The following is a 474,678-nucleotide window of genomic DNA, read 5'->3' as shown; positions in this document are numbered from 1 at the left end:
TGTCTCACCCCAGGACAGGGTGTCTGCAGGGTCAACCTAAAAGAGCTGTCCAGAGTGCTGAAACTGTGTGCTCATTAAATATAAAGTTGATTTAGTGATAACAAAACAAGGTAAAAACTCTCAAATGTGAGCTCAAAATATCACAGACTGAATTGAGGACTTTAGGTAACAATTTTATAAACTTTGTAGCACAGCTAAATTCTGTGTACATTTCGTTACAATTAAATTAAAATTTAAATAAAAAAATGGAATTTAAATTAAAATATTTTTGCAATCCCATAGTAACGACAAGACAGACATCTGTATATTAATTTCCCCGAAAATGAGTGTAGTGTTTGGGAAACCAGTTTGATTTGGTGGCCTTATCATTAAATGACTGTTCTGGAACATCATTTTCCTCACAGGCTTCTGTTTATCTAATCTACAAAATTTATTAGTGTTATATCATACTTACTGACACTGAATATTATTTACTGGGTTGGGTTAAGTATTAATATAAGACGCAAACACTACATATAAATCAAGTTCCTCTTACAAGCTGGATTGTTAGACTATAAACCTGAAAGTTTTCCCTGTGCTGACCCAAAGCCGTTCGTCAAGATCATGTTTCCATCCTTTTCATCGCAAGCCCTGTGGGACCCCTTATGCAGGGGGTGGGAAAGCGAGAGTCCAGCTTTCTCTGGATCTGTGTTACAGGCCTTTGAAAAGCTAGAAAAGAGTGACCTGGAGACGGGGGAAGCTCGGCTAATCTGGGTCTTAGCGCTCCGCAGGTGTCGGAGTGGAATGTGTTTGACATGACTGAAAGTGTTAATCTGACGCAAATGGCAACCCGTCGCTTCCGATGTTGACATTCAACCTTTGGAGACAGCGTTTGATCCTGCCAGAGCTCATGGAGCAGATCCTCGGCCTGATCTGCTCTCGAAATGCTGTTTGCTTATGACATGCCGCAAAAGGATCCATTTCAGCCCGTCTAAGTTCACACAGCCACACTATTGCACCTGCTTTAGACTGTAAGCAATATGGCTGAAACAGTGCTGTACAGTGTTTTACATCATTTGCATGACAAATAAGCCATGATGGTGTGAAATCTTTTTTTTAAAGTGATGTACTGTTGCATGACTTCTCTATTAATTAACTGTTAATCTTGGGTTGCCAGATCTAAATTCTACTTTTATTTAATGTTCTATTTGATGAAAACAGGTCCATTCCCTGGTATGTCCATGTACTTTATGAGTCTGTCCAGGTTCTCAGGGCTCTGGGTGAGAGTAACAGCAGTTGGCTGCTGCAAACATCCGACTGAAAGCTCCATCTTATGCATCAGCTTCCAGTCAAGGATGTTTACAGTAGCCTGTACTGCCAGCTTTTCGCTTTCCATGTGCAGCCACATACACCTGACAATGACTTTAAATATAAAACAACAAGAACTACAGTATGATTAACTCCAACCACATTTTTAAGGTTGCCTTTTTTACACCTGGCTGGAGGACTGCATAATTTTGTGCTAACTCGGTTACATTTACATGTACAATTATTGTAATGTTGATTAATGTACATTGTCCTCTTTTAAATAAATAAAAAAGAAAAGAAAAGAATGGAAATATTCAAAACTATTACACTAATAACTGTAATGTGGAGCTTAAACGTCTCTGCTTTCGGTACTTTTACCGCAGTGTCCATGGAGATACAGTCATTATGGCAAGGTTTACTCCACTTTGTGTCCGTGTGCTGTGACACCATAAGGGCTGGTTTCCATAACAAAGGAGAAATGCCGTATTTACGTTGAAAACACAAAGTCAGCGGGTGCCGCTTGTTTTGCCTCGACTCTCCCACAAACGTCCAATCTGATGAAGCTTCACACGCAAAGTATCCCTGCTGACGGCAAAAGTCTCCTAAACGCAACCCCCTCCAATCACAAAGCATCCATCTCTGTGTTTACTCTCTAAATGAAGCCGTTACAGGATCTGGGCTGAGATGGCAGATTTCCTTAAGACTGTCTCAACTCCCTTTATAGCTAGACGCAATAAGCAAAATAACAAGAACAATGACAAAATCGCATAAGAACACCAACTTGCACTTAAAATCGATAAATCTGCATTATTTCTGTCACAAGTTTTACCTCGAAAACTGGAAATGTTTGAGTGAGAACAGACGCTAGCTATTTTGACAAACTGATAATGATATTTTTAACTAATTCTTCCTTACACATATGTTCTTTGCAGAGACTTGTGGATTAAGATTCCCAGAGGAAAGAACATGTTTTTTTTAATCTGCACTGTAAAAAACCCTGTAAAATATACAGTAAAAAACTGGCAGCTGTGGTTGCCAGAAATCAACCGGGAAATAAAAACAGTAAAAACATCAATCAGTTTATGGTGATCTGTGAAATTGACTCTAAAAAAAAAAATAGTAGCTATAGTTGCCAGATATTTACACTAAAAACACTGCATAAATGTTAATCAATTTACGGTAGCCTACACTTAAGACTGTGATATTTATGAATTCACTACATTGGATGAATCGTTCACTTATGAATCTATAACCCGGATCCTTCACTTAGCCTTATATTAAAGAGCACCTATTGTCCGATTAACATTTTTACATTTCCTTTGGTGTGTAAGTGTGTATTTGTACATGTTAATGATATGCAAAAGGTACAATCCCCAAAGTAAACGATGACGCTGGTTATCGTTTCCAACGTAAATCTCTTTTCTTGAACTACAACAAAAACACGGATTGTAGGCAACAATTTACTTCCTGGGATTGGTGATGTAGTAAATACCGACATTATCATAGTTCCTCCTGCTATCTCCTATTAGCATTGCATTGTGAGCGAATCTTTCAAACATGGTAAGGAGCGTCACATTTCTGGCTGATGTCAGAGGTATTCAGGCCAATCACAACGTACAGATTAGCTGGCCAATCAGGGACACAGAGCTTTTCAGATCCGTGCGTTTTAGGAAAAGAGTGAAATCTGGAGCTACAAAAATGTACGGTTTGAGGAAAATGTGTTTTTTTTAACAATAAACCACGCAAACACATTGTATTATACCAAATACACAAAATAACGTTGTTTTTAGCAATGAATTAGATGATCTTTAAGTATTTTATATATTTAAATATTGTAAGAATATTTCTAATATTAGTCTATCAATAAAAATATTTTAAAACAAAATATGTAATGGGATAAATACATTTTATCAATCAATTTTTAAATTTAGAAACTACATTTTAAAATGGTAATATATTAACTTGCAATAGCTTTAATATCAAATTAACTTTTTCACATTTAGACCCCACTACTGTACATCTCCATTAGAAGATACAGTATGCAAAATATGTGTGCTTGTAAATCCCCAACATGTACGACATCCTACAGAAGCAGCGGTCGGTTGAATGTGCTGCAGAATAATTAACAGATTGTTAATGAGAAGTGTGTGTACATTTAACAGTGTTTTGAGACTGTGTGTAGGGTCTGCTATCCATTCCCAGGGTTCCATATCCCTCCCAGTGTTCAGGTCACGGCGGGAACAAAGCAAACTTTATCAGCACACTGCAATCCCACATTCCGCAGATTCTTAGCACTTGGCAACCGCCGAGCATGTAGTAAGGCAAAGACGTACAGAGAGAGGGAATGGGGGAAGGGGTGGAGAGAAAGGAAAGAGGGTGAGACTAACAGAAAAATCAAGAGATCTGGCTAGGAGTCTAAAGACCTCCACCCAAACAGAGCCTCATCTACTGGCAACGGTAACTGTGTCACTGACACTAAGCGGTTTTAGCGTTAACAGTAGTTATGACACTAAAGGATGTTAAGATAATGAGATACGTTGATCTGGTGACAAGCAATTCATACTACACGATCACAATTAGTCAAAACATATTAGATGGTTAGTGTGAAGTTGAGATTTCCAATGTGATTTTATGGTGGGTGGGGAAATCGAAATAAAAAAGGGGTTTAGGAAATATTTTCTGTCATTTGTGAGTGGTCGCAGTTGGTAAGAACAAAAATAAGTGATTTTAATATCACATATATAAAATGCTAATATTCACAACTGTCATGGCTTTCCTAAAACTGACTATTCCTTGTTGTCATAGTCTGTCTTTTATTCATTAAAGTCTCTAATTGGACCCAATCTGGCTGGTGAGTTGCACTAAGTATGATGCTCATATTGTTACTATGCTCTCCAAATGCAATACATTCACAAACAAGACAAAGTTACAGCAAGGTCACGAGGACCAGACTCACAATGTCACACATTCCACATCTTCATTACTTCTCTTCAACACTACACTTGTTACTCTCACTTTGCTAGTATCAAAAAGATGCAAACATCAAAAGAGGTATAAGTGAACAATAAAGCAGAAACCTCAAAAATGGCTGAATCCATAGATCCTGATGGCTGAAATTTTGTGATCTTCCTGTGAGAGCCACTCTCGGATTTCCTCTAGATCAATGACCCCATCAAAGCATTCCTCTCTAATGCACACTACATTTCTCATGATGGCAAATGCCTAGACCGTTGCCTGTTCTGACTTTAAAAGTAGCTATTACTACTTATCAAACCTTGTAAAAAGTTGGTTAAAATGAATAAAAAACACAGGCCAATGGCTACTTTATGTGTCTGACGAATTATTTAACTAAGGATTATAATAACAGCCTAATAAATCTAAATAAATCGATAAATGACTAATGTCAAGTATGGCATGCTCTTTTGTTTTAAAGTTTCTCAATGCAATGCTGCAGTCACCGGTCACATTAAACTTTTCCTTCCATTGACTTTCGTTTGTAAGCATGTGAATGCAGCAAACTGGAAATGCAAGATCCTGCGAAAAATTGTGCATTTCACTGCGTTCCAAAGTTTATGTTTGGTGAACTCTCACCTGTGAATTTGTATCACATAAGGATGGGTGAGCCCTAGAAGATCGACACGTCGCATATGTGACCTTTTCAGAAAATCCAAGATTGATGTAGCGTTAATAGTAGCAGTCTTGTTCAACACTGCTTTGAAAGACTATAAAAATACAAAAGGTGCATCCTGAAATACATGGTATATTTTAAAGAGCACCTATTGTCCGATTCATGTTTTTACATTTCCTTTGGTGTGTAAGTGTGAATTAGTACATTAACGATATGCAAAAGGTACAAACCCCAAAGTAAATGATGACGTGAATTACTGTCTCCAACGTTAAAGGGGCCATGGCATGAAAATCTGACTTTTTCCATGTTTAAGTGCTATGATTGGGTCCCCACTGCTTCTATCAACCTAGAAGATGTGAAAAATATCAACCGAATAACTTAGTTTTGGTAAACCATTCTCTACAAGCACATGAAAAATAGGTCGTTGAAATTTGGCTCTCCTTATGATATCATAAGAAGCTCTTATTATAATAATACCACCCCTTAATCTGCACTATCCAACCACAGCACTGCCATTTAGTCCAGAGAAAAGCACAATTGAGTTTTAATTGCAGCAAACCACCATTATTGTGATCAGTGTTTGAATTTCATCAGCTCATTTGCATTTTACAGGACACACCCAAAACGGCACATTTTTGCACACACCTACAAAGTGGCAATTTTAACATGCTTTAATAAAATTATTTATATGGTATTTTGTGCTAAAACTTCACATATGTGCTCTGGGGACACCAAAGATTTATTTGACATCTTAAAAAAGTCTTGTGCCATGGCCCCTTTAATTTCTTTTCTTGGTCTACAACAAACACACGGATTGTAGGCAACAGTTTAATTCCTGGGATTGGTGATCTAGACAACACCAACATTATCATAATTCCTCCCGTTTTGGACTGACAGCCTGTAAGTTAACTCCTATTAGCAACAGAATCTTTCAAACATGGTAAGGAGGAGCGTCACGTTTCCGGCTGACATCAGAGGTATTCAGGCCAATCACAACATACAGATTAGTTGGCCAATCAGGGACACAGAGCTTTTCAAATCCGTGCGTTTCACGAAGAAAAGTGAAATCTGTAGCTACAAAAATGTACGGTATGGTGGAATACTGTGTTTTTTTTAACAATAAACCACATGAACACATTATATTATACCAAATACACTAAATAACGTTGTTTTTACCAATGAAATAGGTGCTCTTTACAAACTAATTAAAAAAATATTAGTTTAAATGTTAAAGACAATGGCTTGCTGTATGATGCCATATCCGGTTTCTTAGGGGTCAGCGTACAACTTTCACATGCTGAAAGTCAAGTGTGACCGTAGCATATATTATTAACCTTCGTTTAAACCTTTGTATTCTCCCACATGGCTTCAACTTTCCTTAATTTTTCTTTCCAGGAACTAAAAACTGCCTGCAGCAGAATCCGTTGGGCAGAGGCCTCTCTGACATTGCTGGAGGTCACACTCCTTAGCACTCAGCAGGCACATAAACACAATTCCCTGATTCCAGGCACGAAACACAAAGCAAGAGAACTAGTCATCTGTGTCACCAGTACACTGATTAACAGAAAAAGCTAACTCTCAGAGGTCAACAGGAAGTCATGCCACCCCAACACTTACAATCTACCGCCTGCTTGCGTCACTGTAGACGTTCGGGAACAGTCAACAACACAAAGTGATGAAATGAAGACTTCCTTAATAAGTCAAGTGCAAACCAAAAATAAAGAGTTCAATGAGAGGAAGTGTGCCATCTATGGGCACAAGATAACCAATTCAACTGCAAAACTAACACAGAGAGCGTATACAATATGCATTTTTAGCAACTGAGAGACAAAAAACTAAAGTTTTTTGAGCAGCGATGAAAAAGCATCCCCATATGATAAAGGTGCGTTGAATTTGCTATTGTGATGGATATTATATAACTAATGTACTGTGCTGCTGTTGCACTGATGTAACAGTGAGATATGAAGGAAATGCTGGCCCACAGATTCTTGCAACTGCTCAAAGACAAAATGTTACAGCCCACATGACCAAAAAAAAAAAAAGGTTTTGGAAACTTTGCATGAAATCATTGTTTTTTATTTTCCTCACATATTTTAGTATCACAACTAGCACACTAGACGTCTATAGATTCACTCGCTTAAATAATCATCAGTATTTTAAGTATAGTGTAACTTTATTTTAATTTACAATCGAGAGTAATGTAATGTAATTGATTAAACGATTACAGTTAAAGCGGTTCGTTCAAAACGGGGTCATTTCCTGAACAAAGCTGTGCACACTTGAATTGGATGTTTAATGTGCATTTTTTATTTTGTTAATATGTAAAGATAAATTCACAAGACAAACACATATAAAGCATACGGACTGACACTCACCAAAGTTAAAAACAAATGCGTGTGTTTCTACGAAAGATCCGTCCGATGACTGCAAGCTAACTTCGTCTTCCCAGATGTCCGTGATTTTCCCATCAGCACTTGCGTTATTAATGTCCATAAAGGTTGTCATCTTCATCTCAACCGATCCCTGCCGCCTTCGTTGTCCTTTAATCTTGTCTTCAAGTGAAAAGGTTGTATAGTGAAGTTGATTTAAACGTCTTTAAGCAATAGATTAAAACGTGTTTGTAGGAGTTGTTTTGAGATCTACTACAAGCGCGTAACGTTACTTACGTAATTAGTAGAGAACATAGAATGCGACCGACACAGCTGTCTACACACCTGAGATTAAAAAACGAGCTTTTTGGTTTCGTAGCGTTGCTCTTGTGGAGTGCACACGCGGTTTTGGAGTGTACACTAAAGGTTTTTAAGATGGCAATTTTAAGAATGGAGAGACAGCTTGACTTCTTCGTCCGAGTAAACTTGTCACCCGCTCCGGACAATCTGTCACCCTTTGACTTTTTCTATGCGGATTGCTGAGATTCGCCCCGCCCACTTTCTGCCAGCGCTGTTTCGTGCTGACCAATGAACAGGCGAAGCGCTCTCATCGATGATAGCACGAGCGTATACATGTACTGAATGACCCTTTGACCGCTGTGCTTTTTAATTTTCCTGTGTAAAATTGCTGCATTTTCTGGACATGCTTAAAATGTAAGTTTTAGTAACGTATAAAAGTGTTGACGGTATGAATTGATAGGATAATTCAGAATTATGTGCATCCCTGATTCTGTACACACCTGCTTGGATGTGTATTTTCTTTAAATATTTCTAGTTTTCATTTTTAAAAATATGTATAATATTATAAGTAAATATAATCAAAAATTATTAATTGATAATAAAAGTTATTTATTAAGTCTATAAAAATTACATTTATACGGTAGGCTATATAAAAAACCCTGCAATGAGTTTGAGAGAAAAGTAAATGACACAAAGGACAAAAAGGTCATGACCGTGTCTTTGGAAGGACAAAAGTTGATGCCGTTTTGAATGCTCTCATAACGTTGAATATTTTGAACACAAACTGACCGCCAAGGGCAGAAAAACTGGTTATTGGGATTTAGATCATTATATAGACAATGCAGTTGGAACCTGCAAGCTGGCGTGTGTGTTGACATAATAAGCAGGAACTTGTGTACTTAAAACTCATGAGGGTCAAGGCTTTTCCGATTGTTCACCTTACCATAATGTACACCACAACAAAACAACATGTTATCAGTATATGGGCTGTCAATGTAAAATAGCTCAAGATTGGCACACACCAAACAAAGGTGTTAACCTTCCAGAAGATGTTTCTAGAGGTTTTGATCTGGTGAATTAAACCTCATTATCAGTTTAAATTGTGTGATCACATACATTTTTTAAAAACATGCAGAATATAGACAATCACGAAAAAGTTGCATCAAGTGTCAAACAATCATTAATTTATTAAATAACATTTAATATGGTAGCAAGAAAACAAACACCGTACCCCTTTTAGCATAAAAAAGGAAATGATATGTTGTACCACTTCTGTGATGAATCGTGATTTCTGTTCTTTAAATTCATGTTAAAACCAGTTATGCCTGTCCAGCAACTCTGACAGTAAGACTTTATTTTACATTTAAGTAATGCTAAACATTTTTATCTTTACCGTTTCAGTAGTCATGCTACAATCTCATTTTATAATTTAATTTACTAAAAAATATTGTACAATTATGTGTTTACATAGTACACTGCATTACACCTTACAATAAATGACCCGTTTGATTCGATCTAAAGAATATCTACTGCCATCTAGTGGATAACAGCCAGTGCTATCACTATAATAAGCCAGACCACCTGAGGTATGCTTGTATGCATATTTCACTATTTGATTATGATTGTAGAGAAAAAATTTGACCGTATCATGATACATGCATGTAATCATTATGTATTCTTCTGTTCTTCTGTACATACAGGCTCAATTAAGTCTTCCCCATGGTACAGACCATAGTGGAGTTGGTCTTGCTGGGCAGCTGCCCATGCCATTTGAAAACTGTTGAAGCGAGCCGCCCAAGTCCCTTTTGGATCTACCACCACCACCCCACCCAGACCATTTACCCGCTCCTTCATATACGAGAGGGCAAGGTCACTTGCTTCCTGGGGGCTTTTACCTAGAGAATAAGAAAAAACACACTTAACCAAAAGCAGTACAAGTAAAAATGACATAATAATGAGTACTCTCTAAAAAATGCTGGGTAACTTTCAACCCAGCATTGGTTCAAAAAGGGACATGCACAACCGTTGGATTCAATTAAAGGGACACTCCATTTTTGAAAATATGCTACCTTTCCAGCCACCCTAGAGTAAAACATTTGATTCTTATAGTTTTGGAATCCATTCAGCTGATCTCCGGGTCTGGCGCTAGCACTTTTAGCATAGCTTAGCACAATTCATTGAATCTGATTAGACCATTAGCAATGCGCTAAAAAATAACCAAAGAGTTTTGATATTTTCCTATTTAAAACTTGACTCTTTTGTAATTACATCGTGTACTAAGACCGATGGAAAATTAAAAGTTGTGATTTTCTAGGCATATATGGCGTAATAATCAAGGACTTTGCTGTTGTAACATGGCTGCAGCAGGCGTAGTGATTTTACGCACTGCCCGAAAATACTCCCTTTGGTTGCTTTCAATAGCAGGGGACTATTTTCGGGCAGTGCGTAATATCACTACGCCTGCTGCAGCCATGTTACAGCAGCAAAGTCCTTGATTATTACCACAGAATGAGAGTATAGACGGTTTCATCGGACGCACGTGATACAAGTCTGGATCCGAACCTTACTTCCGGTTTCATTTTTTTAATGGTCTAACTAGTTGCTAAACTGATCTCTTGAACAAATGCCTCGTCAAAAATAACAAATGTTTTGGTTTCCTATGTAATCTATGTGTTGTTGTTTTGCTTGTTATATAAATAAACTACGTTTAAAGAACTTTGTTGTTATTTATTATTAGCAGAGTTTACCGGAAGTTACTGCGGGCCACGACAGCCGCTTGTTTATGTTGTTACTGCTGAAACCGTCTATAGTTCCTAGCAATATCTGCCTAGAAAAACGCAACTTTTAATTTTCCGTCGGTCTTCGTACACAATGCAACTACAGAAGAGTCAAGTTTTAATTTCTTTTAAATAGAAAAAATATCAAAACTCTTTGGTTATTTTTTAGCGTGATGCTAATGGTCTAATCCGATTCAATGGATTATGCTAAGCTATGCTAAAAGTGCTAGCGCCAGACCCGGAGATCAATGAATGGATTCCAAAACTGTAATAATCAAATGTTTAACTCTAAGGGAGCTGGAAAATGAGCATATTTTCAAAAAAAGTGAAGAGTGTCCCTTTAACACTGAAAATGTTTACATTTGACCCAACAATGGGTTAAAACAACCCAGCATAGGTTAAATTATAACTCAAGGGGCTTGTCCCTTTTTGACCCACTTTTTAGAGTGTACATAAGAAACGACAGGAATATGACACTTTGTTTTTCTGTGAAACACTACACATCTTCATATTTCCAGGAAGTGCACCATAAGGAAGTCGATCATGCAAATGATTAAAGCACTGTGGATTGTATTGACGTGATCTCAGGCGAGGCCCAATAAATCTTATCAACACCTTTCCCCTATCAATATACACATAGCTGAGCTAACCTACGCTGCTTTAGCAAAACACCTGTCACTGTGTCATCACACACCTAAGACAAAAACATGCACATTACAAATAATAAAAAAAAACAATAGTTATCACAAACTGGCTAACATGACGGCTGGGGTGAAAAGAGGACCATTATATTCTTCTTAGGTTACCACTAAAATGATGAATGTTTTTAACATTTTATTCACAGAAAGGTTCTTTGAGGAGGCAGAGACAGGTTAATCTTCACTTAATGAGCTCTAGGTTTCATATAACATTGTGTCAGTCTGACTCAACATGTTTTTATTCAGACCAATAAGGTGAGCAAATGTTCACCTAAACTAGATTCGAGGTCAAACATTTTAATGAGGTCCTCAATCTCCAGTTAATGTGTAGCTGCTGTAATTCAAGCTATTTATTCACAGACTAAAGTGCTGCCAGGCAATCATTGTCTCACAGCTAATCATAAACACAGTCAAGTCTATAGGATTTACCTGTTGCTGTCATGTCAGTAAATACAATATAACTGATTACATTTTGCATGCATTGATTGAGACATTTTATTTCACCATAGTGCCAGTTTAACTTTTTGCTGCCGTAAAAGTCAGTCACTGCCATTATTGCAAAAACATTAAAAACTCATCAGGATCCTTAAATGAAGCATAGCTATTTTATTAGTAATATTATTAATCTGCAATCTGAGTAACTTTTATATTTACTACAGTAGTTAGATAATACAGTATATTTAGCTAAAATTGAACATGTCCTCTATAATCTTCTTTTGCTTCAACTGATTCTTATCAAAGGTCTCATGCAAACAATATATTAAAATTAATACATATATAAGTCCACTAACCCCATATGTACTACAGTTGATATAGCGGCCCCCTTCTGAGACACAAGATGGCACCAATAAGCTATTCTAATGTGTCAAGATAGGAAAAAGTAAGAGAACAGTGGTCACGAAAGTAGTTGTGTTGATCTGTAACATGCCTTGCTCCATGTGGAAAAGAATGAGTCGAGACAGGGTAACCTTCATGATGGCCTCCCCATGGCCTGTGGGAGAGACGGCCCCAATCATGTTATCTGCATAACCACCACACCCTGAGAAACAGACGTACAGAAAAAGACCCTGAGTGACATCTTTCCTTTACTGTACACATAAACACATAGCAGGAGACGTAACAGCCTCTTCACTTTGAAAAAAAAACACTTGGAAGACTGTTTTTTTTTTCTTCAATTGTCAAGATTAGATAATATGATAATACATTAATAAAAATATACAAAGCGAGAAAAACTGAAAAATAAAAACAAAAATATAAAAGTGATCTAGTCGGTGCTAAATACAACTTAATTTTCCTGTTCTCCCAGCTCTATTTTTTATCATTAACTACTTTGTATGTGGTTCTCTCCGGTTAAAATCTGTCCTGAGAGAATGTGTATGTGAAGAGTGATGCAGTTGTGTGCTGAACTAGGGATTAGATCTGTGGTTTGAATATTAACTCAGCAGGCAACAAGCTCCCATGAGCAGCTGATTATTACAAACATTCTTTCATGTCCAAAGGTCAAAGTTCAGACCCTCACACATTAACTGTGTCTTAAGTGTATTAGTCAAATTAAAGACCCTCAAACACTAAAAACAAGCAAGTTTAAATAATATGAATTTACCAATACATGGTGTGTCACCTACACGACCCTCCATTTGATTTATCAAGCCACCAGTGGATGTGGCACAGGCAGTATTTCCCTCTATATCCACAGCCACTGCGCCTACTGTTCCCATCTTGCCCCTGAAACAAACAAATGAACAAGAATTCAAAAACAACTCAAATTTACTACATTTGAAAAATCTAATAAAAAATGTGTGGGGCAAACAACAACCTTTTTGTACAATTTCTGAATAAAAAAAAAGTTATCAACACATAACAAACCACAATAACAACACACATAAAATCACAGAAAAAAATACTGAGCCATAATTTATGCCTCATGAGAATCCTTATGAGTCTTTTAAAAATCTTGTCCTTTGTATATTTATAAATCAAACAGGTAGATATATGTACAGCACACAGTCAATTATACATTATAAACATGCATACTACACAGTTTGATGCATATTAAAAGTCTAAAGTTGCTGGAGTGATCGAGGCACATACCAGCACATACCAGCAGCTGGAAAAAAATCACAGTTCTTTGCCCTCTAGCTCAATGTATGGCTGTTTCTCATGCTTTCCTGTATGTGCTTGTGTATCGGTAGGTGACTTGTGTGGATTTATGACCGCTAAGTTTCCCAGAATGTATTTCGCATGAACAGCAACAGAGCTGAAAATTGGCACAATATTCAAAATATTACTCTTTCGTTGTCAGAGTGTAGTTTTAAGAGCTATTCAAGCGAAAATATAGATGCATAAACTTTAAATCTGTGGGCAGCCGCTGGCTCAGTGTCGCTGCTCTGCTTCTCGCTGTCAGATGGACAAACATGAAATATGCCCTTTGGATATATCTAAATGGCAAGTTTTGGTCTTATCTACTTATTTCTCTTTATTATTCATATAAAATAAGGTATTTGTTTTTATCGTTTTAGCCAAGGTTAAAAAAAGTTTATAATTTAAATCACATATATTTTCTATACAATCTTAACACCGTACTAAATCACTGCCTTTGTATATTTAACTGGATTTTTCATGTGTTTATTTCATGATCTTACAAATGTTTTGTACTTTTTAAAGGAGCAATGAATCTGTCGATTTTATTGTTTTATACTGTTGTCTGAGGTCTACTTATGATGTTCCTGTGGTTTTTACAATCAAAAACATCAAAAGCAACAAGTAATAGGCTGTTTTGTAACATGGTTCTAATGTAGTCTGGAGAAAAGCTTAGTTTAAAGGGGCGGGCCGCACAAATATGTTTGAGTAAAGTAGAAACAAAACTTTAAACTCGACGTGACTAAATTACCGTATACAACACAGTAAGCTCGCATCGGAATCTAAACTGCGGCTGGTAAGTCCTTATCACTTACTTATATTTCTGTTGTGCTTGTGAGGTTGCTCTTACATACACACGTAACGTTACATACCACAGTTGTATGATAAAAAGCTTTGTTGAGTGTTGGACCTTTCAAACGCAACTTGCCTAAATTTCGTATACAACACAGTAAGCGGGCATCAGAATCTAAATTGCAGCTAGTAAGTCCTTCATTATACAGCCATACTGTTCTTCCCATAGACGGTTCTTCCACAACCGAACACTCCCTCCTCATGGGTACTCATAACAGATCACCGAGTCAAAAAAAAAAGTCTCTAAAATGTATTTAAAAGTCATTTTGGTTACATTTGGCAATCTTTAAAGACATGTTTACTGATTATTGAGACACTGCATCGTTTGCTTTGCCCCTTGCCCACATGTCACGCGAAGCTGAGGGCGGGGCTACAAAAGTGGTCATTGTATTTGAGTTTGGGGAAGTGCTTCAATTCTACTCTGGCGACATATTTCGGCACATTCCTGAATAGACCATTTTCCTGGCTTGGAGCCAAAAACTGTTATATTTCAGTAGCACTGAAGTTTTCAGTTTTGAAACTTGCAGGATGTTCATTTAAGAATGATGACCTCTTATATAACAAATTATCAAGTTAAAAGTGATTGTTTGAGTCACGCTCCTTTAAATAAAAAGTTGTTTTTATATCATATCATATTTTATTTTATAATAAATATATTAAACCTAATTAGCATATGTGTTGCCTAAACTACATATTCATATTTTCTCTGCTGAATACTAATGAAATGTTGCAAAATAGTTGTGACCACTAGTGACTTTAATCTATGCGGCCATAGAAAACCTTTGTATAGTATTAACTACCTGAATTGGCCGCAACCATTTCTGTCAAAGCAGCACTTTATAATATTTTAATACATAAAAGCTTTACATTTGGCATTCCACAGGGTTGGCGCCTGGCTGCAGGTTCTTCTTCCAGCGCATTCTGGCATAGTCTGTGATGAGCGACTCTTCAGGCACTTCCGGAACACCCATTGCTCTGGCAAACTTAGAGGCCCCTTCAGCTGTCAAGCACAAGTGGCTGGTCTCCAGAGAGAAGACATACATCCTCAGTTCAAGTATTTATCCCAACTTTTAATCTTAATAACTGTTGATAACATTTCTGTGTTCAGGAAATCATCAAATCATGATTCCTCCTGCATGATACCTTCTCCATGACAAGCCTAGCCAGTTGCACTGGGTTAGCCACCCTCCTGACTGCTGACACAGAACCACTGGCTAGTGTTTTTCCATCCATCACAATGGCATCCATCTCCACCTCTCCATTCACATTTAGGACTGACCCTCGACCTAAAATATATAAGCACAATAATTTTTTTCTGTTTTTGGCTATAAGAGGTCTGACCATCTGTGTAATAAATGAAAAAATGTACTAAGACATGTGTAATTGAATATATAAGTAATTAAGTATGAAATATAATAAAAGTATACCTGCATTATATATTGGGTTGTTCTCCATCAGGGTCACGGCTTCTACCACAGCATCCATGGCACTACCACCCGCCTGAAGGATGGCATACCCAGCTCTGACTGCTTCTCTCACTCCAGCACAGGAGATTTCAGCATTGTCTTTAGGTATATGACCAGCACCTCCATGCACTACTATCACAGGCAACATATCTGACCTTACCTGTTAATTCAGTGTTGAGACAAAATTAAACGTTTTTACAAATCCAACGATTTTAAACTGTTAGCTTTTCAAAGCTTCCAAAGTTAGTGAAATACATTGATTTATAGTCAGTATATTTTTTCCAAAGTGAGACTTCATCTTTAGGTCAACACAGTCATCATCTTGTGTTATGCAAGGAATGTGTTATTTTACGAATGCTTAGCATGCATCACATTGTTTGGTTTTATGTAAGAAACTGCAAACATTAAACTAACTTTAAAGATTTACCAAACAGACAAAAATTTATAATGCAGTGCTTAACGGCTATATTATATACATTAAGGAAAAACAATCCTGAGGTCAGTCTTATGAGTCAGGAACTAAGAATATGCAACATTTCCATGCTAAGATTTCATAAATAGTGACGCAATATATTTTTCTCACCAAATTAACGACAGAATAACACGACACAAGGTGCACACGGGACAATTTCGTGGATGAAGTGTCAGTGTCACGTGTAGTAGTCACGAGGTCAAGAAATCGTACGTCATTTAGCCTGCAAAAAAACAAGCCAAAATAAAAGTCGTCTTTCAACTCGAGATCCTTCTATTAGGGCACTACAACGGCGCCAAAAACAATGACAATGTTTCAAAAACGATGACAATGTTAAAAGCTACGACTAGGGCTATAATGAAAGAATAAAAAATAAATATTATATTACATAACCATATGTGGTTGTGTAATATCATATTTATTTAATACTTTTATTTATTTATTTGTATAAAATATTTATTTAATTTAATTGAAATATTTATTTGATATTTTCTCATTCTTTCATATACATTAATTATTTTCTTACTTACTAGTCGTGAAAATAATGGTTAAATTAAATTATGTATTATCCTTCCCCCAGTATTCTCCTCACATTTAAACCTCTGTTTGCGTCCTGAATTCTTTAGCCTACTTTAAATATTCTGTGCTCATGCACGAGTCGGGCTTGGTGAATCTGAAAGCGTTGGCTGCTGATAGATGAGGCGCGTCACCAGCTCGCTGTGATTGGAGGGAACATGGGATGCTGTGTGCTCGTACAGCAAGCCCCCATTCTCAAATGAGAGTGCGCGTCTCCGTCTAGAGAAGGCGTGCGCGCGCTTGAGGGGCTGCGGTCCCATTGACTATTCCGTCTCCCTGACAGCGGCAGCATCAGCACCGCGGACTCGGAAAACAGAGCGCCGCACGGACTCCGCCTTTGCTCCCATCATCCCACGAAGAGTCCGAGCGCCGAGTCAGGTTCATCTCTAGCCGGAGACCAGAGGCAGGACCCTCGTCGACTGACATATCCTCTGGATCAGATATGGACTACCCTTAACTGGAACTGGAGGGGAGAGGCAGGCAGGCGGGCGGGGGGTGGGGGGGAGACAGAGAGGAGAAAAAGCCGTATAGGAAGAGAAGCACAACCGTGGGTGCCCGCAACGATGAAAGGTTCGCCACGCTTGCGAGAACCGCAGATAAGCCATCGGACTATGTCCTGAAAAGCGGTTTACATAGCTGGGATTTTGTACCGATCATACGAGTCGCCAAGCAGGGGTAAAATATGTCCGCCTCGGTGGGGCCCCGCGGCGGCCCTCGCCCACCCACCGCGCAAAGCTCTCTACCCGAGCTCCCGGACCTCAGTCACCTCACCGAGGAGGAGAGGAAAATTATCATGGCTGTGATGATTCGGCAGAAGGAAGAAGAGGAGAAGGATGAGGCCATGTTAAAGTAAGGCATGATGCTTTATTGGAAGACCTTAGGAAAATAGGTTGGGATTATTCCTGTGGGTGCATTTATTTGACACAGCCTACTAATAAAGCATACACCTGTGCTCCTGTATGTGTGATGTGTGTGTGTGTGTGTGTGTGTGGGGGGGTATGTATGTGTATTGCATTTATATCTCTATCAGCCTCTGATCGTGGTGCTTTCACGGATGAGCACCGCTGTATTTGTATAACTGTATTTACTGGCCTAAAATGCTTAGTTCACAGTTAGCCAGAAGTCTTTTGGGATCTAACACAGTGCTGGGTGCATGGATAGATGGTCAAGTGAATGGTCACAGGTAACGCTGGTAAGGGGAGAGGGGCGTGTCAACTAAAGCTGACCAGCACTAGAAAGACTTTAGCTTACACACAATTGCCTGACCTTATTATACAATACTGTACGTTCATGAACGACCCATCACTACTGTACATCCTCAAATCGCCATGAGCTTGTTTCCCACCTTACTAGTTTAGATTTACTCAGAAGCAGGCTATGAATGACGTTTAATCACGCCACGTGCTGTCACGTTCTAAGTGTATTTAATCGACTGATCGTGCTATTCAAAGAGGACATTGATTGTTATACCGCTGAATTTAACAACCGGTTTCGGGATTCTCGTCCGGTCACGACAACATTTCCACGCCTCGTCATCGTTACCGTCAGGATTCTTAACCCGTTCAATGAACGCCTCGTGTTAACGTCACTGACACGAGCTTGTGTAAGAGCACCAGTCATGGACATTATGTTTCTAGCGCGCATTTGTTTCTCTGCCCTAAATCCACTTTGATTGTTTCACACTGTTACAGTTTCGACTACACTGTTACCTGTACACCGAAGGTCTTTAAACCTTTTCAATTAGGACCCCTTGATGGATAAAGAAAATCAGCAGAAACCAGTCCAAACTGTTAAATTGTATTGTAAAATTGAATATTATAGGTATGTGAATATTGCCAAACAAATAGGTTTACTACTTTATGAAGCTTATATTTCAATGGTATTAATATAATCCCTCTTAGCATGCAAAGTCATGAGATAACATTTTAATTAATATATGTTAATGTAGGAACTTTATGCCACTCAATTTAAATGAGTTAATATAATATAGTTATAGATATCGGTTATCGCCCCCCAAATTTAAAGAGTTATCGGTTATTGGTATCGGCCAAAATTTCCATATCGGTGCATCCCTAAATACAGTATTTGGACGACCCCATCAGTATCACCACGGACCCCCATTGAAAACTCTTGCAGTTTACTGATTTTCTTTCCTCAAACTGTTAAACACAACGGGTTAGTTTTAGTTTTAATGGCCAATTGTGGTTAAAATTGCCACTTTGTGTCTCAAAATAATATTTACATTTAGCAGACACTTTAAAGTCGCTGTAAAGTCAATCTTGAAAATTGTTATAAAAGTAAAAAAATGTAACACTCTAAAAAGACTGTAAACTATGTAGTACTGAATTACAGAGTTAGAAAAAAGTTTTTCACCATTTCTGAGTTCAGAATTTTAAGTGGGTCTGAAAGCTAGCTCGATGATGCGCTTATGCGCCTGCACATGGCCCCGCCCTTAACACAACCACGAGCATCCATTCAGGTTGTAGTCATATTTGAAAGTTGAGAGAGACAGTGTCACAAGATTTTTGGTTTCTGAGATATTCTGTTTCACTAGGCGGAGCTTACGTGAATATTCATAAACGTATGCGCAATATTACGAAGTTAACGCTCTTTAGTCTTGGCAGCACATTTATTAGATAAAATAATATATTATGTATATGTATATATTAATAATGTATATACTATTAAGTTCCACCCATGAAACCGAATAACTCAGAAACCAAAAATCATATAACACAGCGAGTGGGCGTGGTTTCAGTGTTGACAGCGGACACACCACCAGCATTTGAGAAGAGATAATCCTGCCTGTCAAAATTTTGATAACTTATTATTTTTTTTTCATCAAATTTATCTAGGTGGTTAATATTATGTTTTTGTAGTTTCACAAACTCAAAAAAACATTTAATATCTCACTTTACAGGGAATCCAAAGTGACTAACAGTACATTCAGTTTATACATTTATTTTATCACTATTCGTGATCTTTGGAATCAAACCCCTGACCTTTGTGTTGCTAGCTCAATGCTCTACTCAATGCTATTTTTGTATTTTAAATGTGAGGATTGTTTCTTGGCTTCCTGTCCACTTGCCATTTACAGGCCATCATTGTTCATATTACACTAGTGCACCTTAATATTTCAAATCAGATTTACTGTATGCACTTAAATTGGTTCACTGAGCATCTACAATCAATAACTTAACCACTACTTTTCCTTTAGTACCCATATAAAATGATCATGCACTTTGCATTTGATTTCTATTTCAGTCTTTGTGTGTACACGTTTGCAATTGCAAGCAAAAAAGTTGAAAGATACGTTTACGAGAATGATCACTGAAGATATTTTTAGTGAGAAAACACGGGTCACCACAAAATCGATATCTCAGTAAGAAAGACAGGTGGATTTATGGATAAGTGTATAGACAAACAACCTCTCTAGGTTTGTTGTTGTCCAATGTTGTTGTTCATTGGTGAACATTTCCTCGCTCTTAAACCGAACCTCTGTCCTGCTGTCAAAGCTAGAGGTCAGACTCACAAAGTAAACTAAATGATTTAGGCATTCAGAACTTGGAGAAACAACACTGTATGTGCTAGCTTAGGAAGAACATGTTTAAATTGATACTAAAAAAATGATGTTTTGTTATATTGATGCATGTATGACTGTTAAATGATTTTTGAAGCGAATCAGCACGTAGATAGATTGTAGACATTTGTTCAGAGAAATTTGCTGTGATTGTCTAACCTGTGTAAGTACCCTGTTTTACAGAGAGGAGAAGCCCATACAAGCAAAAACTGTAAACTTGGTCGGGAACAAGAAACCCCCTCAGCAGAATGACATCAGGTAAAAGACTTAAAAGTTAAAAACTCCCCTTGCGGTCAGATGTAAAAAACTGATACACATCATAAAGGCTGGAACTTTTCCTGTATGCATCTGTCTTAAGGTCTGTTTATGTACTAAGTTGCTTATTGATCGTCAAGTTGTGTTCGTTTAAGTGGAGTTGCTCTGTGCTGATGTTGTCTTGAATGGATTTTTGTCATGAATCAGATCGGATAGAAGTATTTCAGAGTCACATGACTATTTTCTGCCAAACACATAACTCGCAGTGCATACCCATACTTCTCTTGTTCTTTCAGTCAAGAAGAGCAGGAGAACTGTTATATGGTTCATATATGGTTCAGAATATCTCTCTCCCACTCCATTTCTCTCTCTTTCTAGTCTCTGGATGGGTCAGATGATCTGAAAAGCTTAGGATTAGGGGGAAAGTTGGCTAAAGCACATCTGCTTTTAAGGATTTGATCACATGTGATGTCATCAACCCGTCTAAGTCCTTTCTGTCCCAACCAGGCATAACAAAGTCATGCACCATACACCAGAAAGCCAACATACTGTATATGAGTTGTCCTGGTTAAATATACTAGTCAAATGCCAACTGACTTTTGGCTTAGAAAGGTTGTTGATGATTGAGAATGGGATTTGGTATAGTATGTATTTGAAGCAGGTCTGTTCTGCAAGAGATCAAACAAAGATGTAATGTTCTCTCAAGTCCTACACCTCCTCCAGCCTTTGCTTCTGAGAACTGACAAAAATCCTTTTCAAAAAAAGGAATATATGAATAGATAAATAATCAAATGCACAGGCATAACATACAGTAGTGGATTTTAATAGCACCCTAGTCCATACATTAGCACCCACTGGAGAACAAGCCTTCCAAATCCATTTGCTTTTACCCACCAGCAGATCTCAGAAGGATGAGCGTGAGCTCACGGGTTGGCATGTGCTAAAGTCATGCTCCTAATGCTCCATCTCCCACTCAATTACTCTCTCACTTGTTCAGTCACTGGCCGGCTACATTACAAAGCACGGGTATATGCTAAAGTGGTTGTGGGATTGAATTGCTGCTTTTTATATAACTTCCTCAGACTGAGCTGCATAAGGGAAATGATATAGCTTAAGTGTGAATTGCATCGGCATAGTGATCACCAGGTTGGTGAACACTCTAGCTGTCAATAAAGGAAGAGTAATGAGAAATAGTTGATTCTTTGGTGATACAGGATATCACCTAAATAGATTGGATATACTGTAAACGAAGGGAATGTTACATAAACTGTGTCCTGGTTTGGGTATTTGTTTTATGCACTAAAGGCATGCACTTTACTGGTCTTGTAGCATACCTGTAGATTTAATGTTTGAATTGACATGCATTAAAGGGACACTCCACTTTTTTTGAAAATATGCTCATTTTACAGCTCCCCTGGAGTAAAATATTTGATTTTTACTGTTTTGGAATCCATTCAGCCGATCTCCGGGTCTGGTGCTACCACTTTTAGCTTAGCATAATCCATTGAATCTGATTAGGCCATTAGCATTGCACTTAAAAATTACCAAAGAGTTTTGAAATTTTTCCTATTTTAAACTTGACTCTTACATCGTGTACTAAGACAGACGGAAAGTTTAAAGTTGTGATTTTCTACAAAATAAATGGCTATGAACTATGCTGTCATTCTGGCGTAATATTCAAGGACTTTGCTGCCGTAACATGGCTGCAGGAGGTGCAATGATATTACGCAATGCATGAAAATAGCCTCTGCTATTAAAAGTTACTAAGGGGACTATTTTCGGCTGCTGCGTAATATCATTGCACCTCCTGCAGCCATTTAAGGCAAAGCCCTTGATTATTATGCCGGAATGATAGTATAGTTCCTAGCCATATCCGCCTAAACAATTGCAACTTTTAATATTTTGTCGGTCTTTGTACACGATGTAACTACAGAAGAGTCAAGTTTTAAATAGGAAAAATATTGAAGCTCTTTGGTCATTTTTGAGCGTGATGCTAATGGTCTAATCAGATTCAATGGATTATGCTAAGCTATGCTAAAAGTGCAAGCGCCAGACCCGGAGATCAGCTGAATGGATTCCAAAACAGTAAAAATTAAATATTTAACTCTAGGGAAGCTGGAAAATAAGCATATTATCAAAAAAAGTGGAGTGTCCCTTTAATATCTGCTAGATTCATTACCTTATGATTTATTGTTGCTTAATTTTTAGGTTCATAATATTCTAGGGTGGCCATTTGTGGCAGTTCCGCCAGACACGTCCCGAACATGTTTTCGGGTTCGTTCTCCGGAAGTCGCGTTGCTCGACCGCATACGTCATAGAGGTTCTCACATTTCAGTTAAAATGCTTTAGAAAATTAAGATTTATTTCTTTTAAGACATACAATTATTGTAGTTTCATTCTTACCTTGAAATGTAACGGTTGCTTTTCTGAAATTAAACCCGAAATATTAAACCTTGATGACGTATGCAGTCGAGCAACGCGACTTCCGGAGAACGAACCCGAAACATGTTCGGGACGTGTCCGGCGGAACTGGCACGAATGGCCACCCTATAATATTCATTTAAAACTGCTGCACAAACCAAGCTGGAAAAATACAAAAAACTGAGTAAGAAATGTGTCCCTGCCTTTAAAAACCCAGCTATTTTTTTTGTGATTTACTGTTATTTTTTTTTTTTACATAAAATCATCCTGCATTCTGAGAATATTTAACATTAATATTGTCTGAGCAAAGTCATGTCAAAAAATTGAAGTTAAATTAAAACCAATGACTAAAATCAAACTTTGATGCTCCAAATCTCACAGTTACATTATGAGACATTAGCCTGGATTTCACAGACAGGGCCACAAATAGCAATTTGTGTAAGGACAAAGAGCACACACAGGATTAGAAATGATGTAAAGCCTCTTTGTAATATATAGCAAGGATGCAGATTACCTAAATAGATACCAATCACAATACCAAGTACAATGCAAGGCGCTCTGAAACAAATGTTTGGCTATTTTAATTAAATGTATGAACAGGCCCACATAAACATGTCAGCATATCCCGTTTAGAGTTGCACGCTGTTCTGAGGTGTGTGTGAACGCTGTTTCTTCACAACAAGAAGAGTGGGGAGTCCATCTGTTCCTCCAGTTGGTTAGTTGTGTTAGGACACACACACATTTCCTCATCAACAAAAATATGCAGTCAAGCCGACAGGGACCCCTAACCACGCACTGCACTAATACACCCATCCGTGCCCTGTGATATCAGCGACCCGGGGTGAACCGCAGGCTGTTTTGATTACAAATGTTTTGGTGGATAATGGCTTTGCTAGGGAATCAAGACCTTTTAACACAGAAACACACAGCGAAGTAAGGGGAATTACTGCCAGCATCTGTCATCGCATTGCTTGGGAGTATGTTGGGAGCTGTTTATACTGTACACATACACACAGGGCAGCAGGACTGTACCACAGGGTCCATGGGCTCTTTTTACCACTAATACCATGTCTTAACCAGGTGTGATATGACAGGTTTCAGCCACAAATGCTGATATGCTTTTAGCTGATTTAAAGATAATTCATATGTGTACATGGAGTTTACGTTTTGGAGATGGGTGGGGCTACACAGCACCTAACTAAGCGATAAATAAAAAGTAATCAATGTCACAGTTAATTTAGACAAAAACTCAAATTTACATGGAAGTTTTTAGTGCTTGTTGCTTCAGTGTGTGTTAGGACCCGTGTTAGGTTATGTAAAATCAAGCAAAAACTCTCCTGTCAAACTGGCTCTGCTCATGGCAAAGGTTAGAAAAGACTAACTCAGCTGGAGGCGTGACAGGTGTCGTATGCCTTACAAAAATATTCGGAAATGGGAAAACAACATTGTGAGTCATTGTTTAGCACATCTATCTTATATTCAGGGAGCCACGCACGCTGATGAAGTTGGAGGTTTCCAGATCGACATCATGTCATGATCATTACTGCCAACCGTTCTGTGAGAATTTGTACCATGGATGAGCAAATGTGTAGCATGTGTAGGCATGCTGGGACACTAACTATGCCCAACACCTCCACTTATCTATTTAAGCTTGTTCGCTAAGTAATGTTTTCAAATGAATTGAAGTGCCATTTAGGGGTGCAGGAAAATACTGATACATGTGATTATCATGATATTTTGGTGCGCAAAACTGTATCGATTCTTAAAAATGCAATATAGATTTCATGGCAGTTGTTTCTTTTGGAGTTTACATCCCGACCACTAGATAGCATTCGTCTTGTCTTTGAATTAAACAGTCAATGGAAGTACTAGCATAGGGGTGTGCCACATTTGTATTTATTTTTTTTGCTAAGGTTTGCATATGGTGATGTGTTATCAATGCCAGCTTTCCTTAAATTATATATTATTTAAATTATATTCCCACAATAGGAAATATCCCAATATATCAACACGCTTTATCACAACGTATTGCAACATATTACAGCGCAACCCCTGTATTGTGATACGTCCCATACGGCAAAAAAATAAATAATTTTTTTTAAATATATGTGAAATACATTTGGTAGAAAGTAAAGCCTAATATATTTTTTAATTTGAAAATATATTTAGTTCTAACCTTCATATATTAATATATATTTCAAAATGTATTTTAGGGACAACAAATAAATTTCTACACTCTTAGAAAGGATTTACACATCTTTGTGTGATAAGCTTTTAACACATTATGTGTCATTTTGTGTTGATTTTGTGTTAAAAGTAACACAAAATGTGTTGTTTCAATAATAACATAGAGATGTGTGGATTCCAGGACAACGCATTTAGTGTGTTGACCCAGAATCAACACTAATGTGTTGTTTATAACACATCCGTTCTAAGAATATGGCAAAAAAATATATATTTTCCTGGCCAAAATATTAAAGTTTTTGTATAAAATTTACAAAATGTAAAATTTGTATAAAATTTAAAAATGGAAGTATAAAAGAAGTATGAATAAAGTATACAATTACAATTATATTTTTGCAGTTTTTGTATATTTAAAGGTATGTTTAACCTCCTAAGACCCGAGCTTTGGTTTGTCTTTATTTTCAGATTTATTCCAGCTATTTTTGGGGTTAGGAAGAACCAATAAATATAATAACCAAATATTTTTCTTTGAACATGAAGCAGTGTAATCGTCCACGTTTGTGTACAACAGGTTCCAGTTACACAGAATTAAGCAATATGGTGCAAACAACAAAAAATGGGATGTTCACGTATGTGGACACACCAGGTCTAAGGAGGTTAAATATATATTCTTGCCGTATGTGATATCGTATAGCGATATTCTTGCCGATACACAGCCCTACTGCCATTGTAGGGTATATGGTAAAACAAAAAAAATATCTTTTAGTGTTGTATATCACGTAGAAGTGATACAATACATACATGGTCTTTACTGTACCTGTAGATGCTCATTTGACATTTTGGCTCTGAAGATTCAGTGTACAAAGATAAAGTGAATATAGATATTATAAGCATTGTGACTGTGAAGAGCCGTCAGCTTCCAGTACGTCCTCTCATAACTGTCATCATCTTCTGTCGGATGTATAGTTTTAATTAGCTAACTCTTCACTTAATCTGTCAGTCAGGCAGTGAAGTGTAGCCCCAACACCTGGAGCTTCAGTTACACAGCACTCCCATGGAGAAATCTTCTCTAGTCACCATTCTTTCCTCAGCAGAGTGTCACTTTCCTTAGGCATCATCAGTTTTACTCCTGAGCTGGACAAAAAGCTGTGGCTCTATGTTCATTTTGCACCAATGACTTCTTTAATCGCCTAGAGAGAAGATGTGTGTGTGTGTGCACCCATGCATTTGTTAAAAACAGCGAAAGGAGATATTGCATGGTCTGATTTGAATGTAGCATCATTGGTGTGTGAGGTACAGTACCAATTGTTGGCCTTCGGGTCTTTTAGATATAAAGGTTATAAAGATTTTATGATGACCATTATGCTTTGGAATACAAAGAGAGTTTCAGATCTCAGTTTGTCTATTTATAGATGTGTTTTGTCTTAATGACATGGCTGCCATCCGTGTGCATAGGCATATGGTGTTTTTTTTTCTTTTTTCTTTGCTTATTTTCGCTCGGCCTCATGGGACGGCTCCATCTGAGAGTGGATTCTGTCAGAGAATTACAGTGGATCTGAGCTGCTCTGCTATTGAATAGTGTCCATTCCAGCCTACACACATTACTTGTGCTCTACTGCCCCAGTACACATTGAGGAAGAAAGGGTCTATAAAAAACATTAAACACCCTCAAACACATAGACAGTGTTTAGTGATCTGTCCGCTATCCTTTAAATAGCAGCATGCAATGTATCGTAATTATCGAAATATTACAGAGGTGCATTTGCAAATGTTGAATGTTTTATTGCAGTTATATATAGTCAAAGTTTTCAGAGAGAATGGCACATGACTGTAAATGCCTGTTTATGCTCTGACATTAGGAAGATGATCAGCTATCAGAAAGAATGTAAAACATGTATGTTGGTTACAAAATTAAGTAATTAATTCATTCATCATATTTTGCAATCCTAAAGCATTATCATATTGCAAATCAAATATGAAAAAGCTGGCAAATGCTTGTTGCCTGATGTGCCAGGTTGCACGGGAGAACGTCAAGTTTTCAATATTGTGCAGTACTACCTTAAATTTACTAAATAACATTGAAAGGGTATTCGTCGTGATTATTATTATCATGCAAGAAGTAAAAGTTCACAAATGTCTCATTAAAAAGACCCGCAACAATACAATACGTCTGAATTAGATCACAAGGTCTTAGCAGCCATTTAGTTCCACTTACGCATACAAGTGACCATCTAATGCATCTCTTGAACTTTAGATTTCATTTGTCTTTCAGGCACATTTAAGTGTCAACGCATCCAGCAGTGGAACAGCCGTGACGTCCCTCCCATATCTTCTTTCCTGTTTCTCAGCACTAGCAGGAGAAAATGTCATTAGCGAGGCCTGGAGGCTCCTCCTGCCTGCTCGCAGACTCTCTCTTTCTCTGTAATGTCCTCTTTCTGCTCCATAGGGTTAGAGCTAGGACTCATGGGATAGCTTGGGTGACAACCAAACTCGGGGAGGAAAGCTTTGGGAAGCGGGTTGTTCTTAGGGGCTGGTAACCATGGCATCAGATACCCAGGGAGCACTCCTGAGCTCAAAAGACTTTATTTAGATGCACACCTAGATTTTTTTTTTGGTCTACTTTTGGTCTACACTAATGTTGAATCTCATTTGAATCTGTATCTGTATGGGGAAAATGATACTTTTAGTTTTTGCTTTTGAACAAATCCTACCTGTAGACGTTAGCTGAAATGACCGTCATATCTGACCAAACAGAAAAATGGTACAGTAGCATGTTAGGAAGTGACATGATGCACTGCAGTATGCTATGATTGATGCATATTATATGCTGCAAATGAACAATACAATAATGGAAGTGGGGGCAGAAAAGCAAACTGTGCTCAGCATTATAAAGTAGTGTACAATTATGTGAAGATACAGTAAAACCTAAACACTGCCTTGTGAAACTCTATTACCCAATAGTACCAGTAATCTTTTTGCATACAGGTACATTCACATTATAAGCGATTTTGTCGCTATGTGTCGCTAGTCTCTTTCAATGAGGTCGTTAGGGGAACCTACAGCTTCGCTCTCATTGGTAGTCGCTCCCGAAAGTCGCTCATAATTTGCATAAAGTTAAACTTTTCTCAAACCCCATCCAGTCGCCAACGGTCACTGTCGCTCATGTCGCTGGAAGTCGGCAAGCTTCAATTGAAATCAATGAGATTGCGTCGCTCTGCTACTGCTAGTCTAAATGCAGCTTAAGAGATGCTCATGGGGATTTCTTTAAGACCGATGTTAGTTAATCGATCATTAACCATTAAAGACTGGATTCAGTAATTTCCGACAATTGTTTCTGAGCACATTATAATGTAGAAAATGTATTGCTAAAACACGTTACAAAGTCTGTGAATTATAAAGTAATGAATTGTGGTGGGATTAAAAGGGTGAGTCGATGACTCACAGGAGCTACAGAGCAAGGCCCCACCCCTAAAACAATCGCAAGCATTCATTCAGGTTGTAGAGGTATTTGAAAGTTTAGAGAGATGGCAGCTTTCCCGCGAGTGGGCGTGGTTTCAGTGCCGACAGCAGAGAATCCTGTTTATCGCAAGATTTTGTTATCTTTTTAAATCATTCAATTTTGTCTTTGGTTTATAACACATTTTTCTGTGGTGTGAACACACTTAGCTGCAACTAACAACTATTTCTTCTGTCGACTAATCTAGCGATTATTTTTCCGATTAGTTGACTATTCTAACGACTATTTTTTATTATTAATATAGTGTTCTTTTTTGATTAGCTATTTAATCTGTTGGATAATCTGTTTTTCTACTCTCTGTCTGATCTGACAGTCATTGTTTGTTTAATTGTATTTTAACACAACTGAATGCTATTTTCACATATTATCTGTTCTGTTGTCAGACATATAGGGGCGGTTTCCCAGACAGGGATTAGACTAGTCATAGACTAAAATAAATATAAGAGCTGTCCAAACTGAAAACATCTTGCACTGACATATATTACAGTTTTTCTCCATTGGTTTGGCTCATTTCTTGAAACAGAAATTACATTCTCAAAACTCTAAGATCATTTGGCAAAACAGTCTTACAGTTCAGCTCAACACTATAGCTCACTTGCAAAAGCTCATATATTTCCCAAAACTGTTCATTCATGCTTCAAAAATAAATTCCTTTTTCATATAAAGCGTCAGTGCCACAAAAATGGCAAATATCCTTATCCTTGCTTTGGCTCATTTCTTGAAACAGACTGGACGTTCTCAACACTCTTGGCGCTTTTGTCAAAATAACTTGGATGGTTCGGCACAACACCATGGTTCACCTGCAAAAGCTCATACCTCTCCCAAAACCGTTCACTCATGTGTCAAAACTAAATTTCCTTCTCATTTAAACAGTCAATGCCCCCAAAATGCTTTATCTCTTTGGCATTGTGTAAGCACTGCAAGTCAAAATGTTTAGATGTTTTGTCACTATGGCAGAGGACCATTGAAATATACCTTATGTCCACATTTCAGTCTTAGCCCAGTCCTTCATTGACAATGGTTACTGTACTGTTTTTTGTCTAGCTAACAGAATACAATTGTGTATAAAACTGAAAAAAAAAAATAGGATTTTAGGGTAAGAGTAGCCTCCAAGGTTTGACACCACACATTGCACTCACACTGCCAAGGAAATTGTAACCACTTTTATTCACACACAAAGTAACTTCCATACACCAGACCAAAAAGAAAATATATAGAGCATAATATACTCTAATATAAACACAAAAAAAAACAATGAAAATGATATGCGGCCTACAGTGCTGTAAATAAAGCTGGAGTTTCACAACTAACAGTTCTTCACTGGTCGCTGTCCTCATCCTCCCTCTCCTGGCCACCGTCCTCACCCTCATGACCATTCACACGTTGCTGTCTGTCTGGCCACAGATTCTCATACACATCACAGTGTATATTCACCCTTGCAATGCAACGAGGGAACAAAACAGCTTGCATGTCGCAACCATCCCCTACACTGATCTCCTGTAATATCCTAACATGCAGCGTTCATCATGGAGCAGGGACCTTTGATTTTGAGCCCTATGCTCATATATCTCCACCTCCCAGAGGAGAAAAACTCAATAGGATTGAGGAAAGGAGAGTAAGGTGGTAGGAACACCATGACCATCCTTGGATGAGTAGTGAACCAGTCCCTGATTAGCAGGCCACGGTAGAAATTCACATTGTCCCATACAATGACATATTGTGGTAGGTGAGGCCCGACGAGACCTTTCTCATTTTGAGGGATCAAATCAAACTGAAGGCGGTCCAAGAAGATGAGGAGCATCTGTGTATAGTATGGGCCAAGACTGGGGATGTGAGTGGCCACACCATTCTCAGATATGGCATCAAACATAGTAATATTGCCCCCTCACTGGCCTCGGACATCCACCATGGCCCGGTGGGCAATAATTTTATGGCCACGTCTTCGGCCCTTGGCCAGGTTGAAGCCAGCTTCATCCACAAACACGAGGATGTGAGGGGCCTCGTTTCCTTCCAATGCCATTATTCTCTACAAAAGCGTAAACTCCTACTTTGTTAGTCAAGTTTTAGTTTTCCCTGACTGTCAATTGCTGTAATAAATTTATCAAATGTTCAAAGCATTCATATATGTTATTCATGGTATTATGTTCTTGACTCATTTTGCCAATTGAACAGACTATTGTGCATGTGATGACTTATACAGTGAAATAACGCTGACACATTTTGGAGTAAACAACCATTAGACTGAGAATCAACCAATCAGTTTAGATCAACAAGATCTATTCACTTGGAAATTCTGCTAAATGTAGGCTAACTGTACTTAATCAGTTGCAAAGATGTACTGAGCTATTGAGACATGTACTTAGATATTTGCAATTTGATGAAATGAATGAGAAATTCAATTCTGTTGTGAACACTTGCCACGTGGTTTGGAGGTTTGTCCATGTTGTTTTGAGAATGTAATTTCTGTTTCAAGAAATGAGCCAAACCAATGGAGAAAAACTGTAAAATACATCAGTGCCCTTAGTTTGGCCTAAAAATGCACACAAGTAATGTTTTTAGTAAGGCATGTTTGTTTAAACTAATTAAATTTCCTAAGTAAACTAAGGTCTAGTCCTGGCTTAAGCTAATCTCTGTCCAGGAAACCACCCCAAAGACTATTAAAATAGTGACCAAACATGACCCAATAACCTTGTGTTTAATCCAACCAGCTGTTACTTTAACTACTAAGTTACTAAAATCTTGATTTATAAACGCGACATCGCAGACAATTCGGCGCAAATTAAAAAATTGCCATTACACAGAGTTACTACAAAAGGCATGCGCGGGCAAGGAGAGAGAGAGCTCGCGCACAAGCACAGAGAACCAGTGTGTGTGGGAAAACACTGCTAACCTTTCGAATCAGTCGTCTTCTCTGCCAGTAACATCTGACGTTTACATAAAAATGCAAGTACACAGAGGAATCCGCATGGAAAACACAGCCAACTTTTAATTCTTTCACTCAGTGTCATGTATGAGAGGCGCTGTCTAGGGGCTTTACACAAAGAGAGAGAGAGAGCGCGCGTGCACAAGAGAGGCACCACCGAGCGCTCACAACAATAAATGAAGCCGTTTTAAATAAAAATAAATGTAAATGTTGCGGCCATTGTTGATTTTGTGGCGCACACAAACAAATCAATGTATGGAAAAACACTACCAGGAGCAGAAGCCGCCATAACGCGAGATGAATGTAAACAGCGTGACGACGCGTCAACGCATTTTACCCATGTCGACGTATTTTCGTAGTCGACGTAATCGATGACGTCGACGCGTCGTTGCAGCAAGTGGCTTTAGATTAGAATATTAAAGTCCCCTTGAAATCATAATTATATATAATTTGGGACATTTAGACTTTTTTACTGTAACTGTAGCTCTCACAAGCTGTCAAATGCTGCTTTACTTTATTTTTATTTTTTATTTTTTTAAAAGAGGGAGGTTCTAGTCAAAAGTTCTAAACTAACTTCCTGTTTCATTTAAATTTATGTCATCACTTTAAATAATACTGCACATTCCAAGGCACTTCAGTGGGCCTTTTAATTATAATTTAAATATAAAAATTATTTATTATTACGAATGTTTTTTTGTGCTAGATCTGGCAACAGGAGAAAGTGAACACTCATACCTTTTTTCCTGTGATTTCCTGCATCACACACACAGAAGAGAGACCTGCATGTCCATGATTTCCATTTTTCAGGAATTTATGTATTTTTGGTTAATATTTATTTATTATATTTACATTTATGCATTTTGCAGACAATTATAAAGCCATTGTGCCACCATATTGGTATGCCCAAACATTCTATTAAATCAATGGACGTTTATTCAGATTATAATAATGATAATGATAAAACATCACTTTACATATCTCTGTTTTTATATCTAAAGTCTCCCATTATTACAAAGCAAACGTCCTAAGCATGTACATAGTTATTTACTGAAAGTTGTACAATTTGCTTTTTAAACAGTAAGTTACTATACATTCATTTTCATTACAGTATCAGATAAGTGGACAGACCGCAGCATATTTAGTATTAATGTGCTCATTCTGAAATCTAAATAAATAATCATGCTTTGTACCGTATGTGCATTTAATAATTTGCTGGTTTTCCAATTAGGTTATCTTTACAAGTTGCCTAGACTTATTCCGAGAAATAACGCTGAACATGTAGCTGTATGACAAAAAAACGTTATTTATACCCGTGTCATTAACAGAATGCACCAGACACACTCACCTTAAAGTTTTTTTCATAAATCTCTTATCCTGCCCGATTTAAACATTGCAAATAACACCAGAATTAACAATTATTTTAAGTGCACATATCCTAAAAATGAATCTTGTGTGACTGATATGCTGTAAACTAGGTGAATTTAGATCATGATTTTGAATGTAAGTCAATGACGCCACTTTGCCGGTTGGGCATACCAAGATGGCCGCCCTCACGCTGTTACGTTAAGCATTCTATGCGCAATCCAGTCATTTATATAGATCAGTGGATTAAACTCATGGCCTTTTGCCCTGCCAACACAATTCTCTACCATCGAACAATACAAGAGCACTGATTTGGAAGTAGAACGCGGTTGTCACTCCTTCAAATTACTAAACTGGTGTGTAGAACAACAGAATTTAGCTGCAGTTTGTACAGTGAAAACAAGAAATTGTGAGTCCTTTGACATGCATTATGTATTCTGTAAGTTTGTACTGTTTGATTTTGTGTTGTGTTCATTGGCACGGGATTCTGCTCAAACTGGCTGTTGCTTGAACTTCCTATGATGCAGACTGGTGCTTCATGTGTTTGTGTGTATTTGCACAGCTTGTGTTTACGTGTATATGTATGTGTGTGTTCAGCATCATGCTATAGCCTGGTGTGTGTTTAATGCTGAGTCTCCGCTGGGCTGCGTTGGTCCTGTAGATGCACAGCTAGGCCATATGGACACCTTTATCAGAAGAGCCCAGCATTCACCACTACACTTCTACCACCACTGCATATATACTCCATCTGTTTTATCCTCCCACCTCCCTCTCTCTCTTTCTCTCACCCCCCTGCATCCCTTCATCTCACACCCCCTCCCTCTGACTCCCACTTTAATCTATTTGTAAAAGGGTAATTCACAGCAGGGTAAAAATAGACATCATCTTATGTACACCCTAATTAATGACAAGTCTCTATTTTGCCGAGGGGTTTTACAGGCCAACAGGTTTATTAAAGGGGTCATGTGACGTTGCTAAAAGAACATTATTTTGTGTATTTGGTGTAATGCAATGTGTTTACACAGTTAATTTTTCACATACCTTACATTATAGCTGCTCCTCTATGACCCGCCTTTCTTAAACATGTCGATTTTTACAAAGCTCATAATTTTGAAAAGCAGGGTTTGCTCTAATTGGCCAGGTATACTCACCTTGGACCTTACACACAATAAAAGATAATTTATTTAAAAATGAATGTTTTGCCATCATTAACTTATATTTCTATCTCTCGTTGCTATTTATTGTACCTTCTTGTCTAATAAAAACTCTCATGTTCACAGTTATTATTGCATAACCACACTTTTAAAATTTCAAAATCTCCTTTCTGTTCACCTTCTCTCTGCACTCTGGATTTTAAACTCGGCTCCATTCATTATTAAAGGTCCGCTGTCTGAATGGCACAGAGTTGCTGCCGTCACCAGGGGGTTCTGGGAAATGATATTGTCCTAGTGGCACTGTACAAGTCCACCACTCAGCTATAAATCAGAAAGTCAGTTGTTCTTAGAGTGGAAGCATCCAGAAAAAAAGCTTATTTGCATTTTGGTTATTATAGTCCTTAGTTTGGACTTTTCTCGTATACAGTATTTCAGTCAGGCTTGTGCACAATTCAGAATTTCAGAATTGGCCTCCATTCAATTAGAATTTGAATTGACTCCCCCCTACAGGAAGTTGAATTTGAATTGGAATTCGAATGACAGGAAGTGGAATTAAATTCGTGGCAATTCAAAGAAATTCCACAGTCACACAACAGAAAGAATTTCACATACATTCAGTGTTAGGAAAGATACTTTGGAAAATTGTTTGGCAACCATTTTAAATACTTGGTAAAAGTAAAGCATTCTGGGAAATGAAGTCATGTTCCATCTTGTTCCACAAAATTAAAATTACAAAAAAATCAAACTTACTTATTTGTTATGTGACTAGAGTTTTTAACATTAATTGCTGGGGGGAAAACATCTCCGGTTAATGTAATCTGTACAAGTAGTTCAAACTAATATAATTTATAGATTATGTAATGCAATCATATCTGACATATACTGAAAGCTTATTTTTTAACACTTCATTTACTGTATAAAATGTATATGAATTTCTTTGAATTTCTTTTGAATTCCAATTCTGCTTCCTTTAATTCAAATTCGAATTGTAATTCTAGATCCTGTTTTTGACATCAATTCAATTCAAATTCAAGAATTGAATTAAAATTAAGGAGTCATTCTCAATTCAATTTTGAATTGTGCACAAGCCTAATTTCAGTACATTAGTTATGCTGCTATAATGACATATCATATCACAATAGCATGTAGCGGTAAGGTTGCAAGTAGTTGCCACAGGACAAACATGTTGTCATTGAGCCTGATCTCACGAGAAATGGTACATATTGTACGTGTTGGCTAATTCGTATCAATTCATACAAAAATAAATTGCGCAAAATCGTACGATTCTCATGAAAAAACAACAATGAAACCGAACCCCTAATCCCACACCTAACCTTAACATAACAGGGGTCAAGGCAAATCGTACCAAAACAAATGTGGTCGTATGAATTCATACGAATTAGCCAACTTGTAAAATATGTACGAATTAGCGTTGGGTCATCTGAGACAACATAGTGACGAAACATGTAGTTTGTCTATTTACAGAGTTTCCACGGGTCTTTGTAATCTTTGAAAGTTTGTAAATCTGGGGGGGGGGGTTTAAGGCCCTGGGAAGTTTTTGAAAATATACATACATAGATGCAGGTCATTGAAAGTGCTTGAATCTATTTTATGCAAGTTTTTTGAAAAAAAAAATTCATATTATTCCCTGTGTAGTGTAGGATAATATCATAACATTTTTAGCCTTTTTATCACATGTGCTAAACTGTTCACTTAAAATGCTTATGTCTTCTATATGCGAATGTTGATTCATACCAAAATGCTTTTTTGCATAGTTGTGTTTGACACATGAAAATGTCTCTGGTTACGTATGTTACTGTTGTTCCCTGAGAAGGGAACGAGGCGCTGCGTCTCCCTTGCCATAATTCCTGCGTCCCTGTAACACCGTCTTTGGCAATATTTCAGATAGCGATATATTTCCTGGCTTCCGTGTCACCCTGTCTTTGTTGTAAAGCCTCATCATTGGTTGAATTTGATCTACACATTAAGGGTGTTTTCACATACTGTATACACTGTTTAGGTCGGCCCAAATGACGTGTCGCTCCGAGTACGGTTCGTTTGGGTCAGTGTGAACACAACAGCCGCACTCGGGTGCGCATTAAACGGCCGCTCCGAGACCGCTCTAAACAGGTGGTCTCGGAGCGGCTTTCGCCGAACTCTGGGGTGACCCACCTGTGGTGTGAACACTGCTGGACCTTGGGGCGAACCAAATACAGGAAGTTCTCCACATGTTTGAGCCACTGGGCTTCCGTTGTGATGTGAGCTGTGTGTTATATTGTGGGTTAACAACAAACAAGCCAATCCTTGTCCGTTGCAGAGATTCACTGTCTCCTTTACGTTTGAGCTGATGATTTTATAAATGCATAGCTGTTCTCCACACACAAATAGTGACATTACGGGCTTTTTAGCAAACAGCTCCGTGAGAAAGGCTTTAATAGAACAGCTACGCAATTTTGCGTTAATGCAAAGAAACTTCGCAAAGACGTGCATCGTTTGTCTCCACATCTTGATAGCTGCGCTCTCCCTGTCAGGCTGGTTGTCGTGGAAACGTGGGGTGGTCATGAGATGGTAAGAGCTGTCAAAGACCAATGACAGCGCTGACCGTTGTCACGTGGTGAACGGTGCGGCATTTCGAGTACAGTAAAAAAAATAATATGTGAACACGGACCGCACTAACTGAAAAATTATACAATGCATTTCGGTGCGCTCCGAGGCCGCACCACAGTGCGCACCAACATATGTGAAAACACCCTAAGATGCACTTACCCATGGAGACGTCCCCAAAGTGTCACCTCAGTGACGCAAGCAAGTTCCCTCAAAAGGGAACTGTAACAATGTATCTTAAAAGGTAACACGACACGATGTAACCTTGCTCTCACTTTAGTCCTTGAATTTGAGGGTATTGGACCTGGAAAGTCCTTGAAAGGTCCTTGAATTCGAAGTTAACTAAGGTGTGCGAACCCTGTATTTAGGGGTACTGTACAAACATATCGGCGCAAAATGGCAACTTCCATGTTAAGGGACCCACAGTGTATGTACAGTAGATAGAAATGGCTCATTCTAAAGTAATAAAAACATAACAGTTCATTATGTAAGGTCTTTAAACATCACTGAATATATGCATATTTATATTATATTGCATTTCTGTGAATAGATCCTCATAAAATGTACACATTGCACCTTTATTTCTATCATCATTTACAGTGAATATGGATTTTGCACCCAAAATTCTCACCCCAATTGTTTGACTATGACTATACTGTTATCACATGAAGCACTTTTGTGATGCTTTTATGATGCTTTAGGGTGTTTGAAAGCTCCAGTCATTATTCCAGTGCATATTTTTTAGGTGAACTATTTCTTTAAAATACTTTGAATACACGCAGTTTATTTATGTGGCATCTTTGGATTTTACTCACTGAAAGGGGATTTAAGTTTCATTATAAGCAAAAACAGAAGAATCGTAGAGGTTGGACTTTGGTGTTACTGTATCTTTAGGAGAGGCCATTCCTGAGTTTACAGAGGAAGCAGCATTTTTCCCCAGACTCTCTGCTGCATCTCCAGTTTGGCATAATGAGGGCACCACTGTACACTTGCTTTTTCCACCTGTCCTATGGGAGGCAGCGGCTGGTCATGTGACTTGCACAACACTCCTCTGTGTGCTCATCATATTTGTCATGTGACCTCTGTATTCTAAGCCTTATCTATCTACAGTGGTTATGTGAATAAGAACTAATATTTCATAATGCTCATAAGGTGGTGTTTTGCCTTTAATGACAATGAGATGTTATGTTTCTTTACCTATAGTATAGGCACATAGTTTGAAAATCTATAAAATAAACATTTAAAACAATTTTATCCACTAACAATGTCAAATATGACCTGCATCTCAGAGGATGATGATAACATCATGAACATGTCTGCTACATCTTAAATTATGCCTAAATATGTTTGTTTGTATAAATTGCAGTGGCGACCGATGACTTCTTTTTTCGAGGGCGCTCACTGCGAAGCTCGTCACAACATGTACGTAGCTCGTCGTGTGTGGTTCGTTAAATATGTGTTCGGCGCGTCTAAGTGCCTACATAAATAAGTGCCTGCTGCAGACGCATCCAAAGGGTTTATGATAAAAGAGACGCTCGCGTTTGCCAGATACTCGCATAATCTCATGCGTAATCAGAGTTTACTGTTAAGGGAGTGTCTTGCGTGTATTTTGTGAACGTGAGCGTTTCTTTTATCATAAGCGGTTTTGAGGCGTGTGCAGCAGACACTTATTTTGACAAAACACGTGATGCACATGGTTCACATGATGCAACAAACACAAGTCAAAAAGTCAAGTGATTCACAAAGATTGCAACCAACAGCTCAGTCCACAGCTCACCTCTTCATTTTAAAACGCAAAGAGAAGCTACGGTAGCTACCACAGGACAAACGTCATCATTTGAGACAATACAGGGACGAAACACACTCTGTAGAGCAGTTTGTCCGTTTAGGCCTACTGTAGACACGTGGTGGTGACTTCCATAGATTAGAGCTGTAATCGGGCCTTAAAAGTTAGGCCCGAAATGACCGGAGCCCGACAGAATGCAGCCCGAACCCGAACGTACATTTAGATTGACAGCTTTTTAAAAGCCCGAACCCGTTTACAGCCCAACATTATTTAAATGTGCGCACACACACAGCTTTTGTCAAGAATGAGTAATTTACACAGGTTTTAACATTATTTATTCATTACTAATAATCTACACGCAAACTTGGAAGTTGAGACAAAGAAATAAAATAAGTCATCTGTAACATTGTAACATCTCATTCTAATTAGGCCTATGCAATACACTATAAATAGGCCAATAAAAAATATTATTTCTTAACGAATTAAATTAAGATAATACATTCTAAATTAAGATGGGTATTTGGCAATAACGAAATTAAGAGAAAGGCTCCGTGGGATTTGCGTCGGCACTTCTCTCCATTACTGCCAACATTAGTCTATATCCTTTGTCTAAATTATGTATTTAAGACTCAATTAATATTTAGTTATACATTGAAAAACCTTTACTCACCAAGATTAGGCTACATGTTTTTGATGAGGAAAATTATTAAATAAATGGCTTCAGCGCGGTCCTGCGCTACTGAACTTGACTGCTCATTTACCTCACAAAGCCGGAGCGGAAGCCCGAGCCCGTGTAAAATGTTAGAAATGAAGCCCGAACCCGCCCGAGCCCGTCGGGTTCCGACGGGTCCCGTCGGGTTCGGGCAAAGATCTTCAGCTCTACCATAGATATGTATAAAGGCTAGATGTCTTACGGCGGAGTCTCTATTGTCCTCACCTGGCGGCCATCTTACCTCAGACAGTTCGCTCACTCTCATAGATATATACACTAGATGTCGCCTTGGGGTTCTGAGCATGCGTCAAAACCGCCGCCATCTTAGGACAGGGGTCTTGTCATAGGAAGTATCTGGGTAAAGCTGCTATCTCCGCCTGTACTTCGAATTCATGGACGATGCCGGACTTTTGTGCTGCGTATGGATGTTAGGGCTACTAGCACTATGCATTACAGTTAGAAAAAGTAGATTTTCAAAATTGTAAAACTTAAATTTTTTTCTTGACCCAATGCTAAATATATGTCTGACTGTTGAAACGAACCAAAAGAAAACGAAGAAAATCGCATTCATGACGATTTATGGTGATTTTATTTCCGTTACACCATTGCCTACAATGACGCTGATGCGGGATTCCCCTGTTTCAAGATGGCGGCTCTGTTTGACGCATTCGGTCCAATGAACTGCCGTAGCCAAGGCGACATCTAGTGTACATATCTATGGCTCACTCTAAGCATTGAGTTTAATGGTGCAGGTACTTGACCATAACCATAACTTGCTTAATTTTCTACCAATTTTCAAACGGTTTGGTTTCTTACAAACGTTATTAACGTGGCTATAATTCTGTATGCTTTAACATTTTTAATGATTTTTTTCTATTTTTTTAGTATAAGCATGCAGTGTCATATGTACATCTTTGACAATTATAACAAACCAAACCGTTTGAAAATCGGTAAAAAATTAAGCAAGTTATGGTCATTTAAAAGTACCTGTACCATTAAAACTCAATGCTACGAGTGAGCGAGCGTCATGTGGTAAGATGGCCGCCCAAAATACGGAGGTTCCACTCAATTGGCCAGCAGCGCGGGCGAGACATCTAGCCTTTATACATATCTATGGTGACTTCCATGTACTGTACGGAGACGTGTGATGTATATAGATCAAAATAGTTCCCATTTAGAAAGTATCCAAAAAAGGCCTGGCTGGTTTCACTTAAGCCTAGGGTACACTGCACGATTATTGGCTGTCCCAGATGAAAGATTGCCATCGTGAAACTATCGTCGCGATTTCTGTGATCGTGGCTCTCCATTGGTGGTCCTATGTCGTACGGTGAGAGAGGTTCAAAGACGGACGTTTTCCCTGTCTTGCGTCCAAAGATAGCCTACGATAGTTTTCTGACAGTGTCAGAAATTCGTCATGATCACCGCACAGTGTGATTGCTGCTACGACCTGCGCGCCAGTATTTGTTTACCACGAGCGCATGCTGCTGCCGAAGCTTCCGTGTCATCATCGTACAGTCTACATTCCTCTCGTACCCGAGTTTAAACGATACATGTCGCACAGTGTGATAAGGTAATGATCTTATAAGAGGACAAAAATCGTACAGTGTATCCCGGGCTTTAGTCACTGACCCTTGAGAAGACAAAAGTAAATAGTAGGAATAGATTGAGACACAATGCTATAGAAAGCACTGTGAGGGGGAATGTGGTAGGAAAACGTCACCATAGTCCTGCCACATGGCTGGTCTGTGGGGTTAGCAGGGGGCAGTGTACTGTCAACACACTTCACAGTGGGAAAGATCCGGTGGAGGCAGAGCTCAGCCGTGGCACTGTTGCTGGTGCCATATGCCACTCAGAGAGAATAGCAAACCCCCATTCCCAGCCTTAGTGCTTTGGTGATTTAAAATAATGTATTGGCAAACAGTACTGGAGCCAGGTCTAAAGTAATAGGGCCAACAGACACTTTGAGGCCGGACCTTGGGCATTCATGCAGTTATCTGGAAAACGATCAAAACCGGAAATTTAAGCAGTGTTGGAAAATTGTTAGGTGGAAACCAACGTTATGGAATAACTGTTGTAAGTGGTTTGGACCGAATTTGTCACAGTGATTTTATGTTTTTAAAAGAATGTTGAAATGATTAAAGAGAATATTTGTATTGAGACATGCAAGTACAATACTGATTTAAAAACAAGCTATTAAAGGGTTTCAGAGAACTTGACAGTCCTTATGATATTTAGTGACTTGGCGTAGTCATTCTCATAAAATGGAGTAACATTTGTTTTTATTAACTTTCAAAGGATTGTTTCCTTTTCAAACCCTCACTGGGCTCAACAGTACCATTTCTAGTTTGGTGACTGCTTTTGTGTATTGAAATAAGCACAGCAAACCCCAAATAATTCAGTTAATTTGAACCCCATTTATTTTAAGGCGTCTGCCTGCAGTAATCAATCATGCGTGAAGCTGCCTCTATCTGGAAGCGGGGCTTAATTTCTAAATTGGAGGGGAGTGATTTTCTCACTGTGTTCCTGACTCTTTCACACAGTGTACTTTGATGGATTTCCGCTGCCTTCAAACATTGATCTTCAGGTGATGGGATAAATAATTCCAGTTTGGCCTCTGTGACTTTGGTCCTCTTTTGAGACGTGGAATTCACCCGCTGTTGGATTTATAAGCCAACGCCTTTTAAAAATGGTTTAACAGCTCTTTAATGCAAAAGTAGCTTATGCCTTAAGAGAAATGTAAATTAATGGAACTAATGGAATGAAGTGCTGCATTCATTTAGGGGGATAAATTTAGCCTAGATTTCCCAGATTGTTTTTTTTTCCTCATAGGTGCTTATTGTATGTGAGCATAATTGACACATAAGATGCTGCTCTTTATTGTTAAAAGGAGGCACTCCTGTTTTCAGTTGTCTTGTCAGGTCGTGCTTTGGATACCGATGTATGTTTTTCTGTGACTGAACAATCAAAATATTACTATAATAATATTTATAATAATATAAATAATACAGCATAGTCGGCATGTGGTGTTAATGTAAATAATAGTGGCATACAGAATTTATAGTTAAAGGGACACTCCACTTTTTTTGAAAATATGCTCATTTTCCAGCTCCCTTAAAGTTAAAAATGAGATTTTTACCATTTTGAAATCCATTCAGCTGATCTCCGGGTATTGCACTACCACTTTTAGCATAGCTTAGCACAATCCATTGAATCTGATTAGACCATTAGCATTGCGCTCAAGAATGGTAACATGGCTGCAGCAGGCGTAGTGGTATTACACACTGCCCGAAAATAGTCCCTTGCCATTGAAAGTTACTAAGCGGACTATTTTCGGCTGCTGCGTAATATCATTGCGCCTCCTGCAGCCATGTTACGACAGCAAAGTCCTTGATTATTACACCAGAATGAGAGTATGGTCCTAGCCATATCTGCCTAGAAAATTGCAACTTTAAATTTTCCGTTGGTCTTAGTACACGATGTAACTACAGAAGAGTCAAGTTTTAAATAGGAAAAATATCCAAACTGTTTGGTTATTTTTTAGCGCGATGCTAATGGTCTAATCAGATTCAATGGATTATGCTAAGCTATGCTAAAAGTGGTACCGCCAGACCTGGAGATCAACTTAATAAATTCCAAAAAAGGTAAAAATCTAATTTTTAACTCTAGGGAGCTGGAAAATGAGCATATTTAAAAAAAAAGTGGAAATAAAGTGTCCCTTTAACAGCTACTGTTAGCTATATACATACAAATGAGGTAGCGTTTTTAAACACACAAACTGTAATGCTTTTTTTTGTTGCTATGTTCATGTCTTTTATTTTGAAGTTCTGTTTGTAGTCCTGTTAATGTTCCCAGCTCTAATTGTGTTTAGGTGCGTCTTGTTTCTATTGATTAATCGGTGTATAATACCAGTGTCTGCGTTGTCTTGGTAGGGTTATTGTTTTAATGTTATGTGCTGGTTCATGTACTATGGCCATGCGTTGTATTTTTATTCATACTTTAGATTCATTCTTGTTTTTTTTTTTACTGTACAACACGTTACACCTACCATATTTTTGAAACTGTGAGTGATATGTAGTGAAGGTTTGATTTGTCCTATTGTGTTAGAGGATAAATGGAGCTGCTAGCAAGTGCTTGTGAACTGCATTTATGGCTTCATCACAAGCTGCCAGCTTGCTTTGTTCCCTCATAAAAGCATTTTGTCCAAATGTTTCCTATAAATGATCCTGAATTCAGGATTCAGCCTTAGAAGTAATTATGTTACATTTCTGACAATTGGTTTTCCATTCATACACAGGGTGCATTTGTGCCCATACAGTTAGAAACTGTACTGTATGGTGTCCAGGAATGATAATAAATGAGTAACAATGAGTAACGGTTCTGTATTAGAGTTTGCATGACATGCTGACATGTAATTTCTTAGATGCTGATGTTTCCAACCAACTCTGTGTTTAAGTATGCACACTTTTAGTTGTATACCAGTTTTTGTGTGTATTGTAGTACAGTAGGTCATGGTGCATAAAATACAGTATGGGTCAAAGGACAGTGCCAGCATGGCAGATGTAGTATGTCTTGGAAGATATTTATTCTACACACTGCATACATACTGTACATGCATGTCTTTAAATTCACTACATGAATTGGGATGCAGTCTTGTTGTCATCAAGACAATGTTATAAAGAGGTGCATTGGGAGAACGTAGGAAAACACTTCAAAATTTGTCCCACCTCATTCAGCTCTGTGACGATTTTCTCCTCTATGTCCCCACACTTTACCACATTAATTATAACTTCAGCATACCTTAATTACACCACGTCCTATGCTAATGCTTGAGTCCTGTGTGAATTGCTTGCCGTTTCTTGCAGATTCTGTGCCTGATTTGCATTTCACAAAAGGTTTACTTCTATTTCTGGAGAGAGAGAAAGAGAGAGAGAGAGAAAGTAAATGATTTGTGATGTGGAAGAGAGGTTTGTTTTAGTAAAGTAAAGCTATGGCTCACTTTCGCATAACCTTGTGCATCACTCATGAGTCTTTGTTCTTATAGGCTCTCTCAATTATGGCAGCTTGGGCTTCTTTTCTGGGCTTTAGAATACAAAGCACTTTCATATGTTCTTTTACAGTGCCAAGCTCAATGTTTGTCTTGATTTTTGTAATATGCTAAAAGATTGGTGCTCAGTTTCATCTTAGCATTGACTTCATTGGAAATGGTGTACAGTAACTAGAGGTCATTGTGATCTGAAAGTTTGAAGGGTGAATGTTACGTACTACTGTAGTAGTCAAATACCCAAAATATTTTGTGTTTTAGTGTCTTGACAGTGTGCGATGCTTTAGCTGTTGAATCGCTTGTATTGTGTTCGATTTTTGTGACAATTTTGATGGAGCGGGTCAAATTGACCCTAATTGGATTCAATGCAATTCCCTAAATATCACATTTTAGTAGCAGTATTTTAGCAATTGAAAAGTATCAGCATGTGCTTTCTGCCTTCTTGCATTTTTAACAAATGGTGCTGGTTTTGGTGTCATGTTTTGTGGGACACATCTGGCATCACCTGTATTTACCTCTGGAGGTAGGTAGGTCAATCAGTGTATCTTAACTTTGCATGCATGTTCATGGCCCTAAATGAGAAAAAGTGACAAAATGTCTGGAAGTATTTCATATACACACTTACCTAAAGGATTATAAGTAACACCATACTAATATTGTGTTTGACCCCCTTTCGCCTTCAGAACTGCCTTAATTCTACATGGCATTGATTCAACAAGGTGCTGAAAGCATTTTTTAGAAATGTTGGCCCATATTAATAGGATAGCATCTTGCAGTTGGTGGAGATTTGTGGGATGCACATCCAGGTCACGAAGCTCCCAATCCACCACATCCCAAAGATGCTCTATTGGGTTGAGATCTGGTGATGGTGGGGGCCATTTTAGTACAGTGAACTCGTGTTCAAGAAACCAATTTGAAATGATTCGAGCTTTGTGACATGATGTATTATCCTGCTGGAAGTAGCCATCAGAGGATGGGTACATGGTGATCATAAAGGGATGGACATGGTCAGAAACAATGCTCAGGTAGGCCGTGGCATTTAAACGATGCCTAATTGACACTAAGAGGCCTAAAGTGTGCCAAGAAAACATCCCCCACACCATTACACCACCACCACCAGCCTGCACAGTGGTAACATGGCATGATGGATCCATGTTCTCATTCTGTTTACGCCAAATTCTGACTCTACCATCTGAATGTCTCAATAGAAATCGAGACTCATCAGACCAGGCAACATTTTTCCAGGCTTCAACTGTCCAATTTTGTTGAGCTTGTGCAAATTGTGGCCTCTTTTCCCTATTTGTAGTGGAGATGAGTGGTACCCAGTGGGGTCTTCTGCTGTTGTAGCCCATCCGCCTCAAGGTTGTGCATGTTGTGGCTTCACAAATGCTTTCCTGCATACCTCGGTTGTAACGAGTGGTTATTTCAGTCAAAGTTGCTCTTCTATCAGCTTGAATCAGTCGGACCATTCTCCTCTGACCTCTAGCATCAACAAGGCATTGTCACCCACAGGACTGCCGCATACTGGATGTTTTTCCCTTTTCACACCATTCATTGTAAACCCTAGAAATGGTTTTGCATGAAAATCCCAGTAACTGAGCAGATTGTGAAATACTTAGACGGCAGCAACAACCATGCCATTGCTTAAATCACCTTTCTTTCCCATTCTGACATTCAGTTTGGAGTTTGGGAGATTGTCTTGACCAGGGCCACACCCCTAAATGCACTGAAGCAACTGCCATGTGATTGGTTAATTAGATAATTGCATTAATGAGAAATTGAAAAGGTGTTCCTAATAATCCTTTAGGTGAGTGTACATTGTAAATAGAAATGATAGCTTACCATATGGGTCTGATAAAGTCTTTTTCAGTACTGAAAAGAGTGAGGAGAAGCATATTTACCGCTATTTCAGAATAGTAAACACCAATATAGAAACAGACACTGACCTGCGAACATCAAATTCTTTACAAAATTATTTGCATACACTTCAAAACAGCGTATCCTAATTTTGCATGCATGTTGATGACCATAAATGAGAAAAAGTCACAACATTTCAAGAATAAAATCACAGGTTAACTGTTTTTTCTGACAGCTTAAAAATCAAAAAGGGTCAAATTGATTAGGAACATAATACAAGGCTTAAGCTACACCATCCACATTAATTGTATAGTAGCCTATATACCTACTATACCTTTACAGTATGTCAACAATTGTGTTGCGTTCTTGGAAAACCGGTCGAATGTCACGCTGGAACATTTTCAAAATAAGTTGAATGTAAATTTTTTGTCAAATTCGGGTCTAGTGTCTCTGAAAATATTTATGCAAAATTCACTTATTTAGTGCAGAACAAAAAAGCCTGCATCTGTTAGAACACGCATGTTTTATTTTTTTAAAAACTGTTTGTCTAAAATTGGTAAAATTTCATCATGTGATAGGTTTTCCCAGATCGCATCACAATTATCTTAGTTGTGTATCATTTAAACATCCACTTTATCTCCTAAAATGAAATATGATAAATAAATACACTGAGTCAAACAGCAACCTGTAAGAAATAAAAATTCCCATTGGAAGTTTCTCAAAGAAACATTGACAGATTTTGTTTGGAGTCACCTGATCACTTCTGTGTTAGATTTAGCATTTTAGTATTTGACCCACATGAGGTTATGCTAGTGATGCCGTTAAACAGAGCAGTAGGGTGCACAGGGGAGGGAGACCTGGGTTAGGTCTGCGGGCAGGTGTTGACATGATCTGGCTCTCTTTCTCTGGGGCACGTTCTGTATGGCTGGTCGCACGTTCATCATTTTCCATAGGTTGCGTATTTTTTTAACTCTATGTAGGTTGCTTATTTTAATATACGTCATATGATATCGTCATGGCAGAAGAGTCTGTGGAGAAGACCACATTAGTGTAAGTAAAGATGTGGATAGTTTCATGCGCTTCAGTTTGATTCAGGCAGGGGTAATTTATCAGTAATATGTGGGATTTGTGTTAGACTTGGTGAAGAGGTTTTAGTTTAATGTAAATTTGTGAGACACGTCTAATGCATAGAGTATGCTGTATAGATTTTGTTGATTTTTGTGTGACTTATGTGATGTAAATATATGCATTTTATGTTCAACTTTTGAGTTAAGTTAAAATAATAAGTTTAAAATCTTTAGTTCAAATAAAGTCAATTTTTATGTCAGTGCCATCAAAATCACAAGTCCTTGGGTCATTGTTTATTATCAATATAACACAAGTAAAAAATTATATGTCAGTATTTTTTAATGTGTACTAAATGGCTATGATGATTGTAATTTTTCCATTCCAATAGTACATTCGTGTATGGGAAATATTAATTGTAAAAAATTGGACAGAATTTACACTATTACTTTTGTTCTTTAACAAATTACACACACTGTGATATTAAAATAAACCTGTTTTTTGCAGTACAAATTAAAAATAACAAAATTAAAAAGGTTACAGTAACTATACACTATCTGAAAAATTTCCAAAATTCAAAGGGATGCCAGAAACTGAAAATTTTCTCCTCATGGACAACCTAACATCCCAGTCTGTCAGGCAGATTCTCATCGACATCACAATAGATATCTTTCCTTTAAACATTCATTCCCATTCATTAATGAAAATCAAAAGATTCACTTGATAGCAATTTATCAATTCAGTTCACATTCACAAAAAAAATCTATGGGAAAAAAATTATGCTTAACAGATTATGACAAAAGGTCAACCATTTTGCATGTCATGATGTATACGATGAAAAAGTTCCTAGATATTTTGAGGCATTCCTAGATATTTCGATATGTAAGAAGAAGATATTTTTATGTGGATTCAACAGAAAGCCAGTATAATGTATTTTGATAAAAATGACCTAAGCAATTGAAAATGTTGGAAACAAGAGTCAACTGTACATAATTAAATGCATGAATGTAGAAATGAAAGCATTTGCAAATTGTCCAAAACAATGAGATTGCTTTTAAGTTGTGCACAACAGACTAGATGATGTGGAGATTGAACAAAATATTTAAATTGTGATCTGAGAAATGCAACTTAAAGTATTAGTCCATTTTCTTAAAATAAAATGCAGATAATTTACTCACCACCATGTCATCCAAAATGTTGATGTCTTTCCTTGTTCAGTCTAGAAAAAATTATATTTTTTAAAGAAAACATTCCAGGATTTTTCTCATTTTAATGGACATTTTTGACAAGAAAAATAAAAAATATGCACTTTTAAACCACAACTTCTCGTCTTCCTCCGGTCCTGTGACGCCCCAGCGTGACCTCACTTAATGTCGTAATGCCGTGGAAAGGTCACATGTTACATATAAGAAACGCACATTTGCGGACCATTTTAAACAATAAACTGACACATAAACATTAATTAGTATAATTCCACATACAACAACGTCGGAACGGTCCTCTTTCTCCACACTTGTAAACACTGGGGCGTAATTTCAGTCATCTGTGACCTCTTGACGTGATGACGTATTGCGTGAGGTCGCGCTTGTGCATCTAATGACCAGAGATAGAAGAGAAGTTGTGGTTTAAAAGTGCATACCCCTTATCTTTCTTGTCAAAAATGACAATCGTTTCGCTACATGAGACCCTTATGCCTCGCTTGAGATTGTTTAGAGTACTTTGAAACCCCGTTGAAACTGCAATTACATTTTGGGGTCCATTAAAATGAGAAAAATCCTGGACTGCTTTCCTCAAAAAACACAACTTCTTCTCGACCGAACAAAGAAAGACACCAACATTTTGGATGACATGGTGGTGAGTAAATTATCTGGATTTTTTTGAGAAGATGGACTAATCCTTTAAGGTTGACATTTTTACAGTATGTACATTCCATTGAAATTTTAATGATAAAATATCCATCTCTCCTCTCCAGCTTGCACCAGCAGTTTGCCACCTACAAAGAGCAGGTGAGACGGACTGGCCAGGAGCCCCAGCAGAGGCAGCAGGGCCAACACAAAGATGACGCCCCCACCTGTGGCATCTGCCACAAGACCAAGTTTGCTGATGGCTGCGGCAACCTGTGCTCCTACTGCCAGACTAAGTTCTGCGCCCGGTGCGGTGGACGGGTCTCTCTGCGTTCCAATAATGTAAGTAATTCCTACACTATGAGCAGCGCACGTTTTCCAGACATTTAAGCAGGGGTGGGGAGAGAGAAAAGCAAGCTGGTGGCCGAGCATTGAGTAGATGAGTGAAAGGTTAATTGGGCATTAGTCAGAGGAAATGACGCCGCTGGTCAGCGGGGGTTTGCCACGCACACTCTGGGATGCCCAAATCTGTGCTGAGTCTCCACAGGGGCGGCCGTACTACGCAAAGGGAAGCACCTGAACTGGTGACCCACCTCCTGGAGCGTGATATTTACCTTCACTTTCTATTCCCTCTGCTAAGTCTAATTAGTGTTCACTTATAATGAGTGCGGTGTAGGGAGTCAACAGAAGGAAAGAATTAGCTCACAGACAGCGGTAGTACATTATGGGGTGAGCCAAAGATGGGGTAAATCAAACATATTTAGTTATAGGTGTACAGTATTATACCTGTGCATTAGGAGTAAATCAGTATTTGTTTTAAGTTACAGTACACAAAGAAAGAGAGAGAGGTAGATCAATAGAAAGACAGACAGACAGGTAGTATGACAGAACGATAATTGAAATGATGACATTACGATATTATATAAACAGAGAGGTGGGAAAGAGAGAGACAAATTGATTGATTGACAGACAGACAGACTAGGTGTGGATTTGGGAAAGCTTTAAAAGGAACTTTGTGAGATGTGTGGCATTCAGGTGATCTTGCGTGTGAGTGAGAAGGTACCAGAAGTCCCAGATGTAATGCAATGGAAAAGAAGTCTCTTGGCCGTGGATGGGTGCTGCCCTCTGGTTAGTTTCACTAAAACGAGCAGATGTTGTTCATGTAAGCCCTTCGGTGTGTAACATTAATGAAAGTGGCAAACATGATAATGGAGTTGCTGGATGCCTGTAGGTTAACCATAGATAACTACACCTACTCAATCTGGTGGACTGGAAACAACACCTAAAAGCAATGAAATGCATTTAATAGCTCCATTGTTTTGAGTACTGTAGCTGGAGACCATTTTGACTAAAGTGAACCGAAAGTTTAATGCGCCTGTTGGGAAAATCACAGCAACACTTCCTTATCCCAGCTTTTTCCCATACTTTTATGGGTGTGTTATTGCAGGTGGATGCTTTACCGTTTTTTATGTGACCGCCATCTGATGCATATTGCTGGGAAGCTCTTTTTTATAGGGAAACATCATCCATCTTTGATGCATATGGTAGTCAGATAATTTCCTTCTTATTTGAACCTTTTCTTAGAAATATTTGGATGTATTTCCTGCAATGTTACTCTTCTAATAAAGAACCAATAGGAGCACAGCAACTGATGAGGACAAAAATTGCACAGTGTAAACGTTTTTTGTGCATTTTTTATTTTCAGTGCATAGGTTTGCCAAACGCTATCTCATGGCAATTCGTACATATTTTACGAGTTGGCTAATTCGTATAAATTCATACGACCACATTCGTAGGTTTTTGTACGATTTGCCTTGACCCATTTGACGTTGGGATTAGGGGCGGGGTTGGGGGTTGTGTTTCGTTATTGTTTATTTTTATGATAATTGACGTTTTTGCGTAACTTTGTATAAATTCATACCAATTAGCCAACTCGTAAAATATGTACGTGAGATCAGGCTGATTTGTCTGTTGCATATAGTAGCATTTTTGTATTTGTGCACTGTAGAAAAAAGGTATAAAACTGTACCTCAAAAAAAAAAAAAAGTTTTGTACCTTTTCTGTTGCTGGGGTGGAACCCTAAGGTTTCCGTTTTGTACCTTTACAAGTATATTAAACATAATCCAATGTTGCACCTTTTTGGGTCCATTACTGTACTCTTTAAGGATGTTGTGTATCTTTAAAGGGATTAAATTTTCCAGCTCCCCTAGAGTTTGGTTTTTACCGTTTTGGAATCCGTTCGGTCGGTCTTCGGGTCTGGCGCTGGCACTTTTGGCATGGCTTAGCATAATCCATTGAATCTATTTAGACCATTAGCATCGCGCTTAAAAATGACCAAAGAGTTTCAATATTTAAAACTTGACTCTTCTGTAGTTGCATCGTGTACCAAGAACGACAGAAAATTAAAAGTTGCGATTGTCTAGTCAGATATGGCTAGGAACTATACTCTCATTCCGGCGTAATAAGGACTTTGCTGCAGTTACATGGCTGCAGCAGGCGCAATGATATTACGAAGCGCCTGAAAATAGTCCCCTGCTATTGAAATGCCCTCTCCCAAATGGCACACTCCGGCACACTTTGATGACATCATCTAGTGCAGACTTTAGGGACCCTTGATGTGGGTGCATCGGAGTCATATTTTGGGACAGACTCGAGTGTCACCCAGGAAATAGGTACAGAAGTTGCCCGTCAGTGTGAACTCCTCCCTTTCGTTGTCTGATTGGTCTGATTGATCTGATTGATCTTTCGCAAGGACTTCTGGGTTGGTAAAGTGCGTGAAGCTTGCTGCAGTGCGGGCTTCGCTGAAGACCGCATCAAGGGGGCAAAAAGAGGCGCTGATGAGCACACTTCAAAGTTCAAAAATGACAGACGGGACACCCTACGGACTCGTAGACTAAGCGAGCACGCGCAATTTAAGGCCACGAGACCGAAAGTCCACATAAAGTGCGCCATTTGGGTACTAGGGGACTATTTTCGGCTGCTGTGTAGTATCGGTGTGCCTCCTGCAGCCATGTTACGACAGCAAAGTCCTTGATTATTACGCCAGAATGAGAGTATAGTTCCTAGCCATATCTGCCTAGAAAAATCGCAACTTTTAATTTTCTGTCGGTCTTAGTACATGATGTAACTACAGAAGAGTCAAGTTTTAAATATTAAAAATATCAAAACTTTTTAGCGTGATGCTAGTGGTCTAATCTGATTCGGTGGATTGTGCTAAGCTGTGCTGGGGGTGGTGGCGTCGGATCTGGGGATCGACTGGATGGATTCCAAAATGGTAAGAATCAAATGTTTAACTCTAGGGGAGCTGGAAAATGAGCATACCTTCAAAAAAGTGGAATGTCCCTTTAAAGGAATAGTCTACTCATTTTCAATATTAAAATATGTTATTACCTTAACTAAGAATTGTTGATACATCTCTCTATCATCTGAGTGCGTGCACGTAAGCGCTGGAGCGCGCTGCGACGCTTCGATAGCATTTAGCTTAGCCCCATTCATTCAATGGTACCATTTAGAGATAAAGTTAGAAGTGACCAAACACATCAACGTTTTTCCTATTTAAGACGAGTAGTTATACGAGCAAGTTTGGTGGTACAAAATAAAACGTAGCGCTTTTCTAAGCGGATTTAAAAGAGGAACTATATTTTATGGCGTAATAGCACTTTTGGGAGTACTTCGACTCGCCTGAAAAGTCCGCTCCCCTTCTCACTCTCATAATGGGAGAGGGAAGGTGTTACTGCGCCGAGTCGAAGTACTCCCAAAAGTGCTATTACGCCATAAAATATAGTTCCTCTTTTAAATCCGCTTAGAAAAGCGCTACGTTTTATTTTGTACCACCAAACTTGCTCGTATAACTACTCGTCTTAAATAGGAAAAACGTTGATGTGTTTGGTCACTTCTAACTTTATCTCTAAATGGTACCATTGAATGAATGGGGCTAAGCTAAGTGCTATCGAAGCGTTGCAGCGCGCTCCAGCGCTTACGTGCACGCATACAGATGATAGAGGGATGTATCAACAATTCTTAGTTAAGGTAATAACATATTTTAATATTGAAAATGAGTAGACTATTCCTTCAAGGGTACAGTTAACTGTATGGTTTAACTGGTACAAAATTGTTCCTTAAGGTGCACAATAGATCCTTATGGTATAAAATTGTACCCCAGGTACAGTTTTGTACCTTTTTTCTGACAGTGTGTGAGTATTCTTAGTATTATAGAATAAGTGGACCTAGTCTAATATTCTCATTTTCAGCAACCCATTAGATATCTTTATTTCCACTGAGAATGATTCGGTAACAATCTAACTGTACATAAAGAAGCTGCATCTCCCTGCTTTGCCCTGCAGGTGGCAACATACCTGCAGATTTACCACCATATGGTACAGGTGCATACTCATACAGGCGTGATCTGTGCTTAAAGATTAGCAAAGGAATCATTTAATAATATACTGTACATCTTTTGGTGCCACTAATATCAGTGTGAGAACTGCTATGTGTGCTTGTTTTCTTATATGATTAAATCATACAATACATCTCTCTCTGTTCTTCTTCTCCACCTACCCACCCATCACCCTTTTCTCTGTCCTGCTGTGCTGCTCTATGATGCTGGAGAAGAAGGAAGACAAAGTGGTTAGCATTTTTTATTCTCTTTATGTCGGTGTAAAGTGTAAGCACACATTTTTTCACCCATTCTTCCCATTTTCACATAACTGTGAAAGCCGATCAGTTTATGAACAGCTCGTTTATACAGTATTTGGGTGTTAATTGGTTAAAAAATTAATTCATTTCTGCACCCATGTTGTGCTGAATTGTTAGTCTTACAGTATGTGACAGTCGTGTGCATACAACATTATTTTCCTAATGTTACAGTAAAACTATCAAAACGTTTTTGAATAAAGGAGTTTAATATAAGAAGCATTCTGTAGAAATCACAGTGTTACTTGCAGCTGGTTGCCGTAGACTTACATTTATGTTATTTACTGGCAAGAGTTTGTTCAAAGTTAAATACATTTTGAATATTAAAGCAACACTATGTAGTTTTTTTTACCTTTCAATAATGTCTCTAAAATTATTTCAGTGATAGAACAACTTTTAACTGGACAAATTGTACTGTTGCTGCAACCTGAGCAGCCTCCTAGCTGCTACAAGCACACTCTGAAAGTGGCGGTGGAGGGTAGGGAACACAGCCCCGCCCCTCCCCCTGCCTGCAGAAGAGTCTGATACCAGGCACTGTTGCGCTTTTCAACCACATGGGGGAGCTGTAAGTCATTTTACATGGAAACTACATAGTGTTGCTTTAACAAGTCTTTATCTTAAGAATAAAAACTATACAATAACACCCTTATGCAAAGCTTTCTGGGAACCAGAAATCATTATCAACCTTTTTCTGTTTTTTGCTTCAGATTTTGTTTCCCAAAATGCTTTGCTAGATGCTTTTATTTTAGTTTTACTCTGTAAAGACAAATATTTGTAAATGTTTAATGTTCATTTAACTTTGAACAAAATGTTGCCTGTAAATTACATACATTTAAATCTACGGTAAGTTACCGGCAACCAGCTGCAAGTAACACTGTAATTTCTAAAAAATAAAAATAAATGTAGAATGTGTTTGCAAAAAATTATTTTCTAACAAAATTATTTTATGCCATATGTATGGGAAATTAGTTATTATTTTGAATTACTTGTTACTGTATTTATTCTTTTTAAAAATAAAGGTGCTTTACAATGCCATAGAAGACCAATTTTTGGCGTTATGTTTCAATAAAGTGCATTTAACATCTGGACACCTTTTTGTTTCAAAACAGTTTTTTGTGAAAAAGAAGAAATGGTTATTTTAAGATCTGAGGAACCAAAAAGGTTTTTTAATGGCATCGCTTTGAAGAACCTTTTATACACCTTTATTTTTAAGAGTGTACTGTAAGTGTTACCTGTAATATGTCCACACAGTAAACTCATAAGCAAATACCCACCCTTTATATACAGTATATCAGGGCCTAAGATGATGGTTATCATACTGTATTTTGTCTGTCCTCCTTGAGCTGCTATATATATATTGCCTTTCGATCTCTTTTTTCTTTCTTTCTTTCTGTTTCAAGGATGCATTCCAGACTAAACTTTTGCATTGTACTTTTTTACACCAATATTTCAGTCTTACCGGAAAAGCATGCAATGTGTCATTCCGCCGCCCACTCCACCAAAGCGCCAATGTAAAATGATTAGAATTGATCTCACTCCTGCTTAGCATCCGGTTACTGGGATGTTTCCTTGACTGGCACTTTCGGGCTGTCTGTGAGATACAGTAGTCTGTCTTTCTAACAGGACTTTATGTAGTGTAAATACAAGACAGATCTGGCAAGTGGAGACTTGGGACGAAAAATGTGACAGTGAAGTGCAGATACACACAAATAGCCAGAGGCATCATGGGAGGCGTGAGGCTGCCGTATTTATAGATCTCATCAATCAGCTTAATCAGAGAAGGTCCGATGTTTGGAGAGGCAGTGGAGCTAAACTTATCACACTATTGATCTGCAGATGGCTTGTCGAGCGTGGGATATATGCCTCGGTGACAGAAGAGTGAGAGTTGGTTTTGTAACGTCAGCAGGTAGCTATAATATATTATTTACGCTATCGATCCGGTATTTAACAATTGGAACGGTCCGTGTACGATGGACGGGTAAATGAGTGGTTCATGAGAGGGCCGGTGGGTGAGCGTCTCCGGGCGCTGATGTACTAGCTCATTAGATGAAATGGACAGTAATGTCTTTTGTGGCAGTCTTTCATCCTTATCCAGGATTTATAACATGCTGAAATATGGTTCTAGCTCTACCCGTTGCCGCCCCAATTCATCAAGCTGTCGGAGGTGGAAGCGTAAACTGCGCTCTCCCTCTTCACTTCACTCACAGAACTCAAGCGCTTCATTTTTCCACCCTGTTTGCGTGAACCTGACACCATGCAGCGGAAGGCCCGCCGAGTGATGAAAATGAAATGACATTAACAAGATGGAGGAAAGGGTGGAGTTTGGTGATGAATGTTGTTAGGAGTTAAACACAGAATATCAGAATGAAATGATGGCTCCTTGTTGAATTGCAGAAAGTTGTTTTTTTTTAGAAATTGATATTTTAAGGATATTGAGACCTTTGGTTTGGCTTTTACCCTGTGGAGCAATAACAAAAGATGTTGGATGCATTTTTTTCTACTTTAAATTAAATTGAAAATGCCTGTTTTTTCTGTTTATACAGGGTTGGTTGGTTAGTTAATTGTATTTCCTTTTAGCTGAACAGATTCTTGGTTTTTGGTTTAAAAAAGAGAAACCACATGAACATGTTATTTATTAAATTAATGTTTTCAGTAGAGCTTTTGAGATCTAGTAGTTCAGTAGCTTTGTCCTTATTTGTGATGGGCAAATTGTGATTGTGTACGCGGCAAGCAATAGCTTGGTTACATGTCGTTTTTGCCAAAATAGCTTGCGAAAAAAATATGATATTCCATCATGTAAAGTCAACAGTGATAACAAGGTGTTTGTTTTTATTTATGTTATTGCATATCAAATTTTACTGATAACCCAAATTTTGCCTTGTTTTAGCTTCAACCTCTGGGCTGTGTTTATATAGGTTCTTGTTGTTTGTTTCTTATTTCTACTTTGATTTACTTCAGTCATGCATTGCATACAGTAAATACTTCATTATAGTAAATGCTCCATTACAGTAAATACTCCATTATCCTATTTTTAGCCATTTTATTCACTTTGGCCTTTAGTTTAATGTAGAAACCTCAATCTTTGCTTCTGATACTGATACTTAGACTGATTCTGTTTCACTTGCATCATAGACATTAAATCCACAGCCCCACTAAACAACTCAACATAGATTTTTAACACCTAACGCACAGCTTTCTGCTATTTTCACACTGACACTTATGAAACAGAGGGAGGGGAGAGAAGGACTCTGAAACAGATTTTCTGGTTTAATCTGTTAAATCTTTAATCATGTTTAATATTTTGTCCATTAACTTTTTGCATTTCATTTCTATCTAAAGTTGAATGGACATAAATGGTTGATTCTAACGAAATACAGATTTAGAAGGTGTCCAGCATCAGAATTTTTAAAAAGCCCTTGAAGCCAATTTTTTTTGCACATATAATATTAAGGTCTGAACTTACAATAAATAACCATTCTTTTTAGAGGATTTTAAAAATATTTCCTATAGAATTATTTGAATTTTTTAGATTATCATTATCAAAAATTATCATTACTGCAACATGATATTACATTAAATATATGCCTTTACAAACTCATGTTTCAGTAATGACAACTAAAAAGTTGTCTAGGTACTATGACAAACAAAATTTTAACATTTATCTGGAGAGAGAAAATAAGAACTGCTTACCTGGTAGCCATATTGAGCGTCACAGTCAATTATGTCCCTTACAACATTTTTTTAAATGTTAGTTCATTGAGGGCTTAAACAATGATTGAAAATTGTTGCAGAGGATGAGAAAATTGGTCTTGGACACATTTATATTCCTTATTATTGTTTCTACATTTACCAATAATCACCAAATACCACATGTTTCTTTACTGTAAATGTTATAGTATAGCATGCACTGAAGCTTTTTATTTTTTTAGATTTTTTAATTATAAACATTTCCATGTCAAAGAACCCAAATCCAGTCATAGACACGTTGCGATAATGAACATTTCCCCCTTAAATGTGGAAAAAACATCAAAATTGGTTTGTATGATGTCATTTGAAATCATGTGCAAAATAGTACATAAAGAGATGTTTGTAACTGTATGCTTTTTATTTTGATAGCATTTACTTTTTTATCAAAATGTTTCATGACACCTCATAAGTCTAATTTCGCGAGAATTACCCAAATGTGTTTTGGTAGTCTGTGAACACAACCACCCTACAATGAAATATTTTTTTTAATCTCCATTAAACCAGGGAGGCTTATTAGACATGATGTTTTGATTCTCTTATTAATATGATGCCACACTTACAAAGCCCCGCCCATGGCCACTGACTGACTGGTTAATTTTACCCAAAAGCTTTTCTAATGTGTTTGTTAGCACGCTGTGGCACTAATGCGGTTAAATATACTATTGTCCCAGACTGTTTTCACAGGAATCAGATCTATTTTTAACCGAAAGCAGTTTGCATTTAAAGGCACACGCATGAAAACAGCACCTTTTTGCTCCCTCCCAAATTGGGGCATGCATTAATAAATGATTGGTCTGGCATTTTAAGCTGAAACTTCACAGACACATTCTAGGCACACCTGAGACTTATATTACATCATGTCAAAATGGGCCTATATTGGCACTTTTAAGACAAAAGTAGTTTCTTTGGATTCTGATTAAATTTGATTGCGTTAGTGTGTGAGATGTGGTTGTAGCAGCAGTTATTGTCTGAAGTGGGTGATGTTGTCAGGCAGTGGCTCTTCCGAGGGGCGCAAATTTAAATTTAATTGTTTTCACATACAAGAGTGTCATGTGTGTTCCTCGTGTTTGCAAAATCTGTTCGTTGCATCGTGAACCATGTGCATCATGTGTTTTCTCTCAAAAGTGCCTGCTGCACACGCGTCAAAATCGTTTATGATGAAAGAGACGCTCACATTCACAAAATACACACAAGAAACTCTCTTAACAGTAAACTCTGATTACGCATGAGATTTTGCGAGTATCTGGCAAACACGAGCGTCTCTTTTATCATAAACCCTACTATACACAAACATTGATATTTTTGATAACCTAAAGGGCCGTTCACATTATAACAAAATAAATATAACGATAACTATAGCGATAACTATATTAGCGTCCACATTATAAGGATAACTTTATGCTAATTCGCTTACGCGTGGGGCACTCGCGCAAATACTTGCCTTTGATGACATTAACTTTTATTGGATATTTATTGTAATAAAAACTTTTGCAATTTTTTACATGTCACTGAATATGTAAATATGCTGTTCTTGTTGCATTTACACAGCAACCCAGCAGATCTCCTCAACACGCTGCGTTTCGTGTCTAAACAGTGAATCTAGTTTGTGTAATCTAAGGGGCTGTTTACACTTGGTATTAAGATGTGTTTTCGTCGATCGGATCACAATGGACGAGAGAGACACATCACGTTTACACCTGGTATTTAAATCCGTCTCTTTTGTCCACTTTCGACTGCTTCTATCCTTAATACTTTGAGGGCGTGGTCTGTGAGAATGTGGGCGAGTCTCTCAGCTGTCATTTGAACACGAGCGGTAGTAATGCTGAGTTTATATGGACACGAACTAATATTATGTCGGAGTCCACTGCTTGTGTATTAATGAAAGATGCTGCACAGTGTTTTGTATAAGTATATGTTAGAGCTTTCTCTGAATTTTCAGCGCAATTGATGAAATAAGATCGCGCAACTATCACACGCTTGCAAAATGAAACTGCGGAGATCAGCCGCTTTAGTTTTATCATTGAAAGGCTAAAAATAGCACTGTTCACCGTGTGTTCGCGCCAGAAGTCAGAAAAGACGTAAAACTCTTTGTTTAGTATCAGATTAGATAAATGGGCGGAGAGAAGGCGGTCGCGTGTTGCTGTTCAAACACATTCAACCACATGTGCGTTTACACTACAAAAGCAATTCGATCGATAGGGGTTTCGACTACCTCTGAATGTTTACACCTGGCATTAACGTCGTCCACTTGTGATCCGATCGATGAAAACGCATGTTAATGCCAAGTGTAAACAGTCTCTAAGTTAATATCTTACCTTTCGACGTAGTCAGTGTGGTAGGAAAAAAGCATTACGAGGTGAATTTCACAGCAACTGCATCAGCGCCGGATACCTGAGGTAATTTTATGTTATAGACCTGTGCATTGAGCTTTTCCACTGTCATTTCAAGTGCGCATGTACTTGAAGTTCAAATAGATTTGATTGGCTGTCAATGGTTTATCGTTCATCAGGTGGGGAAAAATCGATCAGAAAGTGATCCCAACGATATAGTTCGTTGTATCTGTATCGTTATAGTTATGGTGTGAACTCCGCTTTTGTCTTTAATATAAAAAGATCTTCAAAACTATATTTTTTTATCGTTATCGTTATAATGTGAATGGCCCTTAATTCGTCGATGCCAGAAACTTCACTTATGAATTTTGGTTATCGAACAAACCATGCACGTCTTCTTACTGAAAATGTTCAGCCAGATATCAGAGAACAATCTGAATGCAAGATCAGCAGCAGCAGATTCCATCATTTACACATAATGACCGCAAAATGTGCTATCTTTTACTTGTTGTTCAGCTATCATTATAAATAATAACCTTCTTCTCAGACCATTAGTCATTGAATCTTTGGTAAACACTGCAAGTTTATTGATTGTTGCAGAACAAAACAACCTCACTCAGTCAATTTTTTTATTAATTTTCTTTTGAACGTTCTTGGATCAAAAATTCGAATCCACTTTGCTTGCCTGTGTGACCTCTTTAATTTCTAACTTAAAGTTAAAAGGGTCATGCTTACAGCAATTATAGCTACCACCAATCCAGATTCATCTTGCTGACACAATTCTCTCATCCTCTTAAAGGTATTACAAAGACAGTCCTTGATTAAACACATGGGTGAATTCTCTCACAGAGATTATTTAACATATTCTGTAATATTGTAGTTATAACCTTCTCCTCAGACCATTAGACCATTAGTTATTAATCCGACATAGCATGCAAAGTGTATTGCTGTATGTTAGAGAAAAATCAGTTTCCCTGAATCCAGTTTGTCTTACTGTCCTATCTGTAAGTGAGAACATGTCCCCTTTGCTCTCTCTCTCTCTCTCTCTCTCTCTCTCTCGCATCAGGTATCTTGTTGTAATCGGTGTGGTGAGGGTCGGGGGTGTTTCTGACAGCTGGGAATTCTACTGTTGATTTAGTTTAGATTAGTTTGGAGCACAGCCAGCCCTGTTCAATCACAGCGTAATGCTTTTTCATTGTAAGTGACCTGCCCCTCTTGCCCCCTCTATACTGTACACAACACCGCCACCTCTGAATCTTTCAGTGCTCGTCCCTACAGAGCAATCAGCCGGCAAATTCCCATTCCCATTATGCATCACCCATGTGAGCACCAAGGCTCCCAATTATTTTAATGAATGGGTCAAATAACTCACAGTTTATTGTTTTTGAACATTTTCATAAATACACCACCGAGCAAGAACAGTGTACCGGATCAAATGTCCCTTTAAGAAAAACATTTCCCACTTAGATTAGTTAGATCGGTTAAGTAAACAATTCAATCAAAACACGTGAAAGCGAAAAAGAGTAAGTGAAAAGTAAAACGGAAAGTAGGACAGGAGTTCTGGTAGCAGGTGGTACGTGCGCACATTTCGTTTTCCGGCTGTAACCACAGAGAGTGTTTGTCTGGCATGGGCATAAGCACCAGAAGGCTGTGTGTGCATAAGCTTATACATGTGTGTATGTATGCATTTGGGTGTTTGCACGAGTGTGTGTTTATCTCTGTGTGCGTGTAAGATCACTTAGACGTTGCATCTGTGGGATCAGAGGTTTGTTCGTCTCAGTAAAGTTTTTCGGCGAGATGGGGAATTTTTTAAACATATCCCCAATGGTGCTGGGTGGCTGCCTGGATAAATATAGAAGTGTTGATGCGTGTCTCTCGCTCACACTCTCCTCTCTCAACCTCACAAGCTTTTAATCAAAAGCAATCTGGAGGAGGAAAGTAGAAAATATTTGGAATGTGCCAAGGTCTTTTGTGTTCCTCCTGATTCTGTAGATAAAGGAAATAGACGGGCTGTATGCGGATTAACAGGGTGGTTATTTTATAAGCATGACCCTCTACTGTATGTTTTCCCCCATATTTCCTGCAAAAGGTCATGTGGTCACATCCTATAGCCCGCACAAAAATCCCAACCTCTTAACAACACCATCCATCTGTCAGCTAGCATTACTATTCATTGTTTCTGTACATTAATCTCTGTGAGCACAACAGTTTTGTTTCTGTCCACACAATTTCATCTCTCTTTTTTTAGTCTACACCTCCTCCTGCCTACATTATTCAATTTGTCTATCAGACCTGAGTCACATATCGCCTCTGTGAGATTAGCTTGTTTCAGAGCACCTCAGGTTTTATTTTCGGTTGCCGCATGATGAAGGAATTTCCTACAAATTTTTTGTCATAATTTACCCACCCCCATGTCTTTTTTACAAAGTTGTTAAACCTTCAGAAATGTCTATTTTTCTGATATATGGGAAACAGTGGCGGTCGGTGACTTCTTTTTCGAGGGCGCACGATGCGAAGTTCGTCACAACATGACACAAAATATGTGTTTGGCGCGTCGAGTGAATCTATGTGCATTACGTGTTTTGTCAAAATAAGTGCCTGCTGCAGACGCGTCTAAAGGGTTTATGATAAAAATAGACACTCACATTGCCAGATTCCCGCTTAATCTCATGCGTAATCAGAATTTAATGTTAAGGGAGTGTCTTGTGTGTATTTTGTGAACGTGAGCGTCTCTTATCATAAACGGTTTTGACGCGTGTGCAGCAGGCACTTATTTTGACAAAACACGTAATGCTCATGGTTCACGTGATGCAACAAACACATATTATAAAAACACGAGGGCTCCAGACTAACTTTTTTCACTAGGAGCACAGTGGCCTACAACTAAAAATTTTAGGGGCACAACCAGAAAATTTAGGGGCACACACCGTAAATCAACATGCTAACCAAATATTTAAATTTCTACTAATTTCCACCGTATTACTAATGAATACTTAAATGCTAGATGCAGAAAGTACAATGTGCTGTTTCATTCAGTGTCACATCACAAAAAAGTAAAATTTACTGGTCGCACATGTGCGACTGGATGTAAAATTCAGTGGCACACTCTCAAATTTTGGTGGCAGTCTGGAGCCCTGCACATGTCACACTGAACACATATTTTGAATTTGCGCCCCTCGGAAGAGCAGTCACGAACCGGCACTGAAGGGAAATGTTTTTGTTGACAACATTTTTCAAGGCAACGTCTATAGCTTTGTAGATTAGGTGACACAGTAATTTTCCAGCTAATGTCAGATAAAGTCATTCTCACAAATATTACATTTTATTAAATTAAACCTTTGTTAGATTGTGTACCTTTGTTAGACTTTAAACATTTAGTTTCTCCTGTTTCCGGGCAGGTAATGTGGGTATGTAACAAGTGCCGTAGGCAACAGGACATGCTCACTAAATCAGGAGAATGGTTTCCAGGCCAAGGGCCCAAGTCTGCAGAGCTGGGGTCAGCATTGAGTGAGCCGGCCATGTGTGGAGACCCCTCTGGTGAGAAGAAGTTGCGCTCTCGGTCTCAAAACCCTCTCGGCTCCTCCGTTTCCACTGCCCATGACACCCAGTCACCTGCCCCGACTAACCCCAGTAAAGGCCTCTCTACTGGAATAGCTGATGCGCTGTCATCCCGCTCACGAAGTGAGCCTCCGCAAGACAGGTACACTTTAACCTCTTTTTATCAATACTGTATCTGTATTACAGGAAAATGCTCTTTTATATTGATTTTCACAGATAGGGTCTCAAATTGAACATTTTGCTTTCAGGGTAGATGACATAAATGCAGTGCGTTGTGTCTAATTAAGACACATGTAAAACTTATCCTTAAAGGTCGCGTTCTTTCCGTGTTTTTGAAGCTTTGATTGTGTTAACAGTGCACAAAATAATGTGTTCACGTGTTAAAAAATGAAGTATTTTTCACACAATTGACTTATCTGTATAGCGCTGTTTTCACTGTCCTCAAAACAGGCTGATGTCTTCCTTGTCCTATGAAGTCTCTCCTTCAGAAATACGTAACGAGTTCTGATTATGTAGTTTGTTTAGTGTGTTGTGATTCGATATCAGCTTAGCTTGCCATTAGCTTAGCTGGCGACTAACGTATTCCTGTGGGCGGAGTTTAGTCAAAAAACTGTTCTACTGACATCATTAAAACAGGAAGTAGAGGGCTGTAGTCCAAACCGGCCATTTGCTGTAAAAGACGAATTCTGTTAAAGAAAATATAACGCCTGGCAGTGAACTTTAAGCTTTATCATTTAACATGTATTATTTATGCTATCATAGCAACATTACACACTAACTAGGGTTTAAAAAAATGGGATCAGAAAGAATGTGACCTTTAAGCTGCTCCAAATCTCTTTGTTAAGCTCTGTGATTGTTTCCTAGAAAAAAGCCACCAGCAGCCTCCGACCAAAATGGCAAACCAGGCCCAAGAGGTGAAAGGCGGCGAGGCGTATCCAAAGTCCAATCCCAGGCTTCCGAAGATAGGCAGTCTGGAGAAAATCGAAGGGAAAGTCGAAGACTGGTGAAGGCTCGATCTCAGGAGCACGGCGATGCTGACAAGGGAAGGGTTGTGCTCAGGAGAGCCGAGGGGGAACCAAGAACACCCAGGGAAAAATGCAGGAGTGATCCAAATGCCCTACATCATCCATCCAAGCTTCAACCAACGGAGCCTGATGGACGTCCGCAGCCCAAGCCAAGGGAAGCAGGGCAGATGGGACAGGAGAACAGGGTTGCACGAAAATGGGCGGATGGGCGACAGGCCTCTTTGGATGGTCAACAACAGGCCTATATGCCAGAGAGGACCGTGGGGGGTACAGGTATCCAGGGCAGGCCTGCCGTGCAGGGTCCTCCCTCTAAAATGAACCACACCCCACAGCCACCCGCTCCGGGGTTCCGGGTGGGCCCCGCCATGCCTGTTGGCCCACCTGAGCTCAGGGAGCCCCAGGAAAGGGACAGAAAGTTGCAGCAGAGCCACCTGGACCCCGGCTCGGCTGGACTGTTGCGCAAATCGAAGCGTCAAAAAATGGAGAGCATGCTCCGCAATGATTCACTTAGCTCCGACCAATCAGAGTCTTTACGACCACCCCCGCCCCGGCCCTACAAGAGCAAACGGGGTGGCGGGAACAAGAGGCAGATGTCCGTCAGCAGCTCAGAAGAAGAAGGCGGTTCGACACCGGAGTACACTAGCTGTGAGGATGTAGAGATTGAGAGCGTAAGCGAGCGAGGGGGGTCAGGTAAATATCTTTTATTTACATAAACATCATCAATAGAGGTTTCCATACTTCTGTGTTTGTTAAAGAAACTTTACAACACACTATCCTTTATCAATAGCAGGAACCATAAGCTGAATTATCAATGATTTATACAAGAAAATGGATCAGAAATGACGGCCAAGTGTTTGCATAACTGAGAGACTTTCCCTCCGTGACATACATAAATAAATAAACTGTATATAAAAATACAATAACTGTATGTTCAAATACTTAGTATATATATTTACAATGTATAAACCATTTCTTGACTGTTTGACAAAAACTGGTAAGAAGCCTGGAGTGTTTTTTGTGTTTGGGGGGGCTATTCACATGACACAAGCTGTTAGTCTGGCAAAGTGACTGAACGCAGACTTAAAAGGTCAGTGTTTTAACACAAGCAAGAGGTAAATGTAAACATTGTAGGGTGAACAGGAGAGACAGAGAGAAGGAATGAGAGAGTGAACAGAAGAACAGCAAAACACAAGCTCACTCTTATCAGGGCAACAGCAAGCAATCAGCTTCAGCAATCTCATCTGAATCTTCTTTCTAAAGCATATAAACAGTAAGTAAATAAATATAATATTGGGCTTTAATAATATTAATGATAATGCTAAACAATATTAGCGATATATGAATTTGTAGGACCAAATTTCTGGTTTGGTGGTGATGAAGTGGTAAATGATGGAGATGTGGGGGTACCTAAAACTAAAATACCATTTTCACAAGACATTGTTCTAATTTATTTGAAAAGAACCACATTTTGTAAACGTTTTATCATAATGGATTTATAATTTAAACATATAACTTATTTAGTAGATTAACTAATGTTAAAGCCTACACTCTAAAAATGGCTGGGTTATTTTTGACCCATAATGGGTAAATATTGGACAGAACACATGCTGAGTTAAAAATGACCTCGTGCTGCGTTAAAAATGACCCTATGCTAGGTTGTTGTTATGCAACCATGGGGTATAATAACCCAGCAGTTGTGCTAAAATAACCCAGCATTGGGTCAATTTTTAAAGCAACACCAAGGAGTTTTACCTTAAAATAACGTTTCCAAAAAAGTTTTAGTCGTTCAACAACTCGAAACAGGGTGAAAGGTACTTTCACATTCGCTTTGCAGCCCTCTATCGGCCAAAACTGCACTAAAGAAGTTTCCAACCATCGGGTTGCGGTCCTGTAGTTCAAGTGAAAACTACAAAAACTTGCTTTACGGCAGACCTACAATCCATTCAAAGCCAGCTATGCTGCAGTAGGCTAAATTTTTTACGTCAGTGGTAATGGACAATTCCGCTTCTAACCTGTAGGGGAAGCAAAGAGCAAAAACTCTTTAGTGTTGCTTTAACCCAGCATGTGTTCTGTCCAATATTTACCCATTATGGGTCAAAAATTACCCAGCCATTTTTTATTATTTTATTAGCCAGTGTATTATTATTAAGAATTATTTTTTGGTAGTCAATGTATATTTGTTGGTCATGCAATGATGTAGTGATGAGAAGTGGAGACTTAAAAGATTAGTTAAAATCTAAAGGATAATAGCCCACACAGGCAGGGACGGATTAACGCACGGGCCTATTGGGCACTGTATATATATATATATATATATATATATATATATATATATATATATATATATATATATATATATATGCATATATAGTTAAGTGACATCACTACGTCGTATTTGCATTTTGATCAAATTTACACTTTAAAATTTCTTACTATCTGAACTGGCACAAACTATATTTTAATACAGCTGAATGCCTAAAATGTTTTTTTTATTGTATATTGTCTGCTTCTGTTGTCAGACAACCAAACAAGTATGAAATAGTGACTGAACGTGACCCATTTTTTTAGCATTTTACTTAAGCTCCTAGATCAAATGACTGGTTCAAATACAAATTACTGATCAAATTACAAATAATGTTACTCAGCCATTCAGCTTGGAATTGGTGGTACCATTACTGAATAAACAAAGCAACTGATTTCAGGTGTTGTGCTAAAGTTGTTCCCTCTTTCCCTTTAGTGTAGTGTTTCTAATAGGGTTTTCATCACAACATTTTATTATATATTTAAAAAGACTAAAGATTTAAATGAGTTATACTAAAAAAGCAATAATGTTAAATATTTATGAAATATTTCATACTTTTACCAGATTCCATTAGCGTATTTCTTTTAACCCTATAGCCTGTCTTTTTCTTTGTCTTTTCTGTTTGTTTTAAAATTATTATATTTACATACTTAATAAATATATAAATAAAGCCCACACATGATGTGAAGTGTTATAAATATATAAACAGGCCTGTGCATATTAATTTGTATGTTAACACAATAATTTTCGAACAAACACGTAGGCTATAAATATAAAAATATCCTGTGTGATGGAACAGGCGCAACACCGTTGTCAAAAAATATGTGCTGGGGGGCTTTGAGACGTTCTTTGCCCAGGGCACATAATCCGACCCTGGACACGGGACCAATCCATCACAAGACAAACAATAAAGCATTTTTAGCCTGAGACACCTATTTAATGTTAATGCATGCATGCAGACCTCTTGCCTTTTTATGATTTATACATGTTGCAGTTGTTCATTGGTTGTGCTGGGTTTTGCTTTTTTTGGATTACAGTACAACTTCTAGGAGTAAAAGTTGAATTTGTTTGAATCTTAGAGTTTCGGGTTTTCTCTGTAGGACAAATTAAAGCGTATAGGTTTCTTGACATAAATTGAAGGCCAACGTCATGGAAAGCATTGAGCCTGCGTGCGTGCGTGTGTGCTCAAGCTGTGTCTGTGTCATCATTGCTTCGTCTGTCCAGGGACTAAATGTAGCTCTTAAGCATCGTGCAAACACACATTCACAAACAAAGAGGCAACATTAATTCTCTTCCTCTCTGCAGGTGGGGGAAAGAGGAGAACATATTTTAGAATGTGATCTTGGCTGCAGGTGTCTCTCTGGAGCACAAATATTCAATAAGCTGAATCTGTGAATGTAAACAGATTTGATTTAGATGTGTTTAGCAGGAGCTACTGGCAATTGCGTAGATGCTCAGCATACTGTACTGTACAAACCATAAGAACATGTGTGTGTTTTATAGGGGACTGGGAGTGCTGTCCACTAGACCCCACTGCATGGCATGTAAGTCTTTTTGGTCTTGTATTGTAAACAGCCTATTTAAGGTCATTGTGAATTACTGTTCTCAACCCATTTTATTTCTATAAAGTGATGAAACTATATTTACAAATATTTTTGTGGGAAAAACATGCACTGATTAATTTTTCACAATACGACTGGGACTGTGAATAGTACTGGTGGGTACGGGGTTTTTGTTGTGTGTGAATGTGTGTGTGCTGGTGTGTAAAGGTAAGGGTTAGATGTAATGGGATGGTTCTTTCTCTGATGTGATTAATCTCCAACTTGTTCTCTTTAGCCACCAGTTACATGGCAGCCCTCCAAAGAAGGTGATCATTTAATTGGCCGAATCACATTGAGTAAAAAAGGAGCCATGCCAAAAGAGGCCGGGGCTCTTCTTGGGCTAAAGGTGAGGGGAGAACCACATACAGTACATACATCAAACACCACATTTCTTCACTTATCTGTTTGCAAGGCCACTAGCTATACCATATAATCTGTGACGTTTTATCTCAAAGTACCACATAGATCATTTGTTATGGCATGTCCAAAATGCCCCTATTTGGGCAGGAGCAAAAAAGTGCTGTTTTCATGTCTGTACCTTTAAATGCAAATGAGCTACTGCTCCCCACTCCCTTACCAACAGACAGTGAGCCTGGTTAAAAATAGATCTGTATCCTGTGAATACAGTCTGAGACAATAGTACTGTATATTTAGCCGCATTAGAGCTACAGTGTCTAACAAACACAATAAGAAAAGCTTTTGGGTAAAATTAACCAGTCAGTCACTGGCTGGGGGCGGGGCTTTGTTTGTCTGGCACCACATTAAAGGAATAGTCTACTCATTTTCAATGTTAAAATATGTTATTACCTTAACTAAGAATTGTTGATACATCCCTCTATCATCTGTGTGCGGGCACGTAAGCGCTGGAGCGCGCTGCGACACTTCGATAGCATTTAGCTTAGCCCCATTCATTCAATGGTACCATTTAGAGATAAAGTTAGAAGTGACCAAACACATCAACGTTTTTCCTATTTAAGACGAGTAGTTATACGAGCAAGTTTGGTGGTACAAAATAAAACGTAGCGCTTTTCTAAGCGGATGTAAAAGATGAACTATATTTTATGGCGTAATAGCACTTTTGGGAGTACTTCGACTCGCCTGAAAAGTCCGCTCCCCTTCTCCCTCTCATAATGGGAGAGGGAGGGTGTTACTGCGCCGAGTCGAAGTACTCCTAAAAGTGCTATTACGCCATACAATAGGGCTTATTCGCAAACACCGGAAGTCGCTAGCCGCGGCCATCTTGTTGACATGACATCTGTCCTGCTCATAGCCGCACGTAGATTTGAGTCGAGGGGAGCAGTAGCCTAATGGCTTAATCTCGTCTGTATTAAGAGAAGATGAGCTTGATTATTGTGGAACAATATCAAATAGACCCAGCTTTAAGTAAAGATCCGTCCTTATTGCCAGCCGTAACTTATCCGGATATTTATAACTATATCGTTCATACAGTATCCGCATTCATCATACAAGCAATGAAGGGCCGTTCACATTATAACTATAACGATAACTATATCATCGTCCACAGCACCAAACAATACGTTTATGCTAATTCGCTCACGGCACTCGCGCAAATCACTTGCCTTTAATATTGCTTGTAATAAAAACTTTTGCAGATGTCCTCAACACGCTGCGTTTCACGTAACTCTAAACAGTGAATCTAATAGTTTGTGTAATCTCTTACCTTTTGGCATAACAGTTAGTTAATGTAATAGATTAAAAAGCATTACGTAGTCAATTTTCACAGCAACTGGAGGTATCTAATGTTATAGACCTCAGCAATGAGCTTCACTGTAATTTTAAGTGGCCGTGCACTTGAAGTTCAAACAGATTTTAATGCTATCAATGGTTTATCCTTAATCAGGTGGGAAAAATCGCTCAGAAAGTGATCCCAATGATGTCGTTCATTGTATCTGTATCGTTATAGTTTTGGTGTGAGCTCCGCTATTCTGTTTAATATAAAACGATTTTCAAAACTATGTGAACGGCCCTTAATTCCCTACCTAGTATCAATGCCAGACCTATTATTATGTTCATATAGGTATTAATACTAATTTAGTAACGGTCTCAATTTATGGCAGCTTATTTGAAAGAGCAGTTTCAGCCACTGCTTACAGCTAACCATATGTAATCAAATTATGGGGACAGACTTTGCTGTGAGCATATATCCCTAACGTTACCTGTGGTAAAATTATGGGGACAGACTTTGCTGTTGGGAGTCTCTCCTTCGCTGGTTCAACTCCTCTGTCTCCTTTCATGTTTTCTGACAGTCGGTATCGCACAAAAACTAATTCCGGGGTTCTTTTTGCTGTTGTTAGAACATCCGTGTATTAAACCACACACCATCGCGCGGTTTTAAAAAAAATTACACCGATAATACCATGCATAATACCCACGCTGCCTCGCTTGTCAATTGACAGACTGACAGTTTTATGTCAACAATATGGCCGCCGCGAACATTGATGACGTAGATCGAATAAGCCCTATATAGTTCCTCTTTTAAATCCGCTTAGAAAAGCGCTACGTTTTATTTTGTACCACCAAACTTGCTCGTATAACTACTCGTCTTAAATAGGAAAAACGTTGATGTGTTTGGTCACTTCTAACTTTATCTCTGATTGGTACCATTGAATGAATGGGGCTAAGCTAAATGCTATCGAAGCGTCGCAGCGCGCTCCAGCGCTTACGTGCACGCACACAGATGATAGAGGGATGTATCAACAATTCTTAGTTAAGGTAATAACATATTTTAATATTGAAAATGAGTAGACTATTCCTTTAACAAGATAATTAAAACAGCAGGTCTAATAAGACTGTTCTGGTTTAATGGGGATTAAAAAAGAAGGAGAGGGTAAACTTTTTTACTGTAGGGTTCACAGGGTGTTAAGACACATTTATGTCTTAAAGGTGCAGTGTGTACATTTTTGCGACATCTAGTGGTGAGGTTGCACATTGCAACCAACGGCTGAGTCCACTGCTTACCCCTCGCTTTTGAAAGGCATAGAGAAGCTACGTTAGCTGCCACCGGACAAACATGACATTGTTGGAGACAATTTAGTAAAATATATTTGTCCGTTAAGGGCTACAAACATGGCGCACAAAATGGCGACTTCCATGTAAGGGGACCCTCTGTGTATGTAGATAAAAACATGTCATTCTAAGGTAATAAAAACAAAACGGTTCATTATGAAAGGTCTTTATACACCCCTGATCATGTAGTTCTGTATAATATTTTGCATTTCTGTCAAGAGATCCTTATAAAAATTACACACTGTACCTTTAACACCCTGTGAACATTGGTGGCCGGTGACTTTTTTTTTTGAGGGCGCTCGATGCAAAGTTCAGCACAACATGTATGTTGCCCATCATTTGTGTCGTTCGTAATTTTAAAATATGTGTTCTGCACGTCGAGTTTACCTGTGTGCATCACGTGTCTTGTCAAAATAAGTGCCTGCTGTAGACGCGTCTATAGGGTTTATGATAAAAGAGACGCTCGCATAGTCTCATGTGTAATCAGAGTTTACTGTTAAGGGAGTGTCTTGCGTGTATTTTGTGAACGTGAGCATCTCTTTTATCATAAACTGTTTTGACGCGTGTGCAGCAGACACTTATTTTGACAAAAAACACGTGATGCACATGATTCACATGACGCAACAAACACATATTTTGAAAACACGAGCAACACACATGACACATCCGAACATATATTTTGAATTTGCGCCCCTCGGATGAGCAGTCACGAGCCGGCACTGCCTGCGAAAGTGGATTTTGCTTAATAGGTGCCCTTTAAATATTTTGTGTGGTTGCAGGTGGTGGGAGGGAAGATTACAGAAACCGGCAGACTTGGGGCCTTCATCACCATAGTCAAGAAAGGAAGTCTAGCTGATGTGGTTGGACATCTACGAGCAGGTGAGTCCCGCTGTTGAACACTTTCAGTTAAAACCACTTGGGAAATGTAACATCACGTAATTAATATTCATAAGGTGATCCCTAGTATTCTTAATCTGGCAACACACTTGTTCTCTGTTTGTAGGTGATGAGGTGCTTCAGTGGAATGGTAAATCATTACCAGGATTAACCAAGAAGGAAGTTTACAATATTATTCTGGATTCCCAAACAGCAACACAAGTTGAATTAATAGTTTCAAGGCCAATAGGGTAAGTCACTTTGAAACTCACCCACCCTTATACAGTAAGGTATCGGACTCCTAGTGTGTAATAGCCGACTGAAACAGCAAAGCAGCTCAAGGGTTTATAAAAAACAGACATTTATCTCAGTCAAAATGATGTCCATTCATTCAAGAAACTGAAGAGACCTGAGGCAGTGCTATAGCTGTGAAATAGATGTTTAACTGATGTCTGCATTGAGTTTAGTTTTCACTGTAAGCCATTACCTCTCTGTCTCTGTTCTCCTGTCTCTTTAAAAAGATGTATTCATTGATTTTTCCCTAAACTCTTGCGAAGGGTGTATAAATCTTACCAGTAAGTAAAACAAGTTTAAGACGTGGTCATCCCTGAATGCTCTTCTCATTTACTTTTGTCAGCTGTCCCTAAAGCCCACAAAAAGTGGAGCTTGTGAGGTACACGCCTCCCGACTGCCATCTCTATGTAACCCACTTTGACTAGCTGTCACTTTGTGCGTGTGTGTCGTGCTTAAAGGTTTTAATGTTTTTTAACTATTAAATATGTTGTCTTTTACTTGCAGTGATATACCACGAATACCAGAAACATCACATCCTCCATTAGAATCCAGTATGTATTGAATCAAATGTGATTAGGCATACAATAATGGTATTTAATTGGAATGTAAAACAGATCTTTTCAATATATGACATTACAATATTGGCTAAACAAATAAACTGAACAATAAGCAAAGTATGCATTAAAGTTGAATGAATACTACTCAAGGCCAATTGAGTAAGTCGTATCACTTTGAAATGCACCCGCCCTTATACAGTAATGTATCTGAATAGCCAACTGAATCAGCAAAGCAGCTCTCATAAGGATTCATGTTTGATCCCACAATTTACTGTTACTTTAAATGTGCATGCATTGCATTTTTTACAAGCAAACATTATTTTAATAACAATTAATGTTTTCTTTTTCTCTGTTAGCGGGTTCAAGTTCCTTTGAATCACAGAAGATGGAAAGACCATCTATATCTGTCCTGTCCCCATCCAGCCCAAGTGGTCTTAGAGATGCCCCTCAGCTACTGCCTGGTCAGCTGTCGGTAAGTACAGCTACACAAAAACAATTCCCGTCCCATACCAAGTGTTTGTTTCCACAGGTTGTCTATATGCTATTTATGCAATTATGTTTTGCAGGTGAAGATGTGGTATGATAAGGTAGGACATCAGCTGATAGTGAATGTACTACAGGCCATAGACCTGCCACCCAGACAGGATGGACGTCACAGAAACCCTTATGTCAAAATGTACTTCCTGCCCGATAGAAGGTATTCCAATAAATTTGTCCATTATAAAAAGCAATTTGCTTTAAAACCTTAAATTTTACTTTAATTGGGTCTACAAATAAATGGCTACTTTGGTGCGTCCCATACAAAATAACACTCAGCGATGCAATAGGGTGATTCTCGCAAAATTAGACTTATGAGGTGTCATGGAACATTTTGATTAAAAAAAGTAAATGCAAAGTAAGAGTATCAGAATAAGAAGCATACAGTTACAAACATCTCGTAATGTACTATTTTGCACATGATTTCAAATGACATCATACAAACCAACTTTTTTCCACATTTAAAGGGAAAATTTTCATTACCGCAACGTGTCCATGACTGGATTTTGGTTCTTTGACATGGAAATACTTATAATTAGAAAATCTAAAAAATAAAAGGCTTCAGTGCATGTTATACTATAAACATTTACAGTAAAGAAACATGTGGTATTTGGTGATTATTGGTAAATGTAGAGATAATAATAAGGAATATAAATGTGTCCAAGAAACATTTTCTCATCCTCCGCAACAATTTTCAATCATTGTTTAAGCCCTCAATGAACTAACATTTTCATTTTCAAAAAATTGTTGGAAGGGACATAATTGACTGTGACACTCAAGATGGATACCATGTAAGCAGTTCTTGGTTGTTTCTCAATTCCAAGAACGCAAAGAACAGACTTGCGTTCTCGTGGAGATCGGTCTTGCCAGGCGACTTCGGAAGAACGAACTCAGAAGGTCGTGAGAATACAGAACTCACTTGTGAGAATTGAGATGTGTGCGATCTTCCTGTTGGTCACCTGACCACCGCCATTGTTTTGCCGCAATGACTTCTGGGGCGTAACGCAATTTCATCACGCAAGTCTGTACTCGATGCATCCTCGATATCAAGAACACATCCGGGTATTTTCATGCGTCCTCTGTACTTGCGTTCTTGCGAATTATAATGAACTTCGACGGTTAATGATGACGTAGAGCGAGAACACGAGGACGCAAGATCGCTGAAATTTTGTTTGTAATAGTCCCTAGAGATCTTTTTAGTTCTTATTACTGAAACATGAGTTTGTAAATGCATATATTTAATGTAATATCATGTTGCGGTAATGATAATTGTTTATAATGAAAATCTAAAAAATGTAAATAATTCTATAGGAAATATGTTTTAAATCCTCTAAAAATAATGGTTATAGTAAGTTAATCTTATTTGTGCAAAAAAAATTGGCTTCAATGGCTTTTTAAAAAAATCTGATGTTGGACACCTTTTAAGTCTGGATTTTGTGAGAATCACCCAATAGCAGAACAGTGCATTCAGCAGAAAGTAAACATGTTCACATTAATTCTTTTTCATTATTTAGTGATAAAAGTAAAAGACGGACAAAGACAGTTAAGAAGAGTCTAGAGCCCAAATGGAACCAGACGTTTGTGTATTCTTACGTGCACCGGCGGGATTTCAGGGAGCACATGCTAGAGATTACTGTGTGGGACCAACCCAGAATCCAAGAGGAGGAGAGTGACTTTCTGGGAGAAGTGGGTTGCATGTGTTGCCATTGTCCATTTCTTCACAACACATAAATTGATCTCTGAAATTTAATATTTTTAATATAAAATACCTTAATAATGGTCCATGAATTAGTTTGTCCATGTCTGATATTAAGGAATTAGTCTGACAATTTCAATTCCTGTGACGGTAGATCCTGATTGAGCTGGAGACTGCCCTACTGGATGATAAACCTCACTGGTACAAACTGCAGACCCATGATGTCTCCTCCATTCCTCTACCACACCCATCGCCATACCTGCCCCGACGACACACCCACAATGACACGCCGACCAAAAAGCTGCAACGTAAGTGTTGCTGGTGGTGTGATTGTGTCAGGTTTGGTCACAGAATGTTGGAAATGAGTTGTGTCTACTCACAGCACTGTTGTTATTTGTGCTTTTTTAGCACATGTTTGACCTAACTATGCAAGGGAGTATAAGGTGCAAACAAGCTCATGAAAGATGATCTGTGTTTTGTACTGGGGTCAGTTCCCCAGCTTGTAGACTAAAATGTGGAAGATGGGATAGACAGTTATGTTGCAAATGCAGAATTTAAATTAGAGATATCACACTGGGTTAGGAAGAAAAAATAGATGCTACTTTTGGGTTTACTAAGACTGAAGTCACAAATAGTCCTGAAATGCCAAAGAATTAATAAGCAAAATTAGGGCTGTCAAAAGATTAATTGCGATTAATCGCACCCAAAATAAAAGTTTGTGTTTACATAACATATGTGTGTGTATGCTGTGTAAATATTATGTATAAATACACAAACATTCATATATATGTTTAAGAAATATTTGCATTTATATATTGTATATACATTTATATAATTTATATTATAAATATAAATCTTTTATATATAAATATAACCAATTTTTCTTAACTTATGTACATGATTGTGTGTTTTTTATAAATAATAATTATTCACAATACACACACATATGTTATGTAAACACAAACTTATATTTTGGGTGCGATTAATCGCAATAAATTTTTTTGACAGCCCTAAGCAAAATATTTCAATTCAGATCTGAATTTTGCCCATCTGCAAACACTTGGTTAAATCCCCAAATTAAGTTATTTTTTTAGGACAAACACATTTGAGCTATTAATCCCATTTGGGATTCTAGTTGGGGTTTTACTTTGTTGGGATAATTTATTTCATAAATGGGATTATTTTTCTGAGGTATATTTATTTTTCCTTTAAAATACCTCGAATATACCACATTATAAACAAATATGTCAGCATACTATCTTTATTTCTTCCTTCATTAATATATTTTTTTTAGTATACATGCTATATTAATTAAAATTTACCTCAGAATCAGTGAAAATTCAAGAGCTTATACCTGCTGTAAAAGTGCTGACTCCATCTTGATGACCATCCAACATAGGTGCATTGATTTAAATGTCTGTGAAAATACGGTTACATAAAACTACCCCCAGATAAATGACACAAAATGCTCAACCCAGTATTTGTGTATAGACTACAGCAGTGGTTCTCAAACTTTTTTAGCGTGTGGTCCCCTTTGTGTACGGTGCATTCCTTCACGGCCCCCCCAAAGAAAATTTATGACAGTTCTAAAACTTCACATTTTAATTAAACAAAACATTAAATTATACAAAGTAGTGCTTTTTTTAGGTTTAATTTCACAGAATTCATGATAAATTAATGTATTTTATAAAATGTCATAAAACTGGGGCCCCCCTGGCACCATCTCGCGGCCCCCCTGGGGGCCCCGGACCCCAGTTTGAGAACCACTGGACTACAGTATGTTGGCCTTGTAATATTCTTGTGAAGTACTTTTGTCTGTTTTTCCTATATGTTTGTTCTGAGGTATGTTTTGACCAATGTTGCTTTTCAGTAAGCGTGTAGGAGTGTAGCCCATGGGTACATAATATGCAACAGGCTAAGTTATTTCTGTATGCCCTTATACGTGGTTTGCTGTGGCTCAACTCCAAGTGTTTTGTGTGCAGTCGTTTACGTCTGTATCTCTGTGTCTGTCTGTCTCTCTACTTGTACATCTATCCCTGTGTGTATGTGTCTGTGCAGGCTCGCAGCGTATTACAGAAACAGATTATGATGATGCTATTGGCATAGTCGCCACAGGTGGGTGGGAGGGGCCAAGGCACTGGCAACCTTGGCACTTCTCTGTGCTTTGTGCAGTAGAAAACCTCAAAAGAGAGAAGCAACCAATAGCTGGCTTTCCTGGCCTTTGGAAGTCACCGCTGTTGACCTGGAGACAATGCACCTGTCAGTGCCATTATTCATCTGTATTATTCATTCATCCCATGTTCTAATGGACAAATTAAGTCACTGCTATACAAAATATATTATATGAGAAACATCATTGACTATTCTGAGTGTTCTGTCTCCAGTGCTTTTCTCTGTAGTGTAGTAGAGTAGACCTGACATGAACAAACACAATAACGCATGCATGATAAAGATGGGGAACATGACAAAAGCAGGAGAAAATATGAATAGGAGATCTGCTTTCTTTCTCTTGTACTATATATTTTATTTTTCGCCTCTGCATGGTAGACGTTAGAATATGACATGTCTTTGTGGTAAACTACCTTGATTTCATTCTCCAAACCATATATAGTTTTATACATACAGTATATGTTTTTGACACGTCCTGTATCGCCCCCCATTCTCCTGATTCCATTTACATAATTTTATCAATTCATACTTTAACTAAAACAAGCAATTCATCATAAATGAGCCAAGAATAGCAGTGAAGTTGTGCTTAAAAGTTTTTATGTGGACAAACCTCAACTGAGTTTGATTCAGTTTTGTCGGTTTTAAACAAAACAATTAAAAGCACTAAATACACTCACCTAAAGGTTTATTAGGAGCACCTGTTCAATTTCTCATTAATGCAATTATCTAATCTACCAATCATTTGGCAGTTGCTTCAATGCATATAGGTGTGTTGTCCTGGTCAAGACAATCTCCCGAACTCCAAACTGAATGTCAGAATGGGAAAGAAAGGTGATTTAAGCAATTTGGAGCGTGGCATGGTTGTTGGTGCCAGATGGGTCGGTCTGAATATTTCACAATCTGCTCAGTTACTGGGATTTTCATGCACAACCATTTCTAGGGTTTATAAAGAATGGTGTAAAAAGGAAAAAACATCCTGTATGCGGCCGTCCTGTGGGCGAAAATGCCTTGTTGATGCTAGAGTTAAAAAGAGAATGGGCCGACTGATTCAAGCTGATAGAGGGGCAAATTTGACTGAAATAACCACTCGTTACAACCGAGGTATGCAGCAAAGCATTTGTGAAGCCACAACACGCACAACCTTGAGGTGGATGGGCTACAACAGCAGAAGACCCCACCGGGTACCACTCATCTCCACTACAAATAGGAAAAAAGAGGCTAGAATTTGCACAAGCTCACCAAAATTTTGAAGTTGAAGACTGGAAAAATGTTGCCAGGTCTGATGAGTATCAATTTCTGTTGAGACATTCAGATGGTAGAGTCAGAATTTGAACAGAATGAGAACATGGATCCATCATGTCTTTTTACCACTGTGCAGGCTGGTGGTGGTGGTGTAATGGTGTGGGGGATGTTTTCTTGGCACACTTTAGGCCCCTTAGTGCCATTTGAGCATCGTTTAAATGCCACGGCCTACCTGAGTATTGTTTCTGACCATGTCTATCCCTTTATGACCACCATGTACCCATCATCTGATGGCTACTTCCAGCAGGAAAATGCACCATGTCACAAAGCTCGAATCATTTCAAATTGGTTTCTTGAACATGACAATGAGTTCACTGTACTAAAATGGCCCCCACAGTCACCAGATCTCAACCCAATAGAGCATCTTTGGGATGTGGTGGAACGGGAGCTTTGTGCCCTGGATGTGCATCCCACAAATCTCCATCAACTGCAAGATGCTATCCTGTCAATATGGGCAAACATTTTAAAAGAATGCTTTCAGCACCTTGTTGAATCAATGCCATGTAGAATTAAGGCAGTTCTGAAGACGAAAAGGGGGTCAAACACAGTATTAGTATGGTGTTCCTAATAATCCTTTAGGTGACCGTGAGTGTATATAACATTGTAGTATTAGTACATTGTTATTTTTGTAACCAGTGTGTTGTAAACAAAACTTTTGTATTGCTTTGCAGGAGCAAAAACAGTCTGAGACCCAAAAAAGTATATATTTTATCATATATTCATCCTCATGTCATCTGAATGATTCATGGTGGAAATTTCTGGAAAACTTGTGATCTCCGTTTGTGGGGAAAATTTTTTCTTTTTACTAATCTATCCACACATTAGTCACAAATGAGGTATTATTTGATTTTCAAGCAAAAAGGGAGAATGAACAAGGTATTTTGGTGTTCTGGCATGTTTTGTTAGACATTATCTAACACCTTGTGTCTATGGGAAATAACATGGGGAAAGTTGTTCGGCAGGCTGAATGACAACAATAACAGTGCATTTGTATTTACCAGACCGGCTTCCAAGTTTTGTTTTTACATGTTTGTGTGTGTAATTACAGCTGTAGAAAACCGATCAAGAGAAAGAGAGAGAGGTCGAACAACAACTTTAGAGGTTCCTGATCAGCAGAGGCCAACTCAGTATCGCTCGCGGTCAGTGTCCCCACACAGAGAAGAAGAAAGCAGGGCTCGGTCCCGTCCACCCAATGTTCCTGCACAGAGGTATGGGCAAAGCATGACATCTACTGTGCTCTACTTGCTGTTCAGACTTTAAAAAAAATTACCATTTCATACCTTATCATAATTTAACTCTTTCGCCGCCAGCAATTTTTAAAATAAGTTGCCAGACAGCGCCAGCGTTTTTCAAGATTTTCACAAAAGTTTAATGCCTTCCAGAAAATGTTCTTCTTTAAATATATAAACATACAATATACCAAATGAAAGAACAGACCCTCTGCTTTCAAACAAAAAAAAACCATTTCATCCTACCTTCAGTAGTTCTTTTGTAATCAGCTTTTGAATATGGGTAAACACCACATTTTGAGCAAAAGGCAGAGATAATTTCCTTTTTGTGAAGGACTTTTCATAGAGATCCCATTCAGAGCGATCTTTAAAACAGACACGGACATGCAGTCGCTTGCCATAGGGCAATACTTTCGGGTTTAACAAGTTGCGGAAGGAAAGCCGGAAATACTCGTCATTGGCAGGGAAGCGTTTTCTCTTGATTGACGAGATATCTCGTCAATGGCGGCGAAAGAGTTAATCAAGTCATAAGCAGCAACTCTAGCACTAACATAGAGAGATGATGATAGATCAGCAAAAATGTAACCTGTTAGACCAATAATCTTAAGAAAAGGGTGCATTTGAAAAGTAGGAGAATAACGCATAGGTTACGTTCATTTAGTTTAATCAACAATTCCTAGTTACACTTCGAATAAACATATGAGTTAGTTATCGATTATTATGAATAAAATGAAAATAATAATAACCTTGCATTTTAACTTCTCTTTCTAAGGAGTCTGGATGAGGTCCCGCACAACCGTAGATCCCGTTCCCCAACACGTTACCATGACCGTACCCGTGTGAAGGAGAGAGATTATGTAGACGACAGGTAAATTGGGTAAAAGTGTGTACATTTATGACATATTAAAGAGTGATTTTTCCCATCTGTCTGAGGGTTAATACTGAGGGTAAAAGGGCGAGAGTTACAGCAGAACCATGTTTCACGAAGTGCTTTCGTTGAAGATTGACAGTCATCGAGGGTTGGTATGGTCTGAGATGACTCGTACAAAAAGATGCATCTTGTTAACTTTTGTATTGTGGTGTTATTGTTCTGGCTTTGAAGATTGTTACCCTTCCTCTTCTAACTCACTTGTGGTGCCCGTTTTTCCTTTATGTTTACTTGTTCATTTGTCTGTTTTGTTTTTTGTTCATTTTTCTGTGTGTCATCCATCTTCATGGTAATTACAGTGAGGTCATCTTGATACACAGATCAGTGCGGGGTAGAAGCGCAGAGTGTCTGCACAACCAAAGGTAAAGAAAAAGCCAGAATTAGACCACCAGTCTGTGAATTGCAGTACTGTTGTATTAAGTTTAAGCTTTATGACTATTCTGGTGTCATAATCACAAAGAATATCAAATTCTGTAAGTGTTCATTTTAACATTTCTTGCTAAATGTAACGTTCACTCTCCAGTCTAATATTATACTTATATAAGCAGCTCAGTGATGAGAAACATTGCGAGTGGAACTTTCCACTTCTTTTGGCGTACAGCCCAAACAACCAATACCAGCAGTCTCTTCACAACAACAGTTCGGTTTCTCAAAATAACAGTCCTTTCTACTCAAGTGTTGTTTTGACACATTTATTTTTATATCATTCGTAACTGACTTTAATAGGAAATTATGAGCATGCCTACAAAGATAATGTACGGTAAATTATATGAGAGAGAGAGAGAGAGAGAGAATGAGGAAGGTGCACTTTTGCATGCTTGCATGAGTGACTTTTGACCTGTTCATTGCTTGTTGAGTAAACTAACGACAGCTGTGATTTTGACATATTTTTTGTTTCCCTTTTGCATGCTTGCATGTTATTATTACATTGGCAGACGTTCATCTAATTATAGTAGCACTCTTCCACCTAAGATGCCTTTATTAGTCAATGGAATTCACAAGGATATTTACAGGTAAGACAGACAACCCCATTAAAGGCAAACTAATGTTGTAAATATAAATAAGCAGCGCATACAAAACACCAGAATTGCATTGTAATTAATACAGATATTATAGTACTAGAGATAGTAATACATCCAATACTATTATATGGGAAACGACCAGAGTTAACCCCGGAGTATAGTCTGTTTTTACGTATGCGCACAGTCGAACACACAGCCTTGCAAAGTATAGTTTATTTATTATTAGACTTGTAGACACTCAACGCATGTGCATTGCGACAAAATGCAATTCTACGTACTACATTACATGGCCGTCGGAAGCCACCTCAAAACTGTGGGTGGGTCCAAAACATTTACTGTAGTAGATGCAATTTGCATTTCTGAGCCTTTTAATTAAACAATTACTTTTATAGCCTAAAAACTTTGTTTACGTTGTTCTGTCACGCCCTGGAGTGCATGACAGGGGAAAGTAGCAGCATTGTGTAAGTTAAGGCTGTAGCTAAAATGCGGAACAGTTTAATTTATTATAGCATTCATCAAGTGGAATGGATTTCACTGATGGCACTCTGACAAGTGAACAGATATATGCACTAAATTAGCTCTTTCCCTGCCAACGTTTGTAGAAAAAAAGGTACTTTCATGTGAGGTATTGCTTCCGGGTTGTATAAGTTGCAGAAGAGCGCCACTTGGTGGATAATAGCGGTATTGTGGACTGCCGTAAATACTTGTTATTGGCAGGGAAGCATTTTCTTTTAAAGGTCACGTTCTTTCTGATCCCATTTTTAAACCTTAGTTAGTGTGTAATGATGCTATAATAGCATAAATAATACCTGTAAAAAGATAAAGCTCAAAGTTCACTGCCAGGCGATATATTTTCTTTAACAGAATTCCCCATTCAAAGCCTACAGCGAACGGCCGGTTGGGACTACAGCCTTCTACTTCCTGCTGTAATGACGTCACTAGAACAGTTTTTTGACTAAACTCCGCCCACAGGAATACGTCAGTCGCCAGCTAAGCTAACAGCAGGCTAAGCTGCTATCGAATCACAACATACTAAATAAGCTACACAATCAGAACTCGATACGTATTTCTGAAGGAGGGACTTCATAGAACAAGGAAGACATCAGCCCGTTTTGAGGACAGTGAAAACTGCGGTATACAGATAAGTAAATTGTGTGAAAAATACTGTGTTTTTTTTACACGTGAAACATGAACACATGTTATATTGCGCACTGTAAACACAATCAAAGCTTCAAAAACACAGAAAGGACGGGACCTTTTACTGATAAGTTAACTCGTCAATGGCGGGAAAAGAGTTAATGTACTTCCAGAAAATGTACTTCTTTAAATATATAAACATACAATATATCAAATGAAAGAACAGACCATCTGCTTTAAAAAAAAAAAGGTTCATCCTACCTTTATTTGTTCTCTTTTTATCACCTATCAATTTGGGAAGGTTTCTTCAAAAACACAAAATTTTGTACAAAAAACTGAGATAATTCGATTTTTGTGAAGAACTTTTGATAGAGATCAGATTCAGTGCGATGATCAAAACATACACAGAGTTTGAACTGTTTGCCCTAAGGGGATACTTTTGGGATTTATAAGTTGAGTAAGAGCGCCACCTGGTGGATAATAGCGGAGATTCGGATTGCCGGAAAAACACGTCATTGGCAGGGAAGCGTTTTCTCTTGATTGACGAGTGGGGGGGAGTTAGAGAAAAAGTAAGTGGGTCCAATATCATTGGTCTTAAAAAGTAAGCGGGTCTTGTGCCACCCAGATATAATGGTTCCGACGGCCATGCTACATTCCCCTGCATTCGCAAGCGCGACCTACGCATACAACGTGCGTGGTTACAAAAATCTGCCGATGTGAATACTGCGTACAGTGCGTGTGTACATTCTGATAACAAAATTTGCGTCACGCTCTACGCAGAACCTTGCGTACACGTACAAACGGGACTATACTTGTAGCTTCAGGTGGTAAGCTAACAAAGTTTTTTTTGTAGGCTGAATATAGATGTTTTTCCTCACCAATGTACATGATGCAATTAACATTAAGTGTGAAAGTGTTTTTGTGACATCCGCAACACCAAAATAACTGCAATCTGTTAAAGTGTCATGAATAGACATTTCATAACAGCATTGAATCACTTGAGGGGGCAGGACTACCTGTTTGACTGACAGATGTAGATGTACATCTATGTAAATTTGTTTGGTGCCACTAGTAGAATTGCAATCTTCACTGCAGGCTGTTTTTTTTTGTATCTCATCGAAAGCTTTGGTCATGCACTTAACTTTTTTCGTACAAAATTATCCTTTTGTTTCCTGTATATTTTGATTGCATTTGTTTGCTTATACTTTTGTGTTCAGCTCAACACTTCCTGCATGCCTTAAGTCAAAGTCACGGCTGTCTGTAGTCACTGCTACTCAACGTGCAGTCAAACGCCAAGTTTGTAGGTTCACAGACGAGATCAACTTTAGGTAAGGGGTTGAGCGTTGTCTATAACCCCTAAAACACCCACAACCTCCCAAAAACCAGCAGCTCCCTATTCAAATATAACATGTGCTATTAACTTATTCACATTGATGCCTCTCTACCTCAGCTTAAATCATACAGGTTAAGATTTGCTTTTCATTTCATTTTGAGCCTAACATTTGTGTTCTTTGTCATCTTCCTATCTACTTTTCTTTCTCCTACTTCATTGGCTGGCATGTTGTGACGCTAGTGATCTACAGCCCTCTCTTGGCAGGGTTAGAAGTGCTAGTACCAACTGTCTGAGACCAGAATCTAATTCCAGTTCTCCTGAACGAGACAGGTACACCCTTTATTTAGAACTGGATTATGCCAATTTTGTTTAAATAATAGTTTGCCCATACATGAAAATTTACTTTGTGGTAAAAACAGTCCATGTAACTTGTGCACTATATATTTAAAGTCTTCTAAGATCGTATTTGTGTTTGTAGGTTTGTGTGAGAAATATTTGCAATTTAATTCTACACATGTGAGATAGAAATGTGTGTATTTGCTGGATGCAGTAAATAAAGAGTCTTATCTTTACACAACGCTGTCTAGCTGGCTTTAGAAGACTTTCATTATACAGCACGAGTAACATGAACTACTACCCGTATTTTATTACTATTTGGAGTTTGCTATAAACTGTCATTATTGTTGCAAACACTGTATTTCTACTTCTTTGTCTTCTACGCTCATGGGCGGGGACATGGGTTTGCAAAGTTATCATTTTCATTTTGGGTGAACTATTCCTCATCATTCACAGACATTAAGACACTAGAATCTTCCTTTCTGTTGCTTCTGGATTGCACCGAACATTGTGTCTATATGTTAATGTCAAAGTAATCACCTTCATGTCACACACTATACATTGCACCACTCTGTTATGTTAGTGTCCTGTGACTCTTATGGCCTGATGCTCATGGCTGTATTTTGCATCTTTGCTCATTTGAAGAATTAGCAAATGAATCGATGTATCTTGTATTTCTGTGATGACCATTGTCACAGATTTCAATATTGACCTCCCATGTTTCTTCCACTTTAAACTCTTTGGGTGTTTGTGGATCGCACACACACTCATACAGGAGCACCCAGTCTCTGCCCCGTACCAGACCCACAAGCCCCAGGATCCTTATTCAGCATGCCTCCCCAGAAGATGACAGGTATCCCTCCTGTCCTCCTTCAGTTCTGTTGCTAACCCTCTCTGCTCTTTAATCCTGTCCGTTTACCCCCTCTTCAACGAGGCTCGGTTCTGTAGCTAACCCTTCAGCTTTTTGCCGCTGTCGCTCTTAGACATGTTTTCTGTAGCTTCTGACCAACAGCTTGTTGCTCCCAATCCAATGATTTTAGTGCTGGAATGTGATTGTCAGTGTTTTGTAGATCTCAGGCTGCTTGGTATAGCTTTAAGAAAATGTGGTGAATTGTGGCTTTCGTGGTGCGGTTTGTAGTGTGTTGTGCATATACTGGATTGTTGTGGAGGTTGTTTGTTCTTATTCTATCTGATTGCTTTCTGCAGTTTTCATATTGAATTTTTGACATTTTAGAAGGCGTGCTCACTTTAAAAATACTGTGGTCTCAGGAAGTATTTGGAAACTTTTGAACACTTATAAATGTATAAAATTTCATTTATTTAATTTTTGTACTTTGATAGATGTTTTAAATTGTATTTTTCTTTGTGCATTGTAAAAAAGATTGTTAATTCAACTTAAAAAATATTAGTTAACTATAAAAATGTTGTGTTAACCAGTTGCGGAGGCAGAAAGTGCATGATGGGTGGGCCTCTGAAAACCTGAATCTGTTTTTTCAACCCTCTTTAATTAGGATAAATAAAATGACGGACAGTGTCAAAGTACGGCAAGATTAAATGATGTTCAATCTAGATGATTTAGATCAGGGCTAGCCAACTTGCGGTCCGCGGGCCAAATGCGGCCATCCAATCATCTTTATCCGGCCTGCTGATCAACTTTTTCTTATTTAAAATCAGTGTAGTTATTTTTACCTTTCCACTCTACACGACAAATGACGGCCGATAAGAGAAGGAGAGTCGGAAAGGGGTGCGTGGGGTGCCAGCCATCTGCGTGTGCGTAATTTTTGGATCCAATTTGAACTTTGGATGTATTAAAAAATAAACTTGTGCGACACAAGCGTGTGACACACCGACCAGAAGTGATGTTTTATAGTGTGTTCCAATCAACATACTGTGTTAATAAATTCTTTTTATCCTGTTTAACTTTATCAGAAACACTGGAATCCTTTAAAAGCAATTCATAATTGATATGTAAATTATTTACTATAAATATATTCTTGATTAAAGGCACTTGCGCTGGAATGAGCTTCTCTCCCATATTGACACGAATTTACGATAAAACTGAAATTTCATTACGACTGCCATAGGGGCGAACTCCAACAGTCTCATTTAAATGTAGTGTTCAATGGAAAGGCAGTTTAGGCTATATCTTTAAAATGTTAAAAATGAAAGCAGGAAGTGCGATTTTACTCATTAGGAAAAGACTTGAAATGTAATAATTTATGAGTTATTAAGTTAAACAGTTATCAGTCCCTTCAGAAAAACGTGATTATGCGATCGCATGATTCAATGCATAATCAGCCAAAGTCTGCATATTTATGCGGGGACCGCATTTTTTAAATACGCCGCACTTTCGCCACATAAATTGCAAATCTCTGCTCACAAAATATGCGGGCTTGCATGATTTCATAATCTCCGCATTTTCGTAGCAAAAAGTCATATATATCTTAGCAGAAAGTTTAAAAATTTTGCATTTACTTCACACATGCGCAGCCATGTCCCCTGATGTCATAGGAATGGAAGTGAATTTCACTGCATAAAATTGCATAAATATGCCATGTATTCCATAGCATTTTTTAGGAAAACATGGCGCAAGATCAAGGATTTTTGCCCGCAACAAATATCCTATAACATAAAGTAACAAAAACAAAGTTATCATAAGTAAAAGTAAAAAAAATAAATAAAAAGTAAAAATAGGGGTAAAAGTTTAGCCCGCATCATAATTAACATTTTAAAATCTGGCCCTCGAAAAAAAAAACGTATTACAACGCCCGTTTCTCAAACAGAAAGGCTGCAACGTCCGAAGGTTGCATATGCAGGCTGCATACTTCATCAAGCCGGGTTTATTTCAAGTAACTGAGCATTAGAATCGCAAGTCGTAAGCATATTACAACAATTTACTATTAATTAAGTATAATAGTACATTTTATAATTATTATTATTCTGAGGTATGCAGTCTACAAATGCGATCTCCAAAAGATGTCAGCCGTTGTGTTAACTAACACTTTTTAACTTGAATTAACTCCAAATTTTAAGGCAACCAGGTGACTTACTTTTTTAAAATTAATCCAACTTAGTTTTTATTTTATTTTTTAAAAGCCACATAGTTTGATATTTTGCAGTACGATGCAAAACATTCATAACATTAAGCGTGGCTTAAGTTTCCAAACACTTTTTGTGGCCCCTTTACTGTATTTATAATGCTCCAGTTTTACTATACAGATATTTAGACATGCATTATTTCTTGTCTTGTTGACTTATTTACCCCATTTACAACTGAAATCATGATTTAAGAGATTTTGTATAGATACTATGCATTTTAATTTTTGACCCCTGACACATAAGAGTCAAGTCTTGTGTTTCATATCATACACACTGTCTTTTGTACTGAAGATTTTCAAGTGGCACAATTTAGTTGTTTTCAGAATTATGTTTCATTAACATCAGCCCATGCTGTGTCGTTGTGTGTATGTCTGTCCATGTGCCGTCCTCTCCATGCCACATGATCACATGTGTTTGACCTGATCTTATGAATCAGCTGGGTTTTGGAGGCTATGTTTCCCGCTCAGGAGACTATGCACCACCTCAGTGCAAAGCCAGACGCACAGAGGTACACACGCACGAAGAGCTCTAGAGCACATTTACAAACAACACGTCCATCTCCATTGTGCCATGTTTTAATAGGCAGCAGTTTCTTTCAATGTCCACTGAGTCCCGAGTGAAGCCGCTCCTCATTCTTTTATTTTGTGTCTTGCCTAAATCATTCCCATGTTGCAGGCAGTCGAGAACTCTGGACAAGCCGAGCTGTCAGAAACTTGGCAGGAAAATGTCTGACAGTGAGCGGTAAGATTTCAAAAACCATGTCATGTCATGTCTTTGTCAGCTCATTACATGTATATTTTTACAATACCTGTGTGAGAAAAAGTTCGGTAAAGCCAAAAATATTGCTTTCTGGCTAACTCGACGTGCTGATTTGATCTATGTGATGGATTTATTGAGCGATGAATATTGTTTTGTGTTTAACTGTTCCAGGTTAACTTACAGGAACGTATTTATTTCTCCACACATTTAGTTCTGTTTTCGCAAGGATTGTTTTCATGGTTTTCACGTTTTTTTATTTCCCTGTCTTGTATGCTGCTTTTTTACTGGCCTGCAGAATAAAGCCAACTTCCATTTTAAAGGGCTCACGTAGGAAGAGGGTTTTGCTTTCTCCATTGGGTAAGGCGACTGGGGGAGAGGATCAACCCCAGGCTCACCCCAAATGGGAAGGCGGTGACCCCGCTCTGGGCTGAGACGCCCTACTGTGCTTAACCTTTCCCACATTTCCACAAAAACATACATATCTCACATGCAAACCTTTGTGTTGTGTATTTAGTAAGAATAACCCTTTCCATTTTGTTATTTCTGTAATCTGCTGTCTTTGCTCTGCTGTCTGTTGTCTGTGTGCTGCTTCTGTACTGAAAATCCACCACCTCTCCATCACCTACCCACAGCTTACTGTTCATAACAACAATCTTTCACAGTTTGCCACTTTTTCATGAATTTTACACCGTTCTCTCTTTTACTTGCTTTGCTGTCCTTATGGCTTTTAGCAATGATGACGATTCCGAGGTATAAAAAGTACTGAGAATTTATATTTAAGTTAAGAGAAGGGGTGTCAAAATTAAAAGTAAATCAAAAGTATTAAATTAATGGGACACTACACTTTTTTTTTAAACTTTGATTTTTGCCATTTTGGAATCCATTCAGCCGATCTTTGGGTCTTTCGGTGCCACTTTTGGCGTGGCTTTGCATAGTCCATTGAATCCGATTAGACCATTAGCATTGCGCTCAAAAATAACCAAAGAGTTTTGATGGTTTTCTATTTAAAACTTGACTCTTCTGTAGTTACATCATGTACTAAGACCAACAGAAAATTAAAAGTTGCTATTTTCTAGGCCGATATTGCTAGGAGCTGTGCTCTTATTCTGGCGTGGTGGTCGGGGACTTTGCTGCCGTGACATGGCTGCGGCGGGCGCAATGATGTTGCGCAGTGCCCGAAAATATTCCCCTGCTATTGAAAGTAATCAAGGGGACTATTTTCGGGCAGTGTGTAGTGTCGTTGTGCCTTCTGCGGCCATGTTGCGGCGGCGGGGTCCTTGATTGTTGCGCCGGAATGAGAGTGTAGTTCCTAGCCATATCGGTCTAAAAAAATCGAAATTTTAAGGCAACCAGGTGACTTACTTTTTAAAAAAAATTTAACCAACTTAGTTTTAATTTTTTAAAAGCCACATAGTTTGATATTTTGCAGTACGATGCAAAACATTCATAACATTAAGCGTGGCTTAAGTTTCCAAACACTTTTTGTGGCCCCTGTACTGTATTTATAATGCTCAAGTTTTACTATACAAATATTTAGGCATGCATTATTTCTTGTCTTGTTGACTTATTTACCCCATTTACAACTGAAATCATGATTTAAGAGATTTTGTATAGATACTATGCATTTTAATTTTTACAGAAGAGTCAAGTTTTAAATAGGAAAAGTGTTGAAGCTCTTTGGTTATTATTATCAGATTCAATGGATTGTGCTGAGCTGTGCTTGAAGTGGTGCCGTCAGACCCGGAGATTGCCTGAGTGGGTTCTGGAGCTGTGAAAATCTAATGTTTCGCTCTAGGGGAGCTGGAAAATGAGCCTATTTTCCAAAAAAGTGGAGTGTCACTTTAAGTACTTGTCAAACTGTCTTGTTTCCTCTATTACCTACTGTTGAATTTTAAATTCAGTATTTTTGTTTTGTTTTTGACAATTAAATGTTGCTGTTTTTAGGCTGATCACTGACCGAGTCAGCAGTATTTATAAATGAAATGTATTGGTTTAGGTCTGATGAGTCACTTCACAAGAAAAACAAAACTAAATATACTTTATACGTAAATGGATGTCACAGGCTGTACGTTTTCAGCAGGGAGTGTAATTTAATGAAAATATCTTTTTTTAAACGTTACATTTCTTGATGCTGTTTAGCAAGCAGTAGCTCAGAATGTCGCCCACGCTGGTTATTGATCATCTTTGCACCAGAGGATACTGTATGCTAATGTTTTTATTTTTACTTCTTTCTCTCACCTCTTCCCATTAGGGTGCAACCCCACTCCGGCCCCTCATTTTCCTCTTCAACAGCGGCCCCTTCTTCGACACGCAAGGTCAGACAGTTACCCCAAGTCCCCGCCAAAAGCAGCAGTGTAGAGCAAGGTACAGTCATTTTCTGCTGACCGGTCTAGTTCTTCTTTTGCACAGTAAGCTACTTAGCCTATTTCCTAGACAGTCCAGCTGAAAACTAACAAAACTTTACAAAGTTCTTATAAATATAAATGTTTATATTCATAAATATAAGTCCCTGTATGTTTGTGTAAGAGTGACAGTGCCAGATAACTTAAAATAATATTTATTAAAGGGACACTAAATTTTTTTGAAAATATTCTTATTTTCCAGCTCCCCTACATTTAAATCATTTGATTTTTAGCTTTTTGGAATCCATTCAGCTGATCTCCGGGTCTGGCGCTGGCACTTTTGGCGTGGCTTGGCACAATCCATTCAATCTGATTAGACCATTTAGCATCACGCTCAGGAATAGCCGGGGAGTTTGGATATTTTTCCTATTTGGGGCTTGACTCTTCTGTAGTTACATTGTGTACTAAGACAAACAGAAAATTAAAAGTTGCGATTTTCTAGGCAGATATGGCTGGGAACTATGCTCTCATTCTGGCGTAATAATCAAGGACTTTGCTGCCGTAACATGGCTGCAGGAGGCGCAATGATATTATGCAGCAGCCAAAAATGGTCCCCTTAGTAACTTTCAAAACCAGGGGACTATTTCTGGCACTGTGTAATATCATATCATACGTGCACGATGTAACTACAGAAGAGTTAAATTTTAAATAGGAAAAATATCAAAAGTCTTTGGTTATTTTTGAGCGTGATGATAATGGTCTAATCAGATTCAATGGATTGTGCTACGCTATGCTAAAAGTGGTAGCGCCAGACCGAAGATCAGCTGAATGGATTCAAAAACTGTAAAAATCAAATGTTTCACTCTAGGGGAGCTGGAAAATTTGTATATTTTCAAAAAAGTGGAGTGTCCCTTTAACATCATATTGTGTCTTGTATCAGCTCTTGCCTCAGAGGAGCGAACGCGGCTAATGAAAGTACGTACCTTCCGATCATCAGCTCCCTCCAGTACCAGCCAGGACATGGAGAGGACGCTGAAGAATAAACGAGAGGTGAGCAGCTTCTTGTAGAGCATTGAATTAAAGGGGACATATCATGAAAATCTGACTTTTCCATGTTTAAGTGCTATAATTGGGTCCCCAGTGCTTTTATCAAACTAAAAAGATGAAATAGAATGACCAAGTAACTTAGTTTTGGTTAACCATTCTCTGCTAGCATGTGAAAAAATAGCTCATTGACATATGGCTCCCCTTAAGATGTTAGAAGGGGTTAAGACCGCCCCTTGATCTGCATTATCCTACCACAGCACTGCCATTTAGGGCAGAGATCAGCTGATTTGCATTTAAAAGGACACACCCAAAAAACGCCACATTTTTGCTCACACCTACAAAGTGGCAATTTTAACATGTTATAATAAATTATCTATATGGTATTTTGAGCTAGAACTTCACATACATACTCTGGGGACACCAAAGATTTATTTGACATCATACAAAGTCTTGTGAAATGTCCCCTTAACATTATGGGTAATTGGTTTAATTGCACGGAATAAGTAATGATAAATGTATAGGTTGAATCCACTGTAAGCGTTTGCCGAATGCGTAAATGCAGTCTTCTTGCTCAGTTTGGACTTGTGTATTTATTAATGAATTGTATATTACTACAGTATTTAGAGTATATACTTTTTTTAAATTCTGTAATGCATTTCCTTCTACTAGCTTTATAAGGAGCAGCGACGGAGCTGTGACAATGTGTCCCATAAGTCCTCAGACAGTGATGTCAGCGACGTGTCAGCCATCTCTCGCGCCAGCAGTGCCTCGCGGATCAGTAGCACCAGCTACATGTCCATTCAATCAGAACAGCCAATAGGTCGCTTCAGGTGAAATTCATACATATAATCACAGTTTATTGAGTGCCTGTCACTGTGTTCACCCTACATGGTGCATAAAGTATGAGGTTTTTGGCATTAGAGTGGACTGGAATTTTAAGAAATGGTGTCAATAGATCATTGGGTAAAAAAAAATGTATTCATGATTCTTAAAGGTGGGGTGCATGATTTGGAAAAGGATTTGGACACTTTGGAAAAGGGTGTCGGGCCGATGCCCAAAACACACTTGTAGCCAATCAGCAGTAAGGGGCATGTCTACTAACCGACATCGTTGCCTGAGTTGTGTATGTGTGGGGCGGGTCTATCAAAAGAAGGTCCAGATTCTATTGGGGTAGGGGCGTGTTTGTTTGGGTGATTTAAATGTAACATTGGCTTTCGGAGATCATTCACCCAGCCTTTAAAGTAGTCATTAATATGTTTATGTATATATATTTCATTTAAAAATATCAGTTAATCAGACTGTTTTTGACCTATGACCTTTGTAGTAGTTGACTAACCTCTCTACATGTAAAATGTTTAACTTTATCTATTGCACCGTGTCCTAACCAGATGCGATGCGATGTCGCAACACGTGATTAAAGGTATCTATGCGTATTATTAATCATAAATCATGGACAAGGAGAGACTGATTAAATGTTTAAAGCAGAAATATTAAACAAATACCTCAAGTTGCACAAAGAAAGCCATAAAATGCGAAGGGATGTCTCTGTATGTGCTCCTCAGCTCCATTGCGAGAGAGCAATAACAGAACAAAACTTGTGTAAAAAGTGATCCGAATTACTGTGTTTTGGGATTGATTTCACTACACCCTTTTTTGTGCATTGCGTCTAGTTAGGACACTGTGTAAGATGATGCATACATGTGTCAACGCCTCCACTCTTTTGCCAAAAACCAGCAATTCAAATTTTACATATAAAAATTAAACTCATAAGGAAAGTAAAAATGCAGAAACCTAACATGGCCAATAATTAAACAAATACAATTCGAATGATTAAGCTTAGCAGTTTACTGAGATCCATCACTGTTCTCCTCCATGTCTGCATCAGCCGCCACATGCGTTCGTCCAACCGCAGCATGCTGAAGAGTGCAAGTGGGGAGATCTACACACTGGAGCGTACGGACGGCAGTCAGTCAGACACTGCTGTCGGGACACTGGGAGCAGGAGGAAAAAAGCGCAGATCCAGCCTTAGTGCCCGCGTCGTAGCCATTGTGGGCATTCCCTCTCGCCGCTGCAGGAGCACCTCTCAGCTCAGTCAGACAGGTCAGACACTTTCAACCAATCATTTGCATGAATCATAAGCATATCACCCTGTAGCCCAAGACAAGATGCCCATTAAAGCTAAGTAGGGTTGAGCCTGGTCAGTACTTGGCCAATGCCTATTTTTTAGGGCACTCACCATTGGCAGCTGTGTCATTTGCTAAAGTTATTTTTTCCCTGTCATGAAGCAGTCATAAAAATCAAAACAGAGACATAAAGTATAGATCAGGTTTTGTTGTTATCAAATCCAGGAACAAGCAGGACATGCAGTTTAATTCTCCACATACCCGCACCATATAGGGCTGTTAATGAGGTGTGTTTTGTGCCTCTTAAACTCATTGTTTGGATATCACTGCCTGAAAAAGTCTCACAGGAGATTCTGGATAACATTGTGTTACCTGATGCTGACAACAGTGGGGAACATTACAATAATAAAGTTTTAAGTATAACATTTACACTGTTAAACCAAAGGTTACATTTTAAACAGAAGTGATGAAGAGATTCATGTGCTTACTCTATTAGGGTTTGCCTGAGGTGCCCTCTACTGGAGTTGAATTTTAAATCAGTGAATATGGCTTTTGTACTTTGTGTGACAAGTTGCAGTGAGGAGATATTTATCAGGTACTGCATTGTTGTCAAAATGGCTGAAATCAGCAGGGAATTATTAACAAAATAAAGACTGGCTTGTATAAGGATCAATTAATTTAACACTGGCCCCATCCATCAGCTCAGACCGTTTGCCAAGGGTGCATGACATCTTGTTTTGGATTGAGTTTATCAAAACCATTTGTTTTAATTTGGTTGGACTGATTAAACGGTGACTTAAAGGACAAGTTCGGTATTTTACACTTAAAGCCCGGTTTTCAGATTGTTTATGATGAAATAGAACGGTTTTGACTGAAATTTGGACATATTATGCTGTCCCAAGAATTTGTTTGGGTGTTTGTTCTATCACCTCCCACCTCTACAATGGCTGAATAGGTGCACTGGAACAATCCTTCCTAAAATGCATTAAACTTTCGTTTACAAAGACATGAAGCTCACCGAGTGGTCAGGGGTGTTCACTGATATGCTCACACAAAAATCGCTGCAAAAGACGCCTTCCAACAGGTGTTCTAGCAGTTGTTGTTAACTTGTGGACCTATTTTTCCAAACGCCTCACACCCGTATATTCTTCCGCTGAGAGCTTGAATAATAGACACTCCAGCCCAGTTGGTGGCGATAATCCGCCTTTGCCAATTGCAAGAATACAAACACAGTTCCCGGCGCTGAGTAATACCGTACCTCACAGCACATCTAATACAAGTCAATGGAGTTGGACAAAAACTACGATAAAACCTGTTGGAGTGCGTATTTTGGGGCGATTTTTGTGTGAGCATATCAGTGAACACCCCTGACCACGCGGTGAGTTTCATGTCTTTGTAAACAAAAGTTTAATGCATTTTAGGAAGGATTGTTCCAGTGCACCTATATACCCACCCGAAAATTCTTGGGCCAGCATCATATGTACAAATTTCAGTCAAAACTGTTCTATTTCATCAAAAACAAAATGAAAACAGGGCTTTAAGTGTAAAATACCAAACTTGTCCTTTAAATTTGACTGTAAGACTTGGAAAATAGTGCACGTTTATACTTTTATATTGCTTTTGTGTATCTTTTTAAAACTTGAAAGCTTCAGGCCCCATTTATGTAATTGTATGTAAAGCACAACCAGTGCATGCTTTATTTCGATGGTCTATAAGTAATACAGATTTAAAAAATGGTGGGTAGATTGATGGGGAAATTACATCTTTGTGAGAGACATTGCAATAAAAGAACATGTGTCCTCAGTCTCTGTTATCAGTGGGAGCTGAAGACTCAGACTAAAAATATGAATGGCAGCATGTTAGCATTGGCAGAAGTTCACGTGGTCAGGTGCAGATCAACCCTGGATTGTTATCAGATGTAATGTAGATAAATGCCTTTGAAGTTGAATTTGATATCCTGTAAAATTCCATTTTTCGAATAGTGTCTGTTTATAGTTTAATAAATGGAGTGCTGAAAAAAGAAACAAATTCAAAAAGGATGGCAAAAGAAGTTTTTTGGCACTACACATTGCCAAGCTCCTGTATAATATCTTAAAAGGCCTATCGGATGATAAATCACAAAGAGAAGCAAAGCTGCGGTAAATCAGTATTTTTAAGAGCTCCGTTGCAGTGTAACAGCTGCTCCACGCTTTCCACATTACACCATCCTCCTCCATTCACAAGGATAGCCAATACTAAAAATAACATTACCGGTACATACTTTTTTTTTAAAGAATTGCAATGCATAATGCTGCTTTAGAATAGGATGCATTTAACAGAGCGCTTTTCTGACTATTGCATTGGTTATTGTAACCTCAGTTTAAGTATTCTTATTAAAGGAACAGTTGACATGGAGTAACCTGCATTGTCAGAAAAAAAAAAGCTTAAAACTGTACCTTTTCTGCCGCTGGGGTGATACCCTAAGGCTGCAGTCACACCAAAAGCGTTTATGGCAGTTGCAGGCGCCTTTTTTGAATGATATTCTATGGGCAGGGCGCGTTTGCGCGCTGTTTATGCGCGCCGAGCGCCTTGCGGTTTTCTGCCGCCTGTCGCGCACGCGTTTTTGAAGGAGCGCTGAGAGCGGAGAAAGCGCCTGACGTCATTCGCGTCTTCCATTGTCCAATCGAATGAGGGGAGAGGCGGGCCTTACGTTGTGGTCAGTGAAGTTTACAGTTGCTTTGAAGAACCGGACTCCACTCGCTCACTCTCTCCTGCGTGTTTATGCATCTCTCACTCTCAAACAAGGTCAGAGCAAGCGTCCTCTTTTTAAAGTTTCTGCTAATATGACAGTTAACAGCAAAAGAGCGCTCACGCTTCAATATTTGATTGACAAGACAGCTGACTCGGTGGTTGCTTAGCAACATGAAAAGCCGCGCCGCACTGCTCTTTTTTTTAAAAAAGGCAGTGCGTCGCGCCTTGCGTTTGCAAGCGTTTAAAGCGCTTTTGGTGTGACTGCGCCCTAAGGTACCTTTGCAGGTATACAAACATAATACAATGTTGTACCTTTTTGAATACCTTTAAAGGTACAGTTAAATGTTTTGTATTTACATTTAACTGGTACAAAATTGATTCTTAAGGGAAAACACCACCGTTCTTACCTCAACTTAGACAAATGAATACATACCCATCTTTTTTCAATGTGTGCACTCCATCTTTGTACAGCGCATCGTGAATGTGTTGGCGTTTGGCCTGGCCCCGTTCATTCCTTGGGATCCAGACATGGTTGAATTTAGAAGCCACCAAACACTTTCATGTTTTCCCTATTTTAAATCGTAGTTACACGATTAAAGGAACAGTATGAAAGAAATGTATATCAATTAATCATAAAATGGCCCTGATATGTCTCTAGACATTAAGAAATCATTTTCATTTCAAATACTTATATCACTGACAACAGTGGTCTGGCCAGGATATTGTTATTTAAAAAGTGGAGTTGCAGCCCTCAACTGATGTTTATGTTGTCATTTTGTGTATTGGCCACCAGTTGTGTGATTGCAATACCAGTTTTAGCCACAAGTTTTGTGATTGCAATACCAGTTTTGGCCACAATCCTACATACTTTTCCTTTAAAGGGGACATTCCACAAGACGTTTTTAAGATATTAAATAAATCTTTGATGTCCCCAGAGTACATATGTGAAGTTTTAGCTCAAAATACTATATAGGTAATTTATTGTGGCATGTTAAAATAGGCACTTTATGTGTCTAAGCAAAAATGCACCGTTTTTGTGTGTATCCCTTTAAATCCAAATGAGCTGCTTAGGTGGGCGGAGTCTCAAGCGCTCATGCTGTAGAGAAGAGCATCAAGAGGGAGATTTTCTCACGAAAGAAGTTAGAAAGCGATGTTCAGCATTATATTTGAACAAGTTTAAAAAGTCAATCATCGGTTTTATGCATACTAAAAACATGTTTATCAGCAGATGGAGAACATTGTGGAATAAAAATAAAGACTTTTAGGTCTTATGCTGCCAGTGTTTTAAACAGGCACAATGATTTTCAGCATGTTACAATATTAAAATATACATTTTTTTAAGCGGAATAAAAAATGAAAACTATATATTGTACGGCAGAAGAGCACTTCGGAAGTGTTTGGTGGCTTGTAAATCCCTGTTTGGATCCTGAGGAATTGATTGGGCTGGGCTGAGTGCTGGCGCATTCACGACGTGCTGTGCAAGGATAAGTATATGCATTAAAAAAGATAGGTATTGTACTAATTTGTCTAAGTTGAGGTAAGAACATAGTAAAATACTGAAAACAATGGCGTTTTCCTTTAAATGTACACAATAGGTCCTTAGGGTATAATATTGTACTCCAAAAGGTGAAACATTTCAATGTGTTATACCCATGAAGGTACAAAAGTTAACATTTGAGGGTACCACCCCAGTGACTGAACAGGTACAATTTTAAGTGTTAAGCTTAAAAATAAAACAGTCAGGGATCAGCAGGGTTTAACCTGTAACTTTGACATACTGTAGTCTGTAGATTAATGCTGTAGATCAGTGTCTACAGGCATTTTCTACTCTGAAAAGCAAGAGACTTTTTGTTGCTCAACATAATCTGTTAATGTGAAACAGTTTTTGACAATTTAGTATTAATCAGTGAGGATGGTTTAAAAATCGTGGATATTATGAGTGAAGTGATTATTGAATTAGTAAATTTTCTGAAACATTTTTCTCAAGCAACTAGCACGGCTGCAGCTCAGCGAGCCACCTTAGTGTCTGACATTTTAAAATGATCTGTAATCTATCAGAAGACCATAAATAGCAAGGATGGTGCCCTGTGATGTCTAGCAGGAGATGTTACATTCACCAGGGGCGACGAGCTTTGTCTCAGACCGTAACATTTTCTTTTGAGTGACAGCGGTAAGAATAGCACACTAACATAAACACTTGTGCACGCTTATGTGCAATGAAAGTGGGATTCAGTGTGGGATCTCAATAATTTCTTTTCATTTGAGTATAAGGAATTTTCAGACCTGCAATAATTTGAAGAGTTTGGTTCCAAAACGCAATAAATCCTTTTTGACAAATTTCAGTAAAAACGTGTTTTCTATACCAAGAAAGTGACAAGATGAAAACCCCTATTTTCTGTTACAAACTTTCACATAGCATTTTTAGGTTATAAAAACATAAAAAATTCAAATCCGTAACTTGATTTTCAAAGATATATTATAAAAACTAATTATTTTTTCCACAAAATGCAATAAATCCATGGTTTTTTTTTCAAAATGCTAGAAATCTATTCAATCAAATGTGCATTCATCTTTGGCATTTTATATTCATTTAGTTGAGCAGTTGTACACACTGATAAAAAAAATAATCATTAATGGCATTAATAAAAACACTTACTTTGTCATATTAAGAACACTGTCATTGCTGCGGTTATACTTGACGTCATCGCTTAGCATTTTTCACAGCGATCAGCTGTAAAATGTTTTGGTCCTGCTCGATTTTCGTTGACTTTGAGTAAAATAATGGAAAGTTTTTTATAAGATCCCCTGGGGTCAATGTAAGTACCCGTCTCCCGAGTGCCTCTCGTGGAAATTATTAGATGTTGATGGCTTACGTTTCTTTTTCCGTCACAGAAAAACATCACAGGTTTATCAATGCTATTAAAGTATTATTTTGTTTTGTTTGTTAATCACGAAGTACAAAGTAGATGAGGAAAACTAGGACTCCGTGTACTCAGCGCGCCGCCATTGTTTGTTTACATTGCGTGAATGGTGTGCTGTAATTTCTGGAGCGGATTTATTGCTTTCTGTAAAAAAGGAGGACTGGCGTTTATCTCATTTTGGGAAAAAAGGGAGAAAAGATGACAGAATAACACGGCGGATATTGGATTTGGGGAAAATTAAGAATTTACTTTTAACTACTGACCTGATATAATACTGATTTTGGCAGTAACTCATTTTTTTCAAAAATGGTGTAAAATAGCTTTATAGCGATTTGGAACTCTTCATTTACATACATAATTAAATAATTATCTGATATATTTAAATTATACAATGCTGAACTAGTAATCCATAATGGGGATGTTTGGTTAGAGTTAATGGTGCTGAAGACAAACAGCTGAAGTTTTTGGGTGTCCCCTTTATCCCAGACACAAAGTTACACCAGGAAACTAGTTTTCAAATGATGTGTTGAAATTAAAATATTTGTTGTGTGAGAAAATGCATTTAAAATCAATCGAGGGTGGAGAAAACCATGTTTATGGTTTCACTTCTTATATTCCTATCCACAGAAGCAGCCAATAAGAAGGCAAAGGGATCCAGTCAGATCCAGCGCAGTCAGGAGACGGGTATGGCAGTGGAGTATCCCCGCAATGTCATGGCCCGACAGGCCAGCCGAGAGTCCACCGACGGCAGCATGAACAGTTACAGCTCTGAGGGCAAGTCAGTATCCAGGACAATGTAATACATTATTTGCGTACAATACATACAACCTTGCAGATAAATCCTGCTTCAGCAAACTAGCTTAGGCTGCTTTGCACTGTTTTTTTCAGCAATATTAATTTCTGGGGTCTTGCATCTCCTTCAAAGATTTCCTGTGTCTTGTGATCTTCGTGCATCCGCTACAAACCCATAACTCATACATAAATGCACGCTCAGCAGGCTGCCTCATGTACACATAAGCGTCGTGTACCAAGATTGATTTGGAAAAACTCAAATAGATAAAGCTAATAAAGACCAGCATGTTGAGGAACACATGAGCGCTGATTAAAAGAGTTAATGCTTGGTCCACTACGTTCTGGGCTCTATTTTTGGAGCCAGATGGCAAACAGTACTCCGCTATTATAATTAAAATATCCATCATCTGCAGAAAGGGGTCTTGGCAGGTCAGTCATGCATCCTATTTCAGTTTTAAAGCAACAGTCGGTTGTGTCATATCACGGAGTGTGGCAAAGCAGAATAACCAGCAACTGACTTACAGCTTATTTCACCTGAATGTGTTTTAAATAGCATGTGAAATCACATTAGGCCGTTCATATGGTAGCATGACTTGGGCTGGCACATCCCTCAGACATTCCTGAATGAGTTAGGTCATGGAAATTGTGCTGGCCTCAAAGGAAATATTGAGTGTATTAAAAGGGGCCTTTACACGGGACAGGGTTTACATACCATGCTCGGCATATGTCTGCTGTTATGGGGTTTTTGAACTCTACATGAGGGCAGTTTCATACTAGATAAAAATTAATGAAAATAATATGTTAAATATTACAAGAGATAGATATTTTGAGGAATGTTTGTACCTAAACCAATCATGAGCCCCATTCACTTCCATAGTAGGAAAAAATAATACTATGGAATTGAATGGGGCTCATGATCGGTTTGGTTACAAACATCCCTCAAAATATCTTAATTTGTGTACATAAAAATAAAGAATGTATACAGGTTTGTAACAACATGAGAGTTAGAAAATGATAACAGAAGTTTTTATTTTTGGGTGAACTATCCCTTTAAAACAGCTTTTGAGTATCATCATAGTTTTAGTAGGCGTTTGTTATGTGATGTTGTACAAAGTCACCTCTGTGTGTTTGTTTCAGTCTGATCTTCTCAGGGATGAGGTTGGGAGCTGACAGCCAGTTCAGTGACTTCCTAGATGGTCTTGGTCCTGCTCAGTTGGTGGGACGGCAAACACTGGCCGCGCCTGCTATGGGTAAGTAAGCTCTTGGGTTCCACGGGTCCTTGAAATCCTTGAAAGTTTGCGAATCTGGGGGAAATAATTCAAGGAAGTTTTTGAAAATGTACATACATAGACACACGTCATTGAAAGTGCTTGAATCTATTTTATTTAAGCAGTTTACTGGGGAAAAAAATCCATGTTATTCCCTGTGTAGTGTAGGATAATATAAAATTTCTAGCCTTTTAGGCACACGTGCTAAACTGTTCGCTTTAAATGTTTTATCTTCTGTATGCAAATGTTGATTCATACCAAAATGCTTTTTTTGGATAGTTGTGTTTGACACATGAAAACGTCTCGGGTTACGTATGTAACGGTTGTTCCCTGAGAAGGGAACGAGGCGCTGCGTCTCCCTTGCCATACTTCCTGCGTCCCTGTAAGCCGTCTTTGGCAATATTTCAGATAGAGATATACTTCCTGGCTCCCGCGTCACCCTGGCTGCGTCCGAAACCGCATACTGTATAGTAGGTACTGAATTAGATGAAGTACCTACTTACTTGGCGTTAAACAGTAGGTACTGTATAGTATGAATCCTGGTAGTATAAATGAGATTCGGACGTACTACATCCGCCATGTTGCAACATCACGTGACATACGTCGTCATCACGTCGTTTCATTTCAGCGCGAAAACAGCCGCGTGCCTCTTCTTCGTTGGATAACTCCTCGTCCGGGGCATCATGGGATAGTGTAGCGTCCATCGTATGCACACTGCAAAATCGAACCGGAAGTAGTAGGTCATCCGGGTACTGTTCGCATACTGTTGTTCGAATACTATGTATTCGGACATACTACTCGCTTCGCCTACTGCTTTTCGCGTACTATATAGTATGTAGTAGGCGGTTTCGGACGCAGCACCTGTCTTTGTCGTTAAGCCTCATCATTGGTTGAATTTTATATACACATTCAGACGCACTTACCCCTGGAGGCGCCCCCAAAGTGTCACCGCAGTGACGCAGCGCATGTTCCCTCGAAAGGGAACTGTAACAATGTATCTTAAAAGGTAACACGATGTTACCTTGCTCTCACTTGAAATGTGTCTCCACATTTAGTCCTTGATGAATTTGAGGGTATTGGACCTGGAAAGTCCTTGAAAGGTCCTTGAATTTGAAATTAACTAAGGTGTGGGGACCCTGCTTGGTGAATATGGACTTCTGTGCATGGAACTTATCCATTTAAGTTTGCTCACTTTCAAATGGTGGAAAACCACTAAATTGGAATACTTGTATATAATGTGTATAGATTTTAAATAAAAATGACTTTGACAAACCAGCATCTCTAACCTTTGCTATTATGTGTATTTTAGGAGATGTTCAGATTGGACTAATAAATAAGAAAGGACAGCTGGAGGTAGAGGTTATCAGGGCTCGTGGTCTTACACCTAAACCAGGTTCCAAATCGCTGCCGGGTAAGAATGTGTCCAGGCCTGAGCCTTTTCTCATTAGTACTTATCGTATTTGGACCAGGAGATCAATACGTGTCTCCAAATTATTGTGGAAATTTTTAAAGTCTCAAGACATTCTTTGCATGCAAACATATGGTATTTGCAATTATTAAAAATGAGTTGACTGGAGTAACTGCGAGGATAATAGACACTTGATAAATAAAACATTGCATTTATTGTAGACTATACTGGCATTTGGCATAGCTAGGTACTGTAAGTGTCTCTGTTATATGCAGTGGCCCGTAAAAGTATTTGGGCACTTCACTTATCTAGCAAGTGGCTACATGTCTTTGCATTATTTAAAGGACAAGTTCGGTATTTTACACTTAAAGCCCTGTTTTCAGATTTTTTATGATGAAATAGAACAGTTTTGACTAAAATTTGGACATATGATGCTGGCCCGAGAATTTTCGGGTGTTTATTGTATCACCTCCCACCTCTATAATGGCTGTATAGGTGCACAGGAACAGTCCTTTATGAAATGCATTAAACTTTCGTTTACAAAGACGTGAAACTCAACGAGTGGTCAGGGGTGTTCACTGATATGTTCACACAAAAATCACTGCAAAAGATGCTTTCCAACAGGTTTTATCGTAGTTTTTGTCCAACTCCATTGACTTGTATTAGATGTGCTGTGAGGTACGGTTTTACTCCGCCGCCAGAAACGGAAATGGAGTTGTTTGTATTCTTGCAATTGGCAAAGGTGGATTATCGCCACCAACTGGGCTGGAGTGTCTTTATTCAAGGTCTCTACGGAAGAATATACGGGTGTGAGGCGTTTGGAAAAATAGGTCCACAAGTTTACAACGAAAGGCTTAAACATCTTTTAAAAGCATCTTTTGCAGCGATTTTTGTGTGAGCGTGTCGGTGACCACCCCTGACCGCTCGGTGGGTTTCACGTCTTTGTAAACGAAAGTTTAATGCATTTTAGGAAGGATTGTTCCAGTGCACCTATGCAGCCATTGTAGAGGTGGGAGGTGATACAATAAACACCGTAAAAATTCTCGGGCCAGCATTATATGTCCAAATTTCAGTCAAAACCGTTCTATTTCATCATAAACAATCTGAAAACAGGGCTTTAAGTGTAAAATACCGAACTTGTCCTTTAACAAAATATCAAACCAAGTGGAATATATTTTGGACACTTTCTGGTTGTCGAAAACCAAATATTATGTATCCAGCCCATTGCAGTTTTATTGTGACCGGACCTTTGTGACCTACAGTATGTGTCTGGTCTCCACAGCTCCCTATGTCAAGGTCTATTTGCTGGAAAACGGAGTGTGCAAAGCCAAAAAGAAAACCAAGATTGCACGAAAAACGCTTGATCCTCTGTATCAACAAGTGCTGTTGTTTGAGGAGAGTCCACAGGGTAAAGTCCTCCAGGTAGGAAGCAAGTCCTATCTATTATGTTAGTCTCTAGCATTTAACATTTGTGGGTATTGACTGCAATTCAATTTGAATGTGCCTCCAGGTAATAGTCTGGGGAGATTATGGGCGCATGGACCACAAATGTTTCATGGGAGTTGTACAGATTCTTTTAGAAGAGCTGGATCTTTCTAGCACAGTGATCGGTTGGTACAAACTCTTTCCCCCCTCATCATTGGTCGATCCGACGTTAGCTCCTCTCACTCGCCGCGCTTCCCAGTCATCGCTGGACTTTTCAGGGCCGCCGGGCATCAGGTCCTAGTACATGGACAAGGGCGCAACGCTGAACACGACCCAGTGGACCAAGGACTCGAGGCAACAATCAGAACCAGAGCGGCAGATAAAGAGACAGATGGATAGAAATCATGATCAAAGCTTTGCTGAAGCTTGACAATCACTTCTCTCTTTTACTTTTGATCTTTGGGTTGTAGAGATTTCCTTTGATCCACTCTGCTCCTTACTGCATGTTTTGTTGCCGAGATGATGGTGAGGATTCAACCCGAATGAAAGAGAGCGACAGGAGAGGCAGCTGAAACGTAATCCGCTTCTTTTGACAGAGAATGGAGACAACTGCGGTGCTGATAGCTTAGTTCGCTCTGGTCAGTCAGCACGTTCGTTTTCTAACCATGAACCGAGTGTACAGTACGTAGAAATTGAGATTAGGTGAGAGAGAACCCCTGTTGGAAAAAAACCTCAGCCGAAGGTGGTTTGCTGGTCTGCTTGTTAAAGCAAGACTCACTGCCTGGCCAAGCTGGGTCTAGCTGGTCTCAACTGGTTTAACTGGGCAGCTTAGTCTCTGAAAGGTGCCCAGAATCCCTCTAAACCCGCCAACGGACCAGACCGACTGACTTAGGGATAAGGCCAGCAAACCAGCTGGTTTAAGATGTTTTTTATAGCAGGGACAGCACTGCCCCTCCTCTATATTGCACTTACAGGAAGTCACTCTACTGAGAGAGACCAAAAGTCAAGGTTTAATGGTTAAGAAATAAGTCTTCTCAGAGAGTTATCTCTCGACATCATGGATGCTGCGTCCGAGATCCCACCTTGAACTCCGACTCAGATTGCGTGAGTGTGTGTGAACGTGTGTGCGTGTTTGTGTCTACGAAGGCAGGGACGCCTGAAACCTTTTAAGTCTGTTTACAGCAGTCGCCACTGACTGCTTTGCCTTTTCACTTTACAGTTGGTAAATAGGCACACTTTGTAGAATGTGAAAACATGATTCATGTTTTCTGACATTTGTGCTATACGAGCTTCACGGAAACCACGAAACCACTTGTATTTGAGCACTGGAACTGTAAGAAGCTGCCAGTATAATTTCGTTTCTTTTCGATCCGAATAGCTCACTAATAGTTTTGATTTCCTGGAGTTATCACAAAACATATATTACTGGCATTCGAATGCATTTTTATCCTATTCAGTTTGGTAAAGGACCTGTACATACCGATATTAGAATTTCTACCCGATTAGAGTTTACATTATTTTAATGCAAGCACAACTGCTTGATTTATGAACAACGACAAAAAAGGTTGAAGCTTCTGGGTAAAAAATAAACAACTACAACAAACAAACAGAAGAGGCCAAATTATCTCAAGCTTCCTATTTTTAGCTGTTTGTCATTGTTTTGAGTTTAGTTTATAATGAAACCAATCTCACAGATCCCCCTGAGCATTTGAATGAATGTGACAGTGGGTGTGAGGTGGTCTCAAAAGATCACCGCTCGTCACCGATAAGGGGAACAGCATGAATCTGGAACTGTTCCAAGTTGCATGCACATTTTGTAAAACAAGACAGATGAGAAAAAAGAGACTACAATAAGTGTGTGTTAGTTCCACAAACTGTAGGCCAGCTTGTATGTTGCATGTACTTGTACAGTTTGCTTGTACTTGATATTAATAGATTATCAAATAAAATGAAGCCATTCATTCCATGTGTGGGCATTTGGCCAGGTTCAGCCATACACACAGGCCTTATTTCGGGGCTGAATGTCTATAAGAAGTTTTTGAATTGTTTTATTCTTATTATTTACCCAATGGATAAATAAGTGCTGTACTGTAGTACTGAACAAACACAAGGCCCTATTTTATTGAAGATGTTGGTGTTCACTGTAGTCTGTACTACTGTGGGGCTGAAACTAAGGTAGATAACGTGTATAAAATTAGAGCTATCTGTATATGGAATATAATTATACGAAATCACAATGACTTAGAGATATATTGATATTGAGAAAAAAAGAGTGTATCAAGTTAACATCACTTACGTTACGTACATGCATATATTGTAAATATGAGTCTGCAGATAAGTTTACTTATATTTACAAAGCGGCCCTATTCGAAGTTAATGGATCAGTGATCTGTCTCTTGGTTCTGCTGAGCGGAAAAAGGGATGCCTCCAAAGTTTTATTTTTATTCAGTCGATTACGCCCAAACTCACGGACAACAACAACAACAACTTTTGACCTCTACTGACCTGTTGCTTTATCATAAATGCTCATGTATCCTTGTTTCAATGAGAAGTTTACTTTATATGCCTCTTATGGCAGACTTATTTACTTTGTCAGTATTATTCAAGATACTGATTGTTTACAGTTCATGTGTTCCACTAATACTAAATTGAAAGTATTCACTGCAACATTTCTTTGTACAGCAGACGTGGCTCAAATAATGTGTATGTTTTATATTCAAGAGTTCATTTTTATTATTTACAAATAAAAGACTGTGTGGAAGAAAATTTTGTTTACTGAAATATTTGAAGCGATATCTAAACCATTCTTTTAAATTTGCAATAAAGGTTGGTTATGCCCTAAACAAATGTGAGGTTGGCCTAGTTAAACCCTCTCAACTAATACTCCACCAAGTGGAGACAAATAGCATTACATCGTCCCATCTTTTTGATTAATGTTTATTGCACTCAGATGCTTAACAATCACTGCATACTTGTATACTTAAAAGTAATTTAATGTCGGTGTCTGCTTAGATGTAAAAATATCGGTGGCACATGACTTTAAAAATAACAGCTGATGTTTGGCCTTGCACTAAATGATTCAGGCGCTGCTCTGTGTTTAATATGATTTGGCACCACTTTAACGCATTTTGATTCAGCACACACAAGCATACTTTAGGGTTTGTACTGCTGATGCAATTCACAACGTCCGGTCAGCAGAACAGAAAACAAAAATGATGCATTATTAAGGCATAAAGTCACAAAAGCCACCGAAAATCAGTGGCAGGAAAACAAATCATTGCTGGACAGTTTGCTGCACTGTACTAAATAAAAGTTATTTCCATAAATCAGCTTCTGAACTGAAAATAAGTCAAATAACTTTAAACAGAAGAATGAATCTGATTAAGATCTGCAGAGAGTAAGTACGTTTAACAACTTTGGTACACTAAGCAAAATTAAAGCAGTAAATCAGCACTATTATAACAAGTGAATTCACACCTTGATTATTTAACATGGCCAGTTAAGGATAGTTAACACGAACTATCCCTTTAACACACTATTACTCCCACCTGTAGTATTAAATGTTACTTTTAACACACTGCTTACAAAGGTTTTTTATGTTTACCTTTCAGACTACCTGACCTGTTTCTGTGAAGAGCTAGTCACTCTTTGCGGAATGTTCTTGGCCTGTTCAAGTTTCAGTTTTATCAAAACAAAATTAATTTTAAGTTTTTACAAACGTTTTTTTTCCAAGTTTTTACAATTACCTCAAAATTGATGTGTAAAAATAACAATAAACTTGAATTTGTTTAAAAATGTCTATAGACTTGATTATTTTTGCACAAACCTATTTGGTAATTTTATGGTTCCTTATCTTATCTTTGCCATTCTATTATTTAATTACAAAGCAGCAATTCAGAATACGGTAATGAAACAGTAGGATTACAGTATGCAGCTGGAAACCCTGCTGCCAGTATTTTACCGTAAATTTAAAGAATAACCGTAATTTAGAATATGGTAATGAAATCGTAGGATTACGGTACAAAGCTGAAACATGCTTGCAGTATTTTAATACATTAATTATAGAACAGCCCTAATTTACAATACGATAATGAAACCGTAAAATTACGGTCCACTGCTGGAAACCCTGCTGCCAGCATTTTACCGTAAAATTACGGCCATTTTTTTACAGTGTACAGTATAGTTGCAGGGTACACTTACATTTTTTGACTAGTGGGTTCATTTTCTGCAGCTGAAACCTACTACATTTCATCATGTTTAGGACATGTGACAAGTGACAAAAAATTAAACACAAATAATTAAGTGCATTTAGATGAAGAACTGTAAATGTATGGCGATACTAACAAGGAAGGAATGACTGGAAAAAGTTGTTTTGGAGATTCTAATGGGAAACATTCCTGCAGCCAGAGGCACACTTTAACCTTACTTTAAATTGGATGGATTATCTATGTGTATTTACAAAGGGTAGTATTTGCATCAACAACAAAAAAGGGAATTTAAAGTTAATTGTATTAAAAAGTAAAAGTTTGATTCAGTACTCCATGCAGTGTGCACTACAATATGGCAAATGTCAGTTTGGTCAAATAAAACATACTGTGCACAGTCTAGCCTACATACTGCAGAAATAGCAAGAATAGTATGATAGTGTGATGTTCTATTATTCATCCAACAACAATAAGTCTCCAAGTTCAAGTTTATTATAGAGCACATTTAAAAACAGCCACAAGACTGAACATTAAAATCAGACCATAATCATATAAAACAGAAATAAAACAAAACAATACATTTAAAACCATAAGCACATAAAACAGAAAGAAAAAACAAATACATTTAAAACCAAAAGAATTACAGCTAAATAAAACCAAATACAATATAATATGAATGTAAAGTTAAAACTCAAACAAGTGTTTTTAAAAGAGACTTAAAAATGTATATAAAAGCCACTCTGATCTTGAGCAGCAGGTTGTTTCATAACCGGGGCCCTACCACAAAAAGCTTGATTCCTTATGCGTTTTAATCTAGGAGGAGATACTGATTACTAGATCTGAGTTTTCTAGTGGGAGTATAAAAGTGAAACAGTTCTGATAGATAACTAGGGGCTTGGTAAAGATTTATATACCAATAAGATAACTTTAAAATTGATAACAATATGACATATGTCCAGTAGAGGGCAGGTTTCCCTGATGAGACAGTACAAAACACTTATTGGTCTGATCATGTATGATCTTGAATAGAGATATCTCATTAGCTACATCTCAAACACTGACTTGGGGTTGATTGGTGAATGGCACTTTAATAAATCACTGACCATGATACCTTTATATTTGCTTACTAAATGTTTTATTCTATTGTAGCAACCATGTGTCCAATTTTCAAACAAAACACTGTAATGTTCGAACCTGAACAAAATGTGTTAAATGGTAAAAAAAACAAACAGGTAAACTAACAAGGGAACACATCAAATTTATAATGGAGAGAAAACACAGCTTTTACAGTGAAGAGATTTGATATATTTTATATACTAATCTAAACAAACACACTACGTGTATTGTGTAATCTTTATCAAGGGAATTCATGTAAAAAAAAAGTACTTCAATAATTTGCTGATGCATGTAAATGTTATCTCATTGGTTCAAGATCAGGTATGGAATGAGAAAGCAGTCCACAATATACAATGTGGCACAGGCATACATTAATAGACTTAAGACTTTTGCATTGCCAGTCAGCTGTTAATGGAAAGTTTGTCTGCAACAGTCTGCTTTTGTCTGGTTTCAGGCTGCATGGGAAATGGAACCAGGGCTGTAAAAAGAGTTCAAACATTTTTTTTAAACAGGGGTTGATTTATGGGCAGTCTTGGAAACATGCAAAAGAGCATTTCTTGCGCTCCATTCTTCAAATTAATCTATTGCTAATATTTTAAGACTCATTACTCATTTCTCTTGCCTTGATCCCGATGGCCATGTAATGCTCATAGTTTTTTATGACTGGAGTTACAGGAGAGCTCAACTGGGTTCTCAGCATCTCTCACCACCCACCATAGCAAACTCACATTCTGCAGAAATGTGCTTCAGACTGATGGATTGTGTGAAGGCTCAGAATTGTAGATGCTATTAATATGATGGTGAAAACTTGCATAAAACTATTCTTATCTTATTATCTTATTGTGTTATCTCTAAATCAGTACAATTAATTGATGTTGATTATGATTGCAGTAGGATTGCATATGTTGTATGCTGTGAATGAAAATAACTTTTTAGAAGTTTTTTATTTAGAATTTTGTTATTGATAACACAATTATTATTAACAATAATTAACATTTAAGTTTAACTTTTAAGAAACGTTTGTTTATAATAATTCTTTGTATATATTTTAAAAACTAACAAATCACATCCATGATACAAAAACATACATAAAATACTTAAATATTGCAAAATCAACATACAAAAAAACCCTTTCAAAAATCATAACTATTACCAGTGATGCAATGCGCGTGGCGTCAGTAACGTCAACTGACGCATCCAAAGGCGCCATTTTTTAATTGATGCAGACTCCAAGTAGGGCACACATCAACAGTTGTTTACTTCAAAGGAATAGGCATGAATGATCACTTTCGATTGAAAAACGCCCTAATTTTGAGAACAATAACAAGACTATGCAAAAACAACAACAGTCTTTCTCTCAAAACAAAAGTTCTTCTCTCAAACAAACCCTTTAGAAAACTTTAATGAGCGTCGGACTATATAAGTAGCTATATTTTGGTAACTTAGCCTACTACGAACGTGACGAGAACAATTTTGCTATCTGGGACGTTTAAGTTAATTCATCCAGATTCTATGAATGAAAAGATATTCTTCAGGATATTCTTTAGACTGGATTTTGTGTTTCATGGAAGAAAACAACATTGGGTTGAACAGCGTCAGGGTAAGTTAAATGATGATTTTTCATTTTGGGTTATTCATCAGAACAGATATTATAAATCAGCAATGACATGTTTTGCTTGGTGGTTCTTTAGTCAGGACAGTGATCGTGGAGTTTTAATGCTGAATCACAAGTCCTATCTATGATCTGTAATGAAAGAAATTATTAAAGGGGACATATCATGAAAATCTGACTTATTTCATGTTTAAGTGCTATATAATTTGGTCCGAAGTGCTTGTTTCAACCTCGAAAATGTAAAAAGATCAACCAGTTTTGGTAAACCATTCTCTGCAAGCATGTGAAAAAATAGGTCAGTGAAATTTGGCTCCCATTCTAATGTCAGAATGGGGATAATACTGCCCCTTAATCTGCATTATCCAACCACGGCACTTCCATTTAGTGCAGAGATCAAATCATTTGCATGTTAAATGACACACCCAAAACAGCACATTTTTGCTCACACCTACAAATTGGCAATTTTAACATGTTATAATAAATTATCTAGATGGTATTTTGAGCTAGAATTTCACATACTGGGGACACCAAAGATTTATTTGACATCTTTAAAAAGTCTTGTGAAAGTCCCCCTTAACTTTGTTTACCTCACGAGTCTTCGGGTATGAGCATGAGTCGTTCTTTTGTCACGCAGGGCCCCAGACTAACTTTTTTCACTAAGCACAGTGGCCCCCAACTGAAAATTTTAGGGGCGCAACCAGAAAATTTAGGGGCACACACCGTACATCAACATGCTAACCAAATATTCACATTTCTACTCATTTCGACTGTATTACTAATAAATACTTTCATTATAGATGCAGAAAGTACAATGTGCTGTTTCAAATTCAGTGTCACATCACAAAAAAAAGGTCAAATTTACTGGTCGCACTCAAATTTTGGTGGCAATCTGGAGCCCTGTCACGTGACCGAGCTTCCCGACTCAGTATTTTACAAACCTTTCATTTATAATCTTAAAATCAGAAGATACAGTGCAAAAAACAAAGTACAATAAACATTTTCTGAAAAATTAAAGTTTCCTTTTATTGTCTATTCTTTTTTCGAGGACGCTTGATGCGAAGTTCGTCACAACATGTATGTAGCCTGTCATGTGTGTGGTTCCTTTTTTTAAAATATGTGTTCTGCGCCTTGAGAGATCCTGTGTGCATCACGTGTCTTGTCAAAATAAGTGCCTGCTGCAGACACGTCTAAAGGGTTTATGATAAAAGAGACACTTCTGTTTGCCAGATACTCACATAATTTCATGCATAATCAGAGTTTACTGTTAAGGGAGTGTCTTGCGTGTATTTTGTGAACGTCTCTTTTATCATAAATGGTTTTGACACATGTGCAGCAGGCACTTATTTTGACGGATGAGCAGTCATGAGCCGCTAATGTCCGCTATACTGCATAGTCTTATATTGGAAAGATTGAATGACTTGAACCCCAAAACTCTAGAGGTGAATTAATTAATTCTGTTTCCAGACAATATACACACCTGGGGCTTTCATGCTACAGAAGCATGAACATATTGTAGGCTACACAAGGACTGACTTAAGAGGTAAGATAGTTTCAGTCAGATTTTTTGTGCGGGTTTCAGAGCTTATCTGAATGTTAAGAAATAATAAATTTATCATGACTTGTACTTGACTGCATTATCATCTATTTCTTGTTAGAAAAGTCATAGTTGTTTGCATAAGTGGTCATTCTGGGAGAATTTGTGAAATAATACGCAATTCTATTCAAATTTACAAAAAAGATTTGTTCATTTTGATGATCGAGATTCAAAGATCCGAATCAGTAAGTGATCCGAACTTCCCATCACTAGTGCGTATGCAAGTTTTTTGTTGGATTTGGTTGATAACTGTCTTACACCACTAGAGAGCGTTGTGGTTAGCTGAGCTTGAGTCCATCATCTCCGTTGTTTCACATTTATTCACATCTTCTAAAATCTGCGCAGATACACTTTGTCATTATAAATTAAGTTTTTTTTTTAAAATACAACGTATATTTAATACATCATTTACATATGCAGACAATATAAAAACTTCAATATTTAACAAAATGTTGTTACACAGATAGGCTATCAAAACCTGATGGTCATATACAATAACTGCTGTTGTAACCATGCAAGATGTATTATTATTTTATTTGATTATGTTGAAAGAGATTTGCATTAATGAATGCACATGATAAAAATTATAGCATTTTAAGACTGATTGGTTTTAATGATAAATTAGTCCTGGATGATTTTCCTAAATTACAGAGTTAATCAGGGAAGAACTGAACAGCTGCGTTTGGCATCTTATCCCCCTTTCTCATCTCCCCCACACGCAGACATGCACAGTGCTTCTTTAAAGGGATAGTTCACAAAAAAACGAGAATGCTTACAGCAAAGCACATGCATTAGGGCAAGTAACAAAAACAATACAGTACAGGTTAGCTGAATGAAGGATAAAATTCATAAAATTTTAATATAATAATGATATCATTTAAGCCTATGTAACATATTAGGCTACTAGAGGTAAAGTAAACTGTTATACACTTTAGACAGATATAAATTGTGAGTAAATAACGTTACTTAATTATTACATGTTCACGGTTTAACAAAACTGTACACCATTTCAGTGTTTGCATTTAGTCATTGTGGAATCACGTGATAAGTCTGGCAGTGGCTCGCGCTCGATCCGCGCAATGCGTGATTTGTAAACGGATCTGACTGAGGCGATTTCACATGAACCACGTTTAGGAAGTCAGAAAGACAGTTTAAATGCGGTTTAGTCTTGTGGTTTTGTGTTTCTATAAAGTGTCTTGAGGGAAATGTGTTCTGCCAGCACAGTGGATAGAAAATATGTAACTGCGTACATTAGACCTGGGCTGTATAATTAATTAAATAATAGGTGTTTAAAGGTTAGCGTTACATTGAATTCGCTAACATGTGTAACTTCTCTCCTTCAGTTAAAGACAATGCTAATTTTTTGTGGGGACGAGCCGAGTAGCTAAAACTTTTCTCACAGTTTACATTTTTTTAAGTTGTCAGATGCATTAAACGTCTGTTGTAAGGGGCGCGCAAATAAGAAAGAGCGCGCATTTACCTCGCAGGTCGACATACAGTGAATGGCCATTTATAGAATGAGCTAAAGGCAATGCCAAAACATGTAATACAGTTTTCAGTTTATTAATCGCATTTCGTGAATTAAAATGACATTTTTTGTACAGTTTCCTTTCTTTTTAACACATTATTTCATCAAAATGTTTTGGGTAAAAAGCGAACGTATCTCAGTCCTGATCTGGTCTGGACATCTGGGCTGAAATACAGTAGCCTATGGTTTTTAGTCAGGGACAGAGGGAGGGAGAGTAAGTGTTACGTTAATGGCGGTTGATGCCCTCCCCTCGCCAAATCCGCTGAGATGGTGACGCTCCTTCAAAACTCCAATCTCACGGCGGCGGGTGCAGACTGCTTGAGTCATCTGAAGGCTCATAACTTTACCAAATCGTTTATAGCCTATTTGCAAATGAGCTCAATGGCTGCTCTAGTCAGTAGAAAAAGCACAATATAGATGTAGTTGGAAACAGGAAAAGAAAAAGAGGAACACAAAACAATGTTTTACACATAAGACGTGATCGCTGTGAGAGTTACGCATTATATGTGCGCACTGCTGGTGCCAGACGCGCGTTTCCAGCCCGCGCTGGTGATGCGATGCCCCGCAACCACAGCGGTGATGAGGGCGGTACTGGTCTCTGGATGAGGACCTCTCAGCATTATGGAATGAAAGATGTTGAAGCCGGTCGTGGGACGATGAACAACGCGACCAAGACAGTCGACAGTTCGCTGTCGGCGCCCGGCACAACAGGTGCAGGAGGCTTGGAGAACCAGAGGAGTAAGCAGGGTGCCCGGCTGAGCCTGCTCGGCAAACCGCTCACCTACAGCGCGCAAAGCGGCCGGAGAAACGCACGCTACAGGAAGCTCCAGAACTACCTCTACAATGTCTTGGAGCGACCGCGTGCCTGGGCATTCGTCTACCATGCTTTTGTGTAAGTGATAATGTTTTGTTTTTACTCAATTTACATCATGAATAAATATACACTTGCGAAGCTGGAGTTCACCTGTTACTCTACAGAGAATTGCCGTTGTTCCGTATATATTCCGTACAGCCTACGTTCAAAATATGATTTTCATACGTTTATACTGAACATTTACATAAAAATGTGTGCATTTAATTTTGTGCAGAATGTTTGCAATTCCTCTATTTTAGCATACATCACATTTTCTGAAGCAAGCACGTGGATGTTGACATTGTTCAAAATTATGCCATTTGAAGTGATCGTGTATGGAAATCATCTTCAGCACTAATATGCTAATAAATAATAAATTCATGAGCTGTAAATATTATTTTTTTTGTTAATAAACACTGTCAAGGTATAGCCTACATTAGACTGGAGTGCTTTCTCAACAAGTTAGTTAGAGGTCTCTGATCACTCATTAAATATGCAGCAATGGGCTTTGATAGGCCATTTATCATGTACCTGTAGAATGATCTATGATAGGGTTTGCGTTATTATGATCATGTTTAATTGCTGTTGACGTTACTTATGATCATGCACTTTTAGAGATTAAGTTTTCTGTAAGAGATGCTCTTAATATGACATCATATTAAATGAAATTGCACCCATTCTGACATATTTTAAAATTTTGTAAGAAGCGTTTGCATAGGGAGGAAGACAAGCTGTCGTATTGTAAGACTGAAGCGTTTTGCTGTGCTTGTGAGACAGGATGTTGTTGTTTTATTTGTGCTGAGAGCACAGCTGAGGTCGTGGAGGTTAAGTTGTTACATCTGCAAGTAACGCATTGTCCCATACTCAGAAACATCACAGAATCAGCACACTGAGACTGTGCCGTTGGTAAGAAAAACATAAAACAAGCAAAAAAAGAACAGATTTTTATGTTTTTTTTTTGTAATTTGTGTTTGACAAGCTTTCATTTTCTTTGCTCTGTGGCCCTTGATTTACATGATTATAATTGGGCATTGCATAAAAATTTGGAGGGCATAGTTCATTCTCAAAATTTTGTTTGCGTATAAAGAAAATCAGAGTGTAATGAGCTGTAAATTTGGTTTAGTTGTGATAGAAATCAACACAGTCCTTTTAGGCAGATGATTATACCTTAAAAGCGTTATCCTAAGAGGACAGTTTGTTCCTAAATATCTTACTAACCTTATTACTACTGTGCAAAGCATTTAACTCCTGCATCAAAATCTAAACAAAAATCTTGATCTGTGTGGAATTCAACAATTTATCAATATAAATTTATGAAGTAAATCCTGTTTTGTGCCAGTAGATTATTGTAGACTTGTTCAATTTTTGCATTGAGAAATCTAAATGCATCTGAATGTTCAAGCAACATATGCTTATTTTATTTCTCCCAAAATAAAAATCAAACACAGTTTTTCAAAAAATGCTGACTTAGCTTTCTCTCCCTTTGCGATCGTTACATTTTAAAAACATAAACGATAATAAAATTACATAACATCTCTTGAAAATTGTACTGAAATAACAATGTGTGATCATTAAAGGTAGAACCTGCATTGCCTAAAACATTACGAAATATATGTGTCAAATGATGTGCCAGTTTCTAATAATCTTTATAATTGTCTTAAAAGCATTGGATCCTCAACTTATTTCAGATACATTTCAGCAAAAAAAGTTAATTGGTTTGCGCAAAACAGTCATATCTCAACTCAAATATAGTACTAATATAGTACTTTACTATATATCCCATGTGGGACTACAATGCAATATGCTTTGTTATGATGATTTTCTGTTCAATAGGTTCTGTAAATGGACAGGGTTTTCAATGGTCATATATCAATAACTCACAGTTGTCTGCTCATCCCAGTGAATGTTTTTACAGCATCAAAGCAAACTCATTTATTTCTTTGTGATGAGCAGACTGCACGTGAGCATATTTTACCAAGGTTAAAGCTTATGTGCTGCTTTAGAGCCACACCTCAGTGAAGGAAGAGTTTACAGTCCAACAACATGTATGTTTATAAACTTTCATATTGAGATGAAGTTTTATGTGTGTTGTTTCACAGCCCCAAGTTATCTACATATGTGTATAAAACATGGTTTAAAATCCCGTGCAATGATTTGTCATCAACACAATATGTCTAACATACTGTATTTTATGACCTCATTTACTTTTCTTTATCACCTCAGAAATCACATACGTTCTTCGAAAATGAAAAAAGGAAATTGAACAGTAGATGAGCACTACCGTAATAATCTGTATAGGCGCGTCATACTGTATTATGAGAATAGAGAATGTTGAGAATCTGCTTTCAGCTAGAAGTTCACAGAGTTCGCTATTCACATTTCCTAACTGTGTTTCGTTTTATGATTTAGAAAACTAGATGCTCTCCTTAGATGGCTCAGATTGTCTGCGTTATTGAGGGTGATTTGTACCGTGCGCTGTGACGATGGCTTTTAAATTGTAACAAAATATTTCACCATTCCCACCTGTAATGGTCTTTTGCCTCAGCTGTGACACAGACAGAAAGAAAGAGCCTCTTGTTCCTCTTGTGCAGGAAGGTGCTCTCTTTTACCACTGACCCGCTTAGACAGGCAGAATTGATATACTGTATATAAGAACCAGCCAACTAACAACAGATTTTCTACTTCAGCTAAGATGTCTGTTTGGATTTAATCATATATTTTAAATACGAATAAAACCAAGAGATGTCTGGTTCTATTAGTTTATTTACTTATTTATTTAGCATAAATAACACCTTTTTTCTTTTGATTGTGTCCCAGGTCTGCTTAAAGTACTTTAATCTGCATTTATAATCCGGGTTCCTACGGGTCCTTGAAATCCTTGAAAGTTTGTGAATCTGGGAAAAAAATTCAAGGCCCTGGGAAGTTCTTGAAAATAAACATACATAGATACAGGTCATTGAAAGTGCTTAAATCTATTTTATGCAAGAAGTTTCTGGAAAAAAATCATATTATTCCCTGTGTAGTGTAGGATAATATCATAAAAATTCTAGATTTTTTAAGCAGACGTGCTAAACTGTTCACTTTAAATGCTCTTCTTCTGTATGCGAATGTTGATTCAGACCAAAATGATTTTTGGCGTAGTTGTGTTTGACAAAACGTCTAAAAACGTCTTGGGTTACGTATGTAACTGTTGTTCTCTGAGAATGGAACGAGGCGCTGCGTCTCCATTGCCATACTTTCTGCGTCCATGTAACTCGGTCTTTGGCAATATTTAAGATAGCAAAATATTTCCTGGCTCCCGCGTCACCCTGTCTTTGTCATTAAGCCTCACCATTGGTTGAATTTGATATTCAGACGCACTTACCCCTGGAGGCATCCCCAAAGTGTCACCGCAGTGACGCAGCGCGAGTTTCCTTGAAAGATACTGTAATCTTAGAAGGTAACACATTGTAACCTTGCTCTCACTTGAAATGTGTCCCCACATTTAGTCCTTGAATTTGAGGGTATTGGACCTGGAAAGTCCATGAAAAGTCCTTGAATTTGAAGTTAACTAAGGTGTGGGAACCCTGTATAATGATCTAGATCAGTGTTTCCCAATCCCGGTCCGCGAGAACCCCCTCCCAGAATGTTTTAGATGTCTCCTTATTTAACACACCTGATTTAACTCATCAGCTTGTTAGAGACGTGTTTACCATTTTGGAAAGAGGCTGATAAGTTGAATCGGGTGTTTTAACCTAAAACTTTCTGGGAGGGGGTCCTCGAGGACCAGGATTGGGAAGCACTCTAGATGTTTAGTTTAAGGCGTGCTTTTATTTTATTGCTAGTTTAATTCATTACTCTTTGATGAAGAAAACCATTGACACATTGGTCACTAGGCACAGGTCCAGTAATGTACAGTCCTAAGAGTTCCCGTCATTGTCGTAGTTAAAACGGAAGCTGTTATTGCTCACGGTTGTAATGTAAATGGAAAAGATTTGGCTCTCACTTAATGGAAAAAGGTTTTAGACAAACTTAAACAAATTACAGATCTTGAAAAGTGTAAAGAGGAGGCAATAAACAGGGTGTCATATCTGTGTTCCAGTAGGAATATGAATGGTGGGGGGAAAGGTGTTTGAAAAGAACACTGTTTGATCATCTTATGGGCTTTTGACACAAGCCAGACCCCGAGGATGATCCACAGCCCTCAGAGCACTGTTTGAACATGCTGATCTGGTACTGAGAGAGTGTAAATCATAGATCTAAGCATTTGGACACTTCTACTATGCATCATGGTTGCAAATGGGAATATTGATCATTGAAGATCTCAGCCTCTATTGTTTTTGAAGTATCTTTGTTGTCACTGTACTTGAAGCATTTAAGAAATGTAATTTCTTGAATGTGTTTCTTATATGTAGGCTTATATTTAATAACAGGGCAACCAGTAGCCAATAATACAGTAGCTTTATCGCTGTAATAGGTTTTGGTGATAAGGATGGTGAATCAATAGAAGTCTTGTTCACTGCAGTTAACAAATAGTTTGTAATTCTATTCAGATGATTTCATAATTTTGACTGGGTGCAGGGTACAGTAGTAAAATTTAGAAAGAGGTGTTGTGTTAGTTTCAGTTGCTGACAGGGGGGTGACTGATTGAGGCAGCCGTCTTCCTCTAATAGCAAGCTTTGCAATATAAGTAGTCTGTGTGGCTGGGCATAACCCAAAGGGGCTTCCCTGTCTAGTAGTGCCCAATGAGACAAATGTGAAATGAGTAATTGCCTTGCCAGGAAATGCATGTGCACACTCCATCCCTTACCATTCTCTTCATTTCATTTTGCTTGTCAGCATGACCGTTCTTTCTTGATAAACCAGTATAGAATATAGTATAAAATAGCTCTGTGTGTTTGTATGCTGGTTTACTTATTGTTTAACAATGTTCTGAATGGATTTTACAGATAACAACAAATGCCTAACGTTACTCTGAGAACTTGACATGGTTTACTGAATCATTTCTGGTATTTGCCTCCCACATACGGTAGCTTGCATTTGCATAAAACTTAATCTCTGTTTAGTATTTTTGTCTTTAGACTGTAAACAATAATTGAAAACAAGGTTACTGAAATGTGTCTGTCCTGTAATAGAAACAATTCATGAGAAGCTATGTGTTCTGCTTTGTGTGGAATGAATTGAGCTCTCTGTCTGTCTTGGATGAATAAGCATCTCTATAGTCATGCGCTACATTTTGTGCAAGTAATTGAATTTAGACCTACATGTAAAGTACCTTGTCTATTGATGAGTTAAGTCTTAAAGGGCCATAGTTGCATTTTATTTGTTTAATCTGAAGAGTTTAGATGTAAAACGCGATTTGACGTGAAAGTGTTCGAAGAACGTATAATTAAGGCTGTCACGGTTATGGAATTTGGCTGACGGTTAATTGCCTTATAAATTATGACAATTAATTGCCTGTTTTAGGGCTTTGACAATTATGATGATTATTTGTCTATTTTATTGCTTTGACATTTAATTCTCATACATTTTTTTCTTTGTTTATGAAATAATTTTCACATATTGTTGTGATTATTTAAAAATTCAATATTTTGCAAGGTTTACCTGGCAGTAAATATTAATAGCCTACGCATAACACATATTTAAAAGTAATCTGATACTGTCTCGTTTATACATGCGCTGCAGCTCCCCCTTGTGTTTTTAGAGAGATGTGCAATCATTGGGGTGATTTGAAATCATCACGATGAGGTCAAACAATTGCAATGAGACGATTATTTGATCATTGTGACAGCCCTACGTATAGTGTGTTGAAACATTCGGTTACAAAAAGTTGGCTTTTAGGGGCTTTTGCATTTGAACTCTGTTTATGTATAATAGTAGTTTCATCAAATTAGTTTGTAAAATGTTAGTACTGGAACTATGTTAAATCAAATGTCAAACTCATTTGGCTCTTGCTGTAGTAAGCTGGGAAGAATAAAAGCATGCTCATCAAGCCTTTATTGAAGTTTAAAGATTCTGTTTTTGTTGTGGTACTGCGCATGTCTCCTTTGAAGTTTTGGCATGTATGCACATGTGTTAGTGGCTAATGAAATAAATTTAACTATGCAAATTTTTCCATCTGCCATCAGACATATGAGAGACAGCTTATTTGTTCTCGTGGGTGTGATCCTTTCAGATATCTGATATACCAGTGTTGGATAAAAGAAGGCAGCTGAAGCTGGAAGATCAGCATCTGAAAAATTATCTACAATTACTCATTTTACTCTCTTTAATAGATCAAAATCATTCACGAGAGGGGAATTTATTAATGGCAACCAAAGACCAGAGATTTCTGTGTGAAATACAAAGCGTGCTGTTTCGAGTCTATATGGGAATGCGAATGCATTCAAAATGTTCAAGCGGCAAACTAGACGCGGTAGACGCGATTTTGACGCCTCAAAAAGGGCTGGTGTAAACCCACGGTCAGGGTCGAGTGCAATGTGCAATTTTCAAAGGCCGAAGGGGTTCATAGTTTAGGAGTACTTCAGATTAGCTTGTAATAAAAGGCTGGTTTGTAAACTTTATTGTTAAGGTTTCGTTAGCATATCACAGCAGCAGTACCAGCTCGATGCATGAACATCATTTTTTTGTGAATTAACTCATCCTTTTAGACAGAAATTTTAAAATCTGCTGTTCTTTTTAAATAAAAGGATCGCGAGGACTTGAATTGATTGATCGTTTCGATTGATATGTGCCTGCGTTTGGTAATGTTCAGGCTTAATGTATCATACCGCAACTCTTCACAAGACTTTGATTACAACTGTCACAGCCTCGTAAATCCTCTAAAGTATTTTCTATTTTCATTTTTCTTTTAATGTATGTAGATTTATAACACTATAAATTGCATTATTTTACCCATGCATTACATTATCTGCGTGCATACACACATACCGTAAAGATTCCATAAAGACATGCAACACATTTAAAGTCCTGCATTTGTTAGGTTTTTTCCACGGCGTCTGAAGTTTGCTAATTATCCATGATTTCTCTCTTTAGAATAATTGATTAATCAATAATTTATAGATTAGTTGTTATAAAAATAGTTGTTAGTGGCAGCCCTACATTGATTCATGTTGCAGTAATTTATGCTTACACATACCAGTTCATGGTAGAGTTATAACACCAATGACATTTCCTAATAGATATCAGATAAACACAACCAAACTCGATTAAAAACCACAAACTTTATGCTAACAGATATTTTCCAGTTCTATTCTCTAAAACTTGCTCTGATATTTGTATACTCCAATGTAGCAGCAACCCATTCTCAAGAGTGTGTATAAATAGCACGCAGTGTGAAAAGTCGTGCAAAACATATGCTACATTTGAATTTTGCGTGCATACTGTATGATACGTCAGTCCTTCCCGTATAATTAATGCGGTGCACCTTTTTGTGTCATTTTATGCATTGGTTTAAAAAAAAATCTGTTTTTTAAACCATTGTCGCTTTATTTGAAACTGCATCTTTCTGTTAGCTTGTCCAATTTTAGTTTTCTGCACATACATGCTTGTGGCTATAGTTGTTTCGGCAATTGACCTTACTGCATATGCATCTGTAGTATTTTCTTTTTCAGATGCAAAATTTATGCGAGGACGGTATTTAAATGAATCACGCAATGTGATTTCTTAAGGTTTGCGTTCGTCAATTTACTGGTATTTGCACCATTATTTAAGGCCCTAAAAATCTTAAAAATGGGTTGGTCATTATGGAAATGCGTTTTTGCGCCTGTGTTCTTTAATGTCCACCTTGTCAGTAAATCACCTGCAGAAATTTTCAATTCCATATGCGCTTTTTTAAATTGTTACAAGTAATTTATGTTCAACCTTGATTACCTAAATGATGTTCAAACTAAAATGGTTACATTTTCATACCACATTGTTTTCCTGTGTAACACAAAAGGAGAAATGTATATTTGCTCTTTTTTAGATAATGTTTTGTTAATGACCATTTCTGTCACAATTGAGTTCAGAAAGAAATGGGTGAGTAAATAATGAAAGATTTGTCATTTTGGGGTGGAAAATCACCTAAAGGTATAACTTTGGAAAACAACTTCTTGATAGTGTGAAACATTTCACTCAATCCCAGAGTGCCGTGGCATGGCCAAAGTTGCCACTGCTAGAAAGTGTCACTTGGCTTCCTGTTGGCCGGCAGGGGCAGCATCTGGGAGGAAGATGGCATCTGGTCTGTGCCAGTCTCAAGTCATGCTCTAAAAAGTACATCCTCTCGCCTAGCCCCAAACTCCCTCATGTCCTGCTCGCTCTTTCATCTGATCTGAGGTACCTCTATGACAGGCTTCCTTTATCCTTTTATGCTTCACACTTTTTATTTACGTGTTTTTCCCACAGACCCAAGTATACAGTGTTCCTTCAAAGAACAAAAGGGATGTCAGATCTCATCAAGGACAGAATTAGCAGTAAAGAATGTGTCATTGTTTATCCTGCATGTCAAAGACACTGTGGACTTGCCATTTGACAGTCCTTGTATTTAGACTATTTTTGTAAATCTAAATGATGCTTCTATCATGGAAAATCATCTCTTTGCACCAGGAACTGGAACCAGGCCTAGGGTCATGACTGTGTCCTCAAATGAAGGCTTGCTTGGTGGACTGGGTGGTCTGTCAATCAGACTGGGAGCCACAAATAAGGAACCGAGTACATGGCAAGCGTCTCTCATAACCTATCACAGTCCCAACACAAACAGATTGAGGAATGTGAAGTTCCTCTGGTACAATGAGAGTACCCAGGCCCAGCAAGATGTAGAAAGCAGAGATGCAGATCTACACCGTAGGGATTACGAGAAAATTAAAGTTACACATATAAATCTGTTGTGAAGAATATATATTCCAATAAATGTATTCCGATGCTCAATTTTCCGTTTTCTGGAAACTGCCAAAACCATAATTCTATTTCACAAGCTGCATCAGAGCCAAACAAACATAATTTATTCAAACACATCCAAATTTCCAAACCCAATTTTGTCGGTATCCAAAACCATATGGCTGAGAAAATCCAAAAAACTAACATAGCAATGACTAAAGGTCAAGACTCAAAGCATAATTGAGAATGGGTAAGTTGATAAGACTGGAATACAGACTGGCATTTCATCTTCTAGATCAAAATATTCCCCTGAGATTCTGGTGTAATAGTAGTGTAAGGTATTGTACTACTGATATAGAGCTTTTGCCCCAAGGGGTTTAACAAACAACTTTTACACACACATGTTCACATGAGAGGGCACTTTGTCATTGCAACAAACAGCTGTCATGTTTTGTCAAAGCTGCCTGTCCTCCAGCCTACATGTATAATGAAGTTTTCCCCGAAACAACAGTCACTCAAACCTAATTAATCAACTACACAGTAGTTAGGCTTTTTTTGACCAGACAATGATGAAAGCTCTTCTCCTGACTGCAGCCTTTATGTCTTGTTAAAAAGCAATCTGGTTTAAAAGCTTTGCCTTAAAAGCTTTTGAATAATTTGATATCAGGTAAAGGTAAAAAAAACACTGTTTGTAAAGCAAACAAGCAAAATTGCTTTACATTATGTCTTGCGTTGATGTCAGTGTTACATGAAAAACAATTCTGAAACAATTTAGACTGTTCTGTTCATAGTGTAACAAATGAAGAGTTTTGTTGCAAAATGAGATAACTCCGTTTTTAACATTTTTGTTAAAACATGTTTATTATTATGTTATCATTAGGGATGCACCGAAATGAAAATTCTTGGCCGAAACCGAAAAAAGGAAACTAAGGCCGAAAAACCGAAACCGAAACACCGAAATAAATTATTATGCCAATTATTAGTACAATTGCATTTATGGCTATCACTGTGTACTAACTTTACTAGGGGTGTGTGATGGATAAAAAAACTCACAGTTTGGATCACTACAGTTTTTGAGACACAGATCAGATTATTTTTCGGACCAGCAAAAAGCAGGTGGGAAAAATCTAATAAACAATAAAGAAATTGCAAACATTTATAAAAGAGAACAAAGTTGTACAAAAAGAATACTGTGGAGATAATTTTGTTTATATGTGCCCTGTCAATAACAGCAAGATTTTATGGTTGCTTGCTTTTTTTTAAACGCGTTTCTCTCGTATGTGCACTACCGAGGGCACTTAAACGCGTGCACATACAGAGACCGAGGGTGAATCCCAAACAGAGCAACAGTCGCTCCACATAAAAACGTTACGTTGTTTTTCATTGCTTTATTCGCCAAATGTATGTTAATGGATTACAGTATGAGACACATTAGCGCGACTCTCTCTAAAGTTTACACATCAAGACATGCTTAATCTTTGCCGACGCGTGCAATCAGCTCGACCGTGAGTGAAACCTGCTTGAGCATGAAGGGGAGGGGTGGGAGACGACTGATCACCGTGAGTGAAACCCAAGCGCTAGCGAACAGATGGGAGGGGCGCGGTTGACATTCATTTTCGGTTTACATTTTCGGCTGGATTTTTTTTCGGCCCGAAACCGATAATGCCATTTTTGGCCGAAATTTTCGGTGACCGAAATTTCGGTGCACCCCTAGTTATCATGTTATTGTTTTGTTTTATGGTGCTACTTAGTTGTATTTTTTAAGTTATGAAGGTTTAAGTCAAAACCAGAATTGCTTCGGGATGCGTTTGCATATTGGTTAACTACGTACAACTGCATTTTGCTTTTGCAAAAACTCTAAAAAAAGGTTGGGTTATTTTTAATCCATGCTGGGCAAATATTAAACAGAACACACCACTGGGTTAAAATTGACCCAATGCTGGTTGGTTGCGTAACCCAACATTGGGTCATTTTAATCCAGCATACCCAGCATGGGTTAAAAATAACCCAGCCATTTTTAGAGTGAAGGTTGTGGGTTTAGTCCCTAAACAAGTGAACTAGCAATGTTAAGTTAGATATAGCCTGATGTTTATTTTATACTACTATTATTTTATTTATACACTGAAAAAATAAAGGCTGGATTAACTTAAAGCTCACAAAACATACGCCGTTTCTGCATTTCTGATGTTATTCTGGAGTCCCTGTAGAGTAGTATTACATCCTTTATATCTGAAGAGTCTTTAGTTTAATCAGATTTTTAAAAGAAAGATTAGCTTTACAGATTCTTTCTGATAACGTATGGAAAATTTAAGAAGGAGGAGTTACTACCGCGGGAGGAGCGAGTACGAGTCATTCAATACTATACAACACGGTTTAACTTATGATTCACAACATGTTTGTGTCATTTATATAATATGTACACACCTATTTCCAACATAAGACAGAAGTCTTACTTACCGCATGCAACTCATGACCCGGTTGGGACTTTTCAATGAAATCCAGCGCATTAAACACACATGCAAAACTCTGCTGCTACCCCGGATAATAAACTATATTCATTGTTTCCATAAGGCTGGCTTTCTTCTCTGTACATCCAAAAACACACTTCTTCTTTCATGCCATTGTTAAGTTTTGAAATTAAACAAAGCTGTCGCATGAAGTGATGTTTCTAAGTTCTAGCGTCTCCCGCTGATTGTCATGTGGGCATGGTTTTCCAGGAAGTGCCCATAAAATAAGTGATACGTACAGAAACCCCTGAAACGTCAGCTGGACCTGTAATCGGAAAAAAACCTTTCAGAAACTTGTACGAACCCTGGCGAAGTTCATTCAGCACAGAAATACTCCCAACTGTTTTTGTGACACTTTGCCTATATACATTTAGCATGAGGAAACAACTCTTAAACTGTGTTAATAAGTTAGAATGCATGAAATACCATTGAACCACCAAAAATATAGTGCATCATGTTTGCATCCAGTTTTTTTTTTAAGTATTACTTACAAATGACTAAATGTAAATGGAATTTTAAACAATTTATACAATTGCTTAAAATTTTAAGTAAAACTTGTTTAAAGAAGTGGATGCAAAATATGCACTATATTTTTAAGTAAATCCAGCGTATTATTTTTTACAGTGAGTAAAAATTATTCTGAGCTAAAAGGTTACTAATACAAAATACAACATGGGTTGTTGTTTGGTCCATCAATAAATATTGTCTGCCTGTAAGGGTGTTGATGTAGATCGGGGCAGTGTGGGTACTGGCATCGAAAGGTTTACAAGGGATCAAGCAAGCTTGAGGTCAGAGTATCAATATAGCTGTGCCTTCCAGTCCTTCTCTAAGTACAGATAAATCAAACAACACACACACACACACACACACACACACACACACACACACACACACACACACACACACACACACACCTTCCTCTGAAAATAAGAGGAAATTTACAGAACTGTGTGTGCACATCAATATGGGTCCAGTAAGGTTTGGGTTTTTGTGAAGACCTCTTTTAGTACATTCACTTGGTCCAGTGGTGTTTTCAACAGTCTATCGCTGATCACAGCCTATGAAGTCAGAGCTTATCGAATGAGAAATTTGGTTTGTCACGTTTTCAGAAGAAAGATATGAGTTGGATTTGTTTGGCTTGAGGAGTGTTAGATTATCAGCTTGAGAAATGCCTGGTGTTTCTCAGAACAGAGGGTTGAAGTGAAAGAGCTGTTAGCATGTTAGTGTGGGAGTTCGACCATGGGTACTCCACTTACAAGGCATGGAAATTTAACTCTAACTTCCAAAAAGCTATGTTAGCCTTTGTATTTTAATATCTACTTGAATCTATGTTCGTCTATAGCTTCAGGTCTGGCCCACAATGCAGTTTATTCAGACCTATAACTACTCACTTAGACCATAAAAGATCATCTGACAGCTGGTTTGTTTTTATGTCCCATTTAGGGCTAAGTAAACATTAAATATCATACAATAACAATAGACCAAAAATGAATGGACAAAAATGATAATAGTACATCTGTCCTTGGAACAGTGGATATTTTTATCAGTATGTGTGTTCCTTGAAAATCAAACAGCCAATGCTCTATCAATTAAGCTACACTCATTAAATATGTGCCTTAAAAAAAGCTCTGTTTGAATGTAATTGTGGTATAGGGTTGTTCTGTTAAAATATTCAATCTGCTGTTTTGTTGTGAATATTCACCCTAATTGACCTCTTACTGTCTATTATATGACTAAAATTAAACAATAATAACACTGACTGCTCTTGATTGATTTCTTCTATTTATTCTTCTTTACTAAGGGCCTGTTTACACGAGAACGCTCCAGGGTGAAAACTAGGGGTGTAACGGTACGTGTATTCGAACCGGACCGTTTCGGTTCAGGGCTTTCGGCACGGTGCACACGTGCACCGAAAGGCTGAATGCATTTTGTGTGCGCCTGTGCGGAACATAATACGTGCGTTTCCGCACGAACATATTAAGTGGCGGAAGTCTCCGCGTTCAGCGCAAGTCTTCTGTCAAACATATAACATAATTCGACCCGCAGAAAGATTTTATTTACTTAGTTGTATATCCGTTTGATTGTTGATGTAAATGTGTACATGTTGTATCTAAAAGCGCATGTTAAACGCATGTCAACGCGCTGCTTTGTTCTTTCAAAAGTGCGTGAGAGGTTGCGCGTCTTTCATTGCTACGTATTCATGAGACGCGCTTTCTGTGACAGCGAGAATAAGGAATGCGTGATCAGATTTTTCATCTGCACATCACGTCAATCATATCATTGTGCCAATGCGATCAGCTGGTCGGGACAGAGAAGAGCTGTAACCCGGGGTTACTTAGCTGTCACTCAGCTGCGGAGGGGTTCGTTACAGCTTACATTGACGACACAAGCAAAGATTAGGAGAAACATGCAAAAGATCAAAGATGGCTAGGTATGCAACTCACTAATCTCAAAATGAGTGTATAATAAGTATATCATCATGTTGCTTGCTATGCAGTTACACATAGAGCAGTAATATTATTTTTATACAGAGATGGTACATAGCCAATTCAATACTGTGAGTTAAACAATCCAAAATAAATCAAAACACAAAATGTTTGGTGGCAAAAATGTAGGCTAATAGTTCATAAATGTATTCAGGAATTGAATTTGTTAGTTCAAGGTTTTAGTAGAAAAAGTTTAAGAGAAGGTTAAGAAAAGAGTTACCTTCTGTTATAAAATAATGTAAAAAAGAACTTTGCAGTAGTATTTCATTTATTATTTTTTCATTTTATATATATTTTATATGTTATATTTTAATAAAAAGTGTTTAAAAAAGTGTAAACAAATTGTAAAAAAAAGTTTATAGTAATAAACAACCTGCAGTTTAATGTTTGCATTTCTCCCTTACTGTACCGAAAATGAACCGAACCGTGGCTTCAAAACCGGGGTTCGCACCGAACCGTGATTTTTGCGTACCGTTACACCCCTAGTGAAAACATAAAAATATTTTATCGGATGTGCCTTTCGTTTACACGCCGACGGCGTTTTGGGGGCTTAAAAACGCAAAAAAGTGAAACTACCCTCCAGAGTGGAAATCTTAAAAACAATTTACCGTTGCGTTCTCGTCTAAAGAGTAAAAACGCAAAAGTCTGCTCACGGTGGCTCTCACCACGTACGCATTTACGTCACAGGTATGCGCCAGTTCAGGAAAATAACAACATACATGTCGGATTGTTTCCATACGTTGAACCTTCAAGTTGCCATAGCAGCTCTGATAAATATACAAGAGTCTTTTTAGCAGTTGTATGAAATATTCACAGTATTACTGATCAGAGAAGGCGCATTCTTTACCTCAGTCAAACTGTTGATGCGCCAATTTGTCGGAGGCAAACCAGACGGCTTTGGACGAGACCTGGGAGAACCAGGAAGAAGGTTGTACGCAGGCACACGGACTTGGTGTTGTTTTTTGTCTGTGCGTCACATTGCCACCTAGCTGCCTGGAGTGCATACTACACCAAATATCACACACTTTTGCGCGCAGATTTCCCCCTCAAGATGCTCGTATAAACGCGGAATAAAAAGTGATAACGCAACGCCACTTTTGCGGTTTCTTTTCCGATCGTTTCCATGTAACCGTATCCTAAATAATTACTGTATCTGAAAACTTGAAGCTATTTTAACACATCTGACTGACTGCAAAATTTACCAAAAGTTACTTTGGTAATATTTATATTATTAACATTTTAAGTTAAGAGGATCTTCAAGTAATGTTTTAGTTTATGCCTGCTCTCTACTAAAACACATCAATGCCTGTGGCATAAATACACAGAACAAATGTAATTTTTCTAAACATTTGCTAGCGCTGCCTCACATCAAAGACAAGCTACTAGGGTTGTTTTAGGTCGGGTGGAGAAGTTCTTCTGCCAAATGATTCTTTTAGTGTTCTCTGCGCTTGTTATGACACTTCACTTCATGAGCATAAGAGCTTTATTTGAATGATTATTCTTATAGCTCCAGAGAGCACTTCAATAAGATGCAGAGTAGGAAATTTAGCACTATAAGGAGGGCAGGTATGTTTTGCGGTCCATTTCGTAAGTCTCTGTAGAATAAACAGCAGATTGGCTGTGTAGTTGCTGGGTAATTTCTGGAGCGGCAGATAGGGTTGATGTTATTAGGCACCTGCCATATTCAGCTCAGCCTCTCGGGTTTGTATGATCAGCCTCCTTCAATAGTACAAACAAACTCCTCACTGTTTACGATATGTAATTCTTATATTTGTGCCAATATGCATGCCAGTCTGATGGGTGTTATGTATTGCAACATCATCATAAAATGTTTATACGTTTATATCCTTATATTTATATCCATGATCCACTGAACCGTTATTCAAGTACTACTGCATTTGTCTTAGCTATAAGCATATACATTATTTCTGCATGTTCTCTCTCGCTCTCTCTCTCTCTCTCACTGTAGTTCTTAGACCATATTAACTGTAACATTTGCAAATCAAAAGGGCTTAACTGCCTCCTGCCTGCTCCAGATAAAGGGTCTTAAGAAAAGGATGTCAAGTTTAACTTTTGATTATAAACCTTCAAAAAATGTATGCCCTGAAAATACCTAAAGTACATAATGGTAAAAGTAAAGTAAAAATCACATGACTGGCTTCCTACCATTGACAGAATAACATTTCCCCTTAATCTCTTTCTTCAGTCATATGAATATTTCAAATAAAAACTTGTTGGATGTTCACTGATTAATAAGGTGTAATGTAGCAATTTAGTTGTCATGAATGTTATTTTATTGACAATCCTTGTTATCCTGAATGATTTTTCCACTTTGCAACACAACAGGGAATGTTTTAGTCTATTTCAGTTTATGACCAGGGGCTGGCAAGCTTAAAAAATGTTAAAAGAGCATAATGTACCTTGCTTGACACAAAAATTACAGTTAACAGATACAGGGGTTTAACTTACAACTTTTAAATTACTTGCTCATATTTTAAACTATTTTGCTCCATCAATCGCTCTGTTCATTATGGATTTTTATGTGTATATAATTTTTTAAAGACATAGCTATTGCATCTAGTACACATCACAAAACACAAGCTCAATTGACTCCTGCTCTTTTCAGAGCAGTTTTATTAAGGATCATGGAAAGGTCAAAGCTTAAAAACATCATTTGTATCCATTCGGAACCTGAGAGGATCTATTGCAATAGAATATGTTAGACATGTGAGGTGAAAATAAAAATATATCCTCCAAATGGTTTTGTATCTTGTTTTAATGCCTTGTAAATTATCCAGAAGCAAGGGTTCAGGAACGGTGTTGGCGATACAGTATGTCACCCCTTAAGATTACTTGATACATGATCAGCCTCTTGAAAATCAGATTGATGAAAGATGTTGTCATGTGATGAATTTATCAAGAAGCGTGCATATGACGTGCCAGCCAGACACTTTGCACTGGTTCTAACTGATGGGCCAGATGACCCTGTCAAGCAATATCCAATATCTGATTACATGAAGTCTTATAATGCCATTTTCTTTACACCCATCAAACCTCATCTTCTTCCCCAGTATGTTCTTGCTATCTTTTTCCCTCTTCATCTTTGTGGGTGTTTCTGGTCCATATGTGGTGTTTTGTAGCCAGCATATATAATTCTGCCATCTGGATTGGAGATATGAGCCTGTTAAAGCCCTTATGAACACACCCTCATATAGACCTCACCAGCTAACAAGCTTTCACAATTAGTCATGTCATTAGAGAACTTGTGAGCCCTGAGCATCTGAACTTTTGTTCCTGGACTAACTGATGTCATTCTGGAGTGTTTTATTGTTGTGGAATTGCATTTAGGAGTTTTAATATTTAATGATCTTCAATGTTTTTGTGTTTTTGCCTGGAACATGTTTGTGTTGATGGGAGGCTTGCCTTCTGCTTTTTGAATTACATCATTTTAGAGATTAAGGGGGCCAAAACAGTTTTTATATTGCACTGTAAAACATGACATTAAATTTATAATTATAGAATATTATAGAATTTATACAATATTTATAAATTACAATTAATCCACATTAATCTGTGCAGAACTTGCTCTTAAAGCGACAGTAGCCCCTATTTTTTCTGATTGAAAAAATGGTCCAATCTGTAACTGGAAAAACCTTGTATGATTCAAATTGTAAGTTTTGTGACCCATTGAAGCACTAATGGTGAGTATATCCAGTGTGGAGATGAGAAGGAACAGTTGGCTTACATGGAAATCCTGATTTTTTGTTTGTTAAAAACAACAGCATCAAAAACAACAACAAAAATAGCAAAGCAAACATTGCGTTCAGTGGCCCTATAGGCTTTGTATTGGCAAGGTTTGGCCTTGGGTCCACTTATTGAGGAACCCTGTGCTATGCCCACAATGTCGAGTGGCATTTTCTTATCTGCAGGGTTCCCACGGGTCCTTGAAATCCTTGAAAGTTTTTAAATATGGGGGAAATAATTCAAGGCCCTGCGAAGTTTTTGAAAATGTACATCAGAGATACAGGTCATTGAAAGTGCTTGAATCTATTTTATGCAAGAAGTTTTCTGAAAAAATTCCATATTCCCTGTGTAGTGTAGGATAATATCATAAAATTTCTTGCCTTTTAAGCACACATGCTAAACTGTTTGCTTTAAATGCTTTTATCTTCTGTATGCGAATGTTGATTCATACCAAAATGCTTTTTTGCATAGTTGTGTTTGACAAATGAAAACGTTTCGGGTTATGTATGTAACTGTTGTTCCTTGAGAAGGGAACGAGACACTGCGTCTCCCTTGCCATACTTCCTGTGTCCCTGTAACGCCGTCTTTGGCAATATTTCAGATTCCTGGCTCCCGCGTCACCCTGTCTTTGTCGTTTAGCCTCACCATTGGTTGAATTTGATAAACACATTCAGACGCACTTACCCCTGAAAGCGTCCCCAGTGTGTCACCGCAGTGACGCAGCACGAGTTCCCTCGAAAGGGAACTGTAACAATGTATCCTAAAAGGTAACACGATGTAACCTTGCTCTCACTTAAAAATGGGTCCCCACATTTAGTCCTTGAATTTGAGGTATTGGACCTGGAAAGTCCTTGAAATGTCCTTGAATTTGAAGTTAACTAAGGTGTGGGAACCCTGTATCTGTGACTTCAGTTAATATTTCAGATACAAGAATGAAGTTTATAGATATTTCAGTTCAAATGAAGCAAATATTTGTATTGATGATTGTAATTTGAATATGTTATGTGTTATTTGTGTTTTGATCGTGTTTTAAAAGTAATGTCTTTTTTATTTGAGCTACTTGCATTCATTTCGGGCTACCGAAAACTGAAGAGTGTCTGCTCAAAGGGCAACCAGGGATTTTGAAATTTCACAAGCCCTGGGCTGCTATGATACTTTATCAGTCGTTGAATGATGTGCCGATTGGTTGTTTTTATATTTTCCCGCCCTCCTTCACTGTGATTGGATGGCAGAGTGAGAAGTGACATTGACATGCTGAGCGGTAAAAACGCACAGTGCTGGTGCTTAGCGCAGAAAAAACCCACCAGCTGGTGCCATTTTTTAAAAAGCGCAGCACTTCAAAAGCGCAGCACTTCGTAAACGCCTTGGTGTGCACACGCCAAGTGTAAAGAAACTGAGCTCAGTGCTAACTTTACAGAGTTATTGTTTATAATTAAACAACACATATCCGACCCACAGCCTAAATACAGGCACTACACTTTTTAACAATGGTAACCACAAAAATAAAAAAATAGCAAACTCTTCTAAATCTCAAACAATAAGGAATGTTTAACACTATTGAGTATTTCTCTTTATTGAAAACCACAAAACAATATCACTTAATTTAAAAAACATGCTCTCATAATGCAGGCTCTTGCAAAGCATGCTGGGAACTGGAATGCCTTCTCAACCAATCGTGTTGATTTAACTTCAAACTGAAGTAAATTTGCAGTGGCAGACTCCTTCTTAGCTTACCTGGCAAATTGAATGCCATAAAACTCATCACAACCACCAAAAGTTTGCTTAAATTAGGCTCTTTTATTGAAATAAATACAATTTTTTATATAGCTAAGTTCTTTGAGTTATTTTATTTAACTTTAAATGGTGAACTTGTTAAACGCACATAAAATCTTCAAGTTTAATCAACATTTTCACTGGTTTGAGTACAATTTGCGATAATCATGGTAACATTTTGGCATGCTACAGTAGATTGCTGACAAAAAGAGACCCATATATAGAAAACAGGCTGCTTTTTAGAACCTAATGGCTGTGTGGAGTTGGTACTGGTTGGTAAGATTATACCATTCATTGTATGTAAACCAGCTTAAAGATAAACAGATATTTATAGACAGATTTTTTTTCACATGCTTGTGACCGTGTTAGTATAGAGTGTTCTTTATTTGTGGTGTTTGTATCTGTTTTATCACATTTTGTAGGTATCAAACAATGACAAATGAGGGTTTGACAGCTTTAAAGAAAATGAAGTCACAAGTTTTCCCATCTTGAAGTAATTGCTGGATTTTGTATGTGGTGGCCAGGCCATAAAGCTGCAATGCTTTTATCCCCTCACTCGTGCAGACAGAGAAAAAACTGTCGTGTTTTTATTCTCTCTTTCCATTTATAAATCACTTTATAATTAAGAAAAGGGCACGAGCTAATAGTATAAAGTAAACAGAAAGCGCTACATTGCCTTTAGCACAGCTGTCCTCTAATTCTGTCTTGTAATAATTGAAATTCAATTACAGAATGAGATCAAAACCTCCCTTCATTGAAAGCAGCCTTCTTTGCACTTTGTCTTGCCATTATTACTATTCCCTTTTAACACTGTCAGAGGAGTGAAGCAGAGCCACAGGCCTGTCATTAGCATCACTTTACTTGAATGATGTGCTGTCTGGAGTAGATAGAAATTTTTGGCGCTAAACAGCTCTTTAAAGCAGATACAGTTTTATGTGCAGCTCTGCAAAAAGAGTTTCGTCATCTGCTAGATTTAAAAAAGACAGCTGATGTCTAGACGCATTAGGAAATATTTGTTGCTATAAATTAAATACACAACTCGGTACACAAGAAAGCCCTCATTAACATCTTCATAATAGCCCACAGAATTGAAAGACTCGGCATTGTTCTGTTTTTCATTATTCTGTTTGTTTGAGAATCCCAACAAGTTGGTTTAACCAATTGTGGAGAGAATGTATGCGGATTTCTTTAGACGGGTGCTGGAGCAGGGCGCCAAGCATTTAAAGAGTTAAACTCATCTGATGCATAATATCTATTGTTAATATGCTGGAGGACATCCTCCTTATGGGCCTAATTAGACTTGCTGTGCATTGACGCATTTCGATTCAAGGCCACTTGTGTACAAACAAGAATGCCCTATGGCCTCTCTCCTATACGCATTACATTTTAGGCCTTGAACGAAGCCACGGACGTCCACTGACATGGTTGTCTTGGAAACAAGATATTAAAGTCTAGATGAGTAATAAAGCAGCACTCTATTGCCATCAATACACGCCAGCACCCGCATGCTTACACAATGTGATGAAATGCCTTTGACTACAAACATTTTTCAGTGTGTTTATCGTGAGATTCATTCTCTGCCTTCTGTTTAGTACAGAGGAAACAATCCAACATCTGTCTACAACACAGATCATTCCCCATACCTTCTGATAAGATAATCAGACAGGATTGAAACCAGGATTCACACACTTCTTATTTACTTTGAATGGGTGATGTCATGCGTTGCCATACTGAATTGTAGATCCGCCGGCTTGCGTCACTGGCGTTGCTCACGGCAGAAGTTGAAAAATGTTCAACTTTTTAAACGGCAACGCAGTTGTCAGCCAATCAGATTACCTTAAGCAACCTAGTGCAGATGCTGGCCAATTACATTTATGCAAGCATAAAAATGTACAAAAGATTAATAATTGTGGTGGGTAACGCTATAGCTACACCAGCAATCGCTAGCAAAACCAAACCAGCATCCTAGCTGTCAAAACAAAAGCCTCCTTTTTGTGTTGTTTGGCGGTCCACTGTCATTAGCTGTCGTCACTATGATGATCACGTCAGGGCTACGTTTCAGACACGCCCTCCGTCAAGTGTTAACGCTCACGCCCTGTGTGAATCATGCGTTAGGTTTAACTCATGTGATACAGTAGCTTTGTCTGATATGTCCCATCTAGTCTTATATCACACCTGCTGACTCCACCACGCACAGCCAAATGAAGCACACATCACTTGGTGTGTCCATGGAAACTGATCCTGTCACATCTATCCAGACCAAAGCTACAAGCTGATAGGTGTTTGCTTAGTGAAACAGGTTTTCACAGCTATTTTATTCTGGTTTGATTGATTGCCATTGTCATAAACACTTACCTGTGGCTGTGATTTTTTTTCTCATGGGTTTTTTTTATGAATTTTTTGTTTTAGTTAAAATGTTTATGCCTGGAATCTAATGTTCATGTCGGAATTTCTATGGTCCCCAGGAAGCCCTGTAACTGTTCACAGAATGGCAGTAGTAGTTCTTCTGGCATGTGGTGTGGTGCCGCCATTCATGCATTTCACATCTGTGATGCTAGATCAATAACTGATTCGTTTTTGAGTTTGTCCCTCTCATGCACTCATAATTTCCATATGGCAACACAAAGGCGTCAGCATTTTCTGTTGTAGAGCAGCACTATTGAATAAATCAAGATTGTGAAGGCTGTCACAATTAACTAATCATAGAAAATGTTGATTCAGTTTACACTTATTGAATTATAGGTATAGTTTGCCTCAAAATGAAAATTCAATTATTTTCTCACCCTCATGTTGATTTAAAGTGCACCTATTTCATTGCTAAAAAACAACGTTGTGTATTTGGTATAATACAATGTGTTTGCGTGGTTTATGGTTAAAAAACACATTATCTTTCACATACAGTACAGTACATTTTTGTAGCTCCATTCTTCTTTCCTTAAAAGCATTGATTTTGTACAAAACTCAAAAACAAACAAAAAAATTTATGATAATGTCTGTCTTGTCTACACCAACAGGCCCAGGAAGTAAACTGTTGCCTACAATCTGTATGTTTGTTGTAGTCCAAAAAAAGAGAAAACGTTGGAAACGATAACTTGCGTCATTGTTTACTTTGGGGTATGTACATTTTGCATATCGTTAACATGTACTAATACACATACACACCAAAGAAAATGTAAAATTGTGAATCGGACAATAGTTGCTCTTTAAACCTGCATGAGTTTCTTTATTCTGTTCAATACATAAGAAGATATTTTGATAAATGATGGTAGGCACACAGTTGAGGATACCCATTGACTTCCAATGTATTTGTTTTTTCTACTATGAAAGTCAATGGGTACCATCAACTGTTTTGTTACCATCATTTATCAAAATATCTTCTTTTGTGTTTAACAGAATAAAGAAACTCATTAAGGTTTAGAACAACATGAGGGTGAGTAAATGATGAGTTTTCATTTTTTGGTGAACTATACCTTTAATACTTTATATTCCTATGTTTTTGTTCATTTTGTTGTATAGTGTTGATGTCTTACTTGCTTGTGCAATTGATTTAACATTTGCATAACTGTTTTAATGCTTTTATATAAAACAATAAGTAATAAATTCAGGAACACAGTTCTCAGGTATTTTAAATCTTTAGCCTGGCCCGTTTCTAAAGAATATAGAATAGAGTTGCACTTCTGCATTCATATTCTTTTACAGGTATTTTGGAGTCAGATAGAGAGCTCTAGATCTCTACTTTTTTGTATTCTATCAGTTGGCAATCCATGCAGTAATGCTTGAAAGCAGTCAATAAAAGCAATTTAAAATGAAAACTCTTTCCTTTCTGCAATGATTTTTTAGAGGAAATTAGATGATCCGTTGTGTGAGGTTAATCTACTGATTGTAAGTAAGAGGAGTGTGGAAGAGAGCATTTTGTGGGTTTGTGTTTGTCCAAATCAGTGTTCCCTTGTGTAGCGTGTTGAGTGCGGTAAAATATTGCTATTAGCAAACTGTTGCAGGTTGTTGCTGTACAGTACATTATTTATAATGGCTCAAATTATAGATGTATAAATAGCTTTGTTTCTCAATAGATTGTGTGTTTTGTGTGGGATGGATTCAGTAACCTTTGACCAGCTGTACGTGGAAAGCAGACGTATTGTACTTCTTTTGCTGCTGAGGTGTTCTGAAAAGCTCAGAAGCACCATAAATCACTACCTATTGGTGTTCAGACTGACACCTGCTTTTATATGATGGTCAATGATTTGCTGAAAGTTTTTTTTTTACTCAAATAGTTGTGCATCCAGCAGTTTACACATATATAGGTGATTCTCACGAAATCCAGATTAAGAAGGTGGGATTTTTAAAAAGCCCTTGAAACCATTTTTTTTTTGCACATATAAGATTAAAGTCTGAACTTACTATAACCATTATTTTTATTTAAAAAAATAATTGAAAAGTTTCGTTGCAAAACGAGACAAATCCAAACTCTTCAATTATTTACCGTACTTTCCGGACTTTTAGCCGCATCGGAGTATAAGCCGCATCATTAATAAATGCGCCATTAAGACAAAATAACATAAGTGGACTATACGTCACGTTTATTTAGAAAATTATTTTATAAATCCAAGCCGAAGAACAGACATTTAATCTGGAAAGGCAAGTTATTCAACTAAACAATAGCAGACAGAACAGCAGGCTGAATAGATGTCTGTACATTAAAGTAATATTATCAGTTATTTAATTGATAAACCCTAGCATACAGAACTTACCTGGAAGGTTGAATAGGCTAAATTAACCGAACAAGCCAACTAGCGTGAAGTTCGCATACTCATCATTCCACATTACTGAATCCTTGAATTACAATACAGAAGCAGCATATGGCGGACTCTCGCGGCTTATAGACGGTTTCATCAGACGCACTTGATACCGGTCTGGATCCGAACCTTACTTCCGGTTTTGTTTTTTTAATGGTCTGACTAGTTGCTAAACTGATCTCTTGAACAAATGCCTCGTCGAAAATAACAAATGTTTTGGTTTCCAATGTTATCTATGTGTTGGTTTTTTTGCTTGTTATATAAATAGACTACGTTTAAAGAACTTTGTTGTTATTTATTCTTAGCGGACTTTTACCGGAAGTTACGTGCGGATCCCGACAGCCGCTTGTTTATGTTGTTACTGCTGTAACGGTCTATAGAACGAAAAATATAGTACATTTTTCAGATTATCATTATCTAAAATTCTCATTAACGCAACATGATATTACATTAAATATATGCATTTACAAACTCATGTTTCGGTTATGAGAACTAAAAAGTTGTCTAGGTACTATGACAAACAAAATTGTAACTTTTATCTGGAGAGAAAAATAAGCTTACCTGATAGCCATCTTGAGTGTCACAGTAAATTATGTCCCTTCCAACAAATTTTTATTGACAATGTTAGTTCCTTGAGGGCTTAAACAATGATTGAAAATTGTTGCGGAGGATGAGAAAATTGGTTTTGGACACATTTATATTCCTTATTATTGTCTCTGCATTTACCAATGATCATCAAATACCACATGTTTCTTTACTGTAAATGTTTATAGTATAACATGAATCAAAGCTTTTTATTTTTTTGATTTTTTTATTATAAATACTTCCATGTCAAAGAACCCAAATTCAGTCATGGACACATTGCGGTAATGAAAATTTGCCTCTTAAATGTGGAAAAAACAACAGAATTTGTTTGTATGATGTCATTTGAAATCATGTGCATAGTACATGAAGAGATGTTTGTAACTGTATGCTTCTTATTTTGATAGCATTTACTTTTTTATCAAAATGTTTCATGACACCTCATAAGTCTAATTTTGCAAGAATCACCCATATGTGAGAATTGTTGACATTTCTTGGCAAGCAAGCATGCTGCTTTAATTCTAGGCACTTTCTATTTTCGCCTGGTGACACAATAATAAAATAAATGTGTTGACAGTTATTGAAGTGATCTAGTTCATTCTTGATAGTTCAGGTGGCTTTTTCAGATAAGGACTTTTACAAGATATCTCTGTCGCTAAACCTTCCTCCTCAAGGCAGATTTCTATTTATTAACACTGGTAACAGTATTTCCCAGCATTAGTTCATTGTTATACTTAATCACTACAACGCTTATAAAGTGCTGACCTACTGAGATTGTGTAGACTCTTAAGAGAGACCCCACAGCATTGCTGAGTGTAGAGGATGAATTCATAGATATGATGAATAACTTTATCCGAAGGCATGTATTAATTATTTCAGCAGCTTGTTGGCTGGTTAAAATGATAGATAGATAAAAAATATTACTTTAAATCCCTCCCTGCTGAGTCTTATAAACAAAAAGTCCTGCTGGTATTATAATGAACAATCATTATACAATCCTTCTGTGATTTATAGCTTCTCTGATAATACATTCTTACTCTTGGGTTTAGGGAGCTATGAATTAGACGACTGATCAAGCTGGGCCATTTTTGTGTGTTTAACAGGAAAAACCTATGGTGTGATAAACTCTAAAAAATAACTGTGAATTTGAATTAACAATGTGCTTTTGGCAATGGCTATTTGAATGGAGTATGTGTTAAACAACAATTTCAAAACTGGAAGACTGTGAAAATAGACGTAGGAAAGTGTGTGAATTAAACTTGCTTAAATTGTCCGACACTTGCACTGGTTGGTTGTGGCACGGTTTTGGCACAGTGACACCTTTCTGTTTTAAGTTCACACTTAGAATATTAAGTTTGATATGTTACATACAAGGCATTTTTATGATATTGTGTATGCTGGAAAGAATTTGTGTACAGTATTTATGTAGGTTTTAAATGTATGTTTATGTGTTTGTTTATTATACTGTATATTTTGGCTAATTTGATCATGCTTGTTTCTGACAACAGTATAGTACATTTTTTATGTTTTAATCCATTTTTCATATTTCATATCATTGTGAAAAGGTCCAAGGCCCTTGAACAAGCCATACAAGGGACTTTATAGCTAACATCAAAATCATAGCACAGCTCTCTTTAGGAGTATGTTACTGCCTTCCCATTCACACCTGTAATTTGGCAAAAGATTGGTTTATATAGTAAATAAACACTTTATGGTTGTACTTTGTATGAACTAGTGCCAGAGGAGCTCGAAGTGAAAACTGGCAAACTAAAACTTGCATGACATGAGTATGTGTTTTCAAAGAGGCTCTGATGGGATGGGGTGTGACATGAGATACTGTTGACTCTGAAGGCCAATGCATGTTGTGTTGTAACTTCACTGTGCCACTTTGCGACTGGCATAATCTCAGGTTATAAAAGGATTTTAGAGCAATAGGTGGCCTATGGGACTGCTCTTTCCTGTAAGAATGACAGTCCTTAGGTAAAGTATGTGAATTGCATTGTTTTTAAACATGTGTTTAAAGATATCGATGTGATTTCTGGATATTTGCTTATGGAATTCCTTCACCTAAAAACTTAACTTAAAATAGATTAGTTTGCTTTGATCCCAGTGTGTACAGTATGCGTGTGTACCTGTGCAGCGGTTTGTTGTAGCGAGTGTAATGTCTGACGTGTTATTCTTGCGTGCATGTGTCTTTGGCATGCTTTTCCAGTTTGTCTAAGTGTCTGTGTTATTCTAGAGTGTGTGCATCTGTGGCGTGTTATTCCTGTGTGTGTGTGTGTGTGTGTGTGTGTGTCTCAAGTCAATTTGTTGAAGAGAAGTGCTCAATTCAGCCTACATAAAAAGTTTATGACACTTTCCATGAATATGCTACACTTTAGTCTGGTGCAGTACGGTTTTGTAAGGATATTCCATTTCATACTCCTACACTTTATGTCAACTGCAGGCAGTATAACAATTACTGTAGCTTACATAATGGCATCAAGCACAAAACTGGTAGAATATTTGAAGAGTTCAAGAGAAACCTGCTAAGTGCATCTGCAATGATGGGACAAAAATATTATGGAAGTATTGTGATAAATGATAAAGAAGATATTTTAATAAATGACAGTAAGCACAGTTGACGGTACCCATTGAATTCCATCGTATTTGTTTTCCTACTATGGAAGTCAATGGTTACAATCAGCTGTGTGCTTACCAATCATTTATCAAAATATATTTTTTTGTGTTCATCAGATTGGTTTAAAACAACATGAGAATGAGAAAAGGATGACAGAGTTTTTGGGTGAACTATCAGATTAAGCGGATTTGACGTGAAACTATTTGATGAACGTTAAAGGAACAGTATGTAAGAAATTTATATCAATTAATCATAAAATGGCCCTGATATGTCACTGGACATTAAGAAATCATTTTCATTTCAAATACTTGTATCACTCACAACAGTGGTCTGGCCGGGATATTGTCATTTAAAAAGTGGAGTTGCAGCCCTCAAATTATGTTTATGTTGTCATGTTGTGTATTGGTCACCAGTTGTGTGATTGCAGTACCAGTTTTAGCCACAAGTTTTGTCATTGCAGTACCAGTTTTGGCCACAATCCTACAGACTGTTCCTTTAAGTACGTTTCGAGAGCATTCGGTTGCCATCATTTTCTTATTTTTGAGTCGAAGAGGTGGCGTTTAGCGACTTTGTAAAGGAGCAGTGAATTATGAAATCAATTTTAACTTAAGCTTTTGTTATACAGGTATATGAGGTCATCGTACTAGAACGAACATCCTGTAAGTTTCAGAACTGAAGAAGTTCTTGTTACTAAAAAAAAATCAACTGTTATTGGCACCAAGCCCAGTGTACGCCAGGTTCAGGAATGTCTATGATGTAGTCGATCATTTAAACACCGCCTCAGTTCACAGAAGAAAATCAACGTCTACTTCGGTAGCCCCGCCCACTGTTTCGTGCATGACATTGTAGGGAATTAAAACTAGTAGCGTGATGCAAATTGGATACTGCGTCCAAGCAACAAACATGTCGTTGAAGACTGCAAAATATTGTGCAGTGCCTGGTAGGGTTGTCACGATTGTGAATTTTGGCTGACGGTAATTGTCTAAAAATTGTCACTGCAAACAGAGAGATGATTTCTGAATGCCTCCGCAAAAATTGACGTTGGCAGACAGACGCAAGTGCGTTTCTGTATTATTTCTTTGAAACCAAAACCAAAGGTTTAAAAAAACAATAAGAACAAAAGTCAAGCAAGCATTCTATGCATTTTGCTGTCAAGGTAAGTGCACGCACACAAACACACACGTCTGTTTTGGTGGGACATTCCATATAATAAATAATTAACAGCGGTTCACTTCCGCGATTTGGTACGATTGTGCTCACATCAGCAGCGAACCGATCTGGAGTTCACATGAACCGGACCCCAGACCACCCTTTTTAAGCGGAGTCGAGTACGTTTCGCGGGTGCGCACCCGAGTTCGGAAGACAGTGTTCACATCATCCAAATGTACCGAACTCTGATGTCAATCGAACCCGGGTGGGCACCAAAAGTGCTAATGTGAAAACACCATTAGATTCTGATGCGCACTTACCATGTGGTTTATGGTCTAGTCCCTTCGCGTTTGAAGATTTGTTGTTTGCTACTTCACCTATACGCATTGTCATTTATGTGTACTGTAATGTTGGAGGAGTTGAAAGCTAGTCTACTATAAAAAACTGTTATCCAATTATAGCAGTGAGTGTTTACTTCCAAGTCTTCAATGCGGCCCGCTCATCAAAACGGAGTGTTTCTCGAGCCAGCCTTAAACCAAGGGTACAAAATAGCCTTCTTACTTATTGCTTTTGATTTTTTTTAATGTAAAAACCACACAGAGTGTACCTCAGACAACAGTATAAAAAATAAAAATGCCTGATTTACCTCACCTTTAAACTGTAAGCATAACAAATCTTTGTATAAATTATCAATATTTGAGGAGAGATATACATTTATTAAAAATGCATCTTACTGTTTCATCTCAAAAAATGTTTTCCTTGTAAAGTAACCCTTAAAACTTGACCCATCTGCTCATCGCCCAATCATAGATGACTCCAGAAAACAGTTTGGAGTTTTGACATTTACCGCTGCATGATAAATGACTTTGATTTCTTGCGTATCTCTTTCAGGCATCAAGAGTTATTTGCAAGTTTATATTCAGCATAAAGTAGGTTTGCAGGAATGAGAAATTGTTGTTTTGGAGAAAATATGTGGCATTGTGATGACTGCATTAATTAGATTCTTTCCTTAGAGAGATTTGGGTATAAATGAAGAGTTACATGCAAAACCCTCCAAGTGCGTCTGACATGTTTTTTTTGTAAATGAGCACTTTTTTAATGAGACTTTTATGTTAAGGTTCAGTTATTTCACTTTAACGGCAATGAAAAGATTATTAGTCAACTGTCTTTCGCTGCCAAACTTTTTTTGACAAAAAACTCACCACACATTAGAGGAAGCTGTGATGCGTGTGGCTGCCACATTCAGGTTGTATTTAGGTCTAAGTACTCACAAAGGCCCAAGTGTGAATGTAATTCTGTTCGCAGTTGTTTCTCATTCGTCTTATTGTATGTGCACTTTGAGGTATTTGCTAAAAAAATGATGTGGCACTTAACAAATTCTGCCAACAAACTTGTACCTCTGAAAGGCCTTAGGCCAGAATCAAGCAAATTTAAAGGGATACTCCACTTTTTTAAAAAATATGCTCATTTTCCGACTCCTCTGGAGTTAAACATTTGATTCTTAACGTTTTGGAATCCATTCAGCTGATCTCCGGGTCTGGCGCTAGCACTTTTAAAGCTGCTTTGCAACAATTAACACTTGGGAAAAGCGCTATATAAATAAAATTGAATTGAATTTTAGCATAGCTTAGCACAATTCATTGAATCTGATAAGGCCATTAGCATCTCGCTAAAAAATAACCAGAGAGTTTCTGTGTTTTTCTTATTTGAGGCTTGACTCTTCTGTAGTTGCATCGTGTACTAAGACCTACAGAAAATTAAAAGTGGCAATTTTCTAGGCAGATATGGCTAGGAACTATACTCTTAAACTGGCATAATAATCAAGGACTTTGCTGCCGTAACATGGCTACAGCAGGCGTAGTGATATTACACACTCCCCACAAATAGTCCCCTACTATTAAAAGTAACTAAGTCTTGTTCGAGTTCTCGGTCAATCGATTACTTGTGCCCATCCCTAGTTTATATGAATAATACTTATAGCTTCTACATCATTTCTATTCTCAACATCTTTTATAAAGATGTTTGAAATGTTGAAATTGTTCTCAGCTTTAGTGACTTGACATGTTAAATTATGCAGAGGACACTTCACTGAGATATTGTGGCAATCAAATGAAAAAATATTAAATTCTGATTGTTTTGTTTTAAAAAATGTTTTAAACTTTTTAAAGATCTATTTTAAAGTAGATGTTGTAGTGTGGAACATGATCTGTTCAGAAATGACACCCAGTCTCTCATGGGTCGCTGTGTCATTCTTTACATTGAAACTACAAACAGCTGCAGTGCTGCAACACCAAAATTTAATGAGCAAATCTGTACATTTAAGTTAATCGGCCGACAGAATGTCAACCTCCTCATCTCCGTCCTCCTCCCCAGAGGCATCTTCAGTGAGGGAAATGACCTTTAAAAGTGTGAAGGGAAGATTAATCAGCTCGGTTAGGAGACTCCCTCTTATGAGATACAGTTTGTAATATGCTATGTTGTAAACTGGGATGGACTTCTCTGTTTAATAATCTTTGAAGATGTAAGAAGTCAATGATGTGCAGCGTGTGTTCATATTTGGGGACTGGCTGTCCTGGTACAGACTTCCTCAAAGCAGAAACCTCCCTAAATATTTGGCTGGATGTAAATCGTACGCCCACTTTTAATCACTGGGTTAAAAAACACCTGCTCTTGAATATGTTTCAGGTCTTTTTACCAAAAGGCTTCCATTAATCTGTGCATATGTAGTGTAAATAATTGAACACTTCACAACAAATATTCAGTGTAAATAAACACGCAGCCTATTATTAATTCCCACATGTAATTATCAGCATATTTTCCTGGGGTTTGAACAGTGTGTTTAGCTCTCAAATATGAATGGTCAGCTCTAATGCATTGCTGTGGTAAAATGAGGATTGTGGGGAGTATGTTTGATTATGAGCATGATAATAACTGTGCGATTTTCTAAGCAGTGACAGTGTATTAAATGTAATTTTCAAACTTGAGAGGCTGTGACTGTATAATGCCTGTATATGCAGAAGTGTCACACATCTAATTTTACTTGGTCCATGTTGATGTCGCCATTCTGTTTATTTATAATAAGCGCACAGCCGGGTTAATACTTTCCCTTCGACTTCCCAGCTGTGTTTGCATCTATGCGAAGATCTCTTAGTATGCGTGTGTCTGTGTGCAAGCATGTGGGTTGACCTTTGGGATGTCCTCAGTTGAAAAACAATTCATAAATGAAATTAATGGTTTATTGTTTACTTATTCTTTATATACTGGTACAAAAGAGTGCATTTTAGTACATATCACTATCTTAAATGTTACTTATTGGTACCAAATGTATGCACATGGCATTGGCGGCTCGTGACTGCTCATCCGAGGGGCGCTAATACCAGGGTTCCCACAGGTCCTTGAAATGATTGAAAGTTTGTGAATCTGGGGAACATAATTCAAGGCTCTGGGAAGTTTTTGAAAATATATGAAGAGTTTGGTTCCAAAACGCGATAAACGCCATTTTTGAAAAAAAAAATGAGTTACTGCCAAAATCAGCATTATATCAGGTCAGTAGTTAAAAGTAAATTCTTAATTTTACGCAAAATCCAATATCCGCCGTGTTATTCTGTCATCTTTTCTCCCTTTTTTTCCCAAAATGCGATAAACGCCACTCCCCCTTTTTTACAGAACGCAATAAATCCTACAGCCCACCAGTCACGCAATGTAAACAAACATGGCGCCGCGCTTAGTACACGGAATCCTAGTTTTCCTCATCTACTTTGTACTTTGTGATCAACAAACAAAACAAAATAATACTTTAATTGCATTGATAAACCTGTGATGGTTTTCTGTGATGGGGAAAGAAACGTAAGCCATCAACATCTAATAATTTCCCTGAGAGGCACTCGGGAGACGGGTGCTTGTTCTCCCGACATTATCAAGCTTCTCATGCTAACACATTGACCCCAGAGGATCTTATGAAAAACTTTCCATAATTTTACTCAAAGTCAACGAAAATTGAGCAGGACCAAAACATTTTACAGCTGATCGCTGTGAAAGACGTTAAGCGAAGACGTCAAGTATAACCGCAATGACAGGGTTCTTAATATGACAAAGTAAGTGTTTTTGATTAATGACATTAATGTTTATATTTTTAATTAGTGTATGCCACTAGTCAACTAAATGAATATAACATGGCAAAGATGAATGCACATTTATATAGGCGATTGATTCAATAGATTTATAGCATTTTGAATAAAAACTTGTCATGGATTTATTGCATTTTGTGGAAAAAATAATCCGTTTTTATAATAAATCTTTGAAAATCAACTTATGGATTTGAATTTTTTATGTTTTTATAACCTAAAAATGCTGTGTGAAAGTTTGTAACAGAAAATAGTTGTTTTCATCTTGTCACTTTCTTGGTATAGAAAACACGTTTTTACCAAAATTTGTCAAAATGGATTTATTGCGTTTTGGAACCAAACTCTTCATATACACATAGATGCAGGTCATTGAAAGTGCTTCAATCTATTTTATTCAAGAAGTTTTCTGGGAAAAATCCATATTATTCCCTGTGTAGTGTAGGATAATATCATAAAATTTCTAGCCTTTTAAGCACACGTGCTAAACTGTTCGCTTTAAATGCTTGTATCTTCTGTATGTGAATGTTGATTCGGACCAAAATGATTTTTTGCATAGTTGAGCTTGACACATGAAAACGTCTCGGGTTACGTATGTAACTGTTGTTCCCTGAGAAGGGAACGAGACGCTGTGTCCCCTTGCCATACTTTCTTTGGCAATATTTCAGATAGCGATATACTTCCTGGCTCCCGTGCCACCCTGTCTTTGTTGTTAAGCCTCACCATTGGTTGAATATTATATACATATTCACATGCACTTACCCCTTGGAAGCATCCCCAAAGTGTCACCGCAGTGACGCAGCGCAAGTTCCCTCGAAAGGGAACTGTAACAATGTATCTTAAAAGGTAACACGATGTAACCTTGCTCTCACTTTAGTCCTTGAATTTGAGGGTATTGGACCTTGAAAGGTCCTTGAATTTGAAGTTGACTAAGGTGCGGGAACCCTGTAATTCAAAATATGTGTTCGGAGTGTCGTGTGTTGCTTGCGTTTTCAAAATATGTGTTTGTTGCATCATGTAAACCATGTGCATCACTTGTTTTATCAAAATTAGTGCCTGCTGCACACGCGTCAAAACTGTTTATGATAAAAGAGACGCTCACGTTCACAAAATACACGCAAGACACTCTCTTAACATTAAACTCTGATTATGCATAAGATTATGCGAGTATCTGGCAAACACGAGGGTCTCTTTTACCATAAACCCTTTAGACGCGTCTGCAGCAGGCACTTATTTTGACAAGCCCCGTGATGCACACAGGATCTCTCGATGCGCAGAACACATATTTTAAAAAAAGAACCACACATGACGGGCTACATACATGTTGTGACGAACTTCGCATCGAGCACCCTCGAAAAAAAGCCACCGGCCGCCACTGGCATATGGTACATATTTGGACCTTTTTAAAGGGTACTGCCACAGTGACAACTGACTGACGTATTTGATAATTTTTTCTAACAGATGGTCTATAATATGCCCTAATTTAATAACATGTCATGAATTAAATTAAATAATTTTCATTATAAATATAAATGTGAGCTGGTTTGTATAAGAGGTCGGTAATGTATGTTGGTATAAAAACTATTGTGTGTTATAATAATATATCAAAGTTCTGTCTGTGTGTGTGTGGGGGATATTTAGTGTGTTATGTGTGATTCTTATAGCTCTTTATTGCCATAACTTTTCTTGGCCAGAGTTGAAAGTATGCAAAGGAAGTCTTTGATAATTACTCTCAGCAGCCTTCAGTGTGTCAAGAAGTTCAGTTGAAAGTGAATTTAGAGGTAACATCAGTATATTATTCAGGCCATATTGTCAAGACTGTCTGCTCTCACTCTTTGTTTTCCCACCAGCTATTTCTGCTCCAGCCCAGAAAATGTCATTGGTGGCGTTTGTCTGAGGACTAATCAAAAATGTGGTTTAACAGTGGTTAAACATCTTAACTGCTAAGTAGGAAAACACACGCTTGACCCGGAGAACCCTGGGAGCTTTCTCTCCGTTCTCACTTGGCTTGCGGGTGGTATGCTCATTACAAAGAGAAAAAAAAGCCAGAACGAATGAGAGATTGAGATTAGGTCATATTATTTTCCCTGTAGAATTGTTGCACAGTAGTAACATAAACTGAAGATACTTAAAATGGATGTGATGGTTTTTAGGTTGATTTTTTTGTTTTGTATACGGGATTGCACTTGTAGGACTAAATTGCATAACACAATTAAACCAGTATCAATAACTTAAGGATCTGAACATAGTGACACTTTGAATAATGCAACACTTGGAATGTTACGTTTTTGTTTGCTTGCCTTGCTGTCTAGTTGACTAGTCAATCATTGTGATCCAGAAACACTTTATTTACTACTTTCAGTATTTCCTTTATACATCTCAGTGTTCCCAATTTCAGTGTTTTCGCTACTCTTTTAAAAGTGAAGCGATGGAGGCTCTTTCTCCTTTAGATGATATGGCTTTCATTTTGAAACGCTTCCAGTCACAGAGCTGGAACACCTACCGAAATGAAACACTTACTCGTGCTGCCCACTCAGTAGGAAAAATCAATGATGTCAACTCTTTTTCCAGGAATAGTATTGTGGCGGCAGCTGAGACGGTGTCTGTTCTTTGTGAAGTTTCTGAACATTTTAAGAGTGCTGCTCCGTTCTAATGTGGACGGACAGCGGGGCAGCCACACTCATGGGACCGCTGACACATCTGGAAATACTAAGACTCCTGCTGCGGTGCCTAGCCTAATAAAACTCACTCTCTTTTCTCACTTTCTCTCTTCTTGTTTATTTTCAATGACCCTCTCTATGGTGGATAGACATGGTGGTGACCGGGTGATGCTCCCAGATGCTTGACCTGGCAGAGCTCGGAGAACATTAAAGGGGAAATTGAGATGGATTACATGGGGATAAGAATCCGCAGGGACATGAGAAAATGATACTTAATCGGTATTTGGGTCGCAAAATGATACGTATCATATATTTTATGCTATTATGATAATGTGTATTAGATGTACCTGTTTGCAGATTCTTGGCGATATATAGTGCATCATAGTGGAGTAAGTTCTTTTCCTCTGTATCTAATTATCTATAAGCAATAATTAAGAGATTATGTGCTTGCCTCTTTAAAAGGCAACCCAGATTTGCATACTCAGTTTGCAGCAAATGAAATATCCTTAGATTTTCTCTCCTTTTCTGCTCCATTCCAAATAAATGGACAATTCTATGTAGGTCTCTTCTAATGAGTCTTTACATATTTCATATCAACTTCTTTCTCATCTCTCATGTGTTAATATTTTAGCAGTGGATTGATTGATACATGGGCCAAAAATAAAATGTAGGCTTAGTAACTTGTAGAAATCTTGAGAGAAAGAGTTTGTATCCATATTGATCGCCAGACAGGTTCCGAAAACAGGGAAACATGGCAGTGGTTTCCTACTCTACTAACTGAGGTTTTCTGCCAGCAGACATCAACATCTCAGACAACCCGATGACACTTTAATAAGGACAGATACATGCACACTAACTACACCATGTTTGCAGTGAAATCCACATATTTGGATTGCACTTGCAACATAGGCGCCAAAAACTATTTAAGACCCCTCCGGTCTCACAAACGTGTAATCAATCACGTCAATGTGGAGGGCGGGACTTTTCCTTTTATACGCATATCATTAACTATGCTGCGAAGCAGGGGGTCTCTGCAAGATGAAGACTGAATTATGCAGGGTAGTTACAAGTCGATGTATTATACAGTTGACCAAAAGGATCAGGCAGTGAGTGAAGCTGGTTTGACTCTGTGGAGGCGGGACTAATTTGCATATTAATAGGTTCTGCGTATACTAAATAATGGTGATAAACGTATCAAAACAAGTGGCAAAATTAATGTCCTAGCATTGTCTTGTTAATAGTTGAGGTTTAAAAATGTCCATAATTTTGTCTTAATTCTAAACATACATCTTGGTTTAACCCAATTAAAATTTACTCTTATGAATTGTTTTGCTTGTACAGTGTGCCATTTTAAATAAATGCCACTGGGTTTGATAGTTTGCTATATAAACCAAAGCTGTTCACAGTAAAGTATAGCTTTAAGCTATAATCCGTAACTTTTTCATAAAAAAATTGCAACAGTGGTTTTTATGCTGTTTACACCAGTCGCGGTAGAAGCGCCAAGCCCGAGTGATTTCAATGTTAAGTCAATGTAAAGACGCGTTTACGCGCGTCTGGAGTTTTTGTGGTGCAAATGAGCCGTTTAGTGCGTTAGACACGAATCTGCCTCATTTGCGCGTCTAGTTCGCGCAAATGACACTAATTGATGTGCGAATTGACGTGCGTATTGACGCGAATTGAGCGTTGCCACGGGAAAAGCGTGAGTTGAAAAATCTTAACTTTGGTGGAAAATCATGCCGCGTTAACCAATCAGGAGTTGCTCTAGTAGTGACGTGTCAGAACGGATTTTGTGGGAAATGTCAGCGGATGTAAAGATTTGCAGTTTTCTCTTTCAAACAGAGATGGCGATAGAGAGACAAAAGTTACCGATTGCAGCTTTAAACCCCTTTATGGGACCACTTTATTACATGCAGTCCATTTAGGTTTAATACAGTCTAATAGTCAATATTCCTCTAGCCTACATTTCTCTCCAGGCTGCCAATTTAAAAGCCAACAGATTCACAAATGGACAGTGAAGGGGGTAAATTATTTACTGTATATGCCGAGAGTTATGAATTTTTAAATACCACAGCGATTATTTTCCCTGTGCTGCAAGCTTAAATGGATGTGCTGTCTTGTAGTGTCTGTTGGTCCATAAGCAATAGTGAGCTTGAGACACTGGTGGTACTTATACTGTGGCTATGCTGTTGCCATAGTGATGAAAGATGTTCAGGTAGTGTGAGGATATGTGTATGATGTGATTAAGCCAAGCAGGACATGTTTCTAGATCAACATTCCTATCGAACACTTTTAGCCCTAAGTTTATTTAATAAATGTATATTTTTATATTTAATAGTAACAATATCAGTGCCAGTGTATTTATAGAGCATTATTTATACAACACCACCTGATAAATGCCCTGCAACTGTACAATTATATATATCCTTAGATGTACATGTTCTAGTTACAATATTATGTTAGATAGTGCTTCAGTCTGATAGTAGTTGTTTACAGTGGCCAAACAAGTGACATTGCAAATTAATAAGAAATTGTATGTATGGTCTTGATAGTCGGAGAACATGACTCTGAATGTGGTCCTATCAGAATTGATTTAAAACCATCTTTTTATTAAAGTTTATTGTATTTAATTGGTTTTAAATGAACTTGTTTATCAGTTAGTCTGTGAACTGAGGCATGGATACACATCATTGTGGGATTGACTATATTTTTAGCCAACACATTGTGGGGGGGGGGGGCACTATTCTTAGAAGGTAAATAAATAGGGTTTTTATTTGGGATTTAGATTTGTGGTTAAACATCACACCAGGTCTTTATTTTCTCTTTAGTTAGAACTATTTACCATTAAATGTTTGATATCTCTTGTGAGCACACAGTGACAGTCAACAAATATCTATTATGTGGTGCTAAAAATAAGCTTGCTTTGCATGGTTATGTGCTAATTTAGTTTCAAGCGTGATAAATGTTGTCTGAAAATGCAGCCTGAACTTTGGTGCTTATGTGGGCCCTGCATGTTCTAATGCAGTTGGCATCCATTATCCTCTATTTTGTCTGTGAAATCTGGTTCTTTAGCAGCAAACTATGTCCAGCAGATGTCCTATTTCTTTATGGACCACGCATTGTGCCACAAACGTGTAAGCCATAAGTCTTTAAGTTTTGTTATCAGTGGAATTAGGGCTTAGCAAAACATGGTAATTAGAAGGCACTGCCCACATAATATTGGCTATGTACTAAAGTGTAGAAAGAGCACTGGATCCCCAAGTTATTCTCATTTACAGGTAACTGGGTTTAAGTTTTATCTGTGAATCCAATATGCCCTTCTCACCAGTACTCCTGGTTTCACTTTCACAGCCCACTGATCCGAACTCACTTTATTTGATTGTAGAATAGCAAACTGGTATCTTTACCCAGCACAGAACACTGAGCACAGCCAGCCAAACGCAACATTAGCATTGCTGCAATCCAGTGGTTCTCAAACTGTTCGGCATGTGTTCCCCTGCTTGTGTAAGGTGTATCACTTCATGCCCACCCCAAAGAAATGTATGAACTTAAAAGTTCTCAAATAAAGAATTTGAATTAAACAAAACAAAACACATTCAATTATACTATGTAGTGCTGTTGGTTAGTAGCCTTATTTTTTACACCAAACGTGGTAGAGGCGGCTAAAACACACTATTCACATGTAGTTGGACCCTTGAAAATTTTGAGTTTACTCGCTTTATTCGCATGTGAAAGCTGCGTGTGAAATTTTTGAATTAAAGACATTCACGTGGAAATTCGCGTCATGGGAGGGGCTTCTCCGACTCTGCTCGCTTTCTGTAATCACTACTAGAGCAAGCTCCTGATTGGTTAATGCGGCGCGATTTTCCGCTAATATTCCGATTTTTGAACTCACACTTTTCAAAAGCTCAAGTCAATGAGGCAGATTCGCGTCTACTGCGCTAAATGCCTCATTCGCTCCGCGAGACCTCCAGACGCGCGTATACGCGTCTTTACATTGACTTAACATTGAAATCACTCGCGCTTGACACCTCTACCGTGGCTGGTGTGAACGCAGCACAAGGTTTAATTACAAAGATGTTATGATAAATTGATGTATTTGTTAAAGATTCATAAAAAATTAGGGCCACCATCTTGTAAGTTTAATGCTGGATTCACACCAAACGCGGTAGAGGCGAGAAAAACGCGCTATTCGCACGTAGTTAGACGCTTGAACATTTTGAGTTTACTCACTTTATTCGCGCATGAAATTCTAGTCATTTGTAACATTCACGCAGAAATTTGCTTCATGGGAGGGGCTTCTGCGACTCCCCTCGCTTCCTGTAATCTACTAGAGCAAGCTCCTGATTGGTTAACGCGGCGAGATTTCCCACCAAAGTTCAGATTTCTCAACTCTCAATTTGCGTCATTCGTGGATCAATTTGCGTCAATTGTGCGAACTAAACGCGCAAACGAGGCGGATTCACGTCTACCACGCTTAACGCCTCATTTGCGCCGCGAGAACTCCAGACACGCATAAACGCGTCTTTACATTGACTTAACATTGAAATCACTCGCACTTGATGCTTCTACCGCGGCTGGTGTGAACACAGCATTAGAACCACTGTTGCAACTTGACAAGCACTAGATGCATTTGCACATTAAAGTGATTATCGCAATGAAAAAAATTATTATAAGATCATTACAAGAAAAATGAAATCAATTACAATAGCTTTTTGTTACTGCTTGGTGCAGATAAAAGGTACAACATTTGTTTTCTCAATGTGGGCTTTCATACAGTATACCTGTATGCTAATTTGCTTTAAATCTAAGTATTATGTTTACATTTAAAGTCTTGCCGCTCTTACTGAGCTATTTTCAGCTGCAGTAATGCTTGCCCGATAATGGAGATATTAGCCGGTGGAATAGCTGCCTGCTCCATTCAACTTCTGTTATGACAGGTGAGTCCTCTGCAATTATCTTCCTCAACTCTCAGTATGACCACTCCACCCCCACAACATAGTCTAGTCAATCTCTCTATGTTAGGCATGCATTTATATATAGTTTTATAATAACCATTTTTTGCAAGCAGCTGTCACATGGACAGTATAATTTGTTCGTTTTTCTTGATATTTTGTTTATTTTTGCGGTGTCCGAAAAACTGATTGAACCAAAATCTTTTGTATATGACTCAGTTACAGCTACTGAACTTTACCATCCACTTTAATCAGAGTATTATAATGCTTCATATTACTGCTGGTTACAAGACCCCAGCAGAGTATTCGTAAATACACTTCCAGTAACTGGTGCAGGTGGAGGGTAAAGTTTTTGGGTTGATCACTCAAAAGATGATGATGATGGTCATTTCCTCCTCCTAGCAGCAATCAGCTGTGGATTCCTCTCTGATGATTTAGTTTTGGCCCCAGTTGAGTAAATTTAGCCTTTTACCCTTAAAGAAAATTGCACACCATGTGTGCTATTTGATATACAATATATGTTGCAAAAAAAGATCCAATTTGCTCTTCAAAATATACTGATTTTGAGTAATTTTGCAGGGTTTTTAGCACTGATAGCTGTGTGAAGGCAAAGGTCAAAGCTATTTGAGCAAGAGGAATGAACATGTGTGAATACCTAAATGTTTAGGTGATGTATGTGAGCTCCATTATCTGTTCCATCACAAGCACGGTTTCAACACTTCTGGTTTTAGATCACTTTAGTTGATCTTTCTAGTTCATCTTACTCAGTCTGAGTATCTCTCTCTCTTTCCACTGTTATCTTGATGCTATGTGAGTTTTTGTATGCTTCAGCGTATTCATATGCAATACTCGGAGGCTGTGCAAGTTGTACACAACCCCTTTAGGTCTGTGGGAAGGAGCCATTAGTGGGCAAATACAGCACAGTTGTGTGTGCATCAATTAAGGTTTTGGTCCCGGTGCTTTGTTCCACAGAGGACAAACCGTATGTGTGTTTTAGAAAGGATTTTTTTACTTCATTGAGTTCACTTAGAAATTGTTCATCTAAAATAACATATAACACTGAAACACCTGTGGTGCATTAATGCTGAAACACGCTGGTAGGCTTTGAATGACACAAGCAGAGAGCCATGTAAATACCTTAAAGCTGCGGCTGCAGACAAGTGTGCTGCGACGGAAATTCCCAAACTTCCTTCAGCTTCCTCTGTGTGCTGTGCTCCCCATGCTGAATTGATTACTCCAGCTCAATGGTCTCCTATGCTCTGATTCAGATTTCCTCAAGCTGGTTTTTGACATCTTGAGCTGTAGACAAATATAAATGCACAAAAACACACCCGTAAGGCTAGGTTGACTTATACTGTGCATCAGGTAGCGGCACAACATGGAAAAAAAAATGGTGTTTTGCAATTCTTCATTTTCAGGTCAGTACTAAACTTAGTGCAAAGTTTTGGAGGATGCAGCAGAATACTGGAATCTGGCATACTTAGACTCCACAGCATTGATTCATCACTGCACGCAGCTGAATCACCGCTTTAAATGCTCATCAATAAGGCTTGCCTGGATATGTTTAGTAACAGTATAATGCTTTTTCCTTCATTTGATAACTTATCTGCCATGATCAATCCGCTTTTTAAGTCTGACGTCATGCACCACCTTCGGGTCCAAACGATCTGAAATGCCATAGGGAAATACAAAACAAATCACACTAATATACACTCGCATCATAATGCAAACTACAAAAACACCCAATTGTAATTTTGATCTACATAACAAAATCCAAGATGACCAAGCATGTTCTGCGTTGTGTCTAAACCCGCCTACTTCCATACTATATAGTAGGCAAAAATCAGTAGACGAGGCACGTAGTATGTCCGAATTCATAGTATTCCAAAAACAGTAGGCGAAAAGTAACCGGATGACCTACTACTTACGGTTAGATTTTGACAACCTGATGTTTTAGTTATAGTCACAGAACATTTTGCTCATTTATCCATGTCATTGTCACGGATCTCCACATTTTTCCATGTCCATACCACAGACTTTCTTTTCCGTGTCAGTTTCACGTATTGGTCACTCAAATCTTTTTCCTATTTTCTTAGCATTTTCGCATGGGTTTGGGGTTAGAACCACTTTCTGTAACATAAAATGACATCCTAACCCAGCTCTAACCCTAACGTCAGGCGACAATTGTTTAAAAATCCGGAAAAAAATAGTATAAACCAATAGTTAAAGTGACATCCCAACCCAAACCCCAAATTTAACCCCAAACCCAAATGGTTTAAAAATAGGAAAAACAATTGAGTAACCAATATGTGAAACTGACACGAAAAAGAAAATCCATTGTATGGACACGTAAAAATGCGGAGATCCATGACAATGACACGGATAAATGAGCAAAATATTCAGTGACTATAACACGGAACTTTGTGAGATCATGTTGGATTTTGAAGTGTGCATACGACGGACACTTCACTATCCCATGATGCCCCGGGAGAGGAGTTATCCAATGAAGAAGAAGAGGTGCGTCATATTAGGAAATGGCGGAAAGCGGCGATGCGGCTGTATTCGATGGTATGACATGACGTGATGTATCAACATGGCGGTTGTAGTACATCCAAATCTCATTCATACTACCAGGATTTATACTATCATACTATCAGGATTTATACATCACATCTCATTCAGTAAGTACTGAATGAGTATTACGAAGTATTAATATTTTGCTATGATTCTGTACACTGTAAGCCTAAAAAATTTTCATGTAAATGTGTAATATATATAAATGGTGCTCAAAAACGGCTGTTTAAATAATATGCTCTATTGAAATGAGTGAAGGCTTGGACCCGGAAACAGTATTCCGTACTTCATTATTTAACAAGTGGATAGATAATGTACATAAGTGTCCAATCCTAAATAAGGTAAGCACTCTTTAACAGAACAAATTTACATGAAATAGAGGCATTCTTGTGCTAAATACAAGGACAGTGATTTACTCTAAGTACTCAAATTTCCTGTGCCATCACATTTAGCACCTGCTTAAACTACACTGTGTGTGTTGCATAAATAAAATGCAGGGTTCCGCGGTTAAATGCTTAAAAATTAAGCTCTTTAAAATCGCAAAGGTCAGGCACCCTTTTGTGTCAGTTTAAGCAGTGTGGACAGAATAGATGCGGCCTTGAGGCGAGGTCCATTACAACAAGCTAGTGTTAGAGCCTGTGTGAGAGAGCCTGAAGGGAAACCAATCGACAGCTCTTTGGCATAATGAGCAGAGGTGGAAAAAGTACTAAAATATTGTACTCAAGTAAAAGTAAAGTTACTTTAATAATATTTTACTTAAAGGCACACCATGAAACTTTTTGGCCACTAGGGGGTGCTAGACATGTATTTTTCCCTTTTAGCGCCCCTAGAGCCCACAAGCGCCGCAGCACTGTCGCAAAGGAAAGGAACTGGCCAACCTTAAAACTAAACTAAAAACTAAACATTTAAAACGGTAAACGATCAACATTTTGAGACAACAGGGAGAAACGCAGTCAGGTTACAACTTTCTGATGAGGAACTCGTCGTGGCAGAAGCCATGTCTCAATCTGAAGGTTGCAGCCTCCAGATGTCGTATTTCTAAGCTGTATACGTCATCAAGACTGTCCTATTTCACAATATTAACAATTACAAAGTTGACTATTATACCTAGTTAATCGTAAATTGTTGCAGTATGCTTATGACTTGCGAATGTAATGCTCAGTTTACCTTAATAAACCAGGCTTGATGACGTATGCAGCCTGCATATTTGACCTCCGGAGGCTGCAGCCTTCCAATTGAGAAACGACCAGAAGTATTTCCTTGCCTTTTTCCAAACAAATATTGTTGCATTGTCTCTCTCTCTCCCTCGCCACCAGGATTTTCCGCAATGGCGCTCATTTTTCCTCTCTTTTGTGTGAAAATTGTCGCTCCAAATCCAAGTAAACTGATGTGGTCCAAGCAGACCTAAGGGCTGCCGCTTTGTAATACGTCACGCGAGTGACAGCGGAACGCAGCAAATGAGGAAGAGAGAAGAGAGAAACGCTCGGATCTGATTGGTGAATGAATAGGGTTTGGTTTTACACTGTGTGAGTTTGAGCAAGTTTGACTGCTATTGCATCCTGGATTGTAATGTAAATATCATAGACACAGTAAAAGAAAGGTAAATACGCGAACACCGCATGTGAATACAGGGAACTATATGCAAGATAATCGCCGTCATTTATAAAGAACATCGCATTTATGTATGAATCAAGAGTTTATATAAAAAAATTGCCTTAAAGGGGAATCGAACCCTGGTCGCCTGTGTCATAGGTCCGTGACACTAAAGACTGTGCCACAGAGTCACACAATAGAAGCTGCTCTCTACATTCCTTAAGTAAGCCTCCAGCAAAATTCACGTTAAAAACAAATTGTGTGGAGGAAGTGACGTATGCCGTAAAGCAGTCGAATTTTGTAGTTTTTTTTGTGCTCTGGTTACTACCAGAAACCCTAAGTTTTAAAATACGAGTAAAAGTGATACAGACCCCGTCAGGCTATGGTAGACATGTCATTCAACCTATTTAAAGTCGATGTACTATCAAAAGGGTCTTGAAAATTTATTATGAAGGTTGAAAAATTACATGGTGTTACTTTAAGTAAAAGTAAAGTTACTTGTCTAAAAATCTACTCAAGTCAAAGTAAAAAGTAAGTCATTTTAACTTTACTCAGAGTAAAAGTTACTTTTTTTACAGAAGGGAGAGGTGGAGGATGCTAGTATAGTTCAAAAACGACAAGGGAATATAAATCTCAAACTAGTTGTTTTTAATTGTAGGAACATCTTTACAATTAAAGTGCAATAACAAAAAGTTAATAAAATAAAAAGCTTTTTTAAAGAAAGAAACATTTATGGAATTGTTTAATGATTTTTACATGTGAGTTATGCACTTTTGAAGGTGGTCAGTAGCTTGTAAATACAATCACTATAGTAAGGTTGTAATTGATGTATTGCTGGTAACATACATTATTTTATTAAACTATATATCTAGTTTAAATGAGCATATAATGAGATGAGTGCCACGTCTATATACATTTGACACGTTTATTATCTTCTTACTTCCCTGACCTGGGTACCTGATGACATTTATTTTTCTCTCTCTCTCGCTCTCTCTCTCTCTCTGGCTCTCTCTCTCTCTCTCTCTCTCTCTCTCTCTCTCTCTCTCTCTCTCTCTGCAATGTCTAATGACCTGCCATTCTCGAGGACGTTTTGAAGTTCTGTTTGACTTGACGCGAAGCTGCTAGACCTCGAAAGATAATGCGCATGGTATTAAAAACGCGTCGTGCAATTTCGTACTTAAGAGCATGAATCCTACCTTTCATAGAAATAAAACACTCGCTTCGCGTCAGTGGAAAGTGGTCGCTTAAATATGACCAGGGGTTTCTTTCATAAGATTTGAACTGAGGCGGGTCTGCATTAGCGCGCGCCTGTCTCGTCCGTCTCCATGGTTCTTTTTGCGCGTTCTCCGGGCCCCGCCCATTTACATCCGTTTCGCGTCTTTATCACTTTGCTTTTTAAAATATTTTTTTACTCAGTAACGGATATGATTTAAAATGTAGCAAAGTACAATACTTTAAATAAAACATACTTAAGTAAAAGTAAAAGTACAGATTTTAAAAACTACTCAAAAAGTAAAAATACACAAAAAAACTACTCAATTACAGTAACGTGAGTAAATGTAATTCGTTACTTTCCACCTCTGATAATGAGAATGTGTTTAATCAGGATTTAGGCCCACAGTGCTATCATTACTTTACGAACTGTTCGCCGCCTTGTTCAATAATCATTGGAAATGATCATAATCCTCTTTAAATCACACTGGTAACACACATAAACAGATAAGCATGGATAGGGAAATATACATATGAAGAGTTTGGTTCCAAAACGCAATAAATCCATTTGGACTGATTTTAGTAAATGTGTTTTCTATACTGAGAAAGTGACAAGATGAAAACCACTACTTTCTGTTAAAAACTTTCACATGGCATCTTTAGGTTAAAATAACATTAAAATTTCAAATCCATAAATACGTCTCCCGAGTGCCTCTGGCGTAAATTATTCGATTTTGATGGCTTAAGTTTCTTTTCCGCCACATAAAACCACCACAGGTTTATCCATCAGTATTATTTTGTTTTTGTTGATCATGAAGTACAAAGCAGATGAGGAAAACTAGGATTCCGTGTCAAAGCGCCGCCCTTATTGTTTACAACGCGTGGAATGGTGCGCTGTGATTTGTTGAGCGGATTTATTGCATTCTGCAGAGAAGGAAGACTGGCGTTTATTGCGTTTTGGGGAAAAGGGAGAATAGATGACAGAATAACATGGTGGTTATCTGATTTTGTGTAAAATTAACAATTTATTTTTTAGTACTGACCAGATACAATACTGATTTTGGCGTTAACTCATTTTTATAAAAATGGCATTTATCGCATATTGGAACCAAACTTGTTATATACACCCTTCTCTCTTTTTCTTCCACAAATATGAGCGTACCGCAGTCATTAAAGGACAGAGATTTAAGCTCTCTTAACTCTCTTAACCAGAAACAACACAACAAGAGTTGGGTGACAGACAACACACAACACACAAACACTAAAAATAAAACCATAGACGAGTGCGTGTGGATGAGTGGACATGACATGCCTTCACTTTCCACACACCCACTCAAATAAAAAGTAAACAGTGAATACAGTACAAAATCGCAAGGCGTAGATTGCAGTACTCTTTATGAAAGAGAACTAAATGTTTTGTTTAGGCAGAGAACAAAATTAGAAGTTAAACTGTAAGAGTATTGTGAAGTATATGATACAAGTGGAAAACAAGACAGAGAGAATAAGAAAGAAATTATAGGAAGAAATCCATGATTACAAGTAATTGTAGGCCACTGAACTGATCCCATAAACTGAAACAATCAGACCATCTCTCAGTGCATTTATAAATCAACCCGTCTAAACTCTTTCTGTCTGGAGCTCATGGACATTGACCTGTGCGTTGGAGGACTATAAGCCTGTTTTATGCTTGGGGTTTGAGGGAGCTGTTTGTCTCACAGTCGGAAGTACAAAAGTGCTGGAAATGGGTGAATTAATGAATCCTGGCCTGCCTACTTCCTGTAGCTCAAGCCTTTAGTAGTCTAATCCAGTTTAGTGCTGCTTTTCTACAACACAAAGCATGTCGCATACCGCCAGTGCAAATTAACTATGAGAATTCAAACAGTTTGAAGCTCTCAAGCCTTTATTTGGACAAAGTTTGAATAGGAATTATGTAATACCACAAGTGAGCTTTATAGCGAGATGTTTAGATAGAGCTATCTGTCAGAAATAATGGTCAAAAATGCTCCCTAGCTGTCACTATGCAGAGATACATATTGACATTTAAGAATGCATGCTGTACATATTGGTACCAAATGTTTTAAAACCTAGCGAGCTGCTCTCTGATGGGACATTTTTAGGTACCACAATAGAGGATGCTATTTGCACCAAATATATAATAATGAAATCAAGTGCAATCATTTTGAAATACGATCTGCATGCTCTGGTATTGTGTAGGTCATTTTAAAATTATATTGGAGATATTTTACATGTTTATCGTAGGGTCTATTTATTGTATTTTTTCACCATAATGCTTTATGGTGAATATCATAATGTTGTGGATGATGCTTGCTCGCTGTGATTTAAATCATATTTCTATTATAAATGTGTCCTATAAATGTTATGATTTTGTAATAGAATGAGTTTCAAGAATTTGTGTGTGCATGTGTCTATGGAGCTGTACCAAGGGACACACACAAACACAAAAAGTACAACACAAACTCAAACCTTCTAAGCCCGTCAGACTCGTGTGCATGTGTATTTGCAACAGGGAATTTCAGTTCACAGACATGAAATCAGGGAGCACATAGTGGAAAGGTTGCTGCAGCGGCTGATTAATTAGCCAATTAACACAATGATTAATGTGCATGAGCAAACGAGGCGATCAGCTGCATATTTCAAATGATGTTCCCAGTTTTCCGCTCATCCATCCTTTCTTTTCCCCTTTGTCATGAAGAACTGTTGAGTGGACTGTACATTACGGGACTGTTTTCATTGTCAAATCTGATTGATTTAGTATCTGTGGGTTTGCTCAGGGCGCTGTGGGACCTGCACATTTGGACAGAGGTTGGGATTCCTTAATGGGATGGCTGTTAAGGTAATGAATAGGGTTTCTCCACACAAAGCTCTGGTTAAGAGCACCTGTCAGTGATGATGGGTAGATGCATTGTTAGGCTTAAGTAAACAGCATCCCAGACCCACATCGCTGGAAGATGGTTGGCCGCACTTGTTTTTCTGCTGTGTTTGTGTGTGTGTGTATACTGAATATGTGTTTATGTGGCACTCTGACCTCTACACATAGTACGCACTGCTTAACTTTACAACACCAGCATTTTAATATCAATTAATATGCTTTCTCTGTGCCGCATTATTATAAAGTATGTGTAAATCGCTGCTGGGCCTAAAGTACCCAGTATGAGTAAGCCCCAGAGTACAGGGTCCAAAAGTCAGCGAAACAAGTAAAAATGCTTTTTTAAATTGGGTTTTATTCACATTAACATTTTGATATAACATTGAAAAGTCTAATGACAGCATCAGCTGTTTTCAGTTTTACAAGTTCGGATCAAGTTTTCCCAGCATGATAAATGTTCAAAGAGCATCTGGTATGCTTAATGAAAGTGACAAAAGCTGATATTTTTCATTAACATGGCCATTGTTACAAATTGTGACATTTAATTAGCAACCTAAAAAATTGTGGTGCAATTCCAGCGCTATGGATGTGACATTTGCATTCGAAGCTTGAAATATGAATTCTCGGAGAATGCAATAATTACCAATATGTTGAACCATATTCTCTTTAAATCTGTTTAACGCCTGATGATATAGTCCAGACATCAGGAAAATATCGGTCTATTTATGAGTTTTCTATTTTAGATGAGGGAAACATGCATGCGTTATGGATGTTACAAAAAGGACACCAGTTTTCGAAAGACAACTAAATTTGTAGGATTTTTGTGAATTAAAAGGCACAATTCAAAAGCAATAATAACCAACAGATGAATAAAGGATGGCTCTTCAAAGAACATTTAATATTTATTTTAATAATTGAAGAGTTTCGTTGCAAAACGAGATAAATCAATTTTTTAACATTTTTGTCAAAACATGTTTATTATTATGTGATCATGTTATTATTTTGTTTTATGGTGCTTCTTAGCTGTATTTTTTAAGTTATGAAGGTTTAAATCAAAACAAACCAACTGCAGTTGCATTGAAATTAATTGGAATGCACAACCAAAAAACGAGATTTCTGAACAATTAAAAAAATGGTGGTTATCTCGTTTTGCAAACTCTTCAATTGTAGGTGCATTTGTGAAGAAAAATTCTATATTATTATTCTGAAATTTGCACTTATCTAAGGAAAATAATAATGTAAAGTCAGGGTTCCCATGGGTCCTTGCAATCCTCGAAAGTTTGTGAATCTGGGGGAAAAAATTCAAGGCCCTGGGAAGTTTTTGAAAAATAGATACAGGTCATTGAAAGTGCTTTTAAAAAAAGTTTTCTGAAGGAAAAAATCCATATTGTTCCCTGTGTTGTGTAGGAAAAATTCTAGACTTTTTAAGTTAAACTGTTCACTGCTAAACTGTTCACTTTAAATGCTTATATCTTCTGTATGCGAATGTTGATTCATACCAAAATGCTTTTTTGCATAGTTGTGTTTGACACATGAAAACATCTCGGGTTACATATGTAACTGTTGTTTCCTAAGAAGGGAACGAGACGCTGCGTCTCCCTTGCCATACTTCCTGCATCCCTGTAACGCTGTCTTTGGCGATATTTCAGATAGCGATATACTTTTTGTCTCCCGCGTCACCCTGTCTTTGTCGTTAAGCCTCACCATTGGTTGAATTTGATATACACATTCAGACGCACTTACCCCTGGAGGCGTCCCCAAAGTGTCACCGTAGTGACGCAGCGCGAGTTCCCTCGAAAGGGAACTGTGTCAATGTATCTTAAAAGGTAACACGATGTAACCTTGCTCTTACTTAAAATGTGCCCCCACATTTAGTCCTTGATTAGACATGTTAGACATATTTTGCTTAAACACATTACAGAGACTGTGAACTATGTAGTACTCAATTGTGGAGTTAGATCAATTAAACAGTTTTTCCACATTTCTAATTATTTGGGCAGGGCTAAATTGGTGGCTCGATGATGCACTGGAGCCACCGAGCATAGCTCCGCCTTTAACACAATTGTGAGTATGGCCCTGTCCCAAATGGCACACTCCGGACTTGTGGACCTTCTTAGAGTCCACACTTTGATGACATTATGTAGTGCAGACCTTAGGGACTCTTGACGCAAGTCCAAGAGGGTGTACCGGAGTCGTATTTTGGGACATACTAGCATGAGTTTCCCCAGCAAGACGATGACGACCTCTATCCGACACATCGATTGGCTATGAGCTACGTACAGACGCATTTGATAGACATTCGTAGCACCCAATAAATGGCATAGGGAACCATGCCTCCCATCCGTCATCTGATTGGTCTGTTTGCTTTTTGTCGCAATGACTTCTGGGTTGGTAAAGTGCACGAAGCCTGCTCAATGGTCAGGGGTGTGATTCTTCCGGATAAATCTGGAATTCCGGCTTTTCCAACCTGAAAATGAGGCTTTCGTGAATCATGCAAATCCAATTTTTTGTGTGTGCGTGTGGGTGGGGGGTTGCAAGGCACCGTTATAAATAACCGCATATCACTTCGCATTAGTCTATTTATTTGTCACGATGAAACTTCATTCAAAGCAGAGCTCACCAAAGAGCTTGCAGTCAGATATCCGGCGTGTGTTGTTGGCTGCGAATTAAAAAAAAACATGCGTTTGCCAACAAATAATATGAGAGAAACACATCTTTCACTCTCAACCAAACTAACAAACTAGCCAATCAGAAGTAGAATGGGGAGGGGTCTTTGAGGTGCGGCTGAGGTCCAGCTACAGATGCCGCGCGGCCGTGGTGAAGTCGTAACAAGTAAACGGTGTTAGCAGGATGAAGAGTAAGTTTATGAAGCCTAGGTAAAACAACCTAATTGATAAAGGACCTAAATCAGTGGCGCTGGGCATGGATAGAAGGAATAGGCAGAGACAAACAGCATTTTAGTAGTAAGAAAATTAAGAGAACCCGCCAGGTGTTTGCTGCTTTGACAAAACTGTCCGTTTCAAATCAGGCTATGCCAGTAATGTAAAAATGCTGTCTCGCAATATCAATATAAAGTTGCGTTTGTGTCAAAACGTTTGCTTGCATTATTATTCTGTAATCACTTACGTTAACGCACGCATATAAGTTACGCAAACTGATCCAACGTCATCCTGACGAACACACGCATACGTTTGCTCCTCTTAATGGTTTGTGAATCTGGCAGTAATGCTTGTGATTACAGAATAATATAATGACAAACACACACATTCATGGATCTGGTTTGCCTGTGTGTGTGTGCGTGTCTGTGTGTGCGCGTGTGTGTGTGTGAAACGCGTAGCTCGACTGTGCCAAAAGAACTATGCAAAAGGCAAATGCACTTGACTGCCTTTCCAGAAAGTCATAACATTTGAATTAAGTAACAAATGTTGCTATCAATAATTAATCTGTATTAAATGCCCCCACTAATTATTCTATAAACATTAAACATGTTTATGCTATGACCAATAGCAAATCCCATTTATCAAATTGTGTATGTGCCTTATTACCATATGCAACCAAAGATTTTACTAAAAGAGCATACATTTGTTTAGAAGAACATAAAAATCCTCATAGATCTGGTCACTTATTTTTACTCTCAAAATGCACCACATTGTTGTATTTACTTTTAAATGCACAAAATGATTTTGTTCAGTCTGATGCAGTGGCAAGGCTACATAATGGTCATGGTGGCACTTGCCCACGCATTGACGATTGGCCACTCAGATCGATCAACTTTGACCCCAAATTATATTTCAACTGTATTTCATTTTATATAAATGTGTGTGTGTGCGTGTGTGTGTGTGTATGCGCGAGTGCGTGCATGTGTGCATATGTATGTCGCCACGCCATGGTAGGTGTGCCGTATATTTTCCTGCTTTTTTGTCCTTTGCCAATCACACATATGATGGTGCAAAGGGGGCGCTGATGAGCACACTTCAGACATAAAAATGACAGATGGGACACCAAACGGACTCGTAGACTAAGCGAGCACGCACGATTTAAGGTCACAAGACCGAAAATCCACATGAAGTGTGCCATTTGGGACAGGGCCTATGCCTTCATAGCCTGGCTCCACCCTCCTACGTGCTTCCGCTTAATTTTCAGAGGGGGGTGGCTAAGAACGATGACGTTGAGGTCGTGCGTCAGTTTGAGTTGTAGTTCAGTAATGGCAGCGGAGAAAGACGTGAGAAAATCTATTCGGTCTGTTGTTGCAAAACTGCTGAATATACAGAAGTTACAGCCGGAGCAAGAACCAATGCCTTCAGGTTGTAGTGGTAAAAGTTCAGGGAGACGGCAGCTTTCCAGTGAGTGGGCGTGGTTTCAGTGCTGACAGCGGACACGCCCCTAGCATTTGAGGCAGAGAATCCTGCCTGTTTTTTCAAACTTTTGATATCGTATTTTATTTACTTGCCCTTTTTTTAATTATTCAAATTTGGCCGTGGTAGTTAAAATAAATGTTTTTACACAGACTTTAACCATTTTGGTCAAAAAGTTATTTTCAGTGAATATGTCAAGTGATATCTTTTGTTTGTTTAAAATTTAAATCTTTTAAAATGCTGTCAGACTTTGAACTGTACTAATGGATTTGTTTACCAAAGATCAGAATGTTCTGTGTGTTGCTTTGTACTAATGTAAAAATACTGTTTCACAAACAGTGCTTGTCAAGGTAATTTGTGTCAACACATTCTGTTAGATTTGCCCTTTCTCGTTTTCATCCTGTGTGTATTCTGGTGCTAGAAACATGCATCTTTAAATATACTGCTTACATTTACTTCAGCAATATAGTCTGTATTTAACATCTATAAAATCTGAAAATATCTTCCGAAACCTGAGAAAGTTGCCGTTCAAATTAGGTCAAAGTGATTAAATATTTAAAATAATGGTCATAATGTTTTGAAAGTTGATCTTTGTCTTTGCTCTCACACTGAAGAAGTACAGATTGTTTGTCAGCATTAGTATTCATTTGATCTCTCAAGATGTTTTTACCTCATTAGCACACATCTCTTGTTTGAAAAGTGAGCATGTGTGTGTGTATTTGTGCACAGATATGTTTGTGTGTACTTCTGTGTCTGCACTAATCAAATCTTGCGTGTGGGTATTGCTTGCATTGCTGAATGTTGCTTCCAGCGACTGACGTGAGCTGGTTAGAGGCCAGCAGAGCGCTGAGGTCTCATAGCAGCTGTTAGGTTAGAGAAGTCGTCATAATCAGAAAGTAGAAAGTTATGCATTGCTGGCCTTTAAACAAGCCAATGATGAAGATGGAAGAAATTGCAGTGCTATAAATTGTTACCCGTCATTAACATTCTTGGTGGCTAATTATATTATTGTTGATTTGTGGCTTATTGAATAATCCTCTGCTGACCTTAACTATACAAATCTTCGTAAATGGTTCAGAAATTTCATATTGAAATATTTGATTTATTTTTTTAAATGTCTCATGTCTTTCTTTGTTGGGCTGGCACATTTTCAGTATGTGTATAAATAATGCACTAGACACACAGTGAGTCATCGGGGGACTAAGCTGCTCATATGGGTTGTTGGGTATATAATATTAAAAGACATGAAACCATATGGCTAAAATAGGCCTAGATTATAGTGGGTAGTGCACAGATCATTATATGTTACCACCATCCATATCTTACACAGCACAATTTTTTTGTACTTACTGTATCTCTATGATGACTGGTTGAGGTAAACAGTGGGGTGTGAAATCCCCCTACACACAGTTAAAGGATTAGATGTCCTGAACTGGCACTCATTGCATGCACCTATATTTTGTGCTTAAGTTACTGTGTCTGTCAGAATGGGAGATTTGCCATGGGAGATTTACCTGACTTCCAGACACAAACACTTACTCATACATACATATATTCATGAATATACATTAAAACAGACAATCATGAATATTCATTAAAAACAGACATTCATGAATATACATTAAAACAGTCAGAGTTATTGTGGCACCTGTAAATCATGCCAGTGAGATGGGCAAAGGCAGGTTTTGGATCAGAATAAGAAAGGAAGACAAATGGATTGGGTGAAAGCAAGTGTGAATGAAAAAATGGAAAAGTAATGTAATTGTAGTTTGGCTTCTTTTGACAGCGCTGTAATGGAGCAGATGTTTTGCTGATGCTGGGTAGACACACGGTGTCACAAGGAATTCTTTAACCTTCACATCATTGTTCTCTGGACTAGCTTAAGAAGGGGAAAAATCCTTTGTTTAGCTTTTTTCCATGGAGCAAATTTTTCTTTTTTCTTTTTATGCAATCAGTTTGTCAGTAGTCATTCTGAGTAAACACATGAGGTTACACAGTGTAGGAATATATAATGAGTTTGGATGTAGTGATAAAAAATGTGCATTTTCTTGCACGCAAAATCAGGTGAAATAAATCGCTTAGAGGAAGAAAAATGATTTCTGTATCTTTCATACCACAAGGGAACAAACGGTACTGGATGTGTTGCATGCTAAGGTTTAATGCTTAAGAGTTTATTAAAAAAGATAGATCAAATTGTAAAATAGCAATCACCACTTATTTATGTTTTTGATCAGATTTCCTTAAATATTACATATGTTTGCCATTTGTTGAACAAACAGATAACCCCACTCCTTATTGTTACACATTGTATACACTCTTAAAAATAAAGGTGCTTCACGAATTGAAGCTCCCAAATTGTTTTTTAAAGCACCTTTAACAGCTCCTTTCTGCTTCACAAAAGGTTATTTAGGTGTAAAAAGGTTCTTCAGATTATAAAAATGTATAAAGGAAATGGTTCTTTAAAGATCCTTTAGTTGAATAGTTCTTTGAGGAACCAAAAAGGTTCTTCTATGGCATCGCTGTGAAGAAACATTTAAGCAACTTTACTGTATTTTTAAAGGGGTGGTTCAATGTTATTGCATGCATTCTGACTTATTAACACAGTTATAGAGTTGTTTCCTCATGCTAAAAGTATTCAAAGTGTCAAAAAAGCAGTTTGGCATGTTATAGAGTATTTCTGTGCCGAATGCACTTCGCCAGGGTTCGTACAAGTTTCGGAAGGTTTTTTTCGATTACGGGTTCAGCTAACGTTTCAGGGGTTTCTATACGTATCACTTCTTTTTATGGGCACTTCCCCTGGAAAACCCCGCCCACCCGTCAATCAGGGGGAGTCACTAGAACTTACAAACATCACATCACGCAACAGCTTTTCGTTTAATTTCAAAACTCAACAATGGCATGAATGAAGAAGTGTGTTTTGGGATATAAGGAGAAGAAAGCCAGCCTTATGGAAACAATAGATGCAGTTTATTATCCGGGGTAGCAGTGGAGTTTTGCGTGTGTGTTTGATACGCTGGATTTCATTGACTCCTGTCTTATGTTTACGGAGCCCTGATAGGGTCAGGTGTGGAAAAAATAAAAGTCGTTTGTAATCTGTTCCCTCGGATTACTAAACCGTGCGCACGGATTACTAAACTGTGCCCTCAGTTTTACAATCTGTACGCACGGATTAGCAATCTGAGGGAACAGTTTACAAACGACTTTTATTTTTTCCACACCTGACCCTAGCAGGGCTGTTGGAAATAGGCGCATGCATATTATATAAATGACACGAACATGTAGTGAATCATAAGTTAAACAGTGTTGTAGTGTTGCATGACTCGTACTCGCTCCTCCCGCGGCAGTAACTCCTCCTTTTTTATTTTCTCATACGTTATCGGAAAGAATCGGTAAAGCTAATCTTTCTTTTAGAAATCTGATTAAACTAAAGACTCTTCGGAGATATAAAGGATGTAATACTACTCTATAGGTACTCCAGAATAACATTAGAAATGCAGAAACAGCCTGTGTTATGTGAGCTTTAGAAGTGTAGCCTACTTTTATATATATATATATATATATATATATATATATATATATATATATATATATATATATTTGGCCATTTTTGCCTTTATTAACAGTGAATGAGGAGAGGGCAATAAAGTACAGGGAGGAGAGAAGGGTACAGTATGGGATCGGCAAATGACCAACTCGGGTCTCCGAAAGTGGGAAAGCACCACATGTCGGAGCGCTGCCCACTACACCATCGGCTCCGACAAGAGTGTAGCCTACATAACCAACCAATCACTGTCTTGTAGTTGTGTCTGCATATTAAAGCCTGGAGTATATTCAGGTTTTTTTGTTCATGCAAATGTACGCACACAGCACAGCCTTGCAAAGTATAGTTTATTTGACATGTACACAGTCATTTGACACATGCGCATTGCGACAAAATGCAATGCATCTTCCAGCCGGGCTACATATTAAATTTTCCTGTAGGCGCATGCGTGCCATATGGGTGTACAATGCAATTTGTAAAAAATCCAGAGGTCCCTCAGCGTCCCCGCCTTAATGTTGGATACACTTTAAAAACTGTTGTGTTAAAAACAACACGGTCTGTTTTATTTTAGGGACAACATACTAAACGTGTTGTCCCAAATTAGACACATCTGTGTGTTCTTATTAGAAAAACACTTTTATTTGTTTAAACACAAAATCAACACAAAGTGTCACATGTGTTAAACAGCATAACACAAACAATGTGTAAAAACTTAACACATCCTTTTTAGAGTGTAGGAAGAGGTTTTTGAAAGTCAATATTTATCACCTTAAAGTATTTGTTGTTAAAGTGGTGAATAACTAAAATGCTTCACATTTTTTGTCTTGTTTGTTAAATAAAGCTATTTATGTGTTCACAAAATCAGTGGTGAGTGGTTAGCTAGTGGTTGTTTTATTACTTACTGGTGTGTCTGCGCATGTTTGTGTGCGTTTTTGTTTGTGCAATTCAATTTGTAGCGCTTTCATCATGCATAACAGCAGTAAAGAAGTTTGTGAATAAATATTGCTGCTTCCATACTGTGGTGTCTAAATACAGGTCATGCCTGGGTATTTATTTTTCCCACAGTGCTGAGATTCAATGTGTAGTATTGGTACGCCACTCCCTGTGGCAGTCAGGCCTGGCTATAATTCCAATGTCCTCCTCTCTGCTCTTGGCTATGGGCCGTGCTGCTGTTTCTGGCCAGGAGTCATTGGTTTGGCTGGCTGCGAAGTGCGGCCTCTTTTCCAGCAGGTCTCTGTCTGACAGCTGTTACTGACTCGCACTATGTCATGTCTGCATAACATACTTAAGCCAACTGCTGCCATTCAAATCATCCATCTCCAAATGCCCGAATATGTACCCCACCATAGTGACAGATAAAACTCGATTTTCAGATTCTCAGAATTCAAACTTTTCCAGATGATGCTATGCTGGTTGTCAGTTGCCAGGCTGTTTTTGGGTGTGATCAGTCTATAGAAGTACCCTAGGACTATTGCTTAAATATTTTTATATTTGTTAATGCAATCACACACCAAAACATTGAGCTCCTTTTTGAATCTTCACTGACTTATTGTATGGTTGGATAAGTCAAAATCAAACTGTGCTTTGAAATTTCTCATAGTCTTCATCAGCACTACTCCAACAAGGTCCCTGTTCTCTTGCATGTTTCAACTCCCACAGCCGGATGAGAGGCTGCCTGACCTGCTTCTCACCCAAATGACCCTTTAAGCTCCACATGATCAGGTTTCTGATAGCCGTTTTATCAGCCGTTTCGGTAGCCTGGCCTAATAGCAGTTAAAGTGTGTGTGCATCCATGTGGTCGAGATGGCCGTGGGGCTGGAGAAGGAAAAGCAGCTTACTGATTGAATGTTTTCCAGATGCAGCAGGTCTTGAAAGGCTTAGGCGAGCAGTGTGGCCCTTAAAACAGGAGGTGGAAACTAAACCAGGGAGAGAGGTCAACTACCCAATGCCCATAACTCATAAAGCTGCCTTGCAGGAAAGGTCAATCGCAGGTAGCAGAAGTGAGGTCACTGGTTTGGGTCAGATGTTGGTATTTAAGATGAAAATGTGAAGATTGATTCTTTTTTCTAAACATATTAACGTTTTATTTATAACATATTAAGCTTTAAATACAATCCCATTAGGAGAATGTTGCTGCACTAAGAAACATAAAGGTACAAAAGTTACCTTTTGTGCTACCAGTATGTATTTTTGAGGTACCAATTTGCACATTTTATGTACAACAGTGTACTTTTTGAAAAGGAACCGCCCCAGTGACAACTTTTGTACCTTCGTGTACCTTTTTTTTCTGAGAGTGTACAATTCAAATAGATAAAAGACAAGCCATAAATATTTCTTAATGACTTAACTGTGAGGTATCATGCATTGTGTTATCAAAAATGTGTTTTTTTTCACAATACTAATTATTTAGTGGGACTATTTATTGTTTTTATTAATTTATTTTGTTTTTGTGGACCATAAATACAACCCTAAGAATGATTGACAACCCCAGTATGTAACCCTGCCTGTGAAAACCCAGCTAAAGTATGTTTTTGTTTTATCCATCTGTTTCTTGACGTAAATGTGGGCGCTGCCATCTTTGAGCTTTCCGGTTTATGACATCCGGTGAGCCACTAAATCTAATGGTAGTCTATTGCGAAGTACACAAGTGTGCCGTTTTGACTGGCTGTTTAATGTTTATTATGAATCCAAGAAGACCGACATAATTTGTGCAGTTAGTTGTTGCCATAATAGCTAATACAAACGCAGTAAATCTCTACAAAACATTTGTTTTAACAATAATCCATGCACAAGAAGTGAATGTGTATGTGACGCACATGCACTCATGATCTGTATTTACAAATCCATCCAGTAAAACCTTTTATAGAAACTACCAGTAAACATTAAATACAAAAATTGTTTAAAAACTAATATTATGCTAATAAAAATATGCTGATTTAGAGGATTTATTTATTCTGCTACAATATTTCAAAAATGTGATTACAGTACAGAATATAGACGACATAATCTGCTTAGTTAATGTTTATAATAGTTCGTAATGTGTTGAGCGTACATTTGTTATGTTTTAAATGAAAAAGCAAATACTTTAAAAAGTAAGCAAATAATTTCATAAGCTCATCTCTCCACCTGCGTAAGAAGCGATGTAATAATATTTTCATAAACAAAAACAATACTCAATACATGTAGAAGTTTAATATGTTTATTATGGTTTCTTCAAATAAGTTACAATGTGTTGAATGAGAAAGATACTGTGCTGACTGTGTCGGACCGCGTGAAGCTCGACATGTCGCCATAAACAAGTCCATTAAAATTGCAGTTTAAAAAAATCTCACACCAGAGGGACAGTTGTAACATTTTAAACCAGTCCCTAAAAGTTAAAAACACAAAGTCTTCGTAAATTCCATGTACAAACACTCGACTGACTTTCCCATTGTAAAGATACTGGTATGTCTCTGTGCTTTTATATTTGCGCATTGAAGACCCGTCACCTCCGATCAACAACACGAAATGATTGAATATATCTTCATATATCAAGCCACTTCTTAATTTCATCCTCACACTGGTTCATACATGTCAGGTGTAGTAAATATTTACTGTTTAAATTGTGTTTTATGCATGCTCCCACTACACTGCTTTTCACCGGCTGACTAGCGGAAGTCTCGGACTGAAAAGGAAATATGTCACATCACATACTTTCGCGTTCAAGAAACAGGTGGATACATAAAATCATCCTGTACAATGTAAAGTACTTTGTGTGAAAATATAACCTTCATATCTTTAATATTGAGTAAGGTCATGCCAGTGATTGAAAATAAAGTGAAACGAATGAGTGAAATTAAACTTTAATGCTCCAAATCTTAATATTAGATTATTGGATTTCAAGCAGGGTCACATATTTACTAATCTGTTATACCGTTTAAATTGGCAAATAGAAAATTAGAGAAATTATTTCCTGAAGACCCTAGGAGGATTAAATGAGAAGTGGATAATCTCTTTTAGTAATGCTTTTGTTTATCTTCAGGCCTTAAGCCATGACTGTGTCCTTTATAAGATGCAGACAAATAGCTGCACAGGTTGGTATAATGCTGATAGATCAATTAGCAGTAAATGATCAGCGTAAGACTGCTGGAGTAAAACGTGTTTAAGATAATCAACTCATTAACAGTGGTGATTCAGCGCTTCTTAATTAACGCTAAACCAAGGCAAATTATAGAAGGAAAGCCTTTTCTGAGCAGGAGGAGAGATAGAGAGTCAGCAAGCTGCAGGAAATGTGATAATAGTTTAGAAACCTGATGTGTTTACTTTGATCAATGTATTGGCATTGGCAATACTAGCTGCATACATTGTGATCCCCAAAGTCTTGTCTTATAGATATAATATTCTCTTATCATTTTCTACACGCACACTCTACAAGAGCCTGACATAAAGTAAGCAATAAGGGCTGCATTAGAGACCTGACTGTGCCCAAACTGCAAGAGTAATCTAAACTCTCAATAAGATGAAGGCCTGCTTTACAACCAACCAGGGTGTGTTAATTTTAACACATTGCTTTGTGTTAAACTATTTAACACATTATGTGTTAATTTTAACACATTATGTGTCATTTCGTGCTGATTTAGAGTTCATATAAATAAAAGGGACAACACAAGATGTGTTAAAACAACACAAAGTGTGTTGTTCTAAAAATAACACAGAGATGTGTTAAATTAAGGACAACACACTAGGTGTGTTGTCCTTAACTAGACACAAGATGTGTTAATTTAACAAATTCGTTTTAAGAGTGTATGGATAGTATTGTACTGTATCCACCATCCAAAGTACCGTCGATAGTTTAACATACAATTATGAAACACCGCATTTCATCTTTGTTTCTTCTACGCAGACGCCGTCAATGTTCCATCTTGGCTTTGATGCATTATTTTTACATATAGTGTTTTGTCTTGTTTTTTATTAAAAATATATAAATCTTTATAACTGCAAATATAAATGCACTTGTATATCGAATAGACATTAATGCTGAATATCTTGAATGTATTTTTCCATTCACACGGGCATTATTTTAGTTTATGTAAAACTAACCAATTAGTTTATGCTTACAGGAAGAATAAAACTATTTTTTTTCTTTTCTTTCCTCTGTAATGAGTGAATATGTAGTACTTGTTATATGTATTGTATAGTTTTGATATGTTCAAGAAAAATATATCAAATCAACAGGCACGTGAAACCTAGCTAGCTAGGTTGCTCAAACAACAAAATCACCAGCTAACTTACTTTAAATTTGCAAGAACTATAGACTAATACAATAACAGGCTTAACTCTTTCACCGCCAGCGTTTTTAAAAAAAGTTGCCAGCCAGCGCCAGCGTTTTTCATGATTTTCACCAAAGTTTAATGCCTTCCAGAATTTTTTTTTCTTTAAATATATAAACATACAATATACCAAATGAAAGAACAGACCCTCTGCTTTCAAAAAAAAAAAACTTTCATCCTACCTTTAGTGGTTCTTTTGTAATCAGCTTTTGAATATGGGTAGGTTTCTGCAAAAACACCACATTTTGAGCAAAAAGCTGAGATAATTCAATTTTTGTGACGGACTTTTCATAGAGATCCCATTCAGAGCGATCTTTAAAACAGACACGGACATGCAGCAGCTTGCCATAGGGCAATACTTCCAGGTTTAAAAAGTTGCGTAAGGGCGCCACCTGGTGGATAATAGCGGTATTGCGGAAAGACGGAAAATATCGTCATTGGCGGGGAAGCGTTTTCTTTGAATTGACGAGATAAAGAGTTAAATAAACCCAAAACATAAGTCCACTTACAGTTCTCACAGACACGTGTTTTATCAACTGGCTATCCTCCTGCCATGATGGATCACGTCTTTAGCTCATTTCAGCCGTGTGGTGCGCGTTCATGCTCGCGGTGTGAAGCGCGTCTGTGCTATTCTCCAAGATGTTTTATCAACTGGCTAGTTATCCTCCAGACAGTGACGGTCCGGACCACGTCTTTCTCATTTCGCCCGTGTGGCGCGCGTGCCCGCTCGCGGTGTGAAGAGCGTCTGCGCTATTTTTTGACTTGACTGACCTTTTTTTGAACGACCTAGTTAAGGTGGTAGGGTCCCCCAGCTTAGGTGGGCCGCCCGAACTGAAAAGTGCTGCGGGAAACCCTGTAATAATAATAATAATAATAATTCCTTACATTTTATATAGCGCTTTTCTCAGTACTCAAAGTGCTTTACATATGAACGGGGGAATTTCCTCAACCACCAGCATTGTGCAGCATCCACCCGGATGATGCGACGGCAGCCATATTGTGCCAGAACGCCCACCACACACCAGCTTATTAGTGGAGAGGAGATAGAGTGATATAGCCAATTAGTATGAGGAATGATTAGTAGGCCAATGGGCAAGTTTGGCAAAGGTTCATAGAACCATTTGGACGTATGACAGAGTATTTCTGTGCCGAATGTACCTCGTCAGGGTTTGTACAAGTTTTCAGAAAGTCTGTTGTGTAAGCTGTGCAGGAAGTACAATGGAAGTCTTTATATGGGCACTTATATGGGCACCCGGAATAGCGCATACACACACCAACCAAGAGCTGACAAATAAAATTAATGTAACCAAAGAAGTGTGTTGTTGTTTGTAAGGGAAATTTAAGCTTGTTTAGCTTTCCAAGGAACCCAGCATTATGGGAACAATGGATGCAGTTTGTTTATCTGAGGTAGTAGCTTGTGCAAGTGTGTTTGTTTAACGCTGAATTTCGTTGAAATGAGGCAGTCCCAGTGATAAAACAACCGTGTCATGAGGTGCAGGCAGTAAAACTGCATCAAATGTCTGTGTTTGGGATAATGTTTTGTGGGTGTTGCCTGCTCGTGACTCAATCCACCTGCGGTCCAGGAGCTTAGCCTTTTTTGGAAAGCAGTGGTACAGCTGATCTGTCTTTTATAAATCTGATAGAACTAAAGACTGTTCGGAGAAGATGTGAAAGACGCAACACTACTCTAAAGGTTACTCAAGATAGTAGAACTGGACCAGAATATTAGATTATTTAAGTATTTGTTCTGTGAATTGAGATCCATTTTTAATTTTGAGATTACATTTTTTTTTACTACATTAGTAGTGTTACTGCAGAGCCTCTGCCAAGCAGGATGTGCGCTTTATGTTCCCGCTCTATAGGGGCACTGAGAAACTGGTTTGCCAACAGCAAACACCACAAGATGATGTTTGTCTGGAGGAGTCATGAGAATTACTTTTGTATTGGATATACGTATCTGCTTTTTCAACTCTCAAAGTGGTGGATCCGTTGAATTGCATTATATGAATCAGAGCACTGGGGTTTCTGCAAAATATCTTCTTTATTGTTCTACTGACGAAAAAATGTCACCAACATATCAGATGACCTGAGGGTCAGTAAATAAACTTGATGTAGAAAGATTGCTACCTTGTTCTTTATTTATTACAGTTCGATGAACTGCTTCATTGCTCTTATTTTTATTGAAGAATTTCTGATATGGGAGTGATTTGTTTGTTAGAAAAAATTTTAGACTTCAGTACCTTATTAAAAGTATTGCTCTTAACAGACCTGTGTGTTTTGTATCACAAGTGCAGTGTCTGTTCTTGGAGCATATAAGCCCTCCCCATGTGAGGCGCGCTGTTGGCTCGCATTGTTCAGTAGTTTATTAAAAGTTTATTCTGAACTTGTCGTATGTTCATATTGGACAAAAATGCGACACAAATGCATTGATATGAAAATTCTGCAACATCAGTTAAGCAATCCATACAGTTCATCGCTCCATAAAAAGTTCACATCCATGACACATTTGCTTATTTTGCCATCTCAGTGCTCTAATTCACTGCCGTATTTTCATTCTCTATACCAGTTAGCATCTTAGTCATCCCACTGCATCCATTTCTCATGTTCGGCCCGGGTAAAGTGCCTGATCAACGTCTTTCATGCATTGTCTTGGGACTGTCTCCCTGTACTGGATTGGAGGAAATGAGGTAGTTTTGCCCCCTCAGTCACCCCACAGGTTCCTATGAGACCTGGATCTGACGGTGATGCATCATCAACATACATACATGGTTCTTGCTGAACTGCACTTTCTACCACTGCTTACAATCTACTGCTCTAACCGCAGATGTCACACACTTCCTCCATGTTTACACATCATCTGCTGCAGACATTACACTAACTTTCTGCTTCTTGTATCATCCCATTGCTCATTCGAATTTCTTATTTGCCTCGTTCTCTCTCTTTTTGTCCTCTTTTCTCTTTTTGGAGCAATTTAGCATTTTTTTCTCAATCATTTGTTCATAATAAAATTATTTATTTTTTCATGCAGTATATGTAGATAATTTGCTTAACAATTGCTAGACTGGAAAGTGTACCTGTTTCTTAATAACCCTTTGTGCTTTAAAGGATATAAATGCATAGAAAAGCAAAACTGCTCTGTTTCGTGTTAAATGCTTGTTTTCGTTTTACCCATAAGACAGGAAATGACACTTTGCTTGCACTTAAACCGCTGTGAAAACCAAACAAAGGTATCATGTCAGAATGAAGGTCGATCTTTGTGTGTTTGTGCATAGATGAGTGCACATACGTGCATTTGTGCTTCTGTATGTGGCGTAAGTAGTAGCACAATACGTGTTGTCTCATCTCCTGTGTCAGTATGAGGAGTGCTGTGCTGAGGAGTGTGTGATCATGTCCAGGCGTCCAGACGCTTGTATCAGGATGGATGGGACAGCTCTACGGGAGCCATGCAGACACGAGACTACAGAGATTCCATTACGTAGTGCATGTGTCTCATGGCACAACAACACAAGAGCCTGCAGCCTCCTTACACTTAAACAAACCTGAACCCTCACTCCAGTGTGTATATATACAGTGAGAGATGAGACTCTCTGCACTATATCTAACTCTAGACCAGGGCCAAAACACAAGGTCTGCACCTGCGTAGGCTCTTACGTTATAGAGCAATACTAGTAACTTGGTATAAGCACTATTATTGCCTCACTGTGACAAATCACTTTGTTGTTTCCTAATTTTTGTAAGTCACTTTGGATCTGTCAAATGCCTTAATGTAAATGTAGAGCAATTAGTGACTAAAGAATACAGCAAAATAGAAATTTCGGTTGTTAACATTAGTAAATGCGTTAGCTAATAATGGGCAATATAGTTTACCTTCATTTGTTCTCTTTTATCACCTCTCAAATAGGGGCAAGGTTCTTTAAAAACACCAAAAACCTGAGATAATGACATTTTTGTAAAGGACTTTTGATAGAGATCTGATGCAGAGCGATCCTCAAAACTTACACGGACATACAGCTGTTTGCCGTTGATAGATGCCCTAGATGGATAATAGCGGTATTGCGAAAGCCGGAATACTCGTCATTGGCAGGGAAGCGTTTTCTCTTAATTAACAAGTTAAATCGTCGAGTTAACTCATCAATTGAAGGGTAGGAGTTAAGTGTATGGAACTTTATGAACGACCTCGTACGAAACTAACGAAATACTCGTCATTGGCAGGGAAGCGTTTTCTCTTAATTGACGAGTTAACTAACGTGCTTTACATTCAAACTTTTGTCCCTTGTGAGAACTTGCACCTGAATACAACTAGAATGTCGCCGTCACATTGATCACAGCCAGGCCCGGCTTCACGGGGGGGCCACAGTAGGCCTGGCCCACCCAGTCAGAAGCTTGGCCCACTCTTGCCCCACAACACATAAAAGCTAATCTTTTGGCCAAAAATCTGTAATGTTATACATATTAACAGACATGGGGATAATTTTTAAGATAAACACCATTTCAGATAAAATTAACATTTTTAGTTTGTAACAAGTTTGTTTTAGTTGATGTGAATAGTTAATTTAAAGAGCTGCCCCTTTTTAACAAAACATTCTTACAGTTCATGCTTCACTCAAGTAATACGTTTGTTTTAGTTGATGTAAATAGTTTTCTTTTTACTTGTGATTTTAAAACAGGGTTCCCACGGGTCCTTGAAATCCATGGGGGAAATAATTGCTTATATCTTCTGTATGCGAATGTTGATTCATATCAAAATGCTTTTTTGCATAGTTGTGTTTGACACATGAAAACATCTCAGGTTACGTATGTAACTGTTGTTCCCTGAGAAGGGAACGAGATGCTGCGTCTCCCTTGCCATACATCCTGCATCCCTGTAACGCCATCTTTGGCGATATTTCAGATAGAAATATACTTCCTGCCTCCCGCGTCACCCTGTCTTTGTCGTTAAGCCTCACCATTAGTTGAATTTTATATACACATTCAGACACACTTACCCCTGAAGGCGTCCCCAAAGTGTCACCGCAGTGACACAGTGTGAGTTCCCTCGAAAGGGAACTGTAACAATGTATCTTAAAAGGTAACACAATGTAATCTTGCTCTCACTTGTAGGGATGGGACGGTTAGCAAATTTCATATCATGATTATAGTGACCAAAGTTATCACGGTTATCAGTATTATCATAGTTTTCTTAAATTGAGATGGAAATGTTAAAAAAGAACTGATACACACACTGAAAACATTTTAACAAGTTTAATTTTTTGAAAATCAGCAAACACCAATACAATTAGCAGCTATATGCACTTTTTTAAGCATAAACATTAAATCAGGGGTGTCCAGCCTTTTTTGTGTGGCAATCTACTTTTAAAATGATAAAGCCGACAAGAACTACCTGCTAAAAAACATTTTTTTAAAAACACTGTTACATTTTTTAATAGCATTTTAAATGTGTGTTAGGAGGACTATTTCTACGTTGAATTTAGGGCTGTCACCATTACTCCATTCTTTTTGAGGAGTTAAAAAAAATCATTGAGTACATGCCGAGTACTCCTTATAGCGGAATAGTGGAGATGCGGTTTTGATGAAATAAACTAGAAAATGACAACATTATCAGATGCATCTCTCTCTCTCTCTCTCTCTCTCTCTCTCTCTCTCTCTCGTTCGGTCGGTCGGTCGTGCGCACATACAAGAATGTGCATCCAAATTTCGGAAGTTAGACGACTCAGCTGCAGCAGGCAGGCATAAGATTGATAAAAACACACTTGAGAAGAAATGCGCAGCAACTCAAAAAGACTTGTTTCTAAGACCATAATGCCAATTTGACGCTTTGTTTTAAGTAAAGGGTGTGGAGGCGTGGAGCAGCATACACAGTTATTAACTTATGTGCGATCGACTGGTTGTATTGGACACCCCTGCATTAAATGAACATTAACATGGAGCCCTGAGATGTATAAACCTGTTTTAATGAACAGTACCTTAAATAAGAACATCAAATGCACACATAAGCAACACATTAAAACACAGTGCACCTGTTACTGCCTTCCGCCACGCCTTCTCGTGCAAAAACCAATGTTGCACGCACGCGTGCGTCAAGCTGATTCTGACTGGAAAGGATTTACCGGGAGTTTTCAAAATCACGGTAATCAAACACGGTTGTAATGATAATTACATTTTAAACGATAATACTAACCGTCAGGACATTTTATCATGGTTAATCGTGAAACCGGTAATCGTCCCATCCCTACTCACTTGAAATGTGTCCCCACATTTGAATTTGAGGGTATTGGACCTGGAAAGTCCTTTGAAAGGTCCTTGAATTTAAAGTTAACTAAGGTGTGGGAACCCTGTAAAAGAATTCCCCCTTTTATCAAATCTAAAGTGTTTTCATTGATACAAGATCTGTTAAGAGGTCAAAATAAAAAATTACAAATGCAAAAGGAGAGATTGTAAAAATAAACATGTTAACCATTTTTATATATATAAAGTTACTAAATAGTTCCAAATTATGTACAAAAAATATTAAAAATAAGGAAAACACAACAATAACAAACAACCCTAACAAATTGTCTTAAATATATGATATTACGTGAGATTAAAGCATTAAAGAACCCCCCCAATCCGACCGGCCCACCTGGAATATCACTTGGCCCACCTTTCATCTCATATCTGGAGCCGGGCCTCATCACAGCACCTCCTGTGGTTCAGTTTCTTCATTTTTAAATTCAAACTTTTATCATTTGCAATCATCATTTATCATTATCAGTTGCTTATTTAGAGTGGTTTTGCAATGGTTTAGTGTCTTGTCCAAAGATTTTTTGTGGATTTTTTTAAGTAGAGGTTTTTGCCAAAAAAGCTTTTTGTGAAAATAAAGCATATCAGTTATTGACTAATAACCCATTTATTTTCATTAAAAAGAAATCCCCGAACCTAAACATAAGAGCCTGACAAAAATATTAATTTGTCAGATGCACTTTAGTTTTGCATCTACAATCTTGTTGTGTGGCAGTGTTACCGACAATTTTATTGTTACTGGATGTCTTCAGTGGATTTTCAAACTGTTATTATTGTGTTTAAAATCTTGATTGATTACATAAATGAATATTTATTATGTTCATTCATATTGTTTCTCTGCCTCTTACTGACTGTGTGTACTTTTAAAGTTCAAAAATGGTTACAAAAACTCTTCGAGTTTACAAAAAACGTACTTTTAAAAACGACAGTCTTGCAGGTTTTATCGTCTTGTCTAGACAGTGCACTGCATTACAAACTCAAATGGTAGACCTGAAGTTCTGAACTGCAGTCATGATGTAGTTAGCAGTGTTGATTCAGAGTGAGTAGGTGTCTGTTATGTTTTAGTGAAAGAATTACACTTCTCCCATGTTTGATTGTAGAGTTCAAGATTAAAACTATGACACTGATCTCTATGTGAAGTGATTACTTAAGTGTAAATATAGAAAGTGAATTATATGTTTGCGTGCGTGTGTGATGGTGAGCGTGTTTCTGTGTGTGTGTATTTCATGGCCTAACACTCAACTAATGGATGGAAAATATCTCTGCACACTTAAAAAAGCAGCTCAGTAGTTCCAGAGATGGGCTCTTTTTCCACTTGCTTTCCTTGGCTTCTGTCACTGCTCAAAAGACAGTTATGCCTAAAAACTACTTTAGCCATAAGTATGAGTTGTTTTAACTAAAGTTAAAATTGCAAGGATTACCGATGTGGAAGTATTTTCTTTCAAGTTGTATTTAGTTAATCTATAAGATTATAATTCATTGCTGTAACAGATTTTACTGTAAAAATCATAAACAAAGACGCAGAGAGTTATACAGAATAAAAGTCCCAGTGCTCTTATAATAAATATAAGCACGCTTGAAACATCGTCTGACTGTAACTGTTATGTAATTAAAAATTTTTTTTTTATAGAGACAGAAGTACAGTTAAAAGGTGAGATTGATGAAAAGAAAGAAAGAGATAGAGAGAGAGAGAGAAAGAGGGCATGTGAGAGATGAGGTGAGCAGAGATGAGGTGAGCATTAAAGGTGCTCTCAGCAGTTTGATTCATAATTCATAAGTGAATGCCTCTGCATCACCAGCATGTTATTAATAAACCTGTTCATGAATTCCAAGTCACAAATGCTGGGGTCCTTTTCAATTTGTATCTGTATGAGACCTGATATTCAACTAATGATGCCCTAGTATAGCTTATGGCAAACCTTGCCAAGTACTTGGTGGAGACTGCAGCATACAGTGGTGTTCAGTAAACCACAACAACCAATGGTTAAACACTTGAATCGGGGAAAGCATAACGATCACATCTCTTTAGTCAAGACACCGCTGGACTGAAGCTAGGGCTGGGCGGCATGACGGTACAGATGGTTTCAGCAGTAACAACATAAACAAGCGGCTTTCGTGTTCATCACGTAACTTCCGGTAAATTCCACTAAGAATAAATAACAACAAAGTACTTTAAAAGTAAAACAAAATAAACACGTAGATTACCACTATCGTTAAATAAAATGTTCAGAGGCATCAGATTTTTCTATTACGTCTATAGACGGTTTCATCGGACGCACGTGCGTTGTCGTGGTTACGTGTCTGAACTTTACATCCATGTTTATTTTTCAATCTATTTAATTTAATCTAGATACAACCAGAAAATACAGGAAATATGGACAAAAAAAATTAATATAAATTTTCAGGACTGCTGTAAATGTCTTCTTTAGGCATCGTCAGTGTTTAGTGTGACCTCTCTTGCACTGTAAAAAATACTTTGCTGCCTTAAAATTGTTTGTTAAATCAACTCAGATTTACAAGTCATGTCAACAGAGATGAGTTGTCTCAACTTATAAAATATAGTTGAAAAAAGTCAACTTAATTTTATAAGTTATAACAACTCACCTGTAGTTATAACAACTCATTTCTAGTCAAGATAAATAATAGTAAGTTGAAATGACTTGTAAATCCGAGTTGATTCAACCAAAAATTTTAAGGCAGCAAAGTATTTTTTACAGTGTGGCACTAAACACATCTTGAGTGTTTTTTGAGCAGAATGCGGTAAAACGACTAATTTCATTAAAATAATAAATTAGGATTTAATTTTATTTAAGTTTAAGAGATCTTGCAGTTTCCTGATATTGCTCTAGTAGGGAAGTTTACCCTAAAAACTTGACACATCAGTTTACTATATACACGTTTCCAGTATTTTCTGAATGTATTCTATTAAAGAGACTGAGAAACAATTTTATATGATGACTATAATATTGCAAAAACAACAAATCTAATTGTGGCATGGTGGCCTAATGCTGCGTTCACACCAGCCGCGCTAGTGATTTCAATGTTAAGTCAACGTGAAGACGCTGCGTTAACCAATCAGGAGCTTGCTTTAGTAGTGACGAGATTAAAGGAAGCAAGCGGAGTTGCAAAAGCCCCTCCCATGATGCGAATTTTCGCTTGAATGTCTTGATGACTAGAATTTCACACGCGGCTTGAAGCGAGTAAACTCAAATGTTCCAAGCGGCAAACTAGACGTGGTGGACGCAATTTTGACGCCTCAAACGCGGCTGGTGTGAACCCACGGTAGGACTTTTGCACAGTACTGTATATCTAGAGCTCCGTCTCTCATGTATTTATCCTGCCTGTAGGTTTTTGCATACATTCATACCTTTTCACCTGTTCACTGTTACATATTGCCTATTTTTAATGTACTGTATGCATAAATACAAAATGCTCTGCAGTAAAATGTGCATTGATTTATACTGTATGGTAGCAGTAAAACAGCATTTATTTTATAGTAAAGTAAACGGGGAGTCTTCCATAAGGTTCAGTGGATTTTGAGCATCCCAAGTGAATAGGTTTAAATTGATGTCTATTCCCTTTGTGTAACTGCTCTATACACAATCCTAATGAAATTCGGCCATTAGACTCGACTGTCAGGCTGCTTTAAGCTTGGACGTAAACAGACCCCAGCCTGTTGCTTAAACACCTGTTGCTGTCCGATAGAAAGGGTGTGGCTCTGTTTATTTTAGTTTCTATAAACTGCTAATTAAAGTCATTTGTAGCTAATTTGTTATACGTATCAAAACACTCAGTTTTATTTGCTTGCTCTCCTCCTATTGAATTTAGTTTTGTTGTGCTATTTTTATTGCTGAGACATGAATATTAGAATAGTTTTTTGAAAAATTGTTCAAGCTGAAATCATTACATTACATCATTTTAATTATTTTTCATTTCCCCAAATTCCTTGCCATCGTGAAAATCCCTTCTTCAGCACTCTTTCAGCATATTGCAAAAGACTAAACAGCTACACATATTGAGTTTTCCACTCTCCTGCATTTACGTGTATGAATGAAAGTAGTAAACAATCTGTACTTGTATACCTTTATTTCTGTGGCATATGCCTCTTTTTGATATTTATCTCTTCTGACAACACTCATTTCATTAGAATTGCATTGAAGAGATTTATAAATTGTAGAGGAAATTTGCATAACAAACTCATAAATTCTAGTGGATCAAAAGTCTGTTTATATTAAAGACTCAAGAGGCAATTTAATTAGCTGACTTATTAGAAAAACTATGCTACAGTGTCGTATAGGTCTTGTCTCTATTGATAGATGAGTTGCCATGGTGCACAGCTCCCCCAGTAGGTGCTCTCATTACCATAGCTGGAGCCAAGGAAAGAAATCAGTCTATGCCCGCAGTCACTGTTTTACAAAATTTCACTGTTATGACCTTTACACTATATCCTACACTTGAATGCATCTTATTTTTATAAAGCTTTTGTAAGTTTGAGGACATTGGCACATGCCAATGTTTTACCTACGATTACAGCTCATCCAGTATGCGCCTTTAACTTAACTCAATTATCACAAATTTCCTGTTCTGTTATGTCCCCTAGCTGTGTACTTTTTGTATACACTACTGATAATTAATAAGAGATCTCTAATTTTCAATGTCTGAAATAGTATATGACATGGTTAGTGCTATGAAATGTGTGGCAGTATAAAGAATCAGACCTTATGTTTCTGTTCTTACCAGAAGATTATTCCTGGGCAATAGCATAAACAGTGCAGGAATTTGTGTTGCGCTGACCTCAGTTTCTGGTAATTGCCACAACACGAGTAATATAGATCTAAATCAAGGTTTAATCAACTAGAATAATGTTTTCCCTTTGATAACACTGCAAGTCTTTAAAGCAGTGTTAAGCTTCAAAGGCAACTTACTCAAGCAAAAAATGTGTTTGATCAAGTCCATGTGATATCGCCTCCCCTTTACACAAACATCCAACGACCCGTGGGTCCACTCAAAGATCTGCATTTACATAAAATCGCATGCACCTTGCTTACAAACTTGAGAGCCAATGGCCATATTAAAATATCTTTCTCACTATCTCTAACACTGCACGTTCCTGTAATTTCCCCTATCAGATGGCCACATTCACTCTGGGGTTTATTTGCCAGGTTCTTATCTAGCTGAAATGGCACGGCTGGAAAAGGAGAGGATTTATTTCCCCTGACGCCTTTAATTTGATTCGCTTTTATTCGGCGGCAGTGGTTGAGTGGTTCATGTAGGTTGTCTACAAATCGAAAGGTTGGTGGTTCAATCCCCGGCTCCACCGGACCAAGTGTCGAGGTGTCCTTGAGCAAGACACCTAACCCCAGCTGCTCCCGACGAGCTGGATGGCGCCTTGCATGGCTGACACCGCCGTCGGTGTATGAATGTGTGAGTGAATGGGTGAATGTGAGGCAAAATTGTAAAGCGCTTTGGATGGCCATTGGTCTATGAAAGCGCTATATAAATGCAGTCCATTTACCATTTACCATTTAACTGCCATGACAAGTGGTTGTCGTTTCTTTCCCCTTCCATGCTCTGTTTTTTCCTATTGAGGCCCTTTGATTGTTAGATTCTTTACATTTTACTGTGACCGCTGTAGGATCCAACCGTTTTATATATTGGTACCACACCGCCTGACCAGATGGTAGATGTTGGGTTTGTTTAGGACTTAAAGGGACATTTCACTATTTTTGGAAAAAAGCTAATTTTCCAGCTCCCCTAGAGTTAATCATTTGATTCTTACTGTTTTGGAATTCATTCAGCTGATCTCCGGGTCTGGCGCTAGCACTTTTAGCCAGACCATTAGCATTGTGCTAAAAAATAACCAAAGAGTTTCAATATTTCTCTTATTTAAAACATAGTGATATTACGCACTGCCCGAAAATAGTCCCCTGCCACTGAAAGTAACCAAGGGGACTATTTTCAGGAGGTGCGTAATATCACTACGCCTGCTGCAGCCATGTTACATCAGCAAAGTCCTTGATTATTACACCAGTTTGAGAGTATAGTTCCTACCCATATCTGCCTAGAAAATCGCAGCTTTAAATTTTCTGTCGATCTTAGTACATGATGTAACTACAGAAGAGTCAAGTTTTAAATGGGAAAAATATTGAAACTCTTTGGTTATTTTTAGCGCAATGCTAATGGTCTAATCAGATTCAATGGATTATGCTAAGCTATGCTATAAGTGGTACCGCCAGACCCGGAGATCAGCTGAATGGATTTGAAAACGATGAGATTCAAATGTTTAACTCTAGGGGAGCTGGAAAATGAGCATATTTTCAATTTTCAAGTGGAGTCCCTTTAAGATGTGTAAAATTCTTCTCGTCGGATGCCCAATTTTGTGCCATTCACAATCGTTTTGATCAAGATTTAAATTTAGTTTTTCAAAATTGAAATTTGAACTTCGCTATAGTAAAGTTAAAGAAAAATGAAATGAAAAGATATTGATTTAGTGCTGTGATGGCTTTTTAATTCCTATCAGTTCATTCATCTATGAATTAAAGGTGCTCTAAGCGAATTCACGCGTTTTAGATCATAATTTTTTTTTGTTACATACAGCAAACATCGCCTCACTATCTGCTTGCTACCTAAACGCTGATCAAACTGTAAAAAAAGCGATCTCTGTAGACAGCCCAGGCTTCACAAACGGCAATAACAACACAGTGGCCAAACCTAGCACCACAAAACAAAACAAAGTGTTCCAGCCAATAAATGACAAGAAGGAGTTGGGGGTTGAGGGTTGGGCGCGTTCATGAAAGCACGGAAGGGAGAGGGAGGGGGAGGAGTTAGCTACGCTCCGTTTGTTTAAAAACAGTTCAAACATCAACAACAAGTGACGTCACACAGATTCGCTTAGAGGACCTTTAACCAAGAAATTCACTGTTAGTTAACAAAAACCTTTATACTACTATAGTTTAGTCGGTGTATGAATGCGTGAGTGAATGGGTGAATGTGAGGCAACTTGTAAAGCGCTTTGGATGGTCATAGGTCTGTTAAAAGCGCTATATAAATGCAGTCCATTTACCATTTATAGTTTAGTTAGTGCAATTCATACACTATAGTTTTACAAATGCTTAATATATCATTTATTTCTTTTGTGTTTAGTGCTTGATAGCATCCTTCTGCTCCATACCTCCTAGGGTTTAGCAGAAATGGTTTGGGCCTCATTTCATTGGCTGAACAAATAGAGCAGAGTATCTCTTAGAAGAGGCTATTTGTTTCTACATTATGAAAGCTCTTGTGGCTGTTTTTTAATTTCCCAGTACTGTGCTTTTTTTGTTTTACAATGCTTGACAGTAGCTCTGGATAATGGCTGTCTGTGTATTTTGTGCGATGGCTTTGAAGCAGATCACTCTGCTTTGTTCATCTTGCAGGCACTTTCTGTTAGTATCATCTCCCACATGGAAAATAAAAGTGGCGCGCTCTTCACACATCTCGATCCTGGAAAAAACACTATAAAGTCTCCTATTAGTCAGGAATTGCCCACATTTCCAGTTTCAGCTGTGGAGTCGGAGCACAATATAGCCTGAACCTTTGATTTGAATGTGTTGGCCCTGAAGATAAAGACACCCACACTAGCAGACCGACACTTATCCATGCGTATATACAATATACAGCTCCCACACACAGGCACGTAGACTTTAAATCTTCTTTAAATCTCCTTTGCAATAAAATCTCCTAATAATACATTTATATATGCATCTGTGTTGACATTGACCTAGTTAGTGGTGTTCAGACATTCATTCGCCATCCATTCACAGCATAAGATTTTAAAGCTCGTGCTCTTTCTCCTTCTCTTCTGAGAATAAAGTTTCCTCTCCTCTGGATGATGGATGGCCCTGCTGCTATTTTGGGGCTGATGGGGGATTGCCTGTGTAGAGATCAGCATATAAAAGATCCAGTCAGCACTAGTGTGACATAGCTTTACTGTCCTGCCAATGTAGTGCACAAAAATATGAAGTGATGCTACCTTTACACCACATACTATAGGGAGCAGACATGCTTTATCTTTCCCCTCAAACCACTCCTACGCATTATTTCTTTCTTTACAAATAACGAATGAAGAGAAGTGAATCTGACTCAGCATCCTTCTGTATTGTCCTGATATTGTCCTGTAGTTCTCTGCTGATTGCATTATCTTGTGTTTAGGGAAATTGCTAGTAATATAGGCCCTGTCATGAACATGTTTCATTAAATGCATTCCTCGCTTTTGAACGAGCATGGAGTTGATTATGATTCGCAGGAGAGGCAGATGTCGGTGAGAAACTCGAATGGAAGGTGCCGTAGTCACACTAATGACTAAACCCAGAGGACTCTGAGACTGTTATTACTCGTAATTTTAGATCAACCCACACACCGTTTGGCTTTTTATAGAAGGAAAGCTGGAAGTGCTGTACTATTGTATTGTAATCTATGAGGAAAGTCTGGCTGTAAATAAAAGAATATGGGAAGAAATCGAAATTACCAAAAGTGACACTGCTACACATTTGCTGTGCTTTGTAGGTTTAAAGGAACAGTTTGATTCAAAGATGAAACTCATTTTAAAAAACAACATTTCTATGCAGTTATTTTACGTTACATTAAAGCAGTTAATCAAAGCATTGAAGAGAGGATGGATGGACCAAAACATATAAACTATCAATTGTATGGAAAAGAGAAGTGTGAAATTTGTCCTTTTGTGTTCCACAAATGAAATAACAGCATGTTTGGATACGAAATTAGGGTACATAAATGTAGAAATTATTTTATTTATTTATTATTTTTCACATTCTACTGAAAATATAGTCTGTTTCATGATTTTTGGTTTGTAGGGACTGTATTGCTTAAAGAGCACCTATTGTCCGATTCACGTTTTTACATTTCCTTTGGTGTGTAAGTGTGTATTAGTACATCTTAGCGATATGCAAAAGGTACCCCAAAGTAAACGATGACGCAAGTTATTGACTCCAACCTAAATCTCTTTTCTTGGACTACAATAAACACACAGATTGTAGGCAACAGTTTACTTCCTAGGATTGGTGATGTAGTCAAGACCGACATTATCATAATTCCTCCTGCTTGGACTCACAGCCTGTAAGTTAACTCCTGTTAGCATTGCATTATGACCGAATCTTTCAAACATGGTAAGGAGCGTCACATTTCCGGCTGAGGTCAAGGTATTCAGATCAATCACCATGTACAGATTAGCTGGCCAATCAGGGACACAGAGCTTTTTTAATCCGTGCATTTCAGGGAGATAGTGAAATGCGTAGCTACAAAAATATGTTATGTGGAAAATAATGGGTGATTCTCGCGAAATTAGATTTATGAGGTGTCATGAAACATTTTGATTAAAAAAAGTAAGTGCAAAGTAAGAGTATCAAAATAAGAAGCATAAAGTTACAAACATCTCTTCACATACTATTTTGCACATGATTTCAAATGACATAAGACAAACCAGTTTTGTTGTTTTTTCCACATTTAAGGGGAAAATTTTCATTACCGCAATGTGTCCATGACTGGATTTGGGTTCTTCAGTGCATGTTAAACATTTACAGTAAAGAAACATGTGGTATTTGGTGATCATTGGTAAATGTAGAGAAAATAAGGAATACAAATGTGTCCAAGAAACATTTTCTCATCCTCCGCAACAATTTTCAATCATTGTTTAAGCCCTCAATAAACTAACATTTTCAAAAAAAAATTGTTGGAAGGGACATAATTGACTGTGACACTCAAGATGGCTACCAGGTAAGCAGTTCTTATTTTTTCTCTCCAGATAAAACTTGAAATTTTGTTTGTAATAGTACCTAGACAACTTTTTAGTTCTTATTACCGAAACATGGGTAAATGCATATATTTGATGTAATATCATGTTGCGGTAATTATATTTTTTTATAATGATAATCTAAAAAATGTAAATACAGTGGGGCAAAAAAGTATTTAGTCAACCACCAATTGTGCAAGTTCTCCCACTTAAAAAGATGAGAGAGGCCTGTAATTTTCATCATAGGTACACTTCAACTATGAGAGACAAAATGAGGAAAAAAATCCAGAAAATCACATTGTCTGACTCTTCAAGAACTCATTTGCAATTTATGGTGGAAAATAAGTATTTGGTCAATAACAAAAAAGCAAGATTTCTTTCTCTCACAGACCTGTAACTTTTTCTTTAAGAGGATCCTCTGTCCTCCACTTGTTACCTGTATTAATGGCACCTGTTTGAACTTGTTAGCAGTATAAAAGACACCTGTCTACAACCTAAAACAGTCAGAATGCAAACTCAACTATGGCCAAGACCAAAGAGCTGTCAAAGGACACCAGAAACAAAATTGTAGATCTGCACCAGGCTGGGAAGACTGAATCTGCAATAGGTAAGCAGCTTGGTGTGAAGAAATAAATTGTGAGAGCAATTATTAGAAAATGTAAGACATACAAGAACACTGATAATCTCCCTCGATCTGAGGCTCCACGCAAGATCTCATCCCGTAGGGTAAAAATTATCACCAGAATGGTGAGCAAAAATCCCAGAACCACATGGGGGGACCTAGTGAATAACCTGCAGAGAGCTGGGACCAAAGTAACAAAGGCTACCATCAGTAACACACTATGCAGCCAGGGACTCAATTCCTGCAGTGCCAGACGTGTCCCCCTGCTTAAGCCAATACATGTCCGGACCTGTCTGAAGTTTGCTAAAGAGCATTTGGATGATCCAGAAGAAGAGTGGGAGAATGTCATATGGTCAGATGAAACCAAAACATAACTTTTTGGTAGAAACTCAACTTCTTGTGTTTGGAGGAGAAAGATGCTGAGTTGCATCCAAAGAACACCATACCTAATGTGAAGCATGGGGGTGGAAACCTCATGCTTTGGGGCTGTTTTTCTGCAAAGGGACCAGGACGACTGATCCGAGTTAAGGAAAGAATGAATGGGTCCATGTATCGTGAGATTTTGACTCAAAACCTCTTTTCGTCAGCAAGGGCATTGAAGATGAAACGTGGCTGGGTCTTTCAGTATGGCAGTGATCCCAAACATACCGCCCGGGCAAAGAAGGAGTGGTTTCGTAAGAATAATTTCAAGGTCCTGGAGTGGCCTAGCCAGTCTCCAGATCTCAACCCCATAGAAAATCCTTGGAGGGAGTTGAAAATCTGAGTTGCCCAGCAACAGCCCTAAAACATCACTGCTCTAGAGGAGATCTGCATGGAGGAATGGGCCAAACTACCAGCAACAGTGTGTAAAAACCTTGTGGAGACTTACAGAAAACGTTTGATCTCTGTCATTGCCAACGAAGGGTATATAACAAAGTATTGACATAAACTTTTGTTATTGACCAAATACTTATTTTTCACCATAATTTACAAATAAATTCTTTAAAAAATCAGACAATGTGATTTTCTGGATTTTTTTTCTCATTTTGTCTCTCATAGTTGACGTGTACCTTTGACAAAAATTACAGGCCTCTCTCATCTTTTTAAGTGTGAGAACTTGAACAATTGGTAGCTGACTAAATACTTTTTTGCCCCACTGTAATTCTATAGGAAATATTTTTAAATCCTCTAAAAATAATGGTTATAGTAAATTCAGACATTAATCTTATTTGTGCAACAAAAAAAAATTGGCTTCAAGGGCTTTTTAAATAAATCTGATGCTGGACACCTTCTAAGTCTGGATTTCATGAGAATCACCCTAATGTGTTTTTTAACCATAAACCAAGCAAACACATTGTATTATACCAAATACACACAAAAAAACATTGTTTTTAGCAATGAAATAGGTGCCCTTTAAGACAGTCTTCTGTGTCAGTGCTCAGGTGCACATGCAAGACATCTGTGGAGTTCTCAGTAGCTTCCTTTGGGGCACTGAAGTCCCAGACAGTGTACGGTCTGGTCTCAGAGAGACAGAACCCTATTAATCCTGCAGCAATAGAGCTGTGGTATCGTAATATTGGTCCTGAGAGAGAGAGAACGAGAAACGGTGGAAAAGAGAAAGAGCACTTTATCTCCCTTTTACTTTCAAAGCCAGTAGGCAGATTATGCCATACTATTGTGAACTACCCATTTAGTGCTGGCTGTCTCATTTACTCTTTCCACTTCCTCCATTGTCTTCTCTCTGCTTCCTAACTTTTATATTTTTCTGTTTACAGTCCCTGCAAAGCACCCCTCATTTACCTTGATTCTGAACATTGTTTTTCTCGTCAATCACTGAGAATGCATTCTGTCTCTCATCTCATGTTTCTATACAGCTATTTTGTAATTGCCTGCCTGAGGACATATTTTCTCGTCTAGTCTCCTCTCTAAACAAACATTGCATAACATTAGCCATTATCTTACCCAGTCCACAAAGCACGACTAGTGTGTTGCATAACCGGTTTCTTATTCAGTATACTGTGTGATGTTTGTGCTAGTATCTCTGATGACCAAACTAATAGCAATCAGAGCAGCTGCATAAAACTCACCTGCCTAACTACCCCTGCATCTGATTTTATTTACTTTGCAGGGGTCACCTTTATTGCTTAGTGGTTGCTGTTTAAATGTTAAAGATATTTAAATAAGTTATCTGATGTTTCATAAAGGATACGCCGTAGGGTTGGGCAATGTCCCCATAAATTGGCAGTTGACGATGGTTACGTAAACCATCGCGATGGACGATGATATCGTTAGGTGGGGGGGTATTTTAATTTTTCGTTATTATTTGTTATTATATAATTATTATTCGTTATTTTACTTTATTACTTCCACTTAAGAAGAGTTGTGCACTTTTTATTTTAATATATATTTTACATAAATACTATTCTGTACTTAAAATCTATAATTTTGTTATTTTACTATCCCAACTAATGTCTCTTTCCTATAGGTTGCACATAAGGGGAAAAGGTAGCTTTAATCCACTGAAGAAGAGTTGTGCCCTTTTAAGCACTTTTTAATCTCTTTACATAAATATTTGTTTCTATTTAAAAGCTATAATTTCGTTATTTTACTAACCCAACGACTCCTCCGCGCTTTCCAAATTTTGCACGTAAATATCTGTGCATATGTGCCACCAGTACTCCGTCAGAGAGCGGGTCTTCACCACCGCGGGGAGCAGCCAGCACTTCAATCCGCAGCTTATTAAAACTAGACAAAGTGAACAGGGCCAGACACATCGAAATTTAAACATGGTCTGTGTATGTAAATCCCGCGTTTCGGTCGGAGTGTTGTTCCCGTTTTCTTGTTCTTGACGTTCGCTGAATTCTGGGTTTATATCCTAATCTGCCGCTTCAGTGCAGTATAGCCTCAATGTAACAATGAGCACGATCTCCCGAGACACTACAATAGGCTACTAATAAATGATTAATATGGGCTGTTTTCTTGTACAAAATTAATTATTTTAAGATAAATGTACAACATGTAAAAAGACAAGATTCTAGCAATGTCAAGATTAGTGATGGGCATTTTCCAGTAACTTACTATTACCAGTAATTTACTATTACTTTTAATATTTAATTTTTCGAATATTTAAGCTCTTAAAGAACAAATATTCGTTTATTTAAATTATGTTAATTAAGACATGCGTGTTTTGTATTTTTCATTTTGTCATAATTTCACAGAAGGCTTATAATTAGGAAATATCCACAACAAGCTAAACTTATATTCTGTATGTATATATATATGTATGTATTTTTAAGTTGAAAACATTGTAAAAAAATATATATATATATATTTATATATATATATATATATATATATATATATATATATATATATTTTAAATTCTTCTTAAAAAATATCCTACAGAAAAAAATGCGTTAAAACTTAATGCGGAGCGAAGTCTAGTCAAATCCTTAGTTTTAAGTCGGTCGTTAGTATTAATTCATTACTGTTTGATCTTACATACATTATATTATACCAAATATTATACACTAACCCCAAATCTAAGCGAAGTTTGAGGACTTGCGAAGTTTAAAGTTTGAGGACTTGACAAAGTAGGCTATCATCATTTAAACAGACTCAAAACACCAAGAGCCCGGAGCAAATGAAAAAACACATCCACATAACCGACTGCTCAGTCGCCATATAAATATCTTCTCAGTTTAGTTTGACATGTATTTGTGAATAAAGAAAACCGTATTTATCCTACCTGCTTCGGTGAAAGCCCGTTCTTCTGACTAGATACAATAATGCCGGTGCTGCGGAGAAAACTCTTCCTGATAATGGTTATCCGATAAAAACAACAGACGGATTGAACAAGATTGAATATCTGTATTTAATATTATTTTACAAATAACGTAAGCGGCTCGATACCTTATTGTTGACTGTGCAAAGTTACTAACGTTAGCTTAATTTAACAACATTTCACAAAGACGGTGCTTTGCTTTAAACTGCCATGTGCAGTTATCCGGTGTTGTGTCGAACTCAGTTCCCCCTATGTTTCCCTTTGGTGTAGTGCTTTTATAGCGTTTTCATCACGTTACATTTAGAAAGATTAAAGATTTGAATTGGTTATACTAAAAAGGCATAATATCATGTATTTTATAATACCATTTATTAAATATTTCATACATTTGACAGTTTTCTATTAGGGTATTTCTTTTAAAATATAGCCTGTCTTTTTCTCTTTTTTTCCTTTACTGGTTGTTTTAAAAATGTAATGTTTGCATACATAATTAAATAAATATATATACATATAATATGATTCATACTGTAAAAATAATTGACTTACCATTAAGAACAATACAGATACATTACAGAAATGCACACATATACATCTGAGTAGCCATTAAAACTTTAAATATATAAATAATAAAACCTATAACGTGATAAAAACGCCATAAAAACACTACACTGAAGGGAAAAATAGGGGGAACATAGGGGGAACAGACTTCGACACAACACCGGTTCATTTTCAAAAGAGCACCGCATATAATAAATGTTCTCCGTTTCATTTCGTTCTCCGTGTCTGTCTCCTTATTAACAAAATAAAGTAGACTTTATAACAGAAAGCTTACACATCTCTCATGATGTGTTGATTCGGGCGGCGGAGAAGCACGTTTAATAACACGTGAGCCCTCACTGAGCCAGTGGCCAAATACGGCGCGGTGCGGACAAACCCGGAGATAAAAGGAAAAACTTAAATTCGTCTTCAATCTGCATTGCCAAACAATCAGAAATACATACAAATTAATGTTCATGTATATTTTACATTTAAGTCTGTAAAAGACAGTATAGATCAAGTGAAAAAGCATTAAATAAGTTGTTACCCTTTGGTGGCACATTAAAAACAAACAAACATTCGAATAGCATTTTTTAAATTCGAATTATTATTGCCATTCGAATATTCGAATATCCGTGTCCATCCCTAGTCAAGATCAAATGCCTGACAGGATATTTTCACAGACTAACACACGTCACGTCTCAGGCATAGACTACAGTATTTAAAATAGCATATATGCATTAGTTATATTTTCTATTTAATTTATAGAGCAATTCACGCAAAGATATTAGGTTAACTATAGTCTATATAGAAGAGAGTGTATGTCGACTCGCAGCGGAGTGGGGAGGGGGCGTGGCATCACGATGGTGTCTCTCCATCGTGATGTCAGTCAACCATCACGATGTACGATGATATCGTCTATCGGCACAACCCTAATACGCCGTGTCTTTTTTTTTGTTTCTTCTAAAATTCCAGAAAAAAATTGTCAAAATTTGTACTGCAGCAGTCACCGAGGATGTACACTTTCTAAAAATACAGCTTTTCACCTAACGATTTCGTATCAGTGCATTAGAGGTACATATTGGTACCAAATATGTAATTGTTACATACCTGTATTAGGACCTTTTAAAGGGTACTGCCCCAGTGACAGCTGGAGTACATATTTTGACCATTTTTACTAACAGTGTAGATAAAAGAAAATAGAAGCAAATAAGACAATATAATGACAATACAGTCACACCACAAAGCCATAAAATTTAGTTAAAATATGTGATAAATACAGCCCTGTTTTAGACATTAAAGGTGTATTGTTTAACTTTTAGAAAGCTCTTGACAGAAATGCAATATAATATCAAGGTTTCCCGCAGCACTTTGCAGTTCGGATGGCCCGCCTAAGCTGGGAAACCCTACTGCCTTTACTAGGTCGTCAAAAAAAAAAAATTCGCTGCACAAAAGGCTGTCAAGTGCATCACGGAGAATAGCACGGACACGCTTCACACCGCGAGCGGGCACAGGCGCCACACGGCCGAAATGAGAAAGACGATGTCCAGACCGTCACTGTCTGGAGGATAACTAGCCAGTTGATAAAACATCTTGGAGAATAGCGCGGACACGCTTCACACCGCGAGCCTGCATGCGCACTACGGCCGAAATGAGATAAAGACGTGGTCCATCATTTCTGGAGGATAGCCAGTTGATAAAACATGTGCCCGTGAGAACTGTAAGTGGACTTATGTTTGGGTTTATTTGTATTAGTCTATAGTTCTTGCAAATGTAAAGTAAGTTAGCTGGTGATTTTGTTGTTTGAGCAACTTGCTAGCTAGGTTTCACGTGCCTGTTGATTCTAAATAATTCAATTGTTGAGCACTCTTGCTCACGTTATTTATGTGCATTATTTACATGCTACAGTAGTTACACTCCTTTAAGATAATGTAATTAATAGTGGGAAATAATCAGTTTTTAAATTTTTTGTGCTATCTATCATTTTTCGTCAGACGTTCTACAACATCTGCTTTAGTTTGTGTTTATTAACCCTTCAGTTTCACTTCATCACGCAGCTATTCCTGTTAGAGGATGAAAACATTTAATTCATTAATAATCTAGTATGTGTTCATTTTCTGTCATACTTCCTTTAAAATTATGTTTTATTTGAGTGTTTTAAATAGAAATATTTTAATTTTCATCATGACGCGTATGAATCAACGCTTTGATTGCCACGCCCCCACGGACCCGGCCACCCGCCCAACCCTACCACCTTAACTAACAAATTTTCCGCAGGAAACCCTGAATATACATAACTATATTATCAGTGGTGTATAAAAACCATACATAATAAATTGCATTGTTTTTATTACCTTAGAATGAACCGTTTGTATTTACGAACACCGCGGGTCCCCTTACATGGAAGTCGTCGTCGTGTTTCTACAGTAGCCCTAAACGGACAAACCGTTTTACAGAGTGCATTTCGTCCCTACGTTGTCTCAGACGACATTTTTGTCCTGTGGCGACTACCATATGCATTCTTAAATTAAGGGGTTAGCTGTTGGTTGCTATATCAATGCTTTTGGATGCGGCTAAAATTTACACACACCACCTTTAATGAGAAATAGGTTCATATTGAAAAAATAAATAGGACTTTCTGCTCAGATTGGCCATGATACCAAGATCAGCAATCAACTTACCAAAATCAATTCTATACGAACAATACCAACAATTCAGTGTTACCTCACATCAATGTATTCTCATTATGAAAAATATTTATAAGTTACAATCCTTTACTGAAGGAAAAAAACTGTTTTCAAAAGATATTTGTTGAATTAATGTTTCTTCTTCAAAATATTAGGGAGGATAATGCAGGTAAAATGAAAATTTGTAAATGGGATAATAAAAAACTGTATTAAATTAAATACTATTTATATTAATTTATTAAGTTTAATTGATATGATATCTAAATATACTGTGACTTTGTGTCTTGTTTTAGCAATTAACATTATATATTCATTGAAAAATAATATGTAACTATCATTTTGGATCAAAATATTGCAGTGCGCTTAGAATTGAAAGCATACACCCAAGTCATTTATCCTTGGTTTGGAAAACAGATTTCTTTGTTTATGTTTGTGAGTGTTTGTGATCTTTGTTCTTCTGACGTTAAGTAAATCCAGAGGCACCTTCTGTACGCACATGTGCAAGACAGACAAGGCTGTAGGTGTGCTGCTTCCGGTATTGATCAGTGCGTGTCTGTTGGGCACGGTAAATAGTTGTGATAGATGACCGTGTTTAAGCGGTGCGCTCTTCCCCTTGGCTCATGTCTGGGTGAGTCTCCACACAGCCCTTACTCCGGTAATAAAAGCAGATACTACGGTGAACAGGTCAGTGCTAAATCAATGTCTCCCTCTCTCAGGAGATGACACAAATCAATCTTTGTCAGTGCTACTAATGGATACAAAAACCTAGAAGAGTGGGGGGAGAAAGTGTTTTTGCCTTTTTGCTCACTCCTAATCTGAAATAGTTTTGTCTTTTTCCAGACTCTGTGCCTTACGTTTCAGCAAGGCTTATAAAGACAGTAAATTACACTGGAAAAGGGAGTTGCACGGTGTTGTGCCGTCTTAGGGGACAGACAGTTTCACTTGTCCTCAATGACATGCAATTATGAAATTTAGTGTCTAGAGGGCAGAAAGGACATTGGCTTTAAAAGCTTCAACACATACACTGTATATTTCTTACAATAGCCCGCAGAGCTACAGTAAAGTGTAAGTGTTTAGTTTTGAGGTGCTGTATCAAATTGGCAGTATTGAATGAAACACTATTGCTACACCTCACAAAATGTTTGCATTGCAGACATTAACAGCTGCTTTCATATTTCCACATTTCTAGACAGTTTAGTCGCATATTCCATCCACAACTATGCTCTTCGTTTACGACACTTTCATGAAAGCTGGCGTAAAATAAAGAATCGGTCTCAGTAAAGCCAAATCCGAGCTGATCATCTTAGGAAATCCCTCTTCCTTTATTCTTTATGTCGTTCCTGTAGCTCAGCTGGTCGAGCATTTGCAATGCTAACAAAATGTCTTAGCTTTAGTATTCAGGATTAAATGTATTGCAACGATGCATAAACATCATTGAAAATGTGTCGTCAATTTTTTAAATTGGATGTTACGTTTACAGGTGATATAATACTTTGACGTGTAATTGTGTGTAGATGTGTAAACCCCAATAATTGTATTTTCAAAGTAAAAGTCTCTTCCCACAATATAGCCCCTACTTTTTTTGTTTTTTTATTATGCGTTCAGGTATTCTTTGCATTAGAGTATTGTTGTACTTGGCTCCTTTAAACTACATATTGCCATTTGTGTATTTTTTGCCTTGTATTAGACAGAATTAATGTATGACCTTGCTCTTTTAAACTACTTAATGCCATCATAATGTATTTTTTAATTTTAATGCTGCATTTACACCAACCGCGTTTCAGGCGTCAAAATCGGGTCTACCGTGCCTAGATTGCCGCTTGAACAGTTTGAATGCATTTGCCCGTGTAAAGTGAAGTAGACGCGCGAAAAAAGCAAGCATTTGATGCGCATCAGAGCCAAAATCCGCTTCTTGTGGGAGGGGCAAGTTAGCCTGGTCGAACTAGACTCTCGTACATTAATTTCATTTGCAAAGCGTTACTACCGTTAAGGAGGGTCCTCTGTTGAAGTTTAAAACTATTGGATCTGCCCAGAGTCACTCTGAATCTGCCATAACCAATCGCTAACGTGTGATCGTGACGCATATCATGCACCGAAACCGGACGGAAACAACAAGTAAGAATAATCAGACAAACAAAACTTAGCAAACCTGGTTCTTGCTCTGGCTTTAACTTCTGTATATTCGGCAGTTATGCAACAATAGATCCACGTCTTTCTCCGCTGCCATTACTGAACTACAACTCAAACTGACGCACGACCTCAACGTCATCGTTTTTAGCCACCCCCATCTGTTCGCTGATTGGTCCTGCAGATTTTTGCAGGAGAAAATGAAACTCTACAGAGCAGTCCCAGACGTAGTACTGAAGCGAAATGAAAATTAAGCGGAAGCACGTAGGAGGGCGGAGCCAGGCTAGGGGCAAGTGCTATCCGGTTGTCTGTTTGCAAGATGACTGATGTTGATTGTGCATTTATCGAGAGAGTTACCAGTTTGTATTTGGTAACCTTACTATAGAGGGAAAATAAACGGCGCGGAACTTAAAAGTAAAATGTGTATTACAACTTACCAGGTTGCCCGATGTCCTCACTGACACTCTTCCAAGCTTTTTTTTCCTGTCTATATAGAAATAAGAACTTGTGTCGTATTGCTCAGAGTGACTGCTTACGGACAATATCAAGCGTTCCTTCAGGTTGAATGAGTGACTCCGGGCGGGGCTGCTGCCACAGCAGCAAGCAGGCTCCTGATTGGTTAACGCGGCGCGAAATTCCGCCAAAGTTAAAATGTTTCAATCCGGGTGTCAGCCGCCAATTCGCGTCAAACACAAAATGCACAAAAAGCACCATTCTCGCGCTCAATTCTCGCTAGTCGAACTAGACGCGCGAATAAGGCGGAAACGCGTCTTCTGAGGCGCGCCAAACGCCTCATCCGCGCCGCGAGACCTCCAGACGCGCGTCAATGCGTCTTCACATTGACTTAACATTGAAATCACTCGCACGTCACACCTCTACTGTGGCTGGTGTAAACGCAGCATCAGGCAGAATTGATGTGGCATTAATGGTACATGATGCTCTAAAGTGTTGTTTGCTTTTTATTCTGGCTCTTTATGTATAAATAACTACTGGGAAAATTTAACTAACCTTAAGTTTTTTTAAAAATGATTTAATGGAACTTTGGGATATTAATGGTAGAAATTGTACTTACCCTTTTTTAGCAAGTTAGACAAAAATCAGCATTTCCAGCTAATATAATTAATCAGCTAATCCAAAAAATGTCACTATATTTAAAGAAAAATTATTGATAGATTAGTTAACTAATAAAAAAAAACATATTTAAATAAGATTGTGTGTGTGTGTGTCTGTGTCTGTGTCTGTGTCTGTGTGAGAGAGTGCATGACAGTTCCCTTACTACTGTATCCTTACATGGACAATGTCAATACAAGCTTGACAGATCTGGCACATCTGCTTTTCCTCAAAATATTATTAATGCCATAAAAAGGTATATAAGTGTTTGTATAGACATGTGTCTAGAAATGAGTGTGTGTGTGTTCCATTGCTTTACTACTGAGTGGAAACTTTTTTACGTGTTGATAAGACTGGAAAAACCTCATCAGATGTTTTAGTTTTAGACAATTCAGTTATAATCCTCCAATGTTAATACAACTTATATATGTTGTTATGTTAGCCAATCAGCTTTTCATGTGCTTATACGATGCTTGAGGTTACTTCAGCGATGAGAAACCACCTCTGATGCGGTGGGTTTACTGCAGCAACCAAGTGAAAATTAACCCCAAGTCTACAATAGTGTTGACGCACTGCTCGTAAACAGTCCAACTAAAATGAGCTAAGGAAAAACACTTACTTTGGCGGGTTCTATAGTGACCCCATGTGTACATAAACTTTGAGGGCCAACCAGGGAAAGGGTTGCGATTTATAGTACACAAAAAGTGAGACCAAGACTAACTACAGTATATAAGACAGTATACAGCAACTTCTGTATAAAGGCTTGAGAAGTTAGAAAGCCAAATTGGTTTGAAGTACCTTCAAAAAAGCTTTCTAGATGTACAAATTTCCGTGCGCTGTTAGTGTGTTTTTGGAAAAAGGCAGTTGAACAGAATGGATCTTTTCATTGCAAAAATGGTGGTGGCTTTCAGTTGTTTTAAAGGGGAAATTTCACAAGATTTATTTTAAGATGTCAAATAAATGTTTGGTGTCCCCAGAGTACGTATGTGAAGTTCTAGCTGGAAATACCATAATAGATAATTTATTATAACATGTTAAAATTGCCACTATGTAAGTTTGAGCAAAAAATGTTTTTGGGAGTGTCCTTTAAAATGCAAATGAGCTAATCTCTGCACTAAATGGCAGTGCCGTGGTTGGATAGTCCAGATTAAGGGGCGGTATTATCCCCTTCTGACATCACAAGGGGAGCCAAATTTCATTGACCTATTTTTTTCACATGCTTGCAGAGAATGGTTTACCAAAACTAAGTTACAGGGTTTCCTTTTTTCACATTTTCTAGGTTGATAGAAGCACTGGGGACCCAATTATAGCACTTAAACATGGAAAAAGTCAGATTTTCATGATATGTCCCCTTTAAAAAGAAAAGTATTAACATCAGCTGTCTTCATGATTTTATATTTATATTCAAAGGAATCAATAGTTTTCAGTCACGTGACCCACCAGGGGGGTAAGAAAGGGCAGTTTACATTGGGCTCTCCATGGAGAGGCAGCACAAGCCGGTCAATTTTCAGTCTGTTTCATGCCACGAATATTATAATCTCCTCATAACAGAAGAAAATAAAGATTTGAACACAAACTACAAGTTTTGGGCATATTGCAATCTGTACACAGCAACTGATTTCATATTTTATATGGGCAGTTTCGCGGACAGGGCTTATCCTAGTCCCACACTAAAATGTATGTATGTACAGTGCAATTGTTTTGTCTCAAGATCCACACCAGTATTGTTTTTGGTAAGGTTTGTTTGTAAAAACTACTTAAATGTCCTAATACAACCAAGGCCATGGATTAACCTAAACCCGGTCTGGGAAACTGCCCCCCTAAAAAATGCCAGATTCCTGCCAGATCTCCACTTTGGTGAGGTTTACTATCAGTTTACTATCTATTTAATGGAAAATTCCTCACCTTGCTTCCAGGATTACATTTATATTAATACTATATAATATTGTATTGTATTATAATATATTCAATTATGTTAATGAAAAAAAAGGTTCATTCTGAACACAAGCTTAATACTCTTAGTACAACAAATTATCTAATAAAGGTGCAAAATGATTTGCAAACAATTACAAATATCAATTGCAGATGAGTGTTTTAAAAGTACCTCAGCCAGACAAAATATAAAAGAGCATTTTTCTGAGCTATACTATTTTACGCTTCTGCATTTCCAGTTAGATCTACTTTATTTTCTCATCAGATGGTTTCACGTTGAAGGGTGTCCACCCAAAGCTTTGAACCATGGCATGTATGAAAGAGTGTAACAGAGAGAATATTTAATTCATAGTTTTCTTATTAGAATCTGTATACTTTAACCTATTATGATTTTCGATTCTAATTGGGTGAATTTTTGGGTTACAGCATGTCAATCTTTGTAAAATAACTGCCTACTGGAGAAGGTCAGTCAACACAGCACAGTCAGCCGTGACAGAGTCTTTCCTATATTCCTGCAAGTGTAAAGTATGATATTCGTGTTTAAGTGGGTTTGTGTGTGTGTGTGTTTAATGGAAATAAAGGAACAGAGTCCCGCCAGCTGCAGCGAGTGGGGATTTAATGGTGCAGTTGTAAGTGCAGTGAACTTTTGGGGGTGAATGAGTTCAGAGTGTTTGTACATGGAGATTTCCATCTGTCTGAGGTCTTGTAGAGGAACAGAAGATTAAAGACAAATTGTACTTAGCAGCTCTTCATTTCTAAAATTCCTTCCGTATCTTTGCTAAATTATTTTTGTATTCAGGTTTTGGGAATCAACATGATTTTGGTAAATATGAAAGTAGTAAGACAGATGTTTTAATATATTTTTGAATTTAATCTTCAAAATCACAAAAATTATTTCAGAGTTGGTATGTTGGATTGATTTCAGTGAATCATTTCAAATGGTCTATTCTTCAAAAGCTAAGAGGCCCACAGTCGTATTCAAGCACAGAGCCTAGAATTTCCAGTCATGACCCTGGCTGTAAGCAGCATATGGCCATTGGAGAGAGATGAAGAAAAAGTGAAATTGAGAGAGAAAGAGGGGGGGGGGGGTCCGATGAAAAGAAGGGAAAGGGCAAACTTTAAAGGTGTGAAGTGTGTCTCATTAGGGTTCTGTTTGAACTCAATTGCCTGCTAAGCTCTGGGTTCAGACTGATAAGAGAGCTTGTGTCTCCATAGCCAAACAGTTATCTGCTCATGGTTTAGTGTTAAAGCTTAATTTTAAAAATGGTATTTACAGGGCAAAAGCATTTCACCTCATGCAGAGCAACGTAAAAACTGTTGCCCATATTTAATGTACATAGTAGGGCTGTAACAATAAATCACGTGTCCCATTAAAAAGACTTCTAAAATCGATTCTGCATCGCAAAGCTGCGATTCTGTGTTTCATGCGCAGCTTGTGCGTGTACTATGCCGTTTTGGTCAGTAAGAAGTCCTTATCAATCTAAAATCATTATGAGTCGGAGTCGTTTATAACATGCATTTAAAAAAGCAACACTCGTTAAAGGGGCCATGGCATGAAAATCTGACTTTTTTCATGTTTAAGTGATTGGGTCCCCAGTCCTTCTATCAACTTAGAAAATGTAAAAAAAGATCAACCCAGTAACTTAGTTTTAGTAAACCATTCTCTACAAGCACATGAAAAAATAGGTTGTTGAAATTTGGCTCTCCTTATGATGTCATAAGGAGTTCTTATTATATTAATACCACCCATTAATCTGCAATATCCAACCACAGCACTGCCATTTAGTGCAGAGAAAAGCACAATTGAGTTTTAAAGGTGCAGTGTGTAATTTTTAGAAGGATCTCTTGACATAAATGCAAAATATTATACAAAACTATATGATCAGGAGTGTATAAAGACCTTTCATACTGCACCATTATGTTTTTATTACTTTAGAATGAGACGTTTTTATCTACATACATTGAGGGTCCCCTTACATGGAAGATGCCATTTTGTGCCGCCATGTTTCTACAGAAGCCCTTAACGGACAAACTTGTTTTACTAAATTGTCTCAGATTTGACACATTTTTGCACACACCTACAAAGTGGCCATTTTTACATGCTATAATAAATTATTTATATGGTATTTTGAGCTAAAACTTCACATATGTGTGCTCTGGGGACACAAAATATGTATTTGACATCTTAAAAAAGTCTTGTGCCCCTTTAAACAAAATCATTCAAAATATTCTTTATTATCATGAAAATACCTGAAACAATCTGAAGAACGGCGATATAAATATTCTTCTAGACATTTCCTGGAATAGCGTTTGTAATGCTACTTCTTCTGTGGCACAATTGTAGTTTCTGCACGAGAGCGCCCTCTGTCTTTTGGATGTGGCGGCATTTCATCGTAATTCATTTAAATACATTCATTGAAAAATGCGCATTTGCACGATAAATCATTACAGCCCTAGTACATAGTCAACATATTATTTTATGTGTTTTTGTTGCACAAAAACATGCATATCTATCTGCATGTGTAAAGGTCGTTAACAACATAAGGTCGTCTGCACAGATGGTGCAGGGACACACAGAAGTGGTTGCAAAGATTTTATTGAAGCACTTGTACATATACTCTAAAAATGGTGCTAAATAGTACTTGAAGCTCATAGTAATCATCTCTTTTTCACACCACCTTCTTGTCCTTCTGTCTTTCTTAATGTTCTCTTTCATCTTTGCCTCCTTGGTAACAGTTCACACTCTCGGACATAAGCTGATATTTGGTTAGCATCAAGGACTTTTGGGAAAGCGAGAGATTGAGAGTTAGTAAAGGGAGTAAAGAGGAGGCCGTGTGGTGCTTGATGAGAACCTGCTGCCGTTTCCATTTATGCCAAGAGCGTTTATGAACTCTGTCAGCTGCTAGATCTCATCAGCTTTCCCAGGTCTGGATCCTGTTAGTACAGGATTTGTGCTAGTCGCATGGAAAAGAGTTTTTACCGAATCCTCCTACTCTTCCCAATGGTACCCAAAAGGGAAGGGAAAGGAAAAGATGAAGGGAGGGAGAGAAGGAGGCTGAGCGAAATGTCTCCTGGCCCACACCTTCAAAGCCAAGCTACGCTGCATCATGGAAATTTGGCCCTTGTCCCCAGCCATGTGGGTGATGTTGACTACACATAAGAATCATTACAGCTCTAACTCTGCTTTGTGTACTTCTTCATTTCAACATCTTACTCGCTAAGAAACATTATAGGTTAGTATGGCTTGACTACAAATAATCCAAGCGTCTTGTTATTATTACCTTAAATCTTTTGTACAAAGTTATGTTTAACAGAATACTACTTTAAGGCACTACTTTTTTCTCTACAAATAATAAAGATAAATAATTATTTGCAACATCACCAAGCAAATGTATAAAATACGTTTTGACATTTAAAATGTGTGCAATTTTACATGCAAAGGTAAACAAAACAGATTACCAGATTAAACACAGGAAAAGATTAATCATGCTACATCTTACAGATCACTACTTAGTAATGACTGATAGTTTTATATAATGACTATCATAATTCCAATAAACGATTATTGATGCCACGATTGTTTGCATTTACTTAAGTGAACTTTAACTGGATGCTCTCAGGGCTTTGCATGGCTTTAGCTTCATTGTTTTGTTAAGTAGTTGCTTAGAAATCAAACAGTGTGTTTTATCTACTGTAGCCAATCACCCCTGTAAGATACTTAAGTAGATTGTATAAACATCAGGATTGGTTAATAGACACTTGGCAGGGGTACATCCTGTCTGTTTCTGCTCCCTGTCCACCTCAAGACAAACTACTGGACGCTGAGCGGCACAACATACTGTAGCTCATCCACCTCCTCACCTCCTTCCCCTCCAACCAAAACAAATTGACTCTTAATACGAAACCCAACTGCTAAGGCTCCAGTTACAATGGTGCTATGTAAAGTTTTTGTGCTTACGTTGTTTTTTATTCGGCTATAAGGAAGACCTTAGGAAACCTATATACTGCCTATATATACAGTAGCAGTGCTTGTTGTGCTGCTGATTTCTTTGGGATTAAGCATCATATGATGGGGCTCTTTTCATTTATAACTTTATGAACTATTTAACTGGCCATCGGATGGCGATTAAATCAAAGAGGAAACAGGCAAATTAGTTTTTTATTAGTATCAGGTAGACGTTTAATTATTCAGAAGGTCATAAACAAGCTTCAGCCTCCCTGTTTTGTGGAAAGATAATCATATTGATGCAGCAGGAGCATTATGTGATCAGTATCAGGACCCTGGACAGCACCTTCGCTGATTAGAATAAACCTCATGTTAAAAAGGCCATCATTTTTCACCTTAACAATTTTCGGTTGTGATCAGCGTTTTTCTGAGGAAACTGCAGTAGTCAGTGTTTCATTCATGAATCTTGTATCAAGGGAGCGCAAAAGTATATATATATATATATATAAGTAGTTGGTGTATTTGCGCTTTTAATGGAAGGTGTTGGTTTTTGCTACACTCTAAGAAAGGATGTGTTATTTGTTTACACATTGTTTGTATTATGCTATTTAACACTTCATGTGTCATTTTGTGTTGATTATGTGTTCAAATAAATAAAAGGGACAACACAAGATGTGTTGTTCCAATAATAACACAGAGATGGGTCCTCTAGTTAGGGACAACACATTAATGGTGCTTTTCCATTGCATAGTACCCCACGGTTTGGTTTAGGTTGGGTCTGGTCAGCTTACTTTTGGGGGCTTTTCCACTGAGTGCAGTACATAATACCTGATACTTTTTTTTGTACCACCTCGGTCGGGTTTCCAAGCGACCCAAGCTGATACCAAAACATGACACGAAACACTGTGGATCACTGATGTGTCTGAGAGAATCGTCACTGCCAGCATCATCACTATAATGTAAAAGATTAACTTTACCTTCATGCTAGCTTGCGCTGTCTCGAGTACACCTGTTGTCATCTGTGCTTTGCTGTAAGTTCCCAAACTCCCTTTTAGCGAAAAACATTCACAAGTTGTGATTCAGGAACACCATAACAGGTTTTTTCTAGACTTGCAATTTGTTGCAACACAGCCGCGACGCCACTTTCTCATATATATGCGTAGCCTCTTATGGTACGGCTGAAATTCCACAAGGGGGCATATTTGTTCCTCAGACGTTGCACAATAAACGTGACATCCGAATATATTCATTATAAAACGTGAATGAAAAGTGAGATTCAAACGAATGTCCGTTAGTGAACTAATTGTATACACTATTTATATCGTCATTCGGTCAGAAACGTCAAGATTGTGAGATGAACAAATCGTTTTGGATTAAAAGGCTTGGATATTCCATTTCCTTGGACTTTTGGGGATTTATGAACAATTTGTTTTGGACAATTTCACCGAAGCGGATAAAGGGAAGATTTTGAAGGTAAGTAAATATCCTAAATCGGTGCCGCCCGGCTCAGGTAACTAACAACTAGATAATAGTTTTATGACTGCTATGAATCATATTATGTTTTGTGTGTGCGCTTAATGGAATCCCGTAAGTCTAAGCTTTACAACGATGTGCCGCATGACCGTATATTTTGAAGATTTAATGCTTCAACTGACGCAACGGGTGTTTGTACAAAAACTGTCATGTGAAACAGATAAATGCAATGTATAAACATCTATTTGTGGTGGTCAATTTTAATTTTGTGGCGGACTGAGAAACAAATGAATGTATGGGAATGTACAATGACGCTCTCACTTGTATGATGTCACAGCAGTAGGCAGCGCAAATATAACGACACGCCTGTAATCGCTCCCACTCCGAAGTGTTACTAAACTCGATGGAAAAGCTAACCAAGCCAAAGTGAGATGAGCTGACCCAACCTGACCCAAACCGTGGGGTACTATGCAATGGAAAAGTGCCATAAATGTGTTGTTTTAACCCTTTGACTGCCTGGGTTTTTATATTCATAGCTGTGAATGATTAGAAATTTCTCAGCAAACAGTACATTCTGACTACAGAAATGGATGATCTGAAACATTAACTTAGCTTTTGTACTTTTACCATAAAGTGTCAAATTAACCGTTTGGTATAGCACGTTTTTAATGTTAGGGCTCTTACAGTGTAATATGTAAGAAATTTGCTTTCCTTGCAAAATTTCACCAAGAACAGTGTAGGAATTGTTATTTTTGTCTCTTACATCCATCTAAGAAATGTTGTGACAAGTGCTGTTGATTGAACTCTGACATTTAGTGGATTTTCTGAAATAACATACTTCGCAAATGGTAGAGATGGCTCAATCATCTTAGGTACTCTTCTCAATAAAATATTTTGACAAAAAATGCACTCAACCATTTGGTTGAAAGGTAGTTAAAGGGTTTAACCCAACTGTTTTAAGAGTCTACTGTTAATAAAAAACTCCCAATCTCACACAGCATGGAGGCTTGCACACATGCAGCCAAGACTTCTCTTCCAAGCCTTAAAAATCTTTTAGTTATCATCTTTGATCTGTTCTGTATACTGATACAGTACTTCAAATAGCTCTATAGTCTGTTTGTTAGCAGCTTACATTAATTAAAGTTAATTAAAAATCCCTAGTGCAATTTGTGAACAATTAAATGACAACAGACACTTTGTTTGCCAGCTTTAAACAAACAGCTGACTGGTTTTTACAGCACTATATCCTTTTGATAATCCTTCAACATTCTTTATGAGTGTTGCTGTAACCCTAACTTCTGCAGTTAATTTAGCCAACTACGCTTTTTGTACAGACATAATTGAAATTTTCAATAACACTTCATGTATAACAATATGTTTCCCGACCTGTGACAATGTGACGCAGCCTTTATGTGTTATCCTTTTTATTCATTTAACATTTTTCTTTAATCGATGTGAAGAGTTTAGATGCAAAAGTGCATCTGGCATGTTTTCTTGTTTTCTTTTTATCAGGGTATTACATTTAGGTTTAGTAATTTCATTTATTGGCAATGAAAAGGTAATTAGTCAGTTATTGAAGTTTTTTTCACAAACGTCACTCTAGTCATTTTGTTGGTATTAGATATGGCTCCAAACAGGGATGAATTTGGACAACCCGATCTCACAAATTTCTGTGAAATAGTCACGCATTATTTTGCTCAGTTTTGCATGACATTGTCACGTAGTTCCACCATATAACGTGCCCCTGCCACGACTTTCTTTTCCGTGACAGTTTCACGTATTGGTTACTCAACTGTTTTTCCTATTTTTAAACAATTGTCGCTTCGGTTTAGGGTTAGGTTTGCTGTTTAGAATGTCACTTAAAGTATTGGTTTATACAATTTTTTTCGTATGCTTTTTAAACCATCGTCGCCTGACCTTAGGGTTAGAGTTGGGTTTGGGTAAGGATGTCATTTTATGTAACAGAAAGTTTTTCTAACTCCAAACCGTAGCGACAATTGTAAGAAAATAGGAAAAACATTTGAGTAACCAATACGTGAAACTGTCACGGAAAAGACAGTTTAAGAAAAGACTTTAAGTGACATTCTAAACAGCAAACCTAACCCTAAACCGAAGCGACAATTGTTTAAAAATAGGAAAAACAGTTGAGTAACCAATACGTGAAACTGTCACGGAAAAGAAAGTCGTGGCAGGGGCACGTTATATGGTGGAACTACGTGACAATGTCATGCAAAACTGAGCAAAATAATGCGTGACTATTTCACAGAAATTTGTGAGATCGGGTTGTCCAAATTCATCCCTATGTAACAGAAAGTTTTTCTAACTCCAAACCGTAGCGACAATTGTAAGAAAATAGGAAAAACATTTGAGTAACCAATACGTGAAACTGTCACGGAAAAGAAAGTCATGGCAGGGGCACGCAAAACTGAGCAAAATAATGCGTGACTATTTCACGTATTTTGTGAGATCAGGCTGATTTGGAAGCCACCAAACACTTCCATGTTTTCCGTATTTACAGACTGTTACATGAGTAGTTACACGAGTAAGTATGGTGGCACAAAATAAAACTTTTGTTTTGAGCCATAGGAATGAATGGGGCTAGGCTAAATGCTAACACATTCAAGAAGTGCTGTACAAAGATTAAGTGCACCCATTGAAAAAGATAGGTATGGATTAATTTATCAAGTTGAGGTAAAACATAGTAAAATATTGAAAAACTGGATTAATTTATCAAGTTGAGGTAAAACATAGTAAAATATTGAAAAACTGTTGTGTTTTCCTCATTATTCACCAGTTAAAAAAAACCTTGACGTACGTGTGCCGTCATTCATCCAATTATTCTTCCGTGCACTCAGAGGACTTTGCTGAAAAATTGTTGGATTAGATTTTGCCAATAAACCAGTATTTCTGAACCAGGCCAGGATTAAGTGGATTTGAAGCCAAAGCATTTGATGAATGTATAATGCGTGTCGAGACCATTTCTTTAATATAAAATTTTTGACGTAAGTTTAGTGGCTTTTGCATCTGAGCTCTTCATTTTTCACATTAAAGTTTGATCATCTCATTTATTCAAGTTGGTGATTGTTCAGCAATTAAAATATGTGACGTGACTGGAATATTTGCATATTTACATGAATGGTGATTTGTCTTTGGCCTTGTCCTTTTTATACTTAACCCTTTACTGTACAGTGAACTGTGACCACCTGAGACTTAAACATAGTGACTGTGTATTGATGTCATGTGTGCTGCTCACAGACAGCAAGATGTGTGGCATTTCAGCACAGGAGTGAGATTACAAAATAAAGATGTTTTCAAGATCTGGTGCAGTTAGTCGGTGAGTGTGTAAATCAACATGATGAAATAACAGCTTTTTTATGTTCTTTGAAGCCCTGAACCTGGAACAGCAAAGTACAGTGCTAGATAACAGCTGTAATTCTTTATGTTCTGTGAACTTCAGAGAAATCCCCAGACATCATAAGGCCTTTTGTAATTAGTACAGACTATCACAAGTACGCTTACAATGGTCATTTATAACATTCACACAGTGTAACTATAATGACCATATTTTTTCAGATCTTCTTCATCAATCTGTTCATGGTCTACTATCCATCCATCACTATTTCTGTAGCTCTATTTTTAAAATCTAGTGAGCTGTCTTACTGCCTACATAGAGAGCAAGTAAGGCAGTATCTTAACTATCACGAAACCTGTGACTGATTTTGAAACTCTACAAAGGCACCAAGTTTAATTAGAGGTCCACTCAAAAGACTCAGTTCGGAAAATGAATAAAAGAGGGTAGCTTGAAATGAATCTTATACACTATTTACTTCTAAGGAGGGAGAGAAATCGATAGCGGAAAACTTTGAGTCTTCTCAAAGACTGATGAATGCTGCTCACTGATGGTCTTGCTGTTTCAGTACTATTACTCAAACTTCCTTTACAAAAGAAATCCTTGTGTTGTGTTACTTTGTCAATTTCTTGCATTTCCACAATGTTGAGTTGGATCTAAGGTTGGGTTGAACTGTGCAGAAAAAGTCAATGCTAACCAGCCCTCACTATTATCCGAAATCACTTATCATCATTACATATTGCTAACTAACATTTATATGTAACTTCACCATTCAGTAAAAAAAAACACATTCTACAGTATTCTGCCATCCTCATCAGAATCAATCACTCAAAACTCAATTGCTTTCAAGATGTCAAGACTGAGCAGGCATTCAGTCCCACCTCATTATTTTCTGTTATTAGTGTATCATTAACCCTAATGTCTGTGTGAAGAGCTGGTTAGAAATCTGACTTGCGTTATGAAGTCTGTTCCAGATGCAGTGGAAACAGCAGCCAGTGTCCAGACAGCGCACAGCCATTAGAAGCTCAAGTCAAATCAGAGCCAGATGTCCACAGGCTATTTGTACAAGCCATTCAATAATTCACATAGCAGCCAATATAACTCAGACTGTATTGTGTTGTGGACTGTGGATTACTCGCACTGTATTTTACAATAATCCAATGGAAAATGAATTATCGTATTAATCTTGTCAGGAACGCAATAACTGGCCTCTCAGCCATCCAACTGTCTGAAACACAGAGCCAGTCTATCACTCTTACTTTTCATCTCTCTTCTTCCCTTGTCTTTTCATTATACATATTGTCATATTATATATGGGTCAAAACATAATACTGGACAATGCTTGCAGGTACCATGGAAAATCAACCAATATCACAAACAGAACAGTAGTATCTCCAAGTTTGTATTTTTGAAGAATTGTCATCTTAATTCTTCAGATTCACTGAAGAATCACCACTGACAAATGAGAAAGAAATGTCAAAGATTGTCTTGGTAACATGGACAAATGACATCCAGTGGCGGCCGGTGACTTCTTTTTTTACAGGGCGGACGATGCGAAGTTCGTCACAACATGTATGTAGCCCGTCATGTGTGTGGTTAGTAATTTTCAAAATATGTGTTCTGTGTATCGAGTGAATCTGTGTGCATCACTTGTCTTGTCAAAATAAGTGCCTGTTGCAGATGCGTTTAAAGGGTTTATGATAAAAGAGACGCTAGCGTTTGCCAGATACTTGCATAATCTCATGCGTAATTTACTGTTAAGGGAGTGTCTTGTGTGTATTTTGTGAACGTGAGCGTCTCTTTTATCATAAACGGTTTTGACACGTGTGCAGCAGGTACTTATTTTAACAAAACACGTGATGCACATGGTTCACGTGACAAAAAAACACATATTTTAAAAACAAGAGCAACACACATGACACTCTGTACATATATTTTGAATTTGCTCCCCTCGGAAGAGCAGTCACGAGTCGCCACTGATGACATCTAAATTTGGTGATTTTTCCAAATAGACAAACAGTATTGTTGTGGTTCAATTGCCAATATAAATGGATAATATTAATTTTCAGAGTTAGTCTATTTGTCTTAAAGACAGTATTGTGTAGTGCCTAAATGCAGACTCTTTTTCGTTCTCCGCAGGAATGTCTGCAATGTCTGCAGTTATTTACTGCAAGTAAATAAATGTAATTTAGCATCTGAATAAAACAATAAGGTGCTTTGCTATTTTTTCCATCTTTTTTGTAAAATAGTCCATTTAAAAATTCATGGATAGCATTAATAATTATATTTAAGCCAAGAGGCAACCTTCCGATCTCTATTGTGAAGCCACCACGGAAGTGACTAAAACTGCAATTCATCGACTGGCTGCTAGAGACTGGCTCCAAAAGGGAGTCAATCCCATAGACCCCCACGTTAACCCTTTAACTGCCTAGGTTTCATAGCCATAGCTGTGAATGATCAGAAATTTAAATTTCTCAGCAAATAGTACATTCTGACTACAGATATGGATGATCTGAAAACATTAGCTTAGCTTTTCTACTTTTACCATAAAGTGACTAATCAACTGGTTTGAAAAATTATTATAAACATACTAAAGTTTTTTCATGGTACCAAGTAACAAAATTTTCTAAAGTTAGGGCTTCTCCAGTGTAATATGTCAAAAAACCTTGCAAAATTTCACCAAGAACAGTTCACATGGCAGGAGTGATTTCTTTGTCTCTGACATCCATCTAGGAAGAAATGTTGTGACAGTTGCTGTTGATTGACACTCTGACGTCAAGTGGATATTTTGGCATAACATACCTCAAGCATAATGGTAAAGATAGCTCAATCATCTTAGGTTCTCTTCTCAATAAAATATATTGACCAATGATGTGCTCATCCATTTGGTTGAGAGGAAGTTAAAGGGTTTTAAAGCAAAAAAATATATGTTTTCAGCCTGGTACAAAAAGTGTTTTTGGTCTGTATAGCTTCATGACAACTGTGAGGAGGGGGAATTTATTTGTAACTCATCCGTTTTAATTATATTAAGCCTTAAAGGTGCTCTAAGCGAATTCACGTCTTTTAGACAATAAATTTTTTTTGTTACATATAGCAAGCATGTCCTCACTATCTGCTTGCTGCCTGTCCGCTGATCAAACTGTAAAAAACCCGATCTCTGTAGACAGCCCAGGCTCCACAAACTGCAATAAAAACAAAGTGGCCAAACCTACCACCACTAAACATAACAAAGTGTTCCAGCCAATAAACGACAAGAAAGATTTCGGGGTGGGGGTTGGGCGTGTTCATGAAAGCACGGAAGGGAGGGGGAGGAGTTAGCTACGCTCCGTTTGTTTGAAAACAGTTCAAACATCAACAAAAAGGGACGTCACACAGATTCGCTTAGAGCGCCTTTAAAGTTCTGCATTATCAAGGGTGTGGCCACTTGAGTGACAGGTGAACTGCCACCGCTGTCACTACTGTTGAGCTAGGTGGGCGTGTTTTCAGCAACCAGCCACCTCAGCTCCTCCCACATCCCGTCTCTTTGCCCATTTTCAGTTTTGCGCTGCCAAGATGGCAACGGCAGGCTTCGCAAACTATTGGCTTTAAAAATGCACTTCACAAACCTACACGTGACGTAACGGACACTACGTACATATTTTTTACAGTCTATGATTTTAGCATTAGAAATACTACGTGACTAAAGGGCTTACACATACTGTTGGATTAACATTACAGAAACATAAAAAATAATTTTGGTAATCACCAATACTTTCAGTTTAGGGCAGTTCTGGCACAAACCTTACATTGGCACTGTATGCATATTATATTCTACAGTGGTGGCTCGAAACTGCTCATCCGAGGGGTGCAAATTCAAAATATATGTTTGGAGTGTCATGTGTGTTGCTTGCGTTTTCAAAATAAGTTGTTTTTGCGTCATGTGAACCATGTGCATCACATGTTTTGTCAAAATACGCGTCAAAACTGTTTATGATAAAAGAGACGCTCACGTTCACAAAATACACGCAAAACACTCTCTTAACAGTAAACTCTGATTATGCATGAGATTATGCGAGTATCTGGCAAACGCAAGCATCTTTTTTATCACAAAGCCTTTAGACGCATCTGCAGCAGGCACTTATTTTGACAAGACACGTGATGCACATAGGATCACTCGACGCGCAGAACACATTTGATATGACGTGCTACATACTGTACATGTTGTGATGAACTTCGCATCAAGCGCCCTCGAAAAAATAAGCTCACCGCCACTGATATTCTATATTACATACTACATTATGAAATACAGTTTGTTGGTGCATAAGAATTTTTTTACCTGTACATTTCCTCTGTGTTTCATTGAGAGTTATGGTAAGTTTATTTTGGATCTTGTTTTAACCTATCCAGTATGTTTGGCCTGGTAGGCGGCAACACCGCCCTCTGGTGTGTCATGTTCGCTCAGATAGTATATTGCAGGTGGCCTGGCTCATGGGCAAATAATTGAAATTCCACTTCGGAGCATGTCACCACTATCAAACTGAATCCCTTTCAAACCCCTCCAAAACAACATAATCTCAGATAGTCACCCACTGACACCGGAGTACACAACCAGGTGTGCGGACAATTATCTGCTACTGTTAACTTTCTCTCTCTGCCATTGTAAATCTTTATTAGATGCACTGTGACAGGATTGCTAACATTTGCATACAGGCATTTTTTTGCATTCACATACACAGACAGCTGAACTGGTAGGTAAGGCTGTGTTTTGTCTCGTTAGTGGAAGGAGGCCCCTTGGGTTCATAGCTTTAGAAGCTCGGATGTCTACGTCTGTGGGAATCTGCTTCTTTGGCCACACAACTCTTTATGCTGAAAGACACATTGTCTGGCCTGAGCACAGAGCAGTGCGCTGGTACCTGCGGCTGTTTGCTCAAAAAGCCATTCCTTCCTGTTATAATAGTTTCATTTCCCCCACCTCTCGAGTGCAGGATGCCTGACGGATGTGTCTAAGTGCACGTGTACGCGTTTGTATGTCGCTGCTACTGTTTTGCAGGTTAGATAATGACTGTAGCAGAAGCACATTTCTTAGACTTTAGATATGATAGGTACATACCCAGATACAGTACGCTCCTATGATGATGTTTAGGCATCACAATAAAAGTCTAACGCCTGCTACAATATGTAAATCTTTCATATTGTAAATGTGAAAGATTTCATTTCTCCATATTTATGTGTTTAAAAAACATCACTCCAGGTTTTTGAACAAAGCTTTGCTTTTGTCTGTCATGTTAACTATAATTAACATGTTCTGCCTGAACAGCACAACACCGGTTTAAGTGTAGTAGTTGTGGTCCGCTCTACCACAACGATATGGAAAATGCTGCAATAATGTCTTGTAATAACTCATAAACTCTGTCACAGTCCAGACTTTTAGTATTAGTGTGTTATGAGATTCACAGAAGCCATCAGACTAACTGAAAGAGTTGCGTGTGGGTGTTCATGTGTTAGCCAAACTCTGTAAGGGTGAAGAGTAGTTCAGACAGACAGGACAGAGAAACAGGTGTGGGCTGTCAGTACGATGGTGACAACAGCTGTTAACACACATCTGCATGCCACAGTTTGTCAATAGGTACATGCAACCAAATAATCTGTTTGTACTCGTATTGATGGCTCAATCGTATTGAAAAGCCTTCATGTACACAGCTTAATCAATATGATTGAGTTCGATCGGATGCAAATTTGTATAGTATTGAAGGGGGTGGTGTACTTCGATCCTTGATCTGATCAGCAGGAGAAAAGTATGCATGTAAACACGTGAATTTTAGTATTTTCTTAATCGGATGCAAAAATACCTTGTGCACACGTTAATGCTAGAGGTCAGAGGAGAATGGGTCGACTGATTTAAGCTGATAGAAGAGCAATTTTGGCTAAAATAACCACTCATTACAACTACGGTATGCAGCAAAGCATTTGTGAAGCCACAACACGCACAACCTTGAGGCGGATGGGCCACAACAGCAGAAGACCCTACTGTATTCATCTCCACAACAAATAGGAAAAAGAGGCTACAATTTGCACGAGCTCAACAAAATTGGACGGTTGAAGACTGGAAAAATGTTGCCTGGTCTGATGAGTCTCGATTTCTGTTGAGACATTCAGATGGTAGAGTCAGAATTTGAACAGAATGAGAACATGGATCCATCATTCCTTGTTACCACTGTGCAGGCTGGTGGTGGTGTAATGCAGTGATTCCCAACCGGGGGTACGCGTACCCCAGGGGGTACGTGAAGAGTTTCCAGGGGGTACGCGAAAAGATTTACATTTTGCTTTGATGTCATTTACTTTTAATAAAAATGTCTTTCGTTTGTCCAGTCATTTACCTAATATTGATTTTTGTGAGGAAAGCATTGTAAAAAGGACAACTTTGTAATTTTAATCTTATCATTAATATAATTTGCTGTCAAGAGTAAATGCGCTGCATGATCCCAAACGCAATAGCGATGTCCAGCTCAAGAACGATCTGACTATTTTCAATGAACCTGAATAGTTTCTAAAGACACAAAGTTTATTAACTATAAATTATGTTCAAATAATGTTATAATATTCATTCCCGCTGCCATTGCATTTTCAAATTATGCAAAAAAAACGTTTGCATTGTTTTTGGCTAACATATTTTGTCCCGTATGATGTCTTTTGTCCTATTTATAGAGAATGTCTTAACACATTTTGTTTCTCTTTATATTTTAACAGAATAATTTAAATTATTTGCACACTTTAATTATCAGTAACTTAAATTGAGATTTTAGTAAATTGAGGGCATTTACTAAAAAGGACGTGAGAGCTCAATTCCAAATAAGCGCCGGAGTGGAAAATTTGCGTGTGATTTACTACAAAGGCGCAAATAAAATACACAGGCACAATAATGACATAAGCACATTTCCATAATGACCATTGCAATCTACAAGAGCAGCTAAAATTAGTACAGGGACACAAATAAGAGACCTCGGCAGGACATCGCAATGAAAATGCGGACTGCGGAGTGTGAAATTCCAGCTAAGTAAAAGAAAGAACCGGAGGACGAAAGATGACGGGAAAGAGGTTTTGAAATACCTGATTTTACTTCTCCTCGTGACTTCTCCTCCTCTTTTCTCCAGCAAATTAAACATAGCATGGCTTGGCAAACTATATATATATATATTTTTTAAAGTATGTAATGTTCCTCTGGCAAAATTTAATACTCTTCTCGCATTAATGTTAATGTAGGAAAACTTCCACAAATGCATATGCAATAAGGTCGCAAAAATAACACCTTTTCAGAGCTTAATATCTACTGCGTGTCTTTAGTAAGTTCAGTAGTTATTTAACGCCAAAATGATGGCTTGCGCAAGCTGTTAGTATCTGGCCCTTAAAGGGGTCATATGATTAATTTTTTTAATTTGTAAAATAAGTCTTTGGCGTTCCCACAGTCAATATGTGAAGTTTTACCTCAAAACACCCTACAGGTAATTAATTATAGCATGTCAAAATTCATTTTAGGCTTGAGCAAAATGTGCCATTTTTTGGGTGTGTCTTTTAAAATGCAAATGAGCTGATAAAATGCAAACACTGATCGCAATGATAGTGGTTTGTTGAAATAAACATGCTTCATCAGTCAGTGCTTTTTACTTTAATGTTTTAAATCAATTAATTAATTAATATTACTAATTATTTGTCTTTAAAACACAACTTTGGTTTAGTTTCGATGAAGGGGTACTTGAGCCTTACTGATAGGGCTGTGGGGGTACTTGGGGCTAAAAAGGTTGGGAACCACTGGTGTAATGGTGTGGGGGATGTTTTCTTGTCACACTTTAGGCCCGTTAGTGCCAATTGGGCATCATTTAAATGCCACGGCCTACCTGAGTATTGTTTCTGACCATGTCCATCCCTTTATGACCACCATGTACCTATCATCTGATGGCTACTTCCTGCAGGATAATGCACCATGTCATAAAGCTTGAATCTTTTGAAATTGGTTTCCTGAACATGACAATGAGTTCACTGTACTAAAATGGCCCCCACAGTCACCAGATCTCAACCTAATAGAGCATCTTTGGGATGTGGTGGAATGGGAGCTTTGTGCCCTGGATGTGCATCCCACAAATCTCCATCAACTGCAAGATGCTATCGTATCAATATGAGCCAACATTTCTAAAGAATGCTTTCAGCACTTTGCTGAATCAATGCCATGTAGAATTAAGGCAGTTCTGAAGGTGAAAGGTGGTCAAACGTCGTATTAGTACGGTGTTCCTAATAATCCTTTAGGTGAGTGTGTTTTCTTCACACTTTGTGAAATCATTTTGAGAGAATGTTGTTTTTTGTATATTTACAAAGATTATTGGAGAATTTTTCTTATAGGCAGATCTAACAACAAAAATTATTGAATTTAATATGATTATGATTCACCCTGGTCGGGGAAACTTATTTTAGTGCTCAACCACAGTGACATCGCTCTTTGTGAAAGGTTAAATTGTGTGCATTTATCTTTTTGATTAATTTTGAATGTAATAAGTCACTTGTAAAACTAAAACTGCTGTTTTCTGATCAAAGTCAAAAGTGAAAATGTCTGATGTGTCTTTACTAATTAAATACACTTAATTTTACATTCACATGGCTCAGGCCGTGCGTTTCAATGTTATGTTTGGGAGTATGTATTCAACAACCCGTTACATGTCTGTCAAATTTAAATAATATAAAGTAAAATGTTGTAACTTCTTAAACCTTTATTTCTAAGAGTGTAGACAGGTATCTCGCCATAGTAACTTTATTCAATATCAACAAACATTCATTCCTGTTCATCCCTAAAAGCTGCTTTATAAGGAGATCGTTGGTGGTTGCTTGCTGTGTGATGTAGCAGTAGTTTCATCAGACTAGCTGCTCTAAAATAAGACAGAGGAAATGAAAAGTGAAATGAAGAAAGGGTTGAATGCGAAAGACGAGACTCCACATACAATAAAAACATCAGCCGCTGGAATATATTGTGTGTTAACCGCGATGTCTGCAAGTTAATTCAGCACGCAACCCCATACAGCCGTATGTCTCACAAATGCATCCATTTCTAAAAACGAAGAACCCAGCTCTGTTCTCCACCACCTCAGGCCAATGTTCTTAATGGCCTGTTTATACAGGGTGGAAAAAGACAGAGAGAGAGAGAGAGAGAGTAAATGGTGCACATAAAGTATACTGCACCAGAGAGAGGCAGTAAGGCCGCATTTACATTGCATGTTTGAAGTGACTACATTTTTTCCCCTCATGTGTCCCAGATCGAATATATATGGTATATTCTCCGATTGGTTTCAGGCCTCATTCATATGTGGAAATAAATCGGATACATGCGTTCGTGTCCGCAATGTAAGTGGACATATCAGATATTCCCAACCCAAGACTTGTTGTGCGTCATTTAAAATGCGATGCTGGCAAATGACAACAAATCAGGTGGACACCACCCGCGATCACATGACTCTTCTTAGCAGCGCAATGGAGGATAAAGGATCCACAATGTTCATGTCTTGTTACAGAAATAATAAAGCTCTATAATTTATAAATTTTTGATCTTACTCAACTTAAACACTGGCGCATTGATTCAACACTAAAAACACCGTGTTTTGATCAGGCCCTGAATCTGATCTCTTACAAAAGTTCTTCACAAAAATTTTATTATCTCTGCTTTTAGCTGATATTTAACAGATGAATGAGTTTTTTTGTTGTTGTTTGAAAGTGGATGGGTGATTCTCACGAAAACTTGTCAAGCATGAAAATGTAAAAATTGCTTAAATTTACTTTTTTTCTCACCAGACATTGAAAAACGAAGTCTGGAGTAAATGGGACCATTAATTTAAAAAGTTTTACTTATCATTTAACACTTTTTGTAACATAATTTAAAAAATTAGTCCTAAAAATCTCATTACCGCAACAGTCAGAAAACATCAACACTGACATATTTTCAAAATGACATGACAAACCTGAAAGAACATAATTTGGAGATTCTGCACATGCATTTAAAATCAAAGTATTATGCTTCTATTAATTAAATTAACATTTAATAAGCATCTGTTGCGGTAATGATAATCAAAATGTCGTGTAAGCATTCTGACAAGACAATATTTCAAATTAACTGTAAAAAAAATGATCTTACCTGGTAGCCATCTTGAAGTAACTGGTCCATGTGCTTGGTCACTCAAAATCAAACTTTATTAAAATTCTGTATGTGTGCTTAAACTGTTCTCAAAAAGTGTTGCGGAGGATGAGAACATCAGGCATGGACACATAATTTTCCTAATTTTTCTTCATTACTATTATACATGAATATTCAGTAAATATTTTTTCTGTCATCTAAAGTAGTCTAGACAAAACATCCATTTATTTTTTTCCTTAATATTTTTGTGTTAATTTGATTAAATTACAACATAACGCATGTTCCAACACAGCCGGACACATTGCGGTAATGAGAATTTCAGCAGAAAATGAGATAAAATTTACAATTATAAATTCTTATGTTGAAATCAAACATTGTGCAAGGTAGAACACAGTATTGTGTTAATTCTGATGCTTTTTAATGTTACTATATTAAACATTTTAAAGCTAAAATCATTAGTGCCGTGGTGTTTCAATGGTTTCGTGAGAATCACCCATATATTACATTAATGTTGATTTATAAAATAAACACCACAGTCTTAAATAATATTTCCATTGTGTCTTTGCTGCATCTGTGTTGGTTGGGAACTGCGCTCTGTTTCAGTCACACTTGATTCTGAGGAACTACTTTGTTTGGTGAAAGAGTAATATTTGTACTATAATTACAACTTTTTTTACATTTATGAAATCCCGCTAACGTTATGCATATGAAGTAACCATTTTATAAAAGCAATAAGCCCCGCAAAGCAGTGAGGTTACAGTGCATTTTATAACAGCTAAGGGGGGTTGTTAGGCACGACGTGAAGCAGTAACCCACTGCTTCTTGGGGCTTATTGCTTAATTTACTTCCTATGTGATTTAGTGTAAATGCAGATATTGCAGTTGCTTTTAAAGGAAAATACCACCGTTTTTAATATTTTACTATGTTCTTACCTCAACTTAGACAAATTAATACATTCCTATATTTTTATGCGTGCACTTAATCTTTGTACAGCGTGTCGTGAATGTGTTAGCATTTAGCTTAGCCCCATTGATTCCTTAGGGTCCAAACAGGGATGAATTTAGAAGCCACCAAACACTTCCATGTTTTCCCTATTCAAAGACGTAGTATGGTGGTAAAATAAAATGTGGTGCCGAGGTCGAAGTGCTGCAAACTAGGCGCTCTTCTGCCATACAATATAGTTCTCATTTTTTATCAGCTTAAAAAATCTGCACCTTTTATTTAGTGCCACCATACTTACTCGTGTAACTACTCACGTAACAGTCTTTAAGTAGGGACATGGAAGTGTTTGGTGGCTTCTTAATCCATCCCTGTTTGGATCCCAAGGAATGAATGGGGCTAGGCTAAATGCTAACATATTCACAACACGCTGTACAAAGATTTAGTGCATGCATTGAAAAAAGATAGGTATGTATTTATTTGTCTAAGTTAAGGTAAGAACATAATAAAATATTGAAAAACGGTGGTGTTTTCCTTTAAAAGATGATGTTAGTGGGTCGTATACAGGCAATAAATCCAAATTGGGCATCAAGATTTACAGTGTAAATCCATCCTCAGAGACTCGGATGAGAAAGTATGCATGCTCCCTTAAGCCAATATCTATTTCTGTAGATATTCTGTAATTGGGTCCATGCTGAGGATTTGCTAAGGTGTTTTTAAATCCAAGCAAAGAAACATTTATACCTCGTAGCTATTACGAGGTAGTCTATCTATATAATTCAGTCTAAATGAAACTAACGATTTGCTTCTGTTTGTTCTTTGGCAGGTTCACCTTGGTGTTTGGCTGTCTGGTTATGTCTGTGTTCTCCACCATCCCTGCTCACATGGAGCTCTCCAATCACTGTCTCTTTATACTGGTGAGGCATGCACAAACACATTTAGAAGGGTCTGGTGTGACTTTAATCTGTGTTGACTAGTCATGGATCATACTTTTGTTTCTTGTGAGCATCATTCTCTGTCAATGGAGACAATTGTAAGAAGTAGAAAAAACACATTGACTGGTAAGCATTGACCCAATGACAAGTTGAAGAGCTCAGATGCAAATGCCGCTAAACGCCATCTCCGTCAAAAATGAGATTATGAAATTGACTGAACAGCAATGCAACACTAAGTTAAGTAAATTCATAAAACACAGCATTATATGTCTGTATTTTTCTCTAATCGGGTTGTTCCAAGATCCTTTCAAAGGCTTTGATACTTGTTTACGTTAAAAAAGATAATCACCCAGATTAGTCATTTGATACGTGTGTTAAGATAAGCTGGTTTCATTGTTGCACTGTTTTCCTGGCTAATGGGATCCTCTTAGGTGACTTTATAAAACAGCATGGTGCTATTAATGATATAATCCCACTGGAACCCTGGCGGAGCAGTCAAAAGCATTATTGTATCAGTTAATGGAGCTGTATGTATGTTTACATCAAGGTCCTATGAACTGATGTTAGTGGAGAGGAGGATGGTGCGTCCCTGCTGGTGGGAAAGCAGTAGGGAGGCATAACATTCAATATCAGATAGTCCTCAGGATACACAAACAATGTTGTGTCAAGCTATGGGAAGCCCAGATCATCTGTCACGGTGCATCAGGAAAGGCCAGTTTAAACACTGTCCCAGGCCTCCTGCCCCCAGAGATGGGGTTAAGATGTTGAAAGGTCATGTTTGTTGATCTGTCCATCAGCAGCTGCATTAAGATGGAATCAGCATTTTCAACTGTTTATGCAGACAGATGTTTTAATCAGGTGAAACAGTCGGGGAACTCAGCTGGGTTTCATCTAACAGTGCAGTTAGCAAAGACCGCGAACGTGGAAATGATGAATTAGCTGAGAGGTTAATTGTGTTAACTAGACACGACTCTAGCATCCTGTGGCGAACCAGAGTGTGGATAACTATAGAAATTGTAGAACAATGCTGTGCGTTTTACAATGAGGCTCATCTTTTAGATAGGCTTTGGGGATTTTGGTGGTGGGGTTGGAGGCTGTATATTTGCCTCTCTCTGCAGATTTTTTGCTCATTTACATTAGAAGGTGCATTTAATTTAACCAATAAACAATGCCTATTGCAACTGCTTATTGATTGCAGTATACAGTACAGTATGCTATAGTATTAGAACAAAGACAACTGGGACATACATTACATTATAAATACAAAATACAGAAAGTAGCACAACCACAAAATTAATGCTATTTAAATGTGTTTCTGCACAAAATCTAAAGTATTTTAAAAGGTAAAGTAAAACATTTATTTACATTTAAAATTGAAAAAAAAATTAAAACACATGTGTCACCAGTGTACCACCCCATAATGGTGGGAAGTTTACCATTTCACTGACCTTGGAAGTATTTACTCAACCTTTTGTATTTATTAATAATAATAATAATACATTTTATTTATAATGCACTTTCCATCACAGATCTCAAAGTGCTACAGGTTAAAACAATAAAAATGTTATTAAATTTAATTTTTTTCACTTTTTTAAATTATTTTAAAGGTACAGTGTGTAATTTTTAGAAGCATATCTTGACATAAATGCAAAATATTATACAAAACTATATGATCAGGGGTGTATAAAGACCTTTCATAATGAACTGTAATGTTTTTATTAGCGTAGAATGAGATGTTTTTATCTACATACACCGAGGGTCCCCTTACAGTACCTACCCAGTCTCATGAGGTTTCGTGATATAGTCACGTAATTTGTTCATTTTTTTTCGTGATATTATCACAAATTTCCATGTTTTTCATGATTGTATTACGAATTCTTGTTTTTGTGTGATTATCACGTATTGGTTACTCAACTGCGTTTTCCTATTTTTAAACCATTGTTCCTCGGTTTAGGGTTAGATTTGGTGCTTGCATTAGAATGTCATTTTATACATTGGTTTATACCATTTTTTCTGATTTATTTTTTTATATGTCGCCTGGCATTAGGGTTAGAGTTGGGTTTGGGTAGGGATGCCATTTTATGTAAATCTAACCCTAAACCGAAGCGACAATGGTAAGAAAATAGGACAAAACAGTTGAGTAACCAATACGTGATAATCACACGAAAATAGAATCAACAAATTGCGTAACTATATAAGGAAATTTCGCGGGCTGCCCTTACAAGGAAGTAACCATTTTGTGCTGCCACGTTTCTACAGAAGCCCTTAACGGACACATTTTTTTACTAAGTTGTCTCCGACGCTTGCATGTTTGTCCGGTGGCGGCCAACGTTGCTTCTCTATGCATTTCAAAAGTGAGGGGTGAGCAGTGGACTGAGCTGTTGGTTGCAATGCACAACCCGACCACTAGATGCCGCAAAAATGTACACACTGCAGCTTTAATGAATTGCTTATATTGTTTTTGGCACATAACTCAGGGTTTCCACAGGTCATGGAATTTCTGGAATATCATGGAATTTTTTGACCAAGTCATGAACTATCAGGGATTTTTTTGTCGCTTAAAATTTTTGTTTAAAGGTATACGGTGACTTCCATGTACAGGGACCCTCGGTGTATGTAGATAAAAACATCTCATTCTAAGGTAATAAAAACATAACGGTTCATTATGAAAGGTCTTTATACACCCCTGATCATATAGTTTTGTATAATATTTTGCATTTATGTCAAGAGATCCTATTACACACTGCACCTTTAAAATGTATTCTGCTTGTTAAGTTGTGACGTAAGGAATGCCGTTTCCGGGTCCAAGCCTCCACTGATTTCAATTGAGACTAGAATCTAAACAGCCGTTTATTGACATTGTTTATTCGTTTTACACATTTAAACTAAATTTTGTATAAATACGTCATGAAAATTCCGCTTTTTAGTCAGGAAATTTGACATTTGGCTTAGAGTGGGAACCCTGATAACTGTTATACTGTCAAATGTAATGTATGACACTGAGTGGTAATTTTATGTGCTATTATTGCACTGACACTCATTGTTTGTGATTATTTGTGGTTTGTAGGAGTTTGTGATGATTGTTGTGTTCGGTCTGGAGTACATCATTCGCATCTGGTCGGCCGGATGCTGCTGTCGCTACAGGGGATGGCAGGGACGACTGCGCTTCGCAAGAAAACCGTTCTGTGTCATTGGTAAGCCAAAAACAATCCGAGTGCTTGCTGGTGTATATCTGTGTTTGTACAGTTGATGAATCTGCTGTGCTGGTGTAAATAATGACAGCTGCTTATGAGAAATGATAGCTTCGCTCACAATTACTTAAAGAGAACGATCTTTACTAGCTCCTTTATAATTTAATTCCCTCCTGAGGAAAGGCATACTGAGGGATAGCCAATGCTGTTTATATTTATTACACACATGTGTGCGGTATTGTATCAAATGAGGGCAATTTTAGTCTTCAGTGTGAATATATCATTGTGTGTTGTATGTCATGCACTGAATCTCATCTCCATTTATTAGGAAGCAGAACTCCATCAGAAAGCCATCAACAAAGCGATTAACTCTGAATTATGAGAAAGGGAAGAAATGGCACAATTTCTCTTCCCTCCTCCTCCAGACATTTATTCAGAATGTCTCATTAGAAATTATACAAAGATCTTGGCATACCACTTTTACACTTTTATTGAAGCACACTGCTATAATAAAACGTCACATTATCCATTACATCTTCTCTTCTGCTAAAAAACTATTATAAACAAATAAATCTTATAATTTATGTAACATTCGTTTCTTACATTTGCAACATACAGCATGTGTATGGCAAATAGTAAAGAACAAAAACTATTTAATTGACTGAAAAGTATGATAAAAAATTATAGTAATTATAAAGTAATTGAGGGAGAATTTAGATGACAAATTTAGGTTGTCAAAAGGTGGCCCAGTTGTGACTTGTGACGGTGCACATTTTTCTGATAGCATCAGTCTGATGGTCAAATGACATTTATTGCTTATTGGTGATTGGCTCAAAAAGGTCTGTGCCGCATGTATGACATATTTTTGTAGGCTAACCAAAAGTTAGTGGGACATTGGTTCTTGCATTAATTTTTCCCATAGACTTTTGGATTATCTCAAAAAATAAGCTCTGTGTTTAACAAAAGTTTTTGACACTTACAAGTTTTGTCCAACAAGTTAATCTTCACAGATAAGCACTAATTTTATGAATTTTTCCATCCCTGCGACACTCTATAGCTTTTGAGGTGATGTATAGCTTTAATGTATAGCATTTGTATAGCTCTCTCTCCTTGTAATAATGCTCCCTGGTAATTATATTAAAATAAATAAATAGCAAATTAACATTTTAAAGCAAATAACATTTTAAATAAGGGGGAGACTCTGAAATATTCTGTTCATTAAGCATATGATAATGTTCACACTTGAACTTTCTGGTTAACTTATTAACCCTTGTGCATTGTTCAAATTTACTACCCTTTCGTTTTAGTGGATTAAAACATCCACTAAATTAAACAGCTGTAAAAATGTATCAGATGATTTTTTTTGCATAAATCTGTAAATCAACCTCAGTACTGATCAAAACTACCAAATGTTTTAAAAATTCCATGATTTTAACTCTTTAATTGCCAAGTTCATAAGTGGTGTCACTTTTTTGGGGGAAAAACACAAAATGACTGATTTTCAATATAAAAATTTATTGTGGACTGGATTTTTTTGTACCTTTTTCACAGTCTTGTCATGTCAAAGATTAGTAAAAACATTGGCTTTGATGCATTTTTTTTGTGTAGCTTCAGTTTTTATTTTTTTCTCCCTCATTTATTGTTCGTGGCTGTTTTTGCCCCATTGACTTCCATTATAACTACATTTTTTTATTGCATATTTTTCATGCATTTTTGAATGTTGGTGGTTTTTCCTTTTGCAAAGAGGTCAAATTTGTCATTTTTACTGTTGATCACCATGTGGCACTATTAACCCTTTAGTAGGCCTGTGCAAAAACAGCTTAATTTCTAGCTTGTACATTGAGTTATATGGAGTAATCACTTTTTATACTGAAAATCTGTCATTTTGTGTGTTCCCCCCCAAATCAGTGACACCACTTATGAACTTGGCAATTAAAGAGTTAAAATCATGGGATTTTTCTAAAGATTTGATAGTTTTAAACAGTACCGAGGTTGATTAACAGATTTATGCAAAAAAATATATATAACAACATGGAAGGGTTAGTAAATTGCCCACGGTTTGTTTTTGAGTTTTTTAAAAATTTCAAAGCATTTTCTCAAAATATGTGTAAATATAGGATTTGTCATCAAAAATCATTCCATTTGCTGAAACAGAGAAGGTTGTAGCCAAATTAAGACTTTAAAAAAAACTTAGTGGATGAAAACATCCCCAACAACACATAAGGGTTAAAAACACTTGTAACATGTAGATGCATATACACAAAATTAAAAAAGCTGGAAAATAGAGCCGTATGTTATAGGGTTAGCGTGATGTGAAATTTAATGATTTTTCATACTTCAGATCATTGCAGCTGCCTCTTACAAAATAAGTGACTTCATCACATTTGAACTTGGGAAACGTGGTCCCAATCCACAGGATGCAGCTCTTTTAAAGGCAGATTTCAGCCTGGCTAGAAGTACAAAACCAGACCACATTGAGAGCTGCTTCTTTCCTAATCGATTAAGGAGCGCAGTTCCACCTTTACATCACCCTTCCTAAAAGCATTATACTTCATTTGTGCTTAGCACAGTCAGAATGAGATCTGCCTGCAAGAAATCAGACGGTACAGCTGGTCTGTTGGATGTGGTGCAACTTTTATGATTTTGGATTTCCACGTTTTAGCACGGCTTTTTTTTTCACGAAAAACATAAATCTGTTCCGCTGGATCCCATCTGCTCATGTTCCTCAATGTTCCACTTTCACCCTGTAGCAACCTTTAAGAGTCGTGAGATTCGGATTTCAAATAACAGACTCTTTGGAGGCCACTTGGACATGTGTGACTAAAAAGAACATTATTTCAAACCTCAAGTGTAACGTTCAGCAGGAAAATATGACGGAGGTGATTTGAGTAAAAAACAATATTATCACTGGTTAAGATGTGTTGGAAGCTGAAGGATTAGATATGCTGTTCTGTACGGCTGCGGCTTCTTTCTTTTGGCCGCTCTTCCTGTCTCTGATTTTTGGGAGAAAGACACAATAGGCAAGTGAAATGGCCTAATTATTAAAATATTGGCATGTCTGTTGTCCCAGCGAGAGCTACTTATTAAAACAGACCAATATTTTTTACGCATCTCTTGGAATTGGTGGGTGGTCCTATATTGTTTGTGCGTGTAAGCTGTGTGATACCAGACAAGAGTGATATTGATATTGGGAGATAAAGGGAGCTGTCAATCACAACAGAGAGGATATTGCATTGTATTCCTCATGTGGCTTTGCTATCACAGGCTTTATTTTATGAATCAATATTCGCTATGATTAACAGCTGTGATCACTTCTACAGTAACTGGACATGAATCAAGTTCTTATGTTGTAAGTGTAAAATAATAAAAATGATGTCTGAATTGTTGCCGTCTCCTTTGTTACAGATATTATTGTACTCATTGCATCCATCGCTGTGGTTTCGGCTGGTAGCCAGGGCAATATATTTGCCACGTCTGCACTTCGCAGTCTGCGTTTTTTACAGATCCTGCGCATGGTGCGCATGGACAGGCGAGGCGGCACCTGGAAACTGTTGGGATCTGTTGTCTACGCTCACAGCAAGGTACGAACCGATATGTTGTGAATGAAACTTAAATACTATTTATATTGAAGTTGTAGGACAGTTAACCATGCACATTAAATGACATAATATCAGTGTGGCATTCCAGTGCAGAACAAATTAAAATGTTTAAAATGAAGAAAAAGGTTTTTTGAGTTAAAACTAAAATAAGTCAAAAGTGCAGACCCTTCTCAGGTCATAACATTGCGTGTGAGTTTTTATGTGGAGTCAGACATGTGACACCACAATCATCTTTTTTTTGGTACTGCTTGGAATGAAACTCCAGCCATGGGCTGTAGCCAAGCCACACACTTCCTCGGCCCTCAGTTACCATCATTTAGTGGAGAGATTAGGGGTCCTGCAATGAATGACTGTGGTCTATATAATAGCAGAGTTATTTCATTCTATCTCCTCTCGGTCTTAGCCGTAACATATCTCAACTCTCTGTAAATATGATTTGGTTACTGGAGACATGTTGTGATGTTTTCTGCAGGAGCTTGTGACCGCCTGGTACATTGGCTTTCTGGTCCTGATCTTTTCTTCATTCCTCGTCTACTTGGTGGAGAAAGAAATCAATAAACAGTTTGCCACCTACGCTGATGCTCTTTGGTGGGGTACGGTAAGTCTGAAGATATGATTTTATGTATAAAAACAGCTTTACCAAAGGAAACCAAAAAAGTTCAGGTATACACTTAAAAATTATATTTCAAAGCCAAACAGAAGACTAATGTTTAATATTTATCTATTTGCATTACATAAATCAATAAGTAATATAAGTTACATCCTTTAACATGTTGCACACACAACATGAACGGTCCTCCTTCCCCACCAGATGACTTAACAAATCAATACATGCAATTTTCTGCTCTCACCATGCTTAGAAAAGGTGTTAAAAGTAGATGTGAGGTTAGTTGAGGGTATATTCTCAGCTCTAGGGACAAACCAACAGTGGCCCAATCTTACTCTGCCACAAAGTATTTACACTGGGTTAAGCCCAAGTCGGCATCTAGCGCTGACAGGCAGGCTTCAGAGGAAAACAGGAGAACATAAATCTGGCTTTGTGTGCGAGCTTTGCCTCGATGCACTGCGAAAGGCTGCAGCGCTCTTTGCGTTTGACAAATCACTCACTTTTACTGGATGTGTTGAATTTGCTTTGGCCGGGCCTTTGTTTAAGTATCCCCTGCCTGCAAGGATCCAAAACGCTCACTTGTGAGCGTGGAAAGAAGTGTGAGATGTCAAAAATACCCAAGTATTTTTCGTGCTGAAAGATGGATCAAACGCTGTGCGCCTGTGTGGCCGTAACTTTAGAGCAGAGCTCCGTTCAACTTTTAGTGTTTATGGGTGTTTAGTATGGCATAATGGGCAGAGTGGAGCTTGACTTGGCTTTCATTGAAAAATATCCCATTTGATGGCCTTTTGGGTTGTGCAGACAGACTGAGCTTACAGTACAGTGCACTCGGGCCAAATTTTGATCTATTCCTGGTGTTTGGCCGTGATGTACAAGTTTAGCCACTACTAGTTTAAGATGTAGGTCCAAGCCTCCGTTACTAATTCAAAACTATGACGACCTAGACGGTTACTTGTTTCTGGGAAGTTACTGGAGTAAGAGATAAGACCTGCATGAGAGACATTGACAGAGTGCAAGAAAGCATGATTGAGCATGTGCCATCTCATCCAATCAGAATCAAGGACCAAAACTTAACTGTTGTATACAATAAAAAGAAAAAATACCCTTGTGTCTGTTTTTAAAGATTCACATTTTACATTGCCTTATCTTTCTTTAGATCACCCTAACAACCATTGGATATGGGGATAAGACTCCACAAACCTGGACAGGGAGGCTTCTTTCTGCTGGGTTTGCCTTGCTGGGCATCTCCTTCTTTGCTTTGCCTGCTGTGAGTAATCACCACATGGAATACAGCATTTGGATAATGCAGATTGGGAAAAAAATTATCTGAATTAATAAATAAATGATGCTTTAAAGGCAGGGTTCCCACAGGTCCTTGAAATCCTTGAAAAATTGTGAATCTGTGGGAAAAAAATTCAAGGCCCTGGAAGTTTTTGAAAATATACATACATAGATACAGGTCATTGAAAGTGCTTGAATCTATTTTACGCAAGAAGTTTTCTGGAAAAAAAATCCATATTATTCCTTGTGCAGTGTAGGATAATATCATAAAAATTCTAGACTTTTTAAGCACACGTGCTAAACTTTTTGCTTTAAATGCTTATATTTCCTGTATGTGAATGTTGATTCATACCAAAATGCTTTTTTGCATAGTTGTGTTTGACACATGAAAACGTCTCGGGTTACGTATGTAACTGTTGTTCCCTGAGAAGGTAACGAGATGCTGCGTTTCCCTTGCCATACTTCCTGCGTCCCTGTAACCCCGTCTTTGGCAATATTTCAGATAGCGATATACTTCCGCTTCATCCTGTCTTTGTCGTTAAGCCTCACCATTGGTTGAATTTGATATACACAATCAGACGCACTTACCCCTGGAGGCGTCCCCAAAGTGTCAGCGCAGTGACGCAGCATGAGTTCCCTCGAAAGGGAACTGTAACAATGTATCTTAAAAGGTAACACGATGTAACCTTCCTCTCACTTGAAATGTGTCCCCACATTTAGTCCTTGAATTTAAGACGTATTGGACCTGGAAAGTCCTTGAAAGGTCCTTGAATTTGAAGTTAACCGAGGTGTGGGAACACTCTAAATGGTTCATCCAAAAATGAAAATTCTGTCATAATTTACTCACTCTTATGTTGTTACAAACCTGTATACTTTTCTTTGTTCTGATAAACACGAAGGAAGATATATGAGGAATATTTGTAAACAAACCGTTCATGAGACTCATTCACCTCCATAGTATTCTTTTTCCAACTATGGAAATGGGGCTTATGAACGATTTGTTCATTCCTCAAAATATCTTCCTTCGTGTTCATCAGAACAAAGAAATTTATAAAGGTTTGTAACAACATGAGAATGAGAAAATAATAATATTTTCATTTTTGGGTGAACTGTCCCTTTAAATGTCACAAGTGTGTCATTCTTATATCACAAGTCTGTCTTACTTTACAAGGCATTTCTTAATCCATCCATTTATGAGGTCTCGCTCTTGACAGATGGCTGATTTGTTTTTTAAAGAAAAAACTCAAAATCACTCAATCTGTTTTAGTTCATACAGCTTGAGAGACTGTGATGATTTTTATGAAGCGTTTGAGGACATACAGTATGTGTGGCTGACTCACTTGCATCAAGTGTTCTGCAGCTCTCTGCTCACAAATGTGTCCTTCGGCCTCACAGTCTCTCTCAGTAGAAATCAGTGGATTAAACCTCAGTAATCCTAGTCATTTGTGCTTTTCTGTGGGTGGATGCGGATGTAGGGTATTCTTGGCTCTGGCTTTGCTCTGAAGGTTCAAGAGCAGCATAGACAGAAGCACTTTGAGAAGAGGAGAAACCCAGCGGCAAGCCTGATACAGGTAAACTTATCCTATCTGACACATACTTGTTCATATTAACATATAAATGCCACACAACATTAAAGAGCCCCTATTTTCCATTTTATGATTTTATATTTCTTTTGGTGTACAAGTGTGTGTTAGTACATTAACGATCTATAAATTTACAAATCCCAAAGTGTACGATGACGCGAGTATCGTCTCCAAATGAAATCACTTTTCTTGGACTACAATGAACGCAAGGATTGTATTCAACAGTTTACATCCTCAGCCTGTTGATATGGACTCGATGCACATTATCATAATTCCGCCCGCTTCCTGTAAGTAGCCTGTATGTTTTCATATTTAAAGGGACACTCCACTTTCTTTGAAAATATAGAGTTAAAGGAACAGTATGTAGGATTGTGGCCAAAACTGGTACTGCAATCACAAAACTTGTGGCTAAAACTGGTACTGCAATCACACAACTGGTGGCCAATACACAACATGACAACATAAACATCAGTTGAGGGCTGCAACTCCACTTTTTAAATGACAATATCCTGGCCGGACCACTGTTGTCAGCGATATAAGTATTTGAAATGAAAATGATTTCTTAATGTCTAGTGACATATCAGGGCCATTTTATGATTAATTGATAGAAATTTCTTACATACTCTTCCTTTAAACATTTGATTTTTATGCAGCGCCTGAAAATAATCCCCTTGGTAACTTTCAATAACAGGGGACTATTTTCGGGCACTGCGTAATATCATTGCGCCTGCTGCAGCCATGTTACGGCAGCAAAGTCCTTGATTATTGCGCTGGAATGAGAGTATAGTTCTTACCTATATCGGCCTAGAAAATCGCAACTTTAAATTTTTCGTCGGTCTTAGTACACTACAGAAGTCAAGTTTTAAATAGGATAAATATCAAAACTCTTCATTTTTGAGCATGATGCTAATGGTCTAATGAGATTCAATGGATTGTGCTAAGCTATGCTAAAAGTGGTACCGCCAGACCCGGAGATTCCAAAATGGTAAAAATCAGATGTTTAACTCTAGGGGAGCTGGAAAATGACCATATTTTCCAAAAAAGTGTCCCTTTAAAGAATTTGACTATTCAAACCCATCCGTTGCATCCTGCTCAAGCAACGGTGGCAAAGTTGATCGATCAACTTGGTCATCAGCATTTTCTGGATTAGATTTGGGCTCGCATTAATACGGTAGTAAGGACGATATTATCTCCTGTTGGGGATTGATCTTCCAAATATGGTAAGGAGCGCCACATTTCCGTCAATCAACACGCACTGTATAGCTGGCCAATCAGAGCACACCGTGCTTTTCAGAACGATGAGCTTTGTACAAATCAATGCATTTCCGAGAGGTGGGGCATAGGGGAGCAACAATAATGTATGGTATGTGAAGAATACTGTGTTTTTAAACAACGCAAACACATTGTATTACACCAAATTCACAATATAAGATTCTTTTTAGCGACATAATAGGGGCTCTTTACAAAAACGAATCACTCAGAATAAGTTTCATATGACATTATACTGCATTTATGTTAAATCTTCAGCCCCCTAATGTTTACATAATTCAGGCAGCGAAACCACCAATGAACCCGAGGAACCAGAAATTTGAATGCACTACTTATTGCACAACTTGTCATTTATGCATATTTCCACAATGATTTAAAGTCAATGTCTTACAACAGTTTTTTTTTTAATTGAGATTAAGCCGACGGTTGGTTATGAGCTTAATCGGACTTAGTTTTTCCACTGTGTTCCACGCCGTTGGCTAAAGTACAGTAAGTCACCCACTTCGTTGGCGTCGGTTTAGTGTGTTAGCGTAAGTAGAATAATTAATCAACTACAACTCAGTTAATTACTCAATTAAACCCAGGTAATTTTTTATGAAAGAAGAAAAAGGGCATTGATTACATTGCGGACTATTATCTTCAGTTAAAGCCAAAGGAAACACTTGCAGATATTTATGATGTGTTTCCACGGAAGGAATTCTGCGCAAGAGCCTCCCTAAGGACAATAGCTCTTTCTAATGGACAGTGCATCTTTCTTTCTAGCAGGAGAAACAGATTTACTCCAGGAAAATGTGCACACACGCATATCTACGAAACATTGAGGTGCCGTAGTATAATAGAAATGAGTTACTTCCTTTTCCTTGCTGTTGGAAACCCACAAGCAATTTTACAAGCATTTTAACCACCGTGACCTAAAGTCTTTTCTTTCTCCAGGTTGTTTTCTGATATTGCAGTCTGAGAAGATCCCATATATATCATTGGTCATCGTGTTTATTTTGTCTTTCCTCCTGCTCTGCCGCTAATGCTGTTTTTAATTTTCTTTTCCTTTTTTCCAAAGGCCTTTCGGTGGGCAGCCAACCATCCAGCCCCAATTACTGTTGTCAGTAATCATGTGTTCTGACCGTAATGTGTTCTTTAAAGGGATAGTCACAGAAAAATACAATTTCTGTTATCATTTACTCACCCTTCTTAACCTATAAGACTCTCTTTGGCTTGAAAAGCAGGTGGCATTTAGCTGTTCTTGTCCATGCAATGAAAGTGAATGTGTCCACAGCCGCCTCTAGTTGCTATTCACTTTCATTCCATGGAAAAAGAGCAGCATGGACGTTCTGCTCAAAATGATGTGTTCAAAATAAGGAGGAAAGTCTTATATATTTGAAGTGACATTAAGAGTAAATGATGACACAATTTTCAATTTTAAGTGAGCTATACATTGAAGGTTTAGCATTGCGGGAACTGCATTGATGCATTATTTTTTATTATTTGTGCTATTTCACCTTCGTTGATCACTTCTGGCCTTTATATAACACAAGATTATGTCTATACATATTTTAGTTATGATCTGTGGAGTATGATTCCGAGCTACGTCTGGATTCTGATACTTTCCTGCATGTTGCGATTGGTGTTTTGATAATATGCCCTTCCTCTTCACTGCTGTCACACTGTCAACTCTGCATCTTTGAGCTTCAGTCTTTTACCATTGTAAAGTTTTTGTCCTCAAGACTCGTCCTCCATGCCTTTCACATCCGGTAGTTTTTTTGAAGCAGTTATTCATTACTTAACTCTTTCCCTGCCATTGAGTTATCTCGTCAATTAGAGGGGCCGTGAATTGGTCGATTTTATTGCTTTATGACGTTGATTGATGTCTACTTATGCATTTCGCGTTGTTTTTACATTCAAAAACATCAAAAGCAATAAGTAATACGCTATTTTGTAACATGGATTAGTGGCTGTCTTGAGAAATGGTTCGTTTGAAGGGGCGGGCCGCATTGAAGACCTGAACGTAAACACCCACTGCTATGATTGGACAGCTTCATTCCCCGTCATTACATGTAGGAAAATGTTTTAAAAACATTAATGTGATAAAAATAGCAGCCGAACACAAATATGTTTGAGACACAAAAGATTCTGGGTGCTAAACATGATACACTAAATGACAATACGTATATTAAAGTAGAAACAAAACTCGACGTGACTAAATTACCGTATAAAACACAGTAAGCGTGCATCCGAATCTAAACTGCGGCTAATAAATCCTTATCAATAACTTTGTATATTTCTATTGTGCTTGTGAGGTTGCTTTTACATTCACGTAATGTTAAATACCACAGTTATATGATAAAAAATAAGCTTTGTTGAGTGTTTGACCTTTCAAACGCAACTTGCCTAAATTACCGTATACAACACAGTAAACGGGCATCAGAATCTAAACTGCGGTTGATAAATCCTTCCTTATAACTAACTTTGTATATTTCTACCTTTAAATTACAGTCGTATTGTTAAGTGTTGTACCTTTATTAATCGTTTAATGTTTTTAGTAAATTAAAACAGTCAACAAACGTATTTAGACACGGATGTTACAACAGGACACATCAAGCAATCTCTTTTAACAAAGCAATAGTGAAACGCAGTAACTTAAATAAAGTAAAATGTCTTACTGTGAATTATACTGCTGTGTCATTGTTGTCAGATCCAATATAAGTGGTGCTTCTGACTGAGTCTCTCTGCAAATCCAGCATCGACTTCTTTACAAATGAATCCATGTCCACAACGTTAACAAACGCTCCCCACACGAGCTGTAACTTCTTCAAAAGCAAACTTTATCCAAGCATATTGCTAATGTTAAGTTCCAAGCCTCCGAATTGAAGTATTTAGCTTCTGTGTTGTTCCCATGGTTGTTCCCACACGGTTCTTTCACAACCGAAAAAGCGTTTCCATGGTATCATAACAGATCACCGCGTCAAAATAAAAGTCTCTCAGAAAAAATGTATTTAAAAAGTCATTTTGGTTAAATTTGTCAATCTTTAAAGACATGTTTACTTACTGAGACACACGTGTCATCGAAGCTGTGGGCGGGGCTACAAAAGTAGACTTGTCCTTTTGGTTATGGGGAGGTGTTTCAATTCTACTTTGACGTCATAGATTTCCGAATTTTAGACTGGAGTTTTTAGCTGGCTTGGTGCCAAAGACGGTTATATTTCAGTAGCACGGACGTTTTCAGTTCTGAAACTTGCAGGATGTTCATTTAAGTATGATGACCTCTTATATGACAAATTATCAAGTTAAAATTGAGTTTTTGATTCACCGCTCCTTTAAGAGAAAACGCTTCCCTGCCAATGACGCTTTCCTGATGAGTTTTTATGGTAATCTGTATTTCTGCAACTATCCACAATCTTATAAAAGTTATAAAACATTTAAGCATTCACTGATTCAAAAACAGTGTTAACTATGTATGATTATGTTTTGACCATCATTCTGAATCTGATCGCTAACAAAAGTCCTTTACAAAAATGCTATTATCTCAAATTTTGCTCAAAATTTTATATTTTTGAAAGAACCTACCCATATTTGAGAGGTGATATAAAGAGAAATAAAAAAAATCAGAAATTTTTTGTTTGTTTGAAAGCAGAGAGTGTTCTTTTATTTGATATATTGTATGTTTATATATTTATAGAAAAGAAATTCTGGAATGCATTAAACTTTTTTGAAAATCATAAAAAAATGCTGAACCTGGCAGGGAAAGAGTTAATACATGCTTGACACATCAATTTCTATTCATTATTAAATTACTGTGCTCCACTTTTAAAATATATAAGCATTTGTCAACATTTCCGATTTCAAGTAAAACAATAGTTTTTTAATGTAAACTTTTTAATGTATGCAAAGGCTGCATACAAATGTTTGTGATTACATTAACAAGTAATAAAGTGACTTTTGTCATCATTTTAAAATTCATTTTAATTTGTATGCGCTATATAAACACATACCCTTTTACTGGATAGGGATACAGTACGGCTCTTTTCCTTAAGCACATCACTTTTAAGTCATCTGGCTGTTTTGATGTTATGTGTGCCACCCAGGCATCAAGACATTTATCCAACACTGTTTCCACTCACAAATTTAGAAGTGGAATATTGGCTCGAAAAATACTCCAGTGTTTTTGCACGCCAACCTTTTGAAATTATTTACAAAAGGGTTGAAAGTCTGAGACCACATTGAAACTCTAGGATTTAAATTTACTGGTAATAAACAGGAAGTTTGGAAATGTAAAAAATTTCTAGGTCACTATTCAAATTATTTTGTCTATTTTGACAAAGTCAGATTTCTTTGCTTCCCTTAAAGCTCACCAGAAACGTTTGGACCATTCTCAGCTCATGCTGGAATAACATGGATCATCAAGTTATATGTCAACTTGAATGCATGCTGTTATTAAAGCTAAAAGGGAGCTTTTCACTGTCAGTAGATTAATTTGGATAAAAAAGTTTTTATTTATAAATCCAAAGTAGAATTATTTTCTAATCTCAAATGTTTGATCCCCACTTTTTTATGCAGCACAACAACTTGCTGAAACCAAATAAAAGCAGCAGTTGAACAAATGTCTTGAGCCCCAAAAATTCACTTATTCACAGATTCGCTGGCTGTTTCCTCACCATGCTATTGTCTTTCTCCACCCATGTGTGTTTGTGTATATGTTTGTCTGTCTCCTGCACCAGGCCGCCTGGCGTCTCTACTCCACAGACCTCTCCAGATCATACCTGAGTGCCACATGGCTGTTCTATAAAAGTGTTCTTCCTTCTCAAAGGCATGTATCAATGCAGTGAACTGATGGAAGGACGCTTACATGAACCGGTTCTTACTAATCATTTTTCTTTTCTTTTCTTTTTGTTGTTCTTTTTTCCAATCCCTGCTTTTTCCCGGCCTTGCGTTTTTTTCCCTGGTATTTTATTTTTATCCTGTCCATATTTCCCTCACTGTTTTCTTGGTTTTGTATACTCTGCACGTTTAGTGTGTGTGGCGTAGCTATGCGGCTGATGAGAACTCGGTTTCCATTGCTACCTGGAAGCCTCATTTGAAGGCGTTGCATACCTGCAGCCCTGCAAAGTAGGTACAACTGTGGCAGCTGGTGTCTTCTTTGGTGTCGGTGCTTCTGTAGCTCTCATTTTCCCTCTTCACTCAGCAAATGAACTTCTTTCAATCCCTCCAACCATTTCAATTCTCCTTTCCAACCATAATCATCTCCTCTATACCCTATACTGTAGTCTTGATCTATACACTCAAAAACAGAAAATGGTGCTGAATGGCACTAAAAGTGGTTTACTGGCAAAGGATTAGTCCATTTTCTTAAAAAAATCCAGATAATTTACTCACCATCATGTCATCCAAAATGTTAATGTCTTTCTTTGTTCGGTCGGGAAGAAATTGTGTTTTTTGAGGAGGACATTCCAGGATTTTTTGGTGGACTTCAATGGACCCCAACACATGGCTGTTCTGGTGCAGTTTGAAATTGCAGTTTCAAAGGACTCTAAACGATCTCAAACAAGGCATAAGGGTCTTGTCTGGCGAGGCGATTGTCATTTTTGACAGGAAGGAGAAGAAATATGCACTTTTAAACTTCCTTTTGTTCCTCAGGCTGTGACGAGCCAGCGCAACCTCACGTAATTGCGTAATGACGTGGAAAGGTCACATGTTACATATATGAAACGCACATTTGCGGACCATTTTAAACAATAAACTGACACAAAGACATTAATTAGTATCTTTCGGCACACAACAATGTCGGAACGGCACCCTTTTTTTTACACACTTGTAAACACCGGGGCGTAGTTTTGCATACGTCACGCTGGCTTGTCACACAGCCGGAGGAAGACGAGAAGTTGTGGTTTAAAAGTGGATATTTTTTATTTTTCTTGCCAAAAATGACAATCGTTTCGCTAGATAAGACCCTCGTTTGGGATTGTTTAGAGTCCTTTGAAGCTGCGTTGAAACTGCAAGTTTAAACTGTTTTAAAACTGTTAAGTGTTGGGGTCCATTAAAGTCCATTAAAATGAGAAAAATCCTGGAATGTTTTCCTAGAGAAATATAGTTTCTTCTTCACTGAGCAGGGAGGGACATCGGCATTTTGGATGACATGGTGGTGAGTAAATAATCTGGATTTTTTTAAAGAAAGTGGACTAATCCTTTAAGTAGAACCATAAATGCTGCTTTCACCTGTTGCTTAATTCTAGCATCTTTGATGAACAAACTTTGTAAATCAACCTGTTTGATCTGAATAGTTAACTATTCAGATCAAACAAGTTCATGCAAAACACTCTGGTGATCATACAAATTTGAAACCTGCTACCTAAAAACGCTAAATGTTAAATTGAATTAAAAATTTATTGTTTTAGGTCACAGACTGTGTTTGAATGACCCTATGGAGCCCATTTTACACGGAAATAAATCAAATAATTTTCTTTATCAAGAATAAGACTTTAAATGTCAAAGTGATATGTTATATAATTTAGTTATTATACATACAAAACAAAACTTAAGTTTACTTAATAATATTATTGTATAATAATGTTACATTAGCACTGTATAGATCAGGGATCTCCAACCTTTTTGTGGGCAAGGGCTACCAAAATGGATAAAACAATCTGGAGGGCTACTTTTTGATATAGTCTACTCAAAACATTTTTGTTTTACTTGTTGATTCTTATATTTTATTTTACTTGTTGATTTGCTGTAGTATTGTTTAAAACATTAGATACCCCTGGTATAGACGGTTTCATCGGACGCAGGTGTGTTGTCGCGGTTACGTGTCTGAGCGGAACTTAACTTCCGGTCTCTGTTTGTTTAATGGTCTGAATAGCTGCTAAACTAAACTCTGGAATAAATACCTTGTCGAAAATAACAAATGTTTGGCGATCATGGATTACCGCTATTAAAAGTGAGGTTTGGCAGCCGATCTGTAGTTAAGATTGTATATAAAACACATTTTACACAGTACACTGTAGGGGGATTCCGTGGAAATTACAATGTTATTGCAGCTGGGTTGCCGGTGATTTGCCGTGGATTTGCATTTATGTTGTTTGCTGGCAGGGGTTGGTTCAAAGTTAAATAAATTTTGAATATTAGCGGGTCTTTGTCTTTACAGAATAAAACTATACAATGGCGGCCTCATGCGAAGCATTCTGGGAACCAGAAACCTTTTTCTGTTTTTTGCTTCAGATTTTGTTTCCCAGAATGTTTTGCTTGATGCAGTTTTTTAGTTTTAGTCTGTAAAGACAAAGACTTGTAAATTTTTAATGTTCATTTAACTTTGAACAAAATGTTGCCAGTAAAAAACATAAATTAAAATCTACGGTAAGTTACAGGCAACCCAGCTGCAATTTCTACGGAATTTTTTTACAGTGTAACGTTAGCTAAGTGTAGTTTTTGATACGCTTTAGCTGTGAACTAAGGTAATCTACTTGTTATTTTTTTGATTGCTATCAGAAATAAACTACTTTAAAAGGACTTTGTTGTTTACCGGAAGTTCCACGAAAGCTATTTATTTATATTGTTACTGCTAAAACCGTCTATACTCCCATTTAGCTTAGTATAGTTTAGTGGTTAGGAGCGCAAAAAATCATGGGTTTGAACAAAAATGCACATCTTGTAATGCGCTGTATTATGCTGCGTTCACACCAAACGCGAATAGAGCATATGGTGTGAATGACTTCAATGTTAAGTCAATTTAAAGACGCGTTTATGCGCGTCTGGAGGTCTCACGGTGCGAATGAGGTGTTTAGCACGACGCGTTAGATGCGAATTCCCATCATTTGTGCGTCTAGTTTGTGCATATGACGTGAATTGGCATCTTACGCCTGAACTTTGGCGTCAATTCACGCCTTCTTAACCAATCAGGAGCCTGCTTGCTGCTGTGGCGGCATGCCTGCCCGGAGTCACTCCTTACCCCTCCCACAAGAAGCAGATTTTGCCTCAGACGCACGTCAATTTAGCTTTAAATGCTTGCTTTTTACGTGTGTCTATTTCGCTCTAGAGCGTGAATGCATTCAAAATGTTCAAGTGCCAAACTAGACGCGTTAGACTCGAATTTGACGCTCTATTTGCATTTGGTGTGAATGCAGCATGTACAATTAAAAAAAAGCATCCATGTAAACGTTTACGACATAGCTCAAAGTAAACACAAATTTTCTGTAACTGAAGCTTTTTTAAAGCTCACCAAACTTTCAGTTAGGATGTGAGCATGAACCCACACCTGCTTCCTCGTGCCGATACTGTGGGTAACTGAAGTTCCCTCATGTTGCTCAGAACAGATAAATCATAGCGTACAGAAGCCCAGACAGTTTCCAGACAGACACCTGAAGACACATAAAAAATGATCTGAAAAAGTGGATGTGCTGTTATATTAAAGCCATTCACCACTTCTGCAGTAATTAGACTCAGAACACCTCCACATTATAAAGCTGTGCCCCCTCTGCTTTAGTGCTCATCTACTAAGCTTGACTCTGCATTGCTCATAGCTTGCATGTCTTCTTGAAGTCTCTTAAAAATTGCTCTTCATTTTTCTCACCCTTAATGCGTGCGCGTGTGTTTGCTTTTTTTAACTTGTTAACTATATTGTGTGTGACACAAAGAGAAATATACTGATGGCTCATTCTTCAAATGAAACACTCAGTATATTTTTCACTTTCTGTAGTTGCCTTAGTTTCCTTATTAGTGTGTCTGTCTGTCATTCATGTCATGTATTAATATCCTGCCCTTTTTCTCTCTATGTTTTTAACTAACACCTGTAGGAAAGACCAGGGAGAAACCATCAGCAGGTTTGTTGCTCTTGTATCTTGTATCACCCTGTAGTGTGTGCAATGTTTCACTACGTCAGAATTGATTGTGTGTCGCTGTAGCTTCATTGACATCAACAGTAACAGAAAATAGGGAGCAGCAGAAATAATAAATACATTCATTCATTCATTCATTCATTCATTCATTTAGTTGTCATGGCATGTCACATGTCTTGTTTTATCAGTCATAACCACCGATTTTCATTTGGCTATAGTGCGTTTATGCAATAAACAGCTCACTTGGTAATCTTGTATCATCAAGTTTTATGTGCCTTGTATCTTACTAGTGCCCTTCTTCATCAAAGCAATGTTTGCATTAACTGGTTCTCCGACTAAATGTTTATAATGCTTGGAATTTATATTAAACTTAATTTTAAAACCATCCAAGGCCATTTTTGCTATAGTGAGTGTTTAGTGGCTTTATGTTGCTCTTTTAACAGTATGATAGAGAGACATTTATACAAGAGATATAAAGAAATAATGCCTCTGTACTGAATTAGCTATAGACATCTAAAACCAACCTGATCTCACAAAGTTCCATGGTGTAGTCATGGAATATTTTGCTCATTTATCCGTGTCATTGTCACGGACCTCCGCATTTTTCCGTGTCCATACCACAGACTTTCTTTTCCGTGTCAGTTTCACGTATTGGTTGCTCAATTGTTTTTCCTATTATACACTCACCTAAAGGATTATTAGGGACACCATGCTAATATTGTGTTTGACCCCCTTTCGCCTTCAGAACTGCCTTAATTCTACATGGCATTGATTCAACAAGGTGCTGAAAGCATTCTTTAGAAATGTTGGCCCATATTGATAGGATAGCATCTTGCAGTTGATGGAGAATTTAGTGCATGAAGCTTCCATTCCACCACATCCCGAAGATGCTCTATTGGGTTGAGATCTGGTGACTGTGGGGGCCATTTCATTACAGTGAACTCATTGTCCTGTTCAAGAAACCAATATGAAATGTTTTTAGCTTTGTGACATGGTGCTTTATCCTGCTGGAAGTAGCCATCAGAGGATGGGTACATGGTGGTCATAAACGGATAGACATGGTCAGAAACAATACTCAAGTAGGCTGTGGCATTTAAAAGATGCCCAATTGGCACTAAGGGGCCTAAAGTGTGCCAAGAAAACATCTCCCACCCAACACCATTACACCACCACCACCAGCCTGCACAGTGTTAACAAGGCATGATGGATCCATGTTCTCATTCTGTTTACGCCAAATTCTGACTCTACCATCTGAATGTCTCAACAGAAATCGAGACTCATCAGACCTGGCAACATTTTTCCAGTCTTCAACTGTCCAATTTTGTTGAGCTCGTGCAAATTGTAGCCTCTTTTTCCTATTTGTACAGGAGATGAGTGGTACCCGGTGGGGTCTTCTGCTGTTGTAACCCATCCGCCTCAAGGTTGTGCGTGTTGTGGCTTCACAAATGCTTTGCTGCATACCTCGGTTTTAACAAGTGGTTCAGTCAAAGTTGCTCTTCTATTAGCTTGAATCAATCAGCCCAGGCATTGTCGCCCACAGGACTGCCGCATGCTGGATGTTTTTCCCTTATCACACCATTCTTTGTAAACCCTAGAAATGGTTGTGCGTGAAAATCCCAGTAACTGAGCAGATTGTGAAATACTCAGACCGGCCCGTCTGGCACCAACAACCATGCCACGCTCATAATTGCTTAAATCACCTTTCTTTCCAATTCTGACATTCAGTTTGGAGTTCAGGAGATTGTCTTGACCAGGACCACACCCCTAAATGCATTGAAGCAACTGCCATGTGATTGGTTGACTAGATAATTGCATTAAGGAGAAATTTAACAGGTGTTCCTAATGATCCTTTAGGTGAGTGTATATTCCTACTATTTTTTCCCGGATTGTTAAACAGTTGTCCCTGACATTTGGGTTAGAGTTGGGTTTGGGTTAGGATGTCATTTTATGTTACAGAAGGTCGTTCTAACCCCAAACCCACGCGAAAATGAAAATAGGAAGAACGATCGAGTAACCAATACGTGAAACTGACACGGAAAAAAAGTCTGTGGTACAGACACTGGAAAATGCGGAGATCCGTGACGAATGACACGGATAAATGAGCAAAGTATTCCGTGACTATAACACGGAAGTTCGTGAGATTAGGTTGTCTAAAACTCTGCATGTTTGTACACAGTACTGGACTATATTTAGATGCAGCAAAACTGCATTACATTTGCAAGGCTGTGATGTAGTCAGATGTTTTTGTTACTGTATTTTCTGCATAATTTTAGCTGACAATAAAAAGCTGTAAATGAGCTCAAGCCTGTAAGCCTATTATATAAATTAATTAAAATAATGGTTGCACCCAAAGCCTTTTTGTACCCTCACGCTTTCAGTTAACATTGTAATTGCATGTTTACATAGTTCGTATTAAATATTTGAAGAGAACCAACGCTCAGATATAAATGAAGTAATTTACTGTTGGAAAAGCCCCTCAGCGTGTGGCAAATGTGTCAGTAAATGCACTGAAAAATTAACCTTTACACTGCAAAAGCATTACAATAAACGGCTTTGCTTTGAATGCTTTTTGCAGAGCTTATGGTGGTGTGTATGTGTGTAAACACAGTAAACTTAAGGAAGTTTTACAGTTGAATCCATTTTCGAATGAAGAAATTAAATATTTAGAGAAAGCAAATGTATAATTGGCTGGTAAATCAAAGAAAGTTATTCACTGCAGAGGTGGCTTTAGACAGGTTTGTGCACTATTTATGTAAGTATAGCTCTTGTGCAACTGTGTTTATGTGTGTGTGGTTTTAAATGAGACAAAACTAATTAAACTTTATTTCACCGTGTTTGGTTGCAAAAACATGCAGATTTATTTTGTGTTTTGCTCCATTTTATGGCACGTTAATTCTTCTGTTTCTATTTTGTTCCACTTAAGGAACTTGTTTCCTCACAGTCTGACTAACTCATCTGCCATCTGTCTCCCTCATTTCTATAGTAAGGGTCATAGTAATAGACAGAGGCTCTTCAGGAGGTATTCCACACGGATATATAGGTACCCAGCATCCCCCATTGCTCCAGCAATATGACCAATGCGAATGCTAACTAAATGCATGACTGGTGGCGGTCACCTCAGATAACCCCGCCCACTCTCAGACCCCGCAAGGGGCTAAATATACTATTAAGGTCTGCTCCCTTCTTCTTTGCCTGTTGCCTGAAGGATTTAACTGAGCAGTTTTAAAGATTCAGTTTAGTTAGAAAGGTTGTTTTTGTCTTTTATTGTATTAGATCTAATGTAGCTCAGTTTTAGAGTATTGCGTTAGCAGTGCAAAAGGTTGTAGGTTTGATTCATGGGAACACACGTATGTATTAAGTGTTAAGGGTACACTGCTGGTGTTTATATGAGTACCACCAGACCTGGTGATACCCATGTATACACCAGCAGTGTGCATTTAACACTGGTGATTTTACTAGTTTGTAATAAACTATAAGTCGCTTTGGATAAAAGCGCCTGCCAAATGCATTAATGTACCATAAATGGAATTGCTGTAGACCACAGATATCATTTAGACAAAACAGACATGTTTCCTCAGTGCTTCATCTTGTATGCAAATAATTGTAATAAATTTTCTTGACATATCATGTTAAAATTGCTTTAGTTGTGACCTTGCATGTTGCATGTGCATGAAACCTGGTTCTATGGCTATACAGTAGTTAACCTTTAGTATCATAATTTCTTTCTCACTTAAACATACACTTACAAACTCCTAAGCATGAGCTGACAGCATAGTCAAGTATGTATAGCATGCTAAAAAAACACGGATTATAAAATCGAAGAGTATTTTGAAGAGTTATTAATTGTTTTGTTCATGAACTGTTTATATTATATACTGTAACAAACATCTCTAGTCCTCTACATCAAGCCTAAAAGACAGGTCATAGAGATAAGATGTTGGCAATGGCTTTTAGCTTTTTATATAAGGTAGCAAAGGAAGTAAAGTGGTCAGAGGGTGGTCTTTAAAATGTTGCTTGCTGATTGGTGGCAACCTTGGAATGGAAGGTGTCTTGCATGAGAGTCTTTCGGTGGGGGGTTTGTAGGGCAGGTGTCTCCAACTTTGGTCCTGGTGAGCTTCCGTCCTGCAGACTTCAGTTCCAGCTCCAACACACCTGCCTGCAAGCAACCCTGAAGACCTTGATTCGATAGGTCACCTGTTTTTGGAGCTGGGGTCTGCAGGACGGTAGCTCACGAGGAGCGGGATTGGAGACCCCTGTTGTAGGAGATAGTATTTGTGGCTTTAGCAAAGGTGGTTCCTAAGCTGTTCTTTACTAGAGAAAATCTGGTAAAGACTGGGAAACAAGAAGTATTTATTAAATAAACCTAACTTTAAACACAAGATTTAAATGTTGATTGTAATCTGTTTCTCTCCCTTGTCACTTCTTCCTATTCATTTTCTTTTTCTTCCATTACCCTTCATATGCCCCTTTCCATTCATTCTCTTTCCTCTCCTGCAGCCAAAAGCTAAGTTTTCGGGAGCGTGTGCGCATGGCCAGTCCTCGCGGTCAGAGCTTAAAGAGCAGGCAGATGTCAGTGAATGACCGCCGCTCTCCTGGTACAGAGGTGGGCGTGGAGGGCAGCAGCCCTGCCAAAGTCCAGAAGAGCTGGAGCTTTAATGACCGAACTCGTTTTCGCCCATCCCTCAGACTAAAGAGCCAATCACGCACAACAACTGAAGCTGAATTGTATTAATTAATCCTTACTGTATTTCCTCCTTGGTAGTTGTTTTGTTGCTGGTAGATTTTGGACAGCTAATGACTAGACAGCTTGGACAGCTAATAGCTTAAAGCTGGTATTTACCAGCTACTATGTTTTAAAACATACCAGTTCATACTGGATAATCAAGATTGGAATACTGGAACATGAGTTTTCATTGACTCCCCATAAATAAAACAATAGTTTAAATGACAAGTAGAGTAGATTGCATCATGTGACCTTATATAATCAACAGTGATATGGAGATCAGTCTGTCCTTCTGCTTTATGCTGTTATTATTATTTATTAGACTTATTCCTGAATTTAGAATATTTTAGCTACAGAAGATTATGGTCTCCCGGGAGGACCTTGTGTTTGCTCCCATCTCCTGAAATCCCCTTAAGGCAGTAGAGAGAAGCAGGATACATAAGATCAGTATTGACAGCCCTGCACATTAGACATGAATAATTGAAAGGGTAACATTGAAAATAAAACTAAAACAATGTGGTAAACCTACAACAACTTCAACTTTGTAAGCCAACATTTACTTTTTTATATATATAATATTTGCTATAATTAAAAACATGCACTTTAAAATAATCCAGCATGTAGTTAAATCAACTTGGTTTTGCAAGTCAATTCAACCTACTATTTTAAGTTTTGACTTGTGATAAGTTGGGAAAAAAACAAGTTGAAATTGTTTAACTTCAACAAGTTAAAGTAACATTAAGATATATGTTAATTTGACATATTTTTCATATTTGCCGTTTCCTGAACAGGGTTTAGATTAATCCAGTACTAAGCCTTAATTTTACTTTTTTAAGATGTAAAATAAATCTTCGGTGTCTCCAAATTACATATGTGAAGTTTTAGCTCAATATACCATATAGATAGTTTATTATAGCATGTTAAAATTGCCACTTTGGAGGTGTGAGCAAAAATGTGCCATTTGTGGGGTGTGTCCTTTTAAATGCAAATGAGCTGGGGCCTCATTTATAAAACTGTGCGTAGGATCCTTACTAAAAGTCTACGTACGCATAAAAGCCAAAAATAGTGTACGCAAAAAAATATTCAGATTTATAAAACCATGCGTACGCACACCAGCAAGCAATATTCCTTTTATAAATCACAGATCACCTGAAAATGTGCGTACGTGAATCTGCCTCACATCCTGCCCTATACACGCCCATTTTTAACCATAAATAGTCAATACAAATCACCTCCTGAATGCTGATCCTCATATTAATGAGACTGGCATCCAATTATTAGTTCGTAAGCTAAATGCGCCCAGCCAAAAAACACAGGCTATTTCGTAATCCTCCAGCATTGCAATCACGCAGCATTTATATATTTTTACAGCAATTATATGCTGTAACACCTTGCCAAAATCACAGTATAAATGAGAGGTATCACGAAAATAAAATAAATATGTGTTTTTCTGCTCCTTTTGTGCACGCATCTGATATATGCGGGCTGTTCTCCAGCAGCACGAGCACTCTCCTCTGCTATACAAAAAGCAGACATGAATCATTTAAATGTAAAAACATAAATAGTAATTTCCTTTTACCTAACAGACTTGCATATTTAGGACTATTATAACAATAATATAGAGAGAAAGATTGTCTTAGAGCTTGACGGCTGTAGTTCCACACTTTGACACTTGATGATAAAATGCACATTAATTCAGAATAATTTTTGGTTATTTACACTGTGTTCTGCAGTTATCTAATGGTTATTTGATGCTATAGGCTAATCTGTCGGTCCATATCGTGCTCCCGTAGTGGACCTTGAGACAGCGCTGATTAAATATTTAAAATGATTTTTGATTTAAGATTGAATTTTACAAGATGTATATGACACAATTATCACTCAGTACAAGTGCAAATAACACTGCTGGATTTTATAATCATGATAACGTGGATCTAGCGTATGATAGTGAAATTAAAGGTGTGTGTTATCAATACTTGTAATCGTTGTTATAATTGTCATATTTACTTTATTTAATCTGATTTCGGTTCACTTTCTCGCCATCTGTGTCGCCAATTCCTATTATTTTGTCTCCAGAATTCTGCCATCAAGTTTTTCTTTATAGATCACAACCTTTGCGTGGGAAGTGGCGTAAGCACGTTTTTAGCCCCATTTTGTACATATGCATGCTTTATAAATGAGGCCCCTGATCTCTGCAGTAAATGGCAGTGTTGTGGTTGAATAGTGCAGATTAAGGAGTGGTATTATCCCCTTCTGACATCACAGGGGGAGCCAAATTTCAATTACCTATTTTTTCACATGTTTGCAGAGAATGGTTTACCAAAACTAAGTAACTGGGTTGATCTTTTTTCATATTTTCTAGGTTGATAAAAGCATTGGGGACCCAATTATAGCACTTAGACATTAAAAAAACAGATTTTCATGATATGTCCCCTTAGTTTTTAGAAACATACCATACAAAAAACATTACTGGTGGGCATCTTGGGACAAAACAATGGCACTGATATAATTTTCATAAAAAATAAATCTGATAATTTACTCACCAGCATATTATCAAATATGTTTATTTGTTCAGTCGAGAAGAAATTAAGTTTTTTGAGAAAAACATTCCAGGATTTTTCTCCATATAGTGGACTTTAGTGGACCTTAACAGTTTACAGTTTCAATGCAGTTTAAAATTGCAGTTTCAGTGCAGCTTCAAAGGGCTCTAAATCATCCCAACCGAGGCATAAGGGTCTTATCTAGCGAAACGATCATCATTTTCACCCCAAAAAATCACGTTAATAGGTCATCCATAAATATACGAAACTACCGCTCCAGTGTTTACAAGTGTGAAGTAGGGGGATCATTCCAACGTTGTTGTATGTGAAATGATACTAATTAATGTCTTTGTGTCGTTTTTTTGTTTAAAATTGTCCGCAAGTGTGCGTTTCACATATGTAACGCGTGAGCTTTCAACGTGATTAGCTTACGTCGTGTCAAACGAGAAGACCAGAAGTTTTTTAGTTAAGGCAGCTCAAAAATGCATTGTAGTCTGGGACTAAACCCTGTCAGGAAAACCGCCCTAAATAAAGACTAAAAAACAAAAGATAGATTCTTACCTCCCCTGCTATTGGAAGTAACCAATTGGACTATTTTCGGGCAGTGTGTAATACCACTACGCCTGCTGCAGCCATGTTACGGCAGCAAAGTCCTTGATTATTACGCCAGAATGAGAGTATAGTTCCTTGCCATATCCGCCCAAAAACTCACAACCTTTAACCCTCCGCCGGCCTTAGTACACGATGTAACCACAGAAGAGTCAAATTTTAAATAGGAAAAAAATTTAGCGCAATGCTAATGGTCTAATCAGATTCAATGGATTATGCTAAGCTATGCTAAAGGTGTACCACCAGACCCGGAGATCACCTGAATTGATTCCAAATCAAATGGTTAACTCTAGGGGTACTGAGCATATTTTCAAAAAAGTGGAGTGTCCCTTAAAGCAGAATTTACCAAGGTAAAAAGAAACATCTTTGTGACATGTAGACCTAAATCCTGTGTGAGCCCCATCAACCGAAAATAATGGTTCTCAGTCCATTTGTACTAACAAACTGGCTTCATGCCTTTCTAAGTAACTCATAGCATAGATCCACACAACACTATAGCCTATAAGTCACTGTTAAAGAGGAGAAATGCTTTACATTTTGAAAGCAGTCTCTTTCTTTGCCAATTATATTTGGCATGTCATTTATTCTGTGGTATGGCTGAGATTGCTAGGCATTGCTCATGGTTTAGATGGAGGTATTGAATCAGTCTTAAAAGCATCATCTAAAGAATCTTTAGGTCTAAATCAAAGGTTGACCTTTTAATGGACTAATATTGAGTATAATCATCTAAAGAATCAGTTGTGCTTAAATGACTCATGACTGGAAAGAAAAGGTTTTTGATGAATGCTGTTTTGCTTCTTTTTTGCCTATTGTGAAGCTTCAATATCCAGGCACTTATTTTTTTCAGTGCGTGTTCTGTAAAGCTTAGAGTGACCTGTGGTTAAGGTGAAGGGGGTCAAGGAAAGATTTCTGAATGCTGTATTGAATCATAGCTCTTTTATTGATCGGTGCTTGGCCTTCTCTTCTGCCTAGTTTTGTTTTCAGTAAGAATCCACTGCTTCATAGCATTATTTTCTTTTTCTCTCTATATAGCTGATACCAGTCTTGGTGCAGATGATGCTTTCGATGAGAAAGGATGTCACTGCGATGTGACTGTTGAAGATCTGTCTGCTCCGCTTAAAGCAGTCATCAGGGCCATCAGGTGAGCGTGAGTTTCTAAGCACCATGCTGGGAAATCAATTCACTGATTTTGCACAATACATTCAAGAAATAATTGTGGCCTTGAGAAAGGTAGCACATATAATGAATTCTCACTAGTCCAAAACCTTGCTTCATGTAACTGACGAACTATATCCACACTATTCCTACGCCGCATGACGGTTTGCGCGAATTAAGGGCGCGACTTCCGGCGCGTACTGTCACTAAACCGGAACCAGCGTTTTCCATGATGATTACGGTCATAATTTCATATATGAACCAGTGTAAGAATGAAACTAAGAAGTATCCTGATACATTATATGAAGATATATTCAATCGTTTCATGTTGTTCCTCGGGGGTGACGGGTTTTTAATGCACAGAAATATAAAAGCACAGAGACATACCAGTATCTCTACAATGGGACAGTCAGTCGAGTGTTTAATACATCTAATACACCAAGACTTCTTGTTTTAAACCTTTTCAGGTGATGGTTTAAAATGTCACAACTGTCCCTCTAATATGAGGTTTTTTTTAAACGGCAATTTTTAATAGACTTGTTTGAGTTTTTATGGCGACACATCAAGCTTCACGCGATCCGACAGCAGCAGTTACTTATGCTTCTCATTCAACACATTGTAAGTTATTTAAACAAACCATAATAAACATATTAAACTACAATTACATGTTTTCAGTATTGTTTTCGTTTTATGGAAAATTATTATGCAGTAGATAAGACATGAGCTTATGAAATTGTTTGCTTATTTAAAAAAAAATAATAATTTAAAACATAACAAAATTATGCGCAAACACATCACAAACTATTATAAACATTAACTAATAAGCAGTTTATGTCGTAGGCTATATATATTGTACTGTTATATAATTTTTTCATGCAGCTAAATCAGCATATTTTTAACAGCATTTGTATTTATTGTTCACTGTGAGTTTCTATGAAAGGTTTTAATGGATGTATGTATGTATGGATACAGTTAATAGATGCACGTGTGCTACATACACATTCAGTTCTTGTGCGTGTATTATAGTTAAAACAAATGTTTTGTAGAGATTTACTGCGTTTGTATCAGCTATTATGGCAACCCCTAACTGCACAAGTTATGCCGGTCTTCCTGGATTTCATAAGCATTAAAATGCCAGTCGAAATGGCAGACTCGTATCCCTCGCAACAGGTCTACCATTAGCTGTAGTGGCTCACCGGAAGTCATACCCATATGAGCTCAAAGATGGCGGCGCCCGCATTTACGTCAAGAATAAGGTGGTTATGAACTATATATTAAACTTAAAGTTCTGATGCATATATTATCATATCATGCATATCCTAAAAATGGTTTAAAGATTTGTCCTTAAAGAGTTTTATGATCTAATGGACATAAATGTAATCTAATGTAATGGCAGGCAGTCGTGGGCTCACAGCCGGCAGGTTGCGACTTTGGTGCCCTTGAGCAAGGCACCTATCCCCTATTGCTCCCCGGGCTGCAGTGACAGCTGCCCACTGCTCCGTGTGTGTGTGTGTCTGTGTGTTCACAACTTGCAGTGCGTGTTTTCACTACTCTCCGGATGGGTTAAATGCAGAGGTCACATTTAAATTATGGGTTACCAGGTCATTTCTTCACTTTCACACCATGCATCAAAGGGTTCAATTGATTCTGATTGGTTATTGCAGCACTTTTACTATGGGCAGATATTAAAACATGATTGATGCTTGAGGAATTAACACTGTGGTCACAGAGGTTAAATCCCTGATAGCAACACATACTTTGTTCACCAAAGCACATTGCATCACATTAATAGTGTTAGACCATCATCTTGCTCTCTCTCTCACTCTCTCTCTCGCTCTCTCTTTCTCTCTCTCTCCCGCTCCCCCTCTCTCTCATGCTGTGAGAGGCCACTGATTGTTGCTTCAGGTGGCTCAGTTCACTTTCATTGCCCCAACCATTAGGGTCTCCCAGGGGGCATGGGGCTTAGAAATTTCCCACTTCTCTTTCCCAGGGTGTCGGATTGAAACGCTCACAGCCAGTGGTGCTTATACACCAGCTCATCTGACATGCGGTATACCTGGGCGATTAAGAAAAATTGACAGGGGTCTGAGTCTGTAAAACGTTACAAGGATTACTGACATTTGTTTACCACTGTGTCAATATTTGCAGTTTTGCACTCGTTCTAACACACGTCAGTCAAATAAGTTTGAGTTTCAGTGTGGTCGACCTGCCTGTGGTCATACTTATGCTTACACAGTTAATGTCTTCCACCACACATGGCTTCAAATGAGTATGTACCTTACTGGAGTAATATTTTTTATACAAATGTATTTTTTAATGATGAACTGTGCTATTATTTGTGGCTTATTACTGCCCTCTAGTGGATATGGGCAAACTCACACCACTCCAAGGTGTTTAAAGCTGAACTGTGCTATTATTACAAATAATAATTAATTCTTATTCATTATTGGTTGATTTCTTCAACACCTCAGGTGAAACAGATTGTTTTGCATCATTGTTCGGGTATTATCCCTTTAAATATGGCACTCCCACATGCACCTCTCATACATGGAGTTCTGTAATCTTAATCCAAATTGATTTCTAATCTTCTTTTAATTTTGATAGGATAATGAAATTCCATGTGGCCAAAAAGAAATTTAAGGAGACTCTACGACCGTATGATGTGAAAGATGTGATTGAGCAATACTCTGCTGGTCACCTGGATATGTTGTGTCGTATCAAGAGTCTCCAGACTAGGTGAGAACTAACCAAGCACTTGTTTTACATTTGATAAGATGTTTACCCTACACATGTAACTTGTTAAAATTAATGAAATTAATACTACATTTAATGGTATCTCTAAATATTTAGCTAATACATATTTAAAATACAGTGCACGTCAACTCACACTATGCTATTATGTGAGCTGTATAGTGCAGAATATAATTGAACAACTTTAAATAATGCCGGCGTTCTTCTACTACATGTTTGTGTCTGCGCTCTTTTATTCAGGTTGGACACTATTGTTGGTCCACATACCCTGAGCAGCAAAGCCAAGACCTATTCTTCTCCCTCCCTGCCCTTGTATTACAGCCAGGCCAAGAGAAAACAATCTGCCTCAGGGTCAGCTGACCCACAATTCATAGCTCTTTAATCTTTAAAACATCCAGACATGAGTCAATTGCTGAGGCTATGTGTCTAGTCATTGCTCTTTGATAATGGAGATTGGTTTGAACATTGCAACAGTTTAAGTTGTCAAAGAACTTTCAATTAAGGACTGGATTATAGGTAGTTGATATTTAACTGACCCAGAGCCTCATGCTGTTGGCTCTGTCTAATAATTTTTTGATTGATTCCTTTGCTTTTCTTATACAGAACTTTCTAACTTTTAACAAGGTTGGCAAAAGCTTAGCTTAACGTGGTTCTAACTTTGGCCTAACTTGTGAATTGATTGATTGATTTTATCCTGCTTTCATTAGTGTTGTGGTTTATGTCCTAAAGCTTAATATTGACCAAACAGTTTGTCACAACTGTTGATTTATAGCATTTTGTCAGGCATTGGATGGCCTCTACTAATCATAGTACATTGAAAAGCTCTGCCATAATCAAATAGGTGTGCTAACAATTTGTAACTTATAGTTGACCTTAAATATCCCATACAGTACCGTAATGATTGATATTGAAAGTTCTTCTGTTAAAGGTTATTTATAAAACCATACAGTCTGACAAAGATCATTTGAATACCATTTATTTTTAAGAGTGTAGCTGATCAATGCATCATGGTTTTAATCACCTTCTCTTTAACCTTATTTCTACTTCCCTTAACAGAAATGTTAAAATATTCTGGTTACCTTAAAGGGAACATTTCACAAGACTTTTTAAAAAATGTAAAATAAATATTTGGTGTCCCCAGAGTACGTATGTAAAGGTTTAGATCAAAATACCATATTTATAAGTTATTATATGTGTGAAAATTGCCACTTTGTAGGTGTGAGCAAAAAAATTGCATCCTTTTAAATGCAAATGAGCTGATCTCTGCACTAAATGGCAAGGGTTGTGGTTGGATAGTGCAGATTAAGGGGCTGTATTACCCCCTTCTGACATCACAGGGGTAGCCAAATTTCAATGACCTATTTTTTCACTTGCTTTCAGAGAATGGTTTACCAAAACAAAGTTACTGGGTTGATCTTTTTCACATTTTCTAGATTGATAGAAGAACTGGGGACCCAATTATAACAATTAAACATGGAAAAGTCAGATTTTCATGATATGTCCCCTTTAAAAAAATTATCAAATTGGATTTTCAAGTATTTTAACTTACAATTTCTTATCTTGACTAGTGAGGAGTTGCGATAACTGGTTGGTTTCCTGGACAGGACTTAAGAATAATCCCAGACTAAAATTGGGACTAAAATTGGGACTAAAATAGTCCCAACTTGTGCTGACATATCTTAAAATAAATCACTGAAATAGTTTTGTCTGAAGATACACACTTGTAATGTTTTTTTTGTAAGGTGTGTTTGTAAAAACTACTTGCATGTCCTAATATAAGCAAAGTCTAGTTCTGGCTTAACCTAAACCCTGTCCAGGAAACCCGATAAGTTGGAAAAAAGGTAAGCTAGTTCAACCTTCTTTTTTTAAAGTTTGGATAAAATAGGAAGTTGAAGCTACTTGAAAATAAAAAAGGCAACTAGGATTTTTTACAATGAGTAAAACCTTAAAATTGTATTTGACCCCAATGTGTGTTTTCATCCAGCCTAGCTACAGCCATGGGTCCACATCCGACACTGAGCACCAAAGCCAGGAACCTTTCCTCTCCCTCTCTACACTTGTATTACAGCCAAAGCAAGAAGAAGAACTCTGGGTCAGAAGCCTGTAGAAGGCAGGGGACTGGTGTTGGGGGTATGGGCTGGTTAAGTCATGGCGTAAGGAATAATGTTTCCGGGTCCAAGCCTAACCTTATTTCAATATTGCATATTATTTAAACAGCCATTTATGTGCATTATTCATTTATAGCCCACATTTAAGCCAAAATTGTATAAATACACAGTGTACACTGCAGTCTCCAAGCTCACGGAATCATTGATATCAATATAATAATAATTTGGAAAAAAATCCATGTCCATGAGTCCATGCTTGGTTATCTCAGATTTTGTTATAGACATAATATTTAGGATTGGGTGTTTTGGGAAGTTTAGCATTATTATACAAATCTATGTTAGCGTAATTGTTTTGCTAGTTCCCTATGGCATTTACGATCAGTTGGACCAGGACCCGATGCATGGCGTCAGACTTAACAAGCCCATACTTACCTAAATCAGTTTATACTTATAGTTTATATGTGCATGGGGTCCAGTGATGTTGTATAGACTAGAGTATACATATCATAAATATTTAAAAATTGCCTTCTTTGTCCATCATTTGTTCACATAAAAAAATAATAAATAAAGTATGCACAATTAATCTTAACTGTCTAATGTAAGTTGTGTATTTTAGAGTACCACATAAGCATCATCACTGGACTCCCAACTGCCTATACCTCTATGTTAGAAATGTGTATTCAATCTATAGGAGGTTGTGTAGCAAACACTAGGACTGGTTCTGGTGATTGATGTAGATTTATGTGATTCATGTTGCATGATAGATTTAGAAAGAAACCATAATATACTTTATCTAACACCTAAAATCATATAATAAAAAGTGAAAAATATAAAAGTCTGACTAGCTCCAGGCTTGCTGTGTGCTAGTAAACTCCTAAAAGTTGACAAAATGTTAAACATATTTAAAAAGTATTGAATTAATACTGTGCACTAAGTTTATAATTTCACTGTAAAAAAAAATGCTGTAATTTTGCAGCTGGTTGCCAGTAACTTACTGTAGAAGATAAAGGCTGAAAATGTTTCATGTTCATTAAACTTTGAACAAACTGTTGCCAGTAAATAATATAAATGTAAAATCTACAGTAAGTTACTGGCAGCTAGTTGCCAGTAATACCCAGTAATACTGTACTTTCTACAATGATTATATATTTTAAGATTTATTTTGATTGGCTACCTCAAAACAAGGACCCAATAACACAATAAGGATTTTTTAAGTATTCTTTAATGGTATCAGCGGACAGGAATGTCCCTGTAAATATAAACTGTATTCTGCATATCAAATATGACATCTCCATCTGCCAAGCCTTGCATAGAGCAAGTTTATTCATTAGAAACTGTACTGACGTTATACACCATTTCCAGAAATACACTGACAACATTTCCCTATCATAATACATTAACATAGAAAAAGTGGATAATTGTGATGCACTAACCTAATTTCTTGTTCACTAACCCCTAATCAGGTTTTGTCCTGCTGCGCTGTGCTTTGCTGGAGCTAAAGGATCAAAACTGTATAAAGGTGCATTCTCATTTAGGCTTAAAACTTCTTTTTTTGTTGTTGTTGTAGGGTGGATCAGATACTGGGAAAAGGCCAGATATCTGTAGATAGGAAAGGCAGAGAGAAAATCCTCCCAGAAGGCGAATCTCTGGAGCATGACATGAGCATGCTAGGCCGTGTCTGCAAAGTAGAGAGACAAGTAAGTTAATGACAAACTTTTAAGTACAATAATAAGCAAACTGTTTAATTCGAAGCTGAATTTGATTTGTTTTTATGATATAGGTGCAATCCATTGAGTCAAAGCTGGACTCATTGCTGGATATATACCGACAGGTGTTGCAGAAAGGATCCTCTTCAATGCTAGGGCTATCTGCCTTACCGCTCTTTGAGCTGGATCAAACCTCTGACTACCAAAGCTCTATCCATAGTAAAGACTTATCGTCCTCTTCTCAACTCGCTGCTAACGGTGTATCTCGCTCTGGCAGCAGTAACCTGCACCGTGGCCTGCATCTTGCCCTAGCCCCCAATGAACTCAATATGGGTACTGCCTACACACCTACCATCTCCTCCTTTTCACCTTCTCCTCTACTGAACAATCAACCCTCCAGCCCTGACTGTTTCTACCCATCTTCCCCACCTCCTATCCTCACCCCCAACAACCTTTCCAGAAGCCACCAGCGCTTCGCTGAACTGACCAGGCCTGTACCAACCGTCCATTCCAACTCAACAACCCTTCAGCTCCCCCCTATGGTGCGAGCGTCTCAATGCCGGCCTACTAGCCTTATCCCAGAAACGTTACAGGAGAGCAGGGCAGAGTGCTCAAACCCGTGCCTGCTGAGTCCCGAAACCGAGGTGCAAATGGACACAAAAGCCGAAAATATTGAAAGCACGGTACAGCTGAGGGACAAGCCAGAGCGCAGCTCCAAGGAAGAAGGGTCCTGGAGGAGACATTTAAGCATCGATATCGATCCTTTGGGACTCATGTCTTCCACAGCAACTGCTTCGCTAGAAGTGGAGCGTGGGCTTGGTAAGTCTCTCTCTGCTCAGAACCTTATGCTACCATCTGCAGCGGACTGCCATCCCAGCCTGTCCACTCGGAGTAGCGGCAGCAGCAACAATGAGTCCAGCGACCGGGAGCCGCTGGCCGACTGGGGGGATACAGAGCTATTCCTCAATGATAAAGAGTTGGAGACCATGGAGGGTGAGAACTACCTCCTACACCACCAATAAAGTACCGACACAACCTTCTCTTCTGAGCTGCTATGGACTGGAGCCAGTGGGCCATATCCCACTCAGTCAGAGATAGCCCAATAACTTGCCTCACGTATGCTTAGAATAAGCCCGGAGGCACTTCACTGTGGAGAATGGACACAACCTCATGTCCCCTGTGTGCTTTTTTCCAAAGGAAATGGAGTGTCCAATACACTCCACATCTTTTTTAAATTTCACAAAAAATGACACGTTATGTTTGTACGTACATATCAATGCATGGGCAATTTGGGAAAATAAAGAGAATTTCTATGCGTGGAAAACTAAGGGGGAAGAAGCATTTAAAGGTTATGGTACTATGAGCGCTTCTTTCCGACTTGCATGGGAACGGCATGTTTAAAATCCAACAGCAAATAGGTTTGAAAGTGTGTATGCACCTATAGTAATAAGCTCTTGGTCAGCATCATTTTTTTTACTTCTGAATGTTTTGCAGTTCACTCATTTGCATCTGTTAAGATTTTTGGAAAGAATAACAGAAAACCAGATGTTCTTTTCCAAAACATGTTCGGCCGTGATACTATGCAAACCTCAGCGGATCACCAGGGTTTGCAAGAAAAACTTCAGATAAATAACCCAGACCAAATGCATCTTCACACTGTAGCCTACACAGAGTTCATGTTTTCTTAATTTAACTATAAGCTGTTGTAAGAGTTTAGTAACTGAAAACAGCTGATTAGAAACAATTTGGCTTAGAGAAGGACACAGATTTCAGAGTTTCCTAATTCCAAAAATGTTACGTTGACATTGTGGCTGCTATAGACGGTTTCGTCGGACGCACGTGCGGTGATGCGATTACGCGTCTAAGTGGAACTTTACTTCCGGTCTCTGTTTGTTTAAAGGCCTGACTAGTTGCTAAACTGAACTCTTGAACAAATACCTCGTCGAAAATAACAAATTGGTTTCCTAAAGATGAGGGAAGACGGCGATCATTTACTGCTATTTAAAGGTGCAATGTGTAAATTTTAGCGGCATCTAGTGGTAAGGTTGCGAATTGCAACCAACGGCTCTGTCCACTGCTCACCCCTCACTTTTAAAACACATAGAGAGGCTACGGTAGCAGCCACCAGACAAACATGTCATCGTCGGAGACAACTTAGTAAAAAAATTTTGTCTGTTAAGGGCTTCTGTAGAAACATGGCGGCACAAAATGGTGACTTCCATGTAAGGGGACCCTCGTGTATGTAGATAAAAATTACTCGTAATAAAAACATAACGAAAGGTCTTTATACACCCCTGATAATATAGTTTTGAATATTATTTTGCATTTCTGTCAAGAGATCCTTTTAAAAATTACACACTGCACCTTTAAAGGGAGGTTTGGCAGCCGATCTGTAGTTAAGATTGTATACATTATACACAGTTAGCTAAGTGTAATTTTTGATACACTATGATTTGAACTAAGGTAATCTACTTGTTGTTTATTTAGCTTGTTATCAGAAATAAACTACTCTAAAAGGACTTTGATGTTGTTGATTCTTTTCGGAGTTTACCGGAAGTTACGTTTGTTCCACGAAAGCCGTTTGTTTGTTGTTACTGCTGAAACCGTCTATAAAGTAAAATATAAGAAATAAATCAAATCCCTTTTATTAAGACAATGAATCAACACTTGCAATATCATAACTTGCCATTTTAATTCTTGAAAATGTAGTTTTTTATGCTTTTTATTTGCTTTGCTACCTGCGTTCATTTTATAAGCCATTATTTTGCTGTCGCAAATTTAAAGTCACACGGAAGTGTTTCTATCAGAATTGCAGCAATATCTAATTTGTGTTTTTATTTTATATTTGTATTATCCGTAGCAATCATAGCTAAACGTCTTATACCTAAACCTCAGCCTTGTAACCTCTGCTTTACGTTTTTAATTCCATGCTTTTGAACGGTACAATAAGTGCTTTAGCTAAAATGCTGTCTGTAAAACTTAGAATGTAACTTGTATATTGTTATGTGTATGTAGAATGATAATCACGATTAGCTGTGTTTGTTTTGTTTTTGTTTAAAGCATCTAAGGTGTACGTACGTTAAGGATGTTTTCGGCACTGTACAACTGAAAGCACAACTGTTCAGATGTGTTGAGGAAACCTGCAAATGTGATGTATTGTTTTAACATGAATATGCTTTAATTATGATTTATAATCCAGACATGGATGAGATGCTTATAATATTTTAGAGTCAAGGTAAATAATATAGGCATTTGAAAAAAAAACTGAGAAAAGAGCTGTGGAACTAATTCATGCTTGAATTGCAGATAAAGGTTGTATAGAAATTGTTGTCTTTTTAACACTTTATAATTAATATTATAATTGTTATTATTACTTTTCTGAAAGTTTTCTTTTATTTGTAATTGAATGTTTTACGGTGCCTTTTTGCATTTTATTAAACATTCATGAAACTTCTGTATTCATAACACCACTCTTATCTTGAACTATTATTCATACTGCATTTATGTTTCGATTATTGCACATTCTCTGTTTGGCTGTGAACTTAAAGCGTCTGTCGGTTAAAGCAACATTTCTTTATTTTACCCATAGATCAAATTATTTATTACACAGAAACTGGCCTTAATATACAGTTCATGCCTGATAACATTCTCTGTCATTCAGAATAATTTATTTCATCATTGTGCACATTACAGAGTTGATGCTCTGGGATTGAAAATGCAAAATGAAAATGTATGATCATCATTAAATAAATTAAAGACTTGAAACTTAGCCCAGCGTGCTCAATTTTAAACAACTGTATGCATTTACTTGATAAAAAATAAGAGTTCTTGTCTAGGCCTCATTTCTTGTTTTTTTTTTTTTTGTGAAATCGTATGTGATGTGAGGTTAAACCAGCGTGCATTATTTTTGGAAAGTACTATAAAGCACTAAAATACTTAACAGCACTGGCTAGATTCAGTTACACTAAATAATTTCATGTGCAATCAAGAGAATTATTTATTATTTATTACAATCAACCCTGGTACATCACAGATGTATTGCATTACATTATGCAGTTTATTATAGCTGCATTACATTATGCAGATTATTATACATTACTACTTTTATTAGCTCAGTTGTAACAAACACAAAAAGCTTCCACAAAGAAAACCTGTTTCAAAGTTCAAAGACGATCTTGTATTTTATTAATTAGACAAATTTATATTTCATTTATTTATTTGTAAGTATTAAACTAGACCAAAAATAGGCAGAGGTGAACACTACTTGAGTATTTTTTCCAAGCATCTGTGCTTTATCAGAGTGTTTGTCTTGGGAAAAAATTACTTTACTTGACTAAAAAATTTTCACTACATTCTAAAGCATAGAATCATACTGTTTATCCCTTTTATAATGCATATTAAAATTGATTTAATATCAAATTGCATAAAAATTGTGTACTTTTACTTAAGTAAAAGTAAAAATGTACTAGATGTTTAATGTACATACATATTAAATATAAACCAAAAACTTGAATTTATGAAATGTAGTGGAGTAAAAATTATGATAATATATGCTTTGGAGAATGTATGTTTTCCAAAGAAAAATACTAATAAAATACAAATACTTGAAAATTTACTTTTATTTAGAAAGTAAAATAAGTAGTGTCCACCTCTCGAAATAGGGATCAATGGTGGTATGTTTCAGTTTTTGCGATTGTTATCGGAGGAACAGGAAAGTCGTGACTGACCAATCAGGATCAAGCTTTTCGTGCAATCAAATTTTATATTTGCAATTATACACAAACATTATACTAAAATACAATAAACAAATATTAGTCGATGTATTATTTTACTAATATTTAAATTATTTTACTATGCCATAACGGTTGCCATAGTAGCGTCGTCGTAATCACGTGACCGGATATTGATAGACGTCGTCGTTAGTAATATCTGACAATCGTTCGGAGGAGAAACATTTGTCCAAGAAGTAAATATATGTTAGTCCTTGTATTTGTTTTTAAATGTCTGACTGGGAGGATGAATATGAGGGCGATGGTGTGGCAGTTTCGATGCAATTATCTGTGCAGACAGTTCCAGTAAAGTCCTGGAGGCCTCCGTCACCTCAGCGCGCTCGGACCAGAGAAACCGCCAAGTTTGGTGGCGGTGCGCCACGTGTTAAAGTGGACTTGGATGGGGGGCAGTGGAATAATTGGAGAGACCCGGACTCCGGGTCAAAAGCGTTTGACGGTGCAATCGATAAAAATATCAGTTTCAGCCGCTCTAGAGTTGAACGGGGTGGAGGCAGTCGTGATGGAAACCGATCACCGGTTACAATTTACGTGGAAAACACTCTGGTCGGGAGGATAATTGGTAGGTATTAAACTTAATGCAGCGCTGCGCAGACCGATCGACGTATGACATAAAAGTACCGCGATAGGGGATCGAAACCACAGCTATCGCGGAACTTTGATGTCATAGACCGCACGGTCAAAAACATGGTGTTTCAAGACCATTTTAACATGTTGTGGTTGTCTGTTTGACTGTCTGTCTGGCCAGGTCGAGGCGGTGCAAAAATACGGGAGCTTGAAGAAAACAGTGGAGCTTCAATAAAGGTAAGTCAGACAAGATAATAAATGTAGCATTTGCAAAGCTCCAAAGAATGAGTTTTCGTCTTCTCTGTCTGTCTGTCTGTCTGTCTGTCTGTCTGTCTGTCTGTCTGTGTTAGCCAGAGTTTTTTGACTACATTTGGTTCAATACCTTATGTGATCGTTAGATAAACCGTGGTGAGGTTGAAGCAGAGGTACTCATCTTTGGAGCTGGTGATGTTCAGCTCAATGCCAAGCGCATGATTGAAGAGCTGGTGCATGAGAGCTCATACGGTGGTCCTGGACGCCACAATGGTAAGACTGCAAAAACCATAAAGCTGTAGTATTTGAAAGAGTGTCATCTGTTTTTTTCCTGTTTTATTTAGTCAAATACAATTTACTGATCCCTTAGGTTTGGCATTTTTCTTTTTCTTCAGGAAATGGCGATGGAGGCCGTCAACGTGATTCATGCTGGCCAGCTGCTGCTGTCAAGGCTGTGGCTACAGCTGTGCCTGCATCTGCGCCTATTGACTGGAATGCCCTTAGAGAAAACCGTGGCAAATTTGAAGCTATGAAATGGCAAGGTGATTCTTAACAGACTGATGGTGTCTATTTTGGAAGGGCTTTACCTGATTAACAATAACCCTTATTGATCCTGCAGATCTCCCTGCTCTGAAGAAGGATTTCTATATTGAAGCAGAATCTGTGGCTGCTCGCTGTGCTGAAGAAGTCAAAATCTGGAGGTAATCCATGTTATTCCCCTTTGTTATTCATATCTCCCACAGAGGGCGCCGTATACCCGTGTAGAGATCAACTTCAAGATGGCCTGAGATGAATGTAGTATAGCATGCTTAACTATAAGAGGTTCAAAGTTTTTTGGGGCTTGCTAGTGTCTCTCTTTTAGAGTCAGAAGGCCTTGTCGAATGGACTTAAATGATTACTGATTTTAAAAATGCGTTTTTACATGTGCTTTGCTAACAGCATTTTGTGTGCTGTTGTGCTTTAGTACTGTATAATAAGTATTTTTTAAGTAATGGTTAATATAAGGTCATCTTGTACTTCTTTTCAGAAAAGAAAATAACAACATCTTTGTGGATGATTTGTTAGAGGGGGAGAAACGGACCTTTCCTAATCCAGTTTGCACTTTTGAGGAGGCTTTTGCTCACTATCCTGAAATAATGGATAATATCAAAAGAGTTGGATTTCAAAAGCCTACTCCCATTCAGGTATTGACATATTCAGGATTTGCCGTTTGCTATTTTGACCATTTTGTGGGAGGTCTGTGGGTTTCTTTTTTAGTTATATTTAATTACATTTATTTAGTTTTTAATTTATGATAATATGTAAACAACAGTTCCAGAATGGTTACAAATGCCTATCACATGTGTCATTTAAAAAATACAATAAATATTATATATCATTTCTCCTTTTCTTTTACATTTCATCGTGTAGTGTGGTTAAAACTTCATTCTTCAGTCTTCATTTTGCAGAAAGGAAGAACTTTTTAAAAATGTTTTTTCTTTCCAATTCTAAAAACATGTCCTCCTCTGCTATTTAACAAACAACATGGTTGATAAAACTGTCAATAAATAATTTTGTACTTTTAAAATGACTATGGGGCGGTTTCCCAGACAGTTTTTAGATTTATCCAGGACTAGGCCTTAATTATTTTAGGACATTTAAGAAGTTTTTACAAACAAATCTTACAAAAAACTATACTGGTGTTCATCTTAAGACAACACAATGGCACTGATATATGTTAAAATATGTCAGTAGATGATGTTTTGAAATTAAAGTAGCTTAAACATTCATTTTAGTCTGGGACTAGGATAAGCTCCTTCCAGGAACTGCCCCTATATGCACAATTGACCTATTGCAAAGCCCCGCCCCTTTTAGTTACCGCTTAAGCCGCCTTTCCACTGCACACGACAAACGACGGCCGATAAGCTGGAAGTCATATATTTCCTATGGAGAATCGCAAAGGGGTTGCGTGAGGTGCCGGCCATCTGTGGATGCGTTAATATCGGATCCGTTTTGAGCGTTGGATTCGTTAAAAAATTTGAGCTTGTGCGACTTAACCGCATGCGATATGCCGACCGGAAGTTATGATTTTCATTGTATTCCAATCACAAACTGTGTGTGAGGTGAAAATTATTAATCATTTTGGTTTAACTTTATTAGTAACACTTGAATCCTTAAAAAAACACTTCTGATTACTGATAAGTAATACATTATTAATTTAATTTGTGTACACTATTATTTTAATCTTGTCTACATATGTTCTCTCCAAAAAATATTTGCAATCTTTGTCATATATGCATAGCTGTTTATTGTTTCATTCATTTGCGTTCATTTATTTATTTCACCATGGTAAACATATTAGAATGAATCCTCTAGCGCTGGAATGAGCTTCTCTCCCATATACGATTAAACTGAAACTTCACTACGACTGCCACTAGGGGGAGAACTCCGACTGTCGTTTCCGTATGTCGTGTGCAGTGGAAAGGCGGCTTTACAATGGGAGCTTCAGTTTAAAAACCTTCTCCCTTGATGTTTTTGATATATTTTGGACAGAAGGATCACCTCTCATCGAGGAACATTCAAGTAGGACTTAAATATACCACAGAGGAAAACAGAAAAGATTTTAATATAAATATGATGGGAAACAAGATTAGTTTGGAAGTGAAGGTTTACAGATCACAATGCATGCGGGTGAAGCCTCATATTACGGTCGTCACGATTTGCTAATGACATCAGAATTAACACTGTTCGTGTACCGCAGGGTAAGACTAAATTAATTTACACTTAATGTTACCTGGTTTAATATGGAGAGGCACTGAATTTTAGCTAATGTTGGCACAAACTATCTAACTTTCCAGAGTCAGAGGCTATTTTAGTATATAATGATTGCGATTAAATATGTTTTGGTGACATTAGCACAAATTAAAGCATTTTTCCTTTTACTTAACTTAGAACAAATATATACATCCCTGTTGATCTGGACATTGTGACATTTTTCTGTCTTTTTTGGGTTTAGAAAATGGAATAAATAAATTTTAATGCCAATCCTCCCAAGATACCTGGAATTAGTGTTACATGTACCCCTGGCACATTGTTTTACCATTTTGGCAGCATAAACACAATAAAATTGATGTAGGCTTATGATCTTACAATGCCCACAATTGTCAGAGTTCCAGTCCCAGTGCAACTGATTCTCAACTGCCATTGGCTCTCATCGCGTTCGAGGGGTGGGGCTTAGCGATAGGTCAATTCAGCCTTCAAACTATGACCTGTCTCTCACAGGTCAATTTATGTATGTAGATAACAATTTGTGTTTTCTATCTCATAGCACTGTAATTTTCTTGTTTTGTAATCGTTTCCCCCATTGAATGTAAAGCCTGATATATGTGATTAATGTAATCATGTCTGTGAAACCCAGCTAAATTAATCTTTTTTGTGATTTGCTGTTATTACATAAAATCATGCTTAAACCATAAAATGTAAAGAACATTTAGTAAAAATGTAATTTTAATTTCTTGAATATTTAATAAGCAAAGTCACGTCAAAGATTACAATTAAAGTGAAATGATTAAAATAAAATTTTGAACTCCTAATCTTATAGTAAGATTCAGACTTTAGCTTGGATTTCACAGACAGAGACACAAATGTAAGATAATGTGTTATATGATGCAGTCACAGGCCTGGCCTGTAATCCTGAAAGGAATAGACCTGATTGGAATAGCTCAATCGGGAACAGGCAAAACCCTGGCCTACCTACTTCCTGGGTTTAGACATATGGATGGGCAACCTGTGTAAGTCAACCAGAGCCTTCACGTTTATATTAACTTATGTTACATTCCACAGTTATCCTGTTGTCAGTTGATATACTAAACATATTTATCTTAGGCCCAGGGACAACCGAGGTGGTCCCGGCATGTTGGTTTTGACTCCCACTCGTGAACTGGCCCTTCAGATTGAAGCCGAGTGCAACAAATACAGCTACAAAGGTTTTAAAAGGTGCTATAGGCACAAGGATTCTGTATAAAACGGAACATTATGCAGAATTTTTCATTCATCTGCTGCACTACCTTGTTTAAAAAGTTGTTTTTGTTGTACAGTATCTGTATTTATGGAGGAGGTGACAGACGGGCTCAGATTAAGAAAGTGAACAGTGGTGTGGATATAGTCATTGCCACGCCAGGACGATTAAACGATCTGCAGATGAATGATCTCATCAACTTGAGGTCCATCACCTATCTGGTAAGTCAAGTGCATGCTGGGATCATAGACTGTAAAAAAAGATGGACAACGCCCGTTCACTCTCTTCCATTTGTGAAAAGTGAAGCTGCCAGTGTCCTGATACGGCGCTGACATCTTGGGTCTTATGTCTGTGCAGTAGCGATTTCGGGACCAGTCCTGCGCAATAGTGAGCAGGAAGTAAAGCTGTGAAATCAAGGCTCCGTCCTCGCTCTCGCAGAATGTGTATATCACAGTTGTCAATCATGACGTCACACCACCGTTTTTATAGCATTAAATAACTAACTAAAACAAACGTGTTTTAAAAACGTAATTGAATTTACATCAGTGTGTTAAAAACTACAGTAAATGACAGAAACCAGCTTCAGAAAAAAGATATTTGAAGTGTAATTAAATTGTTTAGTTGGATAACATGAAGGGGGGGGGGTTTATGACCTATACTAGGACCAGTCACTAGGGGGGCGATCGAGACGTTTTGGCTTCACTTTTCAGGGCTTGTGCAGCACGCTTGGCTGGGATAAATGTACTTTTTTCTGACGTGTTAAACCATTCGTAAGAAACATTTCATTCTCATCCTCTTTGTACCCCACTTTTTCCCCAGGTATTGGATGAGGCTGATCGAATGTTGGATATGGGGTTTGAACCTCAAATCATGAAAATCATTTTGGATATTCGTCCTGATAGACAGACTGTTATGACAAGGTGATTTATTACTGCAGTAATTTCTTAAAGGGATAGTTCACTTTAAAATGAAAATTCTGTCATCATTTAACCATGGAAGTCTATGGTCACTTACTGCTGTGTTTACCATCATTTCTCAAAATATCTTCTTTTGTGTTAATCAGAAAAAAGAAATTCATACAGATTTAGAACAACATGAGGATGAGTAAATGATGACAGAATTTTCATTTTATATCTGTCACAGATTACATTTGATTTCAGAATTGGAGCTTATATTTTTCTGTTCTGTTTAAAATCTTGGATATGGTTAATATAACGTGGATGATGCTTTGGTTTTACTGTGTAAATATTACATTGTTGTTACAGTGCCACCTGGCCAGTGGGTGTCAGACGCCTGGCCAAATCCTACCTGAAAGACCCCATGATGGTTTATGTGGGCACCTTGGATTTAGCGGTGAGTAAACCATTGCTGCAGTATTTAATAAAATTGTACAGAAGGCACACTTCATTTTAAAATGGATAGTTATACAGAGCTGCAAGTAACAATGATTAAAAAGTGAAGAAATAGTTTATGAATGTAGTAATAAAGTTTTCTCTCATTGCTTTTTGTTTTGGCAGTATACATAATATTTAGTAATGTTTAAAAAAATATTTTTAGAATATTCAGTACATTTCATAAATGTGACCTTGGACCGCAAAACCAGTTGTAAGGGTCAATATTTTGAAATTGAGTTCTATACAAAGCTAAAAAAAGCTTTCCATTGATGTATGGTTTGTTAGACGCTGCATCTCCCTTGCCATACTTCCTGCGCCCCGTAACGCCGTCTTTGGCAATATTTCAGATAGCGATATACTTCCTGGCTCCCGCGTCACCCTGTCTTTGTCATTAAGCCTTACCATTAGTTGAATTTGATATACACATTTAGACGCACTTACCCCTGGAGGCGTCCCCGCAGTGACCCAGTGCAAGTTCCCTCGACTCGAAAGGGAACTGTAACAATGTATCTTAAAAGGTCCCCACATTTAGTCCTTGAATTTGAGGGTATTGGACCTGGAAAGTCCTTGAAAGGTCCTTGAATTTGAAGTTAAAGGAATAGTCTACTCATTTTCAATATTAAAATATGTTATTACCTTAACTAAGAACTGTTGATACATCCCTCTATCATCTGTGTGCGTGCACGTAAGCGCTGGAGCGTGCTGCGACGCTTCGATAGCATTTAGCTTAGCCCCATTCATTCAATGGTACCATTTAGAGATAAAGTTAGAAGTGACCAAACACATCAACGTTTTTCCTATTTAAGACGAGTAGTTATACGAGCAAGTTTGGTGGTACAAAATAAAACGTAGCGCTTTTCTAAGCGGATTTAAAAGAGGAACTATATTTTATGGCGTAATAGCACTTTTAGGAGTACTTCGACTCGGCGCAGTAACACCCTCCCTCTCCCGTTATGAGAGTGAGAAGGGGAGCGGACTTTTCAGGCGAGTCGAAGTACTCCCAAAAGTGCTATTACGCCATAAAATATAGTTCCTCTTTTAAATCCGCTTAGAAAAGCGCTACGTTTTATTTTGTACCACCAAACTTGCTCGTATAACTACTCGTCTTAAATAGGAAAAACGTTGATGTGTTTGGTCAACTTTATCTCTAAATGGTACCATTGAATGAATGGGGCTAAGCTAAATGCTATCGAAGCGTCGCAGCGCGCTCCAGCGCTTACGTGCACGCACACAGATGATAGAGGGATGTATCAACAATTCTTAGTTACGGTAATAACATATTTTAATATTGAAAATGAGTAGACTATTCCTTTAACTAAGGTGTGGGAACCCTGCTACTGGCTTACCGCTATAGTTACCTTGATTGAATGGGGGATACATAAAACAAAACTTGAATAGGGAAACCCCAAAGAACGGGTAGCAACAGTAAAACTTGTAGATGAGTTTCTGGCCAGTTTGGTTCATGATTTTGCTGCATCCATTCACAAAAATAAAGTTTTGATATATTTACAGCATGAAATTTACAAAATATCTTCATGGAACGTGATCTTTACATAATGTACTAATGATTTTTGGCATGTAATGTATTTTTGGCTTTTTTTACCCATGCGACTTGCAACTGGTTTTGTGGTTAATGGTCACAAATGTGATTTCTTGAACATTCCCCTGTTAATTCCCTTTTCATATATATCTGTCTGCTTCAGGCGGTGAACACTGTTCAGCAGATGGTGCTGTTTGTGCCGGAGGAAGACAAGAAAGCTTATGTGTTTGATTTCATCCACCGGATGGAGCCTCAGGACAAAGTACTGATATTTGTTGGGAAAAAAATAAAGTGAGTTCTTAGAGTAAGACTTGGTTTCTGGTAACTGTGGTTTGTGATTTCGCAAAACAGGATATAACATGATTTCTGCAAGCTCTTCTTTTTTTAAATAGTCATCATTTTTAATATGATCTGTGATCTTTTGAAATTACCATCAGTCTTTCCTCTTCCTGTGCAGCTTGTGCCTTCTCCAGAAAGGTGTGGCAGGACAGTGGGCAAAGCTTGGTTTTGCCAAAAATGAAACTTATTTGCCAAAAGGAGTGGCTGTTAAATATTACACCATGATCTCTTTTTTCTTTCGTTTTCTCTAATAGCCATTAGGTTTCTTCTTCAGACACATCTGTACAACCAGGGCAGTTTTTGAGGTTTTTAAAAAATAGAGCGCGTAACTTGAGCATAATTTCCAGGAACAAGCTAAAATCCAGTACTTCTAAAAATATATGTGACACCTCATTTATTGTACATCCTGCCACCACTTGCATCTAATACATGTTTTTATGCGTGATGTTTATGTATGTTTTATTTACCCTTACATTTACCATAATGTAATTGGGAAAGTTACTTTTGCAATATCACTGTCTGTAACTGTTAGCACACCTATTGTATGTATTCATACGCAAGGTTCTGCATACACTGTGCATTATGTAAATTTCATCATCAGAATAGTATGCGGACCGCCACATTTTTTTCCCCCGTGTAAGGTGTGTCCTGTCATACCGCCAGAAAGGTGTAACGGCAGTGGGGAAAAGCTTTGTATTGCTTAAAATGAAACTTATGAAAAACATCTACACTTACTTATTATGCATGGATCACGAACGTAGGTTGCACATGCGTTGAACGTACGACTCAAATAAACTATGCTTTGCAAGCCTGACCTTTTGCGTACATGTAAAAAAGCAAACTATACTCTGGGCTTAACTGTGCTGTCCCTGTTCACTCCTGTTTATGTACACAGAGCCGATGATCTCTCCAGTGACCTGTGTCTTCAGGGTATAGCGGTACAATCTATGCATGGAGACCGAGAGCAGAGCGACCGAGAGGAGGCACTGCAGGACTTTAAAGATGGTATGTCTAAAAATTGTTAAAATGAGTCATACGTTAAATGAGACGTAGCCTACGGTGGCTTAGTTCAACACTAGATGAATAGATGAGCATCTATCACAATAAGAAAGAATAAACTGATATCATACAAAAGTTTACATAGAAAATTTAAGTTTACATTTTATAAAATGCATTTGTGGCACTAAATAGAATGGCTAAAATAATACTCCTCATGTTATTTTCCTAAACATAATAATTTCCAGGACTTGTGGGGCTGCCTAAAAACTCAGATTGCATGTTTGGTGCAGTCAGTGATTGTGAAGATTTAACTAAACTTTATCTTTGAGATCACAATCTAACATTTGTGATCACTTTTTAAGGTCGCGTGCGTATCCTGGTGGCGACTGACCTAGCTTCCCGTGGGCTGGATGTTCATGACATCACACACGTGTTCAACTATGACTTCCCTCGAAACATGGAGGAGTATGTGCATAGGGTTGGCAGAACTGGTCGTGCTGGGTGAGTGAATAGGGGAGGGTGTGGCTGTGATATTTTGAGAAGCAAACAAACAACAATGAACAAATAACACTGCATGCTTTTCAACCTTTGTCAAGTTTATTATTTTTTTTTTTTAGGAGATCTGGTGCATCTATAACTCTGATAACAAGAGAAGACTGGAGAGTAGCCTCTGAGTTGATCACTATTCTGGAGAGGTCTGGTCAGGTAAAGGCACCTGCAGGCAAATCTCTGGCCAAATAGGTTTAAAGTTGAAAATCTGTTTTAGCATAGTTTTTTTTTTCTTTTGATTAACATATAAGTTAGGGGTGTAGCGGATCACAGTTGATCTGTGATACTGTCAGGTAGAGAACGCTGAGGGGTAAGGGAAGAGCAGTAAGAGTCAGCACAACTTGGTCGTGGAATAAGGATGACCCAGGGTAATTTATTGAAGCAAAAATATCTTCAGTGTTAAGTTCAAGACAACGAAGTTATCAAAAAAAAAAGAAGAAAAAAAACATAGCAGCAAAACCTGACCAGTGCTACATTGTAGCTAGCAACACACTATTCAGGCCTCATGTGTCTCTCAGCAGACTACTTAACCATAACACTGGCCAAACAGAGTACTATCAAAAGGCTTTTATAAGCTTAATTCGCGCCAAACCCATTTGGACAAGTCCACCACAAAAGGGATAGCTAAACCAGCAATACACAGAATATTTCTCCCTTCCATAAAACAATGGTGCATAAGTTTACACTAAAATAAAACAAGCAATAAACATTTGTCCATTATATAAACATTTCTAAGAAGACCTTAGGACAAATATAACTAATTTATAAACTGTCCAACAGATACTGCTATCGCCCTTTATAATAGACGACAGCATTTTAAACATTCCTGATCCCCATTACCCTAATGACAGGGAAAGAGACAAAAACTCTCGGAATGAAACAAAATAAATCAATTAAAGTATGAATAAACACTCACAAACTTAACAATAATGACAGTTTATTCAAACAATAACTCCTTATCAGACGTAAACAATAACGTAATAAATCAGAACGTGACTTACAAACTGATAACTGGAGTGCAGCATATTCCTGTTATTCTTCTAAAGCATGTTTCAAACCCCAACTTCATATTTATTATTCAGCACGTAAGAAAAGCCAGGAGGCGATGTGATGTAAACATAAACATGCACTGAATCGCGCCCCGGTAATGACGTCATCACAGATACGTACGGATCACGACCCACGGTTCAGCTCACGTGCGATTCACGGATAAATAAGCAAACTTTAATGGGGAACGTTTATCTTTTGCACGTGTTTCAAAGGCTTGCAAATGTTAACACTCAAGTGATTTTAAACAATTTAACCATAAAAAGGCACTAAAGTGAGCAGTTTTCTGTACCCACAGATGCACATAAACCTACTTAAAACACCTATAGACAAAGAGAAAATCACTTCTGTAGCTAAAAAAAATGATTAAATGTATGAATTTCTACAAAAAAGTTATTATTCATATTATTGAATAAATGTTATTATTCATTTGATTCGATTTCTGTACCTTATGCGAATTTTAGACCTTACTTAATGTGCAACTTTGTTCTTTTTTGTTTTTTTATAAATGTTTGTAATTTCTTTATTTGTTCTTATTAGATTTTTCGCACCCTTTTTTGCTGATCCAAAAAATTATCCAATCTGTGCCTAAAAAAATGAGTTTTAAGATCCGTTACCACCCCTAATATAAGTTGCAAATAATGTAATGACCTTGTACAGTGAACATTTATTTGCCAAATAATCAGTTAGTATGGCAGTGATATGCTTTAATTCTTTATGCTTTATTCTCTGAAAAGTAAGTGAGCATTGTATCCTTCATTACCTATCTATGCCATACCACAATTTTGCATTACTGTTACCATTTTTTCTTTAGGATGTACCAGAGGAACTGGTCCTGATGGCTGAACGTTATGAGAAACATCGGAGAGAGAAAGAAATGTTTGCACCCAGCAGAGGAGGCAGAGGAGGAGGGCAGAGAGGTGCTTTTAGAGGAGGCTCAAACCGACGGTTCTGATCTACTATAAGGTAATATTAAAGATCTTTGCACACTATAGTGACATTTTTCATATTCTTTATTTATATTTTTCATTCTACAAATTTGTCATGGACAGAAACCTTGCAAAAAAAGCAAAATGGAGTCTTCATAACGTTAGCACTTTTCACTACAAATTAATGAATGACATTTAGCAACAAGCTATTGTTAGTTAACTTGAGCACAAAATTGTATAATTTTTGGTACCTGAAGGTCGCCGGTTTGAGTCTAACAACCAGCAGGTTGAGACTGAGGTGCAAGGCACCTTAACCCTATTTGCTTCCCGGGTGCTTATCCGGGTGTGCGTGTGATTACTACTTGGAGGAGAGAGAAAGAGAGAGACGCCACGATGCAGCTGATTATATTTTTAACAGGAGGGATAGTTTGCCTTAGCTCACTTGAGACGCAAAAAATGTAACGCATACATAAGGATTACTACAAAGGATTACCTTGTATTCAGACTTCGGAAAGATGTGAGAGGAGCGCGAGGTGCTGGATTCATAACACACAACAGAATGCGGCACACTAATCGAATTAGCTCGATTATCTTGTTTGACGAAATTGAAAAAATATTAATTGCACAGCCCTATAACAAGTCTTTTACCCATGAAACAACCAAATCATATCTATCCTTTTCTGTGTCTAGTAGTATTGTTTTGTTTTATCTTTCAGATCAATCTTGCTGTGCTTTCTGGAGTTGCATCTCTAAGCTTTTAAATTCATAGTCCTCTATTTATAGAGAGACCTGTGAAGTTCTTGTAAACATTTAGATTTTGTTTAAAACAGCTTTATTTTGTAAGTACGCAGGATGGATTTCTTTTATTGTAAGTTTTTCACGGTTCAGTTAATATTTCTTTTACATATCTACTTTGAGGACGATGTGAGGTACATGTCTCTAATGATAGATTTGTCATGTTCAGTTGAACAAATATAAAATAAAGAATTGTTAAACCATTTGAAAAAGCGATTTATTCAATTTTATTTTTAAGTACAGATAAGTCTCAAGCATAAGCGTAAATTTCATCTAACAGGGGGGACAATAAACCTAAAATATCTTGAGACATTTTTAAAGGGGGACACAAATTATACAGCTAAAATTGTACTTGTAGGGATATGTGTACACAGAGAAAAACCTTATATTCTCCAAAACTATTTTTTAAAAGTTGTTTAAAATTAAGCCACCAATGAGATTTGAACTTTTTTTTAAAGGTTGACACTTAGGTAACGTCAATTGCTAACATTTATCTTTAAAGTGAATAAAAAAGCTTTGACAGCCAACTGGAATTTCAAAACTACAGAACAACTTTTCTCTCACCTGACTTCTCACCAGATCTTTTCTTTAGTAACAGACAAGAAAGACTGAAAGAGTACTTGAATAAGATGTTTATTTGCTTGCTGCACAAGCACAATGATCAAAGTTCTATAATGTATAGTATGTTTTTATATATATGATTCCTGAAGTAAATGTGCCATGTGCACTTATAAACAGTGCTTTATCAAACATTATACTGAGATGAGATAAAAATAAAATAAAAACTAATATATAAATATATATTCTATAATATTTATAATACAAAATGGTTTTAAATTATAATTGTAGACCTCCCTGCGTATTTCCGCATGTGCTCTCAAGGTGACCGTGGTGTTCTGGTATCCTGAAATATAGGGAAAGTATTGTTCTGTTGCAATTCAATTTGCTTTGCAAGAAATTCACAGTTGTTTTTAGGCACATGGTCTTGATGTAAGAGGTTTTGGGATGGGACAAAAAAGTTGGGAAGATCTTGGTTTCTTAGGCTTTCAACGAAGTTGCCCAAAAGCTCCTGGAAGCAGTTAGCCAGCCGACTGTAAGCCCACTCGCTGTCCTCTACCTTTCTAGCACAAGTGTGAAACAAGGTGGTCTTTGCATGATAGGAACAGAACTTTGACATCTTCTCTGGGTACATCTTTTCAAGTTGACTAAGAAGATACTTTAGAAGCTTTAGACATTCCTTTCTGTAAACACAGGGAACATAAATTGAGTCATCTCAGTGATTTTAGTTTTTTTAAATGGTAAATGGACTGCATTTATATAGCACTTTTAACAGACCTATGACCCAAAGCGCTTTACAAGTTGCCCCACATCCACCCATTCACTCACACATTTATACACCGATGGCGGTGTCAGCCATGCAAGGCGCCAGCAGGTTCGTCGGGAGCGGCTGGGGTTAGGTGTCTTGCTCAAGGACACCTTGACACTTGGTCCGGTGGAGCCGGAGATAGAACCACCAACCTTTCGGTTTGTAGACAACCAACATGAGCCACTGCCGCCCTACATGAACCACTGAGCCACTTTTACTTTTTTTAATTATCCTGGACTTCTAGTTTGAGATTCTGCATACCATGTGCAAGAAGTGAAACAAAAGAGCTTTGTACCAAAGCTAAAACATTACACCGCTACTCAGAGTGGCATGTTAAAAAGCAAAAAGTTACCTGCAGCATTTCTGTTCTTTAGACTCACAGCAGGTTTTGGAGTGGCCGTGCCGTTTCATAATGTCTTTTTCAACATGTGAAAAAGAGATTCGCCAGACATCTGTGTAGAAGATTTAACAAAAACTCTGCTTATCTGTTTTTATTGTAATACTGGTACTGAAGAAAAGTTAACATCAGTATATATATACCCTTTGCAACAACTCCATCATGATCTGCATTTCCCTTGCCCTCATATTTGGGTACCAGGTAGTATGGTTTGAGCTTAAAATCAGCTTTAACTTTTTTACTAAGCCAGTCTTCTATTTTAAACCCATTACTTGTATAAACTGGCCAGCTGCCGCGAACCTTAAGCCCAAGAACAAAATCAATGGAAATTTGATTTCCGTTTTCGTTTATTTGCATTGTCACAGCAGGACACTTTGGCTTCTTGCGCTGTACGTTAATTTTGTCTACAAGAAGAAAAAAGAAAGTTTGTTACCAGGTATCATGATAATGATTAGTTTTAGTATATTGTCATATTACCCATAAATAATTCCAATGTAAAAATAAGTACAGTATTTAAAAATACCTCTAAATGAAAGTAAATCCATTGCCTCCTTAACACCATCTCTGAATTCATTTAGCATTTCGCTGGCCCGAATAGTCCTATCATCGTTTAGAAATCTGGTCAGAGGATGTTTATTTGGAAGTCGTTTCAGTGCAACACTGTAAAATGCCCCACTCCCATTAAATCTCTGAATATCCACCCTCTCCACAGGAATGGTCAGCATAACATCAAATTCATCTGGTTCACAAATCTAAAATATGAAGAGATGAGTACAATTCATACAGAGGATTTTGAACTGTAACGTTAAGTGAGGTTTGCCAAACTTACTGTACTGTACTTACTTTAACGTTTTCATAATAACTTCCGGTTGTTAAGGACTCGATATCTTCACACCAGGTCATCTTTCGCTTCAGATGGAAAATTACAGTTTTTGTCATCTCATTAACTCGACTGGATGCTTTAGACCGCTCGGCTTTCTTGATCTTTAATTTGTCAAGAGTGGCATGTAGGACTTTTTCTAATTTATCGTTGACAAGACGTGGCGTCTCTAGCTTTTGCGCGTCACCGGCGCTGTTTGTATGGTCTGAGTTGTGCGTATTTGCCCTGCGTTTTTCCTGATGCGCGCCAGTGGAGCGCTCCGGAGATCCATCATCTCCGTTACGATTGGAATGGTCGTTTTGCTTTTGACTTTGTCGCTTGTTGTGTGCTTGTTGCGGTGCGGGGTGTGTGGCAGATTTGTCTTGACTTTCACTCCTCTCTGGATTTGTCTCTTTTTTACATTGTTTACTTTTTGCAATTTCTTGTGCGTCGTCCTTGTGCTGTTTGCCTTCACTTTCAAACTTGCGTTGATCGGTCTTTTTTTTACTCAAGCTTTCTTTTGTGTCTTGCTTATCGCCTATATGGTCTGCATTATGGGCAGATTTACGCGCTCTCGAGTCAGGTGCGCGCGGATCCTCCGAAGTCTTTGAAGTTTCATCTCTGTCACGGCTAGAAACGCCTTTTTGACTCTGTCGATTGCCGTTTGCTCGTTGAGGTGCGAGTTTTGTATCGGACGTGATTGTGGCGGGTTTGTCTTGACTTCCAGACTTCTCCATCTGCTTTTTAGTATGTCCATTTTTTTCACCATGGTCCTTGGCGGCCCCTGTAGGTTGGTGTTTTCCATCATTGCGAGAATCTCTCTGCTCTTCACGTCTTCCATTGACTTTTGCTTGAGTTTTTGCAGTAGTCTGTTCAGGAACTGTTGCACGGGGGCGTCTCTGTCCTCTTTGATTGTTCATGATGGCAGGTGTGCTGCCGGGAGCGCGCACATTTATGGGTTATATTATAGTAAAAATGCTTTTATACAGAAATATGACGTCTGAATAGGATGCCACACGGTTGTAACTTTCGTTTCGTCATTTCTCACTTCCCCGTTGAATCACGTGTCTACTCGACAGCCTACCTGCATTATTGTATTTAAAGTAGGGGTTTCGTGGTTTATGAGACCAAATTGGCAAAGAAATGTTGCTGTTGGTAAAACGTGTATTTTACTACACCACTAAATAAAGGAGCTGATCATAACGCATTTAACCATCATAAGTCCCAATTTTCCTGTATACGTTAGAGTTTCCTGAGGGTAAAAATGACCCCAGAAAATACAAAAAACATATACATTTTTATTGATACAAATAATATTTATCTTTTTTTTACTTCCCATCTATACATTAATGCTGTGTTTTTGGGAGATATTAAGTACTTTTGTATCTGTTTAGTACTAAATTCCTCAACTACACCATTAGCTTGCCTGTAAAATATCAAATTTTTATGGAAAATTCACATAAATTATTATCTAAATTTTATTTAAATTGTTTTTAGATATTGATCTAGATGTTATGCGTTGTATTAAACCATTTGGTGTTTAGAAAAAAAACTGTTTTATGGTTACAGTTTAGGAAATAAATCATTTTGACCAGCAGATGCCCATAGAGACCCATTCATTTTACTGGATGTGGCCAACTGCTCAACATCAATATTTTACTGAAACATCTTGTGAATTTATGTTTATATAAACAGTAGAAAGGTCATTAAAAATGAAAATTATTTCAAATAGTATAATTTTTTGTTTTTTCAAAATGCCACAGAAATTTAAGGGTGTTTGTTTAGGTGTGTGCACACATACGTGCGTTCATGTTTGTGACTTTTTCTTTTTGTGTGTGTCTGTCTTTATGTGTGTGTAAGTTTTACTGTGTGTTTGTGTGTTGGCATGCACACACCTGTGTGAGCATTTTACATCTTTGTTTTGCATCTGTGACTGTTTTTTTTTGCCAAATTCTGTAAAAATGCTCTCTGTGGCAGTCATACCTTTGTGTGTGTGTGTGTGTGTGTGTGTGTGTGTGTGTGTGTGTGTGTGTGTGTGTGTGTGTGATTGAGCATGTCTTTTCTATATTGCATTTGTGCCCTAGTACCAGGCCTACCTTTCTGTGTCAAAATTTAGATTTATTCTGGATGCATTGATATTATTTGATAAATAACAAGAAAAAAAAAGATTTTTTGCATTCCCCATTCATTGGGGTCATTTTTACTGCCAAAGGGCCTCTATTGGTGATTTTTTACATCTCTTTAGAACGACGGAATCAAGCCCAGTTTTTTTTATATGAATCTTGACAGATAATCTGGAAAAGTCACAAAATCTTATTCCACTGAGATGAAGGGAACCAAGTTTTTTTTAACTAAATAAAAGTGGCTTGGGGGTAAGATTGACCCCAAGGGACTTATTAGGGTTAAATAAAGCAAAAATATAATTTCATTTATTTTCTTTAAATATGCACATTTAAGGATACATTTTTTTTTGTTTTAAGTCATCCACCTGTTTGCAAAAATAATAATGCAAATCTTACTGCTACTAAATCCCGTCTTCATAATTGAGAATTGAGAAATTTTAATACGGATCTCTGGCGACATCGTGTGGCTGAAAGAGTTCATTTATTAAAAATATTTTGTATTTCAATGTATTATTTGTATTTATAACATTTATAGTGCGAACTCATTAAGAGGAGAAGGAGATCTTCAATATATGATACTAAATAATGAATAGCTTGTCATACATTTGTGACCCCGTCTGTGAAATCCAGGCTGAAGTCGGGTCAAAGTTTAATTTCACACCCTGATTTCAATCTTTGATGTGTCCTTATACTCAAGTAAATATTAAAGATGTCAATGTTATATATGATTTTGTGTAGAAAACAGTAAATCACAAAAAAAACGACTTGAGCTTGACTGCTGGAGAGTGTCCTGTCTAAGAATGAAAAGAAACCAAACTCCATCATTATGGTTGAGACAACTTTAATATGACAAGAAAGCTTTTCAGTTTTATAAGGTGCAATAGCTGATGCCAATTAAAGTCAACAAGTGCTTGTGCAGGGTTAGCCTACGCCAGTCAAAGTGCTAAACATAAAGCTGTCAGTGCACACAAAATTGCATTGGCCCAGATGTGGGCTATTTTAGAACGCTTCGTTTTACGTTTAGGTTGTTCTGCAAAGCTAAACATACACGTTTTCAACGTCTACTAAATATGATCTTATCACCAGTGGATACAGAACACACATGGTATTTTGCAAACAATCACTAAAACAAGCAAAGACAACACATTGAGAACTAGAACTGCACTCCAGAGCAATTGAGGTTAGACCTCTCATGATATTAAAAACACATATGGTTTTAACAGCCATCCATTAAAACCACTAATTTAAAAAAAATGTGTTTCGATGTGTTGGTCAACATACAAATGGAGAGTAATTTAAGGATTGCTTTTAGTATTTTTTCCTCCTTATACTTTTGCGATGCATTGGAACAATAAAGCAGTCTCTGATTATAGAACCTAAGCAGCCAATCGGATAAAAGCGTTGGATGGCCACTGCTTTTCCATATGTGTCTCTGGAGTTGGCAGTCAAGCACAACATTCATTTGACCTTCTGGGCTTTCTGAGCGGACTTGGTGACCTTTCCGCTCGTCGGGGTCTTCTTCTCAACTCCCTTGATCACTCCCACCGCAACCGTCTGACGCATGTCACGCACAGCAAAGCGACCTGCAAACCAAAAATAGTGGATGGTTAAAATGCAATTCAGCCCAATCATTAATTTTATGGCATTGTTACATCAGTCATCTGAATGAATTTTTACCTACTTTAAAGAAAAATATAAACACACTTTTGTATGGAATGCTGGGATCGCACTTACCCAAAGGAGGGTACTCCGAAAAGCTCTCCACACACATGGGCTTTCCAGGAACCATTTCAACAATGGCTGCATCACCTGACTTGAGGCTCTTGGGATTATCCTCAAGCTTTTTCCCAGAGCGACGGTCGATCTTCTCCTTCAGCTCTGCAAACTTGCAGGCGATGTGAGCAGTGTGGCAATCCAGCACAGGAGCGTAGCCAGCACTGATCTGCCCTGGATGGTTCAAGATGATCACCTGATGGAAAAATGACTTTTTTAATGACCTTATAGTGCAACTAAAAATTTTTCGGATACTGGAGAGCTTACTTGAGCCGTAAAGTTGGCTGCCTCCTGGGGTGGGTCGTTTTTGCTGTCTCCAGCAACGTTACCACGACGGATGTCCTTGACGGAAACGTTCTTGACGTTAAAGCCAACGTTGTCTCCAGGCAAGGCCTCGGAGAGAGCTTCGTGATGCATCTCCACAGACTTGACCTCAGTTGTCACGTTGACGGGTGCGAAGGTCACTACCATACCTGGCTTCAAAATGCCGGTTTCCACACGGCCCACAGGGACGGTTCCAATTCCTGGTGAAACAATTATGTATTTTTAACCACAATAAACTGGAAGGCAATATCAAGTAAATAGTAACAAAATATAGTTTGCTAACCTCCAATCTTATAGACATCCTGAAGGGGCAAGCGGAGGGGTTTGTCAGTGGGACGTGTTGGAGGCTGGATAGCATCCAGAGCCTCCAGGAGAGTAGTTCCAGATGCATTCCCTTCTTTCCTGGTGATCTTCCAACCTTTGAACCATGACATCTAACAGAAGGATGTAATTTATTATAAATATACAATCTGGAGAAATTTGCTCTATATTGACATGAGGCCTTATTTAGTCCAACATACTTACATTGGGACTTGCTTCAAGCATATTATCTCCATTCCAGCCAGAGATGGGCACGAATGCCACTGTATCAGGATTATAGCCAATCTTCTTGATGTAGGTGCTGACTTCTTTTACAATCTCCTCATAACGCTTCTGGCTGTAAACTGGTTCAGTGGAATCCATCTTGTTGACACCCACAATCAGCTGCTTTACACCCAATGTGTACGCCAGAAGAGCATGTTCTCGTGTCTGGCCGTTCTTGGAGATCCCAGCCTCGAACTCTCCAACACCAGCCGCCACAATCAGCACGGCACAGTCCGCCTTAAGGTTCAGAAAAAATACTGTTATAGACGTTTCCATGTAGAAAATAGGAGGAGTTATAAATGTTATATTTGTACGCTTGGTTATTTGACCTGGGAGGTCCCAGTGATCATGTTTTTGATGAAGTCCCTGTGTCCTGGAGCATCAATAATAGTGACATAGTACTTGCTTGTCTCAAACTTCCACAGGGAAATATCAATGGTGATTCCTCTCTCCCGCTCCGCCTTGAGTTTGTCCAGCACCCAGGCGTACTTAAAAGAGCCTTTACCCATCTAGGGGTGACATGCACATTAACACGGCATTAAAACACTGCTTTTTTAGATGGGCTGTCCAGTATCTATATATCTTACCTCTGCAGCCTCTTTTTCAAACTTCTCAATGGTTCGCTTGTCAATCCCACCACACTTGTAGATGAGGTGGCCAGTCGTAGTGGACTTCCCGGAGTCCACATGACCGATGACAACAATGTTGATGTGGAGCTTCTCTTTCCCCATGGCTAATTGCTTTTTTTAAAAAGACGATGATCCTGGATAGCTTTACACAGATGCCAATAAACAATGAATGTATGAGCTTATTAAATAGCTAAAGACTGTTAAACACCTGCTTTTATTTATTCACTTAAGGATCATTTTAATCCAGTTTAAACTTTAGGGATAATAAAGAAGAGTCTAAACTTACGCTCCGATCTTTAATAGATGCAGTATCTTTGAATAAAATAATATTGTTTTTGTTTTCAGATTTTCTGTTTAAGCAACTTTTGAGTCGTTGTGATTTCAATATTTAAATACCTTAACATTTGAATTGTATTCAATGGACACCAAAGGAACTGCTGACCAAAACATTTGGTTAACAAATATGGTATTCAATTGTCCTAGACCTTCAGACTAGCACAAAGTTTATAGTTTTTCTATATTATAAGTTCAGCAAAGTTAACAGTCTGAGTATGCCTTTATTTATACTTGGTACATCATTGTTCTGCAGACCTCCATTTTGTAGAGATTCTGTTACTGGTTACAAAATACTGGCAGCCATTTGTAAGACATTTGTGTTAAATATCTAATGTTGTTAAACTATTAAGAGTAAAATTAACCAATTAAATCTAAAATTAAATCATATACCCCACAAGAATATTGCATCACCTTTACATAATATTGTTGTAGATGATCAGATATTAATCAGGGTTTGAATTCAAAGACGTTCTTGAAGAGAAAAGATGCACTGGAAATAGTCTCAGGTTAAATTAATTCCCAGCTTAACTCGTGAAGGTTTATTCTTGTGAAGGTTACCTAACACAGACGCATTCTTTAAAATACGATATCAAATGATCTCTGCCATACTTAATTCGTCTGGCAACAATAGAAAACCCATTATTAGTGTTAATTTGCGCAGAAACAATATAATACTAATTCGTCTGCAGGTTGCAGACGATAGAGATGATGGTGATGTTTATGGGATTTAACAGTCCAATCCTTCCACTGCAGCTGCCGCCATGTTCTCTCATTCTGCAGACTGCCTAACGCAATGTCGAATACAAACATCAAACATGTGCTTTACGAGAGACAAACATTTTTAAAACGCATGCCGACATCAGATCGTCATTTGTAAATACAAATGTGTATGACGTGTATGATTTTTCAGCTATGCGGATGAAGATGCGTGTGAATGTGATAGGTACTGTACCTGCGCGTGCACTCGGGATACTGGAGCGGTGCTGAAGAGGCTGAGTGAGCGCGCGTATGATATCGTTGGAACGCAGAAGCGACTGCGCATGCGCGGATGAACGCAGATAGCGTAAGTCACGGTGATGCTAGTAATAGTGGTTGTGGATGAGTTTCGATTATTTGAAATTAATAGAAAACGCTTGATATTTTAAAGAATTAGTTTGACACAGGCTGTTGTTAAACATTAACCCATACTTACCCAAACTCAGTAAGAATGTCAACAAAACTAAACTAGTCGAATTATTTTATTTGATATACAAGTTTGACACAATATGATGCACTTAATATAGCGTCTTTACAGTCTATTTATTGTACAAGAAGATACAGTATTTACAGTTTACATAGACTTTAAACATGAATCAGTTAAAAATCAAGTAACCAGCCAAAATTACAACAGTATAACCAAAATGTCCCTTAAATGCAGTTGTTGATTGTGCACGTGGTTACAGTACAATCAATGTTTTGATAATGATACAGTAAGGCATAAGATCTAAGATGAAATATGATTCCTTCACATATATTGGCATTTTAGTCCCATGTTAGTTTAGTGATTACATATCTGTGACAAAAACAAAATAGCAAATTGAGACGTTCTTGTATGTCATTAAAATTAATAAAAAACATTGTGCAATATACATTTTTAGTGTGCAAACCACATGGAATATTCTTGAAAATTTCTATGGAAATTCCTGTAGTATTTTTCCCTTTGGCCTATTGGAAATGGCTTAAAGTATTGGCAGTTATTCACTGGACAGCCCAAGGCTGGACGGTGCCTTTTCCAAATATTGTGAAGAAAATTGCTCCAAATATATTGATTGCCGCTGAGATGTAGAAGACAATTCGCCACTCTGCAATGGTGTTCTAGCAAAAACAAAAAAAAGTATCTGTTACTCAATGACAAAGTCAGTGAAACTTTTGTATACTTTCGTAATAATTTCTTTTCATTCAAAACAAATCTTGAGATCTTAAAACATATTCCCCAGTCCCAAATAATAATAATAATAATAATATTGAAACAATGCTGCAAAAATATTGTGTTCCAAAATACAGTATGTGATAATGCAATAATGTATTCCTCCTTTTTCAACCAGTTAGATTGAGGTTCATTGCTAAACTATTTTTAGCCAAACATTGTGCAGTTTCTCCCAGGATTTCAGAAAAGTTTTATGATTTAATTTAGCATGGTAAGTTTTGCGAACCTGTCAAATGTATGCTTTGCCACATTTTATTAACAGAATCTGTGCAATCTGAACTATACTGTTACTTATTTCACATGAGTATAGATGTCTTCAAGGAACTGGGGCAAAACATGACTTTTACATAACCTATGTATTCAAAGAGAAAGTGGAAAATGGCCATGAATGCAAAACTAAAAAACTAGTTTTTACAAACATACCTTACAAAAACATTTCAGGTGTGAATCTTGAGACAAATCAAAGGTACTGATATATTTTTGGATATGTAAGTGCAGACTGTTTTTAGTTTAAGACAAGCTCGAACATGCATTTTAGTCTGGGACTAGACTCAAGCCCTGTCTGGGAACCACCCCAAAATGTTAATAATGCCAAAACCTTGACTAACATAATAGGAAACATGACATATATATGACACATGACATTTTTAAAGAAACACTACATGTTGTTCATAGGAAAATGAAACTTACCGATTTGGTGAGTGATCGTGCTATGACAGGACCCACCATGCCGGGTATTGTGGCAAATGAGTTTGTGATTCCAAGCAATACCCCAGCATAGCTATGAAGGGAAGTTTTAAAATTACATGCAGCAACCAAAATAAACTACTGACAAGAAGCATTGCAAAAAAGAAGCCTAGTCTTACGAGGGAGCGATGTCCAAATGATTGATGTTAAATCCAGAGGCTGAAATCCCTCCTAAAGATGAAGAGATGGTGAGGAAGGCAATAGCCAAGAAGTAGTCACAGTTGGTATAACCAGCAGCAACCAGAAAAACAGCTGGTCCCACCATTCCTGGACAAATTAAATAGACAAACAAGTTAGATCCACTATACAATTGAGGACATATCCTAGATGCATGGCTTAAATTATATTTGCTCATTTCCCTCTCTAACCACATACTTGTTGACGTTTTTAATGTAATGAGGATAACAAATCAATTTTAAACATACAGAAATCTATTTTTGAAGACATAAAACTACACAAGACCCACATTTAAATCACTCCTTCAACATTGTTTAAAAAAAGTTTTATAATTTCATTTAATTTTTTGTGTGTCTCATGAATGCCTTACCCACTATAGTGAAGGCTTTACGGACAACCACAGTGCGAAAATGAAATCTCTCTCTCAGAAGGTCTGCCAGCTGTCCACCCATCACAGTCAGACACCAACATCCAAGATAAGGTACAGCCGACAGCATTCCATTCTTAAAATTACATAATAAGTAAACACCTATTAAACATCACATGGGCCTTTTATTATAGCCTATAATGACTACCCTCTAAAACAAACTGTGTGTTTATAATTAATGTATTTTGATGATTTTTCAATATAGGTAGCTAATAGTATGAAGCTCCTATATCATGCATGCAAATGCCATGGATGAATATATGAAAATCGTTTACACTAACATCAAAAACATTCAAAAGCAGTAATGCGATAATGCAACCATGGTGGTTCTTATGATATATAAACCCTAATTTGAGCTTTGCACTCACCTGTTGTATACTGAACCCCAAAATATCATTCATGTATGTGGGTAAGAGTGTCAACAGAGTGTAAAACGTCCAGTTGAAAGAAAAGTGTGCCACAACTATAGCCCATAAGGGCATGGACTTGAAGATTGATGCCCATGGGATACGGTCTGTAGTTGGGGACAGCTGTACCAAAATCACAAAATTCTCACTTAGCAGCAGTTTATTTCAGAATAATATTTATATAGTAATACACACACTCACTGACACTTATCATAGCCTACTTCATTTTTTAAAGATGATGTTATATAGGTCCTTTCAGCCTCTGATATTCTTTTGTGTGAGCTTGGACTGTTGCTGACAAAGCAAGTCCAAAGAACAAACCAGACAAGACCAACAACACCTATGAAACAGAAAAACATAAATCAGATAATGTGTGCACGTATGGATACTACATAATGTAGACCAAAAAGAAAAGCCTGTATTTTCTTTAGCATTACATAATATTGGTTGGTGTTTATTGTAGCTTGCAAACATTACAGATCAACAGGCCATCCTAACTTACATGTTTCCTTTAAAAGTGTAGTATAATGAGCCTTACCAAAAATATAAAAGACATATGTCCAGTCGAGGTAAAAACATATCTGGCCGGACAAGGGGAGAGCCACTACAGTTCCTAGTTGGCCACCTTTAAAAAGGGAAAAAACACAGGATAAAACCGTACACACTGCAAACTTTTGGGAGTGACAACCGCATGTAAATGCGGGAGTTAATCATAGACGGTTGAGCAACTAATACAGGTTCAAACATACCTGCGTAAGAAATAGTGAGCAGACGACTTCTTTCCAGAGGCGGGGCCCATGATGCCCACATTGCATGCATGGCAGGATATGATACCCCCTGACAGCCCAGAAATGATATCATCAACCGTTAAAAGATCTCTCTTAAATGTGGCCCTTGACAACAAAACCAGTATTAATGTTAAATTTTTTTTAATTGAAATTTAAATAAACAATTTGAAAATCTTGAATCTGAGTGTTAAAAAAATCTAAATATTGAGGAAGTCGCATTTAAAGTTCAAAGTCCTAATGAAGTCCATAGCAACACATATTACTAATGAAATTGTTTTATTCTCTAGTGGCATACTGAAAATGTTTTATGTGTTTTGGTTAAGTTTTGAACAAAGAGTGTTTTGGAGGCATAAAAGTAAATTTCTTCATCTTAAGTTTTTTTGGTGGGTGTGTAAGTCACCAAATCCAACCTTATATTATTTAATCACTGTCTTGTTACCTAAAACATAACATCATTTTCGAAACATGTCAGCAAGTCTTAGTAACTGATAGCTGGGATTGAAATCATTTTTTACACAGTAGGGTTAGTTGCAACATAGTGTTGTAATTTAAGCTTCAGGTATACAATGATAATGAAAGGAAAACAATATAAATACTATTCTTTAAAATGACAACTGTTAATACAATATCAGGGAAAATAACTCACAATTATTATTTTTTGTTTTAATTGTGCAGTCCTTTCTAAAAAATCTATTTATATGCATTGATGCTTAATACAAGGATGGTTAGATGAAGGATCATGGATGGATGAATGTGTGAATATCTATCTATTATATGCAGATATATAAACAATATCCACCTTTAGTAAATAGACAGAATTTGATTTAATTATTTGTGTTTAAACTACATTTTCTAGAAGGTGTTACAACAAACCCTCTGTTTGTTACAATGAGCAGAGATGTGTGTTGATTGTGTAAAAAAATTATTCATCCAACCTTACAACTGGTCTTGTGTTCCAGGGTCAAATTTTTCCAAATGAACGACAAATATCTATGACAACTACAGGCTGTGACTTAAAAATTAGGTAATGAGCTTTGAGCTTACCTCCCCAATTCCTTCAAGCACCCTGACAGCAATTAGGTAACCAGCTCCTAGATCAGCAGCCAATGGAGTCAACAGAGTAAAGATCACAGTGCAAAGGATACCAATACCCAGAAGCCACTTTGCACCATACTTGCGTGCCAAGTAGCCACCTGGTATCTGAGTAAAGATATAACCATAGAAAAAAGAGCCCAGGATCCAACCCTGAGTCGTTGAATCCCAGTCATATACACTAGCCTGTTGAGATAAACATAACTTATATTATTATAACTGAAATATAATCATGACTTTTCGCTTTAATGCATAAACTGGACATATGCTTTAAAGTGACTTTAAACTGTATTTTTCGAATTAATAAAAAAGAGTTTTGATTCTGAATGTTGTTTAAGCTTTACTCCTTTTTTGCATATATAGCAAAAAAGGCAGTTGTCTATAAAACGGTCACATGCTCTTACAGTATAATTGTGTTTGGGTATAGGGTTGCTGTGATGAGGGCAGACAGATGAGCTGGCATTGGTACTGGAGTGGTTTTTCACCATGTCAACCATTGCCACGCTAAGGTTCACTCTGAGCGCATAAACCACAAAGAAGCCATAACAAGACAAGAAAGCCAGTCCATAGCGTGAGGAGCAGCAGGCGGGAGCTGAAAGAGCAAACAAAAAACAGTACACATGTGATAGGAAGTATGCTGACTAGACCACCTAAGGTACTTACTGCAAAACTGTGCAACTATAAATCAACTTGCCGGATAATTGTAGGCACTGGTGTAATTTTATGAGCTTTTTCAATGAGTTTTCTGTATGTTACAGTATATGACTTTTACTGTAACAGACACAAAACATAACAATAATCAAAATGACAGAAAAAATCATAGAGCTTCTTACAATGACTGATAGATATACAATATTTTCATGCTTTTAAATAAGATGCAGTCAGGTAGGTTTAAAAACGGTCTCATTCACATAACATACACTATGATGAAACTCGTGCAAGGGAAGTTTCCTGCTACCGTGACTTGCACCTCCTATCATGTGACTTAACTGCTGTATTATTAATGCAGACTGCATCATTATTTAAATGACAATCATACAGTAATATGACCCAATTCAGGACATGGACAGTAAATATGAAGAACTTATTTAATGACATTTTACGTAACTTTGTCAACATTAGTAGGCTACGATATGCGTGTAACTGTAAAAGGTTAATTCTGCACAAACACATAATAGTTATGTATGGTTAATGTCTACTTACCTTTCTGAATGTCACCGGTACTTCTCTGACGTAGTAAAGGCTGACCATGATCTTCAGTTTCTGAGTCTGATGCCGAGTGATCCATATTTAGCGCCTTGTGTGTCTGCTGCTCAGCTGGTCGCCTGACCAGAAGCACAACAATGGTCCGCAAACGCGGAAATTGATTTGTATCATCAGCTCAAAAACATAACAAAATAAAAGTCCCCTGTATTGCGTTGGATATATATTTTCAGTAAGCCCAGTAGGTAGGACAATGCTCCTTAAAAGTCGGTAATAAACGACAGAAGAAAGAGCAGGCTGCTTAATTTTAACCATTAAACTTATCTATTTTCAGCTCTAAATAGTCTGTCAAATGGAAGATCTGAAACAAGACAATAATGATATATAAAGTAATGCAAAGTCTAAACAGGCTTTGATACATCCACAAATTGACGTTAAAGTGGCATTGAGTAAAAATTCTGTCATCATTTACTCATCCTCATGTTGTTCCGAACCTGTATGGGTTTCTTTTTTTCTGATGAACACAAGAGAAGATATTTTGAGAAATGATGGTAAACACACACCATGTGGTGTCCATTGACTTCCATAGTAGGAAAAAATATTTTGGAAGTATTGTGATAAATGACTAAGAAAATATTTTGATAAATGATGGAAAGCACACCGTTGACGGTACCCATTAAATTCCATCATTTTTTTATTCCTACTATGGAAGTCAATGGACACTATGCTGTGTGTTTAATCATTTCTCAAAATATCTTCTTTTGTGTTTATCCGAAAAAAGAAATTCATACAGGTTTAAAACAACATGAGGATGGGTAAATGATAACATAACTATCCCTTTAATAGCAAATGAAATAATGGTGGTACAGTGGTACAATAAAAACACATTTAGGCTATATCACATTCAAGAGAAAGGTTTCCAGAAAGAATAAAGATTGGGAACAGGAAAAAGGATGTATTAATTTACAAAATGGGAATAGGGCATTAAGGAAAGCATGAAAATGGAAATTGACAGTAGAACACATACTCTTAAAATACAGTGCATTATGAAAAAGCTAGATTTTCATTAAGACAAGCATTATCCCCAAGTTCTTTAGGAATAATTTATCACTTCGTTTTGTTAGGAGATGGGCCAAAGAAATCAATGATTTATAATGAACTAATAATTTATCTAAAACAATAAAATTTAGTTTACAATTTAAGTTTTTTGTTTGCATACTCTTTAACATTATACGCTCCACACTTCCTTCCAGTAGGTGGCAGGAATGCACCTTTTAAGTTGGTTTCCCAACCGCCATTACACTCCAAAAGAAGGCGCATTGTAGTCCAACTCTGCATACAGACTGTCTTGTTTTAGAATATTAACATTTATAAAGTTGATTATTATTCTTAGTTAATCGTAAATTGTTGTAATCTGCTTGTGACTTGGAAATGCAATGCTCAGTGAACGAAAATAAACCAGTCTCGATGACGTATTCAGCCTACACATGCGACCTCAGGAGGATGCAGCCTTCCGTTTGAGAAACGGAATGAAAGGGTTCATCCATTACAATGGGGAAAATGTTATCCTTCTACTTTCGACCGTGGCAGGATTGGCTACAATAAGGCTACAGTAACTCTGATAACAACTTTGTATAACTGTGGTAAGCAGGAAAGCATATCTCAACAGACAGCACGGTTAACCAGAGGATGGAGTACAGGATCGAAACGTTTAAAGGTAAATTAGGTGCCCAAGAAGACGCAACAAAAACTTTTCTGTCGCTCAAATAACGCTAAAATGTGTATTTATGTTGTTTCAGACAAAGTGCATACGCAATGTACGCGAACGAGCAAACGACTGCGATGACGAGCACAATACGAAAGAGCTGACGGGAAAATAAATTTGGTATTTTGCAAGGATTTGTTTTTCTCAATCTTGACTTTACCTTCAAGCATGAAGTATGAATTAACCTTAATAATGAACAGTAATGTATATGTGAAAACCGAGTTCAAATCATTTTTTGTGAATCACAGTTTTTTTCCATAAAATCATCCGTCATAATGTAAAGAACATTTTGATAAAATGTAATCTTAATACATTTAATATTATACGGTCTTTGACATGACCGAAATCAATGCGAAATTATTACGTGTTGGCAAACATTTCCGAAATTAAGAACTCATGGTTTTATGCAGCGAAAGCGTTTAGTTGCAATAATTAGTCACGAGGAGGCGCTAAAGTATTTCAAATGTTTTCTAAGAGAGGCAATTGAAAGAAACCGTAAAGAAGCCTTGCTGTCTCATCCAATAGGTTCCTGTTTACTTAAAATCAAAACTATGCCCAAGCAGAAACTACCTATTCCCCGAAATTATAACTTCCTGGGTTCCAACTACCTGTTAACACAGAAAATGTTTACGTTTGTAATAAAACACAACAGAGAGAGACAATTGTTTGACAATTTATTGTGCGCAAAAGTGTACATAAAAAGGCAAATATAAAGAATGAACTCTTAGCAGAATTCAGATGAATACACAATACATTTGAATCAAGAGCTCAGATCTGTGAAAAATTCCCGCACAGATTTCATATAAATATGTGTTCACTTATCAGGTTTAAAATATCCTGTTAAAATCAATCACTATAAAATACTTTTCAAGACACGAAACTTAGTTTGTGTTTCAGATGTAGATAGTGTTTTTATATCAATAAATGGTTAGAGCATTCCAGCTCAGTCTCTTAAAAAATGCCCAGAGTTTACACCAACAAGCAAACATAAAGTACATTAGTAGAAAATCAAATACTTGGTAAGTTATTATAGTTATGAGGTTATGAGTATAGTTATGAAGGTAAATGATTCTCCATGTAACTGACGTTCCTGATAGCACTTTACAGTGACACACAAAAATCATTTGTTTGTTGATTTTTTTTCTATTAATGTCTCTTAACCTGCCTTTTCTTTTATGTCAATCTTTATCACTGTAGCACTTTACAAAAAGGTTCAATTTGTTAACATTAGTCAAGGCAATAGGTAATGACACAACAGTGAAGATATTCTGGGTAATACATTAATTTGTAGAGGGCATGCACGTGACGTCACATTTGGCGGAAGTGACTGTGGTTACGCCCACTGAGTCGCCAGAAGGAGCGACCGCATTAAAAAAACACGGCTAAAATGGGGGAAGTTGTTGTACGATCGACTGCTCAAACAGATTTACCAAGAATTTGAAGCTATCGTTTGGTAGTATTAGGCAAGACAAATATATATATATCGGGAAGAGATGTGTTGCCAAGGTCCCCGACTAATGGTTGTTTGGCAAGTTGTTAGAGTCGCTTTCAAGGCCAACAAAATTCAATTTAAGTTGATTATTGTCAGTTAAACTGCAGTTTATATTAAACCCAGTCATATACTGTTAAATGTTTTGCCACTTCTTTCCAAGAGAGAAGGGGCGCCCTGCTGAAAAAACAATAAAACCATTAAAGAAAATTCTAATGGTTTCCATTAAAATACCAATAGGAATCATTAGCTTTTACCATTAAAACCACTACACTGTAGTGTGTTTTGGGCCATATTTCATTAGCACCAATACACAGAACCAATAAAACCAATACATACCATTAGAGACCAACAAAGACCAATACACTGTAGTGTGTTTTGGGCCATATTCCATTAGAACCAATAAAATTCCCAATAAAACCAATAGAATTTCTGTAATGGTGTATATTGTTTTTTTAGCAGGGCGTGTTCGTGTGTTGAAGTGACGTCGATGCATACCCCCTCTGTAATTTATTAATATTGACCGAGTAAGGTCATGTCAAAGATTGAAATCAAACATTGATGCTCCTAATCTCATACCTGGATTCATAAATTCTGTTAAGATTTGTTAACTGTTAGTTTATATACCTAATGCATTAAGTAATGTTAACAAACTGAACTTTAAATGTAAAGTGTTTGTTGTATTTTTTTCTTACTTCACATTTAATCTTTCAATGTGCCCTACTTGCCAAAAGCCTTTGTCAGTTCTTGATAATCTGCAGACCAGTACAACACATATCCAGATTACCACAAGCCCAAACGATCGGCTTGTCAGTAGTATTTTTAACCAAGTCCATACTGCCATTTCCATTTCGCCCCAAACTTAGTTTATAGACTAATGAATGTTAAGACTGATTGATCATATTTCATATAAAAGCAAAATAACAAAACATCACTGGCAACAATGCCTGTTTCTTAAATTCACAAAGATACATGCAATATTATAACAATAAATCATTCGTGTAAAATGCAGTTTACCAGCAACTGCAAAAATATCATGGAAGGTTTACATTAGAAAATTAAACTGGATTCATATATAAAGATGTCCACAATGTCCTTGGTGACCGAGATGTCCACATTAGCGTAGAGCTCTGCAAAAATGCCAACGGAAGAACTAACAAATTCTTCACTTTGTGCAAAAATGTGTCCAGTTAAAGCACCAAGCAGTGCCTCACATTTGGCAAAGCAGTCATAAACAATGCCACAATCTATCACCATAGCAAAAACAAACAAACAAACCGGGGAGATATGTAGGACTTTGAGGAAACGAAAGGCGCATCCCTCAGAAAGCATTCAAAGTATCTGGCATCATGCAGAATGTGCAAAGCTCAAGGAGACAACAGAAACACGCCAAAGTCGCTGATAACCTTTTAACCTGAATGTATTTTGTACATTGATGAAATTGAGCATTCGCTGTTCAGCTACTCTCGTGATGGTCACGTGCCACTTCCCGAAACGTTTTGAAATAGTAAAGACAAGGCATACAAAAAGCGCTGCATCTGTCAGACACATTCTTCCTTCCCTTTTTTCCTCCAAACACATTTTCCGCTTCCCTCTTCAAATGCAGACGTTAGCAGTGTTGTTATGGAAGCAGATGAATAATAAGGCCGAAAAGGAGTTTGGAGAGGACCCGTAGGAAACCAGACTTGGCTCTTTCTCAGTTGGACACAGTGTTACCATTAAGCTCGTCTGAAGGGTCAGTGAAGCTGAGGTTTTTGATTTGATGGTAAACGAAGTAAAACGGTTGCGGCTGTGGACGGCTGTGAAGTTCAGCCTTAATCTTTTGCGGGTGAGTGTCCGGTGCCAACTGCTGTGTGGTTTCGTCCGTCAAGAGGAACAGGGCGTAGTTCTCCGGATCCGAAACTTTAAACTTGTCCGCGCATATCTGGCACACGTCTTCCGTTGTGGCGTACGGCTGCACCTGAAGGGTTTTGGCAGTGCAGCCGCTACTTGCATCTTGCAGTGCCACCCGCAAGTAGTTCTTAGAAAGAGAAAGAGAGAGATGTAGGTGTCAGTCAGTATCCATACCTGAACACACTGCTGCTGAAAAGACCAGCATGAATGTTTAATACTGGTTAGTGCTGGTCTAGCTGGTGTAAGGCCTGGTTCACCAAAGAAGTCTGGCCTTTTCAGCAAGGTATAGCTTCACTCAAACCATACAAAACTTCCGTCTTATGATGGATGTACCTGGAAATCATCCACAGATGGAGTGGTACGTTGAGCTGTGCGTCTGCGGTGCCACTGGTGCAGTGTGTTACGGGTTTCAGAACTCAGCACACGGGCTGCCTGGTCCTCCTGGAAGTTCTTGATGAGAGACATTGCTCCATATGCACTGGTCAGGTAATATCCTCCTACAAGAAGAGACATGAAAGTTTCATAAGAAACATTTGATATTATCACACAGCATGGTATGAATCGAACATGCTGGGGTCTAATGTACCTTCTCCATTGAGCAGTGATGGGTCCAGAAGCTCCATCATGTAGTCGATTTCAGCATCTAGTTGTGGCATATCACACTGGGCCACCACATATGTCAGCATAGGTAAGAAATCATCCGCCCCATACATCCTCCCTGCAATTATAACAACACATATTAAATTCAGGAGTCACAAGATCATTCATCTGACTGCAAACATGCATCACGTCACACTCGCATACCTGAGTGGTTTTCCATTATGGTGTAGATAAGTTTGCAAACACCGAGAAGCATAAACACTTTCTTCTCAGGTGAGTACATCTTGCACATGTTCTGGAACTTGTGGCGAATTTTCTCTATTGCTACGGGGTCAGGGGAAATGCCCCCGTCCACACCCATCTCCTGAGGCTGCTTGGCTTTGGCCAAAACCAGATTTTCTTTCAACTGCTGCCAAGTCCCGCTGCTATTTTGGAAGTCCTGCAGAGCGGCTTCTAGCACAGGTTTCAGGGGCTTCAGCACACATTTGTGCATGGCTTTCTCCATCACCTGGTCTATGGAAGAAGAGGAGGTTGATTATATAAGTTATATTACAATCAGAAATAGTTAGACAAAGAATACTTAGGTAATTACTATATTTAGGAGAATAATATCTAGTTGAGTACTGCATCAGCAGTACAAAGGTCAAGGGTTCAATTCCCAGGGAACACACACATGCACTCATTATCAGTGTTGGGGAAAGTTACTTTTAAAAGGAATGCATTACAATATAAAGGTACTTCTAAAAAAAGTAATGAATCGCGTTCCTAATGCTGCATTCCAGGCAACCTGTAACCCGTAAATCACGACTTCAAAACCACGACTCACGACTCTGAACTGGGAGTACATCGATCTAGTACAAGTTCACGGGTGGGAAGTCATGGGTTTGACTCCCGTTCCAGCGCACTTTCACAGGTAACAGGTTGTAAAAACATAGGTTACAGGCTGCCTGGAACGCATACTCTCAGTTCAGAGTCGTAAGACATGGTTTTGAAGTCGTAATTCACGTGGAACGCAGCATTAGTTACTTTTCATGGAAAGTAATGCTTACGTTACTTTTTAGTTACTTTTAGCTTGATCTCTTTCATGCCTTGCAGATGTTTTTTATGAATGAAAAGTTCGTCATTCAGAAATGGCATATTTTATCACAAAAATGTCGAGCTCTGACCTGCCATCTTAGTTTCTGACTCAACTGATCCCACACAGGCGTGTACGCACAGAGTGCATAATGTGACTACGTTTAGTTTAATTCAGTACGTAATTTTTTTAAATCTAATTAATTAAACTTAAAAGTAACTTGCATTACTTTTTTTAAAAAGTAACTGAAATATGAATTTTTACATTTAAAAAGTAATGTGTTACTTTACTCGTTACTTCAGAAAAGTAATATTATTACGTAATGCACCTTACTTTTAATGCGTTACCCCCAACACTGCTCATAATGTATAAAAAAATAAGCCGATTTGGATAAAAGCATAAATGTAATGTAGCTTGATTTATGGTATCTCCCAGGCTATAGCTGCTTGCCCTGCAGAAGCGTTAATACCCCTCGTTTCAGTTCTGAAATCTAAATAAATCTTTGAAAGAACGAACAGTCTGTGTGAACAATTTGTCTATTTGTGACTGAAATAACAGTAACTATGTCGGAGATCCCAGTGATGGCTCATAGTTTCATTCCTTCTTCGAAAGAGAAGTACCCGCTCCCCGTATTTTTACACCTGCATCTTCTACAAGGACAAAATGTTTCGGTACGCTCTCTTATGACTCACTGACTCAAGTTTTGTCTTGTTTGATTGTGTAAGTAGCGCTCGCAGGTCAAACATACACTCTAAAGTTGTCTATTAAATGGAGGAAGTGTATGTTTAACTAAAACCATCTGATGCAAACCGCAAAATGTAATGTTTAATAAGGGTATGCAGAATGCTGACTATGGAGAAAAGGCTGCAAGGTAAGCAACACTGATGTAAGTGCTCATAAATGGTACATTGTGTTCTGCTGTGTAATAAAATTTTTGTGTCAATTACTTTTCATTTGTACTTTGTTATAAATTCTCCTTAACTTTTATTGAAATTCAATTCATTTGAATAAATACCATAATGATTTGTAAGTGAGTGCTTGTGTAAGAACGCACTGCATGTTTTGTGTTTAATAGTAGACACATCTTTTGCCTATCCTCATAATATGGAAAGAAAGTTCTCCAAATCTATTAATAAAGCCTTGCGTGACATATTTCAATTTCTCTAACTTTAAATATGACTTTTAAAAATAACACTTTATACCCATTTACTATTGTTTCATGTTTAAAAGACATTAATTTCAAATCACAACTTGCACAAAAATGTTACACCTTATTAAAACTTGCCTCATGTTAACTTGTCTTATTCATGTATGGCATGATGAAGCAATAACTTTTGACTGTAATAACCAGATAAACCTGTTTGGTAAATAAAGCTTAAACCTTACATTTGGATAAATGTAAAAAAGTAAAGCATAAAAACAAAAGCAGGCTGCTTGCTGGCAATGTTTGTGAGGGGGTCAAATGTTATCAAGTGTCCAAAATAATTCTTATATGAAAGTATCATTATCTATTTATACCCAGCTAAGGTCACTGACACTACCCACTCCATTTTCAAAATTATTCCAACTACTCGCTGCTAATAAAAACACTTACTTCAGGGGGTTTTAGAGGCCTGACAGTCACCTATGTGTCATATTTCTCACACAGAATGAGCTGTGCAGTTATGCAAGTAAATTTAGTATATCAAGTATATTTGTCATCTGTATCTAGAGGTCAAAGAGATTGCTGATCGATGTTCGGCTTTTCGGAGAGGAACTTTTTGGGTGAGGAACTGTTTAACTGTTAAGAGGAACTGAGCTCACCTGAACTTCCATTTTTTTCTGAGGAAAAACTACAATTGTAGTGGGAGAAGATGAATTGTGAGGGGTGTATAGTATTTATTTTTTTAACACACATAATATTTTCAAGATCAAAAACATGGAACTTGCACAATGCAGGAGACTAGAGGTCACAATCCGATCAATCTGACCACAGAATAATGCAATTGACCAATCAGAATCAAGTATTTTAGTGAATCATAATAAGATGTAATATTTGCCAAGGATGTGACTGTTAGACAACAGGAAACAGCAGTGACGGTGACAATGTGACAAGAATGTGGCTCAGATTATCTTTTAAGGTTTGCAAATTCCAGCAAGCCGTAGGGCTAGGTTACAGGTCTGCACTACAGTCTGGAAAATAAAGCCACAGCGAGAGAAGTGAATCCACTTACACGACTAAACGTCGGTATTGACTTATGACACATGGCCACAAGCTACGTCACGGCTTACAACAAAGGAACACACAAACTAGACAAGACAAACATACAACCTAAAATTCCCCTTTATTTTTGACCCATCCCAATAAATGAATGCCAACTTTAACTTAATCTCTTCTCAGGAATCTTTTAAGGAAGTACTCAAAATAATATGGAGGTCCAAAAAAACTTGGGTCTAAAGTAGCAACAATGAAATTTTCCAGAGACATCAAAACAAAACAGCGTTTTATCAGTGTTATGACTTAAACATAAGTCAAGAGAGCAGGAATGTTAACTTATCGTACTAGTAACAAAAATTATTATTGTTCAGATGACATAAACCCTATCTTTATTCTGTACTTATGTTGTTTTTTTAAGTCGTACAAAAGGATTATTCTCCTAGTTGCATAAATCTCCATATTATTCTGGGCTTGTTTAAACACAAAAACTTGAACAAAACTTGCCAGTCAACATGGGAAGCCCAATCGCTTTAAACAAGAGCCCTCTTCACTGCATTCTTGCCTGACACCTACATACTCGCAATCCTGAATCGTCAAGCGGGGGGACTACGTCAGACCATAGGAGAGCGATATTGGAGACACTGTTCTTGGATGAGGTTCAGTCGAAGAACATAAGAAAACTGATCTATTTCTCGAAACGAGGAGACAGAGGAAGGAGACAAGGCTGGGGACAAAGGATAACAAAAACTTTCTGTACAACCAAAACAAATCTGTGCCAAGCTAAAAAACAGGAAACAACAATGATACCGTTCTCTGTTGAAGACATTATAAAAAACTTTACGACTACACAGCTTTAGTATCTAGGACTATAGACTTTTTCTTTAAGTGCATCATTATACAGAGTATATAATTGCTTATCATTGACGGTTAAAGGCGTGTGTCCAGGTATACAATAGAGACACTTATAGTTCTCTACCCACACACCAATACGCTGGTTTATTTGTCAGCTCAATGTGTTCTGTATGTCGCTCACGCTGTGAGAAATTCCTCCAGGCTGACAACATCGCGTGAGGTTCCTGCTTTGTGCACACACACACACACACAGATTTACACACGTGTAACCCAAAGCCATTTGACAAACCACTGGATCTAATGAGACACAGTCCAAACGCATTTCATGTCTTTCTGCTATTGCAATGCTTTGCAGTTCCATCCAAACCCAGTACTTAAATTGTACCCTGCCAATGCAAGTTTATAAATCATATCTGTAACTGACGATATGACAGAAAGTCCTTGTAAATCAGTGGTATCAGGGTGGTTCCTGTTTACAGGAAAAAAATTCTGATTAGAAACAGCCATCAGCCTCTTTCAATACGTGCAAACATCCTCGAAATCAGCATTGTTTCCTTGAGCTCCCGCCTCTATAGCCAACCCAACAATAAGTCGCACGATATGGTATGAATGCATTATACATACACTCAAAAAAAATACAGGGACTTTTTTTATACCAGCATTGGGTCAAAAAGATACGAACCCAACCACTAGGTTGCAATTCAACCCAAAACAGCTGGGTTTGCTCCTTTTTGACCAAATGCTGGGTTGAAAATAACCCAACCTTTTTGTAAGAGTTTATGGACAGATGATACAAATGATACAAATTGTATGGTACATATAAGTGTTCAACTGCCAATTGCAACTGTGAATATTATGCATTTATATATGGGTGAAGCCCACATTTCAGCAAACATATAAAAATGTCTGCACACTGCTTATTTATTGTGCCTATATATAAACAGTACTGTGCAAAAGTCTTAGGCCACCACCACCAGTTGTTTTAGAAGTTTTTAATGTCCATTCATATTTATTTTTCAATCTATTTTATTAAGATACAAACAGAAAATATAGAAAATTATTAAAATTGCAGGACTAAATGTATTCTTTAGGCATTGTGGGAGATCCTGCAGTTTCCTGCTATTCCTCAAGTAGAAGGAGAGTTTATACTTGACACATCAGTTTACAGTTTTATACAGTTTTTAATACTATATACACATTTCCTGTTTTTTCTGGATGTATTCGATTCAAGAGATAGAGAAACAATTATATATGATCACTATAACATTGCAAAAACAACAAATCTAATTGTGGCATGGTGGCCTAAGACTTATGCACACACAGTACTGTATATATATATATATACATATATGTTACATTTCATTTACATTGTGTGATATTTTGACATCTCAGGTCTTGATGAAGAACTTGTTTACCAGATAACAAAAGATGGATATATAATGCGTTATAAATCTTAGGCAAATATGCTGCATTTCATGGGATGTCACTGTGGAATCTATGTAATGTACTTATGTGGTGGGACGTAATTACGAACTCACTGGGACTTGATCCAACCATGCACATTTCATCAATTTCAAAAATACCATCCTTCATCAAAGTCTTTGCATTCAATAAATTCTGTGCATAATTACCAGAACCATTCATTTAATTTCCTTTACCATGCACAAAACTATTATGGGAAAGCAGCCTTACCAATCTGGTCTTCTGGAATGAGAGACTCAATAGGTGGGTCAAGCTCGGAGCTCTGCAGCAGGTAGGACTTCATCTGTGTCATAAACTGTCTGACAGTCTGCAGAAGATCCAAGCCTGACGTGTGGCAGCTGCAGTTCTCCTGTAAGAAACTCAAGTAGTCCTGCACCAGGCAGCCAAAGTAAGTTCCTTTATCCCTGGACTGCTCCACGATCTTCCGAATAGCTCTTTTCTCAGGCGTCATCAAAGAGTTAAAAACGCTGCTCATCTTGCGGAAACGTCCTCTCAGTGAAAGTGGCAGCGCGAATGTGCCGGCATGGTGCCGCTTCTTTGACTTGAAAGGTGGTGGAACCTCCTGGTCGCTCTCCAAGTTGATGCCATCGTCCTCTTCTTCCTCCTCCAGGCTGCTGTCTCCGGTGGGGCGTTCGGTCATAGAGCTACTGGCTTCCATGGGCAGCGAGAAGCTGTGATTGAAGTCTAGAGAGTCTGAGGACGAGGTGGAGATGCTGATGTCACTCAGCCGTTCTCGTCCAGTGGTCGTGTGCTCGTCCGCGGGGCTTCCGCTCTCCACGGCATTAGAGTTGAGCCTGGCCAAGCTCCAAGACACTGCTTCCTCAATGGTCTGATCGTCCAGAGCCATTTGGCAGCGGAGACCATCTGCATCAAGCAGAGTTGAAGAATTCTTATTGCGGGATGAAGGCACCTGGATGGGTTTACTGAACCTTTTGGGTGGAGAGGATGATGGAGATAAGGAATTTAAGGAGGAACCCAATCTCCCCAGCAGGCCGGTCTTTTCCTGAGGTGTTTTGATCCAGCTGACTGTCTCGGGCATGGTCTTCTGTTTACGAAGGATGCCCGATCTGCCAGAGCCGAAGCGGGGAGGTGGGGGCCGAGGTGGTGGGGAGCGTGATGTACTTTTGGATTTACTCAAACCAGAGTTGGATTTGACGTGTTTGCTGCTTGCACGAAAGAGGACGCTGCTCTGCCCGTTCTGCTGGTGCTCTTTGTTGCCTGAGGATGTTGATGTTTCTGGATTCTCGGGCGATGGATTGGGGTTGGGCTTGTGTGTCTGGAGGAATAAGGGATTGATGAAGCACAATGCTCCGTTGGACTGACTGCATTCAAGCTCAGATGGAGTGCGAGTGCGTAGGATCACTGGGACACTGTCTCTTGGGGAAACCTTGCTGTCCCACTGTTTTAATCTCTGCTGTAAACTTTCACGAACAGGCTCTTCGGTAACAGAATGCTTTTTCTTACTGCACAGCTCAGAGTCCCAGAAACCTGCAGAAGCACAAAACCACATAATAAGGAATCATTTTTATTTCAATTTGCATTAAATTGATCTCATTGGTTCATTTTGATGAACACAAAAGATATAAAACAATTAAGATGGCTAAATCATACATTGTGAATCAACAAAAGTTGAGAGAAAGAAAAAATTAAAAAAGTAGTACTAATTTCATAATATAAATCTGTAAATAAAACCACAATTCATAAAAAATCGGAAGGCCAAATATAAAGTTACAATCATGTTTCAAAAATGCTTCACAGGGAACAAATCCAAGCACTGGCATACTATATCACTGACGCAATCCAGCAGGCACAAATACAACAGCAACATGTTTCAATGACAAAACAAACTTAACTCTATGAACTTTAGAAAAAGAGAAGAAAGTTAGACAAGTTCCATAAAACTTACATCTATAGAGAAAGTCTTCAGATTGTCTATAAATAGTTGCAGTTAAATGAAAGGTAACACGTCTACACTCTATGCGGCGGCTCTACTGTCTAAGTTACGAGCGGTAGAGTTACACAGATACACACACACATACAGTGAATGGTGTGAGTCATGTATGCTGATGAAGGGGTAGGAGGAGAACAGAAGCTTTACTTCTCAGTTTTCTCTCTCTCATTGCGCACTGGTTCACTCTAAAGACCGCCCCTTCAAATGTTTTCCATTGATGCAATACAAGAGCCTGACTTTTCTTTGTTTCGGTTATATGATCTTTGTCATTTTCAGGAAAATTACACTTTTCACTTCCAAGGATTTATCGATTTACTGTTAACACACAGATAGGACTTAAGCATTTTCAGGAGGATGGTGTCATCTAATAAATGAACCTGTATGCAAGTCACAAAACAAGTTGGAGGAAAATAAATAAATGAACTTTATCAGATGTCAACAGCTGTTGAATATGAATTCATGATGAATATGTTTGAAATGTTTACATACATAAATAATAAAAACACATTTTTGGTGTATTTTTTTCACATTACGTGAGGAATAAATGATGACGGGCTGTTGAATTATAAGAAAATAATACACACCTAAGGTGGTAATGCAGCACAACGCAAATAATTTTCTAATAATTCAAAGGATCAGAGTCAATTATTTCGCTTATACCACGGTTACCACAAACATTGCTCTGGTGCCTATTTTTTAAGACATTTGACAAGTCAGGTGTGCAGTTTACAGAAAAATAATCAACCCCCATGGAACATTTCTCAGCCAATCAGAATCAAGCATTCAACAGGCCTGTGGTATAAGTAAGGAATTATTTATGACGGGCCGTTAAATTATTAGAAAAATAATGCACACCCGAGGTGGTGATGCGGCCATGACGCGAGGTGGTGATACGGCCATGACGCGAGGTGGTGATGCGGCCATGACGCGAAGCGGTGTGCATTATTTTTCAATAATTCAACTGCCCAAAGTCAATTATTCCGTTTATACTACGGTTTCCACACCTCTAGACATCAATCACATGATATATTTAAAGGGATTTCTCCGGTTTTTGTACTTAAATCCCTATTGTGAGTAGGATTATTTCTTCCGCGTCTCATCCAAGGGCTCTTTTGCTTGTTCTAAAATGTCATTTTAAAGCTGGCAGACGTGGGCCCGCGTTCCTGGTCGGTGAGCCGCGGGTCCCTGGAGGGAAGACGCGAGAGGGCATTCCTGTTCTGGGAGCCGCAAGATCCTGGGCGGTGAGACGTGAGCATGCGTTGCGGGACGGTGAGCTGCAAGTGCCTGTCCTGGGATGGCTGTCTTTGTGCCGGTTCTGGTTGGGGAGCAGAGGAGGGGTTCCTGCTTCCAGGACGGCGTGCCGCGAGTGCTGCCTTTCTGGAGGGAGAGTTCCGGGTGCCTGTTCCCGGTCTGTGAGCTCCGCAAGAGGTTCCCGGTCTGTGAGCCTAGAGCGGCGCGGGATCCTGTGCCCACCTCCTTGCGGAGACTGAAGTCCCGCTTCTTGTCTTGGGGGTCCGGATCCCTGGCACTGTCTTGCCTTGTTGACTTTTATATTGTGTTATGTTTTGTTCTTGTGTACCTGTTTCCTGGGGACGCCAGGAGGCGTCCCTTAAGAGGGGGGTACTGTCATGATCCTGTTAGCCCTGTATGTCTTATGTGTTTCATGTGACAGGGTCATGGCAGCCCTCACTGTTGTCTTGTTTTGTGTGGAGAGTCACGTGGCCTGTGTTTGTGTTTTGTGTGCCTCGTGCTCTCCTGTTTTAAGTCTTGACTCCGCCCCCTCGTTGCCTTGTTAATTATTCATTATTAGTTTACGCCCTTCACCTGTGTGTCCTTGTTCCCTAGTTTAGTTCTTCCCTATTTAAAGCCATTGTCTGTGATGTCCTGTGTCGGATCATTGTGTGTGTCACGTTTGACACTGTCATGGGTCCTGTTTTGTTTTGCCATGTCTTGTTGTATGTTATCACATATATTCTTGCCTTGTTTACCCCCAAGAGGGTGTTTTTGTTATATAATAAAAGTATTTTTGGTTGAGAGCTGTCTGCACTTGGGTTCTGTCCTCCAAAATCCCTGACACATATTCGTTTCATTTTATAAACAAACTTCTTGAAGTTTCACCTTAAGATGAATTTTAAAGAATATCCAAGGAGTTCACATTTAATCTGGGCTCTTATTGGCTGCTTTTCCTTCAATATTCAGTGAATGGTGTATATAATATAATATAATATAATCGGTCTGGCACAGGTATATTTTTGTCTACAAAAGTCATTTCAGGCATTTAACCATACACCTTCAGATTTAAAGATTTTTAAGCTCAGTTAAAATTTCAGTCGTGTTTCAAAACTTCTGACCAGTAGTGTTTATCTAATTTATGTGATTAATAACTATATGAATTTTAAGAAATACTAAAGCAATAAATCTCGTTCTCTTCCCTCAATTTCGCTTAAAAACTAAACGGGCTAGAGCATTTGCAACCGCTGCGCCCTCGCTCTGGAATCAACTTCCCCTCAATATTAAAAATGCATTCTTTGTCTCAGCTTTTAAATCTATGCTCACTTATACCTTCAGGCTTTTCCTGTTGAGTGGGTTTTTCTCCTTCCTTTAATTTTGATTTATGTTTAATTGTGTTTTTATGTATTGTATTTTACTGTTTTTATGGCATATCTCACAAATGCTTATGTTCACATGAGGGGCAATCATTGAATAAAAGCATTAATATTTAGTGTCATATAGTCAGGAGTAAAACCACATTTGAACCCAACCGTCTAACTGATGGTGTGCAAGATACAGCAGGAACAGAATAGATTACATCATTTATCTGTTCCTTAGAAACGACACACCTTAACTGAAGCGGAGTGACTGCAATCTGTTTTCAGGAAATCTGCACCTGCACATTCAGCTCTTTCATCTTTTCATATTATTGTTCTTTCTGTTTTGTTTTGTCTCAGGGTTAAATGTTCGCATTATATTGCATTTGTCTCTTTTGTCCTGTTTGCTTTAATTCTGAACTCTTCTTCAGTTGTCCTCAGCTCACCCGAGCTGTCCCAGTAGTAAACTTAATGAGCAGCTGAAATTCTTGGTGAAGTTTCTTTTGGAAGTGATCCTGGTGTGGAAGGTACCGCACCCATCCTTGCTCTTAGCTTTACAATGCATGGCAATTTCAGGATTCATTTTTGTCTACTGTATTACTTCAGAGGGATTTTTTGGCAGATCAAATTTCCAGCGTGATAATTAGGTTTTGATGTAAACACTGAGAGTTCATTCCACTTTAGATAAGAAGCCACTGACTTTAAATCATTACTTAAGCATTGCATTTTCTGCAAAGCCACAGGATAATTTCATTCTCTCAGCCTTTAAAAACAAAACCACACATTGTTTTTCTTATTTCTGTGTCCCACTATAGTGTGGGTCTTCAACAAGGGGTCCGTGGTGGTATTACAGGGGTCCTCCAAATATTTTTAGATTTCTAAAAAGGTTGAAGACCTCTGCACAATAGGAATGCTACATGCATGTTTAAGGTGCAAAGTTACCGAATTCGCCGGACTGAGACACAGAGCACAAAGCGGACCACGGTTTGACATTTATTAGCATCAAATAAATCTGCGGTCAATATCATTCCCGGTCAGTCTCATCATCTGCTTATGTCAGCTACATGAGCTGTTGCAACATGCCGGATGTTGACAAGTTTTCCCTACCACAGTAACACCGGTATTGTCAGGGTCCCATGACATATCTTTCTGTTCTTGTAATCCACCCAGGTCCAAAACTACACTGCAGATGTTATCACATTACTACAGAATAAGATATGATTATTACCACTTGTTTTAATGATGCAATTTATAGAGTATTTGGGGACTCATTAAAACACTAGACATCACATACCAGCTATGCACTGTTTCTGTAAAATTTCTATGAAACACCCCAAAATCTGCAGACTAATATTAATGTCAACTCGCCCTAACTGCAAGCTGAAGTTAAATGTTGGTAATGTAAAGTTTGTAATCTAAAGTTATGCAATCCAGCCATAAAATCTAAAACTTAAATAATCAAATATTAAAAAGTCAAATAAATGTTTTAATATCTATAACTATATGTACAGTTGTATGCAAAAGTTTGTGCACCCCTGACAATTCCAAGATTTCCATTTATGAATATTTGGGTGTTTGGATCAGCAATTTAATTTTTTTAATCTATCAAATAACTGAAGGACACATTCATATTTCAATAGTGAAATGAGGTTTATTGGATTAACAGAAAATGTGCAATATGCATCAAAACGAAATTAGACAGGTGCATAAATGTGAGCACCCTTGTCATTTTCTTGATTTGAATACCTGTAACTACTAAGCACTGATTATTTTGAACACACAATTGGTTTGGCGAGCTCATTAAGCCTTAAACTTCATAGACAGTTGCATCCAATCATGAGAAAAGGGCCTCAAAACAACTTTCAAATGACCTGAAAACAAAGACTGTTCAACATTATGGTCTAGGGGAAGGCTACAAAAATGTATCGCAGAGATATAAGCTGTCAGTGTCCACAGTGAGGAACATAGTGAGGAAATGAAAGATAACAGGCACAGTTCTTGTTAAGGCCAGAAGTGGGGACCATGTAAAATATTGGAGAGGTGAAGGATGGTGCCCACAGACCACCTCCAAAGACCTACAACATAAACTTGCTGCAGATGGTGTCACTGTGCATCGTTCAACAATTCAGCGCAATTGAATGTGAAAGAAGCCTTTTCTGCACACATGCCACAAACGGAGTCGCTTGAGGTATGAAACGTACATTTGGACAAGCCAGCTTCATTTTGGAATAAGGTGCTGTGGACTAACGAAAGTAAGATTGAGTTATTTGGTCATAAAAAGGGGCGTTATGCATGGCGGCAAAAGAACACTCGCTACCCACAGTAAAATTTGGTGGAGTTTCCATCATGCTGTGTGGCTGTGTGGGCAGTGTCGGTACTGGGAATCTGGTTAAAGTTGAGGGTCACATGTATTATACTTAATATCAGCAGATTCTTGAGAATAATGTTAAGGAATCAGTCACAAAGTTGAAGTTACGCTGGGGCTGGATATTATAATAAGACAACAACAACCCAAAACACTGCTCAAAATTTACTCGGGCATTTATGCAGAAGTACATTCTGATATGTTCTGGAATGGCCATCCCAGTCCCCAGACCTGAATATCATTGAACATCTGTGGGGTGATTTGAAGCGGGCTGTCCATGCTCGGCAACCATCAAACCTAACTAGACTGGAGATGTTTTGTATGGAGGAATGGTCCTATACATATAATTATCCAGAATCCAGACACTCATTACAGCCTATAGGAAGCGTATATAGGCTGCTATTTCTGCTAAAGGAGGCTCTACTAAAATATTGATGTGATTTTTCTGTTTTCTGTTCCCAAATTTATTCACCGGTCTAATTTCGTTTTTGATGCATATTGCACATTTTCTGTTAATCGAGTGAACCTCATTTCACTACTGAAATATTACTGTGTCCTTCATTAATTTGACAGATCAAAATTAAATTGCAGATCCAAACACCCAAATATTTATAAATGAAAATCATGGAAATTGTCAGGGGTGCCCAAACTTTTGCATACGACTGTATAGGTGTATATTTGTGTTGGTGGATATATGCTACAGTGCTTTAAGCATACATAAGCAAATACATAAAAAACAACTTGGGCCTGTATTCATGAAACATTTTGGCGCAAAGAGTTGCTCCTAGTGACAACATTCTAAGAAAATTCTTAGAAATGTAGGCGTTTCCCCTTAAAATGAAAAAAAAGATCCTGGTAAAGAAAGAAGTAATTCAGAAAGCATCTTAACCCTTAAAAACGTTCTTAAGGTCCAAAATTGGAGTATTGACAAGAACTTTTAAAAGTTTTGCACACAATGCATGACACCAAGTTAATAAGACACAACACATTAGATCATGTAGGGATTATGTTTGTGACTGATCTTATTAGAGACATGCTAACATTGCTGACACAGCGCCAGAAATAGAAGTAATCACTACATTAAACAGTAACATATTCAGGAACTGGGAAAATTGCAACTATGCAGCAGAGATGATTTGGGTCTGTTACAGACTTCTATAAGCAAATTGATGTGTCGCTGTTTATTTCCTATCAAATACGTTAACTATTTCGCCCCCATTGACGAGTTATCTCGTAAATCAAGAGAAAACAATGCCAATGACAAGTTTTTCCGGCTTTCTGCAATACCGCTACTATCCACCATGAGGCACTTTTCCGTAACTTAAAAACACGGAATTATCGCCCTAGGGCAAACAGCTGCATGTCCGTGTATGTTTTAAAGATCGCTCTAAATGGGATCTCTATCAAAAGTCCTTCACAAAAATGGAATTATATTGGCTTTTCCTCAAAATTTCATATTTTTGAAGAAACCTACCCATATTTGAGAAATGAAGCTAGGACGAAAGTTTTTTTTTTTGAAAGCAAAGGGTCTGTTCTTTCATTTTGCATATTGTACGTTTACATATTTAAAAAAGAAATTTTCTGGAAGGCATTAAACTGTGAAAATCATGAAAAATGCTGGCGCTGGTTGGCAACTTTTTTTTAAAAACACTGGCATCGAAAGAGTTATGTAGCTAAATTAAGCTAAATAAGGAGCTCTGGATCCGCATTCTTAAAGCATCTTAGAATCCTTTCAGAGAGCTCCTAATTTAGCTTTTATGTAGGAGTCTTAGCTTAGAAGCGCTATCTGAGAGCATCTCTGAGCAAGGAAAATACAAAAACATTTATCTTAGTGAGGCGGCGGAGCCGACTCCATTGCTATGTCTTTTGAAGACTGTGATTGGTTGGTTGTCCAAGAAGGAAGAAAAAGAGTTTAAGTATAGTTTTAAGTATAGGGTCTATTACTTAATAGCCATCAATTTGAAATTACAGGTATAATTTTCCTATTTTATATAAATAAATAAAAAAATATGAAGAGTTTGGTTCCAAAACGAGATAACAATAATATCAATCAAACTGCAGTTAGTTTGTTTTGATTTAAAATACAGCCAAGTAGCACATTAAAAACATGATAATATTAACTCTTCATATATATATTGATAGGAAATAAACAGCGACAGGAGATTCTGTAAGTTCGTGTGAACACTTTGCTTATAGAATTCTGTAACAAACCCAAATCATCTCTGATAATTGCATTTCTTTCCAGTTGTTTGATCAAATGTGTTGCGCGTTATTAACTTACTGTCATGCATTGTGTGCAACACTTTTTGTCTCCCTCTTCGTGTTTTGTCCACTTTCCCTGTTGCTAAAGAAACTCTTATTGTGGGTTTACACCAGACGTGAGTTCAACGATTTGCGCGAGTAGATTACATACAAAGTCAATGCAAAGACGTGATCAGACGCCTCCTCGTGTGGGGCGGTGCGAATGTCACGATATGGGCGGAAAACACGCGCTATTCGCATCAAACACGCCTTCGCCCAAGTTGAAAATATTCAACTCGAGCTAAAAATTTGCATATGCACGGAGTTAAATCACGCGAGTAATCTAGAGCGAGTAATGCAATGCCCCGCATTTGGTGTGTACGTAGCATTAAGCCTCTTTAAAGTCCTTATCGATACTCCTAACAATTATGGACCTAAAGACCTTAAATAAAGATCCAACCTTAAATAAACTTCAAACAACATCAGCATTAGGTTTACTGTTTCCAGCTATATACTCTGCATTTAAACTCAGTAAACAGGCGCTGAGAAGCAAACATTCAGTCAAAAAGCAGAAACGTACCTCTTCCTAACTGAGCCACCTGCTCGAGATCTGTAGGTGTCTTTGCTGCACTAATGGCCTCTGGGAGCTTCAGGGTAAAGGGGAGGACGTCCCTAAAAAGAAAAGGGTGTTGAAAAGACAATGTTTAGGATTGTTAGAATGTTTACATGAGCAGTTGTAATCGTTGGCGTTGTTAGTCAAGCACACTGATTACTAGGATAATAGTTTTTTTATTAATCTCTTTAACATTAGGTATTCAATTACACTTGGGTGTAACATCTATTTTCTTTCAGTACTGGTGAGCACCTTCAGAAAGAAAAACATTGTGTCAAATAATTTATTAGAAACACTGATTTTCTCAGACTACTGATGTAAAGTTGTGGGACATTTAGCCCCATGTCTCAAGAATCAGAATGAGTTTGGCAGACAGTGGTCAGTTCACAAAACCACATACACAACACACGAGTTAAAACTTTGAATGAATCTTTCTTTCCAATAAAGAGTTAATGTCTTTCTCTGACACTTCCTGTTTTTTGCGTGTTTATCTGTGGCTTCTTAGTACTGGAATGTGACTGAATTAGCATCATCTGGTTTTACTCTTGCCGTAAACCCTCTGGTTTACTCTTTCAAGAGACTTGAGATTCCTTCCTTAACAAATGCCTACCATAGCAAACAGACTAATACCCCATAAAACACTGAGTGAAATATACTTGGGTAATTATAATCTCTTGCCTAAACCTGTTATGCTTTGATAAGCATGTTTTCAAGATTCCAGAAATGATTAATTAATGTCCAAAACAACAACAACATAGTGCACTCTTATTCATCTTTTAAATATGAAACAGACCATTAAACTTTCTAACAAACAAGATATTTGGCTAGTGCAAATGTTTAGGCTGTTTTAGAAGTATTTTTTGTTGCTTTCAGAGAGGGATCATCTTACCTGCTGATACAGCAGAAAGCCACCAGTCGAAAAAGGTCTGCGAAGCTGATTCCTGAGCCCTCCAGGGAAAAGGCTGCAACACACACCACAACCGGTTACAACCACAAAATCTGTGATTGGAAAAACTGGAATGACCTAACTGTATCCCACAACCCTACTAAAAAATCTAGCAAAGACCAGCGTAAGCTGGTAGCTGGTTTTAGGTGGCAGTAGCTGGTCTAAGCTGGTCCTCCCAGCCTGGCAAACTGGTAGGTCAGCTGGTCTTCCAGCAAGACCAGTTAAGTCCAGCTAGACCAGCTTAAAAAGTGACCAAAACACAGCTAGACCAGCTTACTACACCAGCAATACCAGCTAAAACCAAGCTGGGAGACCAGCTAAAACCAGCTTATATGCTGGTTTTGGCTGGATTTTTCAGTAGGGAAGTAAATGGAGTCACATTTAAACAATGAGCTTCGAATGACAATGCAAAGGATCTGACCCACTTATTTGCCGAGTGACAGATAAAGGGAGAGAAAAAGATGTGTATGGATCAGAGTAAATCGATGAAGGGCAAGTTGATCTCATTTAAGTGGAAAGTACTTAAAACTACTTAACTACTGAAACTACACAGCTAAAGACAAGAGGAAGCAAAAAATAAACACAGACAGACACTATTTGCAGTGCACTATTAGATGGGAACTTTGTATCTTACTGTATTGACTCTCTTTAACTGGGAAGTCCCGAACTACGTGTGTGTCACTATCCATCCGCATGGAAATCACCTTTTTCTGCAGTTTTGCACACCTTCTCACCACAAAACTCTAGATACAGAGACATATAAGCAATTAACATTAACACAGTAAGTTCTTCACATTTCAGTCCAAATTGCTGTTAAGCAAATCTTCATGGTGCCCCGAAACAAAAGAATTAGGGAAAACAGGGTTCCCACACCTTAGTTAACTTTAAATTCAAGGACCTTTCAAGGACTTTCCAGGTTCAATACCCTCAAATTCAAGGACTAAATGTGGGGACACATTTTAAGTGTGAGCAAGGTTATATCATGTTACCTCTTAAGATACATTGTTAAACTTCCCTTCTGAGGGAACTTGCACTGCATCACTACGATGATAATTTGGGGACGCCTCCAGGGGTAAGTGCGTCTGAATGTGTATATCAAATTCAACCAATGGTGAGGCTTAACGACAAAGAGAGGGTGACACGAAAGCCAGGAAGTAAATCGCTATCTGAAATATTGCCAAAGACGGCGTTACAGGCACACAGGAAGTATGGCAAGGGAGACGCAGCGTCTCGTTCCCTTCTCAGGGAACAACAGTAACATACGTAACCAGAGACGTTTTCATGTGTCAAACACAACTATGCAAAAAAACATTTTGGTATGAATCAACATTCGCATACAAAAGGGCATTTAAAGCAAATAGTTTAGCACATGTGCTTAAAAAGTCTAGAATTTGTATGATATTATCCTACACTACACAGTGAATAATATGGATTTGTTTCCAAGAAAACTTCATAAAATAGATTCAAGCACTTTCAATGACCTGTATCTATGTATGTACATTTTCAAAAACTTCCCAGAGCCTTGAATTTTTTCCCCCAGATTCAGAAACTTTCAAAGATTTCAAAGGCCCGTGGGAACCCAGGGTAAACATCAGATTTGAAGACCGCCCTGATTGCAGCATCTGAGCAGTCAGTGTTTTTACCCCTGCTGGTTGCGGCTGCAAAATGCGCCTGGCCTCCTCATCGCAGAGTGACAGCAGCAGCCATACAGAGTGCGTCTGCATCAGTCTGTCCAGGATGCTCATGCGTCTGCGAAGAGAGTCATACCCAGAATCCCTCACTCCTGGCGCGCCAGCGCAGGCAGTAGATTGCAGGAACAGGCCACTGACCTCTCCTTCCAGCCTGCAGATATACATAGAAAGAAAGAAAAACCCTTCGTTCACAAGAGTAAAAGACCAAAACAACCTTATTCATGGAATAAAGGAACTAAAACCATGTCCACCTACTATATAAACCCACATTAAACCATAGTTCCCATTAAAACAAAACTACTGCACCTATATTATAGTTCTCCTATTTATCACACTGGCCAGGCTTGTAAATACAGTGATGTATAAAAACATGATGTACAGGGGTGAACATCGTGTTCCCTGTAGTTCAATTGGCAGAGCATTGAATTATGCTGCAGGCTCGATTCCCAGAGAAAAAATGTATTCCTCGAATGCACCGTGAGTCACTTAATAGCATCGGCCAAATGCATAAATGTGAATGTAATGTTCACGGAGGCATATTGTTTGGAACTCTTAAACCATTATTTAGGTGGATTATGTCATTTATGACAAAACGATTAAACCGAGAGATTGGTGCTTGTTTTGGTTGAAAACTTCCACTGGTTGTGAAACACCTGAATTTATTGTTCCTCTCACTTCCTTTAAATTTCATGGAATGGCAGTATTGCAAAATCCCAGAATGTCTCATGACCTAAATACAAGACTTGCTCCACCTAGTGGAACAATAAGAGAAGTACAACAACAAAAACTAAGAATGAACCTAAACAGTCCAATAGTCTATTTAAAGACCATTTCAATCAGCTTTTAAAACTCTTTATTAAGGAAAAAAGGTAACACTATATTCCAACAGTCTATTTAGATATTTTACTAACTATATTTAAAGGAAAACACCATCTTTTTAAAAATATTTTACTATGTTCTTACCTCAACTTAAACAAATTAATACATACCTATTTTTTTTCAATGTGTGCACTTAATCTTTGTACAGCACATTGTGAATGTGTTAGCATTCATTCTTTAGGATCCAAACAGAGATGAATTTAGAAGCCACCAAACACTTCCATATTTTCTCTATTTAAAGGCTGTTACATAAGTAGTTATACATAGTGAGTAAGTATGATGGCACAAAATAAAATGTGTCGATTTTTAAGCAGATAAAAAAATGAGAACTATATTGTATGGCGGAAGAGCACTTAGTTTACAACACTACAACCTCGGGCGCAGCAATATTGACAAAAGTTTGAGCGAGTAGGGGGAGTAGTCAGGAGTGATAATGTTACTGCGCGCCGAGGTTGAAGTGCCACAAACTAAGTGCTCTTCCGCCAAACAAAAACATGGAAGTGTTTGGTGGCTTCTAAATTCATCCCTATTTGGATCCTAAGGAATAGATAGGGTTAGGCTAAATGCTAACATTCAGCTGTACAAAGATGAAGTGCACGTATTGAAAAAAGATAGGTATGTATTTATTTGTCTAAGTTTATGTAAGAACATAGTAAAATATTTAAAACTGGTGCTGTTTTCCTTTAAAGTCCAATTTATAGTCGTGCGCAAGTTCTACACTGTAGCTACGCCGTAGGTTATCCGTAGCCTGTGCGTAGCCTGATGTGAACCTTGCCAAATTTTTAACAGGGCATCAGTTCTATGCGGACCGCAAGCGCTACTAGAACCCCTAGAGCAGTGGTTCTCAAACTGGGGTCCGGGGCCCCCAGGGGGGGCCGGTGCCATGGGGGCCCCAGTTTTATGACATTTTATAAATTACATTCATTTATCATGAATTCTGTGAAATTAAACCTAAAAAAAAATAAGGCAGCACTACTTTGTTCAATTAAATGTTTTGTTTAAATAAAATGTTTTAGAACTGTTTTTTTTAGAACCTCTTCCCTAGAGGTCCACTAGAACCCCTCCTGTCAGTTAAAAAAACTGCGTCATAGGTACCCACATGAAAAAATACTGTATTATACTTTAGTTTTTACTATAGTATACAGTAGTAAACTGTAGTAAATTATAGTATTTACTTCCCATACCATAGTATTAACTATAGTAAACTGATAAACTGTAGTAAGTACCATAGTATACTTTAGTTCTTACTACAGTAGACTATAGTGTATTTTAGTATACGATATTAAATTATTTTAATACAGTTTACTTTATTATAGAATGGTTCAAAAATACTATAGTATTTGCTAGTGTAATTTTACTTCATTTCCTATAGATTACTATAGTACTTTCAAAACAGTTTACTGTAGTACATTTACTATAGTATGGTTCAAAAACACTATAGTATTTAGTAGAGTAATTTTACTACATTTTTTCTATGGTAATTTTACTATAATATACTATGGTATTTTGTCATTTGGGTTTTTCCGTTTGCGACGAAGAGAACAAAGATAGGGAGTTGATGAGTGATTTAACTCAAACAGTGACTAATGTTGCAGTTTATTTAGTATAAATGAAAACCGGTGCGTAACCTACGTTGTGGCTACGTCGTAGGACCTACGCAGAACTATAACGAGCCCTTAAAGGACAAGTTCGATATTTTACAGTTAAAGCCCTGTTTTTGGCTGAGATTTGGACATGTGGTGCTGGCCCGAGAATTTTCGGGTGTTTGTTGTTTCGCCCCCCACCTCTGCAATGGCTGTGTATGTGCACTGGAACAATCCTTCCTGGAATGCATTGAACTTTTTTGTATTCTTGCAATTGGCAAAGGTGGATTATCGTCACCAACTGGGCTGGAGTGTCTATTATATTCAAGCTCTCAGCGGAAGAATATACGGGTGTGAGGCGTTTGGAAAAATAGGTCCACAAGTTTACAATGAATGCTAAAACACCTGTTGGAAGGCATCTTTTGCGGCGATTTTTGTGTGAGCATATCAGTGAACACCCCTGACCACTTGGTGAGTTTCACGTCTTTGTAAACGAAAGTTTAATGCATTTTAGGAAGGAGGTGGGAGGTGAAACAACAAACACCCGAAAAATCTCGGGGCAGATATGTCGAAATTTCAGTCAAAACCGTTCCATTTCATCACAAACAATCTGAAAACATGGCTTTAAGTGTAAAATACCGAACTTGTCCTTTAACTTTGCAACTACATGTCAGCCGTAACCTCTTCCCTATTCATACCCATAACATCTACTAATACTCGTACAACTGAGATAACCCAAAATAAATGAGCTGAATTCATAACTGTTATAATTTGCATACACACTAATACAACACAAAAATGTGTTTTGATTGTCTAAAATCAAACAATATATATTTAAGTGCAAATCAAAATGGTGCACTATACAACAGCTTGTGAGGAGAAATATGCTGACAGTGTTGAAATGTGGACTCACCCTTGTAATATCTCACTCTCTGGTTCTCTGGCTGGCTGGACCATCTCCTGCTTTAGCTCCAAGATTTCCGAGGAGAATGTGTCGATCAGCTGCAGGCACACACACAAACCCCAGAGCAAAACTATTACGAAAACTAGTACGAAGAACATAATATTTAAACACATTCGGATTGCTTGCTTGTGTGTTACTTTTTCTAAGAATGAGAAGTGACGGAAGCAGGCATTAGTCATTACAGTTTCATTTCAAATCAATAAGCAGCAGCATCCTGTTCCCTTTCCTATGAACTAACAGTGGGAAAAACTACATACAGACACGTTGTCAACACAAGGTTTCCTCAGATTATTCCTGAAGGAGCTAACCTTCAGTTCGTAATGTGTAGATTTAGAGTTCATTAGCTAGTACTCTGTGTACTCTAATCGGCCAATTATTATGTCCAAATGACGTAACTGTATTAACACTTATGCAACAACAGAATCACATGCGTGACAAGAAAATACCACAGAAATGTCTGGCAGGGAACATGCACACACAATTAATTTTGTATCTCTGTGTAATTTACATACATAATAATAAACATACACTTTAAAAAAATGCTTTTTAGTTATTTTCAAACCAGAAGATATTTTGATAAACGAAAAAGTGACAGTACCATAGTATTTCTTCTTACTAATTCCTACTATGGAAGCTCTCTTTAACTAATTAGACATATTTCTCTAAACTCAATACTGACAAAAATGTGTCTGGCCAATTTTGTAAAACTGTAGACAGTATGTTAAATAGTGTCTTATTTGTAAGTTGCTTTGAATAAAAGCGTCTGCTCAACGAATAAATGTAAATTTACATAAAAATACAGTAAATTAGAGCAGTCATTAAAATAACGTTTTTATACCATTGCCAATAAAATGTTTATAAATTTGCATCCTGTACCCTTTTTGATACAGGAAATTCAGGACTTTCCAACACAATTTTTAACTCAATTCTGAAAAAAGCCCAGACAGCATAACCACTGTATGCGTGAGAAAGCACACAGTCCAGATCCTCGACCATGCATCAGACAAGCAAAGCCTCGTCCACTATTTCTGCTGTATTTCTTTTTAATCTGAGCCAGCATTTTCCATTTATACACATGAGGTATTCTGTCTAACCCTGTCTGAGACATACTCAGCAAACCACAATTGCACACACCAACTCTTGGCTCTTTATAAATCCAACTCACAGCCAAGAAAAGCACTCTGTAAAAGACCTAAAAGTGCTTCAGTCACACCACAGAGCTTACTGCTGCTGACCTCACCTTTATTGCTGAATGAGCTACAAGCTTTAAAGGTCAACAATTATCAAACAGACATCAAATGAACCAGCTCATTGCAATGGCTGGTCAAAGCTTACACCACGTGTGAGCCAGCCTTCTAAACCTTACCTCTAAACAATCTGAAGCTAGTCAGTCATGGTTTTACATAGGAAGCATTGTTACAGGTTAAGCAGTTTTCGTTATATAATAGAAAAAGTGGCCTAAACCTGAAAACCACAAAATTAACTTTTCCAATAAAAACTTTTAAAGGGGACATTTCACAAGACTTTTTTAAGATGTCAAATAAATCTTTGGTGTACCCAGACAGTATGTACTTGAAGTTTTAGCTCAAAATATCATATAGATGGGTTGCACGGCGACGTCATTCACTGGTTGCGTGCGCAACCGAGAGGCAGAAAGAAGAGACGTGCATTGTGTTGTAGACTGGTAGTGTCTGCCTCCTGGATGCGCGCGCACCCTGTAATGTTTGTAAACCGGCAACCCGTCTATTGATAATTTATTATAGCATGTTAAAATTGCCACTTTGTAGGTGTGAGCAAAAAGTGCCATTTTTGGGTGTGTCCTTTTAAATGCAAATGAGTTGATCTCTCCACTAAATGGCAGTGCCATGGTTGGATAATGCAGAACAAGGGGTGGATTTATCCCCTTCTGACATCACAGGGGGAGACAAATTTCAATGACCTATTTTTTCAGATGCTTGCAGAGAATGGTTTACCAAAACTAAGTTACTTGGTTCATCAATTTCACATTTTCTAGGTTGAAAGAAGCACCGGGGACCCAATTATAACACTTAAACATAAAAAAGTCAGATAATTTAATATAACTTTATACTGTTGCATTTCTTCATTTTTAAATTTAACTTTAAACAAAACTTGTTATATTAACAAAATTAAGTTCATTTTTAATTCGAACATAAAAAGTAAAGTTAGCCTTGGTTTCCCCATGCTGCCTTGCGCGCAAATTTATTCACGTTGCAAGTCTAGCATGGAAACCATGGTTCGCCTCAAATAGGGAACCAATCACAGAACGGGGAGGAGGCAGCAAGACGATGACGTCTATGCGACACACCGAAGCAGTTTTGTTTATCCAACGCGAGAGTGGATGCGAAGTTATTGTTCAATGCAGCCTTAGATAGTGTTCAAAGTAGTTTTGAATGCAAGTTTATTTTTTTTTAAAAGAGCAACTTTTGGCATTAAACTATTTCATATCCAAGAAGGATGTTTGGATATGGCAAGACATGTTAGCCACGGAGTTTTATAGGACCAACCTGCTAGGCATCGTCGTTGACAAAGTCCATTTAACTTATAAATGTAATTTGTATTTATTAATATCATATTGTCATTATGCCTGTACTGTGGTTGTCACAGTGCCACTAAGTTGTGTTGCTTTTCAAGATCAATATACAGATACAGGTTTAGTTGCATAGCTTTCAGCTGTGTGCACACGTGCCCTATAAAAGTTGTAGACATTTGAACTTATGTCGCTCTACAAACGTTATCTGGTATAATTGAAACGATTGACTATGAGCTACGTACAGACGCATTTGATAGACAGTCGTAACGCCCAATAAACGGCTCAAATACGAGAAAATGAGCATGTGGTTTCCAGACCACGTCTCATTCTCTATGAGATTGGTCTGTTGTTAGCCAGGCTAAAGTAAAGTATATACTTTGAACACTTTTGATGCACTTTTTGTAGTGATGTATAATGAACGTGGAGAGCAAAACAACCCCTCTGCTTTCATCACTAAAGTTTTAAATATAGATATTATCTCTCTTACAAAATCGTATCGATTAACCTCATGAAGACCTTTTTATCCCCCTGGAGCCATGTGGATTACTTTAGCAAAGGGTGGATGCACATTCTTTGGGAATAAAGGAACTGGACCCTAATTTCATGCGGTTTAAAGATTGGAAAAGCTAAAACATTTTCGAAAATATCTGAAAATGTGTTTGTATAAAAAGGATGGACATATGTAACTCGGATGGTTTGAGCGTGAGTAAATCATGAGGTAATTCATTTTAGGGGTAGGGGGTACAAAAAAGATTTTATAATCACAAAAGGAGTGTGAATCGGCTAAAACCCCCACTTTTCCACCTTTACCTCACTTCCTAATATAGGACTTACTATCTTTCTCTTTTCCTTTTTTTTTATCTCTCAACCCTTGACTATGTATACTGTGTTAGACTTGATGAGACTATTTCCAGTGCACTTATGTACTGTATTGCTGTTCTTGTGTTGCTATAATTGCTTATATTGTTTACCTCATTTGTAAGTCGCTTTGGAGAAAAGCGTCTGCTAAATGACAAAATGTAAATGTAATGTAAATGAACCCCATTACCATTTCTTAATTTTATACAAACAGAAAGACCATGCATATTTCTCCTCTGACAAACCTCTCAATTATCCATTAATGAAATTGTGTAATCGTAATAAACAGCTTGAAGCTAAAAATGAATAAATAACAAATGGAAGATGGACTTTCAACAGATTCACTTTTACAATAGCACAGCAAATTCCTTAAAGCTAACGTCGGCCAAAGGGAAGAGAACAGAACAACAGAGCAATCAGAAACAAGCCTGTAGAGAAAGAAAGAGACCATGGTAGAGATATGATGATGTTTAAAACATCCAGAAGCACAGAACGTCCTGCTGTAGCCGTAGAAACCAGCCATTAAAAAAGGTGACGAAGCAGAATAAAAGGGCATTTTTGCCTGCTTGGATATTTGCTAGGAAACTCTGATGCTTGTTAGGTGCTGGCTGCCGCTCTGGAGACTGGTAAGATGAAGAGCTCATCCAAACGCTGCAGTCATCTGCATCTGTCTTTAAGCAGCATTGAGGTAAAGTCATTTACTGCATACAAAGCAGCCAAAACTGTAGGAAACTATGTGATGACATTTTACTAACACGGCTGCTTCAGCCAAATAGAGCCCGGATGCTGAGAAGAGTGTTGAAAATAAACACTCAAGTGACAGCAGGAAAGCTATTTAATTAAAGGAACAGTTTACTCTCCAAAACATTAAGTCATCATTTACTTCCCCACATGTTGTTCCGAATCCAAATCTATACTTCCAAGGTGAAATTTTAAGGAATATCTTGGCCTGGCCATTCTTTTCCATATAAGGTAAGTGAATAAGGACAGGTGCTGCCCTCCTACACAATGGCAACAGCACAAAAAAGTCATAGGCGACCACAGACTTTGGGCTGTTTCTCAAACAAAGGTAATACATGGCTTTAGATATAAAGACCACATTTATGGTACATTTATGGCCATTGTAAAGCTTGAGTCATCAGTCCCCATTCACTTTAATATAATAAAACACAGACGGTCAAAAATCACCCAACTGACTTTCATAGTAGAAATAAAAGTACTAAAAGTCAATGGGGCCTCTGATCGGTTTGGTTTTAAACATTCCTCAAAATATCTTTCTTCATGTTCATCAGAACAAAGAAATGTAAATTAGAATTTTCATTTTTGGGTGAACTATCCCTTTAATCCATTCAACACATTTCACTAAAGGATCATGTAAATTAATGACAGGGATGAGATGGGATATTATTCTGGAAACAAGGAGGAATATAAAATCTCTATAAATCCTCATGCACTGACTTTCATTATCTTGTCATGCATCTATTATGGGCTTTTAGCAGTGAAGCAAGGCAGATTTATTTGTCTTTGGCTGCACCTAATTGTTCATATGTGAAAAAGCATGAACGCACACAACAACTATAACTTCCTCCTCGCTGCATGAAACAATTATCACAACACATGCCGGAGGGAGCAGTACGCTTGTCCTGAAATGATTAGTCGTGTAAATTTAGTCTTTGTTTGCCGGAAAAAAGCTCACATGGATTATAAATGGATCTATTATCTGCCAAGTCTCTAGAACCTGCAGCAAGAGTAAACGAACAGAGCAGAATTTCATGGATTCTTCAGAGGACCAAAGCCTTGAGTAACCCACAGTATGCCTCAAAGTAGGATTGTTTATTGAAAACAAACTCATGTGATGATGGTGGTGTCATTTTTTGTTAGTTGAAACATTACTGTTTATACTGTAAGCTATTGGATTTCATGTAGTTCTTTCAGAGACTAAACAATAAAAAGCAGCTTTGTAGATAGAAGTATGATCTAAAAGGATTGTTGAATCAGGATTTAAATGGATTTAACAAGTGATCTTAAATACACACACTTCATGTTAAATCCAATGAGACAACACACAACATAAGGTTAATAATATCAGATGATTCCATCTCACCCCATCAAAAACTGTAGACTTACCTTAAAAAAGCTACTTTTTCGGTCCATGAGGCAGGACTGCATCACTAACTCGCACATGGTCGGGTCCTAAAGCTCTTCTGTGTTGGGCTGGTTCTCTGTGGATCGAAGACACATGTTAGGCCAAGGAAATCTCAACCCATTTTCTATAGATAGGCCAACGAGTAACTGAGACTTCCAGGGCGGGAGCCTGTCATGCATGCACACTCCAAGCAAAGGTTCATCAAAAAAAAAAAAACCTGTTCTCCTATATTTTGTTTCCGCAACTCCACCCTTTACACAAACAATTCTGTCTTTCTTACACTTGCATTGATTATCAAGCTAACACACCTTATCATTGATATATAATTTTAAGAGGGGATGTGAGGTTTATAATAGCAAATATTAGCTGTTACAGAATATTATACACATCTAAAGAAGACAAAAGAACTAGTAGGGTGAAAACAGATAAAACCTTTTGTTCAGTCTTCTGACTAAAGGGCTTTCAAAACAGCTTCAGGCATAAAACGATGAACGTGAATCAGCTGGATCAGACGGGTCGAAGGTCAAGTTGTGAGAAAGCATTCATTTCAAGACATTAACAGTGACATAAAGCATTTTAATGCACTTTATCACCTGCGATTGGACGGTTCAGCTCAGGGAAGAATCAAAGCCAGCTTGATGGTGAAGGAAGAAAGAAAGCAATGGAATGTAGCGATAAAGTAACTGCTAAGATAGCAAACATATGTTTTTAGAGATTTGGACCCAATCCATCTGAATAGTGTACTTACTGTAAAAGTGGGCATATTCTTCACTTTTTATAATATATCGGTTTCTTGCACTCACAACAAACAAATTTTGTCATCAGAATAGTACGCGTATACTGTGTTAGCACCAGTGGATTTTTTAATTTTACCCATGTGCGTACATGAGCATGTAGTATGAAGGCCAGGAAAGGCATTGTAATGTGTCGCAATGTGCATGCATCAAATGCCTGTGAATAAATACTTTACAAGGCTGTGCATGTAACTTTGCTGGTATGCTCATGTAGGCATCAAAAACGAAGTATACTGGGGCTGTTTCAATTCAGCAGGCTGGTTTTCCTACTTTAAGACGTCTATATTTTAGAATAATCTCGATATGACTGGCTGTTAACCTCCACCCATACTGAGCTAGTTAACATCAGATTATTCTAGGACGGGCCGTGATGCTATGTTAATATGTACAATAAGAGTCAAAAGTTTGGAACATCTACTCACTTTTGTTACTATTACATCCACGTTTTGGAATAGTAATAAAGTCATTGAAGTTAGGAAGTAATACAAATACAAGCATATAACTTAAAAACCAAAAAAGACCAGAAGGTTCATCTTATATGTTAGCTGCTTTGAATTAGCCATCCTGTCTGGCATGCTCTCCGTCGTGAGGTGTCCACCTGGGATGCCTGAATACAAAACTACATTAAAACACCATGCCAATCAAAGTATCATGAAGCGACAACTGTCAATACAAGTGGAGGCTCACTTCTTTGTTTACAACCAGCAAAGGTCTCTCTCCCACTGCACGCTATTATCATCAGCTGTAGCGAGATCCAGATCTGACCTACTTCCAGATGCAGTTACACTCAAAAAACACTCAAAAAACTTTGATCCAGCACAGCTGTCCAAGTTATGCACTACAGTTATTTATCCCATTTTATCACAGACAGCAATGCTGAAGACAGTGTCAACTCGATAAAGGAAATAACAAAACCTTTGAGCAAACACAAAACTGCTGTCCAGGTGTTAATATTGCATCGGAAAAAATGTGAAATGGACACTCCACTTTTTCTGAAAACAGCCTCATCCTCCAGCACCCCTAGATTTAAACATTTGATTGTTACCGTTTTGGAATCCATTCAGCCAATCTCCGGCGGTACCACTTTTAGCATAGCTTAGCATAATCCATTGAATCTGATTAGACCATTAGCATCGCACTCAAAAATGATCAAAGAGTTTGGATATTTTTCCTATTTAAAACTTGACTCCTCTGTAGCTACATCGCGCACCAAGACCGACAGAAAACCAAAAGTTGTGATTTTCTATGCAGACACGGCCAGGAACCCCACTCTTATTCTGGCGCAACAATCAAGGACCCTGCCGCCGCACCATGGCTCAAAAAATGCCCGAAAATAGCCCCCTGCTATTGAAAGTTACCAAAGGGACTATTTCAGGCACTGCGTGATATCATTGCGCCTGCTGCAGCCATGGTACAGCAGCATAGTCCTTGATTATTACACCAGAGAGTATAGTTCCTAGCCATATCTGCCTAGAAAATCGCAGTTTTTAATTTTCCGTTGGTCTTAGTACACGATGCAACCACAGAAGAGTCAAGCTCCAAACAGAAAAAATACTGAAACTCCTTAGTCATCCCTGAGCGCGATGCCAATGGTCCAATCAGACCCAATGAACCATGCCAAGCCATGCTAAAAGTGCTAGCGCCAGACCCGGAGATCAGCTGAACTGATTCCAAAACCGCAAAAATCAAATGCTCAACTCTAAGGGAGGTGGAAAATTTGCCTACTTCCAAAAAAGTGGAGTATCCCTTGAAGTCTGTAATGTGATGTCTTTATGATGTCTCATCCCAAACCTTTGCTTACTTTTGTTTATTTCTCAATCCCATCTCATCTCTCACTATACTCTTCTAAGGTCAGTATTTCATTGTTGTTGTGTTGGTGGTTTTTTCGGGAAATATTTGGAGACAAAGGTGGGGTTTTTGGTAAAAGAGAAGTCTAAATATTTAGACATTTCCTGTTAAGTGTCTCTCTCCTGTGCTGACGCATATGAATAAAGTTGACATGTTGATTTACTGCTTTCTCTGAAGACGTTTACCTCATATTGTGGCTGTAGAGTTATTGCAACACCCATTCATCCCTCCTCACATCTAGTTTCTGTCTCCATCTCTTTTCAAAACACACACACACACACACACGCACGTCTTGGTTGGTAAACAGGAAGCCTCCATCACTGCCAGAACAGACAGAGTAAACAGTGAATGTTATTAACTGGCCACTATAGAGTACAGACATGCAGCCTCGTTCAATTGGCCATTTATCTCCCTCGATATCATCTCAATAGGGATGTCACGACACTGTGATACAAGGAAAATTACACATGAAAGGAAAAGCCTTTGTTAGTGCTCCATCTAAAATGTCAACAATTGCAAACCACACCAACTCAAAAGTATTATCCTGTTGTCATTCGGTAATACTGTGCTGGCTTGCACTATTGTACTAAATGTTCTCCAGTATGTGTGTATACATATGTGTGTGTATGTTTGTGATTGAGTGGATGTAGGAGACTTTAGCTGGGCTTTTCTGACCTACACAAAGGAACATCTGAATATCGAGGCACAGAGCGGCTCTGTGTCCCGCCACTCTCCTTCAACACACACACACAGACACGCAAACACAACAGGTGCCTGGAACCACAGAGAGGATTTTCTGTGGTCTTGCTAGACCTGGCACGAAACAGGAAATAAATCTTGCAAGCAATTAAAGGGGCTGAGTTAAAAACAAAGATAACAACTCTAAGAATGTTATTCTTAGCATGTTCGATGATGGGAAAACACATACAGCGCAAATTAACAAAAGCATGACGGTGGGGTTTTCAACAATTTTGTATGATAAGCAACAGTTGTTAGGTCAATAAAGAGCTGCATTCTAAAAAACACAGAGATGATTGACAGCTTTAGAAAATCCATTAGCACGACAATAGAAATATGACAAAAGAAACAAAACTAATTGGGTCAGAGATACATTCCTCTCCACATTCACACATCACCCAGAAATGAAAATGTTGCAAGCATTTACTCACCGCATGTGGTTTTCTGAACTTTTATTATTTTATTTCATTCTTTGAAACACAAAAGGCAGAACTTCTAGGCACTGTAACTGGTACTCATTTTACTAATGGTTGTATGGAAAAAACTGCTTGTTTAATTTTTACTTCTCTGTTTTACTGTGATTTGACTGACATACGTATTGTACTTGGATGCACTGCGCACAAGTGAGCTTTTTTAATAACAAGGCGATATCTGAATCATTTCATCGCAACATTCAGCCAGTGCAACAGGGAAGGTGCTGATGACGAAATGTAAATGATGAAAAGTGAGCGTTTTCTGCTACTCTACCTACTGTAAATAATACTTTTATGTTATAATATTTTATATTGGCTAATCTATCTATATACAAAATGAGCAAGTCAAGAAAAGTCCTTTAAATTATGAAATGACCTCAATATGAAACTTGAGATCATCTCATCAGTGGCGGCCGGTGACTTCTTTTTTCAAGGGTGCTCCATGCGAAGTTCGTCACAACATGACCGTTGCCCGTCATGTGTGTGGTTCGTAATTTCAAAATGTGTGTTTTGCGCGTCGAGGGAACCTATGTGCATCACGTGTCTTGTCAAAATAAGTGCCTGCTGCACACGCGTCAAAAGGGTTTATGGTAAAAGTGACACTTGGGTTTTGCCAGATACTCGCATAATCTCATGTATAATCAGAGTTTACTTTTAAGGGAGTGTCTTGCGTGTATTTTGTGAACGTGAGCGTCTCTTATCATAAACCATTTTGACGTGTGTGCAACAAACACATTTTGAAAACACAAGCAACACACATGACACCCCGAAAACATATTTTGAATTTGCGCCCCTCGGAAGAGCAGTCACGAGCCGCCACTGCTTATCATACTAGATTAAAACATGGCAGCATGGTAACTTCGATTCTCAGTTCTTGCTTGTCTTGTGACAAATTATCAATGATAACTAGTCATGAGACACTCTGTAAACTATCAAAATATTTGAGTATTTACACTGTTGGGACCAAGGTGTACATAAAGTGACAGATAAAACTAACTAAATATTCAGCTAAATAACTCATGTACATATGGAATGGCATGATGGTGAGCTAACTGATTGATACTTTATTAATTCTAGGAAACTACATTACCACAACAGCTTCAACAGACACACCCACCAGAGAAATTATGAGAATTTTCATTTAGGGGCGAAGTTTTTCTTGCAAATTAACTATTCCTTGCAAATTTCTATACAAATGCCTAATATAATATCTCCATGCAGTGCAGAGAAGTGTCAGAAAAGCTTTGTAAATCATCCACAATATAATTTGCATAATCATAATCATGCTAAATGATTTAACTCTTGAGTTCCTTGCCTTCTTACTGTACGTTCACACCACCGCTGACTTGAGCTTCCAAAGTTATCGGAAGTTATTTATTTACAATGGAAGCTGGCTTCTCTCAACTGCAAGGAGCGTCAAATCCATCGGCGTTGCGTTTTAGGCGTTTGAGCGACCAGAGCCAATCAGAAAGTTGAAAGAAGCTTAACTTTATGGTAATGAGCTATGACGCGGTTCAACGGCAAGCAGCTGCAAAAGCCCAGCAACCAATTGGAATAAAGCCTAGACGTTCTTCACTGGCTGATTCCGAAGAAACATACAATGTAAACTTTCGCTCCTACAAAACAATAGTTCCGGGGAAACAGACTTCAGAGTGGTCAAAGTGTCAACAAACTACCCAATACTTTTTGACAAGCATCCTTGACCGGGCACCCTGAGCTTCTTTGGAAGCTTAAGTCGGTGGCGGTGGGAACGTACAGTAAGGAGGGAATTTTGGAGCCAGCAAAATTGCTAGCATATTGAGCGTGATCTCTACGATAAACTACGGTAAATAGGACAGTTACACACTAACTAGGACAATTGCACACATACACACACACACACATTCAAAGCGTTATGCAAATAAATCTCAGTACAAGGCAGATCTAGCGGATAGGGAGCATCTGAATAAAGGAGGAAGAGGAAACTGAGTCTGTGTATAATTGGTTAGTGTAGTTGTCTGGCACTTTATTAGGACCCTGCTGCTATATGGCTCTGATCTGCACCTCACAAAAACCCCAGCTGGATAACCTCAAACTCTACACAGAGCCCATAAAGAGCTCGACCCAGCTGAATTGGACAGAACCTGGGTCAGATCAGTTAAAGTAGAGTCAGTAAAGCTAAAATAATAATGAAACTATAGACGTTACTGCTTCAGAAACAAAACAAAGAGCTTGGTCTTCTGCTGCTGTGTCTGTGAACTGACTGCAGAGACTCAGAAAGGCTCAGAAGAATTACATTAACAGACACAGCTGCAAAAGCAGGGGAAATATTGAGTAAACAAGCTTAAAATAGCATTTCATCAGCACAGTCTGCAGCAGAGACCAACAAAACTTAAACCACCGGAGTGTCACTAGCTGGACTTTGCAAAGTGAAAGCTAAAAGACATCTCTGATCTCATTCCATCTATGCATTAAAGGGACATTCCACTTTTTTTTGAACATATGCTCATTTTCCAGCTCCCCTAGAGTTAAACATTTGATTCTTACCGTTTTAGAATCCATTCAGCTGATTTTTGGGTCTGGCGCTAGCACTTTTAGCATAGCTTAGCACAATCCATTGAATCTGATTAGACCATTAGCATCGCGCTAAAAATAACCAAAGAGTTTCAATATTTTTTCTATTTAAAATTTGAGTCTTCTGTAGTTAGATCGTGTACTAAGACCGACGGAAAATTTAAAGTTGCAATTGTGGCTAGGAACTATACTCTCAAACTGGCGTAATAATCAAGGACTTTACTGATGTAACATGGCTGCAGCAGGCGTAGTGATATTACGCACTGACCGAAAATAGTCCCCTTGGTTACTTTCAATAGCAGGGGACTATTTTCCGTTGGTCGTAGTAAATGATGTAACTACAGAAGAGTCAAGTTTTAAATAGGAAAAATATTGAAACTCTTTGGTTATTTTTTAGCCGATGCTAATGGTCTAATCAGATTTAATGGATTATGCTAAGCTATGCTAAAAGACCCGGAGATCAGCTGAATGGATTCCAAAACTGTAAGAATCAAATGTTTAACCCTAGGGGAGCTGGAAAATTAGCATATTTTCAAAAAAAAGTGTAATGTCCCTTTAAAGGAACAGTTTAAATGATAATTGCATTTTTACATTTAAGTGAGCAAGTTTTTTATTTTAAGTTGTGCCTCTGCCATATTAAGGCCTGCTCATAACATGAAGTGGGTGTGCGAGTCCCAGATCCAGGCATACAAACAGGAGAACCACAAAAACACACAGTATGACAGGGAGCAAGCAGAGGCCAGTGCTTTGCAGGATGTGGCCAGCTCCACCCCACATTACAAATCCCAAAGCTACAACCACACAAAATGACAATCAAACAACAATTTATACATGTGCAGACAAATTCCAGACACTTATTGTGCTGTTTTTGCATTTAAGTGCTTTCTGTGTATATTTCGTTTTGTTTTATCGACCACCCTGCATGTGGTTCCTAAAGCACTTTTTGATCTCCATAAACACGATGTACATCTTAGTCAGGGTAGCACAATACATAGTTTCAGAATCAACATCGCAATGCGTGCATCTGCAATAGTCACATCGATTGTGATATATAAAAAAGGTTTCAGACAGAAATCACGGATGTCTCTGTGAGAAATTAGTGAGCTAAACAAAATGCAAGGCAGTAGTTAATTCCTCTTAAACACTGAGCTTTTATAAGTAATCTGGTGAAGTCATCCAGCAGTTCTCATTTCACAATATTCATTGCAAGAAAACATAACATTGCAATGCAATTTTCCACCCACTATCATGCAGGCCTATTAAAAGTTGCCCTTTCTTTTAATTTACTTAGCTTCTCCATCTCCAGGGCTAAGTTTCTGTGCATCAGACACAAAGAAGCCTCTCATTCAGACACTGGAACGGAAAGCGTGAGGTGATTCCGTGGGAAAGGCTTATGGCAGAGTCACCGGAGACTGGCAGCTTCCTGACTGCGAAGAGCTGATATCATTTCTGGAGTCTCGAACTGGATTCAGAATGATCTGTCACAGTGGAAAACAATCGGCACAGCGTGTCTCAGCACATCTAAGTATTATTCCTGTCATTTACTTCAGAAAAGGTCTCGAACGGTTCACCGCGATAATAGGAGGTTTTAAGTAACTGTAAAGACAAACCTCAACCTTCTAACACTCACTAACACACTCAAACTCCGGCCATCACTTTGTTTTCCACTAAACCTGAGTCCTCTCAACAATTAACTCGCCATGCTTGAGGGGTTTTTTGGAACACTGAAGTAAAAACCCAATGTTCATAGTTGCTATGTTATCAATGTGTCTGAAGAAACCAAACAGGTCTCATGGCTACTGCAGGATTCCAAAAACATCACATCATCACCAGCAGCAATAAACTCTGAGATATGCATTCCAGTTAGAAGGAAGAATATAACTGAACACCAATCTAAAAATAACACAAGGTGAACTTATTTGCATTTACCTGACCTGATAATGCCTGAAGTCATACTCTGAAGTCTTTGCGATGCACAATCCATGTATTGTGTGTAATATAGCGCTTTCCTTTCATGCAATAATATTAATGTCAAAACTGTGCCTAATAAATAGTAATAGCAATACAAAAAATAGCAGATTGTTTTGGCTTGGCTTGTTTTCTTAAATTCTGTAATAATTAAACTACATTCAATCTCATTACCTTCCTTACAGTGTATGTCTGTTTTTCATTGCTTTAATACATACAGGGGCGGTTTCCCGGACAGGGATTAGACTAGTCCTAGATTTAAACACTTTTAAGAGCTCTCCAAACTGAAAACAACTTGCACTTACATATCCTAAAATACATCAGTGCCCTTTGTTTTACCCCAAAATGCACACAGGTAATGTTTTTAGTAAGGCATGTTTGTTAAAACTAGCTATATTTCCTAATTAAACTAAGGCCTAGTCCTGGATTAAGCTAATCCTGGTCCGGGAAACCGCCCCACAAACCCTCAGCAGGCATCAACCAGAATTTACCATAAGACACTCCAGTCATCCTGACCCATTAGCTTGGGGGTCGCATAAACAATCCTGGTAAACCACAGCTGTCATAAAGCAAATAAGAATAGTATCTATGAAATAACTTTCCACATGAGGTTCAAACCAATCCAATGCCATTTAACTTTTAAATTCTTGTCAAGTGACGCTTATTCTGGGCAAAATCACAGTTAAATTACTTCCTTTTGCCTGAGAATAATCCTCTTAACAGGTTTCAGAGCCACTGGTGGAAAATTTTGTTTGGACAAATGTAGTTTGTAATGAATTATTTAATCAAATGGTTTTAAGGAATGTCAAAATTTGGCAATTATCTTTAAACAGTCGTCCATTGCTCTAATCAGATTAACTCAATGAGTAAGCTACTTGGCCCCTAAATCAAGTTAACTTCCTTCTTTTTCAAAGGAGTTCACAGAGAGACGTGTATGAAGATTTGCATGCGCAAGATAAAATTTGTGGGTGTGTATGTGACATCGCAAGCATGAAATATATTTGCATGCACAAAAAAGCTGTAAAGTTGTAAATCAAAGCCTTCTGGATAATACTGAGACAACTACTGCCGTTATTGAACCAATCAAAAAAGAGAAAACAATGTGTCATCAGGAGCCCTTATTCCACCCGCGCCTGCAAACTCAAACGAGTAAGAGAATCATAACAAAAGTGTAAGCCCTGAGGGACCAGTAAATGTCGGGTTATCTCAGGAAATGGTTTATCCCTCCGTACGCAACAGGTCATTTACACATTTAAAACTGGTTTATTTTACACAAAAAGACAAATTCTGTGCAATTTATTCATATTTGCCGTTCATGAAAGTGTGTTTTTGATTGCACGTCCATTGTTTGTAGACTTGCAATGCTTTTGGCAGTTTTTCAGCATAAAACCGTGCCAAAAGTGTAAGTGCGGAAAAACTGAGGTCAGATGAATTAGTTATTTGAATTAGTTAGAATTACTTATTGAGCGTATATATTACACTTGTGATGTCACATACACTATCACAAATTTTATTATCAAATCTTTTAGGCATCATTTTACCTAAATAGACGTGTAGTAATAAAGAAGGAAGTGTATGCAGATATAGTTTTATAGTCTTGTGCAAGAACTTTCTAATGCAATTCAATGATGCAAAATAATCTGATTTTGGCTATAAAAAATCTCTACCATTCAACTTTAATTTTTACATACAATTACATTTATAAATCCCTCAAATAATAATAATAATTACTGGGAATAGGAAAAATAAGATAAATAAGTTTAAAACCCCAGCAAAATCGTTTGGATAATGCTACAATGTAAGTCTTTTAACAATAGAAATGAAGAAAGAAAGAAAGAAAGAAAGAAAGAAAGAAAGAAAGAAAAAAGAAAAAAAGAAAGAATGAAAAATCAGCGGTGTCAACATTTTATTGTATTACCCCTTAGGAAAACACAGTTTTATTATAGTAAAAGTGTGGTAACCATGGTTTTGTTGTGTTGTAACATACATGTTTTTAACATGGTTAAACTATGGTTACTGTAGTTAAACCATAGTAAATTTATGGCATGCCTATATGTTTTCACTACTACACCATACCGAGGGGTTTATTGTTGTAAACAGAACAGGTGCTGACACTATAGATCACAACTTCTAACCAGTGTTAACCTAACACTTTTAAAACAACAACAACGTGCAGCTGCGCAATAGTGTAGGCTTTTTAAAAACAGGTTTGTCTTGCGATTTTAAACAGACTTTGTCAAGTTAAACAAGACGAACGCGCTCGACTTTAGAAGAACAAGGATAAACGCTTTAAACGCTATGGTAACAAAAGCTGTGGCGGAGAAACAAAACACCCGACGAAAGTTTGATCATAAGCAAGGTTTTCAGGGACTTACCTCGACGGGTCGAAGCTACAACTCCCGTAACCAAAAGCGCAATTGCGCATTCATAACATGGATGAGGTTTCTCCAAAATGCTTTGCTGTTGTTAACATGAAGTTTTGGATGTAACTACATGACTGTTCAAGTCGGTTTCCTCCTGCTTCGCGAGACTCATCCCATTGCTGTTGTGTTAAAGCATGCGACCTCTCCCGGCAAAAACAAACTCCTCGAGAACAAAAGTTAATGTGCATTGAGTTTCACGTCACGTGTTCCAGCTGGGAAGTGGGAATGTCTTTGGAAGGGAAAATCCTTTGTTGACCAAGCAACTATTGATGCTAACCAGAGGAACATGAAAGAAACGGGAAAACATTGGAAAAACTATTTATTTGATTTACATTTGTATAAAACCAACAGAGACAAAAAAATAAATACTGAATAGTTGTCTTAGGGTTTTTAAACTTTTTGTCAGCCGATCCTCATTGACCCTAATTATACCTGAAGTATCTGAGATTTTAAGTAAATATTTTAATAATTTAATAGCAAATTTGCATGTTTATTTAAAAAAAAAAAATTTTTCATTAGTTTAAATTTTTATCAGCATATTTACGTCCTTATTGTTTTTTTTACCTGTTATTGGACATTCGTAAACGTTCTGTCCCTTTTTCTGATATATTTTGTGAAATGGTCACATGACATGGGCATTAAATAAAATTTATTTTAAACGTTTAAAACGTTTTATTTGAATAAATTTTTTAATTATATATATTTACATTTAAGATTCAGGCGTTTGCGATCTCCAGTTTGGCAAACTGCCAATCGGTTCTTTTTTTATTTACGTATTTAGTTCTGCAATAATATAATATAATTGATTTATTAGTCGGCTCCCTAAATGCTTATTCGGATTGTTTAAGTTGCAAAAACATTACGATACTGTTTACCAATAACGCACCGCCCATCCGGGTGCTTTGGTTGTGAAAAATGGCGGCGAACGAGCGGACTCAACGGTTCCCTTCAAAGGGATGTTTTGATCTTAAACTTACGGGTTTCGAGGAGGACACGATGACAAAGTTTATCGTTTGGACAAAAGACAAGGCTTTTGGTGTGGACGGTGAGTTTTTGTAGTTCTGAAATGAATTAATGAATCTTTATTGTCATTGTATTCACGTAGTACAACGAGATTAGGTTAGTAAGTTACACAAAACAGTTGTATGCAGCAGTGCAACAGTTGTGAACAATATAAACAGTGTTAAATAAAAACAGTGTAAACAACAGTTGTTAGCAGTGGTGCAACAGCAGTATAGTGTTATAAACAGTAGTTTATATTGTTATAAACCACGAGACAGCATTAGTGTTGCATGAATGCTTGTGTATTTTAAGCAATGTTTTGTATAAATTGAAAACAGCTAGTATAAGCAGTAGTTTACGGCTATAAAGGGATGTAGTGCAGAAGGAATCAAGAGTAGGTAGTGCTAAAATATGTTATAATAACAGTACTGCACCTAAGATCACGGTTGGGAATTGACAAGATTTAAATCAGTCAGGTTTTATTCTGCGTATTTCCAAACAAATAGCTGGGTTTTGCGCTGAGAAGACCAATTTAACCTGCAGTTAAATAACTTTTACAGACCCCAAACCAGGATCCAAAAAAGTTATGTGGGAGCTACAATATGTTCCTTTTGATGGGATACCCTTCATGGTGGTGGGAAGAAGGGTCTACTCCTCTCACCAAGGGGTAGACAAGCACAAACATGAAAAACAGACAAGACAACTACAACTGGTATGTCAATAAACAGTATGTGCACTGTGTCTCACATATCCATTAGGCAGTGGCTATTCATATGTGAAGATTCAGAATTAGCTCATCTTAAAGCACTCATGCTGCTTCATGTTAATATAGTATCTCCAACCAGTACGGGTGCTAAATATCAACACGTGTCTGTATCGGCCAGGCCAATCACAATGCATTAACAAAATAAACTGTATATTGTGTATTGTCTTTAGCTTGATGACTGCTCAGACCATCAATATAAAGGGAGCCGACGTCTTCAAGACTCGAAGAAACTGGGCTGCCCTGCCAGAATATATGTGGTTCATCTTATCAGATTCCCTGATTACAAGGTGTATATATATTTATTCAGTTATTGACCTAAATATCTGTCTATAAATTTTGTTACGACCGCCTTGTTCTATTTTTAATTAAGGGACCCAACAACAAAGTTTCAGTTATAAAGCAAAATATAACTTTTAAGTATTGTTGGGGAATGTAAATTTAGTATGTAATGAATGAATGCATCAGTATGTTAGATATCTGGAAAAAACTAAAGTCGGACAGATGGTAATAAAGTTATAACGAGAGTAAGGAAGAATGCAATGGGTCTGTGTAAATGGGAGAATTAAAATAGATATAGGTGCCTACAAGTAATAAAATACATATTGTATGTTGTTTAAGATACCTGATGACATTCATAAACAGAGGAAGGAGAGCTCTGGGAGTCTGAGACGTGCCTTAACAACAAACCCATCAGCAGTGAAGTTTGAGGAGCAATATGTTGGCCACTTCCCAGAGATTGAGGAGCACAAAAACCATCATGTGGTAAAAGAGCCGTTCAAAGGAGAGGCTGCTCCTCCACCCACAAGGAGAAGGTTTTACGCCCTTGACAAAGATATCAGAAATATAATCAAGTCGACAAAAGGCAGTCGAGCATTGACCAAGTCAATCTGCAGGTAACATAGTATTAAAACAACATATGGCTTTTAAAGGAAAACTACACCGTTTTTCAATATTTTACTATGTTCTTACCTTAACTTAATAGTGTGTTAATAGTGAGTGTGTTAGCATTAAGCCTAGCCCCATTCATTCCAATGGCTCCAAACAGGGATGAATTTTGAAGCCACCAAAAACTTCCATGTTTTCCCTATTTAAAGACTGTTACATGAGTAGTTACACGAGTAAGTAAGGTGCCACAAGCAGGAGCAATGATGTTACTGAGCCAGAGTTCGAAGTGCTGCAAACTAGTGCTCTTCCGCCATACAATATAGTTCTCTTTTTTATCCATTTAAAAAATCGCCACATTTTATTTTGTGCCACCATGATTGCTCGTGTAACTCCTCATGTAACAGTCTTTAAACAGGGAAAACATGGAAGTTTTTGGTGGCTTCTAAATTCATCCCTGTTTGGAGCCATAGGAATGAATGGGGCTAGGCTAAATGCTAACACATTCAGGACGCGCTGTACAAAGAAGAAAGGCACGCATTGAAAAAAGATAGGGATGTATTAATTAATCTAGGTTGAGGTAAGAATATAGTAAAATATTGAAAAACTGTGTTTTCCTTTAAACCTCCAAGCCACAGAATAATGCATGTTGTCATTCAGGTTGTTTTAGGTCAAATGTGTTTAAACCAATGGTGCTTTTCAATTGCTTAGGACCCCACAGGTCAGGTCATGTCAGCTCACCTTACTTTGACTCGGTTAGCTTTTCTATTGAGTTTAGTACCACTTCAGACTTGGAAGGATTATAGGTGTTGTTATATTTGCGCTGCCTACTGCTGTGACATCATACAAAAAGTGGGAGCGAGCATCGTTGGGATGCAGTGTTTCCCATACATTCATTTATTTGTCAGTCCGCCACAAAATCAAAATTGACCACCACAAACAGATGTTTGCACATCGCGTTTATCACTATAACTCTGTCTAAGATGACTGTTTCTGTACAAACACCCGTAGTGTCAGTAAACTGCAAGGCGCCACAAACTGCAAGAAAAACGCTTGTATGGTGTTCCCGATTCTCAGCCTGTGTATTTTTTCACGCTAAAAGGGAGTTTGGGAACGTACAACAAAGCACAGATGACAACGGGTTTTCTGGAGACAGCGCAAGATTGAAGGTAAAGCTTTTTGCGTTTAGTGATCTACAGTGTTTTCATATCAAGTTTTAGTATTAGATCACTTGGTACTTAAAAAAGTGTAGGGTACTACGTACTGTAAACAGTGGAAAAGCCCCCAAAACTAAGCTGACCCGACTCAACCAGTGGGGTACAATGCATCTGTATGGGCAACAGATGTGCCTCCTTGATGCTACGTACCGCACCTGTCAGTACCCTGTGCCCCTTTTCTTTCTCTGTGTTCGCACAAACGTTCATTACGCTGTGGTTGGTGTTTTTGTTACCCAAACAGAAACAACAGCAGACATTAGGGAGGCCCTTGCTGTGTTTAGGGAGTGGAACCCTGATTGGAAGCCAAGCCACTTTATGGCTGATTTCAGCCAGGTGGAAATTGGTGCGCTGGAGGCTGAGTTCCAAGGTAATAGTTGAGGAGCTCAGATGCAAAAGCCACTAAACACCACTTCTGTTAAAAATGAGATGATATTAAAGGGATAGTTCACTCAGAAATGAAAATTCTGTCATCATTTACTCACTCTCATATTGTTATAAAGCTGTATAAATTTCTTTGTTCCGATGAACACGAAGTAAGATATTTTGAGTAATATTCGTAATCAAACCATTTGTGAGCTCCATTCACTTCAATAGTATTTTTTTTTCTACTGTGGAAGTGATTGGGGCACACGAACAGTTTGGTAACAGACATTCCTCAAAATATCTTTCTTTGTGGTCATCTGAACAAATAAATTTATACAGGTTTATAACAACATGAGAGTGAGTAAATGCTGACAGAATTCTCATTTTTAGGTGAACTATCCCTTTAACAAATGCGTTGATCAAATACTTTCATGTCAAATCCGTTTAATTCTGGCCTCAGGCCATTCAGAAATAGCAGTTTGTTGGCAGAATTGATCAAGAGTCTGATTAAAAAATACTCTTTACAAGAAAACATCTCACATGCATTTAAAGGGTTTTGCATCTGATACAAATGAGCAATGTTAAAATTTCCTTCATGTTGCCTGCGCCCTGAAACTGGCAATCGCTTAAAGGAACACGCCGACCTTTTGGGACTTTAGCAAATTTACCGTATCCCCCAGAGTTAGATAAGTCCATACATAGTACCTTTTTCAACTCTGTGTGTGCCTTAACTCTGTCTGACGCACCCACTGTTAGCCTAGCTTAGCACAAAGACTGGAAGTAAATGGCTCCAGCTAGCATACTACCCATACATGGCCTAGTAGCCTATACAGTAGTAGTCTTGTTCATAATCTGATAATATGAACTGCACTGTATATTTCTAATGTAATGTGTATTGATATGTTTCTGTTCTTTCCAGAGTCCGAAGTCCTTCTGTGTGACTTTCACAGAGAAAAATCCTGGGTGAGGTGGATCAAGAGAAAAGACAATGGCTGCCATGAAGAGGTGCTCCCTCTCCTCCGGTCCATTGCAGAATCACCCACAGAGGAGGAGTTTGCACAACGTTGTCTTCTGCTCCAACAAACCAAAGCGTGGCAGGAGAATGAGAAACTGAGGAGGTGGTTCTTAAAGAAATGGCTACTGTTTTCTGCATGGTACAGGGGTGGAGCTGGGAGAATTTAGGAGTCACATATAGGGATAACCCCCTGTTTTCCATAGATGTGGTGTGTTTAAGCAGTTCCACTCCTCTTATAAACAGCAGCACTCCTCCTGGAGACACCAGCAAGACCAAAAAAAGGAAAAAGTGTGGGAGCTTACTACGTGAAATTTCAGTTCTGACTTGCCATCTACAGGATGAGTCATTTCTGGATATCTTGACTGTTCGACTGAATGACCTTTTGGAGGATGTGAAGAGTCATACCACTCATAATGACACCCTTTCCCTGTCGTACACTCCTCCATCAAAAAAATTAATTTAGATGACCAAAACCCCTCAGAATGATTCCCAAAAAACATCCAGCCTCTGAAAGGTTTGACCGTCGTGCTGAAGCAATAAAAGCAGGCTTCATGCTTATAATGCTATTATTGTTCCTTTATTGTTGGCATTGCATCTGTGTGTGTGCATGAGTCAAATATTTTGAGTAAAATACAAGTGGCATTTTTGCACTTTCTTCCTATGTTTATACTACTTATGTTTATGTATAACTCCGCCAACTCTTAATGGCAGGTTTAACCCTTATGTGTTGTTGGGAATGTTTTCATCCACTAGAGGTTTTTTTTACTCTTAATTTGTCCACAACTTTATCTCTGTTTTAGCAAATTGAATGATTTTTGGTGACAAATCTTATATTTACATATATTTTAAGAAAATGCTTTGAAATTTTTTAAAAACTCAAAGATATGCCGTGGGCACACACACACACACACTAATATGCTTTTATTATGGAGTTATACTCCATATAACGCAACATAAAAGCCAGAAATAAGCTTTGTTTTTGCACAGGCCTACTAAAGGGTTATTAGTGCCACATGGTGATCAACAGTAAAAATTACACATTTGACCTCTTAGCAAAAGGAAAAAATGCCAACATTCAAAAATGCATGATGAAATGGTGTTATAGCTCTGCCGTAAAAAAACCCTGTGGTTTAATGGAAGTCAATGGGGCAAAAACAGCCAAATGAGGCAGAAAAAAAATAAAAACTGATGCTGCACAAAAACTAAAAATGCTTCAAAGCCAATGTTTTTACCAATCTTTGACAGGCCGAAGATTGTGAAAGGGGTTTAAAAGTCTACAATCACTTTTTATATTGAAAATCGGTAATTTTTTGTGTGTTTTTTCCCCAAATCAGTGACACCACTTATAAACTTGGGAATTAAAAAGTTAAAATCATGGAATTTTTGTGAAGATTTTTATAGCCGTTTAATTTAGTGGATGTTTTCATCCACTAACAACACGAAAGGTAGAACATTTTGTACAATGCACAATGTTTAAATTTATTTTAAATGATGTAAAATAGCCTGGTAGTAAAGTAGGCGTGTAATAAGCAAGACAATGTAGACAATTGTTATCACAAAAATCCCGACGGGAAGTGGATTTATTTTTGTGCAGAACACAGGTTTAAGTTCCATATATGCGATAATCCATTGAAAATAATGGCTATATGAAAATTAAACTTAAAAAAAAACAATTAAAAAAACTTTTTTAGCATCATTGATATAAAAATTACTGTTACTGGTGTCTAATCTGTGATGTAGTGTTTAATAAATCATTTTTCACATATTTTTTAAACATAATTGTGCTAATTCATACAGAAATGATCACATTGAACCATTTTAAAATAGGAACTTGAAATAGATTTTCAAAAGTTCTTAACTAAATATGTATTGAAATATGTTCACGAAAGCTTAGCAATAATTAAAACATAATATGTATGTACACATGTACATTTATGTAGCATGTAGTCAAGACTGAGACTGAAGTATGTAAAACATTTTTTTTTTGAAATGAAATATTTACCTATGACCACATCCAATCCTTTAAGCTCCCATAATTTCTTTGATTCATTGAATGTTTCTAGTAAGTCCCCTTTCCCATATAAAATGTGTCTTTTTGTAAGGCTTCTATATTGTAACATTACCATCCTCAGATTCCGTGTTAAGCTGGTTACAGTCCACCTCCACTGTACTGTCATACTTGGGACACATGAAATCAATAGGTTTCCAATGCTGTTTTTTTCCACTCCCTCTTTGTCTGAAAGGGGCAAAGCGCAACCATTTTTTCACTACATCAGCAAACTGGTGGTGTGTTGCCTCCTTTCCTACAGGTGTTCTCTTCAAAGCACCTGTCGAGATGAGAGTAAAAAGATCACAAATTATTTATCTTACAGGTGTGGTCTTGGCTTTTTAAAAATTGTGACTTAAATGGATGATTGGTATTCAAATATAATTTAAAGATAGCTTACGAAATAAAACACCCTGCAGTCTGGTGTTTCTGAAGCTTCTTTTCTGTCCCCTGCCAACCCAGTTGAGCTCCGAGCCCAAATTATAAGAGAAAACAGCATGCATCAGACGCCGGACTGCATCATCTACTGTGGCTCCGCCCATGCGTGAAAGATGTGACACCTATGCAGAATTAAAACATGAATACTCAAAACAGATAGGAGACTAAGTGTGATTAAACAACAGGAAACACATAACAAATCTTAAATTAGGATAAATACTTCAAACATGAATTAGTGTCATGCTTTTTATTTAAAGGAACACGACTTTTTGGGACTTTTGCGTATTTACCGTCTCCCCTAGAGTTAGATACCGTATTTTTTGGTCTATAAGCCGCGTTTTTTTTTCATAACTTGGCTGGTGCTGCATCTTATAGTCAGGTGCGCTCGCCGCTTTGTAAGTCAGTATGAATTAATTTTGACATTTGTAAGGCAAGAGACAACATCACCGTCTACAGCCGCGAGAGTCCGCTATATGCTGCTTCTGTATTTATGTAATTCAATGGATTCAGGGATGTGGAATGACGAGTATGCGAACTTCACGCTAGTTGGCTTGTTCGGTTAATTTAGCCTATTCAACCTTCCCGGTAAGTTCTGTATGCTATGGTTTATCGTTTAAATAACCGATAATATTACTTTTAACGTACAGACATCTATTCAACCTGCTGTTCTGTCTACCATTGTTTAGTTGAATAACTTGCCTTTTCTGATTAAATGTCTGTTCTTCGGCCTGGATTTTGTGAAATAATTTTCTAATTAAACGCGACGTATAGTCTACTGTTACTTATATATGTTTTTTCGTCTTATAACGCATTTTTGAATGATGCGGCATATAGTCCGGAAAGTACGGTAAGTCCACACATACCTTTTTCAACTCTGTGCGTGCTGTAACCCTGTCCGAAGCACCCACCGCTAGCCTAGCTTAGCACAAAGACTGGAAGTAAACAGCTCCAGCTACCATACTGCTCCCAATAAGTGACAAAATTTTCCTATGTTGTGTTTGTATGGTCACAGCATGTACACATAACAAGGTCATATGATACACAGCCATCTTTTAACCATATACATACTTGGAACTATATTCTCAGAAGGCAAAGCACTGCTACTTGGGCGGAGTGATTAACACAACACTTACGCAAACTCTCTCCTCCTCACCACGAGGCTTCTTAGGTGCTGCGAGCAAATCACTCCACCCAAGTAGCAGCGCTTCGCCTTCTGAGAATATAGTTCCCTGTATGCTAGCTGGAACCATTTACTTCCAGTCTTTGTGCCAAGCTAGGCCAACAGTGGGTGCGTCAGACAGAGCCACGGCACACACGGAGCTGAAAAAGGCATGTATGGACCTGTCTAACTCTGGGTGATACGGCGAATAAGTCACAAAAATTAGGCGTGTTCCTTTAAGCGATTAACACTGTGGTCTGTTCCATTCTTCTGCATCTGAATGTTTATGAACTCAAGAATGCATCCTGTGTAATACCAGCACTGAGATTAACTTTACAACTTTTACAATTATATAGATATATTTTTATGAAACAGTACCATTCTCTTCTGTGCTTCAGTATGTTCCAAATGCCGTTCTGTTTCATCAAGCTGTTCCATTGTCATCATTGGTAGATCTATTTCAAGCGGCTCATCCTCCTCCTCACACACCTGTCCATTAACTCGTGCCTGCAGGTCTTTTAACACTGCCCACTGTCTCTGTTGCTCCTCCTTAATCTCAATAAGAAGGGATATGATTTGTCTATGGGCTGCCGTCTCTGTAGTTGTAAACGCAAAACGTAGTTAAAAAAAACGGTAATATAAACTCAGATGAATTCTCTGTGCACAGCTGTATCAGTATTAAGTGAAACTTAACAAGTTGAGTAAAAAATACTTATGGATTATTCAGGTATTTTAAGTAATATCCAAGGTGTTGCTATTCACCTGCCACGTTGTTCGTGACTTGTTTTGAGGTTGCTAACGTTAGTCCATTTTATACAGGTGATAGGGTGTTTGGGTTGTTTATTTTTTAATGGAAAATGAGATGTGAGAGTTGTTAGTTTCAGGGTTATTTGTGTACAAATTCCAAAGTACGTTTCAATTTCTGAATTTGCGGCTAGCGTTTCCATTTTATAAAAAAATGGCATTCCTTTTTATATACAAAAGTTAAATGTATAAATATGTGCTACTTTCTAAAGCACCTTTATAGTGTGCAGTGCATATTTAATCAGATTAAATGTATACATTTGACTGGAAAAAGTTTTCACTTTTCACTGCCTAACTTACCTGATAATGAAGATGCATCCTCATCCGTGCATTTAACAGTCACTGCTGCAGTATTAAATGACTCTGAATCCGTGTTGAAGTTAACCTCAGCTTGTCCCGGTATGTCCTCTAAGTTTTTGTCGCTTGGCAATGGTTGCATTTCCTCAGATACAGCAGAGGAGCGTCCCTCACTTTCAACTGTCCCAAATGCCATGTTTTCCCCGTGTTTGTTCACTAAACCCTCCACTCGTCGGTTTATCGCCCAGTTTGAACGACTGCTATTGTTTGGTTCCATTTATATGGCCACGGTATTTAGTTTTGTTTGGCTTCGGTTTAATAACTTAAAATGCTTATTGATAAAACGAGCAAAATATGCGAGAAAAATGCGGAAATGGTTAGCAAACGGTTCCCAGCTAGCGCAAGTACCACGTTACCGCAACGTCACAGCAACGTTGGCGGAACATTGGGAATTGTGAAAGAACTACAATTCCCACACGCTGACGACTGACTACAACGTAAACTGAACAAAGATGGTAAACCGTACAAATAATAAACGAGATGCTAACAAATTAAAGCAACGGTAAATTACGAATTTTTATTTTAAAATTTATTATGAGCCTTTAATTATTTATTAAAATAAATAAATAAACAAATGTCTCTTATAGACTTTTAGAAGCAGTTTCTCAGACAGGGCTTGCATTATTAAGGATAAGACCTATACAAACATACCTTACAAAAACAGTAAGGGTGTGCATCTTGAGACAAAACAATGGCACTGAAATATGTTAAGATATGTCAGTGCAAGATGTTTTTAAAGGGACACTCCACTTTTTTAAATTAATAAAAATTTAAAACTTGACTTTTCTGTAGTTACATCGTGTACTAAGACTGACGGAAAATTAAAAGTTGCGGTTTTCTAGGCCAATATGGCTAGGAACTATACTCTCATTCTGGCGTAAAAAGGGCAGCAAAGTCCTTGACTATTACGCCAGAATGAGAGTATAGTTCCTAGCCATATCGGCCTTGAAAATTGCAACTTTAAAATTTCCGTCGGTCTTAGTACACAATGTAACTACAGAAGAGTCAAGTTTTAAATAGGAAAAATATCAAAACTATTTGGTTATTTTTGAGTGTTATGCTAAATGGTCTAATCAGATTCTATGGATTATGCTAAGCTATGCTAAAAGTGGTAGCGCCAGACCCTGAGATCAGCTGAATGGATTCCAAAACGGTAAAAATCAAATGTTTAATTCTAGGGGAGCTGGAAAATTAGCATATTTTCAAAAAAGTGAAGTGTCCCTTTAAATTAAGGCAGCTCAAACATGCATTTTAGTCTAGGACTGGGACTAGAATAAGCCCCTTAATGTTTTTACTTTAGACTAGGCTAACCACACAAGCTGGTTATGAACTAAAACGATTTTTAAATTAAGATAATGATAAATATATGTAGGCTACTACACCCTGCCATAAACCTTTGAAACTAAATTTCAAAGTAGTCTATATTTGGCAGTATTTAGGGCCACTTTTTATTTTGTGTTTAAAATGTGGAACTCACAAACATACAATACACTGTAAAAGGTGAAAAGTTGTATGAAGTGAAATTACAAGTAGTTACACCAAAACAATTTTTTTTCAACTTAAATTGTCTCACTTTAAGTGAAAAATGTAAGTTGAAAAAAAAACCATTTGATACAACTTTTTACCTTTTACGCACGCACGCACATGCACGCACGCACACACGCACAGCAAAAGAGATTTCTAGTGATGACAACAACACTTACCTCAGCAAAGATCATTTTAATTATGCTCAAGTTGCAAATATGTACTCTGATATACAACTTAAACACCTGAACAAAATAATTTAGTACATAAAGCCGATGCCTGAACAGCAGATAAAATATCTACTTTATGCTGTCAGTGAAGAAGCCCAGCAGAGTTCCCTTAGAAAACAAAACAAAATGAAAAGAGAAAAAAAACATGCAATAATCTAAGAGGTCTATATCCGCAGCTGTATGTCCAGTGCTCAACAGTGTGTCATAGTAATAAACATAAATAATTTATTTATAATAAAATGTCCCATGCAATTTACCAAACCAAGGGTGTAAAGCCCTCAACACAACAACATTAAAAATAAATGAATGACCCAAACATTGTACAGTATCTATGAAAATAAAATCAACGGATATACAGGCGAAGACATTTTCATGTATGTATATTTATGTACAACAACACATCAACCTGTAAAAGTCACATTTTGTTTTAAATATGCCTGAATCCATGAAGAAATATCAGCAGAGAAGAAAAGGAAATATCAACTTGTCTAATAGTGGGCTAAAAGGTTGTGCATGCCCTTATTTTATTATCATGTATTATTATTATTATTATTTGTGCATACTAATGAACAGCAGCACTTTAATTTCCAAAAGTGACCTTAACCAAACAGCCTTAGTACCTAAAAATAATTGAATTATTACTTTTTGTCATTAATATACGGCTGGTATTGCTACCATAAACACAGGCATTTATGTTTCAGAATTTCCCTTAATCTGCAGACAGCAGTCATTTTTCCAAAGTAACAGTAATGGAAAGGATGGAACAAAGAGTACACAAACGTACCTAAATATTTACTCTATGTGACTCAAAGAATTTGATGTATCATTAACAAGAAAAAAAATCTAAACAGTAATTCATTAATCTACACATTATTGCATTTCTTTTATTTATATGTATTTCAACGAAAAACACACTTTCAATAAAACCCTGCCTTCCTGACATTGTTCGTATAATACCCTGCTTTACGAATAAAATTATTAACAATCCTCAGCATCCAATCAAAGCACGTACACTCTACTTGGATTACAGCTAGCTTATTTGTACCGGGAACAACAGATTGCTTAAACCTTAGACCTGCCGTTGCATTTTTTGGGGAAAGAAACTACGCCCCAGCATCTATCATGAGCTCCGTTTTTTCCCAAGTGATTCCATTTACAAAATGAAACATTCACATCTGCTAAAATAATCTCATTTTCATCAGTAATAAAGAATTTCCTATACACAGTGGCTTTGTTTTTAAACATGCTTGGTACTGACAGTAAGCTGACAAACTGATTATTAGTTTTATGAGCTAAAGAATAAATATGTTGAAGCACACCTTACAGAAAACATTACAAAATACAAAGTTGCTTTGTGCTAAAAATACTTTGCCGCAATACTCTTCCAGATATGCATCTATTTCACCTAAATTGTATTCTTAAACCAACAGAACAACCACTTTCACCCAGTGCATTAAACACAAATTTCCTGCAATGTGCCGACTAGGAAACCTGCATGAACTTGAACAGTCCATAAAATCGCTACTTTGTCAGCACACTAAAAACCTCTACAAGGAGAGAAAACAGATCGAAACTTGAAAGTCTACAGATATTGTGCTGCAGTTAAAAGCTTAAAGCTGTGATTCATTAATATCCCCACAACCATACAACCTCTATTTAACTTGGCCTTTGAAATAAAGGCTAAGAATTGAGCCCCTGTGACTTACAAATGTCCACGCAAGTTTCCAAAAAAATCCATCTTGTTACTGCATCCTTGGAAATAATTTTCGATCTCTGTTCTGCTGAGAATATTTATTGAAAAATTCCCTAATAAACTCTAAAAGTGTGCATGCTAACAGAAAACGACCTATTATACAGCAATTTGTAGTTTCTTTTGATTTACATAGGTAAGAATGTACATCCTTAAAACATCAGAATGACACAGATGTTAGCTTCATTTCACCAGGACATGTTGTGCCTGCTAATCAGCTGCTTAGGTTTGTGGCTCACTTAGTCCATTTATAAATGTCAAAACGGTTAAGTATAAAATATATAGGTATATATATTCCTTACTTGCCTGCCAAAATGTTCAAAAAATTACCTCGAACAATAACCTTCTCATGTCATGTCACGCGTATATCAAATAGTAGAAACCGTTTTATGTATTGAGTCCAAGGTGCATCTAAAAGGGTGCATAATATTCAGAGATGGAGAAGAAATTCAGTAGAAAAGTCTCCGAAAGACTAAACAGCGTCTGTTCTTTGGGACAGCTGTGGGTTGGTTTTGTTTCAGTATGTCATAGGAAAGTAATGTGCATAAATAATCTTCAATAAATTAATAAATAAACATTTCTCTGTTTAAGTATATACAGAGCGTTATAAACATAAACACATCTATAGAATCCCCTTAAATCACACAAGAATATCTTCTCAACAAACGTAAATGTTGTAGCGTTTGAAAATGTTTTTTCCACACAGGTGCAAACAAATGCCCGTCTCCCTAAAAGTGTTGCAAAAGTGACTGAAATTTGATCTGATATGATCTATCTTCTGCTTTATTTTCTTCTCTGTAAAGTAAACATAGTCTCTCTTTCTGGACAGATGTGGATACACCGATGAGCTCAGATCTTTCAGATCAATCTGTGATATGACAGTCCAAAGTCGTAACTTGGGTAATGCCCAAATTAACAAGAGGACTCACCATTTCAGCACCATTCTCACTATAGGTCACCAGTACCTTTCAACAACATAATTTCTTAACGAATCCTCATAAATCTATAATTTTTACAGATAATCAGTAAAAGTCCAGCCTCTTCTTTTCTCTATTAGCAGCTAATGAAACAAACGTCATCATAAAATACATTTACATCATATTCTTTAAATATGTAATATGCAAAATATTTAAAGAAAAAAGTATTCACATCAATCCAGGCAGTAGTCATCTTTAACCATAATATGCATTTCCCATTAGAAGAGTCTATATATCGGTCAACAAGACCATTTTTCACAACACAACTGCTCTTTTCTCCTCTCTGCCTTATAATACCACAGTCCCAAGGACTCCGTCAATATTGTACCCACGGAAAGGGAAAAGAATAACTAGATCAATAAATAAATACGCCTTCGGGACTGGAGCCGGTCTGCCTCTGATCGAGAACTTGTGCCATTGTCCTCGCAAGGTCAAAGAAGGAGAGCTGAGAAAAGCAATTATCTCATTCCTCACGGCAGGTGGGTAAATTGACAAAGGTGAATATGTTGAACTCGATGAGGATGGAAAAACACAGGAAGACGGCGTACATCAGTAAACAAAAGAAACCCAGCCGTTTGTCCAGTTTCCACTTATTCAGATGTACGCAGAGGACCGTGAGAGGGAAAAAATGGGTCAATAAATGACTTTAAACAGAAATAGCACACGTTCAAAAGATTTTCGCTTTAGACATACCGTGAGAAACACAGATGCCAGCAGCAGCCCAACCGAGAAAATGAGGCCTTTACTGTTCAGGTGAATCTGGGCAGAAAAGCGATTTTAAATGTCAGAACTTATGCAAATAGAGATTCTTGGCAAATTGTTTTAAACAAAGACTGTTTATATTACTAAGACAGGAAAACCTTTTCCTATGCTCAAAACACTTAACATGTGGGATCAATTTGGGTCAGAGGTAGACAAACATGCACACAAAGCTTTGACTAATCAACATTTCCACTTTCCATGCTTCCTCTATCACAAAAAGCTGCATATAATATAAAATCTGAACTTTAAACTTCTTAGCTAATCATGAATACAAGAAAGTATACACTGCCAATGAAATCACCCTATCTAGTGAACAAAAATCTTTTTTTTTTTTGATACAACATAAGTATTGCAGCTGGCAGGTTTTGAGTTAAATTGCAATGACAACATATGAAGACATGTTTTCTTGTAAATTATTATTTTTAACAGATATTTTGCTTTAATGGCACTGTAAATGCTATTAGCGACTTATTATTTTCATTTGCATTCAACAAATTTGACTGTATTTAACCCTTTAAGTACATGCAAGCTTTTTTGGCAAAACCCCTGAATTATTAAAAAAATCCACTTCTTTTGACAAGATAGTAAACTGTTGCAAAATCACCAAAGATGCAGCTACAAACATTGCAAATTATGAAAGTCATAATTCAAAATGTAAAAATAAAGAAAATGAACCATACACAAGGGGGCGCTATGATGCATTTGTCTGCCATGTTAGGGTTCTATTCAGGTCCATGGATGCAATCCATGGTTGTTTCACATTTAATTTCCATGCACTTTGTTATGGAGCGAGATATGCGTCTTTATTACATGCGATAAATTAAATGATCTGAGAGAAATAAAACTATTTGAAAGAAAAAGTTATCACACTGATAGCAAAGAAGCATTTCATGAGAAAAAAAAAGAATATTTGAGAGAAAAAGTTTTCATACCAATAGCAAAAAATAATAATATTTGAGACTAAAAAAAGTTTTGAGAGAAAGTATTTTCTCATGATAGAACATAAAAAGTATAAATTTGAAATTTTTAAAATTATTTTTGAGAAAAAAAAATCTCTCAAGTATATGTTTTTTGCTATTAGTGTGAAAACATTTTCTCTAAAAAAAAAAAGTGTTTCTATCAAAACGCTTTTCTTTGCTCTCGATGCAATTTCTTGCTCTCGTGTCAGGATTTTGCTTTCTCTGTGAAAATTGTGTCATGGGCGGGGCCACGTTCCTATTGGCCAGTCGGGAAAGCATCGTCTTGTCTTGGGAATCGAACTGAATCATTACACCGTTGTTCGGTTCACCTAGATAGATGGCGTCTCTGCTTTTAGTTGAGCACGGACTCTAATGTTTGAGTAAGATGATGACACACAACTCGATGGATAGCTGGCTGAGCAAGTTCACAGCACTGAAGATTAAACATTAAAAAATGAAATGGTACTCTTATTCATGAATGAATGTGTATTGTATTATTGGCTTGCTAATCGCTAATTAGGCATCATGCTAGGTAAACTTGCAAATGCCAAATGGATGTTTTGAGTCACTCCTTATTTAGTGAGTAGTGATCTAGTTTCTACCTTTGCACTTGCTAGCCTCAAAGCACCTGAAGAGTAGCTGCTTGTTCATCATATACTACCTCCTGTATAACTTTTAACCAACGTTAGTGTGCATGGAGGAAGTACAGAAAAATAAGGGACGCCTAGCTGACGCAGCGCGGGGGGCCACACACGTCGGGGCTACGCCGGTGACCACAGTCCCGATGTACGTGCCATTGGTGGTATATCATAACTTAAATGTGTTTTTTGTTTTCATAAAAATATTAACATTAATACCATTATAATAAGATAGCTGCTATTGAAATCAGTGTGAACAGATGCACTCAGTCTCTCAACATCAATACACAGCTATGACAATAATAAATAGGGCAACAAAGTAATAATAATAATAATAATAATTTGTTACACTTATTTAGCGCTTTTCTGCAACACTCAAAGCGCTTTACATATAAAAGGGGGAATCTCCTCAACCACCACCACAAAAAATAAGCTTTGGAGGATTTGAACCATATTTAACTTATTAAATTAACAGATCCATATGTAGTGGTACAAGGTGATTGACATGTAGTGGCACAAGGTGTTTGACAGCTGTGTTCACCTATCGGATCATCAAATATCAATATCAATAATGTGTTATGTTTGTAACAACACTGGGTGTGATAATTGTAACACATTGTTTTATGTTAAACTATTCAACACATTATGTGTTATTTCGTATTGATTTTGAGTTCATGTAAATAAAACACTAGATGTGTTGTCCGATGTCTCAATTTAACACATTCGTTTTAAGAGTGTATGTAAAACAAATCGCGTCCCGTATTGATTTGATACGCGTCATTTTGCCTGTAAATACGGGACGATTTCGTGTTTCACGGGACGGGTGGCATTGCCACCTTCCATGCACACTAACGTTGGTTGAAAGTTAAACAGGAGGTTGCATATGATGAACAAGCAGTTACTCTTCAGGTGCTTTGAGGCTAGCAAGTGCAAAGGTAGAAACTAGATCACTACTCACTAAATAAGGAGTGACTCAAAACATCCATTTGGCATTTGCAAGTTTACCTAGCATGATGGCCAACCAGCGATCAGCAAGCCAACAATACAACACACATTCATTCATGAGTGGGAGTACCATTTCATTTTTTAATGTTTGGTCTTCGGTGCTGTGAACTTGCTCAGCCAGCTATCCATCGAGTTGTGTGTCATCATCTTACTCAAACACCAGAGTCCGCGCTCAACCAAAAGCAGAGACAGCATCCATCCAGGTGAACCGAACAACGGTGCAATGACCCAGCTCGACTCCCAAGACCGGAGAGACGATGCCCTCCCGACCGGCCAACAGGAACGCGGCCACGCCCATGACACAACCCTCACAGAGAAAGCAAAATCCCGACACGAGAGCAAGAAACCGCATCGAGAGCAAAGAAAAGCGCCTTGATAGAAACACCCCTTCTCTAGAGAAAATGTCTTCACACCAACAGCAAAAAACATACACCTGAGAGATTTTTTTTTTCTCAAAAATAATTTTAAAAATTTCAAATTTATACTTTTTATGTTCTATCATGAGAAAATACTTTCTCTCAAAACTTTTTTTAGTCTCAAATATTATTATTTTTTGCAATTGGTATGAAAACTTTTTCTCTCAAATATTCTTTTTTTTCTCATGAAATGCTTCTTTGCTATCAGTGTAATAACTTTTTCTTTCAAATAGTTTTATTTCTCTCAGATCATTTAATTTATCGCATGTAATAAAGACGCATATCTCGCTCCATACTTTGTGGGCTTTGCTAAAAAAATTGACGTGGCATTTAACAGATTCTGCCAACAAATCAGTATTTTTGAATGGCGCAAGGAAGGGATTAAGCATCTTTAAAGCGAAAGTATTTGGTGAACATATAATACGTGCTGAGAGCATTCTGTCAATATCATCAATATCATTATCTCATTTTTGACACAGGTGGCGTTTAGCGGCTTTGCATCTGAGCCCTTCATATATCAAACTCATGTAACACTTTATTATGGCATCCTTGTTACACATGTTACATGTTTATTACCATAGTAATCACATTAAATTTTGCATAATTACATGCAATTAACCCTATGCCAAACCTTAAAGGAGCCATGACACAAGACTTTTTTAAGATGTCAGATACATCTTTGGTGTCCCTAGAGCACATATGTGAATTTTTAGCTCAAAATACCATATAGATAATTTATTTTAACATGTTAAAATTGACACTTTGTTGGTGTGTGCAAAAATGTGCCTTTTGGGTGTGTCCTTTAAAATGCAAATGAGCTGATGAAGTGCAAACACTGATCACAATGATGGTGGTTTGCTGCAATTGAAACTCAATTGTGCTGTGAATTATTTTTTTCTCTATTTTTCTCTGCACTAAATGGCAGTGCTGTTATTGGATAGTGCATATTAAAGGGGTGGTATTATTCTAATAAGATTTCCTTATGACATCATAAAGAGGGCCACATTTCAACGACCTATTTTTTGTATGTGCTTGTAGAAAATGTAGAGAACTAAGTTACTGGGTTGATCTTTTTTCACTTTTTAGGTTGATAGAAGCACTGGGGACCTAATTATAGTACTTAAACATGGAAAAAGTCTCATTTTCATGTCATGGCCCCTTTAAAGGGATAGTTCAACCAAAAATGATATATTGAAGTGAATGGGGCTCATGAATGGTTTGTTTAAAAACATTCTTAAAATATCTTCCGTCATGTTCATCAGAACAAAGAAATTTATACATATGACAGAATTTTCATTTTTGAGTGAACTATCCCTTTAATCCCCAACCCCTACCCCATAGTAATTACAAGTTGTTAAAGGGATAGTTCACCTTAAAATAAAAATTCAGTCATCATTTACTCATCCTCATGGTTTTTTAAATCTGTATGAATTTCTTTTTTTTCTGATGAACACAAAAGGAGATATTTTGAGAAATGATGGTAAATACACAGCAGATAGTGACCACTGACTTTAATTTAATGGGTACCGTCAACTGTGTTCTTACCATCGTTTATCAAAATATTTTCTTCATCATTTATCACAATACTTCCAAAATATTTTTTCCTACTATCCCTTTAATCATTATTACTCAGTACTTAAATTTATGATTACACTGTAACAGTGACACTGTAAAATAACATGTAACCCAAGCTAAAAATAAAGAAAGAAAGATAACTAAATAAACATAATAAATTATTTGTTATGTCACTGTTTATTAAGCATCTACAAAGTTTTTCATTAAACATGAAGGAGAAATGATCAACTTACTGTGGAGCCATAGCTAATGGCTAAAGTCTGGATGGTCCATGGCAGACCAAGACCAATCAGGATATCAAACACATTACTGCCAATAGAGTTTGACACTGCCATGTCACCCATCCCTGAAAAATATTGAGACATTACAAGTTGGATTGATTTGACAGAACAACCATGATATGTTTCATTTTATTGTGCGGTACCACCAAACCCAAGCCTTGAAAATAATCCTGTGTAGAAACTTTGCTCCTACCTTGCCGTGCCACAATAAGACTGGCCAAACAGTCAGGAACGCTGGTGCCTGCAGCCAAAAAAGTGATCCCCATTATGACATCAGGGATGCCCATAGTGTAACCAATCACTGTGACCTGTGGCGAGAGTGTCAAGCATTTTTAGAAAATCATTGAAAAACATGAAACTGAGAATCATAGATAAGTGTTGGTTTGGATCATCTTACCATCCACACCATGATGTAGGACAAGAAAGCGATCCAGAGGGTGGACGCGATGAACGTGACCATGTACCAGCGCTCCCAGCGGGGCGAGGCACAGTTGGGAACGGTGAAGAACAGCAGCAGACACAGTGGCCAGGCCAGCAGCCACTTTAGCTTATTACAACATCCACCTGCACAACATTGAACATTTACAAACCTATATGACCTTAATTCTTATAATGCTATGACTGTATGCTTTGCATTTTGGCTCAATTTGCAGAATGCTATGAGTATATTCTTATAATTTCAACTTTATTCTCAAAAAAATTTGTCAATGTTCGGTTTACTTTTTCTAGTTTAGTCTGTGTTCCACAAAAAAGTCAAACAGTGTTAATTTTCTGTTTTGGTTGAACTCACACTTTAAATGAAAGACATTTTATAAATTCACTTACAATATGTCTTTCAACAACTTGTGCAATTATCTTTAAAACATTCTGAGAGGACTTGTTCATCATGCCATATTAATTGATTAATCATCAATAAAAAATGTACCGGGGCAGCGGAATGGTACAAAGGGTCCCTCGTTCTCATCTTCCTCCTCTTCGTCCTCATCATTCTCATTGTTCTCATTGTCCTCATTTTCATTTTCGGTGTCAGTGCCGGCTTCAGCTCCTCCCCTTTCGTTGTCATGGTGAACTCCCTTTCGTCCGTTCAGGCCCCGGTCCGTTCCTGCTAGTCCATTCTCCACCCCACGTTTTCCTGGGATCTTCACCGTGACATCTGAATCCCCGTTACTAAAGCGACTGTTTATCAGACGCTGCCTCTGCAGTCACAAACACAACTCGCAATAAATAAACAGAACAGTTCATTGTGCACACTTGCATTGCATCTTAAATCTTTTACAAATGTGTCTGTATTACTGACCTCTGTGATGAGCATTCGAGAGGCCATTGTAAGACGCGTGCGAGGAGAGAAGTGGCTGGTGATCATGATTCTCATTCCGGCCTCAGAGAAGGTCAGCTGGTGAGGGTATGCGGAGAGGAGTTCGTCCACCATTAGCACTGATGGTTTCCTGTGGAAATTAGCTAAGAATGACAAAAAACAACATCAATGTTGCATTTTATATATAAACTTTAAAAAATGGTATTAAATTGCATGCATTTGTATATGCTGCACATTTGTATATTATTGCATTTGCTGGTTTCTTTGTTTAACCTGACTGCCGAGGTGCAATAGCCTTTGTGTGGCCTGTGCTATTTACACTTGGTGCAAATAGTCACATCGTGACATTTACCTTTCTTAAGCAGCACAACAGTGGCGTCACAGCCATCATCAATGTCTGTGTTACTTGCAGTGCCGTTACCAAGATTTCCAGAATTCTTTTTCCGCCGTTCAATGTAATGCACCACCCGTGAGTTAAATCTGATAACACACACACACAAATAATAAAATGAGCAAAGGCTTTACTGACTTTGAAGTAAAATACATGAAAGCTTTAAAATGATAAAGAAACTTACTTCATAAGTATAATGTAAACTAGGTACATCAATACCAGGATGAGTGATTCCCACCTGAGAAAAATAAAACAACGTTACATAAGTGACTAAGGGGCGGTTTCTCGTACAGGGATTAGCTTAAGCCAGGATAGGTCTTAGTTTAATTAGAAAAATATAAGTAGTTTTAACAAACATGTCTTACTAAAAACATTACTTGTGTGCATTTTGAGGCAAAACAAAGAGTACTGATGTATTTGGACAGCTCTTTAATTTTTTTTTTGTCTAGGACTAGTCTAATCGCTGTCCGGGAACCGCCCCATATATAAACAGAATGTAAAAAGAAAAGGGTATTGTGGGGTAACAGCCACTTTTTAAACTTACCATGTCACCTTCTCGTCATAGATGAACTGAAAAGAAAACAGAACAAAACTTAAGTTAACTAGACAAACATTTCTTAACTTTTAAAGCTACACTTTCTCCAACTCACCACCAGAGGGCACTAAAGGCTAAAGGACTGTACTAAAGGCCTTTCAGATTTCTATTTAGATAGATCCTAATGTTTTCATGATGCTTTACTTTCAGTCAAAATAGACCACCTTAAACCCATTTTGTACTTATTTGAGTGAAAAGTGAGAAATGATTTGCAAAAGATGATTTTCAAAGTTGCATAGTAGTTGGTATGTCCCTGTTTTTCCAAAGTTAACATAGATGATGTCACAAATTTGTCTCATTTTAGTCATGACCTTTCATTTAAGTTTCTTAAACCTTAAAGGGCACCTATTTCATTGCTAAAAAACTTTATTTTGTGTATTTGGTATAATACAATGTGTTTACATGGTTTATGGTTAAAAAAACACATTATTTTCCACATACCACACATTTTTGTAGCTCCAGATTTCACTTTCTTCCTGAAACGCACGGATTTGAAAAGCTCTGTGTCCCTGATTGGCCAGCTAATCTGAATGTTGTAATTGGTCTGAATACCTCTGACGTAAGGCAGAAATGTGACGCTCTTTACCATGTTTGAAAGATTCGGTCACAATGCAATGCTAACAGTAGTCCAAGAAAAGAGATTTACGTTGGAGACGATAACTCACGTCATCGTTTACTATGGGGTATGTACCTTTTGCATATCGTTAACATGTACTAATACACACTTACACACAAAAGGAAATTTAAAAACGTGAATCGGACAATAGGTGCTCTTTAAAAATAAAACAAATAAAAAAAATTGAGTTGTAGAATGAAATGAGAATTTTCACTCTGTTCTCTGACTCTAGATCTTAATGTAAAGATATAAAATATACAATATATGTTATGTGAAACAGCATACCAAAGAGGTACTATATAATTTTAGCATTTATTATGATTATATTTTAAATATTTCAAATAATAGAATAATAATGGAACAATAATACAATAACCTAGCATATTCTGTAAAGAGTATGCAACCGCATGCTCTCATCTGTAACTGTTGCAGAAAAAGTAACAATCATCTACGTAATTGGGAGAGATGATCACCCCAACATTCATACATATTTATACCTGGCTTTCAATAACTAAGCTTGTTTAATGTTGCAAATCAGATGCTGTCACATGACCATTTGTCTGTAAATCTGATTTTTTATAATGTACTTTAAGCAAAATCTCTATTATTGAGTGTCCTGTTTACTCTATGTACTGTATTACTCTATGTTTGTTGTGGCCTGTGCTGTAGGCCATGAATCTCATGGGAGAGCCACTTGCTTCTCCTCTCCTGCTGCACAAGGAGACCCATACGTTTCATGGGAGCAAGCAAAGCCACTTAAAGTTGTACTCACCACGATCAGAGTGGCCACTGATAGAGTGTAGTATGTCGAGTCTCTCATTAATGTCCAACATGAGAGCTGTACTGCCTGCATCAACGAGAGAGCAAGAGAGAGAAATAAAACACAGATAAACAATGTAGAAAATTGTGAAGAGTGTGTGAAGAGGAGTGAGACCAGTGTCAAAGCATTCAAATACTTAAGATGTTTTATTTACACCTTCCTTTTTTGATAAACTATATGTTTTGTGGTGACTAAAGTCATAGGCTTAAAGGAACACGCCACATTTTGGGAATTTAGCTTATTCACCGTATCCCCCAGAGCCAGACAAGTCCACACATACCCTTCCCATCTCTATGCATGCTGCAACTCGGCCCGACGCAGCCCCCGCCAGCCCAGCTCAGCACAAAGACTGGAAGTGAATGGCTCCAGCCAGCAAACTGCTCCCAATAAGTGACAAAATAACGCAAAGATTTTCCTATTTATGTGTTGTGGTTTGTATAGTAACACCGTGTACAAATAACAAGGTGATATGAGACACAGCGATCTTTTAACAGTATACATACTGGGAACTATATTCTCAGAAGGCGAAGCACTGATACTTGGGCGGAGTGATTTGCACAACTCTGACCAAACTCTCTGCTCCTCACCAGGGGGCTTCTTGGGCACTGCGAGCAAATCACTTTGCCCAGGTAGCAGTGCTTCGTCTTCTGAGAATATAGTTCCCAGTATGTATACGGTTAAAAGATGTCCGTCTCATATGACCTTGTTATTTGTACACGGTGTGACTATACAAACCACAACACATAAAAAGGAAAATCTTTGCGTTATTTTGTCACTTATTGGGAGCAGTTTGCTAGCTGGAGCCATTCACTTCCAGTCTTTGTGCTAAGCTAAGCTAGCGGGGGCTGCGTCAGACAGAGTTACAGCACGCACGGAGATGAGAAATGTATGTATAGACTTATCTAACTCTGGGGGATACGGTAAGTTAGCTAAATTCCCAAAATGTGGGCGTGTTCCTTTAAAGCTAAATGACTAATCATAATCCTACAGTTAAGTTGCAGGGTAAATGGGTTTTATATTTAGTCTATTATAAGCTTCAAACTAAAAATATATTTTATATTTAGTATTAATATTTTAATACACACTAAATACACATTTCATCCAAAAGGATTTCAAAATGAACCATATGCATTATGCCCCCCGACACATATCTTCCTTACTAAAAATATATAGTAAAACAGTAAAGGACTTTTAAAAGTTTGCGTAAAGATTTTTAATGGTTGGGTGTGATTGTAAATTCAAAACAATATTCACCCCCTCTTAAATAATGTACATTATTTTATTTAACATGAACAACTTTACATAAATATAATATACCAAGTGCCAAAAACAGTCAAGTAGAAATGTGACCTTTTACAGAAAACTCTACATCTGTCGCAAAACCATTCATGCAGTTTAGCATCAACAGTAAAAGCAGCTCCTACAAATCTTCTCCAGTCAGATTGTATCAGCAGATTTTAAAATGTCCTTGTCATCCCTTTATGTCTTATGTAACGTGCAATCTGTAGCCTAGTCCTACTGCGAGATTTTTGCGAGTGTGGTATACAAAATTTAAAATGGGAAATTAAAGTGCACAAATTGGAGTGATGGAAATGAATGATGAAGTGGGCCCCATATATGGACAAGACTTCCTTTGCCAAACCCCTTTGATTGAACTCTGCGAAGTAATCCATACTGAATGCGTGTCATGTTGTGGAGCTTGATCCTGCCAAAAAAAGCAGCGATCTACGTCAGCGAAACGGAAGTGACGCACCATCGCTCACGCCAGTACAGCTTAACCTACACCGCAGGTAACGCTCTTCGTTTTGTGTTTCCGTGGCAACCAGAAGCTCCATTGTTGCAGATGATTTTTCTCTCCGCTCTGATAGACTCTGTGCGTAAGTGTGTTAGTGTCTTATGGCCTTGTGCCATTTTGGGAATGACTGACTGACATTACCCATATAGGTGGATAATGTTGTTATGTGGAAAAACATCCAGATACAAAAGTCATACACCAAAAGTGTTTATATGCTAAAAATAATATTACAAATATATTTTAATAGTCATTTATTACTAGAAATACTCTCAACAAAGAACTGAAAAGCTCAGATGTAAAACCCTCTAAATGCATCTGACATGTTTTCATGTGAATGAGCATTTTATTAGCCTCTTAAAGAGCATCTATTTCATTGCTAAAAAACAACATTATTTTGTGTATTTGTTATAATACAATGCGTTTGCGTTGTTTATGGTTAAAAAACACATTATTTTTGACATACCACTCTCTTCTTGAAACACAAAAGCTCTGTGTCCCTGATTGGCCATCTAATCTGTATGTTGTGATTGACCTGAATACCTTTGACGTCAGCCAAAAACCTGACGCTTCTTACCATGTTTGAAAGATTCGGTTGCTAACAGGAGTTAACTTACAGGCTGTGAGTCCGAAGCGGGAGGAATTATGATAATGTCGGTCTTGTCTACATCACCAATCCCAGGAAGTAAACTGTTGCCTACAATCAGTGTGTTTGTTGTAGTCCAAGAAAAGAGATTTACGTTTGAAACGATTACTCGCATCATCGTTTACTTTGGGGTTTGTACCTTTAGCATATCGTTAAGATGTACTAATACACACTTACACACCAAAGGAAATTTAAAAACGTGAATCGGACAACAGGTGCTCTTAATGCTCTCTAATGGATTCTGCCAACAAATCAGTATTTCTGAATGACCTGAGAAGAGCGGGATCAAGTGAAAGTGTTGAGTTAATTTATAATACGTGCCAAGAGCATTTAGTTAATATCATTACTTCATTTTTGACAAAGATGGCGTTTAAAGGCTTTTCCATCTGAACTCTTTAATTGTTAATAATGCACTACTGTTCATTAGATTAATCGCATACAAAATAAAAGTTCTTTTTTGCATTATATATATGTGTGTGTATTAGGGATGCATAACGATTAATCGCGATTAATCTATAGCAGAATAAAAGTTTTTGTTTACATCATATATGTGTGTGAACTGTGTATAATAACTATGCATGTATAGTTGCACACAGATGCATGTACAGTATATGTGTGCATAAGTGTGCATATTTATATATATACATAATTATTATACACAGTTCACACACACACACACACACACACACACACACACACACACACACACACACACACACACACACACACACACACACACACACACACACACACACACACACACACACACACACACACACATATATGATCTAAACAAAAACTTTTATTCTGCTATAGATTAATTGCGAATAATTGTTATGCATCCATAGTCTGTATTGTGTGTTATTATTATGTATATTTAACCACACACATATACATATATTAATTTTAGATTTTTATTTATATATTACTTTTTTAAATGTATATATAATATAGAATATATTACGCAATTACCAACAATACCTTGCAAAAACAAGGCATTAAAACAAAAAATACAGTGCAAGCACCCACTCAACTGGTACAGACTGTCAGCTCATTTCCTGTATTAAGTGCAGAAGATCACAAACTATGCGCAAAAGTTAAACTATTTTGAACTTTAAAAGCGTCGTGAGCGCAAACTGCGCTCTGCTGCGCTCGCGCTTTGCACGACGGAACAACAAACCGCCCTCGCGCGGTGCAAGCCATTGAAATAAATGGGTTTCACAGCGCACAACGTGTCTTAAAAGCCCCTTTACCATAATCACGTCGTAATGCTGTTAATGGTCTATAGCCACACTTCACATTTAAGCTTACGTAAATTAAAACAACGCTAACTTACCTTTAAAAAAGCTGAAGCCGGCGTGTACGAGCATTAAACTTACTTAAAACAGTGTCCTGTAGATTTAAAAATTCCACCTCGACCTCTAATCTCTGAGTTTGAGCCAATCAGTGTTTGCATGAAGTCAGATGGAGCAGGCGGTGCTGGTTCGTTTAAATGTTCTAATATCCATATTTTACACGATCCATAAAATGCCGCGAAAAAAAAACGTTGCTAGTATCAAGTCACAAATATGCTAAAGACGCATGAGACGCCGCAATACAACCAATCAGAGAAACTGGTCTATTTTAATTAAAGAAAACATATATTAACTATATTTTTCTCATTTGATTACATTAAAAGTCACGAAACATTCAATGTTTAATTTATTTTAATTATTCTTGATATACATTAAATTAATTAAAAAAAAACTGTGTAGGGGCACAACAACCTGTTTGGGGGGGCACAGCCCGCGAATGCCCCCCTTGACGCCGGCCCTGCTACAATTTCAGGATGCAGACACAAACTTGTGATGTTGTAATAAAGCTTTATACTCTTACAAACACTGCTGTGCAGAAAACATTACAGTAAACATAAATGTATATGGACAGATTTGTCAAAACTGAATTTCACTATATCAAATAAAAAAGGTTCTCACAAATATGTACATTCTTGCATTAAGTGGGCCCTTTCAGGTTTACATTAGTATGTGTGTTCCCTTGAAATAAAACCCACAACCTTTTTGCTGTTAACAAAATGCTCTACCAACCAAGTTTATATCTATGAGAGGTTCTTATTAATGGTTTGTGTGAATGTGTACTATATGTGCCACTAGACTCCCTATCAGATGATCCAGAATCCCTCTATGCCACTGACAGATGGTTACTGGAGAAAGGCTGGGAGAAAAAACTATTAAGCAGCTTCTTATCCATGTGCCAAGATGAAACAGCCTATCTTCTTTGTTTTAACAAAGTATAAGTCTCAAGAGGTTAAACCAAAAGAGCGTGAACGACTGAATAAAGTGTAAAGCAAAGAAAAATGAAATAGAAAAAGTAACACCGCGCTGACACGAATGACCTCATCAACTTCTCTTGTTGACCCTGAGAGCAGTCGGTCCTCCTCTTACTGTCAGTGTGTGCTCAGTAATGGTTTTATTAAGGGCAGGGGTTTAGATGGTGGTGTATCTCTATCTTGTTCATATTGTTCATGCAATAAAATGCTTAAACCCCCTCAAAAAAGCTTTAATCAGCTTTTGGTTGCTTGTGTGTCGACAACCACAAAAATACATACCTGTCCTGCAAAGATCCCACACACTCCAATGATGCAGAGGATATTAAAGACGGCAGAACCCACGATCGTTCCCACTCCCACATCTCCTTTAGTGATGAATACACCTGCGCAAAAAGAAGTGGAGAGCTTACAAAGTGAACAAGGACGTTCATGCACTTGATGTTTCACAATGGCAGCTTGTGTAAATGTACTGCTTTACCTATGACTGAGGTGAAGAGCTCAGGAGCTGAACTTCCTGCTGCCATGAACGTGGCTCCTGCTACATCTTCACTGAGGTGGAGGCGCTACAAAAGAGAGAGACACTTGAACATGATGCTGTATATTGAAAGGATTGGTGCGTGTGTAACTTTGGTGCAGATTAAGGTCGTACCTCACAGATCTTCTCGAGAGAGGGCACAAAGTAGTCGTCGCATACCAGCGCCAGAGCATAAAACATATACATGGCCTTTAGAGAGAGAAAGGGTGAAGACAGAATTACAGTAGGTTTAATGCCATGTTCTTTATTATTTTTTAAACCTTAAAGGGACACTGCACTTTTTGAAAATGTGCTCATTTTTCAGCTCCCCTAGAGATAAACATTTGATTTTTACCGTTTTGGAATGCATTAAGCTGATCTCCAGGTCTGGCGCTACCATTTTTAGCATAGCTTAGCATAATCTATTGAATCTGATTAGACCATTAGCATTGCGCTAAAAATAAACAAAGATTTTCGATATTTAAAACGTTACTCTTCTGTAGTTACATTGTCCTTGATTATTACGCCAGAATAAGAGTAGCCTATACTTTTAATTTTCCGTCTGTCTTAGTATACGTTGTAACTACAGAAGAGTCAAGCTTTAAATAGGAAAAATATCTAAACTCTTTGGTTATTTATGAGTGCTATGCTAATGGTCTAATCAGATTCAATGTATTGTGCTAAGCTATGCTAAAAGTGGTAGCGCCAGACGCGAGATCAGCTGAATGGATTCCAAAACAGTAAAAATAAAGGCGTGGTTTCCCGGACAGGGATTAAACTAGTCCTAGACTAAAATAAATGTAAGAGCTGTCCAAACTGAAAACATCTTGCACTGACATATCTTAAAGGATTAGTCCATTTTCTTAAAAAAATCCAGATAATTTACTCACCACCATGTCATCCAAAATGTTGATGTCTTTTTTTGTTCAGTCGAGAAGAAATTAGGTTTTTTGAGGAAAACATTTCAGATTTTTTTTTTAATTTTAATGGACTTTAATGGACCCCAACACTTAACACTTAACTCAACACTTAACAGTTTTTTCAAAGGAGTTTTAAAGGACTCTAAACGATCCCAAATAAGGCATAAGGGTCTTATCTGGTGAAACGATTGTCATTTTCACAAGAATTTTTTTTTTGCACTTTTAAACCACAACTTCTCTGTCTATCTCCGGTCCTGTGACCCACCAGCGCGACCTAACGTAATTGCGTAATGCCGTGGAAAGGTCACGTGTTACATATATGAAACGCACATTTGCGGACCATTTTAAACAATAAACTGACACATAGACATTAATTAGTATCATTCCACATACAACAACGTCGAAACAGTCCTCTTTCTCCACACTTGTAAACACTAGGGCGTAGTTTCGCACACGTCATCCGTGACCTCTTGACATGATGACATATTGCGTGAGGTCGCGCTGGCGGGTCACAGGACCGGAGATAGACAAGAAGTTGTGGTTTAAAAGTGCATATTTTAATTTTTCTTGTTAAAAATGACAATTGTTTCGCTAGATAAAACCCATATGCCTCGTTTGGGATTGTTTAGAGTCCTTAAAAACTCTGTTGAAAAAAAACTGTTAAGCGTTGAGTTAAGTGTCAAGTGTTGGGGTCCAGTAAAGTCCATTAAAATAAGAAAAATCCTGGAATGTTTTCCGCAAAAATCATAATTTCTTCTCGACTGAACAAAGAAAGACATCAACATTTTGGACGACATGGTGGTGAGTAAATTATCTGGATTTTAAATACATCAGTGCCATTTGTTTTGCCTCAAAATGCACACAAGTAATGTTTTAAGCAAGGCATGTTTGTTAAAACTAGTTATATTTCCTAATTAAAATAAGACCTAGTCCTGACTTAAGCTAATCCCTGTCCGGGAAACCACCCCAAAATGTTTAACTCTAGGGGAGCTGGAAAATGAGCATATTTTCAAAAAAAAGTGTAGTGTCCCTTTAACATCCCTATTCACATACAGTATATTGAATAAAAGAACAAGGTTTGAGGGCGTGGAAAAGATGGACTTTTCGTTTTTTTTTGTAACTGTTTCTTGAAAGTGTAGGTAGGCAGATGTTACATTCTAATGAAGTAACCTGATGATTATGCCAGAGTCTTTAAAGTCAGCTACTTGTGATGAAATCCTTGTAAGTTCATAGAAACATTACATAAGATAGAGCGAAGAAAAAAACTGAGTGAAATCCGTGCAAGCAAAAATTCATGCGCGAGGGCAGATTGGAGTACACGAGTGTCAACACCATTAAACTCCGTTATTCTCAGAGCAATCTGGCCTCAAGTAAAAAAGAGATGTCCACTGGGACCTTTTCTTAGAAAGTGTCCTCATGACAAAAAGGCACTGAAGGATGATGCTGCCCTTTGCATGCCGTGCAAGATGGGTAAGGGTTGTCACTTCGGTTTTCATTTTCCTGCACAAGCTAACATGTTTTGCATAAAAGGACGAAATGTATATGAGGTCCTTGGGATTAGTTGCTCAGACATCTGGTGTGTTTTGATATGTGCGAATCACAGATGTTGTGTTCCCCATAGTACATACAAAACACACAGTCACACATACAGTATTTGGATGAATAGTATACACATAAGCAAACACTGATTCCATGCTAACCCCCTACTATCACATATCAGATGTCAAATATATTTTTGGAAAAGTGCATGTTGAGTATTGCTTTTTATGGACCTTGTGTAACAACTACACACAGTCAAAACAACCCCTCAGTCACCCCTGGGACCCATTCTCCGACTGTTTTTCCCGCCAAGACTTTGCCAATCAGTGCATCTAATTCCGCCGCCATGCTCACACAGCGCACCCGTTACGTAATCTCTCCCCACTCCGCTCGCCTCCCCTCCTCGTGCTTTTCCTCTTCTGACAAGGCAGAACTGGGCTACCGAAGCCCCTTAAGATAAATAAAACATGTAAACAGCTGGAGGGAGTCTTAGAGGTTTTTTTCAAGCAGCTTTTACCATCCACTTACTCTCAGCGTACATGGGCAACCATCTAAACAACAGCGTAACAATCCCAGTGTCAAACCAACCCTGCAGGGGATTTCGACGGGAACACACAGTACCGCATCAGTACCTGCTTCAGATGCTATTTCACTTAGACGTGCGGTCGGACGTGGCCTATGAGGGCAAGACAGTCTGGTGCATTATAGGCAGTCACGCTGTGATCCTTTACAACAAGGGGGGAAGGAACAGAACATCTAGATTTATATTGGAATTTATTAGTATTTAGTTTTTATTCCTGAATTGTAAGCAATTTCTCCTAAACATAAATGGTGCCATAATGCTGACAGCCATAGAAAAAATTATACTTTTTAATTTCATCTCAAGAACAAATTGTGGTTAATTCATGGAAAATGTTATTGCTCAGAGTCGGCTTTTTATAGCTCAGGGGACCTTGTGAAGTTTCTAATTATGTTTAAGTATAAACTTTGTCTGGATGATTCTCTTATACAGTAAGATTATTGAGCTATATAATAAATGTGGACAGGAATGTTTAGATAATATAGCATTGGAAGAAAAAAAGTTTTTTATTACCTTTAAGTAGGATATCAGATTTCATTATGTTGTAATTGGAAAGAAGCAATTTTATTGCTTAGAAATGTATTAAAATGCACAAGCTTGATAACTGGTAAGATAATATATATATATATATTTAATGTGTGTATGGTTGCATCCATAAAGCAGTACAAAATAACACATGCGAGAAAATGAAGTAAACTCTTCTCTCAGTTTGACACAAATGCACAAAGCAAATAAAGTTTAGTGCTTTAGTGCATTAAAAACAATCTTATTTAGATGGGCTTCATTAGTTAAAGTGTGTCTGAACATAAGATCTAGTGAGACCACAAGAACATCTAGAAGAGCGGCTAGAAACCTTCTGAGAACACAATTATTTTTATTATGTACTATTGAAATTAACTTGCTGATCAGCGCAAACTTATAAAATCATTAAAAAAGTCATGAACAGAGCTATTCCACCCTAAATAACATGTGAAGATATTATTAATTATGATAATCAAAAAATAAAATCTTTTCAACTTCATTCAATTACAATATTTTTGTGTACTTGGACCTTTTCGTAAAAAAAATCTCAGCGTCCACAAGAACACGCAAACACCTGGTATGAAGCTCTACCAAGAGCATGCCAAACCAACAGATGGTGATATATCCCTAACCGTAAAGCCACGTTGGCCAATCCGAAGCCATTGCAGAATCTCGCTGACTTGTTGTCTCGCTCTCGTAAGGGAATGAATTTGGCGGCATGAAGGTAGCTACGGGAAACACATTCGGACAGCCTTCATAGGCAGCGTAATGGAATTCAGATTGAAATATAAACAAGAGAGCATCTTTGTGATACTGTCTCAAATCCCATATTTGAAAACTACAATACTAATTTCTTGCTAGAATTGCAATCAAAAGATTTAAAAAGTGAAAATATAACCTAATTTACACTAAATTTGTCATCCAGCCGCTTTTTGGGCCGCCATTTTAGGTTTTCGAACTCAACTCGAGCAATCAAATTCCTTGTGCACACAAGACGATGAAGGAATCTCAGGAGTCAGGAAGTAAGGCAAACATTGGATTCGGATCTGTCTTCATGTCTTGGAATGCTGCCTCCGAACAACCCTGTATCACGAAATTATGTACCTAGTCACGTATTTTTTTTTTTTGTCTTTTCCGTGACACTGACACGTTTTTCCACCTTTTTGTGTGAACACCCATTTCTGTTTACGTATCACTGTCATGTATTTGTTACTCAACTGTTTTGTCATATTTTCAAACCATTGACGCTTCGGTTTAGGGTTAGATTTGGTGTTTGCTTTAGGAAGTCACTTTAAGTATTGGTTTATACCTTTTTTCATCATTTATTTTTTATATTTTATGATTTTTAAACCATTGTCGCCTGGCATTAGGGTTAGAGTTGGGTTTGGGTAAGGATGTAATTTTATGTAAATCTAACCCTAAACCGAAGCAAATGGTAAGGAAATAGGACAAAACAGTTGAGTAACAAATACACGACAGTGACACGTAAACAGAAATAGGTGACATGTACACGCAAAAAGCGGAAAACGTGTCAGTGTCACGGAAAAGACTCACAAATTAACGTGACTATAGGTACGTATTTTGAGATACTGGGTTGCTCCAAAAGCAGCATTTTAGAGATTTCAGACCCAGCCGACATCACAAGCCAAAAACGACGTATTCACCGGCTACACGACAATGCTGCAACCAGAGTTTCTTAAAATTTTCACCCTGGCAGTAGTCTTCATAAAAGTTTGGTTTCAGTCACCTGTGTTTGTGTGTGGACGAACGACCAAACCGTATAGAAAAATGTACGGTTTTGAAAATAACTGTGTATTATGTGTGCACAGGGCCCAAGTGGGTCGCAAAATAAAAAGTTAGGGAAACTCAGTAACTTTCTGACTTTAAGTTTTCTTGTTATTTTATAAATAGATTTCGGCTTGAGCGAGTCATTCAAGCTAATATGATGATAAAGAAAAACAGATGGTGGAAATACTTACACACAGAACATGCAAAGCGACCGCCCCCTCCAGGCGCTCCTGGTTGGTGAAAATATCATCGGGGAACTCATGAATACCTGCGGAAAAAATACACAGGCTGTTAGACACACAGTTCACACACCTACTTCCATATCACGCCACATCACACATGTTAAAGTAAGTGCCTACATTATACATAATGTAATTAAACATATGGATCACACTTTTAATGACAGACTAATTACACTCATGCCTTATTACAGGAACAGTACATTCTGTCATTTGATGTATAAATAAATAATTGGACATTGTGCACCGTACCTTTAAATGTCAAACAGTAACTTATCACAGATCAATTACTGAGCTTCAAACAGAATTGGCAACTACATGACTGTGGCATTGGTGTAATTTCCTGTGCCGTTCTGACGTATCACTGCTGTGTCCATCGCTGCTCTGTTAACAAGCTATTCAGCGGCACAGCACGTAACCTAGCCGGCTCCATTGATAAGCCCACAGCCTGCAGACAGAATCGGGTCGCATATAGCGGCCAGTTTGCCTGGTTTCAGTTTTAGATGCTCTAACATGGAGGAAGTTACACAGTCAGACGTGTTACAATCGCACTCGTTCCTACACAGCTTGTTGCCATGACGTCAGCATCCAAGATACTACAGCCTTGATTGAAAAGCGTTGGGACCCCAGAGACCAGCTTTGTTCCATATGGGAAAATGCGGATTTCTCTGTGCAAACCTGATTTGTTCCAGTGTTGACAAGTAGCTTTGAACGTCTATGTCACTTGTTATGACTGACAGAAAGACAGACAATAAGTCTAGTCCGACGAAAAGAGAATGAAATAAATTGCATGTTTGATCCTTTCAACGCTGTCTCGGAAAAGTAATTTTCTTTTGTCATTAAAAAATGTATGATTCATGTTTCTTCTCATACTGTTTAATGTGTTGTTTTATTATATTATTTATGCATGTGGGAGAAACACTTTTATGCGTTAATCTTTCTCATTATAAATGGATACAATGTGATCCATCTACACAGATGCTGTTACACACTTATAAATGAAGAAATCAAAGCTGTCACTTGGGCGGTACCCTTTAAAAAAAAAATAATAATAATAAAAGGGTGCACATTAGTACCTCAAAGACACCAAATGTATACCTAAATAGTACATAATAGTACATATTAGCTTTTTTTCATATTTTCTAACAGTGTAGTGAGGCAGTTCTCAGTTACATATAAAGATTAACATAATGGTATTTGTATAACACGGTAGCAGTTACAGGAGTATCTGCGAGGGTGTTTGTGAGTGTCCATGGCTGCACATTGTGCAGTGATATTCCTTCCCCGATCACAGGAGAGACTGAATGCGTCAGCAGGCTTCACGCTGCCCCCCGTGACCCAAACACCGCAGAGCTGAACTCAAACAACCTTACAGAACTCAAATAACAATGTTTTACTATCCACTAGCACAGAGAGAGCAAGTGTGATGTCACCAGGCCCTACTTTCAGGATATCTGATGACATTAATCCTTTATAATTGCAAAGACAATCCCAATGCCCTGAGAGACAAACCTTTACTTTATGATCAGAGTCTTATTGCTCATTTCAGAAATAAAAGCACATTGCTTAACTTGTGACAAAAGACTTCTGACGGCAATCAGATGAATAAATAGCTCTAATCAAAATCATCTGCCTATTTATATCCCAGAAACAACAGCTCTGCACTGGGGTGCTCTTGATTCACATGTTGCTTTTATTGTTGTTGAAGCCTTTTGGAGAGCTCGGCAGTGCTCAACGGTGCAGAGCCTCTGATTAAACTCAATTCAAATACAGTTCCAATGAATAAAGCGGCAAAAAACAAAAGCTAGGCACTGGGAATGGATACATGAAAGAACACACACCAGGAGCAAAATTAGGTTGAACTTGGCAATGCTGAAAGCGTCTAAAGAGTTTCATTCTGTAATTATGGAGAAGGCAAACAAACAGAAATTAATACAAAATCTCTTTATTATTCACATACAAAGTGAAAACAAACTAGAGAAGGTTCGGTTCCTATCCCAGAGCGACTGCTCTGTACCAAGCAAGAATTAGACGAGAACATTCCTAGCTGGTGAGAAAAGACTCAAATTCACCCTAAAAAACTTGAAGAAAGAGATGGACAGGGATGCTCCTCAGCAAAATTAAGACCTTGCAAGACCTCCTCCAGCGACTGAGGCCTGCAGAAAGGACACAAAAAGTCCACATATATCTAACTACTGTCGGCAGTGACCCCCTGTGCTTCCTCTGAGGTTGGGTATAATGTTCTCATCGCCTGTGAGACGGCCATAAGCGTCCAAAATCTCTTCATTGCAATTTATGAGCCGTAAGCTGTTTTCAGTCGATTTCAAGGCACTAAATCAGAAGATGAAACACATTAGCTTTGAAGGAGACATTGAGCAGCTGTCAGTCAGACACAGGGAGTTTAACTTACAGCATAACTGAGGGCCAGACCTCTGTAATACCAATCAACAGAAAGGCAGCATCTGTCGTCAATTAAACCTAAATGATGAAATTAAACTGCTTCCGTTGTCATGACAAACAGCGACTGGAGAATTTCTCACCCCTGTAGAAGCTGGAATTTGGGGATTGGAATATTTTCGCTTTTATACAGTGACTCTTCCTTAAGTATACATACATACATACATACATACATACATACATACATACATACATACATACATACATACATACATACATATATATATATATATATATATATATATATATATATACAGTCTTGTTCAAAATAATAGCAGTACAATGTGACTAACCAGAATAATCAAGGTTTTTAGTATATTTTTTATTGCTACGTGGCAAACAAGTTACCAGTAGGTTCAGTAGATTCTCAGAAAACAAACAAGACCCAGCATTCATGATATGCACGCTCTTAAGGCTGTGCAATTGGGCAACTAGTTGAAAGGGGTGTGTTCAAAAAAATAGCAGTGTCTACCTTTGACTGTACAAACTCAAAACTATTTTGTACAAACATTTTTTTTTTCTGGGATTTAGCAATCCTGTGAATCACCAAACTAATATTGTGTTGTATGACCACAGTTTTTTAAAACTGCTTGACATCTGTGTGGCATGGAGTCAACCAACTTGTGGCACCTCTCAGCTGTTATTCCACTCCATGATTCTTTAACAACATTCCACAATTCATTCACATTTCTTGGTTTTACAGCATTTTTGATATCACCCCACAAGTTCTCAATTGGATTAAGGTCTGGAGTTGGGCTGGCCACTCCATAACATTAATTTTGTTGGTTTGGAACCAAGACTTTGCCCGTTTACTAGTGTGTTTTGGGTCATTGTCTTGTTGAAACAACCATTTCAAGGGCATGTCCTCTTCAGCATAGGGCAACATGACCTCTTCAAGTATTTTAACATATGCAAACTGATCCATGATCCCTGGTATGCGATAAATAGGCCCAACACCATAGTAGGAGAAACATGCCCATATCATGCTCCATGCTTCACTGTCTTCACTGTGTACTGTGGCTTGAATTCAGAGTTTGGGGGTCGTCTCACAAACTGCCTGTGGCCCTTGGACCCAAAAAGAACAATTTTACTCTCATCAGTCCACAAAATGTTCCTCCATTTCTCTTTAGGCCAGTTGATGTGTTCTTTGGCAAATTGTAACCTCTTCTGCACATGCCTTTTTTTTAACAGAGGGACTTTGCGGGGGATTCTTGAAAATAGATTAGCTTCACACAGACGTCTTCTAACTGTCACAGTACTTACAGGTAACTCCAGACTGTCTTTGATCATCCTGGAGGTGATCATTGGCTGAGCCTTTGCCATTCTGGTTATTCTTCTATCCATTTTGATGGTTGTCTTCCGTTTTCTTCCACGTCTCTCTGGTTTTGCTCTCCATTTTAAGGCATTGGAGATCATTTTAGCTCAACAGCCTATCATTTTTTGCACCTCTTTATAGGTTTTCCCCTCTCCAATCAACTTTTTAATCAAAGTACGCTGTTCTTCTGAACAATGTCTTGAACGACCCATTTTCTCAGCTTTCAAATGCATGTTCAACAAGTGTTGGCTTCATCCTTAAATAGGGGCCACCTGATTCACACCTGTTTCTTCACAAAATTGATGACCTCAGTGATTGAATGCCACACTGCTATTTTTTTGAACACACCCCCTTCAACCAACTGCCCAACTGCACAGCCCCAAGAGCGTGCACATCATGAACGCTGGGTCTTGCCTGCTCTCCGAGAATCCACTGAACCCACTGGCAACCCGCCTGCCACGCAGCAACAAAAAATATACACTAAAAACCTTGATTATTCTGGTTAGTCACATTGTACTGCTATTATTTTGAACAAGACTGTATATATATATATATATAGGGCTGTCAATAGATTAAAAAAATTAATCTAGATTAATCGCATGATTTCATGAGTTAACTGCGATTAATCGCAAATTAATCACACATTTTTATCCATTCTAAATTTACCCTAATTGAACACTTTTCAGGTTTTTAATATTCTAATCATATATACATATATAGATGCTTTATGCAAATGTATGTTAACAACAGCCTGTTTACATTTTAACAGAATCACCAGCCATTGTTTTGTATATGAATTTTCCTTTCAGAAGATTTTTCTTTCTCCATTTTTGTTTGCTGCTCCATCATTTGTGACCTGTGCTGGCAAGTTGAGTCGGAATTAGCAAATTTAAAAAAATAGTTGTTCATATTTTGACATTCTCTATTAAAACATAGAACAATGCATGATTTGTTGAAATATAACAAAATATGACAGAACTACACGTGTTTGAAGTTGAAAGAGTCAAATTACCACAAACATTTCCACATCCATACATTATATTACCACATCAATACCTTAAAATCACTGGTAAAACTAATAGATTTAGCACACACAAAGCAAAAACATCATCAATGTATGTTCAACTTTTTTTCCTTTTGTTTGATTGACATTGCTTAAAATCTGAGTGATCTAATATAATGTTACACATCAGATAGTTTTACCCAACAGTTAACCAAACATTTACTTAAAACATAACAAATTATAGAGCCTACCTGCGTGAATTCTTATCAAAACAGATATTTGTAAAACTGTAATTTTGTGTAGATGTCTATATATCCGGGTCTCGCACTCACGCGTCTGTGTGCACGCGCTTCAGATGTCAGTCAGTCAGCGTGAGGGGATCGCTTTTGAGTCTTGTCGCTCTTAATAACTCTTTAACATTAATCAGGTACCGAACTTTATCTCTCTTAATGACTCTTTTAACATCAAGCAAGTCCTGCAGTCTATTTTCTAAGTCATGCATAAAAGCGAAACCAAAATGAATTGAGACGCATCTTTGTATTAGATTAACTTGTTTGACTCTGTGGACCCTGTACCGGGTCCAGAATTATCTTATTTTGACTTAATATAAAATATTCCTTTAATTTTTAATGGTCTGTCATGGACCCAGTACCACATATGAGATACTGTTTGAAAGCTTAGACTCTCTACTTTCTGCAGATATGCATAACTTTGAGATATGTTTCACTGTAAGAAAGTTAGTTACACTTAATTTACACTATCACCCCCCCCATATTTTTTAATATCATTTAATATTCACATATTTCATATTTTTCAAGTATGACAAACATGGGCAAGTCCTATATCAAATGAAAGCTCTCACTCTCAGGAATAAGGCTGCAGTGTTATTTTTGTCCTATTATTATCACATATCCAACAATCGTCGAATGAATAATGATGCAAAAAATCGTCTTTTGTAAACATATGGGAAACTTGAGTGTGGACTGCCTCAGATAGCACAGATAGCCACAAATGCTACACCATCTTTTCTCTTAGGTCCTACTCTAAAAAATGAGCCCATTCACAGCATTTTCTTTGGTTGTGTGCATGAATAATCCCTTGCTATTTATTATATGTGCAAAAAAACAAAAAATTAATATTTATATGAAAAATTTATTTTCGCACACTTCAGTAAAATGAGAATATCTTTTGAATGCGACATGTTAAAGAGTTCATTCTTTTTTTTGGGTGTTTACTGTCTGCTGCTGGTAACAACCAGAACTGTCTGCAGTCTGCTAGAGCACCCAGAACCAGAGTTATACACTATCAGAGACCATATTTACAACATAAAAAAAGAAAATTTTGTGTTTTATCATATGAAAAACCACATAAATAACAATATTTGTCACAAACAGCAGCTTTTTATGTAACGTCAAAAGGTTATCTGCAAAATGATATAAAGATTTTGCATTTATTCCACTGTATGTGGTTATGGTAGCACTTCAAATGTTTTTTGGCAGAAATTTAACTCCATAAGCGTATTATTCCTCCCATCAGTTGGAGTAAAATAACTTTTGCATTTATTATGATAGAGAAAAAATTCCTTTTTCCTCTGTAAGCTGACAATTGCTGGAATCAAACAAAACTGTCTGCAGGTTTCGTTACCACTCAGGGCCAGAGTTATACACTTTTAAATACAGACTTTAGAAAAAAAACTTCAAAAGGCACCTATTTATTTTTGTGTTTATTAGAGGACTGACAACACATACAACCATGTTAAGCACTTTTAACAGTGTTTTATGTAATGTCAAAAGGTTTCCTGTAAAATGATACCAAACTTTTGTATGTGCACCTCTGCTTGTGGGTATGAGAAGCTTTTGAAATTGGGTAGGCCAAATCCAGGCGAAAATCCCCAAAATAGCCTCAGAGTGTAAGAGGTAGGAGGACGGTAACGTTACACCTCTCAGACGTATAAATAAAGATCATATCAGATGTCCAACGAGCATTTAGAGCATTGGATTTGGTAGACGATTTGCTTAATGTTCTTATTTCTATGAAAACCTTTTACTCATTTAGAGAGAGTCACATTTGTCTGCGTCTCTGTTCATTCAACTATGGGCTGGACCAAGGGTCAAACAGAAATTGCGCGTTGCGTTAATCTCCGTTAATAAAATTAGTGGCGTTAAAATGAATTTGCGTTAACGCGTTATTAACGCGTTCATTTTGACAGCCCTAATATATATATATAAATATATACTGTATGCAAAAGTCTTAGGCCACCATGCTACCATAGATTTGTTGTTTTTGCAATTGTATAGTGATTATATATAATTATTTCTCAGTCTCTTTATTAGAATACAACCAGAAAATAAAATGTGTATGTAGTATTAAAACAGTATAAAAGTATAAGCTGAAGTGTCAAGTATTTAGGGTAAACTCCCCTTTCACTTGAGCAACAGCAGGCAGCTGCAGGATCTCTTAAACCTAAATGAAATTAAATCCTAATTTCTAATTCTAATCGAATGACATCAGGACTTCAGTCTCCTCAAAAAAGCTTAAGATGTGTTTGGTGCCAAGAGAGGTCACACTAAGGGGCTGGACACACAAAAAAATTTAAACTTTTAAGGCTGAAAATGCCTTGAGGACGCTGAATGCCAGCTGTTTTTCAGCCGAGCGCTTTGGTAGCTGTGATACTTCAGCTGTGAGCCGGTTGGTTGCTGTGGTAATGTCCCGCCCCTTCTCCACTGTAATTGGACGGCCATGTGAGAACTGACATTGATGAGCGGAGCTTTTCACTCAAAGTTGAACATTTTTGAAACTCTTGGCACAGAAAACGCTAGCTGCTTGCTTATCTGAAAAACACTGAATTTCCATTGGAATCAATTGAAAACATGTGCCGGCTGCGGCCGTAAAAGCTTTGGTGTGAACGCCCCCTTAGTTCTAAAAATTGTTTTTAATTTTGTGTACATATTTCCTGTATTTTCTGTTTGTATTTTAATAAAAAGACTGAAACATAAATTTGGATGGCCATTAAAACTTTGGTAAAACAACAAAGCTGGTGGCTGATGTGTTTGTATGTGTGAATATATAGAGTGATGTCAAAAAGTGCAAATGACCTAAATTTACCTTATACAGTATAAACAAAATATATGCAACTATAGAGCCCGACCGATATATATCGGCAGGCCAATATTAGTCATTTTCCAAACCAACAAACATTTTTATCGGTATTGGCCTTCAAAATCCTTTTCCGGGAGGGCTCTAATATAAAATGACACTATTTATGTGAAGGATGAATAATTAGCTATGGACCATAACTATAAATGCATAATTATACTGTACAGGAAACAACTATGAATAGTTTGTAAAGAAGTAAACATACAGACAGGTAAATACACAAATCATACAAAGCTTCAGGAAAGAATGCAGACAGCTCTGTAAACAAAACCAATAAAGAGCACAAGTATTTAAGATATCAAATTAACTTTAATTAATTCATCCCCTGTGGCCTGGTTAAGCCGGATATTTTAAACACATATTCTGTAGAAAAAAGAACAATAGCGTTTAGTTCAACAAAACAAACAACAAACTAAATTATGGGTTTTCCCCCAAGGTATTCACAATAGTCCCTTTTACACATACAGTCTTTACTGGTAATTTACTGGGAACTTGCAGTAAGCAGGTCATGTGTGAACAGAACCTTTCTGGTAAATCAGTGCTGCCAATTTACCAGTAAGAGAGGTTGTAAGATTAACAGTAATTTACCGGTAAGCGCCATGTGTGAACGAAAAATATAGATTACCGGCATTTAGAACGGACGACGTCAGACCACGCTGACAGCTTCGAGCTAATCATAACGTTTTGTTTTCAGATGACGCTTTTACCCCCGCACTGTTTACGGACGTTTCCACACACACGTTGCTTAAACGTCGAGCACACCTGAAGTTAACATCCACATTTCTTCACCAAAGTTGTTTAAAACAGCTTACCATCTATTTGCCAAATTGTCGACGTCCTTAGTGAAGCAACGTAGCGACCGTCAGCGTTTGTCATAGATGTGAAAACAACAAAATACCGACCGTCGATATGAAGTCATAACCCGCCATTGTTTACAAATACAACACTGAGCTCGCTGGGCGTGCGCCACAGGTAACTTCCGCTTTCTCTCTGAGTTTACTGGTATTTTAATACTGATGTGTGAACGATGTAAAAAGACAGAACCTCACTGCGTGTGTGAACATCACATTTTTGTATTTACTGGTAAATTCATTTTGGTAAATTCATGGTAATTTACCGGAATTGCTGTGTGAAAGAGGCTAATGATAAAATGCACTTGTAAAATGTGCAATGTGAGAAAAAGGTACAAAATCTGTCACAGTGACGGCGCCCTTTAAAAAGGTCTTAATACTATTTAGGTACAGGTATGTATACCTTTTGAAAGGGTACTGCCCCCGTGACTGCCTTTGAACCTTCTGAGAGTGTAGCTTGCACTGTAAATGTATTTGTAGCAACATAAATCAATGCATAAATCAAGAACTTCACAACAACACTATGTCTTCAATAAGTGAAGTGTCTGAACCTAATGAACTTAACCGCATATACATTATCACACAGTGGAATTAAGCCTTATTGTTTTGCTCCTCACATTGTTTAGTGATTAGTATAGCAACCCCTCTGAGACTTTCATGTGCCATCTCTGTCATTAAAATGCTCGTATGATTCAAAACATATTTCCTACGGGAGCTCCAAGAATATCGGGTTTTCCACTCATCAAAGATGCAAGGCTTATGACTGATACACTTGGTGATCGAGCTAGACTATGGATATTGTTTAAAAATCAACAATAAATAATTCAGAAATGATCACTCAAATACTCTATTAGAGTATTTGCATATGCTGGGTTATATATAGTATAACCTAATAACGTGCATTATTTAACAGGCATTTTTTTTACATGCACTTTAACTTATTTGAAGGCATAATTCAGTAACTGTCCTCAAACAGTTGTTTTCAGTGATGGTGGACCAGGCTCTGGACGAGGCATTAGCTGCTGCTTTGAAATTACACGGAGGAGTAATGTAAAGAAAACATAAGTAAGGCCTTCCACAAGTTGCTTAATTTCTTCATCAGCAAGCTTTTTTTACCATGTGTGACATAAACCAGATATATCTATACTGTATTATGACACTGACAGCTTAATATGATTAATGTAATATACGTGTATGAAGTAAAGTTAAATCGCTCGCCCAGTGCTTTCTACTATACGGGACATAATACAAAGAATAACATAATGATAACTATAACAATAAATGTTTTGTATTTGAAAAGTTTGGTTCCAAAACGCAATAAATCCATTTTGACAAATTTGGGTAAAAACTTGTTTTCTATACCAAGAAAGTGACAAGATGAAAAACACTATTTTCTATTACAAACTTTCACATAGCATCTTTAGGTTATAAAAACATAAAAAATTCAAATCCATAACTTGATTTTCAAAGATTTATTATAAAAACGAATTATTTTTTCCACAAAATGCAATAAATCCATACGTTTTTTTTTTCAAAATGCTATAAATCTATTAAATCAATGTATAAATGTGCATTCATCTTTGCCATGATATATTCCTTTAGTTGAACAGTGGTATACACTGATAAAAAATAAACATTAATGACATTAATCAAAACACTTACTTTTGTTGTATTAATGACACATTTGACGCCGTCGCTTAACATTTTTCAAAGCGATCCGCTGTAAAGTGTTTTGGTCCTGCTCGATTTTCGTTGACTTTGAGTAAAATAATGGAAAGTTTTTCATAAGATCCTCTGGGGTCAATGTGTTAGAATCACATAAACTTCACAGATGCTGTCGGGAAAACAAGCACCCGTCTCCCGAGTGCCTCGCATAAGTTGAATGGATGTTGATGACTTACAATCTTTCCCGTCACAGAAAACAAACACATGTTTATCAATGCCATTAAAGTATTATTTTGCTTTTGTTTGTTTGTTGATCACGAAGTACAAAGTAGAAAACTAAGATTCCGTGTACTCAACGCGCCGCCATTGTTTGTTTACATTGCGTGGAATGGTGCGCTGTAATCTGTGGAGCGGATTTATTGCGTTCTGTAGAAAAGGAGGAGTGGCATATATCGCGTTTTGGGAAAAAAGGGAGAAAAGATGACAGAATAACACTGCGGATATTGGATTTTGCGTAGAATTTACTTTTAAATACTGACCTGATATAATACTGATTTTGGCAGTAACTCATTTTTTTCAAAAATGGTGTTTATCGCGTTTTGGAACCAAACTCTTCATTTGCACTGAATATGTATACAAGGCTCTTTGTGGGAAATCTCTATATGTCACTTTATTTAAGTACTCCTAAATCTTATGTAGCTACATCTTATAAAAAATATGCGGTAGTACCATAAATTACACATGAAGAGCCCACATGCAAGACCATCTTAAAGTGTGTCAGAAGGTTTCTTGTAAGTGAGCAGTTTTTATCAGACTCTTAATGGATTCTGCCAACAAAGCGGTATTTCTGAATGGCCTGATGCTGGGAATAAGCGGATTTGAAGCGACAGTATTTGATAAACGTATAATACGAGCTGAGAGGATTCGATTAATTATCTAATTTTTGACAGAGGTGTGTAGGGTGACCACCTGTCCCGCATTACGCAGGACAGTCCTGAAATCAAAGACTTTGTCCCTGCAACAAAGCCTTTGCCAGGAGGTTACCTTTCAGAGGTGGCGTTTAGCAGCTTTTTGCTAAATTTTTGTTCCTCGTTTCTCTCTACTGCCTGATTTGAAAGTTATTATCGTCATAATGTAATTTCTTAATATAATTTCTGCATTAATATAATATCTGAAGGCTCCAGCACTCTTCGTAACCCTACACAGGATAAGTAGTTTACAAAATGAACAGATGGATGATTTATGCATGCTGTACAAGTGCAATGAATAACTTTATGTTCAGAAAAATGCATCATAATGTAATAGATTAAAAACAGAATCAGCCAACCTTCCTTGTTTCCATTAAAGCACACATATATACAGTATATACTTTTATTATTAACTTAATATTATTCTAGATTATACCATTTCCAATATTACCATCATTCATACAGGAACATCTCTGCATGAGAGAGTAAACATGGTCAGTGGGTCTCAAGTGTTTCAGGTACGGCGCTCGAGAAGGGACACTCAAGACTGCTAATTAATGACACGACTTGGATGCCAACAACACTTCTCCCCTCTGCAGTCTGCCTCCTCAAACACAGCTTAGATACCGAGACCAATTAGTCCCGGAATCAATTATAGCTATTCACAAGGCACTCACTCCAGCGCTAACATCAGCGTGAGATTGTTTCAGCCGAGCTCTCGTCCCTGGTAAACCAATCACCACTGCATTGTGTCAACTGATGGCTCTTGATGCGATAAAACATTCATCACGCATGTAGGAGTCCTTAATAACAGGAATTTTTCTAGTCCGCACACAAAGTGTTCCAACACACAGAGCTCTACAAGTACACTAACTGATGTTTCAAACCAGGTCAACAGATAAATAAGACACAATGTTCTGTACCTGCTTACATAAAACGGCTGTGCTAAGAAAACAGGAGTATGGAAAGATTGATGGTATGCCAAAGTCAATTGATGTTGTTTTGAACTAAAATACTTTCTATTTCGCTTTATCTCTCTAACACACACATGCAGCATACGCATACAGTACAAGGTACCGGGATCAGCACATTTGATGATACACACAGAGTCCGTCTCAAATCCCTGATTTTTAAATCTATGCAGGATCAAGCTGGATTGGTCTGCACTAGAGCAACTAGAGATACAGTGCCAGTCCATGCTGCTTACATAACAATGCAATTATTATATAATTCAGACTTTTATAAATGATTCAATCTAATCCTATACATAATTTAATAGATCTTAGAAAGCTTATGAAGAACAATGCACAAATGATCACAAATCTAATTAGAGTAAAGAAAAACATATTGAAAAAATTAGAAATGAAAAAATCTTTAAAAAAAATCATGTGGCTAAAATAACAACATAGATTTATTTAATCTATAAAATATTGTGAATGCAATTAAACTAAATGTCTGAAAACTCAAATGAAAGTAAAGAAGGTTAACACTGGGCTAATTAAAACTATGATGATACAATGATTTGATTTTATTAAATGTATATGGTACAATATATTTGAAATTAGATATAAAAACAACTCATCTTTACAATGAATTAGGAAATTAGTTTTTACATGTGTGTAATGCTTCCTTAAAATAAAGCTAAATAAAATTATTTTAGAAGAAAAGTGCCTGTGTGATGCCTTAAAAGCAGTCTCAACTTCTCAAGTGCCTGAATGAAACACTGCCAGGGTGTAAAGCCTACTTTAGTTTTGTGGGCTGGGTCACATGCAGTTGTTTTAAAATTGCTTTACAATGACCAGAACCCACCCAGCATTTTTCTTACATGACTCTTATCATCCATGAATCCCACAAGAAGTGTCCATGCATTGATACAGAGTCACTAAGTACAACCCACATGAAAAAATACTGTAGTATACTTTAGTATTTACTATAGTAAACTGTACTAAATTAAAGTATTTATTTACTACACATACCATAGTATTAACTATAGTAATAAACTGATAAACTGTAGTAAGTACCATAGTATACTTTAGTTTATACTACAGTAAACTATAGTGTATAGTAGTATACTATAGGATATTATAGTATTTACACTGAAAAAAATGATTCATTGAATTTAATAATTGTTTTTGAGGTAAGTGGTTGCAATCAATTTATTTAAGCTACATTTAAGCAAAAAAGATTAGTAAAGTAAAATAAAATATAAACCTTTTGTTTAAATGTAGCTTAAATAAAGTGATTGCAATTTGCAACCACTTACCTTAAAAAATTGATTAAACTCAATGAATCATTTTTTTCAGTGTACTAGAGATATTTTGCATTTCCTATAGTAAGTTTACCATAAATTGCTATAGTATTTTAATACAGTTTACTTTATTATAGAATGGTTAAAAAATACTATAGTATTTGCTAGAATAATTTTACTTCATTTCCTATAGTTAGTTTACTATAAATTACTATAGTATTTTAATACAGTTTACTGTATCTTTATTGTAGTATGGTTCAAAAACACTATTAGAGAAATTTTACTACATTTTTCTATAGTAATTTTACTATAATATACTATAGTATTTTTTCATTTGGGAATGTGAGACTTTTACAAACTTTCTCATTGTTTTCTTACTTTATGTTCATTCCTCTATATTCTGTTAATTCTAATATTTGTATGTGCAGGATGTCCGGGGACGGCATGTGTCCATCAGCTAAGCTCTGCAAATCCCATCCTAATCTGTTGCAGGCCGATATGTGCAGCAAGCTTGGATGATAATATTCAATATATCTTTTCCATTATTAAAATATGGCAGACCTTATGCCATACGGTTTACACAATGTGCAAAAAAAGCTTTAGAAATGACTGCATATAATGTTTTTTTGGGATTAAAAGTGTTTTTAAGGTCTCCATGCCCTTGTCCAAAATATGAGAGGTTTGTCCCGTTATATTGCAGTTTTCTAGGAATATAAATCCATTGCTGTTTCCATTAAGACCGTTTGAGTGCTCTACACACCAGTACTTGAAAACACTAAATGTGTTTGCCACAGAAGATGCTTAAAAAACTAGGTGGCATATTGCCTAATGTCACGGACCCGTGATGGGAGAAAGAATGAAAAAATAATTCAGCTTTTGTTCGCATGATATTAGGCAAGTTAGTCATGCTGTACCAATATATAAATGTGGGTACTTTAACAGAAAATGTAAAAAAGTGCAGTAATATGATTGCAACAATATTAAAGGTGAAATATAATATTCAGAGACAAATATAAGGCATTCATGTGTTGTTCTCGCTAAAGAATATAAACACTGGCTCGATGATGCTTTCACTACTACTCTGCTGAAATGACCAGATGAAAGTGTTTAATGATACCCGATGAAAGATATCCATTAACACCCATTCATCTGGTGTACATGACCTGGATGCTGAAATCTTTGCAATAGTTTCATTTTTAAACCAATCAACTGAGAATTTTATGCTTTGTAAACGAATACTCTGGAAGCGCAGAAATGTTACCATCTAATAATACTGATGTGACCTTCATCAGTGACATTTACAATAATGTAATGTAATCATTTGAAGTATACTGTATGTTGCTTGCAAACATACCCTTTGTATTTATAGCATCTACAAACCTGACAAAAATTCCAACAAAAAATACATTCGCAAATCCTGGCATAGCAACATGGCAACCAATGGCATGAGTCTGAGACAGGACTCTCTGTTTTTGACCAATGGCAAAGTATTTCAAAACAGTTTATTATTTTAGCGATTTAGTTTTGCAGAAGAGAGAGCAAGCTAAAGTTTTGCATCAATAGAGCAAGCTAAAGAAAATGACAAGCGTAGCAAAGGGAATAGTGCACTCGACCCTTTCCTCATCCAAACCCCAAACTGCCACACAATAAAGAGAGAGAGAGAGAGAAAGAGAGAGAGAGAGAGAGAGAGAGAGAGAGTCTCCAATGACATCTGGATGTGACCCAATCTAATTATGTTTAGATTGGAACAGATTGTGTTTGGTTGTGGTTGTCCTGAACATCAGTAAGGTGTCTGGACTCCTTATATCTTGAAACTTAATTAAAAGCGATTAAAGAGTAATAAGAAAAAATATTAAACTGGAAAATCATTTCAAAACATTATCGATTCAATGTGAATTGCATAGCTAAAATTAGCCTAAAAAGAGGACTGTGTGGCACTCTGTCAAGAAAATGAAATGGTGTTGTGAGGTGTGACAGTAGCTGGGTTTCCATCACCATGATTTTATTGCCTATTTTGATGTATCGCATAAGAAACAAGTGATGGAAATGTGTAATTTCTAATGAAAATAACTTTTTTACGCTCCCTTTGTGTATTGCGAAAAAGTAAAAGTGAATAATGAGAGATTGAAACTCATTTGTCGATTAAATTCTGATGTAGTGAACATTAAACCCATGTGACTGATCGTCTAGCTGTATTAGCTGACGTTGTCTTTGTCGTCGACTTTGTCGTAATGCCCTTGCTGCTAGTGCCTGCATTAAAAATTCAGCATTTCTTTCCTGTACACATCATTCAGTTTTGCAATTACAAGCTGCACTGCCAGTAAACTTGTATAACTAAATGCATTGCTGTCTCCACTTTTTAAGTGTGCCTTGTTTTGTTTACTGTTGGTTACTAGGTTACCAATACCAGCGTCATTCACTTGAACAACTTGATGGAAATGCACCTATAGTTCGCATTTGTTTGTTTTACTTTATTTGCGAATTTTGAAAAGATGTGCTTCACGTTTCCGCATTCCTGTTAAACACAGTAGATCGCTTCCGGTTCTGTATGCTCTACGCTGATAGTGCTGTTTTCATACATGAAGCCTTTAGGAGCTATCAAAGACGAAAATAACCAATGTCAAATAAAATAAAAATAAACAATGTACCAGTGGATATTGCCGTTAACATCCTAAACCTAAGTAAAAGAAAATTTAATAACCTTTTTTATAATTTATAGCTTTTGACAAAGGCATTTTCTTTTCACATAGATTCAGATATTAGAATAAAAAATAACACAAATATTAATACTACGAATAAAAATAACAAGCTACGATAGCACATAACGGCAACCGGAAGCGATCTACCCAGTTTTCCGGTTTGGTCACACTGAAAAAAAATTATTCATTCAATTTAAGGTAAGTGGTTGCAAACAATTTATTTAAGCTACATTTTAAAAAAAAACTAGATAAAAAAATAATATAAAAAAACTTTTGTTTAAATGTAGCTTAAATAAATTGATTGCAATCACTTACCTTAAAAAAATTAATAAATTAAATAAATATTTTTTTTCAGTGAACGTGACTTTCGACATATACCATATTCACATTTGTTTGTTTTTCTTTTCTGTGAACTTTGAAAAGATTCGCTTAACGTTTCGATGGACACCCAGCTAGTGAGGCATGATATTAGAAATGTGCTCAAAGGATCCTTGATGGAGTTGTTATAAATTTGTTCAGGTCAGGTGTTTGGAGGTCATCCCCGAGGTTAACAAAAGATTCACAGAAGCAATCATCTATTGTCAAGGAAAACATGCACTGAGCCTCCTAGGACAGACATTCACACTTTCAATTTTAATGATGTATTTGGGTGTGTTTATGCAAAAACTATACAACATCAAATTACTGTTTTTGACCTTTAAACTTCTTTTTAATGTGGAAAAATGTGGAGACAGCAACAAATTGCCATCTGAATCACTTAGCAAGCATCAATAAATGTTAGGGTGTAAATGTGTAAGCCTATCAATGTTAAAATCTCTTTTACTTTCACAGTTTAATATGCATATAAGCAACTATAAGTTCAATTTAACACGAAATCATTTCAACACAGGAAAGAAAATTCCACTTGTCAGGAAATGTCATAAGGTTTTATAATTAGACTTTGAGTTTGGGGCGGGATTATCTGTTTGTCTGCTATTTTGTGCAATTCTGTCTCTTGTGGCACAAAAATGACAACTTCCTCTTTAAAGTAATTTTGTGTTTGATGCATCTGTCTTATATTCATATCTCAAAAAAATCTTAAAATATAATTAACAAGCCGACAGGCACACTGCTCACTAGTTTGTGTCACCGTCATATTCTGCAATCTCTACAAGAAAGTGTTGTACTCCCCTAAGATGCAATATTTCTGGAAAAGTGCCTATTATGCACGAACCATAAATCATATGGCGAAGGGATCAGGTCAGGCCCAGACGGTTGCAAGAAGGTACGAATGAGCGAGACAGACAGAAGAAAGTAAAAGAGGGATTGTAGGAGGCAAAGAGCAAGAGACAGGACTGTTGTGTTTAAGACCCAAGTAGGCCAGTGGGACTTAAGAAAGGGCACATGGTAATCCTGGCATTTAATCAGGACGCCACAGAACGTGACTAGAGAGTTAAACCAAATCACACTCACACTAGACCAGGCATAAGAGATGGTTTATAATAATCTTCCTCGTTATACAATTTGTTTGATCCAGAGTGAAAATCACTAAAGCACGGCGAAACGCTTTCGTTTAGACAACTGCATTGTCTTCAGAGCTGGCGTGGCTTAACCAGTCTTAAAGAAACAGTTTGTCCAAATATGAAAGTTCTTTCATAATTTATTCACTCTTATGCTATCCCAGAAGTGTATGACTTTCTTCGTGTAAACACAAACAAATATTTTTGTATTAAAATGCTGTCATGTTTTCTTATATGAAATACATGACATTTTCCTTTTGATATTTTTCAATTAAAAGGGAAAAAATTACAAGAGAGCCACTATGAGGCCAAACAGACTAAACATAAATAAGGGCAATTAAACTAAACTGTTTTTCGATTCAATTTTTGAGCTTTATGTTCATATTACAATTAATATAATAATAATCAAAAAATATGAATTGTGTTTGTGGGGTAATGTTCTGAGGGGGCAAAGCCCCCCATCCCATTTGACCCTAGCAAGATAGATTGAGCTGTTTGGGAAAACAAAAAGACTTCAAGTTACTCAATTCTACCACATGAACCAAAGTGTTATGTATGCGTGTAAAACATAATATATAGAGTTGGTTCCAAAATGCGTTAAACGCCTTTTTTTATTAGTTATGGCCAAAATCTACAGAGCCCCTAAGGTGACATTGGATAGAAAAAAATCAAAAGTTTGATTTCATGTGCTCACGCGAAACCTTCATGTGCAGAATTTTTAAAAAAAGTTTAGTTTCGCGTGCGCACATGAAACTCGCGATAGTTTCACGTGCATGTGCGAAAATTTCATGTGCGAACGCAAAACTAAACTGTATTAAATAAAATTCTCCATGTCCCCTTCAGTATTATCAGTATTATATCAGGTATTAAAAAGTAAATTCTTAATTTTACGCAATTCTTAATTTTACGCAATATCCAATATCTGGCGTGTTATTCTGTCTCCCTTTTTTCCAAACCGCGACAAACGCCACTCTTCATTTTCTGCAGAATGCAATAAACCGACAGCATCAAGCGTCTGTCATGCTAACACATTGAACCCAGGGGATCTTATGAAATACTTTCCATTATTTTACTCAAAGTCAAAGAAAATCGAGCAGGACCGAAACATTTTACAACTGATCCCTGTCAAAAAAGTTCAGCAATGACGTCCCAAGGATGACAGCAGCAATGACAGTGTTCTTAACATGACAAAGTGAGTGTTCTGATTAATGCCATTAATGTTTTGATTTTTAAGCAGTGTATACCACTAGTCAACTAAATGAATATAACATGACAAAGATGAATGCACATTTATATATTGATTCAATAAATGTATAACATTTCGAAAAAAATACATTTTTTATAATAAATCTTTTAAAATCAAATTATGGATTTGAATTTGTAATGTTTTTTCAGTCATGCTAGCTAGCACTTTTTACATTGCAAAAAAAACCCATGCCTTTATGTTTATATGACTGCGTTTTGCCTAGAGCGTCTACACAAAGGTCCTAAAGATGGTGACACAACAAAAAAGTCACATGCCTGAAACCCATGTTGCATGCTCACGGGTTCACACACACACTAGTAAAACACATTAATTTAACTGAAATGATCAGATTAGATGAGTGCTTGTCAGGTAAGACTTCACAGCACAAGCACATAGACACCCAACACAAACAGCTGCACAATGAGAACCATGTGTCTCATTTTTTTCCCTAGTTTCCATACTCCCCTCACTCAGATCTATGTTATACAGTGTGGGAGCATTTAATAACACGTGCTTGCTCCTTTTAGCCCCCCACATGATGGCAAAGAATGGATCCTCTTCATGCACAACATAAACTTGTGAGTGCATGAACATAAAGAGCAATTCTTTGTGGATGAGCGGATATTTCCGTCTCCACACTAAGGCTTCTGATAAGCTAATGCTTCATCCGGGGACGCATAAGGTGCCATGCATATCTGACTCGCTGTGTAGTGAAGCAGCACAACAGAGCAAAGCTCTGCTCGGCGGGGTAGAGAGACCAAAAGCTTGGCAGACAGCGGGAGGTCGTTCCCTGCCACGCTACGTCCATTCCGACCGCACTGTCTTATGATGTTTGGCTGGTCACATGACCGGGCCTGTGTTTAATTACAAACACATTTATTGAGGTGGAATGCTCGTAAAGAGAAACGTTTGTGCCAGGAAGGTCTATGGAAAAACAGGACAGAGCAAATAAACGGAGTAGAAAACTATGGTGGGGTGTCTGTGTATTTGGAAGGGATATTATTGATGGTAATGATCATGCAATAGAGACAATGATCAATGTGACGTGACATGAGGAAACACCTCAGTGTTGCAATCATCTCATAGTGTCAATAAACAAATAAAACATTCAGAACGAAGGCTTCATTTTTTTCCTCTCCTGACATGTGTTCCCTGTGTCTAACCAGAGGTGTTTTATTAACCTTTAAAACTGTTTGTTCCTCCGGGAGTCACGAAGGGAAGAAAACAAACAGAGGTGATAAAGAGAGATGAAGAGATGGTCTCTTTACTCCTAAATATAATACTCAACAACTCAAAATAGAAAATATCTTAATTATTTTTTGGTCAGGCTGGGCACAGTATTTAGTAATAGCATCATATTTTATCCTTGCATTTTGAGCCTGGATACACAAACATCATCTCATTCATTAGTTACAACCCAACCCTACATAAAAGACAGGTAAAGCTGACTCTCCAGCTTCAAACAGGTAAACAATGCATTACCACAGAGCGGGTAAACCCTGCAAGGCATCCAGTCCTCCATCCCAGCACTACTCATTCATTTTTAAATGTGATGAGGGATAAAAAGCGTGGCTGTAAAGCAACACGGTCCGCAGGGACTCGTGAACAACCATAGAGCCTATCTATCTACAATCTCTGCTGTTTAAATATAGCACATTTCATCATTAGTCTCTCTCTCTTCTCCCTTTCCCGCTCTGTCTCTATCCCTCTACACGTCAATGCAGACACATCTCTCATCTCCTCAGACAAACCACACAGCAGAAAAGGATTCCTCATTAATCAAAAGTGAGAAAAAGAAAGCAAACTGATTTAATATTCTTCTCAAATGACAAAAGAAGTGACCTTATATCCTTGAGTGAGAACTTATTCGATCTTGTTTGATTTTGGTTAAGTTTTTAGCAAAAGCAGCGACACACATTAATCATGATAAAGATTTCAGAAAAAAACTGAAGAACCTGTGAAACTATGAGGGTTATCTATCAAAAACTGTGATTGAGATTTATTTTGATTAGTCCGATTCACGTTTTTAAATTCCCTTGACTAGTTAACAAAATGGAACAATCCATTCGTCTCCGTTGACTTTGTATTGCGTGGGGCTGCCTCCTTGTCATTTCTGCCTTATAACAAAAACAAAATAATGCCTAAAAGCTGATGTGTGACAATATGTACAGCTAACAAGCCAAAAAACCCAGAAATAAGTTTTTATAAGCTGTTGACCCCAAAATGCCAATGAGGCGGCCTCTCACAATACAAAGTCAATGGAGACGGTTGGATTGTTTTCCCCCATGGTGGGTGTGGTTTTCAAATTTGCATAACTGCGCTCTGTCTCTATTGCATTCTGACCGAATCTTTCAAACATGGTAAGGAGCGTCACATTTCCAGCTGACGTCAGAGGTATTCAGGCCGACCAATCTGAACATACAGATTAGCTGGCCAATCAAGGACACAGAGCTTTTCAAATCCGTGCGTTTCAGTGAAATCTGGAGCTACAAAAATGTACGGTATGTGGAAAATAATGTGTTTTTAACTAGGGCTGTCGCGGTAACCGCATTACCGCATTACCGTGCTACTGACAAGCCCAACCGCATGGAAAAAAGCAACCGCAACAACCGCGCCTTTCACGTTAAATTCATGAAACTATATGCCGCCTTGTTTTTCACGTCATACAATACATGTATAATAAAGGCCAAATAGATTTGTTTTTCGTAAATTTCAATTAAAAATGTAATACTTCATATTTCGTTAAATCATACAGTGAATGTGTGAAAAAGTAAAAAACTGAGATGACAGAATAACTGTGGCGTCGTCTGCCTCTAGATGCAGTTTTAAAGATTAAATTACTTTAATCTAACTGATCAACACAAATAACGCCAACATATAACTGGTTGCTTACCAGCATTAAAACCTCATAAAAAAGACCTTTATTGGATTTTTCTTTGTGCATCTGCAGCGTCCGCTCCATGGATGCAGCCAATATAACGCCGCGGTTGCTTTTGTGAACTGACTGCACACTTGACTTTCACCTAGACATTTAGATATGCAAGTTTTTCATCAACAGTATCTGTGTGAAACATTTTAAACATTGACGATCATCTGCCGACTCGACTGTTTCATCACATCCTCTATACACGGAGTGTCTGCTCTATTAACGTTTCCGCTTTTTACTTTTTTACTCGCATATATTTCTACATATTTTCGACAAAGGAAGACACAGGATATAATGTAAGTTAATATACATAGCATTTAAGCATGTTCTGAAATGATGACAAATCTGTGTGACTAAAAATGACCTCTCCAGCTTAATTTAGCCAAAATAATGATACATTCGTTTTCATACTTTATATATACACGTTAATTTATCTACTAATATATTATTAAAAATGCCCTAAATTATTATGCATTGCCTTCTGTATTGCATTCGTTTTGTACATTTACAGGTGCACAAATACTGGCTAATTTTAATTTCTTTAAGACACTGCTGTGTTCTGTGTTGACCGATGCTCTGTTAAAGATACAATTTGTATTTATGTGCCGAAAGATGGAGCCAGATCAAATAAAAACAATGATGTTGTTTACTGACGCTCTGAAGCAGCGTGGAGTTTTGGGATTTGTAGTCTTTAACTTTAGCCATCAATCAGACGAGAACGAGAAATCACGTTGATGGATAAGGTAATCAAGTCTTATAAATGTTGCGTTTGATAACATCGTTTATTTCATTATGTAAGTTTATATGTGATGTTCAAAACGAAATTGTTAGTCATATTGATATTACAGTATTAGTCCAAATTCGATGGTAAACACAGCTCAGAATTAAGTTTTCAACTTACAATGATTTTTCACATAATGTATTGACAGTACAAATCTTATTGTGAAGTGTCTTAAAATGACCATTTATATTGCTGTACAATACCTTTTGATGTGCATATCGTCCGCGGGAAGACGCGCTGATTACAGTCTACACACTAATGTTGTGATCAATATAATAGCATACGTTTTTTGAAGGGTTACGAATCAAAACAACTCACCCATCGCGTAAAACACAAGCAGGATCAGAATCTCACAATACCTTTGATGTGCATATCGTCCGCGGGAAGACGCGCTGATTACAGTAATGTTGTCATCAATATAATAACATACGTTTTTTGAAGGGTAACGAATCAAAACAACTCACCCATCGCGTAAAACACAAGCAGGATCAGAATCTCGGTCTAGTTAAATGTTGTCGTGAAGCTCTCTCTATCCAGATAATGCAAGACCAAATTGATCCTCCCTCGTTTTGTTCCAAACTCTTCTTGGGTCGTTTGGTTGGCCGTACGCTTACAGGAGCTGACACAACCAGCGGCAGACGGTACAGAGATATCCATAAGTCCATAAGCAAGCGCATAGTTCCGCATTTGTCCACAACACTGGCTGCGTCCAAAAACTCAAGGCAGTGAGGACTGTGAGGACTTGTGGCCTCGCTGCCTCATGAGGACATGACTTCGGACTCGGAGGCCTGAAGGCCGCTCAGAGAAAGGCTTTCCGACGCACTTCAAAGGCAGCGTGTTTGAAATAAAAACAGAGAGCGCCTTTGTGGTAACTAATCACATATTTGAAAACTACAATACTAATTTCTCGCTAGAAATGAAATTAAAATGCTTAAAAAGTGAAAATATACGTTTATTTTCACTAAATTTGTGCTCCAGTCGCTTCCTTGGCCGCCATTTTATTTTTTCGAGCTCGACCAGTTTTCTCATGTGGGTTACGTCAGTAAAGGCGGTGACAAAGGGTCACATGGATATTAACGTCATTGACAGGAGACTGCACTGCCCCGTGTCAATGTTTTGAATGGAAATTTTCTCACGATTTACAAGTAGTAGAAAACATTACAGATATTGATAGTAATCAGCTGGACAAAATATATAACACTGGCCTAGTGGTTTTTGGAGATTTTACTGCAAATATCTTACAAATTGCACCTTTAATTTGCACTTAATAAAATAAAATGATGTTCTTCAATTTTTTTTTGATTTCTCAACAATATATTTAGCTGTAGTATAGCTTGTGTTAATCTTTTTTTAATAAGAGGCAATACATGTAGCCTACCCTTCTACATTAGTTGACCTCATTGTTCTGGATTTAAAAAAAATAATTTTATTTTAGTAAATGAAGGCGGTAAAACCGCATACCGCCCTGGTGAGCCACGCAAAATCACTGCAAGGGAAATTCCTTCACCGCGACAGCCCTATTTTTAACCATAAACCACGCAAACACATTGTATCATACCAAATACACAAAATAATGTTGTTTTTTAGCAATGGAATAGGTGCTCTTTAATGCATTTAGTGTTTTTCAAAGAAAGAAAACCAAATATTACATTTAAATATTGAATTTAACATTTTGTTTGGATAATCCTCACGGTGAAGAATGTGTAAATATATCTAAGACACTAAACTAAGGCAGATTTCTGCAACAATGCCTTTTACTCACACAAGTATTTAATAAAAAAATCAGTTTTTATAATAAATCTTTGAAAATCAAATTAGGGATTTTAATTTGTAATGTTTTTTTCAGTCATGCTAGCTAGCATTTTTTCCATTGCAAAAAAAATAATAATACAAAACATGCCTTTATGTTTATATGACTGCGTTTTGCCTAGAGCGTCTACACAAAGGTCCTAAAGATGGCGACACAAAAAAGTATCATGCCTGAAACCCATCAAGCAGCATTAAAACACATGGGAAAAGCAAAACTGAACATGCAATATCTGCAATCTTACTGTGTATCGTCAAGAATATGGCAATATGATACGTAACACAACACAGGGGTTGCTGTACGATGCAATGCGATATATTGTGATACTGTAAAGCAAGTTGGTATGTTGGGATATTTTTTATTTTGGGAATAGAATATGATATAATTTTAGGAAAGCTGTTTTCAAGAAAACACCACCATATGTAAACCTTAACAAGTACTTTCTGTCATTTTTGAGGTTTAAAGATACGACTGCTATGTAGCGATTGGGATGTTAATTCAAAACTATACCATGAATCTGCCATTATTCGTATGATAAAAAATAAAATCTATGTTGTGTTTTTGAGAATTGAGCCCGTATTGGCAAACAAAATATCTTGATACAAATGTGTATCGATATTTTCTTCACTCCCCCACAACTTTACACTTTTTACATTTAAAAAATATAATCATTCATGTATGAGGTCCTCAACTGATGTTTTACTCTGGACTCTTCTAAAATAAAAAAATGTAAAAACAAATCAATGGACTTTAGTTAAATCTCTCATCCAGGTCAAATTTCTAAATACATTGCAAACATTTTTCCATTTATTGAGAAAAATGTTTTTGACTGTTTATGCGCTTGTGCTGCAGCTCTGATTCATTTTAACCAGTTATATTGTTAAATGAAATAAATAAGTAAACAGTTAAAAACATTGAACATATTCAATTAAGCACAACGCTAAAAATAACTATGTTGAATTTCATGTATGATTCAACCAAATGTATGATTTCGTCCAAATTTTACTCATCATTTTTTCGCTAAAGCCAATGAAGTGGAATTGATGATTAACACCCTGACGTTTGTTTTGGAGAGTTGTTAGAGGTGAAAGCACAGCTGTGGTTCCATCGAGATGTAAATCAGAGGCCCTTGTGGGACACGGCTGGGTTCTGAAGGGAACGGAGAGGAAAGATACACAAACACCCATACACACGCGAACTCGCACACACAAATGCATATGCTAATGGCTCCATGACAGAAAGCACTACCAGTGTAAGAGCAGAGAAAGTCCTTAGAGGACTTCCTCCATTATTCAGACAATGTTAATAATTAAGCAGTGAGCTCTTTGAAAATTATGTATCTACATTCAAACTCGCAGCTTCGACTCTACTGCCAGTTCAATCTGGATGTTAAGACACAGAGAGAATATGACACTTTACTGTCACCTGCAACACCATATGACTTTTCTTTCTTTCCACATGCTGCATTTTCAAGAGTCAAGATGGTGCTTTTATCGTGCATGGGAGTACTACAAGGACATCTACATTTGCTACATTTACCTGTAACACGAAAAACATGTTTCTGAGCGAACCATATTGTGGAGAACTTATCTCTCTATGCAGCAAAAAAATCTCTCGGACAGGGTGTCTAAAAAGATCAAGATTTATTCCTCGAACAACAAGGCTGAGATGTCCACAAAAGCAGTATCTGAATCCCATTCTTATACATTTCAACACATGATTTCAATGTCAGGAGACTTTCTTCTGGCCTGCTAACATTATTTATTAACTTCCCATTTTTCACTTTAATTGTGGCGCAAGCACAGATTGACTTTAAAAAAATAAAGCATATAAAAGAAACATTCCACTTAAAAAAAATACAAATTTTCCAGCTCCCCTAGAGTTAAACATTTGATTTTTACCGTTTTGGAATCCATTCAGCTGATCTCCGGGTCTGGCGGTACCACTTTTAGCATAGCTTCCTTAGCTCAATCCATTGAATCTGATTAGACCATTAGCATTGCGCTAAAAATAACCAAAGAGTTTGGATATTTTTCCTATTTAAAACTTGACTCGTTTGTAGTTACATCGTGTACTACGACCGACAGGAAATTAAAGGTTACGATTTTCTAGGCAGATATGGCTAGGAACTATACTCTCATTCTGGCGTAATAATTAAGGACTTTGCTGCTGTAACATGGCTGCAGGAGGCACAATGATATTACGCAGCGGCCGAAAATAGCCCCTTAGTAACCTTCAATGGCAGGGGACTTTTCGGACTACGCCTGCTGCAGCCATGGTACGGCAGAAAGTCGTTGATTATTACGCTAGAATGAGAGTATAGTTCCTAGCCATATCTGCCTAGAAAATCGCAACTTTCATGCTGCATTCACACCGCTAGAGGCGTCAAGTGCAAGTGATTTTAATGTTAAGTCAATGTGAAGACATGTTGATGTGTGTCTGGAGGTCTCGCAGCGTGAATGAGGCATTTAGAACAGCGCGGTAGGTGCGATTCCACCTCATTCGCGCGTCTAGTTCGCGTGAATGGTGCGAATTAGGCGTCTGGCGCAGTATGCGGAGTGCGCGCGAATGGTGCTTTTTGTGCATTTTGCGTTTCACTCGAATTTGCGTCTGACGCCCAAGTTGAAAAATTTTAACTTTGGCAGATTTTTGCGCTGCGTTAATCAATCAGCCCCGCCCGCAGTCACTCATTCAAAATGGAGGAACCCTCCCACAAAAAGTGGATTTGCGGATTTGAATGTGCGAATGCATTCAAAATGTTCAAGCGGCACACTAGAAGCGGTAGACGGGATTTTGACTCCTTAAACCCGGCTGGTGTGAACCCATGGTTAAGTTTCTGTCATTCTTAGTACACAATGTAACTACAGAAAAGTCAAGTTTTAAATAGGAAAAATATTCAAACACTTTGGCTATTTTTTTAGCGCGATGCTAATGGTCTAATCAGATTCAATGGATTATGCTAAGCTATGCTAAAAGTGGTAACGCCAGACCCAGAGATCAGCTGAATGGATTCCAAAAAGGTAAAAATTAAATATTTAACTCTTGGGGAGCTGGAAAATAAGTCTATTTAAAAGCAATATATTTTCAATGATATAATCATAAAATGAATGCATCAAAACGGTTGTAGGATGTTCTTAAACACATGCCAATATTATGTTTATTCAAAATTGTAAAACATAATGGTTAATCAGTGAATTATTTGAACGTATACCATACATAACATGCACACATGGGAATATCCCATAACCACAGACAGAAACCCCAGTAGGAGAAACAATACTGCTAGTTTTGGAATGTACACTAGTATGATCACTGATGTATTGCCAATTTTCCCTAGCTGTCAGAAGCACGGCCTAACACACACACACATACACAATTCTTGTCTGTGCGTGTCAAGCATTTTCCTAATTCATGACACATTTTTGTTTATTCGTTGTAATCTGTTCCTCATTCTCTAAAGGTGCATAAAATGCGCACATAAGATATGTTCGGCATGTGAGGAAGTGTTGAAAGAGTGCAAAATCCAAGCCACATCCAATCCAAGCTTCCTCTTACTCAATTCTGTGTTCCTTTACACTCTCTGCATTAAGATTAAACACAAACTGCGGCAAATACACAAACAGATGCTCGAACACTAGTACTCATAATACACACAAGACTCTAATGTAAGCTTTTCTCTATGACCGGATTAAGAGGTTTTGGTCCTGGTTTCTCTGCATTTTGAGTGATGTCATCGTTTTTCCAGCCGATGTTTGAGTGTGTTACATAATCGCGGAAGCTCAAGCATCCCTGCACCACAGATGATGACATCACACTCTGAGCCAGGTCATCCTGTCCATCCCATGATGGATAGAGACAGAGAAAGAGAGACTGAGATTGAGAGGGTGAGTAAGTGAGTAAAAGAGAGAGAGAGAAAGAAAGGAGATCTGCACTTTTCCTGTGAGCGTTTAACAGGGTATGAATTCCCAGCAGGGCAGCTAAAAATAAATGCATCAAACAAGGCGGAAGAGTAAAGCTGGGGCAGAGATGGCTGAAATCATCAGAGCAGGCCTATTCTTCGACATGCACACCTGCATTTCATTACATCACAGGGGTCCTGACCGCCTGTCACTGGCCAGCTGAAGCGCCGGGGTCTGCACTATATAAAAACACGGAGCATCCTTGTTAAGGAATGATATAAAAGCGGTGTATGTGTGTGCGTGTGTTTATATTTGTGTGTGCATGTGTGTGTATGTGTATTGTGTATTTGAGGGGTTGTGGAATTCCACAGCTGTTCACAAAAAGAGTCCGTTTCCAGACAAATGAGTCTCATCAGGAGACATGCATTACTGTATTTTGTAAAACAACATTTTTAGATATTAACCAAATTTGCTTAAATGGACATTCCACCTTTTTTTGAAAATATGATCATTTTCTACCTCCCCTAAAGTTAAACATTTGATTCTTAATGTTTTGAAATCCATTCAGCTGATCTCCAGGTCTGGTGCTAGCACTTTTAGCATAGCTTAGCACAATCTATTGAATCTGATTAGACCATTAGCATCGCGCAAAAAATTAATCAAAGAGTTTCGATATTTTTCCTATTTAAAACTTGAATCTTCTGTAGTTACATCGTGTACTAAGACAGACAGAAAATTCAAAGCTGCGATTTTATAGGCAGATATGGCTAACTATACTCTCATTCTGGCGTAATAATCAAAGACTTTGCTGATGTAACATGGCTGCAGCAGGTGTAGTGATATTACGCACTGACCGAAAATAGTCCCCTTGGTTTCTTTCAATGGCAGGGGACTATTTTCGGGCAGTGCGTAATATCACTACGCCTGCTGCAGCCATGTTACGGCAGCAAAGTCCTTGAAAATTATGCCAAAATGAGAATATAAACCTAGCCATAACTGCCTAGAAAATCACAACTTTTAATTTTCTGTCAGTCGTAGTACACAATCTAACTACAGAAGAGTCAAGTTTTAAATAGGAAAAATATTGAAACTCTTTGGTTTTTTTTTTAGCACAATGCTAATGGTCTAATCAGATTCAATGAATTGTGCTAAGCTATGCTAAAAGTGGTACTGCCAGACCCAGAGATCAGCTGAATGGATTACAAAACGTTAAGAATTAATGTTTAACTCTAGGGGAGCTGGAAAATTAGCATATTTTCAAAAAAAGTGGAATGTCCCTTTAATAATCAGTGTAGAGACAACTACTGTAAAATAAATCCATTCATAGATTGATTGCCCTTAAACGTGTGAACACTACGGCTGTTTCAGCATCCCTATCAGTGATACCCGGCAACATAAAGCACCAACACCTAACACACATTTCTACTTCTCACCTATCAGCTGTTTTATTACAAAACAACAACAGGCTGAAAAAAGGCTCAACCCCAAAAACATGCATATTGTTCTCTTAAACAATGCTGCAGTGTTTGTTACACAAACACGCAAGCTGCATTCAGGGGTAGAGCTTGTTTTTCTGGTATGTGGGTGCAAGGGAAAAAGCCTGTGTTAGGTGGAAGCTCCAGGTGGAACTGGCTAAAGCATTTACAAAAGCTTTTCCCCAAACAAATATTATTATATATGCCAAAGCTTTGTTTGTGCGGCACCCACTGAAACTGCATAATAGGCTGAAACTCTTAGTAGTTGGGGGTTTATATGTGTAAGAGATTCAGATCTAAAAAGATTGTTAAAAAGGAAAAAGTATGGAAAAAGTGATAGTTCAGAAAGTTCAATAGGTCTGGGGCCGGTTGCACAGGCTGGGCATAAACCCAGTCAGTTATTTAGTTAATGTGCAGGTTGCGTTTAATGGGTCTGCATGTGATGCATAAATATTGAGGGAGAGCGCACTGGCAAATGTGTGAGAGGAGGGAAAGCTCTCTATTGTCATCTATTAGCTGGCTGCAGTAAATGTAAGTTTACATTTACAGTCAATTATCACTGCTGTTAAATGCATACGAGGGGACGCGCACAGTCTACGCTGAGCGTAGCTGCGCCTGGTCGTAGTTTTAGGCATGCACCCACCTTTTTTACGTCCGGCTGGCGCAATAGGCCCCTGGGTGTCTAAAGGCGTTTCTTTGTGACCTTGAGCTGAATTCAATTTATCATAATACTCACCTCCCTTGAGATACTGTCCTTGGCTATTCATTTGAGACTCCCTCAGCGAGGCAGCTCAGATATGTCTGGAGTCACTTAAAATTGATTTTCATTATTACTGAAAAACTGCATTAATGAGTTGCAGTGCGCAAAGATGTCTGTTAACGGTGATTTATTGCTCCAGTTACACAGCAAATCATGCTGTGAAATACCAATTAGACGCTCGAGTACTGACGACAACGTCCCTGCAGATGTCACAAGGTTCAACAAACGCAGTGTCTCCTGTGATCCTACTTACAAAAGTCACAAGATCACACATTCATAGCCAAAAAACTATAGTATTATTATTAATAAAAATTATGAATGGATATCTGCATATTTCTAAAAAGCTTCAAATTGATACATTGGAATGTGCCAATATTTATGCTTATGATAAAACATCTTTGTAATCTCAGGGTTTGTTGATATATAAAATATTAGATATTACAGCTAAAGAATACAGAATATTGTGCATATCGAATATTAAAATTAATGTCCTAAAGATGGCACCCAAAGGGAAATCACCCCCCCCTTTACATTTCACAAGTAGTTCAAAACATAACTTGTTTAACTTGTAAAATAATGAGTGACACAGGTGTGAAAAGAGACATGGGAGTGGATGATGAATGAATTGATCCAAAAAAAGGCTAATCTGTAATACAGGGATGGTTTCATTTTCACAAAACAGATTCCCTTTCGCCATCAGAACTGCTTTAATTCTACGTGGCATTGATACAACAAGGTGCTTAAAGCATTCTTCAGAAATTTTGGCCCATATTGATACGATAGCATCTTGCAGGTGATGGAGATTTGTGGGATGCACATCCAGGGCACTAAGCTCCCGTTCCACCACATCCCAAAGATGCTCTATTGGGTTGAGATCTGGTGACTCTGGGGCCATTTAAGTACAGTGAACTCATTGTCATGTTCAAGAAACCAATTTGACATGATTCGAGCTTTGTGACATGGGGCATTATCCTGCTGGAAGTAGCCATCAGAGGATGGGTACATGGTGGTCATAAAGGGATGGACATGGTCAGAAACAATGCTCAGGTAGGCCGTGGCATTTAAATGATGCCCAATTGGCAATAAGGGGCCAAAAAAACATCCCCCACACCATAACACCACCACCACCAGCCTGCACAGTGTTAACAAGGCATGATGGATCCATGTTCTCATTCTGTTTATGCCAAATTCTGACTCTACCATCTGAATGTCTCAACAGAAATTGAGACTAATCAGACCAGGCAACATTTTTCCAGTCTTCAACTGTCCAATTTTGGTGAGCTTGTGCAGATTGTAGCTTCTTTTTTCTATTTGTAGTGGAGATGAGTGGTACCCGGTGGGTTCTTCTGCTGTTGTAGTCCATCCGCCTTAAGGTTGTGTGTGTTGTGAATTCACAAATGCTTTGCTGCATACCTCGGTTGTAACGAGTGGTTATTTCAGTTGCTCTTCTATAAGCTTGAATCAGTCGGCCCATTCTCCTCTGACCTCTAGCATCAACAAGGCATTTTCGCCCACAGGACTGCCGCATACTGGATGTTTTTCCCTTTTCACACCATTTTTTGTAAACCCTAGAAATGGTTGCGGGTGAAAATCCCAGTAACTGAGCAAATTGTGAAATACTCAGACCGGCCCAGCTGGCACCGACAACCATGCCATGCTCAAAACTGCTTAAATCACCTTTCTTTCCCATTCTTACATTCAGTTTGGAGTTCAGGAGATTGTCTTGACCAGGACCACACCCCTAAATGCATTGAAGCCACTGCCATGTGATTGGTTGATTAGATAATTGCATTAATGAGAAATTGAACAGGTGTTCTAATAATCCTTTAGGTGAGTGTATATATACAATCAAAATAATATTAAATATACAATCTTGGGTATATAGGCCAGCCATGTATAATGCAAGTATCAACTTTGTCTTTTGTATTTCTCCTAAAATTTTAAATAACAAATAACAGACACAAATTAATTAAAAAAGATAATATTTCATATGGGCTAGTCTGCTATCCTCAAAGGTTTTTGTACTTTCTGTAATGTACATATTGTATGTTTAGACCTGGAGGCACATAATCACAAGCGAAAAAACCTCACACCACTGCCACACAACTGTGTGTCATCTGTGAGAGTGTGGGCAGATAGATGTGTGTGCTTATGTGCTCACAAATGCCTGCTATGTAATTTTGTGTTTTTTTCTATAGAAGCTGTCAAACTTATTGCTGCAGACAGAAAAAGTTACTGTAAATCCTACAGTACAGCATATTGTTACAGTTTTGTTATGTTTCTTGTCGTGTTGTGTTTGATTATAACAATTGGGATATGTGCAATGTTTTGATGTGTCATTATCACATGCAACTGCATAAAGTAATATTCTGAGAAAATTTGTAACAGCGTGCAACATTCAGTGTTGAGCTATAATAAAACACAAACAAAAATGCATATATATATACACACACAGAAAGATGCACCCTTAGAGAAGGAGAGCAAAAGAAGCTGATATGCAGCGACACATCGCGTGAGTTAGCGTTGGAGTCACTGCCCTGAGTAATTTGACATTTAGCCCCCCACACGCCTCCTTAGCTACCCCCATACCTCTCTTTAACAGAGCAGAAAGATCATGACTCTTGCATTGCAACAGCACATCGAAATTATAATATAATAAAATGTGTAATTTTGACAAAAAAAGACATTATAGGTACTGAAGCATATTGATAGATGCAAATCTATCAATGTAAATTTCTGCATAACAAAGACTCAGATCTGTGCTCAGAGATTTGTGGAGTCTAGAGTTGTGTGCGTATTAACATAAACCAAGAAAATTCAGCTTTGAGCTCATACAAATGTGTGAACAATTTGTTTGTGTGCATTTTGTCATGTTCAAAGCCGAACAAATGCATTAAAACATCAAAGTGTCCTGATAGAGAGATATAATATAGCTGAATTTTTCTACAGAGAACCTGAGCTGCTTACAAATCAAACTTGCCAAAGTATATCAGAAGCTTCCAAGTTAAACGGGTAACTTAACTTCTCATTAACCTAACTGTCATTTATAATATTGCTCATGGCATATACAAATAAATGAATTTGTGCGTTTGTGATTACAATGTTTTTATTTGATTTTATAATAATGGATTGGCTTCATCATCTCAATTATTTGTTAAATAAACGAACGCATATCGAAGGAGATTTGCATTATTTGTTTTGAAGTGCACGTGTGTGTGCGCACATGTGGCTTGGGTTGTCAGGTTTTGCCTGCAAGGGACTTACTGTCCACTGATTCCCATGATAAAAATGGCTTAGTAAACATACTAAATGAAGTCTTAATGGCAACCTAAAAATGCAGGGTTGGCTTTAGAAGTAGTGCTGGAGGACAGAAAATATTAGCACGGTTCAAAAACAATAGAAGTGAATGGAAAATCCCCACCATGATGGAAAAACAAACATGTGTGTGTTTTGGGTTGAGTGTGTATGATCAAATACGATGTGACGTTTAAGGCCTGCCAGAGGAACAGATGCACTGCTGATCAGACCTCAACATACACGCACGGACACACAAAAAACATACTTAACTCTGATTTAATCATACACATTTTCCTTACAAATATGCATAACCATTCTTCTTGCACATTCTGACCTTCTCTTCTACATGTGACTGAGCTCCTTGCGTCTGTACATCCTCCTGAATCCACTTTACCACTGTCCTCGGTCTGTAATCCTGTCTGCAGGCCATTCTTAATGTAGAGTTACATCACAACACCACAATCAAACACACACTAGATATACACACACACACTCAATGTACACACATGCTTTATTTAACTTCAAACACTAACACTGGTAATATGATGCCGGAAAAAATGCAGGACTATTCCATAAGTGGAACAACATACACACACACAAATAAATAATAATATTATTATTATGAGTGCTGCTTTCTACATTATTGTTCATACCTAGAATTAAAGATGTTTAAAACCCTAACTTCAAGTATTGAAGTATGCAAGAAACACATCCCACCTTTTGGAGAAGCTGATGGCGTCAATATTTGACGACACTTGACCATGCGTCGGTGTGTTGGCGCGGAGGGTGTACCTTTCGCGTCATTTTTTGACGAGCTGGGGACTTCAATACTATCAAGTCCGTTGCATTCTCTTTCCTATTTTCTTACCATTTTCTATCATTTTCGCGTCGGTTTAGGGTTAGATTTACATAATGACATCCTTACCCAAACCTTTCCCTAACCCCAATGCCAGGCGACAACTGTTTAATTTCGCGTACCTGGTAGTGTTGGGGTCCCCAGTGCGTCAGGGGGTGGCGCGAGGGGTGTGCCCTCCGCGTCAACGTGTTGACGCATGGTCAAGTGTCGTCAAATGTTGACGCCATGGGTGTGAGACCGTGTTAGAATAAAGTGCACTATAAGGTTTACAGTGGTAGCGGCCGGTGACTTCTTTTTTCGATGACGCACGATGCAAAGTTAATCACAACATGTATGTAGCCTGTCATGTGTGTGGTTCGTAATTTCAAAATATGTGTTTGAGTGAACCTATGTGCATCACGTGTCTTGTCAAAATAAGTGCCTGCTGCAGACGCGTCTAAAGGGTTTATGATAAAAGAGACGCTCGCATTTGCCAGACTCACATAATCACATATGTAATCAAAGTTTACTGTTAAGGGAGTGTCTTGCGTGTATTTTGTCAACGTGAGCGTCTCTTTTATCATAAACGGTTTTGAAGCGTGTGCAGCAGGCACTTACTTTGATAAAACACGTGATGGACATGGTTCACATGACGCAACAAACACATATTTTGAAAACACGAGCAACACACAAGATACTCCGAACACTTATTTTGAATTTGTGCCCCTCGGAAGAGCATTCACAAGCCGCAACTGGTTTACATTATTAGTATATATGTTCCCTGGGGATCAAACCCATGACGAGTTGCACTGCTACGGCAACGCTTTACCAAGTGAGCTATAGGAACACTGATACTCAATCTGGGAATTGCATTCGCATAAAGCACTTGTCGTTTTAAATCTGCAATTATTTACATTTTCCAGAAATCTCTTCACAGAGCGACCAGTGTCACAAGAAAGTCCTGGTAAGACACAGTGAAGAGGACAAGAAATATCTGTTTGAGCTTGCCTGAAAGATTCAGGTTGAGGCACCAGGGAACATCTCCTTAGAAGGACTATCTCCAGCTTCTGTTTATTCAGACTGATGCACTTCTGCTTTGAATTATTTGTTTGTCTTATGGTTGCTTAGAGTCATGGAGAAACAGCACCGTAAGAATAAAACATGGCAACAAATGTGACGTTACACCCGTGTGTATGAGCATGAGGCTCTTCAAGGTTCTGTACTTTCAAAAGGCTTTCAAGCAAAGTGGCAAAAGATCTATACATTTCGATGGATGTTCTCACAAAGAATGAATGCAATCTGCAAAGGATAATTGTGTGACTCTGTGAAATCAAGTTCTTTTATCTAATCGTGAGTTTAGGAGCATCAAAGTTTGATATGTCATTACCAGTGGCGGCCGGTGACTTCTTTTTTCGAGGGCGCTCGATGCAAAGTTTTATTCAAAATATGTGTTCTGCGTGTCGAGAGATCCTGTGTGCACCACGTGCCTTGTCAAAACAAGTGCCTGCCGCAGATGCGCCTAGGGTTTATGATAAAAGAGACGCTCGCGTTTGCCAGATACTCATATAATCTCATGCGTAATCAGAGTTTGCTGTTAAGGAAGTGTCTTGCGTGTATTTTGTGAACGTGAGCATCTCTTTCATCATAAATGGTTTTGACGCGTGTGCAGCAGGCACTTATTTTGACAAAACACGTGATGCACATGATTCACATGACGCAACAAACACATATTTTGAAAACGCAAGCAACACACATGACAATCCGAACACTTATTTTGAATTTGCGCCCATCGGATGAGCAGTCACGAGCCGCCACTGGCCATTACTCAGTCATGTTATATTTTCACAAAATGTTTTTTACATTATGCAGAAAGTTATTATGTAGAAAACAGCAAATCACAAAAAATCACTTTAGCTGTTTGATGTTTTGCTGCCATAATCAATAGTCAAAGTTCACAAACATCTCTTTTAATAAAAAGTTTGATTATCATCTGCCTGCCATAAAGTGCAATCCAAGGTCACAATGCGTGTATAGTTTTTTACATTACAATATAATAGGGCAGAATATCCATCTACCAAAATCCATACTATTATATAAAGTACAAATAGATGATAAACATAGACACTGGGACAAAGAAAAGAGAAAAACGTTTGCGTTTACAGCAGTACTGCCGTTTTGCTGAACCACACAGTAAGCACATTTCTACTGCTTTTCTGATTCCTGATTGCTCAAATACATCTCACATAGCCATAGAAAGAGATCTGAAAGTGAGCTTTTGAGATGATAGGGGTGTAAACTGTAAACAACTGACGCTTGACAACACACAACTCATTCCTGAGAATGAACAAAATCTCGAGTTCCTGTGAGAACACCGTTTCCACACTGCAGAACCAGAAGAGATTTGACATGTTAAGAACTTTCGCTTTATTAGAGGAACATGAATATGACTGACACAAAGGGAAAAAACCCTTCTCCCACCACAAAAACATTCACTATTGAGGAACATAAAGGCTTTCATTATTTGTGCAAAACCAGAAAGGCCAAGTTAGTATTCAGCAAGTTATCTGTGTTCAGCTGCAGAAAGTTCAAGTGGTGGAAAATGGTTTAAATTACCAAGCTGTGCGCCGCATATTGAACGTTCACCCTCCACAATGTGTAATGTTTGTTTTATGTGTTTATGTGTGTGTGTGTGTGTGTGTGTGTGTTAGGGTGACCACCCGTCCCGCGTAGCGCGTGAACGCACAGCGTTTGAAGCCCAATTCATGCCTCCCGCAAATTGAGACCGTGTCACGCATAATCAATGCTTGCTTGAAAAAAAGTTGGTCCTCTATATCCTCGAGCCCCAGGCAGCCAAACGAACATTACTAGACAGTTCAGGCTCGCTCCCCACTCGCTACTCGCACGCTACTGTTGCCCCTCAGCTGAACTGCTGACTAGGTTGTTGTCAACTTTTCGTTGTTGTCATGACAGCGCAGTCCGCACGCAACCACGCACGTGCATCCCTTTTAGATGCGCGCTTTCCAATTCGAAAAATGGAGAAAGAGACTGAGTCTGACTCTGCACCGCCATCAGCAATTAAAAAGAGAAGGTGTGGGTACAAGAAAGACTGGGAAAATAAATATTTGTGGCTGAAAGTCCTAAAGATGTTTCCAGAACACTGAACAGTTTTTTTTCCTGCGCCTGCCTTTACTAACAGGCAAGTTCACCATCCTTCCTCCCTCTTCTCGTTCCGTGAAGCCCTGGAGTTGTGAGTTAAGACTTTTTTTTAACTGTTTCTGTGTTGTTGAGCAACTTTAATTCCTGTTAATTCTATAATTATATTATAATGTATTTAAAGTTAATAAATATTAATGAAAAATAAATTAAATAGCTAAAGTAAATTGTAAGTGAAAGTGCAACTGTCAATCATTGAATGTTCAAAAAATTATGAATCTTTATTTTAAAAAATACACATTGGTTGGCCTATTCATGAGCATACATAATGTTTAGGGGAATAGGGCGTTATTAATATGCCATGTACACTGCAAAAAATGATTTTCAAGAAAAAAATGTCTTTGTATTTTTGCCTTGTTTTCAGTAAAAATATTAAAAAATTCTTAAATTAAGATGCTTTTTCTTAAGAAGCAAAACGACCCAAGAAAATAAGTCTAGTTTTTAGACCAAAAATATCAAATTTAAGTGATTTTGTGCATAAAACAAGGAAAAAATCTTGAATTTAGTGTTTTAGAAAAATGTTCAAGATTTTTTAGCTTACCCCATTGGCAGATTTTTTTGTTTTGTGCACAAAATCACTTAAATTTGATTTTTTTTTGTCTACAAACTAGACTTATTTTCTTTGGTCGTTTTGCTCATCAAGAAAAAGCATATCTTCATTTAAGAATTTTTAGATATGAAAACAAGACAAAAATACAAGATTTTTACATGTATGTGCTAGAAATGGGTAAACCACTATCAATAAGTCGGCCCGTGGGTCGGGTGCACCGCCGGGCCAGGGAGTGTCCCACATTGTCCCTCAGAAACACACCTCTTGTCCCCCCTTGGGCTTATTAGCAGGTGGTCACCCTAGTGTGTGTGTGTGTGTGTGTGCGGAGCAGTGAGTTTAATGCCTACAATTTATAAACATTTTTATAATCATTTTTGTTCTTGCGTTAGCCAATTAGATTTACATTTTCTAAATGATGTAACTTAAATTACCAAAAAAATATTTGCAGTGCACCACTAGTGGTGGTGCCCCCCTGTGGAGGTAGCTACTGATATAAAAGATAAACCTATGTGCAAATAGGATTTTTTAAGTATCTGCCATGACACGTGGAGTCAGATTTCCACTGAGAGTCAAACACACATACACAAAAACCTGATGCCAACACATCTTTCAAAGGTCAGGTCACATGACTTGTCTGCTCGCCAAACGTCCCACTGTGTAGATAGGAATACAAAAACAAAAGCACACCTCAGTCAGAGGAGCCGAGCACGCTGAAGGACAATGAATGGAGATGATGTCAGAGCAGGTGATCTGTCCCAGCTGAGGACATTGACACTCCTAGCAATGTTTCTTTGCCAAATCTAGACATCTTTTAATGAATGCTGAATACTGGATCATGATCCAATGATGAGCATGAATACTGAATACTGATGAAGGTTTTTTTAGTTGAAGATTCAACGGCTCCTTCAATAATTGTTTCTTCAGTTAAACAGTAAAGTATTTAACAGAAATCTTGGTCTTTTTCAGTAATAAAATGCTCAGGTGCCAATACTTTCAAAGTTCCAAAAGCAGATACATGCATCACAAAAGTAACACCCATGGCTCCTGATGACACATTACCATTTTATTAAGTGAATCAATCAGTCGGTGCAAGAAACTGAGTGCTATTTACAACATTATAACTGGTAGCATCACGTAACGAGGTCAAGCATGCCTCAGTAATGCAGTAAAAAGCATTCCAAGCTGCGCTTTCGCACCCTTCAAAGGCACAGTCGAAGGGTCGTCTGGGACAAAATGGTGTTGTATTTTATTAAACCAATCACTAAGTGTGACTCAACTGGCTGTGTATGGGATACAATTGCCCATCTCCCTTTAGAGTTTTCACTTCAAAGTCTCTGCCCTTCTAAATAAGTAGGGCACATGGATGCAATTGGAATTTGTTCAAAGTTTCAGACGCACAAAGAGGTTTGCTTGAGGCTATGGATTACCGGTAATAATGTTGTAAATAATGTTCAGAATTCTTCTACAGACCGATCAGCTCGTTTCATAATACCTCAATATATTGTAAGAAGCCGCAGGGATTACTTTTGTGCTGCCCGTATCTGTGTTTTGGACTTCAAAATACTGCCATCCAAGGACTTGTTTTTAATGACTGACTAAGGACAACAATTTCAGCTGAAAATCTTCTTGACTGTTCATCTAAAGAAACAATGTGGATCTTGGATGGCCTAAATTAACAGTCAATGTTTAAGTGAACTAACCCTTTAATAAAAAATTCATTTCTGACACTCGTTCAAAAGATCATAATCCATCACCATGACTCCTAGTCAGTGACAGTGATCACTTGAGAAACAATAAATGCTGTGTGACAGACAATGAGAGTTGATGGATGAAAAGATAATTAACAGCTCATTAGCTTTAGCAATCAGGCTAATGGCGCCTTGTCTGATTGTTATGATGCATTAGTAAATATTCAGGAAGTACTGAGGAGGATTCTTTACACAGGCTGAACTGATGAAGGTTCATGGGAAAACATGTCAACAATTAAAAACTACACATGAAAAACAGAGAGAGAGAGAAAGAGAGAGAGAGAGAGAGAGAGAGAGAGAGAGAGAGAGAGAGAGAGAGAGAGAGAGAGAGCAGACATTGTGCAGAAAAGCACAAGTAATGGCAATTTAAATGAATTTTTTTTTCACTTTATCATTTGTAAATATCTACAGCTGTATGAAATGAGCACCAAAGTGAGGAAACCCTCAACCTTCGCCAAAGCGCCAAGCTGGAGTTGGAGATGAATAGGGGCATGTGAACACGAGCACAGTTCAGTCTTTAACAGCAAGTTCAAGGAAATGTTTGGCAAGGAACACAGCCCCTTAAAACACCAGGACCCCACTTGGAAACTCACCAAAATCTGTGCACAGAAAAAACTCAACAAACAGGCGTGGACACAAAAGCTGTTCCCTTTTTAGCCAGACTGTTACATGCTGAGCTAATGGTACAAACGTGATGGGGTCACATGGAAAAAACTCCTGTGTTTGATTTTTAGACAAATTTCACATTGCATCTCCATTTTCTATTCAAGTCCCTATAAAGTCAGATATGAAATGTCTTTTGAGTTTGTCACACCACAGAAAAGTGGGTTATTAGCCACCCAAACAAATTGGATGCTGGGAAAAAACATCAAGTAAAAAATAGGCAGCATTTTCTACTCTCAAGCGGTGGGGGTGTGTCCGCTGTCGGCGCCGAAACCATAGCCCTTTTCACACAGACATTCCGTAAAATACACAGGAAAGGCATCCGGGATTTTTCCGGGATCCTTTTATTCATTCACACTGCCATGATTACCCGGCATCTGATGGTCCCGCAAAGACACATGACCTATTTCAAGTCCCGCCCTCTCTTCTACGCAGCGTCTGAAGTTTGCCTATTATATATTATTTCTCTCTCCAAGAACCACTCGCGTGCATTTTTGTTTATGATGATTATAAAGGAGCGCGTGACGCGCCGTTCTAATGCTGGTGAATGATCTCAGCTTCAGAGTGGATTTTTGACGAGCTCCCTGATCTCTGCTTTAATACAGTTTTCAGACATTTCTCATCGTGATTGTTTATATGCATTTAAAACCCGCATTTTGAGGAGCTGAACGATATATCTTGTTGGGATGACGCGCGGGTACTATTTCGTTTATTATAGCTCAAATGAGCACGTGACGCGATATTATTTTATGCTGCTGAATGATCTCCGTTTCAACGCAGTAAGTAACGAGCTAACTTACCTGATATCTGCTTCAGTCCAGTTTGCTGACATTTCTCGTTGTGAATGTTGTAAATCCCTCATTTTAAAGAGTTGAACCAACTTCATGTTGCCATGACACGCCCGTCCACACTACGGCATGTGCGTCATTGTTTATGCATCTTATTTATCATTTCCTGATAACTGCATCAATATAGTTTGCAACATTTCTCGTGGTGAATGTTTATATGCATGTTATCTCTCGTTTTAAGAAGCTGAACCATAACACTTGTTGTGATGACGTGCGCGTCCTCACTACGACACGCCCATTACGGCATTGTTTCAGCTTCTTGTTCACACAGAGGGTTACCCGCGTATCTGACTAGGTCCTTTTTCCGGCAACGATCCCAGAAGATTAACAGGACGAGTTTGTGTTCACACAGATGCTTGTCTGGCAATTTTAAGGGTATTTTCTGGGACCAAAGGTCTGTGTGAATGGGGTTCATGCTTACTCAAGGGAAAGCTACCATCCTCTCTCAACTTTCAAATACAGCTACAACCTGAATAGATGCTCGCGATTGTGTTAGGGACGGGGCTATGCGCATTGGTTCAAGTGGGTCACTGAGCCACCGTTTTAACCCTGCACAAATAATCCTGAACACAGAAATAGTGGAAAAACTGTTTAACGGATCTAACACTGCAATTCAGTACTACATAATTTATAGCCTTTTTTTGCCGTGATTAAGCAATACATTTCTAACATTTATAATGTGTTTAGAAACAATGTTCAAGATTGACTTCACAGAGACTAAGAATTTACAGTATGTTTCTCTGGATTCAGTGTGGATTAGTTGCTCCCCTAAACCCTCATTTAATGACATATAAAAAGTCTTGCCAGCATATGTACAATAAAATGCCTTTACCACATATAAAATAAAAATACCCAATAACCAACTCAAATACTTGAAATTATTATTGATGCAACAATTGACTAATAAACATAATTAAATTAATTTTCAACTTCAAAATATTTCACACAGATCAAAAAGCTTCATTTTAAATTTTGCAATTACAGCATTATTTTTGTTATTTACTTGCAGTACAATTCACTAGCCACGGTGTTGGCCCCCAGAACTTGGTTGATCTTTCAAGTATCTCTCATGTACTTTAATGCCCATAAATCCCATTCCTAATATACTTATAAATGCGCATGCAATTGCAACAAACAAACTGAGCAGTGGAGTGAAAACAGCAGTGTACCGCCGATATACACACAGTATTGCTGAAGCAGATCCCCATCTACAGCAAACGCATTGCAGGGGATAAAAGGAAAGCAGAGTTTTGAAAGAAGGAGATAGTCAATCAATGGGCCCACATGGTATTGATGACCCTTTGTTCAGCCGCTCTCTCTCTCTTTCTCTTTCTCTCTCTCTCTCTAAGACCTGCTATAATTGGCCGCTTCATATTATCCAAGAACTGGAGCACAACGCAGCCCAGTGCGTCGAATTACACACAAAAGCACATATAAACCAACTATGCAAAGTAACAACCGTTCAACTAAACAATGAATAACAATGAGGAAATATAATGAGGAACAGATTGGAAACGTCAGACTATTTACAGTAATTCTGACAGAAATTAATAGTGCAACGAGCGTGCTGTGTGCGAATGTGTTTACCATGAGATCTTGTAACGAGATTGCATTTGATCATTTGATTTGATGACGAAATGTTTGAACTTTGGCTTTGCTTAAAACAGCATTTTTAATAGGTTATAGAGGTTAATGTCATAGGGACGTGACCCCTAGATCCCACTGTTCTTCACTTTGGTCACAATCCATTTTAACCTTTAACCTGTGGTCATAACAAAATTATTGCACACAGGTCTTTGCACTTTGAAACACACATCACATTCTTCCTAGCCTCCAGAGAGAAACAAAAGTAAAGACTGTGTCAGCAAGATTACTGCAACATAAAAGTCAACAGGACAGCCCTTACACAGAGGTAACACCTCTGCAGACCCAAAACCAAGAAACACCACACATACACGTACTGTTTAATGTGTGAGAATATCCAAGTAAAGAAAACAACGTCAATTGGTGAACGAATCAGAATTTGTCACCAACAAAATGGAAAGTCATAAAGTTGGGATTTGTGTGCAGTACAAACAAAGTCATACATTTTTTTAACCTCTTTACTCCATACCATGAACCCAAAGTGAGGAGGGGTGTGTGGTGGTCAACCTCTTACCTGGTGGGGTGCAGTTCTTGGTCCCAACCTGCACCTCATCAGTGTAGTTGGCGTCAATGTCAAAATCTTGCAGAAGCCTGCGACTCTCCCACTTCTCACTGTCTTCAGCAGATAGCCTAGATATACCATAACCTGAAAAACACACAGTAAAAATCATTGTCATTAACCTCAGCTAGATTCTCTTATCAGTGCTGATAGGGAAACCATTTGTATGTGGTACTATAAAATCTACAGGGACAAACACACATTTACACACACAGTCTATTGAATACACAAAGTCTTAATGTCCTTTTCAATTATTTTTGCTCATTTCAGTAAGGTTCATGCAATGTAGATGAGAGTCAAAACCAACCTGATGTCACAAAATACGTGAAATAGTCACGCATTATTTTGCTCAGTTTGCGTGGCATTGTTACGTATTTCCACCATTTTACATGCCTGTGCCACACATTTCTTTTCTGTGTCAGTTTCACGTATTGGTTACTCAACTGTTTTTCCTATAGACCCCTTCAAGGTTTGTAAACCTTGCGCAGCATGGGGTCAAACTGTTCATACCATTTAGGCTTTCTAGTTTAATCTAACAAGGCTGAAAAATGAAGACTTACCTGAAATAAAGTGAGCACTACAAACACAAGCCTCTTCAATCTTTGCATTGTCCTAGTCTGCACGTTTAATTGCTTGCAGCCACATATGTTGTATTTTTTGTTTTTGAGATTCTGCAGGAATCCCGAAAAACTTAACGGCAGACCTGGTGAGATTTTCAAAGCCCAGACGCAAGTAGGCATTTTTGACGATACCGAATTTTACGCAACTCAATCTGCTGTAATTACTTTTCTGACCCCGACATGCGCACTTGGAAAAACAGTTGGGTAATCAATGCGTGAAACTGACACGGAAAAGAAAAGCGTGGCACGGGAAAGTAAAATGGTGGAAATACGTGACAATGCCACGCAAAACTGAGCAAAATAATGCGCGACTATTTCACGGAAATTTGTGAGTAATCACTAAATTAGTGATTAGAAGAACAGGTCAAGATTTTCACCAAACAGTCTAGATGTAATCCCCCGACCAGAATACAATATATCCTAGTTTCAAGTAAGCTTGAAACTGAAACCTGATTATACATCTTTCCTTATATAAATTTGCCATGGTAACCATATTTTCCACCAAATCACCACAGCGCCCATGGTGTTTTGGCAGAAATGATAGTTACCATGGCAAATTTGTGATTGTTACTATTAATATTACTGTGGTAACTTGCTGTTAGTCATCACTGTCATAAAGTGTAAAATGCATCATGTTGTGGGGGAAAACCATTTTCAAATTAAATCATTGCTGCTTTTGCCATTAAAGACATCTACAGCACTGAGCATGTTTTCATAAAATCCACAAAATACATGCACGACCCCACATTACGATTGATTTTACAGCTGCTTGCAACCCAAAATGATGTTGGCACCCGAGTAATAGAAATGTGGTTTTAAAACAAGATACATGAATTTAAAATGTGCTCTTATATGTCATTAAACTAAAGAGAAAGAGGATTTTGAGTTCTAATGCAAACTAAAGTATCCCCGTCTCATTCAGCCATTGATCTAAGAGGTCGGGTACCTCTCAATGCAATTGACCAGGTTTGACCGCTCCAGCAGTATTACTGCATGATGTCTCTTATTCACACCGAATTCACAGGGACACAGCGAGCTGCAATGTGCTACATACTGTTATAATCTCACAAGCTCCACAGCATCTCTGTTACCGTGAGCAACAAGAGGCCCCGGAAGTCAGGCGGCGAATATTCATGAGCGCCGTCTGTGGTGCAGACCAAAGCCAAGGCGTAATAGGAGTGACATCACACAGCAGCGACTCGGCCTGGGCTCGTCCGGGCGGGGGTGATTATAACGGCAGCGCTGTCATCTGGGTCACTCTGTCCTCAAGCGCCTCGGCTCTGCCCTTACTCCACTCCGCCCAACCATCTTCAGAGCACCGGCCCCCACTCACCCCTCCAGTGGCTATAAATACAACCTCTATTTTTAGAAAACAGAACCCACAAAGGGGCTTGCGGTCCTTTATGACGTGAAGCGTTTTTGACACTTTACGAAACAGTGATGAAACACAACTGGGATCTTGTTGTAATGCGTGGTTCTAAGAACCCTCTCTTCTGCTTCCAACAACCCAAGTATTGGTAGGGGAAAAAATTATCTAGGCAATGATATTCCTGGAAGAAACTGTTTAATAATTCATGACCCCCTGAGATGTCAAAAGAATCATGTAAAGTGAGGACTGTTGTGACACATTTGGAAAATGTGACATCTCAGTGTCTCCACACAACACTACTGCTTTATGTTACCTCTTCTGTCTTATGTTAGGCTTCTGTTTATGTAAATTTCAGGGGGAAATAACAAAAAAAAAACATGTAATTGTGCAGCAATAGCACTGTTTATTTGCATATGCTGTATTGTGCTACTTTAGCATCCGATTCCCTTAAAAAGGTATTTTCCAATCTGAATGGTATACTGTAGGCTGTGCTGTTATCTAAATCTGGCAGGGTTTACTGTAGCTGTACAGCATCGCAACACTCCTGCAATCCAGAATCAGCTCTATTAAATCCTCACCCAATTTCTGGATATATCCTATGCTACTGGACTCTTTGTACTTTGATGAAAAACTACTGCCATATAACCAACAAAATTATATATAAATTCTGTTATATAGATTAAAGGTGTGTTTTAAAGTTGAAAGTAATGACAATTGTATTGTTATTTCAACAGTTTAGCATCTGGTTAAAGGAAGGGTTAAATAATATTTCATGCATTCTGACTTATTAACACAGTTTAAGAGTTTTTTCCTCATGCTAAACATAGGCAAAGTGTCAAAAAAGCAGTTGGATGTGTTACAGAGTATTTCTGTGCCGAATGCACTTAGCCAGGGTTCGTACAAGTTTCGGAAAGTTTTTTCGATTACAGGTCCAGCTGACGCTTTAGAGGTACGCTATACGTATAACTTTTTTATGGGCACTTCCCACGGAAAACCACGCCCATACATCAATCAGCGGGAGAGCGAGAACCGAGGATGCTAAATTACAGGCATTACTTCACGCGACAGCTTTGTTTTATATCAAGTTTCAACAATGGCACTAAAGAAGAAGTGTGTTTTTGGATGTAAGAAGAAGAAAGCCAGCATTATGGAAACAATGGATATAGTTTGTTTATCCGGGGTAGCAGAGAAGTTTTGCGTGTGTGTTTGTTTAACACTGGAATTTACTGAAAAGTAAAAAGAGTTGCACAGACTTCTGTGTTGTGTTGGAAATACGCGGGTAAGTGCATATTATATAAACGACACGAACATGTAGTGAATCATAAGTTATCCAGTTAGTGTTGTATAAACTCGTGACTCACTCCTCCCGCAGCACGTAACTCCTCCTACAGAATTCTTTTGTACGTAATCGTAAAGAATCTGTAAAGCTGATCTGTCTTTTATAAAACTGATAATACTAAAGACTCTTCGGAGATATGAAGGAAGTAATACTGCTCATAGGTACTCCAGATTAACATCAGATATGCAAAAACAGCGTGTGTTATGGACGCTTTAAACTGAATTGCAGGTTGGTTATTTAGTCTGAGACACAACTGGCACAACTGTTTGGTGAATATTCCTCAGTATTTTTTCCCAGTGTCCCACTATTATATGCAACAAAGTGTCTGTCTGCTAATTATCCAGCTTATCTTCTATTCTGAAAAACATGCTGGAGCAGAAGGTTGCAGCTCCATTAAAGTGTGCCAGCTTCATTCTCTCTGACACGCTGTACAGAAATGGCATTACCTGTGCAGTGAGCCAGAATGCACACTGAACACACACACGTGAGGGGGGCAGGAAGTTACTATGGAGATGTGACGTAACTGAAGAGAGCAGAAGAAAACAGTGATGGCATCACGGCCAGATGAGCACGACTACACACTGGGTGCACTGCAGTACGTGTGCAAAGAATCAAAAAAGATGAATAGCTTAAAGAAACGAATTAAGAGATGAAATTGGTGCATCATATTTAGGTGTGTAGCTCTAATAATCAAATCAGACGTATTTTATCAGCATTTTAAACGTTTTTTTAAGTACTTTTATATGTCTGCGAGAGACATTATGTCATAGAGACAGTCTCTTACTCAGATTGAAAATACACACACATATAAGATACACTTAGGATAATCCTATATGCGCTAGATATGATAATACTGTATATAATTATGTAATTTATACAGGCTGCTAAGACAGCATGACATATAATTTGACAACCTACAGGAACATTTTGTTGCTCAGAGATTACTTTATCAAATTATGTTCATAAGGTTAAAAATGTTTCTTAAAGGGGACATATCATGAAAATCTTTTCCCCATGTTTAAGTGCTATAATTGGGTCCCCAGTGCATCTATCAACCTAAAAACCATGAAAAAGGCATGTTTAATTAGTTTTGGTAAATCATTTTCTGCAAGCATGTGAAAAAATAGGCCATTGAAATTTGTCTCCCCTTGTGATGTCAGAAGGGGATAATACCGCCCCTAATCTGCACTATTCAACCATGGCACAGCCATTTAATGTACCCAAAAATGGCACGTTTGCTCACACCTACAAAGTGACAATTTTAACATGTTATAATAAATTATCTATATCATATTTTGAGCTAGAACTTCACATATGTACTCTGGGGACACCAAAGATTTATTTGACATCTTTAAAAGGCTTCTGAAATGTCCCATTTAAGATTGATTTATGTATCAACTTCTTCATACACTTTATTATTAATATTAATGCAGCATGATGGTTACATTGTCCTACCCTAAAGATAAGCAAGCTTTTTAATCTCAATGTTTATAAAAAAAAAAACATAAAAAATTAACAAAAGACAAAAATGCTTCATGGCAAAGGACACAGAAAGAGCCGTAGGTGCCCCCCGTGATGTTCAAGTAATTTCAGAGAGAGCAAACGTGACTAAGACGCATTATACAACTTTCCTCTACTCGCTTTACTGCAGTGCTATTTTTGGCGATGATGTTTGCACTTTGCAGATGCATTCAAAACTGTCTTAAGTGACCTCATATTAAACATTAAAAACAACAAAGGAATAGTAGGTTTGAATATAAAACAGAAATATTAAACAACACCTATAATGTCTTAGCTGAAAGTGCAACTTTAGCATCAGTGTACTCACATTAAATATTTACCTAAATATGTAAGGGACAGCATATGTTGTAAATGGAAAAAGGTCTTATTTACATCTTGGTAGACACTTCTTGGTAATGAACAATATGGCATCTAGGTGTATGTGCCCCAGAGAGCAACAGAGTGTACTGGTCACCATTCCCAAAAGTCATCAATTAGTTATTTGTCATGCATCAAACACTATTTCTCTGCAGACCGCACACTAATTTAAGGATCAGTACTCACTCAAGAGTACATCAGTCAAAGGGCTAAACAAAGATCCATTACCTGGCAACACCTTTCTAATAAAACCTGAAACCTTATCTCGGTCAAGATCCTTAAAAAAACAGAACAATAAGGCCTGATTTCATACAGGTAGATTTTTAAAGGGGGTAATTATATAACAAGGTTGTTGTCCATCCTCTTTGTAATATCTGTCAGGAGACTTCACGGTCCACTTCACACAGCTAAAAGTTGAAAGCCTGTGGCCAACAGTGCTCTTTCTATGGAAAATGCTAGCAGATGCTTTTACTTGTGCAATGTGTTTTATACACTGTCAAAGAGGAAATAGATTGCTCCCTGTAGCCACATCTGCAGCACATCACCTGAAGACCGGTCCCTTAGAAGACTGTCCCAGATAGCAGCTGTTGTGTGGAGGAACTACACAGAAAATTCTCCTTCTCTTTCTCTCTCTCTTATAGATTCAGTGTGCCCTTACACATCTGACCCCATACTGTCAACCCCATGGATAAATATAACACTGCATGCTTCCACTCTGTCAAAACCGTAATTACCTAGTTTATCTTCATTAGCTACCTAGGTGAGAACTTGTATGTGGGACAGTACTAGTCAAACAAAGTTAGGGAAAGAGGAGAGGTCCAAACAGCTCAGAAGAGAAATTGAGGTTGAATTGAAGTTAAAGGAAAACACCGCAGTTTTTCAATATTTTAATAGGTTCTTACCTCAACTTAGATGTATTAATACATACCTATCTTTTTTCAATGCGTACACTTTTAATCTTTGTACAGCGCTTTGTGAATGTGTTAGCATTTAGCCTAGCCTCATTCATTCCTATGGCTCCAAACAAAAGTTTTATTTTTGTGCCACCATACTTACTAGTGTAACTACTCATGTAACAGTCCTTAAAAAGGGAAAACACGGAAGTGTATGGTGGCTTCTAAATTCCTCCCTGTTTGGAGCCATAGGAATGAATAGGGCTGAGCTAAATGCTAACATCACAAGGGGCTGTAAAGATTAAAAGTAAAAAAGATTGATAGGTATTAATTCGTTTAAGTTGTGGTAAGAACGTAGTAAAATATTGAAAAACGATGATGTTTTCCTTTAATGTTCCTTGGAAACACACGGCATTACATTACAAATGTATTAAAGGACAAGTTCGAAGTGTAAGTGTGTAAGCTTGAAGTGTAAAATACCGAACTTGTCCTTTAAAGGGATAAATCACCTTAAAATGATAACTCTTTCATTATTTACTCACCCTTACAGTATATTGTTCTAAACCTGTATGAGTTTCTTTTTCTGATGAACACAAAAGAAGATATTTTGATAAATGATGGTAAGTACATAGTTGATGGTACCCATTGACTTCCATAGTAAGAAAAGCAAATACTATGGCTACCGTCAACTTCTTTTTGGGTGAACTATGTCTTTAAAGGTGTGCATTTGCTTGAATCACTATAGATAAAACATCTAAAAATAATGATAATGTAAGATTTCTTAGATGATTTTATTGTTCGGTTATACTGCTTGTGAGAATTACTGGATATAACTAACTCATAACTAAGCACCCTGTTGAGCCCAGAAGTCAAGTTAACTGAATTTTTTTCATAAGTTACAGATTTTTCGTACACACTAAGGGTGATTTTTGTGCAACTTGAAATTCCCAACCCTGTTCAGTTGGTGGTAAATGCGTATAATCATTAGCCATTAAGTGTTTGGGCTGCACAGACCGATCAACGTGAAGTTCTGTGAAAGTGTTTAGTAAGCATTGGTCTTAAAACACTCTTGCAGTATTTTGATGTCATGCGCTGATCGGTATGCGCAGCGCTGCACAAAGTTGAACACTACAGGTAGAAAAGCACGGGTTGTGCAATGAATAGTCATATGTGCAAAGTTTAATTCAGGTGAGCACTTCAAGTGCAGATCAGGAGGAAGATTTTGAGTTTTAAGTTTAATTTAGTTTAGTTTTTATGAGACTTTCCTCCAAAAATAGCAACCTCAGTTTGTTTGTGCAAGCACCATATTGCGACGTTAAGTGATGTATTAAGGGATAAGTGTCCTCTAGCGCCAGTTATAGACAGTTTCATCGGACGCACGTGCGCTGACGCGTTACACGTCTGGATCCGAACTTTACTTCCGGTTTCGTTTTTTTTTTTATGGTCTGACTAGTTGCAAAACTGATCTCTTGAACAAATGCCTCGTCGAAAATAACAAATGTTTTAGTTTCCTAGGTAATCTATGTTATTTTTTTGCTTGCTATATAAATAAACTAAGTTTAAAGAACTTTGTTGTTATTTATTCTTAGTGGAGTTTACTGGAAGTTACACTTTTTACGTTTATGTTGTTACTGCTGAAACCGTCTATACAATCTGTTGTTACGTTTTAAGGTTTTTGCCTTATACATCAGATTAGACACATTTAATTTTATGAATTTGTAAATGTAGAAATGGTTTCATAAACATTTATGGTTTTAAAGATATTTTGGAGCATCTAATCCCACCCTTACCCTAAACCCAACCACTTCTCAACCATATACACAAGAGGTATAACTAATCAACCATATACGCAAGAGGTATAACTAATCAGAATTGCATAGTACCAAAGAGAAAATTAAAATTTGCACAATCCACATTTTCAGTTCAAGGTGCACTGCTTTGGAACTGCCTGCCAACTGAACTGAAAATGCAAACAAGAAACAAAGAAATTTGAAAAAGTGGTTCAAACAAAAGCAGGTTTGTGAACACTGATAGTCATACACAGTCTCAGCTTTGTTTTTTGTGATTTATTGTTTTACTGTTGTTAAAAAAGCCTAACCAGGGACTGTGTCTGCAAATTAGCCTTTGGCTAGAAGCCTATATGTAGAGCATCTGCTGCTTGAAATTGTAGCAATGTATACTGCATTGTCCCTGTTAAATAAGCCAATAAATAAATATAAGTAAAGCAAGTAAAAGTACAGTCAGAGGTATTTATTAGTGATAGACCGATATATCGGCCGGCTGATATATCAGGCCGATATTTGCGAGTTTTATGTGTATCGGCATCGGCCGATACATGGCTTCCATTTTCGCCGATTTTTTTCCAGCATTATTTACAGACAGAGTGCTGGAAGCCACAAGCGATTGCAGGTCATGTGACTAAAAACAACCAACCTTTCCATGACAACATCGAACAGCTGATCATAGCTGAACAAAGCGGGTTTTTATTTCTCATCTTTTATGGGGCAGTTTCCTGGACAGGGATTAGACTTGTCCCAGACAAAAATAAATGTAAGAACTGTCCAAACTAATAACATCTCTTTTTAACATGCCATTTTTTACATAATTTTTATGATGTAAATTAAGTGAGCAAAAGCAGTATCGGCTCCAAATATCGGCTCAAGAAAATCGGCAGCCTGTATCAGTCATCGGCTTAGGCTGATGAAAGAAAAATCGGTATCGGCATCGGCACTGAAAAATCCATATCGGTCGATCCCTAGTATTTATTGCATAAAACAGTATAAAAGTATTACAAACCATTCACGTTGCAAATCTTGCCATACGATTACTTTATATGAAGAACTCTGTGATCAAAACGGACAGTCAGATCTCATTCAAACATAATGACGTAGTCGGTCACAAGAGCCAATAGCGCTTCACATTCTTAGCTAACGTAATGATGCAATCGGTCACGAAACACACGAGAGCCAATGCCTTTTCACAATCATAGTGATTGCGTGTTTAACCTGTCTCCACTGACTGTCACTGAGGAAAAAACTAAATGTATTATGAAACATTAAAGTTCAATACCAAACATCTGTTTGCCTCACAAATAAACAAAAACACATATTCTATCTTATATGCTCTGTATTAGAAATAATATTTGTGAACTAAAACAACAAGGAGGGGTAATAATTCTGATGGATTTTTTATGGTTGCGTGTCTGTAATGGGTCATTTATACATATGACAAGCCATTAATAGTCTCATTAGTGACTGCCGGCGGTGTGACTCCTGCTGTGTGTGTCTGCTATCAGACTGAAAAACTGGACAAGAGCCTCATCTCTACCAATCAATCTTCAAAAGACTAGAGGACCAGATTTATGCTCAGGGTAACCCTGTGGGAGTCAAAGTAACTGGAACATCCCACGCCCTCACACTTATTCAACATTGTACATGCAGTAAAAAATGTTGTATTCTTTTTTCGCATACCTTTTTGGATACACAAGTCATAAAAATGAAAATGTTAACAGCAATGTATGCCGCTGGAGTAAATGTTTATATAGATATATGTATATTTTTAGGATGCCACAACTTTGTAAACATTAGTAAACAGACCTTATAGGGCGGTTTCCCGGACAGAGATTAGCTTAAGCCAGGACTAGGCCTTGGTTTAATAAGGAAATATAACTAGTTTTAACCAACATGCCTTATAAAAACATTACTTGTTTGAATTTTAAGGCAAATCAAAGGGTACTGATGGATTTTAATATGTCAGTGCAAGTTGTTTTCAGTTTGGACAGCTCTTATATTTTTTAGTCTAGGACTAGTCTAATCCCTGTCAGGATACCGCCATTATATGTTTAAGGAACAACCAATTGTTTGGAAATTGTTAACTCGTTTCTGAGTTTATGTATACGTTTATGTGAGTTTTTTCAGTATGGACCTGCAAACCATAACTGTAGTAGAACTTTAGCCTAAACACTAGCATATAGCATTAACTAGCATAAAAGTGCTAACTCAACAGTCACAACTTTGTTTTTAGAATTTTAACAACTTTGTAATTAACTTAATGTGTAATTTAATGTTGTTACGTACATTACGACTGTAACATCACAGTCAGTGTTATGTTGAGATTGGCCTGTTTTCCAGCTGTCTTTTGCATGCACGAGGTTTACATAAGAAGGAGGAAACAATCGTGTTTAAGGCTTATGATATGTCTATACCATGTAAAGAACTCTTATTATTAATCTATAGGTAAATACTAGTGATAGACCAATATATCGGCCGGCCAATATAACAGGCCGATATTTGGGAGTTTTATGTGTATCGGCATCGACTGATACATGGCTTCCGTGTTCGCCGATTTTTTCTGGCATTATTTACAGACAGAATGCTGGAAGCCGCAAGCGATTGCAGGTCATGTGACTAAAAACAACCAACCTTTCCATTAAAACATCAAAAGCTCGGCCTAACAGCTGATCATAGCTGAACAAAGTGGGTTTTTATTTCTCATCTCTATGGGGCGGTTTCCTGGACAGGGATTAGACTAGTCCTAGACTAAAATAAATGTAAGAACTGTCCAAAACTAGATGAGGTTAAAGTTTGTGAACAAACTTTATGTTGGCTTGAGAAAGCCTAGTCTGAGAGTAATAGATGGAGCTGCAGTTGGGGCAGTTAAGTTAGTTGGGGCAGATGGGTTAGTTGGGACAGAATTGGGCAGTTGGGGCAGAATGGGGCATTTGTGGCAGATGGGGGATATAGGGTAGTTGGGGCATTTGGGGTAGAATTGGATAATTGGGGCAGACGGGGCACTTGGGGCAGATGGGGCATTTAGAGCAGTTGGGGCAGCATGGGGCGGATGAGGCAGTTGGGGCATTTGAGTCATTTAGGGCAATTGGGGCAGTAGGGGGCTTTTAGGGCCGATGGGTCTTTGAGGGCAGATGGGGCATTTAGGGCAGATGGGGCATTTAGGGCAGAATGGGGCAGATGAGGCAGTTGGGGCATTTGAGGCATTTAGGGCAGTTTGGGCAGAATAGGGCAGATGGGGCATTTAGGGCAGATGGGGCATTTAGGGCAGTTGGGGCATTTAGGGCAGTTGGGGCATTTGGGGCAGAATGAGGCAGATGAGGCAGTTGGGGCATTTAGGGCAGTTGGGGCATTTAGGGCATTTAGGGCAGTTGGGGCATTTAGGGCAGAATGGGGCAGATGGGGCATTTAGGGCAGATGGGGCATTTAGGGCAGTTGGGGCAGAATGGGGCAGTTGGGCAGAATTGGGTAGTTGGGGCAGACGGGGCATTTGGGGCAGATGGGGCATTTAGGGCAGTTGGGGCAGAATTGGGTGTTTGGGGCAGATGGGGCATTTAGGGTAGTTGGGGCATTTGGGGCAGATGGGGCATTTAGGGCAGATGAGGCATTTGGAGCATAATTGGCCCGTTGGGGCAATTGGGGCAAAATGGGGCGGTTAGGTTATTTGTGGCATTTGGGGCAGAATGGGGCAGATGGGGCATTTAGGGCAGTTGGGACATTTATGTGTGTGTTTGTGTGAGTATGATTGGGTGTGTAATATTGTGTTTGTGTGTGTAATTTTGTGGTTGTGTGTCTGTGTGTGTGTGTGGTTGTGTGTGGTTGTGTGGTTGTGTGTGTGTGTGTGTGTGTGTGTGTGTGTGTGTGCGTGTGTGAGTCTGTGTTTTTGTGGACGTATGTTATATATAATTTTGTGTTTGTGTGTGTAATTGTGTGTCTGTGTGTAGTTGTGTGTGGTTTTGTGTCTGTGTCTGTGTGTGATTGTGATTGTGTGTGTGTGTGTGTGTGTGTGTGTGTGTGTGTGTGTGTGTGTGTGTGTGTGTGTGTGTGTGTGTTTGTGTGTGTGTGTGTGTGTGTGTGCATGTCTGTGTTTTTGTGACAGTATGTTATATATAATTTTGTGTTTGTGTGTGTAATTGTGTGTCTGTGTGTAGTTGTGTGTCTGTGTGTGGTTGTGTGTCTGTGTGTGATTGTGTGTGTGTGTGTGTGTATGTATGTGTGCATGTCTGTTTTTGTGACAGTTTGTTATATATAATTTTGTGTTTGTGTGTGTAATTGTGTGTCTGTGTGTAGTTGTGTGTCTGTGTGTAGTTGTGTGTGATTGTGTGTCTGTGTGGTTGTGTGTGTGTGTGTGTGTGTGTGTGTGTAGTTTTGTTTGTCTGTGCTATTGAGTGAGTTTTGTGAGACAGAGATAGACTGAGAGAGGTTGAGAGATGATGTAATGTATTTGTATGAGTGAGAGTTGACAGTTAGAATTTGAAAATAAACACTCAGCCTAAACATTCTATGAATGTAAGTCTATGGGACTTTTTTGGGATGTTTGATCGGACGGTTTAGGAGAACCGTAAGTCCGATCCCTTAGAAAAGATATAGCACACCTCCTCAGATCAGACTGAAGGTCTGTGCAAAGTTTGGTGGCTGTAGCTTAAAAGCTCTAGGAGGAGTTAGAGTTAGAAATTTTGGTCTCAGAAGAAAAAGAATAATAATAATAACTAGATAGGTACATTTCCTGAAGAAAATGTGAAGTGGTGCTTGCCGTGGCAAATTTCGGGGGACGGTATATTATTATACTTCCAGTCACGAGTAAAACGATCCAAACCCCGTGTCTCTACGATGTTTTGATGCGGAGATATAAGGCTTTGTTTACTCTGTTGCTAGGGTACTGTATTTGGTTGCTAGGGAAAAAAATGGTATCCCATAATGATTACACTCCGAGTCACGAGTCAAACGGTCCAACCCCCGTGTTTCTACGATGTTCTGATGCGGAGATATAAGGCTTTGTTTACTCTGTTGCTAGGGTACTGTATTTGGTTGCTAGGGAAAAAATTGGCATCCCATAGTGATTACACTCTGAGTCACGAGTCAAACGGTCCAACCCCCGTGTCTCTACGATGTTCTGATGCGGAGATATAAGGCTTTGTTATTTCTGTTGCTAGGGTACTGTATTTGGTTGCTAGGGAAAAAATTGGCATCCCATAATGATTACACTCTGAGTCACGAGTCAAACGGTCCAACCCCCGTGTCTCTACGATGTTCTGATGCTGAGATATAACCGTTTGAATTTTATGTTGCTAGGGTGCTCAAAAGTGGTTGCTAGGGGTGTGGCTTAATACCTTTGTAAGGATCCTGAGAGACTGATTGGATGCCTGAGTAAAATGAGCCCACCCCCATGTCTCTATGACACTGTGCTGCAAAAATATCCATCTGGGCATTTTATAATGGCAGTCTATGGGAGATGTTGCTAGGGTGCCCAAAATGGTTGCTAGGGGCGTGGCTTAATAGCTCTGGGACTACCCTGATAGACTGATTGGATGTCTGAGTAAAATGAGCCCACCCCCTTGTATCTACGACATTGTAAAGCAAAGATATCCCATCTGGAAATGTTTGTATTCCCTTATATGGACATGTTTCCTGCCCCATTATAAGTCAATGGGAATTTTCGGGTGCCTCTTACACCCCAGGGGTACAACTTACACCCCATTGTATTCCATGTTCTTACAGAGCCTACCAACCTCTTCAAATAATGTAACCCACATGTTCCTACAAAATCCTCGAGCGGAGCTATGACACGTCAAAGATCGGTGCAATGTTAAGTCAATGGGATTTTTCGGGTGGTTTTTCGCCCCCCTTTTGGAAATCCTGCACCCGATCGCTTATAAAAGATATAGCACACCATTCCTCATTAAACCGGTCGATTTGAGCCCTCATTCATGGGACTACGACAAACCGTGCGGGACGAGTTACGCGCCAAAATTTTGTCCAGATATAAGAATAATAATAAAAACTAGATAGAAAAGTTTGTTGACAAACTTTATGTTGGCTTGACAAAGCCTGGCCTGAACGTTAAAAACGGTTTGACAGAAGTTTACTTTAGTAGGCTATCTGGCTGTTAGTATGTTAAGTATGAAGCTAGCCTGATTTAACATAAAGTTAGCATGATTAGCCTGAAGCTAGCATGAAGCTAACATGATTAGCATGAAGCTAGCATCAAGTTAGCATGATTAGCATGAAGCTAACATGATGCTAACATGAAATAGCATGAAGCTAGCATGATGCTAACATGAAATAGCATGAAGCTAACATGATGCTAACATGAATTAGCATGAAGCTAGCATGAAGCTAACATGATTAGCATGAAGCTAGCATCAAGTTAGCATGATTAGCATGAAGCTAGCATGATGCTAACATGAATTAGCATGAAGTTAGCATGAAGCTAACATGATGCTAACATGAATTAGCATGAAGCTAGCATGATGCTAACATTAATTAGCATGAAGCTAGCATGATGCTAACATGAATTAGCATGAAGCTAGCATGATGCTAACATGAATTAGCATGAAGCTAGCATGATGCTAACATGAATTAGCATGAAGCTAGCATGATGCTAACATGAATTAGCATGAAGCTAGCATGATGCTAACATGAATTAGCATGAAGCTAGCATGATGCTAACATGAATTAGCATGAAGCTAGCATGATGTTAACATGAATTAGCATGAAGCTAGCATGATGCTAACATGAATTAGCATGAAGCTAGCATGATGCTGACATGAATTAGCATGAAGTTAGCATGAAGCTAGCATGATGCTAACATGAATTAGCATGAAGCTAGCATGATGCTAACATGAATTAGCATGAAGTTAGCATGATGCTAACATGAATTAGCATGAAGCTAGCATGATGCTAACATGAATTAGCATGAAGCTAGCATGAAGCTAACATGAATTAGCATGAAGCTAGCATGATGCTAACATGAATTAGCATGAAGCTAGCATGATGCTAACATGAATTAGCATGAAGCTAGCATGATGTTAACATGAATTAGCATTAAGCTAGCATGATGTTAACATGAATTAACATGAAGCTAGCATGATGCTAACATGAATAAGCATGAAGTTAGCAAGATTTATTATGAAATTAGCATAAAGCTAGCATGAAACTAGCATGAAGCTAGTATGACTTAGCATGAAACTAGCATAAGGCTAACATGACCAAAAGACCCAACCCCCATGTCTCTATGATGTTCGGATCCAGAGATATAAGGCTTTGTTTATTATGTTGCTAGGGTTCTCATATTTGGTTGCTAGGGGCGTGGCTTAATAGCTCAATAAGAATCCTTAGAGACTGATTGGATGTCTGAGTAAAATAAGCCCACCCCCATGTCTCTGTGACACTGTGCGGCAAAGATATCCTTCTGGGCATTTTATAATGGCAGTCTATAGGAGATGTTGCTAGGGTGCCCAAAAATGGTTGCTAGGGGCGTGGCTTAATTGCTATGGGATGATCCAGAGAGACTGATTGGATGCCTGAGTAAAATGAGCCCACCCCCATGTCTCTATGACACTGTAAAGCGAAGATATTCCATCTGGAATGTTTTTATTCCCTTATATGGGCGTGTTTCCTGCCCCGTTATAAGTCAATGGGGAATTTTGGGGGCCTCCTACACCCCAGGGGTGAAACTTACACCCCAATGTGAGGTATGTTCTCACAGTGCCTGTCAGCCTCCTTAAATATGGTAAGCCACAAGTTTCTACAAATTTCTCACTCGGAGCTATGACCCGTCAAAGTTTGTCCAATGTTAAGTCAATGGGACTTTTGGAATTTTAAATTCCCGTTTTAGGAATTCTGTAAGTCGGATCCCGTCAAAAAGATATAGCACACTTCTTCAGACCAGTTAGAATGTCCGTGGAAAATTTGGTGGATGTAGCTGGAAAGCTGTCGGACGAGTTAGCTGCAGAAATTTCGCTCAGAAGAAGAATAATAATAATAATAAGTTTAAATACAATATCAGTATGTTGGCTTTGTCAAGCCAACATAATAAGTATGAGCAATAATAATAGTGATGCCTTGCATAAATGCAAGCACCACTAACTAGATAGAAAAGTTTGTTGACAAACTTTATGTTGGCTTGACAAAGCCTGGCCTGAACGTTTAAAACGGTTTGACAGAAGTTTAGTTTAGTAGGCTATCTGGCTGTTAGTATGTTTAAGTATGAAGCTAGCCTGATTTAGCATGAAGCTAGCATGATTAGCCTGAAGCTAGCATGAAGCTAACATGATTAGCATGAAGCTAGCATCAAGTTAGCATGATTAGCATGATGTTAACATGAATTAGCATGAAGCTAGCATGATGCTAACATGAATTAGCATGAAGCTAGCATGATGCTAACATGATTTAGCATTAAACAAGCATGATGCTAACATGAATTAGCATGAAGCTAGCATGATGCTAACATGAATTAGCATGAAGCTAGCATGATGCTAACATGATTTAGCATGAAGCTAGCATGAAGCTAACATGATTAGCATGAAGCTAGCATCAAGTTAGCATGATTAGCATGAAGCTAGCATGATGCTAACATGAATTAGCATGAAGTTAGCATGATGCTAACATGAATTAGCATGAAGCTAGCATGATGCTAACATGAATTAGCATGAAGCTATCATGATGCTAACATGAATTAGCATGAAGCTAGCATGATGTTAACATGAATTAGCATGAAGCTAGCATGATGCTAACATGAATTAGCATGAAGCTAGCATGACGCTAACATGAATTAGCATAAAGCTAACATGAATTAGCATGAAGTTAGCATGATGCTAACATGAATTAGCATGAAGCTAGCATGAAGCTAACACGAATTAGCATGAAGCTAGCATAAAGCTAACATGAATTAGCATGAAGCTAACATGATGCTATTATGAATTAGCATAAAGCTAACATGAATTAGCATGATGCTAACATGAATTAGCATGAAGCTAGCATGATGCTAACATGAATTAGCATGAAGCTAGCATGAAGCTAACACGAATTAGCATGAAGCTAACATAAAGCTAACATGAATTAGCATGAAGCTAACATGATGCTAGCATGAAGCTAGCATGTTGCTAACATGAATTAGCATGAAGCTAACATGAATTAGCATGAAGCTAGCATGATGCTAACATGAATTAGCATGAAGCTAGCATGATGCTAACATGAATTAGCATGAAGCTAGCATGTAGCTAACATGAATTAGCATGAAGCTAGCATGATGATAACATGAATTAGCATGAAGCTAGCATGATGCTAACATGAATTAGCATGAAGCTAGCATGATGCTAACATGAATTAGCATGAAGCTAGCATGATGCTAACATGAATTAGCATGAAGTTAGCATGAAGCTAGCATGATGCTAACATGAATTAGCATGAAGCTAGCATGATGCTAACATGAATTAGCATGAAGCTAGCATGATGCTAACATGAATTAGCATGAAGCTAGCATGATGCTAACATGAATTAGCATGAAGCTAGCATGATGCTAACATGAATTAGCATGAAGCTAGCATGAAGTTAACATGAATTAGCATGATGCTAACATGAATTAGCATGAAGCTAGCATGATGCTAACATGAATTAGCATGAAGCTAGCATGATGCTAACATGAATTAGCATGAAGCTAGCATGATGCTAACATGTATAAGCATGAAGTTAGCAAGATTTATTATGAAATTAGCATAAAGCTAGCATGAAACTAGCATGAAGCTAGTATGACTTAGCTTGAAGCTAGCATGAAGCTAACATGACCAAAAGACCCAACCCCCATGTCTCTATGATGTTCGGATCCAGAGATATAAGGCTTTGTTTATTATGTTGCTAGGGTGCTCATATTTGGTTGCTAGGGGCGTGGCTTAATAGCTCAATAAGAATCCTTAGAGACTGATTGGATGCCTGAGTAAAATGAGCCCACCCCCATGTCTCTGTGACACTGTGCTGCAAAGATATCCATCTGGGCATTTTATAATGGCAGTCTATGGGAGATGTTGCTAGGGTGCCCAAAAATGGTTGCTAGGGGCGTGGCTTAATTGCTATGGGATGATCCAGAGAGACTGATTGGATGCCTGAGTAAAATGAGCCCACCCCCATGTCTCTATGACACTGTAAAGCGAAGATATTCCATCTGGAACGTTTTTATTCCCTTATATGGGCGTGTTTCCTGCCCCGTTATCAGTCAATGGGGAATTTTGGGGGCCTCCTACACCCCAGGGGTGAAACTTACACCCCAATGTGAGGTATGTTCTCACAGTGCCTGTCAGCCTCCTTAAATATGGTAAGCCACAAGTTTCTACAAATTTCTCACTCGGAGCTATGACCTGTCAAAGTTTGTCGCAATGTTAAGTAAATGGGACTTTTCGGAAGTTTTATGTCCCGTTTTAGGAATTCTGTAAGTCGGATCCCGTCAAAAAGATATAGCACACTTCTTTAGACCAGTCAGAATGTCCGTGGAAAATTTCGTGGATGTAGCTTGAAAGCTGTCGGACGAGTTAGCCGCAGAAATTTTAGTCTCAGAAGAAGAAGAAGAAGAAGAAGAAGAAGAAGAAGAATAATAATAACTAGATAGAAAAGTTTGTTGACAAACTTTATGTTGGCTTGACAAAGCGTAGCCTGAACAATTAAAACGGTTTGACACAAGATTAGTTTAGTAGGCTATATGGCTGTTAGTATGTTTAAGTATGAGGCTAGCATGATTTAACATGAAGCTAGCATGATTTAGCCTAAAGCTAGCATGAAGCTAACATGATTAGCATGAAGCTAGCATCAAGTTAGCATGATTAGCATGAAGCTAGCATGCTGTTAACATGAATTAGCATGAAGCTAGCATGATGCTAACATGAATTAGCATGAAGCTAGCATGATGCTAACATGAATTAGAATGAAGTTAGCATGAAGCTAGCATAATGCTAACATGAATTAGCATGAAGCTAGCATGATGCTAACATGAATTAGCATGAAGCTAGCATGATGCTAACATGAATTAGCATGAAGTTAGCATGATGCTAACATGAATTAGCATGAAGTTAGCATGATGCTAACATGAATTAGCATGAAACTAGCATGATGCTAACATGAATTAGCATGAAGCTAGCATGATGCTAACATGAATTAGCATGAAGCTAGCATGATGCTAACATGAATTAGCATGAAGTTAGCATGATGCTAACATGATTTAGCATGAAGTTAGCATGAAGCTACCATGATGCTAACATGAATTAGCATGAAGCTAGCATGATGCTAACATGAATTAGCATGAAGCTAGCATGATGCTAACATGAATTAGAATGAAGTTAGCATGAAGCTAGCATAATGCTAACATGAATTAGCATGAAGCTAGCATGATGCTAACATGAATTAGCATGAAGCTAGCATGATGCTAACATGAATTAGCATGAAGTTAGCATGATGCTAACATGAATTAGCATGAAGTTAGCATGATGCTAACATGAATTAGCATGAAACTAGCATGATGCTAACATAAATTAGCATGAAGCTAGCATGATGCTAACATGAATTAGCATGAAGCTAGCATGATGCTAACATGAATTAGCATGAAGTTAGCATGAAGCTAACATGATTTAGCATGAAGTTAGCATGAAGCTACCATGATGCTAACATGAATTAGCATGAAGCTAGCATGATGCTAACATGAATTAGCATGAAGCTAGCATGATGCTAACATGAATTAACATGAAGCTAGCATGATGCTAACATGAATTAACATGAAGCTAGCATGATGCTAACATGAATTAGCATGAAGCTAGCATGATGCTAACATGAATTAGCATGAAGCTAGCATGATGCTTACATGAATTAGCATGAAGTTAGCATGATGCTAACATGATTTAGCATGAAGTTAGCATGAAGCTACCATGATGCTAACATGAATTAGCATGAAGCTAGCATGATGCTAACATGAATTAGCATGAAGCTAGCATGATGCTAACATGAATTAACATGAAGCTAGCATGATGCTAACATGAATTAACATGAAGCTAGCATGATGCTAACATGAATTAGCATGAAGCTAGCATGATGCTAACATGAATTAGCATGAAGCTAACATGATGCTAACATGAATTAGCATGAAGCTAGCATGATGTTAACATTAATTAGCATGAAGCTAGCATGATGCTAACATGAATAAGCATGAAGTTAGCAAGATTTATTATGAAATTAGCATAAAGCTAGCATGAAACTAGCATGAAGCTAGTATGACTTAGCATGAAGCTAGCATGAAGCTAACATGACCAAAAGACCCAACCCCCATGTCTCTATGATGTTCGGATCCAGAGATATAAGGCTTTGTTTATTATGTTGCTAGGGTGCTCATATTTGGTTGCTAGGGGCGTGGCTTAATACCTCAATAAGAATCCTTAGAGACTGATTGGATGCCTGAGTAAAATGAGCCCACCCCCATGTCTCTGTGACACTGTGCTGCAAAGATATCCATCTGGGCATTTTATAATGGCAGTCTATGGGAGATGTTGCTAGGGTGCCCACAAATGGTTGCTAGGGGCGTGGCTTAATAGCTATGGGACGATCCAGAGAGACTGATTGGATGCTTGAGTAAAATGAGCCCACCCCCATGTCTCTATGATACTGTAAAGCGAAGATATTCCATCTGGAACGTTTTTATTCCCTTATATGGGCGTGTTTCCTGCCCCGTTATAAGTCAATGGGGAATTTTGGGGGCCTCTTACACCCCAGGGGTGAAACTTACACTCCAATGTGAGGTATGTTCTTACAGAGCCTGCCAGCCTCTTCAAATGTGGTAATCCACAAGTTTCTACAAATTACTCGCTCGTAGCTATGACCTGTCAAAGTTTGTCGCAATGTTAAGTAAATAGGACTTTTCGGAAGTTTTATGTCCCGTTTTGGGAATTCTGTAAGTCGGATCCCGTCAAAAAGATATAGCACACTTCTTTAGACCAGTCAGAATGTCCGTGGAAAATTTCGTGGTTGTAGCTTGAAAGCTGTCGGACGAGTTACGCGCAGAAATTTTAGTCTCAGAAGAAGAAGAAGAATAATAATAATAAGTTTAAATACAATATCAGTATGTTGGCTTTGACAAGCCAACATAATAATAATAACTAGATATTAAAGTTTGAAGACAAACTTTATGTTGGCTTGAAAAAGCGTAGCTTGAACGTTTAAAACGGTTTGACAGAAGTTTAGTTTAGTAGGCTATCTGGCTGTTAGAATGTTTAAGTATGAAGGTAGCATGATTAGCATGAAGTTAGCCTGATGTTAGCATGATTAGCATGAAGCTAACATGATGCTAGCATGATTAACATGAAGCTAGCATGATGCTAGCATGATTAGCATGAAGCTAGCATGATGATAGCATGATTAGCATGAAGCTAGCATGATGCTAGCATGATTAGCATGAAGCTAGCATGATGTTAGCATGATTAGCATGAAGCTAGCATGATGCTAGCATGATTAGCATTAAGCTAACATGATGTTAGCATGATTAGCATGAAGCTAGCATGATGCTAGCATGATTAGCATGAAGCTAACATGATGCTAGCATGATTAGCATGAAGCTAGCATGATGCTAGCATGATTAGCATGATGCTAGCATGATTAGCATTAAGCTAACATGATGTTAGCATGATTAACATGAAGCTAGCATGATGCTAGCATGATTAGCATGAAGCTAGCATGATGCTAGCATGATTAGCATGAAGCTAGCATGATGCTAGCATGATTAGCATGAAGCTAGCATGATGCTAGCATGATTAGCATGAAGCTAGCATGATGTTAACATGATTAGCATGAAGCTGGCATGATTAGCATGAAGCTAGCATGATGCTAGCATGATTAGCATGAAGCTAGCATGATGTTAGCATGAAGCTAACATGATGCTAGCATGATTAGCATGAAGCTAGCATGATGCTAGCATGATTAGCATGATGCTAGCATGATGCCAGCATGATTAGCATGATGCTAGCATGATTAGCATGATGTTAGCATGATGCTAGCATGATTAGCATAAAGCTAGCATGATGCTAGCATGATTAGCATGAAGCTAGCATGATGCTAGCATGATGCTAGCATGATTAGCATGAAGCTAGCATGATGCTAGCATGATTAGCATGAAGCTAGCATGATGCTAGCATGATTAGCATGATGCTAGCATGATTAGCATGAAGCTAGCATGATGCTAGCATGATTAGCATGAAGCTAGCATGATGCTAGCATGATTAGCATGAAGCTAGCATGATGCTAGCATGATTAGCATGAAGCTAGCATGATGCTAGCATGATTAGCATGAAGCTAGCATGATGCTAGCATGATTAGCATGAAGTTAGCATGATGTTAATATGATTAGCATGAAGCTATCATGATGTTAGCATGAAACTAGCATGATTCTAGCATGATTAGCATGAAGCTAGCATGATTCTAGCATGATTAGCATGAAGCTAGCATGATTCTAGCATGATTAGCATGAAGCTAGCATGATGTTAGCATGATTAGCATGAAGGTAGCATGAGGCTAGCATGATTAGCATGAAGTAAGCATGAGGTTAGCATGATTAGCATGAAGCTAGCATGATTTAACGTGAAGCTAGCATGATTAGCATGATGCTAACATGATTAGCATGACGCTAGCACTATTTAGCGTGCAGCTAACAAGATTTAACATGAAGTTAGCATGATTTAGCATGAAGTTAGCAAGATTTATTATGAAATTAGCATAAAGCTAGCATGAAACTAGCATGAAGCTAGTATGACTTAGCATGGAGCTAGCATGAACCTAGCATGACCCAAAGACCCAACCCCCATGTCTCTATGATGTTCAGACCAAGAGATATAAGGCTTTGTTTATTATGTTGCTAGGGTGCTCAAATTTGGTTGCTAGGGGCGTGGCTTAATGCCTCAATAAGAATCCTATTAAGACTGATTGGATGCCTGAGTAAAATGAGCCCACCCCTATGTCTCTATGACACTCTGGTGTAAAGATATCCATCTGTGCTTTTTATAATGGTAGTCTATGGGAGATGTTGCTAGGGTACCCAAAATTGTTGCTAGGGGCGTGGCTAAATAGCTTTGGGGCGATCCTAAGAGACTGATTGGATGACTGAGTAAAATGAGCCCACCCCCATGTCTCTACGACACTCTAAAGTAAAGATATTCCATCTGGGACGCGTTTATTCCCTTATATGGGCATGCTTCCTGCCCCATTATAAGTCAATGGGAAATTTTGGGGGCCTCTTACACCCCAGGGGTACAGCTTACACCCCATTGTGATGTATGTTCTTACAGAGCCTGTCAGCCACCTTAAATGTGGTAAGCCACAAGTTTCTACAAGTTTCTCACTCGCAGCTATGACGCGTCAAAGTTTGTCTCAATGTTAAGTCAATGGAAATTTTGGGGTGTTTGAGACCCCCGTTTAGGAATTCGGAAGGTCCCATCAGTTAGAAAAGATATAGCACACTAAGTCAGACCAGTCTGAAGGTCTGTGGAAAATTTGGTGCATGTAGCTTGAAAGCCCTAGGACGAGTTAGTGTCAGAAATTTTGGGGGGAGAAAAAGAATAATAACTAGATAGAAAAGTTTGTTGACAAACTTTATGTTGGCTTGACAAAGCCTGGCCTGAACGTTAAAAACGGTTTGACAGAAGTTTAGTTTAGTAGGCTATCTGGCTGTTAGTATGTTTAAGTATGAAGCTAGCATCAAGTTAGCATGATTAGCATGAAGCTAGCATGATGCTAACATGAAATAGCATGAAGCTAGCATGATGCTAACATGAATTAGCATGAAGCTAGCATGATGCTAAAATGAATTAGCATGAAGCTAGCATGATGCTAACATGATTAGCATGAAGCTAACATGATTAGCATGAAGCTAGCATCAAGTTAGCATGATTAGCATGAAGCTAGCATGATGCTAACATGAATTAGCATGAAGTTAGCATGATGCTAACATGAATTAGCATGAAGCTAGCATGATGCTAACATGAATTAGCATGAAGTTAGCATGAAGCTAGCATGATGCTAACATGAATTAGCATGAAGCTAGCATGATGCTAACATGAATTAGCATGAAGCTAGCATGATGCTAACATGAATTAGCATGAAGCTAGCATGAAGCTAGCATGATGCTAACATGAATTAGCATGAAGCTAGCATGATGCTAACATGAATTAGCATGAAGCTAGCATGATGCTAACATGAATTAGCATGAAGCTAGCATGATGCTAACATGAATTAGCATGAAGATGAAGCTAGCATGATGCTAACATGAATTAGCATGAAGCTAGCATGATGCTAACATGAATTAGCATGAAGCTAGCATGATGCTAACATGAATTAGCATGAAGCTAGCATGATGCTAACATGAATTAGCATGAAGCTAGCATGATGCTAACATGAATTAGCATGAAGCTAGCATGATGCTAACATGAATTAGCATGAAGCTAGCATGATGCTAACATGAATTAGCATGAAGCTAGCATGATGCTAACATGAATTAGCATGAAGCTAGCATGATGCTAACATGAATTAGCATGAAGTTAGCATGATGCTAACATGAATTAGCATGAAGCTAGCATGATGCTAACATGAATTAGCATGAAGCTAGCATGATGCTAACATGAATTAGCATGAAGCTAGCATGATGCTAACATGAATAAGCATGAAGTTAGCAAGATTTATTATGAAATTAGCATAAAGCTAGCATGAAACTAGCATGAAGCTAGTATGACTTAGCTTGAAGCTAGCATGAAGCTAACATGACCAAAAGACCCAACCCCCATGTCTCTATGATGTTCGGATCCAGAGATATAAGGCTTTGTTTATTATGTTGCTAGGGTGCTCATATTTGGTTGCTAGGGGCGTGGCTTAATAGCTCAATAAGAATCCTTAGAGACTGATTGGATGCCTGAGTAAAATGAGCCCACCCCCATGTCTCTGTGACACTGTGCTGCAAAGATATCCATCTGGGCATTTTATAATGGCAGTCTATGGGAGATGTTGCTAGGGTGCCCAAAAATGGTTGCTAGGGGCGTGGCTTAATTGCTATGGGATGATCCAGAGAGACTGATTGGATGCCTGAGTAAAATGAGCCCACCCCCATGTCTCTATGACACTGTAAAGCGAAGATATTCCATCTGGAACGTTTTTATTCCCTTATATGGGCGTGTTTCCTGCCCCGTTATAAGTCAATGGGGAATTTTGGGGGCCTCCTACACCCCAGGGGTGAAACTTACACCCCAATGTGAGGTATGTTCTCACAGTGCCTGTCAGCCTCCTTAAATATGGTAAGCCACAAGTTTCTACAAATTTCTCACTCTGAGCTATGACCTGTCAAAGTTTGTCGCAATGTTAAGTAAATGGGACTTTTCGGAAGTTTTATGTCCCGTTTTAGGAATTCTGTAAGTCGGATCCCGTCAAAAAGATATAGCACACTTCTTTAGACCAGTCAGAATGTCCGTGAAAAATTTCGTGGATGTAGCTTGAAAGCTGTTGGACGAGTTAGCCGCAGAAATTTTAGTCTCAGAAGAAGAAGAAGAAGAAGAAGAAGACTAATAATAATAAGTTTAAATACAATATCAGTATGTTGGCTTTGTCAAGCCAACATAATAACTAGATAGGTACATTTCCTGAAGAAAATGTGAGTGGTGCTTGCCGTGGCAAATTTCTGGGTAACATATATGATTATACTCCAAGCCAAAAGTAAAATGATCCAACTCCCGTGTCTCTACGATGTTCTGATGTGGAGATATAAGGCTATGTTTATCCGGTTGCTAGGGTACTGTATTTGGTTGCTAGGGAAAAAATTGCCATCAACTAGTGATTACCCTCCGAGTCACGAGTCAAAAGGTTCAACCCCAGTGTCTGTACTATGTTCTGATGTGGAGATATAAGGCTTTTTTTACTCTGTTGCTAGGGTACTGTATTTGGTTGCTAGGGAAAAAATTGGCATCTACTAGTGATTACCCGCCGAGTCACAAGTCAAACGGTCCAACCCCCGTGTCTCTACGATGTTCTGATGCGGAGATATAAGGCTTTGTTTACTCTGTTGCTAGGGTACTGTATTTGGTTGCTAGGGAAAAAATGGCTTCCACTAGTGATTACCCGCCGAGTCACAAGACAAACGGTCCAACCCCCGTGTCTCTACGATGTTCTGATGCGGAGATATAAGGCTTTGTTTACTTTGTTGCTAGGGTACTGTATTTGGTTGCTAGGGAAAAAAATGGCATCCACTAGTGATTACCCTCTGAGACACGAGTCAAACGGTCCAACCCCCGTGTCTCTATGATGTTCTGATGCGGAGATATAAGGCTTTGTTTACGCTGTTGCTAGGGTACTGTATTTGGTTGCTAGGGAAAAAAATGGCATCCACTAGTGATTACCCTCTGAGACACGAGTCAAACGGTCCAACCCCCGTGTCTCTACGATGTTCTGATGCGGAGATATAAGGCTTTGTTTACTCTGTTGCTAGGGTACTGTATTTGGTTGCTAGGGGAAAAAATGGCATCCGCTAGTGATTACCCTCCGAGTCACGAGTCAAACGGTCCAACCCCCGTGTCTCTACGATGTTCGGATGCAAAGATATAAGGCTTTGTTTACTCTGTTGCTAGGGAACTGTATTTGGTTGCTAGGGAAAAAATTGGCATCCACTAGTGATTACCCTCCAAGTCACGAGTCAAGCGGTCCAAACCCCGTGTCTCTACGATGTTCTGATGCGGAGATATAAGGCTTTGTTTACTCTGTTGCTAGGGTACTGTATTTGGTTGCTAGGGAAAAAATTGGCATCCCATTATGATTACACTCTGAGTCACGAGTCAAACGGTCCAACCCCTGTGTCTCTACGATGTTCTGATGCGGAGATATAAGGCTTTGTTTACTCTGTTGCTAGGGTACTGTATTTGGTTGCTAGGGAAAAAATTGGCATCCCATAATGATTACACTCCGAGTCACGAGTCAAACGGTCCAACCCCCGTGTCTCTACGATGTTCTGATGCGGAGATATAAGGCTTTGTTTACTCTGTTGCTAGGGTACTGTATTTGGTTGCTAGGGAAAAATTGGCATCCCATAATGATTACACTCCGAGTCATGAGTCAAACGGTCCAACCCCTGTGTCTCTATGATGTTCTGATGCAGAGATATAACTGTTTGAATTTTATGTTGCTAGGGTGCTCAAAAGTGGTTGCTAGGGGCGTGGCTTAAAAGCTTTGGGAATATCCTGATAGACTGATTGGATGTCTGAGTAAAATGAGCCCACCCCCTTGTCTTTACGACATTGTAAAGCAAAGATATCCCATCTGGAACTTTTTTATTCCCTTATATGGGCATGTTTCCTGCTCCATTATAAGTCAATGGGAAATTTCGGGTGCCTCTTACACCCCAGGGGTACAACTTACACCCCAATGTGATCCATGTTCTTACAGAGTCTACCACCCTCTTCAAATAATGTAACCCATATGTTTCTACAAAATCCTCGCTCGTACCTCTGACCCGTCAAAGTTTTTGCAATGTTAAGTCTATGGGATAATCCCCCATTGACTTTTCATTGGGGCACTTTTGGGCGCCTCTTACACCCCAGGGGTAACACTTACACCCCATTGTGATATATGTTCTTACAGAGTCTACCACCCTCTCCAAATGTTGTAACCTACATGTTTCTACAAAATCCTCGAGTGGAGCTATGACTCGTCAAAGTTGGGCTCAATGTTAAGTCAATGGGATTTTTCGGGTGGTTTTTCGCCCCCCTTTCGAAAATCCTGCACCCGATCGCTTATAAAAGTCATAGCAGTCGTGTCCTTAATAAGCCCGTTGATTTGAGCCCTCTTTCATGGGTCTACGACAAACCGTGCGGGACGAGTTAGGTGCCGAAAAAACGTGCAGATGTAAGAATAAAATATAACTAGATAGGTACATTTCCTGAAGAAAATGTGAAGTGGTGCTTGCCGTGGCAAATTTCGGGGGACAGTATATGTTTATACTCCATACCACAAGTAAAACAATCCAACCCCCGTGTCTCTACAATGTTCTGATGCGGAGTTATAAGGCTTTGTTTACTCTGTTGCTAGGGTACTGTATTTGGTTGCTAGGGGAAAAATGGCATCCACTAGTGATTACCCTCCGAGTCACGAGTCAAACGGTCCAACCCCCGTGTCTCTACGATGTTCTGATGCAGAGATATAAGGCTTTGTTTACTCTGTTGCTAGGGTACTGTATTTGGTTGCTAGGGAAAAAATTGGCATCCACTAGTGATTAAACGCCGAGTCACTAGTAAAACGGTCCAACCCCCGTGTCTCTACGATGTTCTGATGCGGAGATATAAGGCTTTGTTTACTCTGTTGCTAGGGTACTGTATTTGGTTGCTAGGGCAAAAATTGGCATCCACTTGTGATTACACTCCAAGGCACAAGTCAAACGGTCCAACCCCCGTGTCTCTACGATGTTCTGATACAGAGATATAAGGCTTTGTTTACTCTGTTGCTAGGGTACTGTATTTGGTTGCTAGGGGAAAAATTGGCATCCACTAGTGATTACACTCTGAGTAACGAGTCAAACGGTCCAACCCCCGTGTCTCTACGATGTTCTGATGCGGAGATATAAGGCTTTGTTTACTCTGTTGCTAGGGTACTGTATTTGGTTGCTAGGGGGAAAATTGGCATCCACTGGTGATTACCCTCTGAGTCATGAGTCAAACGGTCCAACCCCCGTGTCTCTACGATGTTCTGATGCGGAGATATAAGGCTTTGTTTACTCTGTTGCTAGGGAGCTGTATTTGGTTGCTAGGGAAAAAAATGGCATCCACTAGTGATTACCCTCCCAGTCACGAGTCAAACGGTCCAACCCCCGTGTCTCTACGATGTTCTGATGCGGAGATATAAGGCTTTGTTTACTCTGTTGCTAGGGTACTGTATTTGGTTGCTAGGGAAAAAAATGGCATCCACTAGTGATTACCCGCCGAGTCACGAGTCAAACGGTCCAACCCCCGTGTCTCTACGATGTTCTGATGCGGAGATATAAGGCTTTGTTTATTCGGTTGCTAGGGTGCTCAAATTTGGTTGCTAGGGGCGTGGCCTGGGAGTGGCCAATGATGTGCCCAATTGTTACACCCGTAGTCACAAGTAAAACGGTCCAACCCCCGTGTCTCTACGATGTTCTGATGCCGAGATATAACTGTTTGAATTTTATGTTGCTAGGGTTTTCAAAAGTGGTTGCTAGGGGCGTGGCTTAGTAAGGCTTTAAGGATCCTGAGAGACTGATTGGATGCCTGAGTAAAATGAGCCCACCCCCATGTCTCTATGACACTGTGGTGCAAAGATATCCATCTAGGCATTTTATAATGGCAGTCTATGGGATAGGTTGCTAGGGTGCCCAAAATGGTTGCTAGGGTGAACTTACACCCCATTGTGGGGGACGTCCTGAAAGAGTCTAGCACCCTCTTCAATTGTTTTGACCCACATGTTTCTACGAAATCCTCGCTCGGACCTATGACCCGTCAAAGTTTTTCGCAATGTTAAGTCTATGGGATTTTCGCCCATTGACTTTGAATGGGAAATTTCGGGTGCCTCTTACACCCCAGGGGTACAGCTTACACCCCAATGTGATGTTTGTTCTTAAAGAGCCTACCACCCTCTTCAAATGTTGTAACCCACATGTTCCTACAAAATCCTCGAGCAGAGCTATGACCCTTCAAAGTTCGGCGCAATGTTAAGTCAATGGGATTTTTCGGGTGGTTTTTCGCCCCCCTTTCGAAAACCTTGCACCCGATTGCTTATAAAAGATATAGCCCACTTCTCCTCAACAATCCGGTCAAGTTGGTCCCTCTTTTATGGCTCTACGACAAACCGTGCGGGACGAGTTACGCGCCGAAATTTTGTGCAGACATAAGAATAAAGATATAATAATAACTGAAGAAAATGTGAAGTGGTGCTTGCCGTGGCAAATTTCGGGGGACAAAATATTCTAAGAGTGATTTTACACGCAGTCACAAGTAAAATGATCCAACCCCCGTGTCTCTACAATGTTCTGATGCAGAGATATAAGGCTTTGTTTATTCGGTTGCTAGGGTACTGTATTTGGTTGCTAGGGAGAACATTGTCATCCACTAGTCATTACACTCCGAGTCACAAGTCAAACGGTCCAACCCCCGTGTCTCTACGATGTTCTGATGTGGAGATATAAGGCTTTGTTAATTTGGTTACTAGGGTATTTGGTTGCTATAGGGAAAAATGGCATCCATTGGTGATTACACTCCAAGTCGCAAGTGAAACGATCCAACCCCCATGTCTCTACGATGTTCTGATGTGGCGATATAAGGCTTTGTTTATTCCGTTGCTAGGGTACTGTATTTGGTTGCTAGGGAAAAAATTGGCATCCCATAGTGATTACACACTGAGTCACGAGTCAAACGGTCCAACCCCCGTGTCTCTACGATGTTCTGATGCGGAGATATAAGGCTTTGTTTACTCTGTTGCTAGGGTACTGTATTTGGTTGCTAGGAAAAAAATTGCCATCCCATAGTGATTACACACTGAGTCACGAGTCAAACGGTCCAACCCCCGTGTCTCTACGATGTTTTGATGCGGAGATAAAAGGCTTTGTTTACTCTATTGCTAGGGTACTGTATTTGGTTGCTAGGGAAAAAATTGCCATCCCATAGTGATTACACTCTGAGTCACGAGTCAAACGGTCCAACCTCCGTGTCTCTACGATGTTCGGATGCCGAGATATAACTGTTTGAATTTTATGTTGCTAGGGTGCTCAAAAGTGGTTGCTAGGGGCGTGGCTTAATACCTATGTAAGAATCCTGAAAGACTGATTGGATGCCTGAGTAAAATGAGCCCACCCCCATGTCTCTATGACACTGTGGTGCAAAGATATCCATCTGGGCATTTTATGATGGCAGTCTATGGGAGATGTTGCTAGGGTGCCCAAAATTGTTGCTAGGGGCGTGGCTTAATAGCTCTGGGATGATCCTGAGAGACTGATTGGATGCCCGAGAAAAATGAGCCCACCCACTTATCTCTACGACACTGTAAAGCAAAGATATCCCATCTGGAACTTTTTTATTCCCTTATATGGGCATGTTTCCTGCCCCATTATAAGTCAATGGGAATTTTCGGGTGCCTCTTACACCCCAGGGGTACAACTTACACCCCATTATGATGTATGTTCTTAGAGAGCCTACCACCCTCTTCAAATAATGTAACTCACATGTTTGTACAAAATCCTCGAGCGGAGCTATGACACGTCAAAGATCGGTGCAATGTTAAGTCAATGGGATTTTTCGGGTGGTTTTTTGCCCCCCTTTCGGAAATCTTGCACCCGATCGCTTAAAAAAGATATAGCACACTATTCCTCAATAAACCGGTCGATTTGAGCCCTCATTCATGGGACTATGACAAACCGTGCGGGACGAGTTACGCGCCGAAATTTTGTCCAGATATAAGAATAATAATAAAAATAAGTATGAGCAATAATAATAGTGATGCCTTGCATAAATGCAAGCACCACTAATAATAATAATAATATCCCTGAGCAATAGTAATAGTGATGCCTTGCATAAATGCAAGCACCACTAATAATAATAATAATAATAAGTTTAAGTGCAACAACAGTATGTTGGCTTTCTCAAGCCAACATAATAATGACATCACTTTTCAACAACATGCCATTTTTTTACATAATTTTTATGATGTAAATTGAGTAAGAAAAAGCAGTATCGGTATCGGCATTGGCACTGAAAAATCGGTCGATCCCTAGTAAAGACAGTTTCTATATGGCACCTTTAAAGTTACTAAGATCACAAAAAGATGTGAATATATGGCCACAGTAAGAATGTGAATCATAAGTTAACCAAAGATTAACTTCTTCAATCATATATGTCTGATTGTTTTGATTACATCATTTTTTCAACAATCTTCATACTTTTAATATCAACAATAACACCTCTACTGTAAGGTTTTGTTCTGTGTTTTCTTGTATTCTGTGTATTTTTGTATTTTGGACTTATATTTTGACATCCTTTTCTGTTCTGGCTTTTATTTTGATATACATCCTGCCATGTTTCACTTCACACTTCCTGTTTGTTCTTGTATATAAGTCACATCCTGTTCACCTGCTCCTGGCTGATTATTACATCGCCACATCCTGTCTGTTTATCCTGCCTGTATTCTGTTCTGTTTAATCTGTTTATCTGTTACCTGGATCTGCCTGTGTTTTTGACTTCTGCCTGTGTTTTGGATTTAATGCCTGATTGCCGCCTGCCCTGATATTGTGCCTGTCTTTGGATTTTGATTTGGATTTACCTTTGGATTTGTTTGCTGGCCCTTATTGGGATTTTACAATAAACACCTTTTGCATATGGATTCCCCTTCTCTTCGCTTTCATTAAAGTAACCCTGTTACATCTACTTTCACACTGTTTAACTCGGAGCTACCCAAAGCTAATAGGGCTCTTTAACAGACAACCAATTTATGATTAATATTTCATTAAATATTTATCCACTTTGAACAGTAACAGAAACACTATGTAGGTTCTAGGGATGTTCACATTTGCTGGTTAACCCATTAACCATACATAAGAATTTATGCCTGATTAATATATCAGTTAAAAGAAAAAAATTATTAATGCACAGTGAGTGTCGACCATAGAATGGTGCCACTTTTCTATCCTTAATTTGTGAATGGCCTGTAAATTGCGCAAATATTATTATATTATTATTATATTATTAATATTATTGCCTTGACGTTCTGGTAAAGTAATCATTTGTATGAGAAATAATTTGTAAGGCATATGTGTTCATGCTTGAGTATGGCTTTCTCGCACACTTACGGATCAACCTTTGCTGATCGCCTCTGTTCTAGACCCTTACCATAAACATCTCTCTTTTTGCACAAACAGAGAAAAAAGACGCAAAAGCAAAACTTTTTGAAACGTGTCATGCTTTAGAAATGGCCACTCTGATAGATGAAAAAGATACAATCTGCCCTCTTTGGATATTAATCCCTTGGACTAAGGATGTAATGTTGCGTGAAATTTGATAATGTATGAATCCTGGTTCTGTTGTTGATCTTTTGCTGCTGTTTGCACAGTCAGATTAAATAAAATGTTTGTAATGTTTTACCAGGTCACAGACAACCGTCAACTATATTTTACTCAATGACAATTTAATATTAAAATCTTACAAATTAATGGTTAATGTTCGGTAAACAAGCTGCTATTGTCGGTCGGGACAATTAACTGAAATGAACATCCCTAGTAGGTTCATCATCTGACTGGGATAAATATAAAAATGAACAAACACTGACGTTGAATGCATTAACTCTGATGTTAGGAAGAGATCGTGTTATTAGTTTTTGCTTCTACTGCATACGTTTCAGGTGATGGAGCTGCAGTGGATTTACATGGTGACATTTTCATAGATGCACAAGCAGCTATAAAAAATGGGTTGAGTGCTCGACACGATCTGTATTCATCCAATCAATGCTACTGACCTTATAATTATGCAAAGTACATTAACCCAGGGTGTACAACGTGAAATCTTGAAACCAGAATATTGAAGATTAATTACTAACCCAGGGTCAAGTATAAACATTGTGAAACATGACACATCTTGTCCATGCACTATTTGGCATACCACACAGAATTACATTACATTAAGGACTTTTTAAGGGTATTTACCAGCTTCACACACTGTTGTGTTTAAGTTCAATTTTGGTCTATTGTTCCAGGCTAAACTTCAAGATTTAGTCAAGGTTATATATGTTAGTTAGATTAGATGATGCATCGATGATCTTCAAAGGTCTTTATCTCACAAAGTACATATATCTTAGCTTAGAATTTAATTCCTCTGTATGTTTCAAACCAGTATCTGTCCTTTTAATATGATTCAACGTTAGCTTTATGTAATCAGACAGAATATCAAACAAGGGCTTATATAAATTCAAAACAGTTAAAAGATTAAAAGCTTAGAACTCATTATTCTTTTCCAGTGGATTTTAATATTGTAAGCATAGGTGGCTTTTAGAAAAGCACATTTGAATAATAAGAAACCATGTTTGAAAACCAATGAGCTACCTTCTCATACAGTAACCTCACTAGCAATGTGCACCGCACTGCATTATAACAAAGATATTAACCCTGTATCACGAAATTATGTACCTATAGTCACGTAATTTGTGAGTCTTTTCCATGACACTGACACGTTTTTCCGCCTTTTTGCGTGAACATGTCAGGCATTTCTGTTTACGTGTCACTGTCACGTATTTGTTACTCAACAGTTTTTTCCATTTTTTATAAACCATTGACGCTTCAGTTTAGGGTTAGATTTGGTGCTTGCGTTAGGAAGTCACTTTAAGTATTTGTTTATACCTTTTTATCATGATTTATTTTTTATATTTTATGATTTTTATACCATTGTCACCTGGCATAGGGTTACAGTTGGGTTTGGGTAAGGATGTCATTTTATGTAAATCTAACCCTAAACCGAAGCAACAATGGTAAGAAAATAGGACAAAACAGTTGAGTAACAAATACGAGATAGTGACACTTAAACAGAAATGCGTGACATGTTTATGCAAAAAGGCGGAAAAACGTGTCAGTGTCACGGAAAAGACTCACAAATTTACGTGACTATAGGTACGAATTTCGTGATACTGGGTTGAATATTAACAAGATGTGTCACTGGTATTGTATATATATAAATGGGGTAGATCACAAAGGTCAAAATGTCCACTCTAGCCATGCCTCCCAGTAAAAGAGCCAATCATCAACCGTTAAAGAATGAAATTGTCTTTGAGACAGACTTTGCGTTTTCTTTACCAAGACCAGGCGTTGTTCTTAAAAGGACTTTTGTTATAGTCGGCTCACGTTTGATACAAAACAGTCTATTTAAAAGCTAACCAGCTCTTCTTGCCTTCTTAGCCCAGGTGAATGTCTATCCAAATCGGAGAAAATAAGCTCTTAGACGCAGATTGTTATTTCAACCAAAGTTCAACCAAAGACGCTCTATTGCATAAATTAAGCAGACACCAGTTGCATATAAACCAACATGGAAAATATTTCTATCAATGTGTACAGTCCTACTAAGAATCACAATGCAAAGAAAATCACTTAAACAGTTTTAAAATGGACCTGTAGCCTTGTGGACAGAGCTCTGATGTACTACATTGGTGATACAGGTCAACTAAGTCTTTCCTCAATCATTCACGCAAATACTATAAGTGCAACAGACAAAGAGTCAGTAGCGGCTCGTGACTGCTCATCCGAGGGACGCTAATTCAAAATAAGTGTTCGGAGTGTCATGTGTGTTGCTTGCGTTTTCAAAATATGTGTTTGTTGTGTCATGTAAACCATGTGCATCACATGCTTTGTCAAAATAAGTGCCTGCTGTACACACATCAAAACCGTTTATGATAAAAGGGACGCTCACGTTCACAAAATACACGCAAGACACTCCCTTAACAGTAAACTCTGATTACGCATGAGATTATTTGCGAGTATCTGGCAAACGCGAGCGTCTCTTTGATCATAAACCCTTTAGACGCATCTGCAGCAGGCACTTATTTTGACAAGACACGTGATGCACACAGGATCTCTAGATGCGCAGAACACATATTTTGAGAAAAGGAACCACACATGACGGCTACATACATGTTGTGACCAACTTCGCATCGAGTGCCCTCGAAAAAAGAAGTCACAGGGCGATTTAGTCATTTAGCAGACGCTTTTGTCCAAATGAGGTAAACAATAGAAGCAGTTAGAACAACACAAGAACCGCAATATATAAGTGCACTAGAACTAGTGTCATCAATCTAACCCAATACATAGCCAAGGGTTAGTCATAAGAGAAGCATACAACTCAGCACCGAAAGAGAAACAGCTGATCAGACTCGATGACATTAAACCCTCGTGGTTAATCCCTCCAACTGTGAAAAAAATCAGCAATGTCTGAAAAATGCAGAACATATTTTTTCAGCACATAATATTTTTGGCAGGTCACTCTTTCACAGTGCCCGCATAACATGATTGTCCTCAATACATTACAATGCGTGGCTGGTTTTCATCTCCGTACATCTAAAATATTCCAAACATCTGTGTGCAATCCGTTCACTTGCTGACTGGGCAGAGCCTCTCTAGATGTTCGGAGGTCTTGCTGTTTTCTGCCAAGATGTGCAATGCATTTGATTTACTCAGAATGATCCTGGTTTCTGCAAACTTTATAAACAGATGCAATACAGGGCCTGATACTCTTTTACTGCACGACAAATGTTAGAAAGGTAGAGAATATGGGCATCATAAATCACACCTCTTATATATATATATATATATATATATATATATATATATATATATATATATATATAGAGAGAGAGAGAGAGAGAGAGAGAGAGAGAGAGAGAGAGAGAGAGAGAGAGAGAGAGAGAGAGAGAGAGAGAGAGAGAGAGAGAGAGAGAAAAGGTATGTAGGGCGCCTCTTCCTCCCTGAAATAATGACCTATGCGGGAGAGCCATATAGAGTGGCCCGGGAGGGGCTTCCATCTCTTTTTTACCATGTCATATGCTCCATCTGCTTCCATCCAAACGAAAGTGTCTTTTGTATGCCATAAAAGACTATTATTAGCCTAAAATACAACCACTGTATGAATTAGGGAAGTTCTGTTGGGGGATTTGATATTTTACGTTAATTACAGTACTGAGTAAGTACTGAGATCTTTTTCCTCCTGTTGTAATACTGACCTCAAGATGAAATCAAAATGGACTCTGTCTTCGTGTGAATGACTCATAAGGGCATGCTATTTCAAATTTAAACAGTAGTCTAACATACAAAACATAATGCAAATCGGTTACTCTTAAACCTCTTTCACTAATGTCACTTTAATTGACCACACAGGCTTGGATGATGTTGAGCAACAACCAAATATTTTGCATCGCTTTAACAAACTCGCATTTCTGTTTTTTTACATTCTGGTATGGAAAACTATTTTAGATGCACAGATTTCCATATGAATGTAACCAAGTCCCATCCTCACTTTGTTTAATATGTTTAACTCAAGGTTACACCACATTAAAGTACTGTAAATGGGGTTGCATGTGACAGTAAACATGCTAAAAAAGAGATGACTGAGGAAGAAACAAACACACACTAAAGCCCCGTTCAGACCGCCAGCAATTAGCAGTGGGAGAGCGATCATGATTTCAATGAAAGCTTGGCAACAGTGCCACATAAGCAACAGTGATTGGGAAGTACTGTTGGGCGATATGCCCCATTTTGAGATCGTCCTATCGTCAGCCTGTGAGATCGACGATACACAATAGTACTGGGGGGCGGGGCAGTAGTTTACTCATTTATTTATTTGTTCATTTTTTACTTATTTATGACAGGTGACTTGATTGGTGGACAAAAAAGGAGCAAGGGCAACACTGTCATGACCGCAACCTTCTTAAAACTGATGCCATTAATTTGAGCGCGTCATTAAAACCCAGGCGCTTTTTAATGCAGTAAAATTACTTTTTATTATTATTTTATTTTAATTACTAATAATTTTTTGTAGTGAATAAGTATATTATTATTTAATTAATATATAACCTTTACATTATTTGTTGAAACTACACACAAGTACAGTAAGTACTGAACTGTTGCTTCATTTATCCAATTTGTCAAAAGTGCTAATTTGGAATTCCAGCATGGAAAACGTGGGCCGGTCTTGGGCCTGAAACTCCCGGGCTGAAAAGTGGCCCCACTCCGGCCCTGAGCTCATGTGCATGGAAGAGTCCGAATCATGTGCATTAAAAGTTCAGGTGCTAGAAGGAGTCCATGCCGTGCGCATTCAGGTCCGAGCAAGAGTAAGACGTGGGCATTAAGTTACAAAATCTCTCGCGCAAAGTAAAGCCCACAAACCCTCTCATGCGAGGAAAAGAATCCAATGCGCATGTTAATGTGAAACTATGATAATAATAATAATAATAATAATAACTATCGCCAACTATCGTCATGAAAGCCGGCTATTGGCGATATGTCTGACGATCGTCGATAAACGATACTATCGTCTATCAGTACAACGCTATGGGGAAGTGGCTGTGTCCAGCGATGTGATATAGTTGAGATAAGTTTAACTTAATCAGGGTTTCCCGCAGCATATTTCATTTAAGGCGGCCCGCCTAAGCTTGGAAACCCTACCGCCTTAACTAGGTCGTCCCAAAAAAAAATTAGCTGCACAACAGGCCGTCAAGTGCATCTTGGAGAATAGCGCATACGTGCATAACACCACGAGCGGGGACGCTCGCCACACGGCCGAAATGAGAAAGACGTGGTCCGGACCATCACTGTCTGGAGGATAACTAGCCAGTTGATAAAACATCTTGGAGAATAGCGCAGATACGATTCACACCGCGAGCGTGCACGCGCACCACATTTTACCATTTTGGCGCTATCTATCATCGTTCGCCAGACGTTCTACAACATCTGCTTTATTTTGTGTTTATTAACCCTTTAGTTTCACTTCATCACGCAGCTATTCCCGTTAGAGGTAAAAACATTTAATTCATTAATAATCTAGTATGTGTTCATTTTTAGTCATAGTTTCTTCAAAATTAAGTTTTATTTCAGTGTTTTAAAAATAAATATTTTATTTATTTATTTTATTAAAATATTTTAATTTTCATCATGACGCATACGCCCCCCTTTGATTGCCACGCCCCAAACAACAAACACCCGCCCAACCCTACCACCTTAACTAACAAATTTTCCTGTTAACCCTGTTAATGCATGAGCAACTTTCGACTACCAGTGAGAGTGAAGCCTCCTAACGACCTCATTGAAAGAGACAGGCGAGAAAGTCGCTGGTGGTCTGAACAGTGCATAATATGAACACACACACCTATCATGAGATTGTCCAATAAAGACTCTCTCTTTCAAAGGTAAGTTCAGATTGATAAGCATCTCCTCATTATATATTTTAATAAACAGACCACCAAAAAATAATGAGAAGATTTAAAGTGTGCATTCATCTATTATATAAAAAAATTACCCTTATTAGATAGATTAAATGCTGTTAAACCTTTAAAATATATACAGCGCCCACTATTTAGGCTTGGCAGATTTACTTTATTGAGTCTTGATTTAATTTTAGACTGTGATGTAATTTTGTAATCAGCATTTAAAGAGAAGCTGAATTGCCAACTGTGATGCTTTAAAAGATGAGCCATTATTTGCTTTTCACAATTGATCAAATGACTGGATGATTTTGATCAATTCTGAATGTATATCAGCAACTGTGCAGAACCAGTCTGTGCTGCATATATTTAGCGGCAGGACTCAAGTTCAACTTGCAGAGATGTTTCAATCTCTATTATAAAAATGATTAGTGTAGCTGTCGAAGGCACTAGGGAGGTTGGTCTGGTGTGTGTAAGCAGGCTGGCTTTTGTAGTTGAAAGTGCCCTAGACAACAGCATCCCAACCTCTATTCACCAGTCCAACCAATAAGAAACCACAGAGTCAGTATTTTTAACAGCTGACAAAAACATTTAGTCAATGGCACAATGAGTCTATATATTCCCTTACAGAAAAATCATGATCTTACAACGTCTAACTTTTAATAGAACATTTTGTAACACCAGCATTCTGTTCTGTACATGGTTTCTCAAAGTAGGGTTACCTGTTGTTGTTCTTGACCGTCTCTCTCTCTTTCTCTTTTGACTACCTCATTTATCATCCACACTGGCCCACTCTTTATCTAGTCTCCATTTGCAGCAGAGCACTTCATTATTTTAGCTAGTTTTACACCAAGCTGGGCCACCAGTCTGACAGCAAGCTAGTCCCAGATGGATGACTTGAGATGGATCAGTGCTGTAATGGTAATTCTATACTGCACAGACAAATGAAGCGTTTGAAGTATGTGTGAAATATCTGTGGGATAACAGCGCTCTGGTTACAGATCTCTGGCCACTGAATCCCACATGCAGGTTATTAGATGTCGCTTTAACAGATTAGTAAATTACTTTCTGCCAGTGTTCAGAAGGTTACTGTGCATAGCTTGACTAATTGGTCTTAAGAAAGACGTGCATAGGATTTGGGGTTACCTGACCTTGAATCAGATGTGTTTTTTTAGAAAGCATTAACATATAAAGTGTTCTTGTGTTCAAAAACTAAATAGTTTTCTTATATCGGTTAAAAGTCATAAATGGCTTAAAGGCGGAGTCCACGATGTTTGAATAACGCGTTGGAAAAGGAGACGGGACGACTACCAAAACACACTTATAGCCAATCAAATCAAATCAAATGCCGGTTTGCGTATGTGTGGGGCGGGTCTATCAACAGAAGGTCCAGATTCTATTGGGGTAGGGCTTGTTTGTTTAGGTGATTTCAAATATCAACATTGGCTTTCAAACATCATGGACTCCGCCTTTAAGCGAAAGACGATGAGCACAGGTAGATTTCAGCGCATTACCCTGATTTTGTGTTGCATGTAAATTACTGTGCCAGTTTTGGTTATGTGCGCATGTCTCCGTGTGTAATAGATTAACGTCATCAACGTAATCAAGTAACGCTTCAAAGTCTGCTCCAACTGCAAAACTGAAAATGTACAGGTTACTTTTTTCATTTCCGCCAGCATTTTGAATTACAAGGTGACAATAAGTGGTGACATCACTGCCTGCAAGAAACCTGACAAATCTCAAAATCTCATATAAACAGCTTTTCTTAAACATAAGAAGTTATTCAGGGACTGCTGGAGTGTCATGTGGCTTAAATTTAATGCATTTATTTTAAAGAGTATAGTATAGGTACGTTTCAAGCAAGCGTTTCAAATGTAAAGATTCACTGGTCACAATGAGGACACAAAGCATTGACACTTTGGATGTACCAACCTATTCTCCAACCCATACGATTGCTTTGGTCATTTGTCCATTTCACCAAATACAACCAATAGATGCATTTACTAAATTAGTGCTTACCGGCAGCAGGTGAAACTTAATATATTAGGGTATAAAATGATATTTTGTGGTATCATTTTGCTATGATGACATGTACTGGGATAAGATTTTCAATTTAAACCGCCAGGATAATAGTAATTTATTACACATTAAACTATTCAGGCCTTTATGACAAATAACAAACACATTTAATTATTATATGATATAAACACAGCATACAAAACAGTCACAACTTTTTAAAAATGTAATTAATATATTCCAAGTGTACCGAGGTCAAACAATCAATTTTTTGATGATACCTCAACTATGATTGTGAAAAGGCATTGGCTCTTGTGTGTCTCGTGACCGATTGCATCATTACGTTAGCTAAGAATGTAAAGCGCTATTGGCTCTTGTGACCGACTACGTTTATGTTTGAATGAGATCTGACTGTGCGTTTTGATCACAGAGTTATTTATATAAAGTAATCGTATGGCTTCAGTACGCAAGGTTTGCAACGTGAATGGTTTGTAACTCTTTTATACCGTTTTATGCAATAAATACCTGTGACTGTACTTGCGTGTTTTATATGGTTGAAAAGTGGTTGGGTTTAGGGTAAGGGTGAGGGTGGGGTTAGATGCTCCAAAATATCTTTAAAACCATAAATGTTTATGAAACCGTTTCTACATTTACAAATTCATAAAATTAAATGTGTCTAATCTGATGTATAATGCAAATACCTAAACGTAAAAACAGGTTGTATAAGCTGCTGCCGCTATAGGACACTAATCCCTTAATACGTCACTTTACGTCGTGATATGGTGCTTGCACAAACAACCTATGAGGTCGTTATTTTTGGAGGACAGTCTCGGTTGTACAGTAACAAGTCTTTATCTGAAGTAAGGAATTTAAAGGGGACATTCCATGAAAATCAGACTTTTTCAGTGTTTAAGTGCTATAATCAGGTCCCCAGTGCTTCTACCAACCCAGAAAACATGAAAAATAGCAACCCTGTAACTTTGTTTTGGTAAGGCTCTCTCTGCAAGCATGTGAATAAATAGGTCATGCGGATTTCGCTCCCCGCATGACGTAGCTAAGGGATCTCATTATAATGATACCGCCCCTGCAACTGCGCTATCCAATCATGATGCTATCTCGAGTGAGAGTGACCGAGAGAAAGTATGACTGACAGCACGACGCGTTTGTATTCCATCAAACACAAACAGGAGCCTACAATCTTATAACTTGTAGTTTTAATAATCTTTCTAAAGATTGAATTAACGTTCTAAAGGATTAACCTTACCTTAGTGCAAGAGAGAGAGAGCGAGTGAGCGAACGAACGAGAGAGAGAGCAACGCGACGGTTCGCTTTCAAGTAAGTTATGTTGTTTAATATGTTTCTCTGAAGTTTATATAAATGAACACGAGGATTCATGCACTGTACGAGACAGAGTGAGTGAACAACACGTATTCACTATCATACACAATAAGTAAATATGTTGTTTAATGTTTCTCTGAAGTTTCAAATGAATGAGGAGTTACAAAATAGATGAGAGACTGACAGAAACGCGAATGTGTTCAATATGTGTGCACAATAAACTTAAACATGTCATTTGATCTGTTTCTCTGAAGTTTAAGCCATACTGAAGTAATGAAGTATTTTCACACATATCAGTGGTTTTTTATTAATTTCCTGCTGGAAACATTTAAGTCCACCCAAAATTAAGTGTGAATGAGCACATCTGCTTATGGTCAGTGGGTGTGTTTACATGCAAAAAATAACCTGATATCTAACAAAAATCTGCTTTTTACCTCCAAATCAATAAATCAGCTAAGCAGAAAACTAACACATTATCCATGTTTTAAACTTTCACTTATTTTCTCCCTGTCCATCTTCCGGATGACAGCGTGTGTTAACAGGATGTACCTGGGAGCGTCTGGAACACTAATTGATGTCAAACAGACATAAGGCTAGTAAGAAACAAAGATAATTGAGAAGAGAATTGGGAGAAATGATGAAAAGAAACCACTGAAATAACGTAAATATATATATATATATATATAAATAAAGAACAAAGAGCTTCAAAGCAAATAACCTCAGAAAAACAATAAAAAGCTCAGAGGCTGGCCTGCTGGACTACTGTGGGAAAGCTGGCAGGCCCAGATGCAGGCAGCATGTCTGTCAGGGGCAGTCAGTGACTGACAAAACAGTCAATTTATATCAGCATCTTGCTCGGCACTGCACTCCCTGCATGCCGTAAGCTCTATTTTGAAACCTAGCGTGCTACCTTGCTGCACATATAAACAGGTGCCTCTTAACGAAATATCCCAAACCGTAATGGAATCTCATTAACATAAACATCTCTTCATTTTAAGAAAACACTGAGGAGAGCTGAGGAGTTTACAGATGTGTTTTGTAAAATGACACACCGAGTGTGTGGGGGTGAAGATTTACTATTTGCCCTAATATGTAAATTTAAATCAGCCGCAAGTATGTCAATTGCCATTTTCACACAACAATCCTGGTAAACTACAATTAAATTACCAGAAATTCTTGTTCATTATATGACACATATGACTAGTCATGTGATACACAAGAACCAATGGGAATCAAAGGTATTGATGTGCTGCCATTTCGAAATTCACTTTTATATCGTCGCTGTCCGATGAAATCGTATGTTCATTTTGCCGATATTGAGATTTTTCGACAGATTGAATGTCCAGGTTCATTTCCGTATACAGTATGCGTCACATACCTAAATGGCCAATGAAAACTTGTGAAATCATGTCATCTGATTTTCACGTATACCCATTTGGTGTCAAAGCTGTCAATCACGCCACATATCTTCCGCCTGTGAAGCATCTTGCCGGTCTCGTAAAGTTTCATCGAAGCTCAGCACTGGATATAGCCGAATAAACATGACAATGACTTTCCTTCATCGAGGTAAACGTTTTCCCCGGACGCCAGATGAACATATAGGAGTGAGTGACTTAATTACGGTAGTACTGTGCAAACAAAGTATCTGTCTAGAATTGGTGTTATTTACGCTGGGGATGTCCCCACCACTTTTTGAAAGTAGCCTATTTGGTTAAAATGTTCTGAAAAATCAAGCGATGCTTAAGACTGGTTTTGTGGTCTAGTGTCACATATGTTGCGTTGTATTTTTATGATGTGTTTTCTTGTACATGTGTAATGAAATTCATTGTAATCATTGACTAAAAGCGCTGCTGTTTTCTACGCTATGGTGCTTTGGCACTGTTCGGTTGAGCTGGTGTTGCAGGGACTGTAACATGTGTGCAGTCGACATTGTTGAGGGTTTTATGCTGAGTAACGTTATTTTCTTGTTGTTGACTAGCCTACGCTATGCCCATTTTTGATGCGCCGTTATTCAATATTTTTCCTGTCCTGCAGTAATGTTTTTATCTGATCTTTTGTCCCCACCACTTTTCAACACAAACTGACGCCCCTGCTGTCTAGCATTACCATGTCAGTGTATTGATTCATTGTCCCTTCATAGTTTGCAAGAGACATTTAATAAATGTATAATTAATATTAAACAAAGTAAGCGTATTTAACTAAGACGTAGGCTATTTAATGAACTGAGGGTATTCATCTGTCAATACGAAACGCGACTTGGCCATTCTAATTAATGATCGGAAGAACGCGTATCGATCAAAGTTACTGTAAAATATGCACGCATGTCCATTTAAACTCAATTTTGGTCAAATGTGGATTATATCATTACACTGGCAAGAATATGGTTACATGTAAATATGCCGTACCAAATATGACAACGCTACATTCAACTGCTTTTGATATACGGTGTTTTTTTTTCACTTTCTGAAAAGTAACCGTTTTGGACATGCGTGAGTTTCATCGGACAGCGACGATATGTTGTTTGAACTGCTGTTGTTCTACCCAGTCTCACGAGGTTTCGTGATACAGTCACATAATTTTGATTCTTCTTTCGTGATACTATCACGAATTTCCATGTTTTTTCGTGATCGTATAACGAATTCCTGTTTTCGTGTGATTATCATGTATTGGTTACTAAACTGCTTTTTCCTATTTTTAAACCATTGTCGCTTCGGATTAGGGTTAGATTTGGTGCTTGCATTAGAATGTCACTTATACATTGGTTTATACTATTTTTTCTGATTTATTTTTTCATATGTCGCCTGGCGTCAGGGTTAGAGTTGGGTTTGGGTAGGGATCTAATCCTAAACTGAAGGGACAATGGTAAGAGAAAATAGACCCCTTCACGGTTCACGTCACAGGCAGTTTCCACTGCGCATGTCAGGGTCAGAAAAGCCATTACAGCAGATAGAGTTGCGTATTATTCGGTATCGTCAAAAATGCCTACTTACGTCGTGGGCCGTGAAAATCGCACCAGGTCTTTCGTTAAGTTTTCGCGATTCATGCAGAATCTCAAAAACAAAAAAATACAACATCTGCAGCTGCAAGCAATTAACGTGCAGACTGGGACAATGCAAGTATCAAAGAGGCTTGTGTTTGTTGTGTTCACTTCATTTGAGGTAAGTCATAATTTTTCAGCCCTGTTAGATTACATTATAAAGCCTGGATGGTATGAACAGTTTGACCCCATGCTGCGCGCGCACCCGATAGTCATTCAATGTTTACAAACTTTGAAGGGGTCTATAGGACAAAACAGTTGAGTAACCAATACGTGATAATCACACGAAAACAGGAATTCTTTATACGATCACGAAAAAATGTGAAAATTTGTGATAATATTACAAAATAAGAATCAAAAAATTACGTGACTATATAACAAAATTTCGTGAGACTGGGCTGTGTTGTTCATCTGCAACTTTTATGCGGTTTTTGACCCAACAACATTATATTAAATGACTTTAAAGGGAACTACTAAACTCTTTCTTCAACTTCCCTAAACAGTGAAAACACATGTTCTGCGCTAAAAGTCAGTGCGTTCTACCCTACCCAGTCTCACAAAGTTTTGTGATATAGTCACGTATTTTTTTTATTCTTTTTTCGTGCTATTATCACGAAATTAAAAAATATGTGACTATATAACGAAATTTCGTGTAACTGGGCTGGTTCTACCATGTACATGCTTATACCCGTAATCTATTTTTTGTTTACACATAGCACCATTCCAGTCATTTACTGGTAATGTTAAAACTTCTCACAGTGGAAAATTGCCAGTACTGATTTACTGATTTTGATCACACATGATCATGATGACGGACCGAAATGGTTATTTACCAGTAAAGACTGTATGTGTGAAAAGAGCTAATAAATGTAAATTATATCAAGAGTGTGGACATTATGTTTTGTCCCCCGTGAGTGCCTCCTTCTGTAGGTAGTAGGGCTGTCACAATGATTAAATAATCATCTCATCGTGATTGTTTGACCTCATCGCAATGATTTCAGATCACCGCAATGATTGCATTTCTCGCTAAAAAACACAAGGGGGAGCTGCAGCGCCTGTATAAATGAGACCGTATCTAATGGCGCTCCTTGACTGACAGTGTAATGCGATACATTGCAAAGCCATTTAATACAATGGAAAAAAACGCATTTAAAGAAATGCTGAAAAACTTTTATAAGCAATATGAATTGCCAAGTAAAACTTACATTTCCAAAACAGCAATTTCAAATTTAGGGATATGTTTTTCAGTTTTTGAGAATATATATTCATTAAATAATTACTTTTAAATTTGTGTTATTTGTATTAATATTTACTGCCAGTTAAACCTTGCAAAATATTTAATTTAAATAATCACAACAATGTGTGAAAATTATTTCATGAACTAACAAAAAAAAAAAATCAATGAGAATTAAACATCGAAGCCCTAAAACAGGCAATTAATCGGCACAATTTGTTAGACAATTAACCGTCAGCCAAATTTCATAATCGTGACAGCCCTAGTAGGTAGCTCACTAGGTTTTGGACAAAGCATTATCTCTCTCCCCATCCATCTCCACCCTTTCTCCACCTTACTTTTCTTGCATAATAACTGCAAAAGATTAACTTCTATAAAATGGAAATGGAAATATATATGCCCATATCTATGTCATCCAACAGCTTTATGACGATGGTTATTAAGATGGTTATACAACAAGATTATTTTCAATTATGATGACCTTAAGTGAACATGCAGGCATTATATGGGAATGCGTTTTGTTTTGTATGATGTCAGGGTAATGTGAGCGCACCAATGACAGATGCGTGCATACTTAATGGCTTTTAAAGGGATGCGTAAAACTGTAAGATTAATATAAAGAGTAATTATTTTTGCACAGATACAAAAATGACCAGATGGACTATCTGTGGACAGAATCAGATTGCGTTGTATCACACATCAGGGAGCGGACAGTTTACACAGTTGATGATAAGAATGCTTTGATATGAATTGTAGGCTTTTATACCGATATTTTACAAATTTTAACAACGCAGTAAACACTCAGTACTAATGCCTAATGCTGGCCACATAACATAAAAATAAAGCGAATGGGACATATGACTTTTTACTACTGTAAGTGGATTGTTTAACGTGTTAGACACTGCTAGTGAATCCACTCTTATGACTGAAAAAACGGACAAATTGAGACACATTATAAAATGAGCAAATGATTGACAGGTCAGCCACAAGACTGACACAATGCACCAATACTTTAGCTTACAATAATTTGTGTTCAACCCTAATAATTTATCTCATGTGGTGTGTTTTTGCAATGGAAACATGTGTTTCACCAATGGTTTCATGTAATCTTTTTGTGGTGGGGTTAAATGCAATTCAGTTTTTGAATATTGATACTACAAGCCTATATTTTCTGGATCCAAACACAAACTTCAGCAGCACTGTTGGGGAAAACTGCCCTGCGACAGATCAGCCTGTTATTAAAGACAGATGTTCAAAACCTTTCACTGTATATCAACATCACGGCTATACACTAACATGACCGCAGTTACTCTGAAAATGAACAGAGAGCCCAACTAAATAAAATTTGCACTTCAGATAAAATTCCACATCATGTTCACAGTGAAACACTTAAGAGTGTCAGCATTATTTACCTATAAAACACTGAGCTATCTGATATGAAAATACAAAATTAACAGTTTAAGGGAAAACCTAATAGCCTATTGACAAATTTTTGTTTACAAGTTTATACATGTTTGTATTGTATATGTTTAGTTGCTTCAGCAAAACTTTTCCTTTTCTATCTAGACAAGCATACTCTCAAGTTTTAAAGAATCATGCTCACATAATTTCTTGTTTTTATATGACTGCATTTACATAAACAGAAGAACCTTACTAACAAAACTAACTTTGTCTTGTAAACAATACGCTATTACACATTGCAAGTGTGATTCTCGTCCAAAACAACTAAGAGTTTGGGAATAATTCACTATAAAGGCTACGCCAAGAGCGCAAGGATGATTCTCCGTGATAACAGTTCAGAATGCGGGGAAAACTTTATTAACCCCTCCGCCTTTCCCAACACACATTCCTGACAAATCCTGAATCGAAACTCACCGGAATTCTCGACCAAACTGGACAAGCCGGACACGGCGAGCAGCATCAGACCCATGAAGCACATCTGTCCCCCGAACAACTCCTTGCGTTTTTTCCTCCGCGCTTTGATCTTCTTCTGCTGGAGCATCACTTGCATTGGTCGAGTCCAGACGCGAACACAAGTATCTCCATCCATCGCTATAACTCGACGCTATGATTACTATTCACAAATATAAAACGATATCGTGATACTGACACTGTCTGGGAGTGTTTAAAGCTAAAAAATGAAACGATTTCACTCGTTCGCACTGCGGATCGATGCTGTTAATGTTTGAATGACTTCAAATTGTAACGTAAAGACATAAAGATGCTGCGCGCGACCCATGGATGCGTCAGTTTGGTGCCAGTTCTCTCAGGACACAAACTGCTGCTGAGAGATTGAGGATGTAAAGGAGGAGGAGAGAGAGAAAGAGAGAGAGAGAGAGAGTGAGTGAGTGAGAGGGAGGGGTAAAAGTAAGGAAGTGAATCCAGTGAGGACACAGCCAGACAGAGAGAGAAACTGGAAAGCAACGTACAGTGAGATGAAACGCAGCTGTTGTAATGGTGAACTATCATGAAGTTCATGCATTGAGAGAGGAAGGAAGAGAGATAGGTGGAAAAGAACAATGGGGACAATTGTTGGTGGTTTAAAAGGAGGAGCTATGGTCTGATTTTTAACAAACAAAACCGTGTGCTCATCGCCACCCTCTATTGGTAGAATGATGCTGGTTGATAAATTTCATGCACTGAATGTATATAACTAATATGAATATATTTTCAAGTACTGCGTGTAGAAAAACACTGAAATCATTTAAAATGAAGACAATGAAGTGCATACAGGCCCCATGTGCATTTGCATTTATGCATTTGGCACACTTTTATTAAAAGCACCTTACACTGCATTCAATTTATAGGCTGCATGTTTTTCCACGTGTACTGTATGTGTTACAGTCTGCACACAATATTTGGGTCATCAAAACATTAGGTTAAATTGACCTAGAAACAACCCAGCATTTTGGGTTTGGAAAATTTAGAATAGGTTACATTAAACCCAGCAGTTGGGTTTATCCATATATAAACTCAGTTTTTTTTAGTGTGTGGGGACTGAACCCATGACCTTTGCATCTAACACAATGCTTAACAAACACAGTAACACTTTATAATAAACTTATCCATCATAAACTTTGCATTATTTGAAAGCTAAAACACTCAAGAGTCATGTTCTGAGCTTGTTTTAGCCATCAATACACTGGAGTGAAAAGGATTAAACGAAATGCAGACGGACCCCATATTAATATTAATGTTCGTACTAACATATCTTGCCATATGGTTCTGATCATTTCTGACATATCCAAAAAACGTCAGCGTACATTGCAACGTAAGGGTCCACTCTTCAAAATGCATCCCACATTTACAACAAAAAAATAGGGGAAAATCTCGCAAGATCCTCCTTTGTTTACATGTGCGTTTACGATCATGTTTCACGATGACTGAAAATGCATCTCTTCCTGCTTTGTTAAACTGCTCCAATGAATATTCAGCATAATTTTTCTGTTTTGTCCAATCAGATAAGGTTTGAGAAGTTAAAATGTCCTGGAAGCGCACAATGGGTAAGCGAGGTGTCATTTTGCGCACCTTCGCTTTTGACTAGATGAAGCCAAAATGAAGCCAGCCATTGTCTATCCAGCAAAGTTTTGATTGATGGGGGTAGTAACCAATCATGAAAACATTACAAGGATTCAACTTACGTCGGTAAAATGTACTTTTGCTTACACATGCAAAGACATGGGTGCACAGTCTGCACACCCGAATGTTTTGTTTTGGTAGCATAACAGGTCGGCTAGCCTTTCACAGAACCGCTGAGAAACCTCTCCAGAGGTTAGATATAATCTCCATTGTGGATCGTCGAATGCAGATGACTTGTGTTGAGAATGTTTTGGAAAAGGGGATAAGGAGCACGATCGAGGTGCAAAAATACCAGACTGTATAAAAATAAAACCTGCGTCGCAGAGTTGCGCCGGACTGTGGAGCTGCGCTCGGATAAAGTAAGTTTGTATTGTTATGTTCAACATATATTTACAGTTTTTTCATGTTATCTGTTTTGATTATAAAAATTACAGTGGAGATGACTAAGACATTAGACACAATGGCTATTTTTTCTATGACATGATATGTAAATGCATCATATTTATGGCTATATGAATCTAATGCATAGAATATATAAAATTTGCTGTAAATCGTAGCAAGCTAGCTATAGACAGTAGTACTCGGTAGGTACTCAAGATGGCGGCAGGCAACTGGAATGACGTATAAGGTCACATGACTGATAATCATGTATAGGCATGATTTCTGGGTTTGGGTCAGCATAACAAACCTCAAAACCACACTGCTGCAAACTAAAGTTTTGCTTTTATATTAAACATTTTATAAACTTGCAAATGCGAAGACATGCTTTCATTTATTACAAAATTTTGATTCCTTCCGAAAATATGTAAAACACTGCAGGGGGCCGACAGTAGCTTGATGCGCTGTGTTCCTTTTGTCAATATTGAGCTCTGTTTTAGCCAGCACTATATCAGCAACTGAGTCTGCTCCAACTGCATGGCTTATGTGCCTAACGCCATTGCCAGGACAACAATGCAGATTTTATGGTCAGAAACGGAGTGTGTGTGATGTGTCCATTGGATTAAACTGGATTTTGGGCCAGCAGGGTTGCCACTTTCACTGTTGCAAAATAAAGGACACTTATTTACGCCAAGGCACCCAGTTCCCCCCTCCCAATTTATTCAACACAGCTTTACAAGTAGTTGACTCTAATTTTTACCTAAAAAATTCAAAATATGACAAATTGCATAGGACAGGTTTTATATACATATATTGTTAATGTTAATATATGAATTAACATTTTATAAATAGTAAATATTAATTACATTAAAACTAAAATTTTATATATTTATAAATTAGAGATGCTTAAGTTATTCCAACTTTATTTTTTATAATTTATACCAAATCCTCACTAGTCAAGAAAGTTAAATTAATTGCAAATTCAAGTTTATTCATCTAAAAAATGTAAGTGCAATAAGGATTTTTTTTACAGTTTAATAATTATATGTTTACCAAATGAGAAAACATGGAATAATATACTAGTTGAGTAGTCCAATAAGGGACGCATAATTGATTGCTAAATATGTGACTGAATATGGACATATTTTATGGGACGGATGGCAACCCTAGGCAACAGGTACTGACTGATTTGGTTTAATATTTCTCTACAGCTGCAGCTGTAAGAGAGTCTCATATGGGATGGGTCGATTGATTTGGAGTTAGTGGGTGTGGTAGAGTTTGGGGCTTTTCCAATCTATTTGCATCTCCAAAGAGGGCTGCGTCAGATCAGCAGAGTGAAAATATGGTTGTTATTTTAACCGACATGTACAGAGGATGATGGATTAAAACAAGGTAGTGTAAGCTATTTATTCACAGTTTACAGAGTCCGTATTGCACCGGTCCTTTTAGGCACCCCCCACCGTTACAAACCTTTCATCTATAGCTTGTGATCTGTGCTTCACCTGTTTCTCGCCCTCTCTCTCTCCTTCCCTGGTATGAATCTGTGTGTAATTCAGTTTGTCTTTTGATGTGCTATTAGTCTCATATTGTCTTGATGTTCTATATCCATTGGTGTAGTAATTGTTTATCAATAAAATATATTTTTTTCCTTGCCTTTGATCACCACAGTTAGTTCTTTGATATGCATTTAAAAAGGTTTGAATACAGCAGGCAGAATGACTATGTAAATGTTGCTTGTGTTTTATGGGGACTGTTATTGTTGAAGATGCCATAGGTGGATCTGACATGACTCACTAGGATGATACCTTTCAAGTCATCTGTTCTTGTTAACCGGCCGTGAATTCTTTGATGGAAAACCCCCTTGATCAGCGGATGGTCACACTGTCAGCCTTTAGCCCCATAACCTAAACCAGATTCAAAGTTAGCAAATTTGCATTTTGCATTTGCTCTATCTCCTCAGTCTATCTCTATGCCAGCTCACAGACATGGTTGGTTTCAGTTACTGTAAGTGTTCATATAAAACACTTTTTTAAGAATTTTTTTTTAAGAAACAAGAAAAGAATAGTTATGTGAAAAGAAACTATGATTATTGCGTAAAAATTGAGTGTCTGGGAATGAACAAAGTAACATATATGCAACAAGTAAAGTAGAGAAACCTTTGTTGTTAGCCTGAGGCAACATCATGCAATAGAGGGTTTAATAACTTAATGACATGGACACCATGGCATTTCACAGTTAATATATCATGATACTTAATTGAATTACCTACACAATTTAAGTAATTCATTTTTATGGTAAGTAGAATTAGTTTAATAAATGAAAACACAAACAAATCAAGCATTGACATGTGACAGATGCCTCTACTCTAAATACATTATTATATAGACGGTTTCATCGGACGCATGTGATACATGTCTGGATCCGAACTTTACTTCCGGTTTCGTCTGACTAAACTGATCTCTTGAACAACTGCCTCGTCGAAAATAACAAATGTTTTGGTTTCCTACACTGTTAAAAAAATCAGTGGAAATTGCAGCTGGGTTGCCGGTAACTTGCCGTAGATTTAAATTTATGTTATTTACGGGCAACATTTTGTTCAAAGTTAAATGAACATTTAACATTTACAAGTCTTGTCTTTACAGAGTAAAACTAAAAAAAACAGCATCAAGCAAAACATTCTGGGAAACAAAATCTGAAGCAAAAAACAGAAAAAGGTTGATAATGATTTCTGTTTCCGAGAATGCTTTGCATGAGGATGTTATTGTATAGTTTAATTCTGTAAAGATGAAGACTTGTTAATATTTAACATTTATTTAACTTTGAACAAACTGTTGCCAGTAAATAACATACATTTAAATCTACGGTAAATTACCGGCAACCCAGCTGCAATAACATTGTATTTTCTACGGAATTTTTTTTACAAATCTATGTGTTGTTTTTGTGCTTGTCATATAAATAAACTACGTTTAAAGTACTTTGTTGTTATTTATTATTAGCGGAATTTACCGGAAGTTATGTGCGGACCGCGACAGCCTCTTGTTTATGTTGTTACTGCTGAAACCGTCTATAAAGGGAAGAGGATAAACGTGCATGAATGGAACAATAAATATGACCAATTGTGAATGAGTTTTTAAAATCATCCTACAAAATTTAAAGATTCAGTGAAAAATATCCTTGATATTTTTATTATTGACTGAGTGAGTAAGACCATCCCAAAGATTGAAATCAATGTAAGATGCAGATCTCCATTAGCACTGAGGAAACCGGTGACACAGGAGCTGCTGGCAGGCCAAACAGGTTTGCTATGCCACAAAAAACAAGCCCAGCCCTGAGGGAAACTGTGGGCTTCAGATGGACCAGAGGCAAATTAAAAATTACATGACACCCATTTAAAAGCAAATCAAGGACCCTACCTGTAAAAATCCAACTACAGTAATTTTTTGTGATTTACAGTTTTCCACCCTGCATAATGTAAGAAACTATGTAAATATAACCTTTATATCTTTAATATTGACTGAGTAAAGCTAAAGACTGAAATCAAACACTGATGCTTCAAGTCTCATAATTAGATTGAGACTTTTGTTTAAAGGGGCATGAAGGTCACATACGTATATTATGGCATCGAAAATATTTTAATGTATTAACTTAAATAATATACAGCACTTTGTCCCTACTTATGCATAACGTATTCTGTGCAGCTTGGGGAAATCAAACAACCAGCAAACTACTTTATTCATAGACCTCCCTGCTTGATGTTCAATCGGCTAACATTTTTGTGCTTTGACATTTAAAAGAACAAATACTTTAAATCAATGTCATCGATTCCTGCTATAATGTGCCGAAAGTCTATTTCTATTTGTCTTTGATGTCATTTGATAGCCCCTGCTTAATATGTAGTCAACAGTAACAGTGTGGTTCTTTCTATTTCCAATTCAGATTATCTAGACTTGCAATTTATTATGGTCATCTGACATTATATTTTCAAGTCAATAGCAGATGTTTCCAACTGAGAAAATTGAAAGAAAACCCTGAAGTTGTTTGTAAAGGTTTCAGGAAGCACCCGCTTCTGATCCGATGCTTCCTGGAGGAATTGACTGGTGATTCATAAAAGAGTGCACTGTAAAAAATATTTTTGTTGTTGAATTATCTCAGATTTACAAGTCATTTCAACTTACTATTATTTATCTTGACTAGATATGAGTTGTTATAACTTATAAAATGAAGTTGACTTTTTTCAACTATATTTCATAAGTTGTAGCAACTCATCTCTAGTCAAGATAAATAATAGTTGCTAGGTTGACATGAATTGTAAATCTGAGTTGATTCAATAAAAAATTAAGGCAAATTAAAGATTTTTTACAGTATGATAACTGCTGTGATATTTTCACCAATATCAGCTTAGATGTTTATCTAACGTGTCTAATTACAGCATACATTTTTATCAGTCTGTTTTCACATGCTTTTGAATCATGACCTTTCTGTATTTGATGTGCTGTTATGATTAAGGTTATTTAAAGTAATATTCCATTTTCTTAAAAGAAAAATCCAGATAATTTACTCACCACCATGTCATTCAAAATGTTAATGTCTTTCTTTGTTCAGTCAAGAAGAAATTATGTTTTTTGAGGAAAACATTGCAGGATTTTTCTCATTTTAATGGACTTTAATAGAGCCCAACATTTAATACTTAACTCAACACTTAACAGTTTTTTTCAACAGAGTTTCAAAGGTCTATAAACGATCCCAAACGAGGCATAAGGGTCTTATCTAGCGAAAAGATTGTCATTTTTGACAAGAAAAATAAAAAATATGCTCTTTTAAACCACAACTTTTCGTCTAGGTCCGGTCCAGCCCAACCTAACGTAAATGCGTAGTGACGTAGGTAGGTCACGTGTCACATATATAAAACGCACATTTGCGGACCCTTGTAAACAAAAAACTGACACAAAGACATTAATTAGTATCATTCGACATACAACAACGTAGGAAAGGTCCTCTTTCAACACACTTGTAAACACTGGGGCGGAGTTTCGCGTTCGTCTTCTGTGACCTCTTGACGTGATGACGTATTGCGTGAGGTCACATCACGCATCACGACCGGATCTAGACGAGAAGTTGTGGTTTAAAAGTGGATATTTTTTATTTTTCTTATCAAAAATGACAATCGTTTTGCTAGATAAGACCCTTATGCCTCGTTTGGGATCGTTTATAGTCCTTTGAAACTCCGTTGAAAAAAACTGTTAAGTGTTGAGTTAAGTATTAAATGTTGGGCTCTATTAAAGTCCATTAAAATGAGAAAAATCCTGCAATGTTTTCCTCAAAAAACATAATTTCTTCTCGACTGAACAAAGAAAGACATCAACATTTTGGATGACATGGTGGTGAGTAAATTATCTGGATTTTTCTTTTAAGAAAATGAAATATTCCTTTAAGCTCCAAAATAAACTATAATACTTTTCAAGTCTTGGTGCCTTTATTGTTAAAAGTTTAAAGAATAGAAGCAGGTGCTTTAGCTGCAGCAAGATTTGAAATAATGAATGGATAAATGGGATAAATGAGAGAATCGTTCATACTGAATAGCCAGGATTACTGTCTCACATACATGTACTGTCACATACAGCACAGACACATGCAATTTCTGACTGTCCCTATTTTTTTCTTTCTCAAGGCTAAACCACTGCAGTTATTTTCACTTGTTCAGAAATTGACACCGTCTAGCATGCTAAAAATTACTGAGAGGTGGCTGTAGCTGACCCGAGGTTATAAACATCTCTTTGTAATATGGTGTGAGGCTCCCTGGATACTTAATCCTCCTGGTTGTGGGATTATTCTTTCCCCTGGGATTTCTGTTTTTTTGTTATGTATAATGTTCATCCCTCTATTGTCTCACTTAATAAGATTCAAATTATGTAAGGATTTTGTGCCAGTAAAAAAAACTTTACTATAAATGACATCATTTACATATAAAAATGCTGTTATATTTTATATATTTAGCTTTTCATTTTTACATTTCCAGTATTTTTCAATCTTTATTCCTGTTAAATTTGATTCTAATATCATTGATCAAAATCCTGTTTTGTTCTTATTTATTAGAGTCATGGTGCAATCCTGCACAGAGTCATTAAATACATCTGATCATTTGCCAAACTATTGCAACATTCACAACACAGTACTTATCGTCAAGTTTGTTTATTTATTATTGTTTTTTTAATGAGTGCATTAAAGTATTCTGTTTTCCTCCTTCTGACTCCAACAATTCTCTAGTATTTTCCATTATAAAGTTATCAAATCCTCATAATGTAAAAGATCCATGTAATCAACTGTCTGTTTCCACATTGGGTACAAGACATACAGTACCTACTGCTCCATCGGCCATCATTTGACTGAATAAACTCATGCACATACTGTATGCACTAAAATAATACATGGGTACAATATTATTGTACGGTTTTGAATAACCTCACCATCAAATACTAAGAGAAACGAACAAAACAATAATTATAAGTAACCAAGAGTGCATCTGCATGGTGCTCAAAAAAAGAAAGGATAGACTACGTTTATTGATTTGGAAAGGGGCATAGTAGCCTACTACTGCAAGTGCTTTTCCTTCTAATTTATGACTAACAAGTATAGACACCTGTCTGGGGACTCCAGGATCTATTCTAAAAGGGCCTTATTGTCTTTGGTTTCTCTATATTAGGAAAGGATACATTACCCCATGACTAAAGTCAAGTCAAGGACAGACAGCAGGTGGCAGAGGACCAGCAGGAGCAGAAACCAGCATTCGCCCGGCAGACAAGAAAGGGATGCTGG

General features: G+C 37.8%; 11 protein-coding genes and 2 long non-coding RNA genes across 54 annotated transcripts; 6 read left to right on the top strand and 7 right to left on the bottom strand.

The window, feature by feature from the left end:
• Nucleotides 1-8,746: 8,746 nt before the first annotated feature.
• Nucleotides 8,747-15,664, bottom strand: asrgl1 (asparaginase and isoaspartyl peptidase 1). The gene is made up of 6 exons (XM_055171328.2): nucleotides 15,478-15,664; nucleotides 15,194-15,336; nucleotides 14,918-15,072; nucleotides 12,663-12,784; nucleotides 11,988-12,098; nucleotides 8,747-9,479 (listed from the first exon to the last, which is right to left on the bottom strand). The coding sequence occupies exons 1-6, from the start codon at nucleotides 15,662-15,664 to the stop codon at nucleotides 9,253-9,255; spliced, it is 945 nt and encodes a 314-aa protein (XP_055027303.2). The 3' UTR covers nucleotides 8,747-9,252.
• Nucleotides 13,857-15,677, top strand: LOC141368807 (uncharacterized). The gene is made up of 3 exons (XR_012372158.1): nucleotides 13,857-13,994; nucleotides 14,934-15,104; nucleotides 15,509-15,677. It is a non-coding gene; the product is annotated as an uncharacterized lncRNA (long non-coding RNA).
• A 991-nt stretch (nucleotides 15,678-16,668) lies between these two features.
• On the top strand, nucleotides 16,669-107,247 carry rims1a (regulating synaptic membrane exocytosis 1a). Of its 27 annotated transcripts, none has more exons than XM_055171299.2 (34): nucleotides 16,670-17,413; nucleotides 20,328-20,402; nucleotides 48,998-49,211; nucleotides 53,481-53,495; nucleotides 63,037-63,338; nucleotides 64,061-64,911; nucleotides 68,027-68,067; nucleotides 68,360-68,470; nucleotides 71,931-72,030; nucleotides 72,155-72,278; nucleotides 72,826-72,872; nucleotides 73,235-73,350; nucleotides 73,445-73,575; nucleotides 74,930-75,101; nucleotides 75,266-75,419; nucleotides 77,170-77,226; nucleotides 79,631-79,790; nucleotides 80,584-80,679; nucleotides 81,039-81,101; nucleotides 81,675-81,752; nucleotides 84,116-84,226; nucleotides 84,472-84,561; nucleotides 85,343-85,420; nucleotides 88,103-88,174; nucleotides 88,342-88,407; nucleotides 90,677-90,789; nucleotides 91,708-91,817; nucleotides 92,484-92,644; nucleotides 93,700-93,914; nucleotides 100,216-100,366; nucleotides 101,518-101,630; nucleotides 102,958-103,059; nucleotides 104,339-104,478; nucleotides 104,567-107,247. In XM_055171299.2, the coding sequence occupies exons 1-34, from the start codon at nucleotides 17,247-17,249 to the stop codon at nucleotides 104,780-104,782; spliced, it is 4,812 nt and encodes a 1,603-aa protein (XP_055027274.2). In that variant the 5' UTR covers nucleotides 16,670-17,246; the 3' UTR covers nucleotides 104,783-107,247. The 27 variants fall into 27 exon arrangements, with proteins under 27 accessions (XP_055027279.2, XP_055027274.2, XP_055027276.2 ...); XM_055171301.2 differs by having other exon boundaries at nucleotides 53,478-53,495; nucleotides 81,060-81,101; XM_055171298.2 differs by having other exon boundaries at nucleotides 53,478-53,495.
• Nucleotides 107,248-111,060: 3,813 nt separating this feature from the next.
• kcnq5a (potassium voltage-gated channel, KQT-like subfamily, member 5a) lies at nucleotides 111,061-266,498 on the top strand. Of its 10 annotated transcripts, none has more exons than XM_073873290.1 (17): nucleotides 111,061-111,402; nucleotides 226,604-226,694; nucleotides 229,780-229,906; nucleotides 233,309-233,484; nucleotides 233,975-234,100; nucleotides 235,266-235,376; nucleotides 236,866-236,961; nucleotides 243,248-243,342; nucleotides 247,023-247,049; nucleotides 250,048-250,104; nucleotides 251,562-251,786; nucleotides 255,973-256,077; nucleotides 258,696-258,827; nucleotides 259,083-259,193; nucleotides 260,827-260,934; nucleotides 262,518-262,647; nucleotides 262,731-266,498. In XM_073873290.1, the coding sequence occupies exons 2-17, from the start codon at nucleotides 226,632-226,634 to the stop codon at nucleotides 263,676-263,678; spliced, it is 2,637 nt and encodes an 878-aa protein (XP_073729391.1). In that variant the 5' UTR covers nucleotides 111,061-111,402; nucleotides 226,604-226,631; the 3' UTR covers nucleotides 263,679-266,498. The 10 variants fall into 10 exon arrangements, with proteins under 10 accessions (XP_073729391.1, XP_073729385.1, XP_073729386.1 ...); XM_073873284.1 differs by lacking the exon at nucleotides 111,061-111,402 and adding an exon at nucleotides 114,684-115,428; XM_073873285.1 differs by lacking the exons at nucleotides 111,061-111,402; nucleotides 243,248-243,342 and adding exons at nucleotides 114,684-115,428; nucleotides 242,955-243,043.
• A 1,034-nt stretch (nucleotides 266,499-267,532) lies between these two features.
• On the top strand, nucleotides 267,533-280,054 carry ddx43 (DEAD (Asp-Glu-Ala-Asp) box polypeptide 43). The gene is made up of 17 exons (XM_055169389.2): nucleotides 267,533-268,005; nucleotides 268,192-268,247; nucleotides 268,409-268,535; nucleotides 268,658-268,804; nucleotides 268,882-268,963; nucleotides 269,290-269,446; nucleotides 271,914-272,032; nucleotides 272,127-272,237; nucleotides 272,339-272,480; nucleotides 273,079-273,179; nucleotides 273,525-273,612; nucleotides 275,357-275,484; nucleotides 276,428-276,537; nucleotides 276,894-277,032; nucleotides 277,149-277,236; nucleotides 278,942-279,093; nucleotides 279,773-280,054. Exons 1-16 carry the CDS (start codon nucleotides 267,657-267,659, stop codon nucleotides 279,080-279,082), a joined length of 2,085 nt encoding a protein of 694 aa, XP_055025364.2. The 5' UTR covers nucleotides 267,533-267,656; the 3' UTR covers nucleotides 279,083-279,093; nucleotides 279,773-280,054.
• Nucleotides 280,055-280,468: 414 nt separating this feature from the next.
• cgasa (cyclic GMP-AMP synthase a) lies at nucleotides 280,469-283,527 on the bottom strand. Its single transcript, XM_055169390.2, has 5 exons — nucleotides 282,458-283,527; nucleotides 282,138-282,366; nucleotides 281,758-282,018; nucleotides 281,570-281,669; nucleotides 280,469-281,092 (listed from the first exon to the last, which is right to left on the bottom strand). The coding sequence occupies exons 1-5, from the start codon at nucleotides 283,391-283,393 to the stop codon at nucleotides 280,729-280,731; spliced, it is 1,890 nt and encodes a 629-aa protein (XP_055025365.2). The 5' UTR covers nucleotides 283,394-283,527; the 3' UTR covers nucleotides 280,469-280,728.
• Nucleotides 283,528-285,420: 1,893 nt separating this feature from the next.
• Nucleotides 285,421-289,298, bottom strand: eef1a1a (eukaryotic translation elongation factor 1 alpha 1a). The gene is made up of 8 exons (XM_055170367.2): nucleotides 289,196-289,298; nucleotides 287,866-288,049; nucleotides 287,608-287,787; nucleotides 287,219-287,515; nucleotides 286,977-287,127; nucleotides 286,637-286,893; nucleotides 286,331-286,565; nucleotides 285,421-286,179 (listed from the first exon to the last, which is right to left on the bottom strand). Exons 2-8 carry the CDS (start codon nucleotides 288,007-288,009, stop codon nucleotides 286,055-286,057), a joined length of 1,389 nt encoding a protein of 462 aa, XP_055026342.2. The 5' UTR covers nucleotides 288,010-288,049; nucleotides 289,196-289,298; the 3' UTR covers nucleotides 285,421-286,054.
• A 165-nt stretch (nucleotides 289,299-289,463) lies between these two features.
• Nucleotides 289,464-295,213, bottom strand: slc17a5 (solute carrier family 17 member 5). The gene is made up of 11 exons (XM_055170366.2): nucleotides 295,051-295,213; nucleotides 294,252-294,439; nucleotides 293,800-294,033; nucleotides 292,717-292,804; nucleotides 292,506-292,592; nucleotides 292,189-292,307; nucleotides 291,929-292,090; nucleotides 291,504-291,636; nucleotides 291,076-291,223; nucleotides 290,900-290,990; nucleotides 289,464-290,097 (listed from the first exon to the last, which is right to left on the bottom strand). Exons 1-11 carry the CDS (start codon nucleotides 295,133-295,135, stop codon nucleotides 289,981-289,983), a joined length of 1,452 nt encoding a protein of 483 aa, XP_055026341.1. The 5' UTR covers nucleotides 295,136-295,213; the 3' UTR covers nucleotides 289,464-289,980.
• Nucleotides 295,214-296,344: 1,131 nt separating this feature from the next.
• On the top strand, nucleotides 296,345-296,949 carry LOC129415653 (uncharacterized). The gene is made up of 2 exons (XR_008634931.2): nucleotides 296,345-296,767; nucleotides 296,850-296,949. It is a non-coding gene; the product is annotated as an uncharacterized lncRNA (long non-coding RNA).
• Nucleotides 296,950-297,476: 527 nt separating this feature from the next.
• Nucleotides 297,477-338,776, bottom strand: rin2a (Ras and Rab interactor 2a). The gene is made up of 12 exons (XM_055169710.2): nucleotides 338,529-338,776; nucleotides 327,761-327,855; nucleotides 322,174-322,262; nucleotides 318,751-318,949; nucleotides 317,742-317,850; nucleotides 317,051-317,123; nucleotides 316,129-316,220; nucleotides 306,614-307,891; nucleotides 301,002-301,310; nucleotides 300,784-300,915; nucleotides 300,531-300,694; nucleotides 297,477-300,324 (listed from the first exon to the last, which is right to left on the bottom strand). Exons 2-12 carry the CDS (start codon nucleotides 327,815-327,817, stop codon nucleotides 300,001-300,003), a joined length of 2,826 nt encoding a protein of 941 aa, XP_055025685.2. The 5' UTR covers nucleotides 327,818-327,855; nucleotides 338,529-338,776; the 3' UTR covers nucleotides 297,477-300,000.
• A 549-nt stretch (nucleotides 338,777-339,325) lies between these two features.
• On the top strand, nucleotides 339,326-344,393 carry LOC129415654 (calcium-responsive transcription factor). 6 transcript variants are annotated; one of them, XR_012372155.1, is made up of 7 exons: nucleotides 339,326-339,621; nucleotides 340,139-340,290; nucleotides 340,515-340,631; nucleotides 340,963-341,237; nucleotides 342,329-342,600; nucleotides 342,685-342,810; nucleotides 343,726-343,941. XR_012372155.1 is itself a non-coding variant. In XM_073873281.1 (6 exons), exons 1-6 carry the CDS (start codon nucleotides 339,492-339,494, stop codon nucleotides 343,771-343,773), a joined length of 789 nt encoding a protein of 262 aa, XP_073729382.1. In that variant the 5' UTR covers nucleotides 339,326-339,491; the 3' UTR covers nucleotides 343,774-343,941. The 6 variants fall into 6 exon arrangements, 3 of the variants coding, with proteins under 3 accessions (XP_073729382.1, XP_055025691.2, XP_073729383.1); XR_012372156.1 differs by lacking the exon at nucleotides 342,685-342,810; XR_012372154.1 differs by having other exon boundaries at nucleotides 342,329-342,810.
• Nucleotides 344,394-345,368: 975 nt separating this feature from the next.
• On the bottom strand, nucleotides 345,369-349,038 carry LOC129416698 (uncharacterized). 2 transcript variants are annotated; one of them, XM_055171060.2, is made up of 5 exons: nucleotides 348,570-349,038; nucleotides 348,228-348,260; nucleotides 347,844-348,061; nucleotides 346,269-346,428; nucleotides 345,369-346,148 (listed from the first exon to the last, which is right to left on the bottom strand). In XM_055171060.2, the coding sequence occupies exons 1-5, from the start codon at nucleotides 348,841-348,843 to the stop codon at nucleotides 345,928-345,930; spliced, it is 906 nt and encodes a 301-aa protein (XP_055027035.2). In that variant the 5' UTR covers nucleotides 348,844-349,038; the 3' UTR covers nucleotides 345,369-345,927. The 2 variants fall into 2 exon arrangements, with proteins under 2 accessions (XP_055027035.2, XP_055027036.2); XM_055171061.2 differs by lacking the exon at nucleotides 348,228-348,260 and having other exon boundaries at nucleotides 348,570-349,031.
• Nucleotides 349,039-350,325: 1,287 nt separating this feature from the next.
• On the bottom strand, nucleotides 350,326-466,372 carry slc24a3 (solute carrier family 24 member 3). The gene is made up of 17 exons (XM_073873280.1): nucleotides 465,784-466,372; nucleotides 417,414-417,545; nucleotides 373,299-373,375; nucleotides 367,894-367,968; nucleotides 367,723-367,807; nucleotides 367,524-367,627; nucleotides 362,433-362,507; nucleotides 360,994-361,019; nucleotides 360,634-360,687; nucleotides 360,411-360,538; nucleotides 360,041-360,201; nucleotides 359,669-359,939; nucleotides 359,141-359,307; nucleotides 358,937-359,051; nucleotides 358,696-358,808; nucleotides 353,808-353,866; nucleotides 350,326-353,727 (listed from the first exon to the last, which is right to left on the bottom strand). The coding sequence occupies exons 1-17, from the start codon at nucleotides 465,956-465,958 to the stop codon at nucleotides 353,571-353,573; spliced, it is 1,974 nt and encodes a 657-aa protein (XP_073729381.1). The 5' UTR covers nucleotides 465,959-466,372; the 3' UTR covers nucleotides 350,326-353,570.
• Between the last annotated feature and the right edge of the window lie 8,306 nt (nucleotides 466,373-474,678).

This window comes from Misgurnus anguillicaudatus, chromosome 11, assembly GCF_027580225.2.
Source record: "Misgurnus anguillicaudatus chromosome 11, ASM2758022v2, whole genome shotgun sequence".
NCBI lineage: Eukaryota > Metazoa > Chordata > Actinopteri > Cypriniformes > Cobitidae > Misgurnus > Misgurnus anguillicaudatus.
This window is presented reverse-complemented; position numbering and strand designations above follow the sequence as displayed.

Coding starts and splice junctions, on each gene's coding strand:
- asrgl1 (XM_055171328.2), bottom strand. CDS start 15,664: ATGTTGCCTGTGATAGTAGTGCATGGAGGTGCTGGTCATATACCTAAA. Junction 15,337..15,477: donor CAACCCAATATATAATGCAG/GTATACTTTTAT, acceptor TATATATTTTAG/GTCGAGGGTCAGTCCTAAAT. Junction 12,099..12,662: donor AGGTGACACACCATGTATTG/GTAAATTCATAT, acceptor TCTGTTTCTCAG/GGTGTGGTGGTTATGCAGAT.
- rims1a (XM_055171298.2), top strand. CDS start 17,247: ATGTCCGCCTCGGTGGGGCCCCGCGGCGGCCCTCGCCCACCCACCGCG. Junction 68,068..68,359: donor TAGACCCCACTGCATGGCAT/GTAAGTCTTTTT, acceptor TGTTCTCTTTAG/CCACCAGTTACATGGCAGCC. Junction 73,351..73,444: donor TACTGCCTGGTCAGCTGTCG/GTAAGTACAGCT, acceptor TATGTTTTGCAG/GTGAAGATGTGGTATGATAA.
- kcnq5a (XM_073873284.1), top strand. CDS start 115,094: ATGCCCCGCAACCACAGCGGTGATGAGGGCGGTACTGGTCTCTGGATG. Junction 234,101..235,265: donor ATGCTCTTTGGTGGGGTACG/GTAAGTCTGAAG, acceptor ATCTTTCTTTAG/ATCACCCTAACAACCATTGG. Junction 259,194..260,826: donor AGAAAACAATCTGCCTCAGG/GTCAGCTGACCC, acceptor GTTTTCATCCAG/CCTAGCTACAGCCATGGGTC.
- ddx43 (XM_055169389.2), top strand. CDS start 267,657: ATGTCTGACTGGGAGGATGAATATGAGGGCGATGGTGTGGCAGTTTCG. Junction 268,536..268,657: donor TGGTCCTGGACGCCACAATG/GTAAGACTGCAA, acceptor CTTTTTCTTCAG/GAAATGGCGATGGAGGCCGT. Junction 272,033..272,126: donor CATATGGATGGGCAACCTGT/GTAAGTCAACCA, acceptor TATTTATCTTAG/GCCCAGGGACAACCGAGGTG.
- cgasa (XM_055169390.2), bottom strand. CDS start 283,393: ATGAACAATCAAAGAGGACAGAGACGCCCCCGTGCAACAGTTCCTGAA. Junction 282,367..282,457: donor GTTATTATGAAAACGTTAAA/GTAAGTACAGTA, acceptor TTCATATTTTAG/ATTTGTGAACCAGATGAATT. Junction 281,670..281,757: donor TGATGGAGTTGTTGCAAAGG/GTATATATATAC, acceptor TCTTCTACACAG/ATGTCTGGCGAATCTCTTTT.
- eef1a1a (XM_055170367.2), bottom strand. CDS start 288,009: ATGGGGAAAGAGAAGCTCCACATCAACATTGTTGTCATCGGTCATGTG. Junction 287,516..287,607: donor TGATCACTGGGACCTCCCAG/GTCAAATAACCA, acceptor CTGAACCTTAAG/GCGGACTGTGCCGTGCTGAT. Junction 286,566..286,636: donor CAGCCAACTTTACGGCTCAA/GTAAGCTCTCCA, acceptor TTTTTCCATCAG/GTGATCATCTTGAACCATCC.
- slc17a5 (XM_055170366.2), bottom strand. CDS start 295,135: ATGGATCACTCGGCATCAGACTCAGAAACTGAAGATCATGGTCAGCCT. Junction 294,440..295,050: donor TACCGGTGACATTCAGAAAG/GTAAGTAGACAT, acceptor TTGCTCTTTCAG/CTCCCGCCTGCTGCTCCTCA. Junction 294,034..294,251: donor TACCCAAACACAATTATACT/GTAAGAGCATGT, acceptor TTATCTCAACAG/GCTAGTGTATATGACTGGGA.
- rin2a (XM_055169710.2), bottom strand. CDS start 327,817: ATGTGCGAGTTAGTGATGCAGTCCTGCCTCATGGACCGAAAAAGTAGC. Junction 318,950..322,173: donor GAGAGTGAGATATTACAAGG/GTGAGTCCACAT, acceptor GTATATCTGCAG/GCTGGAAGGAGAGGTCAGTG. Junction 300,916..301,001: donor CATAATGGAAAACCACTCAG/GTATGCGAGTGT, acceptor TTATAATTGCAG/GGAGGATGTATGGGGCGGAT.
- LOC129415654 (XM_073873282.1), top strand. CDS start 339,492: ATGGCGGCGAACGAGCGGACTCAACGGTTCCCTTCAAAGGGATGTTTT. Junction 339,622..340,138: donor CAAGGCTTTTGGTGTGGACG/GTGAGTTTTTGT, acceptor TAACTTTTACAG/ACCCCAAACCAGGATCCAAA. Junction 340,291..340,514: donor AGACAAGACAACTACAACTG/GTATGTCAATAA, acceptor TATTGTCTTTAG/CTTGATGACTGCTCAGACCA.
- LOC129416698 (XM_055171060.2), bottom strand. CDS start 348,843: ATGGAACCAAACAATAGCAGTCGTTCAAACTGGGCGATAAACCGACGA. Junction 346,429..347,843: donor CTGAAGCACAGAAGAGAATG/GTACTGTTTCAT, acceptor AATTCTGCATAG/GTGTCACATCTTTCACGCAT. Junction 346,149..346,268: donor ACTGCAGGGTGTTTTATTTC/GTAAGCTATCTT, acceptor TCATCTCGACAG/GTGCTTTGAAGAGAACACCT.
- slc24a3 (XM_073873280.1), bottom strand. CDS start 465,958: ATGGATGGAGATACTTGTGTTCGCGTCTGGACTCGACCAATGCAAGTG. Junction 417,546..465,783: donor CAGTTTGGTCGAGAATTCCG/GTGAGTTTCGAT, acceptor TGTGTTTTTCAG/GTTATGGTATATCTAGGCTA. Junction 362,508..367,523: donor GTGGGATCTTTGCAGGACAG/GTATGTATTTTT, acceptor TCGTTGATGCAG/GCAGTACAGCTCTCATGTTG.